At 43.1% G+C, this 545,447-nt stretch overlaps 4 protein-coding genes and 1 non-coding gene across 6 annotated transcripts; 2 read left to right on the forward strand and 3 right to left on the reverse strand.

Moving 5' to 3' along the window:
• The first annotated feature begins 4,768 nt into the window (after window positions 1–4,768).
• On the forward strand, window positions 4,769–22,438 carry SLC24A1 (solute carrier family 24 member 1). The gene is made up of 8 exons (XM_065412261.1): window positions 4,769–5,773; window positions 7,893–7,955; window positions 8,736–8,844; window positions 15,003–15,115; window positions 16,009–16,209; window positions 17,554–17,643; window positions 18,858–19,024; window positions 22,189–22,438. Exons 1-8 carry the CDS (start codon window positions 4,769–4,771, stop codon window positions 22,436–22,438), a joined length of 1,998 nt encoding a protein of 665 aa, XP_065268333.1.
• Window positions 22,439–28,324: 5,886 nt separating this feature from the next.
• Window positions 28,325–98,255, reverse strand: DENND4A (DENN domain containing 4A). The gene is made up of 30 exons (XM_065412260.1): window positions 97,932–98,255; window positions 96,406–96,655; window positions 92,040–92,109; window positions 89,965–90,134; window positions 88,957–89,198; window positions 85,803–85,869; window positions 81,399–81,457; window positions 75,994–76,138; window positions 75,211–75,386; window positions 72,212–72,312; window positions 69,134–69,352; window positions 68,600–68,745; window positions 59,815–59,948; window positions 58,805–58,940; window positions 53,667–53,873; window positions 53,452–53,580; window positions 53,014–53,158; window positions 48,166–48,285; window positions 44,589–44,753; window positions 40,556–41,640; window positions 38,889–39,078; window positions 36,945–37,039; window positions 34,654–34,829; window positions 34,409–34,555; window positions 33,604–33,814; window positions 32,022–32,276; window positions 31,263–31,380; window positions 30,355–30,517; window positions 29,223–29,287; window positions 28,325–28,503 (listed from the first exon to the last, which is right to left on the reverse strand). Exons 1-30 carry the CDS (start codon window positions 98,237–98,239, stop codon window positions 28,367–28,369), a joined length of 5,631 nt encoding a protein of 1,876 aa, XP_065268332.1. The 5' UTR covers window positions 98,240–98,255; the 3' UTR covers window positions 28,325–28,366.
• A 48,438-nt stretch (window positions 98,256–146,693) lies between these two features.
• On the reverse strand, window positions 146,694–146,765 carry TRNAQ-CUG (transfer RNA glutamine (anticodon CUG)). Its single transcript has one exon. It is a non-coding gene; the product is annotated as a tRNA-Gln (tRNA).
• A 672-nt stretch (window positions 146,766–147,437) lies between these two features.
• On the forward strand, window positions 147,438–171,716 carry RAB11A (RAB11A, member RAS oncogene family). Its single transcript, XM_065411481.1, has 5 exons — window positions 147,438–147,560; window positions 157,341–157,536; window positions 158,919–159,112; window positions 162,256–162,336; window positions 170,103–171,716. The coding sequence occupies exons 1-5, from the start codon at window positions 147,521–147,523 to the stop codon at window positions 170,240–170,242; spliced, it is 651 nt and encodes a 216-aa protein (XP_065267553.1). The 5' UTR covers window positions 147,438–147,520; the 3' UTR covers window positions 170,243–171,716.
• A 5,769-nt stretch (window positions 171,717–177,485) lies between these two features.
• On the reverse strand, window positions 177,486–424,758 carry MEGF11 (multiple EGF like domains 11). Of its 2 annotated transcripts, XM_065411954.1 has the most exons (24): window positions 424,643–424,758; window positions 420,889–420,990; window positions 419,114–419,214; window positions 397,773–397,865; window positions 298,880–299,126; window positions 296,706–296,826; window positions 291,376–291,512; window positions 284,571–284,783; window positions 277,669–277,843; window positions 255,528–255,648; window positions 252,903–253,066; window positions 252,381–252,483; window positions 235,984–236,130; window positions 233,268–233,402; window positions 228,293–228,421; window positions 225,426–225,554; window positions 224,607–224,735; window positions 219,563–219,691; window positions 219,217–219,450; window positions 211,432–211,550; window positions 200,902–200,968; window positions 192,622–192,678; window positions 178,097–178,303; window positions 177,486–177,646 (listed from the first exon to the last, which is right to left on the reverse strand). In XM_065411954.1, the coding sequence occupies exons 1-24, from the start codon at window positions 424,756–424,758 to the stop codon at window positions 177,486–177,488; spliced, it is 3,336 nt and encodes a 1,111-aa protein (XP_065268026.1). The 2 variants fall into 2 exon arrangements, with proteins under 2 accessions (XP_065268026.1, XP_065268027.1); XM_065411955.1 differs by lacking the exons at window positions 200,902–200,968; window positions 211,432–211,550 and having other exon boundaries at window positions 424,643–424,701.
• Window positions 424,759–545,447: the final 120,689 nt, after the last annotated feature.

Consider the following 545,447-nt stretch of genomic DNA (forward strand, 5'->3'; position numbering starts at 1 on the left):
CACATTACATACTTATATTATGGACTGGCTCAGGGGTCGGCAACGTTCAGCACGCGGCTCACCAGGGTAAGCACCCTGGCGGGCCAGGCCAGTTTTATTTACCTGCTGACGTGGCAGGTTCGGCCGATCGCGGCCCCCACTGGCCGCGGTTCGCCGTCCCGGGCCAATGGGGGCGGCGAGAAGCGGCGCAGGCGAGCGATGTGCTGGCCACGGCTTCCCGCCGCCCCCATTGGCCCGGGACGGTGAACCACGGCGAGTGGGGGCCGCGATTGGCCGAACCTGCCACGTCAGCAGGTAAATAAACTGGCCCGGCCCGCCAGGGTGCTTACCCTGGCGAGCCGCGTGCCGAACGTTGCCGACCCCTGGACTGGCTCCTACTCTGCTCCGGTTGAAGCCACTGGCAAAACTTGTATTTTGACTTTAGGGGGGCCCTATATGTGTGCTTTATTGTCTGGTATGGATTGTGCTGGTGGTTGATGTAATGTGTGAATTCTTCATTATCCTTAACTGTGCCACTCCAACAGAACTCTTGTCACACAGCAGAGGGAGCTCAACATGCCTTCTGCTCTACAATTTAATACTAAACAACTTTGTACATCTTGGAACCAGGCCATGATTTTTCAGATCTGCAGAACACAAACAAAGCTCACTGAAGTCAATGGGCTGTGTAGGTGCTTAGCACTTTGGCAGATCAGGCCAGGAGGTTACAGGGCTTGTGCATACATGTACAATGCATGATTTGCCAAGTCACATCATGATTTACACCCAGATAATGGAGAGTAGGCTCAAACTCTTGGGGTTGGTGCATACAAAAGGGGCCTACACTGGAGGACTGGACCAGACCTCAAAAAACCCAGTTCTAGTCTTGGCTTCACCCTCCATGTGCCTTAGTTTCCCTATCTGTAAAATAGGGATATTGATCTGACCTCCTTTGTAAAATGCTTGGAGATTTACCAATGAAAAGCACTAGATAAGAGCTGAGTATTATTATTACTGAACCACAAAGAGTCACAAATCATGGGGATTATACGCTAGCTGATGGGTAAATGTAACCCACTGGTCAGTGTGTGCTATGAATCCCTCATTGTGCCGGAGCCAAAAAGAGTGTGAGTCTGTTATAGCACCATCATAAAACCAGGCTGGATAGCTCAAGCTGTAGCAATTTATGCTTTTAGGGCTGGAGGTCCCAGTTCAGTTCTCAGTATCAGCCAAGATGGTGGTCATCACATAAGCATCTCCTTTCCAGCAGCCACAGAAAACTGCATTGGGCAGTCTCTCCTTCCCCACGGCAGTCCGTGACTTCCCCCAGCATCCTCTTCATATATTTCAATCATGTTCTTGGCAATTAATATTCAAGGGATTACCTTAGCCTCCTGATATTGTGCCATGGACAGGCAGTTGGAGAAATCTTCTAAAAGGAGCTGTGAACTAAAGAACTGGATTCACGCATAGGCAAAGAGAAGGAATGTGGTCTGAAGATGACCCTAGCCCTAAAAATTCATCTGGGAAGCAGAAAGAAGTTCTCACTTCCCTAATAAACATGGAGCTGTATAGTATGCCCATAGTGCCACCCTGCAGGCCACATCACCATATAAACCCCAATTAAAATGTGACCTGCCATATTTATGGGAACAGTTTAGAAATCCAGATTTGAGAATGAAGTAAGAAATCCCAACACTGAACTTAACAACCAGTAAAGACCTAGTGCCAGGAGAGATGATCATGGCAAGCAATTCTTACTATTTCTAAAGCAGCCAAAATTGTACCAAGTGCTACCCGGGCATGCAGGAAGACAGGCATCTGCCCTAAAGATCTTACAATCTTTGGCCCAACTCATGCAAGCTGACCTGCTTGCATGGTGCCTCATTGGGGCTCCATGCATGTCCCAGGTTCTGTCCACACAGACAAAGGGGCTGCAGAGAAGAGATTTAGCACAGAACAATGCCCCCCTTAAACAAACAGTTTAAGCCCCCCAAATCACCTTTTACTTATTTCCGTTTAGCAACACTGCTGATGGATTGCAATGCATTTAGCATTTCACCCTAATGCAGAACAATGAAATATCTGACCAGAGCTTTCATGCTCCCTCAAGCCTGGAGCCATTCTGTGCCAGTGACACCCCCCACATGAAATACATTATGCTGCCCCCCCCCAGGGGTTGTTCCAGCAGCCAGGAATTGCCAGAGCATAGGGGTGTTCCATTCATGCCTCCTTCTGTCTGTCCATGACCCCCATGCTGGAGGTGGCTCTGTAGGGGCCACTACAGCAGACAGAATTCTCAACTAGCCATTTCAGGGGCAAAGCAGATTTAATTTGTAGCAAAAAAGGGATGGAGGGTCTGGCCCATTTTCCTCTGTTAGTTATTGAACTTTAGCTTCTAGCAGTGTTTTTGCTGACAGAAATTCTGATTTGGGAAATAATTGCTAGCAATGTGCAATGCTTCAATAAAATGAAACTGTGCACAAAGCCGCCTGCTAATGGCAAGTACCTCAGGGGGAGATCCACAATTGGTGTAAATTATCATAGCTTCCTTGAAGCCAAGGGAACTATGACAGTTGATGGCAAGCGAGGCTCTGTCCCCAGAAGTCTGCCATTGGAAAGTTCGGTAGCATCTTACTATCTCAGGGTTGTTGCTGTTATTGTGTGTTTCATTGTGGGGATTATCTCCTGCTCTGAAACTGAGAACATCCCATAGTCTTAGATATTTGCTTCAGAGATAGTCCCGAACCTATAAAATACTATTTAATCTTCTTACGGGCTGCAGGTATTAAACTGGATTGTCTATTCCTCCAGCAATATGCCCTTCACATCTGACCCTGTCTCTTATCAGAATTCAGCTGGGAGAGACCTAACAAAAATGGGATAATTTTCTGCTGCTTCTACCCATAACTCATCTCCTTTCTGGGTGCTACATGTCAAAGAAGCCTCCAGCACTAAATGTTAGCAATGGAACCTCAGTTCCTCTTGAACATCATTTTTGAAGGTAAGCTATGGAGCTTCATATGATTGCCTGAGAGATCTCTATTAGCTAAGACAGTCTGATCACAAGGTAAAGGAATGGATTTGAATAATACTTGTAAGAGAAAATACTCTGCTTATAGAAGAATATTAAAATGGTGTTCAGTCAATGAGACTGGAAAAACAAGGGCTAGATCCTCAGAACGTATTAAAGTCATTGAGCTATAGCAATTTCCATCACCTGATGATCTGCCCTTTACAAGCAAAAGTTGTTTAGGTAGCTCGTTTTGGAGAGGAGAAGTAAATTGTTGTGTTTAAATAAGGGGTTAGTTCAGGTATCTTTTTCTGTTCTCTATTTTTCTTCTCTTTCTTTTATTTTGCTTTTTTTGTTGTGTTATGAAGGGTGACTTAATTTCCTTTACTTCTATACACTTTATTGAAGAATACAGCTGACTGTACCATTACATGCCTATAGTTAAGGTATGCACATGCACGGGTACTTTTTAGACACCAGGAATAGGATTTATATGATCGACCTCTCTCTCTCTCTCTCTCTCTGTAGCCCCCCATCACTGGAGTCTCTGAGCACCTCCCAAGTATTTAAAACAGAGATAGCAACATCTGCACCTGTCCCTTCCTTTCCCCTAGTTAGACATCTAAGTTGATTAGCTTATGAAGTTTTAAATATGTGAGTACGTGGGCTTGAAGAACAACTTAGTGAATGGCTTAGAGTTGTGTTCTATTTACATCCTCTCCTCATTTAATATAATAATCCCATTCTGAAAATACTGTGTTCAAAATAATAGTTTACGATACAATACACCAACTCCAGACCACAAGGTGAATGCTATTCTCCCCCACATCAATGTTTCTGTACTGCCATAGCCCAGGTCTCTGTTGCTTTGGTATTTACAATTTGGCTCCCTCTGTAAGTACGGAAGATATGCTAATTATCCCCAAACAGACAGTGTGATAACTAGTCCACTTTGCCAGTCCTAATTTGGACAGTAGGTTTGAAGAGGTGTAGCCATAGTAACAAATGAATGCTCAGCACTTTTGTTTTTACTATAGCCAGGCCTTGCCTTCTGCTTTTCTCAAACTGAAAGCAAACATAGAAATCACCTTTTGCTTGGTTTGTATCTCGTGAGAGTGCAAACGTTGGGGAGCTGTGGAGTGGCACTAGCTGGGAGATATTAGAGCAATTGCCAGGTACATTTCCAGCAACGTGTCAAGCTTATATAGGTAAGTAACTGGCCTGTATGTAGAGTGGATTTAACACGTTGGGTTCGTCCTTAGTACTTAATCTTCTATAGTGATTTAGACTGTAAGTAAGCTCCTTGGGGCAGGGACCATGTTGACTTATATGCTTATAAAGCACTGAGCAGAGTGCTACAAACTATCCGTTGGACCCAAATCAAAACCCAGATCTGAAGAACCCTGAGCTTTGTGGGACGAAGTGATGGGGGAGAGCAGAATTCAGATACAGAGCTGAATGTTGTGGCTGGCTCATCTCCATAATGAGCCAAACCAAAATGCCAGATCTGTACAGCCCCAAACTTTGGGAAATGAGGGGGTTGAAAGCTGGATCTAGATCTGAATTTGCCAGTTTGGGCCCATCTTATATAATGCAAACATAATGCCAGTTAATAATGCGTTGAGTTGAGTTAGGTGACAGGAGATCCTTGCACTATGTGTTTCACACTAAAACTTCTTCTTTTGTAGGATTCTACACTTTTTGTAGCATGCAGTTCTGGTCCTGTTGAGATCCCCACATCTAGGAGCAGCAAGAGACTCCCAATGATAGGTGTAAATGCAGTTTGGTGACCAGGAGAAGTCTCCATTGGCTCCAGGAACATTGATCAGATTTGTGAGCATTCGGGAAATGCATTTACCACTGAGGAGAAGGCTTCAGAGGAACCGGGTTCTTTTCCTATTGGCCATGGTGTTGGCTTTTTCCATCTATCAGTTTCTCTGTGGCCCTAAAATTCGTTCAGCACCTTGGACAGCATCTCAGCCTGAGGATCAAGTGAAAGTGACCACCAGGGACCTTTCCAGCAACAAAGCCACTGCCGCGGACAATGGAACAACAGCATCCAAGATAAGGCATTGTGTATATGTGGACCCTACGCCAACCATGCCCATCACATCATCTGTGAATGCAACCCCACCCCTAGGAAGTGTCAATCTGACCCACCTGGATGAAGAGGGAAGTTACCCAACACCCCCCTCCCATGGAGAATACCCTGAAGACCTTTTTAGCTTGGAGGAGCGCAGGAAAGGGTGGGTCATACTTCACATCTTTGGCATGATGTATGTGTTTGTGGCCTTGGCCATAGTGTGTGATGAATATTTTGTCCCCGCCTTGGATGTAATCACGGAGAAGTTGCAGATCTCCGATGATGTGGCAGGGGCCACCTTCATGGCAGCAGGCGGATCAGCACCAGAACTCTTCACCTCTCTCATAGGTGTCTTCATCTCACACAGCAACGTGGGCATTGGCACCATTGTAGGCTCGGCGGTGTTTAATATTCTTTTTGTCATTGGCACCTGTGCCCTTTTCTCGAGGGAGATACTCCACCTGACCTGGTGGCCCTTGTTTAGAGACGTCTCGTTCTACATTCTAGACTTACTGATGCTCATCCTGTTTTTCTTAGACAGCTTCATTGTTTGGTGGGAAAGCATCCTTTTGTTGAGTGCCTACATCCTCTATGTGCTCACCATGAAATGGAACGTTCACTTAGAACAATGGGTGAAGGAACAGGTGAACAAGACAAGAAATACCGTGAAGGCAGCCGCTTCTGAAGACACAAAGAAGGTTAGTGTCCTCGTTGTTTTGTTGCCTCGTTGGGACTATTTGTTCTCACTTAAAGAACAAGGAAAGGTTGAGCCTCCTTGGGAAAGGGTGCATGAGACCAACCTAATCAATCCCTTCAAAACTACAACTGTTGGTTAAGACAATTGCTTTACTTACTGATGATTGTTAAAAGGTGAGGGAACGTAATCTAAATATTAGGAAGTGAGGGGGAAATCAAGGAAAAGTCCATAATCCATTCAAAGGGGGCTCAACTGTAGAACAAATCAGACTGTATCCATTAGGTGCACCTCTGCATTTTCAGAGAGATGTATGGGATTTTCCACTCAGCTGTCATTAGTGGGAACTAGATGATTCAGTCCCATTCAGTGGTGGAGATTCAGGGCCTACATTAGCAGTCGGGAACCATAGAAGACACATTGGCTTGAAATGTGCATTCTAGGAGCTAACAGGAGCATTTCTTTGGTTGTTTGAATCTAAACAATATGAGGATCACAACCCTTCCCTTTCGCCTATCAGGCTAAATCAGGGGTGGGCCACATCTGGGTGGGGAAATTGTATGCAGGGCCATGAATGTAGGGCTGGGGCAGGGGGTTGGGGTGCAGGAGGGGTGTAGGTTGCGGCAGGGGCCTCAGGGCAGGGAGTTGGGGTGCAGGAGAGGTGCAGGCTCCAGCCTGGTGCCACTTACCTCAAGTGGCTCCAGGGTGGCAACGGCGCGCAGTGGGGCTAAGGCAGGCTTTCTGCCTGCCCTGGCCCTGTGCCGCTCCCGGAAGCGTCCAGCATGTCCGGCAGTGGCTCCTGGAGGTGGGGTGGGGCAGGCGGCTTTGCCGCGCGCTGCCCTCGTCTGCGGGTACCACCCCCAAAGCTCCCATTGGCCACAGTTCCCCGTTCCTGGCCAATGGGAGCTGCGTGGGGCGGTGCCTGCATGCAAGGGCAGCGCATGGAGCCCTCTGCCTCCCCAGGGGCCACAGGAATGTGGTGCCGGGCGTTTCCGGGAGTGGCGCGGGGCCAGGGCAGGCAGGGAGCCTGCCTTAGGCCCCGCTGTGCCACAGGGCTGGCAATCCCACACGCCGGATTGGAAGCCCCGATGGGCTGTAGTTTGCCCTCCCCTGGGCTAGATGCTGAGCAGTCTAGGCTACTGACGCCTGTGGTATATGAAAACTATGTGCAATTGTGGTATCATCGCACCTTTTCTGTACAGAATTTGAAAAGGAGCAGAGACCAAAGAATGATACTGAAAGGGATGAGGGGCACAGAGAGAACTCCACGTAAATCAGGAGACATGCGCAAATACTGCAAGACAACCTGATCTAATGGGAAACAGAGTTTTTTCTAAGGAGTTTTGCTACTTTCTTCAACTGTGGATCTCCAACCCCCTCTTGCTCCCCTAAAAGAAGCTGAACAAAGGGAGCAAGAGGGGGCTGGAGATCCATGGTTCGAGGGTGGGTCAGTGTGGGGCCCAGGAGCTGCCAGTCCATGAATTATGCTCCCCTCTGAACATGGCAGATTTCCCATAGGAAACCCCTATGTAACCTCAGCTGCATGCATACATCGATACACACACCATGGTCAACAGCAAGAATCAAACATGGGGTCTTCTGCACCCAAGGCACACGCCCCTGCACTTTGAACTAAGGGAGAATTCTAGCTGTGAGACAGCAGACGACTGTATAGGTGCTGGAACCAGCCATGAGCAAGAAATGTGATCCCAGACTCCATGTGTGGAAGGCAATGCTGCACAGTGCAGGGTTAACCCCCTCTGCACCAGCTCTCCCTCTCAGAAGATGGGTAAGGCATAGATGCTGGGGACAGAGGCAGTATTATCCAGCTCCTCAGGAAGCACTGCAGAAGGGGAGGCCATCCTGGGTCTGGCACAAGATCCATACGACTGTGTTTTATCTTGCTCACAGACCCTGGGGATCTATAGGGTTTCCAGGCCACTCCCTTTACTCCTCTATGTGGCCACGAGTTCCTCCCCATTGAGGCAAGTGTGTGACTCCAGTTCTGTGAGCAAACCTCATAGGCAGAGATTTGTAGACACTTCCATGCAAGGGCAGCATCCGTGCAGGTTGATGAAGAACTAATGGCATTCCCACAATTTTATATTCTTGTTTCCATGTAGCAAGGCAATGGGTCAGTTGCAAGGGATGGAGCAAAGCACTCAGACGACAGCAAGAGACTGGAGGTAAGTGGATATAATAGTCTGTGCAACACTATATGGATCTGGATGTATTGCAACTGGAACCAGCCCTGAATTTAAATAGATGCACCAAGCAGAAACCATTCTGTTGGTCAGGAAAGGAAAGGACACAAACTCCTTTCAGGATGTGTCCTCTTCTCGGTGTAAGGAAATACGAACCAAATTCTGCCTTTGTGAACAGGAGCAGCCATGGGCATTGAGCAAATGGAAACTGAGGCAGAAACTGGCTTGTTGTCTCAGGATAGCCCAGTGCTGTAATCTGATGCTACTCTCGGGGATACGGTGAACTTGAGCAGAGAGGCAGGCTTGGTCAGATTAATGTTGATGATTCTCAGTCCACTTCCGAGCAGACAAAAGTCCACAATAGATAAACCACCATAACTGGAACTAAGGCCCCAAGCCAGCCAACAGCTTAAGCATGTGCTCAACTTTAAGCATATGCTTTGCTGGATCAGGGCCTAATTTAGGAACCTCCTTGTTGGCAGTCTCTGGAGAGAGGCCATGGATAGGCTATGGAGACTGAACTCTTCTCTCTTCCCTGGAGCTGGCTGAGACACATTAGTGAGGCAGGGATGGGAAACCTGCATTGCTGCTGCCTGTCCTGGCCCTGCTGATTGGCTCAGGGACATCAGTCTCCTGGGGTGTCAATCCCGCTTTCACCAGGACTAAAAGACAGTAATGAACGACAGGAATAGTCTGACTGTGGGGAAATAGCGAAGGGGCCTGGGATTAATGGCTGTGTTGTACATTCACCCTGTTCTACAGCTCATGCCATCCTTACAGCGAGGAGGCAGCTCGGCCTCTCTGCACAACAGCCACATGCGCACCACCATTTTCCAGCTCATGATCCGCACCCTGGACCCCCTGGCCGAAGGTGAGCTAATGCCCCACCTCTGTGTGATTAGACACTGTTCTGTAGCCTGGATGCAGGCAAAGCTCACGGCGATATACACAGGATCAGGTCCTTGGCTGGTGAAAATCCATTCAAATCAGTTCGGCTATTCCAGTTTACAGCAGCTGAGGAGCTGATCCGCAGCAGAGTGTGCATATGATTATTTCAGAATGGGAGTCCTTTCCCAAGCTCAGTCCTCTCTCTGATCAAGGGCCCTGTGCCTGGGGGAAATGGCACTCCATTTCTGATGTGCTATGGGAGCTGTTATTACAACAACAAAAACCACCGAGACTCATTAAACATACCTGGGAAGAGGCAAGCAAGGACAAATTCAGCAGATCTGTTGTGGCTGTGGCGCTGAACAGTTTCCCCAGCAGATGAAGGATGACTGGTCACATAAAAATGCACCTTTCCAAGCTGATGTTTAATGGTGCCGTGAATTTTAGCCAGATGTTTTCTTTTCACCAGGCTATAAAATAAGCAATGTAGAGATTGCTGAGGGTAAATCTGACATTGATGTGCTTTGGAAGGCTGAGCGCTCTTACTTTGGTAACACACAACTCTCTTAAAATTACAACCCTAACCCGAGGCCTTCGGTTCTTACTGAGGTCAACTTGCTTCCAACCAGCATGCAACGTCTGGTGTTTTCCATATGATGCCAGCCTCTCCCCTTATGTTATGGAGGTGGCACCATAGTGCCCCAGGATTCCCAGTGGCTGTAGGTATGGTTTCAAAATGTTAATTAAAGCGCTAGCTAATTTTGCCTCTAATATATAATTGCAGCTATCTGGCATGTATAACAAAGTATTAAGATGAGAATTTACTTGATGTGTGAACTTCATGAAACAGTATCAGAAGTGATACTAACACCTACTTTTGATCTAGGGTTAATTAAGTACAGGGATATACATAATGTAAATTGATGGCAATCAACAGGTTATAGATAAGTGCAGACAATATCATTCACATTTCCTTTGACCCCTATGAACACTCCAGCGAATTAGTACACTTAACATTCCTTTGATATTCACACATAAGTTAATTGGCCTGTTGCTCTGACCCGAATGGGTCTGTCAGAGTCACAGGCACTATAGAAAAAAGAATGCAGCTAAACAGATTAAACTAGCAATTGAAGAGAAACAGATCAACAGTGACTTCAGGGGGTTTTCCTCTTGTTACACCGCAGCTGCATTTGGCCCTGTGAGCATTACAGCCAGGCAGGAGGAGGATGCAGACCAACAACAGAATCAGGGCTACCAGTTCTTTTCAATAGGCTCAGTAGGCCATGCTGATCTCCTGGCGTGGAATGCTTGAAGCCAGTTCCAAAAGAGGAATATACAAGAAATTAACAAACAAACCAGGAGGGCGGGATAGCTGACACTGATCTTCTAGTAGTTGTTAGGCTGCTGAAATGCACAGGCTGACACAAGTTACCTGCCACCTTGTATAACTGATAGCTTCTCCATGAGAGACAAAGCTCAGATTCATGGGTAATTTGCAAACAATAGTGCCACATGTGCTGAAGGGAAGAAAGAAGCTGCCACCTGGAATGGAGAAAACAAACCATTCTGCAGCGGGTTTGTGTATTGCTTTGCTATTGGAAACCATACCACTAGCCATCAGCGGAGACGAATCAGTCTGGGAAGGATCAATAACATAGGTGAAGATCACAGTATTTTCCCAACAGTGTCTTTCTCACAAGTATGGCTCCTGGATTGGACCATGGGTTTATGGAGGACTTACTGAATTTAACCGGCCCCCACTGTTCAGTTACTTTGGATTATTCAGGGCCTAGTGAGGTATCTTGATAGCCCACCTCGATTAGTGTGTTCTCCCCCCCCCCACCCCCCAAAAAAAATACTGCCAAAGCCTTAACTCCGCGAGGAGTCCTGAACGCGGGCAGCGTGAACAGCACTGCCAGGATAAATGGGGGCAAGGCGATGGTGGAGCGAGGCTGCTGAATAAGCCAGAGCACTGACAGAGACTTAACCTACAACTACCCTTTCTCCCTGCACCAGCCTTCAGGTGATGCAGCCTCCTCGGCCAATGACAGCCCCCCCTTGGAACGCATGGCAGGAGAATTAATGTCCCACTTTCAAATCACTGAGGCTGAGCGCATGCAAACTGGCCAGTGGCCAGTCAGGCCTGAAGCTAATGAGTTTACCTTGATCGAGAGATGCCCTCAAACTCCACTCCTAGAGGACTCCATAGCTTTAGCTCAGGCAAGGGCAGGGAGCCAACAGCTTAGTCCCGTTCAGGGCTGGGGCCTGGCTGCCCTGATCCAACCCCTCTGCAATGCAAGTGCTTTATCTCCACTAGCAGCCGGGAGAGTGTCAGGGAGACAGGGTGGTCTAGTGGTTAGAGAGCGAGACTGAGCATTTGCCACAGCACCCAGCTGTTTGCATCTGTGCACAGCAATGGGGGAGCTCAGTCTTGGAGCATTCCATACCCACTCTGCACATGGTTAAATGACAATACAAGGGGGAAGGCCGCAGGGAGTCTGGCTCTGAGCTCTGACTCATCCTTTCCCCATCTGTACCGGGGGGATGAGAGCTAGAGTGGGTTGGAAAACTAAAAACACGGCTTCAATTTTCCCAACTCCCCCCCTCCGTCCCATTTCTCACTGAAATATCATTTGGCTAAAAATGCCCCAACCAACTCTGACATCCAGCTGCCTGTGTCAGGTGCTATGAGATCGTGACCTGAGACACTAGTGTTGCCTGATTTATGGATTATGTATTAATTATACTGATTACTTAAGAATTCCCAGTTAACACGCAGATAGGTTCTTGTCCCAAGATCAGGCCCAGTATTATTAAAATGACTGTTCACAACATTCACCCTTAGGAAACCCTTCTGTATTTGTGATCAGTAGTGAGAGATAATACCGGATGAGCATGTGAGCAGCCCTATCCTCTCACCATCCCCTGCAGAACAACCTGAAATGTTAATCAGTCCCCTCCACCCTCAAAACCTCTCACCGGAACTTAGAGGTGCTTTCAACCCAGGCTGGCACCAAGATCCCAGGTGCTGCTCTCACTGGGGCTAGTAACCTCCCCACTTTGGTAAATCACTCAAATGCTGATAGTCCTCCAATGCCTTCCCACAATGCCCAGTGTGCCCGGAAGGACAGCCAGGTTCTCCCACAATTCACGGGGAAAGAATTATAGAGCAGCTCAGCTTACTGCAAAGAACCTGGGGCTGTACCCCCAGACGTCCTAGCACCACACGGGGGAGCGCAGTGCCCGTGAGCACACGGTAACTCAAGGAGGAGGCTTTGTGGTGTGGCTGCTCACAACTGGGCCAGGCCAATCCACAAGCCAATGACACGAGTTAACACTGCAGTGAAGAGGGGCCTAACAGGGACTCAGAGGAGTTTGTCGTCTTCATGATCAATGAAATGTAAAGAGCATTTTTCATCCCAGGCCCTGGGTTGGCCAGGCTGCAGGCACACTGGCCAAACCTCATCTCCAGTCACATGACAGGAGGAGGAACTGCTTTAGTTTTCATGTAATCAAAAACTGAGCAAAGTCAGCACTACTCAGGTAACAACAGCATCTTACCTCAAAATGCCTTCCTTCCGCATCCGCTCGCTCTGCAGTATTGAATATCGGCCATGCTGATGCACTGGAAGGAACGCCCTGCTCCCTCTCTCCCCACACATCTTATCTAGACTTTTTTTCAAAGCTGGTTATTTTAGATTTCAGGCAAACCACCCTTTAAGAGCTCAGGGATAATTATTGAAATGCTAACTGCCTGGAGACTACAATATAACAATCCTGGTCAGCTAGCAACACTCTAGAGCTGAAATCATCTTGGGTCTCAGGGTTGACTGCAGCCCATACTACAAGGCTCATTGGGTGGGAGTTAATTCCTTACACCTGATGACAGGCCTGTCCCTCTTTTCATTCCCAGCAAAGTTTAAAGACAAGCTTGACATCATGAGCAACTTGGCCACGGGCAAACGAGGCTCTCAGGTCAGACAAGGAGTGAAACCGGAAGGTGAGCTCAAGGCAAGCTGCACCATTTGCCTGTAGTGTCCTTTTGCTTTGCACTGTACGTGCTCACCCCACCAGCGCTGCAGGTCCGGGGCTGCCCATGAAATGTAGCCGTGCAACACACATTTCCACTCTGTGAGCACTGATCACATGCAGCTGTCTGTGCAAAAGCAGCCGCAAACGCTTGGGATATATACCGGCACCAAGAGCTGGCAATCAAGTTAATTCCTGCCGAGCCCTGGGAGTGCATTGGTGAAATAAGCATCCAAATGGAAATGACCGGGATGAGACGGGCTATTCAATCAGAAGGGAAGATTGTGCCATTACATTCAGCCGCTGGATGCTGATGCGTCACTAAGACACCGGTGGGGGTGGAGGGGCTGCAAATGGGATTTGTTCTTTAAAACAAACAAAAGAGCCTTCGCCTGGGACCTGGGTCTGACTCCTCGACGGGAACATGGCAGCGTGACTGTGAGGGGGCACACAGTATGAAATGTCCCGTGCGATTGTCTTCTGAATAGTTGCTGGCTTTAGCTACACCTCTACCCCGATATAACGCGACCCGATAGAACACAAATTCGGATATAACGCGATAAAGCAGCGCTCCGGGGGGCGGGGCTGTGCACTCCGGTGGATCAAAGCAAGTTCGATATAACGCGGTTTCACCTATAACACGGTAAGCTTTTTTGGCTGCCAAGGACAGCGTTATATCGAGGTAGAGGTGTATTTCAGTAGTGATTCATAGGCTGCTTGAGCTAAGACTTGTAGAGGAGGTAGCTGTCCAGCGCTGCAACATGGATCTGTGCTATTCGTGGGGCTGGAGCCATCTGAAAGTGGATGGGTAAAATTCACACTGAAGTGCCCATCTCCGCAGGCACAGTGCTATACCACTGGAGTGCCCTAACCATGTAATAACATAGTTTGGTCTTGTCTGTGTAGATGAGGACCAAGCTGTGGTAAAGCTCTAAATGAAGATCTGGGAGCATATCCTCAGCAAATTGTCATAGTTCCACTGACTTACCCCAGGTGAGGCTCTGCCCCCTACAGGATCTTTCCTGTATAGATGGGCCTAGGCTACATCCTATCCATGTTACCAAACTGTGCTATATCCTCGGGCCAGATGTTTTCGAAGTCCCACTTCTGTGCATCTCATTATGCAACCCCCAAATGGCACATGCCAAGGACAGCTTCTGAAAACGTGCCCTCACATTTGTACAAGGTTGTAAAAACAGGATCACTATGACCATTATAAGGGAGTTAGGTTCAGCCTGCACAGCTCAGGCCAAACCATCCTACAATACTAGTCTAGGTATGATCCTGTTATAACATGATCCCCTGACCTGGCAGATTTGGCTATATAGATGGGCCCAGAACGTATTCGCTAAGCCACATTACAGCAGCATGTCAAGATCCTATTCTCTCTGACTCAATGCCCCTCTTCCCGCCACTATCCAATATCCATGGTCCAGCACTGTTCGGAGCGGCTGTTTTCAGGTTTCTCTTGCTTTCGGTTACATGGGTTAATTACATTCCTGGAGGGACCAGCACAGAGGAGTCTGGGGATTTTTTCCTTTGTGTTATCGGGTGTCAGCACTTTTCTCTTTGGACATGTGCCCGGTGATTAGGGATTAAAGTCTGGCAGACAGAACAGTCGTTTCTGAGAAAACTTGAACAACACCAGCCCCTAGAGAATGCCCCCGTCATGGTGGAAAGAAGGAAGCAGAGCCCTGCATCCTGCCTGGTTGTTGAGGCTGGCTTTAATAGAAGTCTCAAACTCTGTGTCCATTAGCGATCAGCCAATCAGCACTCCCTCCCCTCACTATATCTGCCTTTAACCGCATGGGTATTACATAAGTGATGCCCCAGCACAAAGATGCGAGGCAAAGCTTCTGCAACAACCTTACGTCTAAGGTTAGCGGGCCTGATTGTGCCCTGTTTTTGCTGGCCAGACTCTATAACTGGGGTGTATCTGTAGGATAATCAGAGGGAACAAACAATAGATTGACCTTCCAACCCTTCAGAAAGAGCTTGCTTTGCACTGCTCCAGTTTATGGGGTCAGAAACGTAAATGTTTTGCACTCTGATGTGGGGAGGTCATCTCTTACTGCTGGGCCCAGCTCTCTCTCTTATCCTTTCAAGCAGAGAACAAAGCGGAAGCAGAATTAGCAACCACTGTTCAAGAAACGCCTGCCAGCGACTCCAACCTCAGTGTGGTGGAGGATGAACACAATGTGGACACACCACCTGGCGGGCAGGTATTGTGAACTGGAGCCACGTGGAACAAGAGCTCAGCCCAGGCCAAAACCTCAGTGCCGTGTCTGGTGAAAGAGGGCACAACCCAACTCAAGTCATTAGCCACTCTAAATAGACCGTCCTTGTAGTAACAAGTTATCTTGAGTGGCAACAGAGAGCGCTAACACGAGTCACTAGTTAGACCCAGTCAGCTAAGACCCCAAAATGCTCCTTCTAGTCAAATCCAGGCTCAGAGGTACTACAGCAGTGGACTGTGGTAGCCTTACGTAGTATACTGCTATACTCCTCAAGCTGTCCCATGGATTTCGGTGAGACTGCTCTAGGAGTAAGTGACTCCGCAGTGGAAATGAGGGTATCACAACCTGTGTAAACTGGTTAGAGCAAAGACTGTGTCGTCCTCTATGGCAGTTCTTTTTGTTTTAATGATATGTGCCCTGACCCAGGGAAGGGATGGTGGCCCCTTGAAAGAGATGAGGATATTTTGCTGTGTTGAAGACCTGGTGGTTTGAAAGCCAGATAACATGTATTGTCTGTGTGTGTCCAGTGCCCAACACAATGGGGTCCTGATCCGTGACCAGGGCCTCTGGGCACTACAGCAATACACATACTTAAGATATTCAGGAGTCTGACTGCAGCCTCGCTGGGCGCCTGCACTGAGATAGGATCGTTCACAATGTGGTCACGTAATAGTGACCTGGGGGACGGACTGTTCTGCAAATATTTACAAATGGGATCATCAAAAACTAGATCTCTGCCCTGGGGGACAGGAACACACAGTCATCCACAGCTGTGTGTGTGTGACTGCACACACACACACACACACACTCAATGCAGCCTTCTAATGCAGTTGTTTCAAAATGTGTTTGGGGGGGTTGGTTGTTTTTTTGGGTCACAGCTCTCTCCGGATATAGAAGGCAGCAGCTCTGAGGAGGAGGAAGATTGTGATGAGGAGAGTGAGGATGAAGATGAGGAGGAAGAAAATGACGAGCCGTTATCCCTCGAATGGCCAGAGACCCGGAGAAAACAAGCTCTTTACCTTTTCCTCCTGCCCGTTGTGTTCCCTCTCTGGCTCACAGTGCCCGACGTTAGGAACCCAGTAAGATTTTACTTTCTTTATGCCACTGCGATGGATAAAGCTTTATTAGCAACAGAGCCATGGGGTCTCTATTTTCCCCATAGATCGCTCGGGCCTCTATGTACCTACTTCCCACTGATGGTAGTGGGAGCTGGAGCCCCTGTTCTGGGACGGGGGTTGCTCTCAAAGGTGAGAAGTAACTGAAAGCAGATATTCTTCTCTACCTTCCCCTGAATTTTACAAGGCAAAACCAGCCAGCAATGGCTAATGTCGAGTAGCAGAGACTCCTCTAGGAAACTGCGGCGGCTGTGTCAGTCCCAGATTTGATATGACAGAAACACCACTGCAGCTGGGACTCTCAGCTAGCAGAGGCAGAAGAGAGGCTAACAACAGAACGAGCCCAGAGCCTGAGCTACCCTCTGTCCTCTCCAAGGAGTCGGTCCATGTTGTGTGGGAGGCAGATTGGCAGGGAAGCGTGGGCCGCTTTGCACTGGTGCTGCGTTCGTTATACCTGTTCAGAGCTAGAAAACGTCACTCCCCACGTCAGCACTTTTGTTTTTTTAAAGCAAACACTGAAAAATGTAAAGAAGAAATAAACAAAAATTGTTTCTGTGCCTGCGTAGCACTGGCCATAGAGTACATTAACCGATAGGAGACTGACTTACTACACACTACTGCTGTCTAGATCCAGGGCATTTCATTAGCAGCGTGTAGTCATAGCACCTAGTGGCACTGGTTATATCAAACATTTCTCTACTAGAGCGGTTCTCAAACTTCACTGCACCTGCCACCCCCTTCTGACAACAAAAATTACTATATGGCCCCAGGAGCCCGCTCGAACCCCACCACCCCATGCGGGGGGGACCGAAACCCGAGCCCCGCCGCCCCTGGCAGGGTGGGGGCAAAGCTGAAGCCCAAGGGCTTCAACCCCAGGCCTGTAACCTGAGCCACCAGCCTTGGCAACCCCATTAAAACAGGGTCGCGACCCACTTTGGGGTCCCGCCCCCCAGTTTGAGAACTGCTGCTCTACTACATGGCTGCAGGCCATTAGCAATGAGGGTGAAGTCTGCCCACTGAACAGTCACGTGACAGGATGCAAGGGCCTCTGCAAAAAATACTGGCGGTGGGATGAAACGCAATAAAATAGCGTGGACTGAAAACTAAGCACGGTGCAGCTTGTTTTAAGCAGCCACCCAAGGTATCAGCAAAAACTGGGCACCTAGTAGAGGTGTGAAAAATCAAACAAAATGATACCAGAGACTATGGGGCCATGTTAAAATAATTGCCTGAGGTGAAGTGATGGAGGGTGGATCAGGCTGTTGGGAAGATCAGACTCCTAACCGTTTTCAAACTTGCTTTGAACAGAGGTCTAGAAACTTCTTTGCCATCACATTTCTAGGAGCCATCATCTGGATTGCAGCATTTTCCTACCTCATGGTGTGGTGGGCACATCAGGTAAGAGGTTCTTTTTCTATCTAGAAACAAAGAGTGGTTCAAAAAACAAGTAGCGGGGGAAAATGCCCCACTGTGGCAGACACCTTTGGCCTGGTCTACACCTACAAATTAAATAGACCTAGCTACATGGCTAGGGCTGTGAAAATTTTGCACCCTGTGTGACACAATTAGGTCAGCCTATGAATTGTTCCACTGGCCTACCTTCCACCTTTTGGAGAGGTGGATTACATTGACGGAAGAACTCTTTCTGTCGATGTAGGAAGCGTCTATACTACAGTGGCAGCAGCACAGATGTGCTTTTGTAGTATAGATATTACCCTTTGTTTTCAATGACTTTACAGATACTGCCATCCAATTAACTCTAGACATTTTGTTCTGGGAGAACCCAAGTGAGAATGTTCAATTTCATCCTTTTTCATTTGACAAAGATTAATTCTTGCCCCCACCCCCAGTTTCTAAGGGAGTTTGTGCATCAGTGGAAGAAATGTTGTCAAGTTGACAATTATCTTCATTGTCTTTTTATCAATGCATATTTCTATGGGGGACATAAGTGTTTTAACCATATCTAATTAAATTTCTAAGAATATAGGGTCTGATATAGCGTGATGCTGAGTGCCCTTAATGCCCCTTGCCTTAATATCAATTTGCTATTCAAGGAGAGGTGAAAGGTACTCAGCCCCTTGCAGGACTGGGGCCTACAATATGTATTTGGTGATATACTGTACATCTATCTTATAGTTAATCAAACCACGAATCAACAGAAATTGTGGACACTAAACCACAGTACAGATGTCAATCAGCAAATGGGACTGTGTGTCTAACTAGGAAGACCACTCAGATAAAGAATTTATCATGATTTGGGCCAGTTTTAAAATTTGGAGAGGAAAGATAACTCCACATCTTCTGGAGATGTTCCAAGACAGAGGTGTGCTGTGCTGCAACTGAACACGCTCCCACTTGGTCTGGTCTCTGAGGCACAACTTTGCAGTTAGAAGGGGATAAAGGAAATAGATTTCCATTAAAGAAAGTATTTCATATCAAAAGAAGCCTTAGAATTAGGCCATCCTGTATCTTGAAAAGCAGAATTAGGCTGCAGTCTTTAAGGGGATTTCAAATAAAATCATAACCCAAATACAGTATCAAGCCTTCAGGAATGAAAAGGGTTAATTACATTCTTTGTTTCAAAACTAAGGACCATTGTTGCTGTTTATTAGGTTGGAGAAACAATTGGGATTTCGGAGGAAATTATGGGTTTAACAATCCTGGCAGCAGGGACTTCAATCCCTGACCTCATCACAAGCGTTATTGTTGCACGTAAAGGCCTGGGTGACATGGCTGTCTCCAGCTCTGTGGGCAGCAACATCTTTGACATCACTGTTGGGTAAGTACTAGCCCCATGTTAAGAGTCACGTTTGGTTTGAAGTAGAAAATGCTGCATTTCTATTCCAGTCTAAATCGGACTCGTTACTTTCGTGTTGGGAACAAACCAAATTAAAGGACAGCTGGACAATTAGTGACACACATTCATTGGAACAGATTTCTTTAGTTAACCTGACCCAAAGAGAGAGTTTAGAACTAAAACCCAATGCCAGGGACTGCAGCAGGGTGAGAACTCAAGACGTTTTAAGTGGTATAAGTTTTTACTCTAAGCGGCCGTAGTGCCGCTGAACCGGAGTATGTGGTTTAAAATAAATAGCAGCAGCTTTACCCGAGGATCTCAGCGTGCCTCAAAAACATTTCATCTTTCAGCCCCAAGGTGTGAGAGACAAGGACCACGTCCCTCCTTTAACTGAGAATGTTTCCCTTTCTTAACTGACCGCTTTTAAAATTTAATTTCTGGTTTTTTTTTGTTTTTAATGGTTTAGGGTAATACGACTTGCATTGATCCTGTTACAGTTTGATGCATTTTTATATGATAGGATCTAGAGATCTGCTGCACTCAGCTGATATTGCTAATTTTAAAATCAGACAGACTGTGGTACCCACTGAGGAGCTGTTTTTCCAAAATTAAATAGTTCTGTCATTTAAAAAAAATGAAAGGGGCTTGCACATTTAGTGTAGCTTAGAGCATGACACAGCCCAGCGATAGTTTTTGATCAATATGTTTTACTAGCTCTTCTTTAGAGAAAAATCTGAAAACATGACGTGAAAAGGATGGGTGCAGGGAATCACTGCCTCGAGGGAGGATTTGGCAGTGAGGTAGTTGCTCTGAGGCTTGTGCTCAAGGGCCTGCTCAGGCTGGAACTCAAGTGTGGAGATAACCTCTTTGCACGTGGTTACAAACTTCTCAGTGGGAAAAAAAACCTGTGTTGCATTTTGTCCATGTCCTGCTCAGAATCAGTCTGCTAGCTCTCCTTCCGCAGCAGAGGAGGAGGTGTCTGAGTCAAAGGACAGATACCATCTACGACAGGCCCTTTTGCGGCTAGCCTTGCACAGGGCTTTGAGCCCCCTAGAAATTTCTCCTTTTGATTCGTCTCTTGTAGGCTCACACTCCCACAGGCCAGGGGATGGGGATTCACTGCCAGTTTCCTGCCTCAAGCTGTGAGGAAGGGGTGCTGATGGTGAGCCCTGCTTCTATCCCCAAGGCACTTTGGACCCATTTCAGGATGTGGGGTGGGGCCAGAAGCCTTGTCCTTAAGGTCCTGAATTGCCCCAGGACTCCCCGTCCTCCAGGCTGGCTGAATGAAGTCCTTAGAGCCGCTCCCTATTCTGTTCCATGTCTCCTGGTCACGCTTTTCTGTGGTGGAGTCGCAGCTTCCTGGGGGGATACAGGTCCCAAGCTGCCTGTCCGACCCCAAGCTCCGTGCCCTAGCAGCCCTAGGGTCAGCTGGCTGACAACAGGCAGGGCATAATTCGCCCTCTGTAGAGCCTGTTAAAGCTGCCCAGGGCCGGCTCCAGCATTTCTGCCGCCCCAAGCAAAAAAAACACAAAACAAACAACAACAAAAAGTCGCGATTGGCGGCGGCAGTTCAGCGGCAGGTCCTTCGCTCCTAGAAGGAGTGAGGGACCTGCCGCCCCCGAATTGCCGCAGGTGCCGCCCCAAGCACCTGCTTGTTAAGCTGGTGCCTGGAGCCGGCCCTGAAGCTGCCTCACAAGATGGAGCCCCTTTTGGGGTCCGCCGGGAGCTTGCGCAGCTGCTCTGCCATCCCTGAAAGCTGGCCGAGGTGCTTGAGCCACATGCTGCTAAATACCTGGTCCAAGAGGAAGAGAGAACAAAGCAGGCTGCCCTAAAACAAAACCCCCAAAAGGCAAAGAAAAGGTCAGGAGCCCAGAGGCCCACCTCTGATTGCCCCGGGGAGACAGAACTGGCAGCAGGCCAGCTAAGGAAGCATAGCTAGCCCAGGCTGTGCTACAGCTTTGAACTGCCGCCGGAAACTGCCGACAGGAAGGGAATAGCCCGTATGGAGCAGAAATGTGGGGGCCGCTGGACTGCAGAAACAGGAGCAAAGCCAGCAGCAGGACAGGAAACACCAGTTGCCAGTAGGCCCTGACCTGTCATTAAGAGCGGACGTATTGGGAAACTAGGTGGCTGGGCAGCACATGCAAGGCTAGAAGAGAAGTCAGCAGGAAAGCATACGGAGAGGAAGAGAAGCCTGAGACCAAGCACTAGAACAGCAGTTCTCAAACTGTGGGTCGGGGACCCCAAAGTGGGTCATGACCCCATTTGAATGGGGTCACCAGGGCTGGCTTAGACTTGCTGGAGCCCAGGAGCCCTGGGCATCGGGACTCAGGTTACAGGCCCCCTGCCTGGGGCTGAAGTCCTTGGGCTTCATGGCTTCAGCTTTGCCCCCCTCCCCGACCGGGAGCTCAGACTTCAGTCCCCCCTGCTGGGGTCATATAGTAATTTTTATTGTCCAAAGAGGGTCGTGGTGCAATGAAGTTGGAGACCCCTGCACTAGAGACGCACATGGATGGGAGTAGGAGTCAGAGATGGACAGTAGAAAGAGAGCAGAGATGAAATGCGTGGCAAGAGGAGATGGTGGGATCAGGTTTCACCTCCCCCCCACCCCAAAGCAGGGCAGATCACATGTATTGCATTTCAGTTATGTTAGCAGCTAGTGTTGCTGCAGCAGGGATGTTTTGTGATAGACATGGGAGGGAAAGTGGTCTGTGGAAGGTTATGAAGATGCAGCCCATGCTCTGAAGCAGTTTGAGTATGCCCCTCCCTAGGCTACACTGGGATCATCCAGTAGCAGTTTTTCAGGAGAGAAACAAAGATCTCTTGGCCTAATGCTCAGCATTTGGCGGTAGGAGATCCAAGTTTTGTCCCATCTAGCACAGGCTTCCAGTGTGACTTTACTCAAGACAAGCTCCAAGCCTGGCTTCCTGAACGGGATGAAAGCAGTCCAGAGTACTAGCCCAAAACTCACCTCCTAGGGCAGAAAGCAAGAGAAGTCCGTTTTAGATAAAACAACGGAATGAAGATTGCACATGACGTTTTTCTGCATGGCTCTTGATACCAATTGCTTTAGATCTATGTATAAAATTCAATTTTGCATGAACTCCTCTAAGCATTCCTTTAAACTGCTTTTCCCTTACTTACAGCTTGCCAGTTCCTTGGTTCCTTTATTCCATCTTCAATGGACTCGGCTCAGTTGCTGTCAGTAGTAATGGTTTGTTTTGTGCAATTGTTCTGCTTTTTCTCATGCTCTTGTTTGTGATCATCTCAATTGCTCTATCTAAATGGAAAATGAACAAACTATTGGGGCTCACCATGTTTGCTCTTTACTTTGTATTTTTGATTATCAGTGTGATGCTAGAAGATAGAATCATATCCTGCCCAATATCGGTATGAGGCTTGGGTGTAACTACCATTTGGGCAGCACAAGACGATGTGATCTCCATATACAGTATGTGTAAATGAACTTGAAAATGGGTTTAAGGTAGTTATATTTTACTTACTTAAACCAATTGTAAGCTTATTGAACATTATGAAAACTAAGCTTAGTGAAACTTAAATTCAAATAAAGATTTCTATTAATATATTTATATGCATTAATATATATTTAGGCCCCAATCCTGCAAAGACCCCACACAGGTGTTTAAAATGTTATGCACTGCAAGTCGTCCTCTTGAAGTAATAAGATGAAAGACGGAGGCTCTGCCCACTTGTAGTCATTAAAGATCCCAGGCAATTTTTGCAGGAGTCAGAGTATTATTAGTCTTTTGCAGAATCAGGGGCTAAATTATTAATGAAAGGGCCTGATCCTAAATCCACTGAAGTCAATGGAGCTTTGTCATTGGGTGTGGGATCAGACCCTGATGGTGAAATTCAGCCCGGTGGAGAGAGCCAGTGCTGATCTTCTTACACCCCCAAAATAGGGCTTAAGTGGGATGTAAGTGTTGAACAGGCCTTGAGTTGGTCCCTCTAAACAGAGGGGAATTTCACCCTAAACTCTTTGGAGAAAGAGCAATAAACTGATTTCTGTGCCCAGTGGGAAAAGCATTTACCAGTTACACAGCAATCCTGAAGAATATCCACTCTGCCACATTATAAATAAGCATCTAATTCTGCAATGTGATCTCTGAACTCATGGTGAAGTCCTACATAAACCAGAGGGACTCCATGTGGCTCTAAGAGTCCATTGGTACAGTTTGCTTTGCAGGATTCAGGGACTAGGACAGCACACTGCAAACCAGTAAAAGGTAAAGAGAACAGGAAGTGAAACTGTTATCAAAAGAGGAAGCTGAAATGATCTTATATTGCTTTTCACCCCCTGAAAGTGACTGTATTCAACTCCTGTTATCACTAATGTGTTTTGCATAATTGTGTCACATGAAGAAATGCTAATTGTCATCCACCATTATCAATTAGCCTGTATGGTTTAAAGTTACCAATGCCTCAATTAAACCAGCAAAGTGATGAGAAACTATAGATGCTTCTGTCATTCTTAAACCATTTAATAAAATTTAAATGAGCATAACCATACTGAGAACTTTAGCTTTTTATTTACTTGTAAAACTTTGAACTTTTATTCTTTTGGATGAGACAAAAAGTTTATCATTGTGAACAGTGACCTATATATTTTAAATGAATTACAAAACAAAATAAACATCCAACAAACTGATGTTCTTTTTGGTAAATAAAATTTAAACGTTACATATTTACAAATCTACAACCATTCATTTAAAAAGTGCTGTTTGCAAACTAACAAAGTACCATTTTAAAATCCAGATGAGAATATTATTATATCTAGAAATACCCCCTCTCTGAAATTAAAATTTGTACCTTCCATTTGTTATACAAAGATTTTGCATGCAGAAATTGTTCCTTTCTTTCTTTGGGGTAGAAATTATTTCATTTGTCCGTGGAAATTTAAGAAATCATTTTATCATAACTGTACCAAGAGCAAACCTAATGGCAGTGGGCAGTATTTAACAGTCACAGAGAAAAATTTCCACTTCTAATAGCATCTCATTATTCCATCCCTAACAGTATTCCCCCCCCCCCCCTCTGCTGCTATGGTGGAACAAGAGAAAAGCATGGTATATATTGCACTGAAATGTAAAACACTTATTTAAAGTTAATGGAAAGAAGCACTATATAGCACACACAATATTTTACGATTTTTAAAATTGAAAATATATTCCAGAAGTACTAGAAAACATATTCATCCTAGCAGTACTGGAAAACATAATCAAAATGCTTTTTTAATAAAGGACAGTGAAGGCTGAAAATTATTTCAATATTGGATTGTATGATGCTTAAAAACTTCCCACCTTCAGGATCTGCATTCTGACCACCACATTATAACAATCTGAATGAGGAGAATTTCTCATTCATCTAAAAATATATCAATTTCTCAGATATCATTTTATATTTCACAAACGATCTGGAAAAAAGGGATAAATAATGAGGTGGCAAGGTTTGTAGATGATACAAAATTACTCAAGATAGTTAAGTCCAAAGCAGACTGCGAAGAGTTACAAAGGGATCTCACAAAACTGGGTGACTGGGAACAAAATGGCAGATGAAATTCAGTGTTGCTAATTGCAAAGTAATGCACTGGAAAACATAATCCCAACTTTACATATAAAATGATGGGGTCTAAATTAGCTGTTAACCACTCAAGAAAGAGATCTTGGAGTCATTATGAATCATTCTCTAAAAACATCTACTCAATGTGAGAAGCAGTTGAAAAAACTAACAATGTTAGGAACCATTAGGAAAGGGATAGATAATAAGATAAAAATATCATAATGCCACTATATAAATCCATGGTATGCCCACACCTTGAATACTGCATGCAGTTCTGGTCATCCCAGCTCAAAAAGATGTATTAGGAATGGAAAAGAAAAAAAAGAGAAGGGCAACAAAAATGATTAAGGGTATGGAACAGCTTCCATAGGAGGCGAGATGAAAAACTCTGGGACTCTTCAGGTTGGGAAAAAAAAGAGATGACTAAGGGGGATCTGATAGAGGGCTATAAAATCATGAATGGGGTGGAGAAAATGAATAAGGAAGTGTTATTTACCCCTTCACATAAAACACAAGAACCCGGGGTCATCTAATAAAATTAATAGACAGCAGGTTGAAAACAAACAAAAGGAAGTACTTCTTCACACAACACACAGTCAACGTATAGAACTTGTTGCCAGGGTATATTGTGATGGCCAGAAGTTAAAACTATAACTGGGCTAAAAAAAAAAAAAAAAAAGAATCAGATAAGTTCATGGAAGATAGCCATTGATGGACCTATTAGCCAAGATGGTCAGGGAAGCAACACTGGATGCCCTTAAGTCTTTGACTGCCATAAACTGGGGCTGGATGACAGGGCATGGATCACTTTATAATTGCCCTGTTCTGTGTATTGCTTTTGAAGCATCTGGCATTGGCCACTGTCGGAAGACAGCATACTTGGCTAGATGGACCATTGGTCTAACCCAGTGTGGCCATTCTTATGTTATAATGTTTCTACAGTTGACTGACTTGCAACAGGTTTTGCGAAAGGAGTATTTAAAAGTTAAGTGTATAATGATTTAATTTGATAAATAAAAACTAGATGGTATATTAGTGTAAAGCAAGCACAACTAAACATCAGCAACCGTTAAGAAATGCAGTCTTAAGAGGGCAAGGGCACACTAAAATTGCTTGCCTGAAATAACGAGACATATACAATATTTTTATGGTACATTATGTGCTTTCAATATAATACTGAAGGGACTTTTCATACCTGCAGAAGCTGGCAAACTTGTTTGGTCTTCTACAATTAAGGTGGTAGAAAGTACTCATAAGCAAGCTGGGTTAAAGGATTGGGCTATGTATTAAATATGCTGATATTCTGTGCTAGCACAAGTGCATAGTTGCAATGTAATGTCATCAAATGAGACTTGGTGTGGAGACCAGACTCAGATACTTGTGCCAGTACAGGTTAACTGCTCAATCTAAAACATGAAGCCTGCCTCATAGCTTTCCAAGTACCTCTAGAACACCAATGACAGCTCTGGAGAAACAGCTTGTTCTCCTTCATGGCTATTAGGTACTATAGAATGGTGATTATCAAGTAGTAGTAACTGTAGTAGGAAATAGGATTTAAAGAAAGTGGTATAACACTGCATTACACACAGCACAAATATGTAGGTAGTTATTTACATACATGGCAACTATTGTAGGTAACTTTTACTTGGTAAATACAATGTAACTACAGCAGAGCATGCATACATGTCACTAGGTATTTACAATGAGTAAGTTCAAAAGTAATGACCATGTATTCCGCACGCTGGTTTTGATGACTGAGTTGAGCATGTTGGCAGCGTATTTATCATGTATTGTAACTGATGATTAATATGGTAGTTTTACAACATCAGTGAGGAATACTTTTTAGAAAATGTGGGCACTACAAAATAAAGCATCACAAATTTTTAAAATAATTAAGCATGTGAAAACTGGTGGTAAATGTAACGTTACTATCTCCACCTAAAGAAAAAAATAGCTACACAATTAGCAGCATCTTAGAAAAGAGGTATTATTCAATGAAAGCTATATCCAAAAAGACCAAACGTGGGTCAAGATGTATTTTGCATGTAACATTAAGAGTAAACTGCAGCTCTTGACATTTTAAAACAGTCTGCTTAGGGCAGCATCCCCTTACTCTTTTGAAGAGGGATTGGTAGGTGCTTTGAAATAACCCTCTAAAGGTCTAATCATATTTCCATTCAATAATAATAATGACGTCAATAGAATTTTTCAATTTACTTCAGTGGAAACAGGATGGAGTCCTCACTGCCCCTCGTTAACTCTGACAAGGTGGCAGGTGCGAGTGTCTGGGGCTATGCAGAAAACTCCCACAAAAAGGTATATTTAGCTTTTCCATCTAGGTAAATATCACGGTAGGATTGGTCTTGGAAATTAGAAAGGTTGAGAGATGTCTGCAGGCAAGCAAACCCAAACCTGTCTCTCAAAGATTGAAAGAGTATCTTCTCCATCTCCAATGCTGCAGGGTGGTAGGAAAAAACTTGCACATAGAACCTCTGATACTTTATACATAAAACCTGCTTTCTGGTGTGTAGCTGCTGTGAATGAGTGCGTAACATTTTCTGAAATTTCTAGAACTTCAAAGCATGAGCCAGAAGTCATGACTCCAAGGTGGAGAGTTATGCAGCACTATTTTCTTTACAGAGCCGAAGTTACTGTGTTGCCTGGGAAATACAGGATCAGTCATTCCAAATATACTTTATTACATACAGCATATCCCAATGGATTAAATTCCCTATATATTTCATGTAGCATATTTTCTTATTTAAAAAAGAGTGTAACTTTGGACCACAATGAATTAAGTGCCATGTTTAGGGCATTTACAAACATACCTACACCTCCATATACAGGACTGTACACTATACATTTTATGTGGAACTATTTTTGTAAGCTATTTGCTATACATCTTGTAATATATACCCATAGATATATTAAATTAGTAAATGCCAACAGCTAAAAAGCGTTGGATCTCCTTAAAGTAAACTGTGGGATTCTTCAATGTATTACAGAATTTTGTGGGGGACTTCTACAGAAAGAAAGATACTATATAGAGTCAGAGTGTTAATAACCATATTTTTACACAAGTTTGCCATACTTTTCATCCGATTGCAGTGGTAGTACATAATTCTGTGTGTGCAAGAGAAATACTGGCCCCAGAATGTTACCTAGGACAGTGCTGAAATTATAGACCACTTCAAAAGCAAATTATTTTTTCGAAACCTAATTGGACCAGTTACTATAAATAGCAGGAAAAAAATGAGCACTGTATTGCTTATGCAATAAGTTCATTAAAATTCACTAGAGTAATTTAAAAAAATAAAAAAATATCAACTTACTATAAACAATTTAAAATATGAATATAACTTTGTATGCGCTTCATAACATTTTGAATATTCTATGTAAACAGATTTGCAGAATTTACTTCACTCTTGCTAGTTTCAGTGCATCATTTTTGTCTGCCTCTCCCAAGTTTTGTTTAAAGGACTGTAAAATGTTGTCCCTTGTTAGAGAACTGATCTAGTTTACGGTCGCCTACTCCACAAAATGATTTGCAGAGAGAAGCAAGGAGAGGAAAGTAGTATTTGGCCCCTTCTTTGCTCATTGTCCATTTTTGTAACTACATAGGCCCAATTTTTTCCAGTCGTCTGACACAGTACATTTGTAAATATGTTTTCCAACACTGAAGACCGAGATGTTCTTTGTGACTTTACACATGTATACAATTCATTAAAATATATATATATATTTTTAAAGATATGGTTCTCCAAAAATCTTTCGGCATTCCATCACTCCAGTACTTGGCGGTCTATCGCAGTTGTGAGTGCTCTTGACCTGATTAGCTGTGAGACGATCATAGGCCATTTTGTACTCTCTGTCAAAAGCATCTGCAGAAATAAAAAGAAAATTTACGTATTGTACCATTACTTATACAGATGCTAAAATAGGGTTACCACCTTTCTAGTTGCTGGTAACCAGATCCCTTAGGCCCCACCCCTGCTCCGCCTCCTCCCCAAGGCCCCACCTCTTCCCCAAAGGCCTCGCCCCATCGCTTGCTCCTCCCTGCCCCATCTCTCTCTCTCTCTTTTTTCTCCTCACTCCCTGTCACTTGCTGCCTCCTCTCAAGGAGCCTGCCTGCAGGTGGGAGGCGGCCCCAGCTGAGCAGGGGCCGGCATGGGTTCATGACCCAGCGCTTCCCCATGCGCCGTGGTAACTGGACTTTTGGTTTGGGTACTATTTAGAGTTGCCAGGTCCCCTTTTTGACTGGACTTTCTGGTAGAAAACCAGGCACCTGGCAACCCTAAATCACACCCAAACACGGAAGCCAAAAACTGGACTGTCCGGGTAAAACCTGGACCGGTGGCAACCCTATGCCAATAGTGTAGTTGTGCCTATTTTCATGAAACAGCTGAAGAGTCCTTGTAACCGTACTTTAATGTGTATAAAAATGTAAAAGACACATACTAGGAAAGCATATTATCAGCAGTTTTCATTAACATTGCGCACATTCAAATATACCAAAATAGATATTTTCTCCTTGAAAGCTGAAATAATGATTTGTACAAACCATTAATCTACATTTACCTAAATACAGTTTATAACTTACCTATATCAATGTTCTCTCTTCCTAGAGCAACAAGGGAAAGAAATAATATTTCTCTATAGAGGCTCCTAAAAATGTAAAAAAAAAAAAAAGAAAAAAAAGTCATTAATTTTAATTCTGAAAGATGGTAGCATTTGTAATCAATACTACAGACAATTCAAAATCATGGCAAAACGCAAGTAAACAAACAGTACTTCTCTTAAACACATTGTTGAAAAAAATGCCACCTTGAAAATCATTATTTATTGAGCCCCTGATCTGTGTTTGGTGCTCAAACATGGAAAATGACAATGTCCCTTTACCTAGGAGTTTATAGGCTAAGGGCCTGATCCGACTCCCAGTGAAGTCAGTGGAGTCTGGATCAGGCTCTAATTGGAACATGCACACATGGGACAGTCACAAAATATTCCAGCGATAAAAGATATTAGAGACAGTAAAAAAAAATTGTTGTCACAAACTTTTCTGAAGAAAAGTGATTTTTTGAGAGAATTAAAGATTTTCCATGGAAACATTTTGATTCTCTAGAAATGTCCACTTTTTTTCTAAATAAAACAAAATCTCATTTCTTTCCCCCCCCCTTCCTCTTCTCTCACTTTTTTACCTTTCCCCCCTTTTTCCACTGGAAAAGTGAAGGAAAAAAGTTTAAAAGGTGAAATTAAGTAACATTTTTCTCCCTTCTTGAGACTCCTACCCCTATACACCTTACGAGTACAAAAAATGGGAAGAAAAGTAATAAATAAATAAATAAATAAATAAAAGAAAGGGGGGGGGGAATAAAAGAAAGTGAGGAAAAACCCACTCCAAAATGAAAATAAAAATCAAAGCGAAACAAAAACTCTTGAATTTTGTCAAACCCCCCCCCCCCCCAAACAAAAAACAAACAAACAAAACCATAACCCAACCAGCCAACAAATTACTGGAAAATTTGGAATGAAGTTAAGAAAACGAAGGGTTTTTAAAATAAAGCTTTTGCAATAATAATTTTTTAAAAACATTGACCATATTTAGTAGATACTCTTGGAAGAACATTGCTGAACACCTTGAAAAGGTTGTAAACCTCTGAATATACTATTCATACTGCGATACCATGCTCATTGCAAAAGCTTGCTTCAATTTGATACATGAGTATTCCTACCTCTGTCTTTTAATCTGTGGCCATTTGTTCAGTCGCTCTAAGACTTGACTCATTGGTCCATAGACATCATTCATCTTAATACTTTTCACCATGCTTCTCAAGAGCTCCTGGTTAAAGGAGTCATCGTCTTTTTGCAATAAATGGACCACTGGATACTTTTGGGCTGCCAAAGAACAGAAACACCATAAGAAGAAATGTGCTTTTTGTAAGCAGCATGGTATGAGAAAACCAAAAACAGTGGAAGGCTATAAAAATGTGGATACACTCAATACGTTAAAAAAAAAAAAAAAAAAAAAGAAATAAGCGTCAAGTCAGAACAGCATCAGGGTAAAGAAAGAGAACAGGAATATAGGAGACAAGCACAAATAAACAGCCATAAATGGGCCTACTGACCATTTGCAGGTCTTTTAGTAGCAATCAAGTACTTAGTTTAAAAAAACCCCTCTAAAATAAGAAAATAGGCTAAATGGATGGATTTATTGAAATGTTTTGTACAAACTACTGTATAAGTTTTGTGAATTACCAAGCACAATCCTACTATTCCTCTCTCTCCCATAAAGAAAACACTGACAAGAAATGGTGGCCTACTTATACCGGAAAACAAAACTTGTTGCAGCGGTATGCTGGAAGCTAAAATCTACTTGTAAAACACACACACAGACACACACACACCAAATAAATAAATAAATAAATAATCATCACAAAAAAGTTAGCAATAGCAACAAACATAACACTCACTCTCAAACAAAAGAGTACGATTTTGACCTGCAAGACAAAGAAAGTGGTTTGATCAAAAATCAATTGTATATTTATATAGGATAACTAAAATGAAAAAAGATCTCTTTTCAAAATATGTTTTTTAGTTGCTGAAAATCAAAGCTACTTTGGTTTTTAAATAGACAACTTACTCTGTGCATTCCACAGAATATATAGGGGCTGTCCTGGATCCTGATGCAACTTCATATTGTCCCATAGCATCTGAATGAGAACATATTTACTGTCCTCTGACATACAGTTTCGTGGAATCTGAATAGGAAGATTAATACATAAGCCTTTGAATACAGCGATAGTTTATGACGGTTATAACAGCTGACTTTCACAGTTTAACTGATATACATCAGACCAGTAGATTAGAGGATAACAGCTTTAACCTAAGCCACTGTAAATTGGGTTGTTCATAGCAAAGCCACTATTTCCCATTATAGTCTGGATCCTGGTAATGATGAAAGCCCAGGGCTCTGAAAACAAGGCCTAAAGGGTCTTCTCCTCCTCATCTTTCCACAACCAAACACCTACACACCCTCTAGTCCATTCAGCTGCCTTTTTTTTTTTTTGGGCCATGAAATAATAAAGTCAAAAATGTGAGTTGTGAAGTCCCTTGTAGTTGGAACAGCACACCGAATTTCATTGAGGCTGCCACCAGTAGTGCCCTACACCCAGCACAGGCACCACTGGGTCAAAGTTCAAGAGTTAAGGTATGGAAATACACTGGCCCAATTAAAGTAAATGGAGCGATAACAATTTACACTAGCTGAGGATTGGGCCCAGTTAGTTGTAAACACTTGCACAAGAGCTATTTCCACATAAGGACTGTAGAATCAGATTAATCACTGAAAGACAAACATCCAAGGCCTCATCATTCAATACTGCCCTATCTTTTTTCATACCTTTGAGTTTTTATTACAGTGCTCAGAAGAAAGTATTAGTCCTGGTAAGTTACTGGGCAAGTCCAGACGCCTGAAATACCACACCAGATTCCAAAACACGATAGGATGGTGGTCTACAAAATCTGCCACTGTTATCACACGATCCCCTTCATTTTCAAGCAAGCTTTCAAGCTCTTTCCATACCACTAGAGGACTTAGGTAAGGGACAGTGATTGGGTCAGGACTACATAAACGCCATTCTAGTCCCAAAGAATCCTATTGTAAAAAAAGGAAGAAAATAAATTATATGAAATGTAGCTCTCTTTATAAAAAAAATAAATCTTGTGAATGTTAACTGTTCCCTTCCAGCAATACCAAAGTCTACATGCTGAAATGAATTTTAGTTCAAATTAAAATCATGAGATCTATTTCTGCTTTTAACTTGGGAAGGTGATTTCAGATGACATTACTACTATTATCAGAGGGGTAGCCGTGTTAGTCTGAATCTGTAAAAAGCAACAGAGGGTCCTGTGGCACCTTTAAGACTAACAGAAGTATTGGGAGCATAAGCTTTCGTGGGTAAGAACCTCACTTCTTCAGATGCAAGTAATGGAAATCTCCAGAGGCAGGTATAAATCAGTGTGGAGATAACGAGGTTAGTTCAATCAGGGAGGGTGAGGTGCTCTGCTAGCAGTAGAGGTGTGAACACCAAGGGAGGAGAAACTGCTTCTGTAGTTGGATAGCCATTCACAGTCTTTGTTTAATCCTGATCTGATGGTGTCAAATTTGCAAATGAACTGGAGCTCAGCAGTTTCTCTTTGGAGTCTGGTCCTGAAGTTTTTTTGCTGTAAGATGGCTACCTTAACATCTGCTATTGTGTGGCCAGGGAGGTTAAAGTGTTCTCCTACAGGTTTTTGTATATTGCCATTCCTGATATCTGACTTGTGTCCATTTATCCTCTTGCGTAGTGACTGTCCAGTTTGGCCAATGTACATAGCAGAGGGGCATTGCTGGCACATGATGGCATATATAACATTGGTGGACGTGCAGGTGAATGAGCCGGTGATGTTGTAGCTGATCTGGTTAGGTCCTGTGATAGTGCTGCTGGTGTAGATATGTGGGCAGAGTTGGCATCGAGGTTTGTTGCATGGGTTGGTTCCTGAGTTAGAGTTGTTATGGTGCGGTGCGTGGTTGCTGGTGAGAATATGCTTAAGGTTGGCGGGTTGTCTGTGGGCGAGGACTGGCCTGCCTCCCAAGGTCTGTGAAAGTGAGGGGTCATTGTCCAGGATGGACAATGACCAACTACAGAAGCAGTTTCTCCTCCCTTGGTGTTCACACCTCTACTGCTAGCAGAGCACCTCACCCTCCCTGATTGAACTAACCTCGTTATCTCCACACTGATTTATACCTGCCTCTGGAGATTTCCATTACTTGCATCTGAAGAAGTGAGGTTCTTACCCACGAAAGCTTATGCTCCCAATACTTCTGTTAGTCTTAAAGGTGCCACAGGACCCTCTGTTGCTGATTACTACTATTGTGCATGCTGAAGTCTACTGCATATTTAAAACACTGTTGCTTAAATTAGAAACAAAGCACTACACACCGTTGTTCCTTGCAAAGTGGTGGGCAGGCTGCCAGTGGGAACAATATGGCTGAGCTTCCGGCTTCCCTTCTCATCCTCTTCCAGTGGACCGTAAGTACTGACACTTCTTGCTACAGCGTGACTGGGACACTCTGACCCAGCAATATTTTGTCTTCTTCCTGAAGGGATTTGGATACTTCTGGCACAAGAGTTGTCCTGCTGCTTAGATTTGCTGGAAAAGATATGGTTACAAACAAGACCAGCTTCCACACATTGTTCTTTGAGTGTTCATACATACTGGGAGTTAAATAGGCAAAGATGTAAAACAAAAACCTAACTGGCCCACTACTCATTGGATCTTGACCCTCATTATGACTGAGAACCCCAGGCCCAAAGTGGCACCTCAGACTCCACCCAGCCAACCACACTGCCCATGTCACAGGGAAGAGACTCTCTCCTTGCAAAGAACAGAAACACCATAAGAAGAAATATGCTTTTTGTACAGCAACATGGTATGAGAAAACCATGATGGACACGGGCCCCAGTCAGGGACTACAGCCAATGCTGCAGGATTATGGATGTGTTGTCAGTGACTTTCTGCTATAGGGAGGGAATGGAAACAGTTAACCCAGCTAATCTGCCAAATGTCCAGCTCGCACGGGGCAGCGAGGAATAGTACGGAGGTCCTCATGTTAAACAGACTTTTCTTATATCTTTTCACATTTTAATCTCTTTGTAATACAATTTCTTTCCATTAGTTATGAACTTACACATGCCCCCGAATTATCTCAGGTAAAGTATCAGTCAATAGAAAATGTACATTTACCATTTTGAATTAAAATCATCTTGAACAGGCATTACAGATGTAGCAAGACATGATGTGGGAGTAGAGATACAGGACTTTCCTGTCTGATTTGAAAAAGGTGAGGGAAGCTGCATATTCTCTGTAGATGGACTGGACTTCAGAAAGTACCTATGAGGAAATGAAGTGTTAATGTAATGTAAGAAACTCTTAAAAAATTAAAATTTGAGCATATAAAACCTTGAGCGAGAAATCATATAATAAATTACCGCCCAGGTCGCCGCAGATCTCGGATTTCAATATTCAAAAAGGGCAGGAATAGGTTGCCACAGAAGGGACATGTGGTATTGAGATTTGAATCATCTGCAGTCCATCCTGCCATGATTTCTTCATCATGAACCAGACAGTCACAAGTTCGACATCGCGAACAGCTTGAGATGAGTACCTGTATATAGTACTTAATTAAGAGGAGTTCTATAGGGGCTTCAGAACCTCTTTGCTCTTTGTTACAAAGAAAATGCATAGACGAGAACAACAGACTAAGGCCAAGATGTTCATGCTTAGGTGCCAAAAAGCTTAGTACCTAAATCTGTATCTAGACACCAAAAAATAAAGTAATTGCCTAACTTTAAGCACTCAAGATTGAACTTTTTGGCCTGAATTTATGTATTTCAATACATCAATAGTAAGCTTCAATCCAAAGTACATTAGTGTTCAGTCGATGCTTCCATGGACCCATCCGTGTCATAGGGTGAAACATAAGTGAATGATGGAAAGAATGATACATCTCAGAGGAATTAATTACCTGCAAGAATGAGTTTGTGAAGACTCAGATCTACTGTAATGTAAACAGATCAGGGGCTAATATAAACAGATTAGGGACTGAATTAATTTGCTCATGCAGTACACAAATACATTGTAGCTGAATTGGTTGGCTTCCCTTCTGACTGGTCTACCAGGATAGCTCAAACCTTACAAACACTGATGTATCTAGAATAATAATGTGGGCTTTGTTATCAGTTTGCCAAAGGGACATTGTAAATGGTTTAGGCCTAAAATGTAGGATTTGTTAACCAAACCAGAAACCCAAACACCCTAATAGTAGACAAATTATTTTAATTAATTTAAACAAAATAAATAACTGCTTGAATTTAAGCACTCCTCTGTAATGATGGCTGGTACAGGAGAACTAAAATCTAATTGAACAGAGAAAAGGAACTAGTCTAGTTTCATTGTCCAAATTCAGTAAAATGCAAAAAGTACATAAACAGCATTAGAGGTAAAAATAAATCACATCTTAAATATTCTTTCAACATCAATAAAGAGAAGTTACTTATCTCAAAGAACTCCAGTTACTGAAGGGATTATTGGCCATGTGGATCCTACTGTACGTGTGTGCACCCATCTGTGCAAACCTGGAACATTTTAGCCGGCAGAGTATGTGGGGGCTGCACTTGCTCTCTGCACATCCTTGTGCCCCAAGGTATAAATGGTGCATCAGCCTTAATTACCACTCAGTTCCTTCACTAATACAGAAATCCAAATAAAGGCCCCATATCAGTGGGGAAGGAGGGTGGGTGGGTTGTGAAATCTGCATAGACTAAAAGCCTCTCAAAGAACTCCAGTTACTGTAAGGGAAATAACCATCTTCTTTGAGCATTTGTCCACAAAGATCGCATGGTAAATGACTGACTAGCAGTTACCTCTCAGAGAGGTGGGTGACAGGAGTCCTATCTAAGTAACAACTTTAGGACAACCCTGCCAAATAGATCTAGAAGCTGCCACAATGGAGCAGTGTTTGGTAAATGTATGAACTAAATTCCAAGTAGTCATCCCACAGATCTGAGAAATAGGGTCTCCCCTAAAGCAAGCTACAGATGTCAACTGAGCCCCAGTAAAGCGTGCCCTAACTCAAGAGGGAGGAGGTGTGAATGAGTAGGAAATCTTAGACACTTTGGGCGGCGGGTGGTGACAAACTACCATGGGCAGCGAAAAGGAACCGAATGGCCGTTGGGGCTGCTTCGCCTTCATACCCTCCCTACAGGATGTGCGAGGGTGTGAAGGATGCGTGTGCAGCTCCAATAGGCACTGCTGGCTAAAAGGTTCCAGGGTCATGTGCATGGGGCCTACACACCCATAGCAGGTTCTGTGTGGACAAAGACCCAAGGAAGAAACTAAAATTAATCACAGTTACCATTTAAAAAAAAGTATAATTTTTAAATTGACCGAGTTGTTTAAGATGTGTTACTATTTCTTTTAGATTTCCAAATCCCATGGCAACTAATTTCCTCAGGATCCTTTGAAAATCCCAGCCTTAGTTTAGACTAAGGGATTGCAAGAATAATCAAGACATTTTTAGAGCAGGAGCATTTACCTATTTACTGATTTCTACTATACGGACTCTTTAACTTGGAGTTTTAACTGAGTTTAAAGTGGCATTTCATTTTTACTTGAAATATGTTCTTTTGTCTTTATTTGGAATATGTCTAAGAAATACATGAAGAAATTATTTCTTTTCTATCCAAATTAAGATGGTATAGCAAGACATATCATACTATACCTCCATAGCATAGTTCTGAAACACACTGGTGCTACTTGTGCTGCAAGAAGACATCAACTCTGATTTGTCAGGCAAGGGGAACTTTGAAAGGGAACCTATTAATTGATGATAAACAAATAAAAGGAAGTATTTGTTACTACATAATATAAATTTACAATAGAATCTACATTGGTCTTTGACCAAGTGACTTTACATAGTAAAGTATATTTAGGGAGCTACAGCAGGTTAGTTATTATGCTGGAGATGCCCTGGAACAGAATGAGTTGCTAAGACAGGGCCTGAGGCTGCTGCCTGGTGCCAACAACAGGGATAGCAGTGAGCTGCCAAGCATGGAAACCCAGTAGATGTAGATTCTGTGAAAGGAGCATGCTTATAGCTAGGAACAGGTTCTGATGAAGCAATTCATATGGTTCCTGCATGAATCAAAGCTAAGGAGGGATGAAAGATTCTGCTACAGAAGCAGCTAGAGAGAACCACCATTATAGATGGGGAAAAATGAAGTACAGGTGGTTAAAATCTCTCTCATACCAAACAAACAGAAAAAAAACACTCTGATAATTCACTAAGGGATAACTTGACAATTACTAATGACAATGTACGTGTGCATGCCTTCACGTGCACATACAGGAAAGATAGAGTGGGAAGAGGTTTAAATTGTTTTGGTCCAAATGCATTTTCTTTCAATTCTTACTAAAAAAGCCCAGCACGGTCACCCCTAATAGAACCCAAATAACCCCTCAGAGTATGCCATGCAGCTTTCACCTCCCCCAGGCTTGGTATGCCTGTCCTCCATGCACAGACTACTCCAAACAAACAGTTACCGTGCTGAACTCCTTACCTCTTAAACAAGAAATTAATTCTTGCTATAAACCCATTTCCCTTCCATGCTCCAGTCCCCTAACTTGCCCCATATTCACACACCACCACTCCAGAAACACTCCCACTCCAGCAGCAGAACTGAAATTCTGTCCCCTGGGTCCATTCCTGTGAGACCAGCAGCAGGGCTCCGTGAATGATATTTGAAGTTCTCCTACTGTCTGCTGTCCAGAGAGACACAGACATTTCTCACCAGAAGGGGTTAAATGAATGGAATTTGTTTTTTGCAGGAAAAAAAATGGGGATACTAAATGACTTGCTCAACATCAGACAATCTGTGGCACGGCCCCAAAGAGAACCTAGCTCGCCTGACTCCCAGTCCCATACTTTCCTCACTAAACCATGCTTCCTCTCAATTTGGTTGTGGTTAAAATGGGGTACTCTATCATGACATTTATGCAGAAATCTGTATGTAACACAAAAAAACAGGCATTTACTCTCCTCTAAAGATTAGAGACAATTCAGTAAAATGCCTGTCTTGTTCTCTACATGGAAACACAATGTTACTTTTATTAAGGATTTTTATTATTGCTATTAAGAAGAAAAACAAAAAAAGCCAGGAACAATAAAATGAGCTACCAAACAACAAGCCTTGTTAAAGACATTCGCAGGTTATATAACCCTCTCTTAGCCGAAAAGTGCAGTTGTCTCTATTAGCCATTGAAGATATTGGAGCCATACAAGATCAACTCCAGGAACAATGAGATGGAATATAGAGGTTCATGAGAATATCATTATTATTATTACTATTTGTACTCCCCAGTCATGGATCAGAACCCCATTGTACTAGGGGCTGCGTAAACACGGAACAAAAAGATGGTCCCTTTCCCAAGGAGCTGCAATACGAACACACACACAGGTGGGGACATGTATGCAAATTACTACCTCACTGCATGCGTTTGCTTCCCCTCACAAAAAGGGCTAATGTATCTATTGTGATCCCAAATTATGAACTAAAATTATGAAGAGATGCCAGTTTTCAACACTATAGTTTTGAGCAAGGGATTGCAAATTTAATGAAAATATAAAAAAACCTCTTACCACAGTGATAGAATTGCTTGGATGAGCCATCATGAGAAGCTGAACTTTCTAGGCTTGTCCTACTTAGACCAATTCCCTTAATTACCGAGGTGTCATTGTTCTCTTGAGGAGAAGAAGTACCTTCAAAGTCATTGCAGACATCTTCATCAGTTAGAGAGGTAGATTCTGAATCCAGAATTCCAAGAGATGAAACACTTGCTCGGTCTGAATTTTGATCCTACAAAGAAACAGTGATATTGTTACTTTCTATGCTCAGAAAATTAAAGGCAAACGGAAACATTTCTGAAAGATAAAAATGTTATTTTTATTTTATTATGAGAAGTTGGACACCCAAGTATTTCTCCCTGATAGACAGTTCACCTCAGATTTGTATTGAGAACCTGTATCTGTATAAAAGATAAGTCAGTCTTTATTCAGTAGATCTCTATGGGCTCCTTTTGAAAAATTCCTTGGGTTAGATCCCCAACATGCACTGGGAGCCTGTCTACACTAGCATTTCCATTGTTTCTATGATTGATACAAGTTGAACCAGTGGCAGCGTTGGTGGGAATTCAAACAAAACAATTCTAATGCAGACACAGCTTTAGATCAGCTAATCATTGAATATAAGAGGACTTCCATTTTTCAAATTAACGCTGGAACAATTTTTCTTCAAATTGTTTCTGTTTATTTAAAGACAGACAGAATATGTCTGTTAAACGACATATACAAAAAGATATTTGCTACATAAAAAATACTGCGTCATTCAGACTATTTAAAAAAGCATTTTCCCAAGGGCACAGTATTTAAGATAATTTATATAAAAAGTAAAGGGTCTAGTAGCTGTAATACTGTACATACACAAAATGTACATTTCAAAGTTAAGTTGCATTTATCTGAGAATTTCTCGCTTATGATGGACAAGCTTTCATTTACTTCTCTAAAGTAAAGACCAAAGAATCTTTGTGACCACTATTCTGCTCCATAAAGACATATGTTAAATAAAAGCTGCACGTATTCTAGTCTGGTACTGGAAAACACACACATGTAGTTCCCAAATATCATTAGTAAAAGATTTACACTACAGAGGAAAAATATCTGTTGGGAGCAATAACCACCAAGAATTTTTCTGTGCTTGTGCCAGCTAAGCCTAACTGAAAATGCTCAAGAATCCCCTATTTTTCTTCACATTACATTCCCCCTCATATGCCAAGCAACCCACTTAAAGACACCATGCTGGTAGCTGAACGAATAAGATGCCCTTCCAAATCCATCAGTATTGCTTCCTAATTGACAAGAGTTATCTAATCTGCTCCTGCTCCAGGGCGCAACATGCTATCTATATTGCATCCCCAGAAACTTCTGGTGCAGGAAGTGAGAAACTAGTACTGCTAATACTATAATTACTTGAATACACACTGAATCTGTAGTTGCTGTTGACTTTCTTGTCAAACTTTCTAGGACCTTCAATTGCTTTGAAAATGTCAATCACTGCATTTAATTGAATAATGGTCTGATCCAGTACAATAAATCAGGTTCTGGCAAATCCCATTTCATCACTAATGGATGTTGTGCATACACTCTGCCTTGATGTATGTCAGCCAACTAGACCTTTTCCACACACAAGGTTCAGTGTTTCAGGCTCTACAGAATTATGTCCTTTCTTCATAGAAATGTATCTTTTGAAAAATCTCAAAGTAATTGTGAAAGTTTACCTTTGAGGACGCAGCATACATAGTAAACTTTGAATACCACTTGCTAGCCTTCTCTGCAACGCCTTTCCCAGCAGAAAACATGCTGCTTTTCAGAACATCAAATGTAGGTGTTAATAGTGTATCTAAGTTGAACGAAGGTGGAGACACTAGAGTTAATGCACCAGCCATGTCCTGCGACTGTTCCCTCGCTGGACTGTAAGATGGAGAGGACCAAAGCCTGTCCCTTGGCCTTTCTTCATTTTTTATGTGATAACTTTTGGATTTGATAAGACTCACTGGCCTGGGGGAATATGGGGGAAGGCTGGATCTTCTGCATGGCTGGGTGACTGTTGGACTCTTTTTACTAACATTTCTGTCATCGTATGTTTTTTGCAAGTCAATGCTTGGTGCACGGCTTGTCAAAGGGCTGCTCATGTTGTTCATGTACATCACTATTTCTTCAGCTAAATCTCGCCTTGCAGATGGCGTTGAAACACTTTTGTCATCATCGTCTTCATCATCTTCTTTCCGTTGTTCTGTCTCAGCAACCAGCAGCGAGAGGGGATCAAATCCAGTTTCCACATCTGTTTTTTCAACTGGTTTTATTAGAAAGCTGCTATTACGCTGTAACATCTTAGGCTTTTCATTAGACGACTTTACTGTTTTAGCTGTGTCAGGTTCAGCATCTAAGTCTTCTAAATCAAAGATAACAGGAGACTCTGTTTTATCTACAAAACTGCCATAGAAAGGTGCATCTTCATCACTAGATTCCTTCTCCATACTCTCTCTCTTAGACCCTAAAGATGACTTCCTGATGTCAAGACTATTCGGCCTTATGCTCTTCTGGAATACATTAGATAGTATTTTTGCATCAGCTCCTAATTTTTCCACAATGTCTCCAGGGCTTGCATTCTGGTTAATTCTATTTATCATGAGCCCCATCAGGGCATCTCCACTCAGATTACGGTTCCTGCTTCCCCATACCATCTGTTTTAGGTCAGGTTCCACAGCACTTTTATGTCTCTTTCTTAAGGTTTTACTTTGAAGAACTCCTGCTTCATTGGTACCCTCAAAAGCGGATGTGAAAAGCAGCCCTGCTGGGCTTTCTGAAAAACAGAAATGAGTTATTTTACTTTTGTCAAATAACAAGAAATAAAAAAAATGTCAACATTAGCAAAAAAACTAGAATGTAAATCTGCTTAATCTTTCAAACTGGTAATAGTATCAGCTTGTGGATACTAGGGCTGGGTTGGCTTGACTGCACAGATTTCCAGAGATATTCAGGGAAATCCTGCACATCACTGGGGACACCCATGTGGTGGTCAGCTTCTTTGTGCCACTGCCTGGGCTTCCCCCACTTGGCAGTAAGGCTCCTTCAGGTGTTGTGCAGCCATTGCCTCCCTTCGAACAACAATCCCTCCCCTCTAAATTAGGGGATATTGGGGAACAAGGGAAGGGAAGCAAAATCATGGAGTGGCCAATATGGTACTTGATTATTAAAGAATTAAAGGAGGGTACTGTAATTAATGCAAAATCAACATGGATTTATGGAAACTAGATCCTGTCAAACAAACTCATTATATTTTTGGATGAGATTACCATTTTGGTTGAGAAAGGTAGTAGTGTTGATGTAATCGATTTAGACTTCTCTAAGGCTTTTGACTTGGTATAATACAAAATTTTGATTAAAAAGCTAGAATAATATAAAATTGACATGCACACATTAAATGGATTAAAAACTGGCTAACTGATAGGTCTCAAAATGTCATTGTAAACGGGGAATTGTCACTGAGCGGGTGTGTTGTCCAGTGGGGCCCTACGCCATTCAACATTTTTACCAATGACCTGGATGAAAACATAAAATCTTCACTGATAATTTTGCAGATGACACAAAAATTGGGGGAAATGATGAAGACAGGTCACTGATTCAGACTGATCTTGACTGCTTGGTAAACTGCACAAGCAAACAATATGCTTTTTAATACAGCTAAATGTAAACATAGATACATATGGGAACAAAGAATGTAGGCTGTACTTACTGGAAGGGGGACTCTATCCTGGCAAGCGGTGAATGCCAAAAAGTTTTGGGGGTTGTGGTGGATACTCAGCTGAACATGAGCTCCCAGGGTGACCCTTTGCCCAGAAGACCTAATGTGATCCTGGGGTGCATTAAGAGGGGAAGTAGAGAGGTATTTTACTTCTATATTTGGCAACGGTCCGAATGCTGCAGGAATACTGGGTCCAGTTCTGGTGCCCACAGTTCAAGAAGAATGTTGATAAATTGGAGAAGGCTCAGAGAAGAGTCATGAGAATGATTAAAGGATTAGAAAATATATCTCATAGTGATAGACTCACAGACCTCAGTCTATTTAACTTCACAAAGAGAAGGTTAAGGGCTTACAGTATCTACATGGGAAACAAATAGGCTCTTCAATCTAGCAGAGAAAATGTATAACATGATCCAATGGCTCAAAGTTGAAACTTGGCAAATGCTGACTGGAAAAAAAGGCATGAATTTTTAAGGGTGAGAGTAATTAACCATTGGAACGATTTACTAAGGATTGTGGTGGAGTCTCCATTACTCACAATTTTAAAATCAAGATTGAATGTTTTTCTAAAAGATCTGCTCTAGGAATTTTTTGGGGGAAATTCTATGGCCTGTGTTATACTGGAAGTCAGACCAGATGGTTACAATGGTCCCCCCTTCTGGCCTTGGAATCTGTGAAGGGGAGAAAAGGGGAGCTCTCCCTCCAATTTTAGCAGGAGGAGGAAGGGAAGGAGTTATGCTCCCCAGAAGAACGCACACAGCTTCCCTCGTACTCTCTAACCCCTGGATGTCAATACACCATAAAAGGGATTGAAATCTGAACTGAAAGAGAGATGCCCATAAAATGATTTTTAGAAAAACAGCAGCATCTGTCACAGGGCCTCTAAGTCACAGCATCCAAGAGTATTCTGAAAGCAGCAGCAAGAAATTTCAGGCTCGTGAAATTAGGTTCCCATTTTACAGAAATGGTCATTCACTAAGAAGGTGTGTGATAGCTGGGGTCAACAAACAGAACCGTTTCTGAGGGCAAAAAACAACATTTTTTAATGTGATTAACTAGAGCCAAAGAAAGAAGTCTGAATGTCAGAGCAGACTCCTTAGTTTTGTCACTACATTCGAATCCACAGACCTGAAAACATGACACATCACACTATTTCAACCATAGCTGACAGTGTTAGAATAATTAGACTTCACATTACTAAAGGGCATGTAAAAACAGTTGCAAGCTTCATTTAATTATACTGGTTTGACACCTCTACTTTGACCTGCAGGAATTTGATACTTGCAGGAGGTCACATGTGAGAGACAGAAGAAAATGCCATGCGTAGAGTTTTGGGAGCACATGCAGAAACACGAACAGAAAAGTCAAGAAAAGAAAATTCTGGAAATCCAGCCACAATATTCACAAAGTTGTCTCCTTGATACAAGCACTTACAGACGATAGACCCAATCTAACTCATACTGACATTACTGAAAAGAGTTTCATTTACGTCATCTGCCATTTTTTTTTTTTTAAATACAAGTGGTGGAGGCTGCAGAGTTGCTACCATGATTCAAGACAAGAGTTCAGGTACAAACCCAGCACTTTTACTTTTCAGACTAACGAAGAATACACGTGTCATGACGGTAACATAGGTGATGTGTAGACGAAACAAAGACCCTCATGGTACAAGCCCAAAGCAGCATTATCATGACCTTGGAGAGCAGTATACAATTATGTACAAGTCAGTTGCTGTAATAGCAGCCAGCAACTTTGGTGGTTAAGGGGAGAAAAAAAGGAAACAAAAACTAAAACCAGCACAAACATAAAAAGCTGGCCCAGAGAAAAGAGAATTGTTTAAGCGCCAATACTTTTCTCCCTATCACCATATTGGTGTACACAAAAACTAAAACCTAGCAGAGACGCAGCTCCATGACAAATAATGCAAGTTATGCTCTGATTAAAAAAAAATCAAACAAAAAACCCAATTACCGTTAAATAAAGATGAAGTATAACTATTAACTCACCAGTGCTGACTTCCCCAGCTGTACTGTCAGCATTATCAATGGTACCATTGAGTCGTACTATGTTAGAAGTGGCTTTTGCTACTTGAATTGAAGTACTACTTGAATTTTGATAATTTAGCTTGGGAAGACAGTCACCACTTCCTTTTGCACTCTCTGTTTCAGACACTGTGTGCATAAAAGAATACATGCAAAATTTCATTAGGACTGAGGTAACACTTAGAACAAGTTTCAAATTCCCATTATCTATAGGCAATTTTTTTTTTACAGGATTAGTTAAGAAACTGAATGACAGCATGTGGTGATACTGATCAATTATACCAAAAGTAAGCTGAGATGTTCTAGTCTGAGACATCCCCCGTGGCAATATTAGCAAAGATTACTGCACCAAAGAATGGCTAACTGAATTGTTAAATGATACACTTCTAGAAGAGCTCAGTGGAGAAAACAGCATCCAAATATAATTTGTAATCTTCAAGATTCCAAAATGCAACGACATTATAATGCTACTAGGAGAAACTCTATGGCTTGTGTTAGGCAGGAGGTCAGACTAGACGATCAGAATGGTCCCTTATGGCCTTAAGATCTATGAATATGAAATGAGACTTTCTAGTGACCAACTACAGTCTCTCTTTCTAAATATAATTTTATACAATTTTCTAAATGAGTGTTGCTGTTGTTTTTTAAAAAGAACAACAAACTTTTCAAACATTAGATCTCACAACAGCAATAAAATTTTAATGTCAGCTTTATTGAACTTACAACTTACATTTTAATGCTGCAATATTACATGTTTCATCTCAGTGGAACCAATTACATATACTATTAAGTAATGCTTAATTTAAACTAACTCGTATTTTGTTTCAAGGAAAACAAATACAAAAGAGGTTCCAATACGTCCTCACTCTGCAAAAACAGGAAAACACCTATTAACCTAGGGCAACTGATAATTCAATGAACATTTCCACTAAAAGCAGTAGTTAACAATATATTTGTCCAAAATATATTTAGTTGTAAGAGCATTAGGGCCTGATTTTCAGAACTGCTGAGCATTTACAATCCAAATTTAAGTCAAAGGGAGCTACAGAGGTTTAATCACCACTAAAAGGGCATGTCTACACCACAAATTAAGATGTAACTGTGGTGTAGGTAGGCCTACCCACACTAGCTTTAATCTAGCTAATGAGGGTAGTAACAGTAGTGAAAATGCAGTAACACTGGCTTCAGCACAGACTAGCCAGTCATGTACAAGCCCACCTGGGACCCGGGGTACTTACTCTGATTGCTAGACTGTATCAGTATTCTTATTTTCACTTTTCAGGATAAACAAAAAGTTACTCTGATATATTCATCAGAAAAAATTGAAATGTCTTCTTACTTAATTAGCTCTGAAAGTTGAGTTACAAATCCTTGGACGTTTTCCAGGTGCAGACACTAAGTCTCGAGCAAAACAGCAAGATTTTACTTTTATTCATTTTTGGGTTAGGTAACATAAAACTGATTTGTCCACAAGAGATTTTAAAATAATGTAAATTCAAAAGACTAGGAAATTAACCAATTGAAGAAGCTAAAAGATTTTGATGTTTCTGTGCTAGTGCACGTTTGCTCCACTGAACATTTCATCTCAGTTTGTTTGATAATAAAAAGGGTTGACAAAGAAACAACACTGTTAAACAACAGTTGTCTCTCTCTTCCATCCCGCTCCACACACACAGTCAGAGAAACCAGGTTTTGTGTGATGGAATAAATGGTGTTTGGGGAAGGTAAAATGGAATTCATCCATTCAATCCAAAGAGAGGCTTAGGAGCCAGAATACAGGCTGCTACCCTTTCATATCTTTGCGCCACTGGATCTGCCTCAATGCAGATCCAGCTACACCCAATGTCCCTCGAGAGGTAACTAATGCCAGATCTACGCTAGAAAGTTAGGTAGACCCAGCTACATCACTCAAGACAGGCCTGTGAAAAATCCACACCCCTGAGCGATAGAGTTAAGCCAACCTAATGCCTGGTGTAGAAACTGCTAGGTCGACAGAAGAATTCTTCCGTCAACCTAGTTATGTCCTCTCAAGGAGGTGGACTAACTACAGAGATGAGAACCTCTCCCATCACTGTAGTGAGTGTCTACACTGAAGTGCTACAAGCAGTATAGCTGTGCCATGCAGCATTTCCACTGAACACAAAGCCTAAGCAAATATGTAATGCTGCAGTACTTACAAGCACAGAATCTGTATTTGTTTTAGAACTGATTTTTCCAAAAAGATGTATCATAATTAAATGCACAGAGCAGGCAACTGCACATCTAACCAGGAGCTCAAGTACACGTGCATGCAACTGATCATTTTCAACAGGTGACACCTACAAGTGCAAAACATTTTCAGCAAAGCTAGTGGTGATATTATGTTTCTAAAACTAACGTAAGTGATGAACTTCAGGTGACACACCTTAACTGTGCATTTTCATAGCTGGCATTTCTGTTTTGTTGTTTCTGAAATTCAATCTTAACTCAGAATTTCCTGGATGTCTAATGCTTTGGCTTTTAAAAATACAACACTTTTAATTTTTTTCTTTAAGTAACTGATCTTTCCTGTAACTTAATTTCAGCTTAAATGTTTTTTATTTAAAAAACATAAGGAATTGCTCTATTACAAGAGGTCTTGCTTCATTTGGACCTTCACCTCCCCCGATCCTGTGAATGATCAGTAGAAGAGAGTCCCTGAGTTCACCACTTGAGCGCTTTCTAGGAGATATAAGATGGCAATGAGAAAGCATCTTGTGATGGAGGGTTTCAGAAATCCCCTCCTTGGAATCCTCTCTGAGTCTGGAGGACACACAAAAAAGTATTAATATGTTCTCATATGTATATGTGGATAAGTGGTGGGGGGGGTGGGTCTCTAGAGCTTGCAAACTGGATAGGTACTCCTGCAGAGATTATGAAGTATGCATGGACTCCTGCAAAGAATGCAAGTTCTGTTCTTTACAAGCCCTCTTGCAAGCTCTGCAAGAAATCCTGTGGACCTTACTTCTGGCTTGACATTTGCTGCTTAGGAATCATGCAGCCTTTACTTATGAGCTATCTAAACAACACAGGGCACTGACAGAAGCACGTAACAGATCAGGATACATTATTCAAAACAAGTACAAGCTGACGTGATGTACAGAACATACATTAAAAGTGCTGTTAATAAAATAATAATTCAATTTAAAATTAGTCAAAGGTACTCAGTAGGGACAACATATTAAACTAAGTCCAGAGTCTGTAGGCCTAGCCGAGTTATGACATTACTAAATAATTAGAAAACATGCAAGAAGTGAGATCACCTTGGTATTTTGGGACCCCATCTCTCTAAACCCTTTGCCCAATTTGCGTGAACATTGCCATACAAGTAGTACCCTGGCTTATAAAATGGTAGGCCAATTCCTTTAGGTTTGATGAAAGTATGCAGATGGAGAGGAACAGCAAAACTGTACTTACTACAGAGGGGACTAGCAGGCTCTCCACAATGCATCCCCCTACTGGATATCAAAGCATCACCATTTATACACAATGAACTGGACATCAATATTTATAAAATACATACAAGAACTGGAATCACTCTCTCTCTTGTCCTCTTTTTGTTTTTTTATATCTTGAACAGACGTTTCCCCTTGCCCAAATTCTTCTTTAGATAACAAGTTATTGCCAAGATCTGAAAGTCCCCCTATTGTAACAGGAGAATTGACAGGATAAGAAAATTAACTCTATATTTCCATACAATGAAATACTGTGTAATAGAACAAATGAAATATCCATAATACAATAATTTCTTTTACTAGGTAAATTCCAGCTAAAAACATTGAACACTTTGCCACATAAAAATTGCCATAGAATGCCAGGACAAGTATAGATTAATTTAATACAACACTGGTGCCACCAAATGTACATAAAAATTCAAATTATGTCAATGAAGTTCAAAATAAGACAGCCAAAAGCTAAACAAAACTTATCACAACATTCTATTTCAGTTCATTTGCTTAGAGGACCAGGTGTTAGGTTGTTTTGTGCTCAACAAATCCAAATGTCACTCTCTTTTAAAAAGTTAAAGAGGTGTCTATACATTATTCCACTGTACAGTAAAAACAGTTACCTACCTTTTGTAACTGTTGTTCTTCGAGATGGGTTGCTAATGTCCATTCCATTGTAGGTGTGTGCGTGCCCACATGCAGAGTCGTCGGAGACTTTTGCCTTAGCGGTATCCATAGGGACGGCCGTGGCACCCCCTGGAGTGCCGCGCTCATGGCGCGGTATATCAGGCGCCGCCATCCCTGCGCCCTCTCTGTTCCTTCTTGCCGACAACTCCAACAGAGGGGTAGGAGGGTGGGTAATGGAATGGACATGAGCAACACATCTCTAAGAACAACAGTTACGAAAGGTAGGTAACCGTTTTTTCTTCTTCGACTGCTTGCTCATGTTGATTCCATTGTAGGTGACTCACAAACAGAAGCCTCAGAGGTGAGCTCGGAGTTCACAGCTTTGCAGATTGGAGCACTGCTCTGCTGAAGCCAGCGTCATTTCAAGCTTGCTGGGTCAGCGCATAATGTGAAGCGAACCTGTGGACAGACAACCAGGTCGCAGCCCGACAAATTTCCTGGATCAGCACCTGAGCGAGGAAGGCTGCCGAGGAAGCTTGCGCCCTAGTTGAGTGAGCCAGCACAACCGCTGGCGGGGGCACCTTTGCCAGCTCGTAGCAGTAGCGGATGCAGGCCATGATCCAGGATGAGAGTCTCTGGGCTGACCGCGCAACCTTTCATCCTGTCAGCAACAGCCACGAACAACTGCGTTGACTTACGGAGCGGCTTTGTTCTATCAATGTAGAAGGCCAGCGCCCGCCTGACATCCAGGGTATGCAGCCTGGCCCTTCTGGCCCCCAGGGTGTTTAGAGGGTCCAGGCTGTGTAGGTGAGTGGGAAGAAGAGGGGCAACGCTGACTGAAGCTACTGTCCCTTCTTCTTACAGAACCCTTGGCGGGGCTGCCAAGGTCCTGGTGGCGGGGACAGCCGGAAGGGCTTCTGAGCAGGCTGCGGCATATGTATGTCAACGAAGGGTGGTCTTCGTATCCTTCACCCCATACAGCCTGGCATCCGTCTGCTTGGAGAAAAGACCAATCCCATCGAAAGGGAGGTCTTGGATTGAAGTCTGCATCTCCTGCGAGGCCCGCCGTTGGTAGCCACAAGCTACACACACCTCATCACCACTGCTGACGCAACTACCCGAGCCGCAGAGTTCGCTGCATCCCAGGCCATTTGTAGTGAGCACATGGCTACCGCCGTGCCTTCCTCAACTAGGGTGCTGAATTCCTGGGCTAACCCCTGTGGGAGGGACTCCTGGAACTTGCAGAGGGTATCTCACAAATTAAAGTTGTAACTTCCCAGGAGAGCTTGGTGGTTTGCCACCTGGAATTGTAGGCTGGCAGTTGAATAAATCTCCCAAAGAGATGCAGCCTTTTGGCTTCTTTATTCTTAGGAGTGGAGGAGGTATGGAGCTGTTTGTCCTTTTCGATGGCCGTGGAGACGACCAACGAGCCCGGGGGCGGGTGGGTGTATAAATACTTGAACTCTTTAGCTGGAACAAAGTATTTTTTCTTCCCCCTTTTGGAAGTGGGAGGGACAGACAAGGGGGTTTGCCACAGGGCCTTGGCAATCTTTCAGACTCCTTTGTGGACTGGCAAGGCCAGGCGAGCTGGGGTGGAAGCGGAGAGGACACTGAACAATGAGTCCATCTGCTCGGCCATCTCCTCCTTCTCTAAGCCCAGATTGTCTGCCACCTTCCGGAGCAGAGCCTGATGCTCCTTAAAATCATTAGGCAGGCTAGCCCTTGAAGGACCCATCTCTGCTTCGTCTGGGGATGACGAGGATGCCCGGGTTACTGGAGCGAGGTCCATGGCTTCTTCCCCCCCAGAGGGAGGTAGGTTTCGGGGTAGGTACTGCTTCCTCAACCCCAGCCTCCGAGCGATCGTCATGCACCGAGCCTGGTGCCATTGGTATCCCCGGCGTCACTGGCGCTGCTGCAGCAGAGCGCTGTTTCGCCTTCTAGGATCGACGGTGCTCTCTGCTACTCCCCCTGAAGCCGCAGCAGCTGGCCTGCCCTCCTGGGGAGTCTTTGCCGCTTCCTCTTGCCCCAGCTGCGCCATGGTACTGGTGGAGGTCTCTGCTCCCTTTGCACCGGGAAGGCTTGGGCAGGCGCCGGGGATAATAGGAGCTTGGGTCCCAAACCGCTCTCTTGAGTCGGTGACGGACCTTTCCAGGGGCTCAGAATTTCCGCCGGAGAGGCGCGCCCTCGCGGCTCCGGGGTGGCTGGGCGGGCCGAACCAGGTCCCTTGTCCAAAGGCCCTTGGGCCTTTTTGCCTGGTCCCGGTGAGCCGTGCTTCCGGGCCTTCTTAGGCACCGGGGAATTTGAATGGTGCTGGGCGGAGCCCGTTGCCGGGGGTGCACTACGCACGGATGCTGAGGTACTCGTCGACTCCTGGTGGCAGGGCTTGGACACCGGGCAAAGGGCCGACTCCATGAGAAGGGCTTGGAGTCTAATATCCAGCTCTTTCTGAGTTCATGGCTGAAAGTGCTTACAACTACGGCACTTCTCCTTGACATGCAATTTGCCCAAGAACTTGAGACAGCTGCCGTGGGGATCGCTAACAGGAATAGACCTGCTACAGGCTGTGCAAGGTTTGAACCCGGGGGACTGGGACATGCCCTTTCTGGGGCAAAGTCCCACTAGGTACTCTTATCAACTAACTACAACTATCTTACTACAAGAAACAATTAAAACCCTAAGGCTGAAGAGCTCTTAACGAAGCAAGAACAACCGCTAACCACTTGCGAAGTAAGGGAGAGAGGCACTCTGACTAACCACCATGGGTGGTAAGAAGGAACTGAGAGGGCGCAGGGACGGTGGCGCCTGATATACCACACCATGAGCATGGCACTCCAGGGGGCGCCATGGCCATTCCCACGGATACCGCTCTCCAACAACTACGCACATGGGAGCGCGCACACCTACATTGGAATCGACATGAGCAAGCACTCGAAGAATAGTAATTTTTTTTTAAAAGATGAAATGTAAAAGTCTCCTGGTTTTGTTTTTTAATAGAAACTGCACTTTTAAAATAACGCAGAATCAATTGAGATCTTCTTTACATGAAAAGTCTTTAAATCAGCAATACCCAGTAAAATCATGTGAAAGCCCACAGAGTTACTTGGCAATTCTTGATAGGCATCACTGACCGGAGGATGACTAGTATAGCTCTGGCTGAATAAGTTAAAAACAAACAAACAAGGGATAACATTTCAACACAGTTCTTCTACCCCCAGAAAGCTTGTCTTTCACCAACAGTAGTTGGTCCAATAAAAGATATTATCTCACCCATTTTTGTGTCTCTTACTTATGGAAAGAGATGCCGTATACTAAATATAAGAAGACACAATGAAAATCTAGTTATTAAAAATAAATCTTAATTTCAACGTGTGCCTTCATCCATAATTCTTTCATTACAATAATCAGTCCCATAAATGTCAAGGTCAGACATCAAATGAAATGAATGTGACAGTTTCAGTAGCATAGAGACCCTGAAATACTGGTCCAAGGTAGAGAGTGGGGCCCATAACCTTTAAAATGAGGAGTCTCACGGACCATCAGGGCTCAAATCAAATACATCACCCTCTAGGGCTAGAAGCTCTGTGACAGACTTTTCAAAGCAATGGTCCTGGACCAATGACTAATAAGAAAAAAAACTGATTCCTGGAAACGTTATCCAAGTGCTATGGTTTTCTAAGATCACATGCTACTTGCAGAGCTGTTGTCTTTTTTTACTTAGAGTTGTAGGCAGTAACTAATGATTCATGCATTTTGAAAAGTTAAGGTACAGAACTGTAAACTATAACTGCTTTAATGACTCTTCAATACTTAGGTAAAATAACACATTTTACATTTAATATAATCCAAATACTCATACTGGATTTAACAGTGTAATTCCCCTCTACTAGGTAATGTATAAAGTTAAAAGCAAAACAATAGTTAATAAGACACCATGTCAGATGAAATAAAGTACAAAGAAAGACTGTATTAGCATAACCTTATATACAATATCTATTATACACACAAATCTATACCACACTTATCAGCAGTGATACTTTGACTAAAAAAAGTCAGTCACATAATAAAATACATGCTGCATTGAGAAGTGTCCTAGTAACATGAATGAAGTAGACAGATGAGCATTTGGCATTTTAGTTGTAAGACAGAAAACAATTTTTTTAATTAAAAATATTAACGCTAACGTAATTTTTATTAAATAACTAATAATACAGAAGTAATTCAATCCTTTGACAGATTTTTTTTTTAAATGCAACTTGCTCATCAATGTAAGCGAATATAAAAATGTATGAATACTCTACCGGAAAGAGCTGCTTGTGGTGTGTTGGCAGGTAGTTTTTTTAAAGCTTTTTTAAACTGCACTATTCCTAATACAACATTTCTGATCTTCGTCCATAGGAAATAGCCACTTCTATTACTTGAAGGCCAGGTGCTTTCCAAAACAGCCTATTCAATGAATAAAGTCAGATTAAATGGTTGTAAGAAGTCCTTGCTTTCTGTTACAGATTTGCTTAAGATATTCAAATGCAAGGATGTTCGAAAAGTGGTTCATTGACTTAAATCAAACTGGCAAGAAACACGCTGCATTAATAAAGTAAATCTTAGAATGTGTAAAAAAAAAAGCAATTTTCTAACTTATTTCTATAAAAATGATTCCTTCAGTAATTTGTTTGCTATTTAATTATGTACAATGATAAGAATATATCAGCCTTCTTCCTGTCCTTGCCCAAAACACTTACCTTATTATAGTAACCATATGTAATGGCATTAGGGTAAATACCAGCTTTTTTCATTTCAAAAAGGACTCTCACTGCAAGCACAGGCTGGCCATATTGCCCACATAGCTGCATAAGCACCCGGTAACATACCTGAAAACAGACATTTTTAGTGTTTCATTTTATAAACATCATTTACACAAAATTCAAAACAAAAAACCCAGGATTCACTTTTTTACCTCATCAGGGGGATCGATCTTTTTGGTATGCATTTTTCGCAGCACGTCATATGCAGTTCTCAGAGCCCTGACTTTTGAATGGCACACTTTCACATACGCAGGAAGGCAGATGAACCATAGGCCATAGCAGTGACGCAGCAAACACCTGGACCACATCTGAGGAATGGAGGAGTACCTCTTAGCTATCTTATGGGCTGACTTTATTTCCTGTAAAGAGGTATTCAGTTAGTATCTTTAATATACATATTTGATTTTTTAGAAATGAATCAGTTGCTCATAAAAGTGAGACCTTGCATGAGTGCTTTGAGATCTTTATGGGCAGAAGTCTAGACACACTGAAATTTAAGCCAGAAGCTGGACAACAGGCAGGAGAAGCAGCACCACACAAGGGGCTCAGTTCTTATCTGAGATAAGCAGAGATGTGTCTTGTAGAATGAGCTCTTGTGGACTTAATAGCTGCAAACAAAAAAAGCTACTTACTTCTCAAAGACTTTATACTAAATTACTGAAGCTTTCTGCTTGCATAAACAAATAGACTCTCCCCCATCTCTCTCTCTCTCTCTCTCTCTCACACACACACACACACACACACACACACACGGCGAGAATAACTGAGAATGTGATTCAAGGTGATTAGCTGTCCTTATATAAATATATTGTATATTAGGTCTTGGAAATTACTCAGTTGTCAGCACAGGCCTCCAAGTCAACTCAGTTTTCAATAATTTTTCTTTGTCCATTCAGACAAAATAAATAAAAAATTAATCCTCTATACAATGATAGTTTCTCTTTCCCTCCCCCTCATTTCTACCTTTATCATTTGTGTAGTGTCATGGAAAGGTACTCTCATGATTCTAATCAAAAGCATCTGATTTATAATCAAATATTAACATACATTTGCGAGACTAATTCATAATACTGACAGATACCAAAAAGGAATTGTCCAATTCCAAATCGTGACAACATTCAAAGTAAAGAAAACAAAAACCAACCAAAGCAGAAGATCCTAAATCTTGTGCTTCTTTCCAAACAAGTTTCAAACACCCATTATATTTTGTGGATGTTTGCACACTCAAAGGTTAGGTGGATGGGGTATGGCCGGCAGCCATGTCATTTTGCTATGATCTTGTCAGATTTCATGAACTAAGCATAATTAGACTAGGTCTAAATTTGGAAGGAGGCCTCAAAAGACCATTTAGCTGGTTTATCTGGATCCTAGGAAATAGCATTATCAAATTGACCCAAGATATTTTTCTGAATCAGCACTGAGCCAAACACCCAGCATGGTCAGAGAGCACCATACCACAAATGGTGACTTCTTTCAAAGGAAATATAGAACCTAAGTTCTGTCCACTTGTGGTTATTATAGATCCTAGGGTGATTTCTTGCCAGATTACAACTCAAGTATTATATTCTGCCTACTTACTACCCCCAGGCACTTTCACAGTTGTATATCGTATTCTTTACTTACTATCAAACTACCATGAGGTATTGCCACATACTATTTACATTGTTAGAACAGCATACTCTGCACCAGAGATCCTTATATTGTGACTTTAATCACTAATACTCCCACAGTAAAGTGCTTTGAAGTACTCAGAGGGAAGATACTGTAGAAGTACAGAATCTTATCACAATGGTTTTGTTGTTGTTGTTGGTGGTGGGTTTTTTTTCAAGGTTTTGTTTTGTTTTGTTTTGTTTTGTGTCCATTAGGTTTCAGTCACCAGGAACAAGAGGGAAGGAAACCCTGTTTTCATACAGTTTCTCGGCAAATTCATGAAAGCCAGCCTGGAATAATTTTAAAACCTCTACGTGCTAAATTAGGTGAAAGATCAGAAATGGGTTCCAAAGACGAAAGATTCCTAATACAACCTGAGTTCTTATTAGCAATGATCTTGAATATTCCAGTTTGATTAATTCTCACTTTCTTAATGATTAAGATCAGGAAACATGGGGACAAAACAGTAATTCCTTTTATTTGACAAGACAACCAAGCTTTGTAGAAGAATACTATGAAGGCCAGTGAAAGCACAGATACTTTCAGCTTTTTTACACTCTGGATGCATTATGATCTAGCACTTACTGTGATTTTAAGACCAGACCATTGCAGAGGTTTGGTTCTTCAAGATGTCATAGCTTATGATATTGGTGAAAGGCCCAGCAAACTGTTTTTTGTTAACAATAATATCAACTAGATCTCTGTGAAAAGAGACTATCAACCAGCTACAAACTGAAAATTTGGAACACAATGTTATCTTTGGATCCCGTCTATAGGTAGAAGAAAATGGACAGTATTATATAGCAAGGCTAAGAAGGAGGCTGTTCTGTTAAGGCATTTTTAGGACCAAAAAAAGAGGCAAAAGACATGGAAATAAAAAGTCTAGGGGCCTGGCACTGTTTTATACCTCAAGAAACCGCATGTTGTAGCCAGAAGTGGGAAAGAAACATGTATAAATACAGTAGGGTCAGAATTCTACATTTTAAAGGGTAAACTATTTGTACTGCCAAATGTTAATGATTTTAAAAGACATTTCATTACTACATATACAGAATGCAAATATTCATCTGAAATGTAATTCTCAGCACTTGTCCATTAGAGGAGAAAATAAGCTACTTAAAATACTTGTTTAAGTCAGGGGCACGTCAGATCATAAAAATCAAGACATAGTGAACTGAACAGTGATAAGGGAGCTCTGTAGCAGTAATGATTGCAAGTGCTCACTCATTAAGCAAAAGTTGGTTACATGACCAATCATATACTCAAAAGAAATTTTCATTAATTAAATTAAGCACAATGTGTGCATGCCACTGTACTTCCAATTTAGTGCTCATCAGTAATTTGTAAAGCAAGAAACAAGTGACATTAGGTGATTTATCAATATTGTCAGACTGTAAAACCTACTAGAGAAAATCTGTTTTTAAAAACTTGTATTACGATTTGAAAAGGCCTGGACATTTCTTTTTCAGATGTATCTGAACAAGCCCAGAGAAGAAATGTTGAGTCATCTATAGCAATGGCTGGGGAGGGAAGAAGAAATAAGGTACTTCAATAAAGCTGTGAAAAAGGTCACCACCTACTATAAAGAACACAAAGATGACCCCACACTCCAATCCACCCAGGAATTTAAGGATATCATCAAATCCTTCCCCAAACAACTCCAAGAGAAACTCCACAACCTCATCCCCCACAAACTGACCCCACTCTTCCTGAGCTGGTCCTTGAGACTGCCACCCTCTAAGGAGAAATCCCTACTATCAGGCCTACAAGAAACTAGCTGACAGACATCTAGTTATCTCAGTTATTTATCTTATCACTGGACTGCTTCTTTATGTGGAGGGAAGAGATTTACAGATGGGAGAAAGGGGTGTATACGATCACTGGAATTGCAATAAGGGGAAGATAAGTAGGGAAGAGAGAAAAAGGGAGGGGAATTTAGTGAGTTTGAACACACACATGTAATTAAAAAATGTGTACCTGTTACTACCCTGATCACTTTGCTTGTAATTCTTTCCCCCAACCTCTCATTTAAGTTTGTGTATTTGTAGACTGTACACTCTTTGGGAGAGGAACTGGATTTCCAAACACACAGGAAGATAATCTACCCATCTGTCAGTGCTATAGCAATCTAAATAATGAATACTAATAGAATGGAGATTGCCCTAAAAATAGTGTAAAAAGTTTGTTTGGTCATCTGATTTGATGACACAGGTGGCAAAAAAACAGAAGGCAGAAAAAAAATGTCCCCTTCTTAAATAACTATGGAAGAGGAAGGTGAGAAAGGTCCTTGTGCCCTTAAGTAGAAAAAGAGAATAATTTAGAGATAACTCCAAGTCTAGCGGTCTCTACAGGAAATTATGAGCTACAACTGGTATATATCATGGGGGGAAAAGGAAATATGGGATTCCTATACTAGTGTCATGTCTCCAGGATGGCTGAAATCCTCTTTACTTTTCAGTGTGGGACTCATCCTTTCAAGAATCGTGAGGACATGTCATTGAACAGAAAGGTTTCTGGTAGGGTTGTCAAATTATTAAAAAAATAATCGCAATTAACTGCGAGATTAAAAAAAAGAAGTACTTAAAATCAGAATGCTCTTTTCTTCCTCTGCTTTGAGAGCTATTATCTGACGACATCCACATCAGAGAAGATTTTCAGCCCTAGGGACCACAGGGTTTGAGGAGGGACACATGGATTTCTCCATCAGAAATATTTTCAAGCGTGCCTCCTAGCTTTTTAAGTTGTCTTTGAGAACAACTTAAGTACCTGACACAAAAGGCATCTGGTGTATCCATCATTAAGAGACATTACTGCCTTGCAGGTGGGACATATTTTGAATCCTGGAGACTTTGGTGAACACAGTACTGGACTATCTCTGGGGGAACCATTCTCAAGATCAGGGAATAAATAAAAAAAGGGGAAGGAAAATGGTAAATCTACACTAATTTTATCACTAACTATTGGTGATAAGGCCACACAGTGAGCGAAGAGGTTTGGACACTGCAGAGTTCCTACCTGAAGCCATGGGTGATGAGAAGGACCTGAGAGACAGTTAGCATCACCTCGCCATTTATGCCCTGAGCTGGGAGCACAGGGATGCTCAGGGCTCCCAGTGGACATGGCTGGCCAATAGAATCCAAACTCACACGACAACAGAATATATGTGTACAAGCACTTGAAGAAGAATCATCAATGTTGCCCAAGTTAAGTTTCTTGGGGTACGTCCAGACTACCCGCCGTATCGGTGGGTGGGGATCGATATATCGGGGATCGATATATCGCGTCTCGTTAAGACGCGATATATCGATCCCCGAATGCGCTCCCCGTCGACTCCGGAACTCCACCGGAGCAAGCGGCGGTAGCAGAGTCGACGGGGGAGCCGCGGCCGTCGATCCCGCGCCGTGAGGACCCAAGGTAAATCGATCTAAGATACTTCGACTTCAGCTACACTATTCACGTAGCTGAAGTTGCGTATCTTAGATCGATCCCTCCCCCAGTGTAGACCAGCCCTTGGTGACAAAAATAATTTTTAGTTGCATCTACAACCATGGTAACCAGGGATATTGATGACTAAGCTTGGAAGCAGAAGGCCCTTATAAACTTTTAAAACTTCTCTAGTAATTTAAATATTTCAAAGTACCTGTTTTGTTCTCCTGAACATTGGGGATGGGCTGTTGGGACTACTGGCTTTTGAAGACAGTTTATTATTTGGTGTAGTCAGGAACCCCTCAGGTTGGTCAAACAAATCTAGTTTCAGCACAGGAAATCCATTATAGCTAAAAAAGAAAAATATGCCATAATCTAACCTTTATAACACAGTTTCAATCAGAAGTGAACATAAGGTCTAAGAATGTCAGTGGATAAAAGTAGTCATACTTTCCTCAGGTAAGATGAACAAAGGTTTTTACTGAAAGTTCTGGATGACTTGCATAAATACACAAGCTCTTAACTTGTTTCATCCACTTAACCAATTTTGATTCTTAAGTAACAGTTTTTCTTTATTAGTATTCCAATAAATTAGCACAAGTCAAATGCATTAGTATTGACTGTACTTAGTAGAAGAAACTCATGTGCTGATTTAGTCTCTAATGAACAAAGCAGAACACAGAGGCCCATAAAAATCAATATATGCACTACAAACCCATCTGAAAGATAAAATTAGATTACTAAAAGTCCATTTTAATTGAGCAATGTAACAAAGATCCCAAATTAATAACATCAGTTTTCACCCAAGGGCCTGATTCTGAGAGATACAGTGTCTCCTGCAAAGAAATAAGCATCCTCAGCTTGTACTGAAATCAATGGGAGCTGATGGACACTATTTTACAAGAGGTCTTCTGTAAATTGCAGACTGTGACCCTGAATGTTCAGTTTTAAAATTTAGATATCAATATTAACAGACAGCATGACTAAAATTAAAATACTGAATAAAGTAATTTGATGTCCACACAAATAAGTCATTAAAGCTTCAATTCAGCTGGCACAGCAGGCTTTTCACATGTAAGCTTTTTTACAGAATGAAAAATTGTGGGACTGGAAAAGTTGTATTCTATAGCTATCACAATACAGCTCTATAAATTAGCTATAGAAAGGCAACAGGGCACTTTTTTGTTGTTGTTTGCAAGTATTTTCTGCTGTTCCCTTGAGTACCTGTACTGCAAAGGGTGCTCTTCGCCATTAGGTAGGTGAGGGATCTCAGGTGGTGTTATGAAAACTGTGTGTTCACTCTTGTAGGACTCATCCAGCTCTATAAGCCGTGTTTCACCACTCTTGTCCATATCTACCTGCAGAAATTTAATTACAAGAACAGTGTGTGTCAAAGTTATATTTGGTTACAGGAAATTAACGTAAGTCTATTGCACAGCACAGGCAAACAGTATGAAATGTTAGCATCAAAGGGTTGTATTTGGGAGCTAGGAACTCCTGGCAAGGTGATGACTGAGAGGCACAGTTGTTGGGGGGAGGTTAAATGAGGACTAGCTATGTCATGTTGATGCGCCTTTTTGCTAAAGCCTTTTTCCAGTCTAAATGTATGTGACAGCCCCCAGACCAGGGAAGGAATGCTGCTAAGAAAACACCTTTTGACACTTGAAGTGCTAAAAATAGGTACAAATAAAGCATCCAACACCGACCTGATGGTCACCTTTGAGATAGCCATCTCAGAACATTTATCTGTTTAGTGACAAATTTATTTTTCATTAATATAATAAGCTCATAGCCATTTTGTTTCCTCATGGATCCCTTTAGCTGTCCAGAGCAGTTGGTTTTGTGAGGAACACCATCTTTCAGAAGTAAGCCACTCGAAACTTGTGTGCAAACAGAAGAAATTGCTTCAATTTAATTTTCCAATATGAAAATTTACAGCTATTCTTCTATTCCAACTTGATCGCTAACTGGATTAGTAACAGAAACCTGATCCAAATAGTGTAATTTAGTGAGAACAGACAGCTCTGCACAGCAATTTTAGTTCCTTACATAGTAATTAACTTCTGTAATTGATATAAACTAGCAAATCTTTCTGTCTACTTAGCGTACACATATTTAAAGAGATGCCAGATTTAAGGCATCTGACCTATCCAAAGTAACGGATGTTGCTCAAACTTTCTGCTCCTTGTTAGACAGGAAGAAATGGGGAGGGATAGCTCAGTGGTTTGAGCATTGGCCTACTAAACCCAGGGTTGTGAGTTCAATCCTTGAGGGGGCCACTTGGGGATCTGGGGCAAAATCAGTACTTGGTCCTGCTAGTGAAGGACTTGGACTTGATGACCTTTCAAGGTCCCTTCCAGTTCTAGGAGATGGGATATCTCCATTAATTATTGGGGGGAGGGATAGCTCAGTGGTTTGAGCATTGGCCTGCTAAACCCAGGGTTGTGAGTTCAATCCTTGAGGGGGCCACTTGGGGATCTGGGGCAAAATCAGTACTTGGTCCTGCTAGTGAAGGCAGGGGGCTGGACTCGATGACCTTTCAAGGTCCCTTCCAGTTCTAGGAGATGGGATATCTCCATTAATTATTATTATTATTCAATTAGGCAAAACAAAAGTCGCTGTTTTCCTCAAGAACCAAAAGGAAGCAGAGGCGGCTTAGCAATATTACTGAAAGCTTTTCTTTCCATTCCTTGAGCCACAGAAACATTCTTACAAGGAAGTGTGGTTGTTCCACTGGAGAGAAGAGAAGAAGAATAAAAAAAAGAATTTTTACCACATACCAACAGATCTTCTTGGCATTACAGTTTGAATCGTTTGTGTGCGTCAGCAGCAATTGCGCTGGAAACTGTAGAATTTCAGATGGTTCTCAAAACAAGCTACTCAATTACTATTTCTCATCTGGGACACATTTTATTAGCCCAACACCAACATTTAAATTACATGAATGGCTGTGTGGCTGTGAAACGAACTACTGCGATAAGAACAAGAAGGGGACTGCAATTAAAATTAAAGTCATGCCATATACCTTCATCATGTATGTCAAGTATATGGCAGGCTCCCTTGGCTGTAAGACAATGTACTGGATTTTTACCCTCAGTCTTTTCTCCTTGAAAGACAGTGATTGAGCACATACCTAAACTTAGCCTCCTACTGTGTGAGCTTTCAGCTGCTTTTAATAAGCTTATTACACATACCAGATCTGTAGGAGGATATATTCTTGTCCTTTAAACATGCATTTCTCTATGAATACTGCACAAGAAGGATGGTAAATCTACCCACTTCAAGGAGAGTCAAAAGCTTCATTAAGTCACTATGCCTGACTTTCAGGTGCGCTCAGCACCCCCAACTCCCATTAAAGTCAATGGGAGCTACAGATGCTCAGCAGCACCTCTGAAATTCATACCGCTTGCAGTCAGGATCCTAATGGCCAAGTGCATTGTGTTTACACAAAACACACCAAAGAATGTTGAAAGGGAAACTGGAAGAAATACACTGGGGATAAAAGCGCCAACTCATCTGAAATGAGTCTGACTGCACTTTGAAGGCATAACACCAGCAACCAATATACTGTAACACTTACAAAGTCTTCAATCCTATCACTAGGGCCCTAACAAATTCACGGTCCATTTGGGTCAATTTTACATTCATAGGATTTTTAAAATTGTAAAATTTCATGATTTCAGGTATTTAAATCTGAAATTTCAGCGTGTTGTTAACTGTAGGGGTCCTGACCCAAAATGGGACTTTAAGGGGGGGCTGTCACAAGGTTATTGTAGGTAGGTCAAGGTATTGCCACTCTTACTTCTGTGCTGCTGCCTTCAGAGCTGGGACCTCAGCCAGCAGCTGCCATTCTCCAGCCACCCAGTTCCAAAGGCAGCAGCACAGAAGTAAGGGTGGTATGGTAGGGTACTGCCACCTTTACTTCCGGGCTGCTGCTGGTGGGGTGCTGCCTTCCGAGCTGGGCGCCTGGCCAGCAGCTGCCGCTCTCTGGCCACCTAACTCAGAAGGCAGCGCAGAAGTAAGGGTGGCAATACAGTGACCCCCCTACAATAACCTTGCAACCCCCTTGATACCCCATTTTGGGTCAGGACCCCCGGTTTGAGAAACACTGGTCTTCCCCATGAAATCTGTATAGTATAGGGTAAAATTATACAGAAGACCAGATTTCACAGGGGGAGACCAGATTTCATGCGTTTTTCACAGCTGTGAATTTGGTAGGGCCCTACCTATCACAGACATAGAAGGGAACTGCACTTTTACTGTGTTTGGATGGCAAGCTCTCTCTTGCAAGAAATGCTGACTGGTCAGATCAACAACCTCTGCTACTGTCTCTTTTGTAAAAATTAGTTACCCTGGCTTTCTGTCCCTGCAACGTTTTTTTCTGTTGGTAACGTGATGCACCTCTCCAACATCGATGAACTGACATTAGGGGGAAGTCTACCTCCTTCCTAGGACATCGAAAATGCTCAATTTTCGCAGCTGCTGTGTTCAACTCAGATACCATGACACCTACTTCACATTCAATGCAATGATCTAAAAATGTGCTCTTGCTCTCTTTTGGAAGAGTAAACGTCATCGTCTTCCAGCCCACTTTAAGCATCATCATATCAGAATTTGCAAGGGCACGTTATCTAATCCGGATTCAGAGTTATCTGTAGAAATTTCAGAATATTCGGACATATTCTCTGACAGTTTCTGATATAATCTGCTACAGACAAATCTTCTACATCATAGCCAGCAAATATAGAGTGAAATGTACCTGGCTGAAACAAAGTGCAAATATTTTTCTCCGTTAACTCCCCTAAAAAAGGAATCTCAAGTTTAAGCATGTATCAACAGCAGCTGGTGGCACTATGCTTATATAGATTTTAAATAAATAAAAACCTGCACTAAAATTCAGGATGATTCACACTAATTATAATTAATATATTTTAAAAGTACATTTAAAACCAAAAATGTAGTGCCGGTCAAAAGTGCCAAACCGAAGAGCCTACAGACTGAAGTCTTCTGTTTATGCACACAAGCATACCATGAGCAGCAGCAGTATAGGCTTCCCTAAGCTGCTGCATGCCTGACCTCGAGGGACCTCTCCAAGGGATGAGTAGGCAGTCTATTCTCTGCAAGGAAGCTAATGAGTCAATAGGAATGGAGACTGAACAGGTAATATGTCCCCTAGAAACTGGACTCAGATACTATTCTGATGAATTTACAATTTGGTACTGTCTTTGTCTTCCTATATATTGTGGTCAACACCATAATACCAATAAAACAACTTACTGAGTCACTTCACGCAGGCTGTCAATTACTAGCCTCAGCTAGATTTCAACTGGAGATCACTGAAACAAACAATTTGTCCATGCATCCTGCAAGTCAAAACTCTTTGTACCATTCTAAACATACAACACTAGGAAAATGATACGCTCTGAACCCGGGCTTTTTTTGTGCTAAACTGTCACTGACTACAATGCCTGTTTTTTAAAAGCTTAGCAAAAGGCATTTTTTCTATAGAAAAATACTTTGCTGATCTTAAACTATGAAACCTACAAATTGACACTGTCGATTCCTGGAAGTCTGTACATGTAGATTCAGGTACAGAAAAAGCTGATTCCTCCAGCAACATAAAATTAAAATAATTTCATAGTTTCTCTCTTTACTGTGTAACAGATACATAGATAATATAGTTTCGAAAGGATCCTTGAAAACATTTAAAATTTGATAAAACAGCTTTTTTGGTACTTAGAGATGCTCTTAATTATGCATTTTACTGCATGAGACAGATTGAGAGGATTAGCTATTTAATCATCTGAACAGCAATAACATATGGCTCTTTAAAAAGCAGAAATAAACTTTACTTGATAATTTAAATCTTTAGAAATATTTAAAGAAACCATAGAAACAAGTTTTTATTTTTGGTTTCAGCAATAAAGTATGTTAAACTCAGTAATTTATATGGATTGAAGTATGTCTGAATTGTTTCAGGAAAAATGAGCTCTTGTGAAACAATTTAGCAATGTCTAAGGCCCTACTTGACTTGTGAGAGAACAGTCAAAAATTGCAGCTGAGTTGCAGACAAGCCAAGGAAAATTCCGGAAAAATAATAATGGACCTTATTATTTGTGGTAATAAAGGTCATTACTTTTCTGTGATTTTCTGCTGTTGGCTGCCTGGGGCTGAGAGTGGGGGCTTCTGCTGTTGGCTGCGTGGGACTCCCACTGTCAACCCTGCACATATTAGGGCTCCCATTGTCAAAAGTGCAGTGGAAGCCTAATATAGTGGAATCCATAACTTCCGCAATATTGCAAGTTAAGTAGCAATGTCCTTTTAGTATACAAAATAGATAATCCATAAAGAACTGCTTCTGTTTAGGGGAAATTGAGATGAATAAGAGACTATGCCTTGACTTGAGATGCTCCCATGGTGGGGGTTTGGAACAGGGCCATCATACTGGTTCCAGTTGTACATACCATAAAATTGGTTATCTTAAAGATGAACAAGATGGTGGTAGGCAACCTCATCATTCAGTTGTGTTCAAAGACAACCACACAGGTACCTTTGTACTGTTCCAGTCATGGACAGATGGCCAATATAAATATCTGGTTATCGGATGGGGAGAAGGAGAATAACCCAGCTAACTGTTGATTTTCCTATAGTATAGTTCTTGCATTTTTAATTTTAGTAAGCCTTATATCATAAACCCAAAACCAATATCAGGGGTACAGGGGCCAAGGAATACAGTGTAAAAGGTCCTTACTATTGCTCTGAAGTTGAAGAAATCCCTTTGTGAGGATCTATTCATCCTCTTGAGAAAGGTCTGGCTGGGGGAAATTACTCCATGGAGATCAGCAAATCCTAGGTGTGTAATACAATTTTTCCGTGCCTCAGTTTCCCTATCTTTAGAAGTAGCTGCCCACTTTTGTAAAGTTCATGGAGATTCTTGGACAAAAAGCACAATGCAAGGATTATAAAGCACTGTGTAAGACTTTTATTCTCACAACATCCTGATGAGACAGTAAGTATTATCCTAAGTTTAGAGATTGGAAACAGACGTACTGTAGACAGGTTGAAGCGGAGAAAGAACTAGGACAGGAATAAATGAGTTCCAGGCTCCCAGCCTTATACTCAAACACACTGATCTTTCTTTTCTTTTCTAAAAGTAGAACCTCTTGCTTTGTCTTAAGACCTGCATAGACTATTTGCTGATTATAGTGGCAGCATCAACGTAAGAGTTACTCCTTCAGAGTATTGTTTGAACTCCCAGAACAAATAATAATTTTAGCTAAGACACTGATTTATATGCACACTGAAACCATTCAATACAATAAAATGAAATGTAACAGAGTGAACTTGGCATTTGTATAATAATCTCATTTTGAATAAAAGCCCTATTTAACATTAGAGACACAATTAGTCTGCACTGCAATTATATCTGAATGCTGCTCAGCAGCGTTAGTCACTAGAGTACATTCTTGTCTGTCTGCAATTTTCCTTTCTTAAAAAGTTTAACATGGGTCACATGCTTCACTAGGAAGCCGTTAAAGATTTTTTCTGTTAAATTGTGAAGATATCTTGAATGTTTAACATAAATGTTTAATTAAATCAATCCATGGTCTACAAACATGTACAATTATGCTTTTATTAATTTGTTTTTGGAGAACTATGAAAACTGACCTAAGGCTGGAAAAGCAGATAAGGAGAATTATGCAAAATTACAACACTTTATAAAATACCGATCAAATTTTTCCGCACAATAAGTCAGAGCTGTTCTCAGATTCCCCCCCCCCCCAAATTACGGATTCTTCAGTCAGACTTTCCTGTGCTTTGCCCCCTAACAAGTAACTATTCTAATAATCTTCAACATTAATTCCCATGGAACAAACAGCAGGTGACCTACTTTACAGGAAATCCTAGACAACAGCATGCATTGCTTATACATCAATGTCCCAGAACAGAATGTTCCAGGTACCTAGCAAGACAACAAGCAGGTCTTGTATTTCCGACAATATTAACAGGAACTTTTTGTTACAGTACACTATGGCCAAATAATATTAAAAATTGTGGGTTGCAATTTAATCCTTCCTAAACAGATACACACCCTTCTAGCATAATGCAGAAAATAAGAGGTCGACTTTTCAGTCAGGATCAAGCCAATTTTGCGTACCCACTTTAGCACATGGAATTAACTTCATCAGTAAAAGTGCGTACATAAGTGTTTTGCCTGTACCAAAGCCATAACACGGCAATTGAGTGCATGTGCACTATTTTGGGCACTATCAACCGTATGCACTAAAACAGATTGGGCTTAAAGTCTGGGTGGTACTTAGGCTAAACAAATTTACTTCTGCAAATGATGCAGTAAACTTGAACCTACTTTGACATGGGAAGTTCAGCATTCTGGCTGTAAAACGACCTGCCACTATGAGCCAAATCCAGCAAAGCATTCAGACCTTCTCCAAAAAGCTAACCTTAGGGCTTGTCTACATGGGGAACTCAGAAAAAATACTCTAAATTCACACCTTTAGTTAATTTAAAGTGGATTGGTTAAACCACATTAAATATCTATGTGGACACTCTTATTCAGAATTAAAGTAGCCCTTAATTCAGGTTAGTTTAATTCACTTTGGAATCGAATTAAGATAAACTGAATTAAGGCTACTTTAATTCTGAATAAGAATTTTCACGTAGGGGCTTAATGCGGTTTAATTAATCCACTTTAAATTAATAATTTGAGTTGATTTGGATTAAAATAGAAATTAGAAAAGCAAAGGAAACAGCACGTATTTCACGAACAAATAGGATAACGGTTACAGAAGTTATACAAAAATTATCTTTAAAAACTAGCAATTGTTATGAAATGTCTCTATTATGGTCAATAGTTACTGGTCAATAACCTGCTGAAAGACACCACTCACAATCCTGGAGAACTCCCACATGCCCTTGACAGAATTATCTTTCCTCTTCTGTGTGTGTTACAGATATGGGAACAGCCTGGCAATAAGAAACTACAGCAGCAGAGAGCATTCCATTAAATGCAGCATGAAGCCATGATGCTAAATTAATGCTATCCACAAAAATGTCATAAGAAAACTTGATAAAGATTTTTCAAAATATATAATAATGTATTGTGCTAGCTGAAGAATTCCATTCAAGATATCCAAGACATTTGATAGCAAGCCTATTAGGAAATATCCACAGGTAAAAGTAGAATATTAATAAAAGAATTAGATGTAAAACAGCTACAACAGGAAGGAGGCCTATGATTTATGGGAGCCATATATAATTGTTATTGCCTAGGAGTGTAAAGAATAAGGATACAGATAAATGTTTTCTCATTATACATCAGAGGGTCTGTACTAAAACAACTTTTTAAAATTAATAAATTAGAAAAGCTGCAAGTGCTGAGGTAGAATTGATTAAAAGAAATCAACCCAATGTTAGCAAAGATCAAGTGGATCTTATGTTTACTGTATAAAAATAAAAAGTAACTAATCGATACTATTCAGTTTCTTATGGTGCTCATATTCAGTTCCAAACAATTATATAAAATATCATACATCCTATGAAAACTAAACTACTATTTAAGGAATGTGGTATTGTGCTGGTGAACTGTAGGAAGAACAACTCCTCAAATTATTAGGAATATCATATTTCTTAATATGGGCCAAAACTTTCAAAATGTCTATTTATGTGCATGTACAAATCACAACCTGCATGCATGCACAGGGCATTGCAGATGCACTTTTGAATACTTGGGCTATCTAGCGATTCACTTTACCCGAATTTCCACTTCAACATTGGTGGAAAGTGACCCTAGAGTAACAGTTACACTAGGGCATCAGAAAACAGAAGTTGAACAGAAAAGAAAAAGGAGAAATGGAAATAATTTATAATGAAGCTATATCAAGCTTATTACAATTATATACAAACATATTACGCTATCTACAGTACCTTTGGAAGTGAGCAATGGAAAAAGATAAATCAAGTACTACAAACATACTAAAACCACACTTACTTTATTTACACAATCATCAAAAAATGCAAGGCTTGCATCCTTATCACTAACAAAGGAACATTCTTCAATGAAGCGAATAAACATTTGAGTTTTGGTCATTGATGTGTAGAATTTTTGATGTGATCGATCTCGACTTTTTAAGAACCCTATAAAACAAAGTATATACATGTAAGAACACTCTGAAGCAAAGGAAACAGCACGTATTTCACTAACAGAGGATAATGGTTACAGAAGTTATACAACAATTATCTTTAAAAACTAGCAATTGTTATGAAATGTCTCTATTATTGTGTTAACAAATATTATCAACTAGACACCTTTTCAATACTTTTTTTTAAACCTTTTCAGTACTGTTTTGCCAGTGGCAACATATCATTTTTGCCCACTACCATTACATGGTCTTTTGATTTTTTCCATTCAGCACAGTAACATGAAAATGGTTTCTTCTTCTTCGTTATCACTCCAGTGAAAAAATAAATAGTTTTTGCATATTTTATTAGCTTATGATTAAAAATCAAGAATATGAATCTTTACCTTGTAGTTCAAAGAGGGAACTTGCATCTGTTGCTGTCTCAGAAGGTGCCTGTGTTATTGGCCTTAGGTACGACCTATAACCTTTTAATAATGAAGCCATGAAACAAAGAAATGCCTCCTGGATCTCCATATCTAACAAATGCAACTTCTTCCCCGAATTAAAATCATAGTCATTCATTGTTAATTCCATTAATGCATCTTCTCTTGGTCTTTGCTGCACTGTGAACAACAATAGTGTTAAAACACTCTCCTAGATCAAAAAAATTCTCAGAGTTGACCAAAGTTATGATTTCCTCCTTATCTTATTGGGTGATAAGTGAATCCAATATTATAATATTCTATATCGGATTTAAATAGAATAGTGAAGTATGATGATTAATTCAGCGTGACAGCTCACAATTCACTAGTCTGTGGGTTTTACAAGAGGCAGAAAGACAAACACATTTACCTTTTCAGTACAGTTACTATGGCAACAAAGACAGAATTGGTACGGACACTGTTGAGTGACATGCTGATAAAAAGGGTAGTTTATGGAATCTGTTGAAATGTATACAATTAGTTGGCAAAATGAGTTTTTAAGAATATGTTAATCACACATGTGGGATGCGTATATATTTTAGAATGCCTTCTTTCCCAAAGTGTCAGCAAGAACTTTATTGACACTATATATACACAAAACCATTGAAATGCATATGGCAACCATCAGGAGCACAGTACAGTGCACAACGAGGGTAGGGAGAAATGGGGGCACTTTGGTAAAGGAAACTAGCACAAATCCCTACTCTTATGAAAGGTGCCTTTAGGTCTTTAGTGTCCATACAAAGCCATTAGGACCCTGATTCCCAAGGCTTCTCTGCTTTTCTCTCCCCCACTCACACAGAGTGGTAATATGCTAATGGTGCCCATATGGAACAGAAATATGGTTTCATTATTGTACTCCACTGTTCCAACACATTATGGTTGCAGCCATAGTCTCCATTAGAAACCATGCTTATATGAATTTAGACTTTGGTGACAAGTCAAGAAGGAATCCATTTTATTCTATATTATATAGACTGTATACGTATTTTAGAAATTGCTAAGAAAATCCTTTTCTGACTGTAAGGTTATATGTAGCCATTAGGAAACTATATGATCTTCACAATAGTTTAATCTTAAATAATATATACTGCCATTTATGCAGCATGCTGTTTTTAGTACGTTCTGAACAATAGAAAACATTAATTTCTGATATCCTCGATGGTCAAGGTTGTTAAAAATGGGTGTCTAAAATTAGGAACCTAATATTATATTTAGGCCCGAAAGTAAGTGGCCTGATTTTCAGAAGTGCTGAGCACCCACCCTAACTTTAGATGCCCATTTTTTAAGATTTTGGCTAAGGTATATTAACTTCTACAACATATTAAACATGCCTGCTTTGGACCGACTCCATCCCCTTCCTATTCTAATCCATGCCTTAACCACTTGCTATCTCTGCCAGTGCAATTTAGTCTTGTATGACTTTCAGCCACTTCTGCTTGTTAAGGCCCTCATCCAAAGCCCATTAAAGTCAACTGAAAGACTCCCATTGACTTTAATGGGATTTGGATTTGGTTTTAATTGTCAGGAACTTCAAAATGCTGCTAAGATTTCCCTCTCACTTCATGGAACAGGATCATATTACCTCCATCCTCCATCACATCACCTGGTTTCCTAACAGTCCCATTAAAAAATTTCCTTCCTGATTTTCAAAACTATGGATTTGGTCCATATTACTGCTCTAACCTCATCTCCTGCTTGTGCACATCAGTCCTCTAAAAATGGTAGTTTTCAATGTACATAACATATCTACCACAGACCCCAGCAGCAAAGCTTTACGCAGTCCCACTCACGGCCCTTGGCACTGGCTGCGTGGGAGGAGAGTGAGGGAGAAGAGTGGCAACAGTGTACCATGATTTCAGCTAGTCTAGTTTCACCACCACTACCAGCCTCACAACAGCAGCCCTAGCATAACCCTCAGGCTGCCCTGTCTACACCAGGGGCTGGGCAGCTGCCCCGAGAATACAAAAAAATGTAACTGTCGCAATAAAACGATGCGCAGGAATGGCGCAATGGAGAATCAGGATAGTAAGCACTATTAGCTTGTGTGCCCCAAACTACCTCAACTGTCAGATAAAGGCATGAGGACAATTGGGTGGTCTGTAATGTGCAATCTGTCAAGAGCTTTATAGGTCTTGGCCTACTTTTTGCTCTTCTGTCTCCCCTCCTCATGACTCTTCACTTATGAGACGTCCTTTCCCTAGTGCTTCATCCCTATTGATGTTTCCCCACCCCAAAAGCCAGTTACAGTGGAACTTCAAAGATACGAACACCAGAGTTATGGACTGACTGGTCAACCGGACACCTTGCGAAACCGGAAGTAACCAATCAGGCAGCAGCAGCGACCCCCAAAAAAGCAAATCTGTACTGTACCTCTATTGCATCTTAAAGGTAGGCACATCTGGGCTGCCTGTCCCCACCCCACCCCACCCGCATGTACAGGGCAGCCGCTTGCAGCAAGACGCTAGAACTGCCAGCCCAAGGCAGCCGGAGCCAGCCAGCCAGAGTAGGAGCAGAACTGGGGTCTGTATCGCTTTCACCCCTTCCCCCCACCTCCCGCCAGGAAGGGGATGGGCTGCTTTTAACCCCCCCTCCCCCATTTCCCAGGAGGGGGACATGCTGTTTTCTCTCTCTCTCACTCCCCCACCCCCTCCAGGGGGATAGTGTTGCAAACTCATGCCAGCACTGAGTAAGGCGCTCAGCTGCTGCTGAAACCTGGCTTGGAGTGTCAGCTGCTGGATCCGGAGTCCGAACTGTACTTTGTTCAGAGTTACAAACAACCTCCATTCCCGAGGTGTCTGTAAGTCTGAGGTTTTACTGTGATTATTTCTAATCTTTAAGTTTATGCAAAACTTCTCCTTTTTGTAAAACATTTTGTGATACTTATCGTGAAGGATGCCTTCAGCAAACTGTACTGTAACTAAAATCTACCAATCTGTTAACATTAGCTACAATGTACCACAGTTAGTGAAAATCTTGTTTTATACTTTCCCCACTCACATTCTGCCAGTTGTTGATACAAGTTATTTAAAGTGTTCATTAGATTTTTGCAAGGTTTCTTTGGTAAGGTCTTCCATGAAATAGTTTTCTTATCTCCAGTTCTGGAAAGGGAAGAAGAAAAGTATTAATGTTCAGAGACCATCTTTTTGTTCTATGTTTCTACAGCAACTAGCTCAATAGGGTCCTGGGCCATGACTAGGTGCGACGGCAATACAACTAAATAAATAAAAATAATAACGGAAAATATATTTCTACACAGGGTCATATCCAGAAGGACGTAATCCTAGATGTATAAATAAAAATGAGTGTGCATTCACAATTCACTATATGAAGAATGATCTTTTGATCAAGGGAGGGAAAAGTAGGCATTTAATTTACTGTATGGAGATGTGGTCACATAGTCATCCAACTGGTTATCCACACGTTCTGAGCCAAACTCAAGAGTGATGGGAGAAATTATGCTTTAAAAAGATAGAAATAGTAATGCATTTATAGCACATGAAAACAGAGTATTAGTAACAATACCTAATGCCAACCATAGTGTCGGCAGAGATTAAATATATTTTCCACTGGGGCAACTCAATATTCTTGTCATTGTAGTACAGACAGCCAATGATGCACAGTAGGGCTTAAACATTTTACTTCAAACAATCTAGCTCAGGGACTGCGCCCACAAACCACGGCAAAAAAACACAAACGAACGAAAAAACCTTGATTGCCATGCCCCATTGGTAGCCACAACCTTTGCAGTTTAAAGAGGTAAAAAGGTTGCATACTATTTATTGTGCTCTGTATTTATCAACTTTCTATTTCATAAAGTTTAAAAATGGTTTTGCTGCACAGAACAGGAATGGTTTAAATATTATGAAATATGGCAACTATATATGGTATTTTCTAAATTATGACGACTTAGATTTGGAAGGTGGAAATGACTGGAATTATGCGATGACTGAAATTACGCAATGACCTGGATAAATTAATACATGAGGTGAAAGTCACTTTGCTGGAGAGCTGAGGTAGATGTGACCGCTAGGGTGACCAGATGTCCCGATTTTATAGGGACAGTCCCGATATTTGGAGCTTTTTCTTATATAGGTTCCTATTACTCCCCACCCCCTGTCCTGATTTTTCACACTTGCTGTCTGGTCAGCCTAGTGACCACAGACAACATGCTGTTGCGGTGATATAAAAGTTGCACTGTTTCACTGTCAATAGAGGGCAGTGGCAAGTCTTTTAGACCATATCAAAGGCACAAAACCACAAAAATCTCAACCATTTGTCCATCAGCTTTTTGCCAAACAAACAGTTTATGTACATGAGATCCACAGACTTCACATGCTCAAAAAAAATGCATCTGAAACTAGTAATTGCCAGGAGAAGCATGAAGACAGCAATACTGAGAAACGGAAGATAAGAAGCTGAATCAACAAGCCTGAAATTAAAGAAAACTTAAAATATTAACATAAAAAGACAGCTGTGGGAAAGAAATGCTGCTTTCTATGGAACCCTTCCTTCCCCGTAAAAAAGGAAAGAAAAAAAAAAAACCACAACAAAAAACAGATCATCAAAGTCCATTCTCAATTGACTGCCAAAAACACAGAGTAGAAGAGAGTTGTACAAAATCTCTGAGATCAGCATAGGTGCCTTAACACAATCTTTATTCACAAAGATTTTTTTTTTAAATTGTGGCCATAAATTTGCACTAAAAAATTAGACAAAATTAGACAGATAACCATTCCATAATTATTAATGATAAATTAAAAACAAAGAAAGGTTAATGAACTCACCAGCTTCTTTAATTAAAAAATAAATGAGAATGATACTGACAAGAAAAGCTATCAGTTGGATAACATTAAAATAAACTTGAATCAGACTTTTGGTATAAAAAAATGACTGTTCTTAAAATTTATGACCTACATATATATTTAATTGATCTTGACGAATACTGCTTCTTTCTGATTTTTGTTGTCTTAAAACTTTTATATTATATAAAGTTATATAAAGTTTTATTAAGTACACAATAGTTCCAAAGGTCTTTTTAGAGTAACTTAGTATTAGTTTGTTTTAATGATGATTTTGTTGGGGATTGGTCCTGCTTTGAGCAGGGGGTTGGACTAGGTGACCTCCTGAGGTCCCTTCCAACACTGATATTCTAGGATTCTAATTCTGAATCATTTTATTCAAATTCTATCCTTAGGACAATATTGCTCAAATAGAGTGTCTCATCTTTATGGGTTATCCCAGAGCAGCGTACCAAGCTTAATTTTTTCAGTGCAAAAATTCTCACTGGTGGACAATACATGGACACTATGTGGACACTGGATTTATACACAAAAAGATACACAGACCTATTTATTGTTTCAGCAACATCCAAATTATCTCTCTAGCCTGTCTGGGCCCCATTTAGCCTGCAAATGTCTAGAACAGGGGTCGGCAACCTTTCAGAAGTGGTGTACCAAGTCTTCATTTATTCACTCTAATTTAAGGTTTCGCGTGCCAGTAATACAGTTTAACGTTTTTAGAAGGTGGAACAGATTGTTTAGCATAAGTAGTTAGCATATAGTCTAAGGGACCATTCAAGGCAAACTGGTCCATTAAGACCTTTGCAGTTGTAGGAAAAAAGAAGGGGTTAGCGTGTTACAGATTGTTGTAATAAGCCATAAATCCAGTGTGTGTGTTCAGTCCATAATTTTTAGGTGTAGCAGAGTTTTGAATTTAACTACTTATGCTATATATAGACAGACAGATAGATGATGCCTAGTGATGATGGTAAATGAGGACTCTGCCTCCTTTCTGCTGAATTGGACAGAAATATCAATCAGCTGTTGCTTCTGGCCAGAGAAGCAGACCCATCATAGAAGAAATAGTGTTAAGATGCTGCTACACAATTGAAACATAATGGCTAAAAAACAAACTTCAAATGGAATCTTTCAGGTTTTTGCCACAGGAAATAAAACAAATATCACAACCATACAAGAAAATCAGTAATAAATACTTACTGAGAAATGGTGTTGGTATCTAGGTCAACACAGCTAACATCTGGTGGGGGATCATACAGATCAAAGTATCTTGAATCAATTCCTACTATGAATGGACATGGTGCGCTTAACACATCTGCCAGTGCCAAGGGGCAAAGAGGAATGTATGGGCATGGCCAGTGGAAAGGAAATATCATCTTTAAAAAACAAACATAATATTCAACTAACATTTATAGAAGGATACAATCTCAGACTATTTTCCACATTATAAAAACATTTAACATGAAAAGTAACAGCATATGATTGAAATTGTAAACTCTAATATTAAATAGCTGCTGTCAATTAAAAAGGCAATGTAATTTTTCTTAATTTTTAGTTTACTTAATCTGTAAAAACAGAAATCTTCTGCATACTAGCCATTTCTCAGTAGAGGCACTAATACTGGTCTGTGAGAGGAAGGACATAAAAATAATATACATCTACAAGCCCTCTGAGGGTAGAAACAAAGAATATAGGTCTACCGGGGGGACATTTAGGAAATTAAAGAGTTTGTGCATTTAGTGCCTACATATGATAGTGACTGGCACAATATTGCAATAAGCAAAAGCCAAAGATAGGGTTAAATTCTACCCTCAACTCATTTAACCTCAATTACTTCTGTGGTATCTCAGAGGGGAAATCTGGTCCCTATTTTCTAAATAACACTCAAACCCAGAAGTAGTACTAGATATTTGTTTTACGGTTTATTTGAACAATATTCTTTTTCACTAAAAAATATGATTAGGAAGAGATAATGCTACTTACTGAGACTAATGCCTCTGTCACACTAGTAAGGACAGACGGTCGTAGGGAATGGATGAGAATTTTATGTTCTGTTACAGCAAATACAAGTAGAGTTACTGCATTCTCGGGCCCTAGGTTCTGAAGCAGTGTAGAAAACTTGCCACCACTGTTACAAAAAATAAAACATTGGTGAATATCAAACAATTAGGCAGAAAAATATTATAATATACTGCACTGAAAATATGAACAAATACAAAGAATTCATAACTGAATTTAAGCTGGGGTGTTGTAAACACATTGCGAACTTAGTTTTCCATTTTTTGCATTCTTGTTAATAAGAAAAACTCGGCAATTTCATTTAGTTTCACTATCCAGTGAAAAAACACCTACTTATCCTACAGTAATTGTGGTTGAGATGTTATAGTCATAGTGTGGATCCCACTGTAAGGGTACATACATTTCAAGCAGAGAAGAATGGAATCTTTTGAATACTCGTGTCAGTCAAGGCCACACATGCATCTTGTGCTCCTATGGAAGGGCATAAAGGGTGGGGCATCCACAACGCCCCTCTCAGTTCCCTCATGATTCAAAGCTGTTGCTGCTAAGGACTCCACAAAGTGGGGATGAAGGACTGGTCAGGGGATCCGCACTGACTACAACATCTTGAAAAACCACAGTTGTTGGGTTAGTAACTGTCCTTTCTTCAAATATGTCAGTTTGCATCCCAGCCTAGGCGATTAGCAAGCAGTATCCTCATTGGTTGGTGGCAACGAGAAGTTTCAGCTGAATCTAATGATTGAAGCACCACTATCCCAATCCCAAATTTGGCATCTGTCCTACCCGCTAAGTCAAGGGCATAATGTTTGACTACGGTTAGTGGGTTACTCCCTGTTGCTGCCTTGCAGATCTCAGGGTATGTCTACATTACCCATTTATCGCGTCTAGTCTAGACGCGATAAATCGACCCGAGTGCTCTCCCATCGACTCCTGTACTCCGGCGCCGTGAGAGGCACAGGCAGAGTCAACGGGGGAGCGGCAGCAGTCGACTCACTGCGGTGAAGACACCACGGTAATTCGATTTAAGTACATCGACTTCAGCAACGTTACTCAGATTGATCCCCCCCCCAGTGTAGACAAGGGCTCAGATACTGGTACATTCCTGAAGCAGGCTGATCCTGCTGCCTGTTCCGGTGGTATGCGCCTAGACATTTGGAGGAAGAGATTTGCCAGCTGTCTGATAACAGGTGAAAATACTTCATATGATCCACTTAGAGATTCTCTGTGACAAGATAACTTGATCTTTTACAAGACTAGAAATGGCCACAAAGAGATGAGGAAACAGCCTGAAAGGCTTGGTCCTGTCAGTGTAATAGAGTAGAGCCTGGGGAAATGCAGTGTGTGTAGCTTCTGTTCCTTCTTGTAACCACACTTGACACAGAAGAAGATAAGCAGATCAATCAACTGGTTCAGGTGGAATTCTGAAATCACTTTAGGGATGAATTTGGGATGGTGTCACAGCACCATCATGTCCCTGTGAAAGGAGGTACAGGGAGGAACGGTCATGAGGGCATAGAGTTCACTGATCCTTCTGGCTGAGGCAATAGCAACCAGAAAGACTACTTTCAGGATAAGATGGTATAAACGGCAATTTGACAGCAGTTCAAAAAGAGGCTCCATGAGCTGTAGGAAGGACAAGATGATGTTGAGATCCCATGCAGGAGTCAGATGTCTAACTGGTGGGTAGGTACGCAGAAGACCATTAAGGGACTTGGATATCTTTGGGTGAGAGATGACCAAACAACGGTGTCAGAGTGTGACCCACCAATATTACTGGATAGTAATAATAGATAGCTAAATGTTAGGCAACATCCCTCAAGTGTAGCATGTAGACAAGGGTCTTTGGTATCAGGGCTTCTGCTGGGTTTGGATTGTGCTGAGCTGTCCATGTGGAAAACTGTTTCTATAACTTTCTGTTTTGTATGAGAATTTCCTGAGCTTGTCAGTAGCTGTCTCTTTTGGTAATGATTAACTGATGAAAGTCCAAGCAGCCAGATGCAATGACTATGGGTCTGTCTGCAGTATCTGACATGATTCTGAGCTTTTGAGTATGAGCAGGCTGTGAGATGAATGGGAGGGTGGGGCTGAACAAACACCTGAAGTAGGTACAACAGCCAAAACCGCATTGGCCAGTAAGGAACACTGAGGATCAACACGGCCCTTGTCCCGTGTGATCTTGAATATCAACCTGGGGGTTAGATGATGGGAGGAAAGGCATATAAGGAGGGCTTAAGTCCCTTATAGCAGGAAGGCATCTGGCTACAAACTCAGACTCATGTCGCCTCTGGAGCAGAAGTTCAAATAGTTGCTGTTGTCTTTGGTGGAGTAAAGGCCTTTCGCAGGACTCCCTCCACTGATCAAAGATCCTTCTATGATGACTTCGGCAGGGACCACTCATAGTTGGTGACTGAATGTCTGCTCAAGTCTGCTAGGCGATTTGTGACTCCTGGAAGGTTCCGAGTCAATGGGGCTATGCCAGAGTGATGAGCCCATATCCATAGGCTGATGGCAGATGAGTGATGACTGAGCATCTGCTTGCTTATGTAGTGCATTGCAGATGTATTGTCAATTGAGATCTGCACCTTGGAGTTCCATAGAACAGGCAGGAATGCCATACAAGAGTCTTGATAACCCTGAGCTCTGCAAGGCTTATATGGAGTTTCAAGATGTCCTAGGACTAGGACTTCTGCATCTGCAGATGGCTCAGGTGGGCTCCCCAAGCCATTCCTGGTGGGTCTGTGACGAGTCATTTTCAGAGAGGGAATCAAGAATGGAACTCCTTTCATGCTTTCTCAGGATCTAGCCACCATCTCAGCTTTTGCAGGACTTGAGGTGGGACTGTGACCTCTTGTTCACGTGCTGTCTGGACAGGGAGTACACTGACCTAGCCAGAGTTCAGGGGCAACAGGCAAAGTGCTGTCTTTGAGCACTGCATGTCTACTGAAGGGGGGCACTCATGGATGTAATTTTCTCCAATACCTGGTTGGATCTGGTACCTGACTCCTCAAGGTCCAAAGACCCTCTCATAGACTGCTCTAGCAAGCAGCACTTCATTTGAGCTTCGCATGACTTGAGAATCTTGGAAGAAGGTGTTAGCATACCAAGCATCTGTCTGGTATATGGCTCTCACCCAAGCAGAAGAGACATCTGATATGTACATCTGTTAACAGGGTTAGTCCATCACAGAAAGGATAGGTCTTAAGACCATTACCCTACAGGGGAGGTGGTCTAACTGCCAAGAATAAGTCCTGATGGGTCACGTTTGTTTGTTGTTGTTTCCTAGAGCAAACAGATGAGAGTGCGGAAGATTTCTGAAGAGCTTAGCCAGAATGAATGACAAGCGAGTTGAATATTCACTAAATTCCATCTCTGCCAGTGACACCAAGAGGTAACTGAAGGAGGGTCAAGGCTGCACTGCCTTTTATGCCCAGACATGGGCACATGATGAAGCACAGGGCAAATGTGGGCCCTGACACACAGGGCTATTCAAAAGATTCTTATCTCATGCTCATGAGGCACGTGCACACCTACAGTGGGATCCACACTGACATACTCAAAGGATGTAAAATTATTTCACTAAAAAGCTGAAATAATAAAAGCTGCTTTACATACAATATAGTCTTATTTAATTGAATACGAATCTAACCAAGGTCTTCAGATTACAGAGTACTTTAAAATGTGTGACTAATACTTTGAATTAGTGTGTTGATATTTCCCAGACATTAAAGAAAACTTTAATACCCAGACACAGTGACATTTATGAAACTGTTCTGTAATTCTCTAACAAATGCCAGAGGGTCTAGTGATTTTCCCTTCAATATAATGGGAAATGCTCAGTTCCTCAGGTTTGTGCTACAATCACATAGAATAGCATTCACATAATAGCTACTAGAAAGAAAGTTCTCACATTGCTAACTGCTCTTCATGGACTATACAACAATATACATCTTTATCTCCCCCAGTCAAAAATGAATTCTTCATGTGAGTTAACATTCAATATTAACAGCATCTTTATTCGTCATATAAAAAGTATGGACTATATTTGTTTAAATGAATATTTAGAAAAAAATATATATTTTACATAAAATAAACATATGAATTAATAAATACATATAACTTTGTTGTGAAGCAGTTAGGGTTCACACACACACACACACACACACACACACACACACACACACTTGACATAAACCCACAAAAGCAAGGAAGTGAAAAGTTAAGCTACCTAAGAGTACATACACTCTACTTCTCCACACACAAGCAAACACCTTTACCATTACTGCAGCTATAACACAGATCTCTCTCTACATCCTGAACTCTACTTCATTTTGCTCCTTCTGTACACATCATTTCACCAGATTATTCCTCCCACACTAGTAGTTGGAGATATTTGATACAAAGGTGGGGGGGGGGGGGACAAAATGCAGCTGCAGATGGAGAATATTTCATTTGTCAGCAACTGTGCACAAAACCACCTTCATTTTAGGATAAAATCTGCCAGAAAAGTAATTACTGATAGAAAAGTATTGGGTGCGTCTGACTCCCTATCAAACAGGCTTGTGTTTATATGGCTCCCAACCATTCAGGTTTGAGTACACAGCATATAAACTTTCTGTTACAGCAACATGGGGAATAGCTAAATGATTCTAAATCCAACATTAAAAAAAAGCCCAAATAAAACCAAAAGCCCATAGACAATACTCAGAATCCAGCTCTCTACCAAGTTTTGTGTAGGTAAAATGTTTAAGAGATTATTGGTCAAAAATGAAAATCTAGGATTGCAATGGACACATCAGATAGGAAGACTTTTGAATTTTGGTCCTATTAAATATTATAAAGAGAAACCAAACAAGAACAGAACAGAAAATTCAATGTGCAAAAAAGTTAACCTTCTGTGTTCTTTTCAGACTTATTGGCTGCCTACTTTTTGACTAAATCAGGAACTTATGCCTGATATTAAGCCCATTTAAGAACTTTATCCATATATATAAAAAACATATGATTTTCATACGCTGTATGGACTATGAGGTTTCTGCAGTAGCAAGTGAGATTTTAAAAAAATAAGGCAAACTATCTTGAGAGAAGGATTAAATATGAAGTACCAAAATATATATACACCTTTTTGTTATTGTTGCAAGAGGGACTTACAATACTTCAGATACAGTTATAAAATATGAAGACTTAAGATTCATGCCTTTATAAAACAGCCAATTGGTTAAAGAAAAAAAAAATCAAATCACTGCCAGATACATCAATTACAAAATTTAGTAGACTGTTAAAATTACTTCATATTTCGAAGCTTTAAAGCTTCATGTCACTAATGGATCAAGGTATGTTTCACAATTAAACAGAGCTGTTGTTCTACTTGCCTCAGTGGTAGAGGTGATGACACTGGCTGACTAAGAATCAGGTTATCATGTGGCGATAGCTATAAAAAAAAAAATCATATATACTTTTTATTTTGGACCTTAACAATATTTTACAGAAATTGTACAACAGTCAATTATAATTTGAACAGTTTAAAAAAAGTCTATATTAAACATTATGTAGCTCAGGCATATGTAAAATAATGAAGCAATAACATGCAATATCATCATTCATTATATTTTATTTATAGATAAGTCATAGGTGACACTTTCTCTTCCTCCTGCACTTAAACAGAAAGCTGATCCATCACATTACCTATCTTAAAAAAGGGATTAAAACATTGCATAACGACTCAATGAAAGTTTATTAACGCTCCAATTAATTAATATTCTGGGATAAGTGAGGAGCCACAGCTCAGATACTACAAGATTTTTTTCAAAGTATCATCTTCTCTATAAGAAAAGAGAACCAGATCCTCAGCTAGTGTAAATCAGTTCAATTCCATTTATTTTATTGGAACTAAGACAGATTACACCAGCTGAGGATCTGGCCCAAGAATTTATTAATACATTTATCTTCTTTTCAAAGACTTCAACAATGGCATCAAGAGAGACCATACATGTACTCAAAATGAAGACAGGAAGATTATTTTCATTATTATATTACACTTCGTATTTTATATATAGGGTATCTTTCAGTAATCAAACTCAGGAACTACACTGCCAGAAAAGAACAATTACTTACCTACAGTAACTGCAGATCTTCGCGATGTTGTAGTCACCGTGGATCCTACTGTAGGTGCACATGCAAACAAAATCAGAATTTGTTTTGTGTAGCACAGTCCATTGGGGCCAGGCACATGCTCTATGCCTCCTCATGCAAGAGTATAAAGGGCAGAGTGGCTGCGACCTTGCCTCAGTTCCTTCACAAATCAAAGACTAACTAAGGACTCCTAAAGTGGAAAGGAGGGGCAGGTCACAAGATCCACACTGACTACATATCAAAGAACCACAGTTACTGTAGGGCAAATAACTATTTTTCCTTTTTCGAGTAGGTGTCAATGTGGATCCCACTGTAGGTGACAGGTAAGCAATATCCTCTCTGGATGGTGGGAATGAGGAATATCAGCTGAATCTGTCAAACAATGATTGAAGTACTGCTCTCCCAAACTTGGCATCCCATGTCAAGGGCACGGGCTTTCACACAAGCCAGTGGTTTACTCCACATGGCAGCCCTGCAGATCTCAGAGATCTGAATGTTTTTGAGGCAGGCGGTAGATGCTGATTGTGCTGTGGTACTATGTATCTTGATATTCGAAGGGAGAAGCTTGCCACCCAGCTGGTAGCAGGTGGAAATGTACTGTGTGATCCATTTGGAAATTCTTTGTAAAGAGATGAGTTGGCTTTTAAATGGACCAGAAATGGTAACAAAGAGCAGAGAGACTAATGGAAAAACTTGGTCCATTTAAGGTAATACACCAAAGATCTGGATACATCCAAGTTATGCAGTTTCTTCATTCCCGGCATCAAGTGTGAGAAGAAGGTTAGCAAGGAAGTCACCTGGTTCAGGTAAAAATCCAAGACCACTTTGGAGACAAAACTGGGGTGTGGTCTCAACACCACTGTCTCTCTGGAAGGATGTATAAGACAGTTCTGCCATGAAAGTCTGGAGCTCACTGACTGAGCTAAGGTGATGGCCACAAGACCACCTTGATAGTATGGTGGTATATGAAACAATAGGACAGTGGCCCAAATGGAAGCTCTCTGAGCTTCAGAAGGACAATATTAAGGTCTTATGAGGGAGCCAAGTCTCTGACTGGAAATTAAAATATGGAGGCAGCCCTTAAGGAATTTTGTTAACCGCTGGGTGTGAAAAGACTGAGTGAGAACACATGAGTGCATACCATGTTGATATTGCTGTAAGGTGGATCCTGAGATAATTGAATGCCAGGCCTGCTTGTTTCAGGAGTAGCACATAATCCAGGATCTTTGATAGCAGTGCTTTCACTTGGATCCAGATCATTCTGAGCTGCTGTGATGGGATGTACAAGCCCCACTCTGGTGAGGGATGGGTTAAGGAGCAGCTCTGGGCCCAGAAAGCCACACCCTGCCGCCCCTGCTGCGCATGCACACAATGGAGGTTGAGCTCAAAGGAGAGCAGCTCAGCTCAGTTTAGGTGGACCGAGAAGGAGAGCAGTTGTGTGGTGTAGGCTCCTGCCGAGAAGCTGCTGGGGCCCCACATGGCAGGGGCCAGGCCCCACTGCCAAGCCACCACAGGCCCTTCAACCATGGAGGATGGCAATGACGAACCCCAACTGAGAGAGGAAGACCCTCCAGATCACGACCAGAGAGGACACTTGGAGGGAACTCAGCAGTAAACCAATGGCACCAGCGGAGGAACCAAAGCCAGAGTAGGAAATAGCCCAGGGAGCAAGCATAAGGGTGCCCACCCCCTACGCCACACATTTTGAATTATTGTTTCGTTGGGCCCTGGGTGAGAACCCAGTGGAGCAGGGAGGGTCCGGGTTCCCCTAGCCCTGGCCATTGACCCTCGCCACTGGATGACACGGACACAGACTCTCACTGCTAGGCGGTACTGCTGGGCATGGACACCAAAACACTCACTCCCTCCCTCGATAAATGCCCAAAGGGAAAAAATCTCTTCTACTTTAAGCATAAGTCTTCCTAGTGGAGGATTTTCTGCTTTGTATGAGGAGATCAGAATTTGATTCTGAGATATTATGTCTGGGCAGGCCAGGAGGTGAAGGGGAGGTCACGTGGAGAGCTGCAGCCGGACCAACAGATAAAATTGCTCAGCCAGCAAGGGACTTTATGATGACCGTAGCTTTGTCTCTCCTGAATCCTTGACATTATCCTGAGGACCAAGGAAATTGGTGGAAAAAACAGGAGTCCTCAAGACCTCATGGAGAAAAAACCTGGGAAGGAACATAATATTTACCTTCGGCTCTTCTTGAGGTGGGAGAAAGGGACGAAAGAGTCTGCCATATTGACTTAACAGGCTCCAAAATTGCCTTATTAATTGGTAAGGTCACCCGCAATGGCCTGGTAGTAGCCAAAATGTCAATGAGGCAATGGGAAGACTCCATAACCACCTCCATCTGGATCCCCAAAACCTGAGGCAACCCTCTTCAATAGCTCTTGTTGTGCTCCACAATCAGCTGGAGGGGGTGAGATGCCTCCCAAGGAAACTGCCTCAACAGGGGAGGAAGACAATGAAGTCAGCACAGTTTGAAGCTGTCCTTCCTCCGTTAGGTGTTCAGCAGGCCCCTCCTGAACCACTTCTTCCTGCTCAGTGCCAGGCCCAGTACCGGACTCACAAACAGATGGCACCTGGTGAGTATAGTCCCCATGTCTCCCCTAGGACACAGAGCAGGAATAACTTGTGTAGGACCTGGAAACTAAGAGGAATCCCCATAGCTTCCAAAAGGCCACTGGATAGGTGTCGGGTCCAAGGGACTCCCTGGCCACCTGCCTGACCTGATTCCAGCTGCAGGATCTCAAGGTAACCCTGGATAGAAACACCTAGAAGTGGAATAGTACAGCTCCAGGGTTTGGTAACCTAGGTGCCAACCTGAGACGCCAACTTCAGATTCAAGCTTTCCCTTTGATGGTGCTGACGGAGCTTGGGGTGGAGGGGAGGCAGCACATGGAGCTAGGAGCTGGAGGTCGCCGCTTCCCAGGAGCCAGGTAAGGAGTCTGCCCCAGACCCGCCCCCCTCCCAGCACCCACGGAGCCCTACCCCCCAAGTTTTAGTCAGTGGTATATAGTAAAAGTTATGGACAGGTCACGGGCCATGAATTTTTGTTTACTGCCCGTGACCTGACCATGACTTTTACTAAAAATATCCATGACTAAAATGTAGCCTTAGTCGTAAGTTTCATAAATTGTGCCTCTTGAATGTGCATAACTCTTGTATGCATCAGTGGGAACCATACACAAGCAGGGGACAGAATAAGGCCCTTTGAAAAAAAGTAGTCATGAAGAACATACTCCAGAGGTCTAGCCTACAGATCTCACTTTTGTTTAAGCTGAATAAAATAAAAAGAAGAAAATATTTCAAGAACTATGAGAGACTCGCATAGCTGTCCTGGCTTTCTGCAATTTATCCCTTAACTAGCACATAGGGTTTTTTTGTTTTATTAAAGTACAAAATCAAATATGACTCATGAAATATAATGTCTAAGAAAATATTTTATTATAGTCCTAAATTAAACTGGAAATATGCAACATCAATTATTTCTAAGTGTGAAATATTTGTGAATTTGGCTGTAGATGTTTCTTCTTTTTTATATGAATATTTAAAGAAAACTGTACTATATTTTCACATACAAGCAGCCGTATAAAATGACCGATACTGTAGACAGGCAAGAAAGATTTTAAACTTACCTGAACTAAAATTCTTGGCCTCTGAGGGGATGGAAAAGGAACTTTGTGCATAAAATGTGAAATATGTCTGAAGAAAAAGAAAATACTAACTTTAAACATAATAGAAATCACTATTTGAAAACTCTTTGTGAAATGCTGTACATCACTTCAAGCGCTTATTGCAGGCAACATGAAAAGTGGCCATATAAAATGGCACAATCTTGCTCAGTACATTGGCTCCCTGAATATATTCAGTCATATTTGCTTATTTGAATGACGAACATAAATTGTTGATATTTATTACTCGTTAGTACTACAGAGCCAACAGCCAAGAGAGTGAAGTAGATTCAATTTAGGTTCTTATATTCTGATCATTGAGGTATTTGAACACTTTTATGCAATGAAAACTCTTGTATTAATTCCTTCTTGTGAATCAATTCACCTGGTTATAAAATTCCAACCAAAGAACCACTCTCTTACACTTGTGCAAGCCCACTGAAGGCAATGGGATTACACAAGCATTACAGAGGGTGTAATTTGGCTTTCAGAACCTATATTGCTGATGTTAGTGTGCAAGATGACAGCAACTCAGGGCATCTTTCAGACTCCAGGATTGAGTTTGCAAGCTGGCAGTTACAAAAATCTTTCCATTTGTAAACTAAAAATATTTGATCTTGAAATCTATATTGTCATTTTTATACTGTCGCTTTTCAGAGACTATCGTAGAGTTGCCAACCTTCCAGGACTGTCCTCGAATCTCCAGGAATTAAGATTAATCTTTAATTAAAGAGGTCATGTGATGAAACCTCCAGGAATACGTCCAACCAAAATTGGCAACCCTAGAGACTAGCTAGATTTCAGTGTCATAGTTTTAGTCTGTTTACTTTGTTAAAACCATTTGCAAATGATTCTTGCACAATAACGTTAGGTAAAACCATGAGGTTAATGAACTTCTGCTTATTTTCAAGCTTTCAGACACAAACTGTACCTAAAGATCAGTGTCAGAAAAAAAAAGTAGGACATTGTCGTGTCAAATGCATGACTATAAATCTATTAATTTTTTTAAACTGTAAATTTTTTTTAAACTTTGCAATCCTGGAAATTGTTCAAAATGGAAATAGAAAATTCTGAGAGAGCTTGTAAGAGTTTTATGTATTTCACAAAAATACTTGGAATTTTCAGAGTCATTTGTCTCCATATTGCACATGAAACTAAAGCATATACTGTACTGAGATTTCCTATTATTATTAGCAATGGGAGAACTTCATCGGTGTTATTCTCAGAGGCTAACACAAAGAAATGGATTTTGGCATAAAAAGGCTGCATTTAAACTGCCACAGGGCTTTCTCTCTGATTCAGCAAACAGACAGGACCTTCTGTCCAAGAGGGGGCCCGACCTTTGCAGAACAGTTGGAAATACTTTAGCTACTAGGGCCCAATAAGACTGATGGGTGACTCCTGTTAGGTTTAGTGTGTATTTAAATCTGTTTGTTCTTATGTTTTCTCTGTAATTATTTTACTTTAAGAATAAATGTATTTGCTTAGAAAGAGCTGTGTGGTAACTTGTAAGAGTTGGCAAAACTGTTAATAGCTCTCTTAGAGAAAGCGAAGCACAGGTACTGGCCTATAGGTAAACTGGCTTGCTGGGGATATCACAGTGTAGACATGGAGCTGTGCATCCTTAAAAGCCCCAGCCAGGAAGGAGAGAGACATGGGTCTCCACCCAAGACAGAAACCACCCAAGTGGGTGCCCTCAAGGAACCACGGAGGGGGAATACAAGTGCAGTTACCCTAAACTGTGAGAAATATATTTACATTAAGAATTTTATAAAATTACATTGAAGTTTAATTGAGAAAAAAAATGGTGCATATACAGGCACAGGCACAGATTTTAAAGATATCTGCATTGGTCTGCTCAGCATTGCAACACCCAACTGACTGAGGGGCTCATAAGTTCTATTTTCAAAACCGACTTACGCAGTTAGGAGCTGAAGAGACTTGAGTGCCTAAGTCACTTTTGAAAATAGAACTTAAGAACTTAAGTCAGTTGGATGTTGCAATGCTGAGAGGAACAGTGTCTAAATACCTTTAAAAAATCTGAGAGACAAGGCAGGTGAGGCAATATCTTTTATTGGACCTACTTCTCTTGGTGAGAGAGAAGTTCTTGAAAGCTTGGTCCAATAAAAGATTACCTCACCCACCTTGTCTGTCTAATATCTTAGGGCTCACATGGCTACAGCTATACTCCATTTAAAAGAACAAAGAAGGTCTCAGCTTCGATATTTTCTGTTGTGCTGTAAACTTTGCCTAGCCTAAAAGTGTCTCCTTCGGGTATGCCTACACTATAGAGCCCATGTTAGCCTATGATGGCTATGTCAGCATAGCCATGCTGGCATAGCTCCCTACTGCGATGCAGCCTGCACTGACAGGAGTTTTTCTGTCGGTGTAGGAACATCACCTCCCCAAAAGATATTAGCTACATCAAAAGGAGCCCTCCTGCCATCGACATAGACATGTCTACACTGGAGATTGTCAGAACCGTTATGTCAGTCAGGGGTGGTTTTTTTCACACCAATTACCAATGCGGCTACAGTAACATAACTTAAGTGTAGATCAAGGCTTAATCTTCATTCAGATTATAGATATTACTATTATTAGGTATAGGGAGTCACACTTTAAACAGCTAAGGATTATTCTCACTTGTGTTAGAATTGAGTTTGACAGATTATTCACTCCAAAGGGCCAAAGATATTATAAAACTAACTCCTTTATCCTCCTAAACATGCACATGTGAATAAGCATTTTTATAATCTTTTTGACCAATTGTATCTGACAATAGCACAAAGGATTTATAATCTTTGTTCTCCTAAACAAAATGTTTAAAGATCCTGGAGCCACTTAGACAATCTTAAAAAGAAATGAATGGCTTAAGTGGTACGTAGATAGGAGATAAAATACATTTTAAAAACAAAAAGAGGTTTTTAAAGAAAGAGTACATCAAAGAGATACGTTTATCCATGGGAAAAATGAGCATTTGATTCACCATAATAGCAGAATTGAGAATTAAACACAAAATACTTTAATATAACAAAAAGTCTAATCAATTATCGAAGAAACATGGAAAATTCATAACAACTTGAATTATCAGCAAGAATTCTTCTGTGAAATAACTTACTTCTCAATAGGGAGGACATGAGGACCAGAGATGGAATAACGATAAAGAAAGGTAAGAAACTTCTTGAAAGCATCAAAAAAAGGCCAGTGAGAGAGCAGACAAATGCATTTGTTAGTCTGAACTGTTTTGGAGTTATCTGACTTTCCATCTCCAGTAGTTGCTAACCCTAACTGAAATTTCTGTTTTTCTGTGAGATTCTCCTCAGGATATGGTTCATAGAATTGAATAGCAGCACCATATACCTGCAAAAAATAATATATTTGATTACAGCTACGTACATCTGCCTAAATCTTTAAAGCAAGCCAACATACCCTAAAGTTGCAAGCAAATCAAGAGTATTCTATAGTGTGATAAATTGGACATATGTATCTTCTGAAATTTCTTTAAAAATATTCTTATGATCACATATAAACCAGACCCCTTTAAATGAATTTAAAAAAACAAATATAAAGCCATATATGAAAAGGCAAAGTTAAAAACTGTTCTTAGGGTAGACAAGGAAATGATGATACAGAGTACAGCTGTCTCTGTCACTGCCATTTAAGCTACCTTTTGGGCTGCTCTATAAGCAACTTCAATAAAGCCCTCCTGAAATCCATCTTATATTATGTGACACATACAATATGAAAATCCTGGCTGCATCCATGCAAATTTACTTTACTCTCTTTTAGATTTCTGTTTTCACACACTAATGTAATTGAAAAAGGGGGAGGAAGGGAATTTTGTTTTAGGGGCTGATCCACAACCCATTGAAGTCAACAGAAAGACCCACTGTTGTCTTTAATAGTCTTTCAGTCAAGCTCTTAAAGAACAGGATTCACGTTTTTTTTAGTTATCTGGGTGAATGTCTTTTATTATCGCTCTAACAAATGTCAAATTGTGTAACAAAATGTTTTACTGATGTAGTTTTCTTGTGCTTATAATCAGTTACTTTTCTGAACATTAACTATTCAAGGTTATAAAAAAAAAAATCCACAAAATTTAATATTTGTTAATTTTTTTCAATACCTTTTCAGCCGAAGCTCCAGTTAGTACAAATGTAGAAAAAACTGGAAGGGGGTATTTACTGTTAGATGGCCAACACTCAATAGTTGCACCCATGGGTAGACAAAAAAGAGGCACTGATTCTGGTAATGGGAATGACTCGTAGTCTTCTTCAGGATATCTGCATATTAAACCTATTAAAGCAATTGTTAAAAAGGCAGTTACAGAACAAATCCTATGTTAGAAGTGTGTGAGTGTGTGTGTGTGTATATGAACAGATTTCACACTAACCCATTAATTATATAAAAGTACAAATTCACATCAGGAGATCTAGAAGAAGTTTCAAAATGTCAGGCTTAGCGTATGATTGTCAGGTTAACAGCACAATTCCAAAGAACTAACAGGAATCACATGGCTAAGCACAATATTATGAATTACTTGATTCTCTAGGTACTACACAGTAAACAATCTTATTAATTTCTTTTTCCATACCTACAGGCTTAAGTACTTTTTCATCTATAAATATTATACTATTTTTATCACAAATATCAATGAAAAAATTAAATTTCAGATCCACAAAGAAAAAAAACAAACCTGAATGTGATGAATAAAGGTAATAAGTCTTTGAATAAAAGTTAGTCTTCTAGTAAGATTTAACAATGAGTTTAAAAAAATATATAGGGAAAAAACTTTAATGGTAATTATATTAACTTTATATAAACTTTAATGGTAATTAAAAGCCAGAGAGCTTTTCAGGGGATATAAATGGGAATAGCTCCATTGACTTCAATAAAGTCATGCTACACTAGCTGAGGATCTCACTCTAAGTTTTTAAGATATATGAGACTAACCATTTTTATTTCTAGCTACAACCTCAAAATACATCAAGTTCTAGAGCAAAGGTTTTTCAGCCTGGGGGTTCTGAACAGGTGTCAGGGAGTTGCAACCACCTGTTCTTTCCCTATTACTAGACAGTTGGGAGCATTTGGGGGTCACAGTATGGAAACAATTGAGAACTGGTGTTCTAGAGAAACATGAAACCCTATGATACAAGGCTAGTCTCAGGAAGTATAATGCACTGTAAATTAGCAAAGAATATTTTCCTTCAATCAAATTTAACAGGAAAGCATTTGTGTTGTGTATATACAAAAATCTGTGTAAATTTATTACTAGAGTCACAAAATTTTTTTTTACATTAGTAAGTACCTATTAGCCAGAGCCCTAACCTACACTAGCATATTTGGGGCATATTCTTACCACATCCCGGTAAAAACACAAATGCATTTAAGACCTAGTTCTGCATGGTGAAAATCACTCCCATCTAATGCTGACTTCAGTGGGAAACAAGGATGCTTATCCCCATGCATCATCAGGCCCTCAGTGAATTATATTTCCTCCCCAAAACAGGAAGTTTCAAAATACGGTATAATTAAACAGATCTCAAGCCAGTTGACTTTAGGGCACTACATAAGCCTCTTCTATTCCCTTCAACTTCTGCCACAGGCAGTGTGAATGTGAAAGAAATATTTCAGAATTGAGTTCATTTATTTTGATATGGTCAAAAAGTCTTGGTATATGCACTCAGGGTTACAGTAGAAGGGGTTCATGACAAAATGAAAAATCAACTATGTTTTATTAAATAAAATTACAAGACTATTACAAAACATCAGGTGAAATCTTGACCTCACTGAAGTCAATGGGAGTTTTGCCATTGATTTCCATGGGGTCTGGTTTTAAACCCAAAAGGTAATTACAGTACCTTTGTCATATTCTGCAACAGAAATGGGAATTTACAGTAAGACTATCTGAGAGCACTACAATGAATTAAAAAGAAACACACACAAAGATGACTAAGCCTATATTTAATACAGATTTTTTAAAATGAAAGACGTAATGGTACAAGACAGTAGTCTGGATTTTTTTTTTTTAAATTAGAAAGCTCTTTGGGTCAGAGGCTTATTTTATTTTTTACAGTGCCAAAGACAATGCCTGTATTTAGATAAATAATTCCCAGACAAAACTCTGTCAAGATGAAGGTATGGCTGAGTGTACATATCAGTAACTTAAGAGAGCAACAAAGCTATAAAATAATTACTCACCAGCTTTATATGATATGGTATTGGTTTTTGCCACAGACTTTTTATAACATAGGTATACTGCTGAGCCCCACTGTAAAAAACAACACAAAAGTCAACACATTCTTATTGATTTACTTGACAAGGCGTAAAAAAAAAAATGAAACAGAGAAAAGAACTAGTTTAGGGAAGGACTCCTCACAACTCGTTATCTTTCATAGAGTCATGTGCTAGGAACACAGGAATTACCATATTAGATCAGACCCAAGGTCCATCTAATCCAGTATTCCATTTCTGACAGTGGCCAGCAGCAGACGATTTAGAGGAAGGTGTAAGAACCACACAGGAGCACATGTGAGATAATTTGCCCCTCATTTTAGGTCTCCTCCTATCTCTTATAGTTAGAAATTGGCTTAAAAGTCAAAGCATGAGGTTTATTACCCCTTCCTAATTTTGTTTAGCATTAACTATAAAACTCTAGATATTCTTGTTACCCATACGCATGTCTGATCCCTTTTGCTAAACTCTTGGCTTCAATTATGCTATTTTACTCACACTTACAGTCATGCTGATTTCAATGGGAACTACTCACATGAGTCAGTATAATAGCATGATTTGACCCATAAAGTAATAGATTTTTCTCTGCTAGCTTTTCCACTAATCATGCTGACACATAGTCTTTTAACAGGCTTGCTCCACTTAACGTGTAATTTCACACTCTGTGAAACATTTTTAGCACAAATGTCATAATATTTTACAATTTTCAAACAACACTAGTTCTCTTGTTGGTAGTGATTTTTTAAGCCACAATAATTATAACTTTTCACTTAAAGGAAAGTGTTTTCGTGCCCCAACTCCTAAATGGGAAGGCCTTAGAAATAAGAGCCAGGTCTGCTAATGAATGTATGCAGAACATAGAAAAATCTTCCAGGGAGGAAAGGGAGGAAGCATGCAAGTTAGCTCACTGGACATTTAAGTGTCAACTACGCAAAGTCGACAGAGTGACTTTGGTAGAACTAAAGGAGCAATTTTAAAATATCTGTTCTTTAATAAATTTCAGTCGATAAGGCAACATTGAGAATTAAAGGGACAATCAATTAAAAAAACCCAGAAGTAATGTTTTTAAAAATCTGCTACTGTTAAAAGTAATACCAATAAATTACTTTAGCACAGAAATCAGAAAAAATGTCTGATTTTTCGGGTTTTTTTTTGCATATGATAACATTCAGTGTACAGAGTCAATATTTTTTGCCTGTTTGTGTGGGTTTTTCCCCCCCAAACAGCAGTAGAGAAGAGAAACTGAAAAAACAAAAACAAACAAAAAGGAACAGGAAATGTCGGTAAAACTACAAAAATTGGCAATGGGCTCAGAGAAACTACTTTTAAACTCGAAACTGACAAGATTTCAAGTTGACAGTGTCCCTTTAATACCAAGTACAGGTCTGTCTCATCTTACGCAGGGGAGGTTCCGTTCCGCGGTTAGCGCGTAAAACGAAAACCGTTTATAGTCAAAATTCCATTGAGTTCAATGGCGGGCGGAATCGCACGCACTACAGGTATAGTATTAAAATAGTTATTTTTCTCTTATTTTTTGTTTTTGCCGACCGCGTAAAGTTGAAATTGCGCATGTTAAATGCGCATAAGATGCGACAGACCTGTATGCGTGTTTTCCACCATTGTTACTTGACCCTACATGCTGATTATTCACAATACAAAGAAAGCCACATTATACTCAAATTTTAGCAGTCATCTTTCCTGTTACATATTCATTGGTCCATGTTTAAGACTGTAATATTGTACCTGTAATATGGGCGCTGGTACCCAGTATTTCCTCAATCAAGAAACTAATACTCACCTCCTCTAATAGGAGTGGAAAGTCCGGTCTTACACAGATGTGTAACCATCAGCTCTTTCAGAATCAACTGCTTTTAAGTATTTCTTTGCTGTCATACCAACATATATCATGCAGGGCAACAGCAGGATCACAATGTGAAACAAAGGTCACATTTAAAAATAATAAAAAGCCTTTCAGCACATGAAACCCCATCTTTATGTGCCTACCCAATTTGCATGCTCAAACATGGATTTTCATATATGCAAAATTTGGAGGCATAATTTTACATTGCATTTTTGAAAACCTGATCACAGCATTCTGTCTTCAGAGTAAAGAGTGGATACAGCATACAACAAAACCCAGTATGTTTGGCGCTTACACACCTGCTGGAGCTGTTTCTGCACTGTTCGCTACTATTTAAGGGCCTGAGCCTATGCCCAATTGAAACGAATGACAAAATGTCCACTGATGGGAGCAGGATCAAGCCCTGAACATCAACCTACATAAAGTCTGAGGGCTTGTTTACATGGCACAGCAAAGTGTGATAGAGGGTTGTGATTTGTAAAACGCACTACTGCACTGCACTCTAATTGCCTCGTGTACACCCTGCTGGCACGCTCTAAAAGCTAGTTTCTGTTAACGTTGTCCTGTTTGAAATGGGACTACGTGAACACGAACTAGGTATCTTTTAGAAGGCACCAGCAAAGTCTACCCGGGGCAGTTAGAGAGCAACACACTACAAATCAGATGCCTGGCGCTGTGTAGACAAGCCATTAGAAAGTTCTCACGTGGAAAAAAAAGAAGGAAAATTGCCTGACCACAAGCCACAACATGAAACAGTAGAATAAGCAGCATAAGGACTTAGACTCAGAAAGTTAACAGTCTGCTGACAGTTATTAATTTAAGCTTCAAATAGTTATCAACTATCATAACAGCAGTGTTTCTCTTCTAATCCAGAAACTGAGTGTCATTCTTTGAAGCAGCTGCCCCAAAAAGGATCAAACACTGCTCAGAGAGAATATACCTCTGCAACATTAAGCAATAAATAAGCTCATCTTTTATTAAAGAGACACTGTCAAAGTTGGTACGCCCAGAATGACCTATTTTTCTTTTTTGTAAAGTCCATGAAATTGTTTTTTCTCTTTACTACTATCCAGAACATACACCACAGACAAGATCCCCCTCAAATCAAAATAATTATAAATAAATATATCAATAGCTATCTTTACACCACACATATCACTGTGGTATCTGAGTGCCTTTCTGCACAATAAACTAACAATAATAAGAACTTAATAGTAACATATACCAAACAGTATTCAGTCTGTAAGTTAAAAAAAAAAAAAAAGTATGCAGCTGTTTAGCTGAGTAACAGAGATTAATAGATATAGAAACAGTATACTTTCATCCCTTTACAAGTGTTCCGCATTCACCACTCGCATTATCCACACAGTCACAAACTTTGGCATTCTTTTATGAAGACTGTCAAATTTTCACTCATCTCAGGAACAGAAGATTTACTGAACTAAGGCAAAAATTTATTTTTGCCTTTTCAATTTTGCCAAGCTGCAGTTTAAATATTAAATTAAAATATAACCATAATATTGGTGTGCTCACCAACATTATGCCAGACTTAGACATCAGTTAGTACCTATAGAGAAAGGTGGCTGGCATCCATGACCAGAACCATGAATATATAATACATAATCTCCTTTTTTAATTCAGCTAGTGACTTTTTTCTTCTTAAATATTTGTAAACTGGCAGAAATAAAGACTCAGTTCAGTTCTTGAATTGATTAATGAATCCTGTCTTATTTAGGTAATTAAACAGAGTCTCTACCCAAATGGGGATCAAAACTGCTAATAAAAATTTTCCAACACGGTTATTGCTAGCAGTAGTCTAACATGGAACTACGTGGAACAAGATTTTCTTCTGAGCATAGTGCTAGTGAAACTGCTAGAGAAGCTACCTCCACTATCTACTCACCCCTTATGTAGTCTATAGCATAGTTCTGTAATATGGTTAAAACACAGTTCTCAGAGTTAGAAATCCCATTCTACTTTGAGGGTAACTATGTTGGAAATCTCACTACATACCTCCATGTCTGCACATGGCTATACAGTTGTACACGACTGTACTCTAAGGCCTGACCTAAAGCCTACTGAAATCAACATACTCCTCTACCCCGATATAACGCGACCCGATATAACACGAATTCGGATATAACGCGGTAAAGCAGCGCTCCGGGGCTGCGCACTCCGGTGGATCAAAGCAAGTTTGATATAATGCGGTTTCACCTATAACGCGGTAAGATTTTTTGGCTCCCGAGGACAGCGTTATATCGAGGTAGAGGTGTATATAATCCAGCATTTTTAGACATTCCCACATAGGGACAAAGGAAATGTTACCCCCTTCCAAAAACACCTTTTAATTACTTGCTAGAGGTAAATCAGTTCAATTATTCACCAGCGTCTCTCAAGGATTCTTGGTATAAATCCTCTATAAACATTAAAGCATTAAATGTTAACTGAACAAATCCAGACATGTAATCTTACCATACTGTTATTAAGATTCTTGTCAACCTTGCAGAATGTATGTGGAGGGCTCTCTCCCTTACTCGGTATAATTATACATATATCTGTGACAGCCAAGGTGTTTTGGGTCATATTTTCGGAGGCTCTTCGGTAAGTGATGTATACTCTTTGTGATGAGGCACTGCCACTAATGTTTGCAGGACGACCAGATGGAGTGGCTTGAATGATTTCACAGCCCTGTATTAATCTCTCTTTCCCATCATATAAAACCCTATATTAAAAAAAAAAAATCAAAGGGCAAAAGTAATTGTTTAAACACAGTGAAGACTGATCCAGAACTGTAATTTAAGACTATATGTTTAAGAACAAATCCTGTCGTGCCTTTGATCAGAATATATTTTCACTGAAAAGAAAAGCTACTTCAGTTCACATTATATAAAAACATGTTCCAACAGGAAACTTCCATTCTGATGCTAGATTCCCATTTTCTTTGTGTATAATTACTCTTTAATGTGTATTCACATGCAGTTTTCAACCACTAAAAGCCTCCTAAGCTGTAGCTAGAGCTCTCACTATTGCAGGGGTCGGCAACGTTCGGCACGCGGCTCGCCAGGGTAAGCACCCTGGCGGGCCGGGCCAGTTTTATTTACCTGCTGACGCGGCAGGTTCGGCCGATCGCGGCCCCCACTGGCCGCGGTTCGCCGTCCCGGGCCAATGGGGGCGGCGAGAAGCCGCGGCCAGCACATCGCTCGCCCGCGCCACTTCTCACCGCCCCCGTTGGCCCGGGACAGCGAACCGCGGCCAGTGGGGGCCGCGATCGGCCGAACCTGCCGCATCAGCAGGTAAATAAAACTGGCCCGGCCCGCCAGGGTGCTTACCCTGGCGAGCCGCGTGCCGAACGTTGCCGACCCCTGCACTATTGTATCTGTGCTCATAATTCAACAGATGGGAGGGAACCATTGCCCAGTGGCTTGCACACGGGTGTCAAGACTTCTTTGGTTCTATTTTCAACTCTGTTACTGCTTTATGTGATATCCTGGGCACATCACTTAGCTTGTGCCTCATTCATGTAGAAAATGAGATATGATGTTTACCTATCTAAAGAACATGTTGTGAAGCTTAATTTTGTAAAATGCTGCGAGTCCCCCCAAAAGTGTAGAGGAGTATTACTGTCATTAACTAAGGGCTTTTTGACACCAGCGCCAGACTTTTACTGAACTGTAGCAGGGTCACACAGTGAGTTAGTACACAGAAAGCTGGTGCATGGTAGATTCACACCTCAGCTTGCTGCACACTAACTTGCCACACAGACAAGGCCTAAGATCCAACATTTACTAAGTATGATGTTCTTCTACAATAGAGGCCAGATCCAACTGAAGTCAACAGGACCCCTTCCTTTGAGGGCTTTGGATCAGGTCCTATATGTGTAAATACATCAAGTTCTTAGTATTGCATGTATTTTTGTAAAACGTGTACTATTTGTTTGTTAATCGTTGGTACCACTTAAAATTACTCGACTCAATAGCACTAATAAAAAAATTACTCACCCCAGATCAGTAAGTGGAGGCTTGTCCCTTCCTCTCCTGTAGCAAAGGAATATCTGTGGACCCACAAGACTCCCATTATTGAGATCTGCTGATAGTCCTGATGGAGTAACATCTATGCATTTATATCCCTGAGGCACTTCCTCCCCCAGAGATTTAATAATTACTGTCACATCAGTGATGGGTTCTTTTGGTTTAGCTATTTTATGGCAAGCATCATTGAAGTGGATTTCTTCTTCTAGTGGTTTTGAAATATCTGTCAATCCTGCTACAACAAAGTAGTCAGCAACACGAGCGCCTTTGTCTTCCATCTTCCATCACAGAAAGTTATATCTGGTAAGTAATAAATATAGATATGTTTTTGGAAATAGAAAATTCTCAAATATGTAAGAAAAACACATTAAGCAATAAAAACCATCACTATAACTATATAGTTAAAAAAAATCAAAAAGTTTGCATCAGAATATGAACTACAAGCCACAATATGGAGTATACTAAAAAGAGACACCCACACCTAAAATTAACTGCTGTAACATTTTTCATTTCTAATTACCAGTTTGCAACACTTAAGAATTCTCACATTTTGTCTGTATTGATTTTTGGCTCATACTATTTGACACAGATTTTTATCTTTCTAAAGGAAAGGAGAACTCATATGGCCTCCTTTTGTTATTTACATACTAGTGTATCAGCATCATCAGCGAAAGCAAGAATGTGCAGTTTGGGAATAGCTCGTTAGCTAAATCCCGCTGCAGAGCCAAATGTCAGTGCTCACATATTTAGCATATGCTCACATATTTCAATATGTATCACAAAAGTGGATTTATTTTTGTATAATCTACATCAATTAATTTACCTTTTAAATATATATACACATGGGCAGGAAATGTCCTCCATATTCTAAACATAGTAGGTTATATTATGTTTGAAGTCATATCACCTTGCACCATGAGCTCATCAGATCTTACAACATAACCAGGATTAAGGCCAGACCTGCAAGGAATATTTTGGTGTCCTAATAACTGGTACCAATTCAATAAATGATACAGCTCCCTTGGGTCTGTATTCACACAGAGTATCCAGAATACAACTAGATTTACTGTGCATCTGGAGAGGTGAGCCTTTGGATGACATGTAAAACCAAGAACCTGAACATCTAGTCCCTTCAACAATCAAATGATCAGGATGGGGGGGGGGGAAATCACATGGAATTTTTCTTAACAGTGGGGGATGCTAATCCTGCTGTTCTGGCCAGATCCCACTTTGGGAAATTATAGTCTATCTACCTAAACTACCCCATTATATCAATTGAATAAGGAAATCTTCACATCCAGTCCTAATTTGTTTTGCATAGTATTATTGTGCAGTGTTTAAATAGCGGTCATTTTCTACCCTAGGGCAGGTGAATTTTAGTGCAGGATGAAGTGATCCCTGCAAGATGAAAGGATAGCCTTGAAATTAAGCCTGGGGACTAGATGTCTAGAGCAGGGGTAGGCAACCTATGGCACGCATGCTGAAGGCGGCACGTGAGCTGATTTTCAGTGGCACTCACACTGCCCGGGTCCTGGCCACCGGTCTGGGGGGTGGGGGGGGGGGAAAGGGGCCTCTGCATTTTAATTTAATTTTAAATGAAGCTTCTTAAACATTTTAAAAACCTTATTTACTTTATATACAACAATAGTTTAGTTATATTTATAGACTTATAGAAAGAAACCTTCTAAAAACGTTACAATGTATTACTGGCACGCAAAACCTTAAATTAGAGTGAATAAATGAAGCCTCGGCACACCACTTCTGAAAGGTTGCCAACTCCTGGTCTAGAGATTTAGGTTCTATTCCCAGCTTTATGCCATAGACTCCTAAATGACCTTGGGCAAGTCATCTCACCTCTCTGTGTCTCATTGTCTCTATCTGCAAAATAAAGATATTAATACTGTGTAATGGGTCATTATGGACTATTACCATAAACCTTTGGAAAACTGCCTAAAAATCATTTATCAAAGTCACACTAGAAACCACCCAATCCATGCTGAAACCTTGCCGAAGCTTGTTTCAAGAACTAGACTTCTGTCACTTTGTTCTGGGGCTGTGAGAGGAGGCATGTTCTGAAATTACTCAAGGTCCTCTTGTTTTTGAGCTATCTGTGTCAGAAATAGCACTGGAAGACCCTGTAAGGGACTGCTGTGAAGAACCTAGCAGTAGTCCATGGAACAGCATTGGTCTTCGGTTTATTTCTGTCAGTTTTGTTTTGATTGCTTTGTGGCTGTCTTTTCTTTTGCTTTTCATTATTTTCTGCTCCAGGTTACGGGTATCAAGCCTCACATCATGGTATTTATTGGGTCTTACTCACAAACCTTAGCTAGTCCTAAATTTGTTTTGCTTGGTCATCTAGCATTGGAAAGGAGGGAGAGAGGAGAGAGAAGTGAGACGACTCTGTCCAAAGTGGAGACTGTACCTTTGATCCAGCTTTTCCAACCTGACTTCAGACGACTAGAGGAAAGAACCATAACAGGAAAACCACCCCCATCATCCACCTGACCAGAAGAGAAATTCAAATTTTGTTTTCCTTCTCCCATCATCTTTTCCGTGTTCGGGTGGAGTAAATGACTTGACCGATTTATAAAGTTGCATGTAAACTGAGAATCTTTTGGTTGTATGCAATGTTGTTGTAGCCATGTTGGAAGAGCTCTGCATAAGCGCGAAAGATACTACTTCACCCACTTTCTCTCTCTAATCTTTTGGTTGTAATTTCCATAGTTTAAGATGAGGATTGTGAAACAAAGTTGGCTGTAACTTGCAATTTTTCCTGCATACTGAGTAAATGAAGTAAAAGAGTTTAAAGTCATGCATGGTTACTGAGAAACTAATGCCCACAAGTGCAATAAAGAATCTTGAGATATGGCACTCGTAGTAGAGTGCAATAGTTACATCTAACTAAGCCTTAAAGTACCTAGACAGATATTGACCTATATCAGAGAATAAACATCTTTTTTTTAGTTCAACCTTCAGGACTAATTTGATCAAAATAAATCAGGTTTCTGGTATAAATAATAGAATCAGGAGAATAAGAGAGAAGGTATTGCTAACAAGATATATATGAAAGTAATGACTCTATAAACTCAGTCAGAACCTGATGCTGAAGAAATACATCTGAGGACTTACAAGTTCAACAATAATGTAATATGTGCTGTATCTGATGCCCTCAATAAAACCAGCACAGGCTAGCTACAGTACTTAGAGAGATAAGGCGATTTAACACAGTGTCTCTAATCTAATTTAATTTCCAAACACTAATATTTTGCAGTTATGCAAATTCAAATAAAGTACTGTACATATTGTGATACTATCATCCTCTATAAAACTTCCCTACTGTATATTAAATATTAACAGAGATGAAAACTTTCTCCTTTTACCAAGCAGCAGCCACTCTGAACCAATGAATGAATGATCACAACATTTTTTAGGATACAGTACACAAACATCTGTTACTATCAGCATAAAAACATACAAAAGAGCTTATGCAGTTGCCTAAAAATATCAAACCATTTTTGAGAATGCACTGAGAAACGTATCATGAGGAAAATGCATGCTTCATAATGGAGATCACAAAGTAATAGTGGTCAAAGACAGTCCACCAGGTAAATAATAGAAAGGATTTCTTGAACAAAGAAGAGCAAAAGGGTTACATTGAATGAGGCAGGGGCCCTGTGGGTGGAAAAAATAGTATGTGATCATGTAATTAATGCATACGCACAAAGGGGACATATTTAAGGTTGCACAGGACTTAATTCTGGCATTTTCTACCTTTCGAGTGCTTGACTTTGCAACCTTAACAGCCTTTTAACATTGGGGGGGGGGGGGTTTGTGTGTGTAATATTATACATAGTTTGTAATGCATTTTGAGATTTAAGGTGCTAAATGATATGTATACTATACAAGGCTATTAATAAGCCAATAAAATCTCATCAGCATGTCACAGTAAATTGGCGTTGCTGGATAGACTAGAATGAAGCTACATTGCACCTCATAGGCAATACATTAGACTTAAGTTACGTAGCAAAGAACATCTCCCTGAATTTATATTCCAGCGTGCATAGAATTCTGGCAGGCTGCTTCCCCAGATGCAAGGCTCCTACACTGTGCAGGAGTGTGGCTATCCAGAAAGGAAAACTGCAGGATGGCTGTGTGAAGATGGGAGAACAGGCAGTTGTCAAACAGGCAAGCACATGAGGAGAGAAGGGGGAAGTGGCTGCTATCCAGTCCACACACATTCACACATGCTCATTAAATAATACAAATGACTGTTTTTCCTGCAATGTATATTATAAAGCATTTTTTAAAATTCAATAAAGAATACAGAAATAAATGTTATTCTTTAAGCTCAATCAACACTTAAATGTAGTATAAAATTAGCATAGCTGCTGTGTTGAATAATCAGTTAAGCAGAAAAATGGAGGACACTTTCTACTATGATCATCAGTTTAATAAAAGAGGTCAATTTTTAGTTGAAAGTAGTATATACGTTTGTGAAAGGTCTTTCATTTGGATAGGCTGGGAAGTGTCACTCAAGCTATTATCAATGCAAAACAGAATTGAAGTAGCACTTCCCAAGGATTTTATGAAAATGTGGTGGTAAGCGTGGTCAAAGCACTGACCTGAGGATGTGGGCCTGTCTTATATAAAGGAGTTTTTTGTTGTTGTTTTTTTAAATGTACATTTAAGACAGACATTTATTTATCAATGTTCTCCTACCTATGCTTGACTCTATATTTATATTGCCATTTAGCATGCTGGGGGTTCTTGCCTAGAGCATCTCTCTGAGCATTCTACAGCCATTGAAATTCTCAACCAGAGCATCCCCTAGAATGCTGTTGGTACTTGCAGGAGTCAAACCAAGGATTCAAGTCAGGGAAGTTGGGCCTCATAAGAGGATGCTGTGAAGAGCACACCTATGGTCATTGTCACTTGGGATGCAGATTGTTCCAAGAGAATATTTTATTAATCATGTTTCTTATGGTAGTGCCTAAAGGCCAACCAAGAATGGGTCCCCATTCTGTTAGACACTGTACAGAGTAAGAGAGACCCATGCCCTGAAGAGCTTACAATCTAACTAGATAAGAGAGACACAGGGTGGGGGGAAGGGCTATAACACACAAGTAAAGTAAACAATGTGTGATGGAAAATGGCATGTTGGTGCAACAATTTTGGGGGGGAAGTGAGGTTAGATAAGAGGAGATCAGCTAAATGGAAAGAAAAGTGAAGGGAGAGAGAGGACATTGAAAGGAAGGGAGAGAGAGGGACAAGGCAGGAGAGAAGAGGATGAAGGGGCAGGTTGGAGTGAAGGTGAGGTGAAGAGACTCTGAGGGGAGAGGAGTGGAAGTGTTGGAGCAGACAGCTAATCAGCATAGGGCAGAGACAGCCCAGTCAAAACTGAAGAAAGTTCTCCATGTCTAAGACCAAAAGGTGTTCTCTGCCTGCTGCTGCCCCTACTGGCTGGAGTCTGTCTGGCTCCTTGCCACAGTTTTCCCCCACAAAGCCACATTTTTGGGAAGCCACCACCTGGGTCCTAGTGCTTGCAAACTCAAAGTCTCTGCTGCAAAGTTCTGGGTCCAGAGGGGTGGCCCTAGCAGAGCCGCATTTTATCCCCTCTGCCTCTAGCCCAACAGTACCTGCTTTGGCTTCTTCTGCCCATGTAAGCTGGAGTCTCTGTTTGGTTCCTCTCAACAGTTTTCCATGCCAAGGCTTATCTCCCCCCTCCCCACCTACACCTAGTATAGTGTGAATTTATTTCCCCCATTCAGAACAAGTAGCATATAAGACTCATTGAGACGTCTGTAATTTATCTGCAACTTTTGGAAAATTAAGGATGTGGGGGTGCCCCCTAAATTGGGTGGGATCCTTCCCTGCACAAATGAGACCTTTGAGACTTTAGCTGCTACCACTGTACCCAGTGGCCAAATTGAAAACTGTGGATCTTCGTAAATGTTAGGGATATTTTTCATTCATATTTTGTTTTTACGAAGTTGGGAAGTATAGTGACCCCGCACCATACAACCATTTTTGGGGCGAGCAGAAAGGAATGCTGAAAATGTACTTCAGGAGACTGAATAAAACTAGCACAAAACTAGATTTTGAACCGAAACGTAATGCTTGCTAGAGAGCTAGATTTCTGAGTTCCGCAAATTTTACATTTACATTATTTTATGGCCTTCTTCTGTCACCTTCAATAGCAATTTGTAGTGCTCATTTATAGTGGAAGTATTGAAATGTTGCTTTATCATATCAAATAACATACACACTATGATTGTTAAAACTACAAATAAGAAACCATACACATACACAGAATACGCATGTACAGATGGTAATGTGTTGTAGATATCCCCTTCTGACATCTAAGCATCACATTTATTTCACTTAAGATCTTTCTGTAGAGTCATTTCAGCACTGTTATATTCGAAAAACTAACAGCTCCAAGGAGAGGTGCTGGCAATGAGAGGTTACATATAAATATGTGATCAAATTAATTGCGCTCCTACTCACTGAACACTAGGTTCATTATAAATTACGTCTTAACAAATCTGTGAAGCTAAACATCTCTTTCTATTTTATTGAAGCTCTGCCCAAAATCTAAGAATCCCCTTACCAAACTAGTAGCATACATTTAATCCCAGACAGACAGATTCAAAAAGGCAGAGGCAAACAGCTACCCATTTATAATACACATTTTCTGTATAAATCTTTTCCATGTTAACCCTCCCCCCACACATACTGTATGCCTAGTATAGCCTGAATTTATTTCCCCAGGTCAGCACAGGTCTCGATGATTCTTATATGCTACTTCTGTCATTTAATTGCAACTTTTGGAAAATTAAAAAAATAAGTCTAAGTGATGCTACCGCTCCCCTTAAGATCTTTATTTTTCTTGATACAAAGCCTTGCAGCTATTAAATATATGATAAAACAAAAAATAGGTCAAGTTAATTCAGTGGTTGATTATTCAAACAGATTCTTATACTTATAGATTTGCTGAGAAGGATTCAAATGCAGTTTTTGATGTGATGAGATTACATGAATTGTACACTTCAGTCCTCAAAAAGGGGAGAGAAAAGGGTAATACTCAGGTAATGCAGAGTAAACAGTCCTTGTGCAAATATCATGGTACACACACAGATTAATCTGAACAACTGTAACAATATAGCTAACAGAGTAATGAACATTTCTATAGCAACTTTCATGCCAAATGACTCCAAAGTACTTCATAACTATATACATACGATACCATTCTGCAAGTAGGTCCCACGGAGGGGAGAAACAAGGTACAGCACACCACACTGCACAACACTTGTGGATATGAGCACGTTGAGACAAAGCTCTTATGAAGAAAGCCATATGGTCTTAATGTAACCTGTTACAGAGCTCTCTGGAGGGAACTATGGGTTTCCACTCCATTCATGTAGCCTCTAAAGCTTGAAACCAGGCCTTAAACTATACAGATTTGGGATATTTTCCTTTTTAATTTTTTTTTTTAAAGAATAGAGCCCGATCAGAGGTTCTACACATATACCTAAGAGTGTACCGATATAGCTTCTTTTTAAGGTAAGGAAACACTAATCGTGACAGGTGAGAACAACAAAAGGCGATGTTCCCTAGTGCTTAATACCCTGCTTTACTTTTTAAATGAATCTATTTTTAGATTAACGCATAAAGACATTTTTTTTTATTTTATAGTTAAAAAGCAAACACTATTTCTCAAACAAAAAGCAGCAATATTATGACGGACCTGATGGCAATTATGCAAAAGGAAGAGTCTTGAAAAGATTAAGACATTTTAAGACTCATTAAATGTATGCATCTTATTTTAGTGCTGAATAAAGAAATCAGACTACCATGTGTATGGTGTGAAACATTCTGAGGTTATAAACAGATGCTTAGAGGCACAGGACAGCATAATAGACATACTTTTCCAGCCTTAATGACCAGGAACTTAACAACTGGAAAAAGTAATTTTAAAAAAATCATGTAGTTTCAGAAGCTGCCAGTAAAGAATGGCAAATGGCAAAACACTACTACAATACCTATCATACAGAAAAAGCTGACCCTTTTAAGACAAGTGAAATATCACTGGGATTACAATGTACTGCACACATACTAGTTTCACCATTACACTTCCAATAAAGGCAAGATGTGGTTTTCTGTTGTTTTTTAGAACTGTTTGCATCTTCCATTCAAACAAAACGAAAAGAAAAATCACAAACAAAACAGGGGAATTAGTGGGTATCTAGACAGCATGCTGGCCCTCAAACCAGTTTATGTACATTCTCAAGTAAGAAATTAAGAAAAATGTTCACCAACTAATCGATCTTCAGTAACAGACATATTTAATAGTTGAAGTGATCCCACTGATCTTGCAAGATCATCTTTTAATCTTTCTGTCCTGATTCCCCTTCCTGCCTACATTTTCCTTTGAGAATATTCAACAGCTTGTTATTAACTAAATTTTCCTGTTAGGGTCCAAGTGGTATTTGTCTCTGCTAAATATGTCTGAAGTAAAAGAGGTTTTCTTTGTTTGCCTAGCTGTAGAGTGATGCTCTACCAAAGAACAGGGAATAAAAATCTCCATTAGCAAGTAAGAAACTTTCTCTGGAAAACATGGAAGACTACATCGTCAGTTTCTGCATAATTTACACTTTCATTTAGCAAAAAAACAAACAAACCACACAAACAATTTTAAGGCCAAAGTTCTCAGGCATATTCACTAATACTGTAGTCTTAAAAAAGAAAAAAAATCTTCAATTTGGATACCCAAAAATTGAAAAACACAAAAGAAGGCAGTGGCTGCTTTTGGAAATTTGTCTGCAAGCTTCTAGTAGCTCTAGAGCCCTCCAAAGAGGAACCAAATGCAATATTTCCTTCCTAAGCATGTAAACAGAATACTTCAGGGCCTTTACTGCTGCGCATAACTTTGCCAAGCAGCAGGAGAGTGAAATTAACAAGAACTGGTCAGTTTCACTGTGGCCATTCAGAACTATTTATGGGAAGTAACATTGTCATGAATCATGTCACTATGCACTGCAACTTGGTGAAACTATGAGGAACTCCAGTTATTCAAAGCAAAGGACCCCAACTCTCCTGCGGCAAAAAAGAGACACCGAGTGAGAGGTAGAGTACTAGAGGCCCCATACAAGTAATCCCTTATCAGCAGCCATAAGATTCTGGGAGTGGATGGGTCATTACACAAAGTAAAACCTATTTCCCCATGCTATTTCCCCTCCCCCCCTACTGTTACTCAACTGTTGGAAATGGGCCATCCTGATTATCACTACAAAAGTTTTTTTCCCCTCCTGCTGATAATTGATTACTCTTGTTATAGTTAGCATGGCAACACCCATTTTTTCATGTCCTCTGTGTATATACATCTTCCTACTGTATTTTCCACAGCATGCATACGATGAAGTGGGTTTTAGCCCACAAAAGCTTATGCTCAAATAAATTTGTTAGTCTCTAAGGTGCCACAAGTACTCCTCGTTCTTTTTGGAAAAAAGAGTATCAGAGACTCTCCTCACTTGCTGCTCCCCCCCCCCAAAAAAAAGAAGTGGAGCTTCAAACTTATTAGCCAGTGTTATCCAGGGACCAATGTTATCCAGGAACCAGAATAGCAATGTGATAGAAATACCATCAACCTCTCCCGTCTGGCTACCTATTCTGTTTTCTAGCAATGCTCTCACACACTGTGCTGTCTTCACTGCTATTGTTATCCATGCTTGGTGGATTCAAGCTCACTTGAGTAGGCTAGCCCATGCGCAACTTCTGCTGTGTAGACATAACCGTAATTTGATTTCACTTCTTTCACTGTCTTCTGATATCCCAAATGCTCTTTCATCCTATTCGGGAATTTTCTATCTTCCTCTCTGAAGTGTTTTTTTGCACTTATTTTAAAATGAAAGTGTGTTTTGGGCTTGGGTTAATATTCTTTTGAGGTTTACTTTACAATGTCATTTCCCTTTTCAAGATCTTGATATTCCAGCAGATTCATCTCATCCCTCCATCCTGTTAGCAATACACATTCTCTATCCTCTAGCCTGCCCCTAGTTTAGTACTTTTCCTACTATAATTAGATGCTTCCTGCCCATTTGCCATTATTATTATACAGATGGGATTAGTTGTTCTTCAGATGTGGTACAGTCTAACTATTTCTAATCTAGAGAGACAAGGTGGGTGAGGTAATATCTTTTATTGGACCAACTTCAGTTGGTGAGAGAGAAGCTTTCAAGCCCCACAGAGCTCTTCTTCTGATCTGCATATTTCTATTCTAGACTATTTATCTCACTATCCTCTCAATGATCTCCTCTGATATATTTAAAGATTGAGTTGACTAGACACATTCACTGAATAAGTGTTAACTTTTATTTTACAATGAAACATGCATGAAAGGCCACCTCCAACAGGCAACCCTCTGTTATATGTAAATGCCTCAAGGCAGTAATTCTACAGCATTGCTATTCTGAAGACCACTTCATAAGAGACATACTCGGAGGCTTTCATCCTCCACTGCTTAGTTCTCAAAATGTTTCTTTCTGTGGACAAACAGAAATGCCCCATGGATCCAAGATTGAGAATGCCACTCTAAAGTATCCCTAAGCTTTTGGGACATTTCTAGTGATAAACCTGCCTGAGCCAGGAAACTGATTTTATTTGGAGGGGATGGGGGGGGGGTCACTTGCAGAGTTAATGACAGATTTCACTGTACTTAAAAAAAAAAATGCATACACATGAATAAGTTTTTGAAATGTAAACTACTTGTGTTGGCCCTAATCCATTTAGATTTCTACTTACTAGTAAGTTTCCATGTTGTATATCATCTGACCTCAGCCCAGTTTTTGTCATTACCATTTCTCCAAATTAAGTGTTCATTCCTAAGAAAACAGTTCAGTGCTTTAGGGGGAAAAAAAAAAAAAAGCAGACCCCTCAAACCATGTAATTACATTTTTTAAAATATTCCCTCGATTAGCAATTCATTTCCAGCTGACTTATCTCATAGATGTGCATAACCATGTCCTTGCTAGGAACAGCCTCTTCCAAATAAGTAGCTGTAGTTTAAATGTAATGCCTGTCAGTGCTAGGTAAACAAATTATGATTTTAAATATATTTTCCAAATACTCACTACAGAAATTACTTCCAATTACTTTGCAACATCTCACTACTACAGAAGGTAACTATTTCACTTTCCTATTTCTACACTGGATGAAATAAGCAACAATTTTACTTAGTCATTAGAAGAATAAATAATACAGAGGGCCAACCTCTCCCTATGAATGAAGGCCACTGGCTATATTTACTCTAGATTTGCCCTGCTCATCTTACCATTGCTACCAAGGGTACAGTTCCTTCAGTGGTAACAGGAGAAGATCCAGTGTCAACTGGTCATCAGCATTTTACCCACTGTGTACTTGACCAGAATTGGTCTAGACAACACTGTGGTTAAAAAGATGGCACTGACCAGCATCTTATCTATACTAGCATTTCTATCATTGCTGCCACTGGTGGAGCTGCATAGGTGGAAGAATTGAGGAAACCAGTCTAACATAGACAAGGCTAGTGAGAGCAGAAAACTGTAGGAAGAAATTCTTTGTGTGTTTCAACTCAATCCTTCCATTAAGGAGTAAGGTTTGCCCTGCCTAAGGAATGAGTAAAGAGTTCTGCCATCCAGACATGAAGTTTTCAGGACACTTGCAAAGAATAGTGACTACACAAAGCTTCCAGACCACTACTTCACCTGTGGGAAAACAAGGCTCAGTGCACTGCCCCCAACACCCCAAAGGAATTTTCATGACTAACACTAACACACAACTAGTGTAAGGTAATGCCCACTCCACCTTGGTTGGTAGGGCACTGACCCCAGGGTATATCTACAAAAGCCTCCTTCGCAGGAGTGAAGGAAGGAGAAGCACGCGAAGCAGCCACTACAATATTCTGCACTGTGATGCACTTGATCCAGGTCACCTCTGCATCCAGTAGCAGAGGGCCAATAAGAGCTCAATTATGTGCATCAAGTCCCCCACTCTGAGGCATGTGGGGTACTGAACAGTTAAAATGCAATTTAAACAGATGGGTATTTAAAAGATAAACAAATGTGGCATAATTATAAAACGGAGGATGGAATACCGCATAGGGGCCAATGGTAATCAAGATGCATTTTAAGTGACGGGCCCTATTTTTCAGAATGAATGTATGCACACTAAATGTAACTACAGGCAGTTTTGTTAACTGCATATGCAAATGGCCAACTATATGCGTAACTGCTCATTTGTGCTGTTTCCACAACTGCATGTGCAATCACAATAAACATACATGTTACGGCCAGATTCTCAGACCCCATTATGCCCCACATGTCTATTAAAAATGGGAAGGGAGGTGCTATAAGTGTCCAATAAGATGAGAGAAACCACACTTTAGGGAATAATTAAGCAAAAGCTTTATCATCTGCAGCAGCCTTAAGAAATGTGTGGTGTCAGAGTGCAAACAGCCTCCTGGAGCTTTGATATGTTGGATGGTTCAAACCCCTTCCCATTGAAGGCTCTGAAAACAGCAGGAGCCTGCAGGGTAGAGAAGCCAGGGTAACATGATCACAACAACCGAAAGCAGAGAAATGTACTGCTGTGTCCTATACATAACATAAGAACGGCCATACTGGGTCAGACCAAAGGCTCATCTAGCCCAGTATCCTGTCTTCCGACAGTGGCCAATGCCAGGTGCTTCAGAGGGAGTACAGGTAATCATCAAGTGATCCACCCCGTCGCCCATTCCCAGTTTCTGGCAAAACAGAGACTAAAGACACCAGCCCCCCTGCCCATCCTGGCTAACAGCCATTGATGGACCTATCCTCCATGAATTTATCTAGTTCTTTTTTGAACCCTGTTATAGTCTTGGCCTTCACAACATCCTCTGGCAAGGAGTTCCACAGGTTGACTGTGTTGTGTGAAGAAGTACTTCCTTTTGTTTGTTTAAAACCTGCTGCATATTAATTTCATTTGGTGACCCCTAGTTTCTGTGTTATGAGAAGGAGTAAATAACACTTCCTTATTTACTTTTTCCACACCCATCATGATTTTACAGACCTATCATATCCCCCCTCCTTAGTCATCTCTTTTCCAAGCTGAAAAGTTCCAATCTTAATCAATCTCTCCTCATACAAAAGCTGTTCCATACTCCTAATCATTTTTGTTGCCCTTTACTTAACCTTTTCCAATTCCAATATATCTTTTTTGAGATGGGGCGACCACATCTGCACACAATATTCAAGATGTGGGCATATCATGGATTTATATAGAGGTAATATGATATTTTCTCTTATTATCTATCCCTTTCTTAATGATGCCCAACATTCTGTTAGCTTTTTTGACAGCCGCAACACATTGATTGGATGTTTTCAGAGAACTATCCACAATGACTCCACAATCTCTTTCTTTAGTGGTAACAAATAATTTAGACCCCATCATTTTATATGTATAGTTGGGATTATGTTTTCCAATGTGCATTACTTTGCATTTATCAACACTGAATTTCATCTGCCATTTTGTTGCCCAGTCACCCAGTTTTGCGAGATCCCTTTGTAACTCTTCGCAATCTGCTTTGGACTTAAACTATCTTGAGTAGTTTTGTATCGTCTACAAATTTTGCCACCTCACTGTTTACCCTTTTTCCAGATCATTTATGAATATGTTGAATAGTACTGGTCCCAGTACAGACCCCTGGGGGACACCATTATTTACCTTTCTCCATTCTGAGAACAGATAATTGATTCCTACCCTTTGTTTCCTATCTTTTAACCAGTTACTGATCCATGAGAGGACCTTCCCTCTTATCCCATGACAGCTAGTTGCAAACAGCAAAATATGCCTGCTGAAGCCCAACTCTGAGGAAGTTAGTTACATACAGCTCTTCGCAGTCTGCTTTGGACTTAACTATCTTGAGTAGGTGGCTTTCACCTTATCAGGTAGGCTAACAACGAATTCGCATTGCCATCCTTCTCCACCCCAATGCCTTATTTTCACCCCTATGCACCAGATAGCTTGTCCCTGAATTCCTTATGTACCTAACACCCTTTCACTATGCACTGTCTACATTTGCTTTTTTTCTTAAAAGTTCCTACAGTTGGACTACACTGCTGCAGCTCCACAAATGGTAGCAATAGAGAGAAGTACCAACACAGAGAGAGCTCAGATGGTCACTGTTTGTTTTTAAACCACTACACTGTATAGGTCTCCTCTGAGCAGGTGGCCAGCCTAGACTAAGCTCCCTCTTCCCCAATGCTGAACTGGAGGTGGAACAACTGCGGGAAGTTTTAAGAAACACGTTAGTATACAAAGAGCCAGTGAGTAGATTGGCAAGCCTACATGTCAAGTTTTGTGCAGCTCTGTAGGACATTTCTGCACCCCAGCAGAGTACATAAGAGTCCAGGCTGTGGGAATGTGTGAAAGGTGGCCTGCGTGCTTGAATGTCACATAAGGTGAGTTCAGATCCAAGTGCGACTTAATCCAAACCAAAGTTCAAAGATAAAGCTGGTTAACATTTTTCAAATGAAAATTTGTTAAAAAAAATTAAAGAAGGGAAGAAAGGCTTTGTATTTTTTGGTTTTCCTTTTAGTCCCTTTTTTGGGGGCAAAATGGATAACAGAGAAAAAGAAGATGCGAGCGAGGATGAAATCCCCCATACTCCAAGTTTTCAGAACTAAGAGCTCTCAATGTTTTCAATGTTCTAATCCTGTAGAACACACTTTTTTTTTTTTTTTTTTTTTGGCAAAAAGACTTGAAAATGTCTGCCATTTTCCACCCAGCTCTATCGGGAGGTGCATGTGAGGCTTAAAATACAAAGTCTGTTTTGGCCCATCTCTTATTTTCAGTTTAGTAGCTCAGTTACGTACAAAAAGTTGCACATGTTTTTTATCTTCTGTATTTTTAAATGTACACTGCCCAGAACTTAAATTCACTCAACACCTTCTAGCCAGAAGCAGAAGTAAACATGTACAGCAAGAAAAAAAATACGCAATGTCCAGGGCCAAAGCTGTAGTGAGAAACTCACCCTCCAAACACCTAATGAATGTGAACACACTGCCTAAAATTTAACTAAGTATCCTTTCACCATTCTCCATCTTTGGCCAAGAATAGTGATCTTCTGAGTGCGTTCTTTAAAAGTGATCCAATGGTAGGAAATTGGTGGAAAAATCACAAGGAAATAGTCTTTCTGTAGAGGTTTCCTTACCTGCCTGAGTAAGAGCTCAAGCATGCAGTCTGACTACAGGATTGCACACTAATTTAGCAGAACACTTTGTTTCTACATATAGGTTTGATTAGCATGACTGTAGTAGGGATCTAATTACTTTTGCACTTGCAGCATTTGAAAAGAGTTGGGTTTTTTTCGCTAAGTTTATGCAATTATACAGCCAAAGCTACCTACTTTTGTAAACGGACAGCTCAGAATCTGGCCCAGTCACACAACTGTATTTTCACAATAATTCCACTGAAGGTAATGAGCTCATTCTGAAGTTACAGAAGCATGACCAAGATCTGAATCTGACCCAACAGTCATTTTCTGCTTACTTGTATAAGCTTGCTTCAGCAAAAGGGGGTTTCCCTCGGACTTTTTTTTTATTTGCATACAAATTAATCTAATTTCATGCCTTACACTTACTGCTGGGTTATTTTTAGCAGCGCTGTGAAGTGGGCAGTGTAGACACGCTTTATTACTGGGGGAGAGCTCTCTCTGGCAATAAAAAAAAACAAACAAACCACCCGCTGTTTAAACTGGCACTTTTTTGGGGGGGTGGGAGGGGAGTTTCACACCCCTGAATGACTAAAGTTTTAGTGCTGAAAGTGGAAGTGTAAACTTGACCAGAAGAGCATGTTTATTAGATCTGTATGAGCAATGGCATGCTTCCCCTCTAAGGCTTTGTTCACAAGGCAGTAGAAGTTATTCTACTTAAATTCCCTCCTATGTCAAACAGGAAGATATTAGGAAACTGCTATTTTGCTACTGGGAGCTAAGCCATTGTTTCTGAACACATATTACATCATATTTTTCTTTTTTATTAGACCTGACTTAAGTTGTGCAACTTGTTTTAACCTCCAACTTTTCAAAAGCATGTTGCCACTGTGCTTATAAATATGTTCACAGCAGAGTGAATAAATGGGAATCTACCAAAACAGAAGATTTTCTTTAAGTATTAGTTTCACTAGTTAGCAGAAGTCCTTTCAGAATCGTTCTACTTTCTGAAACATACCAATTTAACTTTCTCCATGATTACACTGGCTTCTGTAGCTCTTGTTTTATGAAGTACTACAACCTGTTCTGACTTGCAAAAGAAGTTCCAATTCTCAACAAATATATGTAAAGGGAATGGAAGAGGAGAGATTTTCTACATTTTAAATATAATATTTGTTTGTCTCAACTTCAGAATTCAACTTTAGAAACCTATTAATCCAATTACAATTATTCAAATTAACCAGATGACAACATTCAGACTAGAAAATGTGCATATAGATGATTCAGTGATAAACTATTCATCTGACCCTGTAGCACAAATTCATGCTACAGTAAATAAATTGTTTAATGTATTTAATTGTGGCAGCTCGTGTCAAAATGGTGGTGGCCACAGTTCCCAGTGGAAAAGTGATGTGGGGTGGCAGCATTTAGAACTTTCCCTGATGTACCTTTAATATATCCACCACAGTAACAACAAGAATGAACTGGGGCCCCATCCTCTCCAAAAAAAGAAAGAATGGTTGGCCAGACTTGTGTGTTTGCTGCCTAGCAATTATTTTAGAACAGAAAAATTGTCCCCCAATGCTATCACTAGATCAGCTACACCAGTGGGAGCCCTAGTGGAGACAAGGCTCTGTCAACTGTGACAAGGATAAAAGTGTCAAAAGCTAAGTGTGCTCAGATATAGAATTTATATCTATTACCTCCACACAGACAGAAATTGCCCCAGAGATGTTTTATAATCACAAATGAAAAGCAAGTAGTCTGCAAGAATGTTAAAGTGTGGCTGATACTGATACAAAAATAATCCAAGAACTCCAGTATAAGAATCTTCTTAATATAGAAGTATTTATCAATAGATAATTGTTACTTTTGAATGAATACTGAACAAGAAAACCACAAAGAGTTCTGGTCCTACAGTAAGCCGGAAAACCTTGTCCACACTAGTTTCCAGTAAGTGGATACTCTCCTGACCTGATTAGACTCTTTTAGATAAAACTTGCTTCAAAGGGAGTGGAAGCTCCTCAGCACCTTTGCAGAAGACTCCTCACATCAGTGGGCCCTTAAATTTCAGACTACATTATTTAAAAATCAATTCTGATTAAAAGATGTGCATAATAAAAATCTAATAATCAGAAACCATGCAAAGGCTGTAGGTCAGATTATCCTTTTTTGTCCTTTGTATCTCTTTGCAGACTATGTGATTCTTTGCAAGAACTGACGACAAAAGCTTTAAGGCTCTATTTCCTATAAATAAATAGGAAGTCAATGCCAGGAATCATGAACAGCCCAATGAAACCTGAATGTGTTTAGAGGGATTAAGCTGTCAAGGAAACAGTTCGGTTTTCACATTCATTTTACAATAAGACTATACTCAAGATCCCTACTAGTTGATTCATTTTCAGCAGCATGATTCTGAACACCTGTAGGTTAAAAGATTGTTGCAAAGCTGGGCTTGCACATCCAACACAAACCAAAGTTCATCCATGTACTCCTCGACCCCTTTCTTGGCTAGACTGAGTCAAATAGTTTCCCTAAACCAGAGTACCTAATAACATGATTAAACACAGAAATATTTAATCTTTCTGAAAGTGAAAGATTATGTATAGTACATTTTATTTTTTGACAGAAAACATTGGCTGAGCAACAGTTCAAGAAGAAATTGTGAAATGAAGTAAAAAGCTGTCCAAAACATTACTCTTCTGATCAGTTTAATTCAAACATTAAACATCAGATCTAACTGCCAAGTCTACATCTCCTAATTTCCATTGTAAACAGACACATATTGGGGTGCTGAGACCTAATGCATTCTTTAAATAGAATTTGAGGTTAGCAGTGGCTCAAAGCCATCAAAATAAATAACAATCCATTAAACATTATTAGCATGTGGCCCACTGAGTCTGTAGTAAATACTGACATTAAGACAGCACAAAAAACTCAGGGCTCTAGAGACTATTTTTTTTACCATGTTGGATGTGTTACACTAATCCAGCAAAATTGCGGTAACCTGTATGTAGCCAAGGGGAAATCATGGGGGGGAGGGGGAGATATCATAGATCTGTGCTTGTAATCCCCATTAGCTATCTAGTAAAGTGAATGGGAATTTACAGATTCCGTGAACAGAAATCTCAACCCGTTTCTTCCTCTGCAGCTGCCCAAGCCAGCTCTCATGGTCCTGCCCTGCGTGTGTAACATGGCAGGTCAGCAGGCGCTCCAACTCAACGTGCACACGCGATCTCTCGCAGCAGGGGATCACTGCCCCTGCACACGGCGCTGCCCTCACGTCTACACAGCTGCGTTACACCAGGGCCATTTTAACGCCCCTTAGGGAAGTCACACGTCTGTCCCCATCAGACAGCGCTGCGGCTGCTGCCGTGCAGCCAGACACCCCCCCCCTCCCGCTCCCCGGAGCGCCCACCCCACGTTGGCACGATCTTGCCGGGAACGGCCCAGAGAACAGGACTCGCGAAGGAACGCCTTGCTGGGTGCACCAAATCCCCGGCAGCTAACGGACAGGCACCACTTCCCTTCAGTCGGGCGCGGGATACACACACACGCCTCCAAGCCACCCCGCCCCATGCACGCTCGGGAACCCCCGGATCGCAGGGGCGGCGGGATCTAGGGTATCGCCCCCCCCCCAATCGATAGCCCCAACGACAGGGAGGGGGGCAGGATATATTCGCGTATCGCCGCCTGCTCTAGGGCTGCAGCCGAGTCATGTCGCCCCCACCCCCCTACTCCAGGGTGACCCCCCCCCGGTCGTCATCGCCATGCCGGCTCCCTCAGGGGTTCTTGCCCGCCTCACCGACACGGCCCCCGCTGCCCCGGCCCTGGGCTAGCGCCCCACGGCGGTGACAGCTCCGCACGTTCCCCCCGCCGGCGCTGCTCACCTCAGGCCGGGGCTGCGCTCCCCATGGGGCCGGCTGGTGGGTCCTCCTCCTCCCGCCCTGCGCGATGGAGAGAGCGAGCGCGTCGCGAGCCAGTCCCGGCGCCCTTATCTCATCCTAACGGGAGCCCGAGCCGCCGCCTCCTCCCCCGCCCGCCCGTCCGCGTGGGTGTCTCAGGCGGGATCCCCCCTCCCCTCAGCACCGCCTCCTGCCGCCGCCATCTTGCCTGGCTGGAGGGGGGCGGCCGCCTTGAGGGGAGCGAGACCAGCGCTCACGCTGGGCCCGCCGGATGTCGCTGTAGGGGCTGCCCCCGGCTCCCCTCCCCCGCACGGGGCGAGAGCCGGGTTCAGGTGGGGGCCAGCAGCGCCCCCAACCGCTTCCCTCTCCCCGCGAGGAGTGCCCCCTTTCCCCGCTCCCTCCAGGGCAAGCTGTGCCCCCTGCTGCTCCCCGCAGCCCGGGGCACCCCCATCCACATACCGACACCTCTCCTACCTCAGGGATCCTCAGACCTCAGGGACCAACTTAAGGATCAACAGTACCCAACAGAGGCACAGTCCTGTGACTTCATACTAAATGAAACACTAGTACTATATATTCAGCTTTAAACACCATGCCAGGGGAACTATTTAGTTTTTATATACATGTATATTAGTCTTACAATAATATTTGGCCAGTCAACTGTATCAACTACAGTTGGTTAGTAACATAATAAAACATCCTGAGTGGCTACTAATTAAATCACACAGTGTTTTAATACCATATGCTGCAAAGAACTACAGGAGACCTTAAAGCAGGGGTTCTCAAACTGGGGGTCATGAGGTTATTATGTGGGGGGTTGCGAGCTGTCAGCCTCCACCCCAATCCCAGATTTGCTTCCAGCATTTATAATGGTGTTAAATATATTTAAAAGCATTTTTAATTTATAAGGGGGGGGAGTCACACTCAGAGGCTTGCTATGTGAAAGGGGTCACCAGTACAAAAATTTGAGAATCACTGCTTTGAAGAGCCACTTGCAGCTCAGGTGCCTCAGTCGGAGTATCACTGGCCTAGCTGATTCAGTAAGAGCCCCTGTCCTGTTACCAGGCCCCTCCAGAGAACTTTAGGGCCCCACTCCCCACCATTTTACATTATTTACAGGATTACAGACTTTGGGATGGGTGTCCCCTGAGCTCAGGCCCAGGTGCACTTGTCTCTCCCCTTAATTCCCCCTCCCAATCAGACCTGCCTGTTACAAACTATTTGAAACCAGCTCACACCCAGATGGGCAGTATAGCTTCACCCAGCTTCTAGAGAGACAATCCCCATCCCCTCTGGAGACAGAATGGTTTGTACAAGAACAGTCTATGCTTTCCCTCTCCTTGTAGTTACACAAGGTTGGTCTGTGCTGTTCCCTATTCTCATCAGTTGTAGAGTCTAGTCTACAGCTACCTACTACTTCTCTATATACTGCCTGCTCCTTGAAGGGACTATGCCCACTTGGTCTGCACTCTGTAGAAATACTGGCTAGTTTTTACACATTTCTGGATTTAAGAGTACATGGGGCAGGGACCAAGAGAAGGAGATAAGAATCAATCTTAAATTCACCCTAGACTTACTTCACCTTTTAAAAACATCCCACCCTTTCCTAGCCATTACACTATCTGCATCATTAGATTAGTAGGACCTTCCTACAGCTGAACACATCAACAATAAAAGCCGAGGCTTCTGGTACCCACAGACCAGATATTAATGGCTCAGGGACAAGTAACTTCCTCTCTGACCCAGCTCACTTACAAGAGAGAAGTCAGGTCAATTATTCCCTGAAATTTCACCCCAGCAAGATACTTTGTGTACAGTGACACCTAGAATTCTACAGTGCTGTACAGTCAAATGGGTTTGAGGAAGCTTTAACATAGTAGTCATGAGTGCTATAGTAAGACAAGATGTTTTTCCCATTGCCCTCCCTCTATTTATAGTTCTTGAAGATCAAAGGTAGAGAAAGTTTCTTGATAGAAGCATACCTCACTCAACTTCAAAACAACTTTCTCAATTCCTGCCCATGGTATCAGGAACACCAACAGAACTAGTAGTAGTTCTTCTGGTTAGTCCCCAATGGAATTGCAAATGCTTTCTCAACACAATTGCAGCAAGGCCTGGGGCAGAAAAAAACCCAACAACAGTCTCTCCCCTGTGGGAACAGGTTTTCAGGATCAAGTGATTCAGATAGATAGCAATACGGCTGACTATACTACTGAAGTTTTACATATGTTCTTTCCAACACAAAACCAATCCTAATTCTTATTCTAAGCCCCTGAACAACACAAATATTGTATAGGACTCCTCATTGTCCAAGCAGTTTCCTTCACCAAGCCCCTTCCAAGTCAGCAGACTTGCAACTATACTTTAAGAAAAATACATGATAAAATTTAAAATATGACTTATTGATCATTTCCCTGATTCCTATTTATAAGCCCACATGTAGACAGCTGCTTCTTTCTTGTAAGAGATATAATAAGCTCATCTCTAGCCCCAGAAGTTTATTGTGGCTTCTGAACTCACCTGAATATGGTGAAACCAATTAGCACCTAATCAGGTGTCAGCTATCTTCAATACACATGAACAAGCAGCCAGAGAACCTTATGCAGTCTTAACAGCCCACATCAGGTTGTTACATCAAAAGTATAAAAGAATAGGCACTGACATTGTTCAGTGCTAAAGATTATAATAAATCCTTGTTTTGAGCAAGGAATACAAAACACCAGCTACCTGTACAGCCTCACCACAAAGACCTTTTAGGGCCTCTTCTAGACACAATGATCCAGGCATGAAGTCAATAGAAGTTAGGAGCCTACATACCTCTGATTTCAGAGTAGCAGCCGTGTTAGTCTGTATCTGCAAAAATAACAGGAGTACTTGTGGCACCTGTTAGTCTCTAAGGTGCCACAAGTACTCCTGTTATTTTTACATACCTCTGAGGATCTGGGCCAATGGGATAAACAAGACATCTATATCCAAAGCCTCTTGTAGTTTGCTGCAAACTGGATGAACATTCTGCAGCAACGTCCTCAGACTGTGCAGTGCTCTGGTGAAAATTCTTCAAAATTCTGTAGCGGATTAAGATATATTTTAATAATAGAAATTTTTATTTAATTAAATATGAACATGAATAACACAATTTATGCAATTACCTATGTTATTTATTTTGATAATACATTCAGAATATTTTATCCTATCTGTACATGCTGAGTTTTCAATTTAGTGTCATCTTCAGGTTTCAGTTAACACCTGATTGGGATTAATGGAGCATTTCACACCTCTCAGAGCTATTGTTTCAGGCTTTCTGCATTCATGCAGACCATCTCTGCATTGATTCACATCTGGATCACCTCTTTGAGGTTGTCTCCACACCACTCCATCACTAGGAGTAGAAGTTTATATTTGTAATGAAAGCTGAGATTCTGAAGACAATTATTTAGCAAGGGGAAGAGTCTATGGCTAATTTTGTCGTCATGGAATACAATGGTGTCCCTAGCCTCTGTTTGCCAGAAGCTGGAAATGGGCAACAGGGGATGGATCACTTGATGATTATCTGCTCTGTTCATTCCCTCTGGGACACCTGGCATTGGCCACTGTGGAAGACAGGATACTGGGCTAGATGGACCTTTAGTCTAACCTAGTATGGCCATTCTTATGTTCTTATACATCTTGGAGCCCCTGCTGCATGGAGCAGGACCCCATTGTGCTAGACAGCATACAAATACAGTATACACTGATCACCTCACTCAGCTCCAACCTGCTCTCTGACTTTGACCCACTTGCCACTCTCACTTCTTGGTCAGTCAGGGCACCCTCAGATCTGCCCCAAGCTCTTTGCTACAATGATTTAGTCTTTTACTCATACAGTCCCAGGTACTCAGAATATTCTCCCTTCCTCTGAGCCATCAAGCCATCTCTCCCACTTTAAAACTAGCCTTAAAAACTTTTCTGTTTGGCTTGTCATTTACTTTCTCTACAAAGCTTTGTGTAATGCCACATGTGAAGACAATGAGTATAATACTGTATTTGTAACAATGATAATCAGAACCAGTGAGTAGAGTTACTGTACTGGCAGAGACATATTTATTGTGTACACTGCTCTTGCAGGCTCATTACACAGAAGTGATTTGTTAGTCAGTTGTGCAAAGCCCTTCCCTTCAACAGAACATTAGAGAACTCTAGGGAAAACTCCTGGAATTTCCTCTAGACAAATCTTGCCCCCACATGAAATCTGATCCAAAGTTAATTGAGTCATTAGGTACCTTCCCACTTATTCCAGTGAGTTTTGGATTACATTCTTACTGTGCATAGTAAGTAAATTGGGAACAATTGCCACATAAGTGGGCTGGCAACATGAGTGCCTAAAGTGGTACGAAGTATCAGAGGGGTAGCCGTGTTAGTCTGAATCTGTAAAAAGCAACAGAGGGTCCTGTGGCACCTTTAAGACTAACAGAAGTATTGGGAGCATAAGCTTTCGTGGGTAAGAACCTCACTTCTAGTCTTAAAGGTGCCACAGGACCCTCTGTTGCTTTTTAAAGTGGTACTGTAATACTTAGTCCTGCCATGAGTGCAGGGGAGTAGACTAGATTACCTCTCGAGGTCCCTTCCAGTCCTACGATTCTATGATTCCGCAGCCTAGCATTTCAGAGTCTGAAATACTGGGTGGAGCCTCATCAATCATATTTAGCCTTCTCAACAGGGCAGCCAGGGAATTTCGACGAGCCAGCAGCCACAGAACCGTTTCTTGTCCATGCTGCAAACCAAAATTTCTAACTTGTGGTTTTAAAGTCATTTTCAGAGCATGGATTTTATTTTAAGTGAATTTTACACATGGGTAAACTGAAGCTAGACAGAGGCTAAGTGGCAGATGGTCAGTGGAAGAGCCAAGAATACAACCGAGAATTCGTGAGTCCCAGTACCCTGCTTTAAAAATCTTTATCCCAATGTTGTGAGGCTTAACTCCTTAATCTTTGTGATGGGTTTAAAAGGTGCTAAGAATGCACATGATTATTACTACTATTATTACTTCCCTATAGAAATTGTTTCTGGCATGACAGGTTTTTTTAACCTGGAACTTTGGGGCCTTATTCTGGTGACACTCACACTGGTTTTACTCCTGTGGAACTCAATTGGTTCTAGTGTATATACTCCTGATATACATTGATGTGAAAGGAGAATCAGATTTCAAAATGTTGAAACAAACAAACAAACAAAAACCTGACAGAACATCTTTTTAAAAGATGTGACATATCCATAACCTTGGAAAAAATAACTATAAAGATAATGATAATGGGTAATTATAAAACTTGTAACTGACAAAACAAGACTCTGCATTTCAGATGATAAATTACCTTATTCTCGCCAGTAATCCACTTGCAATACAATAATGTATCTATATCTTGAGGGTTATGCACTGAAATGGAGGTTTTGGCAAACTATATTCATACTGAAAATTGGGCAGCGATTTCATGAGGAATTTTTAAAAAATAAGCCTGTTTGAAAATTTGGCATTGATCCCTTTTGACTTTCCCTGGTTGGAATGATTAAACTTTAGCAGGAGGTACAAAATAGAGTATTCAAATGTTATGATGTGGCAGTAAACTGGTGCAATCACCCTTCACTTGGTTGCTCTCAATGCAGTGTTTTTCTGAAAGGCTTTTAAACTGCAGGGACACTCACTGCCTATAAATTATAAAAGAGGCTATAGACTATTGTGCATGCAAAACAAAACAAAAAGATTTCAAACACTTCTCCAGATATGGAAACTTGGAAAGTGCTACGGCAGCTAAAAATGTGACTAAATTAATCAAACACAGGGCCTGATCCAAAAGCCACTGAAGTCAATGGAAAGTCGCCCATTGATTTCAATGGGCTTTGGATCATGTCCGTACGGTTAAGGCCATTTATGACATGAACCAGTTGATTCACAAAAGCACAAATTTCTGCCTTCAGTTATACCTCTCTTGCCCCTGATTGCAGTGCAAATAACAGTGCAGAATATTGCCCCAAATGAGCAAGGATGACAACCACCCTACTGCATAGGGATGTGTGCTAGAATAATGAGAACCAGCAGCTGAAGCAGCACTCTGGTCACTGTACATTCAATTAGTCCCACCCCCCTGCATCCCAAGAGGGCCTAGATCAGCCTGAGCTAGGGGGACCTAAGGAGATAATTAGCCCATTAACTAGATGAGTAGAAAAGGAACACAGGAAGGATGAACACAGGAGAGTAGGGAGCAAGTAGCTAATCAGGAGAGATCTTTGCATGGATGGATTTCTCCTCTCTGGTAAAAGGGGATAATAATTATATGTCACTGTAAATAGTCTTGTTGCATTGAACTGTAAAAGGATGGTGGTTGATATAACACAAATAAGGTACACAGCGGTGGTAATAAAGTGGAGGTGTCGGAGCCATTTCTGCAGGAAGCCAGGAGCGGACGACCATGCCGTGTCACTGCAGAACACAAGGCCTGCTCCACCATTTAGTTTGTCAGGGTTTGGCCCTTCAGTCATTGAACTCAGTGGTTGTGCTTGCTTGAGTAAAATGAGCAGACGTGTCCCCTCGTGAGCCGATTGCCTTGGCAAGGCTTTCTGTGGAGTACTGATGCAGGACTTCAGCCAGTAAAGGAGGCCACAGACGCAGACATGCAGAAGGACTGGGAAACACAAACAACAAGGAAAATATCTCTAAAGAAGTGACCTAAATTTCTCCCTGTCTTTTCTATAAACAAGAGTCTGATAAAAACTCACTCTTGTTTCATTGTACAGTGAGGGTTTATGTCCTCAGACCTTTAGAGCGAGCGCCAGGAAATTATTCTCCACTAATGTTAGAACTATTTGCAAGCTGCTCCAGCTTTGCAACATTCTCCATGCAAATGTCAGGAGGTCCAAATACACTGGCAGGATGTCTGCACTAACGGGAGGGAAACAGGGGCCAGTTTTGCCATTGTGCTTGGCTTTGTGGCTATGACTAGGACATTGGGCTAATGTGACACTGAGCAAACTGGATGCCATACATCTCCACTTCTTGTTGCTGTTGGCCTATAAATACCTACAGCTGGACCATACTAATGGAATGGCCCCTTCAATGTCAAGTGATAGGGGGAGACCTTCCACGAGAATGAAGCATATGTAATACCAGCCTGCATCCACACCATCTTTGCTGTGCTCCTGTCAACTCACACAAGAAAGGCCAAATCAGTATTGAGGTGGAAAACCGTTCAGAACTGTGTGCTCTGGGAAGGCATGTAGGTGATTCATCAGGTGGCATTCTTTCCTCTGAGTCAGTAGAGAACCTCCTGCCCAGAACAGTGCTAGGAGGTACCATCATGTGGGAGATACCATCCTTTAGAGAGGAGATATAAAACAAGGGTTATGAGCACCTTTGCTCACTAAAGATCTCATGCTTTTACTTCCTGGAAGAGTAAGTCTTCTCTCCAAGATCATGGCCAGATCCCAGTCCATGTAATTACACTCTATATCTAAACTTTCCATGCAATTTCCATTGGTCAAGATAGTCATTTTCCATCCTAAACTTTTGTGCAGTATTAGACTGAAATACTTTCCTCATGGACTGTATTTTCTAAATGGACAACCTACCTAATTCTCAATTACTGAGGGGCAATCTCCACTCATTGTTATATTTTGCTTTCCACAACCAAATCTCTGTACAACTTTTCATGAGTGATGTACCCGAGTATTCGGATTCTAATATCTAAACTGTATTGTTAAATCTATTCACCTAAATGTGGGTTATTGCTGATTATGTACTCTGTGTATCATATGACTTTTAAAAACTAACTTTATATTTGTGGATGATAAGCACTATACCTAGATGTACAGACATTCTTTTCCCAACCTATGTATTATATAATTTTTTAACATTAGCTTTAATAACATTTTTAAATAGCTGCTGCATTCCAGAGACTACTATATATCACAGTGGGTTAACTGAACTATATGTGTCACTTACCTACTTCTTAGAGATTTTATGAGGCTTAATTAATTAGTGTTTGTAGAACATGTTGAAATCCCCAGAAGAAAGCCACTATAGAAGTATCATTATTAATTTACAATCTCCTATTTATGAATAATAGGCTAATATCTTGGCAGACATGGGAAAAAGTGAGATATAAAACTAGTTTTAAGATTGCTCAGCCAAAAACATACTGAGAACCAAGTCTCCATTTACTACTACCGCTATGTGGTATATTATGATAGTAACCTTCTGTTGTTCTGCCTTGATCGATACACTTAAAGAACATATTTTCTTTAATCCATAAAACAGTCTCCACCACATGTATGGCTTGTTAAAATAATACAGGACTCAAAATCAACTAACTAAATCAACTCAAAGACACGCCACATCATGACCCGTCTCTAATTTATTAATTATTCAGAGTATAAAGCACCTCATTTCTGTACATATCTGGGGGGGTATAACCTGACAATTATAAACTCAGGACACCTAAAAATCAGACTGAGAGCTGTTAAGATACAACCAGGAGATTTGTTGCTGGGTTTTGATGTGCGACCCCTGTTTATAACTGTTCACACAGATAAGAAGCCTTTTATTTTCTTCCAAACAAGCTTGAACAGGACACCTCATTGGAAACACAAAGAGCACTCCATCCAAATGACATCACTGAGCAGAACAATTATTTTGTATGGCGAGAAAACACTGGATGCCTCTTCTGACTAATTGTCATGGATGATTTCCAAGAAAATGCCTCTTCAGAATAAAATGCAACCCACTTATCCAACCAAAATAACACCATAACTTCCCCGCCATCTCGTCCCTAGAAAAACCCAACCAAAGTATCCTCAAAATCCAGTCCCTGCTAACTGTAGGAGGGCAGTGCTTACTTTGTGCCAGGGCTTGCCAGGGCTGAGCCCTGGCACCTCTGGCAGTTCACAGCTCTAGCACCACTGGGCTTGCTGCATCAGTTATGAAAGTAAAAAAAAATTGCTTGAGCCCTGGCACCTAATTGCTTGATCTCTGGTACCTCTTTCATTACAAATGAAGCACTGGGAGAAGATGTGTACACTTCTTAATTTTGGGAGGCACTCAGATACCACAGTTCTGAGCATCATGTAATAGCACAGACAGACAGGGGTGTTATGGATTGATTAGTGAATGCTTGTACACTTCCTCAAACATGTAAAATTGGCTGAAATAACCCCTGAGTATTAGTATGCCCCCTGATTCAGGAAAGCACTTGGGCATGCATGCAAGTGTTCTGAATAGAGATGCTTTTGTGAATCAGGACCATGTAGCATTATGGGATACCTTGCACACTGAAGGAGCTATATAAACTATACTTCTATCTGGGTGAAGATTAATGGAAAACTGTGGCTTGTGTGTGAAACATATCCATCCGTTTGTGGCACAAAATTGCCCTGAAATCTGGCAAATTCCTTGAATCACAGTCTGACTTGCTGTACAAAAAAAAATTAACTATAAATAACAATAGTGGGGGAAATGTTCTTGACAAGTCAGCTTGTTTCACGCTGCTGATAGTTCCTGTTAGTGATATGTATTTTTCTTACTGAGAAAACAATGGAAAACAGCTGCTAAAACGCTAACAATGGGGCCAGGGAATAGCAGCTTTTCCAAAATTTGAAGCATGCAGAGTAAAGCCCATTTAAAATAGAATTAATTATTATTAAAATAGAATTAATTATTAAACCAAAAATTACCTTTTTGGTAACATGGAGCCCTCTTAGGCTGGGTCTACACTACCCGCCTGAATCGGCGGGTAGAAATCGATCTCTTGGGGATCGACTTATCGCGTCTCGTCAGAACGCGACAATCGATCCCCGAATCGACGCGCTTACTCCACCAGCGGAGGTGGGAGTAAGCGCCGTCGACTGGGAGCCGCGGCAGTCGATTTTGCTGCCGTCCTCACAACAGGGTAAGTCGGATCTGATACGTCGAATTCAGCTACGCTATTCGCGTAGCTGAATTTGCGTATCTTAAATCGACCCCCCCCCGTAGTGTAGATGTAGCCTTAGACCATCTAGTTAGTCTTGCACTGTCTGAGAGACAATCTCCTATTGTACATTTACTAATGGTTTGTCCAGTCTAAGTATTAATATCTAGTTTAAAATATCAGTTATGTACAGATATTCATTATCATTACCATTCATACTAACATTACTTTGCACTTATAGCATGCCTTGAATCCTTAAGACTCCCATGTGTGCAAAATGGATATTGTTATCTCCATTTTACAAATGGGTTAGACTGTGTTACAGGGTGTTAACACAGGTCTTGCAAAAAGTCAAGAACGAAGTCAGTGAAAGAACAAACCCCAGAAGAACAGAACAAGAGCTAGGAGTCCACTGCTCTAACCATTAGACATACTCCCAATCGAAACAGACTAGATTTCAGTGACTCCTACAGGACTGTTCTTGTGCAAACCAAGGTTCTACCATGCACGGTGCTGATCATGCCGGTCTTGATCCAGCAAAACACTTGAGTCAATGAGACTACTCGCATGCTTAAAGCTAAGGAAGTGCTTAAGGGCTTTGCTGGTTTTGGGGCTAGAGTGCTTAGCACCTTGCAGGATTGAGCCCCATATGAGTTAGATGTACCATTCATTCACTAAAGCAAGGACTCTAACCACAGCAGAGGAAGAGGGCTACTTGCATGCATTATAGTCTAGCATATGTCACTCCTTATAACCAATAAAAATTAAAATGTACATGACTATCTAGTTATTAATAAATGTCCCTATTAAGCCAAATCTTGGAGCTCGGCAACTCTACTGTAAGTAAGCTCCTGAAAATCTCTCTGTTTCACTTAGGCACAACTTGGACTCCAGTTTTTTTGTGACGCATCTGGCCTTGTGCTGAGTACAAAGTTGAATCTCCCCTTCTTGCACCATTGTGTGAAAGCTGGCCCAGCTACTAACATTCAGTATCGCTGCTGACTGAGCATTCTCCAGGCGAAGGGTGACATAACTATCAGTCACCCTCTTTAATGTCTCCCAAATCTACTCTTTCCTCCTTGTGCCCAGTGCCTCTGTTGAACCCTTGACATTGTGCTAGTCACCTCCTCCCTTGATTTCCATAACCTTCTCACTGGCCAGATCACCTCTCATCCCACCCAGTCTGTCTATAAGGCATCTACTAAAGTCTTCCTCTCTCAATAATCTGATGGTGTCACTTGCCTCTTTAAACTCTTCCGTATGCTCCCTTCCATAAATTTCAGATTTCTTGGAGTTTAAGGCCAGACGAGACCATTAGACCATCTAGTCTGACATCCTATATATCACGGGCCATTCATTTTCTCCCAGATACTCCTATACTGAGCCCAAACACTGTAGTTAGACTAAATCATTTTAGTTCTCAGGAGACTAGACTATTTTGTGCCTCAGACAGAGAACAGGTGCCACCAATGCCCAAGACCTCTGCACTGACCAGGAATTGATTAGGTGGGATATGCCCAGATGATCCCAGTAGGCGATCCATGCCCCATGCATCAGAGGAAGGTGAAAAACCTCCAAGGTCCCAGCCAATCTGACCAGGGGGAAAATTCCTTCCCAACCACAAATCTGGACATCAATTTGACTCTGAGCATGTGAGCAAGACACAACAACCGGGCATCTAGAAAAATGATTCTCTCTACCACCTCTGAGCATTGCTTTACGTCATCTGGTTTCTCATCTCCAGCTGTGGCCAATCCCTACTGCTTCAGAGAAAGGCAGAAAAAACACTGAATACAGCTGGACATTTGTCTATTAGGGAACAAAATCCTTCCTGACCCATACAGGTGACCAGTTGAAGCCCTGAAGCATGAAATTTGATTATAGTCCCTGTGTTAATGCAGAGCTGCAAGTGGAATGGACGTGTTGATGGCAATGCAGGCACTCTTTTACTCCCCATGGACAGAGAACATTCACATCACATTCAAGCTCTGATTCCTCACCAGAATTTTGTCCCACCTACTATACAGCTCTTCCTAAGCCTTCCGCTTTTCCCACCTTTTATGGTGATTTCCATTATGTCTGAAACAGTCTCCTTGTCCACATCCAGCAAGTGTCCTCACTCCCCTGCAAATCCTTCCTCTTCAAATGGTCCCCCATCTCTTCTCCTCCTCATCATCACTCATCTCCACAACCTCCCTCTTCTCAATGCTTGTCTTGTGTCTTGTCTTGTACATGCTTAACTTGTCTCTTCAGGGCAATGAATGTGGGTTATCTATAGGTCTGAGCCAACATGCTCTTAGGCCCAGATCCTCAGACATTTAAGCACCTACTCCCAGGTTTATTACCATGAACAGTCCCATTAGCTTCAAGGTAGTAAGCATTACTGGTATAATTTTGCAGGATTAGGTCCCATGTTTGTAAAGTGCCATGTAGCTTTATAGTTCTATAGAAATAAAATATATAATAATAATTTCATCAATAGATGTCTATATACCTACAGTGACAGTCAATGCAAGAACTCTTCTTCAAGGCTGCAGTCCAATGCCCCAGCTGCTAGGAAGGTTGCAAAAGTGAAATGAATTGTGCCCTTTCTCCTGATAACATCACGTGTAACACTATAAACACCTATGGAGCAGCAGTTGCTCTGAAACCTCTCATTTCCCATGGGCAGTGTATAATCATGTCTCAGACAGTCATGGCAGATACAAGATGTTATTTTTGATCTCCAACATCAACCTCTGTCTGAGGTTGCCAGAGGAACCACTCCAAAACTATTTTTGAACTTAACTTTTAAAATCTCAAAGCAAAAAACACAGCAGCAGAAAGTCATGGCAGATACTTCTGAGAGGGAAAAGAAAAGTGTCTGCGAAGTGGTTGTCCTGATTATCAGCATGCTAGGAACATGCCTTGGTTTTACTAAGTCAGTTTAAAAATCAATCTAGGTAAACTGATACAAGCCCCTAATATAAATGCACTTTGTTAATCCTTGCTTATATCAATTTAAATTAAACTTGTAATTTATGAATGGAAGCTAAAGGATTATACCAGTTTAAGTGCATCTACATTAGGGGCTAGTGCTGGTGTAACTAAATTGATTTTTCAATTGATTTAGTTAAATGGATGCTCTTTTCTAGTATAGACAAGGCCTCAGAGGAACACACTGGTCTGGGATATATTGCTGTTTATTTCAGCGTGCAAGAAGCAATATACAAAGAATTAACACATTAAGACCAAACTAACACATTTGGTGACCATAACAGTGCAGGCAAGCAGGCTGAAGTTAATAATGGGTTGCACAGCAGGAAATTTATGCAAGCAAATGCTAGTTCACATCTTTTAACTACAGGCTTGCAATTAACACCATTTAAACAGACTAGCCATGCCATTTACCAATTGTTTAGTATCATGAAGTTGCATTACACTGACTCTGCTCTGGCAATTGTCCGAATGAAATGGGCGTGTTACTTACTTATCAGGTCTTCAGTTAAAAGGATTCCATCCTAGGTGCAGTAAGCAACAGTAAATCTGTGATATTTAAACCCATCTTTACTGAATATAGTAGTAACATTTGACTTATTTCCTGTACTGTCATTTGATTGTCATTAGATTTCAAGTCCAGTGACTAATGAACTTCCTCAAAGTGTTCAGGGAGATTCTAGTAAGAACAATTCTTTGGTTGACTATTCAAAACCAAATATACAGTAAATCACTCAATGTGTCAGTGTTGCATAGACTGTGTTGAATCTCCATAGTTATGCTCAACATAACAACTACAAAGGAGAAACATTTTTACAGTGGTTGATAAGTATACAGGAAGTAAGCAACATCTGTTACAATTTCAGGAGGTTTTGCCTTCAGCAACTGCTGAAAACCTTCAGATCCTGCATTCCTGATACCCCTTGCTTGGACTTTAATACTAGCAGCTGTTGAACATATGTGCAAAATTGTAACTTAAAAATAATATGTAAAGTCTTTTCTAAAAGATCACTGCCATGTAAGTTGTTAGCTGTTTTTAATGTTGTATTTTTTTCTCTCCATTGTCTACAATACCCATTAGAAGGTTGGGGAAGGGGGAAAAGGGGAGGTGGGGGGAGATTTTTTCTGCAGATTTTGTCATTTTCCATTTAGCAAACACTGATGTATTTTAAATTCAGTGTTTTCCCTTGGTGCAGAAATTAACATGCCTGTTTTTGTTTTTTTTAAAGAAGACCAAAAATATATTCCCCGTTTACAGAATAACAACTAGAACTCTGCTTAGGAAACCACATCCTTATGTGCTTTCCTGAATCAGGGCCTACGGAGACCTATCTACTTGCAACCTAATATCACTGCTAAGGTAAATCCTTCCAGCTACAATATGTAGCACTCACAGCTAAGGAAAAGGTAGTTAAATATGTACAAATATCAATCAATTCTTAGTGAACAGGACAGAGCTACGCCCTCCCCTGCACAACCCAGACGCACCAGGAATGCATACTACATCTATTTTTCACTTACAGCTGGATTGAGCAATTCCGTGCAAACACTGTTTCTCTCTAAAAGATCAGGGAACAACTGAAGAACATACAAATTTAAAAAATAAACTTAAACATATGGGCTAAATTCTCTGCTGGTGTTAATGGGCAAAACTCGCTGGCAGTCAGTGGAGCAGTTAAACTAGTGGAAAATTTGATCCTATATTTTTGTTTGCATTTAACCAACAGCAATTATCACATACTTGTTACAGGACTGGGGTTCATGTACTGTAAACACTTACATTTTCATATACTTCCTTTGAGATCGTTACTTTCCCAAGGAAATTGCAACAGTTATGTCGAAACTGTATTTATCCATATATGGTAGACACTTTGGACCTGACACTAGTGAAATGGAAATGCATGTCAAAGCTCAGAGAGCTAGATTCTGCTGTTACACCAGTGAGGTCAAAGGAGATTTGCACATGTATAAATGAGAGCAGAATTTGGTCATGAAAGTCCATAGTGTTATATTTTGGAGTCTTACAGAGTCCTTTGTGTGTTGTGTTCTTAACCTATTGGTGGATGCCATTTTAGTTGAAAATAAATTAAATAGAAAGATGCCTTCAAATATTTTCAGAAAACCAAGACCTTAGTTTGGAAAACAGACATAGCAATGCTACATACACAGGGAACGTCTACACTTACCGGAGGGTCCGGCGGCAGGCAATCGATGTTCTGGGATCGATTTATCGCGTCTGGTTTAGACGCGATACATCGATCCCGGATCGACCCCGGAAGTGCTCGCCGTCGACGCCGGTACTCCAGCTCGGCGAGAGGAGTACGCGGCATCGACGGGGGAGCCTGCCTGCAGCGTCTGGACCCGCGGTAAGTTCGGACTAAGGTACTTCGAATTCAGCTACATTATTAACGTAGCTGAATTTGCGTACCTTAGTCCGAAGTGGGGGCTTAGTGGGGACCAGGCCTAACACTCAAACTGAATTCTATCAAGTGCCATTGCTAGTGAGATCATAAAGGCTGAGACATACTGATCAAAGCAAGAAACTTAATGCCTGCCACGTCATCCTTAAATACAAAGCACCCTCTTATGTCTAGAACCAGAAGTTTATGTGGGACAGGGACATCGTAAGAGGGTCTAAGGAAATACAACATAGTAGATACTTTGGCAGTGTATATTGCCTACTCTAGCTATACCTATGTTGAACTATTACATTTTAAATAATGTATATGGGAAAATGCACTAACTTTAAGTGGTTTTAAACCCTGGAGACTGGTGAATAATAAATAAAAGCTTTTATTCTTTTATCAGTGACTCACATCTGCTCATACTGGTCTGGTGTGGAGAGTGCTGAGAATGAAGCTGAACTATATTAAGTTGGAAGTGTTGTATTATTTGCATAAGCATAACATTCTATTACTTCTTTGATTTCACAGCAAACTGACTTTTTCAGATTTATTCTCAAGGAGCGTGGCACCAGGAAGGCTGGTCTGGATTAATCTGAGTATTGTATCTAACCATCTTGGAAATAGGCCAAACTCTGAAATGATCTTTCATTAGAACTCCCATCATGGAACAACAAACTCATCACTTGTTTTTCTCTGTTCTATTAATTCGGTGTCTGGGGAAACAAACTTGCACGTGCCTCGGGTGCGTACTTTCACTGTGCAGACTCCCAAACATAGGCACATTCTGTATGCCTGCTTCTCTTATGCTTTGTGAACATTAGAAACCAGCTACTGAGCTGCTGTAAAGTGGTGTAACTCCACGATCAAGCTATAACTATTTCCAGCAGCTCAGGATCTAGTCCTAGATGCACACGAAACCTTCACCAAATCTTAGCAGTACCAGACCCTACCACCCTCTATTTGGACTGCGTTCCCTGATGCATCTTCTGGTAATCCATCTCCTATTGCAGCCTAGGATTTTTCTGCATTCCTGGATCCTCTAGAGCTGGGACCATCTAAATAAACTAGGTGTGACCTTTTATTCAGTCTGTCAAAACCATAGGGCCCGGTCCTGCATGGTGTTGAGCAGATACTAATGACTAGTCATGCAGGTAGATTAATAGTGCAGTTTAGGACAAATCAGAATTCTAGATCAAACAATGTTTTATGGAATACACCAGGGGTTGGCAACCTTTCAGAAGTGGTGTGCCGAGTCTTCATTTATTCACTCTACGTGTGCCAGTCATACATTTTACGTTTTTAGAAGGTCTCTTTCTAGAAGTCTATAATATATAACTAAACTATTGTTGTATGTAAAGTAAATAAGGTTTTCAAGCTTCCTTTAAAATTAAATTAAAATGCAGAGCCCCTTGGACCGCTGGCCAGGACCCGGGCAGTGTGAGTGCCACTGAAAATCAGCTCGCGTGCCGCCTTCGGCACGCGTGCCAGAGGTTGCCTACCCCTGGAATACACTCTACACTGAACATCTTGCACAGCTTGCTATGACACAGGTGATTAATGAGAAAACCCTTATCCCACTGGGTTTGTCCAAGCACATGAAACCCATTTTTAGCATCCCAAAGGTGTTCACACTGACAGACCTAACAGCACAGTCTGCCTGACTGTAACTCTCTAGAGTAGCAGGAAGGATGAAATGGGTCATGAAACCAGTCCTCTAGAGGGAGAATCTTGAGTAGAATGTCAACAGATCTTTTTCGTCTCCCTCACTTCAACGGTTTGTGCTTTTACAAATGAGGCATCCACGGTGTTCCAGTTTGCTTCTAAAGATGCGGGACCAGATGGCTCCCACACATAATGTACTGACTCATGGCAGGGCCTGAGGTATTTGTTATGTATGACAGCAAATATATGTGCTGGACCATTTTGGATTCCTGAATATATTCCTTTTCAGGGTGAGCTGTGCATCACATATGGACAGCACCAGAACAGCTACCTCTGAATCACAAACGTACGGTTGAAAGATTAGGCCTTCTTTTTCCCTCGCAGTGTGGTGGGGAAACACTCATCAGGCACTTAACACAGAGGGCAAGAAAGACACCCAGTAATGAAACATGCAGTGTGGGAGATATGCAAGGCATTTCCTCGATGGCAAAGTATCTGGCAGCAGAGAATGCTGATGGCCCGAGGATACAAGGCTATTGTCAGAACCCAGCCCCATTCCCCTTACAGATAATGCCATAAGCTGTTGTAGACACCCTGTCTAGTGCCTATTTGTACAGTTAATAGCTATAAGGATATTTCTGGCAATGAAGCTTCCTAAACATAGTAATGAGAAGGTGCTAAACTCATTGTCTGACAATGCACTTGTCTCCTGCATTTTCTGGAATATGGGCCTGATTCCCTACTCCCTTACCCGGTGTAAATCAGGAGTCACTCCGTTACATTCAAATGAGTTACACTGTATAAAACTGGTGTAAATGAGAGGCAAATCTGGCCCATAATGTAGTCTTAGTGCCAACAAAGTTTGCTTAGTGGAGGGATGCAACATTATAGCGCTTCTGCGGAGGGTGATTTGTGCTTCAGTGAGAGAAATGCCAAAGAAGCAACTTCGCACTCATCCCTCATTGAGGAGTTGCACATACCCACCTTGGGTAGATAACTGAACCCTGAAAGAGACTGGAATGCTAGTAAAATGCTCTGATACATCTACAAGTATGAATCCACTAAGAAAGTCTGGAATCCCAAGCTGGTATTCGAGGCAAACAAGAGGGTCTCATGGACAAGAGAAGCCACTGTTTGCTCTTCTGCAGCCTGTCTCTCTTACCAGCTATTTGCCAACCACACTGTACTGGAACTGACAGAACACCTTCTGAGTGGGTACAGTGACAGCCGTAGCAGATAGGCGTGAGTGCTGGTATGCCAGAGCCCCAGTCTGTGCATTGCGTTCAAGTGCGAGGGGCTGGAATCTTGTCCAGGAATGTCAAAACTGCACTATTTGAAGAGCTTCTGCCATTAAGAATGTGTCATCACTGCCTCCAGGTCAGCACAGGACTCACTTTAAATCTCCTATAAATAGCTTCCCAAGGCGGAGTAAGGCAAATGTTTGGCTCTGGTGAATCTAAGTTTTGCATTCTCGAGGGAAGGAGGCAGATTCTTTAAAGAAACCTCCATCCTTGCGCAGGTCTTTGTGGAAAGCTCTTGTGGATATTCACCAGAATGAGCCAAGTTTCTTGCTTGAATACCTCAGCAAGGTGCAGAAAGCAGATCTGTGGCTTTCTTCACCACTGAAAGTCCAGGTTTAATATCTGCTAAAGAGAAAAATGAAGCCCAAACTCAGATACTAGTGAAACCTCTCTGCATCTTAAATTATTTGAAAAGGGTAGGACACCTAGTGGATTTCTAAGGAATAACTTCAAGCAAAATAACTTACTTTTATCTCAGTGTCTTTAAAAAAAGCATTATGGGAAACTGGCTGTATCTGAGGACTGGAATCATGATAGAGAGCTCTTCACCTGATCAAAACCAATGTTGTCTGGCAGCAATGGATAGTGGTCCCAGCTGATGACTGTTCAATGATCTAAATGTGATGAGTTTGATAGTCTCAGTCCAGTTCTTGGCAGACAGGTGCTTACGTGGCAAGGAATAGCACCGGGCTGGGCACCAATTGCCAACATTGTTGGCTGTCTCAGCAGCAAGAGCAGGGATTGAATTGGCCGTGGAGTTTAAACTGCTTTCTCAATCCCCTAGAGCCGGTCCCTTCAGATTAAAATCAAGGTGTTTTGGTGGGCAGGATAGAGAAGCTTGTTCTGGTGCTGCCCTTGCTGTACTTGTCCTGTGGTTTGTATTTATACTCAGATAATCTACCTAGATGTCAGTGAAGTGAAATGGGTGTAACTGAGAGCAGAATTTGGCTAGTTGTAGAAAATAACAAGCGGTACAAAAAGTTGTGGAGCTGAAGCACAAATTTCAGAAATTACTTCTTGACCAATATGCCATCACGGAGCAGCCAGCGCTATCTTTCAAAATGTGTCTGTGGAGGCAATAGGCCAGGGAAGTTTGTTTGTGGAATCCAGAATGGAGACAGGGAATAGATGATTTCACATCATGACAGACTCACCTCATCAAGCACTGAGTCATCTGGTCAGTTGCATTAAATTCCTGTTCCCCACAGAATGGAGAAAGTTTCTCTTCCTTCCCATTTACTTCAACACTGATCTACTTTAACATTGGTCCCAGAGAACTGCTGACTTTTTCTAGACCTACTCCCTTCTCTTTCTCCAGCAGAGATACATAGATTCGTAGAGAGTAGCAAAAGTAGGGCTAGTTTTGAAAACATATCTAGGGTAATTTCAGATCCGGGTCCCACGTTATTCAAACTCTGCAGTTTGGGGAGAGGAAGGTTGATTTACAGGAAATGACCTGGCTAGGGCCCACCCTTTGTTAAATGAGCTGTAGAACTAGAAAGTATAGAGTTGAGAGCTGTAATTCAGTTAGCTAAGCTATCGACCGCTTTGCATTTCTATTACGTTCACCAGTGCCAGGGAGAGTGGAACTCCTTGTACACCATAGTCCCTTTAATCTGGTCAGGTCTGTTTAAAAAGGAAGACTGTTATTTAAGCAGACAGATTTTATACTCAGGAGTTCTTTTTCTGAGTGACATTATGTGAGACTGAAGCTGGTGAGGCCTAAAGTGACTCTTCTCTTCTATAATTTAGAGGCTTGATTGGAAAGCTGAGTGAATTATCTCTGCATCATTGTAATGACTCATTGCTTGTTAGAAAATTGGAAAGTATTGACTGGATTTCCCCCCTAGGAAATATTTCTCCTCTGAATGAGTAGTGTGGGTTGTGTTGCTTTGCTTTTGTCCCTCTTGCCTGTTAACAGGGAAAGCCAGTTGTCCCTTTGATTGGGAAAGTGGGAACTTGGGTCATCAGCCATTCCAGGACAATTTTGAATTATTGTCACTTGCTGATCCAAATCATTCTCTGAACTGCTCATTGTTTGATGGGATTTGCAACACATAGACTGGAACTGTAGGGCCAAGTTCAGGCATCTGCCAGAAAACCTGCAACCAGCAACGGTAGTGCTGGACAGTTGCCAACCTTCATTTTGTTTCCTTCAAATCCCAGGTAGAGACCAATCTGCAGGGTGAAATCATAGCACCGTTGAAGTAAGTGGGAAAACTACCATTTAATTTAGTGGGACCAGGATTTCACCCTAGAAGTTAGGGGTAGATGCATATGTGTTTTTGACTATATACCCTGAACCCATCAATGGTGCCTTGTTGATCTGTGCTCCTTGCAGGTCTCATTCACAAGTCACGGACATGCACGGCCTAGCTCATAGCTGTAACACAGATACCTACATGCATACATTAATGGTGCTGTTGCAGCATATTTCTGGGCTTGTTTTGGTAGCTAGTCTATGAATTTCCAGAGCATGGCCATAAATGAACAGTTATAAGTGCGACCTGGTCTCCTTTTCTCCTGCACATAACACATTCAGGAGCTATGTGAATCTCATATTTTGTCTGTGCTCTAGCTTTTGGGAATGTGCTGTGTCTCTCTGCTCACTACAGAAACATGTGCGTCTAAAGGAAGAATGGAGAAACTATGATGTGGTGATAATTTGTGTTTTTTTCCTTTGATTGAATTTCATGCTTACGCAAATGAGAAACTAATGGCACTGACAGGATACAAGCAGCACACAGTTTTGCCAATGGACTTCATCCCTGAATTGCCAAATCCTCTGCTATTCCAGTGCTGAGCACATATACATTAGTAGTGTTAATACACTTCATTACCGACATGAAGTAGCCCATATAATCCAAACCTGGCTGCCCTCACAGCTATGCCAACACTCCTCTTTCTTGGTTTGCAGCATTTCCTGCTAGCCCAATCCTGCCCCCAGACAGTTCTGTCAGTGCACCTCTGTCCTTTCTGATATTTTAATCTTGCCTATTTACTCCAAGAAGAGAATGATTACAAATTATTTTAATTAGTTTAAAGCTAAAGATAACTTAGCTAAAGATAACTCCTACCACCACTCACGCATGTGGCAATCTGCTGTCACGTTCACCTTAAAAGACGTGATTGACAAAAGCCCTCTATTATAATTTACATTAGGTCATAACCGTACAGAAATATAAAGAACATTATGCTCATTTCAGTTGGATACAGTATCGATTCTTACTTTCTGTTCTAAACTCTTATGTTGTATTACCTAGTTCCACCCCAGAAATAACTGCAATTAGGTGCAGGATAAAATGACTCTTGTATACAAGTGTCATTAAAAATTTTTTCTGAAATATCAACTGATAAATATAATCTATAAAAGCACAGGAAAACAACTAGTTTTTTTGTGTTGCTGTTTTTTGTTGTTGTTCTTTTGTTTTTTTACAGCTGTGTAACAAAAAGTCATTTGATTTGTGCTATTTTTTCCCAATACAATAAAAAAAATCTTTTGTCTTTTAAAGGGTGAAACTAAGCTTAACAAATTTCAAGTTCACATCTTAGGTACTTTTGCGACCCCCCCAATGTCTTTAGTATCTGAGAGCTTCACACTCTGTAATGTATTTATCCTCACAACACCCTTGTTAGGTAGGGCAGCACTATTATCCCCATTGCACAGAAGAGGAACTGAGCCCTGGTCTATGCTACAGAGTTAGGTTGACGCAAGGCAGCTTAGTCGAGCTAACTCTGTAAGCATCTACACTAAAATGTAGCTCCCACTGATGTAATTTGCCCACTACACTGAGGACAGGTCTACACTACGGGATTAAGTCGACCTAAGTTACGCAACTCCAACTTTGTGAATAACGTAGCTGAAGTCGACGTACCTTAGGTCGACTTATTGTGGTGTCTACACCGCGCTGGGTCGACAGGAGAAACTCTCCTGTCAACTTACCTTATGCTTCTCGTTCCGGTGGAGTACTGGAGTCGATGGGAGAGTGATCTGCGGTCGATATAGCGGGTCTTCATTAGACCCGCTAAATCAAACCCCGATGGATCCATCACCACAGCGTTGATCCCCAGTAAACGGAGACATACTCTGACTTAATAACTCCACCTCCACGAGAGGTGTAGCACGTAGGTTGCTGTAGTTAGGTCGATAGTGTCAGTGTGGACACTGTGTTGCTTACATTGACTGTTTGCTGCCTTACAGAAACCATCCCACAATGCCCCACACTGACTGTTAAATTGGTGCAAGCACTCCTGGTGAGGACACTCACCGCCGAGACAAGGAGTGTAGTGTGGACATGCAAAAGTGATTTAATTACTGCAGTGGCTATACAGCGAAGTAACTTAGATTGATATAATTTTGTAGTGTGAACATACCCTGAGGAATAGGCACCAACTCAGTGGGTTCTCTGGGGCTCAAGCACTCACAGAAAAAAAATAGGGGGTGCTCAGCACCCACTAGCCACAGGGATTCCGGCCCTGGGGCTGCCTGCCGATCAATTGCTCGGTGGCCCCAGGGCTGGCTGCCAATCAACTGTTTGGCAGGCAGGAGGCACTTGGGGAAGGGGAGGCGGAAAGCAGGGAGTGGGAGGTCGGGGGCTCAAGGGAAAGGGCAGAGCAGGGGTGGGAAGAGGCAGAGTGAGGGCGGAGTCTCAGGGGAGGGGCAGAGTGGGGGCAGGGATGGAGCACCCACCGGGAAAAATACAAGTCAGAGCTTCTGCCCTGAGACACAGAAAGTAATCTACCCTGCAATAAAAGACCTGAGGTTGACACAGGACAGCTGACTCGGGCTCGCAGGGCTATAACATTGCAGTGTAGCAGTTTGGGTTCAGGCTGGAGCCCAGGACAGGAGGGTCTCAGACCCCAGGCATCTACAATGCAGTTTTCAGACTAGCAGCCTGAATCAGCTGACCTGATCTCGGAGCTATGGGTTTTTATTGCAATGTGGACATATCAAGAGAAACTAAGTGACTTACCCAGGGTCACAGAGCTAGGCTGTGGTAGACCAAGGAATGAAACCCAGATCTCCCGAGTGCCAATCTAGTCCCCTAACCACTAGACCATCCTTCCTCTTTAATAGCTGAACTGCTATTATGTAATTTGTTATTTTATTGCAAATCAATGTCTCTGCTCAATCTTTTATTTTCAGTGCTACAGAAAGGTGCACACTGGTGTTATTTTAACAGCATCATGTATTTTTAAACAACAAAAATTATGTTAAAGGGTTTCTTCTTATCCCAATGAAGAGTGCTTGACATTCATAACTCTCCTTAATGCTACTGGGCTACATTTCTATACATGGAGATGAGAACATTCCCCTTAATTATGCAGATGAGTAACCTATCAATTCCACTGCTGAAAGCAATCCTGTGGAAGAGAAGACATTTTAAAGGCTCCAGTTCAATTATATGGCCATGAATATCATTTTAACTCCTCACATCTTGGTCTCAATCCTGTGCCATGGAAGTCAATGGCAAAGCTCTCATTGACTTCCATAGATATGAATTTGACCCATATAACATAAGCATGTCAGGGATTGGACCCAAGCATGATTGCTTTCTGTTAGACTGCCTTTAAACAACACTCATTTTCCCACCAGTATTTTTGGATAAGTGCACAAAGCAGTTTTGCTCACCTGTGTCTTTTCTGATCCCCTGCTAAGAGGGACATTGCGGTACCGGATTTTTATTCTGGGCTTCACATCATGCAGGACGTAGGGATTGCCATATTTTTCCATGTTCAAGACTGTTTCTCCTTTGGCCCAAACTAATGCTTCGATATCTTTCTCTTCTGCTCCCTCCTGCTAGATGAATCTTTCAAACCCTCCCTGAATTTATTTGGGCAGTCTCCCTCTGCCAAGCAGAACTTTATGGCCTACTCCTTCCCCCAATAGTTAATTTCTTCAGGAGAAAGATACCTCCTAAAGATGTAAAGATCTTTAAGACTAGAGACAGGCTTGATCCAAAACATACCCAGCCTTTGAACTGAGGTGATGTGAAGTGGAGCACGCTGACTGTTCTTTCATTTTGCTCCCAAATAGATCTAGATTTCTCTAACTCTGTCTGCAGATGCAGAATGTTTCCAGAGATCCACACACCCAAGGCTCGGTCTTACCCGCTTCCCTCTCCAAGCCCCAGCACCACGAGCCCTCTACATACTGGACTGTTTCACAGTCTGGAATATTAGCTTAGGCCTTGGCTACACTTGCGAGTTGGAGCGCATTACATCAGCCCGAGGCGCCCAAACTCCTGAGGAGTCCACACTGGCAAGGCACGTAGAGCACCCGGACTCCATGGCTGGAGCGCCCCTGGTAATCCACCTCCACAAGAAACAGAGCTTGCTGCGCCCCGGCTGGAGCACCGCGGTGCCAGTGTAGATGCCCTAGTCTAGTAATGCGCTCTGATCGGCCTCCATGAAGTGTCCCACAATGCCTGTTCTAGCCACTCTGGTCATCACTTTGAACTCTACTGCCCTGCCCTCAGGTGACCAACCGTCAGGCCCACCCTTTAAATTCTCTGGGAATTTTGAAAATCCCATTCCTGTTTGCTCAGCAAGGCGGAGTGCTCTCAGCACATCTTTCCAGGAGACCACGCCTCCACGCACCAGGCGATCCCCAGTATGGAGCAATGGCGAGGTGCTGGACCTCATCAGTGTTTGGGAGGAGGAAGCTTCCAGTCCCAGCTGCACTCCATCCGTAGGAATTACGATACCTACGGGCAGATATCAAAATAGATATCATGATAGAAAGGGGCCATGACTGGGATGCAGTGCAGGGTTAAAGTGAAGAGGCTGCAGAATGCCTACCATAAAGCGCGGGAGGCAAACCGCCACTCCGGTGCTGTGCCCACGACCTCCCGTTTCTACAAAGAGCTGGACAAGATACTTGGGGGCGACCCCACCTCCACTCCGAAGAGCACCATGGACACTTCAGAGGCTGTGGCAGCCCAGAGTGCAACAAGGCAGCAGGAGGAAAGTGGGAGCGAGGGTGCTGAGGAGGAGGGGGGGCCCAGAGCCAGAGGACGGCCCAGCATCCATAGATGCATGCAGCCAGGAGCTGTTTTCAAGCCAGGAGGAAGGTAGCCAGTCGCAGCGGACGGTGCTTGTGGAAGAACAAACAGCAGAGGAGGTGCCTGGTAAGCGGCTTTTATTTTGGGAAGGGAGTTGTTCAGTGCAGGCTGTTGGGGCAAGGAGGGTTGCAGAAAGAAGGGTTAGGGCTGCGTGCATGCCTAGATGCGGAATAGGGCACTGATGTGCTCTCTCACATCGCGGTAATTGGCCTCAGTGATCTCATAGAAGGTCTCATGCAGAAGCTGGGCAATCCGATTGCGCAGGTTCCTTGGCAGAGCTACTGTGCTCCTTGTCCCAGTCAGTCTAACATGTCCGTGCCACTGTGCCGTGAGGGGCGGGGGGACCATTGCTGCACACAGGCAAGCTGCATAAGGACCAGGGCGGAAGCCGTATTGTAGTAGAAGACCCTCCCTTGCTTCCCAGGTCACCCTCAGCAGCAAGATATCTTGCAGGACGAACTCATCCTGTGGAAAATGTGGGGACAGTGTTCAGTATAATGTGGGGACAGTGTTCAGTATAGAGGCCCCCTGCAGCTGTTGGCTCTCCCCAAGGCACAGAACCCCAGAGGACAATATGGCCTTGAAACAATCAGTCCCCCTTGCCCCTGTGGTTACTCACCATTTCGGGGCTCTTGTGGGTTATGTGCGCTCGCTTTGGGATGGGCACTTTCTGCTATTGTGTTCACTGTGCTTGTCTTTAAGTTCGGCCGAATCATTGCTCTGTCTAACGTGAACAATGCTGCCTCTGTTAAATGTTGCATTTTGGCTTTACAGATGCAACCTTGAGATCCCAGCCGTCCTTTATCAACGGCCGAAAGGCTGCAAAGAATGAGGAAGCGGCAGGGCCGGCTCCAGGCACCAGCCCACCAAGCATGTGCTTGGGGCGGCGCCTGGAGGGGGGCGGCACGGCGGGCGCTCTGGCCCGAGAGCGGGGCCGCGACTGGGCTCGCCGCCCTCCGCGCGGTGCTCCGGCTGCCGGGGAGAGCGGAGCCGCAGCGGGCTCTCTGCCCTCCCCCCAGCGCTCTCCCCGGCGGCCAGAGCGGAGCCGCGCCCGGGCTCGGCACCCTCCCCTGCCGCGCTGGGGGGGGGGGGGGGCGGCGGCTGGCTTTTTTGCCTAGGGCGGCAAAAAAGCCAGAGCCGGCCCTGGGAAGCGGCCGCAAAGAAGCAAGGAGGACCTTCTGCATGAAGTCATGCAGCAGTCCCTTACTGAAAATCAAAAAGTACAGGAGTGGCGCGAGACCGAAAGGAGGCTCCACTACGAGAATGCGGCTCGCCGGCAACAAACCACGGAGCGGCTCCTAAGCATTATGGAGCGCCAAGTGGACTCGATGCAAGTGCTCACAGCACTGCATACGGAGCAGATCCGCGCCTGCTCCCCCCTGCAGCCCTTGTGCCAAAACTCTTTCCCTTGTGCCCCCATGTCACCACCAACCTACTTTTCCCAACATCCAGTTTCTTATCGCCACCAGCTGCCTCCAACACCTATAGATTCACCACCCAGCCCTGCAAACTACGACCCTTACCCACTGCACTCAACCCCCATCACCATGCATTTTAGCCAGCCTGAAGAGCAGCACTCATTGCACGGCACTCCAGATAGGAAGGCTGAATATGATAACAGGACATACGTAAATCTGTGATTGTTCCGTTCCCCACCCCGCCTTCTTCTCTTCTCCCACACAGCACAGATGTGTCATGCCATGTGTGTTTCCCCAGCAGTTGTGTTTCTTTTCAATAAATGAATTTTTTGGTTTTGCAAACATTTTTTATTGCATTAAGTAAAAGATAGCATAGCCCAGGAAAGCAACAGGCACTGCAAGTCAGTGCAGCAAACACAGATGCCTACTAGCATTGGAACCACTGCACTTCACTCCCGTGCAGGGCACCAAACATTATTGGTGGCTTTCAGCATCAAATTGCTCCCTCAAATCATCTCTAATCCTTACAGCCCCGCGCTGGGCCCCTCTACTAGCCCTGGTCTCTGGCTGTTCAAATTCAGCCTCCAGGTGTTGAACCTCCGTGGTCCATGCCTGAGTGAAGCTTTCACCCTTCCCTTCACAAATGTTATGGAGGGTACAGCATATGGCTATAACTGTAGGGATGTTGTCATCGGCCAGGTCCAGCTTCCCATACAGACAGCGCCACCAGCTTTTTAAATGGCCAAAAGCACACTCAACAGTCATTCTGCACCAACACAGCCTGTTGTTGAACCGTTCCTTACTGCTGTCAAGGCTCCCTGTGTAGGGTTTCATGAGCCATGGCATTAAAGGGTAGGCGGAGTCTCCAAGGATCACAATGGGCATTTCGATTTCCCCTACGGTAATCTTCTGGTCTGGGAAGAAAGTCACGGCTTGCAGCTTCCTGAACAGGCCTGTGTTCCGAAAGATGCGTGCATCATGCACCTTTCAACCTTTCAGCCTGCGTTAATGTTCGTGAAATGTCCACGGTGATCCACAAGCACCTGGAGAACCATCGAGAAATACCCCTTCCGATTTATGTACTTGGAGGCTAGGTGGTCTGGTACCAGAATTAGAATATGCGTGTCATCTATTGCCCCTCTGCAGTTAGGGAAACCCATTTGTGTAAAGCCAGCCACAATGTCATGCACATTACCCAGAGTCACGGTTCTTCTGAGCAGGATGCCATTGATGGCCCTGCACACTTGCATCAACACGATTCCAGCGGTCGACTTTCCCACTCCAAATTGGTTAGTGACTGATCGGTAGCTGTCTGGAGTTGCCATCTTCCAGATTGCAATAGCCACCTGCTTCTCCACCGTCAGGGCAGCTCTCAATCTCGTGTCCTTGCGCTGCAGTGTGGGGGCGAGCTCAGCACACAGTCCCATAAATGTGGCTTTCCTCATCCGAAAGTTCTGCAGCCACTGCTCGTCATCCCAGTCTTGCATGACGATGTGATCCCACCACTCAGTGAGTGTTTCCCTGAGCCCAAAAGCGGCGTTCCACTGTGGTGAGCATGTCTGTGAATGCCACAAGCAATCTCGTGTCATATGCGTTATGCGTGTTGACATCATCGTCGGACTCCTCACTGTCACTTTGTAGCTTAAGGAGTAACTCGACTGCAATTCGTGAAGTGCAGGTGAGACCCATCAGCATATTCCTTAGCAGTTCGGGATCCATTCCCGCAGACCGAAAAGGAGGACAGAGCACGCAGTAAAAAAAAAAAAAAAACGCTGAAAGATGGCGGGCGCCAAATGTGGACGGAAGCACAGGGATTGCTGGGATGTGAAGCGATGCATCCTGGGGCATTGGGACAGGACCCAGGATGCCCCGTGCTCTCCCCCCCTTCCCACAAGCCACAGCGCCAGAATGGGAAGAGGTGCTCTGTGGGCTAGCTGCCCATAATGCACCGCTCCCAATGCCACTGCAAGTGCCACAAATGTGGCCACGCCACTTCGCTTGCAGCTGTCAGTGTGAACACTTGGCAGTGCTTTCCCTGCTGCTGTCTCCGAGGGCTGGTTCAACTCCCGGCGCTCTACATCTGCAAGTGCAGCCATGCCCTTACCTTCACTGTCCTTGTTGATGTGACAGTTCTGCCAGATCACTGACATCTCACCGGAGACTCCCACAACTGGAGACCATTTCCTTCAGTTGACTGTTGTATGGAGTGCCGTGCTTGGTAATACCTACAGTACAAAATCCACCATGTAAAACTCCTATGCTATGTTGTTCACATCTTGTGGGTGATGAGTTACTTGCATGTAAAGCATCCCTCCAGAGGGTGCTTTGTAGTCATAAGGCCAAAGAAAGCTATCTGAAGGCTGCACATTTTCAATTCAAGCACTTCCCTAATAATACCTGTATTGGAGAGATTCGACCTAGCCTAGGCAAAGGGACTCAAACCCCAACTCAGCTTTGATTTGCTTGTAACTTGGATGGCGTCAGCCCACATTGTGCTATTGCTGAGAGGTTTGTGAGCCTGGCTGAGTCTCCCAGCTGACCTCGCTCTAGGCTGCTCTTTGTAAAGAGACTGGTGCATGGTTTCACACCGTTGCCTCCTTCTGAATATTAACCCACCCCTAATGATACATTAATAATAATAAGGATAATAGAAAAACTATATATCAACTACTGGGATGCAAACAATAACTCCCCAAGGCACTTAGGTTGGGTAAGGGATTCCAAACGGATAAATAACGTATTTTTATTGAAAATAAAGATTCTGTTATTTTAAACTCACGGGAAAGGCTGTGTAAGATGGAGAGGAACCTTCCCTCGCTGTAGCTCGGGGGAGGGCGAAAAGGAACAGGTTCCACCGAGATTTGAACTCGGATCGCTGGATTCAGAGTCCAGAGTGCTAACCATTACACCATGGAACCGCCTTGGCAATAAGACGCCCCAGCGGCCTGTCATCCTTGCTGCGGGCGGGCGGGCTCCGACCCAGCGCCAGAGACCCCCCTGGTATTTGCCCCGACCCCAGCACCCCCCTGCCCCCGCCCGGTGATGCGTGCGGCGGGACCGCCCTGCGGGGTCCTGCCCGTCCGGCGCCGAAGGGAGCAGCCCAGTCCGGGCCCAGGGGGTCAGAGCAGGAGGGGGCGAAAGGGGGCAGAGCGGCGGACAGACCCAGGGGACGGGGGCAGGCGGGCCGGGCCTAGCCGGGGGCAGCCTGGAGGGACGGGCTATATCCGGGGCTACGGGCGGGTACAGGGCTGGGGGGCGCCCGTCTCTGGGGGACGGAGGGGAGTCCGGGTGCCACAGCCTATTGCCACGCCCAGGGGCGGGCCCGGTAGGGCGCTCTCAGCCACGGGCACCGCATCGCCCCGTGAGGCGCGGCGCGGGACAGCGCTGTCGGGTCGGGTCGGAATCACGGCGTGAGGGGCCGTCCGCAAAGCGCCACCCCAGCGCGGGAGGCGGTGGCGGTGAGAGACCGGCCCCGCCCCGCCGGTGGGCGGAGTCAGCGCGCTGACCCCGGAAGGGCTGCCCCCGGCCCTGCTCCCTGGGCGCGGTGACCCCGGAAACAGTTCGCCGGTGGGGCGGGGCGCCGAGAGCGGAAGTGCCGCAGCGGCCGTAAGGAGGGGCCCCGGGTTCGGCTCCTTAGTCCTGCGGCGGCTCCCGCTCTCTGGCTCCGCGCACCATGGGCACCCGCGACGACGAGTACGACTATCTCTTCAAAGGTACGCGGGCGGGCCGGCCGCCAGCTCTGCCCACACCCCGCCGGGCCCCGGCTGCGCGGGGGGCGCTGCCCTCGGGGGGAGGGGTCACCTTCCCGGGGCGGGGGGATCGCCTCCAGGCCGTGCAGCCCTCAGCACCGTCCGCAGCAGGGACAGCTCAGCCCGGAGCCTCCCCGCCGGAGCATCGCCTGGGGAACGTCCCTTCTGGGCCTGCCTCTCCTCCCCCAAGGCGTGGGTGGGTTGGGGGGAGCAGCCCCCTCTCCTGGGCCAGCCTTGTGACGGTGCAAGATGCTCCCGGCTCTGGGCCAGGTCCCTGCATTGAAATGTCAATGCCCATGGGGAAATCTGACTCCTCGATAATACCGTCTCGCCTAGCCGTACCCCCATCCAGTCTTGTCCCGGGCCACATCTTGGTGGTCCTGGTTGGTGCGCCCCAGCCTTTGACTGAGAGGATGCTTTGAAGTGTATTCCGGAGGTTGCTTCACTGAAAAAAAAAAAAAACTAGTTTGTAAACCACTTCCGTCATCATCACAAAGCAACTTCAGTGTCTTTGATTTCTCCCTGGGGGTTGAGTAAACCCCAAGCTTGGTTTTCTTTTGTGGGGCCGAGGAAATGGTTGGCAGAGATGCTTACTCTTGGTTTGATAGAGTAACACGTGATTTAACATTTACATTTCAGTTTCTAATTATAGTCAGACTATAAGATGGAGACCTGCCATCTATTTTGGAGGGAGCCTTGTGTTGCCAGGTTCTTATTAGTGCCCAAAGAAGGCTGAATGATGATCACCAAAGTTAAAACTCCAGAAACCCTTTCAGATTTTCTGCACTTGTAGAGTGTTGGTTTTAAATAGGGAGGTGTGAGTATTGCTATACTAGCCTTGTAGGGGATGGCTGTAGCTTTGGACAAGCCTACTCAAAAGTGACCAAATAAAACTAAATCTTGGAGCAGTTTTAATGTGAAACAGTCATCCTGGGCTGTGCTCCTGAACGAAGAGAGCAGTCAATGTGCTGAATAAAATAACTAGTGGTTGCACAGAGGGAAAGTAGAAGTCACTTCCTATTACAGTTTACAGGTTAAACAGTATTGTTAAGGCAAATTATGCCTTTTCGGGGGTTGACGTTGGCATCATAAGCACAGTTAGTTTCATGCAGTAGTAAATATTGCATTACTTGCCTCATACTGTGCTGGAGTTCTGCTCCAGTGGATACTGTGACCATTATCTCACACCCACTGACCTCATTTCCTGTCTTGCCACTTCATAAAGCTCCCGGAAGATTAAGGCAGAAATTCCTTGTTTTCCAGGGTCTAGGCAGATGCTTCTCATTTTGGTTCAACTGAGTTTTGTTAAAGATGCATCAGAATGTAGCAAATGGTCCATTTAACGTTTATCTTTCTGACGAAATGAAACGGCAGTTGTTGGAAATCTTCATAAGTAAGACATGCTGCAAAAGCACAGTGAAATGGTGACATTGAGTATTTACTAACTTTAAAGCGAACACTTAAATTGCCTATTTTGAAAATATTTCAGAGGTAACCACATGCTGTAATACTAGAGTGGAAATCTGCATGTATTGAACACTGGATTTAAAATATTAGTTTGTACCTTGTAATAGCAAAGGAGCTCTGAAATGTTACTGTCATAGCAGTAAGGATGGACCTCAAAAGGGAAAATGCAACGATTTTCTCCCCCTATATTTAATTGCAATAACTTAAGTAAACTTTTCTGTATGTTCTTCCATTTGGAAAGCAGCTTTTTACCATACTTTTCCTTAAGTACAACATCTGTCAGGGTAAATATATATTACAACTAAAACTAAGTCAGGGAATCTGGTTACAACAGCAATTGTTACCTGGCAAGGTTACAATCCATTTCCCTTTTGCAGTCTAGAAAAACCATCTTGGTGGTCATTAATTTAAGCACATCCAGTGCTCTTGTCTTGGTTACACTACTGTTTACATTGAATTATTAAACCACCATCCTAAATCACGAGCACTACAAAAATTGTATAAATTGGACATATTAAAGGATGTCTTTTGTATGGAAAAATGCAACATTAGTTTAAATTTATATAAACTGATTACTTCTCTAATCCAAATGTTACACATCTTTATCTTCAGAAGAAGGAAAAATGCAAGAAAATAAAGTGAGCATAAGGGAGGTTTTATGGATTAGGAGATTGAGTTCAATCTTCAACCTACCTTAAAGTAACGGGTGATATCTTCTATTCCTGCTCTTACTCCTCCTCCCCTGTTTGTATAGGACCTACAGTGTTTGTTCTGTAGAGTCAGAGACTGACAACCTTATCTCCAAATCTGTGTTGATAATGCTGGCGCCAAGGGTATGGGCCAACCTGCACTACAGTGACAGCTAAGTCAGAGGAGCTGTTGCAACTTAGCTGTCTCCTGACTCTGTTGTTCAAGACTTTAGCATGGTTCAGTGGGACTTACAAAAAGTTGGGTTTTGTCATTTCTGGCTGTCCCACTCCAATGTGTTGCCCTTCAGGTTCCTATCTTTGGACTGCTTGAAAGACAGCAGTGGCAAGAGTACTCGGACGCTGCACTGCAGAAAGCAGATGAGATCTATGATCTTCAGTCACTTAATTTTTTTTATTTACTCTTATTTTAGGAAAAAAGAGTCATTGTGACAGCCACTGCCCTCTTATGACCCTATTTAGGATTAGATAGGAATTTATCAATATTTTTATACCCATGTTGTAGAACCAGGCTGTTATCTAAGCAGCATATCACTCCTTAGAGTAGACAGTGCAAACTGTTGCCCACTTTGAGTTTATGTATTGGATATGTTATACGAATCTTAAGATGACTTTGCTGCACATTGTCAATTACACCTTCTGTGAAACTCTTTCATGCTCATCCTGATCTTTCAGTTCTATAAAAATCGCTCGTAGGTACTATTCCAACCAAAATGGTGGTTCTATATTTATGGAAATAAAAGTTGTCCAACTGGCTGGATGTTTCGTTGAGCTACAGCTCAGTGAGCTAGCAAACTCACTTCCCCATTTCTGAATTTGGGCCTGACTGCACTGACGATCAGCTGACTGTTAGATATGCTTGACAGGAGGAGGCGTTATTGCATCTTGCTCATTTTTCTCCAACTTGATTGCTAAATCAAAGAAGCTCTGCTAAAGCTGCACAAACCTGTTGGTCTGGGTTTCAGACCTCTCATTACTGTCTCATACTTGCTCTGTTTATGGAAAAACCTGTCGCCTGAAAGCCACTGCTATTTAGAATGCTAGCAAACCCTATTTGGGCCTCTCTCTCCATTACAAGTGAAGGCATTTTCTTGTGATGTAGCAAGTCTCATTGCTGCCTCTGATGAATGTAGAGAACAAGATTTGTATTTATTCATTTGTATTATGGTATTACCTAGAGGCTCCAGCTGGGTTGTGTTATGCACTACAGATACACAGAACAGACTGTCCCTTACCCCAAAGTCCTCCGGTGTTAGTATAAGATGAGACAATTGGTTGATAAACAAAGGGGGAGGGCACAAGATTAACACATTATGTTTATCCTCTCACTGTTATCACTGCTTAACAACTGCCTAGCCATTATAGAGAGGGTTTTTTTTGGTCATCACAGCATAAGTGGGTTTTAAGGAGAGATTTGAAGGATAGTATAGTAACTTTGCAGACTCTTATAGAGTTCCTCACATGTATAAGGGATATAAAGACACAAAATATAGGAAAGGTTTGTTATTGGATACGGCTCTCTGTGGTGGGAACAAAAGCATAAATAATAAATCCAAGTGTTTTCAGAAGTAACCTTTCAATGCTTGTAAATGTGTCCTAAACTTTATGATGATGCGGTTAGGTGTTGTATTCCACCCCAATCTTTATCAGTGATACATTAGACAATGCAAATTTGTAGTTATAGGTTCACCATTAATGTTTAAACTGGAGTCTGAGAATATAATTTCATTAGCTAGTTGAAACACTTGAGAAAATGGTTGCTTTTAAGCTTTAAGGCAAAAGCTAAACATGGGTTTTCATCTTAATAGTTTGGTTTTCATGCAGCCTAAGATGCTGAATTTATATACATGTTTTAGACTTGTACAGAACTCTAGAGAATCTAATAACCAAAAAAACCAAACAAACTACAATTAAAGGAATTTCATTTTGTTCACCAAAATACGGGACTTGCTATGGCAGTAGCAACAGTAAAACTACTAACATTTAGCTGAATTATTATTGTAAAGTGTTGTACAAGTGCTTAGTGTCATGCTAACACTAATTGCACTAGCTAAACATAATTCACATAAGGACTACCTTTTAATAGGATGGAAGCTCAGTATTAGAAATTGGAATCTTTCATTAATTTTTTTGATCTTCTAGATCAGTGGTTCCCAAACTTGGGACGCCGCTTGTGCAGGGAAAGCCCCTGGAGGGCCCAGTTGGTTTGTTTACCTGCTGCATCCACAGGTTCGGCCGATCGCGGCTCCCAGTGGCCGCGGTTCGCTGCTGCAGGCCAATGGGAGCTGCTGGAAGTGGCGGCCAGCACATCCCTTGGCCCGTGCGGCGGAACAAGTTTGGGAACCACTGTTCTAGATGGTGGACATGCTAGCTTTGGTGGTGTCACATGTTTAAAGGACCATGGCAAGAGTTTTAAGCCTGGTTTGATTTCATTAATTGCAACTCACAAGAAAGCAGTCTCCTAAACTGTAAATAGATTTAGGTGATCAACAGTTCAGTTGCTATTACAGTAGATTTCAGTATGATTTAACAAAAGTATAATATTTTCCCTGTTGCACGGTGGTTAACTATAAATAGCCCCAAAGATCTGTTCACTTGGATGCTGCTTTCATAGAGATTTGGTCATACTGAGGATTAAAAACAAATAGCCATATTTTTTACCTTCATTCACAAGTAACAATCAGATACAACAACCTGGCAGGGGAGAGTGAACTCATAAAGGAGAAATGTTTTGCAATCAGTCAAGGTGACTAAAAATGAAGTGTCTCAATTGAAAACTGGGAAAACACTTGCCAAGGCGCCTCTTAAAAATACTGTATTCAGTTTGTTTGCTAGCAAAGAGTAATGAGCTGAACTGTTCAGTAAGGAAGTGGCTCTTAGGAAGCTGGGTTATGGAAGCACTCTGGGCCTCATTCTGCAGCTGTGAAGGCTGTGGCTGGTACAGATGCCCAGCCTTAATGCTCTGTAAGCCTGAGTCATCTTGTAGCTTTTTTTTTTTTTAAATATACCTTTTCTCCCATCTGCTCTCCCTACCTTGATACTTCTCCGATCCCGATTGCCATGTGCAGATATAGACTGCTCCAAAGTATGGGACTTACTGGCTTACATCCTAGATCAGTGACTGCTAATGCCCATTGTGTGGCAAATGTAGGGTATGTCTACACTGGAAACTTCAAAGTGCTGCCGTGGGAACGCTCCTGCAGCAGCGCTTTGAAGTGCAAGAGAGCTCTCTAGCGCTCCTGGTAATCCACCTCCAGCACGGCTTCCAGCACTTGGAGCCTGTCTACATTAGCACTTTAAAGAGCTCAGACTTGCTGCGCGCAGGGGGGTGATTTTTCACCCCCCTGAGCCAGCAAGTTAGAGTGCTATAAGATGTAAATGTAGACAAGTCCTTAGGCCTTGAAACAAATGCCATAAAACCCTTTGGAAACCCCAAAGTTGCATACATAATTACTTTCCAGCCCTGATGGTTAGGACCTTTGAAGTACACTTTGATCATCCTTGTTTTTCTCCCACACTTCAGTTTTGACCAGAATTTTAGGAGCTGTTGGAACTTTTGGAGCTAGTACACAGTGTGTTTCTATCTGAAAGCATGGGATCAAGCTTCTGAAGGATTGAAAATGTTAATTTTTAAGTATCAGAGGGGTAGCCGTGTTAGTCTGAATCTGTAAAAAGCAACAGAGGGTCCTGTGGCACCTTTAAGACTAACAGAAGTATTGGGAGCATAAGCTTTCGTGGGTAAGAACCTCACTTCTTTAGATGCAAGTAATGGAAATTTCCAGAGGCAGGTATAAATCAGTATGGAGATAACAAGGTTAGTTCAATCAGGGAGGGTGAGGTGCTCTGCTAGCAGTTGAGGTGTGAAGACCAAGGGAGGAGAAACTGCTTTTGTAGTTGGCTAGCCATTCACAGTCTTTGTTTAATCCTGATCTGATGGTGTCAAATTTGCAAATGAACTGGAGCTCAGCAGTTTCTCTTTGGAGTCTGGTCCTGAAGTTTTTTTGCTGTAAGATGGCTACCTTTACATCTGCTATTGTGTGGCCAGGGAGGTTGAAGTGTTCTCCTACAGGTTTTTGTATATTGCCATTCCTGATATCTGACTTGTGTCCATTTATCCTCTTGCGTAGTGACTGTCCAGTTTGGCCAATGTACATAGCAGAGGGGCATAGCTGGCACATGATGGCATATATAACATTGGTGGACGTGCAGGTGAATGAGCTGGTGATGTTGTAGCTGATCTGGTTAGGTCCTGTGATGGTGTTGCTGGTGTAGATATGTGGGCAGAGTTGGCATCGAGGTTTGTTGCATGGGTTGGTTCCTGAGTTAGAGTTGTTATGGTGCGGTGCGTGGTTGCTGGTGAGAATATGCTTAAGGTTGGCGGGTTGTCTGTGGGCGAGGACTGGCCTGCCTCCCAAGGTCTGTGAAAGTGAGGGATCATTGTCCAGGATAGGTTGTAGATCACTGATGATGCGTTGGAGAGGTTTAAGCTGAGGACTGTAGGTGATGGCCAGTGGAGTTCTGTTGGTTTCTTTTTTGGGCCTGTCTTGTAGCAGGAGGCTTCTGGGTACACGTCTGGCTCTGTTGATTTGTTTCTCTATTTCCTTGTGTGGGTATCGTAGTTTTGAGAATGCTTGGTGAAGATCTTGTAGGTGTTGGCCTCTGTCTGAGGGGTTGGAGCAGATGCGGTTGTACCTCAGCGCTTGGCTGTAGACGATGGATCGTGTGGTGTGTCCGGGGTGGAAGCTGGAAGCATCAACCTGCATCCTCTCTCCCCCAGGACATGGACTCAACAGTGATGTTGCGCCTGACCCAGCCCCAGTGCAATGGCTGGGCCTGCCTCAAACACCCTGGGGCCCTCCCCGTCCCTGTCAAACACACTGGGTGTGGGCAGGCAGGCTCAGCCCAGCAGGATCCAGGTGTGGAAGGGCTTAGTGTGTGGGGGGGGAATCAGGTGTGGAGTAAGAGGATTTTGTGTGGGGCAATCTGGGTGTGGGTGGCTCAGTGGGGATCTGGATGCACAGGGACTTGTTGGGAGGGTTCCGGGTGCAGTTGGTTAGGCCTCAGCGGGGGCAGAGGGGTCTGGGTGCAGAGGGGTGGGGGTTGCTGGGGGGATCTGGGTATGGGGGCATCCAGATGCAGGGGGGCTGCGTGGACAGCCCCCCATATAGTGACTCCTCCCCCCTGCAGCTAAGGAGCAGTGGGGCAGGAAGTGGAGTTGGGGGGGTGGGGGGTCTGACCAACTCTGTAGTGGAAGTGTGTTCTTCCCCCAGCCCAGCTGGGAATAGCTGCTGAGCCCGGTGGCAGGGTAGGAGCCACCACATCCCCAGCCCTGGGTAGGGCTCGGTGTGGGAGTTCTGGGTGCATGAGGTGAGGCTCGGCTGGGGGTCTGGATACATGGAGAGTGGGGGTCTGACCTGGCACCAGTCAGGGCATCCCCAGCCTCCCCACAGTGATCTACCTTTCAGCTGGCTGCTCTGGGCACCCGCAACCACTTGCCCAGGCTGCTGTGAGGGGGGCATGTGACCACTCTTGTGGCTTCCCTTTGCTTCTGGGTCAGAAAGACGGTTTGCTGCAGGGAAGCAAAGAAATCTGCCAATTCTGCATGTGCACGGTGGAGCAGAATTCCCCCAGGAGTAAATTAAATAGACTTGTCCCTTGCACCTGGGTTGTTACAATCCTGCATCTCCTACGTTAGCAAAATCTGCTATGGGAGGACAACTGAAATTTGACAGCATTGAGCTGTCATTGTTGAATAAAAGCCAGATTCTGTCTGTATCAAATGTGGATTTCACAAGCCTAATAAACTACCCGATCTCTAAACAAATGGTTAACTGAGACTTTGTGCTGCGTACAGCTTCTGCAGCATGGCTAGCTTCTTGCTGAGTCAGCTGGCAGAGGAAGCCAGAAAGATGTTTTCATGAAGTACTCCCTCTAAGGCCATTCTTGATGCTACTGTATGTGTTGCTTTTTGTGGCAAGGGGGGAATTCAGAAGATGCGTCACTGGTGCGATGGCCTTTATAATAAAGGAAAATTCCTCTTACCAGTGTTGCTTTTTGAATTTTTTTAAATTAGGCACAGAAGACTCAGAAGCAGTGGACAGTAACTGGGAAAGCTGCCGTGTTAAGCTGCAGCAGTTCTCTCTGCAGACGTCGAACTCAGCCTGGGCTTGGTTTTTAATACTTGAGCTGAGTTTAATTACCCCATTCCACTCTTCTCATACCTTGAAAGAGTGTGACTATTTCAGAAGGCATCCTCAACGGACCTGTGCTGGAATACCTCCATTTTTAATGCTAAATCGGAGGTGCTATGAGCAAATATTGCAGACTTTAAAAACAAAAGCTGCCCAGCAAAATCACGTGCCATGCAATTGTGGGTTCTCCTTTGCTGTTGCTGGCATTGACTCACTCCCAGCTGGAAGGTTATCTGCCTTCCTTCTCTAGGCCCTTATTTATCCTGTTTGTTTCCCCTGTTATCAGTGCAGTGTTTTATCGCTGTCAGGGCATAGGATCATCCTGCTCGTCCATTGTTGCTGTGAATCAAAGGAATGGCATGGCTAGAGTTTGAATGCGTCACCTCCATGCTGTTGTGAGCCCTTAGGTTATACCCAAACCTACATCTTTAACCTCAGCAGCACAGCCTGCTCCAAATAACCCTCACAAGATCATCACTTGCTCCAGGAATTGGATTTTGGACCTGCTGTCCGTCTCCTTTCTTCTGCAAATGTATCCATAGCTGAATCCCCAAACCATAGCTGGGGTGAGGTTTGTGGTGTAGTCCTAAGGGGCCAGGTTCCTGGGTCTGGATGAGCTGGATTTAATTGGCAGGCGAAATGGTGGGGGCTCCACTCATTCTGGAGCTGGGCAAAGGCCAAAACAGCTCTAGTATGATGGACTGCTCTAATTTTTACACTGGAAAGCAGCACCCTAAAGCAAATTCTACCAGCAGAGGACTGCTGAATGTGTTGGGTTGTGGCTTTGCTTGCACCCTACCAGGCTCAAGAAGGTGACAAAGCTGACTGACCATGTTGGTTTTTTGCATCCCAGGGATTCCCCCGGTGTTAGGAATCCCTGACTTTCCCCTTGGGGAAGCTTGTGGTTCCCTGCCAAAAGACACAAAGGAGATCTAGTTGAGGGCCAGGATCTGGCCCACGGACTCTTGTTACAGAAACACAACTGGCAAGCTCCAGCTGACTTTACTCCAAGGATCGCCTTGATGTGAAATTCAAGTTGTTGGCCCTTCTGAGGTGCTCAGAGATATGGCTCATTACCATAATAAGTAGCTAGATAACTATGGAGTATTTTACTGCACTGTGGGAGACAGATTTGAATTAAACAATGGTAAAAAGACCTTGTTCAAATGGTGTTGGATTTGGTATCTCCACTTGTTTGGAAGCGTGGAGAATATTTGAGCAGTTAAGTTAAGACAGCTGGCTTGGCTTTGCTGCCTTCTTTTGCCCACATCTCATTGTGAAAAGTAAAAGCTTCTGTGAATAAAGCTAATTATAACAATTGCTCGGAGTATATTTGCGGATGATGTGCAATTCTGATGACACTTTTGTCTTGTCTTTAGTTGTACTTATTGGAGACTCTGGTGTGGGCAAGAGTAACCTCCTTTCTCGATTCACTCGCAATGAGTTTAACTTGGAAAGCAAAAGCACTATTGGAGTGGAATTTGCAACAAGAAGCATTCAAGTTGATGGCAAGACAATAAAGGCTCAGATATGGGACACAGCAGGACAGGAACGATACCGAGCTATAACATCAGCGTAAGTGATAAGCAAAGTGTATATTTTTACTGGAACTAGTGTTTGGTTTCAGTTTTCTCCTGAATCTGAGAGAAATTAGAACTCAGAATCCTTTGTGCCATAATGAATGCTTGAAAACATCTCCCTGTAAAGTGGTAAAACCTGAGACTGGTAAAAGCATGGTATTTTGTAGGCAGACTTACTGGGTTTCAGGAGTAAAAATTGTCTTCAGTGTTATATATTTCTATTAAAAATTCTGAATTTGATTAATTTAGCCCCCCTTCAGATACACTGAGTGTATGGGGCTATTTTAATATTGGTGAGAGGAAATGGGATATTTGGGATCTTATAAAGTACATCAGCTGTCGCTAATATATGGATGGAAGTCTGGAGTAGCAGTCTGAAACCAAACCAAACCCCAGGTTGTTTAGCCAGTCCCTGACCAAGGCATCTTACTTGTCTGCTTCTCTGTCCATCTGTAAGTGGCAATATTACTTAACCACTGTGCAGGGCCAGATTAACACTCCTGTGGGCCCGGGGCTATTAGATTTTTTGGGGGGCCCTGGGGGTTTGGAGTGGGCTCAGGGCTGTGGCAGGGGATTAGGGTGTGGGAAGGGGTGCAGGCTTCGGTCAGGAGGTGCTTACCTCGAGCGGCACCTGGTTGGTGGCGCAGCAGGGCTAAGGCAGGATCCCTGCCTTCCCTGGCTCCATGGTGCTCTGCTCCCTGAAGTGGCTGGCATGTCTGCCCCTAGGCAGAGGGGCCAGGCTGATCTGCAAGGTGCAAGCTGCCCGTGCCCACAGGTGCTGCCCCTGCAGCTGGGGGCAGTGCACAGACATTCCCTGAACACCCCTTGCCTAGGGGCTGCAAGGGCACATCAGCGAGCCAGCACTCGCAGCTCTGGGCCCGGCGCTGAGGCTCAGGGACCGGGTCCGGCCCACGGCATGGAGACTTGCTGTGGGCCGGATGAAAAGAAGTAACGGGCTGCATCGGGCCTGCGGGGGCCCCCCTTAGCTGCAGCCCCTAAAGCCCCTGCATTAATTCAGCCCTGCCACTGTGTAAAGAGCTTGGAGACCCAGCTAACTACAAACTATTTATAACCCTTTTAAAGTTTTTTGTACTTTGAGGTTTTATCAGTTTTATTGTAAAAGCAGAAACCCTAATAATGCTGTAGTGGACACCACTAGTCCCCCATGCAGCAGCCTTAGCTAATTGGAATAACTGTCTGGCTTAAAGTGTAAGGTAAATGAGAACAAAATGAAATTGGGTCTGCTTATTCTAAGAATGGATTATCAAATAGCACAGTCAGTGAGATTTGATTCACCTTCTGTTACGGCACAGAGGAAGATTGTTTGTTTGAATCATGTTGTTCATTGCTGATTCAAGAATACACGTCTGCCCACAGGTACTACCGTGGGGCTGTTGGGGCTTTGTTGGTTTATGATATTGCCAAGCACCTTACCTATGAAAACGTGGAGCGATGGTTGAAAGAACTGAGAGACCACGCTGACAGTAACATTGTCATTATGCTGGTGGGTAATAAGAGTGATTTGCGTCACCTGCGTGCAGTCCCTACGGATGAGGCCAGAGCTTTTGCAGGTTAGTGGATTAAATCTAGTTTGTTGATGGTAACCCCTCTCTGGGGATTCGAAATGCAGACAGGCTTTTAAAGAACAAAGGAGTGAGTTGTTACTTGCCCTCTCAGCCCACTGTTAACACACTTCCCCATAGACATCGGTGCTTTTCTCTCGGCAAGCAGACTAATGGCACCAATACTGATGCCATTCCTTGGATCAGCCAGAGGCATTTGTGCTGTGACAATATCCATTTAAACCCAGGTGCAGCGTCTCATGCGTTCCTGAGCTCCAACACTCTCAGGGATGCTAAGACTCTAAGTCTCTTGTGTAATAGCACTGCCAATCCCTCCGACCCGCCTTTATTTCATCGGCAGCATGTGAACCGCTGGCTGGGTGAGGCTAGCCCCCAGCCCCGCCCCTTCTGCCCAAGGCCCCTCCCCTTCCGCACCCCCCACAGGAGTCCAGAGGGGGTCCCCTCCCCTCCCCCCTCTCCCCCACAGCTGCCGGCCTCCACCTCAGGCTAGCGTCCCCAGCCCTGAAGTGCCAGGAGGGTGCACACTGCTGAGCAGGAAGCAGGATGGGGTAGGGGCAGAGCATGGGCAGGGCCACGCCTGGCTGTTTGGGGGATGCACAGCCTCCCCCAGCCTATGATACCTGCCGCCTATGCTCTATTTAGCATTTACAACTGTAGACACAGCAGTGAAGGCAGCAAATATACAGACATGAGACTGGTTTCAGGGTAGCAGCCGTGTTAGTCTGTATCCGCAAAAAGAACAGGAGTACTTGTGGCACCTTAGAGACTAACAAATTTATTAGAGCATAAGCTTTCGTGGGCTACAGCCCACTTCTTCGGATGCATATAGAATGGAACATATATTGAGGAGAGATATATACACACACACACACACACACAGCATGAACAGGTGGGAGTTGTCTTACCAACTCTGAGAGGCCAAGAGACATGAGACTGTTCAACTTGGTTTTGAGCACCCCCAGCAGGTACCAAACTCAACTGGTAAGGCCTTTTCATCAAATGAGAGCTTTGTCTCTCAGACACATTGACTTTAAGGCCAGAAGGGACCATTGTGATCATGTCAGTAATGTGCAATTAAATTCTGGGGTCACCTGGCTGGGTCAGTCATTGCCATTTTCATAAATAAGTTTCAGGCCAAGTTTCTTTTGTACTGGAACATGGATTTGGGTTCCCTGCATTAATAATAGTTAGTCACTGATTTATGCAGGTGCTTGCACACAGCTTGCCTCACAGGCTAAGTGAGGATGTTTGCATGCAAGTAGGACGACACCAGAAACTGAATTTTTGGACTCAAAATCCCTGAGGATCATTCCCCTCTGACACAGGGGGCAGCTTTGAGATGCTTGCAGGAGGGTTTCCCCCTTTCATGTAACACTTAACATCCAAACTTGAGGTTGAGAGAATGGAAGAAACCACAACATGGAAGTCAAACTTAAAAGAACTAAAACCGACTCCTTGCCCCTTCCCGCACTCTGAGTGATCACTCCTTGCCTGAGGCGACTCACACCTCGGTGCTCTGGTGACACTGAAGTGAGGTTCTAGAATATCGGGGGGGGGGGGAAGAGGGGTAAAGTTTGGATACCAAGCTCTCCTTTACAGGACACTGGAACAACACCCTAACCTCACCCCGGCAGAAGCAGCACTACCTCGTTCAAGAAGTTACATCATAGTGTTGCTGTGGCGGGGCGGAGATATGGGACTGAGGAATAATCCTAGAAGCCCCCCTCGCCCCCCCACTGTGTGGAAGTACTATAAAGCAGTGTCTCTCAACCTTTCCAGACTGCTGCAGCCCTTTCAAGAGTCTGATTTGTCGTGTAAACCCAAGTTTCACCCCACTTAAACTTACAAAATCAGACAAAAAACAAAAGTGTCTCAGTTCACTATTACTGAAAAGTGCTGACTCATTTTTCTACCATATAATTATAAAAAAATCAATTGGAATATAAATATTGTACTTACTTTTCAGTGTGTAGTATACAGAGCAATATGAACAAATCATTGTTTCTGAAAGGTTAGTTTGTACGGACTTCGCTAGTGCTTTTTATGTAGCCTGTTGTAAAGCTAGGCAAATATCTAGATGAGTTGATGTACCCCTTGGAAGACATCTAAGTCCCCCAGCAGTACACATACCCCTGGTTGAGAACCACTGCTATAAAGTCTCACTAGCACATACTGGGGTGATAAGCCTCTGGGGTAGACTGGTGCCTAAAACATGCAGCATGTGAGTGTGTTGTTACTGGCACTGGGCGTTCATGGCAGGTGGCCATCCTAGTGTCCCCTCATGGTATGGGGAGGCCCTGCAGGCATGGTTCCCTCAGCTACCTCTTCTGGAGTTCAGAAATAAACCACCCTCATCCAGAGTCTTTAAACAATATTCCCCTACTTTAGGGTCTAACTTATTTAGTTTAATAAAGAGAGCTTCCCTTTAGGTGCAGGGGTCCCCCAGCCTCCTCCTTGGTACAGAAGCCCACAGCCCAACAAGGAGGGCTGTGCTCATTAATTCAGGACAGCTGTGGCCTCTAACTAGCTCCTCTCCAGCTGGCCCTTCTTACCTGAGTGCTTTTCTCCCTGGGTTTGGAGAGCTTCCTGGGCGGTAACTTTCTCCTGGTGGTATCTCACTGCTTTCAGAGAAGAGGCAGAATATATACAGCCCTCTTTCCCAGAGCTAGTCCTGGTTGGTTGGAAGAGCAGGGAGCCTTGCCCCGCGCTCTTTACAAGGCTCCTGGCTCTGGACCCTTAAAGGAACAGTAGCACACATTTTCCACAAACACAAAGTATTCTCCCCATGACCACTTCCTCTCCCCCCATAGCTGCCTCTGCCATTTTCTTAATCCCTTGAGTACCTCAGAACTCCCCAAACCTCGCAGCAGGGCCATGCTACAGAACAAGGCTTGGCTGACCCCCCTAGGCTCTACTGTCCTTAAGGGGACAGACTACCGCCATTACAGCACTGTTCTCCTTGTCCCCTTTAGAAGAGAGAACATTTGTTTTCGTAACTACACTTATATAGGTACACAAGGTTTTCAACATGAACTGCAATAAATCCAGTCTCTGGCACAGGAGGACTGCTTGATGAGAATCACTTGTGCGATGCCTACACTGTAATTTACGATCTCTCTCTGCCCACACAGAAAAGAATGGCTTGTCATTTATTGAGACATCTGCTTTAGACTCTACGAATGTGGAAGCTGCTTTCCAGACTATTCTGACAGGTGAGCCTTGTAGTGCTTTGTGCGGTCTGTGTGTGTGCTGCTCAGGGGAGGAACTGCAGATTGTGTACAACTTTGCCATTTAAACATGCAATTTCCCCTAGATTTAGAGAGCACAGGCCAGATTCTCTAGCCTGCTGGTTACAGCACTAGCCTAGGACTTGGGAGATCCGGGTTCAATTTGCTGCTCCGTCACAGACTTCCGGTGTGATCTTGGGCAAGTCGCTTAACCCCTCTGCGCCACAACTCCCCATCCGTAAACAACGGAGAGAGCAGCACTACCCTACCTCACATGAGGGTTGTGAGGATAAATACCTTAAAGATTGTGAGGCACTCAGATATTATGGTGCTGGGGCCATGCAAGTACATTAGATGTTCTCTACTCTGCACAAGCAGTACATAGTGGCTGGAAACTGGCCACATCTGGAATTCCCAGCAGGCATAGCCAGCTTGAACCCCACCTCCTGCAGTCCATGACATAGTAGGGCAAGAGGAGCCATGGCTGCCTGTAGCATGTCAAATTCCGACAGTTCCCTAGTTGATTGCTCCTTACTGGCTATAGCCAGCCAGTGCAAATTAGAACAGCCCAGAGGGCCCTCTAAACTGCTAGAATCTACACAAGACCAGGACTGGAGTAGAACCAACCACAGCATCAGAGAGCTGCAACCAGCTCCTCTGTGGTGCCCCTGCAACTGTATTCAGCAGTGAGTCTAGCCCAGGGGTTCTCAAATGGGTCGGGACCCCCCAGGGGGTCGTGAGGTTATTGCATGGGGGGTCGCAAGCTATCAGTCTCCACCCCAAACCCTGCTTTGCCTCTGGCATGCATAATGGTGTTAAATATATAAACAAGTGTTTTTAATTTATGAAGGGGGGGGGGGTCGCACTCAGAGGCTTGCTATGTGAAAGGGGTCACCAGTACAGAACTTTGAGAACCACTGGTCTAGCCCATATACCTTTGCATCTATCCTGTGCCTGGCTGGCTGCCCTGCGCTGGTAGGAGTGCAGTCCTACTTCTAAATTATACCTGTCTCTGTATTGTTCAGCACCCGCCCACCCTCCATTCCTGTGGTAGCAGGCACTAGTCTGTTTGAATGTGTTCTTATCTGGAAAATGCCCATGTATAGGCCAGAGAATTTAATACTTTGTGTCTTTAAAATGCACTGAAGAGGACCAGACTGTCAGCAGCTATATTAGAATGTGAAAATGTAAGAGGAGATAACTTGCACGCAATCATTCAATATTCATGAAATTACCTTGGAGATCACTTTGAGGCAGGACAATTACTTATTGCAATTGATCTTGTCTGAGCTTACATCTGTTGTATGAACAGTGAAGCAGTCCTTGCTGACTCCTAGGTAGTTGGCATGTTTTGCCAAAAACAGACAGGTATTTGTTAAACAAGGGAAGTACCCAAAGTGTCAGGATTTTTTAAGAATGCTACATGTTTGAGACAGATTCTCTTCTTCATGAATTTCCTGTTTAATAGAACACTTAATTATTACTGCAATTGAAATTACATTTTTAATGTTTCTTGGAGGCTCCTGAAATGCTTTTTTAAACCCCAAATCCCTCAGCATCCCTGTATAGTACATAAGTGTACCCATTTTACAGACAGGTGAGCGGAGGCCCAAGGAGGTTAATTGACTTGCTCATGTCCATGTAGAGCTGGGATTAGCATGCAGGAGTCCTGATTCCCAGTTTCTGCTCTAATCACTGTTTGTGGCTCCTTTTTTAAAAACTTCAGATCAGTCAGTGGTGATTGCTATGAATACTAAAATTAAGGCTGAAAGAGTAAACTCCATAAAACTGGACAACACAAGGAGCATTATTAACCTGCATCTCTCTGTGCTGAGTATCTACTGATGCTATTTCTGGGTGTGGGGCAGGGGAGTGGTTGACGTGTAATAGGTAGACCGCATTAGACAGGTGCTAGCAAGCTTGTTGGAATTCCATCCATTTTCATTTCAGGCAGTCTGCAAGGTTCAGCCTGAGGCATGCCCATTTTGCACAAGTGTTTTAGGAGAAGCAGTCTCTCTAACTGCCCTCCACCAAGTCCCAGCAACCAAATACCTTTGCCATCTCCCAGGGTCATGTACATTTCAGCATGTGATCAGAATGTATGTCAGAGTGTGCAGTGTGTATTTATGGATGTGTTCTACACTTCAAACTGAATAGCTTCTCTTCAGCTACACTGCCTGCCCCATCTTGACTGGTAGGGGTAAAGACCCTTGGCACAGGTGTTAATATTTAGCTTATTAGTTCAGCTCTGGCAGTGTAAAGGAAACAGAAATCTAGAAATCCAGCAGATAGAATGCTGTGTAAGTTGGTTTCTTCCAAAGCTCTGAAATTCTGTATAACTCATCAAATTGCCCCTAGTTTATTGCTGCACCATAAAGGCATTTGCTGAGGCAAAAAGTTTGTTGTTTGCACCAGGCTGCTGTCTTAGCTACACAATCAGACTAATATACTGCTAATGCCATGGGGAAGCAATTTACCTCTTGGGGAATAGCTAGATGAATGAAGGCTGTTTTCAAAGCAGCCTATACTACCTTGTCTTACATGCCCTTATCAGCATCTTTTATTCCAGAAGTTGTTTTGGATTATAATTAGTGGACGTTCTATTTCCATGCTTAATTTTCCTTTACGAGGTGCATTTTGTAATCGAAGAATAAGTGAATCAAATCCTGCCCTCACTGGCTTCTGGAAGGTTTGGTTGCTGCTCAACAAATGTAGCTGTTCCCTGCGTGTTGTGGTGACAGTATTTTAGATAAAGAATTGTCAGGCATGCAGATGGTGTTCCTGTTCAGGAGGAGTTGGATCGTGTTTGAGGAAACACTTCTACTGATTAGAGAAAATGTGGCTTGTTCTAGTTGAGCTCCTGTGTCAGGGAGATAAAATGAAGTAAATATATTAGCAGCAGGTTGCCTCCATCCGCACTTCAACTGGCGTGTGAAGGATGAATGTTCTCCCGGTAAACTTCTTGATAACACTTGTCATAGCTGGCTCTTTCTAGCCAAAACCTACTAATGATTATGGGGGGGTTACTTCAAGAGTGTGAAATTCAAATTGGTTGGTGCTACCCAGCCCCTGCTTGCTCTGCACAATTTACTCTTGGCAAAGAGTTATGTCCCTGACACCTCTACGAATAGGGTGTTGAGGGTGAAGCATTTCTTATTCTTCTACAAAGCAAATCAGATCGGAGCCATAATAAACCTAAAACCTGACAGGCTAATAACCAATGTGACACACAGAAGTAGAGACTCTGAATGCTCCGTCACGTCCCCCAGCGTTAGCAGGGCTGGAACCGCACTGTAAACCGTCTACGGCTGCTGTTTTCCACATCTAGATGCTTATGCAACCCTGCACAGAGCCGGTCTGACATGGTGTTTCAAAGCACTGGCAGCCAGCCTGTAGTAGGGCTCCCAACACTGCTAACTGCACGTCAGCTGAACTGGTGTTCGTTATAGCTAGAGCCATTTCTCTGCAATGTGTAGGACCAGCGAGGCCAACTTCAGTGTTCTCCAGCACCCGATAAGAACAGTGTCATTCACAGCCTTTTTTTTTTTTTTTTTAAAGCTGCTTTAAATGTTAGGGTTCGTGGGTATGGGAAGGATGGGTCCTCTGGTGTTATGGCAGCTTACACTTGTGCACGTACTCCACCCCGATTGCAGGTGGAGGGGGGGAGAATGCCCTTTCTTAGCCTGGTTGCTCATGACAAGGTGTAGCTGGAGTAGAAGCTCATACCCAGTGAGCGCCCAGCTTGGTGCAGGGTTCAGCTGCTCAGAAGTACAGGTTCTGGACTGTTACCAAATCGGGCAATGTCTGTCCTTCTGCAGCCAAAGCAGATGATCCAAATGGCCTTGTTAACAAGGCAACATTTAGCCCTCGAGAGCTTGATTCCCACGGGCACTGCTGCACGCTGCTCTGGCAATGCACGGGGGCCTTACAGTGAGTCTTTGTTATAACTACAGCCACTGTAAAATCCTCTGCATGGCCAGAGCAAGGGACAGTGGCCTTAGTGTAAATGGGAATCTGGTCTCAAGTGTGTGACATGCTGTCTCCTCCTCTTCTGCCCTCCCCCGCCCCCATCAGCCTCTTTCTTGCTGCTCTGTCCTTCCTCTGGGGCTGCCTTCTCACCTAGTGATTTGTAATGTTACTTCTATGGGGGGTTCCCGCCAATGACAAACCACCTGGGGATTTTCCTGTTAAAGAGCTTGGTGCGCCTAAGAATGAGGGCAACATAGCAGTGGGCTAAGCAGGCCCTGTGCAAGGTTCCCCCTAGAGCAATGTCACTTGCCCAGCCCTGTCGCAGTGCGAGGCCTTTTCTGAGCAGAGATTGCCAATTACAGTGACCCGTGCTACTGATCGAGCACTTAATAGGGACTTGGATTTTGTTGTTACTGAACGGAGTGTAAACTATTAATCTCTCTCCTCCTGCATGTCTTCATTCGCGTGCAATCCTTAGGGACTGGCTAGTTGTATAGCATAGGCCTGGATATGTTGATAATCTTCGTGCAGGCCTCAAAGCCTCTGCTGCTGATGCCACAGGATGATGCCGTGCAGCAGGCAGGCTATAGATATCACATGTCAGACCAGGGTAAATTTCAGCACCCAAAGGAGGAATCAACAGTGCATCTGTCTGTGAAATGCCATCCAATTCTTGGGTAGTGGTGGTGAGAGAGCTTGAAGCCTGTAGGATATGGGGATGTGAAAACAGAAGCCTCTTTTGTAAGTTGCAAATCTTTGCTCGCAGCTGTGGAACCGGACGGGTGTGATGTCTAATGTTACAGGACTGTTAGTGCTAATGCACTGGAGTGTGTGCTCAGTAATGCTGCTTCATGAAAATACTGTTTTCAAGCTTGGTGTCTGCAGAGGTTATCCACTGAAGTGCTGCTGGTGAGTTATAACTGTAAAGGCAGCAGCATTCACTTGTTCTTAAATAGTAATAGGTCAGATTCTGCCCTTGGACATGCACAGGAAACTCTACTGACGTCAGTAGGAGCCGTGTGATGGTAAAACTTGGCCTGGAGATCTTGATGCCTGAGGAGCTCCGATTCCACCCCACCCAGCAGTACTTCAGGGTGAAATGCCCTGATGCATGATGAGCTGCATGTGTTATCTAAAGAAGAATTTTCAAGTGTTGCATGGGAGGTGATGTGTGTGGGTTTTTGGCTTGTAGAACAGACTTTGTATGATGCATAAACTCAGAGCGTGGGCCCTTAGAATTGCTGTCTCCGCAATCCTGGGGACTTAAGTGCTGGAGACCTGTTGGAGGAATGTGTGTGTTTCATTGAAGTTCACCCCATTTACAACCTGAATTTGCTCCTATGCACAAGAGACCATTAATGCTATTTCAGGCTGCTTTGGAAAGACCTGACTGAAAACTCTAGTAATTCTGAAACCAGAAACCCTCTTCCTTTCAGTGTGGCAATTGCTGGGTTTGCTTAGATCAGCAATTCACTTGTGTAGCCAACCGTGTCAAACTGAGATGATCCTAACAGGTTCTTCCTCTTGTATTTAATGAGGGGTGGGATGTGTCGGTTCTGAATCCCCAACTTGCTGCTCTTCTCTGAACAAATGTGCTACTGGCAGATAGTGGTATTTTCTTTGTATTATTAACAAGCCTTGTAAGCTGGGCTCATGTGATTTTGTCCGTTTGCCCTGCTAGTCAGCATTCAGATGCTGTATGCACTTGTGCTGCCTGTCCTGCAGGAGAACTTCAGGTCTGACTTGCCTGTTCGGTCCCTGGGTGACTGCATTTGCTGGGGTTTAATTTTGTTCACAACTTGTTCAAAATGCTGCCCTTTCCCTGCACCTTTATCCCAGTCCCATTTGCTGGAAGACCTCTTTCTAGCACACTTCCTATTCGCTACAGAAGCAGACACAGAGCTGTGTGTATTCAGCCCTTAGCAGCAAATGTTAGACTTATCTGCACGTTTGCTCAATTTGCTTGTGTTGAAATGTCCGGCTGTTCACTTCTAAGCAGTTTATTGCTCACATTCTGAACAAATGCTACTCTCTAGTGGAGGAAATATTTCTTGGTTTGGGGTTAAATAAGGTGCCAGTCAGGCAATTGTTATTGTACCGATAACTGACTGGGACACTCCAAGAGAACTCGGATCACAGCTTTTTGGGCAGCGAGGGATATTTGCTGAGCTATGCTTTTCCCTCATTCTGCCCTAGAAGAAAGAGTAAAGTGCAAAGGTCTCGTGCTCCAGCCCTCGGAACTCTTGGTGTACTGCGTCGTGTGGAGCAGCAAACTGCTGGGTGGAGGAGTTCATTTATTTTCACCCCCTCCCCAGGAGAACAGTTCTCCTGGTGGCTGTAGCAGAGGGTGAGGCAGTACCAATTGGCATACTTCACTCTAGTTTGAAATCAGGGTAGCTTTGGACTGAGCTCAAAAAACTTGTCCACTTACCTAAGAAAAGCTTGGAAGGGGACTGTAGTTTTGAATAAGAATTTGCAAGAGATTCTCTCATTTACGCCTCCATTTTGAGGCAAGTAGTAAGTTTCCTTGCTAAAGCCAGCGCGGTTATACTGTCCTTTCTTTCTCTTTGAGCATTTGAGATGCACTCACTACAGCCGCAGAAATGCTTAATGCCCATGGTCTGCTTTGCACTCACTAACTCCAGGACATTTGGAGGTGAGGCTTCAAATCCAAGTATGTGCTGCACCTCTGAGGCACTAGGAATGGAACAAGAATTTGAGCTGAGCTTTCCATGTCAAGCTTTATTTTCTTTCAGTTTAGAGTCCAAATTTTGTCTGTAGATTTAAAGTCAGAGCTTTGCTGTTCAGACATGGAGTACTTTCTGTACCTCTCCCCAAGTTGTGTGTCCTGGATCTAAACATCAACAAGGCCTGTCCCATACTCTGGACACCTCTACATAATTTTTTACAATCTAAGGCCAGGTCTACACTACCGCGGTAGTTCGACAGCTGGCAATCGAACTTCCGGGTTCGATTTATCCCGTCTGGTCTGGACGCGATAAATCGATCCCGGAAGCGCTCGCCGTCGACTGCGGTACTCCAGCTCGGCGAGAGGAGTACCGCGGAGTCGACGGGGAGCCTGCCTGCCGCGTGTGGACTGCGTCTGAACCGCGGTAAGTTCGAACTAAGGTATGTCGACTTCAGCTACATTATTCACGTAGCTGAAGTTGTGTACCTTAGTTCGAATTTGGGGGTTAGTGTAGACCAGGCCTAAGACTGCTTCTCCCAACAGCAAATACATCAGACATAAGATAGGCCTGAGGGTCTTTTGGAGCAGAGGAGCAACTGCCTCTCTGAGCCCTCTCCAAAAGGTGGGAATGTAGCAGCCAACCAGCTCCATTCAGCCATGCTAGCATCTGCAGATGTATTCACAGCCTTACGATCATCAGGAGCAAAAGCCATATACAGCTCTTAAAAACTAGCATGGGCATTTCAGTCTCCCATAGCCTAATTCTCTTGCTTGCAAGTTCTGGCTGCAAAATAGCTCTCTTCAAGGGAAGTAACAATACAAGCAAAGGTGTAGGGAACTATAAGTAGTCTTGTAAAAAGCAAATGAGCCTTGGTCACAGGATAGTGGAAATGTGGTGGTACAGATGAACTGATTGTGAAGATACCTATATGATGTAACCTACACAGCTGTGCTTCTCATTTTGTTACCAGGTATTGACAAACTTTGCTGGTTTATATATAAAGTCCAGAAGATGCTAAACTTGAGTAAGTTATTGGTGTTGCTGTGATTGAAAATATGTGCATAGTAACTGGTTTCTGTTCTCGTTTTGCAGAGATCTATCGTATTGTTTCTCAAAAGCAAATGTCAGACAGACGTGAAAATGATATGTCTCCAAGCAACAATGTGGTTCCCATCCATGTCCCACCAACCACTGAAAACAAACCAAAGATGCAGTGCTGTCAGAATATATAATTGTTTCTTCTTTCCTAAAAGGCTGTGTATATTCCCCAGGTCCAAGATTTAAATATATTTGTAATTCTTGTGGTTACTTCTTTGTGTTCAATTACTTCCTCTTATTATTCCTTCTGATCTTTTTCACGTCTTAACACTTTGATTTTAGTGTTAAATTCATTATTGCTTCCAAATGGCTGCAGCATTGTCACAACTCTGACTCGCCAGTCTTGGTTTAATAAATTGTTTGAAATTCTAATGGATTACTTTCCAACATGATGACCACTAGTTGGGTTACTAGAATGTCATTTTGTAATCCAGCTCAGAAATGTTAATTCTGACCTTCCCAAAACATTACTGTCAATGTTAGTGAATATCTCTGGCCTATTTAAACTAGATCATCTTTCCCTACTCCAGCTGTTATGTCTTGCATCCAAAAATTGCTTGTGAAACACCCATTGCTCTTAAATGCAATTTTACAGTAAAGCTAAATGTTTCGGTTACATCTTGAGGTGGTCAAGGTATGTGGATTTTTATTAGTAAATATTATGGCAAAAACGATTCTTGTTTTGCATCGAAGCTGCAGACTTCATTATGTGCAATGGTGCTCTTGAGTTCTAATTACTGTGCAAATGAGGTCATCATGGGAGGAAGTGCTGCTGGGAGGCTGAAATGGGAGATAGTGGTGGGAGCTCATTCAAGGTGCCTCTTCTGAAATAAGACAAAGCAACATGAGCTAAGTAACGGATTCACTTTTCTCTCTAATATTGGAACTTGCAGCACTTTGTGTTGCCCAGGAATTGCACTCCATGGTACAGGCAGTATCAGAGGATGAGAAAGTTCTTCCTTTCCACAATGAGTAGAAAACTTGAGGGATATTGTATCATGTACCCATAGTTTATTTATATTTGCAAATGCTTAATGCTGGGGGTCACCAACTTCCATGATGTTTAAAGTCTAATAGACTGATTTCAGTACAAATCAGTCAGTCAGCAGTTGCCATAGACTGTTGAGGGATAAGGTTGTGAACTGTGCCTTCTGTCACTACACTGTTGAAAGTACTGCATAATACTCTCTCATCTCCGAACTGTCCACTAAATGGTTTGAGTTATTGGCACTTAAACTCCTACAGTACTTAAAAAGCTATGAAAAACTATTGGAGCGGGGTGGGTGGGAGGAGAGACATTCCTCAGACACTGATACAATCAACCTGGAACATCTGTGTGTGGGCATGTACAAATTGCTGCATTTATCAGCCAACCTTTCTGTCTTGCGGTGCTCATGATGTGTAAGGTACACGGAAGGCATTGCTGTAGTCAGTCATTTTTTTTTATCCATTTCTCCTGTTAGTGTATCAGTTCTGAAGATGCTATTGGATCTGTTTGTAAATTACTTTGTATTTTATGCACGTTCTGTAACTTGATTCTTTTTTTTTTAAATATTGATTTAAAATACAGTCATTCATGATAATAAAGAATTACAGGGGACTATTCCATATAGTGTCATGGGTACTTTTTTGGGAACTGGAGTTTGTCTTGGCAAAACGATGGGTCATCTTTCAGGGTACATGTTATGTATGCAACTAAGGATGTGCATTGTAATGGAAGAATTTCCAAGGGTACAACTGGAGTACACCTAAAGCAATTGACAAGGAAGGGACAATGCTGCTCAATTTATCTCACCTGCGCATGTTGAAGTGTTTTGAATCCAGGCCCACAGTCTGTTTCAGTGACATACACATTCACCATAGGTTGGCAGCTCCAAGACATTTTTGTGCCCTCAGCTGCACTCCATGCCTTGTCATTTTCACTTGTAAACAGCTTCTGCAAGCTTTCTTTCAAATAATGATCATGTGGCCAAGAAAATTAGCAATAGTATTGGAGATCAAATGCAACACCCTGCCAACTCTTTCTTTCTTCAATTCTTTCAGTTCCTTCCTGCCAAAGTTTAAACTTGGAGCACTAGAACTGGAGAAGGGGTTACCTTTGCCAGTGTTAGGGACGGTGACCGCTGTTCTAAGCAGCCTCATGCTTGGTCAGTACAGATGGGAGACTTCCAAGGAAAACAGTGTGGCAGGCAGTACTACTGGTGATCCAACAGGTGCCCCTCATCCTTCTGAGTCAGCACTGAGCCAGTGACTGATAGGGTTTCTGATGAGAAATAACACGGAGGCTCTGCCAATGGTTGTGACCACTAGAGTAGTCCCATCGTATTTCTTACAAGACTTGGTTCATTACATGGACAATGACAAACTGCAAACACTGGAAGCCTTTTCACTTTCCCCTCAAACTTTTGTCATGTTGTGACTGTCCAGCTCAACAATAATTCGCCTCACGAAATAGATGGCCATGCTAATGCTTAACGTCAGGTTGACATAAGCCTTCTATGTTGCTTAACATACCTTATGTAAAACCTATCCTTGCTGATGCCAGAAAAAAATGAAACCCACCAAAGTGCAGAAATTCTCACTGAAGCCTGCCCAGCTTGTCTCCCCACTTGGCCCCTCTTAGCATGGAGGGTGACTCCAAAATTGCCTCGTGCTTGCTGCATTATTGGTGCAAAAAAGGTAGGATAACCAACGATCTGGGCAAGATTTAAAAACATATTGAATCTTACACAGGAATCCCTTGCAGGAAAAAAACCCCCTAGATTCTGTACCTCTCATGGATTGCTGCAAGATGGAATTATAAATTAATTTCATGAAATACTCTGCGAAGAAAAACCTTACTAATGATATACACATTTCAAATATAACAAAGCCAACGCTGCTTGCTTTTCTACTACAGAGGTGAGTTCTTACCCATTACAAGCCTTTGCTGGTATTTCCTGTCTCTGCAGTATGTTTTGTCCAAATATGTAGCACCAGATTAAGCTCTGATCGCATCCACCCTCCACTTGTAAGCAGGGTTTGTCTTGTCTGTTACTCAGCTGCGTAAACCCCCAAGGAATAAAAAAGGTGCTTAAAAAAGTCCCTTTAAGTATTCACTAGATGTAACGGTGCCTTCTGAGCTGCTACTGAACAAATGACCCAGCAGGGGCCTTACTGCCCTTCCATTACAGATTAAGTTCTCAGCAGTGTACGTGACACTGAATCTTCTCTTCTCACACAGGTGACTTTTCATTAGACTAGATAGCACTTGGGCACCAGCATAACTTTAGAGGGCCCCACAAAAGTTTTTCATTAAATTATGAAATGGGGTTTATCTAGCAGAAGCCTTTACTTACAGTTTTTTGAAAGCCCAAATCTTAGCAATTATAAACCCATATTGCAAGCATCAGTAGTTTCCACCTTGTATTTGTGGTAAAAGGTGCAGAATTATTGTCTATAGCACCTTATTACAATTACTTACATCTAGCTGTTTAAACCTGATGAATTTCCAGAGCTGAATAGCTTAGTGAGTGGCAAATAAGAGGATTGTGTGTGTGTGTGGCTTTGGTTAACAAGATTTTTTGGACATTTGAATTACAAATATTGAAAGTCTCAATTTAGCAGTTCACTACACTGCCGTGGAGAGAGCTTAATTCTGTAGCTGCTTCTGCTGCACAATTTAGCTTGTAATTTACTGATTAGCATTAATACATACAATAGACTAGGCCCTGACACCACATGGCTGGACTACAGTGAGCCAGCTGAAGTCAATAGGGCTCCCTGTGGGTACAGCTGTGTACAATAATTAAGGCTACATTTGTGTCATGGAAGTCACGGAATCTGTGACTTCCAGAGACCTCCATGACATTTTCTGCTTCAGCCCCTGGGACCGTGGCACTGGAGCTGGCAGCCAGCGGGGCCCCAGCCTTCTCGGGGTCCCCCTGCAGGGTTCCAGCGACAGGTGACAGCCGCCTCAGGGTTCCAGCAACAGAGGACAGCCTAACACGTGCGGGGAACACCACAGCTCCCAGTCCCAGCCACCACGGTGACAGGAGAAACATGGAGCTGCAGCAGCAAAAGTCACAGACAGGTCACAGCTTCCATGAATTTTTGTTTATTGCCCATGACCTCTCCGTGACTTTTACTAAAAATAACCATGACAAAATCTTAGCCTTAACAAGAATGTCTGTTGCAGGATCGCAGCCTCAGCTTACTGCATGAAAAGCCTAAAGGGACCTCACCGTTGCACCTTGTTTGAAATAGCTCTTACAGCTGTATGTGAGCTGGGTCAGTCTTTGACAGCACCATTATGATGCTCCATTCTGCTTATGCATGTTTAACTTATGGGCAAGGAAGAGTTGCCAGAGCAATTGATGAAAAGGTACTTACCTGGTACTTACAGCTTGCTTTAAAGCTAGGATGTGACTAGCCCCTGGCTTAGGAATTATTCTCTGATTTACTTCATTTTGGGTTTGAGATTCACTCATTCTCAGAACTGTTGAAATTAACTTTTCTACTTTACTTGCCTGATATTGGCTTGAACGTTCTCAGAGTTGTTTGGGTAGCCAAATGTAAGCCCTTCGGTAACCAGTCCTGTGGTACGGAGCATGTTCATGCCTCCAACATGTTTAGGCTGCAAATGAGTACGTTTGAGAAGTGCACATTGAGAGAAACGCCATTTATTTTGTACAAGGTATAAGTACCTTAGCACAGTGAACAAATATATTACAAATCTGTCTTGCTTTAAAAAAGTATTGCCATTTCAGTGTCTATTTTCTAAACTAATGCTAATGTACAAGAATGTATTTTTCCCCACCCTCCTGTTAACCTCTATGCACATCATTTCATTTGGTTTGGAAATCCAGCTTTGAAAAAGTCAAGCGTATCGCTGCTCTCCAAAGTCCCATCTCATACTGTACAGAAACACAACATCTACGTTGTTTAGGCTTGCAGCTTACACTGCTTTGTGCTAGTGTTAGACGTATGGTAAGTCTCTAACAATAGCCTTACGTCATTAACTGCCTTTTTATTGATATTTCTGAGGTAAGTCTTTCTATATGCTAAGTAAAATATATTCCTACCTGGCCCTACAAAATAATTGTCTAGTTACATCTTGAAGAAGGCTTTTCTGGAAAGCAAAATTACTATTGCTGATCAATCATTTGCCCCCATGCATACATGCAGCATTCATGTAAATATTTATGTATTCCTTGCAACGTGAATATCAGCTTCTTTTTAACCCTATGGGGAAAGAGCTCTCGGGAGTTAGTTCAGTTGTCTGAACTGCAGAAGTTGCCAGTTGCATAAAGGGTTTCTGAACTTGTGCCCACCTCTGCCTATGAAAGAGTCCAGCTTTTTTCTAATGCTGTATTGCCAGCGCTTCTCCCCACCCCTTGCCAAGAGAACTTAGTACGTTACCGGATTGACAGTAGTGAAGCACAAAGAAGTAGAGCAGTCAGCATTAATGCAAGCTTCTTTGCACAGCCCTGGCACTAGGCCTCGATCCCAGCACTGAGCAGGTAGTTCAGTCTCCACAGCACATTCATCTCTTGGCCTTTGGGCGAGTACCGTCAAGGGTTCAAACTGCGACGGGCTTTTCCATATGACATTAAACTCCTGTCTACTAGGAACTAGACTGGCCCCCGGACCAGTTCATTTCCTGTAGGCCTATCATCCACTAACTGACTCCCAGCTGGAGCTGGATTCAAACCGGTGAGCTAGAGGTGAAAGGCTCTGAATCTTACTACCAGGCCCTTAGGCCACTATTTCCTGCATTATTATTTTTAACTAATCAATTCGTGTTTAACAAACTGATCACAGTTGCTTTTCTTTCTCTTATAGTTCCATCAGAACAGCAAAAGCGCAACAGACTTTTATATTTAAGATGCAATCAATTTGCTACTCCCACATTTGCCTAATAAAATTACATACTTAGCATCAATACTACTTCATGCTCAAGATCTACAAGAAACTGCTTAAGAGCAAGTATTCTATTTTCTATGTCAAGGACTACAAAAAATAATCTGGGAGGCTTATTCCAAAGCCATACCACAGGCAAACCTCATGGTAATTATTCCACAAACAGCTGTTTAAAAAGGAAATCCGGTCACAGCTCAGTTTAATGACATTTCAGGTAGACTCAGCGGTGGATAAAGTTGCACTACATGGTAATGCAGATGAAATTAAACGGTTTATTATAAATGGCATGCAATTAATTTAGCTACAATGGAATGGCTTGTAAAGATGGTCTAGAAAGCCCATGATGGCTTAGAAAGCATTGGTTTGGGTGCAGAACAGGGTTAGATTTTTGACACACAGAGAGTGGAACAGCTTCTCAGCCCCTGTGAATCTGCAGAGCTCCATTGAAGTCACCGAAGCTATATGCCAATTTAGAGCAGACGATAGTCTGGGCCACTGTATCGAATAAAGTAGCAGCTGTATAAGGCCAAATAAAACACCACCACCAATCAAGGCTTCCATAGTTTGTTAAAAATGTATTCCTAAGCATCTGACCGCCAGATGCTGGGGATGGATCACTCGATGATTGCCCTGTTCTGTTAATTCCTTCTGTTGCCTCTGGTAGGATACGGGGCTAGATGGACCATTGGTCTGGCCCAGTATGGCCGTTATTATATATGTTGCGCATGAGAGCTCTATGGTTTAGATGAGCTCTATGGTTAAAGATCACTGGAGACTTGTGAAGATTTACATCGCTTAAAATGAGCAGGAGGCATTGAGAATAACCATAGACGGTGTATATGTAATAGTCCTCTACTAAAATATCTTGTCAGCCAGTAGAAACAGGAACTTATTACAAAACTAATTTACCAAGAATAAAATCGACATGTACATAAAATGGATATGACGACAGCATGAACCAAGGTTTACAAATTATATCAGCTGAATTAAACAGCAGTCTTTCCTGGTTTTTTTGAATGTATCCTTTTCCACGATGCGTATGTAAAATATATTCCAGCATCTTTTTAGACATCTTGTTTCTAACAGTAAAGGTCTCTTTATGTGGGTGGTAGAAATGTACATCTGTAGCTGTAAGTACTTACAGTTGGGGGTGGGTGGGTTGTTTTTAGTTTACAGTTAAGAGAACACAGTCTGTAGAGTCTTTGACTGGACTATGCAAACTGCTTCCTTGAATAATTATTCCAGTCAGAGGGAGATGATGGTTCTTTATTTTTCTGTGATCTGTATAAAAACATCTTTTTCCATATCATGCAGCAGCAAGTTGGCCCAAACGAATGTTCGGTTAGGTTAGGTTCCTTGTGTAATACTATTTCAAGTCACGTCAGTGTATTGCAAAACCAAAAAGGATTGTCTTCGTTTCTTTCATTTAGTCAGAGAGAATGTTCGCAGCACATTGCGACAGCGAAGCGTATCCCTTTAAGACTGCTTGTCCCAAGATGCCCCATGGGTAGGGCTGTGTCTTACTGGGAGAAGGTCATAATGACTAGGAATGTGGCTGTTCCTAGGCAGGTCATATGGATTCTGGTTGTAATTAGCACTACGACCACGGGCTTCTTGGACCACACTGACAGTGGGCTCTGAAGATACAATGAAAAATGGGTTACAATGGCTAGCAGGCTGCTAGTTCTGATCGTCAGAGTTTTACATGCTCATGTTAACACATGCGTAAAGGCAAATCCTTTCCAAGCTCTTTCTGCTACTCCGGACTTAGTTCCAAGGGCACTGCAAAGAACGCTTTCAAACGATCTGCCATTTCTTTTTTAATCTTGCAATTGGGATTTGAAACTCAAACCAGTTTAAAAACAAGCAAGCTCACAGAAGGGTTGTGTTCCTCTTTGATCCCAAACTTGGGACCCTAGAGAGGAAAAATCAACATAGTCCCTGTCCCATAAAGCACAGTTGTCTCTTGATTCTGCCAAGTCCTAATGACGACTGCCCCTAATGTAAAACTCAAGAGAGAATACTACTAAAATTAATGTTTGCTTCTGCTGAACTACTGAGCTTCCTTGGTTATCTAGGACACTTACCAACTTCATATATATTTTTATTAGTCGTTGATGAGGTTGGCATTTCTGAATAGGGCGAATCCCTGTGAATGGGTGATTTCATTTCCACATAACTGCTCTCCGAGTGTTTACATGTCAAGATGGGTGGATCCTTAATGGTGGCGTATGGGTTTTCACTGCTGTTCAGAGAGCAGGTGCTTGAACTACACACAGATTCTTTCATATACTCTGCAAAACAAGAACAGAGTAGATTTCTTAGAAAGGCCAGATAGATGTGAATGGCGACAACTGAACCTCTGCAGAGAGGGGGAAGAACTTGAATCGTTGAGGCATCTAGTACAAAAATCCAACACTTACACTTTGGGCACATCCAGAGCATGACATCTAGAAATCATCCCTTTATCCAAACTCATCCACAATCCATCTCAACATTTAGTAGGAAAACCCCACTTGGTACCAAGGCCATTCCTGTAAAAGGGTCTAACCGCCCTTCATGACACTATTTGGCAACATCATTTAATTTCAGATGGCAACTTTCCCCAGCCCTCCATAACCCTCAAGGACCTAAGTGCTAATGTCATCCCTTCTTTATATGCCCTGACCCAGGGAAGCATGCACAGGTTTGCTCTGAGCCAGCTTTGAAAGTAGTCATTTCTGTTGGTACTTGGTATGCTAGACAAGCTACAGGGTTAGCGTCCCGAGCTGCAGTCAATATCAAATGCCGTATGTTTGAAAATTAATTTTTCCAGCAGCCCTAGAACTGCTTCAATCAAAGTGGTTAGTGGGTCTCTGTGAGATGTAATTTCAGGGGCTATCCAGCACTGGAAGGATTAGATTTCTTCTTCATGTTCCCTTCTGATGATAAAAATTCTGTAAGGGAGACCCCTGCTCTCAGAGAAATTCTTCAGGCTCTGCCGGGGGATGAAGCCCATCTTATGTCTCTTGGGGTTTTTTGATGCTGTAAACACTGATCGTTCCCTTCCCCCAATACGAAATAAATACATCAGACTGTAACACAGGCAAAATTATAAGAGGAGAGAAAAGTTGGCATGAGACAAGGAAGCCGCCAAGAACTACCCAGTCCTGAAACTGGCCTGAGAATTTCAGCCTTCTACAACCAGTAGTGCCAGTCGTGCTATTTAAAAAGAATAAAAAAAGAAAGAATAAATAAGTCTTAACATTGACTTTCAATAACGTGCCATTGCTGCTGTGTGCAGTCCTGCTGCTGTGCATTGCCATTAATTTAGAACTAGAGCGATGCAATGAAAGATGAGGCATTTTCTTGTGCTGGTTTACAGTACAAAGGCAGATCCTGGTATCTATGAAACACGCCCGGTGCAATGGTGGGACTTGCAAAATATCTGAATTCCCAGTTGCCCCCGCTGTCTAGTATGGGAGACAAAAAGAGAAATTCAGGTTAAGAAATAAACAGACAACAAAGACATCTCTTCCCCTTTTAAAAATATTTCTCTGCTGCTATTTGTTTCCACTACTATGAGATACTTTGTCACTTGATGATTACCCGTTCTGTTCATTCCCTCTGAAGCACCTGGCATTGGCCACTGTCGGAAGACAGGATACTGGGCTAGATGGACCTTTGGTCTGACCCAGTATCGTATGTTCCCTTTAATCTGTTGTGTAATCATCTCCATATAAGCTTTGGGGATGCTGTACCAGGAGTTCGTGTGTATGTAGAGTCTAGTACAGCCCCCGCCTGTGGGATAATGATGTTTGGGATAATACATGAACCAAAAAGCGTTGTCTGATCCTGTGTGGTGCTGAAAGCTTGTGACTCCTACCAAAGGGGATGAGGGCACCCGGTATCTTGCAGGATCAGCTCCTCAGCTGAGGTCAGCAAGGAGCAAACTCAATCTCCGCTCTTCACAGACACAGTCTTGGTACAAATCCTTGTGGGAAAGTTTGCTCGCTGATTCAGTGCCTGATCCTCCCTGCTGGTAGGGACACCTACGTGTGTGTGTGTGTGTGTGTGTGTGTGCGCGTGCGTGCCTGCCTGCCTGCCTGCCTGCAATGTCCCAGGGCCCTGCTACACCTCCCCACCCCTTCCTGACAGCATGGTTCCATTAGGACAGGGGCCCAGATCCTCAAAGGTATTTAGGCACCTAACTTCCACTGAAATCAGTGCGAGTTCAGTTCCTAAATACCTTTGAGGACCTGAGCCAATGTGCCTTCCCCTCCACCCTGGCTGCCTGCTCCTCCCACACAGCACTTTGGACCAGAGGTGTGCCCTCCCTTTGGAAAAGGCAACTCAACATAGAGGGTCCCCTCCACATGGGGGTTTGGGGGAGGGGCGGGGCATTCAGGCTGTCTGTACTTTCCCATTTCTATTCTGATGCTTGGCTTCAGCTCCAAAAGGAGATCTTAGATTGACAACAAAATCCTGGAACCCTCTCTAAGCAACATCTTGCTTGGGAAATATTTTGTCCTCCCCATTTCAATGAAGGTCTGTGACCGAGCAAAAACCACCCATCAAAAATTAACGGCATCCCTATGCCAGCTACACTGTGAATCTCACAGGAGGAGCTGAGCAGAAGCCAATTAACTCATGCTAATGACCAGGAGACCCACAGTGCATCTCTAAACTTTGATCCTGCAAACCCTTGCTCTTACAGCCATCCCACTGGCGGTTATTAATTACTCGTGTGAGTAAGGATTTACAGCATCGATCTGTGTAGCAAGAAAGCTAACAGCAGGGCAAAAACAATTCCAGAATCCTGCATCACAAAACGCACATTACTTCTTTTGAAAACCGCAGCTGATTTCTCAGTTATTTGCAACCCTTCACAGTGTCCAAGTAAACCTGCTAGAGTGCATTTTGCATAAGCACTGGAATCTTGGCAACAAGGGACCTTCATTGTAACACTCGGCTCTTAAACCTTTGGTGAGAAGTCAAGTGGGGCGAGACCAGCGGGGGAGTTTGGGGAGAACGAGCAGGCTAGCAGATCAGCGAGGAGAGACGTGGAGAGCTGAGCTCCACAGACCAGACCCACAAGGCGTGTACGTAACGGATGAGAGCACTGCAGGAACCAGGGTACCAATGCAGTGCATACAACAATCAAATTAAGGCTCTCCTACCGTTACAAAACTACAGGTTTGGAAGGATATAAAACAAATCAATTCTGCTCTGTTACATCAATGTAAGTGTGGTGTTACCCCACTGACTACAAAAGTTACTCCAGATTTACACTGGTGTGAATGGGAACAGAATTTGGCCCTCTGACTTTAAGAGCCTGGTTCAGCATCCATTGAAACCAGAAAGAGCTTTCCACTCCCTTCAATGGATCAGGCCCCAAAAGATCAAAGCCTCCCATGCTCCAGCTACTTTGTTTTTTGTCCCTTTCACACTGTATTTGAGTTAATAAAGATCTGTCGTGCATCCCTGCTTAAAAAGCGGAGGGACGATACACAAAGAATACAGGAATCGTGCGAAGAAATGGAAAGCCCTAGAATGAAAGGACCTGTATGCATTGGGCCCAATTCTGCAGCCCTTACCAGGGCAAAACTCTCATTGACTTCAGTGGGAATTTTGTCTGAGTGAGGATTGAGGGGCCTGATCCTGTAAGGTGCTGAGTGCTCTTGGCTCCCATTGGGTTCACCTCAATGAGGGAGCGCTCAGCACTTTAGAGGGACAGGCCCTGACTAGGACTGCAGTATCAGGAACATTGCTTTTATTCCATTCGAGCAAAAGGAAGCCCCAGCTAGTGGTCAGCAAAAGACATCCTCTAGTGGCTAGTAAATATTCATAGCAAAGACTGTTCATGTGACAAATTACCCTTCACGAGGAATTGATGGACAGACCTTCATAAAAATGGGCTATAAATTCTATGGAAACAGAAACTGTTTAATCAAGTAAAGTGATTAAAGTAGCAAACCTACTTCCCTCGCCCTATTCATGGTGATGAATGGGTGTACCCAGGAGACGAAAGGCAGGAATCAATAGGGCCCTGTAGCCTTAAGGACCAACAAGAACATCATAAAGGTCAAAGCAAGCTGAAAAGCTAACCAGCAGATTTCAAACTGCCCAAGAGTCCACCGGCTAGAGCCGCCCGAAGGCCCAGAACAGACCCGATCTACACAGGTTTGGGGATTAAACGCTTGAAAAGTAGATTCCGGCAGAACAATTTCATCTACAACTTTTAAAAACATTTATTTCTGTTCTGCCTGGAGCAAGTAAACAGCTGAACTAATCTGTGCTGTTTCTTATTTGAAAACGTGCCCATCGGATCTGACCCAGGCCATTCCCACCCTACAGTGAATGTGATTCAATCCGGCTCAGATATTTGTATCTCCCAAATGAGGGTTTACAAAGAACTGCTGCGAGAACCGTAACTAAAGTGCAAGCAGGGCCCCAGAGCCGGGTAAATCAGAAGTAACTAGTGAAATCAATGGATTTATGCCATAAAGTATCGGAGAAGTGTCACTCCGACCACATAGATTCATTTGCACCATTCTGTGGCCAAATGCCTTTAGCAGTGGGCATGGAGAAGCAGTATCTCAAAGGGAAGATTCCTGCTGACATTAATGGGAGTTATGTGCCTAAACAAAGAGACTCGACCCCTCGCTCTGAACAGGATGTAATTTATAGAGCACGGCACGTATCTGGAAACATGGTGCACTTGGGAGCCATTATCAGCTAGGTACAATATGCACTAGAGCTCAATGAGTTTTAACTCTAAGAGGACTGGAAGAGTCTGTGTTAGTTTGTTATTAAGATGATTTGGGAGAAAAAAAATGTCTAACACGAGGTGCTAAATTTTGTTACAAGACCCATTTTTAAATTAAGTTTAACTCAAACCAATTTACCAATTTACTTATAATTCGCGGAAAATTCGTTCTGTGCTCAAAGAATCAGTATGGGGGGCTTTTTGGGAGAGGGTGTTGCTAAGAGCTGGTAAAAATAAATTTCCTATCACACACAAAAAATCAAGATTTAAAAAATAAAATCACCCAAATTCAGAACAAAATGCCAAAATTTCAACTTTTTTTGTGAAATGAAATTCTGAAAAAAATGTTCATTTCAAATTAATCCAAATGTTTCTTTTTGATACATTTGGAATGTTTAATGTTTCATGATACATCGGAATGTTTCAACCCTTTTATTTAATTTTTATATTTATACAATAAAGTAAATGTCAAAACTAAAATAATTTAGAAATGAAAAATCAAAACTTTTCATTCCAAAAATGTTCAGTTTTTTTCCTAAATGAAATGTTGTCAAAATCGATACGACTGCATGAAAGATTTCAGTTTTGTTGAACCAATGGAAAACTGTTTTGACAAAAAAATTCTGACCAACCCTAGGTATGCTGTATTTTTTATACTAAGTGGCTGAATCCTTGAGTTAAGTGCAAAACTCAACCTTAACTATGGGATCACAACCAGCACGTCTATATTTTGCATTTATGTTCAATAAATATATTAAATGGGACACAAATAGAAATCAAAGGAATGTCTGCTCTTCATAGTTTAACCCCCTGAGCCCAAGTTCCCCAGACACTGTGAGGACCATGCCACAGAATGAGATTTCATTTTTTCTACTAACATCAGAATACGCTAGTCCCTTCCACAGATCAGCCTTCATGCCCATTTGCTATACACTTCCTGAGTATCCTAGGGCATAATAATGACAAGACTTAGAATGTATAATCATGAATATCAGAAACATTATTTATAAAATCATAAACATGAATGTATAATCATGTTTCAAGCAGGGCAAAAATACAATCTCCCTGGTGTAATCAAAACTAGGGAAGACACACATAGTGTATATCTAATAAGGTGCTTTCCCCCTGACCTGGCACATCTCCACTGGTTTCCATAAATGCAAGGTAACGGCAGCTGATTTGTGCGTGTCAGCATGATAGTATGATGCTTGTGGTGATGCATTCTGGCGTAATGAAAATAAAGAAGCTCCTGCGATGGGTGGTACAGACCTTTTGCACTGTTGCGAGCTCTCAGGAGTTTATTATGAGTCTTGAAATATTTAGTGTTCTTAAAGTCTCAGCTCCTGGAGTCATGTCATTACATGAGAAGAGGAGGTTACTCACCTGGTGCAGGAACTGCAGTTTTTCGAGATGTGTTCCCCCCCCCCCGTCCAAGGCTGCTCCACGTCAGGAGCACAGGTGCCTCTCAAGACCTTGATCAGAGATTTTTCCGCTAGCAGTGCCCCATGCACCCAATGCCTCCTTCTATGCCTGGGTACTGGAGCTCCCATAGGGACACACATCTCAAAGAACTGCCATCACTGCACAGAGGGTGTAACCTCCTTTTCTTCTTTGAATAGTGTCCCTGTGGGTGCTCCACTTCAGGGGACTTCCGAACAGTTTCCCCGGAGGGAGGAGGGAGCTTCGGAACAGAGTCCAGAACTGAAGATAGTACTGCCGTACCCAGAGCTGCAGGAATGGATTAAACTGCAGTGCTTCGAAAACGTATGTACTAAAGCCCAAGTAGCAGTATTACATATCTCAGACACGGGTACGTTCTTAAGCAATGCTGTGGATGTTAACTGTGACCTGGCAGAAGGTGCTGTTACCCTTTGAGGAGGATGAATGTCTGTGGTCTCATAACCAATGACAATACATCCAGATGTTGTATGCAGTGCTGTTGCAGCCGTGTTAGTCCCAGGATATTAGAGAGACAACCTAGGTGAGATAGTATCTTCAGGTCCTGAGAAAGAGCTCTGTGTAAGCTTGAAAATTTGTCTCTCTCCCCCCAACAGAAGTTGGTCCAATAAAAGATATTACCTCACCCACCTTGTCTCTCTCAACATCCAGATATTTATCTTGATAGTCTCTGACCAGAAATTGTGGATCCCTGGGATCTATCCACAAAGGAGATGAACAACCTGGGTGACCTTTGAAATTGCTTGGTCCTATCCAAGTAGAAGGCCAGCACACTTCAAACATCCAGGGTGTGAAAAGAGAACTTCTGCAGATAATTACGTGGCTGTGGGAAAAATACTGGTAGATGAATAGACTGGTTAAGGTGGAACTCCGAGAGAACCTTAGGTAAGAATTTAGGATGTGGGCATGTAGAAACCTTATCCTTGAAGAATACTTTAAAGGGGGGAAATCTGCCATCAAGGCACCCATCTCCCCAACTCTATGGGCTGACGTGATGGCTACTAAAAAGGCCTTCTTCATAGATAAATGGAGCAGAGAACAGGTTGCTGTACCTCAATGATCCAGTCTCTTTTGGTTCTTGTCATGTGGAGCAGACCTGGAGAAGTGTTGCCTGCACTACACATTTACCGCATCCACGATTAGGGAGTTAGGTGGAGGGTGGGTGAACAAGAAATCAGTGTCCTCAAGCGGGAATGTCATACTTTTTTATCTGCTCTTTTATACATTTGATAGAATAGTAGCAGGTGTTTGCACATAATCTTAGCTGGATCCAGGATGGGCAACGCCATCCGGGTGCGTGTTGCTGACTGTATGATATCCAACAGCTTGTGTTGTGAATCCCTGACGTCTTCAAGTGCAAGTGACGAGATCCTGATACTGCCGAAAATCATTGGCCATGGAAGGTGGTGGAGGCATAACCACTTCATCTGCAGGATGAAATAGGTGTTTGAGGTGTGGCTTCTTTATCTGCCCTGGCCTCTTGTTCCTCAAATGTCTCCTGGAGAGGAGAGGTCTGAACAATCATAATCTCCCTTTGAGATGGTATCGGTGGTCTGGAGAATTTTTGACGGTAAGCAGCCCAAGTATGGGAGGGCCCATATGGGACTCGTGGTGGCATGCAGGGTTGGTTCCACAACTCTTGATGATGGTCGCAATCTTCCCTGTGACTGTCAAAGAATGGGTTCCTGACAGGATATGTTGGGGGACTCTGGACTGAAATAGAAGAGACGGATGAAGTCCCCTTCATTCTCTTCAACACGGTCCAATGGAGAAGCCCCCATTGAAAAGGGTGGAGAGTCCTGCGGTACCAGGGAAATGGTAGCAGTCTGGAGACTGAGATCTCAGTACCAAAAGGCACTAGGTACCCATGAGGAGCAGGGATTCCAGCTCATCCATTATGGCAGGTCCCTTGCATATCTAAACTCTTGTGGTGCCGAGCAGGGAATAGGTACCAACAGGGTAGCCGAGGATGCGAAAGCCGAAGCTGACAGTACTGTCAATGGCGGGTATACCAACGCAGATGCCAGTGAAGTCTGGTGCCATTGCTTGCTTGGTACTAACGGTGCCAAATGGGTAGGTGCCAATGGTGGGACTGAGCCTGGTGCTACTGGACTGGGGCACTTATGCTTGCCTTCTTTGTCCCTGGTAGAGGGTATTGAAGCCACGTCAGAGCCATCTCTCCCTCGAGCTCTGGGGCTTTCTGGCTCCACCAGTACCAGAGGATGAGTCCTCCGGCTCAGCGGTACTGGGCCGAGAGTTCAAGGCTTTGGAGGCTGTAGATTTCACAGGGGGTCTGGGCTTTTTGGGAGCAGGCTCCTTCAGATGAGAGTCCGTGCTCCTGTTTTTGGGAGTCTTCTCAGAAGCCTCCACTGATCTGCCCTTCTTAGGGGAAGCCTGTGCCAAGGTGGAAGGGGAGCTGGATCTGTCCAGTGACAGATGTACCGGGGGTGTGGGGTGTCTCCTGACCTGACTCAGACACTGGTCAAAGTAAGTGCTCCATCATGAACAGTCTGAGCTGAGTCTCCCTGTTCTTTCTTGCCCTAGACTTGTGGTCTAGGCATAGGGTGACCAGATAGCAACTGTGAAAAAACGGGACAGGGGATGGGGGGGTAATAGGAGCCTATATAAGAAAAAGTCTCAAAAAATGGGACTGTCCCGATAAAAACGGGACATCTGGTCACCCTATCTAGGCAGAAATTCCACTTGTGGGAGACGTGGGACTCCCCCAAACAACAGACATCCTTAGAACGGCCATCGCTCACAGGTACATCCTCTCGGCAGGAGAGGCAGCATTTTAAGACAGGAAGACAAGACTCCCCAAGGAGAGAGAGGAGAGAAAAAAAAAATCTATCCTCTCACAACTAACACTTACTAACTAGAACGACTACTAACCACTGACTATACTAACTAATTTTAAACAGCTATAAGAAGAATACAAAATAGCTGAGGTATGCTCAAGACGGGCATGCTAGGCATGCATCTCAGGCTGAGGTGGTCGAGGAGGAACTGAGGGCAGTTCACCCGTGCACCTCTATGTCACCTTTGTGTCTGGCACGAGGAGGTGTAGGGCACATGTGCGAGCTGAACAGGCACTGCTAGTGGAAAACTCTCCCATCAAGGGCTCGAAAGGTGCATGCGCACCTGAAGTGGAGCACCCACAGGGACACGACTCAAAGAAGAGTCTCTGCTTTCATCTAAAAAATACAGTAAGTCTCTAGCCCCTGCGGTTGCAAAGGAAAGTTTGTAACGGTGACCCCTAAAGGCGCAAACACCAGTATGTGAATCGAAAGAACCAAACACTGATTATTTCTTTAAATCTCACACATTTCTAAGCCAATCTCATTTGGGGGGCCCAACTCATGATTTTTGAGCACTTGGCGTTGGCAATACATCTTTTGAGGCCTTCACTGCCCCGATGCATCTTCCATCCCTGTTTCCCCACTCCAGGAAGGTGGCATCAGACCAGATACTGGGGACAGGATGACTCCAGCTTGTATAGCTCAGGACATCTGGACTCTTTGAGCCTGCATTAAAGACAGATTTACTGCATTCCTAGTGTAAGAGCATAGGAAAGGGACCTCTCTCTCTCACACCTCAGGAAGCTGCATAGGCAGTGCGGAAACTCAAGCCCTGCACTGAGGTAGCCAGCACAGAGGCAGCGGCCAGGGCTTTGAGGCTGAGTACCTTTCGTGTTGGTGGAATCTGCAACTAGCAAATGAAGCAGGTTGAATGTTTTGCTGCAGAGGCGCCTCTGCTACTTTGCAGTGTGGAACCAGAGCCTAGGTCTGTCCATCCACAATCCCATCCATGCTTTTAACTGGCAAGGACGGGCATATCAATCTCTGTGTGTGAGCAAAGCCAGTTTGTGCAAATCAGCTAAGTGTTTTGCCCGACTGAAATGTTCAAAGCCCAGAGTGGGTGATGGTGGCTTTCAAAAGTGTGAATCGCTCTTGTAAATGCTGAACATTGAAAGAAACTGGCAAGCAACAAGAAATGACTAAGAATAAAACCAGTCTGGCTACTGCTGAAAAATCAGAATGAGTTCTTCGCTGGACCAGACGGAGCAACAATAAGAGCAGAGGTGTGGAAAGAACACCAATGGCTGGGGGAAAGGCAGGATTTATCCAATAATAAACAGGAGACTCCCTGGGCACTTGAACCTGAAGGAAGTGTCTGATGAGACAAGCCATGACAATTTCCATCCACCCACACCCAAAATACACACCCATGCAAAACACAGTTTGAGATGATTGCAGACTTTACTGAGTTACGCATCATTGGAAGCTGTTTTAAAGCAGACTCAGAGCAAAACAAGAAGAAAAGGGATGAGATGGGAGAACGGGAATGCAGCAGTATTCACCATACACCTCATTGCGCTAGCTTCCTCCTTTTTATGGTTGCTACTGTCACCTGCTCTCTGCTGCTGAGCTGTATGCGACTCTCTGAACTCATCTGCCGAGAATGAAAAGTCATTTTAAAATGCAAATCAGGTTTTCTCCAGAAACAATTGACATGGGCAAAGGCAGAGCTAAGCTAGGAGACAAGCATGGTCTCGTGGAGCGGGACTGCATTGGGAGTCCAGACACTTCTATTCCCAGCTCTACCACTGAGCTGTGTGTGACCTTGGGTAAGCCACTTCCTCTCTCTGCCCCTCTGTTTAAACTGTAAGCTCTTCAGGGCAAGGAGGATCTCTTCCTGTGTGTCTGTACTGCTGCCAGCACCATGGGGCCCTGACTGAGACTGGGGCCTCCAGGTGCTGCTGTCACACAAATAACAAAAAGAATGTGACATTCCTTATTGGGAAATAGAAGGGTTCATGGCCTGATTCTCCAAGCCCTGCTCAGGTTAGTCATCCCATTGCTGGGAGACTTGGGTGAGTAGGGTCTGCAGGATCAGGTGTCAGCATTTTGTATCAATGTTTCTTTACGTTTCCTCTCTGTGTATGTGCAGCAGTAGGGGAGCCTGGCACAATCTGTCCCCATTGAGTGATCTGGATTTCTACCACCAACACAGCTCAGGTGAACCCTCGCCGAAGCAACTGTGACTTATACGCATGGTTAGGGGGATAAATGCCAAAGCTTTTCTCCGTGCGACTCCAATTGTCCTGGAGCTGGGACTGTCTTTTCTGAGTGACTCAGCCTGCAGACATGCTGCCGCTCTCAGGGGCAGAAGATGGGTTCGGAGAGTTATGTACAGATCAGTAGCCTGGGTGCTGTGAGTAGAACATGCCCCCGCACAGAACTGAACTCACCGGACGTTTCATATACTGCCTTCTATTAAAACAAAACCCTTGCTGGATTAAGAGCAATAGCAGTGTACTGCCTACAGTCCAGGAGTTCTTCCTCTCTTCCCCTCCCTCTTTTTCATCCCCACCGCACCCCCAGGGGCCCAGCACTCCAGTAACCAGACCGCAGTCTCAGTAGGATGCACACATTTCTGTCGTTTAAATGCCTGTTTGCTGCAGAAAACCAGTTACTCTGAATACCTGATGCATGAATCACATTAACCGTATACAAATTACTGAAAGTGTTCTGGGGAAAACATCATGACCGGGTAGATGTCTGTGACACAGCTCCCTATGTGCTGTACGGCACTGAGGCTAACCTACAAAGAGTGACTGCACACAAACAATAAAACCGGACACGCTTACGCAACCCCACCTGCCCTGCTGGTGTCAATGGGCAGAACTCCGCTCACACCTACTGAGCTCTGCCCATTGAGTGCAGCACAGGCCCACAATGCTGTTCTTTTGAAATCCCATCACAGCCCCTTTTGAAAATCCCACGAGGTGCCTCTCTGCATCTGCAGGCACCTAAATTCCTTTGAAAATCCAGCCCTGCCTCATTGCTTATTGCAGTCAGTGACACATCCCTTTAACTATCAGCTGTGTGTGTTTACAGTGCTCAAACAACGAATGAAGACCTTTACTTCCAAGAGAAGTAACGGAATTCTCAGTGGACTGGACCACTTGCAGGTGTGAATTTTGAACAGCAACAAGCAAAGTGAACTGATCATATGAAGAAAAAGGCTAAAATCCTAAATAAGTAATGAAATATGTAACAGTGGGGAAAACCTTCCATAGACAGAGGCGTAGCGAGCGCCCTCCATACCCTCCGACCGGAGGGGGCCCCGCAAGGAAGGGGGCCCCTAAAAGTGGCAAAATAAATACCGCATTCCAGTTTCTGCATTGTAAGGGGCCCCGCCCGGACATATGTTCGGAGGGGGCCACGTTCTTTGTTGCTACGGCCCTGTCCATAGACCACTGGAGCTGTGCTTCTTTATCTTCACATATGTAGTCATATATATGTCTCTCTCTCTATATATATATTTTGGCTAGGCTTGGAAGGATTTGATTTTAAATCGGTAAATGTCGATTTCACCATACACACACAAACCGATGAAAAAATATTTTAATCAATGATCATGAAAATCGGAAGGTAGGCAAATAAGATGAATGCTGCTTGAGAATTTATTAGAGTTTGATTTAAGGATATTTACTTCGTATATTCTGACCTGTGATATTGACAATTTGTGCCTTAAGGGTTCTAAAGCTTTAACTTTTTGAATATCAGTGTCTACTGTCACTGTATTGCCTAATCCCCCATAATGGTGAAAAATTAAATCAATACCAGAAAAAAGCTTAAAAATAAACATCAATATTATCCGTTGAAATTATAAAACAATAAAATTTGAATTCTGCCAAGCCTAATTATTGAGACAAGATGGGTGAGGGAATAACTTGTTGGACCAACTTCTGTTGGTGAAAGGGACAAGCTTTTGACCTTACACACAACTCTTCTTCAGTCTAATTATGAGGTGTGCAGGTGTGAATTCAGACTGTGTGTTTATATCATTATTTTCACTTTGTAAAAATAAATGGTGATTTATTTTAATCTACTTTTGCACTGATAGTTTCTTTGACGAAACTGTGAGTAATTTATTGTACAGTAGATTTTCTTTCATTGGAAGATAAAGGGCTTTTACTGAACAGGGATATCAGTCAAGTCACTGGAAGTCAATGGAATAAGGAAAAACATATAGAAAACTAACATTTTTTTTCTCTTAATATTTTGACAGATCATGTATATGAGTTTCCTTGAAGCTGTACTAACTATTCTCACTTAAGGCAATGGGATAAATCAATCTTTTCTTACATATTATATTAGTTATTTTTATGAACAAAAAATATTTTCATTCTCTAGGCCTGGCTGAGGGCTAGTAATACACCTCTCAGGGCTGGTCATTGCCATATATATGTTTCATACTCATGGGCCATCTTCCATCAATTTAATCAAAAAGGGCCAGATCCTGCAACCCTTACTCACATAGGCAGTCCCATTTGGTTTCATGTCAGGACAGCTTGCACAAGTAAGGTTGCAAAGTATCTTATTGAAGGAGACTGTCAAATATTTAGTTCCCCAAATCAATACACAGGGCCAAATTCTCAAATGGTGCAAACTGAGGTGGCTCCATTGAAGTCTACACCAGCTGAGATTTTGGCCTCATAAACCTGCATATGCTAGAGGGATACTGAGTCCTCCTTGTTCACCTTCTGGACCAACCCTGCAGTCCTCACTGGCCCAAAGGTTCATGGAAGTCAATGGGAGTCTTGCCTGAGGAAGGGTTTTGTGGGCTTAGGGTTCACTATGTGTGTGGTTCTCGCCTTCAAAACCAGAATAACCCAAGTCAATTAGCAATAAAGCAGCCCCTGGGTTTCTGACATATAAAGAAAGCTGGGCTCGGGTCTGAGCAGTGTTCAGGCAAGTCCTGCGTGCTCCACCGGTGCGAGCTGCACTCAGCTCAGTGTTTGTTCCATTATTTAATGCTGCAGTGATTGATTAAAATGCCTGTTGTGTACATTCTCTTTGGGTAGTGCACAGACAGAAGGCAATTTGTTTTTATAATAGTGTTGTGCACAGTGAAAGGTCCCCTAAAGAGCTTTACCATGCAATATGTTAAGTGACTATAGTGACTTAGCAGGCATACACAGCAGCCATTACATATTCAGCCATTGTTCCCCAAAGCCCTGGTAGGAATGCAGGCTTAGGGTCTTCAACTGTGCTAGGGACCTTTAACTTTAACTTCCAACTAGCTAGACACATCTTGGTTTACCAACTCATCCAAATGACAATGGCAGTGCAGCACCCCTCCAAGTATTACACTAGGTATTAAGCCTATGACCTCGTGAAGACTTGCATCCATAATTTAAGGGGCATACACCTCTGGCTCAGAGTCAAGTGAGCCACCCGCTGAGCCATGCAGGCGAATTTTGTACCTCATCATTCTGTTGCTTTCTTTTCATAGGCAACCATTTTTCAGGTGTTCAGGATTCCTCTCTCACCTCTTCTACCCCACCCCTCCTGTCAACCTCCTTGCTAGGGTTACTGCAGGCATTCGATACTATACCTTTGAAGCTTTTTTCCATTATGTATGTGTTCTGACGTCTATCCATCCCACAAGCACCTGCATAAAAATGATATATAATGGAAAACAAATGAATATTTATGTAAATTGGAGTGCTTTGACTAATGCGTAGCATATATTCTTTCCCCTCTGTTCATTAAGGATCCTATTCTGGGACACGCTTAGGCATGGGCTTAGCTTTAAACATGTGCTTGAGCCCCATTTTGACTTCAACAGGACTTAAGCACATGCTTAAAGTTAAGTTCCTACTTAAGAGTTTCTCTGACTAGGAGTGCTTTCCTGAATCAGGACACCACTTCTCACCAAGAACAAACTACCCTTCAGGAGAACAGAAAAAAAAATCTGCTGGTAAGTTCACTCCTGAAGCAATTCGTTTAGAGATGTATGCAAAAAACAAACAAACAAACAAACAAAAAACCACCCGAACAAACCAATATAACACTAGAAGTTTCAGATTATGGACCAGGTTATATTGCAAGACAGTTAATTTTAGGGGATATTTCATCTGTGGATTTGAAAGTTATTTATTCACTAGCTTTGGTTCAGAGATGTTGACTTCATTTATCTGCACATGATTTAATAAACGGACAAGACAATTATCCTGAAGTGGTTGCACAGCTGGCTCAAAGTGTAGCAATTTACAGCAGGCTGCCAATTTCAAAGAAATCGACTTATGAAATTCCATAGGAACATGCCACTCAAGTTACTTGCGGGGGAGGGGATCCTATTTGAGTTTACTAGCTGGTGTTGCTTAAAATCACCCCAGGTAACAACCAGGTTTAAGAGAACACCAACTCTAGCTCCTACATTCTTCTTAACTCCATCGTCTGGCATTTCTTACAGTCTAGCAGAGCCAATGCAAACTCAGTTACAGAAATAGCACCATATAACTTCTAAAATTCACAAGCTCTGTTGTTCGAGAAGCCCTGTGAATAAGATGTTCAAGGATTCTCCTAACATCTTCCTTCATCCTGAAGCGTCCTTGGTCTCTGCAGAGAACAAGGATGATCTCTCACCGCCCCCCCAGGCCCCACAGCAGCAACCTGCAGTATCCACACGGCTCCTTCTTCATGCCAGAGGTGGTGGCTGCAGCCTTGTTTTTCACTGAATAAGTCACCATTGCCCTTAGGCTACCGACAGTCCAAAGTTACAAACCATCGGCCCTGATTCACAACTGCTCCATCCCTGAGCAGAGCACAGGAAAGGGGGCTGGAGGGGCAGGGCAGAGGTGGCTCTACACCACCTTCGTGCTCCCTGTATTCTGGGGCTGGTAGAGCCCCTGGCAACAGTAAAGCAACCTTACACTTTGCTTCCCATAGCCCCCTATGAACCACCTTCCTGTCCCAGCCTGCCTCCTCCTTGCCCTCCGTCCTCTCCCAGCATATCCTCCAGGAGCTGGGAGCAGCGGGACAGGGCTACGCTGGCAGTTCTAGGCCAGTGGGGGAGCCCTCTTACATAGGGGGATTCCCTGGGGGTTATTTCTGCCTTCTTGAAGACCCTTTTATTTTGCCAGAGTTGCAGAAAGGGGCTCTAAGTGCAATGGAGAACTGGTTCCAGTGCAGCTGAAGTGGAAAGTAACTGTGTAAAAATGGCACCTTCTCACTTAGTGCAGCGTCTCCTGGTGTGTACCAGAGTCTCATCTGCTTACATGCATGGAGCTATAAGTGGGCACATGTCCCCTGGGGTTGGTGGTGCTCCAGGAGGCTTCACCTTTGAGGTGGAGTGTGCAACAGCTCCACAGCATCCCCAAATGTGGGGCACTACCTTAAGGGGACATTGAGCCCTTAATAGTGTCCAGAATAACTGTAGAAAGAGTCAACATTCAGAGCATCAGCACGAGGAGCAGAGCTACCTGGCCAGCGTACTTGTAGAAGTGGGGATGGAGAATGAATGGGGGGGCAGTGTACTGGGCAGGGTTGGGCAAGGAGAAGGACCCCGATTACAATCCAATAGTAATTGGGATGGAGATAAGAAGTTCGGCCTGTATGGAATAGAGATAGCGGCAGACACCTCACTTGAGGGTTAGTGAGGGAGAGTGGGTTATCCCAGTATAAAGGGAGCAGCAGCAGGGACGAAGGGGAGTCCCAGCCTACAATAAGCAATGGGTGGGGACCATTGGAAGGGACACTGCTTATGTAATGCAATAGTATCCCATGAAGAGTCCCTGACCTACAAAAGCAGTAGCAGAGCAGAGAGGAACAACCTTGCTTGGTGGCTCAAAATCCTCAGAACATGACCTAGTCCCTGCAAACGGCTTGAAAATATTGATTAAAGTCATCATATTTAGAGAAAAAACAAGAATGGAAGAAAATTGGAGCGATGCTGCAGGGCGGTATCCCAGTAGCTGTTAGGGATTAATGAGCAGATAAAGATGTCTGTAGAGAGGAATGGCATGATTTAGTGACTTATCAGGTCAAGTTTTACCCCAAGAAACAAGAAGTCATCTTCACTGAAACATGAAGTCAGGCTATGTACGGTACTGTTATATCTATGCTGGGTGCCCTCATGAGATGTATACAGAAATCTCTCCATTACACCTATGAAGATCTAAAGCAACATCCTGGTGAAGAGTTCGGAATAAATGATCGGTGACTGTTGTCTAGATCCACTAACATGCTCCTGCAATTTGGTAGTTCAGAAACTAAGGATACAGATGATTAGCTAAGAACATAAGAGCGGCCATACTGAGTCAGACCAATGGTCCACCTAGTCCAGTATCCTGTCTTCCAACAGTGGCCAGTGCCAGAGGCTTCAGATGGAATCAACTGAACAGGGCAATTTATCGAGTGATCCGTCCCTTGTCATCCACTCCCAGCTTCTGGCAATTAGAGGTTTAGGGACATCCAGAGCATGAAGTTGCATCCCTGACCATTTTAGCTAACAGCCATAGATGGAATTATTCTCCATGAACATATCTCATTTTTTTTGAACCCTGCTTTGCTTTTGGCCTTCACAACATCCCCTGGCAATGAGTTCCACAGGCTGACTGTGCGTTGTGTGAAGTACTTACTTATGTTTGTTTTAATCCTGCCTCCTATTAATTTCATCAGATGACCCCTGGTTCTTGTGTTATGTGAAGGAGTAAATAACACTTCCTTATTTACTTTCTCCACACCATTCATGATTTAATAGACCTCCATATCCCCCCTTAGTTGTCTTTTTTCCAAGCTGAACAGTCCCAGTCTTTCTAATCTCTCCTTGTATGGAAGCTATTCCATATACCTAATATTTTTTGTTGCCCTTCTCTGTACTTTTCCAATTCTCATATACCTTTTTTTGAGATGGGGAGACCAGAACCGCACACAGTATTCAAGGGGTGGGCATACTATGGATTTACAAAGTGGCATTATGATATTTTCTGTCTTCTTATCTCTCTCTTTCCTAATGAGTCCCAACATTCGGTTTGCTTTTTTGACTGCTGCTGCACAATGAGCAGATGTTTTCAGAGAACTATCCACAATGACTCCAAGATCTTTTTTGAGTGGTAACAGCTAATTTAGACCCCACCATTCTGTATGTCTAGTTGGGATTATGTTTTCCAATGTTCATTACTTTGCATTTTTCAACACTGAATTTAATCTGCCACTTTTTTGTCCAGTCACCCAGTTTTGTGAAATCCCTCAGTAAGTCTTCATGAGGGCCAGATTCTTGATCTCAATTCCATTGGTGTAATTTCAGTGGAGCTTGTACCATTGACATTGGCAATACACATACTCCTGATTCACTCCAACTGAGAGCTGAATTTAATGTGTGAACTGCTTGGAACAGGGACCTCAGCTTTTATTTGTCTGTCAACCACCATGCACGCTTATGGTAGTATAGGAATAATAATGAGATCTGCCTTTTCCAATTACTTTCCAGGTAGGTCAATATTTTGCTGCATAACCTTGAAAATATCCTTTATATTTAAGATTTGTCTATTTCTCATTAAAAGGAGAGAAGAGGCTGAACCAAAGTTCATGATCCAGACGCCCCGATCGTCCCAAATGTTCCCATCCAAATCCAGCTTGGGCCCGTCTCTAACAGTCGCCTCACCTGTTGGTTTTAACCATTTGTTAGACCAAGCTTTTCTGAATGCACAGGACTCAGTCTTGCAAACTCTTACCCATGGAAATAGGCCTTACCAAGATGAGTGGACCATACCTGCACAAGTCCCACTGAACTCCATGGGGCTACTCATGTAAGGACTACTTGCTTGAATGAGGGTTTGCAGAATTGTGCCTGTAAAGCCCAGTTTGTAAACGGAAAGAACCTTCTGGAGATTCTCCTTGATTACCGAGTTTTCTGTGAGTGTGTATTTGTGTACCGTTAGGCAATGGGCAGTTGAAATGGAAAGGCCAGGATTTAGCAGGCTTGGTTAGCATAATGCAGCTGCGCTAAAGGTAAGAATGCCGCATGGGCATGAGGAAAGCTGCTGTCTGCCTAGTGAAGCACTAACCCTAGGACTGCAAAAGTTTAAGTTAGGTCTCTTTTACCTAATGCAATGTCAATCATTTCCTTATCCTCCAGTGGAATCAAACGTGATCTTTCAAAGAACCTCACAGTGTAATTTTCCTGACTTTTCCCCTCTTTTCTATTGCCTAATAAGCTAAACACAAAACCAAAACAGGCCGGAGAAGTGGAACAGGGAGCACATGGAGCCCAGAACATATCATATGTTCACTAAATGTTGCGTAAAAGTGACAGAAAACTAGGACGATTAACGTTTTAAAGACATACTGGTAGGTGCCCTGTGGTAAGGCAGCTGCCAAAGACAATATAATGGCTAGTTTTAGTATTGAACAGGATACCAGACAGACCAAAATAATGATCAAGTCACCTTCCACTGAGCCAGAGAGCACTGGTTGACTGATCCCCATGTATATGTATACATATACATATATGTATTCCATATATGTATGTTCCATACATATTGTATATTTCATAAATGTTTCTTTTGTTGTAGTTATCTGGACTCAAGATTTGAAAGAGATGAACGGAAAATTAACAGGAGTAACATCAATACAATTCAACCTAATTTCCAAAACCGTATAAGCAAGTTAACACACCCACCCACCCACTTTGTCTCTGCTACATCATGCTTTCATAACCCTCTTTTGATACTGGTGTTTACAACACTCCTCAAAATTCTCCTGCAGGGCCCCCAGAGCTGCTGAGAGATGTGTGCTCTATTATTTTGTTAACTGGAATGTGAAAATACATAAATATTCCAGTTCTGGAGATCCTGAATTTATGGAAATTTTGGGTCTGGGTCTAAATCCAGTATGCTACTAGCCTCTTCTATTACAGACTACACCAAAATCCTGGATTGAAGCATTCTCCCACACATCCTGACCTTTGAGAAAATTTTGAACCAAATTTGGATCCAAACATTGTGGATCTCAAACAATTGAAGCATATCTGTATTTGTAATGGCTGTTTAGTTGTTGCAAACATACCCCAAATCAGGTGTTCAGACACTGCATTTGGGGACAGTATTATAAAAAGCCCCATGGCAGACAGCATCAGCCATTCTTGTTTACAGCATGTTGCTTCTAAGACTTGATTTAATTAGCAAAATAATGTGGTTTTTTGGTAAACTTATTGAGTGGTTTGAGACTTTGGACCTATTTAGCATGGGCTCCGGAGGCTAAAATCTGTACACTTACTGGTATTTTTTTCTCCACGCACACACGTACTAGCTTGTTATTTTAGGGCAGTGGTTCTCAAACTGGGGCCGCCGCTTGTGTAGGGAAAGCCCCTGGCGGGCCGGGCCGGTTTGTTTACCTGCCGGGTCCGCAGGTTTGGCCGATCGCGGCTCCCACTGGCCGCGGTTCGCTGCTCCAGGCCAATGGGGGCTGCGGGAAGTGGCGGCCAGCAAATCCCTTGTCCTGTGCCGCATTCCGCAGCCCCCATTGGCCTGGAGCAGCGAACCGCGGCCAGTGGGAGCCGCGATCGGCCGGACCTGCGGACCCGGCAGATAAACAAACCGGCCTGGCCCGCCGGGGGCTCTCCCTACACAAGCGGCGGCCTCAGTTTGAGAACCACTGTTTTAGGGTATCACCCACACCAGAATAACATGACCCAGAATATTCTAAAGCCAGACAAACAGGCAATACATTCAATATTCCTGTAATGGGAGGCCACTCCCTGAAGCTGACAGGACTAGGTTTCATGCAGGTAATGCAGCCAAGTAACATACCCCGAATCAAAGTCTACGGCTCAAACACTGATCTCTCTGCAGCGCATCCATGACAATACGTTGTGTACTGGGGTTTATCTGTCAGAAGCGTGCCTGTCACCATCAAGGTTCCTCCAATCCCCTTAGACAGATACAATTACCTTTGTAAAGTATTTGCGACTCAGAATTTGAGGTTTTCACAGTTCAATGTGAATTTGAGAAGATAGGCTGATTCTGAGCCTTTTATTGCTCAAAAGCAGCAGCATTTTCAAATGAGAATCTGCTAATTTTTCATGCAAAAATGGCCTTGTTTTGGAGCAAAAACCTCAACATTTTGAAAATGAGGCTGGGTGATCATCAATTTCCATGCTGAAACTCAGAGAAAATGCACATTTTTTTATGCTTCCATGTGAAACTGAACGTTTTCTGGAAAATTTGGTCTAAAACAAGACATCTGGGCAACAAAGTGCAATGGAAAGAAATTGTATCTATTTTTCCTTGAGATCTCTCACTAATCTGCTCATCATTATTGAATGTCACTCTTTTCATATCCAAAGGCACCTAGAATGCTTTTGCTAGTAAAAAAAAACCACGCAGGTGTGCAAACCAAGTCTGGTACACAGGAGGTGCAAGAAGCCACAAGCAAATGAAAACAGTGTTTGCAAGTAAAGGAGTGATAAAGTGGTAGAGGAAAAACTAAGATGAAGACAAACTTCATTTGTGCAGAATTCATATGCCTTCCCCTCAATCTCTATATACGATAGGCAAACACACATCAGGATAGCACAGCAGCTCTATGAATTACCATGCAGATGAGCACATCAATGGCTGGTGATGCAGAAAGCTTTGCATTGAAATCCTACAGGTTTGTGATTTTCCTGAAGCAGGAATTGAAAACGACACTTGGTCTATGGGTGTAGGCATTGCTATCCTCAGTGCCAATAAAGCACTGTTTAACCAAGGGAATAGTTACAGGTGTAAGGCCCAATGGTATTTCACATTCATTCCTCTGCCTAGAGTGTTGTGAGATCTCACATAATTCTGCTTACCACTAGCCTTTCTGCACACTTTATTTCCAGCAAGATTTCAGCAGCCAAAACCAGAAGTAAGAGGCAAATGCTTTCTGCCATTGACGAGCTACATTTCAGGTGTTCAGACAGGATAGCTTTTCAGCAGCATATAAAATATGGCATTTTACCTACTTGGAGATACCAGCTGCTCAAACCATGTCAGAACTCATGCTGGGGAATGGAAAGGAACATTGGGCCTGACGCACTGTTACAGTTGGGTTGCTTTCTACCACACTGGTGGTGCCAAGCAGATCTAAAGCTGGCCACTGGAGGATTAACTGGGATGTAGTAGCTCCTACCTCACCCCTCCTTTCTAGCTACAGGCTTCAAAGGGAATTTTACTGAGTAAGGCTTGTAGGGTTCCCAACTATTTAATAATTTATATCACTTAAGCAGGAAAGAGGGACAGAAATCTTAACTTGAATATGTTTCACTGTTCTAAGTGAGTTCCGAAAAGACATCCCATGCATGGAATAGATCAGGGGTCGGCAACCTTTCAGAAGTGACGTGCCGCGTCTTCATTTATTCACAATAATTTAAGGTTTCGCATGCCAGTAATTTTAACGTTTTTAGAAGGTCTCTTTCTATAAGTCTATAATATATAACTAAACTGTTGTTGTATGTAAAGTAAATAAGGTTTTAAAAATGTTTAAGAAGCTTCATTTAAAATTAAATTAAAATGCAGAGCCCCCTGGACCGGTGGCCAGGACCTGGGCAGTGGGAGTGCCGCTGAAAATCAGCTCGCGTGCCGCCTTCGGCACACGTGCCATAGGTTGCCTACCTCTGGAATAGATCAATGTGGTTCAACAGACCAAACCAGAAAGCCAGACCGTCCGCTCAATTTCCGCAAGGTGTGGTTTGTGGTAAAGAAAACTACTGTCAAGTCTAGATCTTTCATCGCTAGTAATTCTTTTAGTGAAATAAAGACAATGCCAATATTATTTTATTGTTAGTGCCTTTATGGATGACTGAACTGGCCTTGGAATTGCTCTAAATTCTACTTAAACAATTAAATTGTTTAAAATTACTGACCTAGTTCATTCAGATAGCTGTACGGTCTCCGATCTGCAGTTTCTCTGTCAAGGACTTTGTTACTGAGCTGTTCAAAAAGCATGACAATGAGTTAACACTGAAACAAACAACCCCACCACTCAAGAGCTTGACCCAACTATACCATAAACCAAAATGGTAGGTGAATATTACTTCTGCCTCACCAACTCAGTTCTTCATATATATAATTTGAAAGTTTTTTGCTACCATACGGGAAAAATCACAAAGGAAGGACACTTCACTAAGCAATGTACACAAGCATGCTGGAAAAATGCATGACTTCCTAGGGCAACCATTAATTATAAATCAAATGTTTGTGAAAATGGAGAGACATACTGGCAGCTTCAAAGCAAATGATGAAGATGAATATAGCAAAAAAACCTACATAAGCATGCAGGCATGAGCTGTTTGGAATAAGGGGAATTTAATTATGCATCGATATATTTAGTTAACAGATATAAAAGATGCAAGATTTCTCACAATTCAAGGAAAATAACATCAAGAAGAACAAGGCATGAAGCCACAGGCAGATCTGCCAACACAATCAGAAGAGAGTCCAGGGCTTCCATCCATACACCACTGCTGGAAAGTTTTATCTTAGAGACTGGCATCTGGGTCATGCCATGTGCCAAGGCTGCACTAGCAGCTGGCTTCTGTGCTAGAGCAGATAGAGAAAGTCGAAAAGGAAAACAGCCCATGTTGCCAGCAACAGAAAACAGCAACGTCCGGTGAAGGCACGTTACCATATGCTCTTGAGTTTGCTGCCATTTCTAGAATGTATGTCAAGATAAGCTTAAATTGAGCCAGACTAGCATTTAGCCACAAGCCTGGTCTAGGGGGCACTGCAGAGACATCATGGCCCAGAAGCAGCACTGGAGAAATCGGTATCTATCTGAGGCATGACCTCCCTAGTACTGTTCTAGGGTGGTTTCAGAGTAGCAGCCGTGTTAGTCTGTATCCGCAAAAAGAACAGGAGTACTTGTGGCACCTTAGAGAGTAACAAATTTATTAGAGCATAAGCTTTCGTGGGCTACAGCCCACTTCTTCGGATGCATCCGAAGAAGTGGGCTGTAGCCCACGAAAGCTTATGATCTAATAAATTTGTTAGTCTCTAAGGTGCCACAAGTACTCCTGTTCTTTTTGTTCTAGGGTGGGCACTTTGCAGCAACCATTGAGCTGATGCACAATGCTCCACTTGTATGTTGACCTATGCAAAAGGATTAGGACTCCATCCCCACACTGGAAGGAGCAGAAGGAAAGAGTCCTTATGCACTCTGGTGGTTGTGCAGGGCTCACTCACGTTCTGGGTCTCTGTATGCAGAGACGTTAGCACTATTGAATTTATGGACCTTACTTTCAGAGCCAAGGTGCCTATGGATAAACAGGAAGGGCCTGTGATTTGCTGTAGCTGGTTGGGAATTTTCCAATGAAATGTTTTGTCAGAAAATGACGATACATTGAAAACAAAACTATTTGCAGGAAAAGGGCCATTTGGACATCTCTCCTGAATCAAAACATTGTTGGAAAGAAGAAAAAAGTTTTGAAATCGGTCAGCCATTCCATTTCAACCTTTTTAAATGAAAATTTTGGGGTGTTTCAAAATTTCAATTAATTTATACAAAAAAAAGCAAAGGTCAAACTCAAAACAAAACCTTTCAAGTAACATGATTTGAAATTTCTCTTGGATTATTGTTTACAAACATTTTCAAGATTCTGATAGATCTGGGGCCAGGAAATTTTTTTGAAATCTTGAAGACTCTGCTGGGATGGGAAAACTGTTTCCTGCCCAGCCCTAGCAGTTATCTAGTTACTGTGGACACCATTTTACAAAATACATTTATTTCCCATGCTCCGGTGTTTGACTTTAGCCCAGTGTTTCTGGCATTCCCTATAGTTAGAATGGAAATGCCATGGTAAATTTCCAACTGCACGCAGTGAATCTGATATACAAGCGTCCATTTTTATTTCAAACTCAGAACAAAAGCTACCTCAGACTAAATTCTTCTATACGATATCTATTGCCGTGTACTGAACCATATGTAGTGTGCTTAAGGCTAACAGGTTACTCACAAAATGCATATAAAGTGGCACTTTAATGGAACAATCTGAAATTCGCTATTCCTAGTGTAGAACAAAACTTCACATGGTACTGGGTGAGTGCTTGTAGTGCCGTAGTGAGACTGGAACTGTGCAAAGCTCATTCACGCTGAGTGTGATTCTCATGTGTTCGTACCACCAGAATTTCACTTTGTTTTGGGTTTGAATGGATCCAAACCTCCGTGTGAATTCCAACTGAAACCGCCAAGTTTCACCTGGCCTCAGTGCAAAGATGTCTAAAGTCACAGTTCCAATGTGAAAGCATGAATTGGATTTGCCTGAAGGGCTCAGGGAACGTTCCTAAATCATGGCTGAGTTTGGAGTTAGTAACAGCACATGGAATCGGACAAGATCCTTAGGGGCTGGGGGCTTGTTATTAGCATTGCACGCAGCTCTGTATTGACGCTCTCTTTTAGGGAGTGCAAGGGATGCATTTGTATTTTTACTGGTGAGACTTAGTTTTGTGCAATTAAATCTGTATGGATATGGTAGGGGCTGTGGGCACGGTAGGTTTAAAAAAAAAGACAGGTACATGGGAATCACAAACCCTGGAGCCATTTGAAGCTAGTGCAGCTCATGGTAGAGGACAAGGCCGATGCGCACTGCTCCAGTGGGAGCTCCAGTAAGCCATGTGCCCACAGCATGCACCATGCTCCCCAGAGCTCAGGGGAGGCATGGCCACTGCCACCTTTTGGAAGTCTGCTGCCAGGCACTCCCTTCTGCGTGGGGCAGCTCAGCTAGCTGCTGTAGAGGTGGGGAGCAGGGCAATTGGCTCATCCCATTTAGGTGCCTAGCCCTGTAGGGTCTTTGTGCTTGGGTGGGTCCAAGTCCTGCAGCCAACGCACAGGGGCACAAGCTGGGGGGACTCCTTACACCATCTCCCTTTCCTCCTGCACCAGGGCAGGATTGGACACTCTTGCTCTTCGGTTTTCCTGGAGTTTAGTTTAAGGGAAGACTTGTAATAACCATGGGCCAAATCATGCAGTTCTTACTCCCCCACACTCACTTCTAATTGTTTGGAGGAGTCCCAGGTGTTTTATATATTGAGTACCAATGTGCATTAGTACACACACGGGGAACCCATAGAATCGTAGAAGTTCAGGACTGGAAGGGACCTCAATAGGTCATCTAGTCCAGTCCCCTGCACTCAGTGCAGGACTAAGTAATAACTAGACCATCCCTGACAGGTGTTTGTCTAACCTGTTCTTAAAAACCTTCAGCAACTGAGATTCCACAACCTCCCTAGGCAATCTGTTCCCGTGCTAAACTACCCAGACCTAATGTCCAACCTCAATCTCCCTTGCTGCAATTTAAGCCCATTGCTTCTTGTCCTATCCTCAGAGGTTAAGGAGAACAATTTTTCATCCTCCTCCTTGTAACAACCTTTTATGTACTTGAAAACTGTTAGCATATCCCTCCTCAGTCTTTTCTTCTCCAGACTAAACAAACCCCATTTTTTGGATCTTTCCTCATAGGTCATGTTTTCTAGACCTTTAATAATTTTTGTTGCTCTTCTCTGGACTTTCTCCAATTTATCCAGATCTTTCCTGACAGGTGGTGCCCAGAACTGGACATAATACTCCAGTTGAGGCCTTATCAACAGGGAGTAGATTGGAAGAATTATTTCTTGTATCTTGCTTACAACACTCCTGCTAATACAGCCCAGAATGATGTTCGCTTCTTTTGCAATAATGTTACACTGTTGACTCATATTTAGCTCATGATCCACTATAACCCCAGATTTCTTTCCACAGTACTCCTTCCTAGGCAGTCATTTCCCATTTTGTATGTGTGCACTCAACGTATAAAATACAAGAAACGATATCTACATGTACACATGTAAACCTATAGTACTGTGGTTCTCTAATTGCTTTCTGAAACAGTTTAGCTGAAAATAAACATGAAGACATGTTACACTGAGTCCCCATATCTGGAGTTATAAAGCGGGGTATTGTGTACACAAATGGATACTTGGGCCAACAAATGCTGGTTTGCACATCAGAATAAGGGTTCAGGCCATAACAGGTGTGATTACACCCATTAAACACACACACAATTTGGACTAATGCTAGAACACTAGATTTGAAGGAAAAGAATATCCAAGTCGAATTTTTTCCTAATCTCTGTGAAAGATATACTTCAGTTCTACCACGACTATTAATCCAGGGTAGTCCTATGACCTGTGCTAGGCACAAGGTCAGACTAGAGGATCACAATGATTTCTTCTGGCCTTAAAGCCTAAGACTCTATTAATCTAACATTAGATAGAACAGACAGAGCAACAGTAGCAATGTCTGTTGCTTTATTCTATTCCTTCAAATTTTCTGTCTACAAGTGCCTTGCTCAATCAGCAAAGCTAAAATGTGTTATCAGCCCATTAGTCATCTCCCTGCCAGCCTCTCAGCCTCTCTTCTCATTCCCTCATCCCCAAAAGATAGAGAGAAGCAGAGACAAAGATGATAAACCTTCTGGCTGTGTGTGATATTTCTAATCACAGTCATTCTGCCTGAGAACAGTGGCTGGTGATTGGGCATGCTCACACCTGGGCTGGCTCCTCTGTGTATCTGGACTGCACTAATAGACAAGACAGGAGTCATTCGGTTTTTATTCAGCATTTCCTTTTTCTCTCTCTCAACCAAGGAAAGCATTGACAGAGATGATCATATGCCATGTGCAGAGATGGTACAGTCATAACAACCACAGACAAGTAGCAATCAATCACTAAAAAGCAGATAGCTTTGCAACTAGGCGTGGAAGGATTAGATTTGTATCGGTAAATGTCAGTTTCACTGTACACATGAACCAATGAAAAAATATTCCACAGATAATAATTGATATGTAGATAGGCAAAGTACGAAAAATGCTGCCCGAGGACTTCTTAGAGTTTGATTTAAAGATATTTGCTTTGTTTATTTTGACATGTGATGTTGACAATTTGTGATTTTTCAGTGTTGTTGTAGCCATGTTGGTCCCAGGATATAAGAGAGACAAGATGAGTGAGGTAGAATCTTTTATTAGACCAACTTCTGTTGGTGAGAGAGACAAGGTTTTGAGCTACACAGAGCTCTTCTTCAAGTCTCCGGAGGAGGGAGGGACAACATTTTTCCAGGCACAAGCAAGAGATCCCCAGCTGCTTAGCCTGGATTAGCCCTAAAGGGCATATAGAGCTTGCTAATTATAGAAGCTTCTATTACCTTTTGAAACTTAAAATTGTAACTCATTTGTGTATCTAAGTTTATCTGCTTTAACCTTGTAAACAACTCTCCTGTTTAAGGAATCTTTATAGAGCTTATTATAGTATTGGCTACAAGTGTTGTCTTTGGTGAGAGATCTAAGGTGCAACTGAACTGAGGCAAGTGACTGGTCCTTTGGGACTGGGAGTAACCTGAATATGGCTGTGATTCTTGGTGTAAAGGACCATCTATCACAAAGGCAGGCTCAGCAGGGGGGCGAGATAGACTGGAGTATCCAAGGGGGGCTGTCTGTGACTCCATGTTAAGGCTGTTATAGTGCCTGAGTAGTTTCCGCTAAAATTGGTTGGTGAAATCTAAGTATAGAACAAACAACCAATTTGGGGTTTGTCCCCTGGTATTTAACAATCTGCCCTGAGGTTTGTTGTCTGACACCTTCCTCCCCACTAGTTTTGCACAACTGTGAAAATTTAAAATCAATAGAAATTAAAAAATGCCTTTAAAAATAAGCCTCAGTGTTACCCACTGAAATTATTTAAAAAAAAAAAAATCAATCAAATTCTGCCAAGCCTATTTATAACATTGTAACACAGAAAGGAACCACACAATTTGGGCCACATCCTTATATGGTGTAAGCTGGCACAGCTTCAATATCTGTTTGTACCAGCTGAGCCAGTGGCCCCCTTTTTTTGGTTTGAGGCTTTGCAGTAGCAACATCGAGTAACGAATGGTGATTTCTAATCCAGCTGCACCATTTGGGTCACAGAGTTTCATTAAAAGCTTTGTTTTCCCAGGGTTTTTAAATAGGTCTGGCAGAATTAGATTTAAAAATAAAAAAGAAATTCTGTGGGTAGTATTGATATTCATTTTTAAACTTTTTAAATGATTATTGATTTAAATTTTCACAGTTGTGGGAAATCAAGGGGAGGTTCAGACAATAACTGTTTAATGACAATAGACATTGAGATTCAAAAGATAAAAGCTTTAACACTGTTAAAATACAATTTGTCAATATCACATGTCAAAATATGTAAAGTAAATATCCTTAAATCAAACCCTAAATTCTCAAGCTGCATTTTTCTTACTTTGCCTATCGGTAAATTTCGATTATTATCAATGGAAGTATTTTTTGTTGGTTGGTTTGTGTGTGTACAGTGATTGACGTTTACTGGCATTCACTGATAAAAATCTAATCCTTTCAAGCCAATTTAAACTCAGCCCACTGAACGAAAACTGGACATAAAAGAAAAAAAAAAATCAATTCTGGTCCAAAGCTGTTCAATTGAATAGTTTTGGGCCATTTCTGAGTTTTTACTATGCAGTAATTGTGTGAAGTCTGATTACAACTGTCTTTTTGTGCTACGTTAAGTTGTTATTTTCTGCAAAGATGGAATATGCTTTTCATCTTCCGTGGAGAGCAACTGTTTCTGGAATATTTTTCCCCTTATAGTAAATTTTCCCAATGAAAAAAATCCTAGCATATAAACTTATATAAGGCTGAAATCTAGTTCTTATCTGGGCAAAACTTCCATTGAGATCAATGAGAGTCTAGCCTGAGTATAAATATCTCTAGGACTATCTGGCCAACCATTTGCAATCTGACAAGGATGGAATTTTTGAAGAAGCTTAATGTTAGCTAAGTAACTAACTCCCTTAGGCACTGATCCTGCACCACACACGTCAATGGCAGTTTAGCTACTGATTTTAATGGCAGCAGAATCAAGCCCTTAGGAGCCTTTCACAGTCCCAGCCTAAGTCTCTGTATAAGCTTCCGAGGACCAAGTGAACACAAGCCTCCTTGTTCCATATTTGCAACTTTCATTCCTTTCTTTGGTAAATTTAAGTCAAAACTACTTTAAAGAACTTTTTTGTGTGAACAAGTTAATTTTAACTAGTGGGGCGTCCCAGCGACCTCTGTTTTGCAATTTCTTATTTTATGTGAAGCTTTTGGTGAAATTTAGAAACTGCTTTAACAGCTGCAGATAAATCGGGAGTCTACGGGATTGACGCTGCAGCGCTTAACAGCACTAACAGTCCTTCTTCTCATGAATGATCCCAGTGAACTCAACGGGAGGTTTTGGTCCACAGCACATTTAAAAATCAGGGGAGGCAACTAAAAGGACCGACATGAAGAATGCAGATACGGAGTTGAATGCCCAACTCTATTCATCCACACTGGAGAAATTTGGCCCAGCGAATGTTATGGCACAGTTGCAGGGAAGTCAATGGAGTTAATACCAGGGACAAATTTGTTCAAAAACCAGCACAACCTGAATCATTATTCTGATCTGGTAAATACCAGCAATATGCTTGGTGCCATATAAGACCCAAAAATAAAGACAGTCCCTGATTGAAGGGGCTAACAATCCAAGAGACAGGTAGAGACAACACGAAGAGTGAAATTCTGACCACACTGAAGTCAATGGAAATATTGCTATTGATTTCAGTAGCAGCAGAATTTGACCCAAGTAATTTGACTAGTAACCTCACTCTTATGGAAGGAAGATGCTAACTTAGTGTAACAGGGTGTCCCATGGTCACACCCTGTACAGAGGCATAGAACCCTTCTGTTGCCTCACTCTGGAGTCAGGAGCTAGGACCCTGCATGTAGATGCCGAATTGTTCTGCTGACTCACACTGGCAACCAGACCAGGCTCTCTCTCTCACTGAACTCAAGCTTCTAGATTCAGGGCTACTTTTACAATCTGCAAGGACCAAACAACTGTCAAGTCCCAAAAGGGGAAATCAGGACATAAGCTGCCCCCCACCCCGATCCTGCTGTTGGAGAAGGATGGGGGTCTAGCAATATTTCTTCTCTTTCTAGTTTCACTGTCAGAAAAGAAGACAGGCTTGTCTCTCAGACTGAAGTCTGGCAAGAGAGGGGTCACTAATGGCTACTCACTTTGCTTCTGCTTAAAGCCATCCCCACCCACCTTGTTTCCCAGTTAATCTGGCCAACATCCTGACCTCTCTCACATTCAATGAAACTGACTTTCTGCTGCTGCAAGCTACACTGAGCGGGGGGGAACAGGGACATAGTACAGGAACTGGGGGAGGAGAGAAAATAGGCGAGAGGGTGGAAGATAGAGAAAATGCAGGGGGATGAGACAGGACACAGGTAAAGGGATAAGAGGGGGGAATGGAAAGGATAATAAAGGGAGGGGACAACAGGGAGCAGGAGAGGGAGTGAAAAAGAAGGGACTGATAGTGGGAGGAAGGGAGAGATGGGGAGAGAGAGACAGCACTAGAGAGAAAAAGAGTTCCCAACCTGGACCAAGGTTTGTCCTCTTCTCCTACCCCTCCACCCATGTTGTCCCCTGCCCTCTAATAAGGAAATCTTAGAAGAACAGCTCCCGCTCAGTGCCTCCAAGGCCTGCTGCTTCTTATCGAGTACAGGGATGGTTATAAATCCAACTTTCTCTGGTCTAGGCACACTCAACACCCCAGGGAATTCCTGTCATTTTCTTCTCGCACTTTTCTGTGCTCTGTCCCTGGGACCGTTGTGACCCCAGCCCGCACTGTAAATAGACATGTATTCCGAGTACAAAGTGTGCACATTTCACTGCAGAGAGTGGGGATGGCATCAGACAAACTGATTAGGAAATGAAAATCGTTAAGGTGGCCGTTAGGGGATTTATATGCTCTTTTGTCTTACTTGTCTAGAAAACTGCATAGAGAAGCAGCATATTAGAGGCCAGCCTAGCTAATACAATGCTGTAGCACATTCTCATGAATAAGTAAGACAGTGGGGAACCTAAAAGAAAAGCCAGGCCATATATTTTGATAAGTACTCTAAGAAAAATATAAAATCCATTGTTTTTCCATTTAAAACACTGTGACAACCTTTTAATTGAATGATTGACAGAGGGCAGTAAAGGAAAGGAAATGGCTTCCAGTCTGGTCTAAAACATTCTCTGGGTTTTATTCCCTTCCAGCAGCTGAATATTTTAAGAGGCGAGGTGACAAACTGGCACTGCAGGCTGGGAAACCAAGGTAGGTGCTTGCTTTGACCTTTTCAGAATTCATTGCAATTATTTCAGAAGGATTAGCTGTGAAGGCTCACGTTTGTGGAGATGAACCTCAATTTTGACAACTATTAGCATTTGCACTTTCAATCTGGGGCGCAAAAGCGTATAATGCGGAGGGGGGCATCTACATGTAAAAAAGAATGCATTATTAACAAAAACCAATCAATCAATTGAAAAGGCAGTTCCATTATTTACATATCTGCCTTAACTTTTCTCAACGAAATCTGTGGAGGCAAATTTTCTATTATGTTGGAATGAGATTTTCTTTTAGTATTCAGGAGGGAGGATGCGTGCAAGCATTTTGCATATCCTTTGCAGTAGTATAACTCTTTTTTTCTTACTATTGCCCTGGCGGCTTTCTGGTTAGAAGCGCTACATTTGATCAGAATGACACGGACCACAGCGTACCATCACTTTTTGAGCAGACGTCCCCAGTTAAATCAATTACGACTTTTTCCTAAAATAATCGCTTGCTTGGTGTGGCCCCACAGGAAGAGGTATTCTCACCAGTGAACAGCGTCTAAATGTCATGCCAAGGTGTCACATTCTGAACCCTTTATTCACAGTGAGTAGTACCTTAGACTATGAATAAGTCCAACTAAAGTCCATGGGAATGTGTTGAGTAAGATACTGCACAATGTAAGGGTATTATACTCGACCTGAAAGAACCCCTACTGAGCAGCAGTGAGTATCAGCAGAGCTGTTGGTGCTCCCTTAGAACAGCATAACATTCACCAAGGGGCTAGATAACGTCTTGTAACTTTCCTTTACATCTGGGTATTCTGCACAGGGATCGATCAGTTAAACAACTAACAGTGAAGTTATATGGCTTACTGAATTTATGGCTCATTCATTTACTTTTGTTTTATTAAGAAGTGGAGATTTAAATTTAAATAAATGCCAGGACAGCTATTTGTTGGTTTTTCCATGAAGTAAACTCAGATTGCTAAAACACTGAGGTCTATTGTCCCCTTGTTGCAGATGCTGAAGCTCCAATTACCATGCACAGAGATCATGCAGATACACATATGGGACAGCAGACCTTTTTTTGTGTAACTTAGGCTGAAGCATTAGGATTCTTCATTATTAGAATATTACAATCAGGCTGGGAGAAAGCAGCAGTCAAAAGGCATTACTTTGGTATATTTCCTTGAACTGATAAGAACATTGCTACATTGGGGTGTGATAATATCTACCTTACTGGAGCTGTTCCCATCCAGATTATTGGTAAAGAAGCGTGAAGTCACACCACATGACAGAGTGTGGTAGCTTGGATTGGAAAAACAATGTACACTGCCGCTACCTTGAGATACATCTGGGAAGAAAACAAGTCATCACAAAATACTTTGGAAGCCATAAAGATAATTTGGAAGTCGCAAATGGGTAATACACTTTAGGGAAGATCAGGTCCCAGAAACTGATAAGCATACACTAGTAGATATATCATAAATTTCCAGATCAGTTAAATTATCTTGTATTGACCTAAGGATGGGGTGGATTCTTTACTATTAACATACAAACGATTACAAATCAGCCACAAAAGCAAAATATTTAAGGAACATGTACTCAGATGCAGCGCAGCACTGCAATCCTGTTATCCCAGAGGATCTTTTTGAAGATCATCAATAGAAAAATAAAACTAGTTTCTGGTAGACAAAGTGCATTATATTTTAAAGATGAAATGCAAAACTTGGAGAATGGCAAGTCTATCGAACACTTTCTTCTATAGATTAAATCATCTAACAGTCAGTTAATGAAAAAAATATTTATGAAACATTTAATTACAACCTTTTATTACGAGTGTATAATATTAGAAAGAAAGGTCCTGTAAATGTCTGTCCCAAGGGTTAAACATCTTTTCTATACCTGTCTTTGATCAAAGGCTTAACGGAAGGAGTGCTATACCACTGAAATGCAAACATCAGTAATTGTATTGGTGAGTTAAAGGCACATTTCCGTATTTCTTTTGTTAATTAAGAACACACTTATTCATTGTACAAAATATTTTACCAAGAGTAGCATGGTATCTATCCTGGCAGTTCTCCTGTAAACACCAATCCAGATTTTTTTTTTTCAGTTTAACAATAAATTGTTGAAATGTGTCTTTGAAAAGCAAAGGGAAGGATGATAGGTTAGAAAGGTTAAAAAAAGAAACAGCACAACAGGCAAAGCCCTGTAAAGAGCAAACGGATTAGTTTTACACAACACATGTGCATATTCATGTGAACATGTACTTTGCTCTGCTGACATCTTGTGGAGATCTAGTTTGCAAAGGATTCAGTTGTAGGGTTTCATCTGTACTGTGCACATAGCAGAAGAGCTAGGGCAGAATACAGAATAAAGAGGCACATATGAACCTACACCTTTGACCATGCAGACTTGTTGCTGGATCACCCAGAGCAATTTAGTGAACAGCTGATGGCGGCAAATATACTTTGACTGCAATATAGAGCTGAATTCTTGCATTAACTGTGATACAACCTTTTCGTTTCAGATATTTTTGTGAACCTATTGCCAACAAAGTACATCACACCAGAGTATTGTGATTCCAGGCCTGGAGGATTAAAGTTGGTGTACTGTATTCTGGTCACATCTTACACAGGGTTTTGTTTACAGGTCTTTGTATTTAACCTCCTTCAGCTCGGATTTGTGCATTTGTCTTTAACCACAGCACCCGAAAAGCTAAACTCTTTCCCCTAAGTACTCAGCTACGACAGTGCGAGGGGCTATGTAAGTATCTAAATATGCAGACAGACAGATCCAGAACGAATATACAGTATGGACAATGCTGCACATTGCAGGGGACAGGGAGCCTAGACGGTCTGCCAGGACCTTGCCATCTCTTAGGACTATAATTCTGTGACATTTACAATCGAATTTAACAAGACATGGCCACCGCTGTGCGACTGCAAACGAGAACTGCAACTGGAGCACAAACGTGGTAGCCATTATGTGCTCATCAGAAATACAGTAGTTCACACACAAGCCTTGAACCGGCTTTATTGAGAGACTGAATGTTCTCCGGGATACTTGGGTTCCCCCCCTCTTCTAAAAGACAGAGGATCTTTAGCTTTCACCGAGACAGCTTCTACAAAAGATCAGATGGGGCAGTACCCCTGAGAGCTTCACTGAAGTATGTGTCAGTATTGTGTATGTCCCAGTTACAGACTTGAATCATAACCTCCTGGCCTAGAGGTGAATGCAACCAGCTGAGTCATACTGACATGTAACCCTCACTGTTATCTGTGATGCCCCTTTTCATATCTGAGAAGAACCAGTAGCTAAAAGCAGCTGAAAACGTGTTACCAGGCTGCCCGAATACCAAACTCAATGCCGGATTAAGGAGTCTGTAGTCACTGAGAGATACATACATGAGTCTGAATTGCCAAAAACCTTTTCTTCCTTTACTACCGGCACTACCACATACCCAGAATGACAACGTCTATGCAATTCCATTAAGTATCCGCATAGGCGGATTCACCTTGACTAGCAGTGTCCGACTTCTACACACTTGTTCAAGAAGCACTAATAAATGATGGCTGAAAATGCATCAAGTGCAGATCAACTGCTGTCCCCGTTGAAAAACAACTTCTCTTGTATCCATTCCAACCGGTGAAAACCCAGGGATGTCAGGCTAGGGTTAATGCACATTAGTATGGAAGGATCTATCCTGCTCAGGGGTCCATGAAGATAGCCTCTCGTGCTTGTGTGGAGGGGCTCAATTCTGGAAGGTGCTGAATGCTCAGCACCCAGGGGTGCTGGAACAATTTGTATAGTGGGGGTGCTGAGAGCCATTGAACCAAACTGTGAACCCTGTATATGATGGAAACCACTTCAAGCCAAGGGGTCCGGTAGCCCCCCCAGCACCCTAGTTCCAGCACCTCTGTCAGCACCTAGCAGGATCAACACCAGCCCCCCTCACGGACTTCAATGGGACACTGTACAGGTGTTACGATCCAGAGTCTTGGTGACGACAGTGGAACAATAGGAGGACACAAGGATCTGCTCACACATGTCCCCTGGTGAAATCAGGCCAAAGAATTCAAAGTGAGGCAGTGGCAGCCAGGCCCAGAGTCTGGTAACAAAAGAGGGAATTTGGAAGCAATGAAATAATTAAAAAACAAACCACACACCAGTGTATTGTTTTCTTCCATCGCTTGGCCATGAGCCTGGGATAGGATCTGCTGCAGCAGCCTCCTACACCCATGCAGAGACTCACGGGAGCATGTGGACTCTGACTGTGAGGGTTGGTGCTAGCAGATCACACGGCAGCATCAGGGCCCTCATCTGTAATGTCTTTGTTATATTGTGAACTCTTCGCAGCAGGAGCGGGGTCAATTTTACTTATCGGGATGGTGCTTGCACAATTAGGGGGTTTCGGGGTGAAACTCACCCCTGAGCCAAGAGCCTCCACAGCCCTGGACACCACTTAGCCCCGTAGCACTTCGTGCTGGTCCTCACCCTTAGTGCAAACAAATGAACAAAAACATGTAGTTGGAGGAATCCTTAAAATATATCACAGAAACGAAAACCCCCTCAGCTCTAAAGCATTATGGGGCTGTTTATACTGCAATTAGAAACCAGTGGCTGGCCTGTGCAGGCTGACAGAGGCTTGCGGGGCTCGGGCTAAGGGGCTGTTTAATTAAAGTGTAGACGTTTGGGCTCGGGCTGGAACCCCGGCTCTAGGACCCTGTGAGGTGGGAAGATCCCAGAGCTCGGGCTGCAGTATGGGCCCAAATCCCTCCATTGCAGTTAATCGAGCCCGTAGCCTGAGCCTAAGCCCAGTAAGCCCGAGTCGGCTAGCACAGGCCAGCCGCAGGTTTTTTTTAATTGTAGTGTAGACAGACCCTCAGACACAGTAAAAATAATGTGACCCCCTGTTATAGCTCTAGTTCTGTGATATGTGGTTTAAAATACTCTGCCAGAAGTGAGTGTATAGTTCTCATCTTTGGGCGTATATACTTGCTTTCAAGCTTCGGGGAGAACTTCTGCTTTCAGAGCCACGTGATGCAGTTCAGAGCCAATATTTTGCTCTCCCTGCCTGGGATTGCTCTCTCTCCCATCGTTAGCCAGGCAGAGCTGAGAGCAGAGAGTCTATTTTACTGCCACATTCTTTGTCCACTGATGCAAAATAGTCTAAGGGCTGCCCATGGGGCCCTCTGTTTTTATAATCTCTACTACACATGAGCATGGATTTTTGGCCTCAATAATGTTTAAAAGTCAAAGCTCTCACACCATCTCTCAGAACTAAAATAATATGTGACTTTGGAAAGGAATTTCACTGTTTACTCTACATCTCTGGGAGCCAGCGAGCCGAAAGGGAGCAGACAGACTCCAGACACAGGAGCAGCCCTAGGCCACTAAAGAAAACTAGCAAAATAATGGTCTTGGCATCACAATTTGTGCACAGCACAGAGGATAACCATGTTGTGGAGCTGACCCACTTCGGGCTTGATCATGCAGTCCTTATTCAGCCAAATTTCCACTGACGTCCCTGGGCACTGACGCTTCATACTTCCTAGCTGGTGGCAGCGTGGCTACGGCTAGGTAAGAAGCTGCTCCATAGGGGTGAGGAGGACTAGAGAGTCACTGTAGGTACCCGGGAGTGGGTAGAAATGACCTTATCCTATTGTGCCCTCAATCCATGTACAGAATTCCAGTGTCAGCCTGAGGTGTAGGTGACATGAGTGGTGGCACTGAAGTCATAGAATCCTAGAATATCAGGGTTGGAAGGGACCTCAGGAGGTCATCTAGTCCAACCCCCTGCTCAAAGCAGGACCAATCCCCAACTAAATCATCCCAGCCAGGGCTTTGTCAAGCCTGACCTTAAAAACCTCTAAGTCCTATCCTCAAGGTTCACTGCCCCCTTCCCACCACAACCCCCCGGCCCTACCCCACCCCTCCAGCCAGACTGCCAGCCTTCCCTATCTGTGCTCCTGTCTGAATCACTAGCCCCCTATTTCCTTCTCTGTGCTCCACCTCCTGGCTTTCTGGGTTATAGAAGGAGTAGGCAGCAGAGGATGCTGAGCATCCCAAACAGGTGAGGGAAGGGGTCAAAGTTCAGGGCCTTACAGACAGGCAGAAGATAGCTGGGGGCGGAGTTGACGGGCCCAGTCATAATTGGGCAGGGAATTGCATGGAGTCCACATGTGTTACTTCGCATCAGGCCCTTTGAAAATGAAGGCCTATGAAAATGAATAGCTCTGCAGAACTATTTTTGACACCAATAGGAGATTTTCACAAAGAGAGCGGATAGAACAGCCAGGTCAGACAGCATGATATATCTTCCTACCAGCACATGGAGACGCAGGGGGGAGGAGGGGAAGCACTGTTCTTGTGACCCCAGCAAAAAGGTTTGGCTGACCCTGCTCAGTTACAGGTTCCTCAGCAATAACAACTCTATTGTCAAAAAATCATATAAGGAAAAATTCAAAAACATCCAAACCCAAACCTAAAACCCCCCAGCTCTAGCTTCCATCGGACAGGATGAGATGGACTTGGAAGAACTAAAGTAATTATTATCCAGTGTCCCTCAAGGGAAGCCTAGACAATGACGCCGAGCCCCAGTATCTGCTACTTGGAACAACAAGGAGCTGGCACGTCGGCCTGTAACTGGGCCACCCTGGAACAGGGCACGACTGTCACATGTAAAAGGATTTATTTTCTATCCTTGCACCAGGTCCCGAAGGTGTCCCAGATGCTGCAGCATGTGGAAGATGTAGAGCTCCTATATTTGTGCAGCAGCCTGGAAGTCACCCATCCCCATGACCCTTTCCCGCTGCATGTGCGGCTGCTCAAGAGCTAGGCCAACAGGTACAAGTGACGAGGGCATAATGAATCCTGGGATGGAAAGTTACAAGTCAGGGGGGGATGGAGAATGTGGTCTAAAGAGATTCAGCAGCCTGCGAAAGCAAGGTCTCCTGGGCTAGTCCTGGGCTGCCACAATCTTAATGGCTTTGTCTACGTGGCATGGGCAGAGGAGATGTCGGTTAGGTGTAATTTGCAGGGGTGAGAGAGGCAGTGTTCACTCCCAGCACTAGCAGATCTTTTGACTTGATGAAGAACGTCCGACTGGGAGGCCATCAGGTTTAACTGAGGAGTTCTCCATTTGCAGCAAATCGAAGAGGAAAGGGAACGGATGCAATTCTCACTCCCCTGTCTGGCTGGACCAGCTCTGCCCAGCAATTCAAAACTACAGCAATATTCCTCTATTTTCCAATGCGCCTCTTGCACATACTGGGTGCCATTAATTATAAAACCAAACAAATATATTAAGTTGATTAAACCTTGTAAAGAAATTAAAACCAACCTGAAAGAAAATGAACGGCCGAGAGGATCAGAACGTTCCTCTCCACTTAGGGGAGGGTTGGCTGGCTTTGACTTCATACCTATTCACCGTCAGCCCTGTTGCAACACTTCTCTTATTGGGGATTCACAGCTTGGCTTTTCCGATTCTGTTGAAGTGGCAAACTGCATGCCAAACTGTGCTGGTCTCTGGCCTGATGGTCAGAGGAGCCCTCTTTGGCAACTGTCCCACACTACAGTCTACCCAAATAGGCAGCTCCATCAGAGAGATACGTACATTGTGACTAAAATCCAACAAGAGAGATAGGCAGAGGAGATCCGAGGACTATTGTCGGTGGATTTTATCTTGTAGCTACCAGGTGAGGAAGGCTAGGTGGACCAGAGAAGAGCTCAGTCTGAGTGGATGAGAAGCCAAAGTCTGAGATGCTGCATATCATCTCGTCTCATCTTTGGGGGTTAGCCTAGATGACCCTTGTGGTCCCTTCTAACCCTATGGTTCTAGGATAGCCAAGCATGCACATGCCATCAGAACTGAAGTCTTGATACCTTTGTAGAACCTAGCAACTGAACACATCCAAGTTGTGAGTGAGGCTGACCAGCTCTGACTTTGTTGGACATGGACAGGCCCCCTTCCATGTCCTTCATAGACAGTTATGTCCACAAACTGGCAGCAATTCACACCCAAAAGAATTCCTTTCACACAGGGCATGATTTCTCCATGTCGCCATGGTGGCTACCGCAAGTCAGACACAGCAGTGAGTAGCAGGACTCTGAGGGCAATGCAGGACTGGTGAAAACACACGTGCTAGATCTCCAGTTCCCGAAGCCTCTGTTCACCTCAAGAGCAGGAGCTCCAGTCTCTCAGCCATTTAAGGGACAAACCACAGGTAGAGGGCTAATGCTTATAGGGAGCTCCCTACAGGTGGCAGGATACAACCTTCCAGCAGAGAATTCATCATTGAGCATCCTACTCTATGTTAGTGAAGGAAGAACCGAGAGGGGGGGGAAAGGTCACTAAAGAAAAGGTAAATTTCTCCAAAACCTAGCCAAGCCATCAAGAAGAGCTTCCTCCAACTACTGAAGATAAAGAAAACAAATGAGCAGAACTGCCCAGCTACTATTAAAGCTCCCTTTAGACCATCACAAGAGCTTGGTTTTTCTCTCACCCATCTTCATCAGCTGGTAAGAGGATGGCAGACAGGGGCTGCGGAGAAGAAAGTGACACCAAGTGGGAGGGGGCAAATCTTCCCTCCCAAAACAGAAGATGCCACTGTCAGATAAAATCCCACAATTAACACAGTCATCCCATTCCTCACTTTAATAACCTGGATCCTGCAGCTCCTCCCAGGGGAAACTCCTATTGACTTCAATGGGGAATGCAGTCCGTGTAAGGGCTGCAGGGCTGGGCCCTATATATTAAACACTGCACACATCATGCCATGGTCCCTGGCAGTACACTGTAGTTATTTTTTCATATGCTACCTAGTTGATATCAAGCTGTGCGTTAGGCATGCCCCCCAATCCCTTAGTGAGTGTAAAAGCTCACAGCATTTGGAGGAAGAATATAGGTACAATTATTCCTGAAGCAAAGTGCTGCATATTGTACACAACAAACTCATTTTTTCCAACTGAGAGTAATGTGAATCCCCATTTGATTAACATAAAAAGACCCTTACCAGAAAGTGAGTAATCTGTATTAGTCATCCTCATGGCTGGAGTGTAAGATACACTTGGCATGTCATGCCCCTTCTCCTTCTGTTTCCGTCGATACCACACAAACAGTGCCAGCAAAACCATAATAATTAGAAGGAGAATAATAATTCCAATGATTGCTCCCACTGAGTGCCTCTCTGATCCGAGAGCGGGGCTAATTTTAGTATAGGGATTTAATTCTTCCATCATAAGAGCCGCTGTTAAAAATAATTCATAACACACTGTAAATTGAATAGCACAAGTCATATTTCAAGGTTTATTTTTTAAGAAAGCACTTTTTTTTTTAAAAAGCACAGAATTTCATCATACCTTGATCGCACCTGATTCCTTTGAAGCCTGGACTACAGTAGCATGTACCAGTGACATGATCACATGTAGCATTATTCATGCATTCGCATAGCTGTTTGCAACCATAACCGAATGATCCAGGTGGACACTCTGTAAATTCAAATACAAGGATTGGAAAGAACCTTATTACTTTTATCAAGGAAGGGGGAAATCTGAGCTTGTCATCAGTGGGGCCAGGATTTCACCCACAGAGTTCATCTTAATATTTTAATACAGGAGGTAAATATTCTATATTTATTGTTCCCTTGTACAACCCTGCCTGTCTGTATCCACCATTGTCTCTTGTCTGATACTTAGGATTGTAAGCTCTTTGGGGTAGGGGCTGTCTTTTTGTTCTGTGTTTGTACAGCGCCTAGCGCACTGGGGTCCTGGTCCATGACTAGGACTCCTAGGGGCCAAGGTAACACAAATAAACAACAATAATAATAGCCTGGTGTGCTAGTTAGTGGGTTTTAATTTTACTTCTGGAATAGTCTGATAGGACTTTATGGGGATGAAATCGATAGGGTTCTACAGAAATGAAAAAATCTCCCTAACAATTGCATTAAATGCCTACAGGTTCATTCTACAGAATTTCAGAAGATGTTTAAAAATTCTAGACAGAGGTTATCATTCTCCATTAAATTCTGTAGTGTAGAACTTTTCCAGAAGAGTTGCAAATGTGATTTTTAATGTATATTTATAAGAACCCAATAGATTTTTATTAAAAGACCACATACATTCATAATTACCTCCACTAATACCAAAAGATAGACAGAATCGTGCAGATGGAATTACAAAATTGAGCATCTGAATGGTTTGGTTTGCTCTGCTAATATGATATTAGACTTCCTGTATTTCTATCACAGACAAAATGATTGAATGTCTAACTGAGAAATTTATTCATACAATTACCATGATGGCCTATTACAATAAATCTGTAGGCAGCTTATTATGCTTCTTCAGGCAACATTCAATAACAAATTGAAAGAAAGCCCGTAAACAAGTTCTGGCAACTCCTACTACTTTATATAAAGAAGGCGCATTATTGAATATATATATATATATACAGTTGCTATGTTTCTCTATAATAAATGTTACTGGTTTTAAGATACGACTTCCTATATTTTACTATGAGCAAATGGCACAGCATGATGACACCTTCCCAATGTCAACCTTAGATAAGTAACTTCTTGTAGCCAAACGTTAATATTAGCCAGTATCTGTATAATGATTCGTAACATATTTAATAAGTTATACAATTGTTTCTCTCTCATTATGCATGCAAATTCCTAGATGAGAAAAATAAAATTGTTCTAATTAGTGCCCAGTTTGATATCAACTCAAAGGCTAGGTTTTCAGAATGAGGCACAAAAATGGTATTTGGATTTGTATGCTGTGTCCGATCTTTGCAGGGTTCCAAGAAAGTTTACCCTTTCGTAAGGATATCAAGAACGTTGAGAGTGACTGTAAATATTAAAAATAAAAACGAGTTTGGGAAGCATCAGAAACCCTTAGGTTTCAGGGCATCAGGCAAGCTCCAACTAATGGGGGAGGAGGAAGCCTTCAGTGAAGGCAGGTTACCCCATAAATGCCTATTGCATCTTCCTCTGCAACATCTAGTACTGGCCACCGTTGGTGACAGGATGCTGGATTGACCAGACCACTCGTCTGTTCCAGTATGGAATTTCCTAGGTGGTTATGTTCCTATTGCATGCGCAGTTGCAATAAGTGTGCATACAAATGGACAACTAAGATGGCAATGAGCCTCTTGTACGCAATCTCTAACTGAGCAAACTAGTTACACATGTTCTTGCATGGCACACACAGGCAAACACATTAATGCATCTCATCAATATATACACATATATCCGAAAGGATGAATAAAAGAACACATACTTAGAAGCTCGCGGATATTATTTTCTAGGATTTTATTTGCAATTCTGGCAGAAATGTTACAATATCATCTGAAGCAGAGCTCTGTACAAGCTCAAAAGCTTGTCTCTCTCGCCAATAGAAGCTGGTCCAGATATTGCCTCACCCATCTTGTCTCTACAATATCAGCTAGGCATACACCAGTATGCAAGCAAAGAAATCAATTGGACTAATGTCATGAGGAAGATGAGCTGGATTTCACCCTATATTTGGAATTCAAATAAGTGTGTGGGAATTCTCTTTTGATTTACTACATTAGACAAGCTGGTAATTATTCAAGTACAACACATGCAGGATCCCCTACCCTATTCTTTGTTGTTAGAACAGTGTTTCTCAGACTGGGGTCGCCGCTTGTGTAGGGAAAGCCCCTGGCGGGCTGGGCCGGTTTGTTTACCTGCCGCGTCCGCAGGTCCGGCCGATCGCGGCTCCCACTGGCCGCGGTTCGCTGCTCCAGGCCAATGGGAGCTGCTGGAAGCGGCGCGGGCCGAGGGACGTACTGGCTGCCGCTTCCAGCAGCTCCCATTGGCCTGGAGCAGCGAACCGTGGCCAGTGGGAACCGCGATCGGCCGAACCTGCGGACGCGGCAGGTAAACAAACCGGCCCGGCCCGCCAGGGGCTTTCCCTACACAAGCGGCGTCCCAAGTTTGAGAAACACTGTGTTAGAAGAAGTTGTTTGGCCCTTGGTATTAAATATGCCGGGAAGAAATTGACAGCAATTACAATCACAAATGCCAGCATCCTTGCAAAGAAATTGAATTCCATTGTTAAACACTCACTCACTCCTCTAGTTAAATGCCCATCCTTCCAAAACTGCCATGCACTTACTTGAGCTACTGGTAAGAGGCTATTGTCCATTTGATCTATTTTCAGCATAAAAGCGAAACTTTCCTTAGGTTCACTTCACACCGACGAAACACAAGCAATAACAGCAGCAAAAACAGAGCGTAAAGCTCCATGGCTCAGTTAGATTCCATTCTGACTCAGACTAAGGAGCAAAAATCCCCAAAGTGGGCTACTTGGACCTTGGGTCCAGGCACATGGGAGTAAGTGAGGCTACTTCTCTGCTTGCCATCTCCCCGGGCAGGGAGAGGAAGGGAGTGGGCAGAGCCGCCTTGCTCCTTCCCACCCAGACCTCAGTTACTGGGCAGAATAACTGAGCAGTCAATTTATTGCTGGCAAGAATATACACCAGGAATAAATTACTAATCTCTGGAAACAAGGAGGAAGCAGGGGAGGACTTGTTACTCAGAGGGCTGTCCTTGAGGCACGATGCCACCTGAGGCTGCTTGCACACTACCCCTTGCCCAAGGCTGTGCCTAAAATTCATCTCTAGTCTCTAGCTGCTGTAATATCATATTGGTTATGGAAGTCAGAGGGTGACTGTAAGAGTCCTGGTGCATTGTAGCAGTGATATCTGCAGGTGTGGGGGCAGTGATAGGATGGTGCACAGTGAACACCCCTTAGCGGTAGTAAATAATTCCCCAAAACGGCAGTGCTAGCAACTCACTAGAGGGAGATTTTTCAAAGGCATAAAAGGGCCCTAGGTGCCCACCTCCCATTGACTTTCAGTGAGAGTCAGGGGCCTAACTGCCCTGTGTGCCTTTGAAAATTTCCCCCATGGCGTCTAAATCAGAGAAGACTGGTGAAAATGCTTCGATGCAAGGGTGACTGGGTGCTATAGAGGGCGACAGGTGCTACAGAAATCCCTAAGGAAGGAAGGCAGAGATATAAATAGAAATGTCTCTTTTTGACAGGCCTCCTCCTGTTTCTTAAAACTCTTGTGTGTGAATCGGCTGCTTGGGCAGCGAGGCCCTCCTGACGGCTACAGCTGGGGATAGTGTCGAATGGTTCAGAGCCAGCTTTGCCAACCAGGTTTTGTCCTGACATCCCAACACTCCCTGGGATGCAAAGACAATCATTTGTAAGGTTCACAAATGGGACATTTCTGTTTTAGCGGCTCTTTGCTTCCCCGTGGCTAAGGAGAGCCTGTGTTCTTTGCTTTCCATAGCATGAAATGCGTGGCATGCAAACCACGCTACAGTCCATGTAATTCCGAAAGCCAAGGGTTATCTAGGAACGATGCACACATTCCAAAAGTCAATGAACACATGACCACTGGGTCTGCAATACTTCACATTTGCATGTACAGCTTCCTGACTGCATGTCTAACTAGCTGATTTGCATGCACAACTGTGGACACAGCTGTTGCATGGGCTTTTGAAAATCTGTCACATTATTTTATTAGTACTAACAGGAGCTCCGCAGCAAATGCTCTGTGTACTGAGGTGAGATAAAGGACTTGTTGGGATAACACCGAAGGGATTCAAGGAGGCAAAAATCATTGAGCACAAATTTGAGAGCATGCCTGTAGCTTCTTACTAGGAAGGACTGCCCCACCCCACCCCACCCCCACTCCTTTTTCATTCAGCTGTCCCAGTTTTACACTGAATTCGCTGTACTGTTCCACAGTCCCACAAACAGGCTGAAATGCCTCAAAGGACCAAGTGCAGTATCAGTTTAATATCTGATAGACCTGCCTCCGGGAACTCACTCTATCCCTGCACTGTCATGAGGACGTATTCCATGAATTCATAGGTCTCTTCCATCTCTGATATCCCTCCATGACTTACGAGTATTTTAATTTTAAAAAGCATTATATTTGGAAACATCAGATTATTCCATATTTTGCTACTTAGCAAGCATTTTGTCAAGAAAAAGCATGATTTGTTACTGACTGCCCAGTGCCAAGTTAGAACCCCAAGACAGATAAAGCTCCAGGAAGCCTGGCACTGTTAGAACCCAAAGGCAGAGACGCTCCATGAAGCCTGTCATTCTGTATTGATTTCTATTTGGGAGACAAACCCGTGTTCCATTCCTTTAAACCTGACAAACTACAGTAGAAAACAAAGAGAAGATTAGTGATCAGCCTGAACATTTCCCAGTTTGTCAAAGAAATTCAGGGAATATGTTCATTACAGCAAACCTCTTTCAAGCTGAATTGCGAGCAGTACCACATCTATAATTTCCACCAAGGTTCTAAAGTGAAAAACACCTCAGGAGACATGGAAAATGAAGAAACGTTGCTGCTTACTTTGCTCACACTGTTTGCCCGTAAATCCAGTTCTGCATGTGCATTGCCCAGTGATGTGGTCACAATCTGCTCCGTTCTGACACTGACAAACATTGGCACAATTTCTTCCATAAAAGGCAGCTGGGCAACCTGTCAAAAATCAGGACAAGGAAAGAATCAGAAATACACAAACATAAACTTAGTAGCATTAAAAGTACAAAGTGTTTTAAGATCTACAAATTTTTAATAATATTTTTTGTTACTCTAAATGCAGAGAGGAACCTCCAGTCAATGTTCTTGGACAGTGTTTCCCCGCATCTTTCAGAATTGCCTCTTTAGTGATTCAAAGGAAAACCTGACCATCTATATAAACTGTACTTTTAAAGAGTAAAAGAAGATGCTTACAGAGAGAAACGATCTTAAAGGCTACAGATCAATCAGTTATTTGCAAATGACGGGAGCTTCTTGCATGCCCTCCAAAATTCCACCTTCTCTCTTACAGGAACCTGCTCAAGGCTTGAAACCTGGCCTTGACAGGTCAAGAAGCCTGCTGTATTTTTGTCTGGACTAGGCTCTAGGTATCAGGGCATTTAAAGGCCTGGATCTTACTTACAGCTTGTGAAAATATGAAAATAAGTCACAAAACTATGTGGCTGGTGCCCTTTTATTATGGACGTTCAATACCGACGGGCCTTTTTTGTGTGTGATATGATAAAATGATTCGCAGATGCTAGCGTGTGTATTAACACACAGTGTTGTAATGCCCGGAACTGACACAAGGTAGCAGCATATACTCTGGTAGATTCACCGACAGGTGAACAGTGTCTCTAAAAGCCTTACGCTGAGTACAGTAGAGCCCAGTCCAACCAGCGGTACATCTACATTCTCCATCGTAAGGATTGCACATTGCTCCATTGTGGCAGTTGCACGTGTGAAAGCAATCTGGTCCCCAAAAACCAGCTGGACAAGCTACAAAGAGAGAGAGAGTGCAATTAATAACTCAGACTAACAGGTGATTATTACTGATGGTTGTTAAGTGATGACAACATGCTTGGTGCTGCACAAAGGTACAAAGACAGCCTCCTACACACTGCAGAGCTTACTTTCTAATACAGGGATTTCATGACAACAGCAATTAGCTTCAAGCCAAGGAAAACCTTCTTCAAATTTAGGCCCACATCCTGCAACCTGATCCATGCTGGTAGATCCTTACACCCAGTGAAATCAATGGAGCTACATATTGGTACACTGGTCCATCAGCCAGGTCAATTTGTAGGTTCAAGATTTTTGATCCATATGTGCAGGGGCATTGGCCTAGAACTTGGGAGCCACTGGTTCAATCCCCTATCTTGCCATAGGCTTCATGTGTGACCAGGGGCAAGTCGCTTAGTTTCTCTGTGCCTCAGTTTCCTATCTGTGCAATGGGGATAACAACACTGCCCTACCTCACAGGTGTGTTCTGAGGAGAAACACATTAAAGTTGTGAGGTGCTACAGTGGTCTGCTAAACCCAGGGTTGTGAGTTCAATCCTTGAGGGGGCCACTTAAGGATCTGGGGCAAAATCAGTACTTGGTCCTGCTAGTGAAGGCAGGGGGCTGGACTCGATGACCGTTCGGGGTCCCTTCCAGTTCTATGAGATAGGTATATCTCCATGATCCAAACAGCATATTGCTCTAAATATTCTATTCAATCTTATTGCCTCACTGGCTTTTATCTGCAGAGTCAATTTAGACAGAGTTTTAAGATATGAAAGTAATTTAATTTCCCCCCTCATATTCTGGAATTCCTGCATAATACAACACAGCTATTCACAGTTTACATTTGATTTGCAATCAAGTACTAAAACTACTGACTTCGTTTGTACTATAGAGCAGTAGTGAAATGTTGTAAAAGAGTAAAGAACGCGAAGTGTAAATTCAAATCCATAACATCCAATTGTTTATGTTGATGAGGATTTTTTTTAGATAAATTAAGGTCTTCGAGTATGCTAATGCTTTTTCAAAAGTTAGCGTGTTAAGCCTCTTCCTGTGACTGCAGTAAGTTACATAGTTATTGGTACCAGATAAAAAGATCCAACCAGTTAATAACCCTTCAGCATAACACCTATATTTTTGCTGCCTTTCAAAGAAAAATCATTGATTTCCATTGATTCATACTGAAGACATGAATTTATAAGGCAAGAAATAGTTCACAGACAACCTGAACATATAGCAGTGGTGAACATGTCCATGCCGCCTGATATGCAGAGTTCTCCCTCTTTCGGTGTTGTGGGCGCTCAGTTTGTGAGAGAGGGATACAACCGCTGTGTTAGGGTTTGTGGAGTTAGCCATGCTGCCACATACGTTGTACACAAATCTCTGTGCGCTAGCCAGCCCATGAAATTCCACTGGCAGCAGCTTGGAAGGTAAATAACTGGGTTCTGGTGTATGACAGACCTACCTAAGTGGGTGGCCAAGATATACAGGAAAGATGACTTAAACTGCAGAAGAAATCACTGAATTCACAAGGTGCAAGTTAGGGGAGGATCTGGTGCAAGGTATTCACACTAGAACCCAGCAGAAATGCCCATCTGGCTACATTACCTTTGTGAGAGGAGACTTGCACACTTCTCCAGTTGCTTTAGAACTGGCTTTGGGATCCAGGAGCCACAACCGTCTCCTTTGCAGCTCCCCCTCTCAGCCGCCCCAAGTAACTCTCGGTGTTTGGGAGGTCTGATCCCATTTCTTTGTGGGAGAATTTACCTATTGACTTCAATGATTGCAGTAGACAGCCCTAGAACTATATCAGCTAGAATGCCGAGTTCATTTTGGTAACTTTCACATTTTCTAACCCCGAAGAAACCATCAGGTCCCACTCAGCAAGCAAAAAACCCAATTTTTTTTCAAGGTTAACAGACACTAACAGTCATTTCCCAATTACATGGTTAAATATAATGAACAATCCATGGAGTTTACAGCCTTTTTTATTTTTTTGAATGACAGCAATATTCTGCCTGTGGAAGGCACACAATAATAGCAAAATTACAGCCATCTGTTTTTATCCGATTCATACTTTATCACCCAAAGTTTAATATATTTTATTCTGAATGCTGTCTAATACACTAGTTGTATCCTGAATATGAAGTAACATTTCGGAATGATACGATATTGCTTCCCACTGTGATCTGTCTTCAATTAAGGAACATGTTCAGGAAATGACACTTTGGGATCAGCAAATGTCCATCTTCTACCTGGGCAATTTTCAGCAAGAAGCTATGCATCCCTCCAAACCCACATTGCCTTTTACAATTAAATTACATTTAATAGGTAATATATCATCTTCTGAATTTCTCAACGGTGTGGGCCTGGTACCTGAAAACATTTATTGGCTAATAATTTCTCATGTAATAGGTGAAAGAAAGTGATTAAAAATGGAATTCAACTAGAAATTAAAAGGGAGCATGGATCTTTCTTTACTGAGAAGAGCTTGTGACCTTGCTATACAATCATAGGAGCTAGTAACTATCCATGCAAATTCCAATGCAGAAGCTAATTCAAGCCAAAGCTAACAGATTAATTAAAAGAAATAAGCTATAAAGAGAATAAAGCACTGGCTGCTAGAACACTTTAGGGATTTCCCTGGAAATATCATTTTTGTCCTTAACTTTAGAGCATTTAAAACTCAAATAAACTTAAAATAAGATATGTAAAAACCAAAATTTTGCTTACTCTGAGAGCAGTCTTTCCCTATCCATCCCGGAAAACATTGACAAGTTCCATCAATAGGATTGCATGTGCCATTGTTGGTACATTGACAGACCTCAGCACAGTTCTTCCCATACCTTCCACTGGCACACACTGTAGAAATACAAGGCACAAGTGTTAGGAAATAATATGACTTAATGGCTAGCGATTACTGGTTAAAAGTAATAATGATATTTACCTGTCCTAGAAAGGGTGTAAGTCAAACAGGGACAACTCTTACTCCAAAAACAACAACAACAACAAAACAAAACAAAACAAAAAAACCCTAGAAGGAAGAAGCTAACCAAGTCCATTTTGGCTGGCAACATTCTGGGTATAAAACACGTTCTTGTAACATTGGCACCTCAAACCCCATATTTCTGATTGAAAAGGTGGTTACCAGTAACACCTAAGATTACAATAACTGAAAGAAATTAAAGAAAGGGAGGGGGCGGACCAATCAGTTGTAGGCACTGCAGTACCAGAAAGAGAAAAACAAATTGAAGGGAATTCAGAGACATAACTGAGGGGGCAGAAGGGACTGATTTAAGGAGTCGGCCAAATGATGCCTTCAGAGGGAAGAAAACTCCAAAGAAGGAATGGGACTGTTAAGGTGGCTCAAGGGATTATAACCAGACATACATCTGTCAGGGACAATCTCGGTATACTTGGTCCTGCTTTACATTTGAGGACCTCTTGAGGTCTTTTCTAGCCCTACATTTATTTGATTCTACAATGATTGGGATTAAATTAAGGAAAGGAATAACTTACGCTGAATATCAGGAAAAGAATGTCCTAATGGTGGGCTCTCCTAGGATGGTGTTTCCCCAAACTTGGTTTGCTGCTTGTTTAGGGAAAACCTCTGGCGGGCCGGGCCGGTTTGTTTACCTGCCGCGTCCACAGGTCCGGCCGATCGCGGCTCCCACTGGCCGTGGTTCGCTGCTCCAGGCCAATGGGAGCTGCTGGAAGCGGCGGCCAGTACATCCCTTGGCCCGCGCCGTTTCCAGCAGCTCCCATTGGCCTGGAGCAGCGAACGACGGCCAGTGGGAGCCGCGATCGGCCGGACCTGCGGACACGGCAGGTAAACAAACCGGCCCGGCCCACCAGGGGCTTTCCCTACACAAGCGGTGTCCCAAGTTTGGGAAACAATGTCCTAGCAAAATAGTCTCAAGAAGGCTAGACTTATTCACGTTGAGATCCAGGAATGTGGACTGAATATAGCTGGAAGCTACAACTGAGGAGCTAACTGCATCTGCCCTGCATGCTACTGCAAGCTTTCTGTGAATAAATCTTTGGAACACCAAAGAACAATACTGCACATCTTTCAGCAGAGCACTGGAAGTTATTGACACACCAATTATCTGTGCTCTGCCTGTCTGGCCCAAGAATGGGAGTCTCATTAATGTGATGCATATTATGAGGAATCGAAAACATTTCTTTTTAACCTGGCACTGATGTCTTAGGTGGAAAGGTAAACAACCGGAGTACCTGAAGTCATTAATGCACAGAGTGTAAGTCTCTCATATTGGGATGCACAGCAGCCTACAAACCAGCAGGGAATTTGCCTATAATATACAATCCCCCTTCACAAGATCACTAGCTGTACAACTAAGCGTATACGTGTGAAGAAGTGTAAAATTATTTTCATGATAGAAGAGACTGATGTGACAACAAGACTGCATTAAATCCTGCAACTCTCAACATGACATGAGGAGGGAGATATGGAACTTGTGCTTCTAAATCCTGTAGGCACTTCTGAAAATCTCCCCCGAGCTTCCCAACGCTCAGCAAAGTCAATGGGAGTTGGGACCCTCAGCACCTTGCAGAATCAGGCCCTAGGAGGATAACGGAAAGGCAGGACAAGCCAACAAGGCCTGAATATTTACACCATGTAAGCTTGGAGAAAGACGTCTGGCACAAGGAAGCACAAGTGCTACTGCTGAAAATTCAGGCTTCGCTCAGTCAGCATCTATCAAGCTATCTACAAGCGCAGCCATCACTGTAAGCTAAGTTTTACCATTATGATAAAATCATAAAAAATAATCATGTTTATCAATGGATCACAACAAAAGTCTTAGATATGCCTGTATGTGCTTTATTAAAAGAGGTATTCCACAAATTAAAACAAACCAAAACTACTCCTATAGGTTCACCTAGCGCAGTTTACTCAAGAAGATGGGGAAAAAAGCTGTGTCTGATTTTTCTCTGCAGTGTAGGCAAAGAAATATAAAAATGAATAGATAGGTATGTCTTTAACCTCCTACAAAATTATAGAAAATCTTTAACATTAAAACTGATGGAAAGCTTTGCTCAGTATTTGTCTTATTCTGCACAATGAATGAATTGTTGGGTTCTTATTGGCTGTGCTCCCTGACAAAAACAGATGTCTGTTCAAAACAAGATAAAACACAGTCCATCTCTGTGAAGAATGTAACAAACAGAACTGGACTTCTATCCTTGTAAATAATAGTGATGTCAAAAAAGGCACTTCTCTGAATTATTCAACTATTTTATCATTTCAACTATTCTCGCTTTCTTATATGCATTCACTGCAGATGACCTCAATCTATTCTGAATGTGAATCAGTCGCAGATTGAAATCCTGAGCTGTGATTCATTTGCTCTTATACAGTATACCATCCTCTACGCTTACTACAACAGAAACCTAAGAATGGTGAAGAGGACAATAGCATATAGTCTAACTACAGACTTATCTCCAAGAGGGATAAAGCTGACTTTCAAATTATGTACTAAACAGAATAGTCCTCTAAATGAAAAGAGATAAAACTACACAGAGCAAAGAAGAAGAAAAATAGAAGTTAGAAAAACCAGCAAGCCGCAGAAAGAACTAAAAGGCTCTGTCAACCTGTGTTCTGTCCTATTATTCCATCCCATGCTCTATTCATAGTACTTCAATTCAATATTTTTATTGCATCTTTAAGATGGAAATAGATAGCATCACTTAAATGAGAGCTGGATTTTTTTAAATTAAATAACAGTTCTCAAAAAGCTTACTTAAACATGTAGTTGATTTACTCTGCAATATGGAACACTAGTGCCTGAGAATAGATTTGTGATACGAATTCTGACACTGACACAGGCAACAGGCTACACATCACACAAGTGAAACTTCCGGTTACAGGAGATGGAGGATAGCGGTGGGATTGTGTGAGCATCTGCTTGTCTTTCTTCCAGCTCGGAGACTGGTACCATGTACTAAAGGATGTTAACACAGAACGAGTAGAAGAACTATTCTGCTAACATGGTTGCACTCCTTAGGCTTGGAAACCTGGTTACGATCTAATATGACGACTCTCCTTTCAAGTGGTGAGCACCAAACAAACATTTATTATTAGCTTCAAGATATTTTTAAACACAGCTCTGAAATAAGGACTACTAGTGCTTCTATATGCAAGTATTGTGTGGGTAGAACAACCCTGATTGTGATGTTAATTAGTTATAAAAGCTCTGAAGTGGGATTAAGAGTCCCACTGAGATGTCAGGTGTGTTCTGGCAGCCGTAATGTATCATCAATCCAATTTGATACATGATTATGAAAAAATATTTATAAAAACAGCTGCTCAGTTGCTTGCTGCTTAGAATTCTAAGCAAAACTGTTCAATACATGGAATTTCTGATGTTACAGAGTGTACTGTAGGTATATGCTACCATGAAAAAATGCTAGCCGCCTTCTTTTTAGAAATATAAAGTTACATGATGACTCATTAGGACAAATTGCAACACAATTTGATTTTAATTAGGACATTAATATTTTAAAGTGATTCTGCTGGATAGATCAACATTTCAAAGTAAACCCAGAAGTACTCAACAGTTAAGCAAAAATAAAATTGAGTTTTCTTAACCAGATAATTAGCCCAGTTCTACACTTTGAAATTTGGCTAACTTTTCACATAAAACGGACAAATTGACTGAAGTATGTTTATTCTAATACATCAATTGGTATACTGGGTAGCCGAATATAAAGCATAGGGAAAAGAAAACATACAGTTATATTTAATCTGTGTTTAATGATTTTGCATAAGTACTGTCTGTAATTTGTAACTCACTGAAAAGCAGGTAATTAAAAAGTGTCAGTTCAATTTTTTTCAAGGCCTGTAACTTCACCAGAGCAATAGCCATTAAGAGTCATCTCTATTAACTCTATATGTAGAAAATACTCATAGAAGCAGGCAATAAATCAGGTCCTGCGCAATATGGCAATGACCTTGCAGGTGGTGTAGGATACAACTAAAAAATTGAGGCCAACATTTTCAAACATAGGTGCCTAAATTAGACAGCTCAATAAGAGTGGCTGGATTTGTAAAGGTGCTCAGAGGTTGACTTTAATGGGAGCTGGGGTCACTTTGCACTTCTGAAAAATCAAGCCACTTTTATTTAAGTGCCCCTGGAACAAATTTCCTGCCTCCCTTCCTTGTGTTCAGGAATACCTGATTTCAATGCCACCATTCACGGAGCCAGGTGCTGTTCACTGCCAAGAAGGGTTGCATAAATTATCTGGCCCTATATTTAGATTTAAGTACCCAAGTGTCAGCATGTTGGCCTTTATATTTATATTAACTGATGTGAGCCTCTTACGTTTAAAAAGTGTACTAGAAAGTGTCATCATACCTTTAGGATACACTAGGATTAACAGGAGGAAAATGAAATGGTAGAACAGCAGATTTATTTACAGAAAGTGTCACATTTTATATGCGCTTAAATACTGAGCTGAAGAGCTGTTTTATTTATGCATGTCAGAGTACAACATATTTACAAAAAGATGACTAAGTACCCATTTGCATTTCGCCTGTGAAGTAAAACAGTTTCTTGTGATCTAAACTGCTGAGACTAAAAAACAAACCAGATAACTTGAAAGCGGTCTGTAAGAGTTCTTGCTGCAAAGAGTCCCTTGCACATAAATGTAGGAAAAAGTAGGCATGAGAGTATCTTGGGATCGGTACCTTGGTTGCAGAGTGAGCCAAAGAATCCAGGCAAACAATCACAACGTCCAGTAACATGGTGACAAGGCCCGCTGCTGTGCACACACGGGGGACATGCTTGACTGCAATGATGCCCATAAAAGCCAGGTGAACAAACTAAAGCAAGAACAAGATCAAGTAGTCACTGGAGTTCAGAGGTCTTCTCATAGACTTTAAGATCAGAACCTTCTCCCTTAATCAGTTTTATAAGGCTCTCGGCCTGTGCCATAATCTAAGGCAAACAGCCTCATTTAATTTCTAAAAATATCAGATAAAATATATTAGAAATTGCTTTCAGTTACTTCCACCCCCCCCACATTAAGTGCCTGATTTCTAAACAAATTAGATGCAGAACACATGCGCAACTGGGCATCTAATTTGTACATGCAATTGCAGTGGCAGCACCCAACAAAGGTAACTGTGAGAGTAAAAGGGTAATTATGGTAGCGACATGCAAGATTACCCCATTTGCATGGGCAATCACAACAGACGCCTATATCAATTAGTACAGACATTGCGAGCTTAACTTGTTTAAAACTTAAGTCAAAAACGCTGTAGGATTTGCACACAAATGAATAAAAACAGAATTAGGCCTAAGTGTCTTTTCTAAACCTGCATTGTTGTTCTTAAGCACATGGTGTATGGAAAACCCTGCAACAGGCAGACACACTCTGAGTGTAAACTGCAGTAAGAAAAACGCAAAAATTACATCATGTGTTTCCCCTTTTTTATTCATGAGATTCCCCATTGGCTCAGTTTTATAGCCAAATGATGACTTCTCTGCCAGCTCATAAATTCACTATGGGATCGAGGTCCTTATGTTACTACAGATTCCGCAGTTGAGACCTGGCTGATAATTCTGTTGATGAGACAGTAGCCATAAAGCAATCCGAATCCCTCTCCCAGATGGTTCTGCAGGGCTAACAACTATCCAATCTTTTTGTCAGTGAAGTTATTCTGGATACACACCGAAAGCAAACCGGCTGAGGAAGAAGGTACCGCTTTAGCAAAATTGCCCTTTAGCCCTGGATTCCATCCCTAACTCTGAATTTCCTGAAGGGGAAGGGGAAGGATTCTGAGAACAAGCGTAGGGAGGCCAAACCCTCCTGCAGCTTCAGAGCTGTACTCTTTAGGGGCTCACTGCATGCCGGAGCCCAGGGAACTGTAGGGTCAGCGTGGGAGAGAGCTGGATCCTCTAGCCATTCCACCACACAAGGGGGTTTCAGAGGCTTGGAGCTACTGCACGAACAGCCACGGACTCCCTCTGTGGCTTAGGGAAGAAATCCAAGTCCCACAAGTACCCAGTGGATCTTGTCAGGGCACAGCCTCATTACTGGAGCTGTGCTCTGGGGACAGGAGATGCCCCTTACGGCCTCCATGCCTCCAGCTGATAAAACTAAGCTGTTTTTCAGCTCAGGAAGGCCAGAAACTATTAACTTCCTTTGCTTTTGCACTCTTAGGGCTTCAAACTTGTAATACAATTTCCTGCCCAATTCCCTGAAGCTTTGAGTGCCATGTGTTAGCCTTGGAGAGGAGTTTTACAGTGGCACAGATATGCTGAAGCACCCGGAAAGAGGGGTTTTTAATGAAAATGCTTATAGGCCATTAACTACAGCAGTGACAGAGGTCATCACTATAAGGGCTTTAAATAAAAACTGGCAGCTACAAATTATTTTTAGAGATGAGTGTGTGCTGGTGGCAAGTGTTGCCTGTAAAAATCAGAGGAGGCGTGTGATTTGGGGTTGGACAGTGGGTGTGAAGGGGTACTGCAGCAAAACAGTTTAATAAAGGTGAATCCATCTCTCTTTAGATAGCAAGAAAGTGGTGTGTGGCCTCCATAGATGTATGAAGAGCTACTAGGTATCAAATGTGGGGTACAGGGGAAGAGAAGTGGTTTTCTAGATAAGGCAAATGAGAAGATTTTATCTCCTTGGCACATTTTAATATGCAGCAGGAGACTGCAGCTATTCCAGGTTTGCATCTAGCCTGTGTGTTTCTTTTTCTAGAGTGCAGGATCTTGAAACTAACTTTGGCATTGACATGATGTTGCCACATTATTTTGATAGCCAATGACTAGCCCCTCTTCAGTATATAACAGGCCCGATCTGACTTCCATTTATCATTGTGCTGGACGGACGCTGATCTCTGCTTCCAGAGTCTGTTACATTTGTTCACTGGACCTCACGTGACACTCAAGCACAATAATAAAAATAAGCATAAAAAGCTCCTCCCTCTCTCCCATTTCTGTTTGTGCGCAGCCTGTGCTCTTTCACTGAATCCCAAAATAGAGCATCCTACAGTTACCCTGGCACAACTTTTAATTCCTGAGTTCTGTACCAATGGGGGACTGGCTATTAGGTCTGTGCATTCAGGTTCTGCCTACATCTAAACAACTTATTAAACAAGAATATCTTGCCCTGTGGAGTCCTTTTTTATTCTCTAGACCCATTTATGGAGCCAAAATAATGCAAAATCTGGTATTCTCTTGAGAACTCCGCCCTCCAGGAACTGAATTACCATGCTACAATCCTTCTTGTGGGCTGGGCAGTCCCTAATGGGTGAATGAGGCAGGAGCACAGTGCTATGAGATCTCTTGCCCCTTACTACCACAGGGCCTTTTCTGGGCCTCTCTTTCGTCCTCTTTTGCTTCGCTTCGCTTCAGAAGCTCCTCGCCCACCACAGAAATGGTAAGTCTTACTTCTCTGGCACATGGGTCCTCTATATCCTGGCGCACACTCGCAAGTCCCATCCTCCGGCGAGCAGGATCCCCCGTTCTCACAGTTACAAGAGATGGAGCAGTTTGGTCCCCAGCGGCCCTGTGCGCATACATTATCACAATGGATGCCTACAGAATGCAAATGCATACATTAGCTTTCAGCGCAGCTCATTCAGTTCGCTGATAAAACAGATGCTTGGGTAGGCTCTTAACTTACAGGGCATTAGAGCAAGCAAGGGAGCCTGGCTAGAAAATAACTATTCTCCTACCTGCCTGATACGTTGAAGGTTCAAAATGCACAACGGTGAATCCTGCAAGTTGCTGAATGCCATGCAGGATTGAGCCCTACGGGTATGTCGACACCGCAGCTGGAGCAAGCCGCCCACCCCAGGTAGACAGATTCATACTAGCGGAGCTTGAGCAAGAACGCTAAAAATAGCAGCGTGGATGTGGCACCCTGGGCTCTCTTGAGAGCCCGAGTTGCAACCCAACGTCCGTCCGTCCACACCGATATTTTTACCATGCTAGTTCGAGGTCCGCTAAGGCAAGTCTGTCTGTCCAGGCTGGAGTCTCACTCCCCGCTGCAGTGTAGACGTACCTTAGTCATCTTCGGTGGGATCAAGGACTCACAATTTTTAAAGATCACCAAGTATCTCAAATAATAGGTCTTGAAATAAAGAGTCAGTTGAAATCTGGTCACAAAACCATGGCTGTGAAATAAGATTGAAAAAGAAAAACGAATCACAGCGCCATGAAAATACTTTAGTTCTAAAATTCCCCACTGTACTTAGATTCAATTATATCCAGTATATTTGTCATTTTCTGTCCTAAACCGCTGTATAGTGTCTGTGTTATTGCACCATTGCCATATTTCACCCCAGAGCTTGCTGTGTTTTCAACAGAGGGTCTGTATGTTAATACGTTAATGTCCTGATCCCGCAAGCAACAACATGTGGGCAGGAGTCTGTCGGCACACAATTTGACATGTAAACAAGTGGAGACTGGCAATCGCAAATTCAGCCTCAAATTATTCCCAAGGCAATTGTTTGACATTTATTCTTATGACAATCAAAGCTTCAAAGGTGCAGAAAAACCCTGCCAGGGGACTTAAAAGCTGCATTTCTTTAGTATTGTTTTCACTGGTGACATTTAAATACAATCTTGTGCTGTGTCTCTGTAGACACCTGAATCAAACTAACTAAGGACTTGACCCTGCAAACCCTTACCCACATGAGGAGCCCTTTCTCATGTGAGTAGGCCCACTGAGATCAACAGAACTACCTGCATGATTAAATGCTCCTCAGGTGAGTAAAAGGTTGCTAGATCAGGAGCTGAGACATAAAGAGCTGCCAGCAGTAGGAAGTGGTATTAGCTTTGGCACATTGTAGATATCGATATAAAAAATATCTATTGGCTTAAAAATTCTCCTAACAGCATTACCACACCAGGTGTTTTACAACTGCTGCGCCAAGATTTGATGGTGTACATGTGCCCCAGCTACTTTTTCAACATGAAGAAGTTCTTTATCATCCATGCACATGTTCCCACTGCATAATGGGATAAATGCAGACAAAGATGCTGAAAGATCCAGCCTCAGCCAGAGGCTGGATTAATGCACTACTAAGGATAAATACAATCCCAAGTAATTTCCTACACCTCTGATATCTTCATCTGGATGCTACAGGTAATGTACTGTATTTGTGAAGCTGTAATCTGTACCGTCACCAAATGTTGAGGATTATTAAATCAGCTAGAAGTCATTATAAACACACTTACAGTGCAGTTTCAAATTCATTTTATAACTCTCTGAAGTAAATACACTGAGAAATATCACAGAGCCAAAATTTCCTGTTTCTGAAGATTAATCACATGATTATGATGAACCTTCCTTGAAAATCTTAACAAAGGTCGGCAGGGGTGGAAAGTTAAAAGTTCAGTTTAAAATGGAGTTTCTAATAATACATACTCAGAGCTTTACTTAAAGAGCCACAACCAAGGCTGTACAACTTAAAAAAACTAAAAACCAAATTAAGATACAAGAAAACCCATAGTAAAAACTCCCCCTCTTCACATTTTAATACACAAACCCAAACAGAAAGACAAGGGACTAGAAGAACAGGGGAATTTATATGAGCTAAATAATACAAGGGAAAGCTGCAGTCATAACAAAAATATCTCTGAAATAAAAGAAATCTTTTGGCTTGTTTAGGTTAGAGAGAGGGGGGGGGGAGTAAGTATATAATGTAGTATAAATAGTTCAATAAAATAAAGTACACATTTTATATTTACACACTATACGTGCTTATTATTTATACTTTTAAATGCCCCCATTTCAGCTCCCAAAATTAAACCCAAGACATACATTTAGAGGGATGGGTGCCTTTTCCTCCTGACTGCAGTATTAAAAATACAATTCCCCTCCTGTGGAGGGGCTATTTATAAATGGAGACAATTAAGCAGCACTATTTCTGGTCTCTTTTCCCAAAGTTGAGAAAGAATGGCATTGACTCCTCTCCTTTAAAAGTAGCCTAATTAGAATGCCATAGATGTTCTTTGCAGCAGAAAAGCCGCTGCCTAAGTAATGAATAATGAGGGATGTCTTCTCCTTCCTAACTGAGGCAATGAGTAATTGTGAGGCTGATTGTTCTAACAAAATGTAGAAGGGGGAAAAAAACCAGCCTTTGTATAAGACAAATTCCACACATTACACCTCCTTATTTATTAATATTCAAAAGACCATTGAAAAGATTCTGCAATACATTTTTACAGAAGCCACTTTGTACTATTTCTAAAGTAATTCTTCTGGAAGACTTCTCTTTTGGAGGCTCAAAAATAATACCCACCTCGCATTGCAAGTGAAAACAAGCAGTTAAATTTGAACCTGGGCATGTGCATTATATAGAATTTTGCTGAAGAAGCACCTTAGTTTACACTTTCCTAATTTGACAATATAGTAAGGTTGAGTATATCACGCCCAGCTACTTTACAATCAGAGTTACTGGAGCATGAAGCTTCCTTAATGTAAAACTTTAATCTTTACTTAGAAATTTGCAGATGAACGTTTTTGATAAGCAATTAGTGTTCAATATGTAGTTCCCAGAAATATCAAACAAATGCTGAATTCCACACATTTCAGCATAATTTCAACTTGCAACCAAAGGTTCGTGATTTATGAACAAATGCCTCATTTCACATGTGTTCTGCACAAATTAGGAAGACAACTACCATAAGAATACATTCTCAAAGCTGCAGGAGGCAGCTCCACTCATGAACCCCATTTCCTGAATGCTAGGAAATGACTTACTGTACCAGCTTCTTGTTGCAATTGCTGATGTGAGAATAAAATCACGCTTCCCTGGTAGCACACCAAGAGCTTTTCAAACAATGATTTGGGGATAGATAGTGAGTGAAATTCATGGTCACTCACATAAAGCCAGAGTCATCGGCTGTATGTGAGCAAAAGATGCAGGTGCTGGGGGCCAACGCAAGATTCTTGATCCCAGTCCTTAAGCCAGCTTGCAAAATGTAGTACTGGCCACTGTCCCCTCTATGCCATTGAGGTATGGGAGTGTTTAGGGTCACTGGATCTGCATAGTCAATGATCCCAATACCTGTTGCCATGATTGGCATTTGAGCTGGCTGATTGTATTTGTGGTCTTGTATGGCCACTCTCCCAGTGGGAGGGGATAGCTCAGTGGTTTGAGCATTGGCCTGCTAAACCCAGGATTGTGAGTTCAATCCTTGAGGGGGCCATTTAGGGATCTGGGGCAAAAATCTGTCTGGGGACTGGGCCTGCTTTGAGCAGGGGGTTGGACTAGATGACCTCCTGAGGTCCCTTCCAACCCAGATATTCAAACGCATACACCACATGGCCTGAGTGGTACAGAGAGCCTTGCATAGTCATTTACACCCAATAAACAGACATGGAACCAAGCGTGTGAAATGCTGATTTTTAGTTGTTATTATTTTAAAAGGGCAGAATTTATTCTTAGCATAAAAGGCAAGCGTGACCACCCTCATATGAAGCAGCTCCAGGGTGGTTATGTGCTACGCAGTCTCCCCCCAGGGTTCCATCAGGGCACCTTAATTCTGCCTGGCAAAACACCTTCTGATCTGCATTTCATCAGCGTTTGGCCCATCTTGAGCCCAGGCATGGGTGAGATGGGGAACATACTCCTTAGGCTGCACAATGAGATAATCTCACTCTCTGCAATTGTGAGGATTTGAACACAGGTCTCAAAAAGGGAACGGTTAGTGACTTTAACGACGGCACTAATTCTGCATTAACCCTCTGGTGCCAAGGCTTCCTCTGGGAAAGGAACATTCACTGAAAAGCTGGGATTCGTGCTCCTGAAAAAGAAAAAACGGTTACGCACCTTCTCGTAAAAATGGTTACTCACCTTCTCGTAACTGTTGTTCTTCGAGATGTGTTGCTTATTATCCATTCCAATTAGGTGTGCTTGCTGCATGCACAGTTGTCAGAAAGTTTTTCCCCTAGCAGCAGCCGTCGGGTTGGCTGTGGAGCCCCCTGGAGTGGTGCCTCCATGGCAGTGAATATATGACCTTGCTGATCCGGCGCCTCCTCAGTTCCTTCTTGCTGGCTACTCCAAAAGCGGGGAGGCGGGGGGATAATGAGCAACACATCTCGACAAACAACAGTTACGAGAAGGTAAATAACCGGTTTTTTCGTCGTTGAGTACTTGCTCCTATCGATTCTGAATAGGTGACTCCTTACCTACGCGGTGGGGTCGGAGTTATGGAGCACCACTCTGCCGAATGCTGCAATCGTCTCTGGTGTGCTGGGTAATGGTGTAATGAGAGGTGAATGTATGAACCAAGGACAACGTTGCCACCCTGCGGATTTCTTGAATTGGGACCCGGGCTAGGAACGCCGCCGAGGAGGCCTGTGCCCTTGTGGAACGCACCGCTGGTGCCTGTGTCAACCATGGGGTCCTCAGGCTCAACCACCTCCTCCGCCTGCAACTCCATATTGTGGGTGATCCTGTGTAGCCGGTCCTGATGAGCCCTGCTATCGATGGGGGGGCGATTCAGAGACAGAAGATCCTGTCACTGCTTCGTCAGGTGATGACGTCGACGAAGCCAGAGGCGGCATCGTGCCCTCCTAGCCTTCCAGCTGCCTGTTGTCGTCCCGATCAGCCCCATGGCTCTCGCTGTCGACTGCAGTCTCGGTGCCGGGCGCAGGTGCAGAAGCTGGATCTCGCAGAGTGCCACGAGCCGACGTGGTCTCGGAACCCCAAGGAGGAGGACAGTTCCTGGCTGGTGGGGGCGTGCCTCCCACAGAGGCCACCGACTGCGGGCCCCTGGAGAAAGGGCCATGGGCCTGGTGGTAGGCCCACGAGGTCCAAAAGGACCATTGTGCTGGCGGCTGCCACGGCACCATACTAGCATACTGCCTGTCCAAACGGTACCTGCTGCGCCTCGAATAGCAGGAGTCAGCCTCTAAGTCCGATGACCTGGACCTAGACGTCCACGGTGGTGCCGAGTGGTACAGCACCAGGGAGCAGTGCTGCTCATCTGGTGCCAGAGACCAGTGTCTCGGTGCCGGTGAATGGTCCCGGGAGGTTGGTACCGGGGACCCTCACTCCAGATTGCTCAGGCTCAGTGGTTGTATCTTTTGCTCTTAAAGAAGCCTGCTGTTGTTTTTCTAACTTGCCTCCAGAAGAACAAAGAGGGGAGAAAAAAGTGGACAGAATAAATGAGAGCCAGTGTCCTGTTTTGGGCCAATCTATACTTGACATTAGCTTCTGCAGCAGGATCCATGTACTGCACAAAGTAATTATTTTCCGGGGATGATAAATTCTAGGAAGTAGGTTTTTTCCTATGTACTTTAACTATATATCTATTGATGTACAACTGTAATTATTTCTCTGAATGAGGTCTTCAACTTTTTCTCAATAATCACAATCCAAAGACAGATGTAATGTGAATTAGCAATGACAGGCGTGATTTCCATAGACATTTTGGATCCAACACAAACATTTCACTCTCTTCCACCTGTCTCTCAGTATGATATGATGTCATAATAATCTCTTATCCTTGGCATTTAAATAGCTTTGGAAAGAACTGCTTTTCTATGAACAAACAGGCATCAAATTTGTGCAGGAAATACAGTGGAAGCCTGAAGTTTGTTGTTTCTCGCCTGACTTTCTGGGTTGCCAGCTGACCATCAGTAAAATTCTTATGCTAGTTTGTGGACACCTTGAAACCATAATAATATCCACTTAAAAAAACTGGTAGATGTCCTAATGACCACAGGCTGAAAGACTGCTTTAGACATGTATTTATTTGCTGACTTAGGGCCAGATAGTGCCTTGTGTGGCTTTAGCTCCAGTGGGAAATGTGCCTTCACAAGACACAGTCCTGCCCGCCTTTATCATGTGGGGCAACCTGCTTGCTGCACCATGCTTAGGAAGCAGCCATGTGCCCCAATAGCTGGCACCCAGTTTCATACCAGGGAGCTGTCATTCATTCAGAAGGGATTATGGTAGCACATAAACAGAATGGCGTAAAGAATTCTTGATGCTTTCCTTTTTCCCCCACATCTCTCTGTTCATTCCAGTTTCTAGACTTGCCTTGGGTGGCTGATTCAGATCCAATCAGGAACACCAGAGTAAAATTCAAAAGGACAAAATCGTTCAGCTACTGGAATGCTGGAGAACCAGAAAATTCTGTTTGTGAAGAGCAGGAGATAGAAACAAATAAAACGGGATCTCCCTTAAAGGGAAAGGAAAACACTAGCAATTGATAACCATTTGTGAAGTCTGCAAAGTAGAAGCGATTTTTGTTTTTACACAGTGAAATTATTCTACAGAGGAAACAGCCATCACATTCTTTGTAGTCTTCAGAGTGCAATTCTAGCCAAGAAGCCATCCTAAGCATTAAGTTGTGGAACCGATATTCATGCTGGTGAGCATTTACTCATGTGAGTTACAGCTCATCAGTCAGAGCAATGGTTCCATAGCCTGGCCCTAAATGATGAAGTACAAGGTTTGCTCCAGCAGCCAGTGAAAGATTAAATTGTCTTTTCTCTCATCAATGCATGGGGGATATAAACACCCATTACTGTAAGTGTTTTTCTGATTGTAATACATTTACAGCCTACTGCACCTCTATGGAGTGCCACTCCTACCACCATTTTCAATTATCTATAGAACAGTTCAGATACAAAGCATGGAAACCTGGGAATTTGTACAATAAAAATTTTAAGGTTTTCTTTCTGCCTTAAGGATTGGCCAGTTTCCAGGATTATGAGATACTCTCTGGGGCTCACTAGGGAGGAGGGAGAGATTATGGCCACCAGGGAGAAAGGATGATGAAGGGAGGGGGATTCTGGGGGGAGTCAATTTCAGCCCATTCCTTTCAGCACCCTTCCTTTATACCTCACCCCATACTCTTGACATGACCTCTGGCCAGGGAGCAGCAGGAATGAAATGGGGCAGAACCAAGCTATCCATCTGCTGGCAAGGGAGGGGCTTTTTAAAGGTAGCAATTTAAACTGTTGTCCAGTCCTTTTATTGATTAATCCCTACAATAACTCATGAGCTGGGAAGATCGTTGGCAGGATCTTAGTCTACTAGTAGAGCTGGGGAAATGATTTATACTGAATAATGTTTAGTGAATTTCAATCTTTTCTCTTTTTTTGTAGAAAACAGATATTTTACATTTTTCAAAGTTCTTCATCAAAAATGTACATGAAAATTTTCAGCCTGCTAGTTGATTTTCAAATTGTTTTTATTTCTTTCTTCCTTCCTTCCAAAACACAGCGCTCTGACATTCAGTATTTAAGGCACTATACAGTTCATAACTTATTTGCATTATTATTCAACCAGATCTACTTACAGAATAACTTACCGTACACGTATTCAAACTTGTATTTAACATACATTCGTGTTTGTTAAGTGAAAATAGCTGCATATATCTAGCGCCAAGTTAAACTTTTTGGACCAAACCCTCGGCTGGGTTAAGTCAGCATAGCTCCAATGAAACCAATGGAGCTACATCTACTTACACCAGATAAGAATCTGACTATGTATGAAAACCAAAAGGAATTAAAATTGTACTAAATTATGTCCATACTTTCCCTATTTATGGCCCTGATCCTGCACAGCTTACCTTTAAACACAAGTGTAGTCTCATTGAAGTCAATATGCACTATCTTCTTGTACTCGGATCCTGCTCCCACCGAGGTATCAAAACTGGACTGTGCCCTAAATTTGGTTCAGATTTGGCTTAAGACAAACACAACTAAGTCTGCTTTAGATGAGACTCTGGGGCCCCCTAGATATTGGTCAAGGAATGCCACTGCCATAATTAATAGCGGGACATCAATGAAGTCTTTGATATAACTTCATAATTCATATTTTTGAAAATTTGCCCTATATCAGCAGGAACCATACTTAAAGGGTTCCATCAAAGAGAGAATGTTTAAGCACAGAATGACATTAAAATCTTATCAACTCACTTGAAATTAAGTCAATGAAAAATTAAAGCTAATTTCTAATAGGCTTATGTTACATTTATAGACTGAAGGGCACTTGTGGAAACCTAGAGAGTAACCACATATCTTTTCAGATGGAAATGATTTTTACATTTGAAAGGCACAATCCAGAGGAGAGAGAATGAAATGACTCCTGAAATTTCTAGTTTTCCCATCTGTTTAAATCTAATATAAGGATACAGAATAATCACAAAAATAAATTATTAATTTAAAAATCTGGGATAAGACTGCCAAGAATGATAAAGTTTAAAATATGGCTTGTAAAATGGTATTAGACATCTAGAAATTGCATGTTTAATAGGAATTTGCTGTTGCTTCAGTCTAATATTTTATGCTTAGTATCACAAACCAAGAAAGTGTGAAACAGTCTGATTAAAAGAAAAAGGCTTATTTGTATCACAACATAATGCACTTTGAAGTGCTGTGTTGTATCAACCTGAAGTGCTGTGTTGTTTATTTATTTGGCATATGCAATCTGGTAAAGCCAAGCCACAGAGTTCTTATCAACGATGTTCAAGGCATGAGGACTTCCAGGAAGTGGAGCTAGTTTGCAGTCCTCAACAATATGTGCCATGGTTTGTGGCTGCCCACACCAACATAGTAGCCTGTCTCAAACGCCACTGAAATTCTGCTGCAGCACAAATTCCATGTCCAGTATGAAACCGATTCAGGGGGCTCCATTGCCTTCGCGGTTAAATCAAACCCGGGTTGATGTTGATTGGGATCCGAGACAAGATAATTATTTGTCAGTTTCTCTACGGATCATGAAGCTCTCCACACGTTCTCTACCGTAAATCCCTCACCCGGTAAACTTATCCAAAATGGGTGCTCTGAGGGCAGACGACTATGTGGTAGATTAAACAAGTTTTTAATTAATGGTCGATGTGGCATATCACGCGGTTTTGTCGCAAGCTTTGCTACGCTTTCCTCTCTGCGAATACTGAGTGAAGCAATATTGCACAGAACTAGTAACCATGGTAGAGGAGTAGCTTTAAGTGTGCCTGAAATAATACGTATCAAACTACTTAAAACCCTATTGTAGTTACTTTAAAATGCACAACTTCTAGATTTTCTCCTGGTTTTAAATGCATAGGGCCAGAGTCTATCCTCAGTTATGGAAGTGTAAACCTGGAGAATCTCCATTGATGACAACAGAATTATTATTACACCGCTACCTCGATATAATGCGACCCAATATAACACGAATTCGGATATAACGCAGTAAAGCAGTGCTCCGGGGGTACGGGGCTGCGCACTCCGGTGGATCAAAGCAAGTTCGATATAACGCGGTTTCGCCTATAATGCGGTAAGATTTTTTGGCTCCTGAGGACAGCGTTATATCGGGGTAGAGGTGTATAAACCAAATATTGCAATAAATGGGGAAGTATCATGTTAATATAAACTTTCATTTTTATGGTATTTTATATTTTTTTAATGGAAAGTCTCTCTCTTCCCTCCTTCCTTGCAAAGTGTATCATCTTTTCACAAAGAGCCCAAATAGAGAGAAGTTAAAAATACCTCAGAGCTTACTGTCAAAGTGGACACTGTTTCTTTAAAATTCAAAAAGGCCTTCCCTTGAGTAAAAGGCTTATCAGTTTTACTGAATTAATGTGTCCACAGGAGAGAAGAAACATGTTTCTGTGTTTGAGTGACAGTGCAGATGTCGCTTGCAGCCTGCAAATTCTCTCCAAGGCAAAGTCTCATGCCTCAAAGCTAACCTTATCTGTGACCAGCCAACATTTCCTGACTCCATTAGCTCACTTATACAACCACATGAGGAAATCCCTACAATTTGAGACTACCACACCCACTGTACCATATTTCTGGATATAATAAGAGACAATTAGGCTTTATATGGCTAGCGATTTATGAAAGTGATTGAGATTATGGATGACAGTAAATTCATATTGTGACTTTGTATTTGTTATGTCAGAGATGCAACTTAATCTTGTGAAACACGAACAAACTGAATTGTTTAAAAGCATCAGTGAAATAATGGGATACCTTTTTCTCAACAGCACAATCATTTCCCGGACTGTGTTTGCAGTCCTGATTAATTAAAGGTAAACAATCATGGGACCGTGTATTAAAAAACCTGCTGATTCTTCCCAGTGGAGTTTATAATTAGCCACACTGTTGAGTATTTTCCATTTTATGTTTACAGTACAACCCCATTTATTCTGCATGTTTTGGGGACATCAAAAACATTTGGATAATCAGAGGAGTTACTGGCTAAACTAAACTATTCGCATTGGGAGAGTCTAGATATTATTGGCATTCTATAAAAATCAGAGAGATGGAAAAGAAGACAACCAGGATTCAGATTAGAGCATTTCAGATTCAAGGAATTCAGCTAAACAGGATTGTGCTGACCTTAACTTTAAAAGGATCTGAACATTTCCCACTATCTTATTTAATCCCACTGCAATATCAAAAAGAATAGCAAAATGTACACCATCACCGTTAACTCGAAGGGTTAGGCAGAACACTCCGAGTCAGAGCAGAGAGGAATTAGACACGTTGTGTGTGTCAGCACAGACTGATGGCTTTGTATAACTGTGTGTGTGAACGTGGTGTGCAATTGTGAAAGGTGCTGCAATGTCGATCTTGGAGATGCAGCGCAGCTCTGGCAGTGCCTGGTTCCACACACAGTCCTGCCAATGTCCCTCTGTCCTGGCACGGAGTGTTTTTCCCATCCCGGGAGAAATTTTCAAGATTTGAAAATTTTTCCAATCCCGAATCACGATGAAAAGTTGAACTCTCAGAAATGTTCGCAAACTTCACAAATATTTTCAGTTTGGGTCCATCAAAATGTTTTGATTTGATTTCAACCCTTTTTTCCCCTGTTAGGCTAAATTTACTGACATTTCAAAAGGAAAAGTCATTTTGACTTAAAAACCCAAAACTTTCCAATTCAAAAAATGTCAAAATGGAACCATTTCAATTTTTTTCCATAATTTTTTTGAGTCGAGATTTGTCAAAACCGACCCAGTTTCGTGAACAGTTTCTGGTTAACAAATCGGCACTCCTGTCCAGCTTTAAAGGAGCCACCTGCAGTGGTGAGAGAACAGATCCATGTCCATGACTAATTCAGCCCTTGGCCTTTCTACTGAGACTACCAACTAAGTGGCCAATTAATGACAACTGGATGCTGGTATCTGTGATGAGGTCATTGTCCATGCAGAACTGAGCTGCAAACACCAAGCTCATTGGGCCAGATTGGGCTCATCTCCTGCATGAGGGAGGGGGTAGATGCAAGAAGCTTCCCCACTCTTGTGCCTCTGCGCAAGAGTTGGGCCCAACTGTAGTCCTTGAGCTTCTCTGTGTGCAAGGCCTATTCCTGGCTCGCACCACGAGCCACAACAAAGGAAGGGAGGGCCAAGTAGGCAGGGCTCAGAGAGGAGCTCCTGCAGCACCTCCCTTTTATAAGGGTGGCAAAGTAGCTGTACTTCCTGGGACCTGCAGCTGACATTATGCCTACTTCATGGATAACGTCTACCAAAGCTCACCCTGGGCTGGGCCACCAAGGCAAATGAGACCATTATTTCTAATTTCTAGTTACAAAACCCAAGAGGATCCTGGCCTGAACTTATGTCCAGAGCGCAATGCCTGAGTGTCCCTGGCTTTCACCAGGTTATCTAGGGACTCTTGATTCTCTTTGCCCTGTTTGCTTGCACACTGCTGCAAACCAGCAAATATTCCAGCCTGCACTTATCCTCCAGCGTTCACTATCTCACACTACAGTGTTTACTATCTCACAAGGAACTCAATGTGCATGACATCCCAAATTAACCCACTACAATTAACGTTAAAGCACTCCATGTTTGAGGGCTTTCATTTTAACCTGAACGTGCAAGGAAAAACCATCTTCCAATTGACTACCATGTTGGCAGGTCTAAGGCCGATGCACACGGCCTCCTGCACCGTGCACCGTGAGGAAGAAAATACAAAGTGATGGGTGCTGAAATACACAGTTGATCTTAGAACAAGAGAGACCTTTGCAAATCTTTAAAAAACTCTGAGTTTGCTCATTTCAGGCTCAGTCCTGCCAAGTGCTGAACTCTCTGCCTCTCCTGTCTAGCAATGAACTCAAGCATGTGCTTTACTTTAATTTCAATTAGACTACTCAAGTGCTTAAAGTTAAGCGGGTGCTTAAATGCAGTGTTGACTCAGGGCCATGGGCACTCAATTCCCTGCAGGATTGAGACCTGGCCCAGGTTGAAACACGTCTCACTTGGCTTCTGCCATCTGAGAGCCCTTTGCCAACTTTTCTTGTTCTTTTAATCACAGATGCCTTCCTTCCAAGAGATCTCCAAAGCTACTAGTAACATGATATTTATGTGTATCAGGCCGAGGTGTCCTTTGGGGGTTAATTTTCAGTAATAAAGACATGGAGAAATTGTCTCAACTCTCATCTGTTTAAGTGGGTCCAAGATCTACCTTTGAACGTGTGTGGGGGACTCCCACTGACGATAATGTACATCTCTCTGAAGGTGGGATCTGGGCCAGAGTGAGCACTTACAGCTTATTGCTGACATGGTGAATTGCTTATTTATGCACACAGCTGGTCTATGCAACTTTGTGATTCCATTGCTGATGCTTCTGACTCCCTCCACCCCGCTGTCTGTCACAACCACTGATTGCATCTTGTCTTAATCTAGGCTGTATACTCGGCAGGATACAGACTGTCTCGTGCATCGTACAACTGAGTCTCAATAGGTGCCATCATAATACAACAGGGGGTTGGGGGACTACTAATAAGTACCCTTGTATACTCAGTCCTTATGAGGCTTTTTCCCCCCCTGAGTTTTCTTACCCAGTCTTTCGTGTGTGCTCCTATCATCTTATCTCTCTCTGAAGGTTTATATCAGTCACATCTTGAAAAACTACTTTAAAGAACATGGGCTGCATCTTCCCCTTGATCTTTGCACAGAGCACTGCCATCAATGGGAGTCCCACATGTAGCATGAACATACAGAATATGCTATTTCGGCTGAAGTTTTGTGGCCATTAGGATTGGAAAGTCACATGAATTTCTCTGCCTGGTGTGAGTGGGTAATACAAATCTTCAGATGTTCCTGAACTTTCCTCATCTTTTACAGGCCATGTCTAATTAGTAGCAAACTTGGAAAGCACAAACTTTATCCTGAATTATTTATCCCATCGTGTTTCTAAAGCACACATCACAGAGTAGTTCACAACAACTTCAGACCATAAGATTAATCTTCTCTGATGACATACTCACCAATGTGAATATATAATTATCTAACTGACGAGTCTCTGAAATTACATACTTTCAAACACAAATGAGTCGAATTTATCCTTTTATTTGGTGTGAAGCCAAATGGAAAAACATTGAAAGCAGAATTGACAAAATACATGTTGGCTCTGTCTATCAGTATTTTTTATGTACCCATCACTTTACCATCTAGATGTCAATTTCAACCGGGGCTGAAATTTTAACCTAATATTTTCTTCCCTAATTGAAACGTGATCCTGAAGTTACTGAAGTCAATGGCGTTCCATGCCTGGAGAATTTGCCGGGTGCAGTTAGGCCTTAGCGGGTAACAAGTATGTATATTATCCAGTAGTGAAAGAAAAAGCCAGGGGGATAGTGCAGATATTACCCTTACTTTTAGCAAGAGTGGCTTGCGCCTGCGTGTGTGGTACATTTGCAAGTGTGCCTGTGTTTGTGAGAAGAAGGGTAGAACATTTATTGGAAATCTTCCTTTTGGCTATATCGGCCTGAGGTACAGAATAGCAGTTGAGGACAAGAAACACTTTTTTGTGGAATGCTACATGCAAAAAAGGCGTTCAAAAAAAATATCCTAGAACATAGTAAACTCTCCTCCTTCCTACCTCCAAAATTATACCCAATTCTGTGATTAACTGTACTTTCATAAAATCATTTAATCTCTTTTGAAATGGTGGCCAAAAAAAACTGTCGGAAGGGGGTACCCTCTAATTCAGGGGGTGGCCAACCTAAGCCTGAGAAGGAGCCAGAATTTACCAATGTACATTGCCAAAGAGCCACAGTAATACGTCAGCAGCCCCCACATCAGCTCCCCCACCCCGCTCCCAGTACCTCCCACCCACTGGCAACCTTGCCGATCAGCGCCTTCCCCTCCCTCCCCGCACCTCCTGATCAGCTGTTCCGTGGCCTGCAGGAGGCTGGGGGGTGGGGGTGGGAGGAGCGAGGGCACGGCAGGCTCAGGGAGGGGGCAGGAAGGGGTGGAGTGGGGGCAGGACCTGTGGCAGAGCCAGGGGTTGAGCAGTGAGCACCCCCCCCGGCACATTGGAAAGTTGGCGCACGTGCCCCAGAGTCGGGGCCTATACAAGGAGCCGCGTATTAACTTCTGAAGAGCTGCATGTGGCTCCGGAGCCACAAGTTGGCCACCCCTGCTCTAATTACTCATTGAAAAGTCAGCAATAACACACGATCAGCCTGATGCATGGATGTACTGATGGCAGAGAGGCACAAGGACAGCGGAACGCCTCTACGCCACTCTCACATAGGTATACTGAGCGAGGAATGCAAACCCCAGAGTATGTTAGTGACCTTATAAAACGGATCTTCTTGGGGAAGGCCAGTTTTAAAGTATGCGTGTCCAGTATGCTGTTTATAAAGCAGCCCAGTTTTTAAACAGTGCACTGCACTTTTTATTTTTACATCTTATTTAACTATAAAAGTTGTTTTCAAATTTTAAACACTTCACGTGGCTTTGTCTGCTTTTCTGCTTAGGAACCTGAGCTGCTGTGCTGAGGAGTCCACTCAGCAGGAGGGAGGCAGTGGCTTATGCCATTAATTAGGACTTGGGTTGCAGGACCCTGAATGTGCTGGCTGCTTTTAGCTCAGACCACCCAGTGCCGCTCCTGCTCCAAATCTTACATTTCTTAGGAAAGCAGCTGAGTTCCCCAAAGAAGCTACCGTTAATGCAACTGCATTGTTAATGCATCTCCATTGCTACTGCCGCCCTTGGGCAGCCGGGATAATGATGTGACTTTGCATTCAAAGCCACGAAGATAAACTTTCATTTTTTAAAAGCAAGTCTCATAGGTTTTCCAGCGGCTGCTGCCCTGCTTCGAACGGAGCAGAGGCTTGACTTTGTGTAAGCTGTGGTTTATTTTCATTGCTGTCCTCTTAGAATCACATCAATATTAAAGGACCCAAGATCAGCAACGGCCACAGAGACTCTTTAGCACTCGAATCTCAGTTTGAGTCAGATAGCGTTTTGGGATCTCCAAGGCTGGCCAGCACTCTCTGAGATCTTATGGAAAGCCTCTCTCTGCTCCTTCTATGCAATCAGGAGAATGGATTGCAGAGCCAGCATCAACTTGCTCTCCAAACCTACTGTTCTTGGCAGCGTGGTTAATGGATAAAGTATAAATATAGAGAAGACAACTCGCGGCCATATGATTCCCATAGGAGCTACGCTGCCATAGGAGAAGCAACAAGTGTAATGCATTTCTGGATCCCTGTGTTTGCTAGCTGCTTTCCCTGATATGCAGGTCCCAGGCTCCACAAGGCCACAAATGTCTCTCTATGGAGAGGACAACAGAAGAGAAAACTGCACGAGGAAAACTTTGCAGGTTTCCAAAACAGCTTCCTCGTGACCAAGAATTCTTTTTACAGAAGGGTAATACCTGGCTCAAGGATTTGAAGCCTTCTTCAATGAATATGAATACAGATTTAATCAAAGCCATTTAGCCTATCCCATCATCATGAGCATTTCTGATCGGCGTAAATTCTTATAATCTCTTGCCTGTATATTTTGTTTAAAATTATACAGCCAGTTGAGCTAAGGAGATGATATAAGAATCAGAACCGTGCATATTACACAGAATAGCTTAGTAATGTTACCTGTCCACCCGGCAAGACAGCAGCAATAACCAGTGACAGCATCACACCCGTCTGCATGGCTACAGTCACAGCGTTCACTGCAATTAAGGCCATATGTTCCATCCTTCCAAAAACATAAATTTAAAAGCGCCTTAGTAATCAGATTTTGGTCCTTACATGTGCACAATCATCTATCATGCCCATTTTAATGCTAAGTTGCATTTTTTTAAATTAACATGCGACAGTCCGGGCGGAAAAACATGATGCCTACCACTTCTAAAAAGAACCAAACTCAGAACGCAAAACAATGTTCAAGAGACAACGCAGACTACGTGATCATAGCTCTGATAGCATGTAGTACAAAATGTAACTAGTCTACCCGACTACTTAGAACTTTGATCTGTTATTTACAGATTACTTTCTTCATTCCTCCATTAGAGCCCATGACAAAAACATTCTATCGATCTATCATATATATGTGCCATGCACATCATCTGGGGATATTATTAATAACAGATGCAGATGTATTCTACTAATACTTACAGGGCATGCCTGATCACAGTACTCTCCTTGCCATCCAGGCGAACAAAGACAAAACCCATCCACTGGATTGCAGGCTGCTCCATTGTTACAGTAACATGTTTGGTTACAGTTAAGACCCCAAGTTCCACTTGGACATGGAATGGAGCAGTCAACCCCCTGCCATCCTAAAGAGACATGCAACAGAAACAATGTTCGGTGATGTTTCCTCAACTGTCATTGTTAGAAAAAAGAAAAATGAATGCAGAGCTACGGGGCGTCCATTTGTAGTATGGAACAGAGGGTCCTGTGGCACCTTTAAGACTAACAGAAGTATTGGGAGCATAAGCTTTCGTGGGTAAGAACCTCACTTCTTCAGATGCAAGTCAGATTTTACAGATTCAGACTAACACGGCTACCCCTCTGACATTTGTAGTATGACACTGTTCTCTACAGTCAGCAGGTTAATAAGCACAGCTTGTATCATGTGCACTTTCCACACAGACTGAATGGCCAAGATTCTCTGTTGCACCTAGGATCTGTAAGGTGCAATAGGGTGGAGGTGGCAGGGAGGAAGAGCACAGAAATTGCAGCTTTCTGATTCTCGCTGGCCCTGGCAGATGTTAGAGCAGCCTCGAGCTAAGGTGTGCCTGCTGGTTCTGACTCCTAAGGGCCAGGAGTTGGGTGGGGGAGATACAGGAGACAGCTATGCTGGCTGCACCAGCTGGGGAGACCTGGGGGCTCTCTGGCCCCAGCACTGCTAAGGGTCTGAGGCAGGGAGAGAATCTGGAACAACCAAGACCTTTTGCATACTGAAGAGCTGGTATACAACATGAGCGGAAGAACAGTTACATGGCACTGCTGGTTCTTTACATTCTATTTTGGTGGGAATGCTCTTTAATATAAAGAAGCTAACACACACACACACACACGACACTTAGCCATTGAGGCTCAGCTCTTAACTGCCAGACACCGAGCGGAATTCAATACGCTGCCACTACATGTAATGGAGTTTAGCAGAAATACCATGGTTTATGCACTGTAGTGAAATGGAGTTATACAGTGATTGATTAATTCCTGCTTGAAATGCCAGCTTTTATTATTGTGTGCAGCGTTGTTGTAGCCGTGTTGGTCCCAGGATATGAGAGACAAGGTGGCTGAGGTAATCTCTTTTACTGGACCAACTTCTGTTGGTGAGAGAGACACGCTTTCAAGCTTACATAGAGCTCTTCTTCGAGTCTTATTATTCTTTGCTTCAGTGCGGGTTTAGGGCTCAAGCCTGCCATATGAGGCCATACAGATGCAGCTGCCTGTCAGGGGCAGTGAGAAGATGCACAATCCAAAGAGGGCTTGGAGAAGGCACTGTGGGTCAGGAAGGCAGAAAGCCCCAGAGCTCCCCACGAAGGAGGTGCCGCAGTCTGCAGGGCCGGCTCCAGGAACCAGCCGACCAAGCACGTGCTTGAGGCGGCACCTTGGGGCAGGGCGGTGCTTGATTTTTTATTTATTTATTTATTTAGGATTCGGCGGCGTGGTGCTGGGGGGGGCGGGGGCTTCGGGCGTCGTCGTGCTCGGGGGGGGCGGGGGCTTCGGGCGGTGCTCGGAGGGAGGGCGGGGGCTTCGGGCGGCGTGGTGCTCGGAGGGGGGTCGGGGGGTTCGGGCGGTGCTCGGGGGGGCGGGGCTTCGGGCGGCGTGGTGCTCGGGGGGGCGGGGTCTTGGGGGGGCGGGGGCTGGCGCTCGGAGAGGGGCGGGGGCTTCGGGCGGCACGGCACTTGGAGGGGGCGGGGCTTCGGGTTGCATGGTGCTGGGGGGGCGGGGATTTCGGCGGCGCTCGCGGGGGCGGGGGTACGGCGGGGCAGCGCTCTTCTTTTTTGCCTGGGGCGGCAAAAAAGTTAGAGCCGGCCCTGGGTGTGTGTATCTGAAGGATGGCCCACTGGCAATGCTAGCCACATCAGGGCCTGTGTTTGGGGAAGCACTAGGGCTGCAGTTGTGGAGGTCTCTGGATGGAGGGAGGTTCCAGTTACCCAGATGGGAGCCAGCCTCACTCAATCAATATTTGCAGTAAGTTAACTGGGTAACAGCACAGGGCTAGACTGGCACAGCCCTTACTCGGCCACACAGCGGAAGAAGAGGAGGGAGGAAGGCCTCAGATTGTGGGAGAGCACGAGCTACTCACCATGAGAGAAAGGGGCAGAGAGTGTGAGGGGCCCTAGCTCTGCTCCCTTCCATTTGCCAGCCAGAGAGGCAGTCCAGGTGCACACCAGGGAGTGAGCTGCTACACAAGACGCGGAGAGGTAACTAATTGCCCCTAGAGCAATGGGCAGTGGGGGAGGAGTTGTGACTCTGAATCACAATTTGTTCGCTGGTCTGCTAGAGGCAGTGCAGCTCCACACCGCCCCTTCATCTGGGCAGATTGTCAAATGCAATCTGGCCCGTAGTGAACCCTGCCATTTCAGACTCTTTCAGAAACACATGGAGACAGTTAATAATTTACAAATGGAACACACTGGAGCTGCTGACGGCGCAATTCTGCTTAGTTGCAAATCAATTACAATTTACATACAGTTGCATTGTTTTAACTTAAAAGGGACAGCGACATTTACGGCACCCAATGCAACCAGCAGCCAGCTCTTCCATCTGAATTACGTTTACCTTCTTTGCAAAGACACAAGCCATCCACGGGGGAACATGCACCATCATTTTTGCAGTTACACACTGACGAGCAGTTGGCTCCATAGGTTCTGGCCCCACAAGTAATGGAGCAATCATCTCCCTGCAAACCAAAATAAAACCAGTGTCAGGCAGAAAAATATGGATTTCAGGAAATTATCCTCTGCACATAAAGGAGGCTTTCATTTTCAGCAAGGTACACAGCACACTAACCAGGGCCGGCTCCAGGCACCAGCTTAACAAGCAGGTGCTTGGGGCGGCCAAGGGAGAGGGGCGGCACCTGCGGCAATTCGGGGGCGGCAGGTCCCTCACTCCCTCTAGGAGCGAAGGACCTGTCACTGAACTGCCGCCGCCGATCGCGACTTTTTTTTTTTTTTTTTGCTTGGGGTGACAGAAATGCTGAAGCCGGCCCTGACACTAAGGCCAGGTCTACACTAACCCCCCAAATCGAACTAAGGTACGCAACTTCAGCTACGTGAATAACGTAGCTGAAGTTCGAAGTACCTTAGTTCGAACTTACCTCAGTCCACACGCGGCAGGCAGGCTCCCCCGTCGACTCCGCGGTACTCCTCTCGCCAAGCAGGAGTACCGCAGTCGACGGCGAGCACTTCCGGGATCGACTTATCGTGTCCAGACAAGACGCGATAAGTCGAACCCAGAAGTTCGATCGCCAGCCGCCGAACTACCGGGTAAGTGTAGACCTACCCAAAGACTTGATAGCTTAGTCTTCAGTGCTTGAACAGTCACCTCTGAGTCCTATGATTATGATGCAATTAGTGGTTTGATTGACTTGGAGGAGAGGGACAAGTTTCTGGCAGCCATTCAACAGGAGGCATGAAAGTTCCAAAAACAAACTGCCTAGAACAGATGTTAGTGCATTAACCAAAACATCGCTTACAAAACACTAATCACAAAAGACAGAGTCTGAAGCTCTGCAGAGCTCGGTCGCATCTGAGCCGACACAAATGCTCCAAAGAAAGGATTTTTCAGTAACCAAAGCCTAACAGAGCTCACGTATATGCATCCACCACAGATCATGGACGTGAAAAATTAAGTAGTGAAGTGCATTAGACCTTCATATTGATACACTAACCTAGCTGGCGCATGAATTTGTTTAGGGCTGGATTGTGACTTTCGACAGAGCCTTGAACAAGGGGTGATGCGTAACCTGAATTGCTGGAGAAGCAGCTATGGATGCATTGTGACTCAGACACCTCTCTGGGTGACAGCCCGGCCCCCGTTTCTGCCTAGCTCTGGGGTAGGGGCTCTAGTAATTTGGCCTGCATTAGCAGTAAATTACAGTGTTCCCTGAGCTGTCTCAGTTGTACTGGTCGGCAAGTAGGGAGATGGAACCAAGGCTTTGTCCATACCCTCTCCACCTGCTGCAGCAAGGGAGTAAAATGGTGAGCAGAATCCCCTTAGTCCTGTATGCCCAAACCCAAGATCTGAGAAGCTCGCGGAAGTGTACAGGGAAAGCATACCCCCTCTTCTACTCCCTTGTGCAGCAATGTTGTGTAAGTCACAATAAGCTCTTAGACTGAAGCTCTTCTTCAGTGAATTCAATTAGAATATGCAGTTATATGTCACAGAAAGCCACCATGCACTGCACTGACACCCACATCTTAAAGATCAAAGGTGCAGATTTCATGTGTGTATGCCCAGGAGAAGAACCATCACTCCTTTGATGTGACTATGCATTTATCAGCAGATACAAATGTACAAAATGTCAATTTGCTTAGGCTCTAAAAAAATACCACCTCACCGGGGGAAACTACGTATTACAGCACTAAGCAGCAAATAAGACATCAAAAGGAAATAGGGTCAGATTTTATAGTACTACAAATCCACAGATGGTGAAGAGAATTTCCAGCTTTCTATTGTACAGTAAGAGACTGTAAGTAAGAGACTTTCAGCCTTTGCTGTACAGCGAACCCTTGTTTTAAGGGGATGGTAGCTAGACCACACAAATATGCTCTGTCCAGAAACAAATCCTATAGTCTAATTTTTTAGCGAATGCTGTGTTTGTAAAAGGTGATGGCTTTAGTGGAGACCTTAGTGGAGAGAGAGAGAGAGAGAGAGAGAGACAAGGCCCCCCAAAAACGTTTGGCTGCACAGAGGAGTCAGTTTGACCGCCAGGGTGTCTGAAGTGCTCTCTTCACCCACACTGCCATATGTGCCTCCAGACTGATGTGGGGGAACCAGGAGTTGATCTGGATGTTAGAGAGGCATTCAGTCTCTATGCCCGGTCAGTCCTTCGCCCTTCTGCTGAGAGCGACAATGAGGTGGCCAATTAGTGCCACTTACAGATCCGTTTGTTTTGATGTGGAAACCTGAATGAGATTTCCAACTCATTTCACACAGGACATGGAACAGCCAGTGGTCACTACTAATTTTTGATGACTACAACCTGTGCTGGATTAGAACCGGTGATCTAGAAGTAAAAGCGATTTTCTTGTAGAAGGAAAGAAAAGCAGAGCTATTCGTAAAGTCTAGTGTTCAGTCACCCCACTGTGGCAATATAGGGCATGGATCTAAAATGCTCCAGTAAATAGGATGAAGGTGTGGCCTAGAGATGGAGTGTCTGGACTTCTGGTTCTGTTGCTAACTCGGTGACTATGGGTATGGAGATGCAACATCCCCGTGTGCCAGCTGTACCATGGATACCAAGGGGCAGATCCTCCCGTGGTGCAAATTCCCTGCAGAGTTATCACTATCTGCACCAGCTGTAGGTCTGGCTCCAATAATATTTTCCCACTTTAGTCACAGGGATGAGGGGTGTAAATGTTTATAAAGCACTTTGAGCTCCTAAGAAGAAAGGTGTTATAAAAAATGCCCAGTACCACCATGACAATTCAGCCTTTACTCTAAAAGTCTTTGGGTTTTGGGGAGCATTAAGGTATGTAATTTAAGTACACCTCTACCCCGATATAATGCTGTCCTCGGGAGCCAAAAAAATCTTACCGTAGGTAAGATGAAACCGTAGGTGAAACCGCATTATATCGAACTTGCTTTGATCCGCTGGAGTGCGCAGCCCCGGCCCCCTGGAGCGCTTCTTTACCGTGTTATATCCGAATTCATGTTATATCGGGTCACGTTATATTGGGGTAGAGGTGTATACTGTACTTTGTGGCTTAACCGCAGTTAGCTACTTTGTCCCTTCGCAGTTACATTTATTGTGTGAAAAACCTTGAATTAAAAAAGCAAAACAGAACACCTTGTCTCCCCCACCTAGCTGGCTTAATGAGATTTCTCTCCCTGGTTATAACTAGCCAGACCTCCAGAACTCTCTCTGAGTGACAACTGCCACATACACTTAACTTCTTAATTATATAATAGGAAAATGCACTTGAACTGTAGCACTGGCACTAAGATATTATTAATTATAAATGCAGAACCAGTTATTAACATTTTGAACTTGATTTGGGAGACTGACCTGTGAATTAAATACATTAAGGTACTGTTAAAGATATGTAAATTCCATGCACCTCTTCCCATCTGCCTCACTGGATAATATTGCAGTACATTTCTATCCAGTTGTTAATGAGTTATATGTTCTATTAAACTGGTATCAAATGTTGTTTACTGGATCTTCCCTCTTGCAATATGGCACTTTATATTTCTATCCTATTTAGTAAAATTAATCAACAGCTGTGCACCTTATGTTGATTATTCTTTTTTTTCTGTGAAGTTCAGAAGGTTAATGAGTGTAGTGAAAAGCCTGAATCTGGTATGTGAGATGGGAAGGAATAGCTAATTCAATCAAATGTATACCCCTGAAAACATTACAGCTATATTAAAAAAATCTAGCTATAAATAACCTGATATTTAACGTCTCTCTTCCATACCAGAGTGATCCATATGGACATCATAAACGTTCAGAAGCGCTTCATTTGGTTGCTCCAGTATTTCAAGTTGAAGGCTCAATTCATCACAATGTATGCCCCGTATCCATCCGAACGAAACTTTATGGCTTTAAGGGTCAAATCCGACTCTCACTTACGTCAATGGAAAGACTCTGACTGGCTTTAACGGGAATTGGATCAGCCCTAATTCAGGAAACTGTGACATTAAAGTCCATCTCCCCTTGTAAAGCAGTGTCTGCTTGATTCATGTCCTCTCACTTCCCACAACATCTTCTTCAGGCCCAATCCTGTGAAATACTGAACACCTCCATTTAACAGGAGCTGAGACTACTCAGCCCTTCTTGGCATGCTCAGCAACTAAAAAGAGCAGGCCCTTCATTTGCTCTAATTCTGAACATGATGGGAACATCACAGTGCACCAAGCATACACACATGGGATGTCTGGCACCGGTGACGCCAAAGAGTTGACTTGTAATCAGAATGAATAGTTGATTAATAGTAACAATAATACAGTAAATATTAGCTAATTGTTGCTAAAACTAAATGATAGGCTTTTACGTTCCTTGGCAGAGATTTGGGCATGCAACGCTCATTATTGTTAATTCTCCCCTAAGTATTGATACGCTAGGTCCAAGGAACCAAATTCCATCAATAATGCAAGCTGCCAGTTCACATCCATCAGCATCAAATATTAATAGACTCATGAGGGCCAGAGCATCCATCTTCCCAGATGGCAGTCGATAACATGGCTTGTTTCTGTTCACAAGTAAGGTGGAGATTTCCTTTCCCCAAAACAGTTATTGTAAAATGGGAAGCAGAGCTTATAAACACACCAAGGCTTTAAGTGCTATTGTGTGAACACATTCTGGATCCTTAAAGAAATAAGCACGTTTCCTGTTCATGATTGCCTTAACAGCATGTGTAAGCTTATTTGTTTCTGTTAAAGGCATGCTCTTGCTACACTTTAAACAATGGCACTCACGTTTTAAGGGCCTGTTACAAAGCTCATCGAAGACCACAGAAAGACTCTCACTAACTTTAATGCCCTTAAATGCCTAAAAAGCAGCCTTCGGGGGGGAAAAATATTGGAAATTGGTATCCAGTATTCTGATGCCAGCTGTGATTCTAAAAATGAGCAACTGTGCCAAGCACAAAGCCGTGGCCATAATTGGTGGCATTTGTATTTTGAACGTTTAAGAGATGAGAAATTAAAACTTTGAAAAGTGGATAAAATCCAGCGGAAAAGTTTACACTGCGGGACCAAATCTAGATCCATTGAAGTCAATGGGAAAACAGAAAATCAATTTTCCACGGCTTCTGCAATGCAGAAGGCTAACAGAGTTGTTACTGAATGTGGCCTTAAGTTCACATTTTAAAAACCTAGGCGACAGTTTTGTGTAAGTGTTCTTAAGGTCCACGCAGCACCCTCATCGCCTAGCAGAACCAATAGAAATTTAAGACATTTACTGTCCCACATATTTGGGCCAATAATAAACTGTACTCACTATATGGCTAATTTGATATTCTGAAAACTGAAAGATTTATAGAATATTTTTTTGCACCATTTGAGTTATATATGCAGCTCCTCTCAACCACAACATGGGATGTCCCACGCACAGGCCCTCTGAGTTTACAATGCATGCATAAAATGGTTGCAGAAGGGCAAGTACAGTGCATTAGATATGTAGAGCTAAAACAGATCAGGAAGACAAAATATGGATGCTGTTTGTGGCTGGTGTCTGTGTGTCCAGATAAGCCGATTGCTGTGGATTTACTGTATCAAAGTACATATTTATATGTGCGTATATACATAATAGGGCACACCAACGTGCTGGTATACAGGATCTGTGCACTGGTGCAGATCACAGATACAGCTCTGTAATATTTACTTATTTAATTGGGACATTTACAATCAACCCAAAGTGGTTCTCTCCAAACATTCCCCCAAGGTAAACATATGGTATCCAGCAAAGTGAACTGGTGGAACTGACTAATTTCCCTAATGACATTCCAATGGAAATTTTAACGTGCTCTTCTTAGGCACATTAACAGAAATATGAAATTTTGAACTTTTTATCTGTTTTCTCCTCCACCCCAGACTCCAGCAATTTATTCATGACCTTACGATACAACATCTTTAGTTTTCCAGACATAATGATGTCCTCCGGCAGAATTCCTTTCCCCTCTGGGCGATACTAATTACTCCCTGCAGATGTTGTTATTGGTGCTAATGATAAAATGCAGAAAAAAGGTTAGTGCAACAGCCATAAGGTTCTTGTTACTAGTATAATCTAGGGTTTAAATTTGCAGATAATCACTGTTCCTGAGAAAGGACACATTTTCCTTTACTCTGTTTGTTATGTCATTTGATGTAGCTGTGCCAGATATTTAAATACACATACATACAGCAGTAGCCACTGGGAAACCTTTTCCAGTGACAGTTTCACTTCATTATTTCACTCTTTGCTTTTCTGAGATGGGGAGGGGATGAGAGAGGGAGGGTGATGCTTGTTTAAAGAGGGAATTTAGTGCTCCTGAAAGTTACAGGCCTTGAGGGTCCTGGAGACCGAAGTCCTCTATTTAGTCATAAAGCAGTTTCAATATGGCATCAGTGAAGGCTTCCCCATTCTACTCCTCTGAGGGCATCATATCTCTTCTGGAGACATCAATTCTAGAAGTGAGGGGTGAGTTCAGTTTCTCCACACCCAATCAATCCCAGGGCGTTCCAGCGAGACCAAACACAACAATACCAATTAGTGCCACATGTGGCGGTGATGCATTTGGATGTGGGTGCGATGTGTTGCTTTTTCTTCTAAAATCTGACCCCTTTATCCCTTGCTGTTTAAATTACATCCTCTTACACTGATTTAGCAATGGATGTAACTGACATTGGCATTTACTTCACCTCTGAATTTGTCCTAATATATTAATGTATACAGTAGATATCATAGTAAATGCAGAGTTCAAAAATCTGCCTTCCTGGTAATAATTCTGAAATTTAGTTTATTGTAAAAGGGTTTTAGTGAAACAGAAACAAAACAGAAAGCTTGACTTCCTGGAAAGGGTTAGTCAGCAAAATAAAACATACTTTGAGTCCTGTTGGTAGATATATCGTGAGATCTGAGATACAGGTGCATAAATCCCAAAGATCAGAACAAGGAAGTACTGGCTACATTTCTAATGGTGTAACAACCAAAGCCCCTGCTGTGCATAAACAAAGCAGAGAGAATTGAGTGTGGAAATTGACAACAAAACTAAACACTCTTTTGTGTTTTTTTTCAATGAAGTCTGGATGACAGTTGTATCTAGTGAATTGTTGTGAATTGGAGCCCAAATGTTTTTTCTATGGGCCTATTTCTGCCACTTTACTCATGGTGAGCAGTACTTTACTCCACAAGCAGTCCCATTGAAGAAAATGGGCCAGAACCTTGAATGTGGCCAGACTGTGCTCTAAGCTACCTTTCCACTCCCCCATTGGTGCTACTTTATTTCCCAGTGTCAATTAGAGCAGCCTAAGGGCTGCTCTCGGCTACACTAGCAGTTCCCTAAGGATGTGCCAGTTTCACAGAATAGCACAAGCTATTCTGGCCACACTCTGTCCAGTGCTTAGCACTAACACACCTCATGCATCAAAGGTGGGAAATGTTCTGGCTCAATGGAATTACTCGTGGCATGAAGTAATGCTCAGTGTGATTAAAGGGCGGCAGAATCTAGCCTTGTGTGATTTTTTTCCTCCTTCACATTATCAGTTACAACAAATTTTCAATAAAAATAATTTATTCTGCATATTAAAACAATGGGCCTGATTCCAGGAGTAGTTTTATTCCTATGATCCAAATCATCTAGACATGCACGTTAAACAAAATACATACAGAATTGAACAAAGATAATGGGCCAGATCCACAGCTGGTCTAAATCAGCATTGCTCTGTTGACTTCAATGAAGCTAACCTAATTTACACCAGCTGCATGACAAGGGAGGGCAGAGAAAGTACCACTGGCTGCTCCATGAGCTGCTTTCCTGCCAGGCTCTGGGAGCCCCAAGGAGAGCACAACAGAAGCTCACCTACCTCTGACCAAGCTCAGGGAGTGCCTCGTAAAGGAGGGCTTCCCTTCCTCCCATCACTGCCCAGGGCAAGGCACACAGAGGGGAAAATGAGAACCAACAACCAGCTAAGGCTCCCTGATTCTCTGATCCAGCCCTGGCTCAGGTTAGCTCAATCTGGGGGTGGCTCTAACTTTAAGAAACCATACCACCAGCTGAGGATAGCCAGAGCACACTGCACTCTGGCCCCATCCCACTCTGCTCCCTGGACAAGGAGGACGATGTAGGAGCTGGCTATGCCAACTCTGCATCTGCTGTGAATGCCTCCATGTGGGGGAAATCCCCAGCTGGGAATTAGGAGTGGTTTCTTCTCATTTTGCACTGCCAAAGTGGCACAAAGGAAGGGGCATGGGACAAGGATCTGCCTCCAAGTATTGATTGCAGCCTCTTGCCTTTTTGGAACTAGTACATTTGGCCCCCAACTGAGAAGGCTGCACAGCTTTGCAGTAGGGAGGTCAGCATAAGCAGAGAGCTAAACATACAATCTAGCACTCGAGAGCATCCTGTCGTTTTTGCAACACTCCCCGGAGGTCCAGAAGTCAATGACTGGAGTCCATCATTTCACAGATGTAGTCTTTTTCTCTGTTACAGATCTACTAGAGAACTGGCAGTATTCCCCGACTTTGTTAACCACCTCAGGACACCGCTGGTGAGAGAATTCAATGGAAAGCAAATTACTTCTCAGAGAAACATTGAAGTGTAGGGCCAGAAGGGACTGGGGCCTTGAACCTGGGCCCATGGATCCCTGAGCAGAGCTCAGACCATGGCTGCCACCCAGCAGTTCACCTGAATAACTGGAGACGTTAGCCAACAAAGCGCTAGCTCACAAAGGGACCTGCCCACAAAGCACCCGACTGGGGGAAACTTCCAGCATCGCTAATTGGCTGGGGAGCTCTATTTAAACCAGAAAGAGGCAAAGGAAGTTGTCTGAGAAACTAGAGGAATCCCTGACTGGTTGCTGCCATGGACTCTGCCTGCTTACCTGACTCCGGAGCCCTGCCTTCCTGCTTGTTCCTGTCCTCCTTATCCTATCCCCATCTGTTCGTGGTCCCTGCTTTCCTGCCTCTCTCCAAGTCCCAGTTCCTACGTCCCACCCTTGAGGCTGACTCCATCTCTGACCTTTGGTGTGGCACCTGACTAACCCATTAGACATGACTGCCCATGCCCCAGTCGCTACAGGTCATGTAATCCAGCCCGCTGTGCCGAGTCAGGGCCAAGTAAACGCAGACCATCCCTGACATGTGTTTGCCTACCCTGTTCTTAAAAAACTCCAGTGATGCTGTGTAGGTGAAAAGTTGCTTTTTATGGCAATAACTGAACAGCACAGCGGGTGCTGGCTTTAGGCTGAGGTACGTCACCTTTTGAGCAGCCAGGATGTAACATGACTTCCTCTTCAATCATCCCACACTAAGTACAGCAAGCCTGTAGTACAAAATGTGACAATATACTGGGCCAAACCCTTTCCTGGGTGAGTCTACTCACTGCAATGGGCTTGCACCAGGGATGAATTTGGTCCATCATATTTTTCAGTGCTACGTATTTATGACTCTACCAGTCTGAACTGGGCAATTTAATATGCATATATTGCATTGTCTACTTAACATAATTCTGGTCACTGCTACTATCTGATCTGTGCATGTTCATTAAAAAAAAAGACCACGGTTTCAGCTCTATATTGAATTGTCAGAATACTGAAGACACACACTATAAAATCATGGCAATACCTCTGCGGTTAAGAATGTGCGCGTGTTAATACAAACATGTATATACACACACAGTAAATATGGCTTCAACACTAAGCCACGTTTAGCCGAAGCGAAGAACCCATTGACAGACAAACAAGACATGTCTATGCATGCGCACACAGCCTGAAAAAACAGAGACTAGTATCTGGTAGAAGTTCTGTTGCCCTCACGAGAATGCAAAATTATGCTGGGATTTTGGATTTACGTGCACTTTTCTAAAAAGGATAAAATCGAGCCCTCAGAGAGTTAAATAGAAAATGAAATGAAAAACTAACCAATGATTTACATTCTATTGTAGTGGTTTTAGCAACCCTTAAATTTTCAATCTGGAATCTGAACTAGAAAGAGAATCAACTAGCAACTATACAAAGACATGTCCACAGCTACGCAAATAGCACCAATGAAGATATTTAAGTTTAGAAGCTTAATAGTTGGAGACTAAACAAACAATAGATTTCCCTGCAAAATTCGTATAAAATAACTCAGTCTGCAGTTAGGTACTGAGCCCCTCTGGTACTGGATGAGGCTACAGAAATGGAAATACAATTTGACATAGCCACATTGCCAATTAAAGGTGAAACAGAAGCAATATGTCAACTGGTAGCAAAGAGAAGCATTCTGAGTTCCTATATGAAACTAGCTCCTTTGGACCCACTTAGAAAATTCTGGAGTATTGAGGTAAATAGAACAGCAGCAGAGCTTACAGGAAAAAGCAAACAAAAGAAGAAAGAGGAGGAGAATTGGGACTTGACTACTGCTGTTATCAGATTATACATGCTGCATGTAACTGAACAAGTATTAAAAAGGGGGACAACAGACTCATTAATAGAGGAAGGCAATTCTGTTCTCCTGTAAATCTGGGGCAATGCCATGGAAGCCAATAATTGATGCTAAAGTAAACCTGGAGTAACAGAGCAGAATTTGGCCTTCCCAGTACAGATTCAAAGGCTCCTCCACTGGAGAGAGAAAAACAAAACAAAACAAAGGAAGTTCGTAACGGAGATTTGAAAAAAAACTGCAAGGATTTCAAAGCAAGAGTCATAATTTCTGCAAACCAAGCAGAACCACTGTGAACTGCATCCATTGACCTTGCTAAATATTTCAGCACAATAGTTCACCTCTTAAAAAGCACACAACAAATGCCTGTGGGTGTAAGGGGACCCTTCATTATGTCCCCTACAGCCAGAGGCTGATGTGAACATTGTCAGGTTTACGGACACAAAGATTCCCAGACAGTGTAGCTGCCAGTGATCCAGCAAAAAGGTCTAATTGGTCAGCAGAAGCTCCAGGGGGAGAAGGAGGACAAGTTTAATAGGCAGCAAGCACCTGGTCTGTTGGTATAAAAGGCAGCTGGGAAGCAGCTGAATCTGAAAGCCTGGAAATGGATAGGTGGTCTCCCAATAATGACCCTACTTTGGGATCAGGTTGCAGGATGTCTGACTGTTTTACATTCTGGGGCTGAGAAAAAACTTTCCTCTCTTGCAACTGGCCCTGATTAAACTGTGCCTGCCCAGCTTCCAGCTAAACCATTTCCCCCCCCCCAATTCTATAGGCTGCTGCTCTGGCGGTGCCATCCCACAGGGGACCAAGTTTTCAGAAAGGCGTCTACAAGGTAACAAAAACAGAACACAGTTTGGGATGAATGTAATGCTTGTGAAAGGCGCCAGATTGACAGTTCTAAGGGACGGAGTTCTCTATTTATCCACAGAAACACTTCAGCCCCGGATGGGTTTTATAAGCTTGGTCACATGGCCCCATCATTGACCTTGACCTTGAGGGTGAAAGGGTGGTTCAGTCTAGCAGCAAGCTTGCCAATCAGTGCCAACAGAGATGGGATTAGTGATGTGGACACATGCCCACTGGGAGCTGGACTGAGACCAAATTCATTTCATACAGGCCATTGAACAGCCAACAGAAGATAATTTCCAATCTGTACTGATTTAGCCCAGATTTGCACCAGTAGCCAAGGGATGAAAGGCTTATCTCCTGGAGCAGCCAGTCCCCTATGACCACAAAAATGGCAAGAGCAGCCATTTTGGACATGCAGATCTTTTGTGCATGCAAGCAGATAGGTTAGCAAATTCAGAGATGATAATTTTGCAGGGGTATCAAGGTGGGACCCAACGAGGACCTTCTGTTGATCTCTGAGCATTCAGTGGGGGACTCCCAGGGATTACAAGTCATCCACCTGGCTGAGTCCATTTTTGCACAGGAAAGCCAAGCCTTCTTAAACCCTTTGCCACATTAGGCATCCTTGCCAATAACCAAATGAGAGTGGCTACTTCACCTGGACATGAACAAAGACAGTTCCTGGAAATGGTTTCAGGATGTCTGCTTCTCAAACGCAACTTGTGACAGGACGATGGCCCTCCAACTGCTGGTCCTGGATGGGGAATGGTTAAAAACGAGCAAGGTGGACCCTTGTAGAGATGCTGGAACTTATTAGGGTAGAACGGTGTGGTAAAATATGGAACATGCCACAGAGGGCTCTCTTGGACACCAATGAATGGAGGCCTACAGGCAGGCAGTCCAACTGACAGAGAAACTTTCTGTATGACTTGGAATTATCAATGACCAAAAACACTTCCTTTCACCTCTATCTCACCAGAAAACTCCATCTCCCACATTCTGGATGAGGGTCAGGCTGGTGCAAGATGTAGTTGCCTGCCTCCTCCATGGTTTAGGTTCATAGAATCATAGAATATCAGGGTTGGAAAGCATCTCAGGAGGTCATCCAGTCCGAACTCTGCTCAAAGCAGGACCAATCCCCAACTAAATCATCCCAGCCAGGGCTTTGTCAAGCCGGGCCTTAAAAAACTACAAGGAAGGAGATTCCACCACCTCCCTAGGTAACCCATTCCAGTGCTTCACCACCTTCCTAGTGAAAAAGTTTTTCCTAATATCCAACCTAAACCTCCCCCACTGCAACTTGAGACCATTACTCCTTGTTCTATCATCTGGTACCTCTGAGAACAGTCTAGATCCATCCTCTTTGGAACCCCCTTTCAGGTAGCTGAAAGCAGCTATCAAATCCCCCCTCATTCTTCTCTTCTGCAGACTAAACAATCCCAGTTCCCTTAGCCTCTCCTCATAAGTCATGTGCTCCAGCCCCCTAATCATTTTTGTTGCCCTCTGCTGGACTCTTTCCAATTTTTCCACATCCTTCTTGTAGTGTGGGGCCCAAAACTGGACACAGTACTCCAGATGACATACCAATGCTGAATAGAGGGGAATGATCACGTCCATTGATCTGCTGGCAATGCCCCTACTTATACAGCCCCAAATGCCACTAGCCTTCTTGGCAACAAGGGCATACTGTTGACTCATATCCAGCTTCTCGTCCACTGTAACCCGTAGGTCCTTTTCTGCAGAACTGCTGCCTAGCCATTTGGTCCCTAGTCTGTAGCAGTGCATGGGATTCTTCTGTCCTAAGTGCAGGACTCTACACTTGTCCTTGCTGAACCTCATCAGATTTCTTTTGGCCCAATCCTCTAATTTGTCTAGGCCCCTCTGTATCCTATCCCTACCCTCCAGCGTATCTATCACTCCTCCCAGTTTAGTGTCATCTGTAAACTTGCTGAGGGTGCAGTCCACGCCATCCTCCAGATCATTAATGAAGATATTGAACAAAACCAGCCCCAGGACCAACCCTTGGGGCACTCTGCTTGATACCAGCTGCCAACTAGACATGGAGCCATTGATCACTACCCGTTGAGCCCGATGATCTAGCCAGCTTTCTATCCACCTTACAGTCCATTCATCCAGCCCATAGTTCTTTAACTTGCTGGCAAGAATACTGTGGGAGACTTTAGCAAAGCTTTTGATACGGTCAAGCAATAACATGTCCACTGCTTTCCCCTCATCCACAGAACCAGTTATCTCATCACAAAAGGCAATTAGGTTAGTCAGACGTGACTTGCCCTTGGTGAATCCATGCTGACTGTTCCTGATCACTTTCCTCTCCTCTAAGTGCTTCAGAATTGATTCCGTGAGGACCCGCTCCAGGATTTTTCCAGGGACTGAGGTGAGGCTGACTGGCCTGTAGTTCCCCGGATCCTCCTTCTTCCCTTTTTAAAAGATGGGCACTACATTAGCCTTTTTCCAGTCATCCGGGACCTCCCCCAATCGCCATGAGTTTTCAAAGATAATGGCCAATGGCTCTGCAATCACATCCACCAACTCCTTTAGCACCCTCGGATGCAGTGCATCCGGCCCCGTGGACTTGTGCTCGTCCAGCTTTTCTAAATAGTTCTGAACCACTTCTTTCTCCACAGAGGGCTGGTCACCTTCTCCCCATACTGTGCTGCCCAGTGCAGTAGTCTGGGAGCTGGCCTTGTTCGTGAAGACAGAGGCAAAAAAAGCATTGAGTACATTAGCTTTTTCCACATCTTCTGTCATTAGGTTGCCTCCCTCATTCAGTAAGGGGTCCACACTTTCCTTGACTTTCTTCTCGTTGCTAACATACCTGAAGAAACCCTTCTTGTTACTCTTAACAGGTCTTGCTAGCTGCAACTCCAAGTGTGATTTGGCCTTCCTGATTTCACTCTTGCATGCCTGAGCAATATTTTTATAGTCCTTCCTGGTCATTTGTCCAATCTTCCACTTCTTGTAAGCTTCTTTTTTTATGTTTAAGATCAGCAAGGATTTCACTGGATTTCACTCAACAAATTTGTGCTCTAGTCCCTCCATTGGTTCCCAGTGCACTTGTGCAACAAGTCTTGGGCATTGGTCCTAATCTTCAAAGCAATTAACAGGTCTGGTTCCAGCTACATTACAGACTGCATCTCCGTCTATGAAGCACCAAGACAAAAACAATTAACTGGGCAGTGCAGATCACTAAGCCCAGAACCAAGTGTGTGGGAGCTGGGGATAAAGCATTCTCAGTGGAGTGGACCTGGCTGTGGAACAAACTTCCAGACAAGGTCAGATTAATTCAGAGTGGACAATGTTAGCATCCTCCCTCTCATTCAGATCCATAACCTGGGCATCATCTTCGATGTGGCCTTCTCTCTAGACCCACACATCCACAATGTGTCTAAATCTTGTACTTCTTTCAGTACAATATCTATATCCACACATCTAAAACTCTTATCCAAGTCTTTGCTACCATGCATGTCAACTAGTGAAACCTCCTTCTTTCTGGCCTTGACAAAAGCACCTTGGTTCCTCTAAAATCCATTCAAAACACTGCAGCCAAAAATCATCTGCCTCGCTCATTGGTTTGATCATGTTACTCCTCTGTTTGCATCTCTCCATTGGCTCCCCTCCCCCTTCCACCACCGCAAATTGGTCTTCACTTTTATAGTCCTTCATGGGTTACCCCTGTCTCACATATGATCCCTGTCTCTTAACTTCCTGGGTAGCTGAGATAGTGGAGATGGGTTCAGATAGGCACTCCTTCGCTGTGGCAAGATAACAAGCCACAGCTGACAACAATGCCCAGCAAAAGAGGCAGAATACAGGAGAGGTCACAAAATGCCCCATTTTGTAGCCTCACTCCACCTCAGACAGTTAATCCCCCTAGGGACAGTTATAGGACTATAAGGGAAGAAAACAAAGGAGGGGCAATAAATGGCATGTTGAAAAAACATCCGGGGAGGAGAAAGAGTGCAAAGGCTGATGGTATAAAGCCAGGTTGCTTCCTTATCATGCTCCAAGCTCAGACTCTGGCCACACAAAGTCCTTTTTATTTTAGGGACCTTGATGCAGGGTGTTCTTTTTGGTCTTGCAACTGATTATTGATTCAGCCACACCTTGCTAGCACTTGAGCAAAAAGCCACATGTGCAGCCTCTCTGTCGGCGGTTGCCACTACTACTAGCTGTTCACCTTCATTCTGAAGCAGTGGATTATGAATACAAATGGGCAAGCAGAAAATGCAACTTGTTTGTGCCATTATGTAATTCGTGAAATAAGACTGGGCAAACTATTTTTGTTGCCTGTAATATTCCAGTTGATTCGACAATCGCTGTGCCACAAAACCTTCCCCGCCCCCACCAGCCAGTAAAATTTATATTGGTGATTGGTAACGAAAACACCATGATAAAAGAGTTAAATTTATTTTATACTTATAAATGAAAAGAGCTGTTCACAAAGGGGGGTAACAGATATGCTCGGTAAATCAAGGATAAAAGGAGAGAGGCTCTATTGAAGATTTTCCCCCCTCTTTTTTTTTTTTAAATCTTTTGATGAGGTGCCCTGTTGCTCTGAGATGAGCTTCCACTGAAGTACTTTTAGAATTGCCTCAAAGAGAAACTGATAATTTAAATGAATTAAAGACCCCAAAACAGATCCACTATCTCAACCCCAGGATCATTTTTCATAACAAGAATCCTGTGAAGTTTATAAAATACCTTTACTACTGAATCAAGGGTTTATAAGACCATGAAGAATCTCATTCATTTGCCAATATGCTTCTGAAATGGTGAAGGATGGTACATTTATAATAAAGATGAAAGCAAATATGTGGAAGAATGTGATTCTTCTGATTCATGAGTGTTAGAGAAAGCATTGGCCCTTTAAATTCCTCCTGATCTGCATGGGATTTCTACCCTGCTTGGTAAATTCAGCTGAAGAACACTAAGTTTCTGTAAGATGCTCCCTTCCTTCAAGGAGGAGGAAATTTTAAAGGGCCAGAACTGGAGAGTGGGTACCAGACGTAGTTCTGTTTTGCAGAAAAAGTATGAGGGAGATTTGGTGTAGGTTGAGATAGTTACACCACATAATGCAGGGTGACAAGACATGAACCAACATTCAGGATAGAAAGACAGTCACTTTCTGTACGTGCATCTACACAGTCAAGGTAAAAATACCAAGGATGTTCTTATTTGACCCTCTCTACCATGCATCGTTGCTAATTTAAGTTAAATTCTGGCACAATGCATCTCTTCCCCCCAATTCTTTCCAGGAGGTTACTATCTTCACTATTGTGGTCCCAAGACTCTTTGCTCTCAGGCCAAAGTGATGGGTGAATAAGGGCTGCAGATGAACGAATGGCTTTCCTCTCTTTTGTGTATTCCCTTCAAGGATCCAGGAACAGATGTTGTGTGCCAGAGTCCAGAGGGAACACTCAAAAGACCACTTCAGTACCCCGAAGGCCCACTTCAGTCCCCCTTTACAGATTTAGAATGTGAAAAAAGGTAGTTGGCGGTTTTATTCATTTTGGTGTGGGCTGTGCGGGCCTATCTGTTTCTTTTACAGGAGCTGAAAACTGGCCAGAGATTTTTGTTTGTGTTAACTGATAGATTATTTGTTAGGTTTGTTCTGTATATTGTAGTAGATTTCTATTTAATTATATTATACAGTGTCTACCCTGTTATTTATGGTGTGTTATAGCGGACAGATTCTACTCCAAACATGTGCAGAAATGTATATGTAAACTCAAAGGCTGAATTTGTTTCTCAGTGGTGGACCAAGTATTGCATTCAGAAACTACAACTTAACACACAAAATTAAGGATTCAGACACACTTGGGTCCAAAGTCCTCAAAACTTGAAGTCCTTCTGCAGACAAAATCCCCATTGAGCTCAATGGGAGTTACATACACATAAGGGCTTAAAGATCAGGATAGAATCTAAGGACATCCCTTTATTAATATTTTTAAAATCCAAAATATTTGATGGAGTAATAACAAAAGATTCAAATGACTATAGATGCATAATACAGGGTCATAACTGGGCAAGCCTAAAGGACTCAGAGGGATATTCCAAAAGAAAAGTCATCTCTTATAAAGAGATCATTATTTTTATAGTTTCCATCCCTTTCCTTACCTTATAATACAGGGATGGGCCTGTATCAGAACTACCAATATAGTCAAGAAAAAGAAGTGTCAGAATGAATTCTTTCATTTCGGTGATGAAGTGCTAGCTTTGCTTGCCAGCATGCAGGGTTCAATAAAAATAGACAGGTCTTCAAAAAACTGCAGCATAAATAGATGAAACCTTTAAAGTAATATAAGTTCTGTCATCCAGATATGAAATATAGACTTTGCGCACCCACCGAAGTAAAAGCTGACCAAACACTCCATCTACAAGTGTTAAAGTTTGCTGAAATTGTCTTAGCCTGAGAAATGTTCTTATGCCGTATCTCCTTACAACACCAGATAGCAAAAAAGAATCTGAAGGTAAATACGTTTTTCAAAGGAAAAACAAAACACCCACAAAGAAACAAAGGCATAAAGCCAAGTAAGATCTCAGTAGCTAGTTAACCATAGTTTCTCAGAGAGCTGCAATTATTTGCAGAATGGAGAGTGTGAATTTTCAGCCTGATTTCAGCAGCATATATAATGACTTGAGTAACTGGAAAGCTGATAGGTATGTGCTGGGGGTTGGTTTCAAGATTTCCTTGCGAGACAGAAGGTCAGGATTCCTGTGGTCTTCTGTCATATTTAATTCATATCCTCTGGCCTTCTTTGCCTCGTTTATTGAATTACAGAAATAAAATTCAGTGAACCAAAAACAAAAGAAGAAGGGTCAGGGCAAATCCTGACTTCACTTACACCCCAGTAGCACCATGGCCTTGCGTGGGCTTGTAACAGTGTAAGTGAGGGCAGAATCTGGCCTTTAGACTTTTGGAAAACAGACAAAATGCTAAAAACTTGGGAAGGGAGGACACAGCGAGTCAGTGTAAACCCTACTGCCACCTCCACAATTACTTTCAAGTCATTTATCACGAGGAATACAGAGTGACTTTCTATGGCAGGGGTGAGTGGGTGGAATTTCTACCAGTAGAGAAGTTTCCTCTGCTTTACAGTGGCTTCCTGTATGTGTTTATCAGATTCTTCCGTATCACTAGGGTGCATTCCCAATCTACAGGTACGGTTGGGGGAGGGCTTTTCAAATCCATGATTGGTGCTTAAGCAGCTCAGTAATCAGGGGCTGTCCTCATGCATGTTTATTAAAAGTGCCGCATACTAACTTCCCAGTGGGCTTGCTTGTCATTACAGTGCTCCACAGTTGTCTTAACGGCACAGCTGCGCCCCTCAGATCCCCTGCATAGGAGAGGCTCAGCAGCTGCAGGACCAATTACAGCCCCGATGTTGCTGGAGCAGCTGTGGAGCCAGCTCTGCAGCCAGCAGGGAGATGATTCTGTTCCCAACTCCCATGGATCCCCCATCACACAACCCACTTTCTGCTTGTACACTGGGGCCAAGATCGGAACTGAAATGTATTAATAATCATTTGTCTCCCCTACCCAATGCCCCATTACCTCAAAACAGACAAAAACACTTCCATTTGTATCATAAAGAAGCCACCGTCTGGGCCACCTCACCACATACACACGGTAACCTGCCGCCGCCGTCTGGGCCACCTCACCACATACACACGGTATCCTGCCGCCGCCGTCTGGGCCACCTCACCACATACACACGGTATCCTGCCGCCGCCGTCTGGGCCACCTCACCACATACACACGGTAACCTGCCGCCGCCGTCTGGGCCACCTCACCACATACACACAGTATCCTGCCGCCGCCGTCTGGGCCACCTCACCACATACACACGGTATCCTGCCGCCGCCGTCTGGGCCACCTCACCACATACACACGGTATCCTGCCGCCGCCGTCTGGGCCACCTCACCACATACACACGGTATCCTGCCGCCGCCGTCTGGGCCACCTCACCACATACACACGGTATCCTGCCACCACCGTCAGACAAAGTTCCTATCTGTTGAAATTTGCCATCTGCCCTATACATTAGCAGATGTGTAAAGATACGGATGTAGGCATGTCCTTGGTGGCTACATTTAATGTTTGGAACCACAGGACATCTGCAGGGCTAGAACCGATAGACTTCAGCACCACAGCACAGACTTCTACCTCTTGAGCTAACAGAATAATTCTGTCACTTTCAGAAGTAATTGGCTGTTATCTTCCATGCTAGCCATGAGACAGGGATGTGACACACACCTTACATGTGAGTTACATATTCATCTGAAGACTCGGTTGGCAATGGGCTAGATTCTGTTCTCACTTCCACCAATGTAAATCTGAACTCTGTTACACTAGTGCAAATCCACACTAAGCGAGGGAAGCAATTAACTCCAGTGAGTTATTCCTGGCAAGGTCAGGACTCAGTTAAACACAATTAGGAATATGGGAAAATTGCACAGATCAGTTAGGTTTTTCAGACATCCCTTAGGGCTGGTCTACACACAGTTTTTGTACCACTTCAACTATATTGGTCTAGAAACCAATATTGTTAAAGTGGTCTAATCCCCTAGTGAGGACACAGTTTTACTTACTGTACATTTGCAGAAACAAGCAATACCCCTACAGGCACCTTTAATACCAGCATTAGTCACTTTTTGGAGACATGTATGTGGAGATCTGGCAGCAGACTTTCATCCAAAATGTCCATCAAGGAAAATAAAGAGATAAAATGAGCTGAAACCCCATCCAAGATGTTTTAGCTGGCCAATATTTTACTTTGGCATTTGAATTTTTAGAAGTGGCACACCTAATAAATATTTTCAAAGCGATACTGTACGTTTTTATTTTAAAACTTAAAATCTGTTTAACTTCCAAAAATTTAGCAAACTGCTCACACGCATTTCAACTTATGGGATGGCTGTATTTCCACTTAAATACATTTAGCAAAGGTGACCAGATGCTTTGTGTTTTTAATGGCTTGTTCTAAGTCCCAACAAAATTTCCCAGTTTTGGCTGCATTCGCAGATGACTCATTTTGAAACCCTGCCCAGCTGCCCTGACACAGACGAGCCATGGCACAGTTAAAAAAACAGACCATCTGTGCAAGAGAAGTGGGTAGAGGGAGTTCTTTGCCAGGAAAAGGCCCTGCCATTTCTTGGTCACTACACTCTCTAGCTATCCAACAAACTGAAACGTTCTGGGTCCAACCTATCTGCCTTTCCAGCTATTGTACATTAAACAGCTTCCTATCTTACATGAGACCTTTTACCTTACCCTGCTATGGAAACTTCTGTTTAGATCCAATACTTTTGCAGAATGTCTGATTTTTATCTCACATTAATTCTTTGCAATTACATGTCACAATTGCTGCCCTCTGGGCTACAGCAACCAAGCTTCACATTAGGGGGAAAAAGCACGAAACAATTCATTTATGCCAACCCTGACTAATTAGTTCTGTCCAGTTCCATACCAGCAGCACTCTATTGTCTGTGCTGCCATGTGCCAGACACCCACATTCAGAAACACTCCATTCACACCCAGGGCTGCTGGAGTCCAAGGGCAAAATTCTGCTCTGACAGCTCCCCACTGCTCCGGCCAGAGCCGTGCATGCATACCTGGGGCTGAATCTGGTCTCAAGCCTCAGCCTGTCACTGAGATGATCTGCTTTGTGACATGAGAGGGTTCTGGCCCCACTGCATCTACAGCACGACCTGCAGGCTGCTCCATGGTGGAGCATTAATATTTGCTCCACACCCAGAAGATGGAATGTGCCGCAAAGCTAGTTCAGCGGGGGAAAGGGGTTCGAGGTGGGGAGAAAAGGTGGCTGAGATTCTGCCGAATCTTCCTTGCAGCCTATATTCTCTAGCATCTGAAAGAACTATTGTAACTTGATTCATCTGGCATGCGTATGAATGACAAATACACTTCAGAGGCAATAAATTAGCAATTTCAAGGCTTTACATCCCCTCATGGACTAATTGCCAGAGATTATAGTACATTATGAGAAAGCAATGATACTAATGCCTAAATATGCTTCAGTGACTATAGAGCTATCCTCAATAACCACGCTGCTTAAATGTCTGTGCAAGAAGCCTCTTCATTATGAGATTAAATATTATTTTGAAGCAAGGTTATAGGAATTTACTAGGCTTCATCTGTGCAGTAATGCAGTCTGGGAGCAATATATCTCACAATATATATTTTTACTAATAGGAAGAGTAAAGGATCCCAAAATATTTGTATGTTGTAAATCTGAATGGTATTCCTGGTAAGAAAGAGGATCTTTATTTTACAGTTGCTATTAGCATGCTGTGGGCCTGATTTCTCCCTCTTTCTTACACTGGTTTCACAGTGGTGGATAGACTCCTGATTTATTCCTGTGTTAATGAGTGGAGAATTAGGCTCCCTGGGCTATATTTTTCAAAATGCCTAAGCAAGTTAGGTGTCCAACAACCACTGACTCCCCACAGGAGTTAGGCACTTACCTTCCTTAAGCACTTTGGAAAATCCTACCCCACACGTCTAAAAATATATACTTCATTGAGACAACTGCTAAAAAGCAGACTGGGACTCCAATCCTGAGGCTCAACTCAGAACCTGCAGTAGGGGACAAAGGAGGCTTAAACCATCGCTGCACTCCCCCATTTCTGGAGACAGCAGCTGGGGATCATCAGAACAAAGGACCATGAGACCAAATTCCTCTTTTATTGTTTGCAGGCACCCCATGTTAAATACCCAGTTATTTCTGTCTCTCTCTCACCATATATCCTGGAGCACAGGTGCATTTTCCTGTCACACTACCACAATCTGCACCGTTCTGGCAAAGGCAGGTGAACTGGCAGCCTTCGCCATAGGATCCAGGAGGACAGGTGTCGTTGCAATAGAGTCCGGCCGAGCCAGCTTTACAGGTACATTCTCCAGAGAGTGGATGGCAGCTAATGAAGAAAGACAGGCGTTAGGGAGAGATACAGATGAATAAACAATCCTCTTTGTAAATAGCAATAACACCTTAAAGTAGAAAAATCCAAGTCAAATATCTGCCAGAGTTAGATTATAAATGACAAAAAAGCTAAAATTTGTTCAGGGCAGCTATAAAAGGCAGGAAATGAAGGAGACATGACGCCAACCTGTCACCGGCATTCAGAAACCTGCAAAGAGCAGAGGATTTCACACACCGTGGCGTTTGCTCTTCTCCCCCATTCAAATCAATGTGAGATTTGGCATAGACCTCAATGGAGGCCTCACATAAACGGCAGTATTTAGGCACAATATGGTCAGTTTAGGATGGGCAGGGGCTCGGAACAATTTGAAGGTAACAATAAACTAAAGGAGGAGGAGATCGCTGTGTAGTGATCAGAGAGGAAGGGAGCTCTGAACAGAATCCTTCCAAGCCTCCTGGCACAGAGGTGAGTGATGACAGAAAGGGCAGCTAAACTAGACACAGGGAAAGTAGATGGGGACATCTCTTCTCTCACAGAAAAGACCATGCCCGGAATCCTCAGCTACATCAAATGGGGCTCAGCAAAGCCACGGTCCTGAAGCTGTGCACAGGACTGGAATCAACGGGAGTCCTGTGACAAATTCTCCGCTGTGCAGAGAGGCAAGCCAGGGCCTCTGTGAGCGTGATACAACAGAACTCTCTAAGGTACCTGAATGCTGAATAGCGAGTGTTTCCACGAGCCATTAAGGGCCTGAATCCCATTTTCACTAAGGCCCCTTGGCACCCATCTGGCAGCAGAAAGGGGCCAAAGTATAAATAAAAATCAAGCTATAAGGGCCAGATTGTGCCTGGTCCTCATACAGGTCCCAAGGTGGGTAAGGGACAAGCATCCTTCTTCCCTTTGTCCCTGCATGCCTCCCCCACCCACACACACACACCATGGAGCAGCCAGTGGGCACCCCCTTGTGCTTCCCCCCCCACTTCCTCCTCTCTGTGCAGAAACTGCTCCCTTCTAGCTCCCCCCATCACCTTGCTGCTCCTCTACACTGACCAGTGAAGCCAGCTGGATGCAGAAGGTGTTACATGCTCCAGGGGATGAGCTTCTCCTGGGTGCTGGGGTACTCAGGGAAGCACTATTCTCAATCTGGGCCTCTGCACCATAAGACTGTGGTGCCTTAATGGCACCATCTGGCCCTCGGGTAGAGAGAAGAGGAATAACTTTGCGACAAGTGGGGATTTCCTCTCCTATTCTCGAACATAAAATCTATAAAGAGAGAGAACATCCTAGGAATCTTTTTCCTGGTTCCTACCAATCCAGACTCTATTTACTGTTTATAGTTACTTGTTGGCATGGCTTGATTGAATGGGTTTCTTCGTAGCTAAACCATTAATACACCCTCTATGTTCATTTGAAAGGTAACCTCATAAAGCCTGGCTTGTGAGCCTATTTTATGCACTCATTGGTAGAAGAGATTAGTCACATATTGTTGTGACTAAGAATCACCACATTTTGCGACTGTCATATGTTTCATCATAAATAGTGTTTTACTGACTAATTAAAACAATTCATCAGCCTAATGAACCACCAGCCATGAAATTCTTCTGACAAAGCATCCCCTGAAATGATGGTTGCTCACGCAGCACCTCTTAACATTTAGATAAAAATAATAAAAGCTCATTTTTTCTCCCTGTGCATCTATTCATCATTATCTAATGGGAGCAGAAAGCCAAACATTAAAGGAATATTTCTGGAAAGGATTTTTTTTTTTTGTTTCTTTGGTTTTGTTTCTACTGCACGTATTATAGGGTTTCACCGGTGCGGCATCTGTTGTCTAAATTAAATCTTTCAAAAATAATATATGATCACAGCAGTTTGAATCAGTCTATGACAATTCAATTGAAAATACTCTACCCCGTAAGCATTTCTACTTGAAGGCTGGCTCTTTTATCAAATAGGACAGCTTTTTTGCATGGGATGCAGGCTATTTATTAAGGGCAAAATTCATCCTAACACCCGCAACAAAACTAGAGTAAACTGGCATTGTGCAGGGAGCGGCAAAAGAGTTGGGGGAATGGAATCCACCCCCAGGTCCACTAGCAGGTATGTGGAAGCACTGTCACCCCTCCATGGATCCAATTCCACTTCCAGACTGGAAGAGGGCAACGATCTTGCACATGCCCGACAGAAGCTTGTGGCCTCTAGATTCACATAATCAGCCTTTTCTTCCAAAGTCCAAGCATACTAGAGGAATGAGACTGTTTTTTTCCCTCAGGCCCGGCACTCGTATTTCTTAGGATTCTTCGAAAGGTATGTCCTGTATGTTCCATTAAAGAGTGCTGCTACCAGAGAACCAGGAAAATCCTCTAATAAAACTGAGCTTTATGGTATCTTTTTTATATTCTGTGGAAGTAGAAACAGTAGGTGAACATCCCACAGAGATACAGTGCACTGAAACATAACATTAATCTTTGATAGCCAGGTTGTATTGATGGACAGCCTTACTCGTGGACTTAGATTGGCTCTATGCCAGAAGTCAGAAAACCTGAGTTCTCTTCCTGATTCTGCCAAGACCTTGGTCAAGTCACATACCCTCGCTCTGCATCTCAGTTTTTCCACCTGTAAAATGGGATGATGATGCCCTTTGAGATTTGTAATTGATAGCCCCATACAAGTATTGAGATATTATTGCTGAGACTCTGGTACTTGTGAACTATACCACTGCATTCTAATGTCAGTAGAGTTACATAATAATCTAAATGAAGCCCCTTGTCATGAAAACAGAGAGAGATTTAGGAATCTCCTTTTCTGTTTCTTCTTCTTTGTGATCACCATTCTGTAAAAATCCAGTCCATGTGTAAACTTTTTAGGGTACGTCTACTCCGCAATCATGGGGTGCGACTGCAACTCGTGTAGACAAAGCCCAGCTAGCGTTAATCTAGCCGGCAGAGCAGTGAAGGCAGAGAAGCATTGGCTTCAGCATGGGTTAGTAATTACTCAGGGTTCCAGGTGGGCTCGGACATGTGGGCTGAAGCACAAGGAGTCCTAGTCCCCTTCTTGCTCTGCCTTTGCTGGTGGGGACAAAACGTCTGCCGCTGGCCCATGCTAGCAGAAAACTGCTAATCCCCGTCGCTGGCTCAGCTGCATTGGCCAGCAAGTTGGGGAGATGAAGCCAAGATTTCGCCCATCTGCTGGGCATAAGGGAGTAAAGCCTTTTGTACTCTTGCACACCTGCTCTCAGTGTCCAGGTAGACACTGGGCAGGAGTGGGGTTCTTACACCTTTACATTCCTCTGCCTCCTTGGGTATACAGTTCAAGTCACAATTGAGCCCTTTGTACTTAGTGCTGGGATTGGCTGAAACCCTGTATGGGAGTTCCCAGAATGCCTTGGTGCAGGAATTATTGGGCCTTTGTTATGCAGGAGGCCAGACTAGATTATCATGATGGGCCCCTCAGGTTTTATAATCTCCGATTCTATGGAAAGCTGATCTTGTATTTCAAATCATGTTCTTCCCGCCTCCCCCCAAAAAGCTACAGTTTAAGCTAGTTGTCCAAGGACTGAACTGAACAGGACAAAACGATTGACAGAAAAAGAAGCCGGCCTCTCCCATCCATCCTATCCAGTGGCTAATAACATTATCCCAGATTGTTAAGGTCTCAAAACAAACTAGCCATCAGCTTTTAATGGCAGTTTTGGAAAGCAGATGGCTGTCAGAAACTGAGTCACTTTGGAAGCCAGCAGCCCCAGGAGAGATAAAATCTGGGTAAGGAATGCACTACATGGGACCAAGTAGAAAGTCTGTACAAAGAGTTGTTCAAAATATGGAATGTCTTTGGAGAAGGTCATTTCCTATCAGCTCAGACACTCCTTGGCTCAGAAATTGGCAGGATTCTGTAGAGTTCATTGAAAAGTGGAAGGCTGAAATACCAGGATGAATGAAAGAACATTTACAGCTCTACAGCTTGCTGGTATCTCTCTGTTCCACAACAGTGGTGATAAGATGCAGGGGAAAGACAGATTTTTATCAATGGAGAGACTAGACTCATTTATTAAGGAGAGCGAGATACCATCTTGAGCAGACGCTGCTGCAGGTGAAGCTGATGGGGCAGAGATGGAAGGAAAGGCATCGGAAGCACTGGCTGGGCAGCAACCCAGAGCAGATCAGCTGTAGAAAGTAACTAACTATTACAGGGGATCAAAGCTAAGAGGGGCCTCGATCCACCAACATTTCGAGTCTCTCTAAAAACACGTGCCCTAACCCTCCTTGACACACTGTTCATCCTAGCCCGTCCCCACGCAATGCAGGTTCTTCCAGCCAGCCCAACCAGCCACCCCGAAAGAATCTTCTTTCTACTCCCTCAGAGTGTGTTCATCTTTCTTACACTCCTGCCTGAGTCCTTCATCTTCCTCCATGGGCAGTGGGTGAACTCCCCATTCGGTGAGGATAGCCCCCTGGCCCCGACCCTTCTGCCTGAGCCGCCCCCACCCCCGCGGCCGGAGGAGCCCCGGCCCGCCCGCTGGCTGGCCCCAGCCATGCGGGCCAGCCCCAGCACCAGGCCGGCCCAACCCCTGGGCTGCCGGCCAGCTGGCTGGCCCGAGCACCATGTTGCCGGCCAGCCCGACCACTGGGGCCCCTGGACGCTGGCCTGAGCCCTTAGGGGAGAGGGAGAGCGAGGGCAGGGCCTTGGGGCGCAGACACGGCCTAGATTGGGGAGGCTTAGCCTCCCCTGGCCTACGATACCCGCCGCCCATGTCTTCCTCCCAAGTGAGACAGTCCTGACCACTCCAGCCGGCAACTGAGCCAACAGCAATCAAGCGGGCCTGCACTTGTTCTGCCTCACTACTACACTCAGCCCTCCTCTGAATAAGGATCTGGCCTTAACCCGCCGTGTCTAACTCTCAGCTATACACTCCTAGCACTCTTATTCACTGCAGTGGCTTCCATGGTGTTCTATAAAATACTTGTGAGCCTTGTCTTAGCAGGTGCAGAGTCTCCTCAGAGGCAAACCACGCAGTGCAAGCAACTATTTCACTGGGGAGAACACACCTGTAATTGTTGCTCTGCTCAAAACGATGGGGTTTTTAAGTCACCCATAGTTGCTAAAGTAAAAGTGCCAAATCTTAATGTCGCAAAGTCTTAACACTCACAATTGAGCTATTCCACATGAAAGATCACCCGACTGTTTTCCAGATTGATACAGTCTATGTCAAACACAGCAGCAAATTTGCCTGAAGTATTTTTATATGTGTGCAAGAATTTAGTTGTGCCGCTTACATATATAATTAAGGAGTAAGGATCTGTGTCTTAGCAGGCTGCAAGATTGCAATGTAGGTCTGTCAGCAGCAGCAGTCAGGTCTCCACCAGTCTGGTTTAAAATTGAAGAATGTCTATATCAAGGGCACATCTGCTTGAGCATCAATTATCCCTACCTCTTTATGAAACCTACAAAACCCTGGCCTGGCTGTGAATGTTTAACGGTAAAGGATGGGACATCAGGAATCAGAGCAGGAGGGGGAGTAAAAATATCCCTTTCATTTATCAATCCAAGCCCCTACATTATCCCGTTCTATTGTTGCCTGGTAGAAAAGTGTCAACATACAATGGCGTTAGTCTGGCAGATGAAGAGCCCAATTCTGAGCACTTCCTGCTAGGTGTTCAGTAACTCACTGAAATCAACTGGGAGCAACAGGCACTCAGCATCTTGCAGGAATTTAGTGATCAGAACCTCGCAGGATTGGGTCTTAAATGAAGCAAAAAGGAATAAAAAATTAAGATCTGACCTTTTCAGTGAGGTTTATTCCATTTCAGGTACCCTTCCCTGATAATTATTTTCTTGAATATTTTACACATGCACGTACTAAACGAAGAGCAAAAATAGGCACATATGAGAAGGGGAGATAAGTCTATTTTGACAATGTTGACTTCGTTAAGAGTGCTGGAGAGTGACTGGGGGATATTGATTTACGTCTATTTATACATCTGCCTCAAGTGTTTTCAACAAGGTAATTTGCCATGAGACATAAGATGAAGCAAATTAGATTTCATTTTGCAACTGTGTTTGGAGTGCGTAGCCTCAACAAGAAATTCCATGTCATAAGCCGAGTCTGAGAGATGGAAGTTAGTAAAAAAATTCTGTTTTTTGAACTTCTGACCGTTTTTGTTTTTAAATAAAAAATACAAAATACTTTTACTGAAAATTTAAAAATGAAGTGTTCAGCATCATGGTGTTATCCATCCAATCTTTGCAAAGTTTTTATCCTTCTGATGCTTTATGTGATGATAAAACATGTTGTGGTCGGCATCCTTTCGTCTGCGAGAGACGGTGAGAATTGCAGCCTATGATACAGATGGTTTGCAATGTCTATAAAAGGGGTAGGCATAGCCATAAAGGGCCTCATATTACAGTCTTTACTTGTGCGACTAATCCTGACTTACACAAGTAAGGGTTACCGGATTGGGACATAGATCAGAATGTGCAGGACTTCAGTGGGACTACTTGTCTTCCTAAAGTTAGACCCGCACTTAAGTCTTGTGCTGAACTGGGACTTAAGATTCCAAGCCTGTAGACACTCAAATCAAAGAAATAATTCACAGGCGTTGGATTGGACCCTAAGGAAAACTGCTGGGAGAAAGGGATGGAGTCAAATACAGATTTTTTTCCTCAATGCTTTCTTATTTGTATCTATTAGTCCTGCTACTAGTAGAAAGTATGATGTACATACCTGAGAGTGTTGTTAATATTACAAGGACATTTCTTGTGGCATTTTAGGCCATAAAGCCCTTCTGGACACATTCTTTCTTGGCAACGAATCCCTTTAAACCCAGGGTCGCACATACATGCTCCGTTTACGTGGTAACACTTTGCACCATTTTGACAGTCACATTTTTGAGTGCACTGAAAGCCATATGTCCCAATAGGACACTCCTCTTGACACCTGCAAAGAAATATGTGAGATCTGATGAAGGCCAAATGCTAAAGAGAGGCTAGTCCATTTATGACTTTTCCAAGGAAATATTTTGGCTGATATATTAAGCATAAAATCATACCTCATTTATTTAAGTAATGTACTGAACAAATGAAATCATTGAGGTGATGTGTTATCTTGAGCATGTAAATTGCTGCTAACCTAAAGTGTATTTAATCTTTGTCCAATTAAATTTCACAGTATTTACACTAGTGTTAACAAAGTGACTGCGCTATCACTTCCTCAATAATTACATTCAGAAAGCATGAACAATTTGATACACAATTAGCTACTTTCTTGAAAGAAAGTCATCTATATTTGCTTTCTTCTAATTTTCAAAGCACTACACACTTCCTTAAATGTGTACCATACACTTGGAATGCTAATCAGGGCTGAAAAATAAGCATGATCAATTAAGCAATCTTAAGAAAAATGTGCTACAACAAAGAATGGTTTTATTTTCCCTTTATGCTGCTTTTGCACCTGTTTTATACCAAAAGTGAATCTGGCCCCTTGTCTTGTTGCATATGTACTGTCTATCGACAGTAGTTTGAACCTAAAATCCTCTTTTCATTTATTATTACAGGGATGGTCACTAGCACAAAAGCTCAGACAGACAGTTTTCACCCTCAGTGTAGTTTCTTCTCCAGAATTAACAACATTTGTAATAACTGATACACACAAAAATAGAACCCTATGAACAGTATATACAGATAGTTTTTAACTGCACCTTGCCTGTAATATTTCAAATATTTCCCTACTGGATGATTTATGAAATGTTGGGGCAATACATTCTGAACAGTCTGTTTCACAGTGCTGTACAAAGCAATCCAAGAGATCCCATTTCCTACTTGAAAGGTTTTTTGCTGCCCCAAGCTCAGAGAGCGCAATTGTCCAAGAAAAAAAAAGGGGGGGGGCCGCAACAGCCCAGAATGCCGCCCCCTGGAATTGTGCCGCCCCCAGCACGTGCTTGCTTTGCAGGAGCCTAGAGCTGGTCCTGAATAAAAGTCCTAGAAAATGGAACTGTTTCTGTGCCTGGTGCAACTTGATGGGTTCCGAATTTTACAAGGTATTAGTACCTCAGTTTACATGATTCATCACGAAGCACAGCTATGCTTTATTCATTTAAAAACCCAACTCCCTTATCTCATGGATACCAGATATTGGAAATAGCCTATCAGCATTAATTTAATCCCATGCATTGACTAAAATGTATACTGTAAATGCAGTGGAGAGAGGTCAGTGTTAAATGTCTTTCTGCGGGTCATTTCACAGCCGGCATGTGAGACTTAATAGGTAAAAGATTAAGGTACAACGCCAGCCTAGCAAATTGAAATGAACACGCTCAGTATTTAAGAGGAGAAATCACGGCTGCAGCCTCAGATGAAGATGTTTTACTAAAAATAAACAAATAACGTAAAGTTAAAAAGCCCAGCTAGTGATTGAATTGCAGCATATTTCAGCCTGGTTGTTGTTGCACTGTTCAAGTTCAGACTTGGGATCCAAAGTTGGAGGAACATGTGGAAAAAATGGCAGTGAAAGAACTCTGAAGAGTCACCCTGAGCTAACTATTGGCTGCTAGCTTTGCTGTCCTCAGTGTAGTCCAACTGCGGAGTAATAGCCAACAAGGAATAATGGGAATAGGACTGAAACACTTAAAACAAATGAAATGCAATGAATGTATTAAGATGTCTTATGTTTCCACTGCCACATGCAGCTCTACTAGTGAGCAGGAGACTACTGTACTCCACAAGATGAATGTACAGTCGATGGTGCACTATATCATTCTATATTTATAGAAGATGAAGCATTACATAGAAGGAAAAAAAGCATCTGGAAATGAAATATTGACGACCTAATCCATTTACATAATTAGCCATTTTCTACTAACAATTTAACCAACTTATTTATTTGGAGATCAAGCAGCTACTGCTAATGAATTTTATACGAAGAATACTAATAACGATTCCTCTGGAATATAAGGATAATCACAGCAGGAATTAGCTTTCTACTGAAACATCCTTCCTTAGCAACATATCAATCTAATGTGTCCATAACACCATTAACAACCAGATACATTGCTCAATTAAATTACAAAATGAGCTGCTAAGCCCTAGTTGTGTTTCTTGTTTAATTTACATTGCTTTCTGCCTATCTGGGGAGACTCGCATTATAATATCTACTGAACTTTAATATGTTCTACAATTATTTGGGTTGGGATAATATGGCTGTCACCTGTAGAATTAATGGAAGCAATTTCACAAAATATTAAACATAAGACAGCCTGTTTAACAGAAGAAAATATTACAATCACCTACATTATTTTCCAATATTAGTGCTAGGAATGGTTCTTAGGGAAGAATAATGGCTCTGTTTTCTTTACAAGGATCACCTTTTGTACAATAGACAAAAGCTATCTGAAATACACTTAAAAACTGTGGAGATCACAGTTTTCATAGCTATGAAATATTTATACAAACAAAACAAGAGAATAGGTTTGCTTATTCTATCATAACAAATGTAGTATTTATCCTATTAAGATTCAATCTATCGGCTCGATGGCGAGATGGAAAACCCAGCTAAAATGCTAGGTTCACTTTTTTGTTGTTGTCAGCCATAGAATTTTCATACTTTTATGTCCAGCATCCAGTTGTGCTTTTGCTATTATTCCATTCAAATAATTTACAATACAGACATTTACATGGGCGCTTAAGTCATTTTAGTTCAGCACAAAGCTATCTGGAACTATCAATAGTGCTTGTCAATTTGCTGTAGGTAAGTAGTGTGGTCCCACTTCCCAGAAAGCAGGGAGTGAACAAAAAGTGACAATTACACTTCTACAGGCTTTTGTGTCTTAGGGTATGTCTACACTGCCGCGCTAGTTCGGCGGCTGGGGATCGAAGTTCCGGGTTCGATTTATCGCGTCTGGTGTGGACGCGATAAATCGAACCAGGAAGTGCTCGCCGTCGACTGCGGTACTCCAGCTAGACGAGAGGAGTACCGCGGAGTCGACGGGGGAGCCTGCCTGCCGCGTGTGGACCGCGTCTGAACCGCGGTAAGTTCGAAGTAAGGTATGTCGAATTCAGCTACGTTATTCACGTAGCTGAATTTGCGTACCTTACTTCGACTTGGGGGGTAAGTGTAGACCAAGCCTTAGTTAAGTCCACAAATATTTATCTAACTATCTGTCTTACAGGACTCCAAACTGTATATGGCTATTTACAGACAATTAAAAAGGGACATCGGCAGATAATCAAGATCTAGTAAAAATGATTTTACAATATCTAGTATTAATAGAAATATTCTCCTGATTTAAAAAAAAGTCAAAGAAAATATTGTTTTGTTTGGAAACGATATTCCCCTGCTGCGGCTGCAGTGTATGTTGTAGCATTATGATAGTATGAGACCCGGAAAGCAAAATGGACTATAGCCCTAAAATGAATCTGATTAGTTTGTCCCATTGTCCCAGCTGAGTGAAACCACAGCATTAATAGGTAACGGTAATTTAGGTTTCTTAAATATTAAGCCTGCTCCTGCTGCCATTAAAGTCAATGGGGGATTTACCATTAACTACACCGCTACCTCGATATAACGCGACCAGATATAACACGAATTCGGATATAACGCGGTAAAGTAGTGCTCCGGGGGGGTGGGGGTGGGGGGCTGAGCACTCCGGTGGATCAAAGCAAGTTCAATAGAACATGGTTTCACCTATAACACGGTAAGATTTTTTGGCTCCCGAGGACAGCGTTATATCGAGGTAGAGGTGTAGTTGTAGTTGACAACAGGTAAAAGAAGTGTGCCCACCTTAAGAACAAATTTTTACAGATGAAATCCCCACTGAAGTCAATCGCAAAACTCTTCAATCACTTCAGTGGGGCCAGGATTCTACCCACCGATAAGGTAATTCTTTGGGCTTCCCATAAACTTTCCGGGGTTCACCTAAACTGAAGGGTCTTTTAAATAGGGGGTGGGAATCTCCAGGCTGCTCCCAGCCTCTCCTGCTGCTAGAGAAGTTGAGTGTGAAAGTCTATGCATATTGGCTTTGAAAACAGATGAATCTCCTTTCCTCTTATTCTTCTCCTATTCCTGCTCCCTTTGGGATACCCTCACTTCCTCTTGACCCCCCTTCTTCTGTCCTTCGTGTCTATTTTGCTCCTCACAGCTCCCAGTCCAGCAAATCATATAAGCATCTGAGCAGTTCCATCAGGCCCTACTTACTTAGAAGCTTTGACTGGATCAGGGCCCATATTCACACCTCTCTATCCCTCTGGCTTGCCCATTTTCCATTGTTACACCTTCCAGTCGGCCCCTATTATTTCCTCTCTCTCCCCTCTGAGATCCCACCTCCTTCCAGGGGCCACATCCTCCTTATTCTCTCCCCCCCACACACACACCCCTCTAAAGCTCAACCTGTGTGTCCTCCTCTGTCCCTCCCCCCATCGCTAGGTTCCCCCCTTTCCGTTCCCTGGCTCTGGGGATTGCTGCCAAGAGCATGGGCAAACTCGATCCCTTCTTCCTTTGCCCACTTGCGGTCTCCTCTTCCAAATCCCCAAGGGACTGTTGCTGTTCCTGTTGCTGCATGCGCTCTGCCTGTGTTGGGGGGCAGTTCCCTTTATTTCTCGCAGAGCCAGTTCCTTTGCGGCGCCATCCCCCCTTGTGGCTGGCAATGGAGTGAAGGAGCTGGCCTATCTGTAGGCTGCTGGCTGGGAGCTCATGACAGCTCTAGCACTGTTGAGTCTCCCAACTAACAAACCAGGGACCCAGAGCCATTGGCTGCAGAGGCCTCAAAACCAGTCCTTCGTAGCTGAGGCTAAGGGTATGTCTACCCTTACCTCTGGAGCGATCGATCCAGCGGGGGTCGATTTATCGTGTCTAGTGAAGACGCGATAAATCGACCACCAAGCGCTCTCCCGTCGACTCCGGAGTGAGAAGCGCAGGCAGACTCAACGGGGGAGCGTCAGCAGTCGACCTACCTCAGTGAAGATACCGCGGTAAGTAGATCTAAGTACGTCGACTTCAGCTACATTATTCACATAGCTGAAGTTGCGTAACTTAGATCAATTCCCTTCGCCCCCCAGTGTAGACCAGGCTTAAGTATACAAAGAGCCTCTGATTTCAGGCACAATCACCATGATAGACATTCAGCCCTGGCGATCACTTTTCATTGGAAAGCTATCTCCATAATTAAAAGAAAGTTAAAGCTAAGATTAGCCATGACATTTAAAGGCTCCCCCAAACTAAAGGGGCACTGGCTTTGTGCCATGGAGGTCCCAACCACCAGCTTTATAAAGAGCGCTTCTGTAATAACTGGGGATTTTCCTTAAAGCAACGTTCCCTAGAATGACTTCTACTTCCATCTGCTTTACCTAGCTGCAGCTATTTGACACATTTCCCAAAGCAAACACTGGCATCAGTTACATGAAGACACCTGATTTCAACAGAAGTTACATGGCTGCAACACAGCAGAATGGCCTTCTAAATGTAAGTGTAGCATTTAGGGCTGGCTTGCTTGTGTCCTTTGAATAGCTGACAGTTATACAAATAAAGACGAAAGGAAATAAGACACTCCAACAAACTCTAAACGTCCTTATGCACTAGGGCGGTGGCTCTCAACCTTTCCAGACAACTGTCCCTCTTTCAGGCGTCTGATTTGTCTCGCATACCCTCACTTAAAAACTGCTTGCTTACAAAATCAGACACAAAAACACAAAAGTGTCACAGCTCACTATTACTGAAAAATTGCTGACGTTCTCATTTTTACCATATAATTATAAATAAATCAACTGGAATATAAATATAATTATTATTTCAGTGTATAGTATATAGAGCAGTATAAACAAGTCATTGTCTGCATGGAATTTTAGTTTGTACCGACTTCGCTAGTGCTTTTTAGGTAGCCTGTTGTAAAACCAGGCAAATACTAGATTAGTTGATGTACCCCCGGAAGACCTCTGCGTCCCCCACGTACCCCTGGTTGAGAACCACTGCATTAGGGATAAAATTCAGTGGGCTATCACTTAAGATGGACTTAAGTGATGTATAGGCCCTCTGAATATACTTCAATGAAGTCGCTTAATCCAAGACAGCTTTGTAAAACAATATCATCTTTTCTGATCAAATTAAGGCAGCTCCTCTGGTTTATAAATGTTGAGGATTTATCACTTTTTGCTGGTGTCAGAGACTGCAGCAACCCAGATGGGAAGGGAGGGACATATTAAACTGCTGCATTGCTTACTCTTGAGGATATTAATTTGTATAAATATGGTTGATTTACATATCTTGTAAACATGTAATGCTTTCTATTAAATTTGTCGCTGTAAATATCTAAATTTAATTGAATCCATTAAATTTTTAAAAGAGTTACAGTAAAAAAAAAAAAAAAGAAAACTAACAGTAAACGGCGAGCACTGCCACTGAAAAGTACTAACAAAGGCATATTTATAAAGCCTGAACCGCTCTAGGAAGAGGCACCTAACTGTAGCAATAGGAATGTAACACACTGTTTTCCAGAGAGCAAGATTGTCTAAGATTAATATTGAAGAGCAATGTGTTTTATTACCTGTCTCCCATATATCCAGCTGTACACAGGCATTTTCCTGTCACATGATCACACTGTCCTCCGTTATGGCATGGACAATCCTGGCTGCAGTTAATTCCAAAGGTTCCGGAAGGGCATGGCTGGGCACATACAAAACCCTAGGGAGGTGCAGAAAGAGCAGCGTTTCAGTGAAAAGTTGCAACGTTCTGAGCTTTTATTTGTGGCTAGTACAGGGGTAGGCAACCTATGGCACGGGTGCCAAAGGCGGCACGCGAGCTGATTTTCAGTGGCACTCACACTGCCCGGGTCCTGGCCACCGGTCTGGGGGGCTCTGCATTTTAATTTAATTTTAAATGAAGCTTCTTAAACATTTTAAAAACCTTATTTACTTTACATACAACAATAGTTTAGTTATATATTATAGACTTATAGAAAGAGACCTTCTAAAAACATTAAAATGTATGACTGGCACGCGAAACCTTAAATTAGAGTGAATAAATGAAGACTCGACACACCGCTTCTGAAAGGTTGCCGACTCCTGGGCTAGTATATTTATTTGTCCGTCTTGCAACACCTTGATCTAAATGAGCTGGCAATGTTTCTTGTGGACGTAGTTTAAGGTAAGATCAAAACAAGCCTAAAAATTCTGCCACCCGAATTAACTCCTGCCTTCCATCCCTCCATTTACGTGTCTCCCTAGTGATGACAAGTCATTGGTTTCTCTCTGGGGGCTTCCTCAAGCAAAGACAGCAGGTGTAGCAGGAGGCAAGAATGATACGGACTCTGCGCCCCTCAGAAGCAGAGATGGGAGGGCTTGAGGAGTGCCAGGGGCAGCTGGCTTCAGCCTGTCTTGCCTTTCAACCCCTGGCCACTCCAACACTCCTGCCCCAATCCTACTCCCTTCCACTGGCCCCTCACCTCCCCTGCAGTAAGGCACTGAGGGTACGCCTACACTACCCGCCGCATCGGCGGGTAGCGATTGATCTATCGGGGATCGATTTATCGCGTGTAGTGTAGACGCGATAAATCGATCCCCGATCGTTCTCCCATCGACTGCTAAACTCCAGCTCAGCCCAGTGTAGACCAGGCCTGAGAGACAGAGACGCCTCCTCCTCTAACCCAGGGGCACTATGCTGGCTGCAAACCAGCAGGGGGAGTAGACAGCTGCCAGACAGGCGGCAGAGAGGCCGTCTGGCTGCCAAGGCCCATCACTACTGCAGGTGCCTGGTGGCCAGGAGAAGTAACTGCAATGAAACCTTTGCTCCATCCCTGCAGCCATGTGGGGCGATGCCCCTGCCAAATTTCAACCCCCTGCTCCAAAGCATGGAGGCACTAGAGTTCCACAACTAAAAGGTTATAAGACTTTAACATGGGCAAAAGAACAGGTTTTCCCTTAACCTCAGCCTGAGGCAGACACCTAGCATGCAAAATTTCAGCCCAAACCATTCAAGTTGGACACGGTATAAGCAACTGAGGCAGGGTCTTACAATGGAACGTGCTGGGAAACCTGAAGCACTGGAGGCACTGCCTGCACCACCTACCACACACAACAGCTGACAGAAAAGCAGTGAGGATTTTCCTTGGTTTTTTTTTTTTTTTTGGTCTCTGTGAAGTCTCATTTCCCCAACCAAATGCCAGGGGCTCCTCATTTTGAACAAAGCACCTATTGAATAAATCTTACACAAAAATGAAAAACGGAGCATCACAAATGAGGATATTCACTGTTACAGCTCCTCCTCCGGGGCCCAATGTCAACAGCTTAGGAAGTTCTGTAATAGCAACACACCTGCAATGGAAAGGCTGCCCCTCTCTCTAACCATAAACCAGATCCCTCAAGCCTTTCTCAACCTTGTGATAGGTGGTTCCCTGGCTAGAAAACAGACATTTTGGCCTCAGTTCAAGACCAGTCAGATTCTGCTGTAACAAACATGTCTCTCCAGGCTTGAGTAATAAGCAATACTATATTTTTGGAAATGCAGGTATCCATTTATCTGGATAAATGCATTTTCACTTCATGTCTCAAAAAAAACAACAACAGGATTTCTATCAAACAAACAATGACAAAGTAATACTCTGAGATCTATCCCCTGGAGCCAAAGGAATTAATGTGTGCTAAGAGAATATAAAACGCCCCTCTGTGGAAGATCAACTGTCAGACCGAAGTTTCTAGTAGTTTACGCATCTTATCAGCAAAGTTTATTTTTTAAGACCCCAAACTCTCGGGCTTCTGCTTTTAATACAGTTTCCCAGCATTATTAGGAAGATTATTATTCCCAGCATTATTAGGAAGATTATTAGAAAAGATCTTCCCACCCCGTCGTTTATTTCATTTTACAAAAACCACCACAACAAAAAACCTGCGCATGGCTGAGATGGAGGCTAAAGCACCCACCAACCAACACCCACATCCACTGGAGTGAAAAATGCCCAACACATTTTAGCATTAGAAGCCACTCTTCTAGTGTAATACTTCATACAATAGGCTGCATGCTGTCCTGGTGAAAAAAACATGGGGAAATAAATACTCAACATAAAACATGGAGTTATTGTAACTCGCTGCATTTCTGTCGGATTCCCCCTTCACAGGACAGGGTTTTACAAAGCAGCTTGAGGGGTAGAAGAAACAGACTCCCTCAGAGGCTGATCCAAGGGGAAACCAGAGACTACCTCCCTAGACCACTTTTACCCATTCAATTTGGTGCCTAGTCTCCCAGCTACCACAGCTCCTAAGGAAGCAAACCTGTCATTAATAACTCCCATGTCTGCAGCCCAGGAGGAACAGAAAGTACAGTGGGGCAGGTCCCAGGAACTATAAAATCTGAGTAAATTTACTCAGTACTGGAGTATAAATCCAGGGAGAATTCTCTCTCTCACACGTGCAGTGTATCTCCAGTACACACGCACAGTGTGTCTCCAGTACGCGCACACGCACACACACACAGACACACACAGTCTGAAGTATCCTCTGCAAGTAAACTTCCGGTTGTCAAAGAAAGACTATCAATACTATAAAATAAAATGAACACAATTTAGCAGCCCCATCTCTTCTGCTCATTTATTGCCCACCTGTGTCTGGCTCCACAAACCACGGCACGTGCAAGAGTTAAAACTCCAGCAAGAGAAAGGAATTAGTTACTCTTTCTCTAGGCATTGGATTTTCAGCCTTTCATGAAAACCCTGGAGAGTCCCTTTAAATTTAAAATCCCAACATTTACAAGCTGAATTCTTCTGCTTATAATTTCAGTTTCTTCCCTCAGAATATTTGATCTCTCGCTTCAATTTTTAGTGATGCTCAGTTCAAACACATCAATTGTTAACTCCAGGTTTTCCTCTGGAGACTAAGCAGCCAACAACAGGGTTTTCAGGAAAGTTCCTCTGGGACATTGAGTATTGCAGAGAAAATTCTAAGCTTCAAGTTGCACAGCACAAACGGGACAGAACGAATAGCTGCACCTGCTCCGCAGTATCAGCCCACCTTGCACCTTAAAAGACTTCTAAAACTTTCTAATCTTTCTCTACATACTTGTTTTTCTTTAGTGACATTTCCACCCTGTGAGAAAAGGTCTCCTGCCCAGACAGCAGATAAGGGGGAGTCCAGTAAGACAATTTAGATTCTCAGAAATGCTGGTATGTGGAGTACAAATATTAGGGGAGCACTGGTGGCAGAAAAAAAAAAAATCTCTGGGTGGCATACTGATGCTCATTCCTTTTTACTAATCAGGGGAACTGCAGCGTGGCAGCACCGCCTGCCAGCCTGAGAAAAACAACGGGGTTGCCTGCCTCATCTGTTAGCTACCCACCCCTCAGGGAGGAATGGTCTTTTGCTCACCCACTGAATGCCAAACGAGGGTGACTTATCCTGTTGTTTTTGGACCAGCTTCGTGCCATCACTGTGTCACCACTCACTTTGGCTATGAGTGTCTTATGAGAGAGCTCCACTAGGAGTTCTTAACATAGAGAAAGGCTTAGGTTGAAACGTCTGTGAAGGAATGGTTCGCTCATGCATCTCTATCCTCCTGTGATATCTTACAACCTGCCACCAGAATCTCGAGGAAAATATCTGATCTGGAGCTAGCACCATGATCAAAATGTCTTTGACAGGCTAATTCAACTCTCTCGCAACCAAAGTTTATCTTCCAGGTAACATGTGGCTTTTTTAAACCTCTTTGGGGCCAAATTCCTTGTGGTGTAAGCTGGTCCAGTCCCACGGAAATCAATGAAGGTGCACTGTTTTACACCGGCAATGACTTTGCACTCAGTGTGTTGGCAGATTCCTATTACTGACAGAGGGGATGAAAAAAATGTCTTGAATCAAATCCATCCCTGGTTTAATTCTGCTGACTTCAATAGTTACACCACAGTGACATTTAGATCACTATCTTTCAGTGTTTGGATCCAAACACCAGTTCTATTCCCCTGCAAGTTTGTGATTGCTGACAATGAGGACACTGTTAAGGATCGGGCTACTTGTCACAGCAGAACGATGCATCTAGAAAATCAAAGAAGCGGCACCTGGACGTCTTTCTGGGAAATGGAAGATGCTCATTTGTGTATCAGAGGAGGGAACTGAGTGAACCTACTCTACATTAGCATTCCATACACAGGATATGCTGCACAATTCTCCCTCTTCCATCCTGCACATGGAGGTATTTTAAAGAGCTAGAGGAATACAAAGTCCCCTCTCACTCCCACACTTCCCAGGTGGAATTAGGTCCTCATCAAATTGTAATGTGTGATGATCTTTATAGCGTACCAGGTATTAGAAAAAATCACAGGCATTGTTTTCCATTCAATTCCGGCAGGACTGCCAAGAGACTAATTGCTAATACTGGCAAAGTGCCAGGTAACGAAGCGCAGCTGACTGGTGTGCAGGCCTGGGAGATTTGACAAATCCGGAGAGAGTTAATTATCACATTATTGATAAAGTTAAGGATTTTTAAAATGTTTGGCCTTGCTTTCTCGACACACAAAACAAAAGCGGAGGGTTGGCCCTCTCCACACGTTCAGCTGTGATGTGGGGAGGGTCCATATGGGGGTGCAGGAGCCTTATTCCTCCTCGCTCCCCTGTGCAGGTGCCTTAAGGCCAGTCACAGTCTCTTATGTGTTTATTGCCCTGCAGTAGTGCCTCGGGGCCCCACTGCGGTAAATGCTGTACATGTACATACTGAAAAGACGGGCCCCACTGCAATGTGTTGACATTCAAAGCATATGACAAGAGACCGCCGGTGGATACCGGGAGCAGACAGAGGGAGCCCCAAGGTACCGACGGTGAGTAAGTAAATTATAATGTACTTTCAAAGTAACGATAAGCAAAGATCTACAGGTGGGGTGAGTAATAACTTGTTACATACCATCCACCCAGGAGGACAGGAGCACTCGCCGGTGATATGGTGACAGACTCCCCCATTCTGGCACGGGCAGCGCAATTCACACTGAGCTCCGTGACTGCCTGGAGGGCAGTGCTCTTCACAGCTTGGCGGGAGGCAAGTGGGGTTGGGACAGGGGGGGAAACAAAACACAAATCAACACACTTTAAAAGCAAACATTAACAAGAAACGGGCAAATCCACACCACAGAGCATCATGGGAGCTCTTATGCAAATCAGTGAAGTTTCAATGGGTAATGTCAACAGTAAAAATCAATTAACTAAGAATTCCAACATTTAAGTTCCTCCAAGACCCTGTGTCTGTGTTCTGAGGAGCCAGTCCTGCAAGCCTAGTTCATGTGTGTACTCTTTGTTCATGCATGAAGTCCCACTCATGCATTTACTCAGTCGAACTGCTCCCATGAGTAAAGACAACTCATGCACATTAGGGTTGCAGGATCAAGCCTTTAAAGCTTAATTACGCAAAACAGCAATAAAACAAGCCGCAAACAAAATAAAACGACAGGATTAAAATGCTGCAAAACATTGAAGTGTTTTGTTCTTCCAAAATTATTACAAAATATCAAATGAAATTCCCCCCTGTGCAGAGGGCAGGCACAAGGCCACCTGAGCCCCGAAATTCTCATCCAATGCCCGCTGAGGTCAATGCAAGGACTGCATGGCTTTCATGATACTGAAGTGACCCAGATAGGCCTTGTGCTAGCTCTCAGCACCTGGGTGCTTTTCACCACATTTGGCTGCTGCTTTCTCATATTACCAGTTTTAACAGATTAGGCTCTTCACAAGCAAACAACCGACTATTCCTCCAAATAGAGATGCTCATGCAATATATTAGTTGCTGACCCTGCAAACACTTTACTGCGGTGAGTGGACCCATCAATGTGAATGGGATTACTCAACAGTAAGCAGAACCTTTGGAAGTAAGTGCTTATAAGATTGAGTCCATAATATTGCAAGGAAATCAGGTACGTAGTAAAATATTTAAAGGTACACAATTTATTGGTACAGGTTAATACGATCTTTATTTTCTATCTAGGCATAAGCATTCTTTCCTTCATGCTGACCCATAAGCAATGCTAGATTACCCCCCCCCCCACACACACACACACAAAAAGTAGAGAGACATGGTGGGTGAGGTAATAACATTTATTGGATCAACTTCTGTTGGTGAGAGAGACAAGCTTTTCAGCCACAAGAAGCTCTTCTTCAGGTCTGCATCAGTGTCAATGAGACTGAAGAACAACTCTTTGTAGCTCAAAAGCTTGTCTCTCTCACCAACAGAAGTTGGTCCAATAAAAGATATTACCTCAGCCACCTTGTCTCTAATATCCTGGGACCAACACAGCTACAACTACCCTGCATACAGAAAAAAAGTAGGGCATTTGTCATAGATTTTCAAAAAGCTGTAAGTAGGTCTCAGTGAACAAAATACCCTTCTCCCCCCCCCCCCAGGAAATTCTCCTGTTTCCTTTAAATAATTTTGAAAAGCATAATTACTACTGAAACTACTGCAAGATCTCTAATGAGAACTGACGTTACACCGTGGGCAATTTTAAACAAGAAGCTATTGCTCAGATGCCCTAAAACTGATATGCAGATTTGGTGAATTTAACTCGTAAACTTTCAGCGTGGGATATGGGGATTTAGCGACATGATTCTCGTTACAGTTAACGGGAGTCACAGAGCTAGAAATTTGCCCCCTAGATACTAAGCTGATAGAGTTATCTTGAATTCTTCCTCAGTTATATTGAAAGTCAGATAAGCCAGAGAAAAGGAGCTCCATTTGGTACTGCATTGGATCGCTAAACACGTATATCCGATTGCTTGTAAATACAGTACTCTGGTTTGATTCTCATATTCACACCACAGATACAGTAATTTTACTCACAGGTAAATCTCCTGAATTTTTAATCTCTCTTTAGACTAAAATTTGATTTCCACATGTTGACAGCTGTAATTAGCAGTGAGAACCAGTGCTCCTTTGTTCAGTCTCCCATAAATCCTGTTACCTGGTTTCTAGAGAGTAAAAAGTATAAGGTATCGATTGTGTACGTTTTATCAAACACGCATTGCACTAAGCAGGGTCAAAGCAAGGCTGTTAAGTGATGCACAGTAAAATATGCCTGTCATTGAACTTACAATACCCCTGTGTATCCGGGAGCACAATGACATTCTCCTGTTTTATGGTCACAGGTTGCTCCATTGTAGCACTGGCATTTAAACTGGCAGCCCTTTCCGTAAGTCCCAGGGTCACAGAGCTCTTCACAGCGCCATCCTTTGTACCCATCTGCACAGACACAGGCGCCAGTGATAGGGTTGCAGAGAGCCTCGTTCTGGCATTGGCAGCGGTTGCTACAATGTGGTCCCCAGTGATCGCTATCACAACCTGTAAAAGACACGTTCATTTACTGAGATGATTAGGGGAGTGCATTAATAGAGTCTCATTCTATCCTCTGTAGCTTAGGCTGGCACGCACAGAAAAAAGGCATGGTTAATATCAGGCACTTACTCAAAGGTCTTTACGCTTGTTTAACTAAGACCCTGATCCAGCAAGGTACTTTAGCACATGAGTAGTGCACAGGATTAGTCCTGTGCTTAAAATTAAAAGCACAGTGTTAAGTGCTTTGCTGGATTAGAACCTACATCTTTTAATATCCTCTCTCCCAGTATGCCTGAGAAAGCTGGTAGAAGCAAACCCAGGGTGGAATTAGATGTATAGGTTGCAATCCTGGCTGCACTGAAGTCAAGCTACACATGCTTCGTACTGCTGTTGCAAGACTTCAAAATGTAAAATGTAAAGCCACAGTCATTGGAAGCACTCGTCCTACAATCCGCAAGGTCTACTCTACTCTTCAGATAGCTTCCATCAGAGGTGGAGTCTCTCCCATGAAAAATAGATAATAATTTGTTGTCCTTATTTCTGGAAAGTTGCGTATTAGTGGCTTGGAATGAGGAATTTCAGCAAGGGTGAAGAGGAAGATACATTATTCAACCAGCATTGCTGATCTTCAATTTTTTTTTAAAAAAAAAGCCTGTATTGAACAATAGCATAAAAGGCCAAAATCAACCTGGGAGAAGGAACAACTCCACTGGCTTCAAAAAAAGGTGCAGCTACCTGTCCCAGGCACAACTTTATCTCATTAACTGTACACCTACATGCTGCACGGAGAGAGGTGCATGGCCTAGTGACCTGAGTACAGGACAGGGTGTGCCTTGTGCAAGTCACTTGAATGCTCTGACTCAGTTCCCTCCAGTATACAACAGGGACGATGCTTATCAAAGTTGCAGGTAGCAGTGTAAAATGGTCTGAGAATACAAATCTCTCTGTTCACATGTATTGAATTAGAATCATAGACTCGTAGGACTGGAAGGGACCTCAAGAGGTCATCTAGTCCGGTCCCCAGCACTCAAGGCAGGACTAAGTATTATCTAGAATTATTGAGTGTCCGTGTGAAATGTATGTATGTGTGTATCTCGTAAAGCATTAAGAAAAGTATTGTATGTAAGCTGGAGGGGCAGGGAAAGTGTCTATGTTTATACAGTGGCTAGTCCAGATTGGTCCCCTAAACACCACTGTGATATTACTTAACGTTTATATGTGCCCATTTTATTTAAACCTTTATTTCAAATTTCTCTCTTTCTCTAGCTTTGCCAAATTTCACTCCATGCTGTAATCATAGAATCACAGAAAGGTAGGACTGGAAGGGACCTCAAGAAATCAAAAGGTCCTATGGTGAGGCTGGACTAAATAAACCTAGACCAAACCTGTTCTTAAAAACCTCCAAAGATGGGGATTCCACAACCTCCCTTGGAAACCTATTCCAGGGCTAAATTTATAGTTAGAGAGTTTTTTTCTAACACTTAACCTAAATCTCCCTTGCTGCGGATTAAGCCAGTTACTTCTTGTCCTACCTTCAGTAGATATAGAGAACAACTGATCCTTTTTATAACAGCCCTTAACATATGTGAAGATTCTCCGGTCCCCCCTCATTCTTCTTTTCTCAAGACTAAATATGCCAAGGTGTTTTTATTCACTAGGAAGATCAGGGTGCACCAGGAAGGAGTAGCAACTCCTCTGACTGGCTGTAACATTTTTAAAAATTCGGATAGTAAAACCGGCCTGTAGTGGGTGGGAAACTGGCTGGCCATTGGATGGATTTTTCAAAGGCTTTTAAACACAATGCCTCAGTGCTCACACATTACACCACTCGGTATGTTTAGCTCAAGGTAGCCAGCCAAAATGTTTTAATTTTCTATTAAATAAAACAGCTTGGCACATAACAGATACCGAGAATGTGAATTTCATTGGGACGAATTTAAAAGAAGACATACAAATAAGGATTAAAAAGGCAGCAGACTTCTCATGGAAAACACTGAGGAGAAAAAAAAAAAGATGTGGCCAGATTTGTTTCTCATTTCCAGTGCGCCAGGGACCAGATCCAACTCCCGCTGAAGTCGATGGAGCCTTTTCTACTTTACAGAAACTACAGGCAGGTTTGAATCACAATTTCTGAAACAGTATATGGTCAAGCTATAATCGGTCACTCTCTGTCGCCCTCTAGTGGCTAGATCACATTTATGAGTCCACTACTTGCCTCTGAGTTTGCAGACCAAACCCTTTATCTCAAGCAATAAAGGTTCATGGGTTTAGATCCAGGGGTCTCTGATTCCATCCCTATGGTTACATTCAGCACTGTTCACCCAGTGTTGATGCCTATTGTCAGCAAAAAATAATTTTCATGGTATAGATAATGCCTAGGAGTCTTTCCACTACCTTCAGTGAGAGCTGGATGAAGGCCTATAACAGAGGTAAAGCAGGTGAACTCAGTACCACTGTGCTGTTGTAAAACGGGTGTTAGAGGAGTATCAGCTTATTGTATTCAGAGGTGTCATGGGGATTTTATACAAAGCATTTTGGATTTTCATTACCTCCATCTCCTCCAGGTTTAATGTCTGAGCAATTTAACATGAAAGTTGGAACTTTCTCGCTCAAAAGTGTATCAGTTCCTGTTGTTTACTCCTCACTTAAAGCCATAAACCTCTGTGACAAACTATCGTTGCTAGATGGATCATTGTAAAATAAAAATAAAGATTGGGGTTTGTGGGCCAGATTCTGGTTCCAGGAACATCAATATAAAATACTTACATTGGGTCACCCTGGATTTTCACCTCTGTGTCTGAAAGCAGAATCTAGCCTTAGGACTTTATTTTATATGATATAATATTTATATTGCAATAGTTTCCAGGACCCCCATTGTGCTAAGCACTATACAGACACATGCAAAGATACAGTCCTTCCCCCAAAGAGCTCATATACTAAAGCCTAGATCCTGCAAATATTTACGTCTGAGTAGTTCCACTGTGCTTAAACGACTACCCGTGTGTGTAAAATTATTCATCTGTGTACGTGGTTGCAGGATCAGGGTCTAGCCAGCAGTTCAAGTTGGAGAATAAAACACTAGAAGCAGATGAAACCTTAACCAGAAAAGAACCTTTTCCCATGGAATTTAGTGTGTGAAATCCTAATTTATGTCCCAGTAGTGGCTCCAGATTCGGATACCCGTGAAACCAGTGTAAATGGCCTCAACTCCCATTGCGTGGACTCAATTCCAGGTGAGGATGATGGAGTTCAGAGCACTTGGCATCACACACAGTTAAGCCTCTGGGCTGTAAGATCCTTGGGGCAGAGAGCTGTCATTTTAAAATCTTTCTGTAAAACATTGTGTAGGCCTGGCACAGTTTAGCCCTGGTCCTGATGGCGCCTCTAGGCCAGTGGTTCTCAACCTGCAGGCTGCTTGTGGCTCAATCAACTCACAGCTGCAGCCCATGTGACATCCTCAGGGCCATACAGGCAATATATCTATTGTGTGAATGCAGCCCACATAATACATAGAACGCTGCAGACATGGCTGACAATGGTAACTAGGTTGAGAACCACTGCTCTAGGCTCTACTGTAATAGAGAAATAACAACAGCAACGACATGAGAGTGGGAGACTGATCGAAGCTTACACAGGAGCTATACTGTAAGTGTACGTGCTATTTAAAATGTCAAAATGATGCACAGACTGGAACCGCAGCATCAGTAAGAGAGCCAGCTGAGAGCGGTGATGTCAGGGAGGTATGACTGCTTCTTCCAGACTGTGTGTGTGTGTGCGCGTGTGTGTGTGTGCGTGTGAGAGAGAAAATACTGTGAGGGATAAGCCTGAAATGTGTAGCACTCTCCTGGGAAAGGCTGTATTAATGAGAGCAGCCATATTTCAGGTCACGTGCGAACATTCCTTGGCAAAGGTATTCACTCACTTCCTCTCTCTCTCAAAGATACCACCCATAGATTAATTGCCAACAATAAAGGGTAAATAGCTATATGAAGGACGAGGTGGGGTGAGTAAGTGTAATCACAGTTGTCTGCATATTACAGATCTACAGGTGAGCAAGTCATGCCTCTGCAATACACACGGTTCTAATAGAATACAAAATATCAGGCCTAGTTAAAGTGCATGTTAATTATATCGTACACTGGGTTCTGAGAGCTACTATGACATGTATTATCATATCACCCAATTCTGTCAGTTTAGTTTCACAATACACACCCAATAGGGAATTGTCTGAGAAACCCATCCACCTCGGAACAACTGTATTCTCCCACTGTGTTCAGGGTGAGTAGATCTACCGAGAATCTAGCATGGCAGCACAAGTTGGACAAAGATGAAGCAAACAGAGAGGTCTAAAAATCGAGCGGATAAATAAAATGACTTCCAAGGAAACTGCGCCATTTATCAAACGACTTATGCCAATGAGAGACAGTCATTAGTGCCCTTGTGGTGAATTTCCATCACACTCTAGATACACTATTAATATGAAAAAGACACCCTATATAGCACCAGCACCACAGCCTGTACCCTTAAGGGCTGTGCTTATTTGACCTCATTATCATCATTTTACATGTGTGGTGGGTTCTTGTTTTTTTAAACAGTGACCAAATTCATACTCTATGTGCGTACAATCAACAGAATCTTATCGACATTCTATCAAAGATAAAGCAGAGAAAAGTAACGTAGGCATCCTTATCTCAGTGTAAGAAAAAAGGGCCAAATTCGGCTGTCAGTTATGCGGATGTCAATCTGGAGTTACTACATTACCTTCAAGAGATTTACTCCAGATTAACACCAGGGTAACCAAGAGCAGATTATAGCCCATAATCACTATTCTGGAATATTTCTAAATTCAATTGGGAATGTTTAAATAAAACACTAGCCTTGTTAAAAGGATATATAACAAATCAAACGAAACAACCTGAATCTGAGATGAGAAGGTGCCTGTAAAGTAGGATTATCATGAGTTATTTAATGCATTTTTTGAAACCCATGAAGAGTTTCTGCCCTTAATATAACTGTACACCTGCAACATTACTGAAGTTAATAGGACTGCATGGGTATAATTAGTGCAGAATGTAGTTCTATATTTGTCTTTAACTCTGCCTTAGGACATGATTGCACATCTCTATATGACACTGAGTCTGGAACACATGACCCAAGCCACTAACAAACATGAAGAGACAGCAGTAAAACCTAAAATACCCCACGCCAGGACACTAGGAGCAAAGTGTTAAAATAATCCACTAGCTTTGCAAATCCTGTACTGGGTCAAGAGTGAAAATCTGGTGTGGTCACATTCTTGTACCCAGCTGACATTTACCCACGTGATAACCACACCATTCAGTTTGGCACGATTCAGCACAGTTGGCAAGAGATGCCCAGGACTGGAATAAGATGCAGGAAAGGGGAATCCTTGGGGTCACAAAGGCAGTTCACACTACCATGCACTTGGCTCCGGCCAGTTCTATTAATCCCTCATGTTAATGAGCATTAAAAGTCACATCAACATCTGTTTTAAAGGAAAGATCCAGGAGGATACAAAACTCTTTCTGATCTGCTTGAATCTAAACCCAGAAGACTGCTTATCCTAACAGCTTCCTACACTTGCCTTACAAATCACAGCTGTCCTCAAATAATCACAACTTCATCAGAAGATCCTTTCAAAGAATTTTGCACAAAAGCTCGGTGGCAGAAACATCAAAATTATGCGATGGCAAAATAATGGAGAACCATGTCAAAATGCCAGATTTCTAGAGAATACAGATGGATAAAGATGCACTATTGAAACAATGCTTATTCCCAACACTATCAAGATAGTGATGATAAACTGCAAGTCGAGACACATTGCTCAATCCCTACAGGACTGAAAGACGTTACAACCATTAAAGAAGTTAACACATTGAGTTTCTGTAGATAAAAGATCTACTGGGACGTTAAAAACTATATTTTAATACTCTGTTACAAAGATTGTCTTAGATTATCAGAAGGGTATTGGTTGGTGGATGCAATAGTTGCTGACATAATAAACTTCTGTAAAGAGTTGGACTTGATACCCAAGAACATTTTGATTAAAAAAAACTAGAATGCTACAAAATTAACATGGCACACATTAAATGGATTCAAAGCTGGCCCATTGATAGGTCTAAAAATTTAAGCGTAAATGGGGAATCATCATCAAGCAGGTGGGTTTCTAGTGGGGTGCTGCAGCGATCAGTTCTTGGCCCTATGCTATTTATCATTTTTATCAATGACCTGGAAGAAAACATAAAATCATCACTGATAAAGTTTGGAGACGACACAAAAGTTGGAGGAGTGGTAAATAATGAAGAGGACGGGTCATTGATTCCGAGCGATCTAGATTGTTTAGTAAGGTGGGGACCTCCTTCCTGGAAAGCAGTGACCCTCAAAAAGATTTGGGGGTTGTAGTTGATAATCAGCTGTACATGAGCTCCCAGACACTGTGGACAAGAGAGCTCATGCAATCCTGGGATGCATAAACAGGGTAATCTCGAGTAGGACCAGAGAGGTTATTTATTTTACCTCTGTATTTGGCACTGGTGCGACCGCTACTGGAGTACTAGCTCCAGTTCTGATGCCCAAGTTTAAGAAGGATGTTAATAAATTAGAGAGGGTTCAGAGAGCCATCAGAATAATTAAAGGATTAGAATACATGCCTGATAGCCAGAGACTAAAGGAACTCAATCTATTTCTCTTAAACAAAGAGAAGGTTAAAGGATGACTTGATTACAGTTTATAATTATCTACATGGGAAATAAATACTTGATAATGAGCTCTTCAGACTAGCAGAGAAAGGTGTAACACAATTCAATGGCTGGGAGTTGAAGCTAGACAAATTCAGACTAGAAATAAAGCATAAATATTTAATGGTGAGGGCAATTAACCACTGGAACAATTTCCAAGGGGTCATGGTGATTTCTCCATCACTGGAAATTTTGAGATCAAGATTGGGTGTTTTTCTAAGATATGTGCTCTAGGAATTATTTTGGGGAAGTGCTATGGGCCGTGTTACACAGGATGTCAGACTAGATGATCACAATGGTCCCTTCTGGCCTTGGAATCTATGGACCTACGAATTATAGGCAGAACTGGTACCACTGCCTATAGTTAAGATTCTCCATCACTTTCCACTATAAGACCCTGCTTTCATTTGTTTATAACACTGCCATAATTTAACACTTCAGTCTAAAATTTCCTATGCCAGGTGTCTCCCTCAGGATGAATTTTTTTGCATAGTTTCAACCGAAATGATTCTGCTGTTTCAGAGACTGAAAGCAGGGAAAATATATTGTTTTGCCCATGTTAAAAAAGTCTTACAACTTTTGCTGAGGAGCTCTAGCACCTCTGTGCTTTGGAGAAAGGGCTTGAGATTTAGCAGAGAGTTGCCCGCATGTCACTGATATGCTTTAAGTAATCCCAGTGAAAATCCACCCCAATTTGACCCAGTTTTAAAAATTGCAGTTTGCTTGTGCTAGGTATACATTTGTTATAGTTTGGCAACGAGTTCTCCTAAAATACCACCTGCACTGTGCATGCTGCAGCCAAGGACTTCAGGGACTTAGTAGGACTTTCCTTGCAATTGCTCTTCCTGGCAGCCCGGGGTAACTGTCTCTCTCATCCCGCTCTAGTGACTGGTGCAGATAGAGGACGACAACCTTCTACTATAAATTCATTAGATCAAGTGGCAGAGGTCTATGCTATGGAGCTAAAGATTCCAACCATGCCGATGACTCATGTGGATGTCAATTTGTTTCTCACTTGATGGAATATCTGTTTCTTTCAGTTTGCTTTTTTAAAAAGCTATGATATTATACCCAAAAAGCTATCATAAAAGAACTGCAAAGAATTGCAAAGAGTTACAAAGCCCAGCACTCAAATGTTAGGATGTGTCAGAATTAAATGTGCAACCTTAATTCAGCCCCTTTGTGTGTATGCATGATGATACAGTCTTTAATTACATGATCACATACTATTTTTCCCACATTCTGGCATTTCCTAACTTTTGCGTGCTTGACTCTGCAACCTTAATGTTCTTGTTATGTCGGTTGTTGTGTGTAATAATACTATATATACACACCACGCTTTGAACTTGTTGGAACCTTTATCTTGAGTGCCAAATTTTCAGCCCTGGTGTCCAATATTACACCAAAAGAAAATGCTCATCTTAGTCTTTACATCTGCAAGACTGGGTGGGGCACACACTTTCCACACGCAAACAGGCATTTGAGAGATCATATGCCTTAGTTGCGTGTGGGAACATAGATGGACATAAAATCAGACGTTGATTTGAAACCCACTAGAACTTGAACTCAATGTAATTTCCCAATGCTGGAGATCTTCCTTCATCTGCGAGAAGGGAAAAGAAGGGAAGGTAACTTCAGTAGCATCAGTGATTTTCCCCTAAACTGATTAATTTCGTCCTGTGAGGAATAATCTATCTAAACTCCATTTTTTAAATGGATGCAAGGAAGTCCTTGAATCCTTCAGGGAAAGATTGTACTGATTAGTTCACTGTCTACATCTGACAGGAACTGTATGGTAATACAGGTCATGATTTAATCTTGGATGATGATCTCACTAGTCATTGACTCTCCAAGATGTGGAGCCTAATTCAATCGCTGTACATTTGAGACCTCCCAGTTTCCTTAGCTAGTGCTCCTTGTGGAAATATTTTCTTCTCAAAGTAATCCTAGTTTAAAGAACATCCCCACAGTGTTCTGTGAAAAGGCTAAAACATTTGTACGATTGTTCTCAGACATTTTACTCCTTGCTCAAATAAAAAGAAAATCATCCTAAGTCCTCCTTTAATTGGAAGAGGAAAGTTAGAGTGTTTGCAAGTGCTATAATGATCTCTCTATATTTTGGAAGCAGTAAAACGGCGGGGGGAGGGAGGAAAATGAGACCTACTCCTGATAGAGACATCAAAGAAGCTTTTTAAGAATTTTCATCAAGGGCTATTTCAGGGGAGGATTCGAAAGACCTGAAATTTGATTTTTTTTTTCCAGAGAAAGCCGGTCATTTCCTTTGTAGAAATTACTGCTCGGTTAAATGAGCTTTTAAGTCTTCTGACATTCCAGACATTACCAGAAGTTCAAAATCATGAAATGCTTCATAAGAGAGAGAGAGACACACACAACATTGTATACAACACTGGCTGCTTTTCTTTTCATTATAAGGTTGGTTTAAAAAAAAGATGCTACAATCTTTAAAATGTTTCTTTAGAGTCATATTAATGGGAGGTAGGATCTGTTCTTTAATTAGAATTTTACTGCACTGGAGGAAGAACACATGGGCACCAAGCGTCTAATAAAACCAAATGAATTTGCTGTCTTTCCTCTGCTTGGTTCTTGCTCGGACAAAACTCGCATCAGTGTCTCATTTTTTCACTGGGAGTTTTGGCGGAGCAAGGACTGCAGTATTAGGCTCTGTGGAGTGAGTAAATCCCTACACTAATAAGGCAAAATCCTTTTTTCACACTGGCAGTGGGCACCTATACCTGCCAGGCACATTACCATTTGCTGTGTATGGTTGCATGAAATTTGCTCTAATGCCTCTGCAGGGAAGCATTACTGGTTTTCTCTTTAGGAAGACTCTACAAGGAACAGAAACAAATTTGGATGTGCCTAAGGCACTTTGGATTGGAAACAGTATATTGAGAACCGAACAGAAGAGAGGCACAGAGGAAATGAACGAACAGATCAGCTTCCTTCTAGAAGGGCATAAACCAAAGCCCACTGATGTCAATAGAAAGTCTCCAATTGACTTCAATTGGCATTTTGGTTCGGATACAAAGACAGTGTCTGCAGGCAGTAAGGCAACACAGATGTTTGGGCAATGCAATAGCTATGGACTGGAGCACTACCAATAGCATGCAAGAATAGGGCTAACAACCCATAGCCTTTATAACTTGCTTTCCCCCGACCTTCAGGCACGCAACTTCCAGCAACTGAGTCTACACGAGACTAAGAGAAAAATCCCTCCCTTTGTTTCTATCTTTCTTTCCTCTTTTTCTTTAGCAAACAGTACACCGTTTAACAGGAAAGGCAACTGGGGTCAAACTGCTGAATTATGGAGCATACAGCTGTTGCCACCATATCCCTGGGAACAAAAGTCTCCACCCTCAAGGGAGGTGGAGGGGTCAGGAGTGTCGCTGTCCCAACAGGAGCTACACAATGCCGATGTAGAGATAGAGGAAGCCCTCTGGCACTGAGCTATGGTGACCTATGGTGAGCTATGGTTACAACATCTAAGCTCCATATACTGCAGAAAAGACAATTACCTTTTTCCATAACTGGTGTTCTTCGAGATGTGTTGCTCATGTCCATTCAACTTAGGTGTGTGCGCTCGCCACATGCACCGGTGCCAGAAGTTTCTCCCTCAGCAGTATCTGTAGGGGACTGGCTCTGGCACCCCTGGAGTGGCGCGTGTATGCAGCGGCATATAGGGCACTGCCGGCCCCCTCCATCCTTAGTTGCTTCTTGCTGGAAACTCCAACAGTGGGGAAGGAGGGCAGGTTGTGGAATGGACATGAGCAACACATCTCGAAGAACACGTTACGGAAAAAGGTAACTGTCGTCTTCTTCTTCTTTGAGTGATTGCTCATGTCCATTCAACTTAGGTCACTCCCAAGCAGTACCCCTCGGAGGTGGGTAGACGTTCACGGACATGTAGATTGCAATACAGCTCTGCAGAACCCAGCATCGTCCCTGGCCTGCTGCGTGATGGCATAGGGGGCTGTGAACATGTGCACCAAGGACCACATCGTGGCTTTACAGATGTCCTGAATCAGAACGTGTGCCAGGAAGGCCGCCGAGGATGCCTACGCTCTAGTCAAGTGGGCTCTGACCATCGGCGGCGGAGGGACTCCGGCTAACTCATAGCAGGTGCGAATACAAGAGGTGATTTAGTTAGAAATCCTCTGCGTGGACACTGGGAGGCCCTTCATCCTATCACCTGTAGAGATGAAAAGCTGAGTTGACTTATGGAAAGGTTTTGTCTGATCTAGATAGAAAGCCAGGGCCCTTCTTATGTCCAAAGCATGAAGGCACCTCTCTTTACCAGTCTCATGGGGCTTAGGGCAGAAGATCGGAAGGAAGATGTCCTGGCTCATGTGGAAAGCAGACACCACCTTGGGAAGGAAGGCCGGGTGGGGCCGGAGCTGGACCTTGTTCTTATAGAAGACAGTGTATGGCGGTTCTCAGGTCAAGGCTCGCAGCTCGGAGACACACCTCACTGACGTCACCATCACCAGGAAAGCTACCTTCCACGATAGGTGAGACAGAGAGCATGAGGCCAAAGGCTCAAAGGATGGACCCTTGAGCCTGGACAGAACCAAGTTGAGATCCTACTGAGGGGCCAGGGACGAGACTTGAGGAAAAAGCCTCTTGAGGCCTCTAAGGAACCTGACCGTCATGTCATGGGAGAACACCGTCTGCCCCTGGATTGGTGGATGGAAGGCCGAAATGGCCACCAGATGCACCCCAATAGAGGAGTGCGTCAGGCCCTGGTTCCTTAAATTAAGCAGATAGTCCAAGATTGACTGCACCGAAGAATGCAAAGGGGAGATGCCCCATTCGGTCGCCCAGCGGGAGAACCTCGTCCACTTTGCCAGTTAAGTCTGTCTAGTAGAGGGCTTTCTACTCTCGAAGAGGACCTTCTGGACCCCGTCCTAACAGGCCCGTTCATCCGGGTTCAGCCACGCAACATCCACGCCGTGAGGTGGAGGGACCCGAGGTTGGGGCGCAGGAGTCGGCCGTGATCCTGTGACAGCAGGTATAGTCGGTTCGGCAGGGGCCAGGGAGGGATTGCTGACAAGCTCAACAGCATCCCGAACCAGTGCTGGTGAGGCCACACCGGGGCAATCATGATAACCTGAGCCTTCTCCCTCTTGGTTTTCTCTAGGACCTTGCTGATGAGCGGAATCGGAGGCAAGAGGAAGGCGTCGGAGAGGGAGCCCTTGTCCAGACCCCGTCTGGAGCAAAACATGTGGCACCTCCTGTTCTGCCTGGTGGTGAACAAATCCACTTGGGGAGTTCCCCACCTCTGGAAGATCGTGCCGGCTACCTTCGGGTGGAGCACCCACTCGTGGCGAGAGGAGAAGTCCCTGCTTAGGTGATCTGCTAGCGTGTCCCTGGCACCTGGAAGGTGACACGCTGCTAGATGGATTCCATGGCCGATGCAGAAGTCCTAGAGACGGCGTGCCTCTTGGCAGAGGGCCAAGGATCACGCTCCGCCTTGCCCGTTGATGTAGAACATCGAGGCTGTGTTGTCCGGGAGGACTCTGACCACTCTGCCCAACAGGTAAGGTAGGAAGACCGTGCATGCTCTGTGCACCGCCCTGAGCTCTTTGACGTTTACGTGTAGCATCGATTCCTCTGGGGACTGCATACCTTGGGTCTGGAGATTGCTAAGGTGCGCCCCTCAGCTGAAGTCTGAGGCGTCCGAAACCAACTCGACTGAGTGAGAAGTGGTGATGAAGGGAACTCCTTCCAGGACTTTCCTGGGGTCGGTCCACCATCACAGCAAGGTAAGTACCATTGCAGGGATGGTGACGACCTTCTCCAGGTGGCCCCTGGACTGGGAGTAGACCGTCGCCGGCCATTGCTGCAGGGGTCGCATCTGGAGCCTGGCATGGCGCACCATATATGTACACAGAGCCATGTGACCTAGTAGGTGCAGGCAAACCCTGGCCGTAGTCAGGGGAAACGCAGAGACTTCTGCAATGAGGTCCATCACTGCCCTGAATCTCTCCAGTGGCAGGAGCGTCCTGGTGCAGGTCGAGTCGAGCACCGTCCCGATGAACTTCAGACTGAGGGTGGCGTACCAGTCTCCCGGATCTAGGGAGGGGATGACGGAGGCCAGGGAGACCATGTGGAACTTCAGTTTCGCTAAGAAGCGGTTCAAGTCCCGCAGGTCTAGTATGGGCCGCAGATGGCCCTTGGCTTTGGGGATTAAAAAGTATCGGGAATAGAACCCCTTGTTCCTGTACTCCTCAGGAACTACCGTCACCACACCCAGCTGTAGTAGACTCTCTACCTCCTGTATGAGAAGATTCTCGTGAGAGGGATCCCTGAAGAGGGAGAGGGGGTGGGAGGGGTGGTAGAAAGTAACTGAAGGGTGTAACCCTGCGCCAACATAATGAGGACCCATTGGTCCGATGTTATAGACCCCCATGCAGGGAGGAAGGAAGAAAGGAGGTTGGCAAACAGAGGGAAGGAAGGATCAGGGGAACAGTCCGATAGGTCGCCCTTGGGTGTACCCTCGAAACGGGCGCTTGCCCATCTGCTTACTGCGAGTCGAGCCCGCCTGGGATGTAGATGGGGGTTGGTGGCCGCCCTGGCCACCTTCGCCAGGAGCCTCCCCACAAAGGATCCAGGGGCTACAAGAGGCGCCCTGCCTCTTGTAGCCCCTGGATCCTTTGTGGGGAGGCTCCTGGCGAAGGTGGCTCCCCTGGCTCTGAGGCTGCTGCAGCTTAAACCGTGAGGGAACCTTTCAGGCCATGGAGTTTATTGTCTGTGTGTTCTGCGAACAGGGCGTGCCCGTCGAAAGGGAGGTCTTGCAGTGACTGCTAAGCCTCCGAGGAAAGACCAGAGAGGAGCAGCCACGAAGCCCTGCGCAACGAGATGGTCGATGCTATGGTACGGGCGGCAGTGTCCTCCGTGTTCCACCACCGCCTGGAGAGTTGCTCTGGCCGCCGGCGAGCCCTCATCCAGGATTGCCCGGAACTCCTTCCTGGAAGCCTCAGGAAGGGCGCACTCGAACTTGGTCATGGCCTACCACATATTAAAATCATAGGGGCCTAGTAAGGCCTGATGGTTGGCCACCTGCAACTGTAGACTGGAGGATGAATAAACTTTATGCCCAAACAAGTCCAGTCTCCTTGAGTCTTTATTCTTAGGGGTAGCCCCCGGTTGACCCCGTCTCTCCCTGTGATGACTGCCTCTACCACTAGGGAATTGGGAGTAGGGTGGGTATAAAGGTACTTGTGGCCCCTGGATGGCACAAAGTATTTGCGCTCCGCCCTCTTGGAGATCGGAGGCAAGGAGGAGGGAGTTTGCCAGAGAGCATTTATAATTTTCGCAACCCCCTCATGTAGGGGCAAAGCTACTCTGGCCAGGGCCACGGGGCAGAGAACATTAAAGAAGGCGTCTGCAGGTTCCTCTAACTCCTCTGCGTGGAGGCCCATATTGGCGGCAACCATCTTTAACAGCTCCTGATGAGCCTTAGCATCATCCTGGGGCACTGGTGGAGGGGGGCCCACTATGGCCTCGTCTGGTGACGAGGAGGAGGAAGCCGGTACCAAGGGGTCCGGTGGCTTGCTCGCCCACTTCCTTCTGTGCTTGCAGGATGCCTGCAGCTGAGGCCTCTTGGGCTGGAGGGGGGCAGGAGAGGGCGGTAGCTGGTCTCTCCGAAGCTCCGGATACCAAGCGGGCGGCCTGAGAGGGCTGAGTGAACCCCCATGGGTTCCAGGGGTACCACTGTGCCGGCCATGGAGTCTGAGGCTATGGGCTCAGCTGCGGTGTCGCTGATGCCAGAGCCTGTCCCGCTGCTAGGGAACCTTGCTCCGAACCTGAGCCAGAGCCCGAGCGGTCAGTCCTCTGCAACCAAGATGGGGCTGAGTGGTGGCTCTGTCCCAATTGGTACTGGTCGCCCCTCTGGAGTTGGATCTGGCTGATCTCGACGAGCGTCTGGATTGGGCCTCGGCGACTGGCGGTACTCAGTGGATCCGGGCCGGCGATCTATGCCTCACGGTTAACGAGTGGTACCGAGGCGGAGTCCCGTTCGGGACCTACTAAGTCTCAAACTTAACAAATAGTTAAACTAAACTAGAGGGAAACAATATGCAACAATATTTGCAAGAGGTAAATGAGTTCGAACAAACGAGAAGCAACAGCTCTAGCTGAAGCAGCACCAGTTCCGTGCACCGTCATTGGCGGCAAGAAGGAACTGAGGGTGGAGGGGGCCGGTGGCACCCTATATGCCGCGGCATACGCGTGCCACTCCAGAAGGCACCAGAGCCGGTCCCCTATGGATAATGCTGAGAGGAAAACTTCCGGTAACGGTTCATGTGGTGAGCACACACACCTAAGTTGAATGGACACAAGCAATCACTTAAAGAAGAACTAAAAACGCCTAAGAGGCATATATTGCAGAATCTTTTTGTACTCCAAGAAATGTAGGGCCAGATGCTCAGCTGTTTTGGTCTTATGCCTGGCACCCTAGGGTTGGGTGAGCAGAGGCAGATTCTCTTCCCCTCTCTGGGATATTAGGGCCACTTAAAGCAAGGGCCAGTGAGACCTTCCAGCAGCTGGGGATGGCAGTAACACAGAAGCACACCAACCATGCCGGCTGTTCCGTGGCCACGCCCTCCAAACGCTCATGGCGTTGAGCAGGGCAGTGGTGTGGGCCCTTTGTGGATTGCCCTATGTGAAGGGTAACCCTAGCTCACTAGTTTAGACACCTCCTTTGTAGTGCAAAGCAGGCAGAATGGGGGCCAAAATATGGCCTGCAGTGTGCAACTCCTCCCGAAGCATGACTCAATGCATGCCCGGGCCCAGCATTTTAACTGTCCCTATTTATTTATTTTTTAGCAGCACATAAACAGAGCATCCAAAGTGCAAGTCCAGAAGATAACTCTGATGATGCTCTCTATGGCAGTCAGGCAGTGTAGCTATAGCTACAGGTATATTATTAAGGGTAAAGCTGAATACTTTTTGTCACAAAAACAAGTGTTGTAGAATGTGTTTCTTCTCATTCTCCAGTGTCCCAGCCCAACTGCTATGCCTAGGGCATCTTTATCCCTTCAGTTCCACATAGGATGACCAGATGTCCCGATTTTATAGGGACAGTCCCGATATTTGGGGCTTTTTTTTAATATTGGCTCCTACTACCCCCACCCCCTGTCCCGATTTTTCACACTTGCTATCTGGTCACCCTACTTCCACTGAACAAGACAGTATGCAAATTCATACAGTCAATTATTTAATTGGCATTTTAAAACATATGAATGATCTATGAAAAAAACGGTGCCGAGATAAAACAGCGCTGGGTATAGAAATGCCACAGCTACTAATAAAGATTCCCCATCAAGGGGACAAAGAACCGTATCCCTTACACGTAGCGCAGCACAATGCTAACTCATCCTTCATTTTTAATGTGATCAATAAGCAATTCATTCTAGTGCCACACTATCAGATACCAAAGTAAACAGTGTGGGTTCTGATATTTGGCTTTATTTTTGACAGTGCGGCTGTAAAATTAACAGTGCTGCATCTTCCCATTTGCCACAGCACCTACGCTCCCCGTTATAGCAGTTGTGCGCAGCTCCTTAACTAAACGAGTTTAGTTTTAAGGGTGCTGTGCCCCCAGTGATCTGTTCCGGCTAGGATCTTAAATGCTCTAAAGCAGTGGTTCTCAAACTAGGGCCGCCGCTTGTTCAGGGTTCCCGCCCTGCGGGAAGGGCGGCCAGCATGTCCCTCGGCCCACGTTGCTTCCTACACCCCCGATTGGCATGGAGCGGCGAACCGCAGCCAGTGGGAGCCACGATCAGCCGAACCTGCAGACGCGGCAGGTAAACAAACCGGCCCGGCCCGCCGGGGCCTTTCCCTGAACAAGCGGCAGTCCTAGTTTGAGAACCACTGCTCTAAAGGGAATTATGTTCCCTAAGAACTTCAGAAGAGAATTAGAGCAGCAGCATGCCTGATGGCCTTTGAAATATGGGTATCTTTCATATCTAAAAGAGTTCAAAGATTTATAAAAGTCTAGATGCAAATATCTACACATGGCTACTTGCTGTTCTCTTTTCTAAGAGGCATATTTAAATCTTCACAGGTCTTTAACATGACATAAAATCTTCAAGGTAGCTTAAATACACTGCTGTCTTTCTCTGACAATAAACTATTAACACCAGTGTCCCTTTTAGACACATAAAAGGAAGAACTCTTTTTTTTTTTTTTTTTAAAGTCCTGGTCAATGCTTTACATAAGCCGGTGAAGATTAGGAAGTTCAATCATCAAAAATTTATTGTAAAATTGGACATAGCCTCTTCGAAGCAGCTTCTGGTATTTATCATTAGAAAACAGTGGAGAAATACCAGCAAGCATGAAAGAGACCATCCTAGTAACAGGATGAGAAAGAAAAATCCAAGTACAGGCAATTAATCTTCGCAAGGTGAGAATAAAACCTATTTTTATTTGGAATATTATACCCCCTTTTTTACTGTATTCCAGGGTCTAGGTACCAAGGCGATGGGTGTTACAGTAATACAAAAGATAGATACACAGCAAGATAGAATGATACTGTAGATGATATCTAATTGCAAGGGGTGGAATTGTTTTACCCACATAAAGCCCAAGTAATTATGGTTTTATGTGGATGCTGCATGGCAGGTTTGAAGGGGCAAAATGCCCACCGCCAACCCAACAACAGGGCATAGGAACCAATTCCCTTCACAGCTGCTATGCTATTCCGAAATAGGCTGCAGGCTCTCCACACCATTTGCACAGGGTGCTAAAGCCAGTGGATCTGAACCACCGCAGATCTAGTGAGCTTTGTCCAGTGCCAATCCGCGTAAGATCAGCACATTCATTATCACCTTCCATGACATACAGTCTGCCCTACTGCTCCCCTGGTGGCCCCTACCACACACAGTCCCACTGCAGGGCTTAAGTGGCATGGGGTGGAAGGAGGCAGGAAATCATTTTCCTGTCCCACAGGAGTTTTTGAGGTTTCTAATCCCAAATCAGGACACAGTCAACATTTTCACAAACTGATCATCCAAAACCAAACTGGATCAGGTCAACTAAACATTTCATTTTGATTAGTTTGACACGCTTCATTTTGATTTGACCATTACTACTTTTTTTTAACCTCCTTTAATAGTATAAATTAACTAAAATTTTAAACCAAAACATTGTTTCGAACCGGAACATGAAACTTCTCGTTTAGAAAATGGGACGTTGAAACAATTTCAGAACTCTTTTTTTTCCAAAAAGTTTCTGAATTGGGAGATTCGCCAAAACTGCCGCTTTTGGGCAAACTGTTTCCATTTCACCAAATTAGCATTTTCCAGTGAAAAAAACATTTCATCAGAAAATTCCTGACCGGCTCTAGTGCGTAGTGATGGGTTCGGGCCCTGTGCACTAGAATGAATTTCACCCATCGTGGACTATTGCTCTGAATAGCCTCATGTGGAAAAACAACAGTAATCAATAATTAGTTTACCCCTTTCTCTTCAAGTTTAGGCCTCACGGGATGGTAGCTCCGTTTATGTATATGGGCCCAGGCCCACTGACTGTAATGAAGCTGGAAACATTTACAGCAACGGAAGCTCTGGCCTGTAGTATCTTGCTGCGTTGAGCGTCGGTGTCAAGGCTAGCAGTCTAAAGCAACTAACCTACTGTAACAGTGATTGTCTGGTCATCTATCTATTTTTTAAAATGACAGCTGCCACTGGGAAAATGAAAAAGTGAAATAATAGAAGCATGCGACTTCCTGTTAGAACACCAGCAAGGGAACTGCATGTGATTGCACTATGGAGGACAGATTATTTGTATACGAGGCTGGGAAGAAAAATGACCATGACCTGAGATCATATCATTTTCCTTGCTGTTAGACAAGAAACATCTAGGGAAATAGTGAACCCTATCTGGTAAGTTTGTCAAGAACAAGGTGATTCAGAAATTCTTCTGACGTGTGTACACAAATCGGATGAGACAGAAAATTAGCAATTTTTTTTTGGAAGATGTTACTAAAAATAACTCATATTAAGATTTAAGTTTATCTGTAGCATGTTTTTGTTATGAAGGTCTTCCTTCTTGATCATCACAGGCTGAATTTCAGTCTATGACATTAAATTTTCAAGGGATTTGTGTGTTTTATTTTTACAAACAATTGTTAATTGCTTGATTTTCAAAATAATTTATTGAGGGGTGCTGGAACAATTTGTATAGTGGGGGTGCTGAGAGCCATTAAACCAAATTGTAAACCTTGTATATGATGGAAACCACTTCAAGCCAGGGGGTGCTGCAGCACCCCCAGCACCCGTAGCTCCAGCACCTATAGAACAAAATACTACATAGTTAATATTAATAGAAAATACTAGCAATGATATTATACAATAGTTTAGGGTTCTGATCCTACAATTGGATCAGGGCCCATGGACCTGATTGCAGGATCAGGGCCTTTATTTTCAAAGTATCGTACAAACATGAACCAAACTTCATAGCACCTTTATAAGCCAAATATGACTGTTATGTTACAGATGAGAAACTGAGTCAGGCAGGTTGCAAGTAAGTGACTTGTCTGAGGCCATGTGGAAAGTTTGTGGCAAGGCTGAAATAGATTCAGATTGCAGAAATAAGACCTAGAGCATTTTATAAATACTGTATAATACATTCCTTAATAATTTTTCTAATTCCAAGCTTTACTGAATTCAGAAAACATAAGGTTAGTTAATGATTAAACAATATGCTGAAAGGTGTTTCTTTTAAGCATATAGAGATAGCAGCTGCAGATGGAAAAAATTTTCTTTCTCTCATCAATATTACTGTATCAACTTTTTTTTAAAATAACCAACCCTAAAACTGAAGTAGCATATGCAATATCTTTATCTACGTTATTTCATTTTCTGACTATAGCAGTTTCATTAGATAAGCTGTCACTTCTAATTTGCTGAATACTTTTAAAGATACTTAATTATCAAATAATTGACTTGTTCAATCCTTTTCAAACAGTAACAAAGAAGATATAGCTGGCTGGGAAGACATCACAGTCCCCAGTGACGTATAATTTATACAAATCCAAAAAGGAAGCTGAAACATATGACTAATAAACATAGCAACACACACTACCATTCCCCCAATGTCTATTTGAGAAATGATACCAACTCACAAAAAAATAATCAGTCACACATGTCAAAGAAAAGGAATTCAGAGTAGGTATAAACTAACACTGATCAAAAAATGAAGAAGAAATGTTCTGGACAGCAATACAGTTGTGTAGAAAATGGGGTTTCACAGAAATTGTAGATGAAAACAAAATCCTATTTTTCATCAGAAAATATTTTCATCTAAGCTTTTCATACCAGCTCTAGTTAAGATACAAAAAATGCTAATAAGTGACACTTAGGCCTGGTCTACACTGGGGGCGGGAGGGGGATCGATCTAAGTTACGCAACTTCAGCTATGTGAATAACGTAGCTGAAGTCAACTTACTTAGATCGACTTACCATGGTGTCTTCAACGCGGTGAGTCGACTGCTGCCGCTCCCCCATCGACTCTGCCTGCACCTCTCGTGGCGGTGGAGTACAGGAGTCAATGGGAGAGCGCTCAGGGATCGATTTATCACGTCTAGACTAGACGCGATAAATCGATCCCCACTGGATCTATCGCTGCCCGCCGATCCAGCAGGTAGTGTAGACATACCCTGAGTCAATGATTTCTTTACAGGAGATTTTGATTCTACCTAGAGAAGGCTAAAACAGCAATCACTTCTCTGTTTTATCTATTTCCCCTCCCTCAAACTTGTGGAATATGAACGAAATGGGACCTGGATGGACAAAAAAAAAAAAAAAGAGATAAGCAAATGGGCTCTCCCTAGTCATGGAGCACTCCTGTTCCAGATTTAGATGTGAAGCTAACAGCTAACATTATGAAGCTTGCAGAAACTTCCAAGGCCAAGTTGGACAGTTACAATGAACGCAATGCAGAAATTGAATAAAAAGATTCCAAATCAGGTGATTCTCATCCCCCACTTCACAATGCCATGTTTGAAAAGAATTGCAGAACGGACACAGTTAGAACACTCAGTCCCCATTCTGTTTCTTTATACTTTCATCTACCAGCATTACGCATATCAGTTTTCTCAGTACCATGTTGCTTTCCTCTTTATTTAGTCTCCATTTCTTTTGGATCTAATAAAAAAAATTCAAGAGCAATGATTCAGTATTTGCCACCATTTCCTTCAAGATACATTGGGACATTACATATTGTTTTGTAACTGGGTGCCAGGCTGGGAGAATTAGACTTTTGGCAAGCCCGAGAATTCAAAAGGCAGTAAAACTTTGCGTTTAGATATTGAAGGAGCTGATACTCATTTTTACTTTAAAGTCTTCTTTAATTAAGATCCAGGAAGTGTAAAAGGAATTAAGTTCACACTGTAGCAAAGAAGCTTTCCTCATTCCTTACAGAGACGTTATAACTAGCAAAGCTTAAACCCTGTATTGTTCTAGAAATCACAGGTACGCAGGCTCTTCTGTTCAGCATATCTGTTATTTCTGGAGTGCTAGAAGGATTTTAATATTCTCGCTTGTAAAGCCAGTGTAAGTACTGACTGAAGCGTAAATGTCCAAATGTTGAGCATATTTCTCTTTCTTCCCCTCACCCCCAGTGAATACAAAATAAGAAAGACTTGAAAGTAACATCATGAGTCCAAGATTTATCCCTTCTTTTTTGATGGCATGCAAAAAATTAGTTTTCAGTATTGGCATTAAAGTGATGGAAATAGTTGGATCTACAAGCTTAAAGATGCAAGAGGGTACCCTTCATAGACAGGTTTAAAAGGTGGGAGCCCATGAATAGTTTAAAAAAATAATTTGTTTTTACATTTTAAATTTCCTCTCATAAGCAGATCTTGAGGAAACACAGTAAACGTAGCAATTCAATCCACTTCCTTTGAACTGTATTGTGGATCTCTCACTATTCTAATTCTTTAACACTAATGGGGCATTCAAACATGGCAGGTCTTTTGCTATCTAATTGGAACATCATCGAAAACAGAAGCTGAATGGAGTTAAAAACAACTCAAAAACACTCTGTTAGTAACTGCATAACAAAATCTCTTTTAAACTCAACGCAAAGGTGGATCCATTACAGGTTTTATGCCTAATGTCTTGGAAAACCCTAATGAGCCCATAATTCATGCTGTCTATAACTTCGAAGATATAAATGATTTTAAGGCAGCTAGTTCTGTAGTTAGTTCTAACTGGATACCTGTCAATGTTCCAAGTTGTTGTTATTAACACAAGCACTATCTTGTCTCAATGTTCACTGTAAGAGGATGCTAGTAGGAGAAGTAGAGCTAACTTTCATAGCAAACTGGGAAAGTTAAACGTTAAAAGGTAACATTTAAATGAGCAGTGTGTTATTTTACCTGTTTGCTTGAAATGAAGGACTATATAATCAACAAAATGAAAAAAAAGACACAATATACTTTAAAAAAAATCTAAGCTCCACAAGGATAACACACCACTTTGTTGCCAAGAAACAATAAACACACTTTACGCCGAAGTTAACTAACAAATTCTATTCCCTGAGCTTCTGGAAAAAAAGTTCGTAGATCACTAGCCTTAAGCATTTTCTAGTTCTGACCAGAGAGTTGATGGTAAGATTGACAGCAGTTTGCCATCAAATTGCACTAGTGTTAATGGGCCTTAGTTATGGACCAGGGATCCACTGTCATAGGTACATACAAATAACAAAAAGCAGGTTCCTGCCCCAAAGAGCTTACAATCAAACCAAGGGCCTGAATATAAAGCCCTTTGAAATGAATGGAAAGAGTCCTTTCATCTTAAATGGGCTTTTGATCAGACCCTAATGGCATAGGAGACCACAGAAGTCTTGTTAGTTGGGTCTAAGCACTTGCTAAGTGAGGTTTTCAGTTTAAGGAAATTCCACCTGATAATACTCTTTTGAGACCATCACTGAAAATAAAGAGTTGGAGTGTTACAATGTCATCCAGTTTATCCATTGATTTGTTCTGGTAAGATCTAGCTACTGACTATAGAATATTGCTGGGTCTAGACCCTTACTTAGCAAGGAAGATTTGAAACTGTTGGTCCAAGTCCCTGTTGTCTAAGGCTCAATTATAGTAACTTTTCCCACGGGGGTGTTCTTTATTATGTCCCATTCGGCACACAGTTCAGGATGTGGCTGCCAGCATCCCTGCTCATGGGTTCTGATTGCTTGAACACATCCACCAGATTTTACACTATTTACATTTGCTCCCTGTAAAATTAGTTATCGATGCCAAAGTTTTGCAGCTTATTTTGCAGGCACTCAACAGTTGTGGTCCAACATATCTGAATGATCCTCTGTGGTATCCATATGTTCTCAATTGTTAGTGAGGTCACAGCTTGCTCAGTCTGCCCGAGATATAGCCATAAGTCTTTGGAATCAGGGCTTTTAACAACTATACTTTTCCTGATTCCTGCACAAACTGCTCCATCTGTCTTGGCATTTAAATTAAAGACACTTGTATCTGCTGCTGCTTTGGACTGTTCCTGGAAATATACTTACATAAAATGTGATTACTATTATTACAAAATACCTTAGAAACCATGGGTGAAGAGTACCACATAAATGCATCATAATCAATCAAACGAAAGAAGTCCCATTCAATTACATCATATGACGACAGGCAACTAAATATTGACAAATTTTATAAGTGCTTGTATACGAATGTTAGACATCTAAATACTAAGATGGGTGAACTTGAGTCCCTCGTATTAAATGAGGATATTGATGTAATAGATATCACAGAAACTTGATGGAATGATGATAATCAATGAGACATGGTAATACCAGGGTACAAAATATATAGGAATGACAGAGTAGGTCATGCTGGTGGGGGTGTGGCACTATATGTGAAAGAAAGCATGGAGTCAAATATAGTAAAAATCTTTAATGAATCAAACTGTACCAGAGAATCTCCCAGGATAGAAATTCCAGGCTTGAGTAAGAAGATTATAGCAATAGGAGTATACCACCGACCTCCTGATCAGGATGGTAACGGTGATTGTAAAATGCTCAGGGAGATTATAGAGGCTCCAAAACCAGAAAATTCAGTAATAGTGGGGAATTTCAACTGTGCCCATATTGACTGGGTACATGTCACCTCAGGACATGATGCAGAGATAAAATTTCTAGGAGCAGCCAGTCGTGGAACCAGGACCAGCTCCAGGGTTTTTGCCGTCCCAAGCGGCAGAAAAAAAAAAAAAGCCACGATCGCAATTGCGATCGGCGGCAGCTCCACCGCGCTGCTTTCTTCTTCGGCGGGAATTCACCTGCTTGCTGGGCTGGTGCCTGGAGTCAGCCCTGCGTGGAACTCACAAAGGGAGAGGCAATTCCTGATTCAGTCCTAAGTGGCATACAGGATGTGGTCCAAGAGGTGAGTATAGCTGAACCACTCAGTAATAGCAACCATAATATAATTAAATTTAACATCCTTGTAGGGGCAAAATACCAAAGAAACCCACCACCGCAGCATTTAACTTCAAAAAGGGAACTACACAAAAATGAGGAGGCTAGTTCAACAGAAATTAAAAGGAACAGTCACATGAGTGAAATGCCTTCAAGCTGCATGGAAACTTAAAGAACACCATAATAGAGGCTTAAACTATATGTATACCCCAAAATTGAAAAAAACACAGTAAGAGGACCAAAAAAATGCCACCATGGCTAAACAACAGAGTACAAGAAGCAGTTAGTGATAAAAAGGCACACTTTAAAAATACAAAGTCAAATACTAGCGAGGAATATAGAAAGGAGCATAAACTCTGGCAAGTCAAGTGTAAAAGTATAATTAGGCAGGCCAAAAAAGAATTTGAAGAGCAACTAGCAAAAGACACAAAAACTAACAGCAAACATTTTTTTAAGTACATCAGAAGCTGAAAGACTGCCGAACAACAAGTGGGGCCACTGGACGATTTGAGGTGCTAAAGGAGCACACAAGGAAGACAAGGCTGTTGTGGAAAAGGTAAATGAATTGTTTGTATCGGTCTTTACTGCAGAGGACGTGAGGGAGATTCCCACACCTGACCCATTCTTTTTACATGAAAAATAGGAGGTGTCAATAGAGGAGGTTTTGGAATAAATTGATAAATTAAACAATAAGAAGTCACCAGGGCCAGATGGTATTCACACAAGAGTTCTGAAGGAATTCAAATGTGAAATAGTAGAATTACTAACTATGGTATATAACCTATCACTTAAGTCAGCCGCTGTACCAGATGACTGGAGGGTAGCTAATGTAACACTGATTTTTAAAAGAGGCTCCAGATTAGGGATCTGGAACAGCTTCCATATGAAGAGAGATTTCTAAAACCTGGACTGTTCAGGTTAGAAAAGAGATGACTATGGAGGATAGGTAGAGGTCTATAAAATCATGCATGGTGTGGAGAAAGTGAATAGGGAAGTGTTATTTACCCCTTCACATAACACAAGAACCAGGGGTCACCCAATGAAATTAATAGTCAGCAGGTTAAGACAAATGTAAGGAAGTACTTCTTCACACAACACACAGTCAATCTGTGGCACTCGTTGCCAGGGGATGCTGTAAAAGCCAAAAGTATAACTGGATTAAAAAAAAGAATTAGATAAGTTCATAGCGGATAGGTCCATCAATGGCAATTAGCCAAAATGGTCAGGGATGCAAACCCATGCTCTGGGTGGTACACCTCTGACTGCCAGAAGCTGGGACTGGACGACAGAGGATGGATCACTTGATCATTGCCTTGTTCTGTTCATTCCCTCAGAAGCATCTGGCATTGGCCACTGTCAGAAGACAGGACACTGGGCTAGATGGACCATTGGTCTAAGTCAGCACGACCATTCTTTGGTATTTCTTAATCATCTTCTTCTTGTTCTCTCTTACATGGTACAACTAGAATTCTATATTAGTAATAAATAGCAACTTAAAGTATTACTTTAAGTCTGAGTGTAATATAATACCCAATAAACAAGTCCATTAATTATAATTTAAAAAAACAGTAAAGTTTTCCTGTCAGCATCTCCTCACAAAACACTTCCTTATTTTATTCTGTAAAAGTTATTAAGCCAAATTAACTTTAAGTTGATCATAAACAAATATGGGGCTTGAATTCCTAAATATTTTAAAGCTTGGCACAACTGAGCTGATTAGATTTTTGCAGGCTTTGGATTTCCTACAGTGTGAAGACTGTAAGAATAATTTTTTTTACCCAGAAGAACAATTCAGGTCGTCAGCTACTTACTACATGCTAAAATAAAAAGAGCCATTCCTTGGAAAAATAAGGACATTAAAAACATAAAAATAAAAATGCCAGGGTTTGTAAGAATAATGTCTATTACAGTTCCCAGTGGACTAATGAAAGCTCATTTAGCGGCACTTGAAAAGTGCACTGTGACATTAGGAAGTACCATAGTATCTTAATATAGAAACCAAGTAGCGAAGCTTCTCTCAATGGAATAGTTGTAAACTTGATTCTTAAATCTTACTGTGGTACAACTTTTCAGTAAAGGCTCATGGCCATTCATCTTATGTAAATGGCCCAGAAACTTTGCCACTCATAATTCAATGTCTATAAAAAACAAAAAATAAATTACTCAGCTTATCCCAAAGATAAGAAGAGACAAGGTTTGCTTCTGTGCACACAAACTCACTCCACTGTTCTTGCTTAAGGATTATTTCCAAGGTAACGGCCTCAGATTTCATTAAGCACATTTTCTACATATGCTAATTTTATGCTGCAGGTGACCAAGACTTCTATAGCAATTAAGTAATCAGACTAGATTGATATCATTAGGAAACTAATAATACCACTAAGGATTAGTAAATACACATCACGTTATGCTCTGCCATCCACCTACCCAGTCTCTCTGCCTCCAGGTCTCTCCTGAGTCTAGCTCTCCTTTTCAGGACAAGTTCTTCACTCAAGGTGCCAAATCCCTCCTGTGTCCCTCTTCAACAAAACTTCCTAGTGTTTGGGAGGGATTGCAGAAATGTGTTTTATGCATCTGGTGGTTGTGATAGAAAGTTCATTGCATATACATGCTGTATCTAGCATTGTTCTGTGAACCAGTGAGGGCCCATATATGGCCAAATCTTTGTGTGGCAGAAAATGTCTACTTACAGATCAAGATGCGTCAAAGAGGTAGTGTTTAGATCCAGATACATACCCAGACATGGTACCACGTGAGGTTGGGGTTTGGTGTAATGGTTTGAGGCTGGACAGTGCCGAAATCTTACAATATTTTAGCCCCAAATGGTGGAATCTTGGGAGATTACCTGTCTCTCTAAACTAGATCAAGGAATAGACTCCTTCTGGATCTGGATCTGACCCTGAACCAATAACCGTTGGAGCAGGTTCAGATGCAGGGGTTTAAATCTAAAAGCCACCCCCCGCAAAGGTCATGGTGAGTTCAGCTTTGAGTTTCAAGCTTACGTCTCTACTTACAGCCTTAGGCCTTGATCCTACTGTCCTTCTTCAGACAAAACTCACGTTGATTTTTAAATCAATGGAAGTTTTGCCCCAATAAAGACTGCAGGATCAGACCCTTAACTGCTTGCATATAAACTACCTTGCAATTTGTGCCTTGGGGTTATCTGAGTTATAGGTTAATATTCACTAGCTAGGATAATCTTCAGGAAGAGGCTCTTAACCATTAGTTTCGGAAAAGAGCATATTACTTAAAACTAATATTTTACTAAGCATAACTATGGCAAAGTAGCCAAATTCTGCTCTCAGTAACATTGGTGTAAATTCAGTGTCTCCATAGACCTGAAGGGAGTTACTCTAGATTTACATCATCATAATTGACAACTCATTTTGAACCAGTTTCTAACTTCACCTATGGCAACAAAACTTGGCACAAACAGATGAACACTTTAGGATGGGAGTCACATGCTAACTCTAACTGGAAGTCATTGGATACAGGTATCTAACTGGTTTAGAACCCATTGAAAATCACCACATGCATGTACTTATTAAGAGATAAATGCATGAGATTCCTTATTCCCATATTTTATGCAGGTGATCATAACGAAACATGAAGATTAGCACTTATCCATTCCTGACCCACTGTCAAATCCCATTACCATTTGAATATATCAGAATTTATTCAACCATAATTCAGGAATTATATACTTAGCCTCAAAATACTTAAGAACACGTTGATGCACCACATTAATTCTTTGGGGGAAAACAACAAAGTTTCTTGGCCCCGTGTCATATATAAGCACCCTACCATGCTTCCCAACTGCTAGAATACCCTTTGAATGCAGGTTATTGCAAAACACCTGGTATTAGCAGCAGATATAAAGTGCCCAAGAGCATACTGGCTGTGCATTGGCTCCATTCTTGCCAGTTGCCATGCCCAAAGTATTCCTGAACGTAGTGTTGCACTACTCTATTGGGCCTGCTGGAAAGAGGATAAGGAGGAGGAAGAAAATGTAGGAGAGAGAAAAAATTAGGTAGAAGAATGAAAAACAAACAACAAGGCAAAGAGAAAGGAATGAAAGGAAGTCAACAAATCTGAACCCCACCCCGCCAAGAAACAGGAAAGAGGGACAAGGCTGGAAGAGAGGAAGGGAAAAAACAGAAACAACTAGAGAGAGAAATAAAAACTTGAGAGAGGAGAGGTAGAGACAGTTGGAGGTGAAGGGGGGACTTTTATTCCTACTGCCCTTGCAAAAAAGCTTAGCAAGGTTTCTCCATGTTAGTGGCCCACATAATTTGGCCTAGGAGAATAATGTAGGTCACCACCACGTAATAGTAAGTTAGCAACAGTGGGTAGCCCACTAGGTCTACTATGCAACGAATCAATCTGTTTACCCTTGTTAACCGAGAAAATGTAGAACAATGATAGAAGGGGTAAGCTACAGCCTGTACCCAGCCATAGAGTCTCTAGATATTTTCTTTTCCTCACTGATGCTCAGATGACATTTGCCTGTCACCCTTCAACACGCAGGAAATGATTAAATGTAATAAACAAATGATCGTTTCTCACACAGGCAACCCCTCATGTCTGCGGTGACGATTTCAGAGGCACCCGCTACGTTTCACCAGACAGTTTTTAAAACACGATTCTTACTTTTAAAAACTGACAAATGAGTTCAGTCACATCCATGTTGTCACAGTTATCAGGGCCTCTGGAGACAAGGTCAAAGAAATAAACCAAATTTCTTTTTTGCTTAATTTGTGTCAATTGATTTCCTATTTTTAATTAATAATTCTAATTATGATGCAGCAAATTTACCCAACAGACACCACTGGTTTAATCAGAGCTTATTGATTGGAAGAGTAGAATGATCCCAATGTTCCTGACAGAATTGATTTCCTGTTGAGAAAGCGTAAAAAAGACCCACGAGCGGGACTGACTCTGTCAGCTAACCAGCCTGATGATCCCTAAGCTATGAGCTGGTGTTCTTCACCTTACAAATAAAAACACAGGCACTAGCTACTGCTTCAGCATTTCAGGAATTGAATCTGGTGCTTTATGGTTCTGATACAACCTAGGGCATTTTCATAATAGCGGCAAGCTGGGGAAAGCAAAGCTAGAAGACATTCATAGAATCATAGAAGATTAGAGTTTGAAGAAACCTCAGGAGGTCATCTAGTCAAACCCCCTCCTCAAAGCAGGACCAACCCCAACTAAATCATCCCAGCCAGGGCTTTGTCAAGCCGGGCTTTAAAAACCTCTAAGGATGGAGTTTCCACCACCTCCCTAGGGAACCTATTCCAGTGCTTCATCACCCTCCTAATGAAATAGTCTTTTCTAATTGCCAGCCTAGACCTCCCCCATTGCAACTGGAGACCATTGCTCCTTGTTCTGTCATCTGCCACCACTGAGAGCAGCCGAGCTCCATCCTCTTTGGAACCCCCCTTCAGGTAGTTGAAGGCTGCTATCAAATCCCCTGTCACTCTTCTCTTCTGAAGACATTGTCCACTGAAGAAAAGGAAAAATTTAAGAGAGATCAGGAAAAGCTTCCTGACAGTGATCTCTGCAGCCTAGTCTGAATTAAGGCCCTGATTCACCAAAGAGCCCCTGTTCAGGACAGCATTTAAGCACATGCTTAAAGTTAAGCACACATTTAAGTTGCATTGAAGTAAGTGGGATTTAAGCATATGCTTAAGTGCTTTTCTAAACCAGGGTCTAGCATCCTCCCGACCCCATTGGTACAACCGATATAGCTCCCCTGTGACAGCAATGGTTGGAGCACTTCATAAAGCTGTATGCATGTCTGCAATCAGATCAGAACTCTGCGCCTACCCCAGCGAGAAGGAGGGCATGCCATGTAAACCACTGCCTGCATGCAGTGGGGAGGTGCAGAGGCACACTGCATCCAGGAGCAAAGGGAAACGTGGGCCAGAACATCCCTGGCTACAGCCTTTAACAAGTGTTCCTCCCTCTTCCCCCAGCTCTAAAAGCCAATGAGGAGTGGTAGCTGACCATCTCCACGCCCTTCCCCACACAAGGGAACCAGCACTGTGGTCATCACTAGCCTGGTGTTCGGGGCAAAGGGCTGGGATTGTGAAAAGTTATTGTGCACAGGAGCAAATGGAAAAGGCTCAATCTGTCCATTCTTTGCATAACACTGCAAGGCGAGTTTCACTCTAGTGATAGGAAACTTGCCCAATCTTCCACTTTTCACAATTCTCTACATTACAGTCCAAGCAGCCTCAGCATAACACTTGTACGACAGAGCTCAAATCGCTAATATTAAAGAAAATACAGTGGTTAATGCATACGAAACATCCTTTATTTCTGCTTACTCCATCCATGATGTGTCAGTAATAAACATGTGATTTGTATTAAATCAGTTTTTGGCTAAAAATACTTGGAACAGTAAACTGATAGATAATTACAGTAACAGTTATTTATTTCCTGCCAAACCTGTAGTGAGGCCTGCCTGCCTGCAGAGTTATGTCTTTTTAAGCATAAAAAGATAAGCAGTGCACAGCATACGTTTTGAATAATGAGAAAGATTTCCTATGGCAGGGTATTTGAGAAGGGGGAAACAGAGTGTGATTTGTTCCAAACCATATCTATTTATGTAAAATGGGATTTTAATTGGCGCTACTTATCCCACTGATATAAACTAGGCAATGAAAAATGATTGATGCACTCTGGTAATTATTGTTATACCACCTCACAAACCACAACAAAAAATTCTTTCATGTACATAATGGCTGTTTAAATTTTAATAAGATACTGAAATTTACTTTCGATTGCAACACATTAGTGCTACTTTTGGGGCAATTCCTATATTTAAAATTAAATATATATTTAATTGAAAAAAAGCAGAATATACATGGAACATTGTATGCTTTTATTTAAGCAATAAATCAATCTATTTTGCAAATATACAAGGAAGAAAAAGGAAGTGTTAACCGGTTACTTTTGCTGTAAGGGAGCACAGGCATGATATAGCATAAACTCATTGTCTCCCAGAGTATAAATGGTGGCAATAAGTATTGTGCCACAAACACATAAGATGACTTTGTAGTCACTACTGCTTCTTCTTTATTTCTATCTAACAGCAAAGGTTAAGAGTGCAAAAACATTTTCTGTTCATTATTATAGAGAATGAATAGCAATATAAATTCGGAATAATTGTTATACCTAAGGGGGAAGTAAAGCAGTTCTGCTCATTTACATGGAATGGAGGCTGGCCACTAAAGCCATTCTTCACTTCTTCCCCAGCTGCAGAATGACGCCCCACTAGAATGTAAAATTGTGCTTGCTCTCCCTGTCTCGTCCACACTGGACTTTCCAGAAAACTAAACAGCCAATAAAGCTTGAAGACACCATTACAGAGTATGAGATCTGAAGGATGAAGAGCAGCCAAAGGCAATGGCCCCATCATAACCAAGTCTCTTAAACATGGAAGAGAATTCAGAAAATAGTCCAGCCACAGCATCTACTGATGTATCATTTTTCACATAAGAAATGTCTTGGCTATGTACAACTGTCTCAAAAAAAGGTGTCCAAAAGTTGCCTGTAACAGAAAACTGCTTCAAATAAAAGACCCAGAGCAATCAAGACTCTCTCGGGTTATAATCTCATTTGCGCATTAATGGTATTTCAGTCAATAGACTGTCATACCCTAGCTAAGAGTTATATTGTAAACAATCTTTCCACAGTCATACTAAGTTTCATAGCAGATACTCTACAAGGTCAGACTGTGGAATCATTACTCTTTATTAGGGTGATTGATCATACCATAAATTTAGCAAAATCAAATTTTACCTTGGTGTCTCCTATAAAGTCAAAAAAAGACACAAATCATGTGTACCGCTGATTTGAGCAATCCAATGAGATCAAATTACAAGAAAAGTATTGACCTACTACGCATATTCTCATAAGGCACAACACTGCTGTCGTTGAAATTAATTGCAAAGTCCTCATTGTCATCAACTGGACTGTGGGGAGAGTATCCTGGGTTCAGGTTTACAGAAGTCATTCATACATTTTCTCAGTGGTGATTGGTGGGGGTTAGCACCTCTTGAGTTTGGCTGTGTGATTTGGACTCAAAACAAAAGGGAAAGGGAAATTATGCCAAATCTCCCATGTTTCACCTGGTTGCACGTCAAAGTGAGAAGAGATTTCTTTCGTTTCCACCTGAAACCATACACCATTCCAGATTTGCTCCAAACCCAGTTTGGACCCCTTACAAACTAGGCCTTGGCATTCCAGCGTACAAGTGGGACTAAAGCAATGCACAGAGGTCTGTGCTAGTTGATAAACCTCTCAGTGAACCTGGATCAACCACTGGAAATTGGAAGAAAACCTCAAACCAGCTCATCTGGTTTCAGGGGTTTTTTTTTATTATGAATCACTTGCAGAATGGAATAGTAAGGAGGATTGGTCTTACTGACCAGAGGAACATATTGCATTGCAGGCTCCAGAATGGAACATAACTATGTTGCTTCTGAGTTCCTCTCCATTATAAATACAACATTAAAGAACCATGTATATCATCCTATGCATTTTTTTAAAAATCCCCACTAACAGTAAGGATAGAACTCTGAAAATTATTCATCTTCCTAATTCTACATTAACCTCCATAATTCTACTTCATTTAGTCATCTGAATTGGAAAAAAATGTCACTCCAAAAGCATAATATATCAACAAATTGTTAAATATGGATCAAGGGCATTTTTTCTCAAAAATCCCTGATTTGATCAATTCCAGATATGTCTCTCTTGTACTCCGGTAATCACCTGGATACAGATTTAGCAACAAACTCTAATTATAGGGATGTTAAGCAATGATTCTGAAAAGTGAGAGTTACGCTAAGGAGAGCTTCATAAGTAGAAGCCAGTGTGCTCAATCAATTAAATTATCGTAAGAGAAAAAGAATCCAATGAAGGAAGGGAATTCATAAGTGAGGCTGATCATTAGTACAATTGAACAGTCACCTCGGGTGTAGTCTGTGGCCACGTTCCAATGTAGATTGATGGATGGATTTTGTTCGGCTGAGTGCGGCCCATTTTGAATTGCTGATAAATCTCAGAATGTTACAAGCTAAGAGGAAAGGCAACCTCCGTAGCACCCTCCTGGCTACCCAGACTTGGGGTTCCTTGCTGTTCCAAGGAAAGTTACTTCTCCAGTGCCTCCAGCAGCAGTTGTGCAGTGTTGGTTGGAACACAATGTAGCTGCCCACAATAACTGGAAGTGGAATGGGAGGTTAATAAGCCTGGGAAGATTTGTGATTTGTTGTATGACCCAAAGATGTTTAACATCCCCAGAACTGGTGTCTTTCCAAATGACAGATTCATGTCAATCAGCCACGGAGAAGAGGGATGGCCACTGGGCCAAAGTGGACTCCAAAGGTGAGGAGGAGAAATCCCTACTAGCCTCTTTGGCAATGGTATGATGGAAAGAGCCAACAATTTGATGCCCAACCTGATGGGGTACTGCCTCCCTCCTCACTGATTGTTTGGCAGGCTTCCTGCTTCTGATATACTTAAAAATATTAGGGAAAACATTCTAACTATAAGGATAGTTAAGTTCTGAAACCGGCTTCCAAGGGAGGTTGTGGAATCCCCGTCGTTTTTAAGAACAGGTTAGGCAAACACCTGCCAGGGATAGTTTAGGTGTACTTGGTCCTGCCTCAGTGCAAGGGGCTGGACTACATGACCTCTCAAGGTCTCTTCCAGCCCTACACTTCAATGAGGCTATGGGAGTACCTGCATTAAGAGCCTGACCAAAGCCCACTGAAATCAATGGGAGTCTTTTCATTGATTTTAATAGGCTTTGGATTAAGCGCTAAGAGCAGTACTGAGTCCGGTCAGATACGTGTTGTGTCTATATCTCTGCCGACCTGGGCCATAAAAGAACTGCTGTCCTGGTGATGAAATGCTCTGTCTCCCATTACCAGTGTCCGCAGCCAGCAAGTTATAGATTCATTGAGTTTAAGGTCAGAAGTGACAGTCAGATCATCTAGTCTGGTCTCTTGTATGACACAGGCCATTACATTTCAGCCAGTTACTTCTGTACTCAGCCTAACAGCTTGTGTTTGGTTACAGCACATCTTCCAGGAAGGCATCCAGTCTTGATTTGAAGACTTCAAGAGAAGGAGAATCCACCACTCACCTGTGGAGCAAACTACCAAAGGAAAGCACCCTCACTGTTAAAAATACGTGCCTGATTTCTAATTTGAATTTTTCTGGCTTCAGCTTCCAGCCTTTGGTTCTTGTAACGCATTCCTCTCATAGATTAAAGAGCCCATTAGTTCCGGGTATTCACTCCCCGTAAAGGTACCTATACATTGTAATCAAATCACCTCTCAATCTTCTTTTTGATAAACTAAAAGGATTGAGCTCTCTAAGTTTCTCAGTGTAAGGCATTTTCTCCAGCTCTCAAATCATTTTTGCATCTCTTCTCTGCACCCTCTCTAAGTTTTCAACATCTATTTGAAAACATGGACATCAGAGCTAGATGCAGTAGTCCACCATCACTCACACCAGCACCATACACAGAGATAAAATTACCTCCCTGCTCCTACCCACTACTCCCCTGTTTTTAGAGCCAAAGATTGCATTCGTCCTTTTTGCCACAGCATCACACTGGCAGCTCACACTGTCCACTATGATTCCAGATCCTTTTCAGAGTCGTGTTTTCCAGGATACAGCCTCCCCATTCTGTAGGTATGGCCTGTATTTCTTGTAAATGTATTAAAACACATTTCGTTTAAATGGGCACAGCTTATCAAGTGATCCACATCACCTTCCATGACTGCCTTGTCATCATTCCTGATCATCATTCCTTGCCAATCTTTGTATTATCCGCAGTGATTTTATATTTATTTCCAGGTCATTGATGAAAATGTTGAATAGCATTAGATCTAATACCAATCCCCACAGAACCCCACTAGAAACACTTCAGTACAATGATGATTGCCCACTTTTTGAATTAGCATCTGTTAAATATATTAAGAACTGGCTTTATAAATATTGTACAGTTGCTAATTTTTTTTTATTTAGAATGTTGTGCCGTACTAAGTCAAACGCCTTACAAAAGTAAGTATATTACATCTACGTGGTTACCTTTATCACCTAAACGTGTAATCTCCTCACACGATGAAATCAGGATTGTTTGACAAGACCTATTTTCCATATAATCATGTTGACTGGAATTAATTATTTTCCTATCCTTTATCAACTGAATCCCACATCAGCCCCCTAAATAATAATTTCTGGAGGAAAATTGCACATACCCAGGACTGTGAAAAACACATGCAAGAAAAAGTTGTTTAAATGACTGAGACTGGGACTTTTCAGTTTGGAAAAGAGATGGCATATGATTGAGGTCTATAAAATCATGACAGGTGTGGAGAAAGTAAATAAGGAAGTGTTATTTATTCCTTCTCATATCACAAGAACTAGGGGTCACCAAATGAAATTAATAGGCAGCAGGTTTAAAACAAACAAAAGGAAGTATTTCTTCACACAATGCACAGTCAACCTGTGGAACTCCTTGCCAGAGGATGTTGTGAAGGCCAAGACTATAACAGGGTTCAAAAAAGAACTAGATAAAATCATGGAGGATAGGTCCATCAATGGCTATTAGCCAGGATGGGCAAGCAGGTGTCCCTAGCCTCTGTTTGCCAGAAGCTTGGAATGGGCGACGGGGGATGGATCACTTGATGATTCCCTGTTCTGTTCATTCCCTTTAGGGCACCTGGCATTGGCAACTGTCGGAAGACAGGATATTGGGCAAGATGGACCTTTGGTCTGACCCAGTATGGCCGCTCTTATGTTCTCATGAGAGACATACCCAGGAAGAAGAGAAAGGCAGAGGAGACAGACTGCAGCTATGGGAGCACCCAGAGCAGAGACCTAGGTGCTGGGCTGAAGCATCAGGTAAGTATGTGGGGGTTGGGAGGAGGAGTAGTTGAGTCATCCCACAAAGTCTCAAGCACAAATCAGACATTAATAGTGAATTGCTCACATGAGGCCTTAAGACAGGCAGGGATTGATTTCCACCTGCACAATAGCCTGTGGCTTTGCAGAACAGAAGCTGGGAGGGCCATGGATGGCTCTTTCGCCTTTTGCATGGACAGACAATTAAGAATGTAGGTCTCACTGATGTGTTCCATTATGCATGGCCTTACAATCCCAGCTCATTTTCATTCTGGGCTCGTTTCACAAAGGAAGATGTCTAATTTAAGATGTAAATTATTTAAATTCATTTTTAATGTTTACTATTCTTGAAATGGCAACGGAAAAGCAACAGAATGTGGAACATAATCGTGCTGTTAAACTGTTCATGTATTTTTTCCTGTATAATTTGTTTCTGGTTTTATTTAGTTTAGAATATGATGGCAGACTTCACATACAAACACTGTGGGCCAAAATTCAGCCCATCTGTTAGCAGATACAAACTGCATGCTGAAATGTGAAGACTACAGTTGTGTATACCTTGTTTTTCCAGAGTCGTATAAAAATATCCTGGGCAACGTCCTATGTATATTTTACATACAATACCATGAACGAGACAAGTCTTTAAAATAATAACATACATACACAGTGCATGTAGGTATATCACATAAACAAAGCCATTGGTATAGAAAGAGACAGACAGACTGAGCATTATAGTGAGAATCTATTGCCCTAGAGGCTGGAATAGTCATTGACACTGAAGTCAGAGGCCTGATTTCCAGACTCTGGATAGGCACGCTCTTGCAAATGTAATGCTTTGACTCTGGTAGGCACTGAACCCTGGACCTCTGGATCTGGATCTACGTGTGAACCTCTACTACGTCAGCTAAGAGACTCCGCTCACAGGCTCTACAGACTCATAAATGTGTACATGGTACAGCCATTAGAGGACGATAGAGAGCCCCACTATGTGAGCATGGGTCTTTTACTTTCGGATTGATTTCATGGGGACATTGCCAGACAGATATCTCTTTGATTGTGTGTGTCAATTCATAGATGCCATGACCCGAAGGGACCACTGTGATCATCTAGCCTGACCTCCTCTATAACACAGGCCACAGAACTTCCCAAAAATAATTCCCAGAGGAAATCTTTTAGAAAAAAATCCAGTCTTGAGTTATAGATTGCCCTTGATGGAGAATCCACCACAACCCTTGGTAAATTTTTCCAGTGGTTAGTTACTCTCATTGTTAAAAACGTATGCCTTATTTCCAGTCTGAATTTGTCTAGCTTGTGTGAGATCCAGAATTAATCCCGGGGTTTCTGGCTGTTATGCGACCCCTATGGACTTATCACGCATGTCTGACTCCACCGAGGGCAAAAACTAGTCCACAGCCTATAAATATATCACTTAACTTTTTATTATGTAAATTCCAACTACATCACAACTTTGTTTCTGAACGTGTCCAGATTTCATAAGGGAAATATCAGTATTCAAAAGATAGGTTCATTACACTAGCAACAGTGTCATTGAGGGAGATTCTGCTCTCGATTAGCCAAGCATAACTGAGAGCAGAATCAGGCCCTGGCCTGCCTTTTTTTGCTGTGTAATATTGCTGGCATTGATCCTAGATCAGAGCAAAAAACAAGTGTTTGACTTTAATCAGTCAATGTTACTTGGCAATGCAAGAAGTCTTTATGCATTCCTATATATATTTGTCCTAGCAATGAAAGAGTATTGGAATTTATCTCCAGGAGATAAGGGAATACCTTTTCACTCATGCGTAGCTAATGAGGGAATCACTATTTTGTGCAAGCACAGTAAATACCAAATCCTTGGTCTGGTTATTATTGCAAACTCCATTTTTACAACTTCCCATTTTTAAAAATGTCGCTTAATTGATTTTGTAAATATATTTTCCACTGGCATTTAAATGCCCATGCAGTGTGAATACGCATACATGCATGAAAAAAATAAACCAAGGTTACAATAGTAGCAAATACAGGTCCATTGTAAATACTATTTTAACAGAGTTTAGTCAAAAGAAAGTCCCATGCTTTCATCAGACCACTTTCAACAAGATCAGATTAATTACTGGTGTAAGTGGGTGCAGTTCTGCTGTTGTCATTTCACTTATACCAGCGGTGCAGCAGATTTAGTCCCAGTGTGTTAATTACACACATCATCATTCCATTACCACTTAGCCTCAGTACCTGTTACTGCGAGCCACTCACACATAAGGGGAAACAGCGTAAAAAACCAGTAACCACCAGATTCACCAGTACACATCAGCTGCTTTACATTGTCTTGGTGATGCAAAGCAACTGTGAACCCTGCTTAGCTGGCTGGATTTGTTTTGCCACAGCAGCGCAAAGCAACTGGAGTGAGCCTGTGAATCTATCCGTAGTTTGGGATCGTTAGTCAAGTCCTTGAAAATAATAATGCAATCTTCGTAATAATATCTTCCACTCATACAGTGCCTTTCATGCCAAAGGCTTCCAAGGCATTAGATAAACTAATACACAGACAACACAAAGATCTTTTTAACCGCTGGGGTAAGACACAGCAACTGTTGGGTGGCGAGAAACACTGCAGAATAGAATAGAGCAGCAAGCAAAAACTGCTCTATGCAATGGAAACTGAATGACAGCCGGTTTCACTAGGGCTCTGACTGAGTAAAGAATTAGTAAAAACTGAGCGAGGACCTCAAGGTTTGTCCTACATAATTACCCAAGTTGAAATTTGGCCGGGATATACAGTTAACAGCTCTAGTCTAATGAAAAGTGTCATGGGATCTTTAATGACCTCAAGGGGTCAGGACATCAATTTTATCTCTCAGCAACACTACGCTGGGAAAGAATGCAGGCACTAAATCATCAACCCCATTTCATGCAGCATCTAGCTGGCCCTTTGGAGGCTTCTCAAACAACCCTGCCTGAGCTTGCTCAGCTTGTGATGTCTGACAGGATCGCAGCTCAAGATATGGAGGGGAAAAAATACGGACCATAAATCACACCCATCAATTGCCTAAAACACAGGAGTGTAAAAGAGTCAACGGAGTTAAAAACAACAAAGGACCAAATCCTGAAAGGTGCGGAGCACCAGCTGAAGGTAGACAACTCCCACTGGCTTGGAGCACAATTGCAGGTGCTCAGCATCTGTCAGGATTGGGCTCCAAAGGAACATGGTCAGTCGGGGCACATGTAGGAGAAAAACCATGCACAGGGAACAATTTGGACCAAAAACACCCTAATTCCCCCCCACACACCCGACCACCCCCAAAATTAGACACTAGATATTTTGAAACCACTCACTGTTGTAGCTGAGGTTTCCACTAGGCTCTGCCGGCGTGATGCTGTGCTCAACCAGACCTCCAGAGGTGGCCATTCCTGACAGTGAATGGGAAAAGAAAGGGGAGCAGGGAGGAAGAGTGGGCATGGGAGAGCAAAAGATGGTAAAAGAAGGGAAAGGTGCATCTGTCACTGAACGCTATCACCTTCATTTTTCACATACACTGAGAATACTTGGGGCAGACCCAAAGCCCACTGATGTCAGTGGGAGAACTGCTATTGGCTTTAAACAGGCTTCGTTTCAGGTCCTGCGAGAGTAAAGCAGGATAATAATAATAGCTAAGCAGTCTTTTCATGCAAACACAGGCTGTCTAAGGGCTCTGGTGAAACCAGCCCAAGGAGGAGTTTCTTTGTATCCCATGTTTGCATTGTGGTTATACAGAAAGATGGTTTGGGAAAAAAATTTCCCAGTGGAAATTTCAATTTAAAATGATGGGGGAAAATCAAAAATTTCCATGGAAAATTTCAACTTTTTGTCAAATTTTTTTTTTTGGTTTTTGATCTAAAAAAGTTTTTGATTTTTGATAAAAAGCCAAAAGTTTCTGAAGCAAGAAGAAACTTTCCACAATTTTTTTCATGCAACTGAAAATTCACTTTCCCACTGAAAAACAGTTGTGATGGAATTTTTTGTAAACAGCCCTAGTAATATGATTCTCAGAAAAATATAAGTATGGACCATGAAAAGGGTCAGATTCTGCACTAATTTTATACTGTACAAGCTGACTGAGCGGTATGGCAAGATGTAAAGGCCAGCATGGAATTTCATCAAGGTAGTGTTTGTTTACAATCCATACCAGTCTTTAGTGTCAACATGATGCCACATGGATATTGGATGACTGCACATCATATCAACAGTCATGTGGAAAGAGACTGCAAACAGAGAAACAAAATGGAGCGTTTAATTAACTTGCAGGCTTAAAAATAATCACAGAGGCTAGAGGTTTTTTGTTTTGGAAAAATCCAGTCCTCTGTGCTGTAGAGCTTCTAAAAACCACAGGGGTGATGAATTCAAGTATGCATCCAAGATGCAATTCACTCCAGTGCAGAGCCAGCACAAAACCAATGATAGCACTTAACTTCTACTTAAGCCCAACATCGAGGGCTTAAGTGGCACCTAAGTGGTGTGCTACTGTTATTATAATTTAATATTTATATTGTGGTTATAATAATACCTAACTGTTCATCAATAGATATCAAAGTGCTTTACCAAAGAGGTCAGTATCATTATCCCCATTTGACAGATGAGGAAACAGAGGCACATAGTTGAAGTGAATTATCCAGCAAGCTAGTGGCAAAACCGGAAATAGAACCCAGGTCTCCTGAGTCCCAATCAAGTGCTCTAGCTACTAGGGCACACTGGCGGTGCCTGCCAATTGTGCTCGATGCTGTACAAACATTAGTAACTGACAGCCCCTTCCCCAAAGGGCTCGCAATCTAAAACAGGCCTGGTGCAGGCTCTCTGCACAGAGGGAAATTTCACTCAAGATGAATTCATTCATGCCATTTACTTTCCTTTCACTCAAACCTGATTTAATTAAGGGGAGGTATACATTTTTGTATGGGTGACAAATACTCATTCTTCATTCTCTTCTTTCTGAAGCGTTCACTATGCAACATCTTTCCTCCTTCACTGGAGTTAGAGGGTGAGGTACAGGAGCTAAAGGCCCAGAGCTGCCATTGCATGCAGAACTGCCACTAAAGGCAGCTGGAAGACCCACAGTACTAAGCATCATGCATGATGAATCTAGGTCCGACTACTGTCCTATCCAAAGAACTCAACAGCTTCCTTGCTGACAATTTTATACCTTCTAGTGCTAGAAATTTAGCAATTAGTGAAACATGGAAATGAATCAGAATGCTCAGCAGCAGATACCATTAGATAACAATGCACCCACAACTCATTAAATTACTTGGAGAATGTAGGGTGTGCCACAATCTATAGGAATGTTTAAAGAGCTCATTACCAAACTGCTTGAAGAAAAAAAAAATCTAACTCTGGTTACAATGGATACTATATTTTCACATCTCTGCACAAGCAGGCAGTAAAACTGAGTAAACAGAAGGTGCATGTAAGAGTGATTCAAATACATATTCAGACTAGATCACGTCTGGACAAATGCAGGTGCTTAAGGGGGACAGAAAGGGTACAGGGATCCTATCTTATGCCAACATGCGGGAGATAGGCAGAGTCTTGGGCACTACTCTCTGCCAGTATCCTCTCGAGTGCAGGCTACTTCTAAGAGGGTGGTGAAGGGACAGCTAAAACCACAGAGGTGAGCACATGCTTTCCTTCGAGGGATTTCTACTGCAGGGTTACAACCCTCCATCATCAAGATCCAGCCCTTTTGGAGATGTGACTGAATCAGTGTATTGGGATCCCGCTTTCACAATGAACAGAGATGATCGTTGCTATGCTGATGATAATCAACCTATCTTGCTGCAGCAGCAGATTATTATAGTTGTCACCATTGTTTACTTTTATCCTGTCTGTTGGATATTATTCAATGGGGGGCCTGCTACCCGGCTTTGGAATATTGTTCTTGCTCTGACACAGTTATATCACTACTGCAGGTGTTGCTAGGAATATGGATTCTGTTCTTGAGACAGATATTCCTCCCAGCATGATATAACATCTGTAGCTGGAGCATCTTTCTGTCACCTAAGAAATTGTTGCAATACTTGTATGACAGGTACTATATAAATCTATATTTTATTGTAAATATCTCCATATAGATGTCTTTATCTAATACTGAGGCAGTAATCCATGCTCTGCTCCGTTATTATCCAGGGTCCCAGATATATGACTTGTACAGAATGCTGAGGACAAAGTTCTTAGTGACTCTAGGGATCTTAAAATTGCCTTTTTAAAATGCAAAGGCCTTCCTCAGCTCAGCCTGCTTGTCTCCGTGACATTCCCATGCCCTGTATTATGAATCTTGTCTGCAGGTCAAATAAAGCTGGCTTTTTAGTCTTCCCTGACTAGCAGTGATTAAACTTCGGGGTTAAAGCTTTAGTTGTTATGTCCCTTGGATTTCAAGTTCCCTTCTTGCACTTGTTAGGAAAACAGGCTGTTAAATCAAAGATCAAATTGGTCTAGTCCATTTCATTCCAGCCTACTTGAATTGAGGACTATATTACAAGCCTGATTTTCTTAAACATATGTGCACCCAAAAACATCCCTGCCTATTTTTTAATATTCCCAGATGGCTATTTGTGCATCTAATTGTCCATGATTCCATAATCATGGTAAATGCACATACAAATTAGAAACACAACAGCACATACCTTTTTGTGCATGCAATATTCAAAAGCAGGCTCTATATGTACTACAGTACTATGTATTGTCAAGCAGCTTGCTGCACACAGCAAGAAAGCTTCAAATATGTAGTTAGCTGTTGGGTTTTTTTCTTTTGCAAACTGCCTGCTCAGAGGTCAAACTCAAATGAAGGCATTGGCTCACAAACAAACGAGATTCAGCCACGTGATGGGAACCGTCGCAACAGGAGCGAACACAGATCCTGATCCTGCTGTCCTTGCACATTCAGAATTCCCAAGCGCTCCCATTCTACTGTCCAAGCGGCCAGGAGACAAATGTTATGACACCATTTAAAAATCATTCTTGGGCTTGCGGTTGACGTGAGACTGGGTTACCATGAGAAACCTATAAGTGTTCAGACAGATCAAGTGACACAGGCAAGACAGACTGAAAAGAGCCTGTTTTTTCATGACCGATAAAACAGAACAGAAGTTTAAGCTTTGGCTTCTGATGCCAAGACTGGCAAAGCATTTCAAAGTCTGACGTTTATTTATCATGTCAACTCAGCATGCCATTTCCAGAGTTCACAATGTACACACCAAACGTACGCATAAAATACAGCTTCCTAAAATGATGTTTGCTAGGGGAAGATACAACACAAATAAAGATCCACTTAGTAAACATGTATCCGTGGTGCACAGCTGCCTGAACAAGGAAGAAATACTGAGTGGTTTGCTTTCCACATACTATTTTGTCTCACATGAAGTTACTACACATTAGGGTCCCATGCAATCCTTACTCAGGCAAAAATCCCTCCTGAGTTCAATGGGGAGAGTTGCCTGTCTAATGATTACAGGATCAGGACCAGGGTTTCAGTTTGGGGGCAGATTGTGACCCTTGCCATATGACCGGGCAGCGGTATACGGGGCACAACGGACCCCCTAACTCCCCTTGTGTTCACTACCTGGAATGCTCATCACAGGGGGAGGGGGAGAGCAGCCTCTATGGGGGATGCTTTTCCCGTCCCATTCAGGTGGCAAGGAGTGAGCTAAACACAGCCTTCATCCTTCTAATGCATTGGCCAGCACAGCTGAGCTGACACAGCAACCTGAGCCAAGTATGGGGCTGGTGCAGATTAACTCCCTCCACCACGCGAGCCCCGGAGCAGCTCACCTTCCAACTCCCTTTTCTCAGGGCCGGTAGCAGTCACCATCCGGCCCTGTGCTAGTAAGTCATTTTTTATAATAGAATAAAATCAGTTTCCATAATGTGCTGAAGCTGCTGCTTTGATTATTTAAACTCTCCATAAATAATATTAAAATAGTTACAGTATTCAATAAGTCGATTGGCTTATACATTCTTTGTAATTACTTCTCCACTTGCGTTCTCTCTTTGTCATGGCCAATGTAAACGCTGATATAAAATCACATGCCGCACTGGAAAGCATTACACATTGCACTGACTCGAGAGGTGACATTTTAAACAGCTTGTATCATTTTAATGTTTGTATTGCAAATTTCATTCTGAAAAACAATTCTCCCCCTAACGCACAGAATTAGGTAAAGATGTTCAACACAGCTACCAACAGGCAATGTTTAAACATCAGAGATGACCTCTTTCCAGAGTTTACAATAACGAGAGGCAGAGGCTGCAAAATTCGGAGGCCCTAATTCAGTAAAAAGTACCTAAGCACTCACCTAACTTGAAGCATAGAGATAGTCTCATTGACTTCAGTTGGGCTACCCATGAGTTTAAAAGTACCTTGCTGATCTAGGGCCTGAATTCCTACAACTCCACTGACATCCACAAGAACTGAGGGCACTCAGCACTTTGCAAATTCAGGATTTGATCCAGCAACGGGCTGAATATACCAATTACAATCCACCAGAGCATTTAAGAATGTGCTTTCGTCCATGAGTAGTCCCATCCAAACCCAGCACCTAGCAGCACCCAGCCCTAAGGCTCTCAAACTGGGGTTTGGAGAGCTGCATATAATGTATATTGCAGAAGAGGCGCAGAACAGACATTATTAATAATAATTAGTTGTATTACCATGGCACATAGGAGTCCTAGTCATGGATCAGAACCCCATAGCGCTAGGCGCTGTACAAATCCAGAACAAAAAGGCAGTCTGTGCCCCAAAGAGCTTACAATCTAAGTAAAAGATGAGATGCAACCCATGGATATAGACAGAGTACAAGGAAACAATGTGACAATGTTGGTCGGCATGATAGCCAGTGGTCCCAGCACACCAGCAACCTAGACACTGGCAAGTTTTTTGGGGGCCCCCATGGAAAAGTAGAGTTTTAAGGAGAGTTTTGAAGGAGGATAATGCATTATTTTTGTGAACATTTGCAGGGAGCTCCTCCCAAGTGTCAGGGGCAGCATGGGAGAAAGCACGAAGGTGCTTGATTGAAAATTTAACAAGTGGGTGATGGAGGCTGACATCCTGGGCCGATCAAAGGAGGGAAACGGACATCTCAGTAGTGAATTAGAGATGATAGGTAAGGTGAGGACAGGCTGAGAATGGACCAATAATTTATGCGTGATGTGATACAGAAGGGAAACCAGTGAAAGGATGACAATGTCAAAGTGTCTAGGAAAATGCTTCTGCAAAGATCATTCAGAGCAGATATGCACAAGACAAGGTTGTATTTGTCAAGGCCAGAGACAAGGAAGTTGCAGTAATCAAGATGCGACATGATAAGAGTTTTAGCTGCATAGATGGCTAGGAAAGGCCATACATTAGACACTGTGCAGAAAGAATCAGCAAGATTTAGAGATAGCCTGAAGGTGAGGACCTAGAGAGAGGTCCAGGTCAAAGATGACACCCAGGTTACGGGGCTGAACAACAGGCAGGATGGTGGTGTTGTTTACAGCAGTTGAGATAGGGGGTAGCAGAGAACACTTGGGGGGGGGGAGGTGTTATGATCTCTATTTCCCCATGCTGTGCTTGAGTTGATGGCTAGACTTCCATTAGATGTCAGAGACAAGACGAAATTTTAATATGGACAGAAGGAGACAAATCTGGAGTAGACAGGTAGATCTGTGAGCCATCAGCACAGAGAGGGTAGCTGAATTTGTGTTTGTGAATTAGATTACCAAGAGAGAAGGTGTAGAGGGAAAAGAGAAGGGGACAAGGACAGAGTCCTGCAAAACCCACACACAACGTTGGAGAGGGGACGAGGAAGATCCTCCAAAGGACACACTAGAGGAGTGACAAGAGAGGTAGGCAGAGAACCAGGAGAGGACAGAGCCAAGGGAGGACACGATTCCAAGAAGAGCATTGTCAGCTTTGTTGAGGGCAGATGACAGGTCAAGAAGGAGGAGGATGGAGTAAAGGTTCTGAGCTTTGGCTAGGACGAGCTCACTAGAAGAGCTCGGTGAGAGCCAGGCCCGGCTCTGACTTTTTGGCCGCCCCAAGCAAACAAAAAAACAAAAAAAACCTGCAGCGCGGCCGGAGCGCGGGTGCAGGGGGACCGGCTGGGGGGGGGGAGGGAGCGGGCGGGAGAGAGAGAGAGAAGGGGGCGGCCAGGGCTACAGCAGGGGCGCTGCCACGCGGCCCCTCCCGCTGCGCCGCCTCCTGCAGCGAGGGCTCCGCTCCGGTCGGCGGGGAGGGAAGGAAGAGGACTGCCTTGCAGGGCGCTCTGGTTCTCGGCGGCCGGAGCGGAACAAGAACAAAAAAAACCAAAAAAAAGCGGCCGTGCCGCCCTAGGATTGGGCAGAATGCCGCCTCCAACAATCTGCCGCCCCAAGCACCAGCTTGCTCGGCTGGTGCCTGAGCCGGCCCTGGTGAGAGCAGCTTCAGTGGAGTTCAAGGGACAGAAGCCAGAGTGGAAATGAGGCATGGTGGAGTTGAAGGAGAGGAACTCCAGACAGAGATTGTAGACAGAGCATTCAACGAGACAGAGAGCACCATTCAAATTCATGTCTGGGGAAAAATGACCATGACGTTTTTTGAACTTAAAAGCCCTCTTAGGCAGAAAAGACAAGAAAGGGGAGCACTGCTGACAAGAGCAAATAAAGTAACGTGAAGGGCACCAGCTGCCTCCATTTTAGCAAAAAGGCTCTTTTGAAAGGACTATAGAGTAGAAATAAGAGTCAGTAAAAGGAAGTGACATGAAAGCCAATAAAGCTAAACCCTGGCAAAATGAAAGAGTGTCGCTTATTTCACTCTACGGTATGCGCATATGATTAGAGTCTTCATTACACATTAATAGCCCTCAGGAAGCCTGGAATTATCATTCATTATATACAGAAAGTCTATTTTATATTATACACAAACACACACACTCATACATGTGTGGCTGTATATAAATACATATCTGTAACATGCATATGGGCATACAATACATCCAAACACACATATATAGTTTTTAATACCATATCAATCCATTCACATCCATGTATGTGCACTCAGATATATTTACTGCTCATGGGCCCAATCTACAGCCCACTGAAGTCAATACAAATGTTTCCATTGATTTCAGTAGGTGTTAGATCATGTCCTTACATCCTAATTCAGGAAAGGACCGAAGCACATTCTGAACTCCACCTCTTAAGTATATGATTAAGTGCTTTTCTGAATCTGGGGCTAAATGACAACATATTAAGGAGGCATCAGTAGTGTTTAAGTCAACAAGGGATTTAAGCGTGTGCTTAAAGTTATGCACACGTTTAGGTGTTTTGCTGAATTCAGGCCAGCGGCTGCGTATGTTTTAGGCCAAAGTGAAAATCCTCATTCTAAAATCAAAACATCAGTATTGGAAACCACTTAGAGTTTCATTTACCAAATAAAAGGAGAAGCCGACATTTAAAGTAACCTTCGGACACATCCATTACAGAATAACCGAAAGGTGAAACTGACTGACAACTGTATTCGTTCATTTAAACACCACAGTACCCATCGCCTCCGGCCCAAATCCTGAAATCAGAACCCAAGTGTACCTCTGTGTCCATGCAAATCACTATTGCAGGCTGGCGTTTTCTGACATAAGTGAGGAGCCTCATGGCAAGGCTAACAGAAGGTATTTGAAATTCTTCTTCATAAAGACCCATACGAATGTTTTTATTATCTCAAATGCTCACCTAACTCACCAAAATTATTAATTTTTATTTGAACTACATATCATGGTTTTATTAATCACAACATTTTAAAAAGGCAATAATAATGGAACATGCATTTATAAGAGAAAAAAAGTATTTTTTGTTAAAATTCCTCAATTTGAGAGATCAACGTGTGTCTAATTTTTCATATATCCTTGAACAGCCTAAAATGACAGACTGCCCATAATCTGTTATAAAATCTCAGTGCCAGAACATGACAATAGATAGCACCATGGAGTGTCTTGGTTATCTCAAAGGGAATAATTTAATGCTAACCAATAGCAAAAGGGTGACCCAGTTTGGAGAGGCCTGGAGAGAGGTACCTTGCTGGTGATTTTAGCCATGTGCGGCTGCATGCAGGCACAGTTAAAAGGCAGATTAATAGGCAGTCAGGTGTGAAGGAAAAAGCCAAGGAATCCCACCGTGTAACACAAGGCATTCATCCTATTTTGTAAAGCACTTTATGAATTAACCTAGACTGTTCTTTTTTTCCCAATAGTAAGTTTCCTAAGGTTCACACTGTGTTTTGCAGGCCTAGTTTGTATTCTAAAACAGTACAGTTCATATAAATCTTAGTGTTGTTTTTATACTAGAGAGCGAGAGGGGGAAAATGACAAGCGACCACCAAATCAATAGGCTGCATTGCACAGCACACAATAGTATGGTAATAACGCAGTACTTCTCATTTGCGCTGCCACTCGTTAATTTCCTTAACTTACACTTCATTGTCCTTTGTAATATGTTTACAATCAAAGAATGACAAATAAAGAGTCTGCTCCTGCTACATTTCCAGCGATCAGTCCTCACTCATGGGACCTGTAGCATTGACTCTAATGGGGATATTTGTGTAAGGGCTGCAGGATTACATACAATAAAAGTGAAGATAGAGAACTGCCTTAGGAAATGTTTTCACAGAGACTCTTATGGCATCACATGGGGCTAACACAAAGAAGCCCTCCCTCGTGCTCCAATCCTCACCATGTTCTCCCTCAGGCTATGTCTACACTAGACACATGACAGCAGCACTGCTGTTCGGTAGACACTTATGATAGCAATGTCACTGAAGTAAATCCACCTCTCCAAGAGGCAGTAGCTAGGTTGATGGAAGAACTCTTGAGCTGATCTAACTTTGTCATGTAGACCAGCCTGAAGTTACACTTGCATTCAGAAAAGCTGTTTCCTGTTAACCATTTACCATACCTAATAGCTCCACTGAATCAAATCTTACAGTTGCTCACACACTTGAGGGGTGTTTTGATTCTAACTTAGATACTGTAACCAATAAAGTTGCCCAAATTGATAATGGAGCAGAAACAGAGAACAGAACCTTGGTAATACAGAGAAAAGGTTTTTGGCTCTGGCAACAGAGGTGAAAGTACTAAATCATTAACAAGTGTCTTTATTGCATCAAAAAATAGGAACTGTAAAAAACTTCAGTAAAGCATCCAATATTCACGTAACGGTCACTGCACCTTTGGTAGCGTGGGGTGGGTGAAAAGGGTCTCCTAATTCTGATTTGTGATTCATAAATTGTTTGAAAGAGTTTGATCCTCCCCTCCACATGTCAAAACATTTTAATGAAAGAATAAAATGAAAGAACGAACCTTGAGCACAAAATCTTGACTTATGAGAATAGTTCTTACAAGTGCCATTGGTTCCTTTCTAAAACATACAGAAATACACGAGACATCAAAAAGGAAAAAAGACCAATAGTTTCACTGAACATTAACAGGTTTAGATCCTGTATTGTATATAGTCACAGCAGCCATCATATACATATTATGTTTCTAAAATCAGAATATAAATTAACCATATACAACATTTGCAGATGGTACTAATATCTGCCCAGAACAACAACTTCATTGTTACCAAGGCATACGTGCATGTATCTAATCTATGTATTCACATGTGAAGAAGCAGAAGGAGACTAGAACAAGGAAAAAAGTGAACAAAAGCGGTGTTAAGCCATGTTTTAATTATGTGGTCAGCTCATACTTGAAGCAATTAACTTTATAGCACATGGAGCTACAACATTGTTGTGGTTGTGAGACAGTTTCCATTCTAACCCTCATTTTAATTACCCTCTTCTAAACTTCTGCAAGAAAGTTCCTTGTAGCTGGAATTTGTATGTGCTTAGTCATAAGCCAGGGGATAATTATGGGGGAACTTTCAGGATAATTTAGGCAACAGAAACCCATAAATGCCAACAACAGTTATGCACAGACTCATGAACTAAATATTTAAGCAGCATAAAAATTCATAAACATGGGCAAATCTAAACAATACCATAAATAAAATCACTATTTGCATAAATTCCAAAGCTAAGACAGTTAAATGACTGTTTTGTAATCATTAGAATGTGTCCAAGAGTTTGATCAGTTAATAATCATTGCTGTAGTGATTCAAGTTTGCATTACAAGAATAACAACACTTCCCCTGGCATTATTAAGAAAAAACTGCATGTAAATCCACTAATATTTCTTTATTTCATACAACACTGGTAGTTACAGCATTTCCAAACTTAGGGTCAAATTATGCCCTTGGAGAATTTGAGCATATACACCTCTACCCCGATAGAACGCGACCCGATATAACACGAATTCTGATATAACGCGGTGAAGCAGTGCTCTGGGGGGGCAGGGCTGCGCACTCCGGCGGATCAAAGCAAGTTCGATATAATGCGGTTTCACCTATAACGTGGTAAGATTTTTTGGCTCCCGAGGACAGCGTTATATCGAGGTAAAGGTGTACTTAAGAGTCTCATGTTTTATTGGAATGCAGAAGACATCAATTTACATTACACCATACTTCCTTGTGTAATCATCAAGTATTGTACGTGACAGATTCCTACAACATCCTCCTTTCTGAACTTGATAAATGCAACCTTGCCCCAGTCACATCCACACAGAATGCTGCTGCAAAGATCATTTTACTAGCCCATCTGTTTCACCAGGTCTCCTCTCTCTTTGCATCCTTCCACAGCCTCGCTCCCCCTTCTCTATCACATCGTACATAAGCTATACTTCCAAGGTCCTTCATGGCCTGTCCCCACTCTACCTATCATCTCTCATTCACTATCAGGAAGTCCACTCCCTCCATCATCCCATGATGCGAGCCTCCATTGCACCTTGGTGCTGTCTCTGATATTGCCTCTCACTTGGGAGGAGCTTCCAGTAAACATCGGCAAAGCTATCTTATTATCCTTGTTCAAATGGTCCTTTTCTGTGATGCCTACAAAAAACTGGGCCAAGGTTAGCCTGCTGGCATGCTGATACCAGAACCTGTCATGCTGACCAATACTGTCTCACTGTTTGCTTGTGTGCCTCGTATCTGTCTGCATCCATCTGTTCTCTCGTCTCATAGACTACAAGTTCTTTGGGGCAGGGATAGTCTTTTTGTTCTGTGTTTGTACAGTGCCTAGCACAATGGGGTCCTGGTCCATTTTGAGGGCTCCCAAGTGCCACATAATAAATTATCATAGAATATCAGGGTTGGAAGGGACCTCAGGAGGTCATCTAGTCCAACCCCCTGGACCAATCCCCAGATGGATTTTTGCCCCAGATCCCTAAGTGGTCCCCTCAAGGACTGAACTCATAACCCTGGGTTTAGCAGGCCAATACTCAAACCACTGAGCTATCCCTCCCTTCTTCCTCCCCCCATTCAGCTTCACACTGACCCTTTCTATCGCCCTCTAGAAATTCAGCATGCAGCTTTTTTCCCCTTTGCAATTGTATTGTACTATACTGTACTAAGCCAGATTTTCAAAAGCCTTTTTCTCTGTCCATATCTTTTAAATGCGAAAATCCAGAGCTATCTTGGGACACCCACGCTATGGTGGACAGCTTTAAATAGGAATCATTTATCTTTGCAATGCATTGACTTTAGCCTGAAAAATTACTTTTAAAAAAAAATCGCTTAAAATGTAGTATCAGTGTGGTAAGGCGTTTTAAAGTTGCCCACTGTTGCAGAAATTGTTGAATTATTTCTCACAGTACATTTACAATTTTTCTACTATGTGTCAGTGGCAGTGATGGACATTTTGTACTTCTAAATGCGGGGGTCACATCACAGCTCAGCAGCTCCAAAGCACAGGCAGTACATTACATTTCATCACTCTTCACTTGTAGGTAAGTGATATGACAGACACCTACCTAGATATCAATTTCAAGTCTATTGTGCTAATGGTTTGCGAGATAAAAGCATCTGTAAACTGCAATTTTATGCGGAACTCCCGATCACAGCCTATCATGCAGCGACTCCCATCGCTGTATAATAAAGATGAATGCAAGCCAGTGTTGCTCAGAAAGACCGTTAACTAAATGAAGAAAGCAGCTCAGTGACTGTGGAATTTGTACTAGTGCCAAATGTAACTTCCCCTTGCAACTCAGAGATGCAAAATTTGGGCAGTTGCCCAGGCAAGAAGAGAAAACCCAAGGCTGCATGAACTATTATTTCTCAGTGACTATAAGATCATGGTTATAAATTCCAAATCCAGTCTTGCTTTCCAGTCTTGTACATGTGCTGTTCCACCTGGTTTAACCCATCTTTTCTTTATTATAGGAATTTAATTGCTATTCAGCCTGTATTAACCTTATTATGATAACCCTGGAGTTAGGGGATATATCACATCACATTCACTCCAAATTTCAGCACAATCCCATACTAAGTGGATGGGAGGGTAATGCACATATTGAGAGAAAAGGAATGCAAAACAAGAGGGTACATTAGTTTTTCATGGTCCACAAGGTGCCACCAGTTGAAAGCTCAAACAAATTGGAGGCATTTGCATTAGACTCCTATAGATCTATGCATTTCTGGAGGAATCGCTAACTCAATGAATTCCACCAACACACTGAGTTGCATCTATGTCTCTTCTCACTGTTCTCACCTCCACTTGCAGTTTTTATCACAGTAAGACTTCCACAGGCACTCAGAAATTGCATTTGCAAATGCAACTGCCAGCTTTCATGAGACTAAGATGGACTCTGCTCATTCAGAACACTCAGTGGATGTATTTACTATATCTCAAATAGAAACCTTACTCATATCCTGTGTGACCCAGAGGATAGAAACTAGGAGTGATCCTCTCTATGCACAGGTACGTTAGGCAACTATGAAAGGACAGAGGTCTGACCACCAGTATATTCTCTCCTCATTCTGTGGTCACAAGGAAGAGCTTGCCATTCATAGTGGGTTCCTAATGTGGACATTCAAATAGTCACCCTGAGGAAGCAGAAACAAGCTTTGGAAGACCTGAATTTAGGCCATCTAGAGATTCTTACAATGAAAGCTTTGGAAAGAACCTACGTTTGGTGGCCATACAGGGATAGCCAAACTGAAACACTCATCAACATCCAACATTTCAACAAATACACAATACACCAGATGAGACACCAGCTATTCTTGAGGAAGGCTGAGGATACTATAGCAGCATGTGGATTTCAAGGGACATTTCCAGGACCGGGCTGTGATGGACTCCTACCCGAAATGGCCAGAGGTATTCATCAGCACATACCAAACAAGTACTATGCACTTATGTCCAGCTCTTCTGCTGATGTAAATTGTCCTAGCTCCAATGGAGCTGATTTACACCAGCTGAGGAGTTGGCTCTTACAAGAACTGGTATCCAAAAGCAGACCACCAGTGATAATGGTCCACAATTTACTTCATCAGAGTTGAGGAATTTATAATGTTAAATAGAATCACAGACCCAACAACTGCCCCCCACTACCTACACTCCAATGGCACAGCTGAGCTGTTTGTTCAAATGTTAAAGGGCAACTTGCATCCCATGAAGTCAAAAAAGGGCACTCAGAAAGAAACTGCTCATCATCTTACTTATTAACAGAAACATTAGATACAGAACAGAACAGCCCTCCAAGGACCATCGGTTTTACTTTTTGGACTAAACTTTCTCAAGTGGATCTCCTAAAACCAGAATTTTGAGGAATCTTTTATAATAAGCACGTAAAAGAAGCTGGCAGGAGACAACATGCCATCTTATGTAAATTGATACAGACCAAAGAGTTTGGCAGCAGCCTTCCATGAAGACAAATATGGGAGCTAGGTACCACTCAGTCACAGATAAAAAGTGTTATACACAATAAGAGATCACTGCCTATCATGCTGACCAGCTTTGACTCATTGTTAACGTGTGCTCCCCCTGCCTGTCTGTATCCATCTGTTGTCTCTTGTCTCATATTTAGATTGTAAGTTCCTTGGTGTAGGGACCATCTTTCTGTTCGGTGTCTGTACAGCTCTTAGCACAGTGAGGTCCTGGTCCGTAACTAATGCTACAATAAGACAAATAAATAAGAAGATGATCAAAGGTGACAAAATAGACAAAATTGCATGTGGCAAACTACTACCTAATTCTAATCAACTAGTAACACAGACTCTTTTATTATTACCGACAACACCACTGACTGGGTTACAACAAAGAAAGGACTCCTGCAGGCTCTCCTGCTTGTGAAGAAGCAGGGCAAACACTAACTCAAAAACTAACTATGGATACCACAGTTCAGTGGGGCCAGGAAATTGCACCTGAGGAATCAAGAAAAGATCATCCAAGGACTCTTTCAAAATCATGTTTCTCAATTAGAGGTGGACATTTATCTATCTACCCTAAAGATTGCTAGTTAAATGATTTTTATTGTACTTATAGTGCCGTTTATTCAGAGCATGTATGTGAAGTAATGTTTTTAAAGCATTACACAGCATTTGTCCATGATACTTAGTCAATGGCCCCACTTGTGGTTAAAGTTATGTTTGTAGCTTAAGTTCTTTGCTGGGTTGGGCCTCAGTATACTACAATGCAGGCACAAAAATACACCAAGATCCTGGAATCCACAGATTCAAGCAGGCACCTGCGGCCGATAACCTCCCCATGCTACCTACTGGGTTCTGAAGGTACCTCACTGTCTCCCTTACCAATCAACCTGGGCTGACCTTTCACACATCTCCCCTCTCCACTGGCAGTTTGGCCAAGATTGAAGCAACTCTTGTGCTCCGCCCTTGGTGCTGAGATCAATTGCAAGCAGATAGCCAGTGCGCGACCCACCAGATTGCATGGTCGGCATAATGCATTTTTTCCCCAAGGTAATACCCCTTTTTCCTCCCTAGCTGAGACCATAAGCTGTTTTCTCCACTATTGTGAAGAGGAATGCATTCCTAGTTGTCTGCATTTGTGCAGCTGCACTTTTGTGTAGAATAATGTGCCCTAGGTTTTTGGACATACACCTCTACCCCGATATAACGTGACCCAATATAACACAAATTCGGATATAACGCGGTAAAGCAGAGCTCCAGGGGGGCGGGGCTGCGCACTCCGGCGGATCATAGCAAGTTCGATAGAACGCGGTTTCACCTATAACGCGGTAAGATTTTTTGGCTCCTGAGGACAGCGTTATATCGAGGTAGAGGTGTACATTTGAACCTCAGAAGGTAATTTCACCCTCTTCCAGCACCAGCCTGTTGATTCACCAACCAGGTAGCCATTGTCGTTTGCGTCAAGAACGGCTGCTAAACAATTGCTTGATCTCAGCTGCTCAGAGCATTGCCTATTCTGTTCCAAGACTGCTTTGAAATGGGCTTTTAACATTTGTGACTTCCATTCTAAAATGCTTCTATTAGTTGATCAAAAGGTTTTCTTGACCCCCTTTGAAGATTCTGTAGCTGTGACTGCCTATTGTCTTCTAATTAGAGTCACAGCTGTCCCAAGCGGGCTCTGTTATCCAAAGAGAGTTAAGTGTCTGAACAGCGAATAACTGAGTCATACAGTGGGTTACTGATAACTTTATAGAGAGCACCATGAAGTACTGTCACCCCCTGCGAGGTCACAAATGTGAGCTGATGAGATTGTGTTTGCTTTATTGTTTCCTTGCTGCAAGCACCAACAAAGAATGTAATAGCTTTTTTAAAACCCTGTGTTTGCGTTAACTGATAATGTGTTCTGGATGGAATGACTTTTCACTGTAATGTCTTAATAACAGCTTAAGAGCCTCAAAAATGCATCATATTAATATACAACATGTTAGTCTCTTCACATATTTGATTTTTCTAAACACTTTCCAAATATTGCAAAAAATGATAAAAGCCCTGCATACAGCATCCCACGGGTTCAGTTCCAAACTATGCGAAACGCTTAGAAACCAATGCCCAGGAAGTCCCCTCCCAGTTTTAGGGACTGCATAGCTAAGTTATTAAAAAGAACAGCAACTTCAAATTTACCTCCGTACTAGTGACTTTCAGCAATCACAAACACAAAAGAAAATGCCCATCATAGTCACAGTAAAGAATTGCACAGATGCGGTAGCCTATGGACTTGTTTAATTTTTATAATTAAAATACTGAATTTAGGGTAAAATTTTCAGAAGTGCATTTATTTCCAATGACATGTAGACTCCTCAGTCAGATTTTGAAAATTTTACCCCCAGATCTTTTGTTGTTGAGACCACTACATTTGGTCCAAGTCCTCTTTCCTCCTTTACAACTTCCTAATACTCCTCTAACTTAATTTGGTCTACAAAACATTAATGTCAATGAGTTACTCCAGATTCATACTCGTGTAACTGAGATCGGAATATGGACCAATGGGAATTGCCTGTGTGTGTCCGGAGTCAGGATTTGGTTCGTTAGTTCCCTCCTTTTTGCTCTTTTCTTCCCTCTCCTTTCTCCTGTGGTCCTCCCTTCTATGCATTTTGCAGTCACTTTACTGGACTTAGCATTTCATGAAGAAGCCATGCACCAAAGATTTCCCTTTGTATTACCGAGACGTTGTTCAATACCATCTTGCTTTCCTTGCCAAAATGATCTCATCAGTATTGTAATAATAATTCTTGGTTAGGAATAAACTTTCTATATTATTTATTGTATATACATATGCACACACATACATATCTAAACACACATACATATATTCACACACACGTACAATATGAATCCATGGGATAAATGAGTTTATCATGAAACTGTCCATCTCACCTGAGATCTGCTCACTAATCCATCTTCCTGGGGACTGATTCAATCTTCCAAATCCCTACCTGACAGCCACCATTTAAAAAAAAAAAAAAAAAGAAGGTCAACCCACCACTAAAATATTTCTGCCTTCTACCCAAACTGTGAAATTCCCTCTCCCCTCATCCCCACTTGTCCAAAACTACACCCAATTGCCCAGGGTCCAGCATGGGAAAGATTCGGCCTGAAACACTAACAGGTTTTCTATACATGCCATGAGCTAAATGAGAGTTTTGTACTGCTGGAAAGGGGGAAATTCTCAGCTTCTTATTGGCAAAGGCCCCACACTAACTCCTAGCCTGGAAAGTCCCAAGGGAACAGACTTTAAAGTCATGATATTCTGTACACAGAAATGCAAAAGAGCATTTAGAGGGTTTGATTTGGTTTTTGAGATTTTTATACAGTGACACCCATAGCGTAACTATGACACCTGGTGCAGGGATATGAAAAATAGTCCCACACAAGTGTACTAAAACTCTGCAAAGCATTTGCAAACCAGTTTTTCTTAATATATGCCAAATATTTTACACACACACACACACACACACACACACAAAAGAGACGACAGTGTGACACACGATGTAGGTTTTATTGGCATGAGTCTGAGACGGCCCACATAATCTACTAATGGCTTTGTCACTGCTGGGTTATGTAGTAACCCCAAACTCATGCCAATAAAAGCCTTCTGCCACTCCACCGGAAGAACTATTCTCTGTACCTCACCTTGTGGGCAAGGAACAATGACCAGAGGGTCATTTTCCACCTTCACATCATGCACTCAATTCCCACTGAAGTCAATGAGAGTTTACATAAAAATCAGTGTCCGGATATGACCCCAGGTGATAACTTTTCTTTAACCATAGGTTACATATTTGGCAAGGAGCTCTCATTACTGTTGACAAGTTTTACAGCCTAATTAATTCCCTGAGCTCCCTATTAAAATTTGACCCATAGTCTGGCCTCAGTTTAGAGGTGGCCATTTTGCTGGGGAATGTGTGTGTGTGTGGGGGGTGGATCAACCTATTTGATAACTCTCCCTTTCACTTGTCGCTAATAAGGGGCCAAATCCTGGCATTTGAGTCAATGGGCGTTGAAGAACAGTGTAAAGGCAGCAGAGCCTGACTGCGCGCTTTCTATACAACACTTGTAAGAACATCTCATTTGTTTCTTGCAATCTATCCACTATGTTACACAGACAGGCAGAATGGGGGGAGGGGCATGAATATTCAAGGCAGGATGGTACCATATATTAATGTAACCGATTATTCCTTATTAAACTGTAAATAAGGCTTGATAGTTTAATTTCGTTTTCTAGCCAACTACAGCTGCTGAACGTTCTTTCTGGGCAAGTGCTGCTTACTTGCTTAAGTAAATGACAGCTTTAGATGCACAGAGATTGAAGGACAGGACCCATAATTGTCAGGGCACAAAAGAAGAATCATAACAAAGGCCCTGATTCAACAAGGCAATTATCCAAATGCTTAACTTTCAACGGGTGTCTAAGACCATCCCCATTCAGCAAAGCATTTAAGCATGTGCTTAAATTAGTGCTTTGTTGAATCGGGGCTTAAATACAGCAGGCAACATGAACGGTGACAATAGCGTTCCTCTGAATAAACAGGTAAGATTTTTAACCCACCTCAGTCAAGATTCAGTCAGAGCCATGCACAGCAAAGGAGAAGCCAGTTTTCAGAGGCCTGGGGGAAAATGGGGTACCGTCCTATCCCAAACCATTCCCCACAATAACACAGGCTCACTTTTCACACAAACGGCACTATGAAAATGTAAAGTGTTAGCTTAATGTTCCAACTTAATATGAGAAGCTGGTTTTCAGATGGCGATTCGATATTCTATACAGCCTCTGCATTGGGGTCATCGAGAGTAATACGTATGTTTTAACAGACGAGTGAAAATGTAAGGTTGGTGCCTCCTGGAGCATATCCCCATCCTCTGCTCTGTTGTGTAACTGCTCCTCTTAGCTTAAACAAAACAAATATTTAGGGCCAGGTTGGGCCACTATCTCTCCCTCACGTCTTGCTCCCCATGGTATCATTGGGACTACTTGTGAAACAAAGTTCAGCTACAGAACGCGATTATGATCATCCCGTTGACAACATTCCTTTCTGGAATGTCCAGAAGCAACAAGGACTGAGTGGAGGGGACCAGGGCCCAATTTGGACCAGCTACTATCCAAAGCCACTTCTACACCAGGGGTGAGGGCCCATTTAATGTACATCTTTGTAGGAGGGGGGAGTAGACAAGCTTATGTTCCGTTGCTGGGGTCTCCATTATTGGAAATGATAGCTAGCTAGTAGGCAGGTGATGGAGCTATTTAGTAATTATCTGACGTTTTTAAAAACAATTATTTTTCAACACCTCTTTTTATTATCTAGTTAATGACAGCACTTACTGATGCTAATTTAATGTGTAATAAAACTTCTTTACTATCATCTCTCTTCTGACAGAGGGTGAGAGAGAGAAACCAGGGAAAAGAAGGACAGTTAAAAAGCAAGAAACATATGGCTGCCTATTCCTTATCAGCCTTCCATCTGTAAATGACACATGAAAGGTATCTTACTCCCTGGCTGCTGCTTCTGTATGTAAGGTGCTGTATTCCAGCATGTCAGAGGTCACTTATCAAATTCCACTATTCATTTTTTTCTGATCACAAATCAATGATGAGGACAACAGAAGGTCAGGTCCTTTCTAAATATAGCGCTGATGTTTGCGGTTTGCTTATTCAAGGTCTGCCAACCCTCTCTCAGGCAGGCACTCCTAAGCAGTGTTTTCCAAATCAGCAGAAACTGGGTGCTTGCCGACTCCCCTCACATATGCAGCTGAGAGAAGGTGGATTAAACGGTCTAAGCAAATTGACTTGCTCCAGCTTTCAGATTCTTGCTGGCTTCTGTCCGAGTTGCAATTGGTGTTAAGATGCGAGGGGGAGGGGAGAACATTGTGTCACAGCTGAAGGTGACAAAGCAGACTTGGCTTTTTTAACCCTTTACCAGTCAAGACTGCTTTACCGGGGGTTTATTTCAATTCGAGTGGACCTGGCTGTATTAATCATCATAATTAGTTGTGATCATTGTGGCAGATAATTTAACAGAATTGATAGATGTTCTCATAGAATAAACTCAAAAGCAATAGAATGATTGAAATGAAGGATTATAAAGCATTAAAAGGTAACTCCAGCTCTGCATATGACATTCTCATGGGTTTTTTTAAACATAAAAAAGGGAGCTAGTAACAAAGGTTCAATGGCACGCGGGAACATCCTTTAAAGAAAGGGAAGAGGCTTCCACAGTGGGAAACTTTCAGATGTATCAAAACTGCAGCACAAATCTATTCTCTTTTCAGATGCTTTGCATGACTGTTCCATCCATGTTTACTAAGCACTGCTGAGAGCTACATATGCCACTTTTTGTGCTTAAACCAGTGGTTTTCAACCTGTGGTATGTCTAGAATTTCCAAAGAGATCCGGACCTCCATTTGAAATTTTTTAGGGGTCCACAAATGAAAAAAAGATTGAAAACCACTGGCTTCAACGATAGTTTGGTCCACTGATATCACTGAAGCTGCACAGATTAACACCGCTTGAGGCCCTACCTGGTTATATTACTTCATTGCAGGATCAAGCAAAAGAAGTTGGACTGTGAGGGAGAGGCCCTTAATAAAATACAAACACTGGCAGAGTATATTTCGTTCTCTCTTTTCACACGTTTGTTCTAGCAGGAGGGGCCAAATTCAGCTGTCAGAAAAAACGGTAGACGCCCGACGAGCCAGATCCTCAGCTGGTATAAACTGACAAAGCTCTGTGGCTCCACTGACTTCGGTGCTGAGGATATGACCCCACTGTTTATTTTACTGGCATTGCACAGGGGTAACCAATAGCAGAACGTTTCCCCCCCCACACACACACACACAAGATCTTTAGTTTTGATTTAAGCTGAAGCACCTTCATGAATATATCTAGAAATGAATCCCTTTAGGACGGTTTTGTAAACTGAACAAGAGAGAGAAGAAAGAAACTATAGATCTGTTTGTCCAGGCCCTGGAATACAGGCCCATCACAATGAGCATGGCTTTATGCATGCAGCACCCTGGCAGGGAGATGGGAATAGATGCCTACATCACAGCAAAAGTCAAAGGAAATGAATGGAACAGCCCTCTCAAAAAATCACTTTAGATTCGTATCCAATTGTTCTCCATTCTTTGTAATTGCTTTAACTTTTATCATCAGCGTTGCCCCCTGGGTAACTTAGTAAGCAAATCAATCTCCTGTCTTCCTAGGAGGACATCTGGTTAGGTTTTACTTCAGAAATCAATGTGATGTGATATTTCAGATGTGTGTTCTGGATATGAAAACATCTTCACAGATTGCTTTAATAGTGTGGGTATACAACACATCTATATTATCTTCTACCCATACAGATACATATATCTACGCTCATTCTACCATATATGTGCTGGTGAGATCCAAATGATATATTCTAGGTAACTGGAGACTCCCAGCTTGGAAATGAACTTGCTTCTAGCCATGGAATGGGCCAAGATATTGGACCTTACAATGGTGATTTTTTTTTAGTACAGAAAAGTTATTACAGATCATTTTAAGAAGGTGTTCAAAGCTCTCCCTGAGTTCTGTATAGTTGGCTTCATGCTAACTCAGGCATCTGACTTTAAAGACAGATACACATATAGGAATTCTAATAAATGTTCCATCCACCGAGGAACATTTGTAAAATTCCTTTTTTTTTTTTTGGTCTGGAAAGCATGTGTCACGTACAGAGTTATGTGATGGGCAGTGTGGTATAAAGATGCAATTAACACTCATTTGAGATGGTCACAGAAATCATGACTGGCTTTGGTACTTGTGAACAATGATGATACAACTTTTAGGGTACGTCTATGTCTACACTACCCGCCAGATCGGCGGGTAGCAATCGATCTATCAGGGATCGATTTATCGCGTGTAGTGTAGACGCAATAAATCGATCCCTGATCGCTCTCCCATCGACTGCTGAACTCCAGCAATGCGAGAGGCGGAAGCAAAGTCGACGGGGGAGCCGCGGCCGTCGATCCCGCACCGCAAGGATGCGAAGTAAGTGATTCTAAGTCAATCTAAGATACATCGACTTCAGCTACGCTATTCTCGTAGCTGAAGTTGCGTATCTTAGGTCGATTCCCCCCCCGCCCCCAGTGTAGACCAGGCCTTAGACAACATCAAGCCATCAAGTTTTCCCTCTGTCCCTGATTCAACAAAGCATTAAAAGAACACACTTAGCTTTAAGTACATGCTTATGGGACTTAATAAGTATGTGCTTAAGTGCTTTCCTAAATAGGGATGAACTGCTGAATCAGGGCTTAAGTATAGACACACACATACACTTAAAAAAATGTAAAAACAGTAGAAGGTCCCTCTCCCTTTGCAATGAAATAAAAAAATATAATAGGAAAAAAATCATACATGCTGTACTATAGTTCTAAGATGGAGTATGATTTAGGGGTATGAGCAAGGACCTGGGATTTAGGACCTCTGGGAAAAATTGCTGACTGCCACTGATGTTCTGGGTGACGTTGGAGCAACTCAACCTTTCTGTGCTTCAGTTTACCTGTTTGGAGAACTGCTGCAAAGCTTAATTAATGTTTGTAACATGCTCTGAAATCCTCCGATGAAAAGGGATTTAGACGTTCAAAGTATTATTATTATTCTTGTGTATGCCATCCAGCAGTTTTGACACAGATGTGGGATCACAAGTTCAGGGTTTTGGTTTGGTTTGGTTGACAGCTCTGCAGTTCACCTTTAACAGCCTCAGCAGACAAACATCTGTTCTTTTCTGGACAGTGAAGCATTCCTTCTTGTTGTTAATGTGCCTGTCACCATTATCTCTAGGTGCCACAAGCAGGAATGAAATGTACGTTCATTTTGCAGAAGAGGTCCAAACCCACCATCTCTTCTTCAATTTGGGCCCAAACCCAGCATCCAAAGAAGTCCAAAGAGGCACTTTAAGAGCCGATGGGGACAGCTGCACAAAGAAGCCCTCTGCGGGCACAACACAATGAACTTTACCGAGCCTACAAAACCCATGAACAATGCTACATATTCTTTATCACCATCTATTTGTGCATTTTTTGTTAACTACCTATTTACACACACACACACACACACACACATTTATATACACACACACACACATACACACACACAGAGCACTCTTGAAACTATCACTTCCACCAACTTCAATAGGACATAGACTGGGTCTTTCATCTGCTCTTCTGTACAAGCTCCTTCCTGCCCATTTCATTTTCTTTATTCATTCCTCCATTTAACAAGACACTTGTTTACACACACTGTGAAGAAATTATTGTGCTTTTGTCCTGGAAGACTAGGATTACAGACCATGAGTTCTCTTCTACGGTATATTTTCCTACCTCATGCAGCTGTTTGTGAGAATTCATTAGTTAATGTTTGTGAAGTACTTTGAAAATGAAGGAAGCTATATAAATGCTAAGTAATCATTAATTATTATTATGTAGTGTCAAGCAGGGGTCAGCTAATAAAGCTGGAGATGCAGTATATATTTTCAAACCTTTAGTCAGATCCCTGCAGAATAAGCAGCACCCTCCATTTAGTACAATTACAGAACTCTTCCAAGCTTTATCGAAAATTGGGAAATTGTACATGATGTTTTTGCAACTGGATCATTAGTAGATAGTCTCTTTGAAAGGATCCCTCAGAAGCTGACCTTTTTCCTTCAGCAGAACTCAGCTGTTTCAGTCATTACAATATTTATGGTTCTAATGGTCACTTTTTAAATCCCAATTTTGCAAAACATTAAAGATTTTTATTCTATGCAACATCAAAGAGGTGATCTGGTGCCAGGAATCCTCAGCTTGATAACAATTATAAGAGTAATGAGACAATTACGTTTTGCGATAGCTGTTAAAATAAGAACCTAGTTTTGACATTTATAAAAGTGGCATTATGAAATGCTGAACTCAGGACTATCTCTTTATCATACGACTAACACAATTACAGATGTTCCATTGATGTATGCTGTGGCCCTCTTCTCAGTACAATAATTATCTTTTAATGAGCCCACATTAATGTAAATTGGATTCATCAGGAAATAAATTTCACAATGAATGTGAGGCACTCTCCAGGTAACCTTTTATGAAAGCAATGCAAATACTAATTTTGATCGTTTGTGGCCTAGAGATTTCCTTTCAGACATGAGGCAAGTAAACAGTCCAGGTAGATCACACAATTCCTTGATATCCACAGCACTTTTATGGTTTCATAGAATTAAGTTAAATTAGTTTGTGGCTTTTGTAAAGCTTCACCTTTGATTAAGCATGCATTAATGGCTCATTAATAATGCAAATCTGTCCTTGTTTCCCTCCCTTCTTTCCTATCAGCACAGCCTCATCCTCCTCATAGATTTCTACCAAAGTCCATGCTGGTGGATGGTTTAAGAACCAATGGAAGCTGTCCTTCCAGCTGCAGTGATATTATCAGCATGTGCTTGCCGTGTTACTGCTATTCCACGCTGTACCAGTTCTATCCTACTCCTTAATAGTGTCTACAAACCAAGCGCCTCTGAAAAGCAAGCCACTAACCTGCAGTCACAAGCCCTCAAAAATTTCAAATAATTATAGTGATGGTACTCTGATTAATTATCCCACCTGCTCACAGCCACTTTGGAGACTTCAACAACCCATGGTTAATAAAACTCTGCCCAACCTACTTGGGGGTGGGTCTCATGGTTTATGTTTATGAACCCTGTTTGTGGTGTTTCCCAAATTAACACCAAGTTGCTTCCCTCCTTTTATTAAAAGTTTCTTTTCTACCCTCAGACTCTATGCTTGCGAGTGGGGAAGTATTGCCTCTCAGAGGCACCCGGAGTGGGGGGTAAATTTCCCAGGTTACTGGGTGGGGGCTTGAGCCGGTCCTGTGTTGTATCAATTGAAAGGAACCCCTAGATATTGAACTGACCCTGGTTGCTGCTGGCTCCACCAGGCAGAAGGGTTACACAAGGAAACAATCAGACAATCCTGATCAGCATGATAAGCAGCACTCTTAGCACACCAGCTACGTAACTGTTGTTAAGCTTCTCGTAGGTAGCACATCAGTCCTGTTTGGAGGGCAGTAATTCTGGCCCTCTGCAGAGGGTGAATTTCATCCACGTTGGGTATGTTTAAAATCATGCTCATTAAGTCCTGGCTACTACATCAGCTATTTTTCTCCAATATAAAACAGTCCATTAAAATTCAGCACAATATATACATTAGCATGCATGCAAATTATATATACCTATACACACAAACACACACACACAACAGAAGTTCCCTTAAAAAAATTCACTTTCTTACTGCAGCATTTGCTTGCAGATTCCAAATGTCAATATTTTCCCCAGCGCAAAGAGGAAGGAGGTTGAAAGGTTAGTGGTTTTAGAAAGCTAATTGCCATCTGTAAATTACAGTTATGAACATACCATCCTTTTTTCAGCAACGGAGCACAGGAACACTGCAATTTTAAGTGTTGCAGCACAATCCAGAATATACAGTAGTGTGTTTTGTACTAGTGCATGATAGTCATAGGAAATTAATTCATGTCAGTAAGAAGGTACCTCATTGGACTGAAAGGATGTTCTTTAACAGTGTATTAATAATAGACCCTTTGAAATTAAAGTGGACAAAAGTCCCTGTGTAGAACTTCTGTTTACTGATTGTTCATTGTTTTAATCACGGATTTAAACAATAACCAATGAGTCCTTGGCAGTAAAATACAAGCTTTAAATTAAGCTTTAAAAAAAAAAAAAAAAAAAAAAGGATTTCACCTTTAAGAAATAACAATCTATTTAAAGTAACAGTGATCACCAATTTGACTTTACATGGAATACCCCGCCAGGCTTTAAATCTGTATTTATGTTCAACAGTCAGAATTTTTTCTCTCCCTCACTTGCGTTAAAAACTTAATAGTCAGAGTTCTTCTTCAGTAGGAAGTCAAGATATGGCACAGGGCAGTTTAAAAATTATGGGTTAGATTCAGCAAGCATCTGATGTGTCACTGCGGACAATGTAAACTCAGAGAAACGCACCCGCTTTTATCCGAACCAAGAATGCCATTCCCTTTGAAAAGGCAGCATTTTATTACAACAGTTTCTCCCAACCATCTAACTTGAAATTTAGTTTGGCTCTTTTCCACTTCTCAATACGTCACTTTTACTTCTTAAGCTGGACGTGTTCAGGGCCCGCTACTAAATAAGCAACTTTATCTACCAGCACCACCTCCACATCATGCTCTAACCTCTACCTTTCCCAGTGGTACTCCCTGCAAAGCATCCCTGAAAAGCAGTTCTTTTTCAGCAGATAGTATGTCTACACAGCAAAAAACAAACAAACAAACAAAAACCCATTGCTGGCCCTTGCCAGCTGACTCGGGCTCATCCGAGGCAGAGGGATCATTGCTAGAGGTGTAGCCTGTATGCCAAGTCAGTCTTTTTCCTCTGCTGAGATTACCAGCAAGGGTGACAAGTGTGATTTGGAGTAACACAGCATGATGTTACAATTTCATGCTCAGTTTGCCATGCTTAAAGTAGGCGAGAGAGAGAAAAGAATAAAACCTTTAACTGGCAAACAGAGTCAATTTGATATGGAAATCACTGAGAGAGGATAAATATGGAGTCCTACAATGTCATTTTTACAGTCAATTTTCTCCAGATAACTGAACTTTATACCAAAAGAAGGGAAATTACACAAATATTTCATCTGGACTGTAATAGTACTAAATTGGGTGCTCTAGAGATAATTTATATAATGTAGACAGGCAAATATGAGAATTCCATTATCATTGAAATGGAGAACCCTCCTTAGTTCATGTACAGTAGTAAACAAACACAGCTTATGAAATTTTAAAATAAACATATTTATTATAGGAATATACCAGCTGCAAAGCCAATGTTCCAGCCAAACACTCTTTTTTCCCAAGGCAGTTACGAGATAATAATCCCTGGCACTTATTTAGAATCTTCCACCTGAGGATCCCAGTGTGCGTTACAAGCATCCAGCCTCACAACATCCCTGAGGTGATTGTTGTTATCCCCATGGTACAGGTGGGGAGACCGAGGCATAGAGAGGTAAAACAGCCGCTCGAGGTCACACAGCAAGTCTGTGGTAGAGCCAGCAGTTCGGAAGTCTTTGCCAAATTGCTTGGCTTCCAATCACTAGACACATTCCCTTCCCCCCCGAAAAGTCATGTGTGTGCTGTAACATTTATGTCCTGCCCATTATGGCATCAATAAGCGCAAGTGAATCACCATAGCCTAGGCAAGCTCTTCCTCTCAGTGCTTTGTTGGGATTCAATATTAGAAGCAGAGCAACAGGACAAATTTTACATCTTAATCCATTCCCCTTTCCACAGCTCAAGTGGCACAATGGGATGGGAAAGCTGCTGTACAAGCCCTGGTAGGAATACCCCCAGAATGAGGGAGTCCCCAGAAGCTACAGATCTGGTGAAGCCAATGCCTATGTCTACTCCCCACAGCTCCTAGCGCAGGGGGCGAGTCTGGGGCAGATTATGGATGGATGGGAGACAGGAACCGTAGTGGGCCTAACTGGCTTATGGTCATTCAGCAAAATGAATGGGAGTTAAAGATTGGAACTTGCTTAAGCACTTTGCTGAATCAAGGCCTAAATTCTGCCCACGCTTGGCAATTCCCCGAAAGAGCGTGGCACTGGAGAAACAGTCTGCCCTTCCTTGGAGGTGGGTCACCCCTTGGGGCATTGTAGGCCCTGCTAATGCAGAGGCTGACTGGGGCCCCAAGTACTTATTCTTCCAGCCCTTCACTCACCTAGTGACAAAAAACAAATCAGTTCTTTTCCTTTCCATGGACACAGCTTCATGGCGCGTTAGTCATTAGTCAGTCAGAGAAGTGGGAAGTTCCATCACCTGCAGCTCCTTCACATAGGAACAGCCAGGCCTAACGTGTGTGATTCACTAGGGCTACTTCATGTTCCTCTACATTCTTAAATGACATCTACAAGATCCCTCCCCATAAGCAGTTATTGGGGAAGCAGCAGATGCATGGTAAATAATACATTACACAACTGTACTTCAAAGGCCTGAACAGCGCAAGTGCAGTAGCTTCCCTAGATATGCCAGCGCGGTTCAGTTTATTTAACGCATTCCCTGAAACAGTGTTTTTTTTTTTTTTTTAAAACCACAATGCTTCGATTCTGTGTGATTACATTTTTAATTATATTGCATGGTGACCTGTCTGCTCCAGTATGGGCAAAGGCCACACTAGAAAGAAAATGGGTAGAAATACAATTATTAATCATCACGGCTTACTGCATATGAGCACACTGCAGGGGGCAGAACCCAAAGGGTTTAAAAACAAAACAAAAAAAGCAAGCATGACATTTTCGGGAATGCCACTGGGAGCTATGGCGAAGTCTGAGTAATGAGATAAGGAGATAACACTCATGTGGTCTGGGTGAATCAACAATTGAAATACCATAAAACCCAGTCTGAGGGGAAATGTCCAGAGGTTTTAACTGTGAATTTATATTTTGCACCATTTAGTTCCATTCAACTCTACAAATCTTTTATGGTAAAATTCACTTCATGGAAAGGCCCACATCGGAGCCAGACCATGTACGGAGGAGCAGAGCTACACAAGGTAACCGCCACACAAACGCATTCCAGAGGAGAGTCCTGGCTCCAAGCAGGTTGGTTGGAAGGAAACTGTTGGGGATTGGCAGGGTTGGATAGCGGGAAGGCTGCCAATCAATCAGCAGGTAGATGGGGTGAGGGGGCAGGAACAATATTTTCAAACAGGGCCCTGATTTTCAGAAAGTGCTGAGCCCTTTGAAAATCAGGGCCCTTGGAAGTGTCAAGTTCAGCACCAAAAATGGAGGGACCCCAAATCACTAATCATTTGTGAAAATTCTGGCCAGCACCTTGGCTCCACCCCCGTCCCCCACCCAGAGCAGCTGAGCCAGTGTGGGGCTGGTATAGGCCAATAGCAAAATTACGGCCCCCTCCCCCATCGGTGGCAAAAAGTAGGCCTGGAGGAACTGTATCCCCCTACCCCATGTCTACCACTGGGGAAGTACAACTTAAGTATTCCTCATGCTCAGGGTGCACTTACAGTAACAATCTAGCCCAGTTTATCTAGGCAACACATGTATCTAGTGACAGAAAAATCTAACTGATGCATCAGTAAACCAGGTTATGGTATTCTGAGGCTCGATTCCAATTTTAGTGCCACATCCTGCCCTTGATCCAGATATGGAATTTCTATTGACAACAGGTGCCTGCAAGGGTGGCAGTGATTTTCTCAACATCAGTCCCAATGTGCCATGTGCAGCTGACATTGGAATCCGGCCCTCGGACAGTAAATGCCATGTGAAAATGTTTCTGAGCATCCAACTGCAATTACAAATGAATAATAACTTTCAAATTCACATTTAATTGACTTTACAAATCTTACCCCTCTACAGCCATTCATATATTTAAAATGTAAAACAAGATCATCTGTTTGCAACTTTAATGCACAGTAAATTCTCTCCACTGCATCAACTGCATGGTGCTAGGGAGATAATATGAGAACAACCTAGCAAAAACTTTAGATAGCAATTTATAATAGATTTATATATACTACATGGACATGTTTGCCTTTTTTTATTTCCTCATAAGTGATGCCATTAATGCTGCCATAACTCTTATTTACTCGACTTCCAGGCTTCTGGCAATAGCAGAAAAACAGATTTTCAGAATTTACATCATACACGCATCATAAGAAGCAACAAAAGAGCCTAGGTACGATTTATTTGGGTCAGCGCTAACATTCATCATATTCACTTTCATGTTAACACCGTCTCCCCAAACAGAAAAATTAGGGATCTGATTTTCAAAGATGCTGAGCACCTGCAGCCCAGACTGAAATAGGAGCTGCAGAGGGAAATATCCATAGAACAACAGCCTCGTTTTTGCTCATTGGAATTGGACTGCAGTGCAGGAAAATTCCCATCGGAATCCTCTCATAGTCCCAATGCATTCACATCCAAGACACTTTGAGGATTTTATTTCTCATTAAAAGTGCATTGCATGTGACTAAGGGCCAACGTTCAGCTCAGTATGCAGGGAACTCGGTTAACAGCAACTGGAGAAACAGGGATAGATCCTGAGCTGGTGTACATAGGACTGGAAGGGATCTTCTGGGTCAATGAGTCCAGTCCCCTGCTATCACAGGCACGTCATGTAATTCTCTTCATACACTTCTCAAGCCCCAGCTTCACAGTAGCTAGGTTGTTTGTCCCCACTCCTCCTACTGGGAAGTTGTTCCAAAGCCTCACTCCTCTGACAGTCAGAACCCTTCTTCTAATTTCCAACCTAAATGTATTTATAGTCAGTTTACAGTGTTAATCAGTGGAGCTTCACTGAAGTGAATGGAGCTGTGCCAGTTTACCCTGGCTGAGAATCTGGCCCACAAACTTGAGGGGACAATATCTCAGACGCCCATTTCACAAAGACTCCTAATTCTATTTTGCTGGGGCACCCTAAATACCGTGTAGTTATTCCCCTTCCTCACATGTCCACTGTTTAAAGCTAAGATGTCCTTACATGGCCTCAGCTGGTAGGAGGAAAAAAACCACCCACTGTCCTCAAGGTTGGTGACATGCCGTAGGGTCCAATTCACCAGAGGCACGTGCTGGCAGAGCTCCACTGAAGTCCGGATTTGGATTTGGTCCAAAATTTCCATGGACTTCAACAGGACCAGGATTTCACCCTATATATTCTTCCTATAGCTACTTACAGTAGCATCTTCCCTGTCCCATTGTTGAAGGACAAAGCAGGAAATATCAATGACTCATCATCTCTGGATTCAGGAATGTTTGCTTTAAGAGGGCTTTTTTTCCCCACACACAATATGAAACACATGTTAATAAATCCAGAGAAAAATATTCAATAAAAGAATGGAAAGATTTGTAGTCAGAGTGGAGCTCAAATAAAGTTCATGGTTTTTAAGTAAGGCTGCTTTCAATTACCTTACCCTTTTTAAATTGTGAAAGATGTAATGTTAATCAAACATGTAATTTGCAAGTGTTTTTCTTTAGTAAATGTCATGTACAAGTAGATATTTAGGATGTAATGCACAAAGTAATTGCAGCTGGATAACTTTCACTACTGGTATTTATTTACATTACAGCAGACATGAGCAACCCTGACAAAGAAGAATATCTTGGGTAAAATCCTGGCCCTACCGAAGTCAATGGCAAAACTCCCAATGATTTCAAAAGGGCCCAGATTTCACCCTTTCATTGTACATGTTTTATCAATGGGTCCCTATCTTTCTTTGTAAAACAGAGTGTTTTTAAAAAAAAAAAAAAAAAAACTAAACACCAACAGTAAAAAGTGCAACGTTTTTCCAATGAAAACAAAAATGTGCAATTAAAATCTTTGTGATGCTTCAGATGCACGGTGCTAGAAAACTGCACGCATGGTCCAATGGGCACAGGTCTGGACAGGGACTAAAGAGACGTAAGTTCTATTCCTGGCTCCTGCTGTATGACTTGGGCATGTCACTGCACTTGCCTGGGCTAGCTTTTCAAGTGTTCAGCACACACAACTGGGCCCAGACCTTCCAAAGCGCTCAGCACCCAGCAGTTCCCATTGTGCCACTTATGGCTGGATATTTAAATGAGTTTCTTACACTCTGGCCACTTATTTTGATGCCTAAACTGGAGCTGAGCTCTTCTGCAAATCCAGCCCCAATTTTGGGTGCTGTGCTTTTGTTTGAAAACCTGGCTCTCGGGGTCTCTGTTTTACCCTTTTTCCCCCTAAGCTCTTTGGGGAAGAGATTATTTCTTACTATGTATGTACAAAGCCTATGACCATGGGGCTCCAGGCCCTACTTTAATAAAACAATTACCATTATTTGTACTATTAAAAATTGCACTGTGGGAAATCCAAAGCTGCACTGTACAGCGTTATGAAATTTCTACCTTCACTATATTTGTTCTTTGTAACAGTCACAAAGTAATTGCGAGATCAAGTATTGCCGGGTGGATATTTTAAATTAAAATACTGCTCGACAACAATAAATATTAAGAGCATTTGGGGGGGGGAAAAACGGTCAAAGGAAGAGGAAGTGGCTGGACCCGGCATAACGCTCTGAGAGAAAACAGCCCTTATAGTCATAGGAGAAGGTTCTACAGTGGGACATCCTGCACTTTGACCTGCAGATGCTCAGACTGTCCATATAGGTCACTACTATGGATGAACTAATTGTTAAAAAGCAACCATGAAATCTTAAATGGAGGCTTTCATTCAAAAGCACAGATGTTCTTTCAGGAAGTTCTTTGCCAATGGCACATTTAAATTTACGCAACATCCTCTCAAAAGAGACTAAGGACTCTATTCCAGCTTTCCCAAGTTACATACACATGTTCCCCCCACCACCACCTTTGCCCCCTTCCTGTATATCTTCTTAGCAAGAAGACATGCTCAGTGTGTTAGCCACAGGGCATTCGGCAAATGAGCGCATCCAAACTGGATAACTGTGCGCTGAAACCGAGGGCAGAGATTTGCTTGACCCTCTGTTTCAGTGTCAAATTCCAAATATCGGGCACAAGGTTTCTTCTTCTACCATACGATGAATACAGTAGAATAGCTGAGCCTCAGGACTATGTTCTTTACGCTGTGTTCAGCAACTAGCAGGAAGCCTCAGATAAATACGTTGTGCACAGAACCTGACTGGCTTCTCAGTACAGATCAGATTCCGCGTGCTGATATTACTGATCCCATCCCTTTAAATATACTGAAAACCAACTTTGTCTTTTAACTTGGTTTACTGTTGGCGCCACAACGTATTTCCAAGCAACAGGTCAAGGGACACGCAGCTGATCACGCACGAAGAGGAGAAAAATCAATGCGAAGACTAAAAAGAAAGAACGACCGGGGTAAAGGATCCTAACGGGTCCTGCTGTATTTACTCCATGGCAAAAGAATCGTTACACAATTCCTTCCACCCGCAATATACTTCTACTCATTTACACTTCCAAAGCCACTGAAGAATCTTGGAGCAAGAGGTATTACTGTCATAAACAGGGCTCCATGTATTTGGCAGTCTCACAGCTACAGACTCCATGTTTTTTAAAAGATGTTTCTAGGCACCACAGTAGGGAAGAGAACCTTAACAACATGAATTGAGTATAAACAGATGCAGCATTGCCTTCCTGAGTCTGCAGACAGCCTAAAACAATAGGTCTGAGCAGTGTCAACTGTTACAAAACCTCAAGAGCACAGGCCAGGTTCATGGAACTATCTAAACTGCACTCAGGATAGATCCAAAGGGGTAATGGTAGCTCAAAGCTTACTTTGCCGTCCACTGAGCCCAAGGGCGTAAATTAGAGCAGTCTTGGCGCACTCCCAATCTTCAAGGGTATTGCAATCCAGACTTGGATCCAGAAATGAATTTTGCAGCTTGAGCTCATCAATAGTAAGTAGATTTAGAACCCCAAAGTGGAAGATGGCCAACGGATTGGACACCACCAGGAATAATAATGTGTAAAACAGAAAGTTTTTGGTGGCATTTTTAGTGTAATCACTTTTTATGAACGATATGCTTGAATATGGATTCTTTGCACATGCACATCCAAAGTTCCTGCTAACGTCAATGGGAGTATTGGGTGCACAATAAAAGCAGAATCTGGAACAGTAATCCTATAATAGAATTTTGACATTCATGGACTTGGTTTATTTTTTGCCCATTTTTAGCATATTGCAGTACAACAAAGGAGAATGCATAGTTGAGTTGTCATGCGAGATAATTGATTTTGACAGGACTACAGGTTAAGTTGCAAACCAGTGACGAATTATTTGGAAATTCTTCTGCAGCAAATGTCCCAGGGGACAGCTTGTAATCGTTTGTAAGCTCAAATTAGGTCCAGAGTTAAATATCATTAGATCTCAGGTAAAGCCACAGCTCAGCATGGGACTACTAATGTCTTACCTTAACTTTTCCTATTACATCAAGGACAAAATTGTAGCAAAGGTTATGAAGATTATTCCTCAAGTTGCAAATTGCTTATAACTAGAGAATTAAATTGAAATACATTCCCAGACAGCCTGCAAAACGTTGAGAGAGAAAAACCACTGAACAGATACCTTAAAAATCATAAAAGTCCTTATACCCTGCATTTTTAAAACTCTCTCTTGCATAAAGCTAAAAAATTAAATGGAATCAGATGAGGTGAGTTATTAAGCCCCATCTTTGTATTTGAATTAATATAACTGAATTAAATCACCACTCAATATGGATGTCCCAGTGCTTTATTACAACGGTTTATAAGGAATAGGTAGATAATTTAATATCATATTGCAAAGACTATATTTTGTGGCAGTTTTATTTCAGACAATGTTAAATATTAATTGCTATACAAAAGGGTGCATAAAAAATTACGCTGGAAACAAATAATTCAGCTCCCCACAAGTTAATGCAATATTTGCATATTCACCTTTCAAGCTGGAGCTGAGTTAACTTTGGCTAGTTCTACAAAAATAATAAATTTAGAGTAAAGTGAGCACAGAACTGAAGTGAATATTTGACTTACACTTTAAGGCTGAGATTTGGGCAGTTCCGTTTGGAAATCTCAGGCAAAGGCTCCAATCTGTAAGGGATCCTTTGGTATGTGATGAAAGGTGCTACACAAATGAATGGTAACACATCACACACCTACGCGTGCGCACACACACAGTCCGGCGCTGAGCAAACTACCAGCTGAGGGGGAACTCCCAAAGGGACCGTGCTTTCAGTCTGCCTCCTGGAACTCCGTAACACACCAAGAATGCACATGCTGCTCTGGTCCTGTAGCCCAATCCCCAGGCACACACACAGCTAGCGGGGTTGATCAGTACAAAGAGGGTGGGGTGTCCTGTGGAGTGGTTTATGCACTGGGGTGGCAGGAGAGGAGCATTACTGTTATTATTGCCTCCTCTTGTGTGGACTACACAGGGAGGGGAAGCTCTTGGCACGCTCCATTTCGTGCACCCACTGGGGCAGGGCACAATTTAGCTCCGTACATTTATTCTATGCACAGCAAACACAGGAGTTTACATGTGCATATTCTGACCCTGTTGAGTTCCAAAGGAAACAGCTTCATCAGGAAATAAGTTGGGACAAAAACAAACAAACAAACAAAAAACGGCTTTAAAATATTCAGTATGTTACCCCCAAAAGAGCTCACTAATTCCACTAATTACTTTTTAATGATCATAAGTAATAAAAGACACCAAGTAAGTGTCTATTTGCCAAGAGACTTGGTGCAATATAAGGCCAAAACCAGAAACCTCATCATCTCCACCTGTTCTCAGAATATGCCAGCATCCCAGATTGGTTTGGGTTCAAATTCTAACGAAAAGGTGATTCTGTTCATTCTAATTATGCTTTTGGAGCCGGAGCACCTGTATCGAAGAGCAATGTGAAATTAGGTTCAGATGGTAGCGCTAATGCGTTTCAGCAACAGCCACTGATTCTGCAGATATGAACTTGTGTCAGTTAGTAAAAATACAGTGAAACAATAAACACAGCAAGCTTGCTTGTGCTTTACAGACTGTCTGCTCTTAGTTCCTAAATTTTCAGAAACATCTGGTAAATGATGATGTATTTTTTGGGGTGGGTAATTAAAGTTCAAGTATATAAATAGATTACTTCAGTCTCCAGGGCTGTCAGTCTTGCATCCCTCGCAAGTACTAAATTCACTTGTAACAAATTACACTAAGTAAGTGCTTCCCGTTGCCCAGCTCTGTTTTGAACATATGATACGCAAATGCACAGTAATCAGAGAGGGAGACCACAACTGCCTGATTGTTCCCACTTAAACAGTGATTCAGCTCAGAAGGCAGCCACGCTGAATAAATATTATTTGTGTGAATGGCTTGAAAAAAAGTTGTGTCATTTTGAAAATTCATTTGGGACTCCGCCCATGATATAAAACAGTTTCCCTATCCATGGGGTAGGCTCCTCAGGCCGCACCGGACTAGTGTGTAAAGCACAAAGAGAGGAGCAGCAGGGTTCTAAAACACATTGCATGGATTGAAAGCCATTTAGTCTCTACTGAAAGTAAGTTGTTGTAGGTAAAGCAGTGGGCAACTCCTTGAAACCCACTTTACTCTCTGCCCCGTGGTTGTCCCTATCCACAGGAGTAGCTCGCCCATACAGAGATGCAAGTTCAGAAGCAGCTTGCTGGCCCAAGCCTTACGTCTCTCTAGTCCCATAATGCAGCTTAGAGGGGAGGGCAAATGTCCCAGCACTGGAGCACTCACCCCAAGTCTCATGTGGTATTAGAGGGAGCAGGGAGGAAAGCAAAGAAGAAGAGAACGAATGAAAATAGAAAGTGAAAAAGAAGATGAGAAGAGAAAAAAGGGCTGATGAGAGAGAAACACACACACACATAGCAAGTACACCTCTATCCCGATATAACACGACCCGATATAACACGAATTTGGATATAACGCGGTAAAGCAGTGCTCCGGGGGGTGGGGGGGGGCTGGGCTGAGCACTCTGGCGGATCAAAGCAAGATCGATATAACGCGGTTTCACCTATAACGCGGTAAGATTTTTTGGCTCCCGAGGACAGCGTTATATCGGGGTAGAGGTGTATGTCTGAGCCTAGCACGAGGGGATTGGAAGTTATCTATCCACTAACCTGTAGCAACAAAGTCTCCAACTGCCCGGATTTACGTCACAAGGACTTTTCCTAAGGAGTAACCAGGAAAAGCTGGGCTTCTCTACAGCCTTTATGAGACTTATAAACAATCACAGATTTTTCTTCTTTAAATTCTAGACACAAAAATCAAAGTTTTAGAAACTTGACATTTATGAGACTTATAAACTGAGGGGGGTTGCAAACTCTTTGGAGGATCAAACTAAAATTCAAAGGGATCTTGATAAATTGGAGAACTGAGCTATAGACAACAAAATGAAATTCAACAATCACAGATTTTTCTTCTTTAAATTCAAGACACAAAAATCAAAGTTTTAGAAACTAGACATTGTTTGCTTTGACTAAGATTTTTAATGAGGGATGGGACTGCACTCCAACTACTAAAACAAAGGGACTGATTCATGTTTAGCATGTCCAGAGGATCAGTGTGCTGAAAGACTAACTGACATAAAAAGGCGGACAAATGAGAAAGCCTCATTAAGGTGTCGTTCTGTATTTCCCATTAATTGTCAGATATCCCTTTGCTAACAACAGGGGGTTTGTGTAAAGGACTTCAGCCACATAGACTTTGGTCTTTAAAAGGACTGGTGGCACTATCAATCTGCATGTTACGTAAGTTAAGGAGAACACAAAACAATCCAGACTATGAAGCAGATACATTTCTGGAACCACATCGCTGATGTCAGTAGGCACAGATAGACAGTCCAGATACAGCCCCCAGGGTGGGACAACGTTGCATTACCAAATTAATATCCATCTGTGGCGTGAACTTAACATCCAATGATGTACACGCTTTTAGCTCACAAGAAGAGGAACTGCTAAACTAGATGGATCTAGGTTTCTGTCCCTGTTTAAAACCTCAGCATATCTAGTGTAACACTAACAGTCTGTGCCCTTCTGCGGGAGTTGTTTGAAAGCTTCGTCTCATTTACTCAGAGCCTAATAGTCTTGTAAGTTTGACTCACCTTAGTGATCTTTGTATTTTAAACCTTGTCAGCACAGTGAATAGCTAGATTTGTCATTTGCAATTCATTTCAGAAGAACTGCACTGTGCACTAGAAACTTGGTGATTAATTTAACTAATTACGGCCAAACAAATAATCCTGCATCTGAGGCCAGTCTGTTCACTTACTTAAAAAGCAATTACACACAGCCAGCATATAAGTAGAATCAACTATATCTCGGGTTAGGGCCGAGATAAAACTCAAATGATTTCTTTCAACTATTTTTATAAGGGTTTTCCAAGCCTGTCTCCTCGGAAGCATCAGAGGCTATGTTGACATTTAATTTCAGTTTCTAGATTGCATCCATGAATACACATGGCTCTAGAGGAAGACACTTGGAGTGAGGTAAATAAAAGCTAATCAGTCATACAGCCATTAGTATATGATAATGACAAAGCTTTGGAAATGTAACCAATGCACTGTGTACTGTAAGAGTGAAATTCACCCCCGCACAGAGGAGTCACACAAGACCAGTGAACCACTAGACTTAAGTATCAGCACCAGGCCCTTCCAGCACTTATGCCCTACTCTGAGGGCTTAAATGAGACTAAATGTGCATAAACTCACACTGGCCCTTTACAGAGGAGCAAATTTCACCCTAAGTGCATGGACTTACACTATAAAAGGTAAATTTTTGGCAACAGAAATAGGTCCCCCAATCAGAATATTTAAAAATATTTTCCTTCTTTCCAACGTGATCTTTCAATGGGAGTGATAAAGCTCAATATTCGAGCAAATATATTAATTAAAGATATTATTAACACAGTTCCAATTTATTATGATAGTTTTAAGTTATTGCAAACTTGCCTTTACTGAATTTTAGGAAATATAGTTATTCTTATATACACGATGCATGAAGAATGACAGCTCATGTGCTTATGTTTTTGTTTGCTTGTTTTATTAAAGGACACATTGAGGCTAATTAAAGACACTGGTAGGAAATTTCTGCTCTCTCTCAATAAGGGACAGACACAAAAGATGCCAAGAAGAATACCACCTCCTTGGCCATAACTTCTATTGGACCTATGACCACCAGGTTTGATTGCAAAAACTCCAGAATTCAGGTTTATACTTTATATTTTACTTAAATATTGTGATTTTTGCCTTCCATAGAGTATTTGGTAGAAGCCTTTAATTACACACTGTGGGTGAAGTTACTGTACATTGTAATGTTGGGAACTGTTTGATTAGAAGGCAAACAACCACCAGGAGTGTCTTCTCTTTCTAGTACATGTCAAAGAGAAGTGATGTGTAGCACCTGGTTTATCGAGACCACAAAAGCTAAACCAAGAGGCTTTCATCACCTTCTCTCCCCCTCATTTCTTCAAGGAGAGAAACCTCACTTTTAAACACACATAGAAAGTATTCTAGAAATATTTGTAGTGAGACTTTCATGCACACTTTAAAACGTTCCTTCTTTTACCCTTAAGGAAAACATCTATAGTTGGGAAATGTTTTGGTTACTCCTAAACTCATGATTCCATATAAAGGTGAAAACTTTTGTTTATTCTTTAAATGCTTAAGGTAGTATAAGCTTAATTTCCGATTTTCATTTGCAAATTCTTTCTAAATGCAAGCATCTAATGCAACAACTTCCTGATATCGTTGTTATGTGAATAATGGGATGTTTTAGGTGCCGATATAGAATCAAATGACCTCGCTATGAGTGGTTATTAATATAAGAAGCCATTTCACTATACAAATATTTACACTAATTAGTTATCTTAAAGCAACTTCCTTTCCAAACTCAGAAAAGACAGGAAGAACCTCTCCAAGGACTGTTAAGAAGAAGAGACAATACCTTCTTTAATGACCATTTAAAAACTCTCTTTAAGAATCTTTTAAAAGACTATTTCAAAAGCTGAAAGACTTTCTCTTAGAAAATGGGATGTTTGAATATATTTGAAACAGAATTTCAACTGCTATTAATGGAAAGAAAGGATCACTCAGAAAACCAACTGAATAAAAAAACGTTAAAACGGAGAAGTTTCCTCCACAAAGACAAAGCAATATAACCACAAAGTTAGAGAAGCTACAACTCTTTTGCATATGCATTGGTATATTGTGTATTCATGAGCTGAAGATGCTACCAAATCCATCCCATGAAGATGTTGGGCTGATGAAAAGGTCACAGCAGTTGATATTTGGATCCAGACAAGCTCCTGAAAGAGGTGTCTTCCACCTGCAGTGAGACTTATGGAAAGAGAAGAGAATAAATCTCTCTGCATTGAGGTACTAGCTGTCAGCATCTCCACCTGTTCATCTAACCCAAACAAACAGCAAAAGGACAGCTAAGAAGAACCAAGAATAAAAGAAGCATGCCACCAAGGATGTATACGTGGGAATAGCATGAGTGTGTATGGACAAAAATCAGGAAAGTCAAGGCAAAGAACAAGTAACAGCTGGCAAGAAATGCCTACTTTGCTTCAGTCTTCTCAAAAAAAAAAAAAAAAAAAAAAACGTGACCAGATGACTAGCAAAGTTATCATAGACAAAAAAGGGGAAGGGACGCAGATCGGGATAAGTAAAGAACATCTCACAGGTCTTCTGACTATTTCCCATTAATTCAAATCAGTGGGGCCTGATGCTATTCACCCCAGGGTGGTGAAGGAATTAGCTGAAAGGAAATCTCAGAGCCCCTGGCAATAATATTTGCACACTCATGGATGACAGCAGAAGGGCTAACGTAGAGCCCATCTTTAAAAAGGGGGAAAAGAAGGAGTTGGGGAACTATAGACCAGGCAGCCTGACCTCAATACCTGGGAAGCTACTAGAGCAATCTATAAAACATTCAATTTTCAAATACCTGGAGGATGAAGGGGTAAATCACTAGCAGCCAGCATGGATTTACTAAGAACAAATCATGCCAAATCAGGTTGATTTCCTTCCTTGATAGGGTTACTGGTTTGGTAGATATGGGGAATGCAATGGACATAATATACCTGTGTCAAAAGCCTTGCTGAAGTCCAGTCTCACATGACATTTTGATAAGTAAGCTGGAGAACCGCTGGCTCGGTGGAACTACCATTAAGTGGATATATAATTGGTTAAACAGCCGCAAACAAGTAACTATTAATGGAATGATGTCAGATTAGAAGGAGGTCTCAAGTGAGGTTTCACAAGGACCTATTCTGGATCTTGTGTTATTTAACATCTTTAATAATGATCTGGATGTAGGACTAGAGAGCAGACTGATGAAAACTGCAGCTGACACAATGTTGAGGGGGGTTGCAAAGACTTTGGAGGATCAAACTAAAATTCATAGGGATCTTGATAAATTGGAGAACTGGGCTATAGACAACAAAATGAAATTCAGCAAAGACAAATGTAAGGCACTACACTTGGGGAAGAAAAACCAAAAGCACAAATACAGAATGGGGGATAACTGGCTTGCTGGGAAGGATCTGGGAGCTGTGATGGATCGCAACCTTAACATGAGTCAACAATGCAACGCTGTTGCAAAAAAAAGCAAAAGCAATTTTAGGTTGCATTAACAGAGGCATAGCATGCAAGTCATGGGAGGTGACAGTACTGCTCTGTTCAGTGCTGCTTAGGCCTCAGATGGAGTTCTGTGTCCAATTTTGGTCACCAATGTATAGAAAGGATGTAGAGAAACTGGAAAGGATGCAGAGATGAAGCCATATGAGCAAAGGCTGAAGGAACTGGGTACCTTTAGTTTGGAAAAGAGGTGATTAAGAGGGGACATGATAGCAGTCTTCAAATACTTGAAAGGCTGCTATAAAAAAGATGGAGAAAAGTTGTTCTCGTTTGCTACAAAGGGCAGGACAAGAGGCAATGGGTTCAAACTACAGCAGAGAAGATTTATATTAAATCTCACGAAAAACATCCTAACTGTAAGAATAGTAGGACAATGGAACAGACTTGCTTGGGAATGTTGCAGAAGATTAGGGTGACCAGATGTCCCGATTTTATAGGGACAGTCCGATTTTTGGGTCTTTTTCTTATATAGGCTCCTATTCCCCCCCCCCCCCATCCCGATTTTTCACATTTGCTGTCTGGTCACTCACTTTGAACACAGGAGAATCTTGCCCTCGGTTTTATTTGGGAAAACTACATTGAGCCCTTATTAAACTCTCCTCTAATCAATGTTTCGTTATTTAGAAACACTGTGGCATGAGCAGGAACACTGCAGTAAACTCCAGCTCTTCTACAGAGAGTTCTGTCAGGGGAATGAATGCTTGAGATGAGATCTAAGCCCCTCAACCTCTTATTATTAGTATCAGTGTCTGTCACTTAGGCTTTAGCTAGCTCTGTGAAACCTGAACTGTGCAGGATAATTTCACAAAATCAATATGCACCACATTAGACAAACATTTTTATCCTTCTGGCTGGCCTGGGAGGGGCTAACCGATAGAACATGAGCAGGCCTGGCATACCAGACAGGAAAGCCAATGAAGAATGATGAACTGGAGAGATGCAGGTACAGGACATGGAATATCCACTCCCCAACGATGAAGAATGAATGTTTCATCTCTTCTCTTCATAGGCAAAGCCCACCAAGAATTTCTTGATACTAAGATCCTCTCAGTGACATTACACAGATAAATTTCCATTTGGCAGTTATTGTGATCACCATTGGGCCCTAAATCCTTCTTTGAACAGCATACACCATAGGGGTTCTGCTTTTTTTCCTAACTACCATGCAGTAGCCATGACTGGCCACTACTAGTTTTATGCCCTCTTTTTCACACATCCCTTCTCCAGAGTCATTCTCAAAGTTCACTAAACATCACTCCCCATGGAGCCATCATTCTCTCTCTATTGCGCTCCATAAGTCACACAAGCACAGGAACGCCACATCTGCTCCAGTTGTGCAGCCCTCCTCATTCTTCAGATTTCAATATACTTGCCATTGCAAAGATGACAACACCCAAATCTATAACTCCCAGGATCTTTATCAGGTTCCCTGATAGTCTTCACCACACTATCTTCAGGAAGATGGAGCATTTCTGGACTCTCGCTTAATTCCAAAACTTCCTGATTTTTGCTGGGTTTAGCATAGGTCTGTTTAATAAATGAAAAGCTACAAATTCTCTGGACTGAGGCAAGTGACTTTGAACTGTAGGGAAGTGACTCAAAGTAGTGCTAGTTAAAGACAGGATAGGAAAGAAATCTGTGATGATCAAAGGGTTAAGGGTAGAGACGTGCAAATGGTTTCACAAGCAAAAGAACACCAGTGAACTTCTCCCTTTGCAGAAATACTCCTTAAACTGCAAAATTTCTGGTATTTCACCCAACATTGATGCCAGTAACAAAATAAAAACTGACAACTGAAAACTGCATTTTCTTCCTGCAAAATTCTTCTAGAAGAGAAAAAGCAGTTTTGGCAGTTGAATGCACTGTAACTTCCAGCGTCCCACTTCAATACGTCATGTTTAAACATTAAACAATGTTTATTGCGGCTATAGTGCTGATGACTACTATAAAAGAGATCTTTACATTCTTTCATAAACACTTTAACAGATACCTTTGCAGGCACCACGAGGAGATAAATGCCTCTTTAGTTGGAATACTCATCTCTGACTCCTTCTGCTGTCAAATTATTACTGCTACTTTACAATCATACGGTCCTTTTTTGCTTCACTAAGTTGTTTGGATGATACAAAGACATTCTTTCAGCAGGTCAGCTTCCTCTGTCTGAGATAGTCTTACACACTCATGAGGTTCGTCTTCTCTTAATCTGCCTTTTCTCTTGTTTTCTCTCTTCCCAACATCATTGCCCTGGCTCTGCTAATTGTCCCACCATCTCTCTCTATCATTCTGATGCAATTTGTAATTTACATTCAGCAGCGTCAGCCAGCAACCAACTACTCAAAAGTCTGTGAAACTCTTTTCCCCACATATGCAGCATGCTGCTCATCTCAGTGTTTTTGAGCCTTGCGATTTACTATCTCAATTCCAGTCATCTGTCCACTTCCCACTTCTATTTCCACTGAGCTCCTTTTCCATCCCAAATGGTTTTCTCGTGTCAGTTCACCTGTTTGCTTGCTCTGATTTAGCTGTTTTCTTTCCCCAGACTTCTTCCCTGCCCTGTCTCATTTTAGTTCTTGTTGCTTCTGATTTCATGTTACTGCACTTTATTCCCCTGAGATCTTCTTGGGTTTGGCCCCTTGTTCTCAACAACAATTGTAATTTGTAGCTTTACTACTCTAATCTCCTCTAGAAGCATCAGGTATGCGGTTAGCACATCATCTGCTCATTTATTTTCCTTGGTCGCCACACCTTTCCTCATCTTGGATGCTTTTCCCTGTAGATAACCCAAAGCTCTTCTACGTTCCCTGCCAATGCTAGATTAGCAAGCAAAGCAAAATGCCCACCACTTATGGGTATCCAGATCGGAAATTCTCTTCTGCCAAATCCTGGATTCACAATCAGATTGACATTTATAATTGTTCTCCGCGTTCTAATGAAGTTCACTCACTATTATCAAGAGATGGTGGCAACCTGATTGCACACGTAGTCACATGACCCAGAGATGTAAGATGCCACCTCCTCCTATGGCTACCCTTCAGGTCATCCTTTTGCAAAGACTCTTGACAAGCATGAGGGCATAATTTGAGGGCTCTGGGTCCTATTTTCCAAAGAGCCTAAATGACAGATTCCAAGGCCAGAAGAGACCATTTTGATCATCTAGTCTGAACTCCTGTACAACCACAGGCCACAGAACTTCCCCAAAATAATTCCTAGAGCAGATCTTTTAGAAAAACATCCGATCGTGATGTAAAGAAATGTCAGTGACAGAGAAATTAAATTGTTCCAATGATTAATTATTCTCACTATTAAAAATGTACACCTTATTTCCAGTTAGTATTTGTCTAGCTTCAATTTCCAGCCATTGGATCATGTTAGACCTTTCTCTGCAACTCTGAAGAACACATCAAATATTTGTACATTTGTATTATGCAAGTACCTATAGACTATAATCAAGCCACCCCTTAACCTTTTCTTGATGAGAAATAGATTGAGCTCCTTAAGTCTATCCCTATAATGAATGTTTTCTAATCCTTTAATCATTCTTGTGGCTCTTCTCTGAACCCTCTCCAATTTATCAACATCCTTCTTGAATTGTGGACACCAGAACTGAATTTAGAAGCACTAGTCCCACCATATCTGAGGAATACATTCCTCTGTTCTTCGAACTGGAGAAACCGGCTTTGTTTTTATCATCTTCCATAATGACAGTATATTCATTTAGGCCTCTCTTGGGGCTGATGAGATTTGTACAGATTATCAGGCACACTAGTAGATTCAAAACACTGGTTCCAATGGGAATCACATATACAACCCAGAGCAACATTTGGCCCAGTAATTGTAAAACAATTTTTTTTTCTTCTGAGAGCAAGCTCTGTTTCCAATCTAAGCTCAAATTTATGTTTAGAAAGTGACTCTGGAAAATAAAATTTAAAAAAAAATCAAATTTGCTTAAAATGTTCTTAAGGTGATGTGGTGAGTGTTTTGCATTTAAAATTAAAAAGTATTGGAAACATATGCATTTTATAAAGTTTGCATATCGAAACGTTGTTTCCATTAGCAGTCTGGAAATGCATTACATGGGTAGAGTGAGAACTCAAGGTTGGCTCCTTGGGAAGAGACAGAATAACCAGGAGTTATCATTCTTTATGAGAGAAAATATTAGCACTCTCCGAACCAGGTTTTCCTCCATGGCTGTTGGTTCATGAAAGCTCTGAGAGCTACCAGGCAACTCAGCCATGGATTCTGCTTGGTATTCATTAGGTTCCTTCTCCCTTAGAAACAGCTGTCTAAACAGATTTCAGCATTCCAGGGCTTCCCAAACCTCCTCTGTGACAGGAGTGGAGACATATACTCTATCCAGGTCCATTGCTATTGTAGACAGGCTCCTAGGAACAATGGCATGTATTTTTGTATAGAGATATGCAGATCAAGATATCAAAGAAGGCTTTACAATTGTGCTTAAATTATGGGCCTGACTGACCAGTGTATTGTTCCCATGTTAGGCTGACGTAACTCTGCTGTTTTGGATACAGCTGGTCCACACACACACACAAAATACATGAAAAATGTTCCCATCAGAAAATGGGGATCCATTGAAACTAACATTTTCCAAGGGAAAATATTGATTTCAAAGAAGTTTTTCAATTTTTTGATCGTAGGGTGACCGGATGTCCCAATTTTACAGGGACAGTCCCGATTTTTGGGTCTCTCTCTTATATAGGCTCCTATTATCCCCCACCTCCTGTCCGATTTTTCACATTTGCTGTCTGGTCACCCTATCTGATCGCGAGAATCAAAATGAAAAAATTCATTTCAAAATATCAAATGGTCTCAATTTGATCAAAAATGTCAACATTTGTCATTTCAACTTTTCTGATTTGAAACTTTTTGGAATGTTGCGTTCTGTGAAGTTTTAATTTTTTTTTACTTTTTGTTTCTTTGAATGGAAACTAGTTTCAGAAGGTTGAAATTTCTCATGGGACAAAAACTTCAGTTTTCCAAACAGTTTTAGTTTGTTTTGAATGGAGTTACACCGACATAAGGTTGGAGTATTACAGTGATGAATTAGGCCTCAAATTGTTGCAAGTGGTGTGCATAAACACACACACACTTATTTTATGGCAATGCAGACAGTACAAACGAGAAAGCCCATTGCTGCTTCCCATTTTTAAAAAGTTATTTTCAAAAGCATAGCAACTACTTAGGGCAGTGTTTCCCAAACTTGGGACACTGCTTGTGTAGGGAAAGCCCCTGGCGGGCCGGGCCGGTTTGTTTACCTGCTGCGTCCGCAGGTTCGGCCGATCGCGGCTCCCACTGGCCGTGGTTTGCTGCTCCGGGCCAATGGGAGCTGCTGGAAGCGGCGCGTGCTGAGGGATGTACTGGCCGCCGCTTCCAGCAGCTCCCATTAGCTTGGAGCAGCAAACTGCAGCCAGTGGGAGCCGTGATCGGCCGGACCTGCGGACACGGCAGGTAAACAAACCGGCCCGGCCCGCCAGGGGCTTTCCCTACACAAGCGGCGTCCCAAGTTTGGGAAACACTGACTTAGGGCCTTGAAAACCTATCACAATGACAAGCATTGGAGAGGTTATTATAAAATGCCTTTGGAAACTCCAGAGAAGGGTCTGACCTGAATTTTACCTGTTGTAGAGTGAAATATTTATTACTAATTTTGTCTCTTGAAAATTCCTTGCATTTACGCACAAATATTTCTTACATGGAAATAACTTCCATAGCAACATTTAGTAAAGGAATGGTTTATGTATTGTTGTATATCCATTATGCAAAGGAGCACACAGTGCTTGTAATTCTCTCATTTTGAACTGTCATGATCCATAATTTTAGTGTATTCTTCTGCAGACATAAAAATATGATCTATGTATATATTTAAAGTTAGCAAATCAGTTTCCAGACTGCATACTGAATTCCAACACATGGTATCAATGCTTGATGCCATATTCTACCTCATTCTCCTTTCAAGAAGAACTTCCGTTGATGGCAAACATGCATTCTTCAGAAACGGAGAACTCTTACCAACCCACCATGGTCTCTCAATTTTTGATTGTGTTATTGATCTGATTAAGGGCCTGATTCAGGAAGGTGCTGATCACACTCAACTCCTATTGAAGTCTGTGGTAACTACAGGTGTTCACCGTTTCACTGGAAGTTCCCAGCCCCTTGTAGGAGCTTGTATTGGTTCCACCCAACATCAGTGTGGAGGTGGGGGGCAAGATTTCAGCACGCAACACTCTGCCGGTAACAAGAGCACTGCCCTGACATCACAGACAGACCTATGCCCAGGCTAGGAGAGCAGCGAAAACATGGGAGGGGTCGACAGTCTAGCTGCTATTGGTGGAAATACAGCATTGTGACCTCTTTGCACATGTATGCGAGAAATTACAGTTAGCCAGCCAGCCAGCCAGCAGGGGGGTGCTACATTCCTAAATCCTTACTTCCCACCCACACACCTTTCCTGGCATCGGGGATACGTCTTTAGGACACATTCTTTGAGAGTATTTTGAATGAGGTCACTGAATCTGTGCTCCTTTCCCCCAGCATAAATCAGGAGTAACTCCGCTGAAGTCAGTGGAATTACACTTTTTAAATGAAGAGCTAAAACCTTCATAGTGATTCAGCCGAAGCTGATCTCTAACCAAGTGCTCGAGCTAGTATCAAGGTCACGAGAAGCTATTTTAAACCATTTAGATTTACTAGAAAGTAGCAGAACAATCACTCGATTTATAGGCTCTCACCCTAGGGTTTAGAAACTCAAGTACTCTTTGGCTGCTGTTGGATCCTGTTAGCTTTTCTGTACTTTCAAGGAACCATCTGCTCAAAGCACCTAATGCCGGATGATGAATGACTAGGCCTCCAGCAGGTAAAATTTGCTGGAAAATAGTTAAAGTGCATTCCAAGTCTGTCCCCTGAGCAAAACCTTTCATTTTTCCTTTCCTACTGTAACCTTTAATTACAGTCCATAGAATAATACAATAGCCAAGTGGAGAAATAGTGTCCCTTGACCCCTTTGGAAAGTTGGGCCAGATCCCCAAGAACAGCGAATGGGGAAGAGAGCAGCGTTGTCTTTCCCCCACCTTTCCACACTGCCACTCCTGGGGTATCTGGGGTGCTAGAATAGCCCCCAGTAGCTGTTACACCACCTGAGGATCAGCCAGAGTGCTCAGGTCACACCTCTCTCCAAACTCCCGTGGAATGGGACAGAATGCCCACCATGTTCAGTGGCCAGAAACCATGCGGCTTGCAGATGGCTATGCCCCTGCTTTAGGCTTCCCAGCTGTGGAGAAGGAGGGGGCAGTGCCTGCTTTCCTCACAGTGCCCTGCCTGCAGGGCCAAGTGAGGAGACACAGGGTATGGAGTGGGATGGACAGAGTGGGGTACATGGGGCTGCTGGGGGGGGTCACAGACTGGGGTTCAGAAGGGCTAGTGGGGAAGATAGACTGGGGTGGGGGCACAGGAGCTAGGAGGGGACAGCACTGAGCCAGAGGCTGACTGGGATGGGGGTGCAGAGCCACATGTGGATGGGATGGAGGGGTGTCTGAGTGGGGGACACATGAGGGAGAGAACATACAGGGACACATGGGGACAGGGGCAGATGTGCCTGACTGAATGGGAGTGGCTGGGGTCAGCCAGGGTCTGCATGGGGGAGGCTCCCCACCCAACTCAAAAACAACCCCCCCTCAAAAACTGTTCCATACTTCTCCCACCCACACCCAATAACCCTCCAGCTTCACTTCCAGGCTCCTACCCAGCAATTTACTTCCCTCTCCCTCAGCTCTTCTGTTCCCCCTGACTTCTTAACGCTTTGCACTGCTTCTGAGAGGTGCGGGAAATACGTTTCTGTATTGTAGTTTAAACAAATTATTACTCAAAATTCTGTATTAATATGCCTAGTAAGGAATCTATTTGTCAAAAAACATTTCCTGAATCTTTTTTGTTGGCTGTATTGTTATAGACATACTGCTGACAGGTATTTTGAAATAAATTACCAAAATAATTGAAACTGGCATGATTATATTGTGTTATTTTGACAAATAAAATATGCAGAATTTTAAAATATTGTGCACAGAATTTTTAATTTTTTTGGTGCAGTATTCCCCTGGGAGTAATATATGCTATTTACCATGGAAAGTGCCGTGAGATTTTTTTATTTTATTTTATGAACAATCACCATACATTCTGTACACCTTCAAACATAAACTAATTAATACACCTCTACCCCGATATAACGCTGTCCTCGGGAGCCAAAAAAATCTTACTGCGTTATAGGTGAAACCGCGTTATATCGAACTTGCTTTGATCTGCCGGAGTGCGCAGCGCCCCCCCCCCCCCCCGAGCGCTGCTTTACCGCGTTATATCTGAATTCATGTTATATCGGGTTGAGTTATATCGGGGTAGAGGTGTATTTTGCAAGTTAGCCACAGCTCAGGGTCTCTGATTTACGTCTTACCAAAAAGAGAGCGGCCGAGATGTCCAAAGTCACCTGTGTAATTCAGACACCCAGTTCCCATTAGAAATAAAAGGGGAATTGGGCATTTAAATCCCCTAGGCGAGTTTGACTTTCCCATCCAACACCTCCAGAAGCACAACAACTTCTAATGCAATTCTGAGGCCTTGCTTCCATATTAACTGTGAAGGGGCAGCAGGACCTTCGGAGTCACCACAGTATTTCCTGACGCACCAAGATGTTCCTTGGAGGCCTCCCAGCTTACTCATGACCCATACTCCCCCCCTCAACACGTGAGAGAGCTGACAAGGTGGCATGGCACCAGGACATGTGGACAGTACAAGCTGTTACCATAAAGCTGTTCCAGCAGGTGCCACTCTGACGGGATACAAATAGAAAGAGGATTTTAATAGACCAGGAGTCCACTGCCAGAAGATTATCTAAATTATACATGAATATTCACTTCAGCGCGTAACTCATTACCAGCTCACCTCCTTAACCAAAGGAGCCAAACATGGAAACAACTGGTTGCTTCCATAAAAGCAGCGACTCTTGTAACTCTAAGATAATTGCATTGAATTATTCCAATAATATATTATAGTTTTGAAATCTTTAATAATTATACAACTGTAGGCCTGGTAAGCAACCTGCCTTCCCACCCCCTACCCACAACTTCAGTTGTTGTTAAGTTAGAATAACATCACTCTTTAAAATTAACGAGTAGGTTCAGCTCACTGACCTGCTGGTTGTGCTCTGCCATGCAGGATATTTGGAGTCAAGCTCCAGCCTCTCTGGATTGGCACGACCTGGGAGTGCTAGTCAATCACTGGAGGAACTGCCTTGCATTGTTCAGCAATAAGGGGGGGGGGGTCATCATTATGGTGCCCCATCTTAGCTCCCCAGGCTGTGATTCAGCAAGGAACTTAAGCACATGCCTAACTTTGAGCACTCAAGCAGTTCCATTACCGACTTTAATGGGACTATGCACATGTTTAAGCACATTGCTAGATCGGACCCTAACAAAGGGAGCTAGGATCCAAGGAAGTCCCCTCCAGAGCCCGACAAGAGGGGTCAGGTCCATCAGCTGCACCTACCCTTCAAAAGCAAAGAGGGCAGTCTCAAAGGAAGGTTGCTGTTGCTAGGAGAAAACTTCTTGCCACTCCCTTGATCACAGATGCCAATAGCTGATTTAAGGAGCAGGGCTCAGAAGAAAGTCCTCTGGCAGCTGGAAGAATGCAAAGACTAGCATCGTTTGGTGTGAAAAGGCAGAGTGCACAGGGAATGTGAATTTTGCCTCTCTCCAAAGCAGTTGGTACCAGGCCAGATGGACAAATTTCTAGCGTACGAGTCATATAAAGGTGCACAGCCAGTTCTGTCAAAAACATTCTTAAATGCTTTATCCTACTCATTTTTTTTTAAACCACAAGCAGCTACCGTCTTCTATTGGCTCTGGGAAAGGCTACACCAAAAGACGAGCTTCGCATCTTGCCCTGAACACGACAAAGATTTTGGCATTTCTTACGTGGCTCTGTTACAGAGGTTGCAAAGTGGAGAATATTCCCCAGCCACTAACAGCGAGAAAAATCTATTAGGCAGATTTTAATACCTACCAGCAGGAAAAAGAATTCCCTGAGCGGCATGGAAGGAGAAACGATAGATCAGGCCAGTTTGATTCAGCCAAAGTTTAAAACCCTACAGGAATATCCCTACGTGCTCTTGTCCGCACTAAAAAGCAGCTTGTGTTTACATCTTCACTTCTCTGGACCCAGAGAGCCCTGCGTAGGCTGGGCCTATGCTGGCAGTGAGACACTGTAAAACACACACACACACACACACACACGAAGTGGGCCCATGGGCCCATGTGCGTGGGCCCAACATCCAGCAGAGGAAAAACATAAACACAAGCTGTTAACCTTGGTGTGATTACACCAGTTTGGCAGCGGTTGGATGGACTGGGGTGTTTTTAAAAGTACTTTTAAGGAAAGAGCAGATTGTTGGGATTGAAAAAGACAAAAATCAATTCTGCTCCTTAATTACTACAGGAAGCGCCTTTGCCTATAAAGGTTGGCCAAGAAGGCTCTTCAGTGGGTTTTTGTTTAGCAGGGCTTCATTTGAGCATTAGCTTCTGTTCTGATCCACGTGCATTTGCGTCCATTTGCATGATGCAATCCTCACATTTAATTTTCAATTCAAGCTAAAATAAAACACGGTCAAAGTTGGACCTGGTTGCACTGAAGACCATGTTAAAACTGCAAACTCCACACATGTATAAATCAGTCCCAACTTCACTCAAGACTGGACCAAGCTTTGAAAGACTTTTAGTGGCCCGGAGATCGCGAAGGGGCAGCCAAAGAGCCTGGTGTGCCGGACAGAAATGTTAGACGGGCCGGATCCGGCCCACAGGCCATATTTTGCCCAGCTCCTGGTTTAGACTCTCAGAGTCTTTTGTTAAATCAAGCTAGGTGGAGAAAATGAACATGTTGAAAGGCACAGGAACTGGATTTCAGAGCTCTTTGTGGCTAGCATATAATCAATAGATTCCATCAGGTGCTCCTCCCGCAAAAGAGAGATTCTTCAATCCAACAGGAGTAAGGAATGACAATGTTATTGGACTACAAAGCAGCAAGCACAGATAGGCAGGTATCTTCCATGTGAGCCCACAACTGGCGCTCCCCCAAGAACTGTTTTTATTTGGGCCAATTTTAAATTTTCTTCAGATGAAAAGAAATTTCTAAACTCCTTTGTGGAAGTGTGTTAACCTTCAGGGGCAGATCCTCGACTGATGTAAACTGACTTCAATGGAGTTATGACAATTTTCATTAGCTGAGGATGCGCCCCTTAAAGTCCAGGTCATGTGAGTGGCCCAGGTCACAACCACTTATTCCACTAGACATCCCCACTTGCTTTAAAAAGTTGAGGATAGAACTGTGCTGAACTTTTGACTCAGTCCTTGAAATCTGCCTTGATTTGACTTTGACCTGTACTCACAAATCAGTAGTGGTTCCCTAGAGCTTTTATTGTCCACCCAGAAACTGTCCAAAGCTTTTTATGAACATTTGAGCCCCCAAAAAAATCAAGCCTGGAAAATGTCAGACTCATTTTAAAATATTCCATTTTCCTCCTCTGATTTTTACCACTGTTTTCATGGTTAGTCAAGCAAACCACCTTCAGATTTAGCAAACCAGCTACCATTCTCATTCATCACGAATCTCAGAACTGAAGCATTCCAGCTGCTCCAGGGCTATACCCTTAAAAGTGATCTTGCTGAGATGTTATACTTGCCTGTTGTTATGACCTTCGCTATTTTTTGACACAGAGATAAAGATGAAATAGGTTCTCTCTCTAATGACAGTTTGTATAATTCTGATGAAAACTAAACTACCTGTATATATTGCTGACCAACCTGTCACAAGTCAGGACTGTTAGAATCTCGGTCTCTCAAACGAGGGGATATGAAGGATGCATTCCCCCACTGCCCTGTGGCAGTAATATGCAAACACTCCCTAAATTAACTATTTGGGTGAGTCCTATGTTTGCTGCCCAAACTAATACAGTAAAACATCCTGAAAATCTCATTTATTACCTGCTCCCTTAGAGTTAAATTCCCTGATCCTGGCACCCAAACTCTTGGGAAAGTCAGCTCTCAATCTCAACTGTGTGCCTCACGCCCATCCCCAGTTAGCCTGTCAGTTTCTTCACGTGTGCACATGAATCCCAGTGCTGGGAGGAAGGGGGGGTGGGCCGCAACTTAATGTTCCCCACAATGAAAAATACCCACCCCATTAATTCCTTTCAACAGTCTGGCCTGATGAGTTATAGTATTTTAATAAAAGAAAAGTCTTACTTTTATGAGGCTTGGTCTACACTAACCCCCCAAATCGAACTAAGGTACACAACTTCAGCTACGTAAATAACGTAGCTGAAGTTCGAAGTACCTTAGTTCGAACTTACCTCGGTCCAGACGCGGCAGGCAGGCTCCCCCGTCGACTCCGCAGTACTCCTCTCGCCGAGCAGGAGTACCGCAGTCGACGGCGAGCACTTCCGGGTTCGACTTATCGCGTCCAGACAAGACGCGATAAGTCGAACCCAGAAGTTCGATTGCCAGCCGCCGAACTAGCGGCTGGGTATAGACGTAGCTTAAGGGCCTGACCCAAAGCCTGTTCAATTCAACAGGCGTCTTGCCACTGACTTCAATGGGTTTTGGATTAGGTCCTCAAGGCCTGATTCATCAAAGCACTTAAGCACATGCTTAACTTTAAGCCCATGAACAGTTCCATTGTCACTCACCTGCTTAAAGTTAAGGATGTGCTTAAGTACTTGGCTGGATCAGGGCCTAAATGCTCGCAAATTGGGAAAGCTATTATTCAGAACGGTGACGACAGGTAAGCCTCCAATACCAAATCACTTTCCTACTAGAAATCCAAGCCACTATGTCATGCTGTTTGAAGTTAATTGCTTTGAAATAATTGAACAGGTGATCAGGAAAGTTCACATGGAGCATTTGCGGTCTTCCCTTGCATCTGAAAAAACATTGCAGATTGCATGGCCAAAATGAGCAGGCTTTAGAAAGCAAGTTTAAGAAGGGGGGGGGGGCAAGAGTGATGTTTTAAAATAATTTTTCTTTTAATGAATGAAAATTCTTTCTTTTAGCATCATCAAGACCTTGAAAAACATTTTATTCAACAGTTTCTTTAGTTAATACCTCATTATTCCCCTTTTTATTGTTATAGTAATCACGCCGTAATATATTGCAGCTTTATAGTATGAAATCAAGGCTAGGCCTGCGGGCATCAACAGATGTACGACAGCATGCAGTAAAACAGGTATAGAAGCATGCAGAGCTGAATATGGCACAGGGTTTGGGGGAGGGAAGGTTGGAATTGTTTAGCAATTCATCCAAAGTTATTTTAACCTTGGCAGCAGTTGAACTCTAACACGCAGTATGATCAGTCATGGGGAAGTTGCAGAGAATCGTAACTTGAATGTCGTCCTACCAGACGAGTTATCAGCGTGAACGTCTGCAGCTGCCTGAGTAATTACAGCCATGGATGCAACTATTTAAAAAACATTAACTGTATCTATTCCAGTCAACTGACACTGCTAGCAGTAATGATCTAAATTTAATGTGAGAGTCTCGAATATGAGTAAAAAAATCATAGATTTGTGCTCAGTGTCAGCACCTCAACTCATAATCCTTCCTGGCAGAGTGAAATTCACCCATGTGTAGAGCCAACAGAAAGCCCATGCACCACCTAAGTCCCGCTTCAGTCCAATGTTGAGGATTTAAATGGCACCATTGAGCATAGGGGTGAATTTCACCCATAGTGCAGCATTTGGTTTTGGGGAGGTGCTAGGATCCACACCTAGGAAGCGTCGTTTCTCCTGCAAGAGGTTGAGCGGCCTCAACTCCCACTGAAGTAAATGGGAGTGGAGTGTGCTCAGTACCGAATAGGTTCTAACCCTAAATGAGATTGCCCAGGAAGCAGTTAAAAGATCCCAGAAAGTAGGCGGCGACTCAAGTAATCTGCTCTGCAATCCCTCTGCCACTAAAACAGTTAAGATATCCAGCACTGAGAGCGTAATGGCCACTGTCTTTGCCCACAAAGATACCAGCAGAGCTACGCTCACTGTCCCATCCCACAAATATTTTCAAGATGTCAAAAATGTTCCCATTCAGCATCAGGACAAAACCAAGAGACCCCCACCTCCCTCAGTAGACTAGTAGCCAGGGCACTCACCTGGGAAGGGGGACACTCAGGTTCAAGTCCCTGCCATACTAAATATTTATTTTTTTTATATAAAAGTGGTACAGCTCTGTAGTGGGGCGGCTGCCCCACTCCCTGAGAGTGTAGGCTGCAGCAGGCCAGTGCACCTGCGCAGACGGGCCGCCAATTAGAAAAGGGCTTGTTGGGAGCCAATCGGAGCCAAGATTGGAGACAGCCAATCAGGGTTCAGCTTGGCCCTATATAAAGGCTGCCCAGGAAGAGAGCAGTCAGTCTGTCCCAGACCTTTGACAGGGGAAGGTCTGTCTCCAGGGTTGAGAGACTAGCACCATGGACAGCGCAGTGCTGGCCAGGCTCGGGGAGCAGAAGGGAGCTCTAGCCCGTAGCCTGCAGGCCCTGAAGGGAAGGGCCTAGCGGGTGCAAGGGGCTGTAGGGGAAGTGGCCCAGGGAAGTGGATAGACGAGGGGAGAGAAGGAGGACAGCGAGGCTGCTGCCAGAGGGTCCCTGGGCCGGGACCCAAGTAGAGGGCAGGCCTGGGTCCCCCCCCTTCCCCTCTTGCAGTACACCCAGCCATCAGCCGTGGGGAGTGGCCATCATAGACTACGCCAGATCCCTGACAAGAGGGATTAGATTTTGGGGGTGTGGTTGGACATGGTGGCTGGGGCGTAGGAAGACTGCTGATCACACACCCCCCAGAAGGGGGTGTGGATGGACTAAGGGGCACTGCCGGAGGGCAGTGGTCCTGAAGAGGACGCCGCGAGCTAGTGAGCGACGCGGGCTCAGACACCAACCAAGGGTGAGATGACAGACGGGACACCACCTGGAGAGGGCGCTCCACTGGACTGAGCTAATTCCCAGAGACAACCAGTAGGAGGTGCCACGGTGGTGAGTCCCAACCCGTCACAAGCTCCAACAGGAAAGATGGAGAGAGACCCATCCCAGAATAGCCAAATAGGGTTCAAGTTGCTGCTCTACCTTATTCAGAGTAGGGATTTGAACCTGGTTCTCCCACAACCAAGGTGAGGACTATAACAACCAGGCTATTGGCTATTCTGGGTCAGGCTCGGTCTCACTAACTCTCTCTCGCTCAGCTCACCAGAAATTAATTCCATCCTCAGAAAGCTTCTTGAGGGACCGGCATTTGACCAGCTCTAAATTACCAGCACATAACTCATTAGAACAAAAGCTCTTTTGGATTCTTTGTGTATGTGTTCATCTAAACAAAACCAAAGCCCCTTAGGATTAAGGGTCCAGTCTTCGAAGCACTAACCACCAAGCACAACACTGTGTACTGCAAGTAGCTCCATGGATGTCAGTAATAACTGACGTCCATGCGACCATTCACAGTAATAAGCACTACGCTTGGTAGCATAAGTGCTTGTTGAATCAGCTTTAAGACAAGAATGCTTGTTGCACTACATATTACAAACGGTATGAGACACAATGGACACTATAGTCCAGTGAATACAGTAATTCTATTAATAAAATGAAAGCTTAAATTTTGAGGCTAATCCTGGGAATATCATTTATAAAAGTTAACAGGGCATATTTAATTTAAGAATTGGCTAACTCACCTCTCTTCGCAGCTGAAACCTCATAAATGAAATATACTGGATCGCTGCCCAGTGCGGAAATAAAAGTTATGAATAATGTTTCTATCTCAATCATTGTCAGTGCTTTAATATTCCTAATTACTTTAAAAAGCTAAATATTCAATATAGGAAAACCCCCTTTTTCTTTTTATCTTCGCTTGCAAGATTAGTACAATTTAATAAAAGGCACTGGGCAGTTTTAGTCCATGAGACCCATCTCCATGTTGACATCTCATCCTTTACTGTTTGTTATTATACAGAATGGAGCTTTTATTACTCTGTATGTACTTTATCACAAGGTTTTTTCCCCTCCCAGGTTTGTTATTTAACATCTCTACAGCCATAAGTGAAGTGCTTATCTATATACGGCACAAATACTGAATGACGGGGGGCAAAAGCATTATTTTTTAAAAATAACCAAAGGGTAGAATTCGTTCTTGAGATTCTGGGCAATATTTCATAATTGAAGGAGTTTTTTCCCAAGGGCTTTAAAAAAATGTTACTCGAAATAGCTATTTCAATATTTTATGCTGCCTTTCTGATTCTTTTTCCCCGGCAGAGAAGCCTTAGAGGCCCTCCCATCCCCTAAACAGAGTGAATCCTTACATCCTCATGAACTTCCTACTCTCTCCCATCCCACAACTGCCTCTGCTCCCTCAATTGGAGAGACACTGCGAGAGCTGAAGACAGAACATTCATGATGTCCTTGGCCAGACAAAGTTCCATCGCGTTGGCTTCAGGCAACATGGTAAAATCTCAGGAACTGTTTTTACCCCGGGGGGATATTTAACTGCTACTGCCTTTTGAGCCTGTCAATATCTCTAACCTGTCTCTCTCTACAGTTACCTTGTCTATTGTCTTGATGGTTGGTAAGAATGTGTCTTTTTCCAGCTTCCAATCAATTTGGGAAAGTGGTGGGAGGAACCAAAATCATTCAGTCTGTGACTTGCAGCATCTTTCTAGAATGATGCAGCTTTATGTAGTTGCCTGCCTCACAAAGAGCCTTCATGTAAACTTATTCCCATTATGCCAATAATGGCTGAGCCTACGTTGCATAACTCTCCAATGTTTACTCTGGAAATAACACTAGCAGTTTCATTCTAGCATGAACTAATCACGTGGGCAGAAACTTATTTTTACTAAGAATAGCTCTGACATATGCAACTTCTCCAACTGAAAGACTCTTGAGCCCTAAAGTATAAATGAATCTTCTAATGAAAATATCTAAAATGAGCACAACACCCACCAGCTACCATCATCCATTCCTGCATTTTGGATAAAGGACAAGCGCGCAAGCTTAGAATCAGGAGGTGAAATCTTAGCTCCATTGCAGTCAATGGCAAAACTCCCATTGGCTTCCACAGGTCCAGGATTTCATCCATCACAGGAAGGGTTTTGATGAAGACTTTGGCATGGCTAAAACACGAGGCAAAGCAATTTCACTTCAGAGACAGTCTTGTATGAGCATCTATCATTAATGTTTGACTAACAGGAAATAAGAGTTTAAAAATGTCCTCCACTGCATTTAATAAAGCTTTATAAAGACAAGAACAAAGAAAATTAAAGCCATCACCTCTTTATTAGCAGGGCAGGAGTGATTCCCCAAATTAATTAACTGTTGCAAAATAATCAAACTGATGTTTCTCATTTTCTATTTAAAGTAACCGTGTGCTAAGCCACAGATTTCATTCAGACTTGTTGTTTTTAAAAACAGTGTGTGTCTTTAATATACCCATATTTTTTACTGGGCCTCTACTCACCACTGGAGCAGTCAACGCCTCCCCAGCCTGGTTCACAATGACAGGTATCTGGAGATACACATCTTCCATGCACACACTCTTCTGTGCAGAGAGCTGTGAAGGAGAAACGCCACACAGTATTGTCAAATGTGTGAAATGATTGGTAAGCACAACACTTAAATTGCATCATAAAGGTCAATATTTTCTTTAAAAAAAACAAAAGCGCTACTTGCAGATTTTAATTAATACTAGATTATTAAAGAAACCATATAGGTCTCTCTTGTTAGACATTAAAAATCTCATATCCCAATCTGACTTTTTGTAATGAAAAAAACCCTGACACCAGTAATTACTTTGTGTAGCAATTATTACTTCATAATAAATAAAACCTTTACCAAATTGACCCTTATGATTGTAATTCGAGAATGCCAGCTTCTTATAACACAATCAGACAAAAGTGTTACAGCTCATAAGGAAAGAAAGAACTCGGTGTTAAGATGTATTAAGATCCAAAACAGATTTGTCAAAATAGACTGAGGAAAAGAAATAATTTTACACATAGTGCTACAGTTGTACCCCTGTCTTTTCAAGGGCATCAGGTTTTCCATAACTAAAACGTCCAGAGCTTAGTGGTTTTTAAAACAAGGCCATTATGAGGGCTGACTCTGAAAGTATCTTTTTGGGATACTTGCTGTGATCACCAAACTCTTTTAACATTAGCCAGTGAACAGCCATCATGTGAACATAAGAACGGCCATACTGGGTCAGACCAATGGTCCATCTAGCCCAGTATCCTGTCTTCTAATGCCAGGTGCTTTGGGGGGAAATCACTCTGTGATCACTACCTAGGATCCCCACAAATTAGGCATGTGTCCGAAAGGGCTCTCTTATTTGCCAGTCTGTTCTGAATACCAGCTAGGAGCTCTACAGCCATGTTTCAGCACAAGTTGGTATTAAACCCTAGGTGGCCATTCCTCTGAAAATTCTGGGTCTGGATCATCAGGGACACTGTTTGGATTTCACACCTAAGAGTTTCTCCAGCTCCAACTCGTAAGTGGTTTTCCTATAATCCTAACTATGGAACAAAATGTGTGGACCTCAGCCAGTCAAATCCTGCATTAACATCAATGGGAATTTTGCCTGACTGTAAAGACTGCAGGATTTCTCTCTATTAGCTTGTTTCCTTTGTGGGTTCTGTGTGTGTCAAAACTGTAATTCATTCATATTTCATATCTTTTGTTTGGACACCATTGCAGGGAGTATGAAATATTGATCACTAATACTCTAGGCTCTAATTATCCTACCCTATTTTGTGCATTTATTTTATTTCCATAAGGGTTTCCAAAGACAGGTATGCATTCTTCTGGTCTGCAAGCATGGGATCAAATCCATGCCAGGGCAAGAGAGAAATGGAGATTCATTCATACAGAAATGTGAGCCACCACACAGTTTAGCAAAGACATTTCAGGACAGTTGGTAATCTACACGCAGGAGGAGATCAAGTATGGACCAGCAGTGGAGTTACAGGTCAATATAAAGGCTCAATATGCTGGAAGAGCTGTGGAGAGTACTGTGAACAGCATTTGCACATGCCATGCCTAGTTGTAGCCTAGAAGCTGATTCCGTTCTCACTGACACCAGTATTAGTCCTTTGACTTCGAGAGACACCCCCCCCCCCGTCATGATTTACACTGGTGTACAGGAGAGAATCTAGACCAAAAGAGTCCAAGATCTTTCTGTTCCCTTTACTTATATTTTAAACAGCAGGTCATCTTCTTTCTATAAAACTGTGCAGCATTTTTTTTTTTTAAAAGTGGGTAATTATTTTAGCTCCCGGCTAAAGCATACATTGTGAGGCAGAAGGCTGACCATGAGACATTTCTGTTCCCTCCCACATAAGGATTTCTGTCACCTAAGCAGTTTGTGAAACTGACTGGCATTTTCAGTGGGTTACTGGTCTATTATTTAAGCTTAAATGGCAACAGACATAGAAGCATATTGTAGCGTATTTTATGCCTCAAACAAATGTCTACTAGGTAGAGAAAGTGATACATTACAGCCCTTAAACAGATGTCTACTGTTACACAGCACAAAAGAACCTTGCATCCTGCATAAGTGCTGCACAAAAAGTCTTATTTTCACCATTCTGTGAAATGTGAAAGATACGTTTTTCACTATGACAAAAAAAAATTTGACATGAAAACACAATGGTCAAAATCTGCTTTTTCCATCGGTGAACATCCCATCCCACTAGCTGGTAAAGTTAGGCACATCTTAGCCTTTGTTGGAAGTCCAAGAGAAATGAAAACAAAAATTCCACCAAGACTCATGCCTAGAGACCTGCACAATTTGTATCCACTTCCAATCCGCATTCCGCAAACATGGTCCGTGGATATCCGCATCTCATTCCATGGACATAAAGCAGATATCCGCAGGTTTGCAGGACTCTACTCATACTACCCCACAACTCAGTCCCTAGCTTTCCCTTTTGGAGGCCACCAACTTTCTGAGTTGCTTTGACCCAATCTGTCTTTTTACACAAGGACCTGCCCAAGACAGAACAGAACGTGTTAAATGAATAGGGCAGAGCCCCAATTCTAACCTTACTGAAGTAAAGCCATTTAAAGCAATGGAATTACTGCTGACTGGCCCTGTGTGTAAAAGGTACAGAAAGCCCCTGCCTTAAGTGGAAGGCTAGTTTGACATAAGCCAATTTATTCTAGGATGGGTATAATCAGGAATGCTGTTATTGTCTTTGATCTGAATCAGATCTATAGCATCCATATAAAAGGTCAGAGTAGGGCATTACTCCGAAATATTACCATTGCAAGTAAAAATTTCAAAATTCTCCCATATAAAATGGGAAGTCTTGTCTTGCTATAATCTTTAGAGTTTAATTTAATTTTTCATTCTATTAACATTCCACATTATAAGATACAATGGGCCCCAAGGCATTCTTCATAATAAACTTTGTACAGTGGTTTTCAAATGATCTTACTAGTTAATGGAACTATAAAAATCACTTGCACGGAAAGGTCAAGAAAAATAAAGATGAGTGCGTGCGTTCTGACACTGTCCTGTTTGACACACAGCTAGAACGCCCTGGAATGAAGAAAACTTGCACTAATGCAAGTAATATAATCCCTCCCAGCACAAAGGCTGACACTTCAACCCTTGGAATTCCAGTGATTTTATGTCTGCATTTTCCCCCCCGATCACCTTCTCTTGAACAATCCAGCACCTCATTGATCAGTTTATTATTAGCATTCTTGGCATGAGTATGAGATCAGTTTGTAGTTTGATTCAGCCTGGTAATAAAATGACCTACATCAAAGTCCTGCCAAAATGCCAACTGTGTAGCAATGCGTTTAGCATGAGTTATTTCACCATATTCAAGGTCACACAGCAACTGCTCCTAATCATGGAATAAAGTCAACAAAGGGAGTTCTGAAACAATTCATTTGATACTTATCACTTATTCACTTTATAATTACAAACACTGATTCACTCCACATATAAGGTCATTCCTCAGTGAAATAGACCTACAAATTAAATTCTTCCCAGACTCTGCATTGTTATCCAGCTTTCTCTAACTTGAGTGTTTATTTTTAATTGCTGTAGTAATGTTGGGCTCCAGATACTAAAGAGTTGATTAGAAAAATTTAGTGTTTTGTCTGATAACCTGAAAGATCATCCAGGTCTCCTGGCTGTGGAGCTTTGGAAATACCACAGTGTACTTATCTTGCATGGCACCATGCTATGGGTGGGCGTCTCTGCTGCTTAAAGTATGTCCTCACTGAAGAATTAACTTGGGTGATCAGCACCTGGGTCTGAGCACCTGGGTTAGCCTGGCCTGGGAGTGAGCAGCCGTACTGCAAAGCCTTACCTGAATTACTGTCTCCTCATTTGTAACCTGCTCTCCGTGTGGTGCTAGGACTTCCAGGGGCACATACCCTGGTTCTTTGTGCTGCAGAAAGCGGAGTCACTTTAGGATTCTTTGCCAGTAAATTGTGGGAGAACTTGTCTGTCCTGGGCACTAGAGGACTATCAGCACTTGAGTGATATAGCCAGTGTCCTCACTGCAAAGTGGGCAGGTTACCAGCCCATGTGAAAGCCGCACTCAAGCCTATACCATCAGCCACGCCAACTAGGTTGGGCTTAATGAACCACCAACCTCAGGTGAGGGGGTTTTCTGTGGACCAGACGCGGGGTTAGGAGAACACCTAAGTAAGAGCCCAAGCTAAGTCTGCAGTGAGGACATATTAATGTCCAGATTCAAGAGTGCTAAGAACATAGTCATATTTAAGGGGGAACCTTGAGATCCATGCAGCCAGGGTCCAGGACCCACAGCCTCCATATGGATGGCCCTTGCTTCCAGGGATCCATGGGAGTTGGGGAGGCAGGCCCTGTGATGCTGGCATGAGCTGGCACCTGGCCTGCCAACATCACCACCTCTCAACTGGACACTGACAGACACATAGCTAGGATCGGTCTGGCTCACTCATGCGTTAGTATTGATAAAATAGGCATTCAAATGATAGGACTGCATTTAATGTTTAGGCTCTATTGAATACTTGTGAGTTGCTGTATTTATTCATCTTACTTGTAATATTGGTGTTCCAAATCGTAATGTAATATTTGAGTGGTTGTGTTGTGAGCCTGTGACCAATGAATCGCCATACAAGAGAGGGACATTACTTAGTGTGAAGAGCTGCTCTTCTACAGAAATTGGTAAGACCTTCCAGAAAGAGGAGACCCATCAATACTAGATGGGCTGTGGTTGGATCTTACAACTGGAAACTCCCTACATCTGGACCGAGAAACCCCCAACAAAAAGACTAGACACTTATTGCTGTTCTGCTCTCTTCCCCATGAAGATGAGTCCTCCAGGTGGACTCTTCCCATCAGCTAAGTTTGTAGCTCAGAGCACATGGCAGGAGAGGGATAAAAACCCCAACCAAAAGGAACTAGGGATCTCTATGCTGCCTGAACTCGGGAGGAGTTTCTAGACATAAACAAGAGATCCCCAGCTGGGAATAGCTCTAAAGGACAAGCAGAGCTTGCTGAATAAAGAAGCCTATCTTATTTTTAAAACCTGACTATTCGTTTGCTTTAGCCTTGTAAATAACTCCTTCATTTCCTTTTCCTATTTAATAAACCTTCATATAGATTACTATAGGATTGGTTGCAAGCATTGTGCTTTATGTTTCACACCAAAACTGACCTGGCATAAGTGACCGGTCCTTTGGGACCAGGACTAACCTGAATATTGCCATGATTCTTGGCATAAGGGACCATTTATCACAGAGACACGCTCTCCTCGCTGGCAAGACAGATGGGAGTACCCACGGGGACAGTCTGTGATGCCGTGTTAAGGCAGTCAAAGTGCCTGAGGAGTTTGCACTTGGTGAAGTTGGTTGGTGAAATCTAAATTTACAGCTCACAACCAATTTGGAGTTTGTACCCTGGTTTTTAACCCTGAGGTTGGTACTCAAACTCTTGTGTCAGTGTTGGGAGTGTCACAGGCCCCACAACCTCCTCTGTGGAATAAGGAAGTAAATTATGCCCCTCAATGACGTGTGACTCTGGGTGACATCCTGGCCCTATCGAGTCAGTGGGAGTTTTGCCATTGGCGTCAACTGACCAGGATTTCACCCTCTGCAAGGAATCCTCACAGAGCTTAACCTCACCCCCTGGGTTTAGCCATTGTGTGAAGAAGGCAAACTCATTTCTTTGTATAGTAGCCTACAAGTATCAGGCCCACATAGACCCTGCCACTTTTAGGGCCCAATCTTTTCCCTCTGTCCTCAAGGCAAGTAGGGTAGGGCCTGCAAAGACTCTTTCAAAGTGGTTTAAATATTAATAATTGTGCATCAGTGAAAGTCAGCAATTGGTTTTATAAAGTCCCTGCTGCTGCTCCAGCTAAAAACAATCGTTTCCTCCTCCTATGTTCAGGTGAAAGCTGCATGGCTTCAATCAATTCTGCTAATCGATGTTCTAGTACAATAATATTCTTGGGGATTATTCTCAGCATTTAACGGTTTCTGATAAATGATTTTCCACTCCCGACTGCAAGGTTTAAAACAACCATTAGCGCACTTGGCAAGGAGGAACACACTTGTTCAACTTGTTAATGAGGTTAAAACAGGGGCAGAATCAGCAGAGCACAGCACCTGACCTAGGAAAACTTCTTTTTTCTTTCTTTTAAATTCACCAATAAGACGCTCTTCCAGTCACAGATTTTCTTCTGGAAACTGATCCTTGGTATCCGCAAGGTTACTGTGATTTTACCGATGAATGGTATTGTATGTTGTAGCTGTTGTGAGGTAACAAATTGTATTTTCTGAGCAATATAGAAATATTTAACACTGCTCTCTCGTGCTGTGTGCTGCAAATTATTGATTTTGAAGGATTTGATCCTGCTGGCCTCACTCCAGCAAAACTCTGACGTCAATAGGAGTATTGCCTGAATGAGGCCCAGAGGGGAAAACAACTCTTCCTGCTCTGCTAAAAGCAAGAGAGCTGCCCACGCTCCTAGGATTGGGGGAATGCAGCTCTCCCTCCTCCTCTGCTGAAGTAAGATCTCACCAGGCTGCGGAATCTGAATTAGGAAGAATGAGAGGAGCTGCTACCTAGCTAAGGAGTTTCTGGGGCATCTTGCCAGGACATAGAGAAGCAGCAGCGCCTGATGAAGGAAGGAGAGGTGTCCCCATCGAGCGGCATGATCTGCACCATGTGTCTCCCTGGTATAATCTGCACAGGTTGAACTTGATTCACCCACACAAGCCCAGGGAAGGTGAAACTAAACTCACACCCTGAACAAGCAGGGGCCCGCAAGAACTCACTCCTGGGGGAGAACAGGTGGTGTCTAGACTGGTGCCCTCCTCCAAGGGCTTAGTTGGGGAGGGCAGTTTTAAGTGAGGGCATAGGCGCCAACTTTCTCCGGCACTGGTGCGTGCCCGCGCTCCCCGCCCCTTTCCCCGCCCCGACTTCACCCCATCCCTACCCCCACTCCCAAAGTCCCTACCCTAACTCCGCCCCCTCCCTGCTCCTATTGGATCCCTTCCCCAAATCCCAGCCCCGCCTCTTCCCCAGCGCACCACGTTCCCCCTCCTCCCCCTCCCTCGCGAATCAGCTGTTTCGCGGCGCAAGCGCTGGGAGGATGCAGCGGCGCGCTCACGGAGGAGCGGAGGCGAGCTGGAGCAGGGGGGCAGGGCCACGGGGAGCTGCCGGTGGGTGCTGAGCACCCACCAATTTTTTTTCCATGGGTGCTCCAGCCCCGGAGCACCCACGGAGTCGGCGCCTATGAGTGAGGGCAGGGCTCCATAGAAGCCCTGTAGCAGAGGTGGCCCAGGGGATGGCTTCAAGTGGGAGAGGAGTCCCAGCTGCCAAGTACACAGCTGGGAGTGGTAACATATCCAACATGCACAGTATCCCTCCTGTGGCTAAAAATGGGATGTCAGAGAGAAGTGAGCACTTCCATCACATACAGAGGTTGGAGCATACAGAGGCCTTCAGATGAAGCAGGAGCTGATTTCTAGACGGTCAGGTAAGTACTTCTCTCATGTACAGGCAGGGATACACAGAACCCTTCAGCTGAAGGGAGATTCTGTTCCTAGACAGCAGGGCCTCGCATTAGCCCATTCAGCTCTATTATTTTCCAACACCCTGCTCTGATTTATGCTTAGCCCTGGTTTATTCCGATGACGGCATTACTGAAATAATGCTGAGACGTTCTACATTCCGACGTTAGTCTAATGCCTGTCTGATTTCAATTGTGATAAAGGAAGCATGTGAGACAATGCCAAAGTAAATGGGCTACTATCAAAAAAGCAATTATAACATCAATTACAAGGGCCAGATTCTGCCCTTAGATGTGCAATTGGAGCCATGGTGACAGGGACGTAGGCAGAACTTGGCCCTAAATGTTCTAATGCAGTCTCAAAGCTATGCAGCCTTGGAGATCTAGTAATTACTTCAGAACTGCACTGCTTGCACATTTTGCTAGAAGTTACACACCCAGGATATTAAGTGAATTCCCCTGTGGTACAAATTCAATCTATCAACCTAGCTCCTGTGAAACATATTTTTTGTATCCCAAAACATTGCCACATGTCCATAACTCCCTGATTTCTGGCTTGCCATGAATTATGGCCCTCTTCCCCTGAAAATCATATTTTCTGTCCATGAGTGACACTGCTTCACTGCCGATTGATCTTCATACGCAGAATGTGTGTACTGTGTATGTAAGCGAGAATGGGTGCCCAAAAATGTTATTACAACAGAAAGATCAAAAGTAGACAAATTGAGAACTCCTGGCCACGCTATGCTTTTTGCGTTCTTTGCACTGCAACGCAAGACCTAATAAAATCGAATTACACAGATTTCCCTAGATGACTTTTAGCCCTGTAGTGCACGGAGGAAAGTATTGATTTTTCAAATGAGATCCTTGTTCGGTCATATTCCAACTTCCATCAAACAAATCTAACAAAATCCTCCTCACCCCACCCCCCTCCAAAAAAAATAAATAGGGTAAATGTGGCCAAATTGCTAAAGTTAGAGCTGTGACTGAAGCTGGGCTATTATACGACACGTGTCCTACAGGGCCAAAGTCAGATTTCATTTCAGATGAGTCCCCACACTGCAAATGGAGGTCATACCGATGAGATCAGGGATAGAGGGGCAATCAGTTTGAAGATCATGCTAGAGTGTTTTGGGAGAGCTAGACGAACCTTAGTGGGGATGCAATATTTATATGAATACAATAGTCTTGCCTTTAAAAGAAACTGTGGCAAAATACTAGCTACATTTCAAAGTAATTTAGAGAATTGAGCTGAAAGAGAGATCCGGGACATAAATTACTGTACAACTACTGGGGCTGATTCTGATCTCAGGCCACCAACGTAATACTTATGAATAAACGGAGACAAATCAGACGTCAAGAATTAGAACATTCAAAAACCAGTCGCAGAACACTTCAACCTCCCTGAACACTCAATTACAGACCTAAAAATGGCAATTCTTCAACAACAAAACTTGAAAAACAGACTCCAACGAGAAACTGCAGAACTGGAATTAATTTGCAAACTGGATGCATCAGATTAGGCCTGAATAAAGACTGGGACTGGATGGGTCATCACACAAACTAAAAACTATTTCCCCATGCTAATTTTTCCCCCTACCGTTACTCACACCTTCTTGTCAACTGTTTGAAATGGGCCATCCTGATTATCACTATAAAAGTTTTTTTTCCCTCCTGCTGCTAATAGCCCACCTTAATTGGTCTCGTTAGAGTTGGTATGGCAACCCCCATCTTTTCATGTTCTCTGTATACCTATCTATCTATCTCTTCCTACTGTATTTTCCACTCCATGCATTGGATGAAGTGGATTTTAGCCCACGAAAGCTTATGCCCAAATAAATGTGTTAGTCTCCAAGGTGCCACAAGTACTCCTCGTGCTTTTTGTTGATACCGACTAACACGGCTACCACGCTGAAACCTGATGACCCTCGGTTACTCAAGCGCAATGAGGGCAGACTCAGGCCCATTTTCTTGCCTTCGTAATTAATCGTTAAGGGAAACCCTTTACTATTGCGACAGTCAGATTTATGGTCCGATTCATGACCCACAATCCATGCACCCACTCCAAACCAGAAAAAAAGCCCTTGGAGACAGAGATTTCTTTTCCCTCTATTGTCAGAAGTTACTGAGATTCTGGTCAACCTACGTAGGCCCCCTTAAAAGGGAGGTAAATCTTATGTAGTATTCACATAAAGGTAACTGTTATACATCGTTTTAATAAGGAGTGTGGAAGTGGCTAGATTTAGATTACAGAAGACCCCAAAAATCTGAAACCTGTGAATGTGGACAGTTTCTGATCCTACTTGCACCTGTGTTTTACCAATAATTTTTCTAACTTCAGTGCAGTTCATCCATTGGTTACTGTATTGAACCTGAGAGCAGACTTTTGCCTATTTATGTACAGTATTTGTACAAAGATGCTGCAGAAGATAGCTGGTCTGCTTTAAAAAAAAACTCGAGTCTTTTTTCAAGACTGCATACATGATGTGCATCTCCCTAGGTACTGGGGTAGTTTCTGATTCCTTACTGAGGCAGTAAAGATCTCAGGATTTGGCCCAGTCTATGAACTTGGATGGTGGGCAGGAAACCATGTGTTTGTTCTGTGTTTGTCCAGTGCCTAGCACAACGGGGTTCTGATCTAGGACCAGGGCTGCTAGGTGCTACAGTCATACAAATAAATCATTGTAATATTCATCAGGGATGGTAAATGGGATTTGTATTTTTAAAGCACAGTAAACTTTAGGCATAAATAGGTTGACAGTGTCTCTTTACCCACCATATCCAAGAAAGTGAGGTTTGGAAAGTGTAAATATCAATGGTTGAAATACTGAGCTTGAAATAAATTGAACCCTCCAACCCCAATTTTATTTTTTTTATTTTTTTTCAATGAAATCTCTAATGCTCCCAGTTTCAAGCACAATTTCCCTGGAGGACTTTAAGAAATATTTATTAAGGGGAATGCATGTACCACAATAGAACCAACCTGTAATATGGGGGCCTTGTCTGCTAGCTCCCCTTTTGTGGCAAGACAGGGGGGTACACCAACCTGGTGCCATTACCCTTTATGCCACCACACCCAGTTTTGCATTTGTCAAGACCTTGTTGTGACCTGAGCCCTCCTGGCCAGGACCTCAGTAGTCTCCTTTCCCTTTAGGATAGTGGGGAGTCAGAAGCTGTGGCTCTAGTGGGGACTAATCAGCCCTAGGTCTCCTGCCTTTAAGACCCTTTCCTCCAAAAGCCCCTGGCTGGAGTTGGTAGGGGATGGATTTCCAGCCCTCTCCACTGGGTTCTGGCTCAGGACCCTTGTTTGGCACAGCCAGAGCCAGCCCCCCTCAGTCCCTTGCTGCTCCCTAAGCTACTGCCTACCTCTCCTGTTCTGTAGGATCCCCCAGCCTCTGGTCCTGCCTCGGGAGTTTTGGATTTTTCTGGAAGCTTCTCACCAGTCTGCTGCAGAAATCCCTTTTCAGTCTCTCTGGCCACCACCCTGCCCTCTTATCCTCTCAGCTGCTGTGGGGCTGCCAATCAGCTCTGACAGAGTAGACAGTTGCTTCATTAACGCTTTGGCTGCCAAACCACCATGGGGTGTATAGACTCCAAGACACAACCACATGCACATTTAAAGTGAAATGCTACAGTCTTACAGAAAAAAAGCCTGTAAGAGGAAAGCATTGGGTGTGTCTCTGTACCCAATCCAGAGAGGAGTTTATACCAGGCCTGGCCCTGCAGCAAATATAGATTTCTCCATGGTGATCTAGCTGTGGGTGGATCTTGATTACAGATACAGCAAAACACACGGGGGAGAGGGGAACCTGACATCTGTTTTGATGTCTTATGGGTTCTTTTACACAGCACTCAGTTCAGAATTGCTAACAGACGCTTTTCAATCGAGCCCTGTGCAGATGCAAAATTTGTATCCGCAACCAATCTACAATCCGCAAAAACGAGCCACGGATATAAAGAAGCTATCTGCCGATTTGCAGGGTTTTGGATATAAAATTTGGGTCCGCCTCCATCCACAATCCACAAAAAAGGGGCTGCGGATATCCTGGATTTTCAAAGCTCTACTTTCCAATCAATTAGCCAATTTCACCCTGTTCCCTGACTGAAAACAAGTAGGGAACCAGAAATGAGCACCAATTTCATGAGTGGCTCCCCTGCAAACCTACAACTGACATATGCATGCAAGCGACCAGCCCTGAATTCACTTCCTCTGGCTATTTCAACCTATCACACATTTTTCAGTTTACTTTTGGTTACTAAAGTTTCCTGCTCCTTTGCTCAGTTACCTTCCACCGGGCCAAAGCGATGAATGCTGAACGCACAGAAATTACAGCACTATATGAATAAATTAAAAGCTAGCATGGCCACCAAGAGCACCACTGCAACCAGCAGTTGGCCAGTTAGTTTCATTCTCAACCCCAGCACATATTATTGTTGTTTTGGGGGTTTGCTTTCACAGATGCTGAGCGCCCACAATTCCCAGAGAAGTCAATAGAAGCTGCTGCAGGTACTTTGAAAGCAGCACCTTTGAAAAATCAGGCTCATATTGCAAAAGTGTGTTTGGTTCTTTACAGTCCTGAACAAAGACAAGAGGCTTGCTCCTGCACCCAGCGAAGTCTATGAGCCAGATTCTACCTCTGTCACTTATGCTGAGCGCTGGCTAGTCATGGGGGAAGGGAGGCAGAATCCGATCCAATGGCAGAACTTTCATTGGCTTCAGCAATTAGTGAGATCAGATCCGAACGCCCTGCATTCAACATTTCATTTATCTATGCTTGTCTTGAATTCTTGTCTCTGAGATTTTAAGTGAATTTAGTGCTCATTGATTTCAATGGGAGTTCAGTGCCAAGGCACTTTTGGAAATCCCACTAAGCATCTATATGCATCTTTAGGCACCTAAATACTTTTGCAAATCTGTCCCTAAGCCACTTTTGAAAGCCACTAAATCACAGGCTTTTTTAACACAATTTCATCCTCTGTGGTTACTTGCTAAGTTCCACACACATTTTGAAGGCCTGTTTAATAATTAAAATACAATCTATTTGCATTAAGCTGTATAGGAGCCGGGTTGTTTTCATAAGACATCTTGCAGTATATTGCACAGCATAACTAATGTCACTGGATGGAACCATTTTGACTTAATACTTGAAGTGACAGGCTCATCTGGCATTGCTGCTTTCCAGCAAGTTTAATATGAGTAGAATCTGTGGTAAGGAATTCAGAGGAAGTGGTAAGACAAAAGGATCATGCATAGCATGCAAATTCCTAATGTTAATGTAAAGGGGAAATACTGTATATGATTACTGCGTTCACCATTTAAGGTGGAAGTGGAGAGTGGCATATATAGGTTATTAAATTATCTTGGGAAATAATTTGAAAGATTGTTTCACACCAGCTTTCTGAATGGTTCTCTGTTACCATTAGAACAACAGAGCTACAAAGACTAGGTAAACACGAGAAAGTTCACTTCGGGTCCTATCGATGACCCTGTTTCATCAGATATGGCACTGTTGCATGTGACTTTTATTCTGTTTTATATGCTCGTCAAACGTCCTTGTAGTGATATTGATTCATTTTCAGTTAGAGTTTAAAAAGATGTAAGGCAGCCAAAAATGGGAAGAAAAAACAATCACCCAGGTTACCAGTAGCTCTTTTTCTGAATCAACGAGGGAATCTGTTTGAGATTTGTCCCCCTATTTCTGATAGCTCTAAACATCAGGGAAGCTATTGTATGACAAAGAACAAGGGACCAGTCAGGGGAGGGTCACAGCTGGAGGAGACTACAATAGGAGAAATTGAAAAAGATGCTAGCTCAGATTTTGTATGTGCACTAGGAGTGCTTTTTAAAGGTTATCTTGATTTAGTTGCTATTTTTCTCTCTCCTCCCTGTCCCCCTTCCCTCCCCCCCACTCTAAAACTACATCAGAGCAGAAGAAAATAATTCCATTAAAGAGGGACGGAAAGGAGTGGTTAAGAAAACAACCTTAATTTTAAACATGGATTTCATTTCACACGTCCTTTTGCTTTTCAACCTTATTGATTTCAAGATGTCTCCACACTCCCAGACTATCAATCACCTTCACAATTCCTTTTTGGGGTGACAATGTTTGCCATCTTCTGGAGTTTCACCATGCCCACTGAGGGTAAGTGCCTCACACACAAGCGTGCAAGAAGGCAGTGATGCAAGGGAGCTTGTCCACATAGGGACAGCCAAAATGCTGCTGCTTGCACTCACCTCATGCAACTACTCATGTGAGTAGGTGCCAGGGCCGGCTCCAGGCACCAGGCAACCAAGCACATGCTTGGGGTGGCACCTGGTAAGGGGCGGCGGGGGGCGGCGCGGCATTCCGCGGGGGGGGCGGGCTCCGGCGGCTCGGGTGGCGCTCGGGGGGGGGGGGGGGTTCCGGCGGCGCAGCGCTCGGCGGGGGGGGGCAGCGCGGGGCGCGGCGCTCAGGGGGGGTTCCGGCGGCGCGGCGCTCAGGGGGGGTTCCGGTGGCGCGGCGCTCGGCGGGGGGGGGCGGGCTCCGGCAGGGCGGCGCTCGGCGGGGGGGGGCCCGCGGGGCACGGCGCTCGGTGGGGGGAGCTCGGGGGGCGGCGCTTTTTTTTGCTGCTTGGGGCAGCAAAAAAGTTAGAGCCGGCCCTGGTAGGTGCTTATCAGCATGAGTATGGGCCAAGCAACCTAGGCCTTTGACTGCAACATGTGGGCCATGGTTAGAATCATCAGCAGCACCACCCATGCCAAATGGGCCACAGCCTTGCTCGGCAGCTGATGGCACTACACTGATGCTGAAGGAAGGACATGCTGCACCTCCCCTAGCAAAGTGCCAGCCCTACAAGCCACAAACACCACAGCAGCTAGAGCTACCAGAGCCAACAATATAGCTTAAAACTTCTTTGCATTAAAATTGTAATTCACAGATTCATATACAACCATTATCCATGCAAGGGTAGCAAAAAATGGGAACTGACACAGACTGGACTAAGTCAGTTACTTACTCAGGATTGACAAGCCTATAATACACCTGAATTGATTGCATAGGTGGCAATCATCACTTATGATGATTTCTCAATAATCATATGGCACGCGTTATAATCCAGTAATTGTCTTATTCGGTATAGATCTTTCACTAGAGCAAATCCGCATAACACCACTGAAGAGCAGTGATGACCGAGGGGGAGGAAAGTGGGAGGAGACTAAAGAATAAGGTGGGGAGCAGAGAGATATTAAAGCAGAAGTGTAGCGGGGAGAAGGTTATATAAAGCCTCAAAGGCAATACACAGACTCCATTGACTTTGATGGAACTATGCTGATTTCTACCAGCCTGTCTTTGGGAACTCTCCATTTAAAGAGGGGAGGGATAGCTCAGTGGTTTGAACATTGGCCTGCTAAACCCAGGGTTGAGAGTTCAATCCTTGAGGGGGCCACTTAGGGATCTGGGGCAAAAATCAGTACTTGGTCCTGCTAGTGAAGGCAGGGGGCTGGACTCGATGACCTTTTGGGGTCCCTTCCAGTTCTAGGAGATATACCTCTCTCATATATATATATATATATATAAATAAAAGGGCTAGTTAGAACTAAGCAACTTAACCAAAGAAATAGATCCTTGGATATTGGACTTTGAAAGTGAATTCATGTTTGACTATATCTGTGACTCTTTCATGTTTGCTTCCCACAAACCCTCCTGCACTGGAGCGCTGCTAACACAAATACACACGTGAGCATTGTTGAACCTTGATCCTGCCTGTTGTGTCCTTCTCGATTGTTATATTTCCTGCCTACACCCTGGAGTATGCAGAAAATTTCTCTCTTGTCATTCTACAGAAATAGCAAGTAATTCTGCCTCCTTTTCCCAGATAACCAGGGTGCCTTAATTTTTAATTTAAATGTTTATCAACTTTAAGACTTTCTATAGCCGCACCTCACCCCTTGTGCTGTTACATTCTTCTCCTCCACTCCTCTCTTTTCATGTCCATGAACTGTCCTACCTCTCCTCTTTCCACCCCATCTTCTCCATATTACCTTCCCTTGGTAGGACTTCGTTATCCTCTCACTTATACTGGTGGAACTCCATTGACCTCAAGGGAATTACTCCCGATTTACAATGGCATAAGCAGAAGAGACTCATGCCTGTCACATCTTCACCAATGAGGTCTGCACATTCTCCCTTACCTTAATAGTTGCCCTACACCTTGTCTGAATCACAGGGTACCCTGGCCCTTTCAGAGGGCTGGGGCTCAGTCTCACCTGCTCAAGGTCTAGCCTACCTCCCAAGGTGATGGGAATGAGCAAGCACAGGGGTCTGCAGGATAGGAGCATGTGATCAAGAACCAGGCCTGCTGGGAGATAGAAAGGTCAGCATGAGCTCAGTGAGAGACTGAAAGGGACAAGAAGGCTGTCTGAGCCGCTCTACAGAGATTCTCCTTAGCACCCAGACAGAGGGGCTGGGGGAGGGCCAACCTGCAGGGAGCAGGACCCAGCTAGGAAGGATGGAGAATGGGGAGCTAGTCCCTTGGAGGAAAGACTCAGCAGGGACAGGAACTAAGAACACTGCCCCAAAGGCGTGTGTAGCTAGGCAGGCTGGGGGGAGGGGGGGGGGGAAGTTCTTGTGTAGCCTTGTTACTCGGCACAGGAGAACCTGTGTGAAGTTACACACAAAATGGGCATAAAAGGAGGAATTCCAAACAAACTGTTATATCTGAGCTGAGAACGTGTTTCCCATCGTCACTTCAATTCCATAGTTACTAAGGCCACAGGAACAATCGCCTTCCACACCTTGTGTACACACACACACACACACACACACACACACACACACACACACCCTATAAAATCAGAGAGAGAGAGAGCGCATATATGTTACCTGCTATAAAGTGTCTATGTATAGTTATATCATTTCCCTTTATTTATGATGCATTATTGATGCACAGAATGCTGGATGCCTGAATAATGTATCACTAAGGCTCTTACAGAAAGCACTAACACTGGCATAACACATTTCTACAAAGATGAAAAAAATATTGTTTGAAACCTGTTAAGACTTAGAAAATATACTTTAAGTTACAGGACTGCTGGCCAAGAGCAATTTAAAATCACAGGCCAACATTTAAAATTTTAATGATCCATGGGCAGTGGGGGGGTGTGTGGGAAAATCAACAAATCTTCTGACATGATACAAACAACTGCTATGAATATTCAGGAAGTTAAAACTGCTGATTCAGTGTTTTCCTCGACTGTCCAACTTTTGCACTGATCACAGACGCTATTATTTTTCTTTTCATCATAAGAATCCTTGACTGCTGTTTCGGTGTGTTGTTGCATCACATGCATGAAACTGCAAGTATTGGGATTCATCCAGATGGCAGGATGCTTTGGAATTGTTACTTCTACTGCACAGATGTTTAACAATCAGGCCATATGGCTCCAATAAAACAATCTTTTCACAGAATTTTTTTAAATAAACGACACTATATTGCAAGATTGTAAACCCAGTATAATGCTAAGGTATGAATGGTCATACGAGTAGAATACAAAATAATATACTGCAATTTGTCGCTTGTATTATTTAAAATATTAGACATGAAATATACGATTTAAAAATCATGATAAAAATCAGTTTCCAAAACTCACTTGTACATCTTATCTTACGATTGTAATAACTATCAGGAACCCAGATGTGGGTGGTCAGGCCTAGTAGCTGGAACTGGAATCAGAATCAGAGCACGAGCAAGAAACTGAAGCCAGGGGTCACAGCCAGTAATCAGAGCCAAAGGGTCTGAGCCAGTCAGGAACCAAAGCCAGGACTCCAGTAGGGAAGCAGGGCTGGAACAGACTGGGCAGGAGCAGGGCTGGAACAAGGCAGGCACAGACACAATCATAGCTGCGGGCATTAGCATTGAGCAACCAGAGATCAGTTGCGGCCATTGGGCTTAAGAGACTTGCTGACTTCCTCAGCCAGCCAGGCAGAGTGGTGAATCAGGCGGGTCCTACTGTACTCATAGGCTGCCCCTGATGGGAACGTCGTTCTTCATTTGTTCAAAAGTGAATTCAAAGGTCACGACTTGCGCTGGCAAGTGGATGAAATCCTTCGTTTATTGACAGAACAGACAGACCCACAAACGTCATCATGTGCCTAGACTGACCATGATAGAGCACCACTCTGGCTGACAGAGTGGAGATTCCACCAGTGGAATCCATTGTTTCTCTATAAAAGACTGCTAGCAATGGGGGCAATCAGTAGTAATACTGATAATATTTTTGTAACACAAATAATTGCTCACTGGAAGCAAGCTGTGATCACCTAGCTTCATCCCAGAGAGCACCACCAAGACACAACCAATTTCAGACACTACTGACCTAGGTCAGGTTTGAACCAAAGACCTAGAGAACTCCATTTGCCATTATCAAATCTCTGAGCCATCCAGTCCCACTGCATAGGGATACATATTAGAAAGTGAATGAAAACAGAATACTAGCCTTGAAAATGAAAAATAAAAAACCATCTGGTGATTAAAATACTCCATGACCCAAAATGTGAATGTGAAGAAAAAGTGAATTGCCATCCTCCTGTCCTTTGACTGTTTTTCCTGCCTAGAATCAATAAACAAGGGTTGGGGTGGAGGGGAGAATATGCTGCTTTCTGCCTTCCCCTACACTTTTCTCATGTCTGGATCTCTGCCCCTTGTGCTACCTAGGACAAACTTCTTTATATAAATCTGATCTGCAAGAAAAGATTAAAAGGGACAGACTGAAGAAAGCATTGGTCTCCCAGACAAAGCTGTCCATTTAGTGAATTAGGGGCTCTTTCCACCTGACGCACTTTTTAAAGGGAAATCCTCAATTACACTCTGCTCATAGGGCAAAACAACAAAAGACCCATGTAACATTCTTTTTTAAAGCAGCAAGGAAGCGTTCAAAGCTGCTTTATCTACCACAGATGCTAATCTAGTTGGTACCATTTAAAAATCCTTCCTGAAGGGCATTTGAACCCTTGTCGTCGTTTTAAAAAAGATTTTCTGTAGTTTATGCACTTGCTTTGCCAAAAGCTTCCCTTAGCAAACAAAGTATACTAAATCATAGTTGCTCTGATCTACTACCCGGAGGATGCAGTTTGTTTTCAGAGGCAGCTCAGTGGAAAGCTCTGTCATGTATAAATATATGCATAGAGGGGGGGAAACATTTTGCACAACTACCAGACTGGTAGGGACCATTTCTAAGACACCAATGGGGGAGGGGGGAGAAAAGCATCCACTTTTCATGTTTGATTTTTTTAAATCTTGCCTAGTGAGGCAATAAAAGCAAATGCCACAAAGACAAACTCCTCCCTCAAAGTTAAATTCCCAAAGCTATATGGTAAGATGCTGAAATAGGTTAATTCTCTAACCTTTCACCTCTGCACATGCAGTCACATCCATCTTAGGTCACCAATAAAATTAGATTGATGGGCTCAATCTACTTCCTAGTAAACATTCCTCCATAATGGAAAAGCTCTGCCATTGGGGCTGAATTGTACTGAGCAGTCTCTGTTGAAAAATTACCAGTATTTAACTAGCGAGGGGTGGTATAAGTTGTAACCAAATAATTCTGCCAGAGTATCGTGAGAAGGAATGTCACACAGCAGCTGCCGACGTTAGTCCAACTCCTTAGCAACAACGTTGATTCTTTGATTGATTGTATCCCAAATTCATTACTAACAACAAAATGATCCCAGCCACAGAGGCTGGCTCGCACTTCTGCTGAAGGCAATGGGAGTTTTGCTGGGGACTTCAAGGAGCTAAAGATGAGAACCTACATTGATAGCTGCTCCCGTAGCAGAGACAGGACACTGAATTAGCAATTAGTGTTACACTGCACTCCAAATTGTCCTATGCATTTTACAGACATGTAAAAAGACTGGTCCCTGTCCCGAAGAGATCTCACTCCAACTAGACAATGCAGAATTGGGCAGATTTCCAATTCAAAAAAGAAAAAATATTTGACCCCCTGCCTATTTGCCACTTTCCACAATGCATCATCATCACTGACATGAGAAGGGTGAAAAAGGCACCATGGAATGAAAGGCAGAGCCAAGCATCTCCGGATTACTTGAGTAGTTAAGACGAAGCAAAACGGATTATATCAGTGCTAATTCACACTGGAAATACCAACAGGCGAGAAAAAAAAAAATCTGACATTCCTCTTTAAAGGGACAATAAACGAGAGGGGAAAAGGATCAAAACAATAACAAAAAAGCCTTCTCTCCTGCTTTTAATCCAAGAAAGAGCCAGTAATAGAAAGTTAAACTCAGCCTTCAGCAGCCTAAGCATGTCATTGTTAATTACAAAGCTGTTTAACTTTTGCAAGAAATAAAGGCTGCTATTAATGAAAGAAGACCCAATTAGCCTTTAATCTACACACAGTTTTTTAATCAAACTTTCTTTTGATCATCATACACACTGCGGGATATAGTCTCCCCTCACCACATGCCATCGACTCCCACTAATCCTAATGAAATAGATTTTAAAGGACTGGCTGAGTGAAGCAATGTGGAGGAGCATCTCCTCTGTAGTGGCTGGCGCTTCCTTTCCCCAGTGGGACCCAGGATCTGTGTAGTTTGGAGGCTGAATCCCAGTCTCCAAACCATTCCCCCTCCTCTCATTAAGGCAGCATTGGAAGGGAATTCAATGAGGTGAATTTCTAGGTGACCCCAGACCTCTTCTTGGGGGTTCTGCCATGAGAGGGAGCAACATACTTTACATCCCTAGGAGCGAGATGGTCCAGTGAAAGTAGCAGGGTAGTGATCACCATGTAAAAAAAACAAACAAAAATAACCAACAGAAAGTGGCAGGATGGCTAAAAAAAACAAAGACAGGGTGGCAGATGAGAAGGGGAAGAGACAGGAAGGATCTCAACAGTAGACACAGACCTAAGTCGTCTTCAGTGCTGAAAAGGGTGTATTTTGCACATCAGGGAAACCAATGCACATAAATGAGTGAGCGCTATCCCTTGGTAAAACATAGTGAAGACCAGGCACTTTAGTTTTAATGTGAGGTAAACTCACTGAGATCAACCCCTGGAAGGGGCATACAGCTGTATACCTCCTGGTAAAACTGATGTGCCTGGTCTTCATTGTGTTTTTACCTCAGGATAGCTCAGATGGATTCATGCACATTAGTTACGCTGAGATTTTAAAAAATACAGCTTTTTTTAGCAGTGAAAAAAAGGCCACAGTCTGCTCCACCTAAATCACTCTCCTAGAATGAGGCGGGTGGGGGTGGGGTTCTGTGATGACTGCAGTTAAGGATCAGTGAAGAACCTGATCTTTAGAGTGGAAATAGCTCTTGAAAATGAATATGGACAAAACCAGCATGGGACTTGACACATTAGAAAGAGAAAGAACCAGGTAGAAAAATATTACACCGGAAAGATACACTGTGCTATCATGCCCTGATCTGTTAGTTGGAGACTCAGAGTATTACTACTTTTTAAAGTAATGTGGCAAACATCTGGCACCTAAAAATAATGCAAACTATCTGGGATTTAGGCATATGCTTAAAGTTAAGTGTGTACTGAAGTTGGAATGATTTCCTGAATCAGGGCCTCAGACTGTAAAGATCTGACCTTCAGAGATGCTGGGCACCCACACTTCTAACTGAAGTCGGAGGAGCGGTGGATGCTCAGTAGCTCTGAAATCAGCCCTTAATTTTATTGATTACTGTTGTATTAGCATCTTTGATTTTTCTACACCTTCTGGGGGAAGATATTTTTTAAATTGTAACGTATGAATAAAAACTGTATACGTACGTATGCAGAAGTCTCCACTTTCATAATATCCAGGGCAGCACTGAGATCTTCGCCGATACATTGTTCTTAGTCCTCTTCGATATGCTGTTTTATAACTTATTCTAAATTGCAAGACAGAAAGTCATTTGACAGTATTGGAAATCAATGCCTACGGTTGGAATTATATTTGTGTTAAATTATAGCAAGGAGAGCATTCAATAATTACTTTAAAATGCATGAAGGCTTTTGATATTAAAAAAACACCATAAAAAAATCGATACGTATTTTGAAACTTGCAATAGAACATGTATTATAAACACAGTATTTGCGACTATCAGCGTACATAGCCCTTCATGGTACTGCTATCTGAGAACATAGTCACAGAACTAAAGAGAGGGCAAGCAGCTTTTTCAGGAATAACCATTCTTCTCTGTGTTTCAGCAAGGTCAGCTATGAGTGATGGGATCAACACAATCTTCTATGGAAACTACGTTTTCAGTATGCCACACAAGGAACTATTGCGAGGCAAGCTGTATCTCTAGTTCTTGTTACAGGAGACTGGGAAATTAACCCCCAAAGTGTATTGTCTCCACTAGGTAATTATTCCCAGCCTTCATTCCCTTGCAAGGTGGCATAACACTGCAATCAAGAAAGCACCGTAAGGCAGCTTTCCCTATCAGGAGCCTCTAATGCAAAAAAGCCACCGTACTGAGCGTTCTGTAGGAGTTTGAGCTTTCTCCATGCAGCAGAGAGGACAATACTTTGGAAAATGTACTTTGGCTCAGCCTTTGTTGTTCTTTCTATTAGACAAGTCAACCCCACCTAGTCTGCTATACTCCAACCAAACCAATATTCTTGGCATGAGCAGTTCAACTTCTGTGCCCAGTTCTGGGCACCAGACCACAGAAACTAAAATGGAGTTCCAAACCTACAAGGTGTTGAGTGCCCTCAGTTGCCACTGAGTCAATGGGAATTGAGCCCAATTAGTAGCTGCTGGCAGGAAGAGACCCCAAGAGGATCAATTGTGCTGGGTGTTTATTTGAATGGCTTTCCACTGGGAGCAAAGCCACCAATAGCGGATTTCACACCACCCAGAGGAATCTGATCAGATGGCAACAACTTTCACTCCGTGCTAGAGATAGAGATGGGCCCCAAACTCCAAATTTATGGGAAGTTCAGCTTCAGATTTGGATGCCAACTTTGTAGCTTGGTCCCATTTCTAGTCATCACCAACCTGACCCATATTCAAACTAACAGTCTAAAAGAGAAAGAAAGATTCTGTGATACATCCCAAGCCATTTGGTCCCATCTTGCACTAGGCAACTGAACTATTCTGTGGAGCTCAGTGGTTCTCAAACTTTTGTACTGGTGAGCCCTTTCACATAGCAAGCCTCTGAGTGCGACCCCCCCCTTATAAATTTAAACACTTTTTAATATATTTAACACCATTATAAATGCTGGAGACAAAGCGGAGTTTGCGGTAGAGGCTGACAGCTCACGACTCCCCATGTAATAACCTCGCGATCCCCTGAGGGTTCCCAACCCCCAGTTTGAGAACCCCTGATGTAGCTGGATCAAAGTTCAGGAGAGAGTCACTGTCCTTCTCCTGGTTTCCTAGATTGCCCTGAACTCTGGATTTCTCCGTACAAAGGCTTCTGAAATAGTATCAGTCACGAGGATTTTGTTGCAGAAAGGCCTGTATTTCCTTCAGTATCAGGAAGGTAACACAAAGGTTTGGATATACGGGGAGATGAAAAGGCAAAATACAATTAAAATGTCTTGGCAACAGCACTTACCGATGTCTAGTGCACTTGAACCAGTTCAGTATATCAGTACATCTCGTATAATAGATCTGATCGAAAGGGTGAGCATAAGATTCCTGTACTGTCACAGCATAGCTAGGAACAGACAATGAAAGAGGGAAAGGCAGTTCTTTACAACATGAAATGAAACCTCTGCTTCCTTGACATGCGCCCACACCTAATTCCAGCCTGAGAAATAACTAAATCAACAGCCTTGGAAACTATGGGCCTGATCCAAAGCCCAAAGAAATCTTCCCCCTCTCTCCCCACTTTCACCTAGAGGCAGAATCCCTCCTAGAGCTTCTGCTCCCAGCTCGGACCATTGCATATAAGGCACAACTGAGACATTTATGGAGTATTTCCGACGGATTTAAAAATCCATTTCTTTCAGAGAGAGGAATAAATGTTCCCCAAAATGCATTACATGTTTTAAAATCTGGGAAGGGCAACTGGTAAATGCTTTACTTTTTCTAAAACAAAACTTATGTAGAGCAAAATGGTTTGGCTTAGAAGAGCTAAAAAATGCTTCATGTCTTTAAAATCGTATCAGAGGTCTTCCTATTAGGACTGTTAATTTTTCCTTGTATACCAAAATGCTAATGTGAGCACATGTTAACTTAATGCTGGTGAGTTTTACCAGCATGGTGGGATTCTTACATTTCATTTTATGATGAAGGAGCGTCATTACTTCAACAAATATTGGGAGCACCAATCAAACCAGGGATAATTTATAAAAGGTCTCAAGGCTATTTATTTTTAAACTGCACAAATTTAATCCTATGTAATTTGTAGCAGAAATAACCTGGGAACTAATTGCAGATCATAAAATTATGAGTTAAGTGCTGTCTGGGCATGGTAAGGTTTTGAGATTTGGACAGAATGTGATATTATCTTTTACAGACCTGAACAGATTGCAATGTGCAGAAACTGGGTAAACTAGTTAAAAATTACAAAGAGCGAAGACATTGGGAAGATGTCAGCAGTCATCCCCCATCCCTACATATTACTTATTTTGTGCAACAGGTACTACCTTACTATTATTAATTATATTTATTTGGATGAGGCTGGTATTTTCAAGAATTTAAATGACTTAGAAGCACAAATCCCACTGATATGGGAATGAGATGTATGGCAATTTCCTGCAGCATCCTTGAAGAACCTTACTGAATTAAGTTTAAGTATCTTTGGAGTCCATTGTATTAAATGCAAAGGTTATGCATTATTGTGGGCTGGGACTACATGCAACTTCTCTAGCGGGGCAGATGGGATTTGAACCCTGGGAAGTGCTATGAACTTCAAAGAACTAGACTGAACTATGGGCCAGACAAGAATGGACTTTTGGGACAAACAGTGTCCAGTGTTAGCCTGGGGAATCTCTAGGGGGAGGTGAATGCAAATTCCCCACCTCTAGTGATGCAAAAACCCAGCCTTTTGAAGCTACACCCAAAGGAGAGAACCACTGTCTGCTGATTACCTGAAGATTAAAGGCCAAGCTGTGTAAAGGAAAGACTAACCTATTCATGGGTGTGCCTGGTCTGAGCTAAGGCTGTTACAAACTTGTAATCACAGAAAACACTTGGTGGGGTGTGAAGGACTGACTCCTACCAGAGCCCTTGTTGGAGTTGGGGTGATATCTGGTAAGCTTATCACATGCGTGTAGGTTCTTTTATTGTTTTCAGTATGTTTTCTCTGTAAGGCTTTCACCTGAAGACTAAATGTACTTGCTTATAAAGAGCTGTGTGGTAACTTGTAACCATTGGCAATTCCAGTTGTTCATAAGCCTTCTCAGAGAAAGCAAAGTGCAGACTTTTTAGGCAGTCTGACTTGCTGGGGACAACTCATTGTAGGCAGGGAACTTTGCAGCCTGGAAAAACCCCAGTCAGAAGGGAAAAAAGAAAAGAAAAAAAAAAAGACGTGGGTCTCTACCCGAGAAAGGCGACAGCTGAGGAATTGGGAGCCTAGAGTTGGGTGCCCTTAAGGGAACAGGGAGGGGAAATACGGAGGCAGTTCGTTGAACTGTGATACAGTGCTCCTAGATCACTTAGATGCTTTAGAAAATTCCACCCATAGCCCCCTAGGTGTGCGTGTTGCACACAGGCAAACACAAAGCTGAGAATCTTGCACTCTAAGGCCCTGATCCTGCACTGATCTTCCCTGCAGAAACCTACAGTCTTTACTAACTGCAGGACCTGACCTATGAGCTAAATCTGCAAGCCCTTAATTAAATCAGTGGTCTTAATCATGCAAGCAATCCCATTGTAGTCAATGGGACTGCTGGCGTGATTAAAGGCTTCAGAACTGCACTCTTAATAACAGACAATGTCAAAATATTTGCCTGGAGAGTTGACTCCTATTGAAGTCAGTCGATTGGGCTCTTAATACATTGATCTACCTGTCATATTTCCCTTCTACCTGGGCAGCCACAAGACAATCACTTTTGTTCTCTGTATAACAACTTGCTGGAGGTTTTTGTTGGTGGTGGGATTTTTATTTACATTGCTCGTTATAAATGTAAAACAATAACATTCACGAATCATTATTATTTTATGAACTTATTTGTTACCCAGCGTTACACCAACTTCATCTTTTTCGGTTGATTTATTAACATCTAAGTAACAAAGTCGTCTTGGTCAGTACAACCAATCAATTTTGCTATTTAATTTTTGTTTCTCCTTCACTGGGTCTCTAGGTTGCTGACTTTCTTCACACAAAATCAATATTTTATTCCTGTGCTCTGAATGCATCTCCCCTCACCACGACTGCAAAACACCATTTCTGCACATAAACATGCTTCTCTTTGCAGCTGCATTTGTCCTGTAAGCCACTTCACGCTCTAACAAAGACCTCCAAAAATCAAATCATAATGAACTTCATAAATGCCACTGTGCTACATATGCATATTTACTCTTGTTACAGGAGCCATGCTTGCTGTAGTATAAGCTACGGAGAAGTGTCAGGGCTCCATTCACTCCTATGCTGGAATAATACACGTAACTGGGATGGAAGCTCCATGAGTTAAACCTAAAAGTGCAGCAACTTTAGTATCTGTGGTCTCTGCAAATGGACCCCAGCATCCATATGGAGCCCCATTGAAGGCAAAAGGGCTCCATGCAGACACAAGAGCCCACCAGCACAGATCCAGTTATGGGACGACAGCACATCACTATAACAAGATGTGCTGTGAGCAAAATTCTCCTAATTCACAATTGGGGTCTCTAGTGCATAGAGCTCTGTAGTCTAGGGGGCTGTGTTGCATATTCCGCCTTCGTCTCATATGCAGAACTTTCACTAGTATTGATGGGAATTCCGCAGGCGAAACCCAGAAGTTCAGAATTCACAGTACAAACCTGCATGTTGTACCAACAAAGGATCAATACTTAGTGCCAAACACTGGCAAACACTGCGCTCAGCCACCGGCCAGGAACTCTGCACCCAGCAATTCAAGAGGGAGACAGACTCAAACCCTGAATGCATGGAGAGAGCTCCTGTACAGGAGCCCATAAAGGAGCATTCCAGAGCAGGACAGAAGAGAAGTATTATGTTCTCTCATGCATAGCCCTGGCGCTGATTATTTTGGCTGCTCTGAATCCAGACACAGGTGCTCACTCGTGTTGCCTCTGCAGCATAGATCAGTGTCTGTTCGTGCGGGGTGGTGACAGAATTTGACTCCTGGTGATAATAATTCTGCCTTTACAGTGTACAAATCTGAACTGGCTATCAAACGAAGGAGACACTGCTTATACATTACCTTTCCCAGTGACTACAAACATTGGGATCATCTGGATTTAAGGACAGAGTCGTTTTCAGCAAGAAAGACAGGGTAAGCACTTTTAGAATCCACCACAACAGTATGCAGACCACCATCCTTGTTTCTAGATGGAGAACAAAACAACGTTCATTAACAGATCAGTATGAAAGAACATCTGCTTAATATTTCCAACACTAGGCCTGAACTTCAGCACAAACTCATTTTGATCCCCTTCCTCACACTCATAATGAACTGCAAACAATATTTCCAAGCGACAATTATTTATTATCATGGTGTGGACAGAATGGCTTATCAGTAGAAATGTTAAATAAAAAAAATACTGACACCGTAATAAAGTCAGTAAGTGGCCTATGCCTTATATTTTGCTACAATCTAGACGAGTTAATATTCAGATCTGAGCAATCAGGAATGTATTTACTGGAGAGCTCTGGAGAAAAAAAAAAAAAAAAAACAGATGAGACTCACCAAATAATTTCTTAAAGGAGCTATATTAACATGCTTATAACTCAGAAACTAATTTACAGATTTACTTGAAAATTCTCAAAAAATTCATCCTCTAATCAGAGCCATTGCTGTAAATTTGTGAGGGATATGTTTTATTATTCATATATGTTCAAAGAGGATTTAACTTCTGCTTTAAGTGCAAATCTCAACACAGCCTTAATAGTGGGGCTGATACCTGCAAAAAGGCAATCAGCCCACTACTAAGTGCAGAGGCATGTCCCAAAGTTAGGAATCTAAACAGATTTCAGTAGGTTTGAGCTTAAATTTGAGGGTGAAGCTATCCAAGATATCAATACCCATGATTCTCCCCAAGAACATTTTTGATACCAAAGATCATTAAGGCTGCTTTCACAAATAAAGTAAATAATTGAGCTATTAAAATAATCTATACTCCCATCAACCCATGGGTGAAACCCACTCCCATTAATTTTAAGGGGATTTACATGTGTCAGAGTAGGCTAGATCTCAAAGACATATGCTTATTACATGACTGAGGGAAAATCAATTCACTTTTCAGCTTTTATTAAGAGGCGTCCATTCGGAGTAACAGAGGTCAGCTGATTGCACCATGTCATACTAATGATGAAATAAATAATAGCCATGTTGAACATCTGAAGTAGAAATGCCTGAACTCATTTGGTTTGGATTCTTCATCTTCTAATCGATGTTATAAGGATATATGTATCTGAAGAAGTGTTAGTCTATATATACACACGAAGATTTATACATAGATCTATAAATATAAATTGAACACACTTTATTGGTCAGTGTTGTGGTCACGGAGGTTAACTGAAAATCACCTAGAGCCAAATTCCTCTTATCTTATTCAGGAGAGCAGCTTTCAAAGAGACTACTAAAATGAGCAAGCAAAGTAGGATACGACTCCAAAAGCTCCCCTGTAACCTCTTCACACTCCTTGCATAACTATCTCAACCTGTACAAGCCTGGGAAGAGGCTTTGCAAACCTCTTCTTTACAACTAGGCTACATACTTCGATCTTCAGACCAGAGTGGCGCTACTAATCAAGACTTCTCAAACAACTGTCAAGAACTCCAGCTGGATGGAAAACTTGGGGCTAATATGTCAACCCTGCATCCAACAATGCAGCCTCTTAAGGAAATAAAGTATTAAAACTCAGTGAACAATAAAATTACAATTTCGATTTCAGGCATTTGACATAAATATGTCCTCCTCTAATATAGCACTGTAACCAACATGGTTCCATAACTTAACCTCAGACACTGCCAGCAGGCTTCCCCTAGCAACAGAACAGATCTCCCTTCTGCTGTCTACAAAACACATGGCTCTCATTACATTACCTCACTGCAGGAACTGGCATAAAGACCACATTAAGGGATTGATCCTGCCCAGCACAGATGTCGCGTTGAGCATATAAGCACAAAGTAAAATGAACAAGAGAGGGAAAGCTGATCCTGTATCGGGGCCTGATCCAAAGCCCAGAGAACAAGATGGAAAGAATCCCATTAATTTCAATGGGCTTGGGATCAGGCCCTTCCTGTGAGGCTCCAAAGCTATTCCTGTCTAGTAGCTCTAGTAAAGAGAGGAACACATAGCAAAGTCGCTCTTTAGCACGCTGAAGAATACACTTAAGCCTGTGTCTATTCAGGCATGCCCATTTCCCACCCACAGCCTGCTCCGAAGCTCACTGAAATCCATGGAAAGACTCTCCTGTCCTGCACTCAGGAGATGAAGGGAGCTGGTGATGAGAAGGACTCAGTCTTACTTCCTCAGTGTGGAGTGTTTAACCAGACCCGCCCCCAAACCCTGCCTGGGCATGGAGGAAAACAACATTGAACTCCCAGCTGCTCATCTGCAAGGGCTTGTGCAATAAAGGCCTAACCATGCTGGTGTTTAAAAGTCTGCCGAGAGCTGCTTAACATTTCTTCCTAGAGAGCAGTATTTCATCTTGAAACGTAATGCGCCACCGTAACGCACAATGTAATATAAGGGCAGTTCTTTAACAAGAATATCTACAAAGAGGCACCTACTATATTGCACTGATTAGCTACCATTTGGATAATTCTGAAGAACAGAGGACAGGCTCTAGTGATCACTGTTTTTATCAGTTGCAATTTACCCCAGGTAGATTTGCTTTGGCTTTGATACAAAGTAATGATGTATAAAAAGTTCTAAAGGAAAGACTACTTCTAAACAAAAGAAACCCTCAAAGGAAGTACAGCGCAAACCCACTGAAGTAAAGACAATCATCCAGGGGATTTTTTAAATTATTTCTTATTTTTAATCAACACACAATTTTTGCCCCGTTTGTTAGATTCTTAGGAACACTAAAGTACGTGTTTCTCATTAAATTAACGAAGGACGGAAGAATAATCTTTTCTCATCTACCCACAGCAGCCCTGAGTTAAATCCAGTAACTCTCCTAATGCTCAGTTAGATTCCTAAAGTGATAAAATGCCAATAGTTTTTCTAACTCAAACAAATACCTAAATTGTCATTACTTGTAATCCAAAATAGCCTTTGGAACAAGGGGGGGATTTTAGAATGTATTGCAGGAAAGATTCAAAACACTTTTCTGAACTTTTAATACTGTTTTATTATTTGTTTATCAATACACTGCTTTCTGCAAGGAATTGTCCCAACCTTTTAAATCAGATTACAGATCAGACATATGCAACTTTCCAAATACAGCAGAACCCTCATTTATCCAGAGTGTCTCGTACCCTAACGTTTATGAAATATTTTACTTTCATCACATTTGATAGAAAAGATCTCTCTCTCAAAGGCCAGATAGTTTATATTACAAGATTTAGAATAAAACTCTAAAATTAGGATCACATATATTAAAAACGATCACCCAAAACGGACTAAGACAATGACCTATGCTATGCTTTTTAACTATATTTTCATTGTTCAGTATAATATACGCCACATTCTTGTGCTCCTTTAATGCTGTGGGTATCTGCTTAAGGAGGATGCGACACCTTTCTGAGGGAAAGGAGCACATTGACCACAATTTTATTAAAGACATAACTAATCGATTGCTGTGAGTACTGTCTACACTCCTAAGGGCAAGTGCAGCCAGGCTCCTAACTGTGGGCCGCTCCTTGAGCTTAATGAGAAAGTGCAGGAACTTCTCATCGTTCGTAGATGTCTGCACAGCCCTGGCCATCTGACCCAGACCAGCATGTCTGACAATGCCCTGCAGCTACAGCAGACGCCAGGCCAAAACCTGGCAACCCCTAAAGTGGGTTTTTTGAGATCTTATGAGGCAACCCATCCCACAACAGACTAAGAGCCAGACTGAAAGGTATTTAGGTGCCTAGTGGGATTTACAAAAGCACCTACGTCCCACTGATTTCAAGCCCTTTTATAACCCCACTCTGCACCTTTAAGCAGCTAAATACCTTTGTAAGTCTGGGCCTACCTTCCCCACCTGCAGAATGACTGAAGGCACTAACAACTGAGGGCAGTAACATGGCTCTTAAGCCATCGGCTGTATTGGACGCACTTGCATTGTAGGGAGCCCTGCATTGCTGGAGGGAAGAGGGAGACTGCTGCAGTATGTAATTCCTCCCTCTCCCCTCTTCTGTCTGACGTGGAGGCAGGTGGGCCCTTGTGCTGCATCTCCCCTTGTGCTTTGGAAGTGTGGTGCTGCGTCCCTGCACTTCCTCAGCCCAAGGACTGGCTTGGTACCCGGCCTCGGTGCTGAATGCAAGCCTGAGCAAAATCTGACCTCTTGTGAAGGCTACCTGCCCTCAGCCTGACAGCAGACAAAGCGGTGACCTTTGTCATGCAGGGTGGTAGAAATGAAGCCATCTCACCAGGCTGCACATGCACTCCAGGAAACGCAGTGGGTTATTGCCAGTTGCCACTAATAACAGCATCCCAATTACATCAGATGCCAGACAGAGCCCTAAAGCCACAGCTAAGAACCCCAGACAGGGAGAGAATGTCAAAAGCTCCCATTTGTGCCTTTCCAAATCTCTCACCTCAAGGCTCAGTCCCACAAGCCAGCCAATCAGTGGGTTCTTTGTGGGCCAGTAGTGGGCCATCAGGGATGACTGTGACTGGCTGGCCAACATGGAGCTCCAGAGGCTTGCTCTGGGAGTTGAAGGTGCACAAGGCTAGGCATGATCTGACAAAATAGGGGCCCTTGCTGTCCAAAATGTTCATGGTGTAATTTTCCCCATGGTGTCGCTCTCTGTTAATCACAACGGATTGGGTCACGTGTCTGTTATACATCAAGCCATTTTCACATACCAGGCTCTTTTTAGAATTAATTTCATGACCTCAGCTATAGTACTGACACAGGAGTATTCATCCTGCATCATGAAACCCACTCCACTGGTTTCATCACAGCAGAATGGTAATGCATTCTCACTGTTAACCCACTAATCTTAGCTACAGAAAACCCACTAAGTGGCAAGCCATTGATTTATTTGTCTGAGAGTTCCTTTTGCAAAATGCTTTGTTGGTGAAACGTGGTTGGGTTTGCAAAGACAACGAAAGATGCAGATAATCATTTAAATTGAATGAAGTGTCACACAAACAGATAAAAACAGATGGTTTCCCCCTAACCCTCAGTATATGTAACATGAGCTGAGATCACACAGCACCTAGCAGGATCAGGGCCTACAAGCAGAGGGGACAAAAACTCAATGGACCCCTGCTGAGTAGAGCACAGATGTAGCAGAAATATTCCCTTTTCAAAGGTGGTGGGCACCCATACGTCCCATTGATTTCAGTAGCATTTGGGGTTCCCCAGTACCTGTGAAAGTCAGGACACTTGTCATTTGAGTTTTGGGTGCTTTTAAAATCCTCTCCCTTAAAATGCCTTTCAATGGGATTTGATGCTCCTAAATACCCAGGTGCTTTTGAAACTCTCCTCCTTAGGTGCCTAAATGTAGATTCAGGAAACTAACCTAAGCTATGTTTTTGAGGTAGACATCCACAGATTCCATCCAATGCAGTGAACAAAGAGACATTTCTTCCTCTAAAAACCCTATAGGAAAGCAGAAGCATCTGTGTTACACTGCCTTACCTCAGTGTGTTGAAAATTCCTCCTGGATCCTATGTCTACAGACTATCAGGGCTTTAAGGAACGCACACTGCATTGGCAGAGCTGGGCTCTTCAAAAGTTCGTTGGGCACTGCAAACAGTGAAGAGGTACAAAAACAGGTCAATAAAGAGTGGTGAGAGGGAGCAGAAGTGGCTTAAGGTAGAAATGGGAGGAACACGCATACATAAGCAGATATCCTAACCGGAGATATCAATAGGTACTGGGTTAAAAGGTACTAGGGTGTTTACTCATAAATGTATGTGAGCAGTTTTGCAAGACACAACAGAACTATCCATTTCAATTGAGGCAGATAATGAATTAGACAGACACCATTGAGCTAAGTATGAAAAGTGCCTGTGGGTTTGCTGATCATACCATTTTACTGTCTAAGAAGAATCAAGAGTCCTACAGACAGAACCCAGTCCTTTCTCCCCATCTGAGGGTTTTGTGATAGTTTAAGCAAGGGACCACTTGAACAGACACTTGGCTTCACACTAGACCTTGTTAAAAACAGGCTGTTACAAAAGCTAAGCTTGGCCATGGGTTTCAAAACTGACTAGCAAGTTTATGGTTACCAACTTCAGACACCATAAGGGGGGCTGATATTCAGACATTGCTGAGCACTCTGAAAATCAAGTTGTTTCAAGGTGTCTCAACCAAAATTTGGGGAACTCAAAATCACTAGCCATGTTTGAAAATCTTGGCCAAGACCCATAGAAATGTTTCCATGATTTATTTTTAATTCCCCTGGAAAATAGATTTTAAAAACTGGTAAACTTTTATTGGAAATGTCTGTTACCCAACATTAAAACACGGATTATCTGAAACCAACTCAATTGATTCTCATTGTCCAAGCTTTGATAAGTGCAAATGATAAAGCCATCAGTATGAACACTGGATTGGGCATTGGATTTCTGAATTACTCCTACTTATTATCTAAGGTGTTAATAGGAATACACAGCATGATAGGCAAGGAAATATTTCTGCTAACAATCGAAGATGTTTCGCTTAAACCTCTGGAATTCATTGCCATTCCAATTTTGTTCATTAAGGGTAAAAGCACCTGGCTTACAGTAACAGGGCACCAGGCAAAAATAATGCTATCATAAATCCATCTCCTCCCTTATTCCCTGCAGTCACAACCAGGCCCTGGTGTAGCTTAGAGCAGCCATGGGGCTCCCTTAACTTGTGCTTTCTGCCTATGGCCTCAAGGGGGGATTCCAGCCACTGGAAATAGCTGGGGTACAGGAATGTCCCTCATCTCTGCAAAAAGCCCCAATATGATCCATGCACTGGGGGTACCTGCGCAAGGTGACCTAGACCAGATCTGAATTAGCATAAAAGAGCCATAGCATAACCATGAATGGGACCTACAGGAGCAGAAGGGAAGGAGAGAGCACACCCCCCCCCCACCCCACACAGTGCAGGGCTAGCTTGTTCCCAATCCCTCTGGAGAGGCCAGTGCCAGCAGCATTAGCAGTCTGCCCTTGTGCCTAGCACCAGAATCGCTCTCTCCTTATACATAAGTACAAAATCTGTCCTTCCAGCCGTAGAGATGTCCCAGCAACAACAGGAAACACATGTTTTCAGGATAAATCATTCTATCAACTACACAAAAAGTTACACACAAGAGCCATGAACCCCTGCTGCTCGGCCAACGTTTTATTGCAGGAGCAAAAGTGAGCGGCAGGAACGAAACCGAAATTAAACAAGGATCAGGTGACATTTTAGATAATTGATGTGGAATAGGAAATAGAAAGAAAAGAAAAGGGAGATTACGGGGTTTACACATTTATTGAGAAATCCGGGGGGCGGGGGGGGAGAGAAGGGCCAGGTCCTGATTCTCTTGCTCAATTTGGGGAGAATCTACTTCATCAGGACTCCTCCTGGAGCTCAGTGTGCTCAGGGGTCAGAATCTGCTCTTCGAAAAACCAAAGGAAGAAATTACATGTACCAAGACCTATTTTTAAAGGGATTCTTTTAGACTGTAGAAAACCCTACAGGAGCCCTAACCATACGTGGGGGTTGATTGTATTTAAAGGGTTCCCTGTTGTCATCCCTTAGCACGTTTTCTGACAGATATCAGCTGATTTTTCCAAAACTGACCAGGGGATCAGGATGCCCATTTCTAATGGGAATTGAGCATCCCAATCCATTAAGCAACTTTGAACTTCTCACCTGTAAAATATTTCAGTGTCAATTTAAACTGTTACCAAAAGCAGTACATGGGCCATACTGCAGAGACAGCTTAAAAAATAGTATTTAGGTGCCCAACTCCCATTAGTTTAAATGGGAATTAGGCACCTAAATTCCTTCAATAAATCTGGCTTTAAAAGCCTAGTTCAGCAGTCTGTAGCGAACTCATTGAGAACATTTCCATTGAAATCATTGGGAGCTTGGCTGGATAAAGGACTGCAGGATAAAGCCAATGCCATGGAATGAACAATAATTGAAGAAGTTTCATCAATCTATTGCAGATTTTTGGAAATGCATGGAGTTTCTCCAAAACCCTCAAGGGAGAGCGAGGCCAGAGTGCCACATACAGCCCATTATTCATCCGCTTTTTCAATGATCTAGCAGAAAGGAAAGCAAAAGAAATATATGTAACTGGTTTTGTTAAGGGCTACAAAAGCCATTCGGTGCAAGGAAGGGTGGGATAGTGGTTAGGGCATTAGTCTAGTACTAAGAAGATCTGTGTTCAAATCTCTCCTCTACCCCAGACTTGCAGTGCGCCCTTGGGCAAGTCACTAAGTGTCTCTGTGCCTTAGGTGAACATCCAGAGAATGGGTCTAATAGCACCACCCTATATCTCAGGGTTGTTGGGAGGATAAATACATTAAAGATTGTGGGGCACTAGGGTAACGAGGTATACATAGATCAATATGTTAGGAAATTGGGACACATCATTTGGGGTCAATACTTGTGATTTTACATCTTTAACGATCTAATTTTAAAAATACAAAAAAAAAAAATCTTTTCCTTAAATAACTGAGTAATTACAATCAATGGACAGCCCAGCGTAGCTATAATGAAAACTCTACATCATCAGCACATAAAAATGTCAGCGAACCACAGCCGAAGTGCAGACAATTGCTGGTTCCCTTTCAGAGAGATTATTTTTCAAAAATTGGCCTGTCATTTTATTTAGAACAAAATTAAAATGTTATCTTGTAATTTTGCGCTTGAAATCAACAACTGGCACAAAATGAGCAGTCAGGTCTTTGAACATTTGGACTTTTAAGTCATTATTCTAAAGTCAAGTTCATTGGGACGTTAACGTTCATTCTTGACACAGAGGCTGATGGTGGATTCGACTGGGGAAAAATAACTCACACACACACAGCAAACACTTCAACAGCAATTTCCTCCAAAGGGACATTGGCAGGCACTGTGGGCAAAATCCAGACACCCAGAGGTATCTCCGAAGGGGAAGAAGGCTTGCGGGCTATCGAGCAGCTGGCAAGCCCACCCAGTGTCTGGTGAAGTCTTCCATGGTCCCAACGCACCCATGTTATGGGGCTGGCAATCCACTGGGTGGATTCTCTGGTCTCACCCCTCCTCAGCCCATTTTCACCTGCCTATTGTGCACTGCCATGCAGGGAGCTGTGGAGAGTGTAGGGAACCCCGGCACTGTCCCTTCCTCTCCCCACTTTAATCTCCTTGCACAGTGGAGCTATACAGGCACTGCTGTTTGCAGCTAGAGAGTCGGGGTGCGTGGCGGGGAGGAGTGACCCCATAGAGATAAAGCTGTGAGGGTGCCCAGGTACGTTCCCTCCTGTGATTTAATGCTATAAACTGGGACTCAAAATAGAGTGAAAGGCAGGTAAGCTGATCCACTGCAGGACTATGTCCTCCCAAACACCTATGGTTAGTGCTTCTACAGTATCAGGGACAAGAATCTTAATTACATTGTTTGACACAACTCCATGCGCTGACTGTGTTATTTTGCTGGCACCTACATCAGTCCATGAAATAGCCAACCACACCCAAAGCATTAAACTGTTCTTGTAATGAGTCTTTCTAGTGACACGTACAAACCACTGAAGCTTCGTTCTTTTAGTTTATATGGTTTCTCTCACTAGAACTACAGCATTATTTGTCATAGGCGTAGGCAGAATGGGCTTGATTCAGCCTGACTCGAAGACCAGAAACGACCATTGTGATAATCTAGTCCGACCTCAGCGTGGCCTCTGCTTTGGCAACCTGCGATCACTGCAGGTACAAATAGCAGTAGCTAAGGATGGGGTTTTCAAAAGTACTCAGCAATGGCCTAACTCTGCTCCAACTGAAGCACTTTTGAAAAGCTCACCCTACATGATCACAGTGATGTATAGCCTCAAGTAAGCCTTAGATCAAGTGTAGCAGTCACAGTCCCCAGCATCCTTCACACTAGAAAGCCACCCAATCACCTCATTCCTGATACAGGGCGAGATTTAAAAGTTACATTAAAACACTTGCAACCCTTGCTTTACCTGCTACTTCAAACAACACAGATCTTGTATCCCATATATCCTACCACCGCCAGGCTGCAGTATGCCTAGGGTAACCACACACGTAGGTCTTGTCTATACACAAAAGTCGTATTGCTTTGACTATATACTAGTATAGTTAAAGCTGAGTACCCCATTGTGTGAATGCAGTTATACCAGTATATAATTGCTTTATTCTGGGATAGCTCTTCTTGTGGGGAAAGAGGAAGACATTATACTGGTATAAGGCACCTTTAAACAAGTATAACTGCATCCACAGTAGGAGATCATACCAGTGTAATTATTTTGGTGAAAACAAACACAAAAATCACACCTCTAACAGAAATAATTATACCAGTGCAAAAATATGTACGTAGATGTTGCCTGAACTACAAACCCATGTATGTTTCTGCTATGGGCAAGATTAGTGACAAGTGACATTGACACAACTGAATGAAAAATAAGCAACTTCAAATATGTTTAACTGAACAAATACAGCAGCATTCTAACGTAGCACAAAAGTCAAGCAGAAGCCTCTGTTAGGAAGTGTAAAGTTTCCTCTGTATTTTCATTTGAATACACTGCTGCTATTTATCACCTCTTTTTTGCCTACATTTATCTTGGAGGAAATTATAATGAACCAAACAACTAAAAAGCCCAAGTACAATGAACAGTTGAGCAAGTGACAAATTAAATTAGATTGATGGCTGCTGATCTATAGCAGCACTATCCAATCCCAATGCTACATCTCATTTTTCACCCAAAGGCCCCTCTCTTCTATTCCTGAACAGTGCTGTGTTTCTGGGAGAAGTCTGGTCTGTAAACCTGGAGACATCAACACGAGTCCAGATTCAGTTTTTCCAGTCTGGTTTCAAAGCTTGCTAATGCCTTTTAGTCTCCAAAGAAACGCTTGAGATCGTAATCCAAATAAAACAAAACTGCTGAAAACTGAACTCAGATTTTCATGAAATGCTGCAGACAGGTCAAAACTGTTTGTTTTACGTTCCTTCATACACACCAAGGAAACAATCTCTGTTTCTCCTGCTTCTCCACTCTTAGGGTAGGTCTACACTTACCCGGTAGTTCGGCGGCTGGCGATCGAACTTCTGGGTTCGACTTATCGCGTCCAGACAAGACGCGATAAGTCGAACCAGGAAGTGATCGCCGTCGACTGCGGTACTCCAGCTAGACGAGAGGAGTACCGCGGAGTCGACGGGGGGAGCCTGCCTGCCGCGTGTGGACCGAGGTAAGTTCGAACTAAGGTACTTCGAACTTCAGCTACGTTATTCACGTAGCTGAAGTTGCGTACCTTAGTTCGAATTAGGGGGTTAGTGTAGACCTGGCCTTAGAAACCTCACTGGTCTGATGGAGTATGTCTTTATCTGATCCCCTTCTCCGGATCACTTTGTTTCCCCAGCACTCTATCCTCTGTAGTATTCTCAGTTACAGCAGCAGTTAGACTTCTCTTCCAGCATGCAATTTTCCCCTGGGCCTCTAGAAACCTTAATCCAAAGTTTTCCAACTTCATATCCATTAAGGCTTTGGCAGGGCAGACAAGAGAGAAACTTCACTCTTTTAAAAAAAAAAAAAAAAAAAAACACCATCTGCCAAGTTCTTGCTAAATCTGAGAGGGTTGTTTAATCAATTTCTACATTTCCAGTGGTATGAAAATAAAGTGTAATGATGGCACTTTAAAAAATTGCCCATTTTACCTAACACACATGAGGCTACCCAGCTATAGCATTCCTTTGTACTTCCCTATACTCCCTATTGGGGATCCCTGGACTACAGTAGATATTGGAGTACAGGGATTTGCCCCACAGTGTCAAAGTTGGAAGCCTGAAGTTAGGATCTTCAGGGGTTCTGAGCACTCTTAAATCCCTGTGTCTCCTATGCTCAGCACTTCTGAAAATCAAGCCACTTATTTAGGTGCCTAAATGTGGATTCAGATGCTTAGTTTTAGCCACATAACTTTGAGAAAATGGTGATGTGTTATTTAAGGCCTAGGTAATACAACTGGCAAGTTAAAGACCATCCCCCTAAACAGGCCTAAATCTCAACTAATACAACCCTGACAGCTAAATACATAGGCCAAATTCAGAGGCCCGGGGCTCCTCTCCCATAGGTGGGGAAAGCACACTGAATATTCTAGTCAGGCCCTTGTCACCAGCAGGGCCGGCTCTAGGTTTTTTGCCGCCCCAAGCAAAAAAAATTTTGGCTGCCCCCCGTCCCAGCCCTGGGCTCCTCACCGCACCCCCCTGCCGCCCCAGCCCTGGGCTCTTCTCCACCACCCACACCCCCCTACCTCCCCAGCCCTGGGCTCTCACCCCCTGACCCGCACCCCCCTGCCTCCCCAGCCCTGGGCTCTCACCCCCTGACCCGCACCCCCCTGCCTCCCCAGCCCTGGGCTCTCACCCCCTGACCCGCACCCCCCTGCCTCCCCAGCCCTGGGCTCTTCCCCCCCCCCAACCCGCACCCCCTGCCGCCCCAGCTCTGGGTTCCCCCTACCCCCCACCATTGCCCCTACACACACCTCCTGCCGCCCCAGCCCTGGGCTCACCCCCCCCCCACCTGCACCTTCCTTCCGCCGCAGCCCTGGGTCACTGGTAACTCGCTCCCAGGGCAGGTCATTCAGCAGGAATTTTAGATGTGCACAGAACACAGACAGGATTGGTTCCCATATGGTTACAGAACTGCAGTAAAGTGGAACAATTTTCAGCTTGTGTGATTGGAGGATATCTGGATGCATATTATAAGACTGTCCTACATAAATGAGGAAAAGTTGAGGTGCCTTTATTATTCTTTTGTTCCACTCTTTCTTTCTATGGGGAATTTGCCAATGCAATATCACTGTCTTCCTTTTACACAAACAAACAAACAAACAAAAAGGCAATGGCTGTTGAAAATAGCAATTCCAGTCCTAATAACCACTGGGAAGCATTTCTTGCTCAATTTTATCCTACTTTTTCTACAGCAAGTTACAGTGGATCAGTATATTTGACTTGGGAGAAATGAAGTAACAGCTGCCCAAACTGAGCTTGAGCACTCCTGAATTTTGAGGTGTTCAAATCTGGAAGGCAGGTGCGGGGGGGGGGGGGAGGAGGGGAGCCTGTGGATCCGCAGGGGAGCACGGCAGCATGTATGCAGTAGCGTGTCTGGTGCTGCGCGAAGCCAGACACGCTGGTCTGAGTGGCACGGTAAGGGGGCTGGGGGGTTGGAGAAGGGGTAGGGGGTTCTGGGGGGGGCAGTCAAGGGACAGGGAGCAAGGGGGGTTGGATGGGGCAGAGGTTCGGGGGGCAGTCAGGGGACAGGCAGCAGTTGGATAGGCATGGGAGTCCCACGGGTTTGTCAGGGGACAGGTAGGGGGTGGGATCCTAGGGGGGCAGTTGGGGATGGTCTCAGGAGGGGGCAGTTGGGGACAAGGACCATTGGGGCTTAGATAGGGGGTGGGGTCCTGGGGGGCAGTTGGGGACGGTCTCAGGAGGGGGTGATCAGGGGACAGGGAGCAAGGGGGTTGGATGGGTTGGGGTTTCTGTGGGGGGCAGTTGGAGGGAGTGGATGGGGGCAGGGTGGGGCTACCCTCCCTCCCCATGGAGTGTCCTATTTTTTGAATGTTAAAATATGGAATCCCTACTCACAGTGCAGCTCTCCATTCATAGCAGGCTGCAGCATGAGGTCTCAGCTACCTCACTCCCTCCCCCTTTCCTGTTGGTAGTGGCCAAGGGAATGCTGGGAAATGTAGTTCTTTCCCTGCTCCAGGGCTGGCTCTATAGGCAGGGAGCTAACCAAGGAACTACAGCTCCCAGGGCCCCCTGTTGGTTCTCAGCTCCCATGCTGGATCCCTGCCGCCCCTGCAAATGGGCTGCCCCAAGCACGTGCTTGCTTTGCTGGTTCCTAGAGCCGCCCCTGGTCACCAGATCATGCTTTCAGCCAGGTGGGGATGGCAGCTCACTGATGAAGCCCAGAGAAAGGATTTCAAAACCCACCAAGGCTGGGGAAGAGACATCTCAAATCCCCCAGCTAGATGGATGGGGCAGTTTGCTCCTCCATCTGCCCAAACCTTGCTTTGATAGCATGGCTTGTACACACGCCTCTTTGCCACTGGCTCCCCCACCAGCCCCACACAGTGGCTGAGTAGGTCGACCCTTTCAGCGAAGGGGAGGCGGACTGTGGAAGAGATAGCGGAGGCTAAAGAAGCGCTAGTTTTCAGAGCTGTTTGCAGTTGCTTTTGAGCCCTTCCTCAAGGGAATATGCTGCCCAGTTACTACCTCACTACTGACCCCTCCATTAGTCACACCCTGAATGCCTACAGGACCCAATCATATATTCATACAGAAGGGTTTCCATGGGCTTGGAGGGAGTTGCAAGTCCTCCACTTCCATGATGTGTGGGGATTGTTTCTGCTCCTTTGCTCTCCCTTGTGCTGGAGAAAGGTGGATCTGGCCAGACTCCCCAGCAGATCCAGGCAGTTGGTTGGCCCCATAGAGCATCCTCACCTTTCCAGGAACCACCATTTAAACTTTCAAAATTTGTTCCAAGGCTTTGAATTGTTAGAATAATGAAGAGAGACAAAACGAGAACGTGACCCCAACCCCTATTTAATTTCACATAACTGTGCTAAGATCTTCACTCCGCTGCCTCTCTGGCCCATTTTATCTATTGTTTATTTCATTTTTTTCCAGGAAATTGTTCATTAAGGGTAAAAGCACCTGGCTTACAGTAACAGAGCACCAGGCAAAAAAAAAAATCTCTCATCAGGGATGGGGAAGAACATTCATTAATACATCAGACAGAGCAAACCCATAATGAACCAAGGGACTGCAATGAAATGTCTTAAATATAATGCAGAAGAAGAAGGGCCACATTTTCTACTGGTGTAAATGACACAGTTCTGGCAAAGTCAATGTGTCAGTTTCCACCAGCAGAGAATTTGGACCTAGCAGTTCAGTCTTTGAATGCAGATGGCGCAAGGGTCACAGGAATTAATTGAAGGGCAAATGCAGATCTCGTTATCTGGCCTCTATAGGCGGCTGTGATCCATCTCTCTCCCGGGCCTTGCCCTTTTAAATTTGCTGTCATACACTGTTATTGTTATTCCCGAAGTCATTACACTGTAATAGAGATAAAAGTGGTGGGCTGATCTCTGGCTTTGAAGGGAATTTTAGAGCCAATACATATTAATGTTTTCTGCACAATTGAGAACAAGTACATTTCTCTTTCTGATCAAGAATGTCACAATAGAAGGTACTATCTTTTACTTCCCCCTCCATAGCCGGCTCTCCCCTCTTCCCACTTGCTTTCAAACACCTGGCACTCAGAGGGAAAACTCAATCAGATTTTCACCCAGCTTGTGCGAGACAGTTTGTTTACACTGACCATCCGCAGGCACAGCCGCCCGCAGCTCCCAATGGCTGCAGTTTGCCGTTTCCGACCAATGGGAGCTACAGGAAGCGGCAGCCAGCACGTCCCCGTGGCCCCCGCCACTTCCCGCAGCTCCCATTGGCCGAGAACGGTGAACCGCGGCCACTGGGAGCTGCGGGCGGCTGTGCCTGCGGACGGTCAATGTAAACAAACTATCTCACAGCCCGCCAGTGGATTACCCTGACAGGCCACAGGTTGCCCACCACTGGTTTAGACACAACAAATCCTGCATCTGTGGTTCTAGGACTCTAAATGTAAGGCTGACCAAGTTTGTGTTAGCGAACTCTCTCCAGCTAGAACGGATGAGTTGGAATCTGCCTAGCTGCTCAGAGGAAAAAAGAGCCCCGTGACTTGCCAAAAGTGATTGAGGATATGTCCCAGGGAGGAAATCACAGCAGTCCAGATCTTAATAGTACGCTCTCACATGTTCCTTTTTTGCCCCAAGAAATCTAAAACCTGTCTTTGTAGATCTAAAAAAAAAAAAAAAAAAGAGGGGACAGAGGTGAACCTCAGACAAAGGAATGTTTTTCAATATCACTACATGCATGCCCCTCTCTTGCACTGACTAGACACCGATCCACAACCTCAACCACTGTTCAGCTCAAGTGTAAGCTTGTGACCCTGTTTTATTTAACACCTGGCCTGTGGAAATCCTGTATTTTCCATACAAGCTACTGTTTCCTGTCCATGACCTCACATAAACGAAGCATAGAATCATAGGATTGGAAGGGACCTCAAAAGGTCATCTAGTCCAGTCCCCTGCACTCACGGCAGGTCTAAGTATTATCTAGACCATCCCTGACAGGTGTTTGTCTAACCTGCTCTTAAAAATCTCCAATGGTGGAGATTCCACATCCTCCCTAGGTAATTTATTCCAGTGCTTAACCACCCTGACAGTTAGGAAGTTTTCCTAATGTCCAACCTAAAACTGCCCTTGCTGCAATTTAAGCCCATTGCTTCTTGTCCTATCCTCAGAGGTTAAGGAAAATAATTTACCTCCTTCCTCCTAGTAACAACCTTTTATGTACTTGAAAACTGTTATGTCCCCCCTCAGTCTTCTCTTCTACAGACTAAACAAACCAGTTTTTTCAATCTTCCCTCATAGGCCATGTTTTCTAGATCTTTACTCACTTTTGTTGCTTTTCTCTGGACTTTCTCCGATTTGTCTACATCTTTTCTGAAATGTAGAGCCCAGAACTGGATACTATACTCAAGACACCTAATCAACGCCGAGCAGAGCGGAAGAATTACTTCTTGTGTCTTGCTTACAACACTCCTGCTAATACATCCCAGAATGATGTTTGCTTTTTTTGTAACAGTGTTACACTGTTGACTCATATTTAGCTTGTGATTCAGTATGATCCCCAGATCCTTTTCTGCAGTGCTCCTTCCTAGGCAGTCATTTCCCATTTTGTATGTGTGCAACTGATTGTTCCTTCCTAAGTGGACTACTTTGCATTTGTCCTTCTTGAATTTCATCCTATTTACTTCAGACCATTTCTCCAGATCATTTTGAATTTTAATCCTATCCTCCAAAGCACTTCCCTCCCAGCTTGGCATTGTCCGCAAACTTTAAAGTGTATTCTCTATGCCATTATGTAAATCGTTGATGAAGATACTGAACAGAATTGGACCCAGAACTGATCCCTGCAAGACCCCACTTGATATGCCCTTCCAGCTTGAATATTTAGTAATGGGCTCTTCAATCTAACAAAGGTATAACGTGATCCGATGGCTGGAAATTGACACTAGACAAATTCAGACTGGAAATAAGGCATACATTTTTAATGGTGAGAGTAATTAACAGTTGGAACAATTTACTAAGGAAGGGTTATGTTGGATTCTCCATCACTGACCGTTTTTATAGCAAGAGTGGATGTTTTTCTAAAAAATTTGCTCTAGGAATCGTTTTGGGGGAAGTGCTATGGCCCATGTTATACAGGAGGTCAGACTAGAAGATCACAATGGTCCCTTCTGGCCTTGGAATCTATGGGCAGGAGCATGCACTGTGCCTACACTTCATTAACCTCTTCCACAATAAAAAAAAAGAGAGGCTAATAATCCTCTTGCTAGATAGGGGACCATTAGTAAAACCTCTGGGCATTTCCAGCCAAGTAACCTTTTGTTCTCTCTGATTCCCACCCAATAACGCTGAAATAAAAACAAGGTAAGAGACAATACCAAACCCGAAACACACAGCTTGAACTTCTCTAGAAGGCTGGTCCCTCCAGGTCTTCATATGACCTGCTGTCCCTTACTGGGCATGTGAATGAAAGCATGGAATGTTTGCCTAGACTTTTGACCTTACCCTTTCTAACTGAACAGTTCTCTAGCCTGCTCTGTCAAAGTGCTCTTTCTTCCCCCACACTCTTCCTAAGGTGCCGTTTGGATTCATATAGGATGGTCTTGCAGCTAAACAACAAAAATGGGAGTCAAGAGTTCAGAGTTCTATTCCCAGCGGTGTAGCAGACCTGATGTGCAAAGCAGGGCCTCAGTTTTCCATGTGCTTTGGTTCTCTCCCTGGGGAGAAGATGAGAGAAAGAATGAACCACATGTGACAGACATTAGTCACATCACTTCATGTACCACTGGAAAGTGCTCAGATACTTTGGTGATAAAAGTGATAGAAGAACGTGTATAAAATAGAAGAGAATAGAATAGCAGATGTTTCGCACATGCAAGCTGAGGGCTGTGTATGCATATACCTTAACCTCTCGCTGCCTCTGTTTTCCAGTCTGTAAAATGGGGCAAGTACTTCTTCTAAACCTCACAGAGGAGATTGTGAGGCCTCATTCATGTTTGTTAAGCACTCTGAAGAAAGGTGCTATCTAAATGCAAATGCAAATTCATTGGCAGACCCAGGAATAGAACACTGAGTTCCTGGGCCCCAACACAATGCTCAGTCCACTAGATCTCTACCTGACAGGAGGCACAGTGGTACCCTAACTCTGCATTTCCATGCTTTCTAATATTTGGGTTATTTTCAGTTTAACGTTAGCTTTTAAAGTCCTGGCTTTAGAACTTTAACACACACACACACACACACACACACACAATTCTATTAATGGGGTATTTCCCCCTCCTGTTACCGATACATATTTTCTGAACAAGCAGAACACCAGCTTCATGACATTATTTGGCTGGGAATTCAATAAATAATCTGCTATAAGAAGAGCTACAACCTTTATTACTTGATTTTTTTTTCTCCATGGGAAGCAGAGTTCAAAACAATCCCTTAACTAATGGCATTGTCACTGTGCTACTCTCAGTCCCTAGGGGTAGTTCTTTTCCTGGTTTTTAAATGGCTTTATAAAATGTGCCAATCAAACAAATGGACTCCTTTCTCCATCCCTCTAATACAGCCTACAGTGCCTGGATACTGTGATGGCATTATAAAAATACCATAAATAAAGAGATACAGAGCTAGCAAGATCAGCTAGATAGAATGATAGATACAGAGCTTGCGAGATAAGTCAGACAGAATAGCAGATACATAGATACGTTGATAGACAGCTCTTACTCCCAAATTTTGTCAAGAAAGAGAGCTGGTTTTTGAGCTAACACAACTAAAGACTATTTTAGGCTGATGACTCTTATTTTTTACCCATTTGGACTCTCCAGTATAATATAATAAGGGAGTGAAAACATTCCCTCTATTGCTGAAATATCAGAGGTGTGAGTGATTGTTTGGGGGGGGGGGGGGAGGGGGGAGGAAGGGTGTCACTGTTTGCATCTGTAACCCACCTATTTAGGAACTGTCCTAACATTACCCTACAGGCTGTCTAAAGTTTCTGACTGACCCACGGACCCAATCTGTGCTCCACAAAACATCAGCAGGAGAAGGCAGGGTAGCTGTGGTAACATCCCCTGTCCCCTTCTTCCCCTCTCAAGGCCTGAGAAGCAGATCAGCAACAATTTTTCCAGTGTTTACATCCCACAAAGGGCTTCCCCGTTTAAAACGGTCACTTAGAGCAGGGGGTCTCAAACATCATTGCCCCGCAACTCCCCCCCCCCCCAACAACAAATATTACTACATGACCTCAGGAGCGGGGACCGAAGCCTGAGCCCGCCCGAGCCCCGTGGCCCCGCATGGGGGAGGAGGGGAAATCCAAAGCCCGAGCCCTGCCCCCCCCGGGTAGAGGGGGCAAAGCTGAAGCTCACGGCCTTCAGCCCCAGGCAGGGGCCCATAACCTGAGCCTTGCTGCCCAGGCTGAAGCCTTGTAACCCAGCAAGTCCGAGCCAGCCCTGGCAACCCCATTAAAATGGGGTCGCGACCCACTTTGGAGTCCCAACCCAGAGTCTGAGAACCACTCACCTAGAGGGAACTGAAATTCTGCTCCTGTCAGGTGTGCGCACCGTACAAGGGGGTAGCGCTGGCTAGTTGACGACACCCCTTGAGGTGGCAACATAACATCATACCTTCGCTGCCATGTTAGTGGAGATGACAGATCTAGTGGCTGCCGAAAGGAAAGAACCATCTCCTTTCCCCCTGTAGGCTCTAGTTCAAGAACCAATACAGGGACATTCCTGTGGCCAATACAGAGAGGAGGTCAGATTATATTGGTCCCTTCTGGCTTTATAATCTATGAAAGCCCCTCTGTGAGTGCCCTCCATGGGGACTGGGATTAGGGTTATCACCTTTGAAATGCAAAAACACCACACTCCCAGCCGGCACACATACACCCCTCCACACAAGGCAAGCCTGCTGCAACCCCAATCCCCAACCACAAGGCAACTCTGCAACCTTCCCTTCAACAGCCCTTTATAGTCACTCAAACCCTCTCTCTTTCACACACACACACACACACGTTGGTGGGCAGACAGCTGCTGTATTTTCAACAGTTTTGATCGGTTATCGCATAAGCTGCGGAAGTGGGAATAGTGCAGCACCTTAAGCTGGACACAGAAACTTTTAACGGCAGATATCCCAGTGTATTGTAGTAACAACGCAAGTCTTTAGACCCACATAAAAGAAAACCGGCAGATTACATTATTTTTCTGGCAAATACCAGCCAGGCAGTAACCCTGACTGGAATCTGTGAGAATGGCCAGGTCAGCCTCAGCAACACTGTCTCTCCACAAACTCTGTGAGGATTAATCAGAGTCTGGTAAGGCTGACCCTATGGATGGTGCTCCTTGAGCTCCAAAACCCTCAGAAGGCTGGGAAATCAAGGACAGCCTGGCAGCGTGGCTCCTGAGAGTCCTGGTTGTGCCTACATATTATGGCAGCTCATATAAGCCAAATCCTTCCCACCCTATGTGCACAAGTAATCTCACTGACTTCAGCTGGGGCCTCTCTCATAAGGCCAGTAGAGTTAGGCCCATGCACAATCACTTTCTGATACAAAACTCCCAATATTACAGACAGTAACATCAGCCACACAACATAAGGCCAAACACTGGCCCCATCAATAGGGCTTTGCCATTAACTTAAGCGGAACCAGAATTTAGAATATACAAAATCACTTGAATTTCTTGGTGACTAATCAGGTGTCGACTCACCCCTGTGGTGCCTCCTACTGGTCATCTCAGGAATTAGCTCACCAGCATCCAGAACGCCCTCTGCAGGCCAGGTGTCCCACCTGTTGTTGGCCCCCTGTGTCCCTCCCGGACCTCGGTGCCCTTGGCTTGGGTGCTGCCCCCCCTGGCAGTACCCCACTCTCTCTGGGTCTCCCCACCCAGGGGAATCCCCACCCCCTATCCCAATGTCACCTCGGTCGTGGCTACTGCCAGTCACCATCCAGCCCCCGCACCCTGGGGCAGACTGCAGTCTATCAGCCAATCATCACAGGCAACAAGGGGTTTGGACTGGCTGCCTTTACCCACCCTCAGGCTGCCCCTCTGCAACCCCAATACCTATGTGGGCCTAGGACCAGGCCATGCAGCCTGGGGAGTTGCTAGCCTAGGACTTCCCAGCCCTGCCTCACTCTAGGTCCCCGGGTGAGCTCCCTGCAGCCAGGCCTGTCTCTCTCTGCAGTCAGAGGGAGACTCCTCAGCTTCTGGCTGCCCTGGCCTTCTTATAAGGCTGAGTTACTCAGCTGGGGTGCGGCCCCAGCTGCAACCACTTCCCCAATCAGCCAGGGTTTTGCCCCTTTCCCCAGCCCCAGCCCCATGCAGGGCTTTTCCAACCCCTTCAGGGCTGGAGCGGATGTTCACCCCGCTCCAGTGACCATAAGGCTTAAGAGCAGGCCTTTTTGCTTATTGCAATTAGCGCTCCTGGCATTTACTAAACATCCGACAGTGTTATTTCTGCACCATATCCCTATCAGTTCCTTACAGCATCCCAGTGTGAAATGGAGAAGTGGCACATAAGTGACAGCTGAAAAACTAAAGATCAGGCTGCAGCCTGAACAATGCCCAGCATTTTACAGTTTAAACAAAATATCTGCGAGTAATGTCTTACCTCCTTATTACGATGAATTAAGCGTAAACTGCAATATCATGAAACTGCATAGATTAATTACACATATGCTCTGTATAAAACAGGGCTTTTCAAGTTCTTAAGCATAAGCCATTAAGGGAAAGGAGTAACATTTTCTAATTATGTCACTGATCTAAATTCCTTGTCTCTCTCCTGTGAAAGCATTTCACTCCTTCACCATGAGCCACATTAATGATAATTCCTGTTACTTGATATAGCCTTTGTGCTAATCAAATTGTCACCAGCCGACATGTGTTTTTGGCACATTTTTACCTTTCCACAAGACTATGCTTTCAAACATTTGAAATTATCGTTAGCTTTGAAGAATGTACTAAAAATCAAATTTTTTAAAAAAAAGTTGTTGGGAGCTTTGGGAAAATCTGTATTAGGATGGCTCACTAATTAAAATAAACTAATCGCATCTTACTTCTACTTTTCAAATGTATCTGCCTACAGATCTAAAATCTCTTTCAGAACAATTAAAATCAGAACTAAAAAATCCCAAAGCGCTTTCCACTTTCATGCGGAGTCAGACGGAACACACTTTTTCAGATTTCAAAGTCCATTAAAACATCATCACCTTTGAAAACAGATGCACAATCAGCCCCAGAAGTGATTTATGCAAGTGAGATGCTGAAAACTGCCAGGAACTATTCATGTTCAAAGTTCCCCCAGCAGGATCAGACAAGTCCAGTTTGCATCACATATAAATAGGACTTTTCAGACCATAAAGATCAATAATATAATTAGTAAATGATATGTTATTTCTCAAAATACTGATACTATCTTTGATCAAGTGAAGTTGACTGACTGCTCATGACATTTAATGTTAATTAAGGAAAACGTGATAAAAAGCTCCTTGGAGAATTATCTAATTACGCTACATAAAAAAATAAAAATATGTAGTATCTGTAGTTTAAGGTTTACTTCAATGACTATTGTTTAGGAAACTTTAGGAAGGAATTAGCATTAACATTTTTTTTCTTCTCTACAGAAATAATTCGTGACATTTGAGTGTATATATCAGATGGCCCAGTTTAGTAATGAGATATGTCCTACTTATAACATCTGAATTTGTAGGTGAGTTCTCTCCCAAATTGTGGAACAGGACCAGCCGCAAGGGACCATTTCACAAGTTTTATTTTTCTTTTGCCTCTGGGCAACTGACACTGAGCTATTATGACCCAGGCTTCTGGCAATGCAATAAGACTGTACCAACAGAAATGAAGTAGAGAGTTCAAAAGAGTAAGTAAGATTCTTAATCAGAGATAAGAACAGAGCAAGAGCATTTAATAATCTCCTGAAATATGACATTTTGGCTACAAATAACCGAGAGCTTCCAGGAGCAGGTATTGAGGGAAATTTATATTAAAAAATGTATTTCCAAATGATTTCTAAACCAAAATGTCTCTGTAAATTTTTATGAGCGTCAAAGTTGTGTGGTGAAAAGGAACTTTAATTTCACTACTGTGACTTGGTGAAGGATTTCTTAAGAACTTAAAGACACAAGATCACCTGGCTTCATGTGATGACATGTTACTGTTACTGCCTCACAGTAACGCAGTAGGACAGCTGCCAGGGGGTGATATTTACAAAACTCACCTCATTTGGATCCTGATTTCCCGCAAGCTATGGCCCTGAACCTGCAAATGCTTACGGATTTCCTTATTAATTTTATACACATGGGAAGTAGATGGGCTGAGCTCTGTGAGACTACTCTCATACATAATGCTAAGCAACAGAGGGGTAGCCATGTTAGTCTGGATCTGTAAAAAGCGACCAAGAGTCCTGTGGCACCTTACAGACTAACAGACGTATTGGAGCATAAGCTTTCGTGGGTGAATACCCACTTCGTCAGACGCATGTAGTGGAAATTTCCAGAGGCAGGTATAAATATGCAGGCAAGAATCAGTCTAGAGATAACGAGGTTAGTTCAATCAGGGAGGATGAGGCCCTCTTCTAGCAGTTGGTTCTCATCATGGTTCCCAACTGCTAGAAGAGGGCCTCATCCTCCCTGATTGAACTAACCTCATTATCTCTAGACTGATTCTTGCCTGCATATTTATACCTGCCTCTGGAAATTTCCACTACATGCGTCTGACGAAGTGGGTATTCACTCACGAAAGCTTATGCTCCAATACGTCTGTTAGTCTGTACGGTGCCACAGGACTCTTTAGAACGCTAAGCGTTTGCATAAACGTTTCCAAAACAGGGCCTCCATCTTGCTGTTGGCTCATCAACCCAAGCTACCGTGGCATGAATAGTGGTCAGTAGCATAGTCCCTCCTTTCCCTGGGGTTAATGCACATACAAAATATCACACCGTTAGTAGGAGCTCATGATGCTGTGCTATAGTTCTGAAATTCCAAGTTTTATTACAGTGGCCACGCTAGCTTCCACTTGGAACAGGCTGACATATTCTGGTAGTTCAGTGGCACATCGCTGTCAGTATGGGCAAACAGCAGCGAGCTCACAAGCATGCTGAGGCTTTCATTTTGACCAGTTTAGAATCTCTGGCAAAAGAAAGAAAAAGAAAAAGCAACCTTGCTGCAACTCTAGCAATTTGGTTTACTTTGAAAACTGAAGAATGAAAGCGCTGAGAGCAGGATGTTGGTTAAATAGGTGCCGCTTGTATTTGCCCCAGATGCGATGGAGCTGGCATGCTGTTCAATACAAAATGATTAATGATTGCTCGCAATCAGCCTTAGAAATCAATTGGCATTGAGTGACATAATGATTCTATGACATCATAAAGCCTCACAGCTGATGCTCATTCTTTGACATTTCTCCCCACGCTGCCATTTTTAGCAGTCTGAGGGTGTTCACAAAAATGAGGAGTTTTAGGATGTTAATGAATGAAGGAGTTTTCACATCAGGGAGGTCTTTATATTCCTCACAGCCAAATTTTATTTTTGTGGGCACTCATCTTCCCTTCCACCATCAGCCTTCATACCTCTTAGTCAAATTCAGCCACTTTAGTATTGTAGAGAAAAAGTCACGTGTTTGGGGAAAGATTCTGCGCTGGGTTCATCACTCGGATGGCTGGAGGGGAACTTAAATATAAATGGGGAAAGGAAACAAAAAGGCTTATTTCTATATATTTCCTGAATTGAAAAATGATGTACCTACTGCAAGTGTTGAGAACCATCTGATTCTATTTCGCTAAGTTACAAGTGTACCAAGTTTGTGTGACTGGACCATCGTTTTTTCTCTCTCATAATCATATTACTGGCATATTTTTCCACAAGGTACCTATCTACAGCAGACAATGTTTTCAAGTAGTTCCCAAAGTCATTTTTGTATGCATTTTAAGCCATCATAGTGTGCTCGTACATTCCACAATGAATGAAATGACACTAAAAGTACAGTGTAAGATTTACTGGTCTCCTAGAGTGTAAATTCTAAGAATCAGTCTCACAAGTAGCAACAGCGGCCACTTAAGAATTTTAGTTCCTTACAGCTCTCGCAGATTTTCCTTCCCCAGATAACAATTCCACAGCATATAAAAACAAATAAATAGATCCATTATTAAAAATCTCCAGGGCCACATACATACACAGTTCTCTAAAGCAACCCTTTCTCCCAAGCTACAACTAAAGCGACTTCCAGATTGGAGGAGCTGAAATACCAAAACTTTTCCTAATTTCATTTGCTTTTCCTTCATCACCAAATCATGAATCTAGAAAATGAAGACAGAAATTTAAACTCAAAAGACAGCCTTTAGTGACTGCTTGCATGTCTGCCTCCAAAATAAATTGCAGGTGTAAAAATGTAGGCACAAAACCCCAGGCTGGTTTTACAAAGCCGTTCCTGTCTATTGCATTAATATCTATAGTGTGCTTCAGCAAACACACAAATTTGCAACACAGGTAACTCCTCCCATATCTGAGATACAATAAAGCAAAGTTCTTTGCCCCTCTTCATTCAGTATATTGTTTTAGCAGGCACACATCACTGCAACAACATAGCACAGGTTGGCTTGTACCAGGCAGCACGACATCAGCTGATGTATTTGAAGTAAATGATAGTGTAAGTCTTACTAAAAGGAAGAGCAACATCATAACTGTCAGAGCAATTTTCCACATCAGTAGTTTAACACCTGAACTATTGCTTATTTTTGCAACTGAATGATTTCCCAGTTTCTAGCCGTTCAACTCTGAAACATCAGTTCTGAGATGTGTCAAACAACATTTGCCTAAAAAGAGACAAACATACCTCTGAGATGGAGACTTAATCAGGAAACAGTGCTTCTTTCTAAATAAAAACGCTGAGTGTCTCAAATTCCCGTTTACTTTTCTGTAACCAACTGGGATGTAAATAATCCCAGGTTTCACAAACACTAGAATATTAGGCTGCCTCTGACTCAATATCATAAAGATGGAGTTATTCATTTTAATTTCATACTACCATAATTCTCACCTTTGTAGATGAGGATAATCTGTAAGGTCTGTTACCGGCTAGCTCAACTACACCTTAGAAAAGAAAGAGAGATAATGACATTCTTGCGCCATGTACTTTGGACATGAACAACTGGCCAAGCTTCTCCACTTGTCACGCTCCGCTAGTTACTGATCTGTACAGCTGCCATTTTTAAGGTGTGGAAGTAGAGCAAGAACTGGAGGGATTTGAAGGGGATTTCAATGTCTAAATAGTCTCTTCTGTGAGCAAGAGTCAGGCTAGCTGTTATCCTAATAACGCAAGATTTGTAGAAGCGAGGATTGTGTGAGGCGAGTGGGAAAGAACTGTGTGAGAAGTTGTTGCAACCTTGTGTAGATAAATATGGAATGTAGACTAGAGTCTAAATAGATGTGAAAAATAAGATATAGGATGACCTATGTATAAACAAAATGCAGCTGTTGCTCATTATTGTATGTAACAAAAAGTATAAATGCTTGCTGTAATTGTTTACCTGGAGAGACACCTGCCTAGGAGGGGGAAACACTGTGTCCTAGTGCACTCTCTCCCTCTATGCAATTGCTTGAGAATAAAGTATCTGACTTTGCTGCACCCAACCAAAGAGAGTGAGAACTCTGTTTTTCTCCGACAAAGGGCTTCCTTACATTCACAAACTAACTAACAAGATTCAGTTTCAAATGGAAAAGATGCGAGGCCATTTAATATACTACATTTCCTGACTTTAAAGAGGGCTGATTATTCCCAAGGTTACACAAGGAAAAAAAATAGAGCTGGTTGGGAATTTTTCCAAAACTGTTTTCCCACTGGAAAGCACCAATTCATCAAAACTGGAACTTTTTGCAGTAATCTATCAGGTTTGACCAAACTTTAGTGAGCAAGGTCCAGGATGGAATTTCTGATGCATGTGAGAGAGAGACTCTCCTAGGATGTTGGAAACTCATGTTCAGATTCCTGCTCTGAAAGACCAGGGACTTAAACATGGGTCTCCTACATCCCAGCTGAGTGCCCTAACCACCATTCTCACTATTCTAAGAGCTCTCTCTCCCCATCTTGCCTGTTGAGGCTGCTTCACTTCAGATAAATTATTAAATATGTATTATGCTAGAGAGACTGACGCCATAGCCTGGTGGTTAGAGCACTCACCTGGCATCTAGCAGCCCCAGGTTGGGATGTAAACCTGGGATTCCCCTATCCCCAGGCTACTGACTATAGTGTGATGGGTGAGGGTCTCTCTTGCTCCTGGTTTTTTCACAAAAAATTTCAAAAGGTCTAAGTTTTGGTCCAATGTGGAACAAAAACAAGCTCTGAAAACTTGATATTTTTCATAAAATGGAATTCTGGTTTTCGAGCCAGTCCCTGCCCCCACCCCCAAAAAACAATACAGTTGTGAGAGTTGGGAGTCTCTTGTTTAGAGGCTTAAGGCTACAGAAAGACATGGATGGAGAGAGCTGAGTTTACAGACTGGGGGTGCCAGCCTCTGTTCTCTATCCCCCCAAGTTTGAAGGGACCTGAGTGGGTGGGTTACAAGGGAGAAGAGTAGGCAGCAGATAGCCACAGCCTGGTTGCAGGGCACTGGGGAATGCAAGCCAGGGATCCAGCCCTGAATACAACACTCCATGGCCCAAAGGAGGAGCTTGTGAGCAGGAGGGGATTGGGAACCATTGCCACCTCCATGGACTCACAGGTAGTGCTGCCTGGATGGTCGGTTTGGGTGCAGATCAGAAAAAAAATAGTTTTGGATCAACCTGGAACTAAAATGTTTCAATTTTTCTGACACAATAAAGAAGTGTGTTGCAGGTCGACCAAAAATGTTTCGATTGACCTGAAACTAAATGTTTAGTTTAAAGTTTTGAGGGTTTTTTCAATCATTTAAAAGGAAATTACGAAAAACACCTTTTTGAAATGAAGTTGAAACATTTCATTTTGGAAATGCTGAAATGAACCATTTTGACATTTCTGGGGGGGTTTCCCCCACTACCAAAACAATTTCCCAACACCAACTCGAATTTTTGAATTGGTTTGGTCCGCAAATTTTTCCTTTATTTTGGTGAAAAAAGGTTTTGCATGAAAAATTTCACCCAACTCTATGCGCAAGCCCTAGCAAGGGCACTAGCAGCAGGAACACTGGGCACCTTTTTAAAGGTAAAGCAAATGTTGCTTGCCCCACTCTTCTTCCTAGAGTCTAGGAGGCATTATTCTTAAAGAGGCACAATGCCTGACACTGCAGCGCTTGGTCACAACTCAAATCCCATTACATAGCTCTTCAGATTAATTACATGGGAGTAACACATGCCTCAACTACAAACCTAACTTTCCTGCAGCAGTTGTGCTTCTGGGCAAAAATGTAGAGTGTGCGCATGGGCAAGCCCATGCAGGTGTATCTGCCTGCAAAATATGTTGCAGAAGAAACATGGTAATACTAGTAAAACTAACTTGGTTTTTACTTTACCAAAAGTAAAGAAACACCCTGCACTGTATTAAAGATAACAAATCCACATGGGAAGTACTTTGCTGTTTAATGCAGCTGTCTAGCCAAGTTATCAGGAACCACACCAGACAGAGGAAACGGGGACAAACAAATGAATAAGCATAGAGATCACTGAAGCACTGGTTTGGATTAGAGGTAGATCACCAATGAACTGTTTTCTCCTCTTGGTTTTCCTAGGGGAAATCTGGCTTATTTTCCCAGCTTATTTTTTCCTGTGATTAAACTAATGTCAAATATTGATTATAACCTAAATCTGCCTCAAATGTGAGTATTAATGCTATCACTCAGACATGACCTGGAAGAAAACCTCCATTTGCCTTTCTCCACTCTATTCCCGCCTCTTTCAACAGGTTGTCTTTATACTGTACTGCATGTTCAAATTTGTAAACATCAGTTTTCCTGATTAAAGTGTCCATGAGGGAATTTGTTAAAAACATTAAATTTATGTTGCTTGTGTGGCTAAGCACAACTAAAAGCCATGTCTCCCAACTATGAGAGTGGAATACAATAAATCTGTGGAAATACTGTATGTCAACATTAGTTTCAATTTACTGGGGTTTAAAAACAAATATTCTAGTCTAGTCTAAATGTTGCATATTTTCATAAAGAATATGGAGTGAAACGTCACAGCAGTAACTTTAAAAGAGCACCGCCGAAGTTTTTAAACTGAACTGACCTCACCTTGACAATGGCCCCATCTGGAAGGTTTTGCTTTCAGGAGTCCAAACTACCCTAGTATGTTTGTTAGTTTGACAGTAAGGTGTAGGGAACTGGTTGACAAGTAAATGCCCCATTGGTTTTCAGACGGGGCTACAATATTTACAGAAATCGTGAATATTGTGGCTTAAAGCCTGGAAAACATCCCTTTAACAGCACTAGCCTGCTTTCTCTACTTTGCCCACAAACATCCGACACTGGCTGGAAATAATATGTGCTGCTTTTATATACAATATTAACGTCCAGGGACTGTTCCGCTTGCCACTGACTTGAACGGAAGCAGGATAGAGTCCTTAATTAACACATTTTAAAAATCCATAAATTAAGCTAATGATTGACTCTCACAGCAGCCCTACTTGAAGGACCCGAGTGAATCGGCATGGTTTAAATTCCCCACAGCACTACCGAAAAGCAATCAACTTCCACCTTCCCTGAGCGCCAGCCACAGTGCGAGCTGCACATTAGCCTTCCTATCACGAACGACAGACCACTGGCATTCCTGGGGCTGGACCCTGCTCACCTTACAGGAGTAGCCCATTTTCTTTGTGCGAGTGAAGCGAGCAGGATTAGGTCCTCTCTGTGCAAGGAATCCACCCACTACCCCATGATGAGTTTTGCCAGCAAAACCCCCCTGAATTGATCCAAAGGCAGAACACCACAGTCCCAACCCTACATGAAGCCACAGGGGTGTCACAGCTGCACAGAGCTCTTGGATGCTTTCAGGCATCTACATCTTCTGGCTTATTTGCTGTGACAAAATCCTCTGTGATTGCCACGTCCCAGCCACCTTCTCAGTTCCCAAAGCCACATACAGCGGCTCAATACCCCAGCTGCTCTTTTCTTCCCTCTAGCAATATACTGCAAGTCATCTCATTGGGGACCCAATCCTACTCCCACAGAAGTCAGTGGCAAAACTCCCTTTGACTTCCAGAGAAACAGGAACACTTAATGTGGCAGGAGAAGGCATTGCGTTTGCCTGGCTTCCCACTTCAACTCATTATTTTGTTTCTTTTCCTTCGTTCTCCTTGCTGCAAACCAAGGTGTTTTATTTATTAGGGGTCTTTGCCCAGACTGCCACTACAGCTACTGAGCATAGATATGGGCCCTGTCTGCAAAGTTCAGGTTCCTGACCAAAGCAAAAGCCAGGGAGCCAAAAACCCTTCTCTGTTACGCTGCTGGAAATGAGGCGCAACTCATTAGGAGATACTCTGGATTTATACCAGAGTAAGTGAGAGAAAGACGTTCATATTGAGAATTCTCATCACACTTCCAAAGAGAGACAACCCTCAGGACGCAATGTACTGCACAAGATGATGTTACCCTCCGAGTGCTCCTGGTCGACTGATACTAACAATGTCTCTATACTCTCTCTAGGAGTGTTAAGACAGATGTCCGCTCCCATGATTTCTAGGCTACAAAAAAAAAGAAAAATGGGCAAAATACTGCACAAGCTTTGCTGAAAGGGTTTGAGCTCACGTCTCCTAAAAATAAATAATGCCAGGGCGGGAGAGACTTGGTGGCGTTTCCTTCTCACTTAGCTCCTCAGGGAAGAGCAACGGCAAGTTTCCTGAATATCCTATGCATGCTTCCTGGTGTGAGTTACTAACTAATGACACAGATAGAGCATTTAATGCCACTGCCGCACTGCTCCTCGAGCATCTGTCCTGTCAATGCCTGACAGAGGAAGATAAATATATTTATCATATACAGCAAAGTGAATAACAAAGAGTTTATATAGTTGTCTCTGACAAACCTGACAAGCCATGGCTGGCAGCTTTAATCAGCTCCCAGCTGAGCCTGGAAAATCAGAGGAAACACAGAGTTGACCTTTCTGATGCATTTCTTAAAGGAAGGTTAAAGTCTTTTTTTTTAAATGGGAAGAGGTGTAAAGTTCAAACACAATATGGGGAAAAGGAGGGATCCTGTGCCAAAAAGAGGAGAAAACACGTAAAACAAATAATCACTTTTATTGCCCAAACTGATCATTAAAACAAGGGAATATGGGGTAACAGGTGCACAGCTAAAAATGCTCAAAGTCTCATGCCACAAATCACTTTCTCCAGGTGTCCAAAATGTACTAAATACAACTCTCAAGACACTAAAATGACAACTGTAATATGAATTTATTTTAAATTATAATCCTACGGATAGGTAACTCAATATCTCTAAAACTATGAATCTGACAGATGTTCTCTTCGTACTTGCTTTGTACATGAATGGTGCTATTTTTAAATACCTGCATTTGTTTGAATGGTGCCAAGAAAAAAATATAAATAATGAACATAAGAAGGGCCGTACTGGGTCAGACCAAAGGTCCATCTAGCCCAGTATCCTGTCTTCCGACAGTGGCCAATGCCAGGTGCCCTAGAGGGAGTGAACCTAACAGGTAATGATCAAGTGATCTCTCTCCTGCCATCCATCTCCACCCTCTGACAAACAGAGGCTAGGGACACCATTCCTTACCCATCCTGGCTAATAGCCGTTAATGGACTTAACCTCCATGAATTTATCCAGTTCTCTTTTAAACGCTGTTATAGTCCTAGCCTTCACAACCTCCTCAGGTAAGGAGTTCCACAAGTTGACTGTGCGCTGTGTGAAGAAGAACTTCCTTTTATTTGTTTTAAACCTGCTGCCTATTAATTTCATTTGGTGACCCCTAGTTCTTGTATTATGGGAATAAGTACATAACTTTTCCTTATCTACTTTCTCCACATCACTCATGATTTTATAGACCTCTATCATATCCCCCAAGCTGAAAAGTCCTAGCCTCTTTAATCTCTCCTCATATGGGACCTGTTCCAAACCCCTAATCATTTTAGTTGCCCTTCTCTGAACCTTTTCTAGTGCCAGTATATCTTTTTTGAGATGAGGAGACCACATCTGTACGCAGTACTCAAGATGTGGACGTACCATCGATTTATATAAGGGCAATAATATATTCTCCGTCTCATTCTCTATCCCCTTTTTAATTATTCCTAACATCCTATTTGCCAGATATTTTAATATAAATTGTAATGTACTATCCTAGCAAGGGTCTACAAAGTCTCCAGGCACCCCAGTGTGTAGACCAAAATTTTCACAAGTGACCCAGAAGTTTTTATGATGACCAGGAGACACCTCAAAAGGGCTGGTTCTCTGAAAGTACGGAGCACCTTCCCTCTGAAAAATCAGCCCCTCAAAAGTGTTTCCACCAATCAGGCACCCAAAACTTGAGGGATCCAAAACCAGTAGAAAAATCTTGGCCCTAAAGTTTTAGAAGCCTTACAAATGTTACCAAAACCCCAACCACACACTGATTGTTTTTAAAAGCCTGAAAATATTTTCTGAGGAACAGCTTTGGAAGCATGAAAATATTCTTCTCACACATCCTGCTGATATCACAAGCTCAGAGACTACTCCATATTGATCGCTGATGTGCACTTCCAAAGAATGCAAGAAAGCTGATTTCTTCTAAATTACTACCAATGGTAGGTTTTTGCAATAAACAAAAAGTAAACCTTTAAGGCTTTTCTGCAGCCTAATTTAAACATCACTTTCCCTACACCAAGTTTTAACAAGCCCTCCCCAAAGTATGTTTGCTGGACCCAAGCCACACAAGCAACCCCAGCAGCTGTTAAAATGGAGTAACGCAGCTAGAGATTTATACAAGGCTGGTGTCAATCCAGATTAAATCAGAACCCCTGGGAAAAAAACCCTACACACTGAAGATGACTGTGTTCAACCCTGATTTTTTTTCTCTTGTTGTCCACCCCGGTTCTGAGCCACCTGGGTTCAGTGGCAAATGTGGGACCCAGTAGATTCTATAGGCCAAATTCCCTCATTCGCACACTTTGGTTATACCGCATTGACTTCAATGGAGTACAATCTGGTTTACATCTGCGGGAGTGGAGAATTGGGCCCCACATGTTTTGGGGACATGGCACACATCCCCACTACCGGAGGAGTGTCTCCATGAGCAAGTTAGTGGAGCGGCACTGACTAGAGCCAGATGTCATCTACTCTGCCCTTCTTGGAGCAGAGCAGTTTGGGATGGCTGAGGGTGAGGAAATAAACAGGAGAACTGGCTGTGCTCACACCTGGAACAAGCTGTACACTGTTCCTATTCTGAGGAGCGGAGGTGACAGCAAACCTAACTAGAATAAAATCTTGGTGTTAGCCATGGGTTTCAGTTTCCTAGGGGATAGAAACAGCAGGAGTAAATTATGTCCTTGAACTAGGGGTAATGCAATCTGTGGATTATCAAACAGGTTTAGCAAACAGTGACTGGGAATGGCCGGGAGGAGGTAGTTTTGCAGCTCCCGTCACTAGTCTGAGGACCAGCTCAAGGAATTAAAGGACCGTCTGAAGGGTGCACTAATGGAAACTAGATCTTTGTACTATTACAGAATTAATATATTGCCATTATAGATATATGTCCTCATTTATCTGAGTTACACTCATGAAAACATATAAACAACACAAGTGAATATCATTACGGGATATCAATCAATACCATTCCCACTACCTTAAGCATAATAAAAATCAATGAGTTGATTTTTCACTAATAAATCTTCTCCTTGAGCCTGGGTAAGAGAATATATTTAAGATTTGGAATCTGATTACAAGAGTCTAATTCCTGTGATACAAGGCCAGAAGAATCAGAAGTTTTCCTTTAACTGATAAGCCAAAAACTTACTGCACAGTAACTATCGTTGCTGTATTAGAGCATTCCCTACACTGAAAAAGCTATAGGAACATAAGGACTAGGAACTGCCACACTGGATTAGACCAGTGGTCCATTTAGATCAACTTTCTTTCTAAGATACTAACCAGTGGTCAGACCAGCTGCTTGAGAAGTAGATGCAAGAAAACTGGATGGCAATTATTAATAATAATTATTATTATTATTTTATTACCACAATGTTGCAAAGCCCTATTCATGGACCACACCGCTATTGTGCTAGGAGCTATACGAACAGAACAAAAACGGTGGTTCCGAATAAACTACCAATAAGTAAAGTTTCTTCCTGACCAGTACTAGCTAGAGGTTGGCTGATGCCCTGAAGTATGACTATTTATATCCCATCCAAAACTCAAGGTTCTTTTTCAACCCCTACCATTATAACATTGGATAGTCTTATTATCCATATACATTTCCAATCCTTTTTTGAACCCAGCTAAGCTCTTGGCCTCACCAACAACTGGTGGCAGTGAATTCCACAGACTAATTGTGCATTGTGTGAAAAATATATTTCATTTCATCAATGTATTTGCCACCTTTCCTTTTCACTGGATGACCTTTGCTCTTGTGTTATGGGAATAAGGTGAATAGAAGTTCCTGATCTACATTCTCTAGACCACTCATTTAGTAGATCTTTATCGTGGTCCCTCTTATTTGTCTCCTCACTGAAAGCAAACAATCCCAATGTTTTCAATATAGAATTTCCAAGCCTCTATTCATTCCTGTCATCCTCCTCCAAATCCCTCCATACAATAGCTAACACTGCAAGACTGCCTTTGAACACTCAAAACATTTTGGGGGGGGGGGGGACACATTTTTAAAACACATTTTTCCACAGGCAGAGGTGCCTGTGATTTTTAAGTAGGCTTTTAAGGGGATCAGACCTCGCCCTAAATTAAAGCATCACAGGATTGCCTGATCCATAGTTAAAGGGCACAGATAAATTGCCTGGGTCAATTCACACTTGAATTGACTTCAATAGAACTATGCTGATTTACACCAGCTGAGGATCTCACCCCAGGTGACTGCTTTGAGAGAAATGCACTGTGTGTGTGTGCACAGCAATAACAGCTAGTCGGTTGTTTCTGCTCTCGCTTTACATCTGTTTCAGACCAGAATAACTCCACAGACAGAAGTGGAGTTCACACTGGTGAGAGGGAGATCAGAATCAGGCCCTGGCTTAACTTTGAATGTCCTGGTTTGTGTATGCAAACCCTTCATCATAGCACAGCATTCACCTCGTGTTTGCATGGTGTGTATATTATGCAATTACACTAGCGACAGGCTCAGGGAACAGAAGCACTGAAATATTTCCAGAGGATAAAATATGGTTCCCGAGAGGCATAATGCCCAAAGCAGAAGGTTAATTTTAGCCAACACATTCACTGTTTGGTTTATTACTTTTGGATTGTTCTAATATACTGAAGTCATCAAGGACACGGGGCCTAATCCTACCTCCCCTCTGCACCTGCAGAAGGCCCTAAATGCAGAATTTCAGCTCTAGGACACTCCTGTACATGGGAGCAAGAATAAAGAAGCAAGGCATAGAGAGGTCATGCAAGGCAGGCCAACCCCGCAGCAAAGAGCAGCGAGGGATGATGGACATGGGTAATTGGTCCATGACTGTGGATCTGAGACTATGCGGTAGACAAAACACCCAGATCACCAGCTGATGTAAACTGACTTTGAAAGAGCTTTGATTTACAACACTAGTGGGGATCTGGTCGCCTCTATGTATTTAGAGATTCATGCAAGAGCCTAGGATTTGACCCACGGCAACTCCAGCACAAAGATTTCTGCACCAAAAACATAATGCACTGAAGTCGCTGGGCCTCGATCTGCTCTTGACGCAGCAGCTCAGCACCTTTGATTTCAGCAGTTCCTCCTGATCTCCACCAATGTAGGTCTGAGGAGAACCAGGCCCCCTGTGTGCCCATGGACTACAGTGCATACAACCCACTCCCATAAGTAAGCAATGTTTGGGAATCTTGCTGGCTCCTCTTGCAAGTAGGAGAGGGCAGGGCAGCTGTTGGGTAGGACTCTCTAGGAGGAGACATTGGTGGAACTGATAGACAGCCCTTGGGGGAAGACAGGCAGCCTTGTTGGTCAGTCTTCCAACATTATCTATGGCAGATAAAGGCATCAAGGTGAGTTATTCATATGTTCCCTTCAGTGCATCCTACCTCTGCTTAGAGCTGATAACAGCCTACTCATGTCTGAAGGCTATAAACACCCAGGAGGGAGAAGAATTGCACAGGATGGCATGAGGGGTTATAACTATGAAGAAGAAGAAGAAGAAATTAAGAAAGGGAAAATTTAGACTGAATATCAGGGAGAACTTCCGGACGATGAAATCTATCAGTGGTCGGGGGGGAGGTGCAGCGGGGGGGGGGGGAGCCTCCCAAAGGGAAAAGGTAGACACACGATCACTGGACGGAGCATTAGAAAATGTCATGTAGAGAAGAATCCTGCACAGGCCCAAGAGAATTGGACTGGATGATGTATTATTATTTACTACTTGTATTACAACAGCACCCAGGTCGGGGTCCCACTGTGCCAGATGCTGTACACATACATATTTTACCAGAGGTTAACACCTAGGCTATGTCTACATTTAAACACTGCCGTAACACTTCAGTATAGACACTACAGTGTCCAGGGGGGTTCTCCTGTTGCTGTTGTAAATCCATCTCCCCGAGAAGCGGTTGTGATGGGTTGGATCACAGAAACCCCCTTGGGAACTGCCAACTGATGTGCCAAGACTACTTCTGCCCCCGCTTTCCTGCCCTGGCAGCTTAGGACTTCAGTGCCCTGCCTGGTTTGAGCCAGACCTGCTAGCCTGCTGCAAACCCAGACTCAGGGTCTGAACCACGTCCCCTAACAGCTGTAGGCTTAACTGAAAGAAACTTACAGAAGCGTTCCTGTCTTTAACACTCAGATGTCCAACTCCCAATGGAGTCCAAACCCCAAATAAATCCGTTTTACCCTGTATAAACTCATCAATTGTTCGCCCTCTATAACACTGATAGAGAGATATGCACAGCTGTTTGCCCCCCCCCCCCCGCACCCCGGTATTAATACATACTCTGGGTTAATTAATAAGTAAAAAGTGATTTTATTAAGTACAGGAAGTAGGATTTAAGTGGTTCCAAGTAGTAATAGACAGAACAAAGTGAATTACCAAGCAAAATAAAATAGAACACACAAATCTATGTCTAAGAAACTGAATACAGATAAAAACCTCACCCAGTAAGCTTTCTTTTACAGACTAGTCTCCTTATAGTCTGGGTCCAGCAATCACTCACACCCCCTGTAGTTACTGTCCTTTGTTCCAGTTCCTTTCAGGTATCCTTGGGGGTGGAGAGGCTCTCTCTTTAGCTAGCTGAAGACAAAATGGAAGGGTCTCCCAGGGGTTTAAATAGACTTTCTCTTGTGGGTGGAGACCCCCCCTCACGCCTATGCGAAGTCCAGCTCCAAGATGGAGTTTTGGAGTCACATGGGCAAGCCACATGTCCATGCATGACTCAGTTTTTACCAGCCAAGCCACATTCCTGGGAAGGCTCAGATGTGGATTGGCATCTTCAAGTTCATTGTTGGCTTAAGTGGTTTTTGACTGGGCACTTAATTTGCACTTTTCTCAAGAAGCTGACCAAATGCTCTACTAGGCTAGTTAAAATCACGCCAGTACACAGCCAATATTCATAACTTCGAATACAAAAATGATGCATGCATACAAATAGGATGAATACATTCAGTAGATCATAACCTTTACATAGATATGTTACATGGCATATATAGCCTAAAACATATTCCAGTTATGTCACATATACATTCATAAGCATATTCCATAAAGCCTTATGGGGGGCACCGTCACAGAGGTAGCTAGGTTGATGGAAGAATTCTTCTAGCACTGTCTACACAGGGACATTGGTCAGCTTAACTACGCCGCTCAGGGGTATGGATTTTTCACCTCTGAGTGACGTAGCTGGTTTGATCTAATTTTCTAGCATTAACCAGCCCTTAGTCTTTTTCTATCATGTGACCAATTTTTATCCAGGTGAACTAGTCAAAAAACAAAAGCAGTGTATCCATACCTTTCACTCTTATTCTTGCTACATATAGTAAGCTTTACCATTTGCATCTTCATCCCCCTGCTTATGAAAAAGCTACCAGATCTGTAAAACAAAGGCTGCAACAGGGGTAAAATGTGGTGATGAGCATTCTGTAAGGAGAGAGATGTCTGACAGACAGATGGACAGAACACCCCAGCTCTTGGTCTGGGCAAGTCACCAAACAAACCAACCAAAGGCACTGGATTTATGGCAAATGGGGTGTTCACATGCAAGAAGTCTTGTCAATTTCAATCCTTTGCCAGGTCTGGAGAATGTAGTTCACAGGAATAGCCCAACCTTAGTCTGTATGCATTAATCATCTTCCTCCCCCACACTCCCCCTGCAGCCAGCCCCCACTGCCAGGGGATTGCTGGGGTTGGGTTGTCAATATAGGGAGTGGGGATCTTTACATTATGGCAGCCCTTCGCTCTCCAGGATATTTAAAAAAAAAAAAAAACGCTGTTAGGGTGAAGGATAAAATATTGGCCCAGTCAACCTTGACAATGTCCTTATAATGTATTTCCAACTTTTCTTCATGTTGACTGACTGGCCTATAAATCTGCCAGTTAGAGCTGGATTTAGCTGCTTCTGGCCCTGCATATACTTGGGGGGGGGGGGGGGGTTGTGAAGAGAAGTAATGAAAAGACTAAAATAATTGTTTTTAAAAAAACCTCAAGATTTACACATTACAGTCTGGACAGCTCCTGATAGAGTCACCAGTATCACCAAATGCAGAAATCACCAAGGCAGCAATAGGTGACTGGAATGCTAATAGAAAGGGAAAGCTGATAAGTTCCCATGGGATGAGATTCACCCTTGTGAAAAGGGCCTTTGCAACACAAACAGGAATGGCATGGGATCTAACTGGTGCATCGGCCCTTTGCTGCCCCTCTGCACCAGGTGAATTTCACCCATGTAGATTCCTCTTATCCCAGACATCTACTTGACTAATTCTTGGAATTCCACATAGTGCCATAAATTAACCATGCTTTAGGGGAAGATATTACACTCAGAAAGGGGCAGATTCTGACCTCAGTTATACCAGTACCAACCTGCAATACCTCTATTCGCGTCAATGGATTTATTCTGGGTTTCTCATGATTTATTATTTGTATTGTGGTAGTGCCTAGAGGCCCCACTGTGCTAGGCACCAGACACAGACACACTCCCCCAATAGACAATCGCTGCCCCCAGTCCAAGTAATACCAGTGTAATTGATTTCACATGACTTACTCCGGGTTGATGCTGATATAACTAAGACCAGGAGCTTCCTGCTTTGTTGATATTAACAAGGTCACTGCATTCTCCTTAGATAACATCACTGTCCGAGGCCCTGGAAGGCAATTTCTTGATTACAAAAAATGGGACAAGGCTGTACAAACTCAGCAGGTTGCTATACCCTCCTTCAATCCCCAGGAGCAAGTGAGGGCAACAGAGTGCCATAGAAACAAGAACACGGACATGCAGCATGTGATATTATGAATGGGTAGCACTGAAAGCAAGGACATCTTCAGCTCTCAGGGAGAGAACTTTTTTTTGTTGAAATATCATTCCTCACTGTTTGGAATGAAACCCATTATTACCAATTAACCTGCTGTGAACCCATATCACTGGCTGAATTGAACATAATTATTCATCCATAGTAATAGCTAAAGTAAATTCTGGCAATCTCGGCTAACATTGACTTCTCCTTTGGGAAAACTTTCAAAGATGGCACGTCCTTGGCTATGTTTTCAAACCCTTCTTTTTGGTTAAGTCGCAACAGAAGATTTATCATTATGAGCCATTTATTAGTCTTCTGTAATGTTCTGTTTTCTTGGTTTTATGCAAATATCTGTAACTAACTCTATCATCAATTGCAAAACTGCAGCCATGCATTCAGAAACCTGATTTCCCTTAGATGAAGTGGTAGCATGGTTCCCATTGCCTAAAAATCAATTTTTAAATTAGTTGTTACTTTTCATAGCTTTTTAACCATACAATCTGATGAACCGAAGCCCTGAGAGCAAATGCAGGCATAAATCTTGGTTAGAATTTATTTCAGGTTGTCAAATGTAATTTACTAAGAGAACATCTGCCAAAAAGGGATCCAGAAGCAAACCTAAGTTGTCATTTTAAATTAAGTGTGGTTCCTTTTTGTTAATCTTTCTACATAAAAGGTTGTAAAGTAGTGCATTAAAGATGCAGCAGTCCTCTTTCCTAATAAAAAGGCAGAGGGGAGAAAAACAGAATGAAGACAGAATATTTCTTTAGCTGAGGGAACATGTGCTCAAGACAATGAAGTGCTCGCTCGCTCTCGCACTGAAATCTGTAGTCTTCTATCTATTCTTAGACCATGCACAATGTGTGAAACGAGCTACTTGACTGTTCTGAAGTTGAGGAGTAGCTCAATGGCCGTGTCAGCTTGGCCCTGGAATTTTGCAAAGCGGATGTGCTCAGTGTAATGTGTGATATTCAGGATGGGCACATCACATCCTCCACACATTCAGCCTGGAAACTAATGTCATTAGTGACAGGTTGGATTCGGGATCCCCTCGAGGCATCGTTTTAACTTTCATAGCCAAGCTGTCAGAAACTGTGATGGGGATGGTCAGGCCTAGTGGTCGGAGCTAGAGCACACAGGCCTAATGGTAGGAGGCCGAATCAGGCCTCGGAGTTAGAGCAGCACTAGAAGCAGGGCAGCAGCAGGAGCAGGCTAGGAACTGTGCAAGAGCAAGGCTGCAGCAGGCTAAGGACTAGGGAGTTCTGAGCCCCGGAGTCACGTTGAGCAGACTCAGCTGCTGTTCCTCTGGCGAGGCTCATATACCGGGTCTGGGAGTCACAAGACCAGTTCCCGGCTTGTGGATTGGCTGGAGCCTAGCACAGGACTGACTCATCACCTTATACAAGCAACTCCCTGAAATATTAGACTTTGTCTTCCCCCTCTTTGAATCCCTCCACTGGCTCCTCTTCCGCCCGTCGCATCAAGCTTCTTGTCCTTGATAGGCCCTGTGTAACTCTGCTCCTCGCTATTTATCTGCCCTCGTTTCTTTTCGAATGGTCCCCTCCATCTCCTCTGCTCCGCTAAGGACGCCAGCCTCCCTGCTGGCAATAGTTTGTCTGCTTCCCCCAGGAGTGTCTTCATGCTTCTTTCCCTGCTGCCTCCTATGCACGGAATGGCCTGAGCCCATCCGCAAAGCCGCTGCCCTACCTGCCTCCAAATCCTTCATGCAGACCCACTTCTACCATGACACCCACAGGAAATTAAGGGTACGTCTACACTGTACCATAGGCACCGACTTTCCCTTGCCCCTTTCCCTGCCCCGACACCACCTCAACTCCACCCATCCCTGCCCCTGGCCCTGCCCCTGCCCCCATTCCAACCCCATCCCCCAAGACCCACCCTAACTCCACCCCCTCCCTGCCTCTATTGGATCCCTTCCCCAAATCCCCGCCCCAGCCCCGCCTCTTCCCCCAGTGTGCCCCGTTCCCCGTCCTCCCCCCTCCCTCCCTGCCCCGCGAATCAGCTGTTTCGCTGCGCAAGCGCTGGGAGGGAGGGGGGAGAAGCAGGATGCGGCGGCGCGCTCGCGGAGGAGGCGGAGGCGAACTGGAGCGGGGGGCGGGGCGGGGCCACGGGGAGCTGCCGGTGGCTGCTGAGCACCCACCAATTTTTTTCCATGGGTGCTCCAGCCCCAGAGCACCCACGGAGTCGGTGCCTATGCACTGTACTCTTAGCCCATGTTCCTACAAGTGTTTTTAGCCCAACCCCTACAATCCACACACAAAACCCTCAGGCAGTGCCTATTGTCACTTTGAAACAGTGCTTGCTTGCACAGCTGGGGGGCTGGGTTAAAGCCCGAGCTGAATTTCAGCTGGGGCTGGAACTGGCCCACGCTTCAGTGAGGCTGCAAGTAAAATCCCTCGAGTCCACTGGCCTTCCCACAAATTCTTCAACCATTCCCCACCCCGAGGCACAGACAAGTTCTCCCATGAATCTCCGAGCGTCTCAGCATGCAGGGCCACGGGACATGCCGCCAGACACACATGGTCAAGTGCAGAAACAAGGAAGATGCGGTAACGTGGGTAGGGCTTTGTCGCGGGGATGCTCATACTCAGACTAGGCTAACCCAGGTGGCTCAGACCTGGGTACCAATCACCAGGTTAAATGTGTAGTGTAGACCTACCCTTTATGGCTGACTGAGGGGTGAGGTAGTGGAGGTGCTTAAGAATAAGATTTTTTTTTGGTGGGGGGGTGTAAAATATATTAAGGAAAACAACTAAATATTTACTGTATTTACCACCAATATACTGTATATTCCAGATGTGGCTATTCACCACCTGATCCGGTTATTTCTATGTCATCTCTGTCCGATTGTCTTGTCTTCTAGGACCAACCCTTCTTTTGTGTCTGTGCAGCAGCTAGCACGGAGCACTACTGAAAACAAGCCAATAATAGGTAATATTGATACATATGAGCGGAGAGATCCAAAAATAATGATCCAGGACAATGATCCAAGCCAAGGGTGGCCAACCTGTGGCTCCGGAGCCACATGCGGCTCTTCAGAAGTTAATATGCGGCTCCTTTATAGGCACTGACTCCGGGCTGGAGCTACAGGCACCAACTTTCCAACATGCCGGGGGGTGCTCACTGCTCAACCCCTGGCTCTGCCCCCACTCCACCCCTTCCCACCCCCTCCCTGAGCCTGCCGTGCCCTCGCTCCTCCCCACTCCCCCCCAGAGCCTCCTGCACAGCTGATTGGGAAGTGCGGGGAGGGAGGGGGAGGCGCTGATCGGCGGGGCTGCTGGTGGATGGGAGGCGCTGGGAGCGGGGTGGGGGAGCTGATGGGAGGCTGCTGACGTATTACTGTGGCTCTTTGGCAATGTACATTGGTAAATTCTGGCTCCTTCTCAGGCTCAGGTTGGCCACCCCTGATCCAAGCCCTTTCTGGGTAATTCATTGCCCCTCTCTATTGATGGTTGATACAAATTTCAAGGGAAATAACTACACTCTAAAATAGGTGACTAAAATTGAATTGGATGTTACTATAAAACTCTGTTTATAATACACCTCTTTGGTGGTGATGAGGCGATTTGTGTGTTCATTATCCTGATAATTTAACACAACAATATATCACCCTGCAAGTGAGAAAATAAAAAGGAAGGCATGATGGATTCAGTCATGTTATATTTTTCTTTAGTCTTGCAGTCTAAGGCTTATTAAAATTAGATATTTCTAGAGAAAGTGAGCCTCCCCCACTCCCAAGCTAGTGAAAATACTTTCCTTTAAAGGACACATTTTCAAAAAAGTAGAAAGGAGAGGTTATTTACCTTGTACAGTAACTGGAGTTCTTCAAGAAGCGTGTCCTATGGGTGCCATGCTCCATGTGCACATGAACCCTATGTATCTGTGACCCGAGATTTTTGTTAGCAGTGTCTGTGCGGCCTGCACGAGCACTCTAGAGTCCCTCATGCCCCATATCGAAGATATACAGAGGTGAACCGTCCTCATTTTCCTTCTCTACTGTAAAGTACCGAGAGGCAAGATTTCAAAGCAGAGGGGAAGGAGAGCACCCATAGGGGCACCCATCTCAAAGAACTCCACTTACTGTACAAGGTAAGTTACCTCACCTTCTTCTTCAAGTACTGTCCCTATAAGTGGCTCACTTCAGGTGACTCTCGAGCGGTCTCCCCTGAAGGAGAACAGAGATTTGAAGCCAGATGAAAGACTGATTAAAAGACTGCCATGCCAACAAGAGCATCTGACCTGGAGGCATGTACAAGGGCATAATGTTTGGGGAAAGTGTGAACTGATGTGGGAATCTGCTAGGCTGCAATTTGGGCAACTGGTATGTTTTTAAACAGGGCCATGGGGATAGACTGGGATCCTGCAGAGTGGGCTGAACTTTCGCAGACTTGTAACAAGAGGGAATATACCCAGAAACCTACTTGGAAAGTCCTTGGGTGGAAATCAGATACGCTGGATCAGTCCACTAACGAAACAACAGAATCTAAACAGTTTGGTTCTGTCCAGATAGAAGGACATTGCCCTTCTAATGTCCATTGTATGGAGTGCAGCTTCCTCTCTGATCAGGTCTTGCTTTGGGGGAAAAATAGGAGGGTGGATAACCCTGGTTAACGTGGGCAGTACAGGCTAATGAGGGGCTATGTCACCCTGCCCTTCAACCTAGGGTGCCTCACAATGCTTTGCTGCTGTAGCTCCCAACCTGGGCTTCTCACAAACAGCCAAAGAGCATGCGGGTCACACCCTGAGTGTCTGGGTGTAGCCACAGCCCTGGTCCAGCAACTCTGAGCCCAGCAGCCTGTCAGCAAACACCAGCCGCACTCTGGCTTCCAGCAGCCATGGTTACTACTTGCAGGGTGACCTCAACACACTCCCAGGCCTGGATTTTCCCCAAAAAAGGCAACATAGTGTCTGGTGGTGAAAAAGGTTGCACCTTAGGGTTGCCAGGTATCCAATTTTCAACCAGAACATCCAGTCAAAAAGAGACCCTGGCGGCTCTGGTCAGTACTCCCGTTGGCGGGGCTGGCAGGCTCCCTACCTGGCTCCGGGCAGCTCCCAGAAACGGCGACACGTCCCTGCGGCTCCTAGGCACAGGGGCGGCCAGGGGAGTTCCGTGCGCTGCCCCCACCCCGTGAGCTGGCTCTGCAGCTCCCATTGGCCTGGCTGCCCCTACGCCTAGGAGCCGAGGGATGTGTTGCCGCTTCCGGGGAGCCCCCCAAGGTAAGTGCTGTGCTGGAGTCCGCACCTCCTCCCGCATCCCAACCTCCCGCCGTAACCTGGAATCCCCTCCCACACCCAAACTCCCTCCAACACCCCCCCACACACACCCCTGCCCTAGCCCAGAGCCCCCTCCCACACCCTGAAACCCTCATTTCTGACCCCACCCCGGAACCCGCACCCCAGCCCAGAGCCCGTACCTCCTCCCACAGCCCAACCCCCTGCCTCAACCCAGAGCCCCCTCCCACACTCCAAACCCCTCAGCTCCACCCCCCAGCCCGGAGCCCCCTCCCACACCCTGAACACCTAATTTCTGGCTCAACCCCTTGTCTCCTGTCATCCCCCTCTCGCTGTCTGAACGTAAACTGAGATACACACACATTCCTTTGTTTAAGATCTGCTTAAACAGTCCTGTCTAATTGGGGCTATGTAGGTTTGAACATATGCCACCATCATCATTCAGAGTGAATTCATAACTTCAAATATAAAGTTGCCACATACATTTCACCATGATGTTATCGACCAGTTTTCAAATGATACTTCACATATTTTGTACAAAGATTATTACAATGGTGGTTAGGGTGTGAATACAGGGGTGCATTCTGTCATAGGAGGATCAGCCATGAATGCCCCTAATTCTCTGACTCTTTGGGCAGAAGCTATGGCCACCAAGAATGCTTTCTTTTCATAAGTGTAGCCTAGAACACTCAGCTAGTGGTTCAAAGGCAGGTTTCATGAGAAAACCCAAGACCAAGTTCATGTCCCATACAGGAGCAGGTTCTCTAATCTTCAGGAAAAGGTTAACCAATCCCTCGATGAATCTTGCTGCTGTGGGGTGGGCAAACACTGAGAATTCCTCCACAGGAGAACAAAAGACTGTGATAGCTGCCAAATGAACTCTGACGGTACTCACAGAAAGACCTGACTTCTTTAAATCCAATAGGTAATCCAGAACAGCAGACCAGGAAAAACGAACAGGTAAAAACTCTCTAAATATACCAATGGTGAAATCGCTTCCATTTTGGAAGGTAAGTATTTCTAGTAGAAACCTTTCTGCTGTTTAGTAGGACTTCTTGTACCTCTGTCAAGCCAGAAACCTCTATCCCCTAGAACCATCAAGGAGCCAGTTTCCATTCATAATCTTGGGAGAAGTGCCTGCTCAGATCCTCGGCCATGATGTCTGGAAAGATGAGGCTGTGATTGGCTATATGCCAGTTCCACAGCTTTATTGCTTTGGCACAAAGAGAAAGGGAACTCACCCCCTCCTTGACAATTTATGTAGAACATGCAGGCTACATTGTCTGTCATGACTTTGACAGCTTGGAACTTGATTAAGGGAGGAAGTGGATCCAAATGTTCTTGACTGCTCTTAATTCCAGGAAGCTGATGTGCAGAAGAGACTCTTGGGCAGACCATTGATCCTGAATGGTATGCGTCCACCTCATGAGGGACACATCTGACATCATAGTGTTTTTAGGAGGTGGTTGGGTGAAAGGAACTCCTGCACAAACTCTGGACAGATCCTTCCACCAACTGAGTGAGTCTAGTACCCAACAAGGGACATACACCAGTTTGTCTAGACTGTGTTTGTTCAGAATATAGACTGTCCTGAGCCATCCCTGGAAGCAGCAGAAATGTAACCTGGTGGGTTGTGTTACAAAAGTAGAAGCTGCCAAATGACCTAGCAGCTGAAAACAATTTCTTGCCATTGTCTGGGAGCTTATTTAAACCTTGGATACGAGGTTTGTTAGTGTTGTAAACCTGTTTGCAGGTAGGTAGGTAAGTTCTGGATGTTACGGCATCCAGAGAAGCTCCTGTGACATCTATCTGTTGAAATGGGAGTCAAAGTAGATTTTTCAATATTGAGTTGAAATCCTATCCTGTGGAACAGGCACATCGCTGTCGGTACTGCAGAGAGAGCTTTGTCATACGACCGGCCCTTGGACAGACAATCATCGATGTAAGGGAAGGTGATTATTCCCAGCCAACGAAGGTGAGCAGCTACCGCTGCCAGGACTTTTGTGAATACCCTTAGGGCTCAGGAGAGGCTGAAGGGAAGCACTCAATACTGGAAGTGACCCTGGCTGATTCAAAGAAACCTCTTGTGAGAGGGGAGAAGAGCAACGTGGAAGTACATGTCCTGAAGGTCGAGGGCTGTGAACCAATGCCGGGAATCTAATGGTGGAATTCTAGCTGCAAGAGTCACCATTCTGAATTTCTACATTTCCACAAAGGTGTTTTGGAGTCTGATATTTAATACTGGTCTCCATCCCCTGTTCTTTACTGGAACCAGAACATACTTGGAATAAAATCCCTTCCCCCTCTACTAGACTGGAACTTGTTCTTGGTCCCCTCCCCTGGAGAGAGATGACTTCCTGTCTCAGCAAATGTTTGTGAGATGAGTCCCTGAGAAGGGAGAATGGCGGTGAAATGGATGGAGTGACTAGATATTATAACCTCTCACTCTCAAGTCTCAGAGGTAATTTGCTCCCACACAGGTCAAAAATGTCAGTTTCCAAATGTGTAACGCACAACAGGTCTAGGACCCAAGCCCGCAGAGGTGCCAGGCAGTGGACACCTCTATGTTGCCATCTAATAGTAGTTATAACCAGCCTGTGCTCCACTACTCACTACCTGCTGGGCGGACACAGACCATGGAAGTCCTGCCTCCAGGGGTCTGACAGGCAGCAGCCTCATGGCTTCTGATTGACTCCCCACCTTGTATAAACCCAAGGGGCATTGCAGGAAGTGTCCACGCAACAGTATGGATCTCTTATAGCTGCCATGACCATTCCTGATCCCTGCTCTTGAACTCCTGGTTTCGACCTCAGCTTGATTTGGACCTCGCCTCCTGACCCAGAACCTGAAACCTGACTTGGACGTTGATACTTGGTATTGACCCTGGCCTGGAACTTGACCTCAAACTCCCTTGGTCCCAAATGCCCTTGTCAGGATCCTGACCAAAAGGTGGGAGGTGGGTAGAGTGGTGCAACTAAGGATTCATGAGGTAAGGATGCTCCGGACCTCGACCAAACCATCAAAATTGGTGTTTCGATGATGAGGAAGGCTGGGTGGTGTTAATGGTCACAGTGGGAGGTCTCTTCTTTTGGTGTCTCAGTCTCTTCTTATGTGGTTCAGCAGATCTCTGGATGCTGGAATACTGGAATGGACAGGATCTCTGTACCATCTGGGATCTCCTGAATTTTCTTTTATATGCAGGTGTGTATATGCCAAGAGACCTGAGTGTAGTACCTGAATCCTTCAGGGTGTGCAGGGTTTCAACAATGGGCTCACTGAAAAGTTTTAGTCCAGCAAAAGGGAGGTCTTCTACAGTGTTTTAAACTTCCTTAGGAAATCCAACTGCTGGAGCTAAGATGTTGTATGAATGATGATAGCAGTAGAAATGGAAGGAACTGCAATGTTGGCAATATCTAGGGAGGCTTGCAATGAGGTCCTCACTAAGAGCTAACCTTCTGCTATGATGGCCTGGAACTGTTCCTGATGTTCTGAAGGAAGATGTTCAACACAAGTGCAGAATTTACTGTAGTTGGTGTGGTCATACTTTGCCATCAGAGCCTGGAAATTTGCAATTATAAATTGAAGGGTCGTGGAGGAGTAGGTCTTACAACCGAAGAGGTTGAGGCATTTTTGGTCCGTATCGTATGGCGTAGACTTAGTATGGTGTTGTCCACCTTGTTCATTGACCATGTCTACAACTAAAAAATTGGGTGGAGGGTGCAAAAACAAAAATTCAGATTGGTGACGGGAACGTATTACTTTTTAATCGGCTTGTTTACATGTAGGTGGTATACTAGCCAGAGTCTGCCAGATGGTCTTTGCAATGTCAGATAGAGCCTCGTTCATTGGCAAAGCCACATGACCAGAGGTTGTCGTGACCAGATTGTGCCAGAACCAAAGGTGTTGAAGACTTTGGAGATACCAGTGCTGCAGTCTGAAGCACCGGTTTAGGCACTGGAGGTGGCACCGAAATGCCTGTAGATGGTGCAGACTTCCTTCACGCAATGTTTAGAGTGTCTGCTGGTGTGGCCATGCTTGGAAAATACTGAGGACATCTTTGGTACTGAGGCATGTTTGGTACCGTGGGTCCTGGAGGACCTCAAGGTCTTTGATGAGCACTCAGTACCGGAGACGCCTGTAGCCTCAGCGATACTGGGACATGAGGTCTCCAAAACAAATCAATTTCTGCGGTGACCAAGGCTTCTTTGGAGCAGGCTTTCTGTGAGGAGATCTGGATCTCCTCTCTTCTTGGGAGCCTTACCAGGACACTCCGTGTTCTTAATCCATAAACATCCAGGCAAGTGGGGTACGGAGGTTGACACGGCACTGTGGTCACTCGGAGGTCAATGGAAAGGGGTATCTGGGCCTGGTCAGAGGATGGTCAAAGGGAGTGCTCCATCATAAAGAGCCTCAATTTAATCTCCTGTTTCACCGCACCCCCACCCCCACCCCCGGCGATCTGCTCTTAAAAGCTGAGCAGATTTTGCACTTATCTGGAATGTGGGTGTCTCAGACAGCGGCTGCACCAGGAACGGCTATCGCTGACAAGGACAGATCCCTGGCAGGTGAGGCAGTGCTTCAATCCAGGGATCTCGGCAGGCCACGTCAACAACAACCCCCAAAGAGAACCCCTCAGATGGGGGGAGGGGGCTGAAGGGGGTTTTAAATGAAGACAACCCCAATAAACTAAGTAAATTAAACTAACACTAAGAACTCTACGGCTACTAGATGCTCCATCTCAGGATATAGGGCAGTTGAGGGCAGTTCACCCACGCAGCTCTATCTAGCTTCAGTATGGGGCACAAGGACCTCTAGAGCACACGCGTAAGCCAAAACAGGCACTGCTATCAAAAACGTCTCATCAAATGGGGTGCATGCGCACCTGAAGTGGGGCACCCCTGGGGACACTCCTCAAAGGAGCCGTCAACATTTCGGCAACTGCCAATGCAAACTGAGCAGGCGCATGCTGTAAATGGAGTCACGCTATATAACCCCTGTTCAGCGTGTCATGTTCCCTTCTGTGCCAGATATCAGAGGATGGGAGTCTGTTACAGCCCCACCTACAAAGCACCGCTCTTTAGCTCCGACTGCCGAGACCTGTGCTTTCAGCTCTGGAGGTCACTGGCATTGGCCAGCACACATGCATATTTTTCTGCATATGGACTTGGAGCCTCTATTTTTGGAAACTGGGCCTTAACAACCTCCCTTCTGTGGGCACAATTTGCACCATTAACGGCTTCACCCTCTCAGTTGGAGTGTGGACGCTTGCATCGTTAGCAGTCTGCTAGCAGAGGCTAATAAGGAGGTTCGAGGCACAGGCATTGTGGTTTTATTTAGTTTTAAAACTCCCTCTCATGCCCTACACACTTTGCATAGCTTAAAAAGACAATATTCTACACCACCAATTAAGATCTTATCATATGAACTGAACTGCCATTATAACATTACCACAAGCCATCCAGGTAATCACGCTAATAACTCCCTGCATCCCAGCTCACCAATCCATGAGCCCACCTGCAAAAATGATGGCTTTTGCAGCATGTCTGGAAGGTTCACAAACGTGACCTCTGGCTGACCAAACTGGGGGAGCAGGTTCCATAGTCCAGAGGCCTTCCCTACATAAACAAGGGACCTCCAGCTCCACTGATCGCACCTACAGCAGTATTCTATGGGGAAAGTGAAAAAACTCTCAGGTAACCAGGTCTCAAGCCACTTAGGGCTGTGGAGAAGGGAGATATCTGTATTATTCTGTATGATTATTATGTGCATCTGAGTCTACCTGTTCGGTATTATTCTGGCTGAGTGCATGAAGGTAGTTGGGGAGAGCAAGCAGGAAAGGAAACAGTAACAGAGATAGGTATCTCCAGGGAGAATCCTAAGGGTCCTTGAGAGAAAGAATGGATGAGCTAGTCATGGGGAAATCCCTACCTGCTTGTAGCCAGAAGGGTGATAATCTCTGGACTTGAAAAAATAGGCCTATGAGCAAAAGAACACCAAGCTGTAAAAAAAACCCTGGCCAAGACGAAAAAAGGGAGAGCAGATAGCTGTCCTGGGGAGAGAGACAGACAGGTAGAACAAGCAGCACAGACGTGGAACTAAGACATGCCTCAGACAGCTGGGGTCGCCTAAGTTTTGAGAGGGGTGACGAGCTGCAGGCAAGCCCCAGCAGGTGTGGACCTGCTGTGGGTCTAACCCTTCCCCCTGTGGGTCTAACCCTTCCCCCTGCTTCCTCTTTAGGTTTAGGTACATCTGTTTGGAAGAGAGTGTTATGGATCACTTTCATCAGCCGCTGGTCATAGGCACCCACAGAGAATGTCTTGCAGGTGCTAACTGCAGTTGGGCCTAACACAGTTGGAAACAAGGGTCTGCCATCCAGCGATCCTGTCTCCTAGTGGCTGAGACGGGGGTTCCACCCAGAGAGAGGGGTGGCGGAAGCACTCACCAGAGGGGTGGACTCATGAGGGGCTCCCAAGGAGCCGCTCGCCCTGTAACTGTGGCCATATGGTGGGAATAGAGGCTGCTGTAGCCAGGTGGTCCAGTCTAAAATGGGGTGAGCCCATGGAATTCCACCCTGGAAGAGCGCAGGCAGAAGCCTGTCACTTGGAAAGAGCAACCCCCGGAGTGCCTGGAGGAGAGATCTCAGGTCTCTGAGGCATCACAAGGGCAGGTAGGTTAAAACCAACTCTTCCAACTCCACCTTAGAAATACTGGTTAGCGGTGCCGATTACTAGAGCCCTGCGCGGATACAAAATTTGTATCTGCATCCGATCCGCAATCTGCAAAAGTGATGAGCTGATATCCGCAGATTTCCAGGGCTGTAGGGACTACAGGGCCCTGCTGCACGGTGGCTTGAGCACGACACACAGCTCATTAAGCTGGCAGCCACATTCTGTGGTTTCCACATGGTCTCCCCGCTGCGGCGCACAATGCAGTAATCTAATCTCAGGGTGACAAAGCCATAGGACTATGTGACAAACTCCACAAGAGGGACAAGTCCCACTCCTACAGACAGGCGCAGATTACACAGCCCTAGTGCACTGCGTGGGTGCAAATTTTGCCGGCACAAATTGTGCACAAATTGTAGAGACTCCAGGCTTTTGTCAAAATCTGCCTCTAATTGCTTAACATACAGTAATAAGCAGCGACAGAACCAAGTCCCACACCACGCACTATACATATTGCACGTTACAACAACCACATAATAATACCACTTAGCACTTACACAATGATTTATACAGTATTTTCCAAGCACTGTGCACGCATTCATTAATCCTCACAACACACAAGGGAGGCGGGTAAGTAATTATCAGCACTTCAAGTAGCAAATACCCAACTTAGTTTGTTTAAAGCTCCTAGAAGAAGAAGAGATGAGGAGGGCAGACACTGGACTTCTGGTAGTTCTCATGAGTATACATTATATTTTAATTGGAAAGAATTCTAGCAGCTGACAGGAAGATTAATAAAATCTGCTACCAATCACAGAGTATGATTTTTCGCCTTTTATAACAGTAGGGCAGAAGCGAAGAAATTTGAGCGCCACAATCAAGTTTTGTTATAGTGAGAACAATTACGATGGGCCTTGAGGTAATTGCAAGGTGAGGGACTTCACGCTGAAGTGAGGGATAGATGGACATCTCAGGATGTTGTCACCAAGCACACCACTACCAGCTTATCTCTATGCCATCATTGCTGGTGGCCTGTACCGACAATCCCTTCCATTCGATATGTAGTTCGCCTCCCGTTTGTACTTCTTGCAACAATGTTTCTACCCTATTCAGCTTTTTATATTGCACTCATCATCAAATCTGAGTGCCTGGTCTCTAACTTCTTCAATCCTTAAGATATTCAAATAGAACAGTGTTGCCAACTATCATCAGCCTCACTATATCTGATGCTTTGCTTAAAGCCCCAGCTCCTGGAGTCATGTGAATACATGAGAATCTTACCTTTCATTTTAAAAAGTTTTTAGCCCTTAAGGTTTCAAAGAAAAATCTTGAAAACATGACCTCTAATGGTTACGGCACTAGAAGACTCAAACATGGGACTCTTTTTATTGTGTTAAGATCCCATGATTTTTAAGCCAGTTTTATGATTTGGGGGATCTTAGCGTTATTTTTGAATGCCTGTGTTTGGCAATACTCGATAAGACTGCAAGCTTGGTTACACCAAGGTAAATGCAGACAGAATTCCAATTTGGAAAGTCCACCAAATGGAGCTGGAAAGTGGCTACAATCCTCCCCTCCCCCCCACTGGAGACCTTATAAAAACTAGCACAGGTTAAAAAGTGAGGAGAGGAGAGCAGACCCTTCCTGACTATGCAAATTCAGCACATCCCCTCAGCAGCCTCTGCCCGAAAGGCTCTTCTGGATCCAACATAAAGTTGGGAGCACACATCAGCACAAGGGCTAGAAGAGGCTAGGAGCACAAGGCAGCAGATCAGCCTTAGCCAAAGTTTTGTTTTACATTAAAGAAAAGCAGCTTTTAGAGGAAAATCGGTTAAACAAGCCAGTTCTAAAACTAGATCCCAAACAAAGAGAGAGCTTTATTAGCCTTAATGTTAAAGCACATGGAGGTGGGGTGCATGGTGGGAAAGGGAAAGGCTAACAGGTAGAACTCCTCAACACATGAGCTTACAGAAACCTAGGAATAAGCATTGACATTTTGGGAAAACAATTTTTTTTTATAAAAAATGTACTTGGCCATCCATCAATGCTGGAGTATGGTCTGGCTCCTAAGCACAAGAATAGACCCTCTTATATGGCCTAATAGGCCCTGTGCAATGGGAAGATTGGGCCCAGGGTTAGTTATCTTGAGCTCCCTCTGCTGGCTGCCTATTTGCATCTGTAGTCCATTTCAGCAGAACGTTAATCCCAAGAGTAGCTACTGGGTTGGCTTGTATGTTTTTGTTTTTTTTTCCAAATTCAGTTATGGGAGTGGTGTTGTTGTTTTCTAAAAACAGGTATCTTAACACTAGAGGATATTCCCCCACTAAATAATACCAGGGTTAAATCAGGTGAAATGTCTGGTCTAAATTACTTGACGATGTCCATTCCTTTCACTTTTGGTTTGACATAGTAATGTTCCAAAACAAAGGGAAGATTTAAACAAATCTCAAGCAGTAGCTCGGAGGATCCTAAAAATTGTTTGCAGTTATATTACGTTAGCACTCATTTTTCAGAGAAGACACATGGAACTGTGACAGCCTTCGTGTTTAGCAATTTTAAAAAAATACAACCCTCTGCAAATCCATATTCCACAGATAGGTGACAAGCCGCCTTTATTCAGTCTTATCCTCAGTCACACAGATAAAAGACACCACCTCTTCTTTTGCATCGATGACCCACCAAAGTCTCTGATTATAATGCAAAATGATCATGCCCCCATGCAAGCCTTCAACAAGCATCCAATCTGTCTGACACCATGACTATACCCTTTTTAACGTCAAGTGATAGGTAAACTAGCCATCATGTTGTTTTCCATTCCAGGTATTTCCACTTGTTCATTGGTTCTTGGCTATTATGTTATTCATAAGATGCCATTACTGGAGTTCTCACTTATGCAGTACCCAATCTCAGGTGCTAGTCAAATGCTATTTAATTTACCATCTCAAGTCTCAGCCATTGATTACAGGTCACACACTCTTGCTGAATAAGCTCCACTATTAATGACATGATACATAGGAGACTTCACCATTAACAGATAGATAACAGATAGATCCATAAGGTCACAAAGTAATAGTGACAAGCTCTGATGCAAGTTGCCAGAAATACCAAAGGTCGGGCTACTCAAACAGCCCCCTCCCTCCACTTTGTTGGGTTTTAAATTGCTTCTCCCACCTACATCTTTGCTCTTGTTTACTGTCACATCCCACTTTGTCTCCTCTGCTCCACTCAGGAGGCCAACCTCAGGGCTCTCTTCATTTCCTTCTCCCACTCACCTCTTCAGACCTTGTTCCACCCTGTCAACCTCCCTGTCCCAGCATGCTAAAACCACATCCTCTCCTCATGCAAATCCCTCCTGAAAATACTTCTTCAGCAAGCTGGTCAAACATTAACCCCTCTCAATACAATCCAGTGAGCACCCAATTTAAATACATCATTTTAATCTAAGTTATTACTATCTTCTGTGTCTCTCAGTACATTTTTGTCTGACCTTTCTCTGTCTTTTAGAGTCTGATTCTCATTGACACTCTGGCCCCTTTATACCACTTTGGCAGTGCTAAGGGGACTTATAGATTACATTCACTCCCACTTTAAGCCCTTCTTCGCTGCCAGAGCAGTGTCCAGGGGCCCGGGTGTCAATGTGTTTTGTACAGTACGAGCACAATCTCGGCACTGAAAGTTATAATCAATTATAGTCATCTAGACCTAACTAAACACACGTCTCAAAACCATTCCCATGGTTCTTTGTTTAGAAGTTACAAGAAGCTGGGCTAAAGACCAGATATTTCTAGTGCTTAACAAAATCGTTTCCTGTCTTCTTAATAAATCAATGACCAAACTATACCCAAGTCACGCTGACTACAGTGGGAATGTAGGCCTGTATCTGAGGCTAGAATATGCCCTTTAACATACAGCAAAAAAATCACATTTTAGTAACATTTTAAGTTAATTTAACGCAAACTTTTTTTTTTTTTGCTTAACCTGTGGACGTTGTAAATCCAGCAGCATTGAACAGAATACAACTATAATTCAACCCAGCGATTTTGACTGATGTCATAAACCTGGACAGCAAAGCTCAAGAAGTTTATGAGCAATGAGAGAACCTTGAGACTGAAAGAAAACCCCAAACCTCACAAGGTTATTCATAATTCTCTTGAAATTGTTACATTTTTTAAACTATTTTATATATATGTGCACACAGCAGTTAGAGGCAAAATGCTTGATGTTGTAGGAGGACGTTCACCAAAGTGAGAGGGAAGCAGGTAAATGTGTCAACCAGAAATTATAAGAAAATTAAACTCAGGCAGTCAGCGGTAGACAATTTACTATAGGTCGACCCAGTAATATACGTTATAGGCAACAGTTATTTTCCAGTGAAAGTTTGTATTTAATTTTGTGTAGCTTCTCCTTTTACATCAGGCATTCAGCAATCACTCTTCCCCTATTTAATATGCACAGTGATCCTTCTTCTCCTTTGTCACATAGTCAATAATTCGTCTCTTCCTACCACAGGATCTTAAAATGTAAAGGCCATTTCTTGCCGTGTGGGTAGTGTAGGAAGGGATAGGCGCGCGCACACACACACACCCTCTGCTCAAGGAATCCTGCCAGCCAGAGGGCATGTTCTGGGATACAGACGGCAAGGAAACAATGAATTCCCTGGCTAGCACTTGCTGCCATGAACAGCATGCTTGCTAGCTGGTCAGGGGACTAGACATGCCTGGAGAGAGATGACCATAGGTTCTCTTCAACCCCACAAGTCCCAGGACAATACCCAGCAATGAACAAGTTCTAGCTACAATCAGTAACTGGCTATCGAGGGGGTGGAGGGGCAGTGTTATTTATTTGTAACCACACAAACCCTTGTAAATAATGTGTGACCCTCAGATTCAACAATTCAAGCCCCAATTCAACAAGCTCACGTGCCTAACGTTAATCACAATGCTAGACCCATTGAAGCCAAGGGGACTACTATTCACATGCTTAAAGTCAGGCATGTGCTTACTACTTTGCTGAATCCGGGCTGAATGCGGAAACTCAGTTCAGTGCTGAAGGCCTATTGCCGTTTTAGTGAGATGCTGTGTTTACTGCTTTCCCATCGGCTATCTTGGCAGGGCTTTGGAGCAGAGCCCGGAGCTGGAGCATGGAGCAGCTCCGGAGCAGTGGAGCTGCAGGTTTTTGCCTGGAGCTGGAGCGGAGCCGGAGCACAGCTCCAAAGCCCCAGGGTTACTTTTTCTAAAATCGTGGTTCAAGTGCCAGGGACAATAATGTGGGTCTTGAGTTCATACCCAGGATGCCATGAACCGGGAGACGGGTTTGTAAGATTCCAGAATCAGCCCAGCGGGAGGGAATTATCTGATTTACCAAAGGCTGCCTGACTTCCTCCATGTGAACTCAGAAGATATTAGTTGATGCTAAAGAGTCAATCAGTTCATAGTTGTAGATGCAATGAATGAGAAGTTTCAAAACTTCACTTGAAGGTTATGAGAGGCAAGAAAAAAACGGAGCATAAAGAAAACAATTATAGGGCATGATGCTTTCCTACCACTTTTTGGTTTTTTCGCTCATAACTCAGAAATGCTATAAATTAAAAAATAAAAAATTGGCAAGCTATCAGTCAGAGGAGTCTAATTGCTTTTGCTATTTAAAAAAGAACCTAATTTTATATGGCTAAAATGTTGTGGCTTAAAAGGAGCTATTGTACATGAACACTAATTAATTTCCTAAAGATTTTTATTACATCTCCATGACACAGGCGGCCTAATTATCTGATAATATTTTTTCCATGTATACAGGAAAGACATTGTTGCAGCATGTACTTTGATTGCACTCAAAGAATCTGGAAAACGTGACAATCTGTCTATTGTGCCAAACAGCCAGATGATAGGGAGCACTAGAGCAAAGTCCTTCCTCCGTAGGTGAAAATGAGATAACCATGCACACACCAGAGTTGGAGCCCTACGTTCTTCCCTGCTCGCTCTCTCTCTCGCTCTCTCTCTCTCACACACACACACACACACACACACAGAGAGAGCACTATTTCACTGCCTTATCTTCAGCCAAGAGGGGTTCCATTAGCTGATTAGCAGGTCGTCAGGAAGGCTGAAAGAACAGAGCCAGCAGACAGCCTCTTGCCCTCTGCTTCCCTCCCAAAGCTTGGAAGTGTCCCTCCTTTGATAGGTCTGAACTCCCCAACATTGGGGAAAGGAGGTTGTTCCTGAGACCAGGCCTTTTATCTGGCAGCACAACAGGGCACTGGGATAACATTCAATGGCTGAAGCAAACATCCACAGATGGTGGAATCACAGGGAACCTACAAATAGAGGCCGATACTGGGGAAGTGCCAAACAAATCTGACCTATAGTATGCAGACGGAGTTCCAGGTTTTCATCTGGGTCTTGTTTGCTTCAACCAAATCCTAGGACTATTAGTAGGTAGAGACGATCGCCACGGAGACCCCTGTAAGGGACAGACCCTAATGGGACTCTCTCACACCTCACGCTGCAGTGGAAAAACTAATCTGGGGAACGTGGGAGAGACGGATTGGTGGATTATGGGTAATAAGTACATGCTACTCTTTGAGTTCATCCTAGTGACTGCAAACAAGCAGTGCAGACGTATCCAGAATCAGAGAGAGATGGGGATGACCGTAGCCCAGAAGAAGAAATAGGTGAAAGCCCCATAATCTTCCACTCTATAAGTCACTGAAATGGGTAACTGAAAGACCCCAATAGTCAGATACCACAGTGATGGGTGAGCTAACAAAACCCTAGAGAGGCAGATAGATTAATACAAATCTCAAGGGCAGATCCTGGGGACCTTTTTTAAATTTTCACTCCATCCTCCACTCAGGCAAAATTTCCACTGAGCTCAAAGCTTGGCAATAATTACAGACTAAACACACTAGAAAACGGTAAGAGTGGGCTGCGCTGCTAAACGGGCACAGTAATAACTAAATGCTTATGGTTATGTTTCAGTGGGGCATAGCTAGTGAATGCTGGAGTCCAGTCTTGTCTCAAAATGCATGTAATTTGCCTAGCACTAAAGGCAGTTCACCCATTTGCATCATGTGTACATATTGAGTGACTCAACCTTGAAAGTGTAATCTATTTGCTTTGGAACAGAAACTGGATCTCTAATCAAGGTAACTGTATTTTCCTAAGCATTATCATATGCTGTTTTACTGAGTTTATATGGGTAAAAATCAAACAATACAAAAACACTGTATGGCACACGGAATATAAGGTGGGGAAGGGAAAACTGGAAAGATGACAAACCAATCTGTGAAGTCTAATCTCCCCTTGATGGAAATGAGTAACTCCCATTAATGCTAAGGCAAAAAACTTTACACAGAAAGGAGACTACACTCCAAAACTGGCTAGCTACTGGACACTTTTCAGCAGCACAGCCTTCTGTTAACTGCTATGGCAGCATTTAACTTGTTCAATTAACTTGTCAAGGATCGACTTCAATGGGAGTTTCACAGGAGTAAGGGTTGAGTAAACCACATAGAAATATCCACACATGTTTTAGGCCTACTTCTTACATCTGTTAGGGAAGCTTTGTTCCCTTCTCCCAGCTTAAAACTGCCTCAAAGCCAGCAGATAAGCCAGTGAAGGATTCCCCCTGCACAGGGAATCTTCCAGTGGACTAGAGGCATCATACACCAATCTCTCCCAGCTACCAGTTAGAGAGAGTAGCCAGGACACCCTTAGGGGGCATTGGCAGCTAGTGTCATTTACAGCAGCCTTAAGGCTGCACTGATTTAATCCAGGGCCTAGGAGGCAGTGAAGCCCCATGATCAGAGGAGGCAGGTGCTTGTGCGCATGCACACACACTTCTCTTAAAACTGTTCTGTTCATAATTACCTATACACAATACTTGAGAAATAAGGGCCCAATCCCACAAGGTTCTGAGCACCTCTAGTGAGGTGCTGAGAGTCCATTGACTTCTTTGGGAGATGAAGAAGCTTAGCACTTCCCAGGATTGGGCACGAACACGTAACATAGAAAAGAGAAGGAAAAGTATGATATCTGGGCACAGTCTGTAGATTTCATTTTTCTGTTTCCTAAAACTGTATGTGCTTGGAATGAATGCACGCCCTCTCTGGCAGAGAAAAGACTATAGAGTGAAAAACTGAGAGCAGTAATCCATTGCAACACTTTAGGGGAAACTGCAAGCAATTTCCATTCTATTGATCCTCCCTGGGCATCAGTGACACACTGAGTTTATTTGGAAAACTAAATTCTAGGACATGGTGCAGAAAGATACTCTAGTCAAGCTATCTGACTGAATGGCTGCAATTTAATGATGTATGTTGGGACACTTTCAAACATGGTATGGTACACATGTGCGTGTATATGTATGTGCAAGTGCATGTGTAAGAGAAAGAGCAAGCTTTCCTTTCCAGGGGCACATACATGATTAAAAAACCATTACAACTTATGAACTATGTTGCTGTATTAAAAATAAAATAAGTTGAGTTATGTGCTTCTGGAAAGAGTCTAGATTTCCTCTATACTACTCCAGGGGGAATTCTGCGCCACTGCCCATGCGCAGAATTCATGCCCCCCGCAGATTTCTTTGCTTCCCCGCAGAAAAGTGACTCTCTGATGTGGAAGCAAAGGGAAACCACAAGAGCTGTCACGTGCCGTTCCCAGCAGTGTGGGTGCATTGTTTTGGGCGCCTGGAGCAGCCAGCGGGGAGGTAAATCAGTGGGGGCGGGGCTGGGGACGCCCCAGCCAGTGGCTCCTACCCTGTGCCAAGCTAAGCTGCTAGTCCTGGCTGGGCTGGGGAGGACAGGAATTCCTCTTTCCGTGCAAGGAGCAGCAAGGGCTGGGTCAGACCCACCCACAGAAACCTCTCTGGCTGCAGGAAGCTCCACATCACCACCCCCACTTCCTGCCCCCATCGCTCCTCAGCCATGGGGGGCAGTGTGCAGGGAGCTGCTCCCCCGTCTGCCCAACCCCCGTGTATCTGGACCCATCTGTAACATTATCTGATTAAAATATGACCATATAGACCACTTTGCAACCACTGTTATATATTTGCTGCAAATCTTGTACAAAGGTTGTGAAGTGAGGTGTCTATGAAGAGGTTATATTTGCTGGTTATGATTATGCTATCTGTATGCATGTATCATTTTTATATTTGAAGTTATAAGTATTGGCTCTATACTTGGATTTCAAATATTTGCTCCTGGGGTAACGCCCACAAGGTAGCTAGCCAGCACATCTTGGAGGGACTATTCAAATTGAGCGACCCACCAAAAGAACATGTAACTGAAAATGGACCATGGGAGACACCCCGCTACACTTCATGCATTTCGCCTAGTCACAGCAGAAAATTCCAATGACATGGGACTTGCCCACGTGACTCCAAACCCCATCTTGTTGCTGTAATTTTCCACAGTAAGAATAATAGGATGCCCTCCACATGGCAAAAGCTATAAAAGGCTCTGGAAACACCTCCATTTTGTCTTCAATCCTGCTTCTTACCTCTGGAGGAACTTTGCTACAAACTGAAGCTCTGAACAAAGGACTAAATGACCCATAGGCACCAAGCTCCGCCCCGCCTCCTCCCCTGAGCGCACCGGGTCCCTGCTCCTCCCTCTCCCTTCCAGCGCTTCCCACCCACCAACCACCTAACAGCTGTTTGGCAGCACTTAGGACTTTCCAGGAGGGAGAGGGAGGAGCAGGGACCCAGCACACTCAGGGGAGGAAGTGGAGAAGAGGCGGGGTAGGGGCAGGGACTTGGGGGAAGAGGGTGGAATGGGGGCGGGAAGGGGGCAGGGCTGGGGTGGGAAAAGGCGGGGCGGGGCGGGGTGGGAGGGTCGAACACCCACTGGACAGAGGGAAAGTTGGTGCCTATGGAATGACCCATTCAAGCTGTGGATGTACTCCAGAGACTTGACTTAAGACAGCAGTTTATACCATCAGTGCTACAAGCTTGAACCAAGAAGTTTGCCATTACTGTATGTAATTGATTCCTTTAACCAATTTTAACTCTCACCTTTCTTTCTTTTTATGAATAAACCTTTAGATTTTAGATACAAAAGGATTGGCATCAGCATGATTTTTTGGTAAGATCTAAGTTGTATATTGATCTGGGTGTGTAGCTGGTCCTTTGGGATCCGAAGAACCTATTATTTGATGAGACTGGTTGTAAAGAACCACTCATCTCTGAATCCAGTGTTTTTGGTGGCGATATAAGAACTGGAATGCCCAAGGAAACTGCTTTTATGACTTCTTGTTAGCCAGTGTGGTGAAACAGGAGTTTACTTTTGTAGCTGGTTTGGTATATCTTATGAAAGATTAGCCACCAGTTTTGGGTTATGTTTCCCCTATTTCTCAGCAGTTCGTCCTAAATTTGGCATCCTCAGTTGTGACCCACGGAGGCACAGTTACACCACCTCATATCCAGATCACCCTGCCAAGCCTCATCCCCTGCACCGAGAACCCCCCCACTGACCCTCCTGAACCCAAACCCACACCCTAACAAACCTCACTCTCTGCATCTGGAGCCCCCCTGCACCCAGACCCACATTTATTTATTGACAAATAAAATTTGCAACATTTTGCAGAATTTTAAAATAGTGTGCAGAATTTTTAATTTTTTGGCGCAGAATTCCCACAAGAGTAACTATACCTATTAAATGTAATATCCAATCATATGTTCCAACATTAAACTGAAAAATTTCTCAAAAAACACAAAAATGGCTATTCTTTTAAAAATAATCTCATTATGTATAAATCGATTTTCTACATTCATTTTGCTGAAGTGAGAAGGAATTTTCACGCAAGTGATTTTGCATGAAGACAATTCTTACTTAATTCCTTTGCTCACTTAACAATGAGAGTGCATATAAATAAGACAGTTCTCTTTGATCAGCATTGGCAGACATAAGTGGGTGTATCAGCAACATTTGACAAATGTGTCTGGGTTCCCCCGAGTCGAGAAATGTCATTAAGGCACAGGAGAAAATCATTATCTGATCCATAAATGATTACACAGTGATGGGATCCTGTCACTCCCTTCACCACAATTTGCAAAAATCTGGTTTTTAAACAGACCCAGAGAAATCCATTCACATTGGGTTGCATATCACAAAATGCCCTTGAGAGTGGTGATTTGGCACTTGAACCTGCCCTCATTACACTGACAAACGTCCGCTTTGAAGAAACTGGAGTCTTTTAGTTGGTGCAAGGAATGCAAAACTGGTCTTTTAGTCCTGTAAAAAGCCCCAGCCCAGTGTTCCAAAAAATTCCATGGAGCCAAACATGGAGCTTTGGTTTATTAAATATTCACTGTACAGCTTTGTTCCAAGAGAGGCTGTGCTGTAGAGAGTTACCTTGACATTCTTGCTTTTGCTTATGAGTTCTTTTTAATCTTTTAGCACAATTCACTTCTTTTGAAATCTGCTCACAATCTTGGCTTGTTTTATTCTCCAATATTCTGAATGTTAAGATTTTTTCCGTTTTCATCACCACTTTATTTTATTTTAAGCTTTCACTTAGTTATAGTTATAACTGTTACCTCCAGGGCCATATAACGCACAGCATCACCCCCCTCTGATTCGACACAAGACAACACTGACCCTAACTGGAATACTGTGTGGTCATAAAAACTTGGAGGTAGCCTCTCTTCTCCCTCCCACTTCAGAAATGGGTATTCCACTCTGTGCTCCTGTTATATCTATACTGTCCTTTGGAAGCCACACTTCTGACCATCTGGGAGCATATGGTGGGGCTGTTAATGAATGCATACACCAACAGCTTGATGTGTAGGAAACCCCATGAGTTCAAATTCCCAGTGGTCCTGCCATTGTATTTTTCCCCAAGTAGGGCAGGGTTTGGGCCAAAGTTGGTCTGAAAGATGCTGTGCAATCCAAGGCCCCAATCTTGCAGAGAACTCTGCATGAATGCTAGGGTGCGTCTACAGGGAGCAGTGTGCAGAATTAGGGCCTAATGCTGCATTGTCATAAAGCCATATTGCATAATACATGGCAATGAGGAATATCGTCCTTTAATACTCATGTTGTTTAATATTTCTAGCGTGCCATGAGCAAACAGGTCTCTTTCCAAGAACACCCAGAAAGAAAAGATTCCCTGTCCCAAGGAGCTTGCAGTGTAACTCAGAAAAGATATACTGCACAGGACTAGAGCAGAAAAGTAAACAGCAAACTGTGGATGCTTCTTGAAATAAGTGGGTTTTAAGAAGAAGTAGGATGTGAATGAGTAGCAACAGAGGGCTTGGCAGGACAAGTAGTGGGAGACTGTTCCAAATAAATAACAGGAGTACTTGTGGCACCTTAGAGACTAACAAATTTATTAGAGCATAAGCTTTCGTGGGCTACAACCCACTTCTTCGGATGCATATAGAGTGAACCATATATTGAGGAGATATATATATACACACACATACAGAGAGCATGAACAGGTGGGAGTTGTCTTACCAACTCTGAGAGGCCAATTAAGTAAGAGAAAAAAAACTTTTGAAGTGATAATCAAGATGGTTCAGTACAGACAGTTTGATAAGAAGCAAGTGTGAAAATACTTACAAGGGGAGATAGATTCAATGTTTGTAATGGCTCAGCCATTCCCAATCCCTATTTAGCCCTGAGTTGATTGTGTCTAGTTTGCATATCAATTCCAGCTCAGCAGTCTCTCGTTGGAGTCTGTTTTTGAAGTTTTTCTGTTTTAAGATAGCCACCCGCAGGTCTGTCAAAGAATGGCCAGACAGGTTAAAGTGTTCTCCCACTGGTTTTTGAGTATTATGATTCCTGATGTCAGATTTGTGTCCATTAATTCTTTTGCGTAGAGACTGTCCGGTTTGGCCAATGTACATGGCAGAGGGGCATTGCTGGCACATGATGGCATATATCACATTGGTAGATGTGCAGGTGAACGAGCCACTGATGGTATAGCTGATGTGATTAGGCCCTATGATGGTGTCACTTGAATAGATATGTGGACAGAGTTGGCATCGGGCTTTGTTACAAGGATAGGTTCCTGGGTCAGTGTTTTTGTTCAGTGATGTGTGGTTGCTGGTGAGTATTTGCTTTAGGTTGGGGGGTTGTCTGTAAGCGAGGACAGGTCTGTCTCCCAAGATCTGTGAGAGTAAAGGATCATCTTTCAGGATAGGTTGTAGATCTCTGATGATGCGCTGGAGAGGTTTTAGTTGGGGGCTGAAGGTGACAGCTAGTGGTGTTCTGTTATTTTCTTTGTTGGCCCTGTCTTGTAGGAGTTGACTTCTGGGTACTCGTCTGGCTCTGTCAATCTGTTTTTTCACTTCAGCAGGTGGGTATTGTAGTTTTAAGAATGCTTGATAGAGATCTTGTAGGTGCTTGTCTCTATCTGAGGGATTGGAGCAAATGCGGTTATATCTTAGAGCTTGGCTGTAGACAATGGATCGTGTGGTGTGTCCTGGATGGAAGCTGGAGGCATGTAGGTAAGTGTAGCGGTCAGTAGGTTTCCGGTACAGGGTGGTATTTATGTGACCATCGCTTATTAGCACAGTAGTGTCCAGGAAATGGACCGCTTGTGTGGATTGATCTAGGCTGAGGTTGATGGTGGGATGGAAATTATTGAAATCATGGTGGAATTCCTCAAGGGCTTCTTTTCCATGGGTCCAGATGATGAAGATGTCATCAATGTAGCGCAAGTAGAGTAGGGGCGTTAGGGGACGAGAGCTAAGGAAGCGTTGTTCTAAGTCAGCCATAAAAATGTTGGCATACTGCGGGGCCATGCGGGTACCCATAGCAGTGCCGCTGACTTGAAGGTATATATTTTTTCTCTTACTTAATTGGCCTCTCAGAGTTGGTAAGACAACTCCCACCTGTTCATGCTCTCTGTATGTGTGTGTATATATATATCTCCTCAATATATGGTTCACTCTATATGCATCCGAAGAAGTGGGTTGTAGCCCACGAAAGCTTATGCTCTAATAAATTTGTTAGTCTCTAAGGTGCCACAAGTACTCCTGTTATTTTTGCGGATACAGACTAACACGGCTGCTACTCTGAAACCTGTTCCAAATAAAAGGAGCAATAGTTTGTAATCAAAGTTTAAGGATGAAACATTGATTTGGGACAGAGTGGAGGTCTCTTGTTAGAAGGAGATCTGGTTTAAGAAATGAAATAGCAGGTTTTCTCATCTGATACCAGTGTTTCCTTGGCACAGAGCGGATTTGTACATTCATCAAGCCACCTGTCCAAAGGTGGATTCAGTATTGTTCAAATAAACTCTTAATATGGCCACACAAGGACCAGACTAATCCAACAAAGATCTACATAGGTGCAGAAAGGCTCTTACTCCATCTGAGCCTGGGTCCACGCTCCCAGGAGGAAGTGTTTCCACGATGCGGTTGAGTCGGAGAAAAATGCTAGGTGTCCGCTGAGCGTCAGAAGCTGCCCTGACAACCTCATTGCCCCCAAGCTCTCTTCTAAGCTAAGCAACAAACCAAATGCCAAATCCATGGCTGTTCTATTAAAGAGTTCAAAAGGTCATTGCCCAAAGTAGACAATGAGAGGCTCGTCCAGTCGGTTGCCATGAATCAGGGATCTAGACCGGGGTAGGCAACCTATGGCACGCGTGCCAAAGGCGGCACGCAAGCTGATTTTCAGTGGCACTCACACTGCCCAGGTCCTGGCCACCGGTCCGGGGGGCTCTGCATTTTAACATAATTTTAAATGAAGCTTCTTAAACGTTTTAAAAACCTTATTTACTTTACATACAACAATAGTTTAGTTATATATTATAGACTTATAGAAAGAGACCTTCTAAAAATGTTAAAATGTATGACTGGCACACGAAACCTTAAATTAGAGTGAATAAATGAAGACTCGGCACACCAAATCTGAAAGGTTGCCAACCCCTGATCTACACTAAACTCTTGCAGCTGAGATATCACATAATGTATGTTCTTAGTAATAACCCAGGGTAAGGGATTGGAGATCCAGTCATCTCTAAAAACACACACCACTGCATCATCTCCAATGCTTAATGGTATTCAGCAAAAGGGAGGGCAGCACCCTTCCCTGTTGTAAGCTCTATGCTTCTCCATCCGGGTTTCTAAATGCCAGATCCTAAGAGCATTGCCTCTGAAAATGACTCAAACATAGTCACTTTCAGGTAATGGTCCCCGCCCCCAAAGTATTTGAAAACATTTAATCTGACCTGTAAAATGGGGCAAAATTCCAATCCCAGCTGTGCATAAATCGCTGCCTGAAATGCACGTTTTTTTTAACCTCCTTTAGTAAGACTGGGAGTGGGGGGAAATGACTCAAAGTTCCAGGAAAAGATCCAAAAATAACCAAATAAATACATTAAAAAACAGTGTATGAAAAGCCTTTCCATTTCCTGAAGTTTTCCACTAAAATGTCACAATCTAAAATAAATCCCTCCTCTATTTAATTTGCTCTCTTTCTCATCTAAGGTCTCTGTCAAGGAATCAGCATGCTTGAAAGGACCTCACTGCATGAGTTCCATTGACGGTTTATTAGTGGAATTAGGTCGCTGCTTGTACACTATTCAATAGTCCTGAGTGTGTGCAGCACGTGTCTTCGTTCAGGAAATTTATCATTCTGAATGTGTTGTCCGCTTTCTTTTCTTTGCCTTCACGGATGGTAGCAAAATGAGCTACTGGGCCTTAAAAGCTAGTTTATTCACCAGCCAATATGTATGCTCTGCTGCAACTTGTTAGCCATTTAAATAATAATCAAAATATCTACTTAATATAACATAACAATGGATTTGTAAATAGAGTTTGAAAAATATTTCTTATCAATCTATCAGATTTAACTCTATTTTTCTTTTATCACAGCTTGGTCAATTTACTTTCCTAAATCTCCCTCAAAGGCACTTTCATACGGTTTAGATTTAGACTGACTTCCCCTGGAAAAGATCAGGACGAGTCTAGCAGCATGCAGATCAGCTAGCATAGGCCCTGTAGTATCCAGTTTAACTCAAACAGTAGGAAGTCCTGTCGTACCTTTTCCTCCTGTTTAAAAAAAACCAACAAAAAATGTTGGCCTTTCAGATGTTTTCAGACTGCCTACTTGTGTCAGCAGATTTGCTATTGACTATGACTTACAACCCATAATCTTCTTTTAGCAAATTTGGCCAACTGCCATTTGAGCAAACTGGTGGGTCAGTCGCACGCGCGCACAAACACACACACACAGTTAGGATTAACAATTGAAAAATCATTAACGTAATAACACTCCTCATAAAAAATTAATTGAAGCATGACTTTTATTTATATGCTAATGGACAGAAAGCCCTCTCTTCAGCAATACCCAATGCAATCAAGGTTTTGGGGAGAAAAAACACAAGTCATTAAGGCCTTGATCCAAAGCCCACTGAAGTCAAGGGGAGGCTGCCTATTGACTGCAGTGAGCTATCCATCAAGCCTTTAAGATACAAAATGGAAAGCAATACGCAAAATGCAACCCACCATCCCCACTAATGGAGAATGGGGTTACCTCAAAATGGAGACTACTGAACTACTTAGAAGAAACTTAAGAGTAGGCTCTCTGGTGGTCTGTGCTCAAACAGGAATCCCAGATTCACAGGCTTGCAGAACCAAGTCATTTCTGGGGAAACAGTGCCCTGTCTAATCCCCCACTCGAAGAAGGGAACGGAGGCAGGATGCGGGGTGTAGGTGCAGGAAATCTGCACCCCTGGCCACTGTGGAGCTGTGCTCTACAACATTCTCTCAGCACAGCCAGATTTTGAAGATGAGTCAACAATCTGCAATCACAACGGACAGTGATTGCAGATTGCTGATTCATCTTCAAAATCTGGCTGTACAGCCTGAGTTTGCAATAACCACCACAGCATGGTTTGGCCCCATTCTCCAACCTGGCCATGCAATGTTGTCATCCCACAGCAATTTGCCACCATGATGTTTCACTGGCTCCAGAAGTTTTTCGTAATTCCATATCATCCTACAAGCAAACTTCACAAGCCAAAGGGTTACCCTGTTGAAAATGGGCATGTCCCAGGAATACTAGACAGCAGGGATTAGGGGTGCAGCAGAGGCAGATTTCTCTTCTTATTGGGGAGAAGGCAGCTCATTTTCATGTTGCTCCTCTTTGGCTAGCGCCCTGTAAGGATGTCGGCTGGGAGTTACTTACAGCCCTCATTGCCGAAGAGAGAAAGTGATATGGGCATTAGAAATGGGAGGGGAAGGAGGAGAGTCCCAGGAGAACTTCTTCCCATCCCAAAGCAAATCACAGAGATCATCTCTGTGTCGCATGCAGAATTTATTTTAAGATATCGGTGTTTGATTTAAATAAAACAAAAACCTGCTTAACATGCATTGTTCCGTCTGCTGAGTAGCAAACACCAACACCATAATTACATCAAAATCGATTGGTTTAAAAATGTCCACTTTAATTAATTTATTATAAATACCTACAGAACAGTTTCAGACAAGGTCTAATGCACCAAGGATTAAATGTCATTTACTTGGAATGCTTGGGGGGAAAGGGGAAAAAACCCACCCGTTACTAAAACAAAACATTGCTGACTTGAGTCAACATAGCGTACGTTTGTGAAGGAGAACTGGATTCCTCCTCTCAGACTCGGACATAGCTATGGATTCAGCGCGTGCTCGTCATTTTAAACATTTTCAGTCAATACTGATTTTTTTTTTAAACTTACACATTTTGTAAGGGTATTTTTTTCATGCTGAGACTAACAACTTAGCAGAGTTTTAGACCCCAATCTTGCAAAGCTTTGGCAGGATCAGAGCCTTATTTATTTACAAAGGGCTAGACTGGGGCTTTGCCACAAACTCAGTGAGAGACGAGGCATGTGTAACAGATAAGCAATTTCCTCCAATATCCTGAACAAACCTCAATGAAAGGAAGTTAAAGCTTATTAAATTAAGTTTAAGTATCTTTGGAGTCCACTGCATTAAAAATGCAATTTGATGTATTATTGTGGGTTTGCAGGGAACTTCTTGGGGTGGGGGAGGACATGCCCAATATAAACCTGGGGAAGTGTTATGAGCTTCAAAGGACTATTTGAAACAATGTGCCAGACAAATCAAGCAGGTTTCATAGGAAATACCTGCCAGAGGTGAATGCAAATGACCAGCTCCGGTTATGTAAAGACCGTTCTGAAGCTGAGTACGGGACCATTGTCTGGCTGATCATCTGTTCATGGTCTCTGCAGTCCCGAGACCCAGACTGGATAAAAGAGGGACTCTGATTCCTGGGAGGGCCTGTTCTGAGCTAACAGCTGTCCTGAAGCAGTGACCACAGAAAACCCCCTGGGTGGGGTTTGAAGGACAGGTCACCTGCCAGAGCCCTGGTTGGATTTGGGGTGATCTCTGGCAAGTTTATTAGCATGTGTGTAGGTTCTTTTTGTTTTAATGTTTACTCTGTAATGTTTTTATCTTAAGAGTAAATGTGCGTGCTTAGAAAGGGCTGTGTGGTAACTTTACTGTGGGCAGTTACACTCTGAGGAGAAGGCAAAGCAGGCCTTCTGAAGCAGTCTACTTTGCTGGGGGACTCACAGGATAGACAGGGTACTGTGCAGCCTGGGGTGGGGGGAGTAATTTGCTGCTAATCCACACCAGCAGACTATTCTCCCCCTTCGGGTTTGCTGGCTGGCATGTCCAGGGAAGGATTCACTCATTCCCTCTGCACCTACTCAGGGGACAGACATGGGCATTGAAGACACATGTACTCCTGCTTGCCTGGACCAAAGTCTGGGTAACCTTTGCAGAGCATACGGCAGAGTTTTACCCTTACACCCCTATGCAGGCATGTAGTCCAAGGGACAACTGAGCCGTAAAGCATCTCTTGCACAGATGCAGACAAACCCCTGTACTGCTGTCTCCATTTCTAGGCTAACACACACAGGCACCAATCTACAGCCAACCATCATCATTACCCACTGATTTTCAGTGGCTTGCTACTTTCCTATCCTTGCACTACAACCTTTGAAATAGACATGAACTATCGCCGTGGCCCGGCAAGCAAAAAATGCTCAGAAGTAGATTTCAGAAGGCAGACCCCTGGAAAGGGATTCATGTGTAGAACCCAAGGACTTCTATTCACAAGGATGTTTCAAAAATACAACAATTCCCATTGATGTATCAGGCTGTGTGGGACGGGCCCTCCCTTATACCACAAAAGGTCAACCTTTCCCAGCAATGCTCTCAATGCTGCCAGCCAGCCACTGGCTCGGATTGTTTTTCAACAGCACCTGGAGCGTAGCATCCCAAAGTCTGTGAGAATGCAACCCCAGCACCCCTGCTGGCCAGGTAGAGAAGGTCACCGGGAGGAGAAAATGGATTTACACAGAGCAGCTGTCGAAAAGCAAGTAAATTTTTCCTCCTCCTCTTACCAGCCAAGAGAAAGGAAGAACAGAACCTGCATCCACACATCCAATAGTCAAGGGACGTAAACCGAGTAACCAAGGCTGTACTCTTACAGGGCCACATCAGGAGAAGATCAGTACCTGATCCCTTCATAAACTTCCAGCAGAGATCCATCTTTGCGATCAGCAGTGGCTAACAAGTCTGATCCTTTGGCCAATAGGTATCCGGTAAATTCTCCCAGGCCTGTCTCAGTCTCAGAGTCTTTATTTCCAGTTCTGCATGGAACGCTTTATGCCTCCCATGCGTGACTGAGTTTTAGGAGGTTATTATAGCAGGTAAGGACGTGTGCTGTGCAAACAGTGGATTCTTTGATTCGCTGGCAATTCCAAGGGGTGGGATGGGGAAATCAGTTCAACTTGACACTGAAATCTTTTGAAATTTTCAGCAAACGGGGAAAAAAAAGTCATTAAAATTTTGTTTTGGGTCTGTAACGGGGCAGCACCCACCTCTTGCGAGCGCCCTCTTCTGGTTGGGTGTGTCTGCAGTCTTTCAGTACTGGTGACCCCCCCGTCGATGGTTCTCAGGCAGTTTTCCAGTTACACCGCCCTCCGGCCGAGTCACACACTGTCTGTATGTGAATCAGAACAGACCCCTTCCAGGATACACAGTTCATGAGGGGCCTCTCTCGGTACCCCTCGGTTGGCATCTCTCAGTCTTTTAGTCCCGGCCCTGGTATGGGTCCATATCCCCAGGGCTTCCTCCCTGGAGAAGCTACCTTTCTACAGCCCTCCCCAGGCTCAGTCCTAGCACCCAGCCAGGAGCTCCTTTGTTGTTCCCCCTGGTCCCTCCCAGCAACTGTCTTGGGCTCAGTCCTGGCAGGCAGGCAGCCACTCTATCACTCCCATGGTCCCTGCCAGCAGACTGAACTCACTGTGGCCCTGTAGCTCCTTTTATATGACCCTACTGGGCCATGATTGGTTGCTCCCTGCAGCCTCTCTCATTGGCTGCTTCCCTGCAACCACTCTGCTTGCAGGACTTCTCTTCTGCTCCTTTCTGGGACAGGATGTGGCAGGACCCTGAGGCCTCCAGGCCTAGTCGGTCCTGTCACAGGGTCAAACAAACATTTCATTCAACCCAAAACTAAAATGTTTTCTTTCAATTTCAATTCTTTTCATGTTTTTTTAATAAGCTGAATGAAATTGTTGTTCTGAATCAAAAAAATCAAAATGTTTCAAAAAAAGTCAAAACAAAATGTTTCAATTTCTCCCCTCCTCCCCAACCAAAACAACTAAGCAAAAATCTACACCAATTTCAAAACGTTCTGGGTCAACCCAAATCTGCATTTTTCATCAAAAAAAATTTTGATTGAAAATTTTCTCCCAGGTCTATTAATGACCATCGTTTTGAGGCATCTGGTATCTTATCTTTTTCATATAGCCCTGGACTAAAGTTTACCACACAATTTGTCAGTTGACACCTCAATGTTGTTTGGGTGTAGCTATCCGAAGTGAAAAAATAATTTAGTAGGTTAAGGGTTAAAGCATCTATAAAGTTGAACCAACACTTGAGTTCAAATGCTTTTTCCAAGCTCGCGCTGAAAAATTGCCTTGACTTTAAAAAAAAAAGTTTGTACAAGTTCCAAGGGGGAAGGATAGCTCAGTGGTTTGAGCATTGGCCTGCTAAACCCAGAGTTGTGAGTTCAGTACTTGAGGGGGCCACTTAGGGATCTGGGACAAAAATCAGTACTTGGTCCTGCTAGTGAAGGCAGGGGGCTGGACTCAATGACCTTTCAGGGTCCCTTCCAGCTCTATGAGATAGATATATCTCCATAAATTATTATTTATCCTGGCTCAGGGGAATCCTCAAGGCTCTTGCTTCTCAGGCCAGCTTGAAGCAGGAGGACTTCGAGAAGCAAAGCTCGCATTCCCCAATGGCATGAGAAATATCACACCTCGTGCCACACAAAGAGCAATTTTGTCTTGGAGGAATCTGCCTATCCTCAAAGTTACAGACCTGTTCTGTAGCTCTCTCTTCACCAGCAAACAGAGCTGCCACTGGCGCGGGTGAGAGCTCTGCACACAGAACGACAGCAAGATCCAACCATTTACTAGCTCATGGGAAACAATACAAAGATTTGCCATTGTTACGATTCTGATTCCCTAGTCACCTGAGAGGATGTCAATACAAGCATGAGGAATGATAGCAAAATTAAGCTAAGCAAAGAGAAGCCAGGGCAAGTCTATGACAATCATTTTGCAACACATGAACAAAACATTGACATGAAATCGAACGGATTTTATATCCCGGCCTAAAGAACAAAATAAAACTTGGTTAAACTGGAGTTAAGGTAAGGAGTAAATATTGGTAGCTTAAAGTTATAAAAGTTTACAAGAACATTAGTTATCCAACAATCACAATTAGAAATCAGAAAATTCAGAGATTAGGTGAAATTTAGAAGAAACAACTATTTGGTGACAGAGTCCAACACCCCCAAATCCCATGGTGATGGGCACTGTGTAAGAACCCAAATAGGACAGAACAGTCTATTCTAATGTGCCTAATTTGCCAAAAGATTCACTTTTTCCTATCTCAAAACACATCCCACGTGCTAGATCTTGCAAACACTTTTTGTAACCGAGTACGCGCTCTGCTCGGAGCCCCCTCATGACCAGCATGGCATAGCAGCTCTCTCATTGGGCTAATGCCCCCTACCAACTGTCACTCCGGCACTGCCGTGGCTCCACTTCCAGAGACTCACCCTCCAGCCAGGTCACCCTCTTTAGTCGACCCCTTCCAGGGTCACAACTGTGCAAACTACAAGTCCCAAAAATCGTCCTTAACACAAACAAAAATTTCTCCCCCTCTCTGGGGCTCTGCCTCAGCCTGTAGCCCCCCCTTACTGGGCTGGACAACCTCTGTGATGGGCTTGTATGTCCCTTCCTTGGGGTCGATGGGGGAACACAGCCTCTGAAGTTCTCCTCTGTCTCTTCCCTGCTTAATCAGGGTCTCTCCCTGCCTGGGGAGTTTCTCTCACGCTCTGACCTTTCTGCCTGGCTCTCTGCCATTACTGAAGCCATCTTCTGCTCTTAATGGGGAAATTGCCTGGTTCCCCTCAGGTGGGGCTCAGTCTGTAATCTGGCTGGCTGAACTCCAAGCTCTCCAGCCCAAAGGGCAAGACATTCTGTCACATCTTTCATTTGAAGTTTTTAGGACAAGCCATTTTTGAGGCAAAGAAAATATTAGAAGAGTTTTCAAAATATGGGTAACAGGAAATATTTTCAGAAGCACGTGACTTAGGAACTTAACGGTATAAGTCTGTATACTTATACATGGGATTGAAGTTCCTAAGTCACTTGGGTGCTTCTGAAAATATTTCTTGTTTCCCGTATTTCAAAAATGCAGATAGTGTTTTCTTTGCTCTATTTTAGGACGCAGGAGCGTAAGTCCCATCAGTGAGATGTAATCTCCTAAGTGACTATGTCCCTTCTGAAAATGAGACTCAGGCTCCCAAGTCACTTAGGTGCTTTTGAAATTTTTACTCTATGTCTTTTTTCACAGCACCCCCTCCCCCATCTCAAAACCAGTTTTGTCAAAAAAAAAAAAAGCTCAAAAATGGGCCAAGTGTTCTCTGCTGCTGCAGACCACACACAGGAAATTTGAAGCAGAGGAGGAATTTTTCTGAGGACTTCAGTGTGTGGTCCCATATTGTCTCCCCTTGCACCAATTCCCGCCATTGGCACATACTGTATACCGAAGTACTGGATCCACCTAAAAACCTAACTGGTAATGCTCAAGGAGATGAAGTAAGTGTATGTGACTGAGTTAGTGTCACCACGAGAAACTTTACATTTTCCTGACTTGTTTTCACATTTTTAATCTTAGGCCTGGTCTACACTGGGGGGGATCGATCTAAGATATGCAACTTCAGCTACAAGAATAGTGTAGCTGAAGTCAACGTATCTTAGATCGACTTAGAATTACTTACTTCGCGTCCTCACGGCGCGGGATCGACGGCCGCCGCTCCCCCGTCGACTTTGCTTCCGCCTCTCGCCGAGCTGGAGTTCAGCAGTCGACGGGAGAGCGATCGGGGATCGATTTATCGTGTCTACACTACACGCGATAAATCGATCCCCGATAGATCGATCGCTACCCTCCGATCCGGTGGGCAATGTAGGCGTACCCTTAATGTTGCATAAACATTTTTTTTATTTAATTTCCCAGTTTGTTTTCTTCTTGTAAATAAGGGAATTTGAGAGGAAACGACAATTCTGAGTCATCTTTTCTCATTCCATTAACGTCCTCCATCCTTCCCTTTCACTTTGGCTGCTAGGAGGAGCCTAGACGGGCGATGACTCAGCTACTGGAAGAGCTCTTCTCTTCCTGACTTGTGGGAACTGCAATACTATAGTGATGTGTGCATTAGAGCAGAAGAGGATCGGCTCCATTCTTCCACACTGGGAACATCTGAGAAGGATGTTGATTTCCAAATAAATCAATTATCCAAGCCACATTCATGGGTGCTGCCACACCCCTTGGCTTGAAGTGGTTTCCATCATATACAGGGCTCACAGTTTGGTTCAATGGCTCTCAGCCCCCCCACTATACAAACTGTTCCAGCGCCCCTGGTCATGTACATTTCCTGGGTAGTGTTTCAGGTGCTGTGCAAACCACATGGTAGGAGACAGTCCACAGGAGAGCCAAGGACTGAGCACAAATCTTCCAAGTCCCAGAGCAGTGCTTTATCCATAAGCCCACACTTCTTTTCTATCTCCTTACATCTTAAGTTCTTCATCACTGGTTACTGAAAATGCTCCTTAAACTGAACAGCAGTGCTGAAAAAAACAGGCAAATTCTTTAACAACGATAGAAAGAAGAGAAAGCAAATTTAACAAAAACTCAGGAAACGTGATCGTTTTATCAGACTCTTCCTCTACAAAACTCCACCTGGCAACCCCTAATCAATTATGAAGGCGTAATTTCACAACCCACTGCAAGGGCAAGAGTATTTCTTTGATGGAAAGTCAGTTTAGGTTTCTCATCAAGTGAACACAAGCTTTATTTCTTTTCTTGTTTATAAGCAGGAAAGCATGATGCCACAAAGAGCAAAAAGTCCTCTGTTGGTATATAAAAAACTGCTGTGCTATTGAGTAAAAGCTTGGCCTGAGCTGCAGTCCATTAATAGCTATCTGTGCTAGAAAGACATTCATGTATTTTTGTTTGTTTTTGTTCACCAGTTCCTACTCTCCTAAAGACAGCCAAAGGCTAAATAGTGCTGCTTCTAATACAGATTAAACAGCATGCAATTCAACTGGCGGCACTACGCTTTCAGCTAAGAAAGGGGTTATGTCATGCTAAAAGGAAGAGGTTTTCTTTGGAAGTGTGCATTCTTCTTCTTTCATGACATGATGAAAGGGAAGGGTTGAGTTTTGTAGCTATGTACTACCATCATCAAATTTACCCACAGATCTACTATTTACAGAGTGCCTAGTACATCGCTAATGCCATGTTCCCACTGAAAATAAAATGAGAATAATAAACAAACACAAATTGTCCATGAGTGTTGTAGTAGCCATGTCAGTCCCAGGATATTAGCAAGACAAGGTGGGTGAGGCAATATCTTTTATTGGACCAACTTGTAATGGGGAGAGACAAGCTTTCAAGCTTACACCGAATTCTGCAGGTCTGGGAACGGTACTCTGTCACAGCTAAACACAGGGTAAAACAGATTGTCTAATATAAGTAAACACATATTTCAAGGGACCACTCAGGGTGAATACCTCTCCAGTTATAGGGGGGAAAGGAAAGGGCGAGAAGGCAGCTGGGGACAGGGAGGTTAGTAGGTTACAGATTGTTATAATAAGCCATAAATCCAGTGTCTCTATTCAGTCCATGATTTCTGGTGTCTAGAAAAAAAAGTTATGAATTTAAGCTCCCAGACTCGTCATAAAAAAGTGTTGTGCAGGTTTCCTTTGAGGATGAGGACAGAGGTCTCACCAACAGAAGTTGATCCACTAAAATATATTACCTCACCTACCTTGCCGTGAAATTCAGTATATATTATATGCACACATTTTTCCCTTTCATTTCATGGCATATACTGCCAGCTTCACTCACACGGAGTACTACCTCACTCCTTGAGTAGACGTACAAGTAAGTGCGTCAGAATCTGTTCCACAACAAGTTAGCAACCCAAGGGCCTGCTTCAGATCTCAGTTGCACAGGGGTAAATCCAGAGTACTCCACTGAAACCAGTTGTGCTACTCCAGATTTACCCTGGGATGAGTGAAATCACAGGTTAGCCTAGATTCTTTGATGGAGAGATACAAACAGTATTTTTGCAGTAATGGTGGCGTGCAATATGCAATTTTGCACCAGTAGTTTTTAGTCAAGCTATTTGATTAGTGTTTTGGTTAAAGAAGACTAAGCAAACTGCATGCAGTGCAACAAACAGAATCTAAATTGGCTTTGCAGTTGGAACAGTTATACTCCCCTGCCAACTGCGGACCGTTTGTAATTCTAATGAGTACAGTCAACAATCAACACTCTCTCATTAATCACTACTAATAAACTTCATCGATCCTTAACACTGGGATTTCCACCCCAAAGCATCCCAGAAACAGCACCTCGTTTTCCATTAAATAAGGTAGTGCAGAAGTTTGTTTGGTTACTCAAGGCATTGTCCTGCATACAGGAGAAAACAGCAGAGGTAGCTATTGGTCACTCAACTGCTCGGTAATTTCCTAAATACACCTCTACCCCGAGATAACGCGATCCGATATAACACGAATTCGGATATAACGCGGTAAAGCAGCACTCCGGGGGGGGGGGTGCACGCTCCGGCAGATCAAAGCAAGTTCGATATAACGCGGTTTCACCTATAACGCGGTAAGATTTTTTGGCTCCCGAAGACAGCGTTATATCGGGGTAGAGGTGCCTTTGTATGAAGTCTGTCTCTATAAATGTATATACTGAAATCCCAATATGCCCTATAATTACTATTACTGATCATTACCCTTGCAATAGCATCTAAGGGACCCAATGAGGGATCAAGGCCTTACTGCGCTAGGCACTGTACAAACAAGGAACACAGACAGTCCCTGCCTGAGACTGCTCACCATCCAGGATTTTGACAATCTGCAACAGGTGGAGAACATAGAATATCAGGGTTGGAAGGGACCTCAAGTGGTCATCTAGTCTAACCCCCCTGCTCAAAGCAGGACCAATCCCCAGACAGATTTTTACCCCAGTTCCCTAAATGGCCCTCTCAAGGATTGAACTCACAACCCTGAGTTTAGCAGGCCAATGCTCAAACCATTGCACTATCCCTAAGCAGGGCCATGGGAGGAAAAAAGAATAATAAAAGGTAACATTTGTACAGGGCTTTCAGATGTCACAGTTAGCCACTAGTGTAACGAGTACCACGGGTTTGTTATCTGAAGGCATCGTAGCAAAGGCAGGCTCTAAGGAGGGATTTTAGGGTTGCTAAGGTAGTAGATTTCTGAATGCTGACCAGGGAATTCAACTCAAGAGGGATTCTGCACAGCACCTCAACAGGTGTCTCATCTCTAAAACTGACAGTGCTTAGGAAAGGGTCATGTAAGATTTACAACACCGCTAATGAGCAGGAAAGGGCCATTCTTTGAAGCCATTATAACCAGGCAAGGAAGAACAAACAAAAGAGAAGGAATTAAAAGTAACACAGTGCTGCTAAACCAGCATGTGCAGCAGGATCAATACATAGTATTGGAAAGGCGATGCTCTAAAGGAGCGTACAGCAGTAGCACAGACTGTCATGGCACTCGGGTGCATTTCTTAAGGAACCAGTAAAATATAACCTTCAATAGGGCAAACTGAGGACTGTAAGAAAAAAATACGAATACTTTTTTTTTGTATTAAAATCACTAAAGTTAGCTACGTCAGAGGCTTTGGCTTTAGGGAATCTGAGTGCTGCAGCTATCTTCTCCAAAAAATATCCTGAGCTTCTTGAGAGAATGGCTGCTCAGAACAGATCATTTAACCTGGCTGCGACAGTGACTTGCTGTATAAACTTGGGCAAATTACTTCATCTGCCTCAGTTTCCCTTACCTATAAAACAGGGCCCTTCTTCCGTAAGACACTGAGTTCTTGGATAAAAAGTGTGCCACAAGAGTTCAGTATTAGGTCCCCAGGTGCAGCATGAGCACCTTTGACTGCAGAGTAAATCACAATCAATGCCAAAGTTCTGTACCTGGCAAACTTAGAACATCTGCCATGAGCTAGAAAAGGGCCAAATTACAAACGGTATGAAGGCGAAACCGGGGAGCATATAAAAAAGAGCTATGTTTGATTGGAGAGCTGACTTTCTCCTGAACTTCAGCTTAAAACACTGATTCAAGCAAGACTAAACTCATGGCACGTGTGAATTCCCAAATCTTTTCCAGTTGTTCCCACTAACGCTTTGCTTAGCTTTCTGAACAAGGAAGTGTTCATGGAGGATACAGTGGTACAAAGCAATTCAACGGCAACGTGGCAGTCAGAGAAGCCTACAGATGACTTATAAAGACAAATATACAAAGATTTTTCAAGATCAAAGTGGCTCATTCGGGAAGTAAATACCCAGTACTGTCTCTTTCTATTTCCTGCCTCATGTCTTCAGACAGCATAATCAACAAGGCTGCCTTTGTATCGTATGTTGTGCTTGATTGTACATTAATGCACTAGATGGTACTCAATCATCTGTTCTTGTCCACAAGCAGTGCTGGGGATTTACAGCCGTATAAAGGAAGTTAAAAACTAAGTATGAGCAAGGCTAATCAGAAGAAAGGCAAAGTCAGCTACGAACAACAGTCCCCATCAAAGGGGGAAAATGCAGAACCCGCTCAACACTTTATTCTTTCTAAAGTGTAGGAAAGGCATTGATAACCACTGTCTATTATTTCTATTATATTTTGCTCATTAAGATTACATCAGGGATGAAACAGAAAGCTTTTAGCCTGCTATCACCCAGAGCACGAGCACTAACAGAACTAGAGCGTTGCATCAAATACTGAGCTATAATTTCTCAGGATCTCTCAAACATATCCTGTCCCCCTCTGTTGCCTGACCCTTTCTAAGATTAATAATGTTTGGAGTAATAGCCAGTTGATCTGACTGTGATAAGATTCTTCCCCCAGAATTAGGCTACACCGAACTAATATTACAGAGTTCAATATCTGGTGGGGAGTCTCGAGGTGGATGTCAGGAACACTCACATGGAAGGCAATGTAAAACCTTAGACATCTTTATTAACATAACTGATAAAGCTAGAAAAGGCCCAAGACACAACAGGATAGAGATAATACAATATCGGGGTTATCTGTGGTATCATTCTATGCATAAGCTCTTAGAATTGCACACTCACGCCCTTTGCTGAGGACCTGGGGTAAGAGACAAAAGGCCCAGCCCGGTCTGGCGTGCCACAGTGTCCGATGGGCCAAGCTCCTGAATGAGCTGAAGGGGCAAGTAGTAGAAAAGCAGACAGCAATGGAAGTAGTCTAGGAGAAATCAAGCCCCAGACCACATGGTAACTGCCCTGTTATAGGGTGTGAGCATCATCTCCTCATGCTCAGTCCTCCATGCCTATATTTAATCTTTTCACCCACATAATACTGAGGTGTACTTATTCTATCGGTTAAGATAGTGATACGTGTAACTGCCATTTCAGCTCATCCTCAGACCCATCAGCCCTTGCTTAAATGGATTTGTGGTTATTACATCCATGTGCCTTGTGGTAGCACTTTTTGGACCATTCTAACTCCTACATTGAGTAAGCTCTCCTTAGTTCCCAAAATCTAAAGTAATTGTTAGGCCATTAATCTATGCCAAAAGTTATGGCCTACTTAACCACACTTGTGCTAATTTAGGCTTTAGCTAATGTCTTACAGGATACAGGCCTGTAGGTTTCTTGCATTACAGCTGAATATAACAAAAGCAGCTAAACTATAGTGAAGGCAAGCCAGTGAGTATAACAGGCAAGCTTGCCCTATGGACTAAACAGGTCACTGCTATAGTAGAGTAGCACACAGAGATTATACTACAGGCCCTGGATTATGGCTGGACTCTAATGGAGCTGTCCATGGTTTCTGCAGTTTTGTTGTAGCTGTTTTGGTCCTAGGATTTTAACGAGACAGGGTAGGTGAGGTGATAAGCATGTCTCTCTCTACTGACAGACAAAGCAACACTCGGGGAATGCTGCAGGAATTTGAGGGAGCTGAAACCACAAATCAGTGTCCTTTTATACAATGGGACTTTTGATGAACACAGTTCTTAAATGAAAGTGCTATTGGACGACGTACAAGCAAGAACACTGGTACATCAGATCCTGACTGCTACTCAGAACCAAGTTTGGGAGGCAGCCTGTAGAGTGCATGGCATTCGGTGCTGTATCAGCAAGTAGATAGTGCCGCCAGAAACAGATGTTCAGTTCAGGAATCCACCAAAAATCTCTACAGAGGATAGAGTGAAGACGGACAATATGCCTACTCAACCAGACATTATGATGCATCTCAGAAGTGTAACCTCCTTACTATTGACAAGGACAAGGTGCACAGCATTTCTCGAGAAACTGCCAGATGAGCAGGCAACTCAGTGGTTTAAATTATGAAAGAATTTGTAACTATTGAAATGTATAGTCACAGGGCTACCAGGGAAGGTGAACTGCGATGGCAGATCTTTCCCCCAACTCTGTGTATAAGAGAAGAGTACATTTCTGAACCTAACTGAGCAGGGCTGTGAGACATAAAAGGACAGAATAATTGAATTCCGGTGAGCAATATATGGAAATCTGATTTGCCCTGTTTCCACAAGCGTTCATGCATTGTGGTAATAAAGTTAAGTCTTCGTAAATCATTCCTCTCTGCATGCTTGGGACTCCCACATTTCTGACAGCTCAGCTAGCAAAGGTTCACCTGAAATTAGAATCTCTCTCTTAGGATCCAATTCAGGAAAACTATAATCACATGCTTAACTTTAAGCACATGCTCATGTTCCATTGAAGTCAATGCAACCTAAGCACACAATTAAAAATAAGCACGTGCTTGAGCGCTTGCCTGAGTTGGGGTCTTCAGCGTGTATCTAACACCAATTTGTGTGTGTCCGAATAGTCCAGATTAGACTCTAGCCTATCACATCTGTTTCCATGGAAATGCAGAGACATCAACTCACACCATGCGTTGTGCAGTGTGTCAATGCCTCTGTCTTCTTCCCGGAAAAAGACAAACCTTCAGATCCACCGTTACCATCCAAGGCGAGGTGGAAGCACCCACCCCCTAGTTGCATATATCGAGATTTCCAGCTGGTCTGAGCCAATTCATGGAAAGGGCCACTGGGGTGATGTGCAATTTGGGAACACAGGGCCACCAGGTGGTGCCTGGCTAGCCAGAAATTCTCCATACATCACAGTACAATGAAAAAACTCAATTCAGGAATGAAATTGTAAAATAATCACCACACATTTAGGTGCCCCCCCCCCCCGCTGTGACTTATCTGAAGAATAGGGTCCTCGAGGGATGCTGTAAACTCTCAAAGAAATCTGCAGGGCCCTTCGCAGTATCCTATACTAGCCTAGGGCAGCTTGAAGCCTGCCATGAAGTTACTGAAGCCATCGAGTAGCATATTCTGGCCCAGATCCTCACCTGATGTAAATCAGCATCGCTCTGTTGAAGTCAATGGGCCACATCTTCAGCGGGTGTAAAGTTTACCTAGCTCAACTGAAATCAAAGGGCCCCAGCTGGTGTAAACTGACAGAGCTCCACTGAAGACAACGTACCTACAGCAACTGACACCAGCTGAGAAGTTGGCCCTCGGAGTTTCTAAATAAACAGAGCTATTTCTTGGTGGCCACACTGAAAGAAGAAATAGGACAGGGGCTACAACTCAATGGAAATCAACGGAAGGTAGGATGAGCTGTGGCCGCTAGCTAGAAAGGTGGAGAGACAAAGTGAGAGCCTTTGCCAGATATACAGAATGTGGTATGTTTTGCCCCAGGGGAAGAAAAAATAAAAGAGGCTTAGAAACAGCACAGTGCAATCTTTATTGTGCAGTGAACTGAATGGAGGTCTGATATTGAATGACATTCCATCAAGAAAATGAAAAGCTAAGGACTAACTTAACCATGCAAATCCTGTTCAGGCTTCATAATAAGTTGCACACATCTTATACTGATTGAGTGTTCTGGGGATCCAGCTTCATGTGATGCAGAACAATACACAGTCCTTCAGCTGTGTCATAGAAATGAAAGGCTAGATGGGACCTCGAGAGGTCATCTAGATCAGCCCTCTGGTGCTGATGCAGGACCAAGTAAACCTAGACCATCCCTGACAGGTATTCGTCTGACCTGTTCTTAAAAACCTCCAACGACAGGGGTTCCACAACTTCCCCTAGAAGCCAATTCCACAGCTTAACTACCCTTTGAGTTAGAAAGCTTTTCCTAATATCTAACCTCCATCTCCTTTGCTGCAGATTAAGCCAATTACTTCTTGTCCTACCTTCAGTGAAGATGGAGAACAATCGATCCACAGTCCTCTTTAGAACAGCTCTTCACATATTTGAAGGCTGTCCTCAGGTCCCCCCTCAGCTTTCTTTTCTCAAGATTAAACATGGCCAGTTTAGCCTTTCCTCATAGGTCAGATTTTCAAAACGTTTTATCATTTCTGTTGTTGTCCGGACACTCCCCAATTTATCCACATCTTTCTTAAAGTGTGGCACCCAGGACACAGTACTCCAGCTGATGCCTCACTAGCACTGAATGGAGCAAGGGAATTGCCTCCGATGTCTTACCTACAACACTCCTGTTAATACACTCCAAAATGAGATTAGCCATTTTCACAACAGCATCACATTGTGGACTCATATTCAATTAGTGATCCACTAACGCTTAGATCCTTTTCAGCAGTACTACTGCCTAACCAATTATTCCCCATTTTGTAGCTGTGCATTTGATTTGTCCTTCCTAAGTGCAGTACTTTGCACTTGTCTTTATTGAATGTAAGCTTTCCGGGACAGAGAGTGTCTTGTGTTTCATTCCATACGTAGTTTTAGAAATGAACTTTTTCATATGTAACTGGAAAGTCTATTAGGTTCCTGTAGAGACAGGGTAAGGTGTGACCTACAGGGGTCATGTGTAACCTACAAGAGACCCCTTTAAAGAATCCTACCCAAGTATGAAATTGGTACAAAGGAAAGGAGCAGAGGTTGGTAACTGAGTGTTAGTTACTTCAAAAAAGTAGTCACTTGCAGGCAGTATGGAGTGAAACCAACATTTTCAGGATCATATCAGAACTTGAAGAGACTTCTGTATACACACCAGAAATGCTCTTGTCCTGATCTGAAATAATTTAACGTCTGCAACAGCAACCTTAGATTTGAAGCAATACCCCCAATGCACCAGAGAAGTGCTCTTCAAAGATCATCAGTCACCATTTATCAGAGAGAGAAACTTTCAAAAGGTGTCCCAGACACCTGGCACACTTTCTGTCTTCAGAGGGATAATCACATAAAAGGGAGGAGGGTTTTTTTTTTTTTTAAATCCACGGTATTTGCAAATTACAAAAGGTTTTGAGATGTGCAGCCCAGCAGTGAGCCATCCAATTTACCATGGTCTGTGCAATTACTCTACTTATTTATCAATCTCTGCCTAGAACTCAAGCTTTGAACCTTGCATAAATCTTCTGATGTATTTTTTGTGCAGACAAAATGTTAACTAAAATTGTTACATCTTTGTTCTCCTAAAAGCTTCATGCCGGACTCAGAAAATCAAATCCAGACTAGACAGATTGAAGGAGACTAACAGGGAGTTTCACATGGGCCTCCCTTCTGGTGGAAAGAATTTCGTGCCAGCAAATAACTACACCTGCATCTTTATCACCTGCAATCTGCAGCAGAACATATGAATAGTTAGATGTTTAACCAGCTGGCCGGTGGACACAAGCAGATATGGGTGACCTCACCTACTAATATTTTCCCCAGTAATTCACCGTAGACACAATTAGTTGTGGTGCAAACTGTGCCTGGAACAACAGGAGCTAGGCTTGACATTCTGGACCTTATCATCCCCTGATTGCAGAAATTGATTTCAATAAGGCAGATGATCATGCAGTATTTAACCTAAAATAGATGATAATTCTAGAGCTCAGGAATAAAGAAACAATGTTAAATAAGCTAGAAAACAATCATCAGACCCTGTTAAAACTCCTAGGCTTTTGCAATGAAATATTTAACTGAAATAAAGAGCAATCACCAGAAGAGGGATTGAATGCAATGACTCTCAAAGCTTCCGACTAATAGTCACTTTTGAGAAAGAAAACATGACCTGCTTCCTTATAAGAAATGGAAATATACTCATGGCGTGCAAATGTTCACCCTAGGAGGGCAATGACATTAGCAAGGTTTCTGGTGGGCTAAATCACAGATGCTGCAGCAGGTTAAGACAATGCTTATGAATAAAAATATGCTAGCTTCATGTTCCACCCAGTAAGCATTAGTTTATGCTGATGCTGTCCAACACAGGAACGGTGATGGAGGATGGTGACAGAGGTGAATGAAGTCAGATAACTCACTTAAAACATATCAGATTAAATTCATCCCTGCTGTAACTCCACTGAACCCAAGAGACTTGCCCCACAGATTAATATTGCCCAACGTTTACATATTTGACCAAGGAAAGCTCAAAGCAAATGCATCAGTCAAAATGAGCATAAACTTTACCAGCCGAACGTTAAAATGAAGTGCAAATACAATCACACAATTTGCTATATGTTTATAAGGGATGTTCCTTTTTTTTTTTTTTTTTTAAAGCAGTCAGAAAAAACTTTCACACTCAGCTGACAACTTGAAAGAGTAAACACCATGCCTTCTATCAGAAAGATGCTGCTAGCATTTTCAGTCTCGTACCCAAGATGTCCATTAAGATAAACTCACTTTACTCCTGTGCTACAATATTAATGCAAGCAAGTGGGATTATGGGACCTTTAAAGTGATTCAAAAACATTGATCTTTAGGACAATAATTTCACTAGCTCTGATTGGCCAGCCCCATTATATAAAGTTTATGAGAAGTAATATATCCTATGGAAGATTAAGAAATAAGAAAGCAATTTTACTCAGTACTGCTTAGTTTGGGGTGGGTTTTTTCCCCCCCTTATTGGGATAGTGGTTGGGATGGGGTAATATTTTAACAGATTTTTAATACTGATTTACTTGAATACTTTAAAAAGATCACAGAAGACTTTTGTCTTAACCATAGTATGCCCTTGTCAGTAAAACAGAGCCAAAAATCCATCTTTGGTGTAAGCTGAGTTACATCAGGCTGCTTTTGGTCCATTCTGTGTCTGTTAAAAGCAGGGAAAACTGCAAAATGCAAACAGTAAGAACGAATACTAGCCTAATGCATGTTTTACTCAAACGTAATGTCATTTACAGTGAAAGAGGAATGTGTTATAGAACCAGCCACACACATTTGAGGATACATTTTATACACTGGAAGTTAATAGCATTTAAAATAAGAATAATGAATAGAGTTTGTTTCTTCATGGGTATTTTAGAAAGATAAAATCATATAAGGTTCAATTTAACATCCATTCAGGAAACTAAATATATGATCAAGAGAAAGATAAAAGAGCAATAGTTTAACGTGGTACATTATGCCCATCAGTTGACAAAAAATTGTTAGTTATAACATTTGCAATCAGATACAACAACTGATACAATAAAAAAACATAACTGCGGGAAGAAAAAGACTGGAGAAATGTGTAAAATTCCAATAAAAGTTAGTAGTAGCTAAGCTATAAAGTTTCCAAGCACTCCACTCCTACTGCCCAGGCATTTCAATGAAGCGACGAATGTCTCTATTCATGAATGAATTACATCCCATGTAACCTTGAGTTTTATGCAAGTTAACCAGAAAAATTGCAAAACCACCTACTTCCATGTAGTTGATACAAAAGTAATGCACTGTATGTATTTTATTACTTTAAAAACAAACTTTGTATTTGTGGATAATCTAAGGACTATGCCGAAATGTACAGACGTTCTTTTCTCAACCTGTGTACTATATAATTTTTTAACATTAGCTTTAATAAAATTTATGATCATTGCCATTTCTCAGAACACAAAGTTTTTCCAGTATTCAGTCAAAGAAGCTAAAAACAGTGACTGATAAAGATATTGATGAAAATTAGCACCAATATATTCACACCATGCCAGTCAAAATGTCTGAAGATGAATATTTGTGTAATAAAAATACTGATGAGTAGGGCTTCAACTGTAATGAGCTGTAATTAACCCCTACACTGATTTTTGTTAGTGTGCAGTCAAAATGTATGCAAACTACTGAATATAATCACCCCACTGTGACCCCAATATTATTAACTCTCTCTCTGCACTCTTTAAAGATTCTGGATGCCTGGCTCAAGTGTTTCCCCATAAACCAATAGCCACTAGCCAGATCCTCAGCCTTGGCAAATCAGATTTTCACCAACTGAAGATCTGGCCCAGAACGTATACAATTTGCTCACAATTAATGAGCAATGAGGTAAAAAAATTACTATTTAAAAATAATCCTAAAATATATTGGCCAATATGCCCCCTCCTTGCCATGATGCCACTGCAGTTTTCTGGGTTTTATGTCCATCATAAAGCACTGCATAACAATTAATAAAATTTTATGTTCTGGATTCTATTTCAGTCCAGATTAGTATCTCTAACTTTATTATTCTTTTTACACAATATGAGAGTGGTTTGATACTTCCTAGTTTTATTGCAAGGTCCCCAGGGGGTCTTTGTAACTTTCTTTAGATATGTTCTCATGTGTTGCTTTTTCTTTGATTTTGTTATACGCTTAGCAAAAGCCATGAATTTATGGCCACCCCCACTACCTTTTTGCATATTAAAAACAGCCCCAAAGCTCTATAAGGAGTTGTTTTGAGCGCTGAATATTCCCGATGTGCTTACAGCAGCTCAACTTTAATTTGCCCATTTTATTTTTAACAAAACAGACTGTCACAACAATACAAACATTAATTCATTCTATTACAGTACCACAGAGCGCATCCGAAAAGGACTTTGTCCTGATGGGAAAAAATTACATTTCCTATAAAGGCAAACAAAATGTAGAGTTAGACATTTATAATGAATGTTTTTATCAGCAATGAAGTGAAGTGGTGTATTTCTAACCAAATAAGAAGAAAAAAACCCTCTAATTTGAAGTTTGGAAAACAGACATTTAAATTTAAATATAAATGTATAATCTCCAGAGCTATGTGGCATAGTGCTCTAATACAAGAAAAACCGACTCTGAAGGGCCGCTAACATAACTACACTCCCCCCAGTCGATAGTCCTGCATTCAGAGGCACAAGAATAGTACTCCTTTTGGCGACATGGAACATGACACAAGAAGGCAATTTTCCTGATGTTTCATCTCCCACAGTTCTCCATGGAGGATTTCAATATGAAGCGGTTCTTAATGCTCTGAAGTCTCCCCAGGCTTCAGATGATAGTACTAAGGTAATTCATTGCAAATTGTCCCTGTAATTTACGTCCTAATTTTAAAAGCCCTGTGCAACAGGTAAACTGTGCAAAACGCATGTGCCTCCTTTGTGAAATCAAAGCCCCATATTTACACCCAGAAATAACCATTTGCACGCTAAAATGTGAGGATTTCTGTGGTCAAGGAGTGCACCCCTCTTTTGTTTGGCTCACGCATCTTGCAGTCTTTGAAAATGTTGCTTGCACTCTCCTTATAATGGTGGCATGTGTGTACATCTGCTGCAGAAATATATCTTTTATAGTCAAGCTGAGACTTTGAGAACACCAAGAGGTATATTTTCTTCTTGATGTGCCAATACATTAAAAGGAATTATGCATATAAACTCTGGCAGATTGTACTTCTTACCGTGCACTGAATTTGATTATTCAGATAAAGTTAATAATGAAATGGAAGCAGCAGCGGAAAATAAAATAAAATATAGCGCCAAAGAGAAACAAGATCTTCACTCATGAAATGTTTTCACCTGAAATCTTACACCAAAGCAATCTGGATGGTCAACAAACTGCAGCTAGTTCATAAACAGAGCAGGTGCGTTAACAGTCACTTTTGCTTTTCTCCCCTATAGGGCTGGTTTAAATGCATTATGATTGAAAGAAGCAGGGCCCCAACAGCATACAATCATTTTCTGGCTGCCATCAAGCCCCAGGAATCTGACATTCACATGTAACAAGCTAATTGGAAACACTCCCTTCTCCCTCCCCGTGTGACCTTTGGTGGGTGAACTCTTTCAGTGCAAGAGCAGGCTCGGACAGCTAGAGGAAGCAGCCAGTTATCCACACATAAGTTGAGAAAGGAAGAGAGAAGGGAAAGCATGAAGAGATTGGTCTAACAAAAGTAAGGGAACAACATGTGGGAAGGAAAGGAAGGTCTGTTCTAGCCCCACAATAGGCTTTTAAAAATTTAAAAATATCCTCATTCTATTAAGTACACATCCTCTGGGACAGTCGTGTCCAAACTTACTACACAGGAGGGAGGGTCACATAAACCTAAGCACAACCTTGTGTGGGCCAAACAGATTCTACATATTTTAATAAGATTTAAAGTCACCTGTACTGATTTATATTTTAAGTTCAGCTTGTTTCATATGTATTTAGATAGAAACAACCTATGTACAGTATTGCCTTTTTACACACTTGTTTACATCATTTTAGTTTACACGTGATGACAAAAACACTGATGAATTGGCCGTTAGTATATTGTGTTGAAGCAGGTCACAGGCCTTATGAAATGCTCTGGTGGGCCATGTACAGCCCGCGGGCCGGAGGTTGGGCATCCGTGGTCTGACAGACGGCAAATAGAAAAGTAGAGCACTACTCACTGCCTGCAGCCATGTTACAGTGCATTGGGAAGTGAGCTTCCCTCATCTCATGGGTCTGATCTCTCTGGATAGGAGACCTCACAATAATGTGAAAGACTGCAAGAAGCGTTATAGGCAATATTCTTCCTTCCCAACCAGACTTTAATCCATCCGAGACAGGAGACACTGTGCCATCTTTGTATGAGATGGACAAGAGAAGTCCTGATGATCACTTGTAGTCACTGAAGGTCCAGGGGCACTTTTTGCAAGTCACTGAAGCATCCTGACCAACCGTAGTACATACATTTAATCTACTTAAATCTCCCTTGCAATTAACCGAAGCATTCTTCTTCACATGCTATCCTAAACTGCTGTGAATTGCTGTGTTCCACCAAAAAGGCAGGTGAAGTGATCCAGGTATGTCATCAGTGTATAATTTATAATTATAACATTGGGATCCTTTGGGGATACAAGTTGCTACCAAATAATTATTAACACTCAGTTTATTAACTCTGCTATAACATGCAGAAGGTAGAAAGTAAATATATCTCGTAAGTCAAGTATGTGTTTGACATATCCCTCACATTACTTGGGAGCACAAGCAATCCACCAATAAATCAGCCCTTTTGGACTTTTTCCCATTAGCATGATGGTAATTATGCAGAGAAAGGAGTCTTAGAAACACACAATTGCTGAAAGTCAGGCAAACAAGTCAGAGCGCTCGGAAACATACGACTCCCTGAAGTTCCTTCCACTGGATGAATTAGTGGAGGCACTCAGCTAGCTCAGTGGTAAAAGGCCTACATTTCTGGAGTCAAAAGCATGAGGATTACCAATGCCACCAGCATGCAGTGGGCTGATGACCATGAAGTTTGTTGTCATGCAGGTCTCACCACTGGACTCCCTCTGAATACTGACATACAGCATGTTAGGGAAGAACACTTTTTGCATGTACCAAGCTAGAAACCATTCAAATTAGCAAATATTTTGCATTTAGAAATGCAGTAGATAAGAAGAGGTTATCAAATTATTTCCTAGCCAGAATGAGAATGCATCAGTAATATATGATCATGGGTGAATTCTGCTGCAAATCCAAAGCAAATATACTGAAGTCAATATGTGACTCTGGATTCTCACCAGTATAAATGAGAGCAGTATTTGGCTCCATGAGGACGCACTGGTATCAGTTAAAATGTTTCATCAACACGTTAACAATACTCAGTGCTGCATCTCCTTTTCCACACATCCTGAGATTTCTCCCCCATCCCCTCAATGGCTGAGGGACCTGAATGGAAGGCAGTTGGCTTAAGCTCAGTCCAGTAGAACTATAATGGTCAACGGAGGGATGCAGTCTCGTGAACTGGCAACGCTCACACAGGCTCCTTCAACTGAAGGTCTCTGCCCACCTCAGTTGTGAAAGTAATTCAGTCTTGAAGTCTCATTGGCTTCTTTTATTTCCAGCTGGTCAGAATGGGCTCACTATGGTAAGCTGCCCTCTTGCCACCTCCCGGCCTGACTGCTGCAAGGGGTTCTAGCGGAGGCTGCTCTAGGAAGGTTCCTCCAAAGCTCCAACTGGGGTGGCAAAGGACTGCCGTGCATTGTCCACTGGCTGCCACATCACTTCTGGATGCAATTCAAAGTGCTGCTTGTGAGCTACAAGCCTTTAAATGGTCCAAGCCACGTTTATCTGAGATCCCAACCCCTGTGACCTACCAAGGTAAGTGCACTTGGACTACATACCCACAGGCTGAAATTTGGGGGAGTCAGTGGCATCCACTAGATGACCTCCTGAGGTCCCTTCCAACCCTGATATTCTATGATCCCTACGTCTGGGACGAAACCTGCTGGAAATATACCTGAGCGCCTGCCTGCCCATGGTCTTTTCATCCAGGATTTCCAACAGCAAAAAGCACAAGGTTTCCCTGATGCTGAATCTTCTGGATACTATCTACTTTGACAGAACTCTGAGTAGGTGGTTACAGAGGCTCCCCCTTCTTGTCATGGTGTTAGTCCTTTCCTATGGGAGGAAAGTGCCCCAGATACCATGGTGATGGGTCCTTAATAACAGCGGATATAAAAATGACGAACGATAACCAATCATAACTAAATGGCTTTGGCCTTACTAAAATCAGTTTAATTATACCTAGCAAATAAAAACTCCTTCCCAGTTTATGGGAATTTTGTAAGTGCTAAGAGAACTTGATCTAAAGAAGTTGGCAAATCTCCCAAAAAGTTCTACCCTGCTCTGTCCTCTGCCTCATATAGTGTCTGGTATATAAATTGGCTGCGTGTTTGGTTGATTTACATGCCTGAGATGAAGCAAAGCAGCGTAAGGAGGCCTAGGGCTCGTCTAACACAAACAGCACAGCAGCTGTGCCGCTCTAGCGCTTAGTGACGACACTACTTACGCCAACAGGAGAGCTTCTCCCATCAGCATAAGTACTCCACCTCCCCGAGAGACAGTAGCTTGGTCGACGTAGCACTGTCTACACCAGGGATTCGGTTGGTATAACTGCGTCGCTCAGGGGTGTGGATTTCCCCTGAGCGATGTACTTATACAGACATAAGTCTGTAGTGTAGACCAAGCCCTACGCACCTTTCCTCTACTACAAGCCTAAGTGAGATCAGCATTGGAGCTATCTGGTCTGCAGCTCAGACAGAGAGGTTTCCTTCCCCTCCCTTATCCTCCAGAGTGAAAGAGGTACCAGGAGCAGACTGAGGGCTGGTCTACACTATGGGGGGGCATCGATCTAAGATACGCAACTTCAGCTACGCGAATAGCGTAGCTGAAGTCGGTCGAAGTATCTAAGATCGAATTACCTGGGGTCCACACGGCGTGGGATCGACGGCCGCGGCTCCCCCGTAAACTGCGCTACCGCCGCTTGCTCTGGTGGAGTTCCGGAGTCGATGGTGAGAGCGTTCGGGGATCGATATATCGCGTCTTAACAAGACGCGATATATCAATCCTGGATAAATCGATTGCTACCCGCCGATATGGCGGGTAGTGAAGACGTACCCTGACAATGAGGAGGAAGTCTAATTCCTGCCTGCTAAGCAGCTACTGAACCTTGGGGGTCATTAAGCAGAGGGGGAAGTGGGAATTGTTTGTTTAAGATAGAAACTTAGAAAGCTCTGATCGTTGAAATAACAGACACATTGTTTAAATCACCAGAGAACATCACAGAATTAATAGAAAAGTCTAACCCTTTATCACAACCCCACAAGGATTTCACAGACTTCTTCAATCTCACAGACCACTCTGACCCTCTAGTCTGACCTCATGAATAACAGAGCGAGTCCTGCATTGCGTTTAATAACTTTCTATGATGCTGTTTCTGGGGTGGCCACATACATATAAAGGGTTCAAGTATTTACCTTTGGACCATGTAGCATAAAGCTATGGCCCGAAGCCTGCCCATAAGTACCATAGCTCCATTATTATTTACTGGGGGTATTGTAGCCCCCACAAGATGCAGTCCCTGTTCCAAAGAGCTCACAGACTGAGGCCCCTACACAACACCCATTGGAGTAAATGGAAAGATTCCCGTTGAGTTCAACAGGCATTGAGTCAGGCCCTAAGCAACACTGAAAGGATGAGAAAGAGGGATAACACATACATTATTTTCAATTAACTAACAGCTATCCCCACTGGCCATCTACCTAGCCATTATGGCATGGCCAGGCTCGAACACGGTCACAGCCCCACTTTGCCATCTATCAGTACTTTCACTCTCTATTACCTTCAATTTGAACATCTGCTAACTGAACCACTACAGCAGAAGAGACCTCATGACACACTCTTCTCTTGGTTTCACCCACGCACCCTCAGTAAAACCAACGAGGCTGCACAAGTATAGCAGAGAAAAGTCTTCCCCTTTGCCCACTGCCCTCCCTTTTGCACATCTGGTCACAACAGATCAATGTCATCAGACGTAAATTGTCTGATATCAATCAGGAATGTACTAAAAGTTCCTTTTACATCTATGTGTTAGCTCCCACCTAACTCTGAAAATACAACCTAATTTGATAAGAATTATTTGATTGTGGGGCAAATTCAACCCTGGCTTAGCATCACTGATTTCAATGAAATTACATTATGGATGCATGTTTCTCCAAAAATTAGACATTTTTATTGTTTGCAGCTGGTTTATTGTGGCTGACAATTGTTTATCTATGTATTCCTAAAAATATCTTCTGTCATTTACATTGATTTGGCTAAACCCTGGAAGCAAATACAATTAACCATAACTGAAAGGAACAAACTCAAAGCTGACTGATGAGTTGCTGTTTTAAGACACTCAGTTCAATTAAGCTAAAAGCATTCTTTCATTGTTGCAACAGCGGTTCCAAAATAAAGTCTGCATTGAAATTAAATTAATGTGAAAATCTACCAAATATTTTAATAAGGATTTTAAAATTGCTAGGTTTCCACTATTGCAAAACACTACTGAATATCAGACATAGTCAACATAAGGATTTAATTTAGAGTGTTTTCTTGGTGCATTTGAAAAAAAAAAAGAAACTTGATAAGCAAATTTCCTCAATGGGGGACTAATCTCAAAAGCATTGGTTCTTCTTAGAACAAAACAATAGTGACTTTGGTGTTAGGCATCTAATCCATTTAAGCACTTTTGAAAATCCCATTCAGCACCTATCTGCGTCTTTAGGCACCTAAATGTCTTTGAAAATCTGCCCCTTAGGCTCCTAAGTCAATCAGGTGCTTTTGCAAATTTTGCCTGATGGGCCAGATTCAAAACCCACTGAAGTCAGTGAGCTTTTCTTTGAACTGAATGTTCTTTGGATGAAGCCCAGTATGCTGCTCTACATAATTTAGATAATAGAAGAACTGACTGATGTTGAAGTTTATTACACAGCCACTGGACACAAATATACTCAATGTAATCAAATATCCACTTCTCTTATTTCAATAGATAGGAGAAACATCTTACACATCAGGCCTTCATTCAAAAATAGGCAACTTAACAAGACCTAATAATTTTTAATCAATAGGAATACTCAGAATTAATTGTCTGTGTACAAATTAGCTTTTAAATAGCAGATTCATTTCTCTGGTGATCTAATTTAGATTTTGGTATCAAACTAGGTTTCAAACTGCATAAAAATCCTTCTCTGGTAAAATCTTATCCCTGATGTTTTCAAGCTGCTCTCTAATAACTATTCCTAATTGTGCTTATTAAAAAGTGGATTTATGAATCTCAATTAGGTTGCTTTCACTTGTCCTACAGCAATTTTCAGTACCAACAAAAACTGCTTCAAGAAAGAAAAAGTTTAGGTGGGTGACAGAATAATTACTGAAATATGAAAGAATATGCCTATTAATTCAGCTTACTTTTCAGTAATTCTGTTTCGAGGTCTCCAAAACAAAAACTGCAGGGTTATGATAATCATTCTGGGAACTATGTTCCTCCCACAACTTTGTAAGTACTTTTAAATTAGGATATTCAGCTTTTCTTGACTGCTCTACAGTCAAGCATTTACTTACCTTACATAATATGTTGTTGTTATAGGGCTAAATTCTGCTCTGGGGTGTGTTGATGTTAATGGGTGCTCTATTCAAACTCACGCCAGGACAGAATCGGACACTTGGGCTGTGAATCATCAAAGCACTTAAACACATGATTAAATTTAGCTTTGGATTTCAACAGGATTTCAGCGTGTGCTTGAAGTTAAACATCTACCAAAGTGCTTTGCTGAATCAGGGCCATAGGTTTGAAATGAAAATAAAAATAGATCCAATAAGAATGACAAGACTTTTATTCCCCCCCAATCAGCAGCAAACCAATACATTCCTAAACAGATCTCCTCTTTCTAATTTCGAAGCAAACATGCACCATGACTAGTGTGCCTTATATGGCTATTGGTCCTGATTCTCTGCTGCAACTTTTGCACCTGCTGTAAATAATAGTGCTAAAAAGCTACTAAACTAGAACTAAGACTCCCACAACAAATGTGTATTTAAGATCAAAGCCCATCTGCCTGGCGCACATAGACGCACGCCAGAAAACCGTTTCTGTTATCCTGTTCTTGATGTCTCTCGCGAGAGGGTGCTTTGCAGGACCTCAATGACAGCGCTCGCGAAGCACATTACAGGTTAGGATCCAGAAGGCTAAGATTATGTCATGGAGGTTGCGGAAGTCATGGAATCGGTGACGTACAGCAACCTCCGGACCAGCTGCTGCAGGCAGTAGAGGACGCCACAGCAGCCCAACTTCCACAGGCAGCAGGGGACTCGGCAGCAGAAACCCCTGCAACTGACCGGCCGCCGCTGTCGCCGCCACTGGCAGGGGTTCCCTCTACAGCAGCTCAGCTGCCACAAAGAGGCCCCCACCCTGCAGCTCCCAGCTGCCGCCAGCAGAGGGACCCCAGAGCTGCTCAGCTCTGGCAGGGCCCCCCCCCCCATGGGTGGCAGGGGACACCCCCTTGCAGGCAGTGGGGGGATCCCCCTCGCAGCTTCCAGCCCCGCAGGACAGCGGGGGACCCCTCCCAGCCACCGGGCAATGGGGTCCCTGCACCTCCCAGCCGCTGCAGGGGGGGCAGAGTGCTGGACCCTCCTCCCTCCCCATTTTGTCAGGGGTGTTTTTAGTAAAAAGGTCAGGGACAGGTCGCAGCTTCCGTGATTTTTTTTTTGTTTATTGCCCATGAGATGTCCGTGACTTTAACTAAAAATATCCACGATAAAATCATAGCCTTAGGCACGATCTACACCTCGGTATCCGTGAGCCATCTGCGTCCCACACAAACACAGGCAGAATATTCCTACTCTGAGCAGGATTGATCTGCACCCAGGGTGTGAGGGGATGAGGCCATTTTTATTAATAATCACAACAGTTAACAGTTCTGGTAAATAGAGTTAAAAAAAATGTAGAAGTGATATAAACCTTCATGCTTCAGAGCACAGGCTACCTATTCACTGCCTGAGATTGGGAAGAAACCTTTGCTATGGGCATGTCTGCTCATTATATACCTCCCTCTGGAGCAGCGGACTGGACCAAATGGATCTTTTTGTCTGATCTGGTATGGCCGTTCCTGTGTTCCTCCAGCCGTTGTTGAGGAGAATATGGACATGAAGCAGCGCTAATTCTACAACACTATGAACAGGACCCTGCAGTTGTGGTCAAGCAGTTGGAAAATTTAACCCTAAATGTGTATTATAAAGCAACTTGCAACAAAATCACTTCAACAAGAAACATTTGTAATTGCAGTGTGCATGTGAACTCCAGCACAGTCCACAGAACAGCTAATGCATCTGCCTGCTGTCCACAAGATTTACTTAAAAGCTGCACTAAAAATCAAATTTCTCCCCCGAAGCATGATGATTGAAGGTAGTGATTTGAAAACAACAGTGTTTTTTGGACTCCTGCAAAGACAATTCTCCAGCACTCAGAAGGATGAATCCACCCTTCTCTAAAATACGGATCCCAGTTTTGGTAATTAAAATGTTTCCTAAATTATTGTCCCTCAGCTGGAGGAAATTGATTAATTTTAATGCATAATTGTAGTTTAGCATACAACGACCTTTTTGTGTTGTTGTAGTAGTATATTTCACCACTTTGCAGATGGATGATTTAGACTTGTCTACTGTATTGGGTAAGAAAGTCCAGAGGAGCAGGTAGATAAGTCAAGACAACAGCTCAATTTACAAATTCAATTTCTTGCTATTTGGAAAACGATTACCTGGGCACACATCTCTGGGAGGTAGCATGACTAAGGAAAAATTGATGGCTTTTCCAAGTTTTACGTATTTAGAAACAGATGCAATTTTTAACAGGTGTGCTTCTTTTAAAACCAACAGGTTTTTTTGTAGGCTAGAGGAATTTAATTTAATTGTGATAATACTGAATAACACTGATTCCACTTTACAAATTTGGGTGCCTCTTTCGACACAAATCCTCATCCAAAGTCCAAAGAAAGAGGCTCATTGACTGCTGCAGGTTTTGGATCAGTCCGTTTGACATCTATATCCTCATTTAAGTTGCTTACATCAGCACTTGCTATGACTAAACCAGATATTCAGATACTTAACTTCAGACACTCAAATTTGAAAAGGAGACCTATGTGGCCTCATGAAAAACAGATGCATAGATATATCTATCTTCCCAGGCTATCTCAGCAAGCAATATTTTACATAAAAATAATTAAACAATCCTCTGCTAGTATTCCTCACTTATTGTAATTTAAATCCAAGTAGAATCAATGCTGACGTGGATGACCTAACGTTTAATAGTTTATTGAAATGATATTTCTGTTGCTCCCAACAATTTTTACACATAACTCTGTTTGATTAGAAGTGCTATCTATGGGAAGAAAAGTCCATGATGAGTTTATCAAACAATCCAACTTTGCTTACCCATCCAGTTTTATTTTGAAGCAGACTCCATTTGGATTGGAATGCTGATATATAATCGGGTCTGGAAGAAAACTATGGTCATCCAATGGCACAAAATATAGCAATAAATTGGAATAAAACTGGTTGGTTTTGGACTTACTAGCATCTGACAGGAAAGTCAGTTGCATAAAATCTAAAGAGAACTGAAAAGAGCTAGATGGGTCTATAGCTAATATCAGACTAAATCGCCAAGGAACATAGAAGATACTAGTAAGTACTTTCTACAGGACCTTGGAGCACCATTTACTGTCCAACAGCAGCTCTACCTTTTAAAAGAATACAAGAATTCTGTGCAATAGTCTAGTGGCCTGACTGGTAGCACTTTGCGTTATGGCAGACCTTGGTTTGAGAAAAGATTTGAAATTTGACCCTATTAGCTGGCAGAGGCTGGGAACATTGCAAAGGTGACATCCTTGGTTTAGTGAAGGTAAGAATGCTGCTGCAGGCTCGTATATCCAGCATGCATTAGCAACAAACACAGAACAGCACCACGTTCTCTGCTGCCAGGGTTTGACAGACTGATGTATGAGTGGAGGAACGTGACATTGAGTTAAATAAATAGCTGTATGTTATGGAGGGGTGAGTGAAAGCTACCTGACCCCAATTCCAAGCAACCTACTCTCTGAAGCTCCTGTGTGGTTAGTGTTAGCTGGAAAAGGGGAAGCTCTCGCTGTCGATCTTGCAGACAATGCATAGCAAGCCACTAAACCTAATCTATAAAGACATTTATTTGTGTAAATAAGCAGTATTGCTTAGTTAGTTTTTGATGTGTATGACAGGGAACCTATAACAGGGCGCTTTTTCTTTTTGTTTGTTTGTTTGTTCTTGCATGTAGCTATTGAAGAAGTGAAGTGTACCATTACAGAATAAAATAAAGTGTCAGACTAACAGCTGTAAGTACCATAAAATACGTGCATTTCTATATGCCCTGCTTGTTCTTTAGGAGGATCAATTGTTCTAATTTGGTATCAGATATGCTTGCAAGGGAATATCCTCCACCGTGGCTTAAGAATTGAACTGAATTGACAGATTTTTTTCTTTTCTTAAGAATGCACGCTTCTTGCACTGCAACCCTGAATACTTCAATGGAACAGATGTTCCTGCTCTCATGCATAGGTGGCTTAGCTTGTAATTTAAGATATTGCCTACTAAATTTGACTATTTTGCACACACGGGCATTAGTAATTTCTCCTTTAGTGCAGGAATGAAATAGTTGACATAATTATTACTTTTTTTTTTTTGAGCAATGTAGTGAAGACGCTGCATGCAAAAGCAAACCAGAATGTACAGAACACCAATTTTAAAATATGGAAAATGATTTACCTATAGATAGAGTCACATGCTCAAAGCTAAAGTGAACACAACATCTACAGATCTGCAATGCTGCCTCTTAACAGAACAAGCAAAACAGCAGCAGTGACAGGAATGATTTTTAATTATGCTTATAAGTGACTTTAGTGTTCATGAAAGGTGCTGCACTGGCAGCAGTGGAAATTGAAGTCCATTCTCCATCAAACAGGTCTGACACAAGCAACAGCAACATAAGCTTTCCCCACAGTGCCCTCTTCAGCGTGACCTGAAAAAGCTTTCTCTGGGGGTGATCCAGTGCTTGGTCTCTGCAGGATAAAGCCAACAAGACTCATGATGGACACTTTTGTAACATGAACTCCTGACAGCTACACAGTGGATTGAAACCATTCACTCGTTTCACAAAGGCCACCAAACAGCCATCGGATAACGCTTTTGGGTCCCTAGCAGCTTAAGTCACGCTCTAGATCATGGCCTCAAGTTGAAAAACTCTGTACCCCATTACCAAGATCACTATGGGTCAGATCCCACTCTTAATGAATTTGAACTCAATTAACTGAACGGGAGGTTTACATCACAGTGAAGAGTTCTGAATTAAAATTATTCAATTAAGAAAAAGCGTATAAAGTAAAAATCCATTTAAACGAATTCATCCCAAGTGAGAAACACCCCTTGGAATAAGCCATACTTCCACTGTATGAAAAAGAAATACCTTTTTATCCCCTGGCCTGGCCCTTTCTGGGGACAAAAAGGAAAGTTCCTGTATTTACTAGCTTATGAACCAGATGCTTCCTCTATTAAAGGGGGCTTTTATACTAACTGTAAACCCACATTCTGGCCTCGGCCCTCAGATTACTCTGACAGGGTCAGGAATAACCTGACGAAGATGTGGTGCAGCAGGGTCAAGCAGCATCATACACTGACACGCGCACCCGACCCTTCCCTTGAGCATAGGCCTAGCCCCAGAAATCTCCCGACAGTTCTGGCTAAAGAATTCCTGCGAACTGCATGGATTTTCAGGAAGCCTGTAGTAGACCACAATAGTTGCACGTTGCAGAAGAAGAGCCAGAACACACATTCTCGTGTAGGGAAAAAGTAGACTAAACTTAGGCCCACGTAATATAAAATGAACACAGGTCCCAAAACTGACGTCTGGAGACAAGCCACTGTTCAACTTGAAAATTTTCTCTTAGGCCATATCGACCCTACGGCACTAGTGGCACAGCTCCAGCATGGTAACTATACTGCTGTAGCATCGTACAGTAGATGTTTCCTAGAGCGACAGAAGAGATTTTTCTATCGCTATAGGAACTCCACCTAGGGTGACCAGATGTCCCGAGTTTATAGGGACAGTCCCGATTTTTGGGTCTTTTTCCTATATAGGCTCCCACCCCCTGTCCCGATTTTTCACATTTGCTGTCTGGTCACCCTAACTCCACCTCCTCCAGCGACAATAGCTAGGTCGATGGAAGCTTTCTTCCAATAGTCTAGCTGCAGCTATACCTGAAGTTGGGTTAGCAAAGCTACGGCACTCAAGGGTATGAATTTTTCAAAGCATCATAATGATGTCAACCTAATTTTTTAAGTATAGACCAGACCTTAGAAGCAGCCCAGAAATGCTGGGGAGGATGAGAGAGGAAACAAACTAACTGGCAAAGAGGGGGAGAATCACACAGCACCAAGAAGAGGAGGAGAAGGAGACCTGGATTATGTATAAAACATTGACTTTTAATGCTGAAGGTTATCAATGTGGCATCACCACACTAAATACTTCTGGGGGTTTTGTGAATCCAGCACAGAACTGGTTTCTTACCTTCCCATTTAATTCAGCAACTCCTGGGTGAACCCTTAATCTCTCATCAAATCTTATTTGTCCCCTTCTTTCCTCTTGTTTGTTTGCTTAATTGTGGTTCTCTATCTTGCCGGTTTGTACACATACATTTGACTTTCCCTGTCATTGTCCCCTCTGCCGCTCCCGCCCACCTTGATGTTCTCCTCTGCCTCTTCTATTTAACACCCTTTTCCCTTGAGACAGTACCTCCCTTTTATTTTTCCATTTTGCAGACCCATGTGTAAGGAGTGCTGCTCCCCTAGATTGCCATCAACCCCCTCCAACTCCCAAATGATCCTGTGCACCAGTCTGAGAAGCACGTGTTGGTTATATTTTTATTACCTAAACTGGTAAAATACATGGGAAAGAAAAGCCTTTGCCAAATTCCGGTAGACTTATATGGACAAAAATTCCTGCTCATTGTTAGAATTGCCCAGAGTTTTCAATCAGTTTTTGTTAGTAGGTGTTTTGCTAACACCTTTATTATTTTATTGTTAGCAGACTAGATTTTCAGCTGGGGTAAACAGGCATAGTTCCATTTACCCCAGCTGAGAATCTGACCCATTTTCATTATTTGTAGAGTAGAAGCACCCAGAGACCACACTGTATGTGGGGAAAATACAATCCCTGCCCCAAAAGGCTTACAATCTAAGAAACCAAGAAACAGAACACTACCATTACTGTAACTCTCATTCCATCTGCAAAGTATAAGAATTCTTTTGATATTTCTAACCATCTTTATTTACTATCAGGCAATGTTTTGTAAATATAATTTGCCACTGCTGTAAATTACTTGCGACTTATTCCCAGTAGCCCTCACTACAGATATTGCATCTAATCAATCCTCAATTACTATGCAAATATATCCTATAGGCTACTGATATCTTTCCTTTCCAACACTTAATACATAATTAATGATCGTTCTAATGGCACAGAAGACTCCACCAAAAGAACCTCTCACTACAATTTATACTTACACAATTAAAGAAAATTGGTTTATTGGGGTACTTATCAGTCAGGATTTTTGCAATCTCCTGGGAAAGCAATGGATAGTATTTCCAGTCAGTAAATGCTGATACTGTACTTTGGGCCTCAAAACAATACTTTACATAACAAAATACAAATGATGAGGAATTTTCACAATCCTAACATTACATAGTGTATATAGAGCTGGATCCTGAAATCCTTACTCAGGGAAAACTCACATTACTACACACCTTTACTTAAAAGAGTAAACACATCCATCTATGCAGACAATATGTACTGAGTCTGCTAAGTGATGATCCACATTTTCACAATAAAAAGAAGGCACCTATAAAAATAGTTTGCACAGGGCCATCTCCCTTTAAATGGACAGGTACAGCGGAAATTCACATTGCATTAAATTTAAACAAGAGCTGGGTGAATTAACCTGGTCTTCACACTGATTTTTATACGTTCTGCTCTTTGGCTTTTACAATAGTAAAATGCATCTCTCAAACCATTTTTATACTTGAAAGGCTCCAATTGGCATTTAGTGAAAGTTTTAAAAATTAAAGAAAATTCTACTATTGTGCATCAGATGCATGTGAATACATGCAAAGTTCTACCCAGTATAACATTATAGGATTATCCAAACCCATCACACTTAAACCACTGCTCAGAGTTACAGATGATAATTTTCTGGAATGTATGAATGATCATTTAAGAGACCTCACCCCCTCCCACACCCCAACCCACTGTCCCAGCCCAGTGAAAGTGAGTGAGGGTGGGGGAGAGCAAGCCACCGAGGGAGGGGGAATGTAGTGATCAGGGGGCAGGGCCTTGGGGAAAGGAGGGGCAGAGGGTGTGGCATCAGGGAAGGGGTGGGGCTAGGGGGTTCAGTTTTGTGCAATTAGAAAGTTGGCAACCCTACGGGGCTGGCTGAGCCCAAAATGATCCCTTAACCCCTTGTTGCTCAGTGTGGGTTTTGTACACCCCATCACATATGGATGTGTGCATCCGACATAAATTATTCCAAAACATCTAACAAAAAAAACTATAAATCCCTTTATTAGGAAAGATTGGCTTAAAACAGTTTGTTCTTCAGAGTTGCAATGGATGACTGTTCACATGGTGCTATGCAGAAAGCAATGCATAACAAAATCTGGAAGAGGTAAATTTTGTGATATCTATAAAATGACTAATTGGCCCTGTTTACTTGATAAAATGCCTAATTAAAGGGGGCATGAAGGGAAAAGACATTTTTACTGAGTTTGAAAAATGGTAACCATTGTACTTTTAATGGTTTTGATTTCCTGTACCTGTTCCTACAAGCAGAGGTTAAATTTTGTTTCAAATTAATTGCCAGGGCTTCTTTAAATAAAGATTTACAGCTTTTACATTTAAATTAAGACAAACAAAAGGGTAATTTATGCTATAATAATGCCACATACAGTACCATTGTTTTAATTCTTCATTAGAAATTAAGCTAGCTGTGGCAAGTGAATTAAACCCTTTAAAGACTGAAACATTGCCAAATTCTGTTTTGACAACTCTTCTGCTTTTAAAAGCATTTATCATTTCACTTTACCTGAGAACTATAAATGACACTGCATGTCAAGGAGTGTTTCCCTCCTAATACAGGAGAGTAGATCATATGTCGAGCCTCATGAAATTATTATTATTTATAATTTTTCATTTTTTGGGAGGGAAATTGATGTTTAGTTTAATCCATTTTATCTACATGGGGCGGGGCGAGTGGTCCCTAGTGATCCTGCACTCAGGGGGGAGTCCCTGGGGGAAGTGTTGGATCCTGCACCTGGGAGATATGGGAGGCTTTCTGGAGGGTCGACTCCTGACCCCGGCCAGGGATGGGGGTCTGGGTTGCAGAGCAAGCCCACCCCATAGCTACAGCTCCTGTCCTAAGGCCTGGGCTTGGCTCCCCACTCCGGTCACAGCCCCGTTCAGGTTTGGCCCAGCCTCCCTTCCTCCATGATGAGAGAGGCCAAATTTGAGTAAGCAGCTCTGTGACCCGGTGCACCAGGCCTGGAGCAGGGAGAGAGGCCCAGTCCGTGGGACAGCCACTGCTGCAGGGTGAAGTTTTTCGTTTTATACCTTGTTTTTCATTTCATATTTGTGAATATTTCATATTCTGATCGGAGGGGTCTAAACTGCAGCCTGTGGTAACAATCATCCATTGGTCGGGAGTGGCAGTACCAGCTCCCCGACACTGCCTGCTCATTGGCCTCAGCCTGAATGTGAAGGTTCCCTCTGCAGAAATAGAACTCAGTCCCTAATCCCATACAATCCTCAGCCTCTCCGCCGAGACTGCTAACGAAGGGCAGGATCCCAGCCTCCTTACTAAGGGCCAAATTCTACATCCCATGCAATCCCATGCAAATCAGTGCAATATTTTGCCCTGAGTAAGTATTTCCGGACCATAACCCAGGGTACTAACTGGTTTCTGTGGTACGGGCTGCTGTCTGTTCGGAACTGCATTGCTCGTTCCAACCAAGTCAGATGTCCCGCTCCCTATCTCCTGACCGATCCAGTCTCCTGAGCCAAATGCTCGTGAGCTACTAAGCGACTTCACTTTATTTCCTCTTTTTCGACTCAAACTCCTTTTTGAAAGATTGCACATCAATCCAGATGGTGATATGAACATAGTGGTATTATAAAGGTACCAAATGCCAGTCAACTGCTTACAAATCATCCATGCTGCCCTTGCTTGGTAGATTTTAAAAACAAAATATAGAGTCTGATTCTCCGCTCACGCTGATGTAAAACCGAGATAAGCAATTCCACATACTCCTGATTTATGCTAGGGTTGCCAACCTTCTGTTTGCAGAAAACCAAACACCCTTGCCCCGCCCCCTGCCCTGCCCCTTCCCCAAGCCAATGAGAGCTGTGGAGCCAGCACTCGTGGCCGGGACAGCGCATGGAGCCTCCCTGGCCGCCCCTGCACCTAGGGGCCACAGGGACATGCCGGCTGCTTCCAGGAGCCACGCAGAGCCAGGGTAGGCAGGGAGCCTGCCTTAGCCCTGCTGCGCCACCGACTGGACTTTTAACAGCCAAAAACTGGACGCCTGGCAACCCTAATTTACGCTGAGGGGAAGGGAGAATCCCCTCTACTGCTCAAATGGGTGCTCCCAATCTTTTATTATTGTAACAGCTCATGCCAGCATCATTATTCCAGGGTCTGTGCCTGCTTGTGCTAACCCATCACGACAGCTAGTGCAGGTATGTCTCCTCAAGCTGGAATTTACATCTCCAGCTCTACATGTACACATACCCTATGGTGCTGCTCAGATCCCAATTTCACCAACCCGAAGCATTAAAACCCAGGCCCCCCCAAAATCCTAAATTTAGATTAAAAATTATGAGGCTTTAAAAATAATAAAAGTTGGGTTCTTTCCTCTGAATTTGGAGCTTTTAAGGGGTCACATTTTCAAGCTTTTCTCCACAACTACAAGGGCTAGAAATTTCCCTTTTTTTTTTTTTTTTTTAAATTGCACATGAAAGCTGAGATACTCGTGCATTCACAAGACTCCAGAAGCTGAGGCTTTAACGAAAATACCAAGAATCACAAGACTTGTGATAAAACTGTGAGCTGGCAAAAGTCTAGATCTAAATATGGAATCTAAAAACCCCTGAACTTTGGGGAAACTCAAATCTGGATTTGTACTTTACAACTTGGACCCATCTCTAATTGGACCTAACCGTGAAGTAAACAGAGACTTTAGAAGGATCACACCTCTCACATTTGACACACCTTTAAGCTGTTATATCCTAACACAAGAAGTTCTGTGGTACCTTTTTAATCTTTTAAAATATGTTCAAAGCAACTTTCAGCACCCATAAAAGGTGTTGGGTTGACAGCCCTGGAGAATGAAGTCACAGAAGGCACAGCAGAGCTGGGTTCTCCATACTTCTAACCACTGTGCTTCAAAACCTGTTCTGGAAGAAGGATGTCTCTAGTAATGAATGCAGTTTAGCCTGTGTGCCCATTCAAGTTGCTAGCCTCTCTGCTGAGGCTGTTGCAAAGGGTAACAGTCAGTACCAGTTCTGATGGCAAATAATGTAAAGATTATTAGACCTACCAGCTTTGATCTTGTTTGCAATGGTGGGCAGGTAGCACAGGCTCTCATCTCTGCCCACTGAATTGCTGTAAGCAGGCAGAGCGTTGACATTTCTCTTGGATTTCTTTCTTACAGAGAGAAGGATTCATGTAAGTTTTAATACTCTCCCTAGCACAGTGGTTCTCAAACTGTGGGTTGGGACCTAATGGGGTTGGTGTTAGACTTGCTGGGGCCAGCGGGCTGAAGCCGAAGCCCCACCACCTGGGGCCAAAGCCTATGCCCAAGCCCCACTGCCCGGGGCGGTGGGGCTCGGGCTTTGGCTTTACCACCCCCGGCCCAGTGGGGCTCAGGCTTTGGCCCCCTTGCCTGAGGCAGGTGGGCTCAGGTTTTGGTCTCCCCTCCTGGGGTTGTGTAGTAATTTTTGTTGTCAGAAGGGGGTTGCGGTGAAACGAAGTACTGTATGAGAACCCCTGACCTAGCAAGTATAGACCAGGTAGCCAGAGAACAGTAACTGCCTGGATTACATGATTCTATCATTTACACACACTTATTTTTAGTCATACAAATCCCACGGCATTCTGGATTTGGTTTGGGACAATTTGGCTGAGAAACTGGGATTCTCTTTATCCTGCAGCCATCACTTTGGAAATACTGGGCCAGATCCTCAGCTGGTGTAAATCTGTGATGCTCCAGAGACCTGGCCTATACTCTCTAATTTCCAAGGTCAGTATCACATTTTTTAAAACAGTTGGATGCACATGCACGTCAGACTGCAGCCACCGGGAAGCACCACAGGGCAAGATCTGACCTGCAGTTTTTACAGCAGGTTCTGTTTGGGGTTTGTCTACTTTGTGAGTAGCCCTTGAACTCTTCTGCAGACTTTTTCATCCCTCTCTTCACAGCTTATAGAACCTGCCCAGTGAGTTTACCACGTCAGTTTGCAAATTGGACTGTACAGAGCAGGGCCGACTCGGACATCAGTTCTGTCAGCCTCAGCAACAACGCTGAGTTTTTTTCATCCTTTTCATTAATAACTGACAGCCCTTCGTGGTAACTCATTTACTCATGATGATACTTATAACTACTTCAGTTGTCTCAGGCTTTTCCTACTACTCGGTCCAAATCATTTCTTAGTTATGCCTGAGATACAGACAATACATATATGCATCTGAGACATAGGCAACACACATACTCACATAGGGTCTGATCTAAAGCCCACTGAGGTAAGTGGAAAGACTCCCAAGGACTTCAGGGTGCTTTGCATCGCAGCTAGACTCCGACTGTCACGGCGTGTGTGTACAACATGAGGGAACAACAGGCACCACTTTGCTCACTAGAGCACCCGTGCAGGAGGCAGCAGGAATGCGAGTGCTTGTACAACCTGAGCACAAGGTGCAGAGGTACATCCAGAGATACTCTACACCTGAAGGGGTCTGGCTGGGCAGTTTGGGGGGAGGCCACCACACCTTTACTGTGCACCTGACAGCCCTAAGAGGCCAACAGCAGTTGGGAGTACATGCTCCGACCCTTAAAGAAAGGTGTGAATGGCAATACTACATGTGAATGTGCTCCCCCTACAGGCTTTCTGCTGGGCTCCCCAACTTCTGCAGTTCTGGTACACCAAGTAAACAAGAGCTTATAGCTTTTATATAAAGTAACTGTGAACTATATAAACACTCCATTTACATTCCTGCCCCCAGGGACTTTGCAACAGTACTGCAAAAAATAGTAATTATATAGGAACATTTAGTATGCAATAGTATGCAACATTTCTCTTTCTAAACTGAACCATCAAAGCAGTATCATAAATATTATATTTAAATAGTAGCTCATACCACATGATTTTGAAAACAATAACCAGGCGCATGCTTTGTAGTAGCATGGAATTAGAAATGATTTTACTGACATAGATAAAAGGCTTGAAAGAACTGTGATCTTAGTACAGAGAGGTAGTTTGTACAAATTGCATTTAAAAGTTCATTTACATTTCCATTATAATCCCCTATTTTCAGGGATTTATAATTTTACTATGTATATTTTCTTTAAAATGAAATCTGGTATTTAACATCTAAAGCATGATGGATTTTTCAAGAAAAGTCTGAACTGTTCATTTGGCCATTTTTATGTGAAAAAAAATTCCCCCACCCACATGCACAAAGGGGGAAAAGATCGTGCCTTCAGTTTAATAGCTCTGACTAAAAACACAAACTTCATTAATTTATTTTTAATTATAATGATAAGCACCCATCCAAATTGCTGAGTGCTTTAATTAAAGCCATGACTGCCACATAAAATACCTCACTATAGTACAGTAAACTGTCTCAGCCACCCACTTGTCAACTGAAATTATGGAAGTTTATAAAGCAAGCAGTGATTTCTTTTTGGCAGGGTGCAAAGAGGGGAGCACAAATTTTTGTTTTGAAAAATGACTAATCTGTACATGGCCATAAACGTTTTCAACAAAATATCCCAATGAATCTTTAATAAGCAGACTTAGTGAGATGCTTCACAGCTGCCTTTGAATAACAGAAGGTGTTATGAAAACCAAGTTCAACAAACATTTGCTATTCAAGGATTCCCTGTAACTTAGTTGTTGACAAGCAGAAACTCATGTACTTCCACCAAGAGGGATCCTGCAAACACGTGAATAACTTTATGCACATGGGTATAGAATCACTCATGGGCCTGATAAAAAGCCCAATTAAGTCACTCCCACTGACTTCAGCGGGATAGGGTCCCATGTGAGTAGTTACTCATGTGCGTAAGAATTTGCTGGAGCAGAGACTTAGATTGTAAATGACCACACAAACTAATATCCCACAGTGGGGTCTCCAACACACTTCCACTGAGATGGGTACAGTTGGTTCATTTCACTTTTATCTAACACTATCACAAGCAAAAGCCATAGACTGTCTTTGGCTCCCTTAAAGTGACATCAGAAGATCTAGGAGATAAGACGAACTAGGAGATAAGAAAGTTAAGAGTGGGGTTTATACCACCAATACACAGGGCAGAATATTACGGGGGTCTCCCCAGTCTGACTGAATTTGGAACCTAGATGGGTTTTGGAACCTTCTATGTAATAACCAGCAGGAGGGGCATTAAGATCTGAATTTCAGCCCCCTCTCTCTCCGGTTAACTCTGAGCATCCTCCGGCTAGTGTAGGTTTAAGTCAGACCCTTCATGTTATTTAAGGATCACTGGATTTGTTTAAATACGATGCGGTACTTTGAGGCGCCCAATGTCTGCAGCGGAACGTTAATGACACAGAACTTGGAGCATCTCCGCGAGGCGGCTGATTCCCTTGCCCGGGGCATCCAGGCTGCTGATGCTCCGACATCCCCAGATTCCTCCCTGCCGGTTGGGAGCCACCGGACCCGACAGCCGCCTGGAAGAGCCTCCAGCCGGAGGCAGGGCGCGTCTGGCCGCACTGAGCGGCAGCGATCAGGCGAATCCCTCCCCCGCATCATCCCCCCGCCGGCAGAGGGGGTCCCCCTCCCAGCGCCCCCCGGGCACCCCAGCCACCCAGCGCCCGGTTACACCGCTGCGCTGCCGGGGCACCAGCCGAGCAGGGCAGCGCCGGGCAGCCCGGGCTCCAGCCGGGGGAAGCCGGACCTGCCTCCGGCAGCCGGAAGAAAGTTGGTCCCGAAGCAATGCCCCCGTTAAAGCGCGCTGGGAGAGCGGCATCCCCCTGCCGCACAGCGGCTGGGGGGGACCCCCGGTCCCTGGACAGCGCCAGGGAGCGAGAGGCGGAGAAGGGGGGGACCCCGGGGGGGACCCCCCCATCCCGCAGAGAGGGCGCTGCGTGCAGCGGGGCCCCCAGCCAGGCCGGCGCTGCAAGGGGAGCCCCCTGCCCGGACGCGCCCGCGCCCCGGGGGGGATGGACAGCTCCACGCTCACACCTACCTCGGAGCCTTCCCTGCCGCGGCGGCGGGGCTCGGTGCAGTAGGCAGAGCGGCTGCCCGGGCTGCAGTGGGGGGAGCCGGAGCCGCTCGCTCGGAGCCGCTCCAGCGGATGCTGCTGCTACTGGGGGCTCCGCGCGCCCCTTTGGCTCTGTTGGGAAAGTTGCAGCGGCCACGCGACGCCCCTTAAACCCGCCTCCCAGCAGGACCCGGGGGGGGGAGGGGACTTGGAGCCCTCCAGTCCGCGGCGCAGCTCCAGTCACGGCCACGTCTCTGGACCGTCGCTCCGGGATGCAACTAACCCCACAGCAGGCTGGGTGCGCAAAGGCAGGTGCGGCTGCTGCAGACGCGAGGGGCTGAGGCTCGGCTCCTTGGAGTCGTGCATTTGCAGACGGTGCCAAAGCGGAGAAACTTTCCAGTTCCCTGGTGGGCTGGGCGTGGCTTGGGGGGCGGGTCCGAGGGTTGGGTTGGGGGGGGGGGGAAGGTTGTATTGCATAGGGTAATTTTTCATTTATATGAAAATTCCACGAATAGCATCAAAAAGGACAGAGGTTCAAGCCTGCACCCCACACCGAGCACAAGACTAGACCCAAACTCTTTGCAGATGTGTCTGCATGAGGATGCAAACTCCCTAACTGCAAAGGGACACTTGGCAGCCCCGCAGGACGTAGGAGACAGAAAGCAATATTGCTCCCTGTTCCCTGCTGCTGAAAGACCCAGGGCTCCGGACCTAGCCAATTCTAAGGATTTGCTTACCAGGGGATCATGCAAACTTCCGGCCCTACTTCAGGGTGCCTGGATTTGCAGGTGCAGATGCATGCATTTCCTATATCGGGGGTAGCCGTGTTAGTCTGTATCTACAACAACAACAAGGAGTCTGGTGGCACCTTAAAGACTAACCGATTTATTTGGGCATAAGTTTTTACCCACGAAAGCTTATGCCCAAATAAATCTGTTAGTCTTTAAGGTGCCACCAGACTCCTTGTTGTTTTTGCCTTTCCTATGTGGCGCCTGCACCATCATTCCCACACAAACGCACGCAGCTTTCTCACTGCCTTGCTCAAATCAGCCCTGGATGGACAGCAGCTGCCTAAAGCTGCCACCAGGCAAGACTGGGGATGCTGGTAAGAAGAGAAAGCACTATGACAAATTTGCCTCTTCCATATAATCCCCTATTAATCCAGAGCAGCAGCCTTGCGATTATTACATTGGTCTGCAGCATTAGGGTGCTCTTGGACTCTTCAGTGCTATTGGATGTCCAAATAGCAGGGGGGATTCTCTCGCTTTGATTGTAATTTCTCCTCAGAACGATGTATTAAAACAGTTACAAAGGTAATATAAAAATTCCTTTAAAGAAAATGTTTATGATCTGTGATTTCAAATATATGCACAATCCACTACTAATTTACTTACCTGTTGAACTAAGTGATTTCCTGCTTGTAAAATTTTTTGAAGATGAAAAAACCACTATGTGCGCTAAATGTTAATATTTATCATTTTCTAATTGCTGTAACAACCTTGGGCCTGATCCTGCATTCCTTAGTCTCCTATTATGTTCATATGTAAGGAACACAAGAGAAGACCCCTCTCTGTAACACAACTACAATGCTCAGGGGCCTATTTTGTTCTCATAGCCTCATCATGGAATTCCAGCCCACAGAAAGCTTTATGTATGTATTATGGGCTCCCAGCATCCTTTGCCTTTCATTGTGGATTTGTTGGTAACATGCCCATTGCACATTTCCAGGTGATAGCAAATCCCCAAAAAGGACATAGTTCACTGAGGCCCCGTTCAGCCTGGATTTTCAATGAGAGACTCTCCATTTCAGCTGTAATCTCCCAGCTTCCTAGTAAACTTCTTGATTTCTGACAGGGCACTTGCCCCAATGATTATTTTTTTTCTTTGTGAACCCAGCTCTATGACTTCCCTAGATCCCCCATCAGACATTTGAGCCAAGACAAGGAGGAAAGATTATGTGACTGCTGGCTTCTTATCCACCTTTCTCCAAACCCAGCTCCTTACTCTCTCACTACCTCCAGAAAGCTATTTCCCCCCCCCCATCACCAGTAGTTAAGGCAACATGATCAGGAGCTGAAGAACTGTGCGTCTATAAGGTGAATTCTCCCTCCGTCCTCATTTTTAATTATTTTTACCAACTTCCTATTAACTAACAACATCAATAATAAATTAGCAACCATGTTTATTAGATTATTTTCAATATTTAACACTGAATATTGATTAAATATTGAAATGAATTTATTGAATAAATAGTCAGGTTAATTATTTTACTATTTGTATAAGAATATTAAAAACTGCAGTTGTTCTGTACTTATGACACAGTTTGTATCCCACTAGGTTTCACAACTGCCCCACTCTGGAAAAATCTCCTGCTTTCCAGATCTTCAACTTTAACAAGTACATTCAGGTTATTCCACAAATGCTCTCTGAAACATGTGATGCTAGAACCCATTTATTGGACATAATTTAGTCCAGACTCTTGCTACAGCAAACAGCTGTCTTAAGCCTCCTAAATTGTGTAGCCAACAAGGTGCTACATTATTTGTACATGTCTTTCAACTAATTCAGAATTCCCAATTAAAAGTCAAGGATACCATCTGAAATTGTGACAGTCCTTGGCACCAAAGATAAAAAAATTACACTGCTCCTAAATGTAGTTTTTTTCCCCCATGATCAAGATAAAAGGCCTGATCCTGCAGTTCTTGCGTAGGCAAAATCCCATTCAAATCAAAAATTCCATTTACCAGTAAAGCTGCCACTGATGTTACTCTCTGAACGCAAGATTCTGCCCTTTCTGAGAAAAAAGGGCTGGAGGAAAAAACATTTTAGTAGATTTCAGTGTATCTGGCTGTAGATTTGATTTAAAAAAAACACTGCTCATTTTGTGAATGGCTAGTGTTTTACTCGGACCCTTATATCAATCTCTACTTAAAGTACAATTCTACTCTACAAAGGGACTTAGTGTAAAAAGAAAAAAGCATTGTGGGGCTCCACATTAAAATACAATCAATTACTCCATATTAAATGTGCACAGTTTACAAGTAAAAAGATGGGGGTGAGGGTTTCCCCAGCATTGGCTCGACATATTCAGACTAGCATTATGTCCCTACAAACTCAGCCTGGGATCTGAAAGTCAAATTAACTAGTTCTGACTAATGAGCCAGGAACAACCTATCAAGATTCTGAAGGGCAAATTCTGCTCATAGTTACACCTGTGCAACCCCCTTGTCCTGAAATTATGCCTCTAGTTACACATATGCAACCCTATCATAAGTTTAACTGAGGGCAGATTCTGAAGACAATGGAGTTGCAATGATGATTCTGCAACTGCAAACTACTTTACAATGTTGCTGATAAAGTGCGAGCCAGAAGAGAATCCCGTTCCCTCTCCCAGAGTTCTTCTGGGATGACAAGAGTTAAAAGTATTATAGCTCTTTCACAAAGGCAAGAATGTCGGACTTTCAATACACACAGGGTATCCTGACCACATTGAAGTCAATGGGAGTTTTGCCATTGATTTCAAGGATTTTACCCAGGACTTAGGTCTGTTGAGTAAGAAGGCGCCATTCATACATTCTTTCTTTTCATAGTCAATCCACACTTGGAAGCAGGCAAATAGAAGCCACCAAAATACTTACATCTGTCTAATTCAGAATTGACTTCCTATCTGCTTTTAGATTTTCTTTATGCCATTTCTTTTCCAAAAGGGGAGAATCGGTCCTGTAGATAACAACAAAATATTGGCTCATGTTATTGTTTGTAAAAGTATCAGCTTCACCTCATACAAAAGTATTGCCCATTTAATGTTAAAGCTCAAGAAATTAAACATGCATAATTTATTTCTGAAAATGCAAGTGATTGTTGACAATAATGGTAGAAGAGAAAGCAAGGCTTCCAAGATGTAGCATGAATTTTTACCACTGCCCCCCCGCCTTTTTTTTTTTTTTTTTTTTTAATAATAGAACTGTTCAGTGTCTCAGTTTATGAATCACTTTGTTCCCTGCAATAAGATGCTGTCTGTGCAATCAGTGATGATAAATGGCATATAATTGTAAACTTGATATTGGTTTTCAATATTGAATTTATCATTCTGTCCTCTTAACACATATTAAATACTTTAAAGAATTTATATGTTTGTTTGATCTAGCTGTGATTTTTTTCAATATGTAAAATTTATTAGTTTTCTAGTTTTTGAGACTTACCAGTGGACATCATCATTAATAATGTTGAATAATAGTGCTGGCGTCCTTTACATCCAGCTCCCTTCTACTAATACTAAACATCCATATCAAATAAAAATATATTAGATTTAGGTACAGTAGAAAATCCAGCTTCTTGGGACCCAATTCTGCATTCTGCTCTTGACTTCACTGGGAGATTTACCTGACTAAGGAGAGCAGGATTGTGCCCTTGATTACAAAGCTAACTTCTGCATTTTTAGGAATGACATTTCATTTGATTCCCTGTCATGGCTGTTGACTAATACAACTAGAGATGGGTCCAAGATACAGAACTGAACTCTCCCAAAGCCTGAAGGAGTCCAGATGTCATGTTCCTTATTTGGGCCTATGTCCAGATACAGCCTTCATTTACCTTTAAACACAGACCCACTCTCTCAAGTAAGAAGGATGTATGCTAAATTCATCTTTCACCCTCGTAGCTGAAGAAAAACAGAAAACATGCTGTAGGACCTGATTCAAAGCCAATTGATGTCAATGGGAGTCTTAATTTCAGTGGAGTTTGGATCAGGCCCATAATCTGACCACATATGCAAGTAAGCTTCTATGGGCTTTAGAGAAAGACATTGAAAATTAGTTGAGACGGGGCTAGTGATTATGGATTTCTTACAAGTCAAGCCCAAATTCTGCCATGGGTTGTGTTCATGTAGCTCTCATTGATTTTAGTGAGTGCCATGCACCTGCTTTGGAGGGTACAATATTGTGCTTAATTTCATAAGGATAGGTGTAAAAGGAGATATGATAGTGTTAGAAGAAACAGTTTAGTCCTGATATAAGTGGAAGCAACACCATTACCTTCAATAGAATTATGACCACTTACATAAGAGCTAAATTTGGGCCAATGTTTAGCTAAATTTTGGTATGTAAAAACAAATAGTATAAAGAAAATTAATTGAGCATGGTGATTTATCCTTCATCATCATCCTACAAGATGAAGGAGGGTACTTAAAGGCAACAAATGTCAAGTGTAGTGTATAGTTCACCTGTGGAACATCCTGTTGCAGGATGTTACTAAGATAATAGCTAATCTTTTTACACAACTAAGCTATGTCTATAAATAAGAACAGCTTGTGCAGTCATGCTAGCTAGGATAAAATTACAAAAGTTATCAAGCCTCATGCTTTCAAGCATAAGCTGAATGCCACCTGAAGTCAATAAAAATATTCTTCTCTGTGTATTCTGCACAAAATTTCCTAATGTGCCCAGGAGCATTTTGGCAAATATGGAGTGGAATTTTGCCTTTGCTTGGAGCATATGACATTGGTCAGTGTCAGAGAAGGATACTGAAATAGATGGACAATCAGTCTGGGATACTTTAAGTTATTATTAACATTAATGAAAGTTATGCATGTGTACTGAGAGGAGAAGAGACCCCTTATAATGAAAAAAACAAATACTGAAGGAAGCACATAGGATACATAACTAATAGCAATGGCAAATAGGTCAATAGCAACTATTTTCTTTTTAGTGAAAACTGCTAGATTGATGGCCTTGGAGACAAGATTTTCCTCTCTCTAAGCCCATCACTGCTACAATGAGGGAAGTGAGCGGCCCATTGCCACCCCAAAGCACCGCCACCCTGACCTGGAGGAACCACCTCTTGGAGTGAGAGGATGCACCCCTCCTGCCCAGTCTGCTATCTGTCTGTAGAAGCTGCCAGTTAATGCCAGTTGTGCTGGTTGGCATCTGTATGCTGGGAACTCCACTCACCCATCAAACTTATTTCACATAGGTCACCAAATAGCCATCAGAAGTGAACAGACAATCTGGGCTAGATTTGTGACCACAGCCTAGAGGCTACAGGTTCTATGTAGCCTGTTACCTATTCTCTGAATCTGCCAGTCATCCTAATGGGCACTACTTAAACAATAAAAAAGCCAAGGGCTAAGCCTCTGTTTCTTTACATTCTGGACTAGGTCACAGCAGCTAATGTTGGTATCATCACAGGCAGCAGGAAGAAAGGCCAGAACACACCCAAAAGTAGGCAGGACTGGCCACAGAGGGGACATACATACATGGTGGTTGGAGATATACTGATTCAGTGCAATCCCCCCATCTCCCCCTCACAGAGCTGAGTTCCCAAAACTTAATGCTGCTCCCCCACAGGCAGAAATACAAGAGAAGACAGATGGCAGTACCACTGTCTGCTCTCCGTTAGGAGAATCCCTTCTGGACCAGGCAATAACCTACACTTCCTAGTACCAGCCAGACTAAAGCTAATAAAGTTAAAATAAGGATTAAACTTGATGGGGACTTGAAACAAATCTACAAGACATCTCTACGTGTACTATATGTACACATATACACTCACACACATATATAATAAATAAAATGTATTTCTGGAAACACTGGCCTAAATTCAATTTACAAGTTGGCTGACTGTCCTACACTTGTCTCCTGATGGCCTTAATATTGCGGAAAATACTTCCAACTGAGTGCAAAGCATCTCTGCAGCAAGTGGAATTCTTTGCACGTGCTATGGAATACACATTGCCCTGTCTAGCCATGTTTCTTTCAAAAACAATTGTGGTTCTATCAGTCTCATAGAAGTAATATATTTGGACTTCTGTACGGCATTTGACTTGCTACTCCACAACATTTTGATTAAAAACTACAATAATAAACAATTAACATGGCACACACTCAATGGATTAAAAACTGGCTAACTGATAGATCTCAAAATGTAACTGTAAATGGGGTATCATCATCGAGTGAAGCTGTTTCCAGTGGGGTCCCGCAGTCCTATGCTATTTAACATCTTTTCCAATGATGTGGAAGAAAACAAAATCATCACTCGTAGAGTATGGATATGACATAAAAATTGGGAGAGTGGTAAATAATGAAAAGGCCAGGTTACTGACTGAGAGCGATCTAGATCACTTGGTAAACTGGGCGCAAGCAAACAATATACATTTTAATGTGGTAAATGTAAATATATACATCTGGGAACAAAGAATGTAGGCCATACTTACAGCGTGGGCACTCTATACTAAGAAGCAGTGACTGAAAAAGATTTGGAGATTGTGGTGAATAATCAGCTGAACATGAGCTCCCAGTGTGATACTGTGACCAAAAGAGCTAAGGCAATCCTGCAACGCATAAACAGGGGAATCTCAAATAGGAGTAGAGAGGTTATTTTACCTCTGTATTTGGCACAGGTGCAATCGCTGCTGGAATACTGTGTCCAATTCTGGTGTCCACAATTAAAGAAGGGTGTTGATAAATTGGAGATAGTTTAGAGAAGAGCCAAAAGAATGATTAATGGATTAGAAAACCTGCCTTATAGCAATAAACTCAAGGAACTCAATCTGTTTAGCTTAACAAAGAGAAGGTTAAGGGCTGACTTGATTACAGTCTATTAGTACCTACCTGGGGAACAAATATTTAAATAGCAAAGAAAAGTATAACACGATCCAATGACTGGAAGTTGAAGTGAGACAAAATCAGATGGGAAATATGTAAATTTCTAACAGTGAGAGTAATTAACCATTGGTACAATTTACCAAGGGTCATGGTGGATTCTCTATCACTGACCATTTTTAAATCAAGATTGAAGGTTTTATATGTGCTCCAGGAATTATTTCAGGGAAGTTCTATGGCCTGTGCTATACAGGAGGTCAGACTAGATGATCACAATGATCCCTCCTGGCCTTAGAATCTATGAATAGCCAGTGAGAGACATTTTACTACACAAAGAAGGCAGAAGCTGTGGATTTTTCTTTGTGACCATTCCCTACTTGGATCTTTGCAAGTATTCTTATGAATGGTTAGTATCCATTTGAATCCAGACCACTGTTCTCTCTAAGCTGTGCACGTGTGCGCGCACACACAGCCCCTAAACACCGCACACATGGTGAAACACCGCGCGCACACAAATTTGCACAGAAGCCTGTCAAAAATTTGCACAGAAGAAATTTTTTGCACTCACGGCCTGTCAAAAATTAGAGGGAACATTGATCCAGACCCACTTAAACATTTATTTAATCGTATTCCTTTTCTACATTTATATAACTCTATTCTTGTTATTCATATCATGGTAGCACCAACAGAGATCAGGCCCCCATTGTGCTTTACATGCACATATTACGAGAGTGTCTGCCACACACAGTTTACAATCTAGACAGATGGGACAAACAAGACCAGGAGGGGAAACAAAGGAGGAAAGTGGCTTGCCTAAAGTTACATAGCAGGTCAGGTCAAAGCAGGGAATAAAATCCAGGTATCCTGGCTCCCAGTTCAATACCTTCTCCACCAGACTGTGCTGCCTCTCCACACTGCAAGAGACTTCAATGGGTCCTTTGACATCAGTTAGCCCTTCGGGTGGATGGTACAGTATTTGATAGGTTGGGGAGTTTTATCTGGCCCTGGGCCTTTTATTATTGATTTTATTTATTTGTGGATTTTGTAGGGATGAATAGCCTATAATGTTTAGGGAGGTTTAGGTTGGACATTAGGAAAAACTTCCTACCTGTTAGGGTGGTCAAGAGCTGGAATAAATTGCCCAGGGAGGTTGTGGAATCTCCATCATCGGAGATTTTTAAGAGCAGGTTAGACAAACACCTGTCAGGAATGGTCTAGATAATACTTAGTCCTGCCATGAGTGCAGGGGACTGGACTCTGATCTCTCAAGGTCCCTTCCAGTCCTACGATTCTATGTTTCTACATCAGGGGTCGGCAACGTTCGGCATGCGGCTCGCCAGGGTAAGCACCCTGGCGGGCCGGGCCAGTTTTATTTACCTGCTGACGTGGCAGGTTCGGCCGATCGCGGCCCCCACTGGCCACAGTTCACCGTCCCGGGCCATTGGGGGCGGCGAGAAGCCGCGGCCAGCACGTTGCTCACCCGCGCCGCTTCTCGCCGCCCCCATTGGCCTGGGACGGCGAACCGTGGCCAGTGGGGGCCGCGATCGGCCGAACCTGCCGCGTCAGCAGGTAAATAAAACTGGCCCGGCCCACCAGGGTGCTTACCCTGGTGAGCCGCGTGCCGAACGTTGCCGACCCCTGTTCTACATGCTTTCTAGGGTCTGATTCAGTTCCTGTTAAAATTAAAGGTCATCTTTCTATTGACTTTAATGGATGCTGGAAAGGCCCTTGGCCTCCTTCTGTCTCACTTTCCCATCTGTAAAAAGGTATTGTGAGTTTTGATTAATAAATTAATATTTGTAAAGCACTTTGAGATCCATCCATGATTGATGCCATAGAAATGCAAATTATTTATAAAGTAGAGATGGTGGGATTTAAACAAAAATTGTAATATCAAGGAATTTTTAATTTAAATATTGATTTAAAATATAGGATAAAAATGTTGTAAGAAATTTCCCACACAAAAAAATTATATCAAACAAAAAACTAAATGAAAAATTTTGCAAAAATCTTTTTATTTTCAACCATCTTTACTAATCAGCATTCATTGATGAATTTTTAAACTTCATCAGTTTAAAACTTGTGTATTCCTAAAACTACAATATACTGCAAAGCATTTCTTTAGCAATTTTGCCATTTTACAAGGGAAAAAATACTTAAGATATTTTTGGTAGCGCATGACTAAGTAGCAAAACTAAAACTAGAAAATTAATAACTAGACAGCATTTCAGTGCCATCAACTCTAATCAACATAAAACCATTCTCATTAAATCCAGCAAATCCTAAGGATACTGCACACTTAGTCCTTTATCATAGGGAGGAGAAGATAGAACAGACATTATACTGAAAAGTAAAATACACAAATCACAGGAGACAAAAATAAGAAAATATTCACAGGTGTAGTATATTTTTAAAAGTACTAGTATGTCCAAAATAGTCTGTTTGACTGAAACATAGAATAGTTTTGTCCTTTAACCCTTAAAGCCAAATGAAGGGAGAGCAGGGTGTGTGTAAATTCACAGTCTTCAAAAGATTATTAAGTCAATCAGAAACAGCAGATCAGTAATGGTATCAAACCAATGCTATGCTCCTGCACGGTCACTCACTCACACACTCATGCCCGTCACCCCAATCGGGGTATGGGCCGCCAACCACGGATCTCCAGAGTCCTTTATCCTGGGCCATTTGCTCTAGCTGGTTCCAGGTATAGCCCATTTTTATGCTATCAGCCTGAAGGTCGCGTCGCCAGGTGTTTCTTGGACGGCCTCTTTTCCGCCTAGTA

This window comes from Emys orbicularis, chromosome 10 (assembly GCF_028017835.1).
Source record: "Emys orbicularis isolate rEmyOrb1 chromosome 10, rEmyOrb1.hap1, whole genome shotgun sequence".
Taxonomy (NCBI): domain Eukaryota; kingdom Metazoa; phylum Chordata; order Testudines; family Emydidae; genus Emys; species Emys orbicularis.

Excerpts from the sequence above, each read along its gene's own strand:
- SLC24A1 (XM_065412261.1), top strand. The coding sequence starts at position 4,769 with ATGCAGTTTGGTGACCAGGAGAAGTCTCCATTGGCTCCAGGAACATTG. Across the intron at positions 15,116-16,008 it reads ACACACCACCTGGCGGGCAG|CTCTCTCCGGATATAGAAGG; the intron begins GTATTGTGAACT and ends TTTGGGTCACAG. Across the intron at positions 16,210-17,553 it reads TGCCCGACGTTAGGAACCCA|AGGTCTAGAAACTTCTTTGC; the intron begins GTAAGATTTTAC and ends TGCTTTGAACAG.
- DENND4A (XM_065412260.1), bottom strand. The coding sequence starts at position 98,239 with ATGGAAGACAAAGGCGCTCGTGTTGCTGACTACTTTGTTGTAGCAGGA. Across the intron at positions 44,754-48,165 it reads AGAGAGTGATTCCAGTTCTT|TGTCTGAAACAGAGAGTGCA; the intron begins GTATGTATTTTA and ends TTATGCACACAG. Across the intron at positions 30,518-31,262 it reads TATTCTGTGGAATGCACAGA|CCCAAAAGTATCCAGTGGTC; the intron begins GTAAGTTGTCTA and ends GTTCTTTGGCAG.
- RAB11A (XM_065411481.1), top strand. The coding sequence starts at position 147,521 with ATGGGCACCCGCGACGACGAGTACGACTATCTCTTCAAAG. Across the intron at positions 157,537-158,918 it reads TACCGAGCTATAACATCAGC|GTACTACCGTGGGGCTGTTG; the intron begins GTAAGTGATAAG and ends GTCTGCCCACAG. Across the intron at positions 162,337-170,102 it reads TTTCCAGACTATTCTGACAG|AGATCTATCGTATTGTTTCT; the intron begins GTGAGCCTTGTA and ends CTCGTTTTGCAG.
- MEGF11 (XM_065411954.1), bottom strand. The coding sequence starts at position 424,758 with ATGGTGGTCTGCATACTGTTGTGGTGGATTCTAAAAGTGCTTACCCTG. Across the intron at positions 233,403-235,983 it reads AGGACCCATGTGCCAGAGAA|TTTGTTCACCTGGCTTTTAT; the intron begins GTAAGACTTACC and ends TTCTTGCTTTAG. Across the intron at positions 224,736-225,425 it reads TGGGCTCTACTGTACTCAGC|GTTGCCCAGCTGCCTTTTAT; the intron begins GTAAGGCTTTTA and ends GATTTTTGACAG.